The 576,716-nt window shown below is 38.1% G+C and overlaps 3 protein-coding genes and 1 long non-coding RNA gene across 9 annotated transcripts in view; 2 read left to right on the top strand and 2 right to left on the bottom strand.

Moving 5' to 3' along the window:
- Positions 1–6,482: 6,482 nt before the first annotated feature.
- Positions 6,483–53,774, bottom strand: LIN7A (lin-7 homolog A, crumbs cell polarity complex component). The gene is made up of 6 exons (XM_053978681.1): positions 53,209–53,774; positions 33,772–33,890; positions 17,239–17,310; positions 14,700–14,909; positions 10,144–10,356; positions 6,483–8,606 (listed from the first exon to the last, which is right to left on the bottom strand). Exons 1-5 carry the CDS (start codon positions 53,486–53,488, stop codon positions 10,144–10,146), a joined length of 894 nt encoding a protein of 297 aa, XP_053834656.1. The 5' UTR covers positions 53,489–53,774; the 3' UTR covers positions 6,483–8,606.
- A 50,753-nt stretch (positions 53,775–104,527) lies between these two features.
- ACSS3 (acyl-CoA synthetase short chain family member 3) lies at positions 104,528–203,043 on the top strand. 6 transcript variants are annotated; one of them, XM_053977178.1, is made up of 17 exons: positions 104,528–105,018; positions 111,170–111,314; positions 116,180–116,368; positions 120,960–121,094; positions 121,388–121,528; positions 123,806–123,886; positions 123,970–124,065; positions 137,971–138,122; positions 143,010–143,113; positions 159,041–159,136; positions 162,018–162,081; positions 172,474–172,555; positions 173,522–173,644; positions 178,290–178,389; positions 178,470–178,645; positions 196,725–196,871; positions 202,982–203,043. In XM_053977178.1, exons 1-17 carry the CDS (start codon positions 104,708–104,710, stop codon positions 203,027–203,029), a joined length of 2,190 nt encoding a protein of 729 aa, XP_053833153.1. In that variant the 5' UTR covers positions 104,528–104,707; the 3' UTR covers positions 203,030–203,043. The 6 variants fall into 6 exon arrangements, with proteins under 6 accessions (XP_053833153.1, XP_053833154.1, XP_053833152.1 ...); XM_053977179.1 differs by lacking the exon at positions 202,982–203,043 and adding an exon at positions 198,499–198,590; XM_053977177.1 differs by lacking the exon at positions 202,982–203,043 and having other exon boundaries at positions 159,062–159,136; positions 196,725–197,020.
- Positions 182,611–492,513, bottom strand: PPFIA2 (PTPRF interacting protein alpha 2). Its single transcript, XM_053977182.1, has 33 exons — positions 492,274–492,513; positions 484,115–484,365; positions 336,949–337,011; positions 304,598–304,699; positions 293,999–294,163; positions 283,625–283,699; positions 263,479–263,595; positions 251,544–251,765; positions 250,113–250,259; positions 248,161–248,295; positions 239,483–239,569; positions 238,980–239,063; positions 238,497–238,628; positions 237,490–237,552; positions 235,358–235,449; positions 231,796–231,931; positions 231,097–231,317; positions 228,140–228,377; positions 225,552–225,581; positions 224,540–224,670; positions 223,879–224,033; positions 219,470–219,563; positions 203,464–203,545; positions 198,548–198,748; positions 196,478–196,540; positions 195,051–195,080; positions 193,367–193,542; positions 192,421–192,518; positions 190,503–190,678; positions 190,335–190,403; positions 189,223–189,382; positions 187,668–187,760; positions 182,611–184,028 (listed from the first exon to the last, which is right to left on the bottom strand). Exons 2-32 carry the CDS (start codon positions 484,361–484,363, stop codon positions 187,702–187,704), a joined length of 3,852 nt encoding a protein of 1,283 aa, XP_053833157.1. The 5' UTR covers positions 484,364–484,365; positions 492,274–492,513; the 3' UTR covers positions 182,611–184,028; positions 187,668–187,701.
- Positions 492,514–573,224: 80,711 nt separating this feature from the next.
- Positions 573,225–576,716, top strand: part of LOC128807664 (uncharacterized) — a 4,786-nt gene continuing 1,294 nt past the window's right edge. Inside the window, exon 1 of the long non-coding RNA XR_008437233.1 lies at positions 573,225–573,315. This is a non-coding gene — a long non-coding RNA (uncharacterized LOC128807664). The remainder of the gene's footprint in view (positions 573,316–576,716) is intronic.

Genomic DNA, 576,716 nt, shown 5'->3' with positions numbered 1-576,716 from the left:
GTTACTGTCTCAGTTACATTCTCAGTTACTGTCTACCAGTTCATACAGTCAAGAGTTTGCTTGGCTTCTGTGCACTGATCTCTGGCAGTTACTATCCTGTGGTAAAACTTTTTGTGCTCATCAGCTAAAATGTTGCAATCTGCAGCATCTAAAATTTAGGCTTCTTATCTAATGTATTCTTGTAAGTTCCCTCTGTAGTGAATGAAGAAAAAGCAGCATTTCCAATTATTAATATAAGATGCAAGAGATAAAACTACCCAATATATTTTCTTCAGTGACAAGTTTGGAATAGGATGCTCCTACAGACAAACCAAGAAACCACAGTACTTTCAGTGGGGAAAGTGAGACAGTGCTTTTATGCTGCTACACTGCCTGAAGGAGAAACATTAAAGCTCAGGTGGAAATTAGGACTGGTAAGGGAGAGGGGATGGAGGAGAATGATTAGAAAATTCTTCTTCTGTCTTCACTGGAAAAAAAAAAAAAGGTATTATATTGTGTCAGTAACCATTACACAGACGAGGTGAATCACCTCTTGGAGATAATTGTTCCCTCAGCTGCAGAGAGATGGTAGCTGCAATTAATTGCACCTTCACTGACACTGGTCTCTGAAAATAATGTCAGGTGTTTTGCCTGACTTCTGAATCACTTCAGCTGCTTCAACAGTGAGTTTTACAATCAAAGAAACGTGCCAAATCTTCGTCTGATTTGACACTTGGAACTATTCTTTTTTTCCCTCCTATTTTTTTTCCACTTTTGAAGATTGTCGTTCTTTGACTCTTGGCTTACAGAGCAAATTTTCTTTAAGATTGCATTCATCTCCTCAGTAAGCCAGATCACCTGCATAGCTGAGCTGAATAATTTAATAAAGGCAAGATGATTGCATCTAAAACATGCTTTGGAGGTGTACAAATTGTAATGCAGACAGCTGCTGAGGGTTCATTAGTGCAGTAAAGACTCTGGTTGGAGACTTTTGTATTGCATGAAAATCACTTGCACTTTGTTGGAGTCAATGACATTTCTCACATCCTTGCTCCATGCAGATTTAAATAATCATCCTAGAATTAGCCAGGGATACAGGGAAGAAACCAGCCTCAGCCACACCAGCTTCAGTGGAAGACTTGTTTACAGCTGTAAGGAGATTATTATTTAAAGCAATTGGCATGCATTTTGACAAAATATATTTTTGGCCTTACCTTGCCTTAAAGTCTAAATTTGGCAAACAGGTAATCACACCAGACAATTCCAGGATGAGCATAGGTTTCCTGTTACCCTTCTTTGCTTACAATTGTAACCTTTGTAAGAATCAGGGGGTTTCTAATGGAACTGGAGAACTTTGGCTGCTGTTAAGCACCACAGTCAGAGCATGAAAACTGAACAGGACATCTGGTTCTTAACAGTGAAGGCTGTCAGAGCCTGAGCTTTACCTCTGGAGCTTGCTGAAGGTAGAACTATTTTATCATTTTGACTTCTTTCCTCTGTCCTTTTTACTAAATAGTGGTGACAATTTTCTGAGGGCTCCTGTATTTGTATTTTTGGGGGTATTGCCTTCTCCCAGGCCTTTCAGAGAGGAATCTGCCTGAGAATATAAGATGCGGTATACAAAATATATTTCCTAGTTTGTCTTCCCTGCTGAAAAAAGGAGAACTTTCAGATGCCTGCATACTTCAGCTAAATATTAAAGCCTTGATTATTGTGGTGGAGGAAGAGAGAGAAATTACAGGAGTGTCTAGAAGGGGAGAAATAAAAATGCCTCTAGAGCTAATCCATAGACATGTGGGTCTAATGATCCAGGATTTTGTTTGGGTGTCCCTCTGAGGCGGGTAGTGCTGGGCAGTGGTACAGACTGTTACTATCTTTGAGAAAATCACAGCTACAATGGAAACCCAATTTGACGGCTATCTTTGGCAAGTGTCCTGCTAAAAGCAGAGCAGCAGCTGCAGTAGGAGATTCATGGCTTGCATCAATTTTTTACTGCACCTAGTTTACATGGCTCCATTCAGCAAGGCATGGAGACGTGCTTCATCTATCATTTACTTCAGTGTAGATGATACAGTTGCCTAGCATTTGGGACATTTTTTTTCATCAGCGTATGTATAATCTTCAGCAGCAGCAACAGCAGGTGAAGTGTGATCAGACCCTGTGTGCGGTCCGATACCATGTTAATATTTACATTAACCCTAGAATTATTATACAGGTAAGAGTATTGCCTTTATTGCCATAATCCTGTTGTTACTTGCCATTCGTAACACAGGGAGTTAAGTTAGCTCTTGTGGTCTTATTCTACATATAAATCAAGTTCAGTTCTGAACTGTCCACTCACTGTAAAATGTGTGGCAATATGCTGAACAAATGCTGCGTACATCTCTGTATGCAGCTTTTTAAAGCTAAGAGGAAAGAAGCCCCGAGCAGTGACAGTAGAATGAGCAGCTCTCCGTGCCATGAGCATTATTTTACACTAGGCGTCTCCCTTGGCATATTTATCCAGTGGCGAGCTCCACCTGCCATGCCCACTGAACGGAGTCAGCTGGAGTTGGGAACACAGATAGATTCATACAACAGGGCTGTAAACCTGCTACAGTGCCATACACATAATGGAGACAAATATTGCTCAAAAGACCCAGTCAGCGCTTATAATTTAGTCTGAGTTAATTGATGCTTAAAGCCCCTTCACATGACCAAGTCCTTGTTTTTCTTCAGGGGTATTAAGACCCAATAGTGAATAGTTTAATTTCTTTCTGTCAACCCTACAGACAAGATAAAGACAACATGCACAAAATCGAGACTTGAAAGGTGGTGCTGGTGAAGTTTTGCACTTGAAGCATGGATAGTTAGTAATGAAATTAATATTTTGTTATATGTTTGATCCCTGAGAGTTTAAGAAAGGCTCTTGCTTTCTCATTGCATACTGGTAAAAACTTACTTTGAAATAGAATTTCAAAACAAACAAAACATTGGTTCTTGGATGTCTTTTTATAATACACTTTCAGACTGGATGGCAGTGACTCAGTGTTAGGATGCTGCCAGGAGTTGGTTCCACATTTTTACCTGTGAAATTCCAGATAGACATGGGTCTACATGCCAGATGTAATGGATTTTCTTCACCTATAAACCTCACTTGTGTGTGCACAGTGACTCTGACCTACTGCATGTGTGTGAATTCATGGTGTAATGTCTCCAGCAGGTCTAGATGTCCATTGGTTCCAGACAAAGAACTGTTTTTTTAAGCCTGAGGAGGGTGTGTGGTTGTTCCACAGTCACTGTCATGGTATAGATTACTTTGTCAGCAGGGAACTAAATGAAAGTGAAAATTGTCACCTGATGAAAAAGGGGTGACTCAGGAAAAAGGTGACTTTCTTGGCATATCTGTATTTTTTCAAGGTTTATCTACCATTTTTTGTGTAAGGCAAGTAAGACAGATGACTATGGTGGCCATGAGAGGGCAGCTAATGGATGTGGAGTGTAAATGAAGAGCAGAGCACTCCAGAAGGTAGACTTGACAAAGCCTAAATGCCATACTTGGCTGAAGAGATTTTATGTGATCAAAAAGTGTGAGGAGTGGCTCAGCCAACAGAAAACTCACATGGAAAGAAGGGTAGGGGAATACTGCAGTGGGAGAGTTGGAGTAGCTTTGTGATGACCTTTGGGCTCTTGTCAAAGGCAATTTGTGAAGCCAAAAGGTGGAGTGATAGGAGAGAGATCAGTGAAGTAATTCTGAGTTGCTCTCATCTGAGTTGGGGCCACTCTTGCCCAACAAGCTGTTCATGGCTACCTTAACATACCCAGAATTCTTCCCATGCTGTTTTTTTAAAGCATTTTGTCTTGTTCTTTCCAAAAACTGCTATAAGAGACATGTTTATCCTCTCAACATAAAAAAGTAACTTATTCAGATGAAAATAATATTCTATAATTCTGGAGAAGTTTTCATGGATATGGGAAAATTTTTAAGTATCTTCCCTCTTCTGTAGTGCTGCACTGGCTACTCTGTACTTCAGAGGTTGTACTTTATGTTTCTTCAATTTCAACAGAAATTTATGGAAGCGTCTCCTAGGATCCAGTTTTCAATTGGGCCAGTTTACAAGATAATCTCAGGCTTCCAACCGGTCAAAAGTGCAATTTATATTGGTCTGTTTTGGGATGTCAAAATTAAAAGGTTGGGCAAGATTTACAACTTCAGGCTTAATATAGTTTTCCTTGAAATGAACATGAATTTGTGTGTCTATGTGTCTAACATACCCACTTTGAGAAAACACGTTTAGAGCTCTCTCAACTTGAGAATTGCTGGTGGGGAGAAAATGTAATATAATAATAATAATATAAACTGTAATAATAAAGTTAATATTATATAATAATATAAACTGTAATAATAATGAAGAAAGTCTCTGTAGGACTGGGAATCACCTTTGGGTATCACCTTTTTCCAGCACAATCCAGTTTCACATATCTCAGAGTGAGGAAGGAAGAGAAGAGGCGCTCCTCTACCCTATCAGCTCTTTATGATTTTGACAAAAGGAATTGCAATTACTGAATCATATGCTTTTCTTGTGGTTGATGAGTTGACAAGAATATGTGAAAATAACTATAAGAAAGTAAATGGAAAGCTAATCAGAGGTTAAACTCCTATGTGACTTTTCTTCCTCTTGGATCTTGGCTGTTCCTTTTAGACATCTGCTTTTGTAACCTTTTTATTTAATCCTAGATAGCTGCAGGTTTTAGATTTCAGAACTGGGCAAGTTTTGCTATGACTTTTGTTATCCCAAATCCCTACAGTGGAAGTTTAATGGCTGTCATTTTTGTGCACCTCTGTTTGTAACCAGAAATCAAAAGCAATAGTTCATCTTTTGGGTTGCAGGTATTGTAAAATGCACACACACTAAATGCCCAGTGCTGGGATGGCAGTACAGACTTCTGCTATTAGCATTCACAGGCTGAAGCTTGTTGCAATATGCTCCTGTATGCACCACAACCAAAGCATTTTGCTAACAATACCCGTGCTGAGCTCTTAAATTTCTTAGAATGGTTCAGAACATACATCTGTAGTGACAGGAACTTCCTTACAAACCAGAACACGTGCAAGGCCTCTTGGTTGTCTGAGCTATGTGTGTCGAGGTTAAAGATTAGGGAATTCAAACACTGGGGACTTTTTATTTATTACTTCAAAGCTGTGTATGAGTGCCCCTCAAAAGCCACTATTTATTCCAAGCTAGTAGTTTAAGTTGTTTAGTAGTGGCTCTGCTTATGATCTTTCTAACAAAATGCCTTACTATATTTTAAGATGTATGCCAGAGACAGGTGGAATGAATCACATTTAATGGATACCTCTAACTCTTGACTTCAGAAACAGTCAGTGTAAGCTCCACAGCTTGATTTTGGACAGCTGAAGGTAGAGACAATGAATTCATCAAACATGTATCTAAATCCTTCTGCTCGTTCAGACTGCATTCACTTCATGGACAAGCAAGGTTAACATGGGTCTGCTTGCAAGACTGTTTGAGCACATCCCTAATTCATCCTGACCTTCTCATGGCTAAGCACAATGAGCTGTATGTCTCATCACACATGTACTGCAGTAGGCAGCACATTATTGCAAACTGGCCCAGAATACTCTCAGGTTTAGAAATCTATTTTGTTTTATTGGATGCTGGATATGGAAACAGTCTCACTAATATTTATGGAGGAACAGTACTACTTCTAGCTAATAATCCACTGCTTATACATGGAATGGTCCTTAGTACTTCCAGACACTTTTCTGCATAATTCTAAAATTCAAGCTGGTGAGCTTTTTGCTTTATCAAAGACTATGGAATTCTTCAATACCTTATAAAGTGCCAGTCACATCAAATGTCACAAACAGAAAAACTATGGCTAGCACAGCAGAGCCATCAACGTCACTAAGTAAATACCACCAACCCTACATCTCTATTATTATTAGATCCTGCATCTGGATCTTTAGTGTAAGTGTATATGATGCAAGAGTGTGTAAACACTCCTTTGGCTACTGTAATAAAGAGACAAAAAAGGCATCTTGGATCTTCTACTTCAGTTTGCTGCCAGTGCAGAGAAACATGAGGGAGCCCTAAAGGTAAATATGGGTAATAAAACTCACTAGGATGACTGAAAGAATAGCAATTTAGTGTAGTGTAACAGCAAATGCCAGGAGACCAATCAGTTAAAATACAATGCACAAATACCTGCATGTGGAAAGGGTTGTCTTCCCTGCACTTCTTCTGAATACTAATTCAGCTGTGCACATATGGAAGTACCATGTTGAATCAGGACTAAATATATTTAAATCAGAAATGAAAATACCAGCTATAATCAAAACCATATCACAGGCTTAGGGACAGTGGTTATTTTGAGATTAAGTAGCTGTATGTTTTCTTGATCAGTAAGGGGTATGAAATCAACAGAAAGTTATTTCTTCCTGTTTCCACCTCAAAGTCATTGACAGTTCTTACTGTTAAATGTTGGCAAAGACTAGAATGTTAATTTTAATGTGTATAAATAATTTATTGAATAATAATATATGAAAATGAATTTTATATACATCTCTATATGAATGACAGTCTATTATTGAAATTTAATAATCAGCACATTCCACTCAAATTTTTTGAGGAAGAGGAGGGAAGGAGGTTGAGAGGCAGTTTGGAAAAATGCAGTACAGTGGGCTGACTAAATCTGAATACTTGGTCTCTGAAAATGCAGCTATCAATGTAATCCAAATCACACTGATGAGATACATGACAGTTATATGCAGTCATAATAACAACTTAAATACTGTCAATATTAATAGCAATTAATAGCAATAGCCTGTTTGAGAACAGTTTTAAAATAGGTACGTATAATTTTATTAAGTATAAAAAGACACCGTGCACAGCACAATACAATATATTTCATCTTCAGTTCTGGTAGTTCTCAAGCTCCACTGTCTTAACTGATATTGTCACCAATGATCGCTGAATATAATTACCTCTCTGTATAAAATGAGGCTTCTCTAGATTAATTAATGCTGTTTGGTTTTAAACATACAGTAATTTCCTTTCAATGGCTACTTACACTGATAAAACACTGTCAAGACTATTGGCTAGCCTGCATTTGGTTTCTAACATATGCCATGATACTGCCAATTTACCCTGTTTTGCTTTGTATCTCTCTGTTTGAGAACAGACTCTCCAATTTATTAATTGTTTCTGACTTTGTTCCAAGTTCACAACCAGAACACTGTTTCTGACCATTTGTACATTCCATTCCTCACATTACTGAACTTTTACTGACATCATCAGGAGTTTTCAACGTGCAATGACTGTATGGTTTTCCCCCAATCTCCTTTTCTCCTCCAAATCTTTTCTAATGAAGCACAGAAGGCATGTAAAAATGATCTTTTTTTTTAGGATTTGGGGGTCCATTTTCTTATTTTATTGAAAGCAGATGACATTTATAGACTTCTAGCTTTGACTATCTTTGGAAAAGCAGACATGTAAACTTAAGAACTTACAGATTTTGCTCGCACATTCCAATTCAGTTTAATTTAAAAAAAAAAAAAGGTCAGAACTGTAATTTCAAATTGATTAAAATAATAATGTGTGAGTCTTAAAAGAAACAACTCACAGTTCCTCCTCTCTAAAATATATTAACATTAGACTGGAAAATAAATTAAACAATACAGAAGTGCAGAGATTATGCTGTCACAGTAATTATCTGCCAAACAAAGCTTGGTCTTTTGCTAACATTAGCTTACTACATTTGCAATACACGCTAAGCAAAGACCCTACTTCTCTAACAGGTACATTCAGACAATATATATTTTATGGAATAAATATATAATATATCCAGTTATAGATTTCTGAATAGTAACTGTAATAGATACAAGCAATACCTACATTTAAAAATACAGTTCTAGGCTTCCCTAACTTTACTACTAATAAAATTAAAGTTGACCTAAAACTTTCTCACTCTGTTGATGCATAATAAAATATATGGAAACACCAAGAGTAAAAAGCCAATTGCTTCTACAAATGGAATACTTTATAAATATAGTAAATTGCTATTTCCAGAGGGCAATATGAAAATTATAAACAGGAAGTTAGGTTAAAACAGCTCTAACGGATATAGTACAAAGTGGTTATGAAGCATGATGTACAAGTTTGATGTCTGTGGCAAAATTTTGAACTGATGTTTTTTATTTGTGGAGATAAGTGTAGAGAAAGATCCTGCTCTCAAAAGCAGCCAATCTTAACCTCTTTAAACAAAACTTTCAGCGACTAGAGAAAGCCATCTCAAAATTTGTCAGAGTAAGGAGTGCAAGATGATATCAAACAGAATTATTTGGAAGCCCTGGACTTTGCTGTTTCACAGGGTTTACCAATCATGCTGTTCTCCTTAGGAACAGAGTCACAGAAGTAAAAGGCATCTGTGACCGCTGTGTGCTGAAAAGCCTTATCATGATGGTGCCCTCCCTACAACTCACTTTAGTCTGGTACTGTATATTCTCCAGATGAATTCTGTTTCATGTTCCTGTAGTTGTTTTCTTTTGCTGGAATACTAGAGTACAGCTCTGGTTGCCTGATTACTGAACTCTTGGTTGAGGCTTCTTCTTTCTCGAGAACAACCTAGAATTAAAGAAACACATTGCTCTGAGCAAGCAAAAAGAATTGAGGCATTAAGATGGTGGCTGCCTCTGCCTGCCATTTTTCCCTTTAAATTTAAAATCAGCAAAAATTCCTTACTTGCTAATGAAATTATTTAGGCAACTGAAAAAATAAAAATCTTCATGTGTATGTGTGTCTCCTGCAATGGCTTTGGTTTACATAGAAACCCCAAACTTACTTCATGAAATACTACTGTTTATACCTCTTGTCTGAGTAGAGGCTCTGAGATGGGATTCAAAACCTTATCAGGGCCCTTGTTTGCCTCAACAAATCTGGAATACTGGTGGTCACAGGACAGGGTGTTTACAAGGTGGGTGTTTTCCCCTGAATACCAACAGAGGTCAGTGTCAACACTGATAAGGATGAAACCATCACTGGGAGCTTCAGATTTTGACCATTTGGGGACTTTTTGAGTCACTTATTGACTCTTTTAGTACACCTATACTGTTTTGGGAACAAACAGCTATGAGATGAGGGTTGGGATTTAAGTCATTGGGACATGCTTCCTACTTGATTTTATTTAGGCAAATTGAGCATATCTATAAATGTATTCATAGAACAAACTCTCACTTATTTCAGAAAAACTCCATATACAGACAACCTCTGAACCTCACACGCTACTGGGAGACTTGCAAGCCTTTTGGAAGTTATTGTGATATTGGATGTCAGTTAACAGTGAATGAAATACTTTGTACCAAACTGTATCCAAAAGTAAGCATTTAGAGGTGCCCTGCAGAGTAACCGGAATGAAGTCTGAGTTCCCTGTTCCAAGGAAGAGGCTTGGAAGACTTTTCTCCACCTACCACCAGCAAATCTTGATGTTTCATTGTATAGTGGTAAGAGATTAGTTGAAAATGCTTTAAACTGTCTAAATCTGGTGGCATATTCTTATTTGTCATAAATGCTCTGGTTGTTAATAAAAAAAAAAAATTCCCAGGACTTCTTTCACTTGCAGATAAGCATGAAGTGCATAGTGGCTTTTGATCTCAGGGTTATTAGTAGGAAACTGGCTCCAGAATTTGCTAGTGCCTTTAACCTGTGTTCAAAATGCATCTTTACTGGGAAAAACCAGGTGGAAATGTACCAAAGAATGAGCTCTGATGATCTTGTCTGCAGTAAGTGCTGGCCGAGCCTCCAAGGATACCTCCAGGCCCCTGACTGTCCCCCTTGGGGCTCCCTCCTGTCTACAGCCCAGGACCTCATATCAGCCCCTAGGGCTGTCATCTCCTGCCCCAGCAATGCCAGCAGGGCCAGTCTCCAGCTCCCCATAGCCCTGCCCTTCCCAGCCATGGCGTCCCACTAAACTGGGCCCACTGTGAGCTCATGTCCCAGCCTGTCTCTATCCCCAGGCAGGTGCCCAGGCCTGGGGTTGCCCTGCTCCTGTCTGGGGCTGAGATGGGCTCTGGCAGCAGACACTGCCCTGACAGAACCCTGGAAGTGGCTGGCCCAGGTGGGGTGCTGCCAGTTGACTTTAAGGAAGAACAATGAATCCTCTCACCTACGACATATGATTTTGCTGTGTAGTTTGCTGCTGTTGCTGCTGCTGAATGAGCAATTGTTGCTGTTGCCGGCGCCGGGCTGTTCTCAGCTTTTCGAAGCGGGCCTCCATCTCCTCCAGCACCTTGGGAGTGTAGCGCACCACCAGCTTCACGCTGTCCTTGGCCGCCTTCAGTAGGTCCACCGCCTTCTCGTGGTGCTCTCCTTCCACACTCTGGGAGCAGAGAGAACAAATTTATAGTGAAAATGGTGCTTTGATCTAGAGCTGTTCTTTTTCATATGGAAAGTGTGTCAGAGTTTTATGTAGTTTCCATACCTTACATATTTAAGGGACCACTAAAAAGAAAGCATTAAGTAAGACTTACGCACTGCTGAGCATGTACTAATTTTCAAGCCCTGATTTCTATGCTAATGTTGCTTGGAAGAACAGTAAATTTCCAAAACAGGGAGGTGACTCAGCTGTTATACAGATTATAATAATATATTATTATAATCTATAATATATTCAATTTCTACCATTAAGTGGACTGACTGGAGTCATATGCCTTTTAGGCATGTGCATTGTTACATACCTTAAGCAAAAGGAAAAAAATTTCTAATAGTGCATGACTGTCCACATGTTGTAGGACATATTCCAAAAAACAAAAGTATCTCTGCACAGAAAAAACCCAACAGCCTGAACATCTGTGACCTTCACATGGGTTTTAGATAATCTAAAAATAAGTATTTTTCATCCCATTTAAAATAAATCAAAGCTTTACTACCTGCTGTGTTTTAAAACTCTTATGTATACCATATTTTTGAAAATATAAGTCTTAACTTAAGAGAAAGTGAACAAAATTTAGTATTGTTTTATATTTTCTTTTTTTTCTTGCAAATCATGGTCAGAATGGCATGGCATGGACATTCAGAGGAAATGAGAGGATATTCAGTGGTGTCATTTTCGTTTTGCTGTGCAACAGCATGAACTTAGAACAGCCTATGAATAAACATTGTAACCTCCCAAGCTACATGCAGTAGAAACATTTGTTTGCTTTCAAAATGCTGGATGGTTCTTATTAACACCAATAAGAAATTGCGATTGTTTTGTAGGGGAATAATAAGATGGGGTGTTTTTATACTTCATTCAACAACCTAGCAAACTGCATTTAATTCATGCTTGTTTTCTCTCCTGGTTGTCCCCAGCCTTGTTCTTTCCAATTTAGACAGTATTTTCTAATTAGAAATGAAAGGTTTGACTTTGTTGCTATCCAGGTCAATGGAAAACTCCCATTGATCTGAATAGTAACGATGCAGAATTAAGCCTAATGCTTTGAGCCATAAGCAAAGAGGGGAAAAAACAATGGGCAAACATAGCGCTGCTAAATACAAATCCTGCTCTCTGAACACACCTCACTCAGATCTTGACAACCACAGTTTTCAGCTGTTATTAATATGATGGTTAAACTTGGCCTTAATGTCTTTATTGCTGCTTGCACTCCAGTTTTCAAGGTATTACCAAAGCTTTACCTGCTTAACAGCAGCTGCAGAAGTGAAATAGCAGAGGCCCTTGGAGCAGGGAAAAGGAAAGGGCAAAGGGAGTCGTTTTGCTGTTGGAATGCTTCTGCCTCTGCAAACCTCTAAGGCTGTGCTGGCAAAGGACTGCTGCTGGTATCAGTCATTCCTATACACGGTACTTTGCTGACTGGATTATGTTGGTGGGGGACATGGCAAGGATCTGACACACTCATGTTACTTTAGAACTGCCCACCTAATGGGCAGAATTGGTTTTGAAAGTATATATTTACTTAATATATAATTTTTTATTACATATACTTTTATACACTTATTCCTTTTTTCCATTATTGCATTGGCAGATTGCATCAACGAGAAGGATGAAAAACACTATAGAGACAAGAACAGCTTAAAGAACTGCAGATATTGTGTGGGCAAATACCAAGCATTTCTCTATCCTGGTTCACAGACTTGGCATAAATCTAGAAGAAAAAAATTCACTTTCCTAAAGACGAAAAAGGAAATCTGTTAGCCCACAAGTTGGGAGACTGAGAAGAATGTTTCTATTAGGTATCCCTACACAAATACTTGGTTGACAAATTAGTCATTATAAATCTATTTTGCATCCTTTCTGTATCTGACTCACACAAGATATCTGACAAATGCAGAATCTTTGCCAGATATCAACAGGCACCAGCAACTGTTTTTGTCAAGCCATCTGTAGAGCTTGCTGCTTTCAATTTCCTTTATTTTTAGGGTGTATAGGACAAAAGTATGTAACAAAGTCCCCAGCATAATGAAAAAACACTGTTTTTTAACATGCAGCAAAACAGCTCAAGGAACACTCTTCCCAGTCATGCTGGGAAAACAAATCTGGATCCTGAACACACAGCTCTAATTTTATGTTGCTAATTATGAAGTTGGATAACCATCAGTGACTGAGCACAAACAAGTTACAGATATTTAATTTCATGTCCCACCACTGAACAGTCTGTTCTATTGTACATACTGTACATTATTTGCTTTTCTCCAGCTAAATTAAGAGAACCACAGAGTGAATTAGTCCCAGTGAACAATGCTAAATTTAGATTTTTTTTTGTCCCATCTCAAGCTGTTTGCAAACAAATAAACACTTCAATAATTTTTGCCTTTTTAAGAATTATATTTTGTGGGATTATTTAGCCCAAGACTGGTTTATGAACAGTTGCTCATTACTATGAAGGTGGTGAGGCCCTGGAACAGGTTGTCAGAGAATTCGTAGATGGCCCATCCCATGAAGTTCAAAGTCAGGTTGGATGGGATTCTGCTGCTCTAGTGGAAGGTGCTCCTACCCATGGTAGGAGGCTTGGAACGAGATAATTTTTAAGGTCCCTTTCAACCCAAACCGTGCTATGATTCTGTGATTATTTCAAGTGTGCAACTTGAATTCAAACTTTTAATTCTGTTGTTTACACTCTGAATACAAAAATATTTCTCTTGCATCTCTAAATCAGCTTTCTCACATGCAATCGGGAATTTTGTACTGTGTTTTTTGCTGCATTACCTAAATAGATATTCTAGAGCACATGCAACAAATTTTTGACTGGACAATCATAAAATAGAGGTGACAAGTGGGTCAAATTCAATATATCTTGACATCTGAATGTTCACCACTTTCCTCTCTGGTCTTTGTCTAGACACTGTTGACAGTAAAAGGATTTTTCAAGAACTATCCATCACTTAGTAAATTGAAACTATTTTCATCTGCCTTTTTAATCACTTGTTGAGAGAAACGACAACAAAATTCTCTGATCAACTTTAAATCAGTGTGAAGTTCAGGCAACCAACTTCCTTAAATACTCCATTTATTTCTTTTTCTTTGAGACTAAATAATCTTTTCAGTGGGTTTTTCTTTCCTTTCTCATTGCTATTTGGTACAAGCAAGTTTTCAGAACTAGTATTTCTCTTTTGAGACCATGATAATTGGAAGAAGAAGTGGTAAAAAATCTGTTTGATATTTTCTGTCTAATATTTTGTTACAAGAGAAAGGGAATAGCTAGTGTTGAGAGAAATAGATGAAAACATAGAAGCATTTTTATTGTTTTTGGCCTTGCAACAAGGAAGAAATTTAAGTTTTAAAGTCTTAGATTTCTGACCGGACTCAGAAACTGCTATTCTGTGCCTTTGATGCATTTAAATACAAGGGTTGATGGAGATTTGCATGGAAAAAGACTACATATTCATAAAGGGAAGGGTAAGGTTATATGAATAAGTATCCTTATCTTCTCAATACTTTATATTCCTTTGTAAAAGAGCACACAAAACAAAATGAAAGGCAGAATTTGACCTCTGTCATGGAGTCAGAGCCTTATGTGTCCTCTAGTCCAACAGCCTCTTTTTTTTGTAATGTCCATGTTGACATTCACAGTGAAATTACTACAAAATACTCCACCTTGATTTAAAAGAAAAATTACCATGAAAAAAACGTATCTTTTTACCAAGCATATATACACCCTGTATGGGAGCATTTGTACTGCTGACAAAGATATCACAGCTGGATGAATACCACTAAAAGAAATCTAGAATGTAGATTCTAGATTTGCATATCTCCACTGCATATCAGCACCAAATGTGCTGACCAAATTTCTTTCAATTTTATGTGTTGAAAGGCTTTGAAGGTCACAAAACTACAGAAGTGCCACTGTGTCATCACTGTGCTTGGAAAGGGCTGTGTGCCTTAAAAGCTACAAAATGAAAGAATGACACTCTGTTATTAAACTTTTACTGCAAGAGGAATTTACAGAATTATCAATTATCATTAAGGACATAGGTTCCTTGCAAATTAGGCAGGTGGTGTGGATTTGAAATGAAGCTCTTCAAGCACTCTCCATTACAACAGAAATTATAATGGCACAAAATTGTTGGTGGAGCTCTGCCTCGTTGCACCACAAATGCACACTGAAGGTCTCTCACACAACAAATTATTTTTGTTTCATGTGGCTCCATTTTAAATCATGATGTTAGAACATCTGTGAAAAATGAAAATCCAGATGAATATGAAAGCTCTATCAAATTTCCACATACCACTCCATTAACTGAAAGCAGCTGGTCCCCACGTTTGAGCCCACCATGCCTTTCTGCCACTCCTCCAGGAATGATGCGAGAAATATAAATAGGTGAATTTTGTTCCCTTCCTCCCATAACATTAAAGCCCAGGCCTTCCTCAGTCTTTGGCAGCTCCACCACTCGTGGGTGTGAATGGCCTTCACTTGCAGCAAATGCAGCAACTGTTGCCTGGAAGAAAAAAATGATTGATTTGGCTATTTAAGGATAACAGTGATAGACACTTTGTTGTTCGCTTGCAGGAAGAATTCCTTCCTGTGAAAACATTTCAGTATCTTACTCTGACATTTTTGATTATCTGAAAATATTTTAAAAACACCAAATTCTATGCCAATGTTTCTGAAATAAAGGAATAAAGAGTTTAGGTGACTTGTCAAAGATAATACAGAAAGTTACCAGCAGAGCCAGAAGTAGGCACCAGGAAGCCTTACTCTGTGGTGGTGCACCCTTATGATCATTAGTGCATTTCTTCTTTGCCTTTTCACAGGGAGAAAATTTATTCCTGTGGGTTAAGATAATGGGATCTCTAATGTGTTCCTAGTTGAAATTAAGTGGATGAACTGATTTTTTAACTCTCTGCTTTGCTTTCAGAGTTATGGAATTATTTATTTTAAATCCTCATATTATTAAATTAAAAATTTAATTTATAATCTTTGTGAAGTCTTGCAAACTATATAACTTCTGGAACAGGAATAGGAGGTTTTATTATATAATTCTGTCAAAACTTTTATGGAAAAGTTAAATCTTAAGACAAAACCAGATACATAAATCAATTAGAAAATCTAGATTGTTTAACTTATTCCAGGGAAAAAAACAAAGAGAAGTTATATATTGTAAAGCTTGCATCCAGGAAAATATTAGATTTACACTTGATTTATCACTACAAGCATTTTCTTACTTATTGGTCTTAATATTAATAAATCATTAAATAAACATTAAGAAAATATATTTTTAAAAATGTATTTGTAGTTCAAACTGCTTGAACAATTTTGCATCACACTAATATTTTTGAGCATTCTATAATGCTTATGCTTAATTGAAGCTAGTGGATGATGTGACATAATGGATCATTCCCAATTACATGTTTTTGCACATGCAGAACTTGTCATCATGCATACATATCATGTCAGACATGAATGCAGTAGGAGAATGAAATGCAGACAGCCCAGAAATAACCAGGAAATATTGCGATATTGAAACATTGCTCTGTAATCTGCTGTTCTATATGAGTAAGAAATGAGAATGGGAAACACTAATTGGACTTCTCCCCATTTACTAAATAACATAGCAATAATTTCTATGTCTATCTGCAATGCAAACAAATCAGGATTTTATATACACATTTCTCCATACAGAACGAAAGATCTTACAAATTTACATTGACCATTAGCTTTCAATTAGATGGTTAAAATAAGGAAAACGGCCTACAGAAAAGAAAGTCCTATTTAATATGGAAAATACACGGCAATTTAGAGTATATTAGGTTATTTGCTGCTATTATAGAGTTTGCTTCCCTAAAATACTCTTAAATAATTTTGTAACACACTCCCAACCTTCCTCTTCTGATACAGCTATAAGTTAAAATATCTGAACATAAATACTTAATGGTAAGAGGTCTTAGTTCCACTAGGATTCAGGGAGTTTATGTTCACAGGAATGGGACCATAAAGAAGTATCTCTAAAAAAGATTTATGTGTTTTGCAATTTATTTTGCATAAAATCTGCTATACCACATAAAAGACAGTGTTTTGTGCAAAATGATAATGGGAAAAAGAAAGTCATGGTGGACCCCCTTGTTTGGAAGCACCTATTTTTGTGCATATTATGAAAATACAGAGCATATTTCATACTGGCACATAGAATGGGTTCTTTCATGGTTGTGTGAACTCTAATCATTTCAGCAGCAGCAGCAACATAGCTGTCATTGTCTTAGGATACAAGAAAGGCAGGTCCACATGGACAAAGAGACTATATTTTATTAAAACAGGCAATGTATCAGAAAAAAACTCAGGCTTACATTTAGCTGTGGAGTCTATAAAATGTTGATCAGGCCATTTCTGTCACTCTTCATCCTTACCATTTGCTCAGTACCTACAGCTCCCATTAGTTAAAAGGGGAATTTTGATTGTTTAGTTTCTACCTCCCAAATAACTGTGTCCTCTCTGGATGAGATGTATGGGAAAACAGTCCATTAAAATATTGGTTGTTGCAGGGAGACTGCCACAGAAGAACCAGTAGATTTGCTTTTGCAAAGCAACTTTTTAAAAAGCATCATATTCCATAAAATCATTCTCTTTTCTTAAGCTACAGAAGCAGCATAAAGGTTGAAATTTTCCATTATGATTGTTACCTGGGAAGTAGCACTGGTTCTAGACTCTGGGCTGCCACTGATGTCTAAATTTTCTTACAGTGTACACACGAATACCTGAAATACACACGCGCACAGTCAATTACTAGATCACTTTGGTAACACATATTTCAACAGCTGCACATATCCTACCTTTGCAGTGGCCCTGGCTCGGAATTCGGGGCAGCCATTAACAGTTATGGTTTCATGCATGTATTGATACACCTAAAATGTTCATGAAAATAAAATGGAATTAATTATAGAAGCAAAACAAGGACTTTGTCTTAACCCAGACAGGAGAGTCCCTTTCCCTCACAGAACTGACTTTCATTAATGCTATATTCATGAAGTCACATAGTCAAGTGTCTGCTAAACTTGAGCAGGCTTAGGTTAACAGAGAACATCAATCTGTGTTTCTCGTGATAATTTCAAAACTTAACTTACGTCTTCTAACACAACTCCCTTCCATTCTCTAGCAAGTAGTTTCCTAAAACCAGCTAAGTTCTATGTTTTCAAAATTTGTGTTTCCAGGCAACTGACTTGAATGCAAATGATCTGAACTGACCTGAGTGGTGCGTCAGTCTCCAACAATGACTTCTTTGGTCTCTGAACTTTCTTATGAACTAAAAGACTTAGGAAATTGACATTAAAAAAATATGTAAGCTACTCAGCATACAGAAGAAGAAAAATGCTGCTCAGCTGAAGAATGGAAGTGAAAATAGCTCTGGAGAAAGGTCACAGTACTACCTCCCATCAACCATAACTAGGAATGTGAAAAGGGTTGACCGTCTGGTAGGTCAGGTCGGACATGGTCAATGAGTAAGATTATCCTTTAAAAAGAAATTGTACATACACATAAACTACATAAAATCAACATTGCCAGTATATGTAACTTTCTGTCATTTTTTTTTCTGGTATACACTTTTGGTTCACTTTCCCTGGTCCTTATCTCTCCATTTTAAACATCTCCAGTAAAGAGAAAGGAAAAGGCTTTGTCTTACATTGCCTTTGCTCTCTAGATTTGTCCCACTCTCAGAGCAAAAATAACAACCAAAGCCTTGATACTAGCCAGTATTTTGAAAGCAAACCTAAAAAATAAAAGTATTTATATATAACATACAGAAAGTTTTTTGGAAGACAAAGGTGAATGCAAACAAACCAAACTTTTTCTTTAACTGTCTTATAAAACCAAGAAACTTAAAAAGGAAGTTGCTATATGCTACTGATTTACTTTGGGTATTTTCTCGACCTAATTAATCAGAAATTTTGTTGTTTCATATGCTCTATGTCTCAGCTGCACTTCTTATCAGAGAGAACCTTTGCTGGTAAAGTATAATAGTTTTTATAGCAATCTCCTTAGGTTCCTTGAGGAGTGCAGATTCAAATGTACTTTCAAAAATAAATTTATCTTTCACTCATTTGCGGATGCTTTAGCAGAAGAGCCAATATTTTCCCCTTTGGTAAATGTTACTTTGGCAGAGAAGTACTTAACTGACCTACAATGCCTTGTCCCATTGATAGTCCCATCCCCCTGGCCTGATGACTTGTTATGCAGTACCATAACGATGCATCTCTCCCCACTGAGCTTGTTAATATGAAACTTAACACACTGACAAACATATGCTGCAAACATCGTAACAGAATTAAGATTTGTGGCTCATTTCTGACTTCAGTGGACAGACATACTGTTAATAAAGCACTATTAACTAGCAGAATTTTTGGGGATGACTTATCCCCAGACCTTTTTTCTTGGGGTATCATATATAAGGAAAAGGCAGAAAAGGAACGCAGATAACAAATGCGATACATTTCAGAGATCTAAAGTATGACAAACACTTCTAAAATACAGCAAAAGATTCTCTGTCTTAACTATTGTCACGACTATTGTCTTGACTATTGTCTTTGTCTTGACTATTGTCAGCACAGAACTGAATTTAAAAAAAATATCTGAGACAAGGGGATCATGCTGAAAATCTTCTTGCTTTCTCCATTTGAAATGAAATCTTGCTTCCATTGGGAACATTGACACTGACCACAGCAGAAACCTGGATTTTGCCCTTATTTGTAAGCATTTGGGAAAAGAAAGTTTTTTTTATGATCTCTAAAGGATTTCTGTTTTCTTATGTTTTAGTACTGGATGATACCATCATACAAATGGGTTGAGCCTACATACTCAGCATTATACTGCACAGATTAGTTCAGTGTTTATTGTATTATGCTGTAGGACTTCTTATTACCTAAGAATAATTACTACATTATATAAGAAGAATAATTGTATATAATTGCAGTAATGAATCATTACATACTTTTTTCTTCAAAACCTATAGTGTACTGAACCACTAATAAGGCTGTATTTTCTTCAGATTTCCCTTCATCTTAGAACATGACAGCAGATTTTACATATTGTTTTTGCTTGCACAGCTTTAAATGCTGTGGCTTCCTAAAATGTCTAAAGGCACATATTTGAATATTGAACTATTACGACATTAAATTGCTTTGAAAACAGGTCACAGTATTTCATACAGAGGAACAGTTACTAAAAAGTTCTTTAAAATATTAATGACTAAGGTTGATAGTCACAAAGGTGAGCTGATAATGATACATTAATTTCATTGTTTGTTAGGTTTGAAGTCATATAACTTCCTGTTGACTGCATCCTACCAGTATCTAGTTGGTAGACTTTTTAATATTCAGTATCCTGGTAACTAATTTGTATAGTGGTGAAAGAACAGACCCATGAGTGTGTGATTAAATTAGTAAGATAAAAAATAATCCATCAGCTCAAAAACTTCTGGAAAAATATGATAAATAGTGTCATATAATCCTTGGGTAATCTGTAAATTCTCAATTCTAACAGATTTAAAATGTTATTCAGCAAATAATTATTAATGATTGTGGTATCCATACCACAGTTCTTACAGAAAAGGAGTCCTGCATGTCAGATCTCACTGTCTTTAAGCAACAGATGCAACCAGTCTTGAATATTTGCTTGAGGCATTTATGCTTTGCATAGATCTAATTATCCTATTTGTTAAATAATCCTGAATGTAATTTGAGTTTAAGAATGACAAAACATAAACACCCACATAACTTTCTTATTATTGAGTCAGTTTGACAAACAAACACAGATTAATTGTACCTGTTCCACCAAGTCCCTTAAACTCTTTGTAGGGTTCAGATCTAATCAGGGGTCATTTTTGCAATGCACTGAAGTCCATAAACAAACGTTGTTTGTTTTCCTGTAGCCACACTAAGCCCTTTATCTATGCTGTTCTCAGCACCACCTTAGCCATGATTTTAGCACAACAAATCAATTCTGCTTCTATGTACACAGAACACACAAACTGAAAATTTCTTTGTTCTCAGACTGTGTAAGGTGGCATTTAAATCCTCCTGGTATGAAATATAGCTTCTTGTTGTATCTACTGTACATGACAAGTAATTGAAATGGATTTAAAAAATATTTTCTTTCAATTCCTACTATTATCTGTACATCTGATAATATTTTTAGCATATAACAATTCTCCTGAATCCAACACTGTCATCCTTAAGATGCCTGTATAAGATCTATTGTAGCTTTCTTTACTTAAACAAATTATCAGTCAATATAGAAAAAGACAAAGGCACATATTTTAATTTAAAGCATTTGAAGATCTCCCCTGTAGAATATTTACTAAAGAAGTATTTTAAAACAGTGACCTTTGTTGACTCTGATAGATGAATCATTTTGAAAGACATCATTGTTTAGTATGATTGAGCTGAAGAAAGAAAACTGACATCACAGAATCACAGACTGGTTGAGAATGGAAGTGACTCTAGAGGTCATCTCATTCAACTGCCTTGCTCAAGCAGGGCCACCTAGAGCCAGTTGCCCAGTACAGTTACTAGATGATTACTATATGTTACTAACTTGAAAAAGAGCATATCTATTTTTGTATGTAGAGTTATATGTCTTTTGAGTGTCTGTAAGACTGCAGAGGTGTTTAGTAATATTATTTACTGATGGACTTCATACACAGCTTGATGGTCTAGTGCCTAGGGAAAAGAGTTTCCACACTTAATTAGTAATAGAGATTAAATTACAGGTGAAATGTCAATGTTTCAAGACACAAACCTGCAGCTGGAAGGTAAATTGTAATGTTTCAGATAATTTCTCCCCCCCAGTGATTTCTACCAAAACTGTGAGTGTCTGTGCACAGAATGTTCATTGGGTAAAGGCGTGCTGCAGGCAGGGGTTTGTTCACACAGATCTCATTTGTGCTGTGGAGCAAGATGTACTTGGCTTTGTTTTCTCTTTCCTGTGGAGCACAGAATACAACATGCCCACCGAGCAATACTCCTGAAAGCACAAATACAGACCTCAGACTTTTTTCAGCTTCTGCAGGTAGTCTCCTCACACGTAACCTGAAGTTATTCTCCCACACTACTCAAAGATTACAAAAAGAGTGCAGGAGGTAAATTACAGCTAGAAAATTTGAACTTGGAAGTGAATCCTCCTTGTACTATGTCAGCTCTCGCAGGCACAGAGAAATGCACATTTTATTACCTCTCCCAGCAGGAGCTGTAGTGAGTCAGATGCAACAGGTATTATTGTTATGATAATGGGCCTCATCCACCCCGCATTCAGCTGGGAGGCAAAGCAGCTGGTTTAAGATTACTGGAGAGCAGGAAGGGGAACAGCCTTACAGATAATTCAGGAGCTACCTTCTTACCAAAAATAACTCCATACAGACTCATAACAAAGTTATTTAGGGCTTGGCTATTTAAGCCAATACAAAGCCGTAGAAGGTCCAAGAAAAACACTGCACTTCGCAGCCTGTTTTGTAAAGGTGTCTAGAAGTAGTATTCTGTTTACAACCTGAATGATGCAGCATCTTTTCTGATGAATTCTCTAAGACAGAATTTAATTAAACAATTTTATTCCATTAACTTCCGTAAGAGGTATTTAGTGATGCATCCCCTGATGAAATATGTAATTCTAAGTACAACTGTACTTACAATAATGATGCTCAACTTTAGGACAAGCTGATTTGAACACCAGAAGAGCAGAGGTATGAGGCAGAAGTCATTTTACAGCAATGAATAGGTGCTCAGAAACCTCCCATAAACAGAGTACATTGCAATTCAGACCTGTGACGTAGCAAGCCCAGATACATCTTCTGAAATTTCTAAGTGGGGAAGTAACCTTTTTTGAAAATGTTAGGGGTTTCTTAGCATGAGATCATACATGTAAGTAGTTATAATCAGCTGTGTTTCCACAGTGCCTGCAGTATGATAAAAATAAAAAGACATAAAATGCTTCCTTCAAGAAGTCACAACCTAAATAAGTGACTTAGGTAAATCATAGGTAAGCATGTAAAAGGGTGAAATGAAGAAAAAACCTGCAAAAAGACTGATAAATGACATTTAAAATATATATTGGCATCATCTAGGTTTAGCGCCTTTGCCATATTTTTTGTTGCTTCAAGTGTAGAGAAGAATTGTATATCTATTTTTGGAAGAAGACCTACAAGGAAGGGAAGACAAGAGCCTGACAGACAGTACAGAGGGGAGAGTTAGCCTGAGAAAAACCAGAGCAAGGAGGACATAATTGGTTTCACTGCGCTTCTGTAGTCATGTCGATGGAACAGTGTACATATGTGCATCCTTGCAGAACTGATGCTAAGCTATAAAAGAGAGATTGTTATTTACTTACACCTCATACTATGCATCTGCCGTCAACCAGCTGAATCCCTGCTCTTCCTAATTGCCTTTGTATGTTGGAGTGGATGATAAATATTTTTCCCTTCTAAGATGTCAAGCAAAAAGAAGTATCTTAATCAGTCTTTTACCATAGTGAGAAGGGTAGAAGTTGCTTTATTCAGCGTAGTTGCTGGCCTCTCTTCTGCTCTCCTCTCCAAATCTGGAGCAAACTCCCAGGACTTCAGTGTCCTTCTGCTCTGAGACCCACATTTCATTTCACTTGATGCATGAACCAGTCCTTGGGGCAGGCCAGGAGAATGCCCAATCTTGTGACTGGGAGAAGTTACAGAGCAAAGGTGCACTGAAGAGCTGCAGGCCTCTCCACAGTGGTGCCTGTGAATCCCTTGTTTCTGAGAGCAAATGCCACCTGCAGCACAAATTGGTTGTGTCTCTCCCACTCTACTTTGTTTTCATCATTTTTGACTCTTTCACATTCTGTTTGGCATTTTTCCTTACCCATAACCTCTTGTCTATATTTTCCATCCTTAATCCAACATATTTATGTCTGTGGAAAGGAATGCATTCGTTTGTGTGCCTGGACAGACTGCCCTTGAGCTGTGCTTCAGCACCCAATTTAGATCAAACTTGACCACATCAGTGAGCAAGGCTTAAATGCTACAAAGGTTAGAAGAGACTCTGGTAACCTCTTGTACAACATAAACCATGGAATCTTACCTGGTAATATTTTACACCAATATTTTACGCCATTTTTGCGTGTACTACAGACTTTGAGAACTCAAGAGTTTTCAAAATCTCTGCTCCTTATGGTAGGTTTTCTGAAATTTCAAACAGTATTTGCCTTTCTACAAAATTACTTACAAACAGATCTAATTATCCATCTAAGACAATGCCCGAACAGATGATGACATAAAAAAAAAACCATGTCAAACACAACTGAAAGTGTGTATATTAGCAGCAAGGAGGCATGCAGCTGACCCAGCCACATTTCATCTTTCGTAATTCCTCTTTCGTAATGACTTTTTACATCTGAAAACTTACTCAAGCTCAAAACAAAAGCAGTGGAGCACTTCCATTCAGCTATAAACTTGTGGTAGCTCAATGAAAGTGGAAAATATCTAGTGACAATGTGTTAAGTTTATCTCTTGAATTTCAGATGGAATTTCTGGTTTTGTGCTTGTGTTCTGCTTTTTAAAAATCATCTCATGTGATAAGCATGCTTGGGAAAGCACATTTACATCTTTAAGAGCATGTTTTCTCCAGAACTATATATTTACACAGAGCTATAGCCTCTTGCTAAGATACTGTACTAAACACTGTCATACACCATAGTCTAGAAGACAGTAGTTCCATTTGGTAGTTGAAAGCAGGCTGATTTTCTCTCCTATCAATCTAGTTGACTCAAAAATATTAGCATTGTGTTAATAGATACTTTTATCTTTGGTAGTTAATTTAAAAAATTGGGGAAGAGACTATTCTGAATGACTAAAAAGAAAGAAAATTTGGTAACTGTCTAAATAGCAGTGCTTGTGAGGGACAGACTCCCACAAAACCACTGGTTGTGGGAGAACGCCATGGATGTGATGTATACACACCACAACTTCAAGTTTACAATAAACTTAGATTCTTCTTAAACAAGATTTGAGTAAATGAATCACAAATGAGCAAAATGAATTTGCTCAAATGAATTTGAGCAAATGAATCACAAAAACCCATTTTGTTATAGGACTATGACAAGTGTTTGAGTAATCCCAACAGAAGAAGAATTAGGCAATCTTACACCCAAGCTCACAGTGTATATTCTGTACATAATCTTCAGTCTGTCCCTGAGTGCAAGCTGACAAAAGTTCTCTGATCAGTGTGAACAGGACAAGTCGATAGGTACCTGTGAGTACAGAGAGGTTGAAATGGCTGAAAAGTTCCTTTGAGAGGAAGGCATGTGATACATTATTGTTCCTACTGGAAGCACTAACATGTCTATATTATCTAAGTTGTTGCTTGCAGCTACTGAATTTTGATAACTAAATTTGAAAAAGCTGCTGACAACTAGTCTGTATTAATGAGCTATTTATATCAGAGAGAATGTGGTCATTCAAGGTTGCTGGCATTCTGAATATTTTTACATGATAAGCTCTCATTAGCCTTTCAGCAGTTACATGTTTGCAGTGGAAAAACCACTGGTGTCTATTTTCAAAACATTGCATCATTTTCACAATTGCTGCAGCAATCCCCTTCCATGAAGTAACACAGCATGGATGTTGCCACAAGATGCCATAGGGGTGCTAACCCATTAAAAAGCACAAACCAGTAAATGAAATTCAGGCTTGTTTAACAACTTGAGGAAATGAGACAGTTAATTTCAGACCACGTGGAAGAAATATTATGAATGTTTGCTTTAGCATTTTCATTGAGGATATTTTATATAAATGTTTCCTTCTTTAGGGGATGGGGGTTATGGAGGAAACTAGGTCAGTTTTACCAAAGTGAAAAAACTGATCCGAATACCGATGCATTACTAAGCTGTCCTTAGGCAGTAGGAAAAAAACCGCATGGGCCTGAGACATTGTTAAAAATAAATGAAGTATAATCACTACAAAGGTATAATATTTTAATTTGGGGTGAAATACTTCATGAAGGTTCAAGCTAAAGGGGAATTTTTTTCTTTTTTTTGTGTGGAAAACGGTGGTGTGCACTGTGCTCTGACAGTATCTGTGGTGGTGTCAGAAAGTTTTGGTCCCTGAGCTCTTGCCATATGATGCTGTGTCTGTCCAAGAAACAACCCAACAGGGGTTACAGGCCGGGGCCAGAATCTCTTTCCTCCCTTATGTGTGAGCAGAAGTATGTAGCAGATGTACCCAAAAATGCATGCTGTCACATCCTCTGCACATATTGGGTGAGTCAGTTGAAACACTCCTGGTGTTGCTGTTAGGAAACACAAGATCTGTGTGCTCCCTCTTCCCTCCAGTGTCAGTTCTGTCTGGAGTCATCGCTGACACTCTGAAGTCAGTAGGAAGTTGCTTAATACCCTTTTAAGAATAAGGAAAAACAGACTTTTATTTACAAGTAAAAACTACTTATACGAAGAACAAGAAAAATATAATTGGATCATTTAGTTTACTTCCTATCTTTTGCATGCTGTCCTATATTCTGCTCTAAGTCAATGGGAACTATGATCTGGCATCTTTAAAATAGTGTTACAGGTGTTGCAGAAACTGTATCCTTTGCAATCACTAAACCTTAGCAAAATACAGTCCTAAAAGTCTCTTCTGCTGTTTCTACTTATACTGGGATAAAATTTGTCTGATTAGTTAATTCCCAAAAGACCACTTGGAACTCACAGCCTATAATTTACCACTCTCTTAGACCTCGCTGCCAGTTACTTTTGAGTTCAAAAATACACCAGGCATTAATAAACACTAATACCCTTCACTTCATCAGTAAGTCTGTATATGCTGTTGAGGCTGACATATGCAACAGCCATATTCCAAACTTTAGCAGATTTGTCAAAACCTTACCAAAATGAGCACCTGGATGAAACATGACATCATCATGCAGGCTCATCTCAAATGTTCCTATCAAGCTGAGAAGGCAGGGGGAAGGAAGTGTGGGTCTACAACAAGGAAGGAAACTACTGATGCTTCTTGTTTTAAAGGACAACAAAAATATAGACAAAATAGAGTTTTAAAACAGTTTTACAATTTCTTTTCTTAAATAAATGGAGATTGAGCAGCATTTTTCAGGAGTCTCACCAGTGACATCAGTTAAGAGGCAGCAGAATGATACTGAGGCAAAAGAAGGCATAAAAAAGGTGCAGTGGCTTCCAAAAATCTGTCACTTATTAATATTACTCGGTAGTTAACCTTGCTGCTGATTCCTCTCAAGAGGAAGAAGCAGGCTTGAGATAAATTGCAGCAGAGGCTGTTCTGTTTATTCTGAAGAGTTTTATGTAATCAAATAGGATACTGCAACAATAAACTAAAATGATAATGCAAGCAAACAAAAAACATGCTGAGAGGCACCACAAATGTTCCACTGGAGTCACCTTCCGTAGCACATGCAGCTGCAGCTGTGTGCCAAATTGAGAACATCACCTGACCACCACTCAGTTTTAGTAAATATGATACAGCCACACAGATGAACTGTACAAGACATGTGATTGTTTTGAGTCTTGCAGGACTCTTGAAGCACTAAAGTATTTATTTATCTGTTGTAAAAGGCACAGTTACACATGCACAGTGTAAGTATAATTAGATGTATAGCCACCAGCCAACTCTAAAAAATGATCTTTAATCAAAACCAGTGGGAGAAAGCAACTATTAAAGACCCATGGTACAGTCTGGTCCCAGATTCTAGAGTACTCTATCTCTGAAATCTACATATTTAGCTCTAGGCAGCTAAAAAAACAGATGACAACAGCAGCTGTTTTAAATCTCCTGCAGTGAAGTCATGAAAGTGGTAGGAACTCAGTAATTGCACAGAGACTAAATAATTCCTTCTCTCAGATAATGCCTGGGCAGCTTGGTAAATTCATATACTTGCCATTAATGAAAGCCATCTGCTAAGTTACACGGCAATCATTTCCAAAAGTTCTCATTCATGGCATCCAGGGCTTGTGAGCAAGAGTAATGCCTCATTGTTTTTCAAAATTGGAGTAATTTCTGATTACGTTCACCTTAAAAAATAGCATATATTTTAACACAGTAGGGTAATTAAAAAATAAAAAAGTTCTGTGTTTACTGCTAACTTATGCTTTTCTGCTGAACTTCCTCAACGCCTAATCCAGCATGGTGGCAAGACAAAGAGCAGACAGCTCATCTTTAGAAATCAGATTTTTTTATTATCTAATAAACATACATTACAAATCCTTCTTTCAACTCATCATTATAAGTACAGTACCTGCAACCAGGAGGCAGAAGGCAAAATTCTGTAAAACATGAATACATTACTACTGTGACATACCATCATATTTGAGTCAAGTAATGCCCTTTCCTCTCAGTGAGGAAAGTACTCATTTAGTGGAAACTTATATCATTATTTTATGTGGCTTTTCATTGCTGGGACGGTGGAAATGAAAAAGGGATGGAAAGGTACAGTAGAAAATTCTTGCAAATGCTACACAGCCCCAAAATTCAGGTAAACTGAACTGGTTTGGCTGCCATTATAATGTACTCCAATATCTAAAAAAAGAGAAAAAATAACAAAACTTTACAATTAACATCCAGGAATACAAATTTTATTGAAAAGTTACAAATAAATCAATACATAAGCATGTAAAAATCTGAATTAAATTGGTGAATTTGCACAATTCCATATTTGCTACTGCATGAGTTCTACTACTAAACTAATGGTGCAGTGAATAAGCTATCAGGAACTCTAGAACAAGTTATAACAAGGTATCAGACTAGCCTAAGGAGAACACTGCTTCCCAGCCAGTCTAATGAGGCATCATGCTAATACAACCATAGTGGTTTTGTGACCTGAGGTAGAACACTGAGGTGATAAATCTCTGTCACTTTACTCCTATGTGTTGTCCTATTGCCCTTCTGTTTACTAATTGCCTTATTAGTAAATCTGGCATATCAATTCTGCTCAAGCTGACCAACTGTATGGTTTGCACGGGCAAATGTGACAGCAGGGGTTCTTTATAGGTCAGGCTTCCTACTGAGCTTTAATCACAGTTCTGTTCTGTGAATAATAGCAGTAAGTCTTCTCAATACGTTTTTTTTTTCCAAGCTTGCATCTTATAATTTAAAAACTTCAAATACTGGGCTTGCCCTGTGGAGATGACAGACTGAGCAAAATTGTATTTCTCCTCCTGTAAAAAATATGCAGCTTCCAGCAAAAATAAAGCATTAAGACAGGGCAGAATTTGGACTCGGGGGCTTACCTTGGTGCCAACTGAGAGAATTTGGCCTGCTGCACCTCCATTTTTATAAGGACTCATGAGGCAGAAAACAATGACATTCTGCTTTCAGACACTAGATCTGGGATGTGGAGTGACAGCATTATATTGTAAACAGAACAAACAAATTTTAAGATTATTGAAACACAATGAAAACAGGTATTAAAATGACTACTACATTAAAATCTTAAATTAATAATTGAATAAAAGAATAAATGAGGATTTTTCCCTGAGTCCAGCTAACACCCAGATTGTTATATTCAGTATAGCCCTGTAAAAATGGAGTACACCACCACATTAGGACATCTGAAGTGAATGAACATCTTAAGGTTCCAGCCAGCCTTCTGCTCTCACACATGGCATCACAATATAAAGATAAGCACAGTACCACCAGATTCAGTTGTCACCAACCAGCAGCCTTCTTCTTGTCCCTTAATATTTGCAAAGCCATACATCAGGGTTAATAATGGAAAGTGTGGGTGGGTAGCTTGAGGAAATGACCAGATAAAAAACCATTGTACATCAGCAGCACTAGGATTCTGGACATTCAGATCGCTAAGGCATGGAAATGAAACTAGTAATTAAAGGAAATCATTCCAAAATACTGACTAGGCTTATTAAACTATCCTACCTAATACATAATGAAACTATGATTTTAATACTATACAACATGGGCAAGTATATCTCTAAAGTAACTAGGGAGCATCAGGACTTCATGAAAGACATGGGTCAGTGTTCTACCATTGCCATTTTCATGTCTGTAAGTCAACAGGGGTCTTTAAATGTCCAGGATGCCCTGTTTATATTTTATAGCAAGCTTAAAAAGGTTTTAAACTACTGAGGTAAGAACTGAACTATTTTCAAAGACAACATGCTTTCCCAATGACTAATTTCATACAAGATGGACAAGATTAGAGTACTTTGTGTTGATTGCTCCTCCTTTGTCAGTGACTGAATCCTACAAAATTGCTTTTCTGTGATGACGTGATATTTTGGTGGGAGTCATAACAATATAAAATAATGTGTCTGGTTGCCACACCACATTTTTATCTGATTAATTTTGGCATTGATTCACCATAGATATTTCCTAATGAGATCTTCTTTCAAACAATATCCACACAACAAAAACTTTAGATTTAACCTTGAAATGGAAAATTGAATAGCAAAGGCAAGCTGGGAGAAAAAAAAATACACCTGAATATTACATATTCAATACACAGAAATGGAAATCAGGGAATCAACCTGAAAAAAACTTTGCTCACCAGGGGATGCAAGTGTTTATTAAACTGTAATGTTATTCTCCTGGTGCTTGACCACCAATTATCAGATGTTAGCAGTAAATGAAATTCATATAAGCTGCTAAGGCATGTCACATTTTCTTGTTGTTGATCCACAGTGTTTTGCTCAGCTTTTTATTCTATCATCTGTGCCCACAGGTCTTTAGGGTTTCTTGCCAGACCAGAAATTCACCTTTACAGTTCTTACAACTTCCTTTTGCTGACTTATAACAATTAAAGTAACTTTATCAATTAGGTTGTCTAGTTTCATGTTGCATATGAATGTTACTTCTCAGTAGCTCAACTATGCATTCACTTTCACAGCCCTTCATTTATTCCAGTAACCCCTTGGAAATGAGATGACTATAACATAGCAACAGCTTTAAATAAACAGCAAAAACATTTAGAAGGGTAAAGGACTTAATGGTATAATGGAAAAGATTTGTGCAAGTTTTATTACATGACAAAGCTATAGAAGCCTAATTAATCTTCATGTAGCTAGGGAGTTTTTAAAATAAGTAATTTTAAAACAAAATTAATTTTTTTTCCAAACTGACTTTCAGTTTGATCAGACTTTGGTTAACTTGTTTTCTGGTCTAGGGGTATTCAGGTGAAAGGGAAATACTGAGGCCATTATACACTTCAATGATTTCCATTCTTTTCAGAGCTAATACATATTCCTGCCTAGTGCCAGACAGAATATTTCAGTTGGTGGCACTTATATTTAGCTAAGTGAGAACCATTAATCACCATTTCCTAACATAGCATCCTTGAAAAATGCTAAAGTACTTCTATTTAAATTTCATTCACTCAGTCACTTTAAAAAAAAAATTATTTCTATGGAATATTAGTGTAGAGATTTGAAATTTGATTTACTAAATAGATTACCATAAATACAATTAATTACAGCCATTAGACAGATTCCTACACATTCGATTAGAATGTATGCCATCTAATATTGTATCTCATACTTTTAAAGGCTAATGGGTCATGAAAGTAACCTCCTGCTTCTGTAGTTAAAGAATTCCTACTTGTAGAATGGACAAGACACAGTTAGTTAGTACAGGGCATATTGCATTTCATCTTTGATCCTTTCACCTACACTCAGCCCAATGCTGAGTTTCTCTGGGACTTATTTTAACAAGCAATCTCACTGGACAGTTAAGTTTCCATAATTTCTTGGACTGGAAAATGAAAATTTTTATTTTACAAAGTTCCTCCATTATGGTGTTTACAGAACTACAAAAGTCTGCCTTAATCTCTCTTACTAGATTTTCTGATGAAAGAAAATAAGGCTCAGATCTTGCATTATCGAATGAACACAGCACACTGCAGATCTGAATATCTGAATATCTGCATATGTATAAAATTTCAGAATTTGCATACTAACACAAAGCCTATCTCCTCATCCAATTTTGATTACTCCTACCTACAGTTCACACCTGGTCTGCTTCACTCCCACTTTTCTCATTATTCCCAACTGGCTGCTGTGCATTCTCTTGTAATGTCAACAACTTTTCTTCTCTAGTCTCTGTAGGCGCTAATAAAGAAAATTAAAATCTAGTCACCATACTCTCACATCTTGCACTAAGGTAAGAAAAGATGAACAATGGGAGAGAGCATTTGTAGAGAAATGTCTTGTCTAGCCTTAGCTATCTCAAACTCAAACACACAGAAAGATTGAAAGTGCCGTTCAATAAATTCCAGTGTACATGAAGGACATACAAGTAGGGCATCCCCAATTAATGACATGACACAGCTCAGATACCCTCCCAATCCCTCTTGCAGTGCTTGGAGATGGCTAACAATGTAATGTGACCAAAATATTCCATGCTTTTATATTTTTTTTATATAGAAGCAATTATTTTCTAAGTTTTCCAACAGCTCTTCAACTGGTAGAAAAAAAGTGAGTTACAGTCTAAATATCTGCCAAGAACTTAATGTAGCTGAAAAGAGCAGCCACATGTAGAACGACCTTAAGTACTCACAAGGTACATATATCAATCCTCCCACTCTTCCTAAATGAAAAGATTTATTATTGGGCCTTTTATATTTGAATTTTTGTTTCTAAAAAATTTACACACATTTCAGAGAATGGTACATTTTTTTTGGGTGTAGACATTTTGTTCTCTGCTAGTGATATGTTAGAAAGATACGTTATATATAAACTTAGTAAGAAATACATTTTTTGTTTATGAAGTTGGCAGAACTGTTTATTCATCATCACTCAATTCTTGTGTAACAACTAGCTCCAGTAACATATAGGTTGTCTTTACACAATACTCTGTAAAGTCCTTTTGTGACACTGAGATGATTTTGTCAAGATCTACTTTCAGTTCATTGAACTGAGAAAGCATTTTTCTAAGCAAACTTCCTTGTTCTTAAATTTTGTGTCTGCTTTTGCTAAAATTGTTTTCTTGAGACTAATATAAATTTGTTAAGATTTCACTGACAATGCTGCAAAGACTCAAAGCTGCCTTTAACAATTGGAGTACCAGGCCCAACTATCGGAAGAAAACCCCAAACAATCCCACAACTTTTCTATGTTCTGTGGTTACTTAAAGAAGCATTTAGTTTGCTTAAATGAAAGGACTAGTCAGAATATCAGCTTTTGAGGGTACACAGTGCCATTATTTATTGTCAGGGAACACTATTATTTATTGTCAGGGAACACTGTTCCCTTTAAGAAGTCTTGAAAACTGCAATTTAATTAGGTGGAAGCCTCTCTATGATTCTCACACTGAAGAATATATTCCATAAAACAAAGAGTGTATTTCATTTTGCTTATTAAACTAATGTCGGTTCATCTCTTTTTTTCTTTCAGCCACTCAGTAGTCCTCTCAATCAATCTGCTCCTGTTGCCTAGTTATCAGGAGCTCAATTTTGCTACCATTGAGGGAACATTAGATTCCCCACTGATTTCAGCAATGGAGGATTAGTTCCAGGTAGTAGACAGACAAACTGAAACCGAAGTTCTTACAGGTTTTCTACTAAAAAGATGTTGCCTTCATTACAGCATTTAGAGCTGCTTCTGTTTATCAGGCTAAGAGTCTCCTTGGTTTAGTAGGTAAAATATCTGACACAATGTTGTATTAAACCATGTTTTCTTTCTAATAAACTTCCAACAGAAGTGTTTGTAGTTTAACTGCTTTAAAGATACTGCTTGTGTGCATGTAGAACTGTGGTGCATCTTCTCTAGCTTGACTTGAATAAAACAATTACTATTTATCTACTGTTGGGCAGAGTTTAGGAAGGCCCTGATCATAGCTGGTAGTGGAATGATCACAGTTCTTAGCAGTATGACAAGGATTTCTGACATGAGGAGCAAAGCCCACTGGGACCCAACCACTGAGTTCCAAGGTAAGATTCCTGTCAGCGCAGTTAACTTCATTCTTGCCCCTTTTGGCTGTCACTGCATTCTGATTTTATCAGCACCGCCCTATCACACACCTGAGCTCAAAGGAGAGGCATTCAAGCTTGCGTTGACCCAAACTGGCATGACCCCTTATCCCAGCACAGTGCTGTACAGTTTACCACAGACCCTCAAACAATGTGAGCAGAATACTAAAGTACTAATTAATCACCCTTTCTCCTCAGCAAGGCTGATTGCCTCAGGCCTGATGTCTTGCTGACGCAACTGTTCTGTGTCTGCTTTTCAGTAACTTCTATGTTCTGTACAGTAGCAGGCAGCTACACACACATCTCACATCCATCATCCTTTATACAACGTAGCACTGAAAGGCAAATATGCTTTTCTTTACTGAGTAATGTTAGTCTGAGAAATAACTAGAAATCTCAGATTCATACCTCTCTGATAGCTGTACAAAACTCACTCTGCAACACCTTCTTTAGAGACTGTAGCTTGTGTACTGGTACTTCTCCAGACTCCTGCAGTTTCTCCAGTAACTCAATTGCTCTTGCAACATCTGAGTAGGGAAAACAAAAGGGATACAGGTCAGTATAAACAGTGACTAATAAATTACTAAAAACAGCACATTGACTGTCATTTTAAATTTAAAATCAGCTTTACCTACACATACTGTATTAGTCTTGGGTCATAACAGACTTTGCTAGGCAACAACACTGCTGTTGAGATATCCAAATCCCAAAGTACAGATAAACCATGCATGTACACGTACAACAGACAGAGAGAGGTTCAGTCTTAGCAGAAAACAATCTTTGGAACAAAGATACAAGTTCAAAGTGGCTAATCTGTATTAGAACTAAAAGATTTCTTACTTTCTCCACAAGAGAGAATGGCACAGGAAAAACATAGGGTTTGCTTTCAGAAAATCTGAAAAAAGAATCTGAAGCTGTGTCTTTATGTAAGCACCCTCAGGATGACAATGCGCAAGAAAAAATATGTGATCTTTTCTTTTTATAAATCTAAATCAATGAATAAAGTTTGCGAGAGGTGGGTAAAGTTTGCTCTGGAAGAATGGGAAGTCTACTAGAGAAGAGTAATGTTCTTGTCTAGGTCTCCAAAGATCTACTACACAAAACCCATATGACCTGCAGAAATACATGGAGAAATGTACTACCTAAAATCAAATACATGGAACAGTATTTTTGGTGACCTGACTTCTCCTTAAGCACGTGTGTATTGTCAAGGAAAGACCAAAGTGTCTCTGAAGAGCAGTCCGGAGGGCTTAAGCCATATTGAATGGTGAGTGTGATTCTGGTCTGGCTGAACAGTACCAGTACCTTCACTCAAATTTTTTCTCTTTAATACTAGTTCCTAATTTACAGCTATTACCAAAATACATCAAAAAAAGCCCAAACCAACCCATAAGATGCCCAACAGTCCTTTATAGCTGGGGACATAGAGGCATAAGAAACAGTGGCTGGTCTTATGGAGAGTAGTCACACTGTCTTACATTAGGAGTGAACTGAGCAAAACACATCCTGGTCAGTCTTCAGGATGGCAGAGGTTAAGCAGAGGGGATTTTCTCCTCTGCCACTTCATGGCTGCCTTCCAGCTTTTCCTTTAAGTTTGCCAGTAGAGCTGAACCTGGCAATGCTGCCATCTTGACTGTGTGGCCATTTTCACATCTTCTCGTGTCTTTTGCATAGCCACCACAGTCACTACTGGCCAGTTACGCCACTCTGCTAAACATAGGTCTGTATCCCAGCAAAGAAATGAATGCATGGTATTAAATGATAAAACAGTATTTGAGGCATTTTAATTCTGTGTTTTAAGTGCAGAAAAAAAAAACCCACTTCTCCCTTCAACCACACAACTCCAGAATTACTACAATGTCTAGAAGCAACCTTACATTATTCTCCTTTCTGATGACAAAGATCGTACTGTTTGTGACTGGGAGATTATGCTAATTGCAACAGTTCTTACAATCCTTGGCTGGTAAATGAGCTATACTGACCAGACATCTGATGCAACAAAGACATGAGAAATCTTCTGGAAATAGAAAAAATACATGACAGTGGATGAGCTGCAATAGGAAAAAAAAATCATAATAATAAAATTTGTGTTTATAAGAAAAACATTATTATCCACTGCATCAATTTATCTTTTCCACTGGAAAAGAATAGATGACATCTCAAAAAATTTACGATTTAATTAAAAGAGGCCCTTGTCAGCATGGTAGCTGCTGCCTTAGTAGATTAACAAACACCTAAACAATTCTCAAGCTTTTTTAGAGGCCTTTGTGAAAAGAGAGTTCAAATCATGAGAGGAACACGCCAGAAAGCACAGTGTTTCTTTCAAGAGGATGATCACTTAGTGGGCTATAGCTTGCATGGCAGAGCAGTCTTGGAGCTCATAAACTTTCAGATGAAACTAACCTGACCCTGCATTCAACAATTGCACCTGAGCTTTTGTTCTAAGCAGCACTTCAGCTGCTACTGGGCATCCAGTCCATGCTACCAGATCAGAGCTGTATCAAGCAAGATCCCTCTAAAACACTTACTGAAGTCATGATCAGAAAGCTAAAAGGAGATAATAAGGCCATGGAAATCAAGAAAAAATTAGATTCTAAGAGAAGAATATGACTGATAAGAGCTAATACATCAAAGAAGATGGTTTTAAGATTTAAGTAGCAGTAAATACACTTGTAGCAAGAACCATTTCAATAGAGTGAAAAAAAAATTACAAAACATTAAGTATCATGGAATCACAGAATCATTTAGGTTGGAAACCTAATATGAAAACCTAATACAATTTTTGATGTTCTCAGTAATAACAATGTTGTTACAATGATTTTTTAACAAAGCTATTGAATGATTTGCCTTGGAATTTTTCTTCATCTGCCACACAAGACTTGTAGCTAGTTAAGTACTGAATCCACAATCCCCAGTTATTACTACTAGTTGGTGTAAACTGATACATTAGACAGCAAAAAACAATTGTATGATTTATTCTGAAGAAGCTTCAACAGCCTACCATAATAGATTAGATAAAGCCTCTGTAATTCATGTTATACATGATAGCTATTGACATTATCTAAATCAGACTGGGGTCTTATCCAGTCCAGTTCAGGTAAGTTTTGAACTGTCTTAGCCTCTCACCAGCTATAGCTGTAAAAGATAATACCAGAGATGGCAGATTGGTTGCTATTTTGCAGTTGTTTTGAAATGTTATCACCACACCTGAAAGTTCTGGGAAACAGCCCACATTTCTATAGTCCTGAAATAAACTATAGTAAATGAGACATTTGTAATGATTGGAAGGAAACATAAAAAGCTTTAGCCACATTAATCAATCTAAAAGAGTTAAGTACAGGTCTAAACATTTCTGTAGGGCATAGGTCAGACTCTAGAAAATAATTAATCACTTTTAAAGGGATGAGTGTTACAATACAAATGTTAAACTCATCTTCTGGTTGAATAGTCTAGCACGGGTGTTTACTATGTAGCCTCATAGGCAAAACTGGGCACTAAGTTGTCATTTGCCAATACTAGATTACTTAACTTTCTGACTCAGAAGTGATTGGAGGTAAATAAAAGCAGAATATCCCAAAGCATTCTGAGTTTTCACACTTCCAAATTCATACAGCATATTGAAATACATGAATGCTGATGCCCAAGTTCCTGCTTTGATTTATTATTCACCTATCCATTAACAATGAGCACTCTTCTTTCTCTTGTCACCAATAGGCCCATAGCTTGCTCAATTTGGCAATGACTTGTGGGATATTGCTCACAGAAGAGAGAACAGTATATAAATTACAGAAGGAAAATGAGTCACATATTCAGGGCCAAAGCTGTTGGTTGTCAGCTGATGCTTTGTCAAGAGCAAAATATAATACTGTGCACAAAACAGATGACTTTGAGCCGGCTAAAAATGTAAAAACGTGAGTGTATAAAATATGACCTCATGAAATAGGCTGTATTTCCTTCCATTAATAACTTTGAAGAGGAAACTTTAGGACAGGTTAAAAAGTGAAATTTAGCAGTGCACAAGAGCTTAAGTGATGCACAGGCTTCTTCCTGATGGTTCTCTCAAGTTGAACTCCAGCTATAACGAGTAAGTGCTCAAAGAAGTGATATGACTGGCAATGAGTAACACTTTAAAGTTACATTAAATAAAGCATATAGCAGGTAATCTGTCCCTGTTGAAGTCAATTAGAGAGCACTGTCATATGTTTGACAAATACTGCTAAGATAATTTTCTTGTATCAATCCATCTTTGATTAAAAATCTAACTAGTTTTTGCTTGTAAATGCTATCACCAATGATTTGTTCTTAAATACCATTTTCTTACATAGCTGTGAAAAGGGCAAATGGATGAAAAGAGTGTGTGTGTATTTACATAGCTATATGTTTAAAAATTATTGGAATTATGTTAAAACTAGTTAAGTTCTATTTAAATGAAATATCCTTACTTTTTATTTCCTTTGTCCTCTCTTGAAGCAAAGATACTTATTTCTGAAAAGGATTGTTCTGCGTACTCTCATACATTTTCCAAAATACGAACTCCATTATGCTAACATGAAACTTGTGCTGATGTGGTTATTGTCATTTCCCCCATTCTCAATGGTAGGAATTGACAGATAATGCAGGTAAAATTATTCCTTTGTATTCTATGATATATACATCTTAAAAGAAATATGCACTTACTTCCCCTCCCTTACTAAATCCAACTCTCAGCACACATTTAATTTTTTGTTTTCTCATACATATGCACAATTCCTCTCTCTCCCATTCTGCTTAACATTAATTCCTCTTTTTTCTTCTCATCATCATGTTTGCCTACAGCCTTTCAGGAAATAATACTTTCAGTGTGGTGGGTCACATTATCAGTGGAACACAGAGAAGGCAGGGGGTTATCAAGTGCACTCATCAGAAGAAAAGCATGACTCTCAGAAAAAAAAAAATCTTCATTTCAAGTATTCTTTTGGTATTTTCATTTGAATGATGTTCCACTTGCACTGCTAGCAGGACACAAGCAGAAGATTACTATACAAACCCTTGAAGAAACCACTAGAACATAGAAGTAGCAGGATACTGTACTGCAACACAAGTATACACTGTATAGAACATGTATACATATATATACAGCTGAGTGCAGTTGAAAAAAAAGGTCACCTGGCTTAATTTTCTCTTTGTTCTGTTATATATGGTTTTTACTTGCTGGCTTTTGTTCACTTGCACTGTAGACTGATCTCTTTTATTTGCTAGACATTTAAAAAGCAAATACTTTTTCTAATACAGCTTTTACAACTTGAAAGCAAATTATGAATCCACAGAATGAATCAAGGCTGGTCTGAACTTGGTGCTCTTTCACATTACCACTAAAATTGAGTAGACTAGGCTTACAGCATTCTCTGAAAGTTGTCGAGGTTGAGGTTTTACTCTGGTAGATTTTGTGCAGGGTTTATATTTGTTTCAGTTTAGTCAGGTTGAAAATTATTGAGAAAAATATAACAAATTATTTTAGCATGCTAAATGTGTTTCATTTAATACCTAAGTGACTCTTGGAAAAGAAGGTATATGCATGTCTTATACTGCAAAATGATCTATCAAGATAAGTGTCTATCTAACCTTCCTTTTTTGTGCTAGTTTATGAGAGAATTGGTCTGCAATCTTTAAAATAAATATATTATCATCTGACTTAAGAGAATATTAGGCAGTTAAATAGTAGCTGCAATGCCATGTAATATCAGTTTGGGTCAAAACAGTAATCATACAGAAACACAGCATTTCTTTACTCTGGTAAGTACTTTAGAATTAAGCTGTTGAGCTGTTCCCAAAGCCAAAATATGGTGACCTCTTGTACTATCAAGGTATTAGAGAACAGGTTTCTCATCTTCTTGAGGTCTTTCTATGCCTCATTCCTTTTAATTCTGGGGACTGTCACTGCATTAGTATGCTGGTTATTAGGAAAAGTAAATGCATAAACACCAGCCTTTGATTTCTCAACGAGGTAAAACATCACTACAAATTGACAGCAAGGTACTTGTCAAGTCTCTAAAATATTCATTAGCTTCACCATATCATTACAGAATAATAATCCTGGAAATCTGCAAGCTCTGTTCTGTTGTGCCTGAAGACCTTTAATCAGGCTGAAGGTGAAGAATTTTCATGACATAAAAGGTCCTTATAATTGCCAGTAGTTTTTCATTCCTCTAATACTTGCATTCAGGTTCTGTTATTCCTTCAAGCTCATAAGAATATATTCCATAGTTCTTAATGTTATTCTGTCAACTTTTTATCATTATTCCACAGGCCTATACAGGATGCTTTATTATATTTAGCAATCTTCTGCAAACACTGTCAAATGACAGCAGGTAATCAATGGCTGGGAAATCAAAATTCAGTGGTGATTAGCAAAGTTCATTCATAATTCATAGCCAACAGCACTAGTACATTGTATCAAAGTATTTATGTGACTTCATGGTTAAAGCACCAGCTTTGGAAAAATTTCAGTGTCTATCTCTGCAAAATGTTTTGTATTACCAGAATTCTGCTGTCAGCCACTGGTTTTATATAACATGACAAGTCTTACTCTTACAATACCAGACTGTCCAATATGCTTACATTCACCTCTTTGGTGCCTCACTATCAGCACAGTGCTCCTCTAAATTCAGAGGTCCTTCCATTAACTTAATGTATTTATTTAGTCTAATCTGGAGAGTTCAGAAATGTTGAGGGAAAGAGCAGCCTTTTTTCTCATTTAAATTGATATGTTCGTCTTGCTCCAAATTTCATACTAATCAGTAAGTGTAAAGATGTACTTCACCATGATAAATCACACTTGATGTACAGGGAGCATTGAGCTAAACTGTTAGAAAGCAGCAATATTATTTAACATTTCATAGTATGCACCTGTAAGGTCTATTCAAATTAATAAGAATAAGCAAGATTAAGCAAGAATAATACTATCAGTGCTTTCACACTTTGGTTTAGATGATATGGGTAGCAGTAACAATGCAGTAGCATTGTGTCCAAGACTGAGCACCAAGATGTTTCCTATTACCATCCCAGTAGCAGTTGCATCTGGACAGTTTTCCTTATCTTCTGTTAATAGGCCCATCAATGTCTCCCCTCATGACTCAGAGATAACACTCTCCAAGAGCCAGTTCTGTTTAACAGGTGATTAAGAACACACCTTGTGACTCAAAATAACATCAGCCCATTGTGAGATGCTCCGCCCAGGGGGAGAAGCTAGGCATTCCCACCTGGATAAATCCAGGAATTTCTAGACAGAAAGGCAGCCTTTCCACAGGTTTCCAAGAAGACACAGCAACCACATCTGCCACTCCAAGAGGACTGCAGCCACTCCAATTTGGACTGTTACCAGCACGCTGGCCAAAGCGGGTGTCAGGTTGTATTCTGACTTTGCCAGTGGTCTTCCTTTTGTATCATTGTGTGTATTTTTGTCTTTTGTTTTCCCTTTTCCCAATAAATTGTATTTCTGACTTGGAGTCTCTCACTGGTTTTGCTTTCAAACCAGAACACATTGTCACTTTACAGTCCTGCAGTTAAACATTACTATGAATACATAAATAAAAATAACAAAAAACAACTGTACAGAGGTCTCATAACTCATCTTCTGCTGAGGGTTTCAGCTGCTGCACTTTTGACGTAGACATGGACAGCTCAGTGACTCACCTTCAACTGTTGTTACACTCAATGAGGAAGAACAGGCATTTTGAGGCTACCATTCATCTGTCCTACTTTACATGAAATGAATCATCCTCTAGGGTGCCTTGTCCCTTTTTTGACTATAAAGGAAGACTAGATGATTACCTCAGATGTAAATGTCTGCATCCTACATATCAGGCATCTAATCAGTGTGATGAAACCCACTCTTACTGTCCAGATACATAAAGACTCATGCAAATTTATCTCCCTGTGGTCTAGGAGACATCATACCTCAGAAGAGTTACATTTGACAAGAGAAGTGTCATTACAAGGCAGGCCAATGTGGTTTTGATTTAAATCTTTTTAAAATGCCTTAACAGATTATTTTATGGACTTTTTTTCTTAAGGTATGAGAAAAACTCAGGAAGTCATGAGCTATAATTGAGTATATGTCTGTCTATCTCTTTTGCCTGATGTGAGATGATTCCCCTCAAAAACATTAATGGTATATCCCCATGAGTTTCTACATACATTCCCCCAGTGCCTGGGGCATTGGTGCCTCACTATCATCAACGTCATAATTTTCTCTGGCTACTCATCAGACCTTATTTTAGTCCATATGTTTGAACTGCGCTCAGATTTGGCTCTAGATTCTCAGGCATACCACAGGCACCCAGGTTCTGTGCTTCAGTCCATTTCTCAGACACTGAGCCTGTGATGCAACTGCTGCATAACCCAGGGCAGTGTTATATACCATGAGTTTTTCCAGCAGCTTTGGCAGCAACACCTGAACAAGACAGGCTGGTCTGAGACGTCTGAGATATTTTGCAAAACAACTTATAGAAAGGACACAGTTTATTTGCAGAGAAAGCAGTGCTATCTGTAATCACAGACAGCAAACTGTCTTGAGACCCCCCCAGTCCAGCATCCTTGACACCATGAACGCCATTCAGTGCTATCTTCAGATACTTCAGTCACTTTGGCTGGTTTGGGCAAACACTGACATTTGGGCAAATGCTGAAATTTCAGGCAAACTGCTCCTGAATACTTTGCTTAGCTCATTCAAATACAACATTCAAAAGGTTCCCTTAAATGAAAAAATATGCTCTCTGAGCTCTCTGAACCTTACAATGTCTACAATGTCTTAAGTAATCTCACCCCACTTCTTACTCTATAAGTACTGACTAGTGATTTCTGTTCATGTCCTCAGCTAGGGATTTTGTAGCCTTAACCTAGCATGAAGGCCAACTATGAGAACTGTATTTGCCTTACTTTGGTCAATCTTCTTAGCATATTCATTACTGTACATAGATAGAACTAGTCCAATTTTTTCCTTGAAGCCTTCACATGACTAATATAAGTCATAGGAGCATCTTTGCCAGCAATTTCAGATTTGATTTGCTTGTGCATGTGTGAGATTGATCTGTAGAGTACCTAGAACTATTAAGAGTTCAACAGTTACTTAGAGCTAAGTGTCATCATTCTGTCACATTTCCAATGCTGATTTTTAAAGAAATAGTAATGAATCATAGAACAATAAAGCAAAAATTAATGGATAATTCAGGGTCATTTCAATAAGATGAGTTTCACTGGCTTAATTCAAGGCCTGAAGAGCAATAATGCAATTAGAATTTTCAAAGATGAGCATTTAAAATGAACCTTAAGGCCTAATAATTTTTAAACACTGATATAATTTTTCTTCTTCCAAATTATTAGCTTCATTCCAATTTTGAAAGCAATCAGGATGAGGTGCATAAATATGAGTTTGAAAATTTTCACCAGAAGGTTTTGCCATCTGTGAGAAAGATGAAATTACAGCTACAACAACCCTTTACATTTGACAACACCCACTGCTTTGTATAGAAGACATTGAATATAGCATCAGTGTAAAAACAAGATATCAAATTATCCTTTAAAAGAAAAGATCAAAACATAAAGCTGAAAATGCAAAAAACAGAAGAGCATTGAAAACTATTATTTTCTAATGCAGTACTTATAACAAAATCTTGTGATTTTTCCCCTAAATTAGCTGTAGAGGGAAAGGAAGGTAAGATTACTTTTTTTAAAAGGTAAAATTTCTTCCCTTCATATGTAGTTTTGACTTCATAATGTTTCATCATACCTGCTCTTTGTGAATATAACTATGATTTATAGTTAGCCTCTCGCTGATGAACAGAACAGTTAAGACATGATTTTGATCCTTTCTTTTTGACTAGGTACAGCTAGCTACAAATATGTTACAAAAAGACAACAGTTTGTCTTAAAGTTTATTTTGTATTCAAGTAAGTACATATTATTTATATAAGGAATATACAAGCATTTATTATTTAACATTTATTTCTTGAAGGTAGCAGGGTATTCTGTAGTTTCTGACTTTGTGTTATTTAAATTCTCAATCCTTCTGAAAGCATTTATTTAAAAAATAGAGATCACAGGTGTTTAAAGCAGTTACCTACCTACACAGGACATGTTAAGTTATGTTCTGTCCGACTTCTGGAAACTGTGAAGTAACAAAAAAAATCCTTTGAAGGAAAGCTATAACTTGCTGAGAAATTCAGTATGGTGAATACACCCAGCCTTAATTAATTAAGTTCCTACAAGCTGAACTACGTGAAAGCAAGGAAACTGCCTGCTGCCTTCTGTAGCAAGAAACATCAGGTAAAGTGATGCATTGATAATTTCACCAGCCTCTCGTCTTCTCTTGATCACATCACTTGATCTTATAGTATCAGTTCTGTGCTGGCAAACACCGCTCACAATGCTGGCATGAAGCTCCTTTAAACACTAAACACTCTGGACACTTGGCTGGAACATCAAATGTAAACACTTTAGAGGTTCTGGTTCCAGATTAGAAGAAAAATAAAGGGTTGATACATTAACATAACTTGAGGACTTGAATGTAATAATTACTTTTGTGCTTTCCACCTCAAGTATATAGAGGAAAAATATTCAAATCAGTGAAGGAATTGAAAATTTGACCAAGCTAGAAGCAGAAAACAGAAATTATTTCAATAAATAAGCTAGCCTGAACAAAGAAAAACAGAAGAAAAAAACAACACACTTTTCTCTTAGCTAAAATCCATTCTCTTGGTCCCCTGCCTAAGCAAAATCCAGTATTTATACAAACTATGTGAGCATCACAAAACAAAACTACTGGCATATGGGCAACCTCATGCCTTTCCCACAATGCTACTTTCAGTGTATGTTTTTAGTCTGCATCACAGAGATTTCTGTTGGCAGGGAAGAAGACGGGAAGAGGGGGAAAAAAATGACCCAACAGGTGTCTCACAAAGGGAGGTAGGGTTAACTTCGTGATGCTAATTCTCCTTCACAACAGGCACTGTGTTTGAGCCAAAGCAGTAACTCTCACTTTTTCCCTGCTTGTATGTCATTACTAGAGCTTCCTGCTGCCTCCCCTCAGTTCTTATCTCTCCAGCTAATCTTAGCCTTAAATCTCTTCATGTGATTACCAGAAAGATGAGAAAGATGGCTGTGGGCTACTGGCAGTGTACATAGTGATAATACAAATTGTCACTTGAAGTCTAGAATCAGAATTTTAACTTCTATTTTTCTACATGGTATGAGAGTCTAATGAGACAATAGTGAAATACGTAATTGGTGCAAAACAATGGATGTAACACAATAATTATATGCACGTTTAACACTTTATTTGTAGGTTTAGGTAATGAGAAGAGAGTTAATAATCGGTCTTAAATTTTAGTGGATTTAATGATACTGCTTTTTGCAGATTACATGTCTCTGGTATTTGGTTACATCCCTAGTCATTTCTCAGGAAAGGAAAAAAAACCCTGTTCTTTCAAAGTGTGTAGGTGAAAACTGATAAAAGCAAGAAGAAAGTAACATAAATAAAATCCTTTGTTAATAAATCCCTGCAAAACGAGGCAGTACAGATTCATTGCTGGCAGATTTCAACAACTGATCACTGTTAGCTTTCAATTTTGAAACAAATATGATCTTCGAAGAAAGCTGTGACTGTTGAATTGCTGCAGCAATTTACAAACAAAACATTGAAACAGAAAACCCATGTGAAACAGAAAGCTCACTGTTACCTTTACAGTTCTGTTGTTTGGTGTCCTACATGTTGAATGATCCCAATAGTTGAAACAGAAGTACTAGAACTCCTCTCAGGTTGCAGCTTGATTTTCCAAGGTATCTACCTAAGACATGAGGGGCACACGCTTTCACGTGATTCTACCCATAGGATGCAAAAGGTGATGTCTAGGAACTCCATAGCTATTACTATCACATTACAAGACTGTCAGGCTACAGAGGAGATCAGACATACAACCACCTATTTTTCCAATGACTGCTTCATAGATTTGAAAGCCATCACGCCCTCTCAAGTTTCTCTGGTCTGTCTCTGTATATTATCTTTTTGCTACTGTGCTGATTCAGTAAGTACTGTTTCACAAAAACACATCTGCCAAGTCTATTGAAAAGTGAAGAGATGATGATATATCCATTTCTGAGGGCTAGGACTGCTGATGATGGCCACAGTTATCCACCTAATCTGTTTCAAGTACATTCTTCCCCAACGCTTAACTGATTGTAGAGGAATTTATTCCTTAAGGTCTAGGAGATTTACTCTTTCAGAAGACATGCTTGAAATAGAAAATTAAAGAGTTAGTGGATGTGAAGGATTAGTGATTAAACATGGGCTTTTATTGAAAAGAACTAGTAAAATGTAACTTTGGTTTAGGAGAAATAAATTAAGAGCCTATTTTCAGCAAAACTCTTTCTTCTACAATTACTCCTGTTTGAATGGAAACAAAATCAATGCTCTGATGCTCTGTGTATTCATGGATACTTTATTGTTCCATCTTTTAAAAAATAAAGAACAATCATCCTCTGATCTCTTCTTGAGATACGGTATTCTAATAAAAAATTTTAATCTCTTTTTCCTAATCAAGATTTTTTAATCTCTTTTTTTCTTATAATTATTAGTAAAGTAGCAGTAGAGTAACAACACATTATGAGAAGCTGTGTGCATTTCCTGGTAATTTAGCTAAGTTGCATTTGAGAAATGTGAGGTTTATTTAACTACTACCTTTTGGACCCTGGTAAAACAAGTTCTCAAATATGTACATACATCTCCCTCTTTATTTAACATCTCTAAGATCCAAGCTTGTGGCTTATACATAGGAAAACATTTTTATTCTATGTAAATGTGTGTATACATAAAAATTATCAATCAAATCTTCTCATCTGAATAGAGAATTAACAGTTGAATGCTTCTCATTCAGAGGCTGACTCTTCAGCAAATGTCACAGAAGATTAAGCTGACTGAGATCAACTTTGAAAATGCCTGGATTTACACATACATATATAATTCATAATTTTATTATTTATTTTTATTGTTATTTATGTAATTCATAGCACATTAGTAAATATTACTTTTAAAAATGTCAAAAATGCATCATGTAAAACAAATATTTTGTGTGTCTGCCTTCCATGTGATGGAAGGCAGACTCACAAATTTAGAGTTATGTGCTTCAAAACGCTATCTGACTTAGCTTCGTCTCCTCTTAAATCCTTCCTTCTCATTATTTGTCTTTCTAACAACTAACCAGACTTAATAATTTTGCTTAATTCATATTTCAAATTCTATTGCATTACCTTCAAGAACAATATTTTGTATTCAAATAACACAGGTCAGACAAAAACTTATATTTTTTGCACTTGCATGAGGGTCATCTATGTTTAGGAGAAATGGGCATGTACATGTCCATGTACAGCAAACAGTAAACTCAAAAGACAAATAATCTTCTGCAAAAAGCTGATGACTTCACTTGTTACATTTTTCAAAAGCTTTCTTTCTGGTAACATCATCAGAGAAGTCCAACTCAAGCAACAGGATGGAATTAAGAAAACTGTTTATTTACAAAGATTAATACATTTTTCTGAAGTTACAAAAATGTCTCAGACATTGGTATGAAACTGAAATATGTATGACCTAGCACAGGGATGTTATCTAGAAAATAAATTATCTTTTTCAACATTATCTGTAAATAGAGAGCATACATTTACAACATAGAAAATAGTATCCCTCATGCCTTCTAATCCCTAATACTCTTGCAGCCTCTTGCAAATGGTGAATCCTGCAACTGTGCAGGTTCTTGTCATAGCAGGTGCTCTTAGAGGGGTCAAAAGCAGGATACATGAGTCCACCGTACCATTTTTCTCTATGGAGGATAAATTCAGATAGACTACAATGATTCTTTCACTGCTACCATGTCTAAAGAACATTTTCATCTGGGGAGAGCAGGAAGAATTCAAGGTGCCATCGGTTTTGAAGGTGCCTTACAAACATGTCGTGACAGCACATCCATCTTCTGCAGATTCTGCTTTCTTATTAGTTACATGTTTCTGAAGGAAACATGACTGAGAATTTAGTTTTTCTCCCCTTGACATTTCACAAAGGTGACTTAATGCTAAAAGCTGCCATGAGTTCTGTAGCAGATGTTTCCATCTGTCTGCATAGAGGTACAGCTCCCACTTTCCATGTCACCATGCATCACCAGGCATCAGCCCTACTCTTCAGGTAGGGCTGAAGGACAAGGCCCTACCTAGAAGGGGAAGCCCAGCCTAAAAGATGTGCTCCTATGGATGCCCAGCTGCCTCAAGCATATCCCATCTTGCAAAGAGCTCCCATGTGCCCCAGCACTTCTTCAGGTGAGGACTCTACAGAGACATTTAAGCTGGACATGTGTATTAAATTTTAAACCCATGTATATTTACACCACTTGTGAACATCAGAGGTGACATGTATTTGTTTCCATGACATGACAGAGGGTATTTGCTTCCAGTCCAGCTCTAGAATTCCAGGTGGCACAGCTGAACTACATATCTAACTAACCAATGCTTTAACTGTACAGATTCTCATCAAGTGTCCCAGTCAACACCCACAAACCACTGTCTCAATCCACTTACCTTAATCCATCCTTTCAGAAAAATACATTAAAAAAAAAAATCAAATAAATGGTAACATTGATGTAAAAAAACCCAAGCATTTTAGCCTGAAACTAAAATTGTTGCTTTTCTTTCTATCCCTACAAACATTAGTTTTTTTGTTCTTGAAAGAATGAATTTGGTTATTTATATGTCCTCAGTTGGCACATCAAGAGGAGAAATGTTAGACTTGAAGTGTGTGGCACTTGCAGATGGATTTTTCAATTTTAGCATGCTAAACTGAAGAGCAAGAGAAGACATCCCCATGACAGACAGGCAGCCAGGCAGGGAACAGCACATCACTTAGCACTGCTCCACAGGGCTTCACCCTGTGCAAAAGAGATCTGGCTTTATGCTGCTCCCCTCTCAAGGACTGTATTTCACACTTGATGAATCTGATTTTCTCTTCCTGATGAGCATGTTTTATCTTTTTTCCAAGATAATATACATTATTATAATGTATGCACAGCCTGATGCAACTTATGTTCGATACAATTTGTGTTGTATATGGGCACAGATGGGGAAGCAATCCCCAATTCTGTAGGCTATGAGGAGGCAGTGAGAAGAAAAATGAAAAGAAGAGATTAAGAGAAAGGAAGGAGGAGTACTTCAGCAAGTACCTAAGTATATTAATGGTCAGGTGCCATCTACTACCGCATCTGAAGTTTGCCTAACAGCTGATGACAATTCCAAGCTCATTCATATTCTGATTTCTTGTCACTGAACATGGTCCTTTATAACAGATTTTCAGGAAGTTTTGGGACACCCACTCCCCTAGAAAAGTATTTGCTTGAATTCATAAAAAAAAACAGAACTCAGTTATGCATTACAGCCAAACAGCAAGAACACCTTCCATTCCCAAGGATGTATTTGAAATCAAGAGAAATTTGCCAATCAATAGCCAATAGCTATGACCTTGCTATGAAACTTCACAGGGATTAAAGTACCAGCATTGTATATTCAGTCTATTCATATTTCTTCTTTTACCCTCAGTCACATTAAGTGAAACCATCAGTGACATGAATAGTAATTATATAGGGAAAAACATAGTAGGACGTGGATTATTATCAAAAGGCAGTTGAAAGTCCCCCTTCATATGAAAAGATATTTCCTTGTTCTTGATCAGAAGGTAGTCTTAGTACAGGCTAGTTGTGCATTTTCAAAAACAAGAATGCGCCCTTTTAAATCTGCCATTTTCATGATCCTATTCAGAGGAACTGGGACTGAGATTTTGCAGCAGTTTGTGAAAATACATGGTCAGTTTTCTTTTGAAGTAGATTTTCATCTTGTAAGGAAGAATACAAGCAAAATTTGAATTAAGGTTTATGAAAAATATGTCAGACATTTAGTCAAACGAAAAAAGTTCAGATAGAGAGAGACATCTATAATGCATAGCTAGAAAGATGCCTCCTTGCATTTGCAGGCTTCCTTATGACCACTCCTTAAATGTGTGCCAAGGGAAGCACAGAAATCTATTCCCTTCTAACATATTTCCAGGAGGGTAATGGTACTTCTAGAAAATGCTTTCATCAGACTGTGCTAAAACAGTCTAAGTGATCCCACCCACAACAAGCTTGCTTTAATTTCTCATTGCTTAGAACATGTACCTGCAGCATGCAGGAATTCACATGAGGTTTCCATATAATCATGAGGAGGCTAAACTGGCTGGGGGAGATGACATCCCCCACTTGGAGAAAAGCAGAACATTGTTGCTGGATCTGCTGCTGGATCTGTATATATGGATTTGTGACTGCTAGAGTCACTGGACAGCAGAAGAACCCAGGATTAGAGCAGGAAATTGGGTTGCTGAACAGTGAAAATGGATAAAGATTAAGGGCAATGCACAGAGCAATGGAGTTAACAGCACCAGGGCTTTGAGAAGAGCAAGGCAATAGAAGCCAGCATGCAAAGGAGACCTGGGGCTCTGGATAATAAATGGAAAGGCTATGTTGGTCATGGGGTAGGGTGAAGCAATGGCTCTCTGGAAGACAAAGAACATTGAGAGGAGAAGTAAAGGCAGTAAAAAGTGATGAGAGGTATGTCAATACAAAGAAATACTGTTGGAAAATGCCAACTAACTGCAATCAGAGCTGTCTGTAACAAGTGTCAACAAAGTTCTTACTGAAGACATACTTGTGGAAGAAGTGAAAAGGAACTATATAGGTGTTTTTAAGCATTTCTCTTTTGGACTGAAGTAACCAATTTGGTTTTTTTTAATGGAGGTAAATTAAACTGGGAATGTACTTAAAAATCCATAGCCTTGAACATAAAATAAAAAGAAAAAATATCCCAAGTTTGCTTCCTTTTACTTGTCATTTTTTGAAGACATTATTGTAACTTTGTCTCAACCTGAAACAAGGTATAGCTCCCTATAACTTGAAGGTTTAAGCTTTGAATCTGCCTGGAAAATTCCACCAGTTAGCTCTCATGGACACTGGAGATTACTGATGGGGTGCTATTGATTCAGAGTGTAAGACATTTGCAATAAAGGTAGAAAGGGAGCACTTTCTCCAAGAGACAACTCACTTGGCTGTTGGAAGACACCCAGCAGGCACTTTCCTCTTCCAAAGCTCCCAAATGCTAGGGCCACCTTCCCCTAAGTGGTACCACTCCTCACTACAATGCCTTAGGTTTTCTTCCTTTAACAGTTGCTGATTTCTTCTCCTCCTCCCAACAGAGCACCACACATAGGTCAGGCAAAAGCCTTAGAGATTAAACTGTAAGTGATTAAAATTTCCATTATTTTGTGAACTTGTTCTACATATCAAAGAGCCCTAATGGAACTTGCACACATTTGTGCAGGTAGAAAGGCACATGATGATAGGAATTAAGGAAATTAATTCCTGTGCTTTGGACTGAAGTAATCTTCCAGAATATAACTGGCTTTCAATCATTCACACACACCATGCCCTTCACCTTTAAATAATAATTCATTTTACCATACAGGTTTCGAATGCCATTTACATCAGGCTTTAAGAAAGCTCCCATCTATGTAGTAGAATACAGTCAATATATCTTTTCCAGGAGGAGACCATGTCAGAGTGTAATTCAGATTTCTAATGTATATATCCTTATGATGTTTTACCAGTGTCAGTGACCCATAGCAAGGAGGAATGCAGAACACTTCCTGGACAGAGAATAAGCAGCAATTAATTCCCTCAGAAACACATGAGTAACAATACTACCTCTCCTGAAACACTCCCTATTTTCTTGCTGTGCTGAGTTCCCTGTGGGACATGGTGAAATTGACATGAGGGTACAAGGCTTTTAAGACACTTTTAAGATCATAGCAGAGTGACAAGGCATAGTGACAGTAAACATGGCTCATCTGCTTTAACCAAAGTAACAGGAATCTAGAAAATCTCACAATGTAGAACTTCCCCTCTCCCATGACTGTGAAAGAAAGACTACAGAGGAAATATTTGGAAGCACTGGTGTGGTCTAGTTGCCTCTGGAGTTGCTTCAGCCCATCCTCTACAGTTGATGCAGCAGCATGTTACAAGTGATAAAGTGTATCCCTCTGAAGAAATGGCCTTCTGCAGGCCAGGCACACTATTTAAATCTATTTCCTCTTGCCTGTGTTTTTGTTTTGCACATCACATCCTATCATTCTGTGATGTTTTATCTCACTCACACTAATACCAGCCATGGCTGACAACCAGGAAGACTGTAACACTGGCATGCCTGCCAAATGGTTAGGCATACCCTGGACACAGAAAACAGATGCTTATATTTAAATTAGAATTAATTTGCATTTTTGTATATTGTGTAATTTTTAAAGCATCATTTTCCAAAAAGGGATGCATAATTCTGAAATAGTAGTATTTCCTTTGAAAAGTCAGGTTTGCTAATGGATTGCCATCTGTTCCACCCTTTGCCAGAAAGTAGATTTGTCCTGCTTACTGAAAACAGTATTAGGGTGAAACTGTAGATTGCACAGTGGATTTCTGAGCAGTTTAATTTAAAGTGCAGGCTAACGCTTTGCTATTTCAGTAAAAATTACTTTAGCTTCTCTCCTTCTACTAATGCTGGAATCTAAGTGGAGTACTTTGTGGGCTGTTTTGCTCTCAATTGGGTTCTAGAAAAGGTGCCTATCTGTCCTTTACAATTTTGAAACTGAGTTTGTGTTTCATTTGCATAGGATTCACAGAAAAAAAAAATCTCCATCTTACTTCAATAATTCATCTTAATCCTTTGGAAAAAAAAACCCAAACATCTAAAACAGCAAGGCACTGGCCTCAATTATTCTTTCAAGAGTACAAGATTTATAGGGACTGGGAGCCTCTTGAAGCCTCTGGATGCAAGTGAGGAAGGAGGACAACCTCGGCAATTCAGAATGCCGTTCTGGGAGCGGTAGGAGCAAAGTTGCTCTCCCTTGTAACCCATAGAAATCGAATGAGGTTTCTGGTGAACCGTGTTACGGGAACAACTGCACTGCTAGGGAACGAGGTTCAATTTTCACAGCCTAAAGGCAAAAGTTTAATTGTAAACTTCAAGATTTCAGCACCCTCTCATGCTACCTGTGTAAGCTTACTACTGACACAGCCTCAAGGCTACTCAAACACTAACACTCTCCCTTATCCGGACCGCGCAGCTGTCTACGGGAATCCGCAGAACCGATCTTCTGCATGTGAACGGACAAGTCGCAGTCACGGGTCCCTTCCTTGCACACCACCGCGCAAGCCCCCAAAAAGCCGTATTTTGCCGGCAAACGACGCTCTCGTCGAGAGCTTCGGGCTCCCGACTCACAGCCGGAGCGGCGCTGCCCCGCCACCGAGCATCCCCCGCTGAGCCACCTGCGGGGGTGGCGAGCGGGGCCTCGACGCCAAGCCACGGCGGGGGCGTCCACGGGGGAGCCCCGCAGGGCGGGGACGGCGGAGCGGCACCAAGGAGCGCCTCCGGACCGGAGCGCTGACCGCGGAGCCGCATCCTGCTCTTGCGGCACCGCCGCGCTGCCGGCGGCGGGATACCTGCCCCATCCCGGCCCCTGCCCTCACGAAGTTTTATCTCCTCCGTTTCAGACCTTCTCCCGCCGCCCACCTGAACCCCGCGGAGAGAGGCGTCCCCACTGCCCGCCGCTACCGCCAGCCCCGGGCACTGCGAGGCCGAAGCACTGCCGCGGCGGAGCCCGCCGCGCTGGAGCTGCGGGGGCAGATCCGGCGCTTGCCGCGGTGGCCCCCGGGCAGGGCGGCCGGGAAAGCGCGGCCGGGGAGCCGCGGCAGCCGCGCTTACCTCTGTCCAGCGTGAGCGGCTGGACCGCTGTCACTGTCGCCATGTCTGCGGTGGGGCTGAAGCCCGAGTGACGCGCGGCTCCGGCACCGGCGCGGAGTGCGGGGAAGGGCGGGGAGGAGGCTGGCAGGGAGAGGGGGCGGAGGGGGAGGGTGGCTCCGTGGGAGGAGGAGGCGAGCGGGGCGGAGAAGGTGTCCAAGGGTGGGCGGCTCATCGCACACGGCCCGCCGCGATGCTGCGGGCGCAGAGCGGCCCGGCGCGGCCCAGCGCGGGCTGCCGGCATCGCTGCGCTGCCGGAGCTGGGCCTGGCGAGCGGCCCCCGCTTCACCGCGCTCGCCTCGGGCAAAGACCGGGGACCGCGGAGATCGTAGCAGCCCGGGCCGTGCGCGGGAGTCGGTCCGCTGCCGGTCCAGCCGCCCCGGGGATGCCGCAGCTGCCGGCGGAGGAAGAGAGAGGGGCGAGGGCGGGCGCTCCGCAGCGCCGCGGGGCGGGGAGGACCGGCGGGGTCGGATCCGGCGTCCCGGCCTCGCCTGGGCCGGGGGCGGTGGGCCGGGCCGGGCCCGGGCAGCGGTACGGGGAGCGGTGTGCCTGGGTGAGGCCCTGCTCCCAAGGCTTCCTGCGGGGAAGGAGATCCGCGCGCGGAGCCGGGAGAGGCGGTTCCTGCCATTGTGCAGGGCCTTGGATTAAGGGACATATCAGGTAGCCACCCTTTTGGATGGACCGGGGCGTCGGCCTCATCAGTCCAGCCATCACCTCTTTTCTACGCAGTATCTGCGGTCGGCCATCTTCAGAAACCCAGCACACACACCAGCTCTCCACCGCGAGGGGCTGGTCACAGACACGTAGCGGCCACCTCTTGCAGGTCAGCTACAGCTCGTGGGAACATGGAGGCCTCTGTTAAAAACCATCCACGAAGGTGGAATTTCACTGGAGTTCTGCGAGATTTATCGGCAGCCTTCTGGTTTTCCTAGCCTTGTCTTCCACAAGAAGAGAAAGGAACGTGGTCAGCTGCCATCTGAGAAAGGTGTGACAGGGTGGCAGATTTCCACTGAGTTTCTACTGCCTTCTCTTTGGTGGATGATGGTGTAGAGAAATAAATGATTGAATGAAGAATAGTGTCTTTTTAAACTATTTCCCTGTGTAGCACATATGCACCTTAGGCATGTATGGAATAAACTGGGATAAAGGGCAAGGTAGCACTCTTCACTCACTATTTTTTCACATATCACAGAGAACTTGAAAGTACAGCAGTTCAAGGTTGCACCTGAATAAAAATTTAAAGCACTAGTATAAAAAAAAAAATAATTAAAGCACTAGTATATTTAAAGCACTAAAAATATAAGCACTAGTATAGAGAATTAGGGAAGATGTGGAAAAATTGCCACTTAAACTTCCCAGAGCAGATTAAAAATACATTTTGCTGTGTTAAAATTAGAGGAGTTTAATATACATATGAACCACCCACTTCTGATAAACTGAATTCAGCACAAATTTATCTAATTAACAATAAACATTAGCATATTTGGTTATCTTGGCAAGAAAATATTTCAATTCGCTAAAATATCAAGAGTGGAGAAATAGTTCCTGGCAAACAGTTTTTAAAATCAAAATTAACATCAGGATTGTTATGCAAATTTTATGTACATAGCAGCTGGGTTGACATAAAGTGTAATAGCGCCTCTTAAGTAGTCACGTTACTGTACATTAGATTCATAGTCTCAAATGGAAAAGAAGCAAACATTTGTAACTATAACAACCTAATGTGACAGTATTCAAACAGTTATGACATTTTAAAAAACTTTATTAAAGTTATAGAAGTGTGTTCAAATAAAATTAAGAGAAAGATGGCAAGTAAATTAGCCAAGTAAATATGGAAACCAAGTTGCTTTCCATATAGGACTTCATAACCCTCAGACTTGCTTTCTTAGAGTGCTATCTTGCAAACAGACGTTTTGAAGCAAAATGCTGTCATAATAATAACTTCTCTACCAATAAATATGTAGTATTAATGCCAAGAGTAGTGTGCCTGTGGAAAGCCATAAGGTCCTTCTGGGTTTATCTTTTATCTACTGCTGGTCAAATTTTGTATGCTTCAAGGACTAATTGGCACTTGGATAAAAGACTTGAATATAAGTATTACTGCATTCAAGGAAGATGTAAAGCAGCATTTGCTGAAATTAAACATTTTCTAATCAGCATAGCTGTACAGTTCCCAAGAATGTTAAAGACCTAGATGAGAAATACTTTAAGCAGTTGAACTTTTACAGAAAATGGCAGAAGTTGTACAGCTGAAATTAGCAACTGGAGAAAGGAGGTGAATGAGGTAGTAGCTCTTGCTTTGGTAACTCCCAGGAGCAATGGAGGGCACTAATAGCTAAAGTTAGCAGTCAAAAAAAAAAAAGGAGTACCAGCCAGCCTGCCGTCTTAGAAGATAAATCTTTTTTGACAGAAACAACTAGTCTCACTCTCAGTCGTCTTCTTCTTGTTTCCTTGGGCTGTATTGGAGCTTTTAATTCAGTATTGCATGCTGTTTACTGAACCAATGAAATTAGACTGATAACAGATTTTGTATCTGCTACATGGACTATAATGGACTATAAACTAACACTTCTCTAACAGATAGTCAGTGGTCAGATGCCAGTGTACAAGGCTATTGCTAATTAGGTGCCTGTATAACTTTTTGTGGCTAAATTTTTAAACAAAGTTTTGCTTTTTTAAAAAAATACCTAAAATGTGGTCATAAAGTCTTCCATGGCTATGCTTTTAGATAATATATATTTTATTATATAAAATACAAAAAATTGCCTGAAAGTGGGTAAGCCATGAAAAATGGTGTCCAGAGAGGCTGAGAAAGGACCTGGGCTACCTGTTCTTACTGTGACACTAGCCCAGCTTTAAGCAAGAGATTAGACTGGATATTTTTCAGATCCTTTTCAACATAAATTATTTCATGGTTCTGTAGTAAACTGTCTAGTTTACTAGTAAGAATTATCTGAATAGCTGGATTCAATTGTTAGATTTTGAAAAACAATGTGTTTTAATGCTGCTGCAAGCAAGCAATGAAGAATGCAATGGTTACTTCAGGACTAGAGATAGTTTTGAGTAGGGATAGTCTTATGTAGCCCATTCAGTCTTAAGTTCTTTTTGGGATGTCATCAAAAGGACAGTGCAGTCCTTGAATATATAAATGAAGAATGGCAAACACAAAGAGGGAAATTATCTTTCTTCTGTATGTAGCATCCATAGAGCAACTGACTGGAATACTGTGTCCAGATGTGATGCTTGCCTTTTAAGACAGAAAATCAGTTTTGACATGAGGTTGAAGGACTTTAAACAAAGTTTATCAAAAGAGATAAGAAGAGAATGAATCACTGTATGTTGGAAGACACATATATTGGAGGGATTTAAAGTCTTTAAATTTATAGTCTTATTACATAAGGTGATCCCATGACTGGAAGTTTAGCAAACACAACCTTGAGTAAGCTGTGTTGCTCTAGCTATTAGGGCAATATAGGGATCAATTACTTATGATTGCTTAAAATCTTAACAAAAATCAGAGGTCTGTATAAATGGTTTGCTTTGATCTAACACCTAAAGAAAATACAATGGTGCTGGTATTCAGGAGATTAGATGAGATAATGAGTATGATCTGTTACTCTTATGACTTTTATGACCCTTTGTCTTCCCTCAACAACTGGTGCTACATGGGCCAGAGAATTATTTCTATGCAGCACAGTGCAATGCAATGTGGAAAAACCCAGCACCACTCTGAAGCCCCTCATTGGCTGCCAGAGTAGCACATCTAAGTTTTGCATGGGATAATTCATAGAATCATGCAATGATTTTGTGTTGTAAAGGACCTTAAAAATTATCTAGTTCCATCCCTTTGCCATGTTGAGGGTCATCTTCCAGTAAAACAGGTTGCTTAAAACCCCGTCCACCCTAGTCTTGAACACTTCCAGAGATGGAGCATCCCTGTTTCTGGGCAACTTTTTCCAGTGTTTGACTATCCTCATATCCTCTAATCTAAACCTTCCCTCTCTGAGTTTGTGCCTTGCACTTCAGCACAACTAAAAGCAGAGATTGCAGGAGTGTTGTAGTGTTGCGAATGCTCATCATCCAGATTTGCTTTTTGAGTAGCATTTTGCATCTAAAGGGAAAAGAAACCTTCCATTAAAAAAAAAATCTATAGGTTATTTTCCATGCAGTTTCCATGGTAGAATTTGCTATTTGAGGAATTCAGTGGTTTAACAGCACCTTGTTTATTGGGCAAAGAGCTGCATTGGTTACTCATAAGAAATGTGAGGACTATATGCATTTCTCACAAGTACAGTTCATTTTGTCCCAGGAGAGTCATGTCATCTCAAATAATATTTCAGGTGAGCTGGATGCACAGCTACCATGGATGCACAGCTGTGTATTGTTCAGTATTTTTCCACTGTACTACCCTTTACCACAGAACTGCACTTCTCTACAGGACTCATTTTACATTCTAATATTGTATAATGGATTACTTTTTGTAGATTGTGCAATTACTGTTTTTTTCCTAAACACTGAAATCAATTTGGCCTTTTTTTTTCCCCAGTTTTGCTAAAGATTTAATTGAAGTTGACAACAGGGAGAACAGGGTCAAGCTTTGCCAAAATTTGTCTTGGGCTACACTGAAATTCAGGTGGAGGGTCTGCTCTGTCCTGTGAATTTTCACCTATAATCTATAGAATCCTCAAAGTGGATGTAGCCTCTTAAAAAATAATTACTGTAAAAGCTAAGAAAAGCAAACCTGTTGCTGGTAGGCCTATGTGTGCTGTTGAGGAACATAGGTTGTGCCTTGGTAGGCACAGTCCCCCCTTTCTTTTAGGCAGGAAGCAGTTTAAAAGCAATTATAAATCAGACCTTCAATCTATTACTACCTTTGGATACACATGAAATCTGAAACCTGAATCCCTTTTTTACTCTGACTTTACTTATTTTATCTGTTTTAAGAATGAGATTATTACTTTGTCAGTACTGAGGACCTTTGAGAAAAGTGCAAGTTACCCTTTGTGTGATTACAGACATCTTCAGTTAGTTTAATGCCAGTAAAAGCTTCACTACAAGCACTGAACCTGTAGTGAAAACATGCCCATAATGAATGAATTCACATAGGGTTTTTAGTTATTTGAACAACAGAACAAAAGTATTGGTTTGCTCTCCTCAGAGACCAGCATAATGAATTATCCACCTATGGTCTTTGTCCAGTCTATTAATATACATTTTGGATGGAATTTTTGGATCAATGTGATTTCTTAACAATAAGCTTTTGAATGGGAAAATCCCCAACCCAACAAATAAGTAGACTTGTCCAAAGAAATATGTTTGCTAATTATGCTTCACTGGGTTTCTCAGTGTTTCCCTCAAAATCTCCCTATACATGGAATAACAGAGAAAGAATGTGTGATTGTGAGATAGATACTTACCTTTAAAAAATGTAAAACTGCAGAACATGAAATTTTAAAAAGCTTTAGAATTATCAATTGTGAATTAATAGTGATAGTTACCAGAAGGTGTATAGTTAACTATGGAAGGTAAGAAAAAAAAAGGAAGTGCAGGGACAAAACACACTTGCATATAATTGCCACAGCTAATTAATTTGGGAGCATGAACAGTGCAACAAATAACATTGTGTATCATAGATATTATCTATCATATATCATATCTGTCTTGTATTTCCTGAAACTTAGTCCTGTGTTAATTTTCATGGGAGATCAGTGACATTATGATATGCATATGAAAATGGGTAGGACCTTGATTGCAAGGAGTTACTGTAATCAACACTGATTTTAGTATACTCTGTAAGTACCTTTTTGAAGTCATAAAAATTAAAATATGATTAAGAAACCCTTTTGGGATCTAGAGTGCATTTTCACATTTTAATTGGGAAGTGTAGAAAAGGAAGTTGCATCTAAATATGATGTGCATATAGCCATATGAGTCAGGAGAGGTTTAGGTTGGATAAAGATTTTCACCCAGAGGGTGGCTGGGCACTGGAACAGGCTCCCCAGGGCAGTGGTCACAGCACCAAGCCTGACAGACTTCAAGAAGTATTTGGACAACACTCTGGGGTACATGTGTGACTCTTGGGGTGTCCTGTGCAGGGCCAGGAGTTGGACTCGATGGTCCTGAGAGGTCCCTTCCAACTCAGCATATTCTATGATTCTATGATTCTGCTTAAATACATCTGGGGATCAGAATGTCAGTGTGACTGATTATTCCGGTTGAGAATATCACTTTTTCTTCAGAAGGAAAGAGGAGCAAGGGGAAATATGGTTGTTGCCTTGGTCTTAGAAGTAATTTGATGGACATCTCCGCACATCCAATCAGCATCACTTCAGAGCCGATCTGTGTGACATTGTGATCTCCTTGCTCGCTGTAATGCAGTTGTGCTCACTTGACAAGTTACTCTATTTCCTTCATCTGCATCCCAGAGGCAAAAACAGTTTCAGGGCCTGTGTGGGTTTTAGAGGCATACAGATGCTGATATGACTGTGTGTAGTTCCAGTAAACTTATTTGTTTAGAGGCAGTTTGAAGTATTAGTTCCTGAGCTGGAGAGTCTGCAAGATTAATGTGGCAAACATCTGGGCATACTCTATCTTTGCTGTCATTGCAGTTAATTAGTGTGACAAAATGTACCTGAGTCAGTTCAGAATGTAATTAAATGGCATAGACAATATTTTCTTCCTGGAAGACCTTCAGGAAAGCATGTACAGATTTAAGGTTCTTGACTAATTTTTTTGAGAACTTACTTTTAATATTTGGAAAAACACTTCCTCTTGGCAGTATACTACAGCCTTGGAGAGGGGTTTTTCACAAGGGCATGTCATGATAGGACAAGGGAAAATGTCTTCAACCTGAAAGAGGGCAAGTTTAGAGTAGATAAAAGGAAGAATTTCTTTACTGTGAAGGTGGTGAGCCACTGGCACTGGTTGACCAGAAAAGCTGTGGCTGCCCCATCTGGAGTGTTCAAGGCCAGGCTGGATGGGGCTTTGAGCAACCTGATCTAGAGGGAGGTCTCCCTGCCCATGCCTGAGGGGTGGGTGGGATGGAACCAGGTGAAATAAAAGTCCCTTCCAACCCTTACCGTTCCAAAATTCTATGATTCTATATTAACTAACAATATTATCCAACATATGCTGTTGTTCATGTGCTCATAGTCCTCAGATGGCACCATTTTGGAAAATTTGCTCTTCATTCACTTTCAAAGCCATTAGCATTGCTTTCAAATTGACCCATGTTCTTTTCCAGGCCAGAGACCAAATTCTCAATTTTTTTAACTGTAATGACTGCAACAGTGTTAAATGTTCACTGTTGGGATTAACACCAGGTCATGGGGGTCTTCTGCCCTGGTCTCTCCACAGCTGCTGATGATGAACAAGGCTCATCTTAGCAGCACTCTTGTCACATCAGCAGCTGTCATCAAACAGTGAGCCTCCAGTTTTTCTCCATGTCTGTTTTAGTGCCTGCCCTGATGGTCTAGACTATCTCACCTAGGCAGTGCTTCAATGAGCCTGTAAGTTCTTCATACTGAAGCTCTGTTTGATGGTCCCATCTCTCTGCACTGGCACAAGAAACCACCTTCTGTTGCATGGCTTTGCCTAGCCGAGCAAATTCCCTTCAAAGAATTTGGAAGGGAATAGTTAATAGTGCTTGACAGGCAGCCCTTGGAGGCAGTGGATCTGAGCATAGTGACTGCTGGGTAGTTGCCAGCTTGCTCCTGATAATTGATGTGAAGGTGTGGACATAATGACCAGCTCAGGTTTTTACCTTGTGATCTGTTCCCTGCAGAGACACAGCAATGTAAGAGTATCCCCAACCAAGGCCTTCTGCTTTACCAGAGGGTGAGGTGGTAGGGTGAGAAATCATCAGAGAAAACCATGTCCTGGCTTGATTCTACTCAGCTTAGTTTTTCTGAGTCCAGCTTTGTCCTTTGATTTCAGTAATACTTTTTTGTTTGTTTTTTGTACAATGTCCACCTGTACCCTGGCCAGTATATGCTCTTCATGTGCAAAATTGCCCTAGGTGCATTGAGGATCTGCACTAAGGGGTTGATTGCATATTATATTATGCTAAGGTAACTGAGTCTACTTCTGCAGGTCCAGCCACAAAGGTTGTCGGAACCCAAGGTGTCTGCGGCGTTCTGGTGTTTCTCCTGGGTCCGGAGCAGCCTCCATGCCCAGCGGGGCACCGCGGCTCCTCTGATCCCAGTCCCGCTGCTGCTCCCGGGCTCCGCGGCTCCGGGAAGGTGGGTCGGCCACTTCTACTGCCGCGCGCGAGGGACCTCGATAAAGGGGGTGAAGGAAGGACCAAATTCCTCACGGAAGGAGCTGAGAGCATTTTATTGATGTGCCCCCAACTCCTGCATTGGACAATATGGCCGCCCGGCCTCGGCTGCACGGGGCTTTTATAGGGGGTGGAGGGGGGGGGGTGTGTCACATGGTCTGGGGAAGCCAAGAGGGACGCAGTAGGGGACAGCACCGGGACCTGGGGCGGTCCTGGGGTAGTCCCGGGGCATGGTGTGGCCTGGGGGAACCAATAAGGGCATGGCAGGGGCGGTGCCAGGGCCCAGGGCGGCCCCAGTCATGGGGGAGGGGTAACAGCAGGAAAGGACCCACAGGAAAAGACAGGGGGGATGGGGGCCAGGCCACATGGTAAGGCAGCTCGGGAACCAGGTACTGCAGGGGGTGGGGAACCGGGGGATACATGGGGGTACACAGAATTTGCTAAGACACACTAGAACCCTGACGTAAACCCAAAGTCTGGGATGCAACAGGTGTCCCTTAGACACTCTTGGATGTTCTGGGTCCAGGTCAGAAGCATCTGAGACCCTGGCAGGCAGCCAGAAACCTCTGTGGTTTTGAATTTGATCCATGGAGCAATTTACCAACCTTGCAGGAAGAACAAGAAATCACAAAAGTTTAGATATTATAATAGAAGTAGTCACAAAGTAAAAGGAAGGATTTTTGAGTGCTGTACAGGGGGATTTTAGGCCTTGTACAGAGGGGTCTGAGTTTTGTACATGGGGGTCAGAAGTATTAAGATGGAGGAATTTGGGTGTGCCCTGTCCTCCTTCTTTCTCCTTCCTATCCTCCATGTTCTTGGTGATGTTGGCACTCACAGATTGGTTTAGAGTAGAAAGTCACTGTTCAATATAGGTGATCGGCATTGGGGAAAATCTATAAACATTTAATACGTAATGTGTGATACAAAAGATGGCACCAGCCCTTGGGCGGGAGAGACGAAGAGAGACAGAGATGGAGACGGAGGGAGACGGAGAGAGACGCAGAGGGAGAAGGAGTCAGAGAGAATGTCAGGGAGTGTGTGTGCCTTGAGATAACATGCAATAAACTACATTGAGACCGGACGACTGAAGACTACTGAGTCTTTCTTTGAAGGCCCGGGTTGGAGGAGAGACTTTACCACCTCCCGGGGTCACCCCAATCTGGGGGTGAGCCCCGTCAGAGGTAATAAAATTATCTAAAAAATCAGTGAAGATACAGCACTGATTTTATGGTAGGGGAATGGATCCTCACAATCCTCAAAAGGATTAATCTGAGGAAAGGCAGAAGTACTACTGATCTTTATTGTCACTTCTCTTTACAGGGAAATTTCCATACACTGAGAGCAAGCCTTTCAAATCCTGCTCTTGTACAGCACCTTTCTTCTTTCAGTTACACCTGAATTTCACTCACCTTCACCAGTGTAATACATTTAGTTTTCCTTTCCAGGATCCTCTCCACTAGATGTACCTGCTGAATTTTCTGGTAACTGCTAGTGAGTACTGGAGGTGCACTGTTTAAATCATGTCAGGGTTAGGTCCCATATACAATGACATGCAGATACAAGAATCCTGGACCAGCCTAATGCTATCATTAATAGTATTAATGCTAATGCATTAATGCTATCACTACTGTTCCTCCTATTGTATTGATAGCTGCTCCTTTTATCACTTGATGATATCTTACGTGCTAGGAGAGATAGAAGGACTTGGTAAGTCTGAGTGATCAGAATAATTTTGGGTCCAGCAACTTTACTGCCTGTCTCCAAATCCAGTTTGGGTGTGCCAGCTAGGGAATGTCCCCTGATTTTCCCCACTGCTGGGAGTTACTAATCAGAATGGAGCATGAGATCTGTACAATGTCTGTCATTATAAAGACAGAACTAAATTAGCTTTGCTGAAGCCAAGAGGACTCCATAAGGTTGAAAATTTCTGTGTCACATTCTCCAGTGCTCTGTGTGCAACTTGTGTGGGCAGTCAGGTTTTGGCCTGATTATGCATCACTAAGAGAATGTCAATGGATTTCAGATGGTGAGAACTGGGTATTGGAACATCAGACAGCTCAGAAACTCAGCAAGGACAATAGCAAGAGAAGGGCACTGATACCAGCAGACTGTGGGATGGAATTTGCTTGTCTTTTTTTTTTGTTTTTTCTCTCTCCCTGCAAAGGGTCTCAATTTTACAGTTAACTGTTTTTTTTCTTTTTCCTTCTGAAGTGAAACTAAACAGACTATTTTGAACTTGAGTTCTCTGGCAGCAAGAAGGGAAACTATCTCATAAATAGACCAGTAAAGGTTTTAAAATCCATTTTCTTTTTTCCCCTCCAGAGATACCTGTGGATTCTTAGTATCCATGCAAAAGAAAATCTGGGTCTGTTTTCCTAGACTGTGAAGGATTTCAAAACTGTCTTTATGTAAAACTACTGAACTTGCCTGTTCTCCAGGATATTTCCAAGAGAACAGGACTATTGTGAACAACTACCATTATTTCAGAAGTGCAGGGTATTTCAGGATCTTGATTCACATTGTTCTTCTGGTGCAGGATTAGAAATATAACTGAACTGAAAAGGTCTTCCCCTCTATATCCAGACCTTGCAATACCCCATCAATTATGTGTGCTTTACATTTTCATTCTGTGTAGATGTTGGAGGAGAAGCTTTTCCCCAAACACAATGCTCATCTTCCAGACCAACAATGTATAACCAGAGTTGCCTTTAAGCTCAGCCAACTTAGACAACAAAATAAAGAAAGGAGAACATAGCATATCTGTATGGCTGCCTGAACTCCATGGTCATGCTGAAGGTGAATATTCCTGCTTGCAGGGAACACTGCCATGCAATGAGACACACCAGTCCTGACAGTGCTCTGACACCTTCTATCTGTGCTGTATGGCAAAATGCTGTCTGCTGGCAGGGTAGATCCTTCAGTATTTACTTTGCTGGAAAGTTGACTGGAACTTTGTTGGGTACAGGGTTTGGATTGAAGACCAGGCAATTTTTTAGGAGAAGACAGCGTGTTCTTGTTTCCTGATGGAGCACTTTCATGTGTCCGTGCTGATTTGACAAATTAAGTTAGGGGAGAATTATAAAGCTAGTCAAGACTCCAGGATCCAGATGGCTCATCCAACAAAGGTTGGACTCAATAATCTTAAAGGTCTTTTTCAACCTGAATGACTCTTGACCCTCTATGATGGTCTCTCTAGAGACTGATGTGAAAGTTTCATTCCCTTCTTCTAGTTTCTTTCATGGTCATGCTATTATTCCTTGGTTCCTGCACTTCAGTTAAAATACCATGTTTGAGACACCTAGAGGACTGAATGCTAGAGTCATTAATGCCTCTGTTGGTATTTCTGATAAAAGCTAAAGGCTGTTGACATCCAAATATCCACTACTACATATTCAATTGAGGATTTAAGTGAATTTTATGCTGTGAGACTGGCCTACTAAGGGACTTTCTTAATATTAAGTGCAGAAAATGCTTTTTAACTGTGTTTCTATGGAATTCAACGCCTGAAAAATTAAGTCTAAAACTACTTTCAGTGATACATGCCAGAAGTGAATCTTCATGTACAACAAATCAATTGCAGTGAGCCATGAAGGATATTTTATAATCCAGTGCTGCCAGATATTGATCTGTGCTAATTCCCTGGAAAGTTGAGTAGGGGAATGCCTATGTGGAGAACTCCTGGGCTTTTGCACTTGCATTATTCAGAGCTACTTCTCCTATTCCCATATAAAACCACAAATTGCATGGAGTGCAGCAAAAGAAAATACAACGGCCATTATTTTCCAGGCTTGCTAAACAAAACAACATTGTGGACAAGTGAAGAGGAACAGTTAGCCTTTATGCTGAGCATAGCAAGAACTATTTGAGACATAATTTATCAATTGCATTAATTAGTTTTCAGGGTTAATGTTATTATTCATGAATTAGATTATCATCCACAAGGATGGAAGAACTGAAGAAATTCAAGAGACCAGGCAAAGCAAAGATGTGTTTTGCCCATCAGTGGGTTGATAAATATTTCAGTACAGAAATGGTCAGTACTCTAGGGCAAAACAAAACTGCAAGTGTTGAGAATTTCCTGAATAAAGCTTCCATCACCAGCTGTTAGGCATTTTAAAGGCATTACATCATTTTCCACTAACCACAAAACAAATTGTGGCTGGCACAGGAAGGCATTCTAGCTTTGCATCACTGAGAATTCAAAAAAGAGAAAAATGATTGTTTTCTTCAGACCAAAATGAATGTTGTGGAGTGTGTTTAAGACTAGCTTCAATTATAAAAAAAACTGGAATTTAAATATTTCTACCAGTGTAATAACAGGAAACTTCAGGCATTAAATGGTATTCATTAGGGGTTTGACCCTATTTTCATTAGGGTCAAAAAACTTAAACAAAGATGGGTACATTCCAGATTTTAGATGTACAGATTTAAAAGAGAAGGTGTTCCCACCCCCATTTTATAAAGATAACTTTCCTAATATAGTGTAGTAATTTCAGGGAGTAGGATTATAAGTCAGCTAGAAAACTGGCCTTGTTGCTTAGATTTGGGCAGAATATAATTATTGTACAGCTTGAGATAACAGATGGCCAGAGATTTCAGAATTGATAAATACCAGCTTTCTGCTTTGGACTGGTCGGTGTTAGGCCTAAATGTCACATTCAGGCTCCTCTGAGTTTTCCAGCAATCCAGTGGGGTACCACTGGAAAGCACTATTGCACAGGGCTGCAGCACATGACTAGCAAAAGAATGAGCAGCTGTACCAAGATGAATTGTGCTTACTTTGGGCCTTCGTTTCTATTGGTTATCTTGACTGTTGGCATCACTGTGTCAATGATAGATCATGCTTCATTATAATCTTCTGATAACTCTTTTTTTTTTTCCCCTGAAAAATATTTAAGGATCAAGAAACACTGAATGAATCCAAAAGGGTTTTTTTTTTTTAATTTTGGGTGCAGACAGACTTAAAATTTGGCAGGAGAGATCAATAGCGGAGGACGTTTCAATGGAAGCAAATTCTTCAGAACTATTTCCTTTCCTTTTAGTCCTTTCCAGACACAGTGGAGCTTCAGCTTAGCCAGCTGCTGCAACATTTCAGGCTGTCAGACTTTAGGATAGATCAAAAAACATGAATTATACTTCACATAGCTTATGGGAAACAAGGGATGTCTATATGAACTGCTATGTGTTTCATCCTGTCAGCACTCTGACAAGATTCTGCAAATGTGGGATTACTTGGGGAAAAGTTGAGCAAAGACTTAAGACTCTTTGGAAGTAAAGGGATCACTCAGGGTTTATTCTGAAAGTGTGTGAGTAATTTCTGATACCTCTCAGAGTAAAAAGAGAAGTATCTTATGACTTGTTACAGCAAAAGTTGCAAGGAAATGCTTCTGGGTCTTTCTCTAATTATCTTGGGAGTGCTTTAGCAATATATGTATTCACAATCTTGGGCAATAGCAGACTGACATGCACCTTTAAAGCATATTTGGTGTTTGTAGCCTTTTAGCACTGGATGATGTCTTCTAACATGCAGCTTGAGACAGCAACTACCTGAATTGTTGTGTTTTCCCTCATGCTATAATGTTTTTTTCCACAAGCAAGAGAGATTAATCAAAATCAGAAATTTAAGTCACTGCTCCCTTTAACGACTTACAGGATTAGAGAAGACAGCAACAAAGACATCAATTATTAAGCCATAATTTACCTTATTGTGTCCAGAATAGCTAACTTCAAAGAAAACACCATTTATTTTTCAGTAGCACACAACATAATTTATATATTGGATTTGAAGTATGCGAACTTCAGTGATGAGTTAACAAAAATATTCAGCACTTGAGTCAGGAATCCCAGCAAAGGAACAAACTCTTTGTCCTTATCTTTCACTGCCTGTAATCATTTCTCCTTGCTAGATGACTGTTACGTCTTGGTGATTGGCAGAGCAGTCTGTGAAGCTGACTGTCAGCAAAATGACACGAATTATATTTTCACCTCTCCCTTTCTTACAGACTACTTCATCATTTGTATCTTAGTTTTGAATGTTGTTATTAGGCCTGATGTTCTGTTCTCCAAATCTTGAAGAAAAGGGTATTGCTTACTTTGACACACTGTATAACAATGTCTTCACCCTTAATATAGGGAGATTATAAAAAATATTTGAAATATATTTCTATAAGCAATAAAGTGATTTCTTGAAAAAGTTATTACTTTACTTCCTTTTAACATGTGATGGTGCATTGCTGCAATTTTACTTTCTTCCATTCATTCACCCCTTAACAACCTCAAGCTCTCTGAATCTGATCCCAATTCATTGCATCTGATGTACTGAATCAGTAATTTGGTGGGCTCAAAGTCCCACCAAATTATTACACTCCTGATATTTTTGTGGAAAAAAAAGGGGAGGACCTGATAGGTGAAGTCAAGGAGAACTTAACTGTTCATACAACTGAAGTCTTAACAGTTTTATCAGCAAGGTGTCGGCATCCCAGGTCTTTTCATAGAATAACCATGATACTGATGTTAATGGCTTTTTTCTCACTCCAGGGCTCATTCTCATGTGTTGGCTACACCTTGCTTTTTTTTCATTAATCTGCAATGCGGCATTGTCCTGGCTTGTAAGATAAGCATATATTCTATTTGCCATCTGTCATAGGTGGGGCAGGTATCTTCTGTTAAGTTGGGCAGTTTTCTTATCTCTTCCAAGAACAATGTCTTCCTCTGGGGAGATATCTTCTGTTAATGGGCCATTGAATGGCTCACTGCATGACTGATAAAGTTACATCATCCCATTGTGAGATGCTCCACCCAGAGGGAGGAGCCAAGCATCCCTACCTGCATAAAATCAGCATTTTTTGGGACATCAGAACAGCCTCTTCACTGGATTCCCAGAGGAAGATCAGGCCCATCTATTCTATCACCAGACCTTCAGAGAAAACTACACCTTTCTACGGGATCACCGCTTCAGTTGCATTTCATCTGCCACTCCAGGAGGAGCAGCCACCATTTAACTGGACTATCACCAACACTGTGACTCCTCAGGGTGTCAGGTTTCTGACTCTTATCAGTAGTTTTGTTTGTACTAATTACATTTTTTTTTAATGTAGTTTTTTCCTAGTAAAGAACTGTTATTCCCATTCCCATATCTTTGCCTGAGCCTTTTTATTTTGAAATTGTGGTAATTCGGAGGGAGGGGGTTTACCTTTTCCATTTCATGGGAGACTCTTGCCTTCCTTCACAGACTCCTGTCTTTTCAAACCAAGACAGGCATCACATCTGGGTTTGCAATATATGTTGTGCTCTACATATGCTGGATATACCTGAGTTTTGTGAAGCTTAATGCATGTTTTGTGCAGCTCCCAAGGTTACATTCATTCAGTAACCAGTAGTTGACTGCTGGAGAGTTTTTGTAGCCCTGGGGCCACCAGCATCATTCTTTGCCCAAACTTTCAATGTCCCTGCTGTCACCTCATGCTTGTACTCCTACACTGTACATTATTTTAATATAAAAAGTAGTTCATCCTCTACGGTAACTATTTGTTGCTATCCTCTATTAGTTACAGAAATATATGAAAAATATATGAGAATATTTTATCACACATTAAATTTATTAAAACTAATACTGTTTTTCAGTATTAAAAACTAATAAACTAATAAAACTAAGACTGTATTTAATTTTTACTGCTTGCTAACTTTTCCTTAGCTTTCAATATGACTTACTTTTAGGATTGAAATGGATGGGCCAGGAGACCAGCTCTCTTTTAATGCCTTTATTAAGTGATCAGCTCCGGTGACGCAGAGGAGGAGATGATCAGTTCTGCTTCACAGCAGAGCTGGGGCTTCCGTCCTCACGGGCATGCCTAGGAAGACCTCTTCTGGCTCTTCAGCTAGGGTCCTCATTCTAGTCCAGTTCTGCTTAGGTGGTGGTGACTTCTAAACCCCTGTTTGTGGAGTAGAGGGACTTCTCCCCAATAGGTCTAGTCACTTAGTTTTCCAAATTTTAGGTTGGCTCGTTGTTTCTAGGGTTTTTTGTTAGGTTTTCTTGAGCTTTTCTTAATTTGCGTATTCCCGGGAATGTTTCCGGCTGCCATTTTAGGGAGCAGCAGAGGAAATACCCGAAGGATTCAATAAGGGTACAGGTAAGAGGGAGTACAACCAGAGTGTATTTAAGGGGATTAACAGTGGGGGTCACAAAAGGGGTACAATCAGGGTGTATGTAAGGGAGTTAACAGTAGGGGAATATAACAAGGGTGTATGTAAGGGAATTAACAGTGGGGGAGTATAACAAGGGTGTTTGTAAGGGAATTAACAGTGAGGGGTACAACACAGGTGTATGTGAGGGGGTTAACAGTGGGGGTACAACAAGGGTTTAACATTTATTAACATAATTAGCTTATCACAACTGTAAGTGTATTAACAGCTCTAACCATACTGAACTTGTTCATAACAGGATCAAAGTTACTGCTTTTCCTTTTTTAGGCAGTTCTGGAAGTTTGGTAGCTATACCTTTTCTGTATTCATTGCGCTTGGGTTCTTCTAAGTCCTGGCTGACAATTCAGTTCTTGTTATGAAGGAGCAAAACAGCATCTCCTCATTGGTCCTATTTCCATTATTTCCTCATAACAAGTAGCTGTATTAATTATTCTGGTGGTTTTAATATTTTGTATTTCAAATTAGTATTTCAATGAACTATTCCATTACCAAAGCTTTTAATTTTTAAAAGTAAAGGAAGTAGTAATATAAAACCTCTCTATGCTGCCTCTATTTAACATTTGCAGAATCACAGAACCACAGAATCACAGAATCACTGATTCTGTGATTCTGTGATATTTAACATTCAGATCCTGCGTGATCATTTCTTGGCAGAATTTATTATAATAGTAAAAGTAAGTGGCTTTTTTGAAGTTATTTTATTAATAGAATCAAAGCAAAGTAACAAACATCTGAATAGAAACGTTCTGGTAACAGGGAATTTTCTGATAAGAGGATGAGTGCTACGTATACTTGCAAGGCCCTGAATAATTGCTAGTAAGGTTATCTTCTCTTGAATACATCCAAATTTTGTGTTCCATCAGACATTTATCACTTATAAAACTAAGGTAATAAAGAACATCAGTTCACCACTGGGAAGTTGAAGCAGTATGTATTTAAAAATAAAATATTAACAGCTGTATTCTGAAATATATAAAAATCCAGTTTTACCCATTGCTATATTTACTGACACATTGCCAATGAAATTTTATCTTATTGATCAAAATGTGATAAGAATCAGTAAAGCATTTTTGAGGGTTCCAAAGGTACCTCTCAGCTTAGATGTTTGCAGATGGCAGGAAGATCTTGAAACCCTGACTTATCATGTGAGGATGGTTACATTCAAGTACATATGACCATTTTCCTGTGCATTTATTAAACATAGATTATATTAGATTAAATATTAGACATAGATGCCTGACAATAGTCCTCAAAGAAAAAAAGCCCGTGGTTTTTTTTCCAATCACTTTCTTCCTGAGAATTGCATAAAGCTCACAGGTTTGGTAGTTGTTTGTGGGCAGTGTTAAGCTTTCCTTTTACACAAAATATATATTATTTTACTCATTTTTTTGCATGTTAATCTTGCTATCCTTTAAAAATTGTTTCCAATAATTACTAAGAATAATGGAAGTGAAAAAGAAAAGATATTCAAACTCAAGTTAATACATAATTTTACAGATCAGCAGAAAAAAAAAATCTTGCAGGTCTCTTGAAAACCATTCCTTGAAGTTCAAGACACATGGTTAAATAGAAACAGGTGCTGGAGAATGGATGTATCTGCAGTTGATTTAAGTAGCAGGAATCTTCTCTGAAATTAGGAAATCCGAGAGGTACATGCCCGAAAAAAAGTCTTTAGAGAGGGAGAGAGGAGACAAGGGAAATTATATGCATGGTTGGCATAGACCATTGGGTAAGAAAATAAAATTACTTCTCCAGATAGGAAGAGATTTACAAGGACCATAGCTGTCTGTCAGATGAAAACCTAATAGCATAAATGAAAGTTCAAACAGTGAAAAGTACACATTGAATTATTTAACAAAAACTATGGTAACACAGAGCAAGCTGAGACTCTGCATGAAACAAAGGTAACATAACTGGGGCCTTCTGAATATCTCTTTCTGGTAGGAAACAAAGATGTGTACATAGATGTGTACATACACACAGTTGCATGCAATAGCTGAATATACAGTCTGTTTTATTAAATTAATTGCTCTTACTATATTTAATACAGTAATTGAAAAAGAAATTTGGAAATGCTGGTCCTGAGATGTGGAAGTAGCAACACCTTCAGAAAATGATGGTATATGTTTGATGTGGGCACGTTTCTCCTCTACTCAGCAATGGTGAGGACACAGATTGGAGGGTTGTGTCCAGTTCTGGGCTTCCCAGTAGGAAAGAGATATGGATATACTGAAGGTAGTCCAGTGAAGGGTCACTACAATTAAAGGACTGGAGCATCTCTCCTACAAGGGAAAGGCTGAGGCTGTTAAGCCTGAAGAAAAGATAGTTCAAGGGAAACTGTTCACAATGGAAGGATGTAAAGAAGTGAAACCAGAGTTTTTTTCATTAATTTTTGGTGACAAGATCAGAGGCAAACTGAAACACAGGAGGCTCCCTCTGAACATCAGGGAACGGTCCTTTACTGTGAGGATGATTGATCACTGGCACAGGCTGCCCAGAGGGACTGTGTAGTCTCCATCCTTGGAGATATTCAAAAGCCATCCGGAGATGGTCCTGAGCAACCAACTCTAGCCAACATCTGGCCCTGATTGAGCAGGGTGCTGGATCAGGTGCCCCCCACATGTCCCTTTCAACTTCAACCAGCCTGTGATTCTACCAGTTAAGCATAGGTATAGGTGCATATCTGTTTTGCATATATTGTCCTGTAGGCTGTGTTATTAGAACGGCTAGTGCCAATTTGACTAGTTTTGCACTGCTGAGGACACAAAGGGCACACTAGGGAACACATCACAATTGGTAGTCATGAATTATGAAGAGGATGAAGTGTAATTTAATACATACTCTGGGAGTGTTTTGAAGGACATTTATATGTGATTGCATTTGAGAGCAAGTGAGAGAAGTGTGATATTTTTAACTTTCTAAACAAGGCAAATAAAAACATCATATTAGCGAATAATAAAATCATTGCATTACAAGACATCTGTTTGAAAAAAAAATATTCTTCATACAGCCAACTGTCTCCCTGATTTGTCATCTAACCTTTAAATAACTAGAAAATGATATTTTCAGCAATAGGCTTCTGAAGTCCATAAGGCCCTCGGAAACCATAGCAATTTTCCTGAACTGTGAAAGAGACACACCTACCCATCTGTCTTATTAACAGGCATTTGCATGTCTAATTTGTCTTGCATTGTGCTGAGATTTCACTCTGCTGGAGTGGCAAAGGGTCAAAACTAACTGTATTTTGAAAGGAAGATTTTAAAGTTGGTCTGGCAACTCAAATTCCCTAAGCTTCTGAGAAATAGGCTCAGTCTGATCCCAAAAGCTCCATTTCAATCTTCTGATTAGCACAGTTTGAGAGCACCTCTTGGCTGGCAAATTAAGACACCATAGAGGAAACTTTGCATTCTGACTCATAAAATCTCTTTGCAAGTATCACAAGTAACCTTCAGAATAAATCCTTCCTTCAGTTTTTTTGTAATATTTTTTTTATCCCAATAAGGATTTAGCATAGCAAGACATTTTGTGCAAAGAATCCATTGTTTGATGGATATGGTTTCTTATAGGACACAACTATTTTGTTATATCTGGTCAGCACTAGAAAGGTTAGTTTTCAGCATCTGTTTTTTTTTCCATTTGTGGTACAGGACAACTTCAAATCTGCTGATCTGATTAGTGCTGGGAGACCTGAATACTGCACAGCAGACTTGTGCTATGGGCAACACTATTTATGGCACATAGTGTTTAGAAACCTAACAGCATCAAACACAATAATATAATCAACACAATTAAAGGTGAATGCAGTATGACTGAAAGATAGGCAGATGTAATTAAATACAGGCAGATTCCTGCCTGCTTCATTACTTTCTATGCAACTTCTAAAATCATATGGAAAAATACATTTCTGCTTAAAAACACTCCTCTTCATTGCCAATCCAAGGACAACTGCAAGTTCTGGGTAACAGAGAATGAAAGAGTTCTATAGGTAAACACCATAATTAATATTTATTTAATAGAGGAAGAGTAAAGTAGTAAATAAAAAAAAATCTACTCTGGAAAATAAAGCACTAGTTTTGTGCTGGGAGTTATGAATTTAATTAATTTCCTGTCAGGATTTTATTTTTGTAGTCGTCATTTTTACTCATGAGTGGGTGGTTCTTAAGATGAATAGCTAAAACAATTCAACTGAGACCCTTAGAGCTGTGGAAATTTCTATTGTACATTATAGAATAATTTGATAGCTAGCAAGAGTTCACTAAATGTGCTGTTTTGACACAATATGCCTTTGAATTCAGGATAGTCAAGTTTTCATATGTAGTGAATGACTTGTTCTAAAGCAAAAACTAGATAAAAATCACATGGAGGAGGTAGCCCAGTACAGGTTAGCTGCTTTTGAGGCTGTAATTCTTTATGCAAATTGCCTTTGCTGACCTATGTGGTCAGGAAGATGGGGCTGTGGTCTATCATGAGTAGTGATGTAAGCCATCATATTATACATTCGTGTTGGGTGACTGCAATAGGAAAATGGCAGTCCTGCTTGGTAGCCAAGGAAGAAGAAAAAATGCAACGCACAAGCAAGAATGACATATACTCCCACTTGGAGCACCTTAGTCTTCCTGTTTGAGAGGCTGGAATGACCTTTTAATAGTAGATGTGTCAGGTGGACAGGTGCTAATAATAAGACCCTAGACCACCCCAGTTATACTGGACATACTTTTGTGCTGCCAAACTAAATAAAAGGGAGTAGGAAAGCAGCCTTTTCTTCTAGTCCTCCAGGAGAGACAGAGGAATTTCCCACAACTTGCTCAGAGGTTCTTCTGGTCTTCATTTCCCATATTGCTTGTATTCATAGTTTCTTTTTATGGGTTCCTACTTCACAACCACAATATTTTTAAAATATAGTTGAAAATTTAAAAATCCTCATAATAGAAAAAAAATCCAGATGAAATAATTTTACTTTTTATTTTTTCTTCAAATTCAACAGCCATAATATGTTTCTCATATCTTCTTTTTTTTCAGAGTATCCCTTATGCTGTTGCTTTATATTTTCTCAAACCTATTTATTGTTCACTGCTTTTAAGATCAAACTGTATCTATCTGCATTGAACAGGTAAGAATGGCAGAATTTATTATATGATCTGTTCATGCTGTTTCCTTAAACATTTCTCTCTGTCCTTTATGTCCTCAGCTAATGGGAGAGCAAAGGCTTCTGTTCCTCTACTAGAAGTGCATCCTGGTGATGCTTAGACATAGCAGTAGTCTATGTAGTAGTCAGACATAGCACTACTATGCTGTTTGCAAGAGTTGCTTTCCCAGATACTATGTTGACCTTTCTTGGTTCACAGAAACTTGTGAGAAAGACCCAGAGAGGATATGTGGTGAGTATGATGCTGAGAGTAGGCAAAGTTGGCCTTTTGTGACAGGCAGTGTTCTCTTCATATGCAATGCCTAATACAGAGTCCAACTCCTTAAAATTGTGAAAGTGAAGGGAATATCTCATGTCAGTGAAGAGCTGGTTCTGAGGTAAAGAAGGTGTTTTCATCATTTGCTATTCTGCAGCAGACATTGTGGTGCTGGTGCTTCTTGAATATGAATGTAACAACACTGGCTTACATGAGTTTCTTAATGAATAGAGATACTCTCCTTGTAATGTATGTGATCACTTATATAGTACTGGCTACATCATCTGAAACTGCTTTAGACATGTTGTACCCAAGACCTTAGGTTATAAGACTCAAAACAGAACTCAGTTAAATGGAAAAGCACAAAAATAAAAAGCAAAAGGGATTAAAGGTTACTAAGAGATGACTAACAATGGGTCTTATTTGTGACAGTGCAAACTGGGGAAATCTGTGAAACAAAATTCTTTTTGAATTTCAATCTAAGATCTAAAACCAGAGAATAAATCTTTTATCAGAGAAATTGCTGTTTTCAGTAAAGGAAGGAAACAATTTTGTGCTTACTGGACATATCTGCAAGACAATTAATGAAATAGTTTGGAAGACTGATAGGTTGACATGCAGATAACTTTTTAATGAGACACAAGTTTTAATTGAGCTCCATATTTGCAGATGTAGAAATAAAGTGAAAACCATTAAATGTGGTTGTCAGAAGAAGTCAAAAATAAGATGGAGGGTATTTTCTGATAGTAATTTGGGCCCTTCTGAACTCACAAGTCTACTACTCACAGAAACTGAATTAAAATGGTAATTGCTGTGCTTGAAACAGTTAGATATTTGAAGCATAAGAGAAAGATAAATTGTCACTATGTGAGGCAAACGCTAGCAAGTGACACCCCTTTGTGCCTTTTAATCTGTATTATTAAAGATTCTTATAATATGAAATAAAGACATGAAAGTTATTGCAGTGGAACAAGAAATTACATGCAAAAATTTTAAATTTCCTCCATTTATATATTTTTATAGCCTTGTATGGAATTTATGATCTGTGGTGTTCCTTTCTTAGGAATGCCAGACCCAGAAGTAACGAAATACTATCTCTGAAGAAAGCAACTTTTATTATTTCAGGAATCTATGTAACATTATCATTCTGTTGGAGTTTTTCACTCTGAAACAATCTTCAGAAGTCCTTGATATTAAATAACTTCACGGTTCCAGGTAATTAAAAGGACTTCCGGTTGGGATGGAAGCACCCAACCATTTGGGAGCTGAAAAAATGTGCCTGTATCATTGTAGATTTGTCTAGAAAAATGGATGAATAAACATTTCTTGCAAGGTAGTGTGTTATCTAACACTTAGCAGCAGTGCAGCTTCTCCCTTTAGTACATTAACAAGGAATATTATGTTTTACTCCTCATGGTTGTTTGTTGTGGTTTGGTTTTATTTAGTCAGTTGTTTTATTAATGTTAGTTAGGTTTGTTCCTTGTACTCCCCCAATTTTCCCCTCACAGTGATTTGTTCCAAGTTGTTTACCCCGAGAGTTCCCACCACTCGGATCCCCAGTTACCCATCAATCTTCTCACCTCTCCCTGTTTTCTCCTTATTTGGTCCCATCAGTCAAGGTTTGTTCACTCCCTGTTGGTTGTCAATCCTGTAACCACCCCCAGCTTCTTCAAGAAAGTTCTGTATCAATCACCCCACCTTAGCCTTTCTATTTGTCTCAGGACTTTGTGCCCACCTCTGTAATGTTACCATTGGTTGTTATGATTGATGTCATCTCTCTTTCGTTTGTCCCCATTGGGCGGAACAGTTTTCCACCCCTGTCCGCCCACCCCCTATTTAATCTGCTGCCATCTTTTCTTTCTCCGGTATTTGTCTCTGCACTCACCCCGAGAGCATCTTTGTTCCTCTCCCTCCTGGGGGAATAAAGACTCTTTGGGCTCGCAAACAAAGTGTCCTTCTCTCGTCTCTTCGTCTCCTCTCAGCATGTGAAGCTACCAAAGCTGCGTAACCCATGCCACAGCACTCAGCACTACCAGGCTGGCAGACGCCATTTCCCTGGAGTGCCCACACACTGGAATGCTCACATGGGCAGTGCTAGCCAGCTCATCTCATCTGCTTGAGGTTGTGGCAGGTAGCCACCGCAGTTGTTCTTCCTATATAGACCTTATATTGAAAATATTCCCTGAACAACTGAAGAAAGGGAGGTTTGCGGCCCTGAGTGGGCACTGCTTAAAATGTTTCTCTTCCACACGCAGGTTGAGGAGCAGGTACAATCGAGTTTAATGAGAGTCTTTCTATGAGTATACTCTGCAAGCTGAAAATAAATGTGTAAGGGAAATTTTAGGAACTAGTAGGCACTTTGCTGATGGCCTTCTTGAACTTCTCATCTCTGCATCACCTAGAGAGTTCCATTTTCCTTTCCTCTTTCAACGACAGAACAGAAGGGTCTTGATTGAGTTATAAAACCTTGCAGCTCTACATCTGCATGGCAGGGCTTGAGGGCTTTAAAAGATAATGTTAGCTTGAGGTGCTTGAAGTGGAAATACCAATTGTTTCATTTTCTTTTAACTCTGAAATAAATGAATGTCATTTAGACAGTTCCCTTTCAACACTCCTTATATTGTTACTACATCATATAATCTTCTGTGAAAAGACTGAAACTCTTTTTGATTTGTATTGTCATGTTTGAAATTCTTTCTTTCAGGCAGGGAATGAAAATTCAGTATGTTCGTGTTTGTTTGTTTTGCAGAAACTTGTTTTCCTGATAATCTTCTATCATGATGCCAGAGATCACCAAAGGGTTATCTTAGCAGTGGAAATATATTCCATTGTTTGAGTATTGGTAAAACAAACTAACAGAATATAGAAACAGCAGAATGAAGTAACTCAACTTACTGTGAGTGAAAGATACTATTCTGGCCTTGAATTTTATTATTAGAAGTACCCCATATGTATGAGTCTGCCACTTTTGCATAAATCCCACAGAACAGTGATAACAATAAATGATTGGACTTGCATTTCAGCTTCCACCTCACATTAACTACCAAAATTCTTCTTTGAGTTTGTGCTACTGCTTCTGTCTAAACATTCCATTCTTTCACTCTGTACTTGATACCTTCATGCTGAAACAAACTAAAGCTGTTCATGGAAAGCCTCCACAATGAAACATGAGTAAATTTTGAAGGAGAAAATCTGTTACAGTTCCATCTTCTCTTTTTCCGTCTGAGAAAATCTACAAGCAATACTTGTTGGTACTATTACAGATGTCTGGGTTAAAAACGACCTATCTTGCTTTTCCTGCTTTTCTGCCTTATAATTTTGTTTTTACTAACTTGTATTCCTGCATGGACAACGGTGATACTGAGGATGCAAAATGTTTTCTGCTTTGAAGCCTGATTTCACGTAATGATTTAGTGACTCATTAGCTCTTGAGTTGTAATTTTCTATTTCTGGTTTCTAAGCAAAGAAGAATCTTGTCAGTCTGGTTGAAGCAGCTCAATTATTTTTGAGTTAAGACCATGTATAATAAAACACTGTCCCAAAATATAAAAGTGCTTCAACAGATTCTGCTGGGGGGAGACTAATGTCCTATCACAGTGTGAGTATGATAACTGTATAAGACTACTTAAAATACAGACATAAGCTTTCATTTGGGGTTCTTTAACAAAACTGGACATACCCACCTAAGGAGTATTACAGTTGAGAGGTATGTGAAGCAAGGTGAATAATGAAATACCTGGTTCCCCAGCTAAATATAATTTTATCATGCTGCTCTACAGAGCTGGATGAGAGTTCCTTGTGTTGTTACTATTGCATGTAACAGATAAAGCTTTCAGATCACAAGCAGTAGGCAGCCCTTTTATTTCTAAATTTTTCATTAATCATGGAGCTAATGATGATGTGTAGGTGTGTGGATGGACAGAACTGAAATGAAGTATCAAAAAACTGGCTATGAAAGAGCATGTGAAATATCATAGGACTTTTTATGTCCTGGAAAAAAAATGTTCTTATGAAGGAGAGAGAATAAAATGGATCCTTATTAGGATATATGTTTTCATTAATTTTCACACCTGTTATGTATCTTTATGCTCTGAGAGTGTATGTGGAAGCATCTAAGTAACTGACTTTCACTACCCATTCTCTTCTACAGTTCTAACAACTTCTTTCTTTTCTTTTTCTTTGAATGATACAATCCACATCTTTTTAATAGTTCTTTATATGGGGGTTTTGCATTAATTCCTAATATCTTTTGATGCTGTTGATATTGCAGGTGAAGGTGTATGATTTAACTCAATGCCATTTAATTCCTAAGGTTTTTAAAAATTATTTTCTGTATGTTTTTATACATGTGCATACAAATTATGCTGGCCTTTTTTCTTGATTCTACTAGTACTAAAGATATGCTGCATGACCCTTACCACTAGACTCAAGCAACTAAACAAACAAATAACTATTCCATTTCTTATTTCACATTGCAATGGATTATAGAAATACACATTTCTACTACTCTTCCATTTTATGTTTGTTTTTTGACATCTTTTTCAGCAGCAGAAGTTCAATGGCTAATACACACCTTTACACCCAATAAGAACAAACTTTAAACCTTTTCCTGTATTGTTTATTCTTTCAGCAGAACTACAGAATTTGCTGTACAAACCCACATTTCCTCTGTTTGATATAAAGATTTGCCTTGTATTTTTCAAAATTAGAGATGTCATTTCTTATGGATTTATTCATTGTCGTACCTAACAGTCTTTTGAGTGCTAAACAGAGAACCTGTATTCTGAACCTGAAAAACAAGAATAACATTTGAAATTCTGCAATGTCTGATTGCAATTCTGCAACCAGGACTGATTGCTTTTATCTGCATCTGTATCCATTCTTAGACTTCTGAAAAGACAGAAAGTTAATGAAGCTTGAGATGTTACGAAAGCAAGTGAATTCTTTCTTAGTCCAGTTGAATACTTATTTTGACTTCTTTTTTTGTCACTGCAAAGCAAAAAGAAAAAATAAACACATTTCTGAATCCTTTATCCAATTGCAATAAAAACACTGGGAAAAAGTGATAAATAAAAAAGTGGGATTTCTGATTTTTCTCTACAGACAGGGAAGATCATCCTATATATGTGTCTGTTGATCTAAAGGCACTGTAGGTAAAGGTGATGTCTCTCTTTCCTAGATGATGCTTACTTACCTAGGTTTATGAATGAGAGCATTACGAATAGAAGGCCATGACAGATTTTGAATAGTTGGCTTGGGTGTTCTCATGGAGTATTATTTTGATAAAACTGGGGGAAAAGTCTGAAATCAACACTGCAAAATTCATTGTTTTTCATTATATTTGGAGTCTTGCAGAAGACCTTGTATTTGAGGAGTTAGATCTTAGCCAAGCCATGTTTGCTGTGTGGGGTCCTGTGTTTAAGCATGAGCAGCTGCTGTAAGGAAATCTGCTGGAGTGGCCCATATGGGTCTGTTCTGCAAGCTGGGGATGTTATGGCAGAGATAACAGTCCAGCCTCTCAGGAGAAGATGCATGGCTTTACTTGTTACACAAAATGTAAAGCATTACAACATAGAAGGGAGAAGGAACATATCCACAGCTGGGATCTGCAGAGTGTGCTGGGGGACAATCCATCTGTGGTCTGTTTAATGCTGTATGAAAATGTGTTTCCCAGTACGTGATGGGATGCAAGATTTACTTGCTATCTACATTAATATTTGTATTCTATCTTATTAAACCAGCTGTGTTAGTATGACATTTTTTGGGCCTTTTTTACTGAGATCTACCAAAAAACCCTTCACTCTCTCTCTGCCTTTCCCACTTGTGGTGCAGAACATTCACACTTGTAAAGTACAAATTCTCTAAAATAAAATTCTACTTTAAAATGGGGAATGGAAAATAATTGACCAAGTACTGTACAAAAAAATCAGGCTATAAATTACTGTATGATACTGATTCAGAGAAGGTTAAAAAAAGACACTGATGATAAATATTTGGTGCTGTTTGATACAAGGAAGTAGTTATCTTTTCATAGAAAGGCCATCAAATATTTTGTGAAAAAAATGCAACCAAACTAAAGCAGAATAAACTCCAACTCCCCTCTTCCCCTGCCAAAACCCACCACCACCACAACCTATATTTCAGTGCAGTGGAATTGTTAGGAAACTTGAAAATGAGACTAACAAAAATCAAGACGGTCAATTTTTGCCAATGAGTGTTTAGAACTCATGAGTGTTTCAGAAGAATGAACCACCGCAGATCTATTCCAGAGAAATTTTTAGAAGATATTATTTGAACCTGAAAAATATTTCTGCTATTCTGTTCTCATAAAATAAGGCAAAAAGCATAAGTAACTAGAAAATGAGAAACTCAGATAGGGCATCTTGCTATTTTTTTCTGGTGACGTTAAATAAAACTTTTCAAACACTTCTTTCTACAAGAAAGAACAGGGACAGAGTGCAGCATATGAGTTTATATTTGGAACAAATAAATCACCAATAGAATATAACACACAAGAATTAGAAAAAAAAAGGAGAATTTATATGATTGAATAGAAATGAAGTACAGTATTATGAAGTCAGTTTGCATTGCTTTTCCTTTTTTTAAATTATTTGAGAAAATATTCTCATATAATTTCAATATTACTTTTCTTCTAAGTCTTTCTGGATAAAGGAATATGTTTTAGAACATACTAAGAATAAGCCAAGGCTATTTTTAAAATTTTGATTTGGTTTCTTCTTTAATGGTGCATTATATTAAAAATATCCACTGCATTATATTAAAATGGCAATATTTTAAAATAAGTGATTATACTGTTAACTTTAGAGAAAAACAGCTACATTTTTAAGGCTTGAGTTTTGATAATTCTGTGTATAACTGGCAGCAATATCAAAACAACCAACCACCCCATCATTAGAAACACTTCAAGAATTCCAAATGAGGAAAACTGTGTCTCAAAGTTTTTATTATTTTTAAATTCAAATAAATTAAAATATAATTAAAAATGTGTAGTTTGTTGACACTTCTTATTTCAAGGTTAGGGTTTATGGTATCTAAATGAAAATCTTAAATTATGCCTGGTCTTAGCAACAACTTCATTTTTTAATAAGAAGAATGCTGATTACACTTGCACTGATTTGGTATATATAATGCTAGTATAAAGTATGTGAAAGTTTGAAAATGGAATGGAATGGTGCATTGTTTATTTAGTTAAAATGATGTCAACTAATTTTCATATATGACAATTTTAAAAAAAATTATTTACATCGCACAACATTTACTTTTAAAAGGAGCTACTCCAGATCCCTCCCCGTATCCTGATTACCCTGCATAGCAAGGGCTATTAGGATTTAAAGAGCTTCTGCCAGGAAGGATGTTACAGAGTTTCCATTCCCCTCTGTCCACCAAGCATATATCCTATCCTTGGGCTTAACAAAATCTAACATAGTTATTTCACATATTTGAAAATAAACTCCACGGATCATTACTGGTCTAGGATGATCCTATACGTCTTTTGTAGGCAAGACTCTCCTTGACACCAATAAGCAAGACCAAAATTACAGGTGACCCACCTGTGTGTTCTACATGCATCTGCATGTAGACCAAGTGCAGCTCCTATAATTGGCAGTGGCACTGTGGGAACTGGGGAACTGCTGAATACTTTGAACTCCTGGGTCAGCATCCAACAGCTGATATTGGTTGCCCTAAGACCCCACTGCTCAGTTCTGTCCCAGGGCCCTTGGTAGAGTGATGAGGTCTGTGGTACTCATGTGCAACTAACCTCTCCTCAGATCCCCAACACATGAAATACACATTTAAAGATTAATTGACCACGATTTCTTTGGTTTGTGGTTCAGAAAAGATCAAAGATTCATTAGAAGTGCTCATATTAAAATCATCTTGGGAATCGGTAATTTTTGACTGGGACAATGCAGTGTGTTGCTATGAAATTATGCAGGAAAGAATTTTGAAGTGAAGGAGAAGGCTGTGACACCCACCGTATTCTGTTTTATCATTGCTGTTAATACAGCTGTTTCTGAGGAAAGCAATTTACCATATAGCTTGTGATTGAATCTTCTTACTCAGATTTTTTTGTTGAATGCATTAAATGCATGTAGAAGCCAAAACCAGTTAAAATGACAACTGAGAAGTAATTTTTCATTACAGTTATCTCCAAGTCTGGCTGCACTGTTGTGAGTAGTGTGGAAAGAGGAAAATTGTATATCAGAAAGCACAAACATAGAAAGCAAAGCAGCCAGGAGTGTCTTTACTTTTAGCATAATTTTTTTCAAACAGTCTTGATGTCAATGGCCCATGGTGACTAATGGAAGTTGCAAAGAAACTCAGGATGCTGAAACCTGCACATACAGGGCACATTGATCCCCATGCTGCTGCACAGAAGCAACAGTTAATAACTCAGATTTTAGCGATTGATTTGAAAACACTTCCAGGGGAGATAACTGTCAAGACTGCATTATATAGAGGAAGAGGCTAAAGCACAGAGCTTAAATTTCTTGCTAGAAGGTCAATAGTAAACCTTGGTCTCTTGAGTCCCATCAATTCCCTGTTCATTATACTGCTGATATTGCCATGTCTCTTCTAGATTTCTCTAGAGGCTTAGTGTATAAAATTTAGGTCCTGCGGGGGTTCCCTGGGTTCCCAGCCAGTCCGGAGAGTGATCCTCGGCTGGCCGGTCCGCAGGGAGGGGTAGATGAAACCCGGAAAGCTCCACCAAATAAAGACGAGACGTCTCCCGAGCAGCAGGATCCGAGAGGTTTATTGTAGGAGAGGAACAGCAACCTCTCGAAGGGAAAACTGACTCAGGGACCCTAGTACAAGGGCGGGACCGAGAATATAAGGGCAGAGGGATAGGAGTGGCTAGGGCACAAACCAACCAATGGGTAATGGGTAGAGGGGAGGAGACGGGATGGGGTGACATGTAATGAACCAATCGGGATACAGGAGAGGAGTGGCATTCTAACAGGGTCCAATGGGATTAACAGAACAGAAGAACTTTCTAGAACCGGGGAGTGTGTTAAGCTTTGACAGACAGCCTCAACTGGGGAGGGAAACAGCATGTGATTGACAACTTCTGGCTATATTGAAGTTGCCTCCCAAGGGAGGGCAGGGACCCCTCCCACAACTCCCCCTTTTTGGTTTATTAAAAAAACATTCCCCATTGTTCTGGTTAACAATTTCTTAAAGATAGTTAAGGCAACAGAAATTAAGAAAATTATGATTAAAACCCAAACTAAACCTTTAACAATTGGAATGGCCCACCCAGGAACACCCCATTGAGAAAAGATCTTGTTCACAGCGTCCACAGCCCCAGTTTCAGTCTTTAAGTCCTTTACCAACGCCTGGATCCGCTGGATGCTGGCTTGGATGGATGTGCTCTTTGATGACAAATTGAAGCAGCACATCCCCTCAAAGTCCTTCGCAACTGTGGCCATGGGTGAGCAGCAGAAAGTCGATGGCCGCTCTATTTTGTAAGGTGGCATGCCTGGTGGTCTCTTCTTGGAAAATCGTTTTCCGACAGGGGGACTCCCACCAGGCATGTAGACAACGGGTTGTCTACACCTCCCATGGCCATGCAGAGTTGTTCCTGTCCGATGGACTTTGCCAGCGTGACCCAGACGTTCTCTTTGGGCTGTGGTACGATCCAGCTTCCTGCCAGGTGAAGCCACACGATGATGAAAAGTGCTGCTGCAGGAAGCTGGTCACTGCAGGGTGTTCTGGCTGCTGCGACTGCCATTCTGGGTGGACCAAAGTCTAATAAATAGATACATAACGGAAATAAGAATAGTGACCCCTTTGAATCCCCATCCTCCCCCGTGTAAATCGAAATAGTAACAAAACAGGAAAACAAAATCAGGTCAGGTATGAGGGAAGAAAGGGTGAGGAAAGTGGTAGGACGGAAAAGGGTGAGGGATGGTAGGGGATGGGGTCAGAGGATAAGCAGTCCAAGCCGGCGGGAAATGCCGGTTAGTTATTAAAGTCCTGACGGCGATACTGGCTGGTCTAGTCTTCTTCCTTTTCCTTCGACTCCACGCGATGGTGGTTTCTGATGGAGCTGGCGTCTCGGGGGAGTGTTCCGGGGGTTGGCTTTCTGTAGAGATGTCCTCCCGGTATGGTTTGATGAATTTCCCGGGGATCCACCTGGGGCCCTGTTCTGTTGAAACACATCCATACCCTCTCCCCCACGTTATTAGAGGGTATGGACCTTTGATAACTTTAGACTCAGGGTCTTTTATGAGCACAGGAGGCCTCTCCTTCAACTGCGCCCTGGTGTTATTATGGAAATGGCGCAGGATCGGGGGGTTTGGCTCGCGGTCTGAACAGTTCATGAAATTGAGAACATACAGGGCCTTGCACAACCTCTCTACAGGGCTCGTGGTGATGGCCGAATCGTTTTGTTGTTCTAATAATTTCTTAATCTCTTGGTGTTTCCGTTCCACGATTGACTGCCCTGTAGGGTTGTGTGGAATTCCAGTAACATGGTCAATGCCCCATAGTTGCACAAATTCCAGGAACTGTTTGGACACAAACCCTGGTCCGTTATCAGTCTTTATAGTTTTTGGGACACCCAGAGTGGAGAAAGCCATATATAGATGTTTTATAATGTCTTTGGTTTTTTCCCCCGTATGTGTGGAGGCAAACACTGCCCCCGAGAATGTGTCCACCGACACGTGGAGATATTTGAGCCGCCCAAAGGAAGGAAAATGAGTAATGTCTGTCTGCCAGATGTCCAATGCTCCCAGTCCCCGGGGGTTAACCCCCGTCGCTACTGATGGTAATGCGTGGGACTGGCAGTTGGGGCAGGTGGCTAAGATGGCTCGCGCCTGCTCCTTAGAGATCTTAAATTGGCGGCATAGAGCTGGAGCATTCTGATGGTAAAAGGCGTGGCTCATCTTAGCCTGCATATGGACATCTGGCAAGGTGGGTCTTAGAACTGTCTGGTTTACAGAAGTGGAGGTGGCCAGCATCGCCAGGGTATCTGCTCTCCGGTTACCCTCAGTGATGTCACCTGGCAGGTCGGTGTGTGACCTAACATGCAGAATATGATAAGGTTGCTCTCGGTGGGAGATCAGCCAAATTAGTTCTGAGAGCAAGCTGTAGAGCGTTTTGTTTTGAATTTCTTTGAGCAGGGCATGTTCGGCCCGCTCTGCTATCCCGGCTACATATGCCGAATCAGTTACCAAATTGAAAGGTTGTTGGAATTTTCTGAAGGCTCTCACAACCGCTGCAAGTTCAGCGATTTGGGGGGATCCCTGAACTATTTGGACGTCAGATTCCCACTTCTGACTGTCCGGGTCCTTCCAAGTGATCACTGATTTGTGGGATCTTCCCGACCCATCAGTGAACACTGTGAGAGCATTTTTTAGTGGTATTTTGCTTTTAAAAATTTTTGGAGCCAGGTATAAAGTGTCTTTAAATAATTTGTGCTTGGGATAGTGTATCCGAATTTGACCAGGATAGCTATCTACTGAAATCTGCAAATTTTCATTTGTTTGTAAAAGGAAATCCAATTGGTCCAAATTTAATGGTAAATAGATGCATACTGGGTCACACCCTGCGAGGGTCCGGAGGCGCTGGCGGGCCTTAATGATTAGTTTAGACATAATTTCAGGATATGTTGTTATTGTTTTGGCGGGTTGGTGGGGGAGGAACAGCCACTCGATGATAAGGAGTGGGTCTCTCTGGCTGTCGTCCCACTGGAATAGCAGGGCGTGTAAGTTGGGGGACTTACCCAGGATGGCACACTGGATTGGGAGGGACCGCGCGACCCGATGCGCCTGGCGGGACTTGATAGCAGCTGCGACTCTCTCCAAGGCCTCACGGGCATCCGGTGTGAGATGTCGTGGGGATGCCAGGTCGCCGTCGCCTTTCAGCAGGTGGAAAAGTGGCGACAGCTCCTCTGTGGTGAGCCCCAGGAGAGGTCGGATCCAGGTGATGGTACCGCAAAGCTGCTGCAAATCCCGCAGGGTCCGTGGGTCGTCCTTGATGACAAGAGACTGGGGCGCGACGGTCCTTCCCGTAATCAGGAAGCCCAGGTATTTCCAGGGGGACGACAGCTGGATCTTGTCTTCTGCGATTTGAAAGCCTGCATCTTTGATGGCTTTAACTGTCCTGTCTAAGGCTGCTTGTAGATATGTTGAGCTAGCAGCACAAATCAAAATATCATCCATATAGTGAAGGATGATGGCCTCTGGGAAAAGGCGACGAACTGGGGAAAGGACCTGTGCCACAAAGGTTTGGCAGAGCACCGGAGAATTCTTCATTCCCTGTGGCAGAGTGGTCCATTGATACCGTTTGTACGGCTCACCTCGGTTGAGAGAAGGAACCGAAAACGCGAACCTGGGAGCATCTCCGGGGTATAACGGGATGTTGAAGAAACAATCCTTGATATCAAGGATTGCGAGCTGCCAATCCCGGGGCAGCATAGAGGGAGAGGGAAGGCCTGGTTGCAAGGGCCCCATATCCTCAATAACATCATTAACCCTGCGTAGGTCTTGGAGCAGGCGCCACCTGTCTCTGCCGGGCTTTTTAATAACAAAGACAGGTGTGTTCCAGGGGCTGGTGGAAGGTATTAAATGCCCCAGGCGCACCTGCTCCTCTACTAGTTCGTTGAGCGCAGTAAGTTTTTCGATTGGCAAGGGCCACTGGTCCACCCACACCGGTGTATCAGTTTTCCAATTAAGCGGTGGGGAGGTGCGCTCCGCAGTGGCCCAGACTAAAAATCCCACGCAGGGCTAGGGATGTCGAGACGGGTACCCCATTGGGACAATACGTCCCTGCCTAATAATTTGATGTTAGATGCAACTACGAAAGGCCGAATTGTGGCAACCTGGCCCTCCGGCCCCTCTACACACACGAGGTGCTTACTGCGTCGGGAATTGACGGCTCCTCCGACGCCGGAGATTGTGCCACAAGGGGACACTAACTCCCAGTCGCGCGGCCACTCTGCCTGAGGGACGATGGTAACGTCCGCACCGGTGTCTGCCATCAGGTCCAACGAAATGTTTTTCCCCTGAAAGACAAAGGTAGTTTTAATAATTGGTCTTTGTCTGCTAACGTTCTGAATGAAGAAAGCAGAAGGGTCTTGATCCATAGGAAAGTCTGATAGAATGTTGCAGCCAGTGTCATTGAAGTGCATATGATCGGTAGGAAAGTCCGATAGAATGTTGCAACCAGTGTCCCTGAAGTGCATGTGTAAGATGTAGCACAGAGCTAAAGGAGACCCTCTCGGCAGAGAGAACGGAGGATGATGGCACACCACGGAGACGTTGAGCTCTGCCCCTGGCTCGAAGTAGACGACCTCCGGGATGATGGTGAGGTCGTCCGGCGTGCTGATGGAGTCCCCAATGAACAGCACTGTGACGGGGTGGTCGCAGTATGGTGGCGGCAGGAATCCTACCGGGACACGGACCAAGTCCTCATCCGGAAACATAATGTGGATGGAACTCTGGAGGACTTGGCGGCGGGCACTGTTCAGTTGTTGAGTCCGTCTGAGGAGCCGGAGCCCGTCCTCCTGGCTGCGGATGTCCGGACAAACGTGCCGTTGGGGCAGTGGTTCTCTGGGAGCGATGGCAGCGCAGGGCGTTGGGATGGGACATTTGTTGTCGTAGCGCGGCCCCTCAGCGCGCTCCGCCTCCCGTTTCCCGGCCGATGATAACGAGGATTCCTGTAAGGTGGTCTCGGGGAGGGGTTATAATGAGGGTAGGGCTTCTCTGGTGGCCAGTGTGGGCAATTGGCTTGTATATGGCCCAGTTGGCCGCAGCCGAAGCAGCGCGTGTTCATGAGGTCCACCATTGCCTCCCCCACACCCCTGCTCACCGCAAACGCCACAGTCTGCTCCATCGATGCCGCTTTTGTGCACGCCTCGACCATCTTGGCGATGGTCGGCTCCGGATCCTGGGGGAGAGCTCGCAGGATCTTCTTTGTCTCCGGGTTAGCGTTGGTCAAGGCCATCTTACGCAGCAGTTCTTCTCGAGCCTCGACGTTCTCAATCTGCCGGTCTATAGCCTCCTTTAACCTGTCAATATACTTAATAAAAGTCTCATCAGGGCCCTGGAGGATGGATGTGAAGTTCTGGAGAGGGGTGGTTCCATCAGGTATTTTTAGTAGGGCCTCCTTCCCAGCATCTCGGATGTCAGTTAGCAGATTGTCGGGAAGGAGGATCTGATCTTCTGGTTTACTAAATTCCCCTTCCCCTGCCAGCGCCTCCAGGCCCTCGGCGCCATCTCCCAGCACCTCCTTAAGGTCATATTTGGTTAGAATAGGTTTTAATAGCTTTTTCCAATGTATTTCCCACAGAAGAAATTCTGTGGGGGACAGCAGAGCCTTCGCTATATATCGAATGTCATGCTGCACCAAAGTATGTCCAGTAAAAGTAAGGTCCAATATGTTTTTAAAAAATGGGGAATTTCTCCCATAGTCCTTGGCTGCCTTCCTCAATTCCTTCACCTCCGTATATGGCAGCTGTTCCCACCGCGGTTCCTTCCCCCTCTTGAGTCTAACCGGTGCTGCGATTGGGCCTAGATCCCTGGCGAGATCTAGGTCCCCATCCCTAATGGCCTTGGCCCTTATCCGGGCCCAGCCCTCCCCTGGCTTGGTTGTTGGCCGGGGGTCATCACTGTCCTCATCCTCTTCTGAAGATGAGGCAGGACAGGCTAGGGCTCGAAGCCTCTCCCTTGCCGGTGGGTCCTGATTATGAGAGACCCTGCAGGCCAAGATGGCCTGCTTCCGGCAAAGCCTACTTCCGGTTCCGGTAGCGTGGGAACCGGAAGTGGCAGGAGAGGGGGCGTGGCCTGACCCACCCACTGGGGCATGGCCTGACCCACCCACTGGGGCGTGGCCTTCTGGTAGGCCTGTCCCACCCACCAGGGGCCCGCCCAGGGGTGTGGCTAGGGAGGCAGGGTGGGAGGGTCCCGACGTCACCGAGATCGACGCATGATGGGGGGCGGGACCCGACGCAGGGGCGGCAACCGACGAAGGGGGCGGAGATGGTAAAGTGGCGGGAACTGGAGGGGTTGAGGAGGAGGAGGCGCCATTTTGTGTCTCAGGGCAATCGGCCACGAGGCCGCCGCCATTTTGAGGTGTTATTAAAACAGAACTGGAACTGAGAGTAAAACTGGGGTTGGGGGCATGAGGATCGAGGGAATGGATAGGGCTCGTGCTGGGGTGGCCAGTCCCAGCACAAGAGAAGGACAGAGTGGAACGGGAGGCAGCAGGGAGACGGTGGCAACCCTGTGCCTTATTTTGGCAGGATCTATCTCCCGATCCACCCTTAGGGGAAATGGGGTTAGGAGCGAGGGGGGTGGAATAAGGGGTAGGAAAACTGGGACCCGAACTTTCCCCTTTTTGTTTAACTAAATTAAAAATAATATCATAAATAGGAAAAAATCTCCCGACCCTAAAATTCCCAGAAACTTGTAAATCATAAATATAACGCCCAACTTTTCCCCAGAATGAAATAGAAAGAACATCCTCAGTAGAGGCATCTGGAAAATGATCAAAAATGAAAATAACAAAAGATTTAAGGACCCGCTTATTAAAAGAAACATTCCCCAACTGAAGGGTAGCTTTAACTTGGCAATAAAAGTCTCGTCTTGCAGGGGAGAGGCAGTTACCCATCTCCTCACTGCAGAAGGGAATCCCCACCCGAGCAAAGGAAAAAAGGAAAGGATAAGAGCCTGCGTCGGCTGCTCTCCTCGAGCAGCTGCACTCACCCAACTACGACGCGGCGAAAGAAAAGGCTGAGGTGGGGTAGTGGAGCTCTGCTGGTGTCGTGAAATCCGGGGCTTCCCTTGAAGCTGCAGGGTCGGATATCCACGACTTGTCAGCAGATCCAGGAGATAGGAGTCTTCTTAAAACAGAAGAACAGCTACTCCTGGGATTGGCGGCGAACGGCGCTTGTAATCCCACAGCGCAGGGTCACAGATCCTCACACGGCAGGAGACGCTCGTCGGAGACCGGGGCAGCGATCACCGTGTTCGAGGCGCCAATTGTATAAAATTTAGGTCCTCCGGGGGTTCCCTGGGTTCCCAGCCAGTCCGGAGAGTGATCCTCGGCTGGCCGGTCCGCAGGGAGGGGTAGATGAAACCCGGAAAGCTCCACCAAATAAAGACGAGACGTCTCCCGAGCAGCAGGATCCAAGAGGTTTATTGTAGGAGAGGAACAGCAACCTCTCGAAGGGAAAACTGACTCAGGGACCCTAGTACAAGGGCGGGACCGAGAATATAAGGGCAGAGGGATAGGAGTGGCTAGGGCACAAACCAACCAATGGGTAACGGGTAGAGGGGAGGAGACGGGATGGGGTGACATGTAATGAACCAATCGGGATACAGGAGAGGAGTGGCATTCTAACAGGGTCCAATGGGATTAACAGAACAGAAGAACTTTCTAGAACCGGGGAGTGTGTTAAGCTTTGACAGACAGCCTCAACTGGGGAGGGAAACAGCATGTGATTGACAACTTCTGGCTATATTGAAGTTGCCTCCCAAGGGAGGGCAGGGACCCCTCCCACAGCTTAGCATAGTGTAGGAATCCATGATAAAGTCATTAGATATCAGTCTGGTAATGAAAAACCTTTTTCAGGTGTTCATCTCACACAGTTCTTTTCATAACCACTTTCAACGATGCGAAGGGTCCCTGAGGATCAAACTCTTTTCTGCCTACAGAGGGGAAGTATCAGAAACTCAAAAGTAAGGTAGATGCATGACATTCCTCTGTCGGTGGTTATTGGCTTGAGATCAATGTCATGACACTATTTCATCTTGTGGATTCTCTGGCCCTGGACTAATTTTGTGTGGCCATATAAAGCAATCCTGCAGTGGCATTACATGGAAGTAGCACCCCATACTGTCAGTTTACCTCCTAGAAAACTGGCATTCTCTTCTGAAAGCATCTCTTCAAAGAAGTACTAAGCTTTTCCAGAGGACCATGAATGGATCACTGTACAAATGCTTACATTCAGGCTGTAAATTATACAAAACTTTGACCAGGTCTCCAGCACATGGGGTAGATAAAACCCTCAATGTTGTGCTTTTCTGTAGCTGAACTTTGGCTTTGGCATCTCTGGAATATCTTTAGCCATGGACCAACATGAGCTGTTTGAGATCTACTTAAAATGGAAGGTGAAGGATTATACAAGACGTATGTCATTACTTAAACTGATAATCTTTATATTCATAAATGTAAGTTATTTTTGTTGGATCAGTATAATGATTATGTGGAGTAAAGGGCTTTCTCTGCAGCCTCTAGACATATAAATACACAAGTCTTTACAGGTGAAAAGTAGCACACTATATCTTGTATCAGACTCAAGTAATAGTCAAAACTCCCATTTTTATTTCCAGGCATTTCATGGCATTGTTTTTTGAGATGCACAATGCCAGCCTATCTGTGCAAGGGAGGAAGAAGTATTTGCTAACCCAGGGCAAGAGATTGGGTAGCCTCAATCTCAACATGTTTTACCACAGGATTAAACAATTAAAAAGAGCCTTTGGAAATAAGAAGAGTCAGGCAATGACATCAACAGATGGTGAATGAGAATACTGTATATGTGATTTTATTCTGTTAATTTTTGTTTGTTTGCAAAGCTTTGAGTCAAAAGGAAATAGGAGAAAGTGAAGGGAATTTAAGAATAAGTGAAGGTACAGCATGCACTCTGAAGCTTTTTGTTTAGCAGTCAGTGGAGACAAACTACATTTCAAAGACAGCAGGATGAGAGTCCTGATTAATATAGCAGGAAGTGAAAAAATATTTTTGAGACTTCAATAATGCAGGATCAAAGGATTTGCTGCGATAACATATTTAATGTAGTTTAGAATCCAATTGCAGGATACTGTATGCGGCACTACTGAGAGCAGAGAAGAATTCAGGAATCCTACAGATCAGAAATATAGAAAACAGAAACAATGTCAAGAAATTTCAAAATCCTTGCAGTTGAGTGAGAGAAGGAATTAAATAGGAAATATAAAACATGTGTAGTAAATAAGTAGATCTCAGTTTTGTGGCAAATTGGACATTCCGATTTCACTTTTTTTTAGCACAAAAAAAGTCATTGAGCTCTGTGATAACACAATTAGATAAAATGTTGTGAAGATTAATTATAAAGTTAGCATAGGTAGGAACAATAATGTATTTTACCAAAAAGACACAACTCAGTGAAATCTGTGTTTTCCTGAATAAAAGCAATTGAAGCAAATTATAGCATTATGCATCTGATTCAAACATGAATATGGCAAGATTGAATTTTGTTGTGGCAGTTGTCCATTGTCACCATGACAAAACAGCTGAATATTCTGAAAGCCAGAATGTGAAATAGAAGAGCCTGCTAATACATGGAGCTGTTACATATAAAAGATTCAGTTTAGAGTGTGGTTTGTTGAAATGCTTAGCTACAGTGTTGGTTCATTTAGAAAGACATCAGGTAAGGAGATACTCTACAATTAGGAATAAATATATCCTATTAAAAAATGAGGCACATCATGGGAAGACTATCATGACAGGTTTGGATAATGTGTTTTAGCTAGAGGTTTACATTAGTATGCAGGCACTTGTTTTATATTTTCCCTGTTTTTACAGTGCCATCCTCTTGAAGCTCATTAAATCTTTTTCTGCAGTAAGGGCACTCAGGCACGAATAATCTAAGGAGTAAACAGAATACTATTATAAATACACAAGTGTCCATTACAAGAAGTAGTAAATTTAAGGATGATTAAAAAACAACAGCAAAGCACAAACACCCTCTTAGGCACATACAGCTCTAACATAAAGCAGTATGTGTTTTTCTTGTGCAGGATTCATTACAACACGAGTCTTAGAAATGAGTGAAATAAATAACTCAGCCTGATTAATGAGCTACCATGAATCATTTCTAGATCACAAGTTCAAAAACAAAGAGGTTTTGTTATTGCTTTATGCCTTATTTAATTATGAGGCTCAAAATGCATGAGACCATGCAAAACAGGTGTAAAAATGCTGTACTCTGTATAAATGAGGACAAATTCTAACAGAGGTTTTTCACCTTTTTACAAGGTTTTTGAGAATTCCATTTCAATAGAATATCTAAACATATATCCCTCTATTTAAAAGTCATCAAGGTTAACTGACTGGCACCTCAAGCTTAACTGATAGGGCACCTAACCTCAGGGATATATGGGTTTAAAAATATTTTAAAATATTTAAAATTGTCTGAATCAATTTTTAGACAGATGAGACATTTAACTTTAAGACTGCATTCTGAACTTCATCTTTTTAAAGACTGGAGGAAGACTACAGGTGGTGTAATTCACAAAGTGAGCCAAGTACCTCTAGGACTGTATCTCACACAGGTGAATGTTTTTTTTTTTTTTGTAGCCAAGTCAATAGGTGAGGAATGGTTTTTCCCCTTTTCTCTTTTGTGGATTTTCCATTAAGCAAAATCAAAAACCTCATGTCTCAAGCTCAAAAGAGTTCTATCCCAAAGACTATCAAGGCACAAAAAAATACCATGAGTCTTGTCTGGACAAACAAAGCCAAACTCAAAAAACAAAAAGGAAGTATAGAGAAGGTAGAAGGAAGGACAGGTAACATTGGGGGAATACAGAAACATTGTCCAAGCATCCAAGGGATGAAGTTTGGAAAGCTAAAGCCCAAATGTAATTGAATCTGGCTAGGGATGCCAAAAACAACAAAAAGGGCTTCAAGAAAAGGAAGAATAGGGAAAGTATGGATCCATTGCTCGAAGAGACAGGTGACCTGATTACACACGGCATGAAAAGGCAAAGGTACTAAATGTCCTATTTGTCTCAGTCTTTACTAGCAAGACTGTCCATCAGCAGTCCCAGGTTTCAGACACCATGGAAAAAGCCTGATGCAAGGAAGATGCACCCTTAGTGGAAGAAGATCAGGTCAGAGAATCCTTAACAATACATAAATCCATAGGACCTGATGGGATGCACCCAAAAGTGCTGAGGGAGATTGCTAATGTCATCATGAAAGCCACCCTTGATAATCTTTGATCAGTCATGGCAACTGGGAGAAATGGTCAAGGACTGACAGAAAGCAAATGTCACTTATATCTTCAAAAAGTGTAAGGGGGAATACCTAGGGAACTACAGGCTGGTCAGTTTCACCTCCACCTCAGGGAAGGATGGAGCCATGTTCTTCTCAGTGGTGCCCAGGGGCAATGGACACAAACTGTAGCACAGGTGGTTTCAAACATCATGAATTGTTTCTTTACTGTGAAGGTGAATGAGCACTAGCATATAATTGGAGATATTCAAAAGTAATCTGGACTCCAGGTGGCCTAGCTTGCGCAGGAGATTTGGACTAGTTCCTACAGAGGTGCCTTCCAAACTCAATAATTTTCCAATTCTGTGAAATAATCCTGAGAGTTAAGCCTGGAGTGCAAATCCAGCTCCTATCTCCAAGTCATTGTCCCATCTCTGGACAACAAAATGAGTCTTCTTCTTCCTCCTGTCCTGACTCCCCTTTGTACTGCACAGGTTAGCAATGGTAACTAGGAGAGAGGAAGTGTGGGCTGGAGCTGCTTGAGGCTGACAAAGGACAGCTTCTTTCTAAAGTTCATGACAAAGGATGAAAATTTGAGCTAGGATAGCTTGAAGTTATACCAGAGTTTGCTTTTCATTTATTTTTTTTTAAAGTTACACTGCCTGATCCTTTTGATATAAAAGTACAGAAAGAAAGCAAAATTAGATTGAAAATATTTGTGAAGACATGTCATAATGAAGGAATTTTTTCTTTGGTAAGATGCAAACAAGTTAGTAAGAAAATTAGTACTTGTGATTTTGCCACTTGTTTTTACTCTCTATATTACAACACCTTTCTTTTCCTTATTAAAACATGCATTTGCAAAATGCTTATAGCTCTAGAGGTAACCTTGAAAAAATTCTAAAATCCTTAAAAGTGTATGCAGAAAATATTCAGCATATGAAGATGAAAATCATCATTGAAATTACAATGGAATTATCATTAGCCTTTTTACTGAGGACTAAGGCTGAGGATAATGATTGTTATTCAGCTGTTTTACTGAGGACTAAGGCTGAGGATAATGATTGTTATTCAGCTGTTTGATCTGTTGCTTGAACTAGCACTACAGGTATTGAGACAGAAATCAGAGGGAATTGGTCTTGATCCTAACACATCCTGATCAGACAGCTGGAAAGAAATCTACTAGTTGATATTGAGATATTTTGTTCTTATGTTTGGAGGAAAGAAAGAAAGAAAGAAGACTGTTAATGAAAAGACTGTTAAGAAAATAAGACTATTAATGCCAAAAATATCAGAAAAACTTTTTGGAGAAGTATTTTTTTCTCTAATTAATTTATTTTAATTAATGTAGTTCTTTAAATTTATCCATATCTTTTACTATTCTTTGTGTTTAGTCAGGCTGTTGCATTACTAGAATGTAAAGAAATTTATATAATTGGAATGTTTTCCTATACATGAGGATTCTTGGATGTGAAGATTTTTAAGATTGGTAATACCCCATAACAAACTAGGTAGTGATGGAACAGAAAATCTTATGATAGTTGTCTTAAAAATGTTAACCTATTTAAGCCATGCTGTTAGCTTTGGAAGGAAACTTGAATTGGTAACTCATAATTTTTCCTAGTGTTCAGAATTCTTGATTACCAGAAATAGAAATTAATGGCAAGTCAAAGAAGACTTGGAAAAATATCCACAATAGTTTCATACTCTTTATAGCAAGATCTTCCTTACAATTTACAAGGTAGTTCGGGTTGGTCAGTGATTGTGTAGCTCACAAGGTCTAGATTTGTATAATTATTAATAATGAACCTTGTGATATTTGGCTATGGGGCAGTTATTAAGCAGAAACAGCAAATTTTTCTATTTTATTCATGGTGTTTTATCTATTGTTTGGTCTGTTAGTGCTAGAATGAGAGAGTTTTAGCTTTTGATTTCTACATTTATCTATTACCTAACTAAAAGGAAAGAAGACAAAGAGCAAGCCAAAAATGGTGTAAAGAGTGAGCAAATAATGTTACAGGAAAAACAGGATGCTGTGAACTTATTTCTTTCATTAAATATGTTATCTGTGAAAAAATTAGGTCAGCTTTTTGGGAATTGAATTACAAGAAAGGATGCTTTTTTTTTTTTTTTTTTTTTTTTTTTTTTTTTTTTTTTTTTTTTATGAAATACCACAGTGTTCCACAGAGGGAGAGGCATCCTTTAGGGTGGCTTTTCACAAGAGACTTTTTAAATATCAAAGCATTAACTGCATATAAAAATCATTTTCAGCTGTTAATAAGGGCATGTAAAATTTTTATGAGATGAAACCCAAGTCTATTTGAAAAGTAAAGACTCAGCTTTTACTTGAGAATTTGTTTATATTCACCACAAGATACAGAGCCTGGACACTGGTTTTGCTAGCATAATATTCCCAGAGGCCAAGAAATCAGACTTTGGAATCTAGTTTCTAGAGACTATTATACATAGACACAACAATTTAAATGGGCTCTTTGGGGTTTGACACCCAGTAAAACAATGTTTGGGTGCAACCCATAAGACTTGGTTGTAAAATTATAACAAATTCCCAGGCTCATATTGGATGATTAAGCTGTCCTCTGTAATGAATATCTAAACATTTTACACAAATATTCATGAATTCAGTTTTCTGAAAGGCTGTGGTAACAACTACATAGCTCACTCACTAGAGAGATATATCTTCAAAATAAATGTGAAATTTAGCATCAGCTATTAAATTACACAAAAAATATAATTTGTTAGATAATTTCAAATGCATTGGATAACTGAGGAAGAACAAGATGAATATCCTATAGGTTTATAAGTAACCCAGCTACTCTAGTGAGAAGAAATATTGAGCATAAGTCCCCTAAAGCTATTATGGAAAAATAAATCCTGAAGATTTAATTTTGTACACTACCTAAAACACATACAAAGAAGTCATTCACTGCTTTCCCATAACAGAAGTGAGCAAATATTTGAACATGTAGTATGCATGTTGAAATTTCTTCCTTTGAGCCTTAAAATCAGAACCACATATCTACTTTGAGTAAATTTCAGGGTGCTTGGAGAAGAAAAATAGGACCGCAATGGTAAGGCAAATGACCAGGATTCAATTTGGTATGTCTGACTCATTGACATCCACTTCAATGACACTGCTTTAGCAGAGAAATTTGTTTTCCTGTCTTTTTTCCAGTTCCACAGAGCTTCCAGAAGTTATCGTGGTGGCAGAAGGTTCTTCACTGCCTTTGACACTGAATTTCTCCTTGATTTGTGAAAAGTCTCCATGAATCTGCTGTACTCATTTTACACAGGTAAAAATAACTATTGAGACACACAAAAAAAAATAGTATCTTGGGGTTGGGCATGTAGTCTCTGCTCTGTTATAATCAATGACTTTTGGCCTAAATTTAGTAAGTCTAAAATTTTACCTTGCAATCTAAAATTACTATAGGAATTTAATTCTGGAATTGAATTTCTGAGGGTGTAAATGTGAACATCTGGCAGCCCATTTCATTCATAAAAGAATGAGACCATGAGAAAATGTGGACTTGAATGTATAACTAAATGTATTTGGGCACACAGTTTTGCTGCTGGTTTACAAGAGTTTTTCTGCTTTATACAATATTCTTGGGCCTGAATTCATGCCTATTTTTCTTATTTAGATTCTTCAGGAATCCTGTGACATGCTAATTTGCAAGATGAGCTATAGAAAAAGCTATTTTTGGAGATTATTACTGATGTTATTTGGGGCAAACTCAGTGACAGCTACTATTGCTTCCCTAAGCTGCTGTGAAATTTCATCTGTTCTTTACCAGACGGAGCCACTCAAAAGTGGGATCATTCAAAAAATTCACAGAATTATTTGTTGTACGGCTTTGGATGATCCTGCATGCTTAAAAATATAGCACACAGTAATAAAAGACAGTTGCAATGAAATATGCTATTAAAATAGTACTTAGTCAATTTAGGTGTCAATTTCTTGTTTGTTTGCAAGACAATTCTGCAGATGAACGAAACCAGCACATCACCATGGTGTTTGAACATTAACTCTTCTTGTCATACAGTGAATAGTCATGGAGAGTGAAATAAGGATAATGAAATATGTCACAAGAATAAAATCCAGCAACTGTTGAGAATGGGATTGCAAGAATGAAACTTCAGGACGTGACCAGAAATGGAGCATATTAAGTTGAAGTCGGTTATAGAAAAAGAGGCCTTTCAGTACATGCTGATATGAAAATTGGCTATGGGCCAGGCTCCTAGCCAAGTCCGCTGCCCTGGCAATGCAACTGACAGCTTCTTGCAAAGGGATGTGACAAAAAATGAGATAAATACTAAAGCTGTGCCAACTACACTCTGTGCTCCTCAGAGTGTCTGATGAGTCATTAGCCCAGCCAGCAATGCAAGTTCTGCACTCTTTGTGCACCCAGAGCTCTCATGCGAAATTCAGAACTTTGAGTGTGAAAGCAGCTCAGTACTACATTTTAGGTACTATTTTGAAAATCTTAAGCATATGTGGTTTTGTGTGTTTAATTTTCATCTTTACCTGCATGCAAGTTGTATCTCCCCTCTCTCTCCTCATCCCTCCAAGACAGAAAACAGAATCAGTGTACCTTTGGTCTAGTCAAGCCTAGATATTCTGGGAAAAATCAGCTTTTCTGTTTTATCTTAGTCATTGAAGGTTGAAAATAGGACTTATAGTCATTGTAATTCTAATAATGGAGTTCTTCCAGTACTGCCTAACTTCTTCATACTCCTTGGGCTGTATTCTCTATTTCAGAAAGTGCTGCTGATAAAAAATATTTATATAACAGGTAATTTAAAAAATATTTTTATGACAATACTGACATTAACACTAACACTTAGATTGAGGGTTAATGGAATTTTTAATAGTTCTGTGAAAAAGACAATTTTCTGGGTAAAAAAACAAATAGTGAAATCAGTGATTATTTTTGTTATCAAGTTCAAAAGAAACATCAATAAAAATGTCAGTGCCTGAAGTCCTTTAGTCCCCTTCAAAGAATATATACCTAAATTGGAAAGTTTTGTAATAACAGTCCTTTTGCCTGTGATGCTTCTGGTCCAGTCACCTGGAAAGCAGTGGTAGAGGCATATGAAAGAAATGGGAATAGCGTTGGATGAAACAGCAGATTTTATTCTTGTAGAGACAAATAATCAATAATTGACACTTTCAGGAATCTGGGCAGCTCAGGGACATGGATTACCTGAAAATCAAAGTTCAACAACAGTCTTCATAAAAATTACATCAGGTTTGCAATTTAAATGCCCAACAGCAGAAATGCAAAACAGAAGCCAAAATTCTACAATGAATTTACCATGGACTCTTTCCTCTAGAATGGCTAAATACTGAAGAACTTATAATAAATTTTGCTTTTGCATGAAATGTTTTGCTTTCATAGCCTTGATTTGTTAGGTGATATAATGTGGAATTGGTTTTTTTAGCTGGTTTGTTTGGTTTTGGTTTTAGTTTGTTTTTAGATGGTTTGTTTGGTTTTGGTTTGTTTTTAAATTAAGGAATCTTTAAATTACCTATCTGGTTTTGTTTCTCAGATTTTCAAAGCCCAAGATAGTTTCAGAAAAAGAACTTAGATCAGGAAAAAAAAAAAAAAAAGAATGAAGTATATACAGTCCTGAACTGTAAGACCTCCTCATGGAGTAACCAAATGATAACATCAGTAATAACTGAAATTAGAATCACATTTTCACCCCAGAGGATCTCTAACTCATTTTCACATGGATTGAGTCAGACTTTGATTTTAGCACTTTCCAGAAGTATGTAAAAAGTGGCTTCTGTCTGCAGAGAGAGATGTTCTAGTGTTTTTCTAAGTCCTCATCATTTCTCTCCCAGCACACCAAACCCTCATTGCCAGAGACAGAAATAAACAGAAGGACATGAATTCTCAGCTCCTCCATGGGCAGAGGGGTGATTGAACATAGATTTTTTTTTTCAAGCAATAGTTATTTTGTAAAAAAGTTTTAATAGATTTCAAAAATGCTGTGATATATTTAATATTCTAAGACTGGATATTAAACTGGAATAATAACTATATCTACTTATGTGCCTTAGAAAGTGGTGGTTACTGATACTATTGCCATCACCATTCATGGAAACAGAAAAGTTTATTTTGGCTTGAACTTAACTCTGCACATCACTGCATATTTTAGAAAACTGTGACTGCCTTTAGTTTTTGGATATAAGTGCTATAGAGGACCCTGAAACTTATTCATACAAGACTAGCAATGTTTTGAGACAGATACAGTCTAAAAGTTGGACAAAAGGTGGTACAGAACCATAGCAAAGTAATTTAACATACATACTAATTCTTTAACTACAGTTTAACTTTGTGCTTATAAAAGGTCTCTAACCGAAATTTGAATTACCAAAGTCTTGTGTATTAGGACAATCAAAACATTTTGTATACAGAAGATGATATTTTAAATACTTTTCTGCTAATCTGTTTTCAAGATACATGTATCTTCAAACATGCATAGTTTACACTAGAGGATGCAGCTGTGTGGAAAAAAAATATTTTGAACAAAATAAAGGCTTCATATGAGATTTTTCAACTGAAGAAGTACCAGGCCATGTTTCATAGTTTGTTCTTTGCTAGATATATGCATAGAGACATACATATGTCCTTCAAGAAAGTCTACAGCTGCCTTTTTTTTCTCCAAGTTTCTCAAAGAGTAATTGCTACACACATCACTTGATATTACTTCAGAATTCTTTGTAGAGTGTGGATTTCAGGAACATCACATTTAAAAAAAAAAAAAAAGTCCTTAGAGGGAAAATTCATCAGTTCAGAAATCTGCTATAATGGTATTTATAAGTGAAGCTTAAGTTAATAGCATGCAGTTGGGAGAACCAGCAATCCCTTCTTTATCTTCTTAGCTATTCATATGAGATGTGATGAGTTTAATTAATGAAGTATGTTCCACAGATATTCTTTAGAAACATTCCTTCAGGTGGCATTCCATCAGTAGGATGCTAGCTAAAATAAAAATTTAATGCATTTCTTGTTCACTTGTATGCCCTACACCTCTAGCATAGCATTTCTAGTAAGACATATTCAAAATTAACACCAGTGTTTACTGTTCCAGTGCAAATTCCTTTGCTTAATACTTATACCTTCACATTAAACACACTATGGACAGAGTGGAAAAATGGTCAGCATTGCTGTTCAACACCACAAGAAATATTGGGCATCACTTTAAACATTAACGTGTTTAAAGCTCAGGTTACTTTGTTCAGTGTTAGTGTGTACAATTAGCCTGTTACTTATATTTAAATATTTTAGCTCGCCTGGCCTACAGAGTTTTCTCCCCTTTAGGGAAAAGGGAGGTGTTGTTCCAGCTCAGAAACAGATTGCTATCACCACCCAGAGGCCAGCTGCATGCAATTGCTATAGGGCTTTTCCTAACTAGATGGGCATCGATGGCAGTGTTGGTGATCCAAAGAAGGAAGCTTGTAAGGCAAATATTATGAAGGGTTGCTCCTTGGGAGTGGATAATTGTTGTCTACAGATAATGTACCTCTAGGAATTTGAATTGGGGAAGTGGGATTAACAATGTAAAGTCCACCAGTGGCACACCTCTGGTAGACAGTCACTGGGCTGGACTCAGCCACATAGTAGGATTGTGAACAGCAGTCTAAGGCTGTGTGTGATGATTTCTGAGCAGGCACACACAAAAAATTAATCGTGATTCTGTAATAATTTTAAATTAGAATTGTTCTTTTAAGTCAAAATTAGCCTACCCATTATAGAGGTAGGAAATATAAAATATAATTCTGGGGATATTTTTTAAATGCTAAGATCAACTATGTGTGACCTGATGGGGAGGTTGTGTTCTTCAGGCATATTTGTACAATACATGAACTACTGAGCATCCAGCAGCAATATCTGATTTCTGGGCTGTCATGGTGTCGACATTGTTTATGGTATCTGCAAGCTTCTCTTTATTTATTTTAAAACTTTGACTACCAAACTCTGTTGACAGCAAAAGTCCTGTCAAACTGATGAAAGTGTGGGCAAAATAATAAAGTTATTAAATTTGAGAACAAGTACATTTTCCTTTTTTTTTTTTTTTTATGTGTTTTTAATTTTCTTGCTTTGTTTGCATGCTGTAGAAGTAGGGAACTTTTCATAAAATGTCCACTTAGTCCTTAAGATGCTTGAGTTTTTTTGGGTCCTAACTTCTTTTTAAGAATAACTCTCTGATTCTTAACTTGAGCATTTTTGGAAATTACTTTATGCTACTTAGTACTTACTTTATGCTATTGTGACACAAATAGGAAGGAGAGTGAGGTGAGGTATTTCACACAGCACTGGACCGGGGGAGCTTGGTGAGATAATTATATTATATTATATTATATTATATTATATTATATTATATTATATTAATTATATTAATTATATTATATTATATTATATAGGCCTCAGAAACAGAAGCAGCAACCAGTCTTTATGCTGAAAGACCATTAAGGATTTTCAAGATGACCTAACACTTCTGATGAACTTGAACTCCACCCCTCATGTATTTTGAGCTAGGACAATACACTGATTTCATGTACTAAACCTACTGTAGTGGGTAAACAGTCTGTTTCTTCTCATCCCTTATTCCTTTATCTGTAATGTGATAAATTGTTATGTTCTTATTGCATTAATTCAACAACAATCAGGAAACAGGTTCCTAAATTAATAATGAATATAAAACACTATAATAGAGCTCCTCTTTGCTATATGACGTTTTTATAAGGTGATTACAGGAAGAATATCCTGAGAAACCTGTAATGGATAGGCCTATTAAAGCACTAAAATAATTTCATAAGTGATAAAATAACATTTGAAGCTGGTGTATGTCTTAGCTGACTTGTGCATTATAACACCCTGAATCATGCACACTGAAACTCAAGAAGGATTTCTAAATATATGTCATAATGAGCAAAACAGAAGATCCACTACAGATGATAGAGACCCTCTGGAAAGCACAATGAACCTGGTGGGGTTTGTTTGTTTGTTTGTGTTTTTGTTTTTGTTTGTTTGTGGGGTTTTGTGGCTTTTTTTTTTTTTCCTGGCAGAAACAGTATGTCTCATTTAATCGCTGGTAAGTTTCTCAAAGCAAGAATGTCTTTCAAAATAAATACTTGCGGAGTACTCTGGCTACGTGTCACGCAGACCTGTAAGTCACAAATGCTTTGAGATGTCGGTCACCTTTTTCAGTCTCTCCGCCTTCTTCGGTCGCTGCCAAGCGCTCACGGGTCCGGACGCCCCGGCCCCGGCCCCAGCCCGTTCAGCGCGGCTCTGGCCACAGCTGCAGCAACCCACAGTGCCCCACTCCAGCCGCTTCCCGGAAGCTCCGAGGGGCGGTGGCACCCGGGGGCAGGGCCGGGGCGCGAGCGGGGCAGTTCGGCCCGGCCCGGCCCGGCCCGCTGCGGGGGCAGTCGTGCTGTGCCCCGCCGGCCTCCAGGAGCCGCTGCCGTTCCGTCCCGTCCCGTCGGAGGGCGTTTTGGAGCCTTAGCGAAGCCAGTGCGGCCCCTCTCGCTTGAAGGTCGTGGAAGATGGGTTTCCTGGACAAGCTGGCGGCGCTGCCAAAACTTAGCCGTGCAGTGGCGGGCCGGAGCGGTGGTGCCTGGCGGCGGCCGGGCCGACCCTATGCGGGCGTCCCGCTCCCGGCCCGGGCCACCGCCGTCCCCCGGCCGCCGTCCGGCGTCCGCGCCGCCTCCTCCCGGGCGCTGGGCAAGTACGAGGAAGTTTTTCGCTCCTGCCTGGCGGAGCCCGAGAAGGTCTGGGGAGAAGTCGCCGAGCAGATCCAGTGGTACAAACCCTGGGTCCGGACCCTGGAGAGGAGCAGCCTGGGGAGTGCCTCTTGGTGAGTACCCGAGTGCCCCGGTGCCGAGCGGAGGTCGGGGCACGGCCGGGTCCGGGGGGCTCAGCTCGGCTGTCGCGGAGAGAGAGGACTACGTGCCCAGGGCCTGCGGGTGTGCTGGGTTGGGGGTCATGTGCTCACCACAGGACTATTCCACCATCTTTCTGGGATTGTCGGTGTGCGTCGCTGTTGGAGGAGATAGATGCGGAGCTTGATGGAATTAAATGGTTACACTTAGTTGAAACTAATAATTAAAAGCAGCATGGATGAGCGTGTTAGGGTGAGGGCATGCTAGTGTGGACTCTGGCAGGTGTGACATGTGCCTGTGTGAGTCCGTGTGTGGCTGAATGATGTGGATGAGTGCGCCTGATGCTCCCCATCCCACCCCTTTTGGGCCTGAATTAGCAACAGGCTGCCATGAGCATGGAAAACCCGGCTTCAAATGCCAGGGAAGTCAGGCATATGAAAACACAGGTGTATAAAAACTGTGGCTTTTAGGATTGTTTAATCTCAGATACTGTCTAACTAGGTTATAATTTAGATGTTGTGGTTAAGGTTATGTTTGGCAAAGGCATTGGCGTTGTAATATATGCATCAGTGAATGGTGAACTGTCCTAAGACAGAACATGATATCCTTCTTACAATTACTGGATAGGATTGTTAATACTTTCTCAAAGGTAATGTTAAAATTTTGTGTGCCCAAGAGGCACCTTTAGCTCTTTTTAGAGCAAGTTTACATCATGCTCTTGGGTCTTTTCTCAAGAAGCTGATGCAGAATATAAAAGGCAATGTAGGATAAGGGTCATCTTTGTTTGGTACATCAATGTTCTTTGCCTTTTTTGTATTTTTCTGGTTTGTTTTTGATTAAAAATGCTAATAATTCTAAAAATGTAGTTAAAATATTAATAATTCTCAAATCAGTGCAAATTAAAAGATATAGAGCCAGTGGAGTGGAGCTGGGTTTCTTACTGGTGTCTGATATCATTGCTTGACACCTCTAGTAGTAAAAACTTACATGTCTTAAGCTAAATTATAAGTAACACCCAGCCATAATGGACTGTGTAACAGTGGATAGATAGGGTCCTTGAGACTTTGAGCTCAAGGTCATGGCACTATTTAGAAAGTCCAGGTAGGATTGCCTGCATAAGTAGGGTCCAGACAAGAATGTAGAGAACAAGTCCTATGAGGAGCTTCTGAGGGAACTGTGGTTGTTCAGCCTGGAGAAAAGGAAGCTCAGGGGAGACCTTATGGCTTTCTATAACTACATAAAAGGAGGTTGTAGCCAGGTGGGGGTCAGCCTCTTCTCCCAAGTAATGAGTGATAGGACCTTAAGAGGGAATGGCCTCAAGTTGCACCAGGAGAGGTTTAGATATTAGGAATATTGCATATCAGGAAAAGCTTCCTCACTAGAAAGGTTCTCAAGCATTAGAACAGGCTGCCCTGTAAAGTGAAGGAACTACTAAACCTGGAGGTATTTAAAAGTTTTGTAGATGTGGTGCTTACAGACAAGGTGTAGAGGTGGACTTGGCAGTTGAACTTGGTGTTTAATGGTTGGGCTTGATGATCTTAAGGTCTTTTCCAACCTAATTGGTTCTGTGATCCTGTGATTAAAGATCAGTAAAGCTCATTGACTGTAGCATTCCCAAACATTATAATGAAATCAGTACAGTGGTTACTTTTGAAGGACTAAGGAATGAGAATATTATACATGCAAATGAATATAGTTTTGCTATCAGATTCTGTGAAACAAGTGTGGTTTGATTTGCTGAGCAGGATAAGCTTGTTTGTTTAAAGTAATAGAGTTAGGCATTTGTAAAGCATTACTTCTCAGGTGGAACTTGTTTCATCTTATGAGAGGGAAAAATGGACGTTTCATTGCCTGAAGTCAGACTTGTCTTCCAAGCTCTTTTCTAGCCTCACCTTTTAACTTGCATTTTTCTTCCTCTGTAGATGCAGAAACCAAAATTATCATGTTAATGTGGGCAAATACCTGAAGGGAGGTTTTACAGAAGACAGAGCTGGACTCTTTTCAGTGATGTCCAACGACAGGACCAGAAGCAATGAGCACAAACTAAAGCAGTTATGTTCCCTTTTTAAATGTGAGGGTGACTGAGCACTGGCACAGAGCTGGTTGTGGACCCTCCATCCTTGGAGATATTAAAGTGTCATATGGACATGGTCCTGATCTACTGTCTCCAGGCTGACTTTGTAGAAGCCTAGCAATAAGTGGGGTAATGTGTATGTCTCAAACACCCATAGCCAGATAGCTGTGGAGCCACCCAAGGATTGTTTGTAGTAATAATACCAAGAAAGACCAGGCTGTGGCTAGAGAAGGGGACCCTACAGAAGTCGGGCAGCACTTTTCTGGGATAAATGTCCTTGTTCTAGCCCCTGGAGATAAGCAAAACACAGTACAGGGCAGGAAGAAGGTTGAGAAATGGGCACAGACTGTAGAGGGATTGGGACCACCAAAGATTACCAAAGCCCTCTGACCCATTTTCAGAAAGGTCTAGAAGAATGGATTGTGCATGCTAACTAATTTGCATAGAAAACAAGAAACTTATCTATAGAATGGTACCCCCACAAAGCTCAGGTGCCAGTGTGCCTCAGGTCTCTGGACAGATCATCCAGCTGATGAGCTGGATCAACACTGGACCAGGACTGTTGATCTCCTTTTCTTTCTTTATGGTTTTCTTTCTGTCTCCCCCTCTTTATTTCATCTCTCACTTTTACCTTGCACCCTACCTTTATCCAAAACCCACCACCATGTTCTTATACTAGGGTATCGGGGACTAGCTTATACAGATTTCCATACAAAGTGTGTGGAATTTAGTAATAAAACTTTTTAAGTTTTTATAGGCCCACTGACTTTTGTAATTATTTTTGACTATGAGCCATTTATGAATCTTAGGTTCTGCCTTCCCCTTAAGGGTGGGATGCCACAGATCTGTTTGAGCAGGTACCCTCCAGAGGTCCCTTTAAACCTCAAGCCAGTTTGTGATTCTGTGGCATTATACAAAGATGCAAGTCTGAAGACTTGACATCGGGCTGTAATTGTTTGTATGCCAGGTCCCTGTTGTTCTGTAGATAATAAAATTTCAAGCAATTCAAATTTGTATAAACAAATGTCTTAACGTGCAACATGCAGTTTTATTTATTTTTTTAAGTTCATTTTAAATTATAACAGGCTGTGTACAATAGAGCATTGTACTTTAATGCCTCTGAAATCCCAAGTGGTTACCAGCAGTCAGTGCGCTTAGGAGGGTGACAGATGGGCAAGTTCTTTGAATATTTGAATAGAAGAGGGTCTTTCAGAGGACAGGCTGAAGAGAAAATAGACAGTGGAACTCAGCTGAGAAAGAGGCCAGGTATCCAAGCAAAACCATAGCTTGCTGACTTAACAGGGTAAAAATGGAGTTCTGGGTCAGGGAAACCGTGGAAGCTGTTTATGGGGACCTGAAAACTAGTACTAAGAAGTTCATATATGTGCATCTTGAGTTAGAATATGTTTCCTCTTTTGGAGACATTTTATTAGATCAATTGAGAATACCAATTTTTTTTTTCAATACCTTTGCTTTTGGTTGCAAAACCTGAGATGTACAGAAGCAGATGCTTTTCATATATTTTCCAGTGTAATCTATTTCAATTGAAGAAGTTGAAGGAGGTTGTTACTGTATTTAGAAGGCAGGCATAAGGCAATTCTTCATCTCTAAATACTGTGAGAACATGAAAGAAACTTGCAACATGCCCCAGTGAGTTTTCTTCACTCTCTGCCATTGAAAATACCAGTATTATATGAGTGGAATGCAAAATGATTTCCAGAAAATAAGTGATCAGTGTTACCATGCCCTGACTTGTATTTTTGAAGCAGTAATCCCGGGTACTGTTCTAAACTGCGCCAGTGACTGATACAGAACAAAGCATCTGTTTTTGCCTACGTGAAAAAATAATAAGAGCTATGAAGCATGGTTGCTCAAGAAATGGATGAAGGAATTGAAATTGTTTGATCTAAAAGCCAAAATGGAGACCTAAGTTTTAAACCACATAGAATTTGGTAAAGAAGTTGAATGAAAACCTTCCTTGAGTAGGCTTTGAACAGGTCAAAACTGTCGTCCTTTGCAACATGGGAAACATAGTCTTTAGATGTTAGAGAGAAAAATCTTTTTAATGCTGAAGTTGGTGAGAAACGTGAACAGATCATTTTGGAATCTTGTGGAATGACAGTTAAAAGGGTTAAGCAAGTATTTATTTAGGACTGTGGAAACAGTTTTGTCTAACATGTACAGGCAGAGGTCAATTTTGCAACATATGTTTTTCTTCTGATGGTAAGACATATGTGCAATATATAATCCCCTTTGAATTTTGGAAATGTTGCCCAGATTGCTATTCAGATGTTGCTTACACTTTTAAAACTGTGTCAGAGTCAATTTACATAATAATATCTCAAATTATCTGATACTGTCTAACATTTTATTCACCTCCTACTCTCATTTAATGTAAAAAAGTGCATATCTGCTTTTCTGATCCTATTAGAACCTCTTCCCCTCTCAGCAGGGTAACAAAGCTCTCATCACACCTTCCAGATAGTCTTGGTTTTTGATTAAACCTACAGTTATAGTTCTTTCACACACTCGTTTGTGATTGCTAAAAATTCATGTTGATGTTGCCATGTATCTTTAGAAGAACCAAAGCTCTCGTGCCTGCTCATGTTTTGACCATTTAAAGTGAATATGCATAGCCCATGTGTTCCCTTGTTAATATCATCCTACAGTGATTTGGTAGAAAAATCTGAATCTTAGACAACTTTTATGACAGTAATACAGAGTTTCTCTATAGTATGTAAAACAATTCCAGATCCTTTATTGTTCATATGGTTTTCCTTTTAGGGGAAGGGTTTTGTAGACTTTTGTACAGAATGGTTTGTGACTTTGATGGTCCCCCACTTTCTCCTTATGAATGGCATTGTAAAGGAGTTGCAGTAAGATAACTGCATCCTAAACATCCTAACTGGTTTTAATTTCATAATGGCTGTTTTTAGACAATAACGACTATCCCACAGCATCTGTGATATAAAAGTAATACATAAAATATCCTGATTTAGAGCAGTCCTTTACTAAACAAGAGAAGTGAAGGAGGAAATACTTTTTTAAAGCTAGTAGTAGGTTACTTTAGGCCATCTGTTATTTCTGGTTGCATTATAATAATATGTTACCACTGTACAGTTGTCCCCATAGAACCTTTTGGAAACTCTCAGCTGTATATTTTTTGCATATTGCTATTTTTGCTGCACAGATATACATGCAAACAGAAAAACAAACAAAAAGGGCATCCTTTAGTGCAAACTTTAACTTTTAGGTACTGTGTCATCTTCCAGTAAATAAATTGTCTTTGTATCTGGTACCTTCTGGTATATTTTTTACTTTGAGGATTATGCTGCACTTGAATTTTCTTTTTCTGTGTAAAATTACTAGAAAAATTAAACCTAAGTTTGTGAATTTTTTTTTTTTAAATTGGAAGATAAGAGTTCTTTTTAAATGTCTAACTATTGAAGAGGCTATGACTCCTATCACTTCACAGAAAATTTTGAATCACTGATATAAGAGTGTTGTCAAATGCATTATAATCATATGATCTTATAACTTGGGATCCCTTTCATTTAGCTACAGATGCTTGTATGTTTAACTGTTATTGCCAAGAGGTGAATAAGACTATTTTGAATCCTGAATGTGTTCTCCTTGAAAAGGGTATGTGTGTGTGCCAATACAAATTAGGATAATAGCATGTTTTCATAATGTCAAATTAATTTATGTGAATTTATGCTTTTTCTGTGATACCATACATATAAAAATCAGAGTGATTAATGCAAAGTAAGCTATAATAAGACCAATTTTAGCAGATTCTTAGTTAAGTCAGTTAAGATACAGTACTTTAACTTCTCTATTTTCACTAATAGTCATATTTAGCTTGTTGAGTCAATCATGAGGTTACAGAATAAAAAAATAACTTCCTGAAGTGAATATAATGTTTCAAGATTTGAATTTGATTTGATTTGTTTTTAATTGAATGCTCTCATTCCTTAAAAAAAAAAAGACCTAAAAAAAAGTTGTCTTAGTTTGGAAGGCTAGCTATTACATACTTCTAACTTCTTTTGTAGGTTTGTAGGTGGAGAGCTGAATATCTGTTACAACGCTGTAGATCGTCATGTTGAGAACGGACGAGGAGACCAAATTGCCATTATTTATGACAGTCCTGTAACAAATACCAAAGACAAAATAACATATAAGGAACTTTTGGAACAGGTATGTTTCAGAATAACCTTGTTAATGAGAGGGGCAATAAATATTGCACAGTAGGTAGATACCAGAGAGGTAGAAATTATCTACCTCACTAGTTTACTTTTTTAACTTGTCTGTATTTGATTTAATTTTCATTTCCCATAACAGGTCTTAATTAAAAGGTTAAGCATAGCATTAGTTAAGTCTCTTGACAGTTGCTGTGATGAGCAAAAGTACAGTTCCATAGAAATGAAATGTGTACCTTGGCTGTTGCTACGCATAACTTGAGTTTAAGCCTAAAATGAAACTTAACTGGGGGAACTCCAAAGAAAGCTGTGTTATCTGCCCCTATGCTGGTGGCCCTTCTGTCTGGAAGGTCTGTGGATTTTGACTTCCCTGTTGACTGAGGTAGCTTACTCCTGATGAAATTGTGAATATCCAGTTCGGCCTGAGCCCATTCAGATTTACTCTGTGCCTCACCATGGGTTGTTGCCATCATGGGTGTTTGCAGCCTGCCCCATTGAAAGTTCTTGCCGCTCAGGGCTGGAGATTTGCCCTCATGCTGCTACTCTTGTTCAGCTGTCTTTTTTCTTCCAGTTACATGTAGCAGTTGAACTTAACACTGAGTACAAAGAAATGTTGAAGTTGGACTCATATTCTTCCTTAATGTGTTTCAATGTGCAAGATGGATTACTTTGAATGTAACACACTCACTGTACTTAAGACATGCATGTAGTGTCTGGAGTAATGTGAACCTGTGGTTTAAAATATGAAACAAGGTCAGAATACAGTAATTCCATTTGCAAGGGGTTTATTCCACTGTTGCAAGAAAAGAGAAGTCATACAGCTACAAAGAAATGATAAATCTCTTATGCTTTCTACCTTTTAAGGAAAATATAGAAAACATGTACTCCTTACCAGTTTTCTATTTATTTACCAAGTCAAAAAACCAGCATGCTATATGGTATGCTGGAACAACTAACATTGATGTTTTAAGGAGTCAGAAGACTTTGAAAGGATCCAGCTCCTTATCTAATTTTATTCATACTAATATATAATAAGTATAATTGCAATTTTATATATACAATTTTTGTTGTTGTTTGCCTTTAGTAATTATGATATATACACAATATATATGCAAATGATGTGTATATATGAAATCAATTTATATATATGTTGCATATAATACTTGGTTAACTTTAATGCAGACATACAACATTTTAATGTAAATTATCTTAAGTGAACTTGCTTGGTAGAAATTTCCTCTGAAGAGAACTTGAAAAGTAGCCTTTCTTTCAGCTTTTTAAGCTTGATATTATATTGTCTTCTAGGTTTATGTCTCTGTAAGTGTATTAATTGTCTTAAGACATGGCGTATTTGTGCAAAGTGAGAACATTTTTCTAGTTGACATACACGTCCTTTCATGTACATTTCTTCTTACAGAGCATTGCCAAACCAAGTGGAAGAACTGGTTTAAGTTTTCTGGGGTATGTAGCAGTACTCACTCAGAAGTTCATTATAATCTTACTGGAGGCTGAGTCCTATCTAAACACTATTTCTTTATTCTCTGCAGTTTGCTCTTAATCAAAAGCATATAAATGTGAAAGGCAATATTTGATATTAATAGCTTGTCTGTTGAAGCTTTCTGGTCCACTTTGGTACACTAAGTTTATTGTGGTTTATCTGCTAGCTACCGGATTCCTGAAAACAAAAGTAACAAAGAGATCTGCTGAAAATGGGAGGGGTGTAGGCTGTTGTATTTTTTTCATGGCTCTTGTAGGTCTAGGAGAGTTTAGCTTGCATTGAAGGATTCTGTGCTTGGGTGTCCCAGCCACTATTCAACTCAGGAAGGTTTGGAATTCCTCTTTGGAGCATTTTGAATGGGACTTCTGGTTTTGTATCTTTTAAGATGAATTCTTTTGGTGTGGACCAAAACTGCTTTTGGTAACTGCCAGGAGTTTACTTCAGAACTGAATGACTTAGAAACCTTAGCTGGTAATACAGCTGTAGTTTTTGGTTGCTGGGTAAAAGTAAAATCATGCTTACTGGGTCCATGTGTTTGATAGAAGTGTAATTTATGCTCTGGTCTTCCAAGCTGAAAGCTTACTTAAGTTTCTTATTATATCACTTGGTCTCACGTGATTTTATTACTGAAATGCCAAATATGTTAAAGTGAGTGAGCAGTCTTAAATGTGAAGAAAAGTGGAGAAATAGCCTGTTAGTTTTTGAGTGATAAAGTACACTACACTGTATTAATGTAAATCATAAATGACAACACATTGTATTGTGGCTTTTAACAGCTTAATGAAATGTCAGTACTAACTTTTCTGCCCTCCCCCTTTTTTTTGAAGGAGTGATTGCTTGGATATTTCAGGGCTATCACATCAATCTGAAGGGCAATGTATACCTGCTTTACAATATTCCCCTGTCTTCCAAATAGTTGCAGATAGAAACAGTGTTTTATTGTATAGTCCAAATGTTTCCTGTCTGTCAGAAGGATGAGAGAAAGAGCACAAAGAAAATCATAGATACCCATGTATTGTATTGGATTGTTGTCTTCAGTGACATTACAGTCTTTAGGGTGGGGAAATTAGGTGCAGACAAGTGATTACTGGGTTGGCACAGGTGACATGTAGTTCCTGTCTGCAGTATGCTGTACACAAGTTCTGCTTTAAATGCAATTTAACTATGATAGATTTCAATAAAAATTACATAAGTACATGCAGATCTCTTTGCTGTCTCCCTCCTATACCCAGGAACCAGTTATATAGCTTTTTACAGGCACTGGGAGTCTTCTATTACAAAATTACTAATTACAATCATTAAATAATGTCTCTTTCCTTTAGCAGGAAAACATTGCATTTTTCATAATTTTTAATAATTATTTATGAAATAATGATAATTCATAATAATAATACCTGTCCATTGTGTTTAACTATTTATTGCCCACTATCCACAATTACATTGACTATAAAAACACTCACTAAATGTTATTTTCATTGCCTCTGGCCTTTTTGTCAACACTCTGCTTGGGAGTCACAAGCAGGGAAGATAACGATTAGCTTTTTTGTTTCTTTGAGAGAAGGTGATGTTAGCTCTGTGTTTGAAGATTTTAATGTTTTCACACTAGGAAGTACAGAAAAGTAATTTACCTTTGGAATTAGAGTTGCTATCTTTATTTACACTTACTTTCACTAATTACACCTAGAAATTACTGTAAATGCTGGTGGTACGGCAATAAATGCTAGCGTTGTACATGTCCAGTCTTTGGCTTTTGTTGTTTTGATAGTGTATATCCGTTATATATGATCTTGATAGGTATTAATAAGTCTAGCATTAAAGATATTTTCTCTTGAAAATCAGTAAAATTTAAGGTAAGAGATATGATCCATATAAATCATATAGATACCTAAATTTGTGTGAATTTTCAGCTTGATGTGGTGATGACTTTGCCGTACAAACATACTCTTTCTTGTGGCTGAAAATAACACCACAGATTTCTGCAGTGCTTACAGAAAATGGAACTTACACAGTATCTTCTGATGCAAGAGTGCCTGCTTGGGGCTTCTGTCTTTCCATTTTCTTAAATCCTTGGGGAGAATGTAGAAACGTGCTGTTTCATTGTGGATAGCTGTGAATTTAATGCAAAAACAGAGCAGATGCTCCTGGAGCTTCTGGATGTTACTGTCTTAGGTTACTGAAAGTCTGAAAATGTATTTCCACTGAAGAGAGAAACAGTGAGGTGGGAGATGGATATATTAAAGCAATATGGGAGCAAAGGTGCAGGAAATAATGTCATTAGGCAGAGAGGTACAACAGTAGAAAAGAGTAGTTAAAACCAGTAGTGGGCATTTGATTTGCCCAGAGTGGTCCATGTGCTTCTTCACTTGGGTAAGTAAATCACCGTAGATGATTTAGAATTGTTTTTTTTCAATGTCCTTACTGCATACAAAGCAGTTTGGGTCCTTTTCAATATATTTATGAGGATTCTAGAATGTAGTTACTCTTTAAAAAGAGAAAACTAATTTTTAAATACTATAAAAGAAAGCGTATCTTTCAGAAGATGCCACATTGCCATGCCACAACAAGCAGGTTGGGACAACTTCACAGTGCTTGTCACAGGCTCCTATGCTCACTATAATCCAACTTACTGTGTGGTAAAAACTAATGAAATATTCAGCACTGCTTTTGTGACCGAATGTTGTGTACTGTCAAAGTAATAAATATTTTCTCATGGTATTACAAAGACATTGCTGCTGATCAGTCTATTGCATTTCTTGAGTTCCAGTCCTTTGCTGCTGTACATAGTCTCTCTTAGGTTTCTGCATAGCAAAAATGAAAATCTGACAATGAGAGCAAAAACTAGTTTTAAACCTAAATATTTCTTTGAATTTGTGTTTCCCTTTGGTTCAGAGTAGAAGGTCTCTTGTCTCAGATGCTGAGAAGTTTATGACACTTCAGTAAAGAAAATACATATTGATTTGTGCTTCAAAGTTAGCTAGTTAGGACAGAACTTATATTATGAAATGACCTGTTTACATTCATTCTAAAGAGCTAAATTTGAGAAATATAAACTGAATAGAAGAATAATTGGTAGACTATAATTTAAAATTTGCTAGACATCGCTATTGATTTTTTTTTGATGTACTGACTACAATAGTCTCCTTCCATGTTTATTATACTGAAAAAAAATGTATTTGTAGGTTTTTTGCAAAAAATAAATTGTCTTAAATTTATTGAACCTTGATTACATTACATTAACTTTCTTTATCATACTGGCTTCTCTCTTTGATGTCGTGCGTCTGTTGACTGTATGAAAGTTTTTTTTTTTTTTATGGAGCAACAGAAGATCTGGAGAAGCTTTAAATATGAATGTTTTGTCAGTACAGGTCTCCAAGCTAGCTGATGTCATGATCAAACATGGTGTGAAGAAAGGAGATCGTGTGGTTATCTACATGCCCATGATTCCACAGACACTGTACTGTATGCTAGCTTGTGCAAGAATAGGAGCCATCCATAGCCTCATTTTTGGTGGATTTGCATCTCAAGAGCTTTCGGTTCGCATTGATCATGCAAAGGTAATAACCTGTTTGAAGCAACAAACGCCATTGCATTAGTTACTCCTATTAGTCAATGTCAAAAACTTGACTTGGATTTTTTCCTAGACAGGATAACATTTCTCTTTGTGTGGCACACAGTTTGTTTATAATACCTATTGTTGCAATATGAACAAAGTACTATGTCTGTGCTGAGGTTGATACTTGTATATCAGACACCAAGTGAGTAATTTTGACAAAATTGCTCCTTCTTCTACAAAAGCAGGAGTTTAACACACTGTTGTTTGTATAGAGTGTACTTTCTTTTCATGTTTGTCAATTTTTTTCTACAAAGTATTTCCCTAATACTGGCTTTTGGTTCAGCATTTTCTTCAAGGAAATGAGGAGAACTGTCCCAACCCTAAGTGATTTTACTGACTTGTCTGATGTTTAGACATATTAGGTAGTTCATTTTTTCAGCTATGTTATGATTTAGGAATGGTATTCCCCAATTTATTGTTCTCATTGAAACACTCCAAACCTTATGTTGCTTGCTTGCTCCCCTCTCTCCCTCTTCCTCCCTGTGGTGGGAAGAGGAAAATTGGAGGCCTAAAAGGTAAAGATCAGATTGAGGTAAGAACAGTGTGCTAGAAACAGTAATGAAATAAATGAAAAGTAACAGCAGCAATATTCATAGCAGAGTATGCAAGAGAGGCAAATGATTCACACCATGCTGAACCTGCACTACCCCACCACAGCCTCCAGAAAGGACTCATCCCGCTTGACAGCTATGGAAACAGTTGTCCTAAATAAGTGACTGTGCAGATTACATAACTAATAGAAGTGAATGCTTTAAAGGCTCCGTGTTTGGCATAAGTTGAGCTTGTTTATAAAGGATGTCTATGTTACTGAAATAAATATAGTAGTTGACTATTCTTAGTACCTTATATAGGCATATTAGTAGCTTGTATTGTGTTAGTTTCAAACTAGCTAACAATGGAATGGCCTATTCTTGTTTTCCACTAATGAACAAGGTAAAGTCTTTTGTCACCTTGATCAGTCATCTGAAGCATTCAGACTCTCTGAGGTAGCCATCTTATAGTTGAATCATGTTGCTTTGATGTATAAACCAGAACAGGATTTTGTGTAGGGCTCAAGTCTCCAGGATTTGCGGAACTTTAATGTAGATTTCTGTGTGCAGAAGTGCTTTTCAGATGACTGAAGTTTCAGTTTTATAAATATCTGTAAATAGAGAGTTGAATGCATTTCCTCTCTCTCTTTGATGCTTTAACAAAGATGTTAATAAAATGGCCAAAATGTTTTGTTGGAATGATGAAAAAAGGCTCTCAACAGCTCTCTAGTTTTCCTTGTCTTTCTTCCCACTTACCCATCTTTTTAACAAGCTAAAAAATAACATAGAAGAAAAAAATTATAAGCTTTAAAAATGGAGATTGCTACAAATACAAATCATCTGGCATGTTTACTTCTAGAGCATTTTGCAATTTTTGACTAATTAATCCCGATGTTTTTTCCCCAGGGGAAAAAGAGAGAGAGCACAAGAATCATAATCCTTGCTTCATGCATTAAAATGAAAAGAGAGAAAGTTTAAATTTTCTAAGTCCTAATTTACATTGTCTTTTGGTTTCTTTAAAAGGCAGTATTATGAATGATTTTTGGTCCATCTGATGTATAATAAAAATGTGAATAAGGGGGGGCATATCCTCAATCTAAGTTTCAAAACATGCCCCAATGTTCAGCGTGATAAAGCTTTCATGATAAGTGAATTACACACTCTTGAGGCTACCTGTAAGTACCTGTGATAGACAGTAAAAATGCTGAATAAATAAAGCAGTTGCACAATAACCTAACCTTTTTATTAGGCTTTTATGTGAATTGGTTTAGATGCTGCAGTACAGGACCTGATATTGGTGTAAAATTAATTAGAAAGCGTTAAAGATGTGCAGTGGAAGGCTGGCTGTAAGATGCTCTTGTAGAAGAAAAATCAAACTTCATACTCTGTTGGAAAGACTGAGTGAAAGAAATAACAAACACTTTCTAGTGACTATGAAAAAGTATACTTGGCCAGCTTAGCTTACTTTATCTTGAATTTTAAATAGGTCTGGAAATGCTGCAAAGTCCTGCAGCTGGTAATTTCTACTTGTGTCAGGTGTTGGCAGTTACAGGCATTCTGCAGTGAATTGTCATGAAGTGATACAGAGCATAAGAACAGGATTTTTTGTCATCTTTCCTTTTACTTGAGTCTGGGAATATATAATTTGTAATATTAAAGCAATACGTAGGTTCATACAATCATGGAACAGTTGGAAGGGACCTTTGAAGGTCATCTAGACTGACTTCCCTGCAATGAGCAGGGCATGTTCAGATAGATCAGGTTGCTCAGAGCCCTGTCAAACCTGACATAGAATGTTCCCTGGGGTGGAGCGTGTATCATCTCTTTGAGCAACTTGTACCAGTATTTCACCACCCTCATTGCAAAAAATATCATCCTTATATCTAGTTTAAATATACTCTCTTATAGTTTAGTACCATTACCTCTTTGTTGCATTGCAGCAGACATTGCTCATGTCCAGCTTTTCATCCACCAGTATCTCAAGCCTTCTTGGCAGGGCTACTCTCAATCCCTTCATTCCCCAGAGCACATTTTTTTTTGGAGGGCTTGGCCTGGCTCAGGTGTAGGACCTTGCACTTGTGCCCTGTTGAAGTCATTAAGTTGTCATGGGCCTATTCCTTGAGCTTGTCCATGTCCCTCTGGATGGCATCCCCTCCTTTAGGAGTATCAGCTGCATCACTTGAGGAGTATCAGTGAGTATAGAAGAATTTGTAGAAGGAGTCTTTACAACAGTATAAAAATGTTGGTCTTGTACCAACATCTTTTACTTTTGGGTCTTGCTTTATCTCATTTCTACTTCATAACGTTGCTGTTTTTTTTTCTATAGCTCACTATCTATGTCATTCTTCTCCAGCAGACCCTTGAACTCTTCCTGTTTTTTCTTCAAACTTGTTATATTTCTATCTAATCTTAACATATATGACTACATGGAGCCACAGAAGAGGTGGGAAATGGGTGTATGAAAGCAATATGGGAGCAGAGGTGCAGGGGAAATAATGCCATTAGGCAGAGAGAAGAAAAGAGCAGTTAAAACAAGTAGTGGGCCTTTGATTTGCCTGGAGTGATCCATGGTGCTTCTTCACTTTGGTAGTATATCACCTTGCCTAATTTAGTATTGGTTATTTTTACATGTCCTTACTACATACAAGGCAGTTGACCACAGGTGGGATCATCTACAAATTACTATAAAGCTAGTGATAACAAGATTCTTTCATCTTAACACTTGAATAGGACTGTGTATCTTGCATTTATTACACTCCATCTTCAGGGTGGCCTCCCAATGTATTGCAGCTTAACTGCATTGTATTGTATATCTTCTATTAAATCAGTGCATTCCAAAAAGGAAAATCAATGAATGCTGAAATTTTAAAGCTCATCCAGAATCTTCATTTTGAATACACATCAATTAGGGATATTTCCTGAATGACAGATTTGGACAGGAAACATTTTGTTATTGCACAAGCAAACAATTGAATTTGTGCTTTCTCTGCTGAATTTAATTTAGCCTTAACTGTGACATTGTGGTTTATGCCTACTTAATGGGATTTATGCTAATGCGTACAATTAGTAAACTAGCTTGATCAAACTGAGCGCCATATGATAAATAAACTTCTAAAACTTCAAAACAATGGAGATTGAAGACTTGTTCTTTTCCAAGTAAAATGTGTTCTAACACATAGTTTCCTTGGTGCTACCTTTTCTGTCCTGATAAACAAAAAATAAAAATACCAATCTTCAGACTGAAGTTGAAATAGCTTCTATGCAGTTTTCTTCACTTAAGAAGTCTTACATAAAAGCTGTGGTTAATTTATTGACAAAGATGTGAAATCTACATTTGGAAGGAGATATTGGTCTAAAAAGTCCCAGAACTATACAAATCTGATTTTTAGTAATTTTGCACCTTCAATCCTTCACCCATCTCTTGAAAAACTCTAGCCTTACTTTCCTTCACGTGCCTTATGGCTTTTTCTTATTCTCTTCCTCTATTTCTAGTTTCCTGCCAACTCTTGTTTGCCTTCTTTTCTGTCTTTCATTTCTTTTCCAGCCTGTGACTTTTATTGCAGGCTGTGAAAAAGCCAGCAAAGTTCTTCAGCTAGTATTGAAATGTGAAATTGGAAGCATTAGGTAGAAGGCAAAACAGTACAGCTAACTGTTGATGTCACTGCACCACTCTTCCTTAGTGGAGGAGCTGAGATGGACAGGGGTTTCTCTAGGTGTTCATTAATATTTGTGCAACTGATAAGAAGTTAATACTGTTGATTTCTTACTCAAATGTGTTTGAAAACACTGACGTGTCAGGAGGTATTAATGTTCTTCCAAACAAAAAGCAGATGCATGGACAGTGAGATTACACAAGCTTGATTTACTCTAGAAAAGTGATCTAACCCCTGTGTCTAATTATGTAAAGATAAATTGTATATGTTGAATTTAATGGAAAATATTATTAGGTTACATATCTAAAATACATTGCAAATGTACATATTAACTATCTTCTTTTTTTAGCCCAAACTTATTGTAACAGCAAGTTTTGGAGTAGAACCGAAAAGGAAAGTGGAATATGTATCTCTCCTAGAAGCAGCACTGGCAAGGGTACAGAGCAAACCTCATAAAGTTCTCATTTATCAGCGACCTAATTTGGTGGGTGTATAGTTGTACTGTCTTTATGCTAGCCTTCACTTATTTGTGTAGTGCATATGCCTTTACTTTTTTGCAAGAAATATTTTACTGTTTCTATTGTAGTTTGTTTTTAATTTTAAGAGTGAGCATTATATTCATAAGATTTAAATACTAAATAGAACTAATGCAGTAGAGAGATTACAGAAAATTGAATAGTACTGTATAAAAAATTTGAATATTATATGTTTTTTGAATGAATTCAATTTATTCCATGTAGTTTTCTTTTCACAGTTTTCTTATTTTTCAATGGGCAGGGCCACGTTTCTCTTACCAAAGGCCGTGATCTTGACTGGGAAGAAGAGCTTGCAAAAGCCCAGTGTTCAAAATGTGTCTCCGTGTCCTCAGACCATCCACTTTATATTCTGTATACGTCTGGAACAACAGGTTTGCCCAAGGTAAAGGACTATGAGTAGTCTAAGTGTCTGTGACCAACTATTTGCAGTTCTCTGTGAAAAAATATTTAATTGAAAAGGTTGAAAATGTTTGCCAGAGCACAATGATATGCATTCTACAAATAGTTTCATCTCATTTCTTCACATTTCACTATTTTAAAGGAAGTGTCTAGGAATAAATAATGGTTTTAAATTTAAATAGTAGTAGTATAAAGATGCATTTTCTTCAATTGTTTGTATAAAATAAACTTTTGAGGATACCAGAACGTCTTTTATTCAGTACTATCTTCTGTGTTTTAGCTTTCTTAGATAAGCATAACATAGTTACTTAATAACAAGACCAGTTAATATATTGCTTGTGTGATAGCATTTATTGCTGACTAATCTTGTTCATTATTTACATATTAGCTAATTTTTCTTGTAGATAAGATGTGCTGAATGACATTACCGATTGAATGAAATAAAGCATGTTCTGAATGCTTGTGTTACTGCGCAGTTCTGAGTACATAATACCCTGAAAAGAGAAGTTTAGATTAAATGACAATTAACAAAGGGTATTCTTTGAAAATGTTTGCTTTTGAATGTAAATTAGTTTTAACAATGTATTTGTAAAGGATTGTATTTTAAAAGTTAACTCTCTGAGTGTTTTCCTGGTACTTAAAATGCTCTTTTACAATGTGGAAGACAGGCTGAATATAATTTTCTGGAGATAGTCTTACCACCACTGATTCAGACAGTATTACACATCCTGGAGAGAACAATTCTACTTGTAAAAAATTATTTAATGGTGTTGCCTAGAAAGTTCAGAATCTCTTAGGATGTAATGGAAAACAAACATCAGTTTTGCTGAGAAAAATGTCTTCCACTTTTACCCTCAATGTGGGCCCTTGAAAGCAACATATATATATCCTAAATCATACAGTTGTATTGTCAAATACCCAAGATAAGGTCCTTTGTTATAACAGATATTTTCCTTGACTGAGTATCAATAGAGTATCTCAGAGGTAATAGGTCTCAGAAGTTTACTTCACTGTGTTGTCTCTGCAGAGAAAAATACAGATATCTTGAATCAATCACCCTTACAAGAGAGAGATTTTCAACTAGCAGTAAGCTACAATAAGTAACTCTCAGTGAATAAAATAACTTCTTTATTTATTTAAGTAACTTAATTTAAATGGTCATGCAGGTAAAACTACTTGGTTATGACCATCCTAAAAAACTTTTGTTGATCTCAGAACAGGGGCTAAGTTAGAAGCTGAGTTGAACAAAGGCAATCTGCTGTCTGAAATTGATGAAGTGTTTGCCTTAGCAATCTCCATTTTAATGAGTTAATATATCTCTGCAGTCCCTTATTTCTTGGATGAGGCCTGAAAGTGCCCATTTCATTCCATGAAGTGCATCAAGAGAATGTACCATGCCTAGCACAGACAGACAACTGCATTGTAATATCTGAACACTGCATATTTGTTTGGTCCAGTGGATTTCATCTGATTTTTAGTTCAGGACACCAGGATGTAGTTTACTTAATTCTTTCTTCTAGGAATAATGTGCTAGAAGGTGATATTGTCACTATGTCAATATGGTCAATATGTATTGACCATACTAACATTTCAAAATATGTCCAAAAGTTTCCTGTTAATGATGTTCCAGAGCTGGTTTTTGGTTTACCAAGGTGCATGATGCTGTCGATAATCTCTCTTTCTAATTCTCAAATCCCTCTTTTAGCTGAAGACTGGGGTGGTATTCATTCAGCATTCACGTGTGCGCTTCAGGCTAGATGAAAAAATGTCAAGAATATACTCTGATATCTTTAAAAAGAATCAGGGCAGAAATGGACATTTCAGGGAGTATTTCATCCAAGTTTTTTCAGGGGTCATCTACTTTGCAGGTGCGAAGATGATACAGATAGAGTAGGCAATGAGTTTAAAATGTGCCTAGCATTGGTACAGTTTAAGTGAGGTAAATACTTAATCTCTTATTTTTTGTCAGTATATATTGACTGAGTATTTGTATATCCAACTTCTATGAGAGAATTTTAGCTTTGTTAGTTATCTTTTGAATGTTTGTTTTATTGTATGTTTGGTTTTTGTTTTCCAAAACCACTTCTTTAGTGGAAGTGTTAGTATGTGTTTGTTGGAATGGATCCTTTTCTTAAAGAAGTATTTGAGCTGGACAACTTTAATTCCATTGCTACTAAATCCTTAACATTTAATTGAACACAGCAATATGATTGTATCCTTCAAATCTTAAATACTTAAATACTCAAATTTTCTCATTTAGGGAGTTGTGAGACCAACTGGTGGCTGTGCAGTTATGCTGAACTGGACTATGTCAGCTGTATATGGACTCAAACCTGGTGAGGTAATTTTATTTAAATGTCATGTAAACATTTTTTAATGCCTCTTATTACTCCTAACTATAATTTTGTTTATATTTCATTTTAGGTATGGTGGGCAGCTTCTGATTTAGGCTGGGTTGTTGGTCATTCCTACATTTGCTATGGACCTCTCCTTCATGGTAATACTACAGTTCTGTATGAGGTACGATCCAGTCTAAAAAAACCCCCCTTAGAAGTAGCAGCATCTCCTCCAGCTGATGATCCAGATGATCTTGTTTATGCCTGTCTATTCTTCATGCCACAGATATTTAAATTGTGTGTGTATTTTCAGTGTTTATACTCTCCAATCTCTTAGAGTACTTTTTAAGGAAAACTTACTTCACTGTTCTTCAAGCTTGTCTATATTTGTGTGAAGGGTGATGGTTAGCAGCATAAGGAACCCTGAAAGACCAGAACTAGAAATGGCAGGTGGTGGAGTGTACCATTGATTAGACTACCTTTATTTTGGAATTTGGAGAGGGTGTTGTGTTTTGCATATCTTGTGATGAAAAATACTGGATCTTAGTTGGAGGCAATTGAGAGTTGTATGCTTGGAACCAGAACTCTAATGAGAGTTGTCTCTTCTTTCCTCTCTACCACTCAAGGAAGCTGAACTCAAGACACAGATGACATTTGGGGCTTAATCCTTCCCTTCAGGGGATGAAACCTAGTGGGGTGGAGAGGAGACTAGTCCAGTTGGAGTAGCCTATGTCATCCTTACTTTGCTGCTCAAAAAAGTAATCATACTTCCTTACATTGTTGTTTTTACAGAATTTATTGCTGATTTTTCTGAATAAGAAAGAGCAGAAACTTCACCCAGTAGCAGAAATACACATTTGTAGACTCAAATGTTGTATTAGCTTGAGTATTAAATTACTATAGTCTAATTAATGCTTAAGTGCGTAATAGATGTTAGATTCTTCAGTCTAAGGGGATTAACTCAGCACTACCACAATAGTTGAGCAGAAGAGGAAACCAGTGTCGAAAAATTGGCAAATCCTTGCAGGTAATAAAAAGACTTTAGTAGTTTTATAATAACTACTTTTGAACACTGATGTGCCTAGGCCACGTTACAATTGTTGCATGAATTTTCAGAAGAGAATCACTACAATGAAGAGGTTTTCATTCTAGCAGGTATGGAGTAAGCCAAGAAGGAATAGGAAGTGGAGTAAGGAGTTCTTCAGCATTTTCTGTTGCATAGTCATCTTACAGTGAAGTTTTATCTCTATGTGAATGCATGGGGATCAATGTAATTATTGTAATTGTAAAGGTACCTCTGAGTTTAAACTGCTGTACAAAAAAGGAGTAAAAATCTTACTTTTTTAACAGCAAACATAAAAAAAATTAGAGTTAGTATCAGACTGACCTACATATCTGCTTTGTGATTTTTTTGCTCTTGGTGAGATCATTATTAAACAGAAATAGTACATTTTCCATTTTTTTTTCTCCATGATGCCACTAATCAAGGCTTCAGACAGTGTTCATGACATAAGTGTCATCTTTTTGAGGGTTAATAATGGGCAGAAAAGGAATGTGTCTGTACACACAGGAATACAAGTAATATTTACAAAGAGAATAGTGCATAATTTTTCCTCTGCTCAGAAGACTGTATTAATAGTAAATATTCAGAAAGTTTTAGTCAAGTCTCCTAAATGGTTGCCTAATTATATATTTTGGGTTACGAAGTATCACTGTTTAGCCATTGGGGAAGAACATTGTTGCATCCTGGGGTTCAGGTTTAGATTAGGGTTTTTAATTTATGTTAGATAAACCAAGTTCTGTAATCCCGCGCACCCCCCATGTTTCCCCTCCCCATGGTTGTTTGCTCCTAGCTGCATGCTATTGGAGCTTACCCCAATCACTCAGGCAGATACTCCCCATCCTTGCCAGAGAGATCCTTGCCAATCTCCCTGATGCTGCATCCCTACTAGCCCTGTTGGTCGCTGTTGCTGGCGTCATAGCCACGGCAGCTGCCCCTATTGGATGGGAAGCCATGGATCCTCTCGCCCCGCCCCTCCATAAAATCCTACCCTGCCGGCACACAGGCGCCATTTTCTCCCATGCGAGTGCTGGGAGCGGTTGCATCTTTCCATCTAACCGTACCACGTGACCAATAGACCGTTCCAGCCCAGCACAGAGTAAATGGACAATTCCTTACTTCTTTGCTGGATCCCTAGCACACAGTAACAGTGACTGGCCAGCCCACGTGCCCAGGACACGGTAGCCGTGTCTGGGAACCCGCGGCAGAAAACCCCGGCAGCACATGGAAGCTACGCCACAGCCGGGCTCCCAAGAGCTGCTTGCAGCCGGGGAGAACAAAAGCAAACGCTGCAATTGGCGCCCGAACGTGGGGCCGAGGCCAGCGCTCAGCTGATCACGTGGACGGAGGTTCACTGCGGAGCTACGGAAACAGCGCCGGGAGCCGCCGCCGCCGGCCTGGAGTCGCGCGCCGCCGCCAAGCGGGGAGTGCCGCCGCCAAGCCAGAGCGGGTAGCAGTCCGCGCCGGATCACCGCTCCGTGCCGGATGGAAACTGAGAGCAGGGGCTCTCCAAAGTACGTCAGTGAAGTCTCTGTCACCCACGGGGGAGCAGACAGTGTGCCCTGCGTGGGACAGGAAGTGCAAACTTTCGCGGCCAAGAGGGCTGCAGAAAGGACACTTCTCAGGAGTTCTGGACCCTGGTGGCAGCTTTTCTTTGCAGAGACTTCAGTCTGGTAAGCATTAGTCGTGGAAATGTGTCCAGCTAATACGTGGAGGGCCTGCTGTGTTCCCGAGGTTGGGATGTGCGGCGCGCAGCACAAACAGCAGCCGCTGGAGTTGCCTGCATTTTTTTGCTTTTTTTTTCTTTTTTACCGCCCCAGGGGTGAGGTGGGATGGGTGGAAGAAGCATGGGGACCGTGCTATCTGCCCAACAAAAGAATTTTTATGCCCAAGCTAAGGAAATCCTTGTGGTGAAGGGCCCCTACCCGAAAAATTTAGTTAAGAAGTTTGTTTGGTGGCTGTTCTTTGCTTCCCCCTGTCTGTCTGCCGAGGACACGCGCAAAACAGAATTTTGGGAGCAAGTGGGTAAAAGGCTAGCAGAGGGGATCGGTAGGGAGCCCTCCATAGATGACTGCTTCCCTAAATTCCATTTGTTGATCTCGGATGTGGTGAAATCAGACCCCGCGCGAAACTCGGGGAAAGGAAAGAACCATCCAGAAAATCTGTTACTCCCCCTGAATCCGTTTCCCCATCCCCTTCTCCTACCCCTTCTTCCCCTAACCCGGGTGGGCGAGGGGGAGTACCCTGTTGATCTGAGACGCAGGGCAGCTCCACAAACGTGGACTGTGCTCCTGGCTCCCCCAAACTCCCCCGGTGTCCCCACCTTAGCAAGATCGGCCGATTCACTGAGGCAACAACCCTAAACCCCTTTCCCAATCCCTTTTTCCCAGTTGGAAGTCCCAGTTTCAGCACTACCCCGCACAGTTCTGTTTCTTTGAACCCGTTCCTTTGTCCCTCTGAGGAGGCCAAAGTCTCGTGTCGATCTCTTTGTCTTCCCAAGATGGAGGGCAGCCACATGGCAGGGCTTCCCCTTCCCACAATCCCTTTCTTCCCTTCGTCCCCTATGACCCCACCCCCTCCTGCTTCCCGGTGGGCGCGGGCACTGCCTACTCAAGGCATCGGGTTACCACCCCTCCCCCTGTCCCTCCTTGGGTAGGCGTAGGCATTCCCTCCTTGCATGTTCTACCTGCCGCGTCAGCAGCCCCACCCTCCCCCAGCTGGGAGGGCTCAGTAGCCTTCACCCCACTATCAGAGGTGGAGGATTCTCCCCACCCTGTCTGTCCTCTCCCTCGCGCCCTGCCCCCACGTCCTCCTGCTCCTCAGAGACCCAGGGTGAGGGGAGGGGGAGTGCAACGGAGTCCGGTCAATGAGATCGAGCAGTCGATCCACACTCCAGTCCCCTACACTGGGGGAGGGGAGAACCCTATGTGGACACCCCTTTCCTATGATTCAGCCAAGGAGGTCTGCAAGACATTGCAAAAATTTGGCAGAACAAGTCCTTTTTTTTAAGGGATTCTAAAAGCCACTTCAACATCTAGAACTATAGTGCCGGCTGACCTTAAGCTTCTATTTAATTGCCTGCTTCTCCGGTCTGAATACGACCTGTGGGAGAAGAGGTGGAAAAGGTTGGCAGCAGACCTGCTTCCCGAAATCCATGAGGGGCCTTATGGCCTGGATTTCACAGAAGAAATCACCCTAGACCATCTTGTGGGTGAGGGAGAATGGAGTGAGGGGCGACTGCAAGCTCGGGGAATTCCCACAGCTATGCTGGACATGTCCAGGGGTGCAGCAGAGTGTGCGTTCCTGGGCATGCCCTCCAGGGATCTGAGGATACCCTACACATCAGTCAGGCAAGCCGTGGGGGAGCCTATGTTAGATTTTGTAGATCGGGTCCAGGCAGCCGTGGAGAGACGCGTAAGGTACCTGAGCGCCAGGAAGGAATGGTCCTGGAAGTGGCGCACATGAATGCCAACGCCATGTGCAAAAGAGTCATCATGTCAATGTTGGCCTCACCACCGCCAACTCTCAGCCAGATCATCGAGGAGTGCACGCTCAAGGCGCACCTGATGGATGAGGAGGAGGCCTCAAAGAAGAAAAACAAGGAAGTCGCCTCAGCTGCTGCTCCTTCGAAGAACCCACCACCGAAGCAACTTCCATCCACACGCCGGTGTTACCATTACCATCAGGAGGGACACTTCCAGGCTCAGTGCCCAGTTCTAGGGACTGCACTGCCCAGGGTTGCAGGAGGGGGAAGGGGGGGATGGGAACCCCACGGTCCAAAAAAACTGACCCATGAACGCACACTTGCCACACGTTCGGACAAAAATGAGGCAAGTTGCGGTGCTGCAAGAGGAGCCGCAATGCACCATCTAGTACCATCAGTAAGCGGCTGCCTCTCGACTAGTGACAACTGGGAGCCTTATCGACTTCGACTCACTAACTCTGTTCATTTTCGTTCCCAGGACTGGCAGTTTTCCATAGCAGATACAGAGCTTCTATCGCACATCTGCCGCTGTGAGACCAGGAAAAAGGAGGATCTCTTAAACGGCAGGTACCTTGTTGTCGGGGACACAAAGAGCACTCCGCTGGAGATAGAAGTCCCTCCAGTAATATACACCCTCAATCTGAGGCTCTTCTATCTCATGGCACGCTGTGTCCACCCCCCCCTCTTCCTGCCTAAGGGCCAGGTAATTGCACAGACAATTCCCATTCCCCGTGCTCTGTGCAATGACCTGGAACTCTCAGTGTTTTATGCTGGGAAGTTGGGAGAGGAAAAACCCCTCGTATGGTGCAAACTCAAATGCAAGCGGCGATCTGTACACCTACAGGGGATGTTGGACACAGGGGCAGACATGATGGTCATCCCACCACACAAGTGGTCGTCACACTGGGAGCTGCAAAGCATGGCCACGCCAGTCTTAGGGCTAGGCGGGCCACAGCCAGCAAGACAATCTAAAAACATCGTCCAAATTAAGGGTCCAAATGGGCTGCTGGCCTCAGTACGTCCATTCGTGATCAACTGCAAATTTACATTATGGGGGAGGGATGCCATGTCGCAGTGGGGAGCCAAATTGGAATTTCCGGCCCCCCAGCATTTTTACGTGCGGCCACTGAAGAGCGCCCCACACAGAAAGTGACATGGCTCACAGATAAGCCCATCTGGGTGAAGCAGTAGCGGCTGAGTAAGCAAAAGCTGCAGGCGCTCACAAAATTGGTTAACGAGGAGTTAGCAAAAGGACACCTTGTAGAAACAAACAGCCCCTGGAACTCTCCTGTGTTTGTAATTAAAAAAACCAGGGAGAGACAGGTGGCAGCTCCTCCATGATTTGAGAAAAATTAATGAGGCAGTTCAAGATATGGGCTCTCTCCAACCGGCTATGCCATCTCCATCGATGCTACCCCAGAATTACAATTTGGCTGTAATTGACATTAAAGCTTGTTTCTTCCAAATCCCACTCCATCCGGATGATGCTCCCCGTTTCGCATTCTTTGTGCCTTCCAACAACAGAGAAGCCCCAATGAAGCATTACCACTGGATGGTACAATCACAGGGTTTCAAATGTTCCCCTGCTATATGCCAGTGGTATGTCGCCAGGGTTCTATCCCCAATGTGTGCCAAGTGGACATCCTGTATTTTCAGTCATTACATGGATGATGTGCTGATTTATGCCCCTGACAGCGAGATCCTGCAAGCAGCACTGGAGGACACTGTTAGGGCCTTGTCGGTGGCTGGATTTGAGTTACAGAAAGAAAAGGTACAGTTGCTGCCACCCTGGAAGTATCTGGGCCTGGCAATTAACAACCGGATGATCAGGCCCCAACAGATACAGATAAACGATAACCCCAAGACACTGAATGATCTCCAGCGCCTGTGTGGGTCATTAAATTGGATCAGGCCATGGCTGGGACTCACTACAGGGGAACTATCCCCGCTCTTTGATTTGTTAGCAGAAAGGGAGGGGGATGAGGGTTTAGGTTCCCTGAGAGTCCTGACCCGAGAGGCCAGAGCAGCACTCGAGGAGGTCCAGAAAGCCATCACGAGCAGATAGGCCCATTGTTGCCAACCAGGGCTACCTTTCTGATTCATCATGTTGGGTGAGTTACCCCATTTGTATGGCATGATATTTCAGTGGGACAAGGGTCAACAGGACCCCCTCTTAATAAAAGAGTGGGTGTTCCTTGGCCACAGGAGCTGATGGTGCAGCTCATAATGCGGGCCAGGGCTCGTCTGCAAGTACTAGCTGGCTGTGACTTTACATGTATCCATCTCCCCATCAAAACATCCACGGGGAGGATGACCAAGGAGGCTTTTGAACACCTGCTAAGGCAGAATGAGAATTTACAGTTCGCTCTAGACAGCTTCTCAGGCCAAATTAAGATCGGACATTATTTGTTTCATACCGAATACAAATTGTTGCCTAAAGAATTACAGAGCAGAAAACCCCTCCGAGCACTAACAGTATTCACGGACGGGTCAGGGAAGTCCCACAAGTTGGTGGTGACTTGGAGGGACCCAGAGACTCAGGTATGGGAATCAGATATTAAGGTAGCAGATGGTTCCCCACAGGTGGTTGAGTTGGATGCTGTAGTGAGAGCTTTTGAGAAGTTTGAACAACCGTTTAATTTGGTAACAGATTCAGCATATGTAGCAGGAGCAGTGTCTAGAGCTGAACGTGCAGTCGTAAAAGAGGTGCCGAATCAGGTCATCTTCGGGTTGCTCTCTAAATTAGTACACCTGGTTTCTAACCATGAGCATCCCTTTTATGTGGTTCATGTGAGATCACACACGAATCTCCCAGGCTTTATTGCTGAAGGAAACCGCGGAGCAGATGCCTTGGCAGCCCCTGTACAGCTGGGAGGCCAGCCGAGCATAGTCGAGCAGGCCAGGCTGAGCCATCAGCAGTTCCATCAGAATGCCCCGCGGCTGGTACGCCAGTTCCATCTGCAGTGTGACCAAGCCAGGGAAATTGTGGCCTCATGCCCCAGCTGTCAGGAGGCAGCTTTACCAATGCTGGGAGCAGGTGTAAATCCCAGAGGTCTCCGCAGTTGTGAGGTGTGGCAAATGGATGTCACCAAGGTCCCTGAGTTTGGTAGGCTCAAGAATGTCCATGTAACTGTGGACACCTTCTCGGTGGCAGTTTTTGCCTCAGCCCACATAGGGGAAAGGGCCACAGACGTCAGGAAACATCTTGTCCAGGCCTTTGCCACCTTAGGGGTCCCAACCGTGATTAAAACAGACAATGGTCCAGCCTATACTTCCAAGGTGTTCTGCAACTTCCTACAAGATTTGGGGTTTCAACGTAAGACCGGGATTCCCCACTCCCCCACCAGCCAGGCCATAATAGAACCCACCAGATGCTAAAGCAAGTCCTCCAAAAACAGTGAAAGGATGTGCGAGTGCTGTCACCGCATGAGAGACTCTGCAAGGCATTGTTTACTATCAGTTTCCTGAACTGTTCTTTTGACAGACCAGAACTGCCAGCCCTGAGACATTTCAAACAACATCAAGAGCTCCAGCCAGAGGAGCGGCGTCCAGTGTTAGTGAGGGATCTGGACTCTAAAGAAATCCAGGGTCCATTTCCACTTTTGACTTGGGGACGGGGATATGCCTGCGTGTCCACACCTTCAGGAGTCAGGTGGATCCCCAGGAGGCATGTTAAACCCTACACAGCAGAGCAGTCAGTGAGTTGGAGTGATATGGTGCCAGTGGATGCAACCTGTGATCCCACCGACCTAGGGGTTGCATCCAATTGCAGACGCCACAAGGAAGGAAAAGATTCTACCTCTCCCTAACCAGTACTTCCCTTACAGCTACCTCAGCCCAGTTATACCCCCAGTTCCTGTGTTTATAATAAAGTTGTTTCCCTGGTTTCCCTATCCCCGAACATCCTGAGAAGAACTAGCCCCAGCACCATCTCCAGGCCCTCTCCACTTGCATAGCAGTCACCGCAGTTGCAGCAGCAGAAGAAGCTGGGGGAAGAGGCCACCGCATGAGAGACTGAATCAACACCACTGCTTGCTTTTTATATTTTATTAAGCAGGGAGATGTTGCATCCTGGGGTTTGGGTTTAGATTAGGGTTTTTAATTTATGTTAGATAAAGCAAGTTCAGTAATCCCGCGCACCCCCCGTGTTTCCCCTCCCCGTGGTTGTTTGCTCCTAGCTGTGTGCTATTGGAGCTTACCCCAATCACTCAGGCAGAAACTCCTCATCCTTGCCAGAGAGATCCCCGCCAATCTCCCTGATGCTGCATCCCTACTAGCCCTGGGAACCAGGAACTGCCCCAGCGCTGTCTTGGTTGGTTGCTGTTGCTGGCATCACCACCATGGCAGCCGCCCCTATTGAACGAGAGGCCGTGGATCCTCTCACCCCGCCCCTCCATAAAATCCTACCCTGCTGGCACCCGGGCGCTATTTTCTCCCATGAGAGTGCCGGGAGCGGTTGCATCTTTCCATCTAACCGTGCCATGTGACCAATAAACCATTCCAGCCCAGCACAGAGTAAATGGACAATTCCTTACTTCTTTGCTGGATCCCTAGCACATGGTAACAGTGACTGGCCAGCCCACGTGCCCAGGACACGGTAGCCGTGTCCGGGAACCCACGGCAGAAAACCCCGGCAGCACATGGAAGCTACGCCACAGCCGGGCTCCCAAGAGCTGCTTGCAGCCAGGGAGAACAAAAGCAAATGCCGCAGAACATGACATTCCTTTTGCTTGTAGCCAACCACTATTGAATGTAAACTGTGCTGACTTCATACCCTCACTACTTCAAGTGTTTTGTTTATTTTTAAATTACTTAGGTGACAACTTGTAATTTTAAAAATTACTATGGAAATTATGCTTTTAGTTTTCACTTGCTGTTAAACCATTTTCAAGAATGAAAAAATGATGATGAATTCTTTCAAATACAAAAGCAAGTGTATTTTTTGTTTTGGTTTGTTTGGTTTAAATAATCTGTCCTGCTTTGTTTTTCTCCAAAACAACAGCAACAAATAAGCTACTTGAAGTCACGCAGCCCACTCTAGGTTCCTCTTGCTAATAGGGTTTCAAGCAACAGGGCAGTATTAAGATAAAGTCTAGTTACTATTTGTGGTCCTGTGATGTCAGGAAAAAGGCAGCATTGTAGTTCCAGTGTTTGGGACTAGGGTAAAGAAGAGGGATACCCACACTTGTCAAGCACCAGGCATTAAGGACTTCATTTGAGTGGTCTAGGTCAGAGAATGACCTACTATCCCACACAGAGCTGTAGCATCTTGTGTGCCTGGAGTCTCTCACAAGGCTCTGGAGTTCTGTAGTTGCAGCAGATTTGCAGGATACGTAACAGCAACAGCAAACTAGTGTTTTAGCACTAGTTTGAAAGTACTCTTCTTTGGCACAGTTCTTGGAGATATCCAGCTTTTCTTGCTGTTTTTGTAAGCCAGTATCATCAGCTTACAAAGCAAACACTGTCTCTGAAGTCTGACAGGGATTACTCTGCCATCACCCATACTGATTGTGGAGCTAATTCAGTAGCACTTGTTGTCTCAAGTCTTCAGTGGAGCTTTGGCAGCAGAGTCACTGTCAGAAGGCTGAATGTCTCTGTGAGCATATTCTTTTGAATCCTGATATGTCTGGACTTTGTGTGTGCTTTGGCATCAGCAGGTTTTAGTGGCATGCACTACATTTTCTATACAGAGAGAATTTCCTCATAATTTTGGATTTAGTGGTAATTGAAGAATCCGTTGTTGTTAGGGGTCTTGAAAGGGAATCGATGCACTCTTACTCCTGCATTGTTATTTTATTATTGACATTTATTTATTTTATTATATTGACATTTTATTATAGCTCTTCTTCTGTGTCTCTTCCCTCTAGTAATCTATTCTGGTGGCTTCTTGCTTTCTCCATACAAGAACTTTCCTATCCCCTTAGTAATTCTTGGTGTCTGTGAAACTTTTTTGATAATCATGTATGAAATCATAAATCATCAGCACATTTTGCCTCAGGATGTCTGCTCAACTGTTTGACATCTAAATTGCATGCTAAATCTAAGTGCTTCAAGAAAGATGTTCCCATCTGTTTGTCTCAGTCTCTTGGTAGGTATTTTCTGTGGGAATCTTCCTAGCTCATACAAGAAGTATCTGTTCTTACTTTCCTCTTTTAAATTAGGTGAGACAGATCACTCTCTTTCTGACTGCCCTGGTCCCATTTACTGTGCTCTCATTTCCTGTCAACCATAGATATTAGTGCCAGTAACTTTTAGAAATCAATGTTCATCTCTATTATTGATGCGAATACTGAATAGCAACAGGTCTCAAACTGATCCCTGCAGAAATCCAGTGGAAGTATCTCATTTGCTCAGTCCCCAATTGACTAAGCAGTCTGTCACCATATTCTGAATTCAATTACCCTGTGGTTTACTGTTTATATTGCTAACTTTTAAAAATAATAATTGCATGTGGTAAATAAGCCTTCATGGAATATGGTAGTAGTTTTAAATTTTTTGTATAATAAATGATTACTCTTTCTGGCGACCTTATTTATATATTTTGGGCTCTGAAATTAATTTGCACTGTCTCAGATATGTGTTACAGTCTGATTATAAGGGAGATTAATTAAGGTGCAAGCAAGACCATATGCCAAAGTCAATAGTATGGATTTTATTTATCAGTGAATGTGAGGTAGAGAGAGAGATATTGAAAGAAATATAAAAAAGAGGAGGGGGGAAAGAAAGGGAGACAGATTAGGGGAAAGTTAGTTAACCACCCCTGTGGATCCAGGGTGTCCTGTTCATCCTCTTCTTCTGGTCTTCTCTGTGGTGGGTGTCCCATGAAACATAGAATTCAATGGGTATTAACATACATTCAGGTGTACATAGGAATGCCCAAGCACCTCCCCTGTGGGGGAGTTTTACACTGTCTTATGCAGAAGAATCTGAATCTGTTGCAAAACTTTGAATCATTTGCAGTCCTCTGGTATAAGGCCTGAGGAATGAGTATGGGGACCTTTGGGGATCTGTGATGGTTTATGACCCCTTCTAAGACATGAGAGTTGCCTCTCATGTGATTGTCCCATGGTGGTGGATGTTCACTCTGTCTTATGTGGACCAGAGGTTTTGCAATCACACTCCCAAAAACTCACCTTCTCTCTCTTGGATGCATTCTTTCCCAGCCCTGTTTACTTCTCCTTAGACCTGAGGTAGTTGGACAGTAGTGCCACCTTTATCTTATCTCAAGTTCCCTGTCAGGTATCTTAACTCGCAATCCGAATTCCCGTCAGGAGGCATATTTGAAGGGATGGACTTTGGTTGCAGATGAGATTCTTTGCACACTTTGCTGCATTGGGCAAAGATCTTAAAAATGAGCCATTAACCATTTCTGTCTCACAGATTATGTCCATTTTTGTTTATCATTTGCTAAACTCTGAACAGCTTCCAATAAACTTGGGAGGTTTTTCTGCAGAATCTGTAAGAATATTTTACACCTGTGCCAGATTTTTTTTTTCCTAAATGAATATCTTATTCTCTGGGCTATATTTCCTATCAACTGTCAGGTGAATTTTCTCCTCTTTCTACTGTTTGTGTTTTGTTTGGTTTTCTCCTATATCTGAGGCTGGTAACTCCAAACCTAAACTGCTTTAACTTACCTGTGACATAAATATCCACCTGTCCTGCATGTTTACCCAAGCACTCCTGAAGGTTTAACAGTTTGTGTAGCTACTGTCAGGCTCAAGCTTGCTGGAAGTTTGAGGCACAGGCATGCCTGTGACATAGCTCAGGCAGAGATCCAGTGTGAAGCAGGATCTGGGAGGGAGTGGGTGTGCTCAGGACCACATAGCCCTTTTATGGGCTCTGGGTATTTACATTTGGTTAAAAGTAACAGCCTACTTTATTACTGGCAGACTAACCAAGTTCAACTTGCTCCCCAGCTAGGTGTTTTGGTGTCCAAGATGATTGATACTAGTTCAAGTACATAATTACTTGATGAGAAGCTTGTGACAATTTGGGGCTTTTCAGAGTCAGAGGCTATTTGTTTTAGCACTAGTGATGTGCGCTTGAACTCTTAACCAGGTGTCTACACATCTGCAGGTATAGTGAATATTACAGGGAGAGAGTGTCAACTTGAACAAACAGGTTCATGAACAAATACTGTTGAACACATGAAAGTTGTGATGAAGCAGTCTGCTAGAGTGAGGCTTCAAGACCGTCTAGTAAAAGACTTTTCTTTGGGTACTGTGTGTTATCTGACAGGAAAAAGGACATAACTCACTTTTTAAGCAAGCATCATTTTTGCATTTCTTTTTTAAGGATAGGCTAATTGCAGAAAGAGGGCTTTTGGTGTTGATTATACTACTCTTCTACTTGGGCTGGAAATGTATTTTCTCTCCATTTGTTTCTTACTGCCTGCTTAATGCTTTTTAAAAAATGGCTTTTCAATTGTGCATTCTATTTTGTCTTATTTTTAAAATCTTTTGTGGTGCTTCTCTTTTTGAGAACACCTCTCACTAGGAGCAGTATCTCACCATAAAGCTGCAAAACCACTGGTACATACCCAGCTTTGGCTGTCCTGTGTTCTTTGAATCTGATTAATGGTTCACCAGTGCTCTTGCCAGCGTTCAGGCCCAGCTGGATGCAGTAGGAAAAGTGTGTGTCTCTCGATTTACATGCTCTGTCAAAGTTAATCTTCTAAGTGTGGCCTTTCTAGTGAAAAGGTTATGATGACACCTTTGGAGCTAAAACTCATTCTACATTAACATCACCTTCTAATTTCAGAATATGTATGGAGCTGTTCATGCACTGTGGTAATTGCACTTAGAGTAAGATTGTGACTATATGATTCTGTGCTGACTGCTTATCATATTTTTGACACCACAAAAAAGTATTCTTGATTATTTTTTATTAGGATTACTTACCATTGAACAATTTGTCATAAATGATTAGCCCCTTAGCTCAAGAAAGACCCAACCCCAAACCAGACCACAGTCTGGTAGCATACTAAAACAGAATAGGGGCCCGCCCTTCAGGATCTCTCCAGGCTTCATGTGGGGTAGCATGAAGGTTCCAAAAAGTCAGTTTAAGCAGCTAAGTGGGAATCTTTCCAAATTTGAGAAAAAATTTTAGGTAAGAAAAAGCTATCTGTGCATGGGAGTATAGCTGCAGTGCCACCGTGTCCAGAGACTCCTTGTTCAGAGGGAGTGTGGGTGTTTTTTAAATTGCATCTCAGGGTAGATATAGACATGACTCTCTCTGCTGCCAGTGCAATAACCTATCTTTGTGTCTGTCTTTTCATTTGCATGTCCGTTTGTCCTAATTTTCTAAGTAGTAACTAGTATGTGCTGTGTTCGTGTAAGGCATGGTTCCCAAAGCTTGTGAATTTATTTCTACAAGTGAGTACAGTCATGGCATTATTATTTTTAACAAAGCCTCCTTTGAAGTCTTACTTGAAATTACTTCTGTTGCTGTGCTACCACTACTATTACGTGCTCAAGGCTTGAACTGTCAAGGAATTATGAGGTATTTTTATCCTGTGACATTTTAAATTATTCTCTCCATAGGGGAAGCCTGTAGGAACGCCAGATGCTGGTGCCTATTTCCGTGTGCTAGCAGAAAATGAAGTAGCTGCCTTCTTTACTTCACCAACTGCAATTAGAGCAATCCGTCAGCAGGACCCTGAGGCAGCCTTGGGAAAGCAGTACTTGCCAAAAAGGTGAAGTAAGGATACACTGGAAGCAGTTTTTTCCAGGCTGCATGAACTAAGAGTAACAGTGTATTTTGCCCACCTCTGTAGAGTGCCATTTTAATCTATTCTTGAAAATTTAGTTGTACACATATCTCCTTGCAAATGTCTATTGATAGTTTTGAGGAAATTAAAGCTGTTAAAAAGTCTGACTCTAATGTTAAAAGCTTTTACTGAGTTAGGATTCCTCTCCCATCTTTTACTTTACTCCCCTGTGCTTATACTCTGTAATACAGTCTTGGATTATGTCATCCCATACTGGTTTTTCCACGTGACCTCTTATTTTGTTAAGGGTACAGGATCTTTAGTGTTTGTTTAATCAGAAGCTAGTCAGTGTTTTGGTTGCTCCCCCCAAACTTCATTATTGTTTGCGATTATGTGTCCAAAGAGCTATTTGCTGTCTTGTACTGCTTTTAAGGTGCTTATCACTATATGATCAGCATGCTTCAAAGTCTTGGCTGAGTTCATCCTCATAAATCCCCTGTGAGGTGAGAGTGGTATTATCTGTATTTTGCAGATGGTAAGTTGAGTGAAAGAGAAATTAAGGTTAAAGTCTTCTGTTAGTCTGGAATATCTAGTCTGAGACACTGAAATACCACTGTTTCAAAGATTGTAGTATTATATGGTTAAAATGTGATATTAGCAATATATTTATGAAATGCTTCTCATAGTAACTTGGATGTATGAGTGTTCAGTATTTCTACAGACCAAGTTTCTGTATCTTATGGTAAACATTTTAAAAACAAAAAACACATGGGTTTGGACCACATCTAATCTTGAAGTTGAATGATTTGCTCAGCATGAAACAGGGACTGTGTCAAACTGTATAGGCAGTATTCAGTCACAAGAACATCTATTACCACTCTTGTTCAAAGAGAAGGGGAGCTTCATTAGACCTCCACATTCTTAATTGCTCAGGAAAATTTATTGTTAGTAAGCTGGATTTTTTCATGAGGTATTCATTACAAGCTTATCTTGTAATGAATTACTTTCTTCCATCTGTTTTGACTGCTATCATCAACCCTTACTCCTTGAAATAAGAAAGAAGCTCATTTGAGACATGAATGTGCTATTGTCCTATGGCATTTATTGACAAGAATGTGATTCAGATTCTAGAAAATTTAATTGCTGTTCCTTGGCATTTCTTAGGCAAATACTTTGTCTTTAGAGTATTCATTCAATAGGAAATCTGCTTACCTGGTTTCTAAGTTGTCACATTCTCTGGCCAGATGAGAATTCTAGATAAGAGTCTCATTGTAGTATCTGTTGCCAGAGATATAAAGAGGTATTTCATCATTCCTATTCAGTCATATCAAATGAGCTTCTCCACTTGTCTGCAGCTTTCGTTCTTTCATAATTCACTCAGATTTGGACCATGTAGTTCACTGGGATGTGATGTCTCTTTACTAAACCCTTTAATGCAGCATTTGATATCTAGTAGGTCAAGTGATTAAAATTGATATTCTAGGGAAATACTTGGGTTTGGGTGTTACTTGGATAGACTTTTCTATTCAAGGTAAAGTGATTTCTGTCTGATTCAGTTTGAAAGCAGTCTTAGTTCATTTACTTGATTGATGATGCTTTCTTCTTCGTTACATGGTGAAGAAACTTTGAAATGTCTTTCTGCTAAATGCACTAAAACAGATCCTTACTTTAGAGACTGCATCCAGGAATGCAGTCCTGAAAGAGGTTTCCACCATGGTACATTTTATTTCTGAAAAGTTCTGTTAAATAAATGGTAAAGGTCAATATCACTTAAAAAAATAATGTTAAAAAAGACAGTTACTGATGAAGAAAGGAGGTCGTAGGCAATGCCAGCTTCCATACACAAGGGGACATTTGATTTAGATGAGTAAATTGAATTATAAACAAATTTGTGTTCTTTGAAATGACGTAAGTGAAATAAATTTCTGCTAAGAACTGATGTTTGTGGCATCGCTGGCCTCGACACAAAATTATATATATGAATTTTCCAAAGGTTCTAGTGTGTATGCTTTAAATTTCTTGTATCTATTGGGGCCAAATCTTGAAATTTCTTTGCTTTTGACACAGAATGCCACCTTTGCCTTAAACACAGCTCATGCTTAATGGTAAAGCAGATGTTTAGTTTTTAGTACTGTAGGTCAAGAGCTCTGTTCAACCACATATTTATAGAGATCTAAAAACATAGCTTTTGATAACATCCAGTGCTACTGAGCATTGCTGCCTGTCATGTTGGAAGAACAAGTAACATCCAAATTCTATGACCTTCATCTACTTAATAATATTCTGTTCAGCTCTTTGAATCCATTCTCCTCTTCAGAAGGTAGCTCCATAATACCAAGCCATTAACTCTTCCCATATTTGGAATCACACTTCATCCTATAATTGGATTGTTCTAATTTCCAAACAATTGACAAGTGATGGTTTTGCATGAAATGGGGCAACAACTCAGCAGTTTAGATTAACATACAAGTAATTCGCCATTTGTGTCCCATAGTCTACTTTGCTTGCTCGACTTTTGGTCAGTTGAGAATGTTCTGCAGTTTTACATCAAGAGTATTTAGAGATTCTAGGTTGTTCATCTGATATATAAAATATTCATTATTCATTATAAAGTATTCAAGTAGATAAGAAACTTCCATTATCTGTCTCATAATACAGGAACAAGAGGATGTGAAATTAAAGTAGCAAATTCAAAACTGTTAGAAGGGAATACTTTCTCATAGAATTGACATTTCACAAATGATGCTAAGAGGATATGTGATTAAGACCCTCAACTTATTACAACTGAAGTACGTAATGCAGTTCTGCCTGCTGCCCTCTGCTCTGTGCTGCTATTGATCATACATGGCCCTTCCTGGTGGAGTCCTGAATTGTGCACATGAACAGCCTTTGTGGAGCTGAGCTGCAGTTGTGTTCTGTGTCTCTCTTTGTGACTCTGTCACTAAAATATCCAATGCTTGGATTCTCATTTTCAAGGTAAAATCTGTTCAGGGAAGGAAATGAGCAAACACATCAATGGAGAAAAATCAGAAGATGTGAAAACATTTTTTTTTTTAAATTTTGCATCTTTAAATAAATAATTAAAAAATAAACATATGTATATGTGTGTATATATATAAACATATGTATGTGGTCTCCACATGCATTAAAAATTAGTAAGAATTCTTTATTTCCGGTTAATGTTTAGAGGTGCAAATGAATCTTCATTGCTGTAGTTTTAGGGAAAAAAAAGCTTATTTAATATCATGCATATAGAGTTTTTCTTTGCCAGAATACCCCTCCCCCCTCCAAACTGGTTTGTGCATACCAGAATTTAAAAAAAAAAAAAAGTTCCAAAATCTTTTAATTTGGAAAAGTGAAGCTCAGATTATTAGTCATATGAACATTTAAGCTTTTGGTAAATAGTTTTAAGATTGTTTCTTTCAGATGGTTTCTTCTGTGCTTGGGGTGACACCAAAATGTATGTGCTGTGTTGAACAATATTTATTGCTTCAGGATCATTAGGAACATTGATCTGTCACCTGTATGTCAGGTGATATTTGAAGTCCATTCTGCTGAACTCCTGTATAGGGCCTAAAAGCTTGATTGTGCTGAATTTCATGTTAGGAATATAGGTTTTCAGAACAGCTGAGGACATTTAATTAATAGAGAGGCTTTAGGACCTTTTTCTCAATTAACTGCATTTCAGGGATAGATGATTGCAATAACAGGTGGACTGACATGCTTTGAAGTTTTAAGTGGGCTTTTAAAAAAATTGTTGAGTGGGACATTTCATAGCCATTGCCATCCCTTGTTTTGCTATACTGTTTGAGAGGAGAAAATAATTCCATGGTTCTTATGCTTAGACTTATGGCACTTTACTCTGATATTCTTTTTGATGGTTTTGTGCTTTAAGTTTACCAAAGAGCTGATTTTTCTTCTCATAACATAAAATTGCTCTTTAGCCTGCAGATTATTAAATCTGATTATTAAAACTGGCAATTCAAAAGAGAGGAATTTTGCTTTTGGCTCAGGGGATAACAAGATATCTTAACTTTTCCCTAAGTCTTATATGTTCTTGGTGTTTGTCTAATTTGCTTTCTGGATTTCATTTCCATGGAAAGATGAAACTCATAGTCTTTCTAAATTATATCCCTCTGAAGTGAAATTTGTGTCATACTGATCAGATCTAAGAATTCTCTCTTTTTGTGGCTACAAATCTACTGCTTTTACAAAATCAGTGCAGTTTGTGTCCACTTTTGAAGGACAAGAGTGAAGTTCTGTGTTCATCAGTTGTCTTCATTCAGAATGTGCTGAGGAAAGACTTAAAGTGAAACAAAATGTCCATGACATGCATCTGGCTGTGACAGATTGTATTGCAATGCTAACAAAGATATCTACCTAGTTTCTGTGTACAGAGCATTTAATTATTTTTTACTTCAACTGATAGTTGCTTGCCTCTGGTCTCCCAAGGTCTTTGCATTCAGCAAATAAAGTTTATTTTACTCGATGAAGTATTAAGTAGCTTAAATTAATGCTGCAAATATTCTAGGTCTTACTTTGTAGGAAAGAGAAAAAGTTGAAGTCCTCCTTTGTCTTTTCCCTTGATCTGGGACAGTGGCCAGAGACATTTATTATATTCATTATCTTCCCTTCCCTTCCCTTCCCTTCCCTTCCCTTCCCTTCCCTTCCCTTCCCTTCCCTTCCCTTCCCTTCCCTTCCCTTCCCTTCCCTTCCCTTCCCTTCCCTTCCCTTCCCTTCCCTTCCCTTCCCTTCCCTTCCCTTCCCTTCCCTTCCCTTCCCTTCCCTTCCCTTCCCTTCCCTTCCCTTCCCTTTCCCCTCCCTTTCCCCTCCACATCCAGCTCAAGATACAGACTTTGTTTTTATTTAAAGGTTCAGGATGATGTTTGTAGCTGGTGAGCACTGTGACGTGGACACGCTAGAATGGTCAAAAAGAGTCTTCAAGGTACCTGTCTTGGACCACTGGTGGCAAACTGGTGAGTGGTTTAAAATACACTTTGTAAAATACGGTGAGGAGAGTATTTTCAGACTTGTTTCCTGAGTCTGAAGGTAAAATTATTTTTTCTTGCCATGAACATGTAAATAAATGTGAAAAAAAATTCAAGCAGGAAGAATGTTTTTCGGAAGTGATCTGAAAAGTGACTCCAGGGTATTTTTAGAAAAACATGACTTATGTAAAAGCTATATAAAAAAAGGAGGTATTTTCTGGTACTCATGTTTAAAAAAGAAGTTTGTATCAGTATTTTTCCAGGTGTGTTTTATGTTGTTTGCATGTGTGACTGTTGTGTGACAGAATGTTTGCTACTTAAGGCTTAAAGCTAAGTTTTTTCCATGTATAATTTGTGTAATTAAAAACAAACAATCTGCTGCATAGAGTAGAATCCTTGCTCTTTAATACTGTTCTGTATGGATGTAATCCAACTTCTAGTGATTATTTTAGAATGTTTCCCATTTGTTTCACTGCAATGAAGGAACTAGAGTACCAATCTATGGGTAACGTCGTAAAAATCCTAGTTGAATTCTGGATTAAGACTTCATCAAATGTATCTCCTTATAACTGTGGATTCATATATCTTTAAATTTCACTATTAGAAGATCAAGTTTGGATTTTCCTTCTTACACACATTGCTGATAAACAGTGGAAATGTATTACAAAAGCCCCTTCCCTTCCCTTCCCTTCCCTTCCCTTCCCTTCCCTTCCCTTCCCTTCCCTTCCCTTCCCTTCCCTTCCCTTCCCTTCCCTTCCCTTCCCTTCCCTTCCCTTCCCTTCCCTTCCCTTCCCTTCCCTTCCCTTCCCTTCCCTTCCCTTCCCTTCCCTTCCCTTCCCTTCCCTTCCCTTCCCTTCCCTTCCCTTCCCTTCCCTCCCCTTCCCTCCCCTCCCCTCCCCTCCCCTCCCCTCCCCTCCCCTCCCCTCCCCTCCCCTCCCCTTCCCTTCCCTTCCCTTCCCTTCCCTTCCCTTCCCTTCCCTTCCCTTCCCTTCCCTTCCCTTCCCTTCCCTTCCCTTCCCTTCCCTTCCCTTCCCTTCCCTTCCCTTCCCTTCCCTTCCCCTCCCCTCCCCTCCCCTCCCCTCCCCTCCCCTCCCCTCCCCTCCCCTCCCCTCCCCTCCCCTCCCCTCCCCTCCCCTTCCCCTTCCCTTCCCTTCCCTTCCCTTCCCTTCCCTTCCCTTCCCTTCCCTTCCCTTCCCTTCCCTTCCCTTCCCTTCCCTTCCCTTCCCTTCCCTTCCCATTTCAAAGACATTATTTGAGAGCATTTAATAATTTGATTAGAGTGAAGACCCAAGTGATTTGTGTGGAAATGTGAGCTGTTGAATGAAAGCGAGGCCTTCAGTTTGAAGGAAAAAATGTACTAATTCAGTTCCTGTGAAAGAACTGAATATTAAGGGATAATGAAGTAAGAATTACAGTCATTAGGTTAATGAGGACATCCTGAGCACGTTTAATTCAGTCCCCCTTCTGAAGCAGGGTTAGAGAGAGTGTTGCCCAGGATCCTGTCCAGTTTTGAGTATCTCCATGGATGGGGATTCTCTGGCCACTTTGGCCAGCCGGTGCTATTGTTTGACTGCCCTTACAGTAAACATATATTTTTTGGGCTCAGATGGAATATCCTGGTTTTAGTTTGTGCCTGTTGCCTCTTGTTCTGTCAGTGGGCATCACTGAGAAGTCTGGCTAACATTTCTTCAATGTGCATAAATACTGGATGCATCCCAAGAAGGCCCAAGAAGGCCTACTGGGGTGCCTTCTGTGAGAAGCTGCCAGAAGCTTCCTTCATGTCTGGCAGAGTCAATCCCTGACAGCTCCAAAGATAGATGTGCTGCTAGTCATGCCTGGGCCAATTAGAAATGGTGGTAACATGGTAATATGTGATAACATATTCAAAAATGAGGAAAAAAATAGTTACTGCATAGCTGTAATTGCAGCCAGAGAAGAGTGGTGTGAGAACATGTGAGATAAACAACTTCACTGACACCAAGGTCAGTGGAGAAGGAGGGGGAGGAGAGGTGCTCCAGATGCTGGAGTTGAGATTCCTCTGCAGCCCATGGTGAAGTAGCTGCCCCCTGCAAGCCATGGAGGTCCACGGGAGGTAAAGATTCACCTGCAGCCCATGAAGAAGACCCATACCATAGCAAGTGGATGCCTGAGAGGAGGTTTTGACCCTGTGGGAGGCCCATACTGGATTATGCTCCTGGCAAGGACCTGTAGATCCATGGAGAGAGGAGCCTATGCTGGAGCAGGTTTCCTGTCAGGACTTGCTACTTGTACCCTTTCCTTGATTTCTTGAACTGTGGAGAATTGAACAAGACTCCACATGTGGCCTCACTAGGGCTGAGCAGAGGGAGAAGATCACCTTACTCAACCTTCTGGTCACATTTTTCCCTATGCACCCCAGGGTGCTACTAGCCCTCACGGCCATATGGGCACTGTGGGCTCATAGTTACCTTGTCATCTGCCAGGACTCCCAGGTCCTGGAGCACAGCAGCCATTGCTGCAGGTGAAAGCAGTCTTCCCTTCTGCTCTTCACTCACCTCTGCTTTAGCAGAATACAAAATAGATGCCATTAATTCTGGAAAAACAAGCAGTTCTGTCACATTCATCCTTACCTGTCACTTGTCAAAATGTTGAAAGTGGATTTCTGTGCTGGAAAAGCCATTTCTACCAAACAGTATTGGATTTCAGTACATGGGGTTAAAGGTGTATGTACTGAATGTGAAATATTTTACATAATAGATAACTGGCTGTTTAATTCATTAGAAATATGTAAGGTTAGTGGTTGATGACAGAATAAGGACCTACAGATTCAGCAATAACAATTTTCTGAATTCTCTCCAAAATAAAAAAAGTGGCATGTTAAAAACACAATAAAAAACCCGAATCACTTCTATCAGGAGGAAGCTGAGACTGTTAAGCTGTCTTATGTAGAACTAGCAAGTTTTTAAAATGTATTTTTTAATAAACGAATTATCCTTTTTTTGCCATTTAATTGCAGCTGAAGTTATAAACTGCTGTTTTGTTACACCTCAGATTGAAAGTTTGACTTACGTCTGCATGTGAAAATGCTTTTGACCTTTGCCAGTCTGACAAATTGGTACTTATTCCCAAAGGTGATATTTATCTGCATTCTTCCAAAACAAGAGCATTGCAAAACTCTGAGAAATTTAGACATCTTAATTTTGCCCAAAAACTGTAGATCTTAGGCAGTTATGTTGGCTCTTTGAGCTGAGACTAAAGCAGAAGATGGAGGAGGAGAAGTATCTGGGTAAACAGTATTTCTTGCATAATGGGGTAATTTCTATTCCTTTGTTAATGACTGAGAAAGGTAAGGAAAAGATGAGTTTTGTAGAGATGAGAAGTGACTGAGTCATCATTTGGAGATGGAAATGAGTATGGGGGAAACGAAAGGCTGACAAAAGTATTATAAAATAGGAGTGGTAACCACTTCGTACTTCAGGTTTAGTAAGATGTCTCCAAAGTTCTCGGCCTCTTTGCCATATATGTAACTAGAAATAAATTAGTATGGACAAAGAAACTCGGATTTCTTTCATTTATTCTTGAAAGATTTATAGTGTGTATTTGAAATCACTGAATTGAAACAATACTTTGAAACAGAAGAAAGCTTTCATTAAGGGACTTCAAAGTGGCTACACCTGGAAAAGCTGATTGCTTAAAACTGATTTGTGTCAGTACACCTTCTTCTGTAGCACTCATTTTAAATGTTAATGTTTGTGTTACAAGTATAGTAAGCACATCTTACAAGCTGTGAAATACAAGTCACAGGATCAATGAGTGGCAAGGAGGATTTCAGGCAGTAAAGACTGGGAAGAACTTGCTGTTTTCTTTGGAGATATGGCAATGGATGAAAGAATGTTTTTTTCTGATCCTCTGATCCTATGCTCAGCTGTACCTGGAGAGAGGAGAGTTGTGTTCAGCTTGGTGCAGGTGTTAAGTTTTTGCTTATTTATACAAATTGACACTTAGCACTTCAATAGCAATTTTCATCTTCAAAGTCATTGTACAAACAAAAGCAATTAATACTTTTGACACCCCTGTGAAGTAAGTACAGTTATTCCAGTCTTGCAGACATTAAATAGAGAAAGAAGAGTATCCTGCCCCAAGATATCCTGTAAGACTTAAATTCAGTGTCAAAAAAAGATGGGTTTTTTTCAGAGAGATAATTTTTCTGGTCTTATTTACATATATTTTGTGATATTTTTTTCTGAATGGGAGCTGGAATGCACATTTTGGACCTTGTTTTCTCTCTGTCTGTGTAGTTATGTTGTGTAATTGCTCTGTTTTAGTATTGCAGGTAGTTAAATTACAAGGAGCCTTGCCAATAATTTTTCTGGTCTTATTTACATATATTTTGTGATTTTTTTTTCTGAATGGGAGCTGGAATGCACATTTTGGACCTTGTTTTCTCTCTGTCTGTGTAGTTATGTTGTGTAATTGCTCTGTTTTAGTATTGCAGGTAGTTAAATTACAAGGAGCCTTGCCAAATTTGTTTGAAGTAGCCTAAACAGCATTTGGGTTGTATCTGCTGTGTGACTGCCCTCATCCTGAGGGAGGGGCCTCAACAAACAAATGTGAGTTTGGTTTACCTTGATTTTAGAGCTAGCTTTGAGTTCTAGGGGAAAAAAAAAAGGGAAACAGCCAGGAGGTTGAGCTGTGGAAGCAGAAGACTCTGAAAGTTTGTGTTAAACATCTTCAGCTGTTTTCATGTTAGCTAAAAAATGAAACTGCCATATCACTTCTGACATTTTGAGAAAATGGTAAGTTAGATTTTCATTTCTTCATAATAAGTATAGGATATAAAGAGCTTTTTTTTTCTCTTGATGTTTTTAAATAAAAACGTTTTGAGACTGCCTTTGAGGATGTATAAGAAAATTCAGATGAAAAAGAACTGAAGCTGAAAATTCAGTGATAAAATATGACTTGCATAAATTCTCTGTCAAGAGACATGTTTCCATAGAACTTTAGTTGAGTACTATGGAAATGAAAGTTACAGAGTGTGCAAGTATAGTAGGTTCAAATTGGAGTTACCTACTATTTCCTGAGTATCAGCTCACTAGCAGGCAAAACTATGAAACAATTGTGTACATTTTATGTTTTCATAGAAATAGGCTGCTATATCCAGTAAGGAGTAAGTATCTGCAGCAGGCATTAGGACAAAAATCAAATGGTGCTTGATACATTATGGCTGCTGACAAAGAAGATTATATGCACATTGTATTGGATATTCTGAGACAGTGTGATAAAATTTTCTGTTAGGAATTCTCCAAGTTCTGTAATATAATTAATAATGTACTCTATGCCTTTTAAAATTCTTCTTTATCTGTGTCTTACCTCTAAAACATACAAATGCTATGTTGGTAATATTTTTATTAGGACATACTGCTATTAGGTAATTATATGTAGTGGTTTAATAATGGCTATACAGAGCTTTTATGAGGACTGATACAAATGTGTCATTGAATTCAGTGTAAAAAATATGAATCATGAGCAAGTGTACTCAGATGAATACTCAGTGGACTACTTCTGAGACAATCAAAGAGTTTATTAATGTGATCTCCAAGCAGCATGATGTGGTCCCCAGACTTCAGTTTCCATTGTGTTGCCTTGGCAATGTTGTGCAGAATCTGCTTTGTATGAGTATATGGAAAGATGGATTTTGCAACTAAATTGTTAGCTAACCTTTTCAGGTTTGCACTAAAGAACTGTTCTTTAAGTGAATTACCTTGTCAGGGTAGACCTCAATCTCCCTTTTGTCTTCAGTCACCTTCCACTTTGCCCCATTCAAGACTGCAGATCAGTGCAGTGATTTTGTTCAATGTCATAAAATTTTCAGACCCAAAGCCAGTGGGAAAGGTAAACTAAAGAAAGGATGGCTGTTTGATTTGCAACAAAGAGTCAATTCTTGACCTTTTTTTGGAGTGACAGAAATTGAGATCTGGAGTTACAGGGACCAGGAATCTGGAGTTGAAATGAAAGAGATGAAACAAATTTATTCCAAAGTCCAGGCAACTTGTTCAGGTTATCAGGTGCCTCAGTGTGGACACAACTACTTTCATGTTTTTTAAAGACGTGTGCATCCTATCAAGACTTGGATCATATTTTTTTAATGAAAGCTGATAACCTGCAAACAGTTCTACAGAAGTGGGAGTTACTTGGCAGAAACTTCTGCTGTTCTGTAGCCCTGATTTACTGAGTCCCCTGATCATAATTTACTAGATAACTGATTTTATAACAGGCATTCATGACATTTTTCATGTCTCCCCCTGGAGACTTGCATTCTGTTTTTTAAGGGTATGAAAAATATAGATTGTTTCAGCCATTGTTTGCTGTTTAGTAATTGCATGTGGACTGTGTATCATTAGTAGCAGTATCTTGTCATTCCTTCGATGTCATCTTAGGATACCCAATTCAAACAGGTTTTTGGTTGCCCTTATTGAAGGAGAGAGAGGGAAAGGATTTTTTAGTGGCCATGGGCATTGCCAAGGCAGAGACTGACCTTTCAGTTCTGTGTGGTTTTCTCATTCTTGGACATCAAAGAAGGTTTGTGTGGATTATATACATATTCTCTAGGGTGTTTTTGGTTTGAATGAATCATTCATAGGTTTATTGTGGCGTTCAGTGCTGTTCACTGTCTTTCATATTTCACAAAGTATCTTTTCTCCAAAAACATTTTTCATTTGATAGTTGTTTCAAATGTGCATTTCGCATGGCTTTCAGTTGTCCAGTGCATTTTGGGAAATGTACCCAGATGCTGGGCCAGGAGTGTTGTGGCTTGGAAAAAAAAAATTCTATTTTTATTTATGGAATTTATTGCAATTTGAACATTATTAAGTCAGTAAATGTACTCTGTGCTTCTAGAAAAAAAAAAAAAAAGACCACACATCTCTGTACTTCACATTTCTGTGAAGGTTCTCTTTTCCTCATGGCTATACTCTGCTTTTTCCCCACTGGTCAGCTCCTCCTCTGTGTTGATACAAATTCATTATTAGCTGTGCCACTGCTAGTCTGCCTCATTTGAGCTAATATTTTCTAATTTAGAATTGATAAAAAGTGTGTATTAAGCTTTTCTGTTCTGCCACCGTGTCCACCCTGAAGCTCCCTGGTTTCGCCTGCCCGGCAGAGGCACAGTCAGCAGCAGGGTACACTCCCCTGTGTCTTGAGGAGAGTCGGGGAGTGGCTAAGACATAGCGCTTCGCTGTCTGCCTTGTATGGAGGAGAGGCAATGTCTGAGGAGGTAATAAGGGAGGCGACTCAAGGCTGAGAAGACAGTCTCAGGTTTTAATCCATGCTCCGAGGAGCTCCGAAGGCCACAGCGTCCACTGAAAGTGCCCTCGGGGCTTTCGCAACAGCTCAAATACTGGGGCAGTAACCAGGGGGAAGGGACGCCCATTAACCAATGGGGGGATTCAGGGGAGTGAGAGGCGGAGGGACAGACAGATACATAAACCAATGGGGGAAGTTCAAGGGAGGGACCCTTGGCCCTTGTCCACTCACTCGACGCCCAAGGTGGAAGATTCTGGGAGAGTGGGATGGGGAGCCGAGTGCTGGACAGGATGCTAGGGAGGGGACAGAGGAATGACTGAGCATTTTCAGGGAGATTGGCATTGAGGGAAAGGTGGGAAAGCTCGGGGTGAAACCATTGGGAGAAAATGAGGGGTGAAGGGGCAAACCATTACAGAACTGTTACAGAGATATAAAAACACAATACAACACTGTTCCCATTTGACTTCAATTTCTCAGCGCTTATTTATCTTAATCTTTTCCAACTGTCTTTCCACATGCAGTCAGGGACAAAATTGATATGGATGAAGTATAAATGTTTTCCTCCTTAAAATTTCATTGATACAGTTTAGATGATTGAAAATAAAAGAACTGTAAAGCAGTCTTAAGTTATGAAGTTGAGCCTGGGCAACATTTAGTGTGCACTGAATATTTAGTTTGCATTTAGGCAAATGAAGAAGATGAGAGGGCACGTTTAGGAATGGATATGTTAAAATAGAATAGTGCAGTCTCATCTCTCTGAAGGAGATGAGCTGTGACAGTGCCTCCAGTTTGTATGAGTGTGGAGATATTACAGCTTGTTTGTCTTGTCACATGGCAGCTGCTTTTTTATATTGCTCAAAGTGATGGTAGAAAGAGAGTGCATCTAAGATATTAGATCCTGATAAAGATACTTGAATTGCACAGTAGTAATTTTATCTGTCTTTTCCATCTTGTATTACTATGTATGCAATGTATTAAGATTCCCCAAAACAATTAAACAGTAAACAGTTAGCACTGAGATGTGTAATTACTTTTTAAATTTTCCATTTATCTCTTAGTATTTCATCATATATCAGTTATGATGTCACAGTAGGATGAAAATAATTTGAAATTTATTTTGTCTGAAAATATAATTTGATGCATTGCCTAACTTAATGCATCTTTAAACATGTCATCTGATATCTTCCAAATACAACCAAGAAGCTTCCTGTTCTCTAATCTTGGCTGTCATTTTTCTATAGGCAATTTATAAGATGTACATTATAATAGCATATATAATATTTGGAATACTTACAAAATGAATACATAAGCTTCTGGTGCTTTAGTAGTGGCTTGCCAGTTAGTGATAACCAATTATTTTCTGCTTTGGTTTTAATATTTGCCATGGCCCCCAAAACCTTAACTAAACTAGTTGGACCTTCCTTGCAGTTATATATTGTATATTTATTTTGGAGATTTCATTTAAATGTGCTTTGAAATCTTCAGAAACCTTGTGTATTTATATAATACTGACCCCTGCAGTTTGTAAGTATATTCTATGATTGAATAATTGTGAAAGTGAGCCTTGGATTAATTTTAATGGATTTGGGCATTGATTTTATTTTCAAATAAGTGAATTGAATACAGGAATAGAACTGTTATATTGGAAGTATTTGGCCTTCACAGGTGTGATATGTATTCATAGTAATGGATGCATTATGACTACAAGGGCTTTAAAGCATTTAGAAAATATTTTAAAAATTGCTGGTTTCTCTTCTGACCTTCAATTCTAAGAATAAGCATGGAAATGCAGGCACTTTCAGAAAATACATTACTTTATAAACAAAATGGATTTCTGTTTTGAGAAATGGAACTTTAGGTTTTCAAAACTTTTAGCTTATTTTGTCACCTTTTTTTTCCTCAAAAGTCCATGAATCTTAGTCACACTTTAGAAAAATAATGCTTCATTTTCTATTTATATCTCTTTTCCATGTTTTTTGAGTGAAGTTTCTACTTTACAGTTTCTACTTTACAGTTTCTTAGTAGAGAAATTAGGCAGTTAAGAAGAGCTTTTTTAAGGTTCTGTGTACAATTTAACCATGTGAGAAAGGTCAAATTCACACTTGGGTGTGAAGGATAGGTGAAAAACACTGTTGTTTTTCCATGAGGAAAAGCTAACTTCTAGAGATTTTATGTTCTGTTTTATAGAGTGCTATTGGGATGAAAAAACTTATTTTGAAGCCACTTCAATATAACAAATTCTTCTGATCTTCTGCCAAATGAATGTAACCTAAATTGTAAGCAGCCCGATGGACAAGGTTATGCTTTAGATGTGAGAGTCTCTGTAAATAACATTTGAGCAAGAAAGTCTTGACTGAAATTCTTTCCAGTTGTTTACTGTGTATTCTTTAACCTGGCTTTATTTAAGTTTTTAAGGAATTGAAAAACTCCTCGTCAGACAAGTGTGAAAATCTTGAGTACAAATCACCAAACTTGCATAGCTCACCTAAAAGCTGATACTTCTGGAGGTTTTTGCTAAAGTAGACCCCTGCTTCTCACTTACCATATTTATTATTCTCTATGCAGCTGATATTTATTGTGTTGATGCTGTATGTGCTTAATTCACAAGAGGAATAATTAAGAATGCAGTCAGATGGAGGAAAAATAAATTATAATTACAGTGAGTGTTTAAGAATTTTTCTGCTGCATGTCATAGTCCTCAGAAGCAAGGAGTGACATGAAATACCAAACAATGCATGAAAAAGTTTCTGAAGTTTTGCTACTAGCCAGCAAAACCTTTTATAGTTTAGGATGACAGACTGTCTTTAATCCAATGGTGTATTATGTGTGAACTGGATTTAATTTCATACTTCTTTCTGACACTTGATAAAACTGAATCACTTCAGAATTTCTTCAGAATTTACAGTTCTTCAGATTCTTCAGTCCTTGCTGTCTTCTTGTGGCTCCTCTCACTTTTTTGTTATAATTTGCTGTAATACCATGGTAAATATATTGCTAGATAGAATTTCAGTAAATGTAAGCTCTTTCATTAAATTTTACTTCATTTCATGACAAGCTTAAATAAAATGAAGAGGAAATGAATAAAATGGATGGGCAAGTTCAGACTATAATTATCATAGCTCTGAAAATAATTTTCACTAGCTTTTACTCTTAGAATGTGCTAAAAATCATGGCATGGTAATATATACTAACAATGTGGGTGCAGCAGGTGCTGTGGATTTTTTTTTTTGTGGCAGCATCACACATCACATTGTATTGGGATTATCCAAACTGTCCTTACTGGGCCCTTTCAGTGCTCTGGGATAATTGTGGCTAGTGTCATCTCCTTGTTTTAGTGTTGATGGATAATTAGTACCAGATTGTTTGTACTTTAATACCCAGCATCAGCCATTTGTGCTTACTCTTCTTACACATTAATAATATAATGTGTCATGCACCATCCTCGTGTAGATCTCTTCCAGGGAAGCGGTGAAGAAAGCAGCTTGGCAAATTTACACAATTTACGCAAGATACTTCTGAGGCCTTGCTGAGGGTATGGCTGAGCTGTACTGTACTGAGGCTAAAGCAATTATCTGAAATTTTCTTCCAACATCAGTAAGCATAAGACTGAGCTGGTGCTTGGGCTACCAATCTGCAGCATGACACAATTTGTCAGGTTTAACAGTGCTAAATCCAAGCTGTGAGTGAGGCTACTTACTGCTACTGCAGTTAGAGACTTAGAAGCTTGCTTGGCTTTTAGCGATAAAGGACTGACTAGGAAACTGACTTTTTTTGCTCTGCGCAGTTGTTTGCTGAAGGATGAAGGAAATGAGGTATGTGCGATAACTTGATGATCTGGCCCCTGAATCTTCAGGACACTGCCTGTGCATACTATTTCTGTGATGTATTGCATTTCAGTATTACTTTAAGGATGCATCTGTGATGCAGATTTTGAGTCCTGTAATTCATCTGGTACTATGGTTTCCTGTTCCAGAATGCCCAATAGTTGTTGCCATACTAGAAAGCATTTTGCTATAAATTTATTGAATTCTTCATCCACACTTTCTGGCAGTGTGGAGAGAGCATATGGCAGGAGTCTTTTCAGAGGTACATTCTTGTGGTGTGAGTGGATTTGTAATGAGTTGCTGCCTAAGCTTTCCTGCTTCATAAACTCTCCATTTTATCTGTGCAGTCTGCTGCTCTAGTAATTCCTTTAATTCCCCACAACAAAAGTGACAGCCTTGCCAGAAGAATGGCTCAAAACAGCATAGCCACAGTGAGAATTTTGTGTATTATATTTATTGCATTCATTAATATGTTAATGTATGACACTCCTTTTTCTTCTTTCCTTTTCTTGCTACATAACAACTTCCTACCTCTTTTGTATGTTTTTAGTGTCTCTCCATTGCATCCTAAGAAATTCAAAGCAGACAGCTTTACATTACCAACTTAGCACAGCCTGAACTCAAATATTCATGCCAAAACGCAGTATGTTTTGCCTAAGTATTTCCTACCAAAAAAGCCAGTATTTCAGCAGCATGGCAGTCTACTATGTTGAAGAATATGAGACATGGTCTAGAAATTATAATATATCAGGAATATAAGTGGCACAGAGTAAGTAAGTGGTAGATTTTCATCTTAAAAGTCCTGAGTTATTTCAAAACTGTTTCTTGAACTTGACTGTTGACTGTGAATGAGAAAGAGTTTTGAGCACAAAAGCTGCTAGCTGTTGCTTTGCATAATTTGGCAGAACACAGCTTCTGCAAATCAGGCACGTGGGTAGGTGGAAGCTTTCTGATTAATAAAGTCACAGACTACCCTAATTACTCACAGGAGAGTGCACTTTTTGCTTCTGGATCAGCAGCACTTTCTTTGGCATAAGAATTGTTTTCCAAGGTGCAAATGCAAAAAAATTCGTGTATCAGACTACTCATTAGCTGTCCAATTTATACTGGATGTTTCAATAATATTGAAATAGCTTTGTGATAGTATCATTCACTTACTGGTAGAGTGGCACAAAACAAAGAAGGTCACATCTGTGATTATTGAGTATTATTTCTTTACATTAGCCCTTATCCTGAAAAGAAGAAGCATAAGGAGGGAGTTGGGACACTTGAACAGCTTTGATTTTAAGACCATCTCTCAGTAACTCTGTCTTTTCTGTCTCAATGAAGTACTTTTCATTAATGTCAGACGTACACCATATTGTTTTCATTATAACTCAGAGCAGATGTTTAATAGATTTACCAGGCTAGTTGTGAAACATTGTTCTCTCAGTATAAAACATTGCTCTTCTAAATAGCTGTTTTATTGTCACATCTTAAGGTGTTACGCAGAAAGGAAATTGGTTTTATGATCTGGTTGTCCCTGAAAAGCCTTCCACAGCTGGAGGGCAAGCTAACTAGGTAGCTTAATGAGTGGACAGTTAATGTGCAAAAGAGACTGTAAGACAGACCTACTGTTCTGTTCCTTGCATTAAAAATATGGAAGTTCCTAAGGTCTTCAGCATTGGAAATCTTTCTAGGTACTGTGCATTAATTTCAGAAAATATTCAGCTATAAACAAATGAGTGTCAGGTAAGGGATGTCTGTTTGTATATGCAGAAACCTGATTTAAGGGATAGGTGGAATACAATGTACACTTGACAAGTGTTATCCTTCTTCAGACTGTTGCTGTTTCAACTTTTCAGACCTGAATCATGTAACCTGCACATTGATCCTGAATTGAATTGTAAAGAAACCAACCTTAATTGAAACCAAAGATTCATAAGCAACTTTATTTATTGGAAATCTATAATAGGGGGCCACACAGTATTTGTATTACTCATATTTGTTAAGGAAAATATCTCTTTTAAATAACACTTAAAATCCTGGGTTCTCCTGAACAGTGATGGTTTCCTTCCAGGAGGATTTTGAATTTAATTCTCCTTTCAACTCAGACTGTTTTCTTGGTGATAGAAAAAACTGTCCTAGAAAGAGGCTGTTGTTTACTAATAGATTTCGGAAACTGATATTTCAATCCAGTATCCTCTTTGCAAGATACGTGTTGATTTCCCAAGAAATGTACAGCACAATGATTCATGCTGTTCTTTGACAGTACTCCTTTGTGATTCTATATTGAAAGGGAATCTTTAGCATTCAGGAATGGTTAATCTAACCTAAAGAGCAGATGCTTTTGGGATTCCATCTCTGAATTACTATATGATCCAAGTACCAAAAACCCTATATTTCTTTCCATATATATAAAAAGTCTTACTGGCCTCTGGGAACTGAATGTATGGCTTAGAGATTAGAGCACAGAGTAAATATGAAAATTATATATCCATTGATAATTGAAAAGACAATAGAAGAAAGAGCAACAGTTTTAAAGACCTTTTCAGAAAGTTTTAGAACTTGTGATTCTCCAGAATAAGTGGACTTTCATTCAGGCTTAGTCACTGTTGTCCAAAAAGCAGGTAAAAATCCAGACAAGTTAGTACAATAAAGTTTCCTTTCAAGTTTCTGTTGATTTCATTAGTAGTGTACTAGTGAGTCAGGCAAACCCAAACTAATTTTCAGTAATTCTTCCTCTCCCCTTAGGGTCTTTGGATTGAGACTCTTGATGAGAAATGCTTGTCAATTCCCAGTCCACATCAATGTTACTGGTACATCAGGCTAACAGTGGTGGTGTGTTCCCTGTCTCTCAGTAGCAAACCTAATTCCTATGTTTTGGTGATAGGAGACTATTGTTCTTGCCTGATCTGCTGCAGTATGTTTTGTAGCTCTTGCTGTGCAGTATGTAAAGCAACATGTACACTGTACTTCCACTTCTTCTAACATAGTCAAAAAGGAAACTGTGTTCTACTGTCTTTTCCAATTCACTGTTCCTTCTGTTCCCAGTAAAAGAGGAAAATTCTTCAGTATAAATACTGTGAAGAAAATAAGGCTCCAAAACTGTTGAATACATTTTGTTTTTCTACAACTTCTCAGTGTGATCACAGATGGGGTATGGTAGATCATTTTGATACTGTGTCACCACTGTAACTGTAGCCTAGGTGTTCTGTGTGTTAGAAGAAAAGATTCCCCCACGACTGTGCACGGAATTTGCACTAAGTAGAGGATGGAATGGGGAAAGATTAAGAAACAACAAAGCAAACCTTTTAGCCTGTCTTTATTAGTGTGGAGGGTTGATAATTTTTATTCTGTGTACAACAGTTGTATTTAGGCCCTAGTTCAGCTGTGCTGTAAATGCTAAGCTTTCAGCTACTTACTAACACCTACTGTAAAGACACTACAAGAGTCTGTAAGTTTGTTTATGTTTTTGCTTATTTAAGTACTTGAATAGTCACATAACAACTTCTGAAGTAGAAGATGAATGCTATGGAGGTTAAAAAAATTCACAGCAAAAATTACTTTAATTTCCTGATGCAAGCATACTGAAATAGGTTTGAACATACTGATTAGATATACATCTGCAGCTGGAGACAAATCTGCTTTATTTGCTGGGTGGCAGGGACTATGAATTCCAGGCCGAGTGACCTGAGACATCATCAGAGTGATAAAGTCCTCTTTTTAAAGTAGAGTCTCATCCTGTGTTCCTGCTAATATCTAAAACCACCTACACTTTGTTTTCTCTGTCTCAGAGTTACAGCAGCATTTCAAAGTAATTTCTGTAGATTGTTTCCTTAGAGGGGAAGAGTGAAGAGCAACTGGACTTTTTTCAGTCTTAGACTCTCTTTTATATGACTTGATAGTATTTATTCTTGTATGATAACAACTCTGGTAGTATAAAAATGTTACGTGAAAAGAGAGGAAGGTGAGGAGGGAAGGATTTCTAGCTGCTTAACTGTGGGGATGATTAGGAAGGTGTCAGCATTACTGGAAAGCATTGATGACAGCTTTCTGACACAAGTAGTGGAGGATCCCGTAAGGATTGGTGTGCTCCTCAGCAGGAGGAGCCACCCACATCCTGGGGGGCATCAGGTACAACATTGCCAGCTGGTCAGGGGAGGGGATTGTCTGCACTGAGGCGGCCTCACCTCGAGTGCTGGGGCAGTTTTGGGTGCCATAATATAAAAACGATAAAGCTCTGGAAAGTGTCCAAAAAATGGCTGCAAAGAGGGTGAAGGACTTTGAGGGGAAGGTGTATGAGGAGCAGCTGAGGTCACTTGATCTGTTCAGCCTGGAGGTGACTGAGGTGAGATGTCACTCTGGCCTTCAACTTCCTCACAAGAGGAAGTGGAGGGGCAGGTACCAATCTCTTCCCTTTTGTGACCAGTGACAGAATTCAAGGGAGTGGCATGAAGCTGAGCCAAGGGAGGTTTAGGTCAGATTAGGACAAGGCTCTTTACCCAGAGGGTGGTTGGGCAGTGGAACAGGCTCCCCACGGCAGTGGTCACACCACCAAGCCTGACAGAGTTGAAGAAGTATTTGGACAATGCTCTTAGGCACATGGTGTGCTTCCTGGTGGTGTCCAGGAGTTGGACTTCAATGATATCTAGAAGTCCCTTCCAACTCAGCATATTCTATGATTCTGTGAATTCTAAATCTTATATTGTTTGTCTAGGATTTTTAAAAAAAATTTCTGATGTGCTGAGCATCATAAAACTTAAAACTAGTAAATACTGAATGGAACTAACCCCAGCCTTAACTGACTGTATGTGTGTTCTTTTAATAGAATCTGGTTCTGCAATTACAGCTTCCTGCGTTGGTTTGGGGAACTCTACAACACCTCCACCCGGACAGGCAGGAAAACCAGTGCCAGGGTATAATGGTAAGACTGCTAAAAATGTTACTAGGAAAGGACATTGCTTATATTCCTGAGTATGTTCTCTTTAATTGTCATATCTTGTAGTAAAAAAAAATTACAGTCTTATTATTTTCCTCCTTCCTGCTTTCTTGTGTTTTATAGAATGTGATTGTGAATAAAAATTTCAGAGTAATCTTTAAGAAAATTGATCGACTACTTCTGCCTTTATTATATGAAAAGGCTAGCACATACTTTGACACATTACTCATCTATATTTCTACATGCACTTCTGCACTTCTACACAACTTGAGCAAACTGTTTTTCAGTACCTGCAGAGCATTTTTATTTCCAGCCAGGAGAAATGGTAGGCTATGGACCAGCACAAAAAGGATGAGAAATCATTGTCTGGAAGGTATTTCTAGGATTAAGAAGTATTTTAATACCTGGGAACCCTGATTTTAACACAATTTTAAAGAGTTACTTGAAATCTGAAAAATAATTACATTAAAGATCAAGTGGTCTTCAGAAAAAGATCTCACATCATTGGTCAGAAAGATCTAAGCTGTTATTTTGTTTTAATACATGTTAATGGTGGTGAGCATTAAAAAAAACTTCAAAAGTTTTTAGCAGCTCTTGGTTTCGATGCTTACAGTTACGGCATGAAGATGAGCAGTAGCTTAAAAACAACATTAAAACAAAGCCATGAAGTTTCTCCAGAATTCTAATAAGTAGGAAAGGGTGAAAGAAGGTAATTGCATTACACATGTTTAGCAGATGATAGTCAGGACTAGGAAGAAATACAAGTAACAAGAATATAAAAATTTCTGATGAATATTTTGGAACACTGGGACTAGTGTAAGTAAAGATTTTCTTCAAAGAGAATGATGGAAATGTCTTTAGCATACCGTATAGAGGAAACAAAAAATGAGCACTGAAATTCACTAAAGAATTATGGGATAATTTTACTTCTTTCAGTCTTTGACCAAATATGGTCTGTAATGCAGCTATTCACAAACCAGTGATTTTTTAAAAATTACTCTATTTTGGCTGCTGTCTTGCTGTCATCCACTTCTGTTTGGTGTTGTTTTCCTGCTGTTACTAGATTTATTAGAGGAGATCCTTATGCCAGTTAGAAGGTACTGTGGTTTTAGTTTATACATACGACTCTAAATGGCTGGTAAAGACATGCTGCAATATAAAGAGGAAGTTGCAAGACCTACTTTTTTTTTTTAATGTGTACAAACTCTTTCCTATTACATATTGCTAAAAAGAAACTGATTTGTTGCTGATTATTAGGGACAAAGGGAATAAAAGTTATGGTATCAAAGTGTAGTGGCACAAACTGCATTTAAAAGTGAGTCAAGATACAATATTAATTTCTAGGTCTGTTGCCTTTAGTTAGACATTATACTGTGCTTTTCCCTTGATCTCCTTGAACCTTTGCAGGTAATTGGAGTGCATTTTCAGATTGAAGCCACATTTTGAAGAAACAAGTCAGTTCTTCAGTAATTCAGGAGTGAGCAGCATAGTATCTCACTTCCCCAAATGTTTCTACATTGAAATAGGTAGCTTGCAAGGAGAAGACTAAATACTGGGATTGGTACCTTGATGAAACAGATACAGTAAGCTGATTAGATTTTACTTAGTATTATGAAAATAGGAGAGAAAACACTGACAGCTACACAAGCAGGTCTTTATAAAACTGGTCTTGTGTACTTGCTTGTGTCTGTGTGCAGAGCCATTGCTTCCAGCAGGGTCTTCAGTTATTTTTAAATTACCATCATCTTTGATGGAGTAGCTTCAGCCAGAAGGAGTAAATGACAGATGTTGGTGCTCTTTGAAGGGATAGGATATGATATTACTGATATAAGTTTTAGCAGACTTTTAGTCAGAAGTCTGTCATCCACTTTTCCCAATTTTGTCTGGAACTTTGTAGTCCAGAATGTAAGATTATTTGTAGAGATTTAGATACAGCTGAACATTGCTTTCATTGCTTGGGCAGGCTTCAAAAAGCATGTAATTCTTATCAGCCCAGTCTATCAAAATCTTCCCTCTCTGTTTTTCTATGGTTTAGTTGCTTCACCTTATGTAATTTCATTATCATAGGCCAAGGTAGTATCTGTCATTCCTTTCTTATGCCCACACCTTGAGATGGAATGGATGGTTGTAGTAGCTTCATTTCCCAGATAACTGCACATAAGAGGCTATTTCAGATGATTTCCTCAGAAATCTCAGTACTAGGATATGATGCTTTCACTGAAGGTGGTGGACCCCTGTCGTCCAGGGGAAAGGCTTCATTTGGGAAGTCTGGACTCTGTCCTGTACTTTGAGCATTACCCTGCTGTGCAGCTTTGGGTAGTTCAAGAGTTACTTGATCTCTTTTTGCTAGACTGCAATGAACCTTGTTAGCTGAAGAGCATTTTTTGGGGACTCCTGAGAGCCTTTGAAAACCAGATATACTTATTTACTGCTAATAGTATTTCTCACGTGAACTGGGTTAGACTTCAGTCATCTTGGTTGTTATTTCTTGCTCATGTCACCCACATATTTTTTTTTTATATTTGTCATGTATCTTAATGGTTCTTTGCTATGTAGAAGTTTAGATTTTCCAGTATGAAAGCTTCTTTTACTTTTTAGTTCTGTGTTTTTCCCTTTTGGGAATTTGTGCTATTTCTGCTTCCAAAGCACAAGTATTATTTAAGACTTTTTGTACTTAAGGCTGAATGTTAATAAAGTCATGAGATTATCCAGTTTGGCACTCCCAAATTACTTAATTCCTTCTGTTGCTTGGTGTATTGCCATTCTGAAGTGTGATATAAATTGATATCTATAAAGAAAGACATTTTCCTTCACCTAAAAATGCACTACTAAACTTGAGTTTCCTTCCTATATTATTTTTTTACAGTCATGATTCTGGATGAAAATAAGAAACCAGTGAAGGCAAAGACTTTGGGAAATATTGTGGTAAAGTAAGAAAAATAAATATCGTACAGTTAAAAGAAACTTCCTACATGGCTTGATCGTCTTTTGACTAAAGTTTATATAAAAATAAGAATAATTGAAGTAATGAGGATTGAAAAGTATGTCTGTCTGTCTCTGATACTGATACCAAACTCCCTGAATGGTTTATGTTCGTTAATGTTGAAAAATTGCAGACAAAGTTGTGTGAATGAATGAGTTTTTCTTAGACTACAGCAAAGTTTACCATTTTCTTAACTATCAGGGTGTTGGCACAGAATGATGCCTTCCTCTTTTAATGTATGAGCAAGATATTAAATCATTCCCTTCAGTATTTTATCTTTCCATTTAGTGAAATAGTACAGCAGTACAAATTGGCATGCTTCGGCTCACAAGTGTGATGCTGCTTCTACTTTCATGATCTCCTAATCCCAACTGATGCACCTTTTTAGAGGGAGAAAATGTGTTTTCTGTTCTCTATTAAAAAAAAAAGCAAGATGTTTCTCTGTGTGCTTTGCATGGAAGAGTGTTCATTTGTTCATTTTGTCCAGTACTTGGACAAAATACATTCAGGAAGGGACTCCAGGAAAAAAAAAAAAAAATCAAAAAACCCTGCTGTGCATCATGTAGGTGATTTTTAGGACCATTTACCAGACTCCTGACAGATGAGTTCCATAAACTCTAATATTCTTTTTAAAGTACACTTTTCTTGGCACATTACCTTAGATAAAAAGGCCTCTGTTTAGAAAGCCTTGTGAACATCAGTTACATTTATCTTGCCTGCTGCTTTCTCACTTTGGCCAGGACCTTTCCTTACTCCTGTAGCATTCTATGGGCTAGTACTCTTTACAGCCCATGCCAGCTCTGTATTCTGGATGTTTTACAGGCTTTCAGGCAAATGGCATTTTCCTCAAAGAGTTTTTTTTTTCCTCAGAGAGAAACACCTGCTTTGTGATGAATGTGGTATCTGTACCCACCTTTTTTTTCAGTCACAGAAAATAACTTCAGCTCTGAACACTTTCTAACTGTGAGCAAATACAAGTCCCAAAGGAAATGTATTCATCCATTTCTTCTGTGGTAGGTTTTTGGAGAGTTGTGGTAGCTCAGAGTCTTCACTACTTGCTTAGATGAATGAAAGGAAATGCAAAGATTAGTATTAACCTTCAGTGAACTGAAAATCTGTCAAAAGCTGAAGCCTTGGGACAGATGTACCAATTTTGATGAATTGTTAACACAGTTAGCTGAGGGTTGCAGTTGGCTGAGGCACACGAGCTGGGGGTGAGAAATAGGAGCTGCAGGCGCAGGAGCTGCAGACGTGCAGCGGCAAGAGTGTGGATAGGCTGGCGCAGAGCTTGTGTGGGAGGTGGAGCTGCTGAGGTGGGGAGACTTTACTCAGCTGTACCACTGATCTTATGTAACTAGACCCCTGTGGAGACTAAAGTAGTATCACATGAACTTACTGTACTGTGTGATGCAGATGTGTGTTTTTAGGATGAAGTCTATACCCTGCCTCATTCTCAGCATCTTCAGCTAAGCCACCAAGACACATAGGTTTAACGCGTAGGTTTAACTCTCCCGAGTCAGCAGACTCATATTTAGGTGTAGTTTTCTTGAAACACATATAAGGTTGTGCATTCACTCCATTGTTGAGTATGTACATTCATACCAAGCACAAGTACTTAAAATTGCTCCAACCTTTTATCAACTTTGGTTCTTAGTATCAGTAACCCAGCTCAGGGTGGAAAATTGTCTTTCAAAGCTCTCACCTCTGTAGTGCCTGAAGCCGTAATAAAATACAGGATTGTAATCAACGGAGAGAGAAAAGGTATTTTGTAAGAAAATTGATCCTAGCTGCTTAGATATTCAGATTAGTTATTATTATTCATTATATTGTTCATGCCCAGTTATTCAACTAGGATGGAATAAATTACCTTCCAGATGTGTTCATGTCTCTCCAATGTCTGCAGGAGTGGCACAGTTGGCTTAGGGTAGGTACTTAGCCTTATCTACCAAAAGGGGAGTGGAATGAACTCCATCTTTAGCAACTCTGCCAAACAAGTTGAAAGACAGACTAACAGGTAATGTTGGAATATGTGTGCATACATTTTTGAGTTTTACTATTTTTAAGTGCCTGTCAGGAGTGATATTGCCATATTAGAAGATTCTCTTTGGGATTAATGTCTACCTCTTCTAGCCAGAATTTATCTTCCCTAATGCTGCCCCACATTTAGATGTTTTCTCAAGGGATTACAAATGTGTTAATATATTCATTTGTTGTTTCATTTGTTTTGTTTTATCTTGCTCAGCATGACTTTTGCTGTAATCAAATAAATTGATAATGAAAAGAGGTTTGTTTGTTTGTTTTTAGCAGCATATCACTCAAGAAAGTGTAATCCCACAGTATTATCATGTCTATGTTTATTGTATTGTTTATTTTATTTTTTTATTAAAGCAAGGTTTCATTAAGTCCTCCTTCAAAGAAGGCATTTCTCTCTTCAGCAGTCTTCTATATGTACAGACCCTTTAAAGTAGTGGAGATGATCCTTGTTACTAACAGTGCTTGTTTGTCAGCCCAGAACATGTCCCCCTGCAGCTGGAAGAAAATGGGGGACTCAGGATAGTTCTGACTATTATGCGGTCATACCGTTAGTAGTGAAATGTGAAAAAACACAGGGATTTGCTTCACCTGTAGCATAGGTGAGTTGAGAAATATTCTTCAGTGTTTCTTGGAGAGGAGAGTGGCCGTGCACTACTTACAACAACAGCTGTGCAGAAGTGGTAAACTGCAGTTCTTGGTTGTTTTTATCCTAGACTAACTCCTGGTAAAGACTATATGGGGCTGCTTGAGGCCTGCAGTTTTCCTAAGTACAGTATTTAAAATATCTATTATTGCAGCAGAGCTTTAAATTTTAATTTCATTCTGCAGGAGTCAAATACTCTAGAAAGGTAGTTCTTACATCTAAATACTCCAACTTGCTCCCCCAAGTATGTTCTTTACTTTTCTGCCAACTGATACTTGTTCTGTTTTTTTTTTTTTCCATATAACCATCATCTCTGCCCTTTGAAGAGATTATTCTTGGATAAAAACTGTCATACATACTAGTTTACCTGGACACTGCAATAATATTTTTGATTTCACAAGTCTTTCAGGATAAAATAATTGAAAGCAGTGTGATAGTAGGACAAAGAAAAATAAAGTTTACTAAAGATTATGAGGATGGGCTTGTATCAATTATTTTTAAATTTATATGTATTGCTGCATCCTGGGGTTCGGGTTTAGATTAGGGGTTGTTAATTTATGTTAGATAGCCAAGTTCTGTAATCCCACAGAATTCTGTAATACCCCCCGTGTTTCCCCTCTCTGCGGTTGTTTGCTCCTAGCTGCGTGCTATTGGAGCTTACCCCAGTCACTCCGGCAGACACTCCCCATCCGTGCCAGAGAGATCCCCGCCAGTCTCCCTGATGCCGCATTCCCACTAGCCCTGGGAACCAGGAACAGCCCCAGCGCCGTCTTGGTTGGTCGCTGTTGCTGGCGTCACTGCCACGGCAGCCGCCCCTATTGGACGGGAGGCTGTGGATCCTCTTGCCCTGCCCCTCCATAAAATCCTACCCTGCTGGCACCCAGGCGCTATTTTCTCCCATGAGGGTGCCAGGAGCGGTTGCGTCTTTCCATCTAACTGTGCCACGTGACCAATAAACCGTTCCTGCCAAGCATGGAGTAAATGGACAAATTCCTTACTTCTTTGCCGGATCCCTAGCGCACGGTAACAGAGGCTGGGCAGCCCACGCGCCCGGGACACGGTAGCCATGTCTGGGAACCCGCGGCAGAAAACCCCGGCAGCACATGGAAGCTACGCCACAGCCGGGCTCCCAAGAGCTGCTTGCAGCTGGGGAGAACAAAAGCAAATGCCGCAATGTATTTTTTTCTGAGCTAGAATTTTTGGACATGAAAGATTCTGAGAATTTATTCTGAAGTGAAAATTATAGCAGCAGTGACTTCCATTTCCATTAGCAAGACCAGTCTGGTTTAGTGACACACTTCTGCTTGCATTGTTGTGGCCTGCCTGTAATTAATGCACACATGAAAATATACTTGTATGTACATACTTGTATGTACTTATATATGTAATTTTGATTAGCCATAAGAATTTTCTAGGTTGTCTGTTGTTATAAGGAACATTAGCAAAGAGAAATTCCATGTAAATTCCAGTTTTCATCTTATACATTGGAAATATCACAAACCAATTATGTTTATTTTTTTGAAGCAGTCATCAGCACTGTCTCATTAGCTAGCATTATTCTTTATATTCATGTACAACAGGACTACATTTGCCTTGTGCTCATTCTTTCCAGAGAGTAGTGACTGCCAGTAAATTTTCTGCTAGACCCTAGTTACACTTCCTCCAGTGTTTATGTAGTTAATTTTGTACCATGATAGTGGAGTTTTGCAGGGTAAGTATTTACAAGTTTGCTTTAGCGATCTCCACTGCCTGGAATCACATAAATATGTTCCATATCCAGCAGGAGGTGAATCAGTGTACTTATATCATACAGTGATTCTGAAATGCTTTAGTTGCATTGGTTTAATTGCATTTAAGAAAAGTGGCTGTGTGAGAGGCTCTGTAAACTACTAATGTTGTGGAATTTGTTTTTATGGACTTGGAATTAGTGAAGAAAGAGGAAGAAAAAGCAAAATGTTCTAAAATAGAATGTTTGGAATGATGACCCACTCCATTGTATTGAGTGCAATCATGCAAAACTTTATGTACAGTGCTGTAAAAACTAAAATACATTTAAAAATATTTATTCATGATAAATTCTAAATAGTCAATATTTATAAAGAAATAGTGATGATAAATTCACAGCTTTTTATGATTATACATTATAAGTTAGCCAAAGCACTAGTACATGACTGTACTTCCAAAGCAAATACCTTAGAGTGAATATCCTTTAGTAGAAGAGGTGTTATTCCAAATAGGCAACCTATTGACAGTTTTCCTATTTGTGCTAATGTGTTCAATATTTTTACAGTATTTAGTGAGCAAATAAATGTTCAATAAAGAGCTTACTCACTCAATATTTCTTAAAATGCGTTAAAAAGAAAGTCAGTATCTGTGGGAAAGGATGAAGCAACATGAAGCCAGGATTGTAATCATTCTAATGCTCGATAGAATCCTAACCAAGAGACCTTAAAGGAAAGAAAAGGGAAAGAAAAAGATGTGATCTTTTGCAGCACACTGTAGTACCTTGGTATTTAATTAAAAAAACTGAAGTAAGATCTTGTAGGGCTTGATGAGTCAACGTTTGATCAATCCAACTGGAATATACCCATGGGAAAAGTCACAACTCCCTGTGCTCTCCCATAGCCCAGGAAGAAAAGGAGGCAATAAGAATGTGTTCTTGTAAGCAAGGGCTGTACAGCTAGGTAAAGTCAAAATTTGCTAGATCTATAAGATGAAGGGCCCTAGAAAGCAGTGATTTTAAAATGAGCTTTTTATGTTACAGTGGATAAACCTCTGGATACACAGGATCTTTGAGTGAAAGGTAGCTGCTAGTGTAACTGCAGGCAATATGATTCCTTGTTATTCAGTAAGGAAACTGAAGAGGAGCCAACATTACTGTCTGTGGATGTGATGTTACTACATCCATTGATGCTTTATGCTTGGTTCTTATGGCTGTTATTTCAGAGGACTATTGAGAAAGTGACTGGATTTTGGGGAAAATATGCATGAGAGTGACCTGAGTGCTAGAATCCACATGGTATGAAAACCTGTTGTATGTAATTCACCCAAGATCTGTAAAACAGTAACCTTTTCAAGGCCAGGAAAAAAATCTCTGAGACATGGCTGTTTAATCTAGCATAAAGAAATTGGAAGCTGAAGCTAGATGCATTCGGATGACAAATAAAGCACTGTTTTAGCAGTGAAAGTATTAAGACATTGGAATAAATTCTTGAGATTATGGTAGTTTACTTTGATATTTTTAAGCCAACCTAGATACCTATTTTAACCAAAAGTCGTGGGGTTGAGGCAGGATTTAGTAGATGGCATCTTTTAGCCTGTGTTATATGGAAGGTCAGTTTAAATAAAGAACCTGTGCAAAAGATTTATCTTCCTAACAGCCTTCTACATGTTTATCAGCTTTGTCTTTTCCCTTTACAGATAAAACAATAAGTAGCTCTTCCAATGTGAGAGCAATTTTTCCAAAGATAGCTTTTCTAGCAGATCTCTGAGTAAATTTGAACTTCCATTACTTTGAAATTTTTCCAGGCACTTTCACTAGTTTTTGATGGCTTTTTCTCTTTTCCCAATAAAGAAAAAGCCACACTGAGATCAACTACTTTTGTAACCCTTTTCAGCTAACTAAAGTAATATTTCATGCAGACTGATGAATGTTCAAGATCCTCTACTCTTCTTCAGCTTTTTTTCTGTGTTGTTGTTCCTAGAGGCTAAAAAAGCTTCCAGATGCCTTCCAAATTTGCAGTCAAAAATTGTTATAAGAGTGATGTTTATGCACAACCCTACATAAATGCTGAGTAATAATTATAGCTGGTAGTCAAGATTATTTTGTTCCATTCAGAAGCCCAAACTCATTTAACAGTGGCTTGTATTTACTTTGACTGGCTGTAATGAATAGCCTCTGAGTATCATTGCCTACTATAAAATAAAAGAATGTCTTTTCTGAATTCCAGCAAGGTAACATCTCCAATAATTTATTATTTCATTTCAGAAATCTGGTTTTCTGTGAAAATTCTCTTTTGAGTTCTTTGTCTATAATTGCTTGGTTCCATTAACAAGGAATCTTACACCATTTTGATGAGTAGCATTCTGAAAGGATGTGCTATGTGGGAGTCAGATTTCTTGGGCTAAGATAAAGGTGGACTGTTCTTTGAAAGGCCTACCACTGTTGCATGAAAATGAACTAAATGAACTGTGAAACAATGCTTAAAAAAACAAGTAATAATTGTCATTTAAAATTCTGTACCAGAAAACAGTTACTATTAAAGTACTCCAGAGTTTTTTTGTGGTGCTGTCAAACTCATTCATCTTAGTCTCTCCAATTTATAATGAAATTACCTGCTTATCTTTGTAAAATGTAACCAGAATGAATCTTTGTTAAATGAACCCATATGTTTTAAATCATTAATTTACACAGTTTACCTTGTTTCCCTGATGCTGTTTTAAATGTATTCAACCTTTAAATGAGAAATAGGCCTGGATCTGTATTCTTGTACTTCAACAATTTTAATCTTTCTTTGACTGGAGTAAATGGAGAATAGCATAATTTGTACTGCTGTTACAGTGCTGGTAACAGACAGCTACAGAAATACAGTAATTATGTCCCAAGGGAAAACCAAGCAAAGCAACTTCTTTGTATTTTGTGAAAATGATAATGAAGGAACCTACCTACTCCTGTCTTGGCCTTCTGTGATCCTGTCCCTTGTGAAACGAAAGCAGTCATGCTTATCTATGCATTCCTGGCATTTTTAGTCGATATATCTCTTAGTAAAAATATTGCCAAAAGATCTGGCATATCAACTCAGTTTTTAGACAAAGAGGCAACGGTTTTTAAATGCTGAGTTATTGTGGGTGTGTGTTACATTTTCTAGGGCAAAAAGACCTAAATCAAACATCTCAAAATGTTCCTTTTTTATGGAGGGGTTGATAAAAACAAGAGATATCTGTTTTCAGGTTGCTGTTATTTTTGGACAGTCTCATTTTCTCTCTTCTGGCTCCTTGCATGTAATTATGATCCAGTTCTGCTCCCTTTGGAATTTATGGCAGCATTCCCACTGGCAGCAGTGGTTTTGAGGTATATTTGGCTCTGGACATTTTAAATCTGATGTCCTGACAAAATTTCAATACACATAATTATGTTCTGGCAAGCTGAATTCTACTTTTATTAATTTGTGTTTGCACAGAACCTAGAAATTCTACTAAGTCATGTTGCCAAGAACTCTGCTGTCATCAAAGAATTGTATGTGCCCATTGCTCTGGAATTATTGTGCTGAAAGATTGACACATGGAAGAGGTCATTCACTTTTTGCTTAGTGGATGAATGGGGTCCTAACTGCAAGTAATCTTTCACAGAAAGCCATGGAAGCACATTTTCAGATGTTGTCTGCATTGTGTTATGATTATGTGCTGCAGAGATACCTGTAGCACTGGTAGTCACTAATTTAGCAGTCTGGTTTCCACAGACTCACAAAATATGCTCTATGGATGTGTTTGTCAATACAATTTTCCTAAAAAGTACTCAACAAACAAGCAAAAAAAACCCCACCAAACTAGAACATGAGACACCCCTGGTCTCTCCATCTTAAAAAAAAAAACAATCCAAACAAGGACAAGGAAAGAAAATAGTGAAAGTGAGGGTTGTATTTTTGGTGATATGTTCCACACTTCTCTGTTTAGATTTTTAAACAATGACAGAAAGGAAAATACTTTTCTAATTTCAGCAATAAAACTGTTTTTTTTCTATTCAGTTACTAACTGCAAAGTATTGAATAGAGCTGTGGGGAAATTAAGGACTTTATCAATATGAATTGTTCTTTCTCTCCCATCACAAAGATGTTAGACTGCTAAATAAATTTAAAGTGCTAAATTTGCAATGACTGAGGCTGTTAGGAATTGTTGTACTATTAGCAACCAGGTAACAGCCATAGTAACTGCCATTCTCTGGTGGCTTTTCTTGAATCTAAACAAGATTTTGTTTTCCTTTTAAATGCATGTGTACACAAACACCAGGATCAATATATTGTTTTTCTAATCTTTTTTTCAAGGCAAACACTCCACGGGTCATGTTTTTATATCACAGAGATGCTTACTAAGCCTGAAAGGCTTAAAATAGGGCAGTGAATTTCTTCCAGATGGGCAGAGGCCAGCCTGCCCTCCTGAGCCCTGGGAGGGAAGTGTCTTGGCATTACTGGCCATACCTTAATTGTACTTTCAAGGAATGTGCTGTATGGGATGTGTTCCAGAACCCTCAGAGAAAAAGCAGTAGTATTTATAGTAGTATATTCTATTATGCTAGCTGACCTGAATTAAGCTGAAAAAACTAGGATTGTAGAAAACCAGGCATTCAAATCATTACTGGATGATATGGCCTTTTCGATGTAGTTTGTACTGGTTTTAGCATAGCTAGGATTTTTTTGAAGTGTGTTTTTCTCTCTTTCTGCCTCTCTCTCTCACTCTCTCTCTCTCTCTCTCTAAGTATATATATAAAAAACTATAACTATTCTTCTTGAATATGTAATGTTAGGAAATGTGCATGTCACAGAGCTGGTGGCACCTGTTCTTGTGACTGACCATCATAGACTTGTAATGACACCAGATTTGCTATGCTGCAGAGAACTGTTTCTCTGCTAGAGATGTTGTCTTCTGATGTCACAGGGGTACTATCATAGAAAATAAAATACCTCTGGCTAGTTAGTGATGCAGGCATATGCTAGTAAAATCTGTATGGTGCATTTCTGATTTTATGTAAATAGATGTTTGTTTACATGATCATTCTATCTCTGTTATTAGGGATAAGCTGCATAAAACTTGTGTTGATATGCCTGAATGTATTATATCTCTCAGGCAGTTAAAGAAATCTGTGTTTGACCCTGTCAGAGCTTTGAAGAAAGAAACAAGCACTTTTTTAGCTGTGGCTTCTGCAGCTTATCTTCTGACAGATATGTATGTGAAGTGTCCCATATTTTCTTATGCCCATATCATTGACTGAAGAACGGATATTCAAAACTCAATTAATAAAGCAAATGTATTCAAAACTCAACTAATAAAGCAATCCAGAATTTTGCAGCTATTTTAGAAGGTTCTTTTAGTGACTTGTATCAATATACTTTCACAGAAGTTCTCCAGTATTTCCAATAGTATTACGCACAGTTTAAACAGAAAAGCATTTTTATTCAGATTCTCGTGATTGAAGTCCTTTCAGTTTTATCTTTTTACATAAACTAAGATCTGTGTGTCTGATAATTCATCTGTCTATGCATGTGTGGGTGTGTATGAGAAAGAGAGACCTATAATAATGCAGTTGCCTGTATCATAGTGTGTATGCACAAATTTCAAACAGATACTTAATCCTTAGAAATGTTAAAAGCTACATGCTGTTAACATATTTATAATACAGTATATAGTGTTTACTAGACCAAATATTATTTTACTGAGGTGCTTGTATTATGTAAAAGGTAAGGTCTGGATACCGTGCAGAGCTATATACATTGATGGCAATAATACATAGCCTTTTTTATCGGTTACCATCATATTATTAAGCTGAACTGTTTTCTGATTGTGTAGACAATGATTATTTGTTTGAAAGCAGAGTATGAATGGAGAGCATGAGTTGTATTTGTTATATCTGTTTTTCTTACTACTTCCTTCTGTTCTTTTCAATTTAAGGTTGCCTTTGCCTCCTGGAGCATTCTCAGGTCTTTGGGAAAATCAAGAAATATTTCAGAAGTTATATTTCCAAAAGTTTCCAGTAAGAATTATGAAATCAATTATTTAAACTTCAGAATGCTTCAGAACTGAATGATAATAGATTTAACCTGGGAAACAGTTTATCATAAGTTGTCACAATTTCATTGGAGGTTTTGATCTATGTATATATAATTAAAACCATTTCAAGATAAATCCTTTTTCACCTATAATTTCAGCTCTTGGGTATGCTGTTGTTTTTTTTAAGATCTGAAACAGAAGAAGTAAACCATAAGCTTCTGAGCCAAAAAGTCATTTCGTGTAATTTAATCTAAGATATAAACCTGCAGCCATACACTACCATACTTTCAAATACACTCCTCCTGTTGCCATGCAGCCATGCTAACTTCATATCACTCCAAAATGCTATTTGTCCACTGCACATCTGAATACACTGGAGGCTCTTTGCTGCATTAGTTATGTTTCCTTGTCAGATGAACTATCCAAGGATTGGTTTACTTCTTTCCTTGTAGAAATAGGTAGATTGGCCCTATAGAAATGCTCAAAATAGAAGATATGGCTCAATGAAAGTAAATGAGTGAATTGGTCACACAAATTATTTTTATTGTGCAGTTGCATCATGATGACAGTGTATGTTTGGATACAGCAAACAGGAATATCTTTAGGATGAATTTGACAACCGTCACTATATTGCAGTAATTCCATTTTCCTTGTGTAGATCCAGGCAACCTCCTTCTCCAAGCTGTCAGGGATCAAAGTAAGCAGAATTGGAAAAAAGTCAGGGTTTATCTATTTTTTTTCTGTTCTTTATTAATAAAGACAACAAAATGTTTCTGTAAAGGGAGCTGCACAGGATACTATTATATAAAAATGGTGACAAATATTACAGAATTAAATCTTTCAAGCATAAATAATGTGAAACAGGTCAATTTTTTTTTGTGTTTCCTGGTAAATTAATGAGTATTCACAGTACTCTTTCTGAATTTATTTTTCATTGTGTTGTATTTAGGGATTTTATGATACTATGGATGCTGGTTATATGGATGAAGATGGCTATCTGTATGTCCTGTCTCGAGCTGATGATGTGATCCATGTTGCTGGACACAGAATTTCTGCAGGTGCGATTGAAGAGGTTAGCATTGCCTGACAACAAAATAGAAGAGAATCAAAGATGAATAAAGCAAGCTGAGACTGAAAATCCCACATTTCATCACATCTCGAAATCTCACACAGAGAAATCTCTCATTTTTTTCCAACTTGTTTTATTTGCATTTCCATTGGCACTTTTAACCAAAATATTTCCTGTTTCAGGTTCTTCCTATTTAGATGCCTTCCAGAAACTTAACACATTTAGTCAATAATAAGCAGTTTGTACCATGGGATTGATAAGGCAGGCATAATTTGGTATTTGAAGGTGGAGTTAAGGAGCAGTGTGGTAGGGCTCCAGTAACGTATGTGGTTTAGCTCCAGTAACGTATTTATTTGGGAATACATTAGGATAGTGTAGTGTCAGTGTGACAGGTAGTTTCACCAACTACTGTAGTTACTTAGTAGGAAACTTTTTTGCCTAAATTACAATGATCAGTGTTGGCTGATTTTTTTTTTTTTTTCTTTAGAGATTAATATTCAGTGCTTTTTCTTGGTTGGAAGACTTCAGAGTTTTTTGACAGCTGTTTTGTCTCTTATTGTATGAGCAGTGCTAAATGAACAATGATAATTTCTGTTAAAAACCCTGCTGTTAATTTGAAAGTCATTAATGTAATACCCACGCAACTCAAAAAAAGATGAAAATAGTGAAGTTTATAATAGTGTCTGAATTTCATATCATTGTTCACTCACCATTCTGGAGTCACTGTGATTGATTGCCAGTTACAAATTTCCCTGATGGCATATCAATTGCTTATTCAAGGAGTATAGGAAAAGGTGTGCGGGGCGTGCACAAGAAAAAAATATGCTTTTAAAAACTCTGAATTCAACTGTTCACTGAATCAGAAACTAATCTGTCAGTTGTTTTTTGGTTTATAATGTCTGTTAGTCAAGTGACTACTTTATTTTGGAGGCTAGAAAACTTTGAATAGAAGAAATTCTAATTACGTAGAAGTGAACAAGTTCACATAAACATGACTCCATCAAGGATCGGTCAGCCAGGGAGCTGAAACAGCTGCTGCTCTGACTTAGTTCTTTGGAAATATAAAGGTGCTTTCAGTCTGCTTAAACCTCTTTCCCTTAGAAGTAGTTTTTTTGTGTTCCCTTACTGAAGCACAACAGGAATCTCATCCCCACCCCTTACTGCTATACTACTCATGGGCTGAACTGGGCATTTTCTTTGCTTCAGCCTGGGTCTGAAGCTGCTGTAACAAATGATGAATTGACCTCATCTGCTGTATTACCTTTGGATCCATCATACTGAGCTCAGAATCTCTGTTTTTCTCCCTGCTAGTTAGATCTTACCCCTAGAAACATAATGTTTAATCACTGTAACATTCTAGAAGCTTTTCTATTCATCTTGTGAACAAAGCTGAAAACCAGGAGTGATGTTAATGCATGCACAAGAAATTGGTAGTTAAATGGGAAAGTGTTAAGAACACCACAATTTGCTCCTCAGTAAGATCAGTAAATACAGAATTAGAAATCCATTGAATGGCTAATTGGAAGCTGTGTAATCGACAATCACCTTGTTGAGCAGGTATGTTATTTACATTTGCATTTTAGCTGCATTACAAGTTTAACTAGTTTTTCCTTGGCTTTGACTAAGTGTTTTCGCTCTGTTATGTTCCACACAATTAGTTCCTTTGTCTAATGTATCTATTAATACTATTGGAGCTCCATGTTTACTGCAGTGGAGTAGATGTTACAGTTTACCTGGCTAATTAGTGAATGTTGGCCATTATGGGAACCTCATCTTGTGTGTTGATCCATCCCTCTTCTTTGGTCTATAAATCTGTGGTGTCCCTTCTTGCCCCTTCCTGAAAAAAAAAAGCTTAAATCTTGTCTGTCTGAGGCAACAGACTTGAAACTGAGAACTGAGGAATTTATCATGAGAAATCCCTTTCCCCTGATCACGATGTTTCTGTCCGCTGCTGCATTTGCCATCCATCCTTGTGCCTAGTGATCATACTAGGAAAACCAGTGCACTTCCCAAAGTTTTCTATTACTTTTAAACAAATTTTAAATGTCTAGTGCTCTTTCTGTTCTTCTTTTAAGTTTTTTACAAGTTGGAGAATTTTAAAATTGGTATTTATTAATTACTGATTTCAGTAATTTGAAGTTAGCATTTGAAATGTCAAAGGCATGTTGATAGAACTTTGGATAGACTGAAGAAAAATACTACAATAACTACACTATTCCAGCTAACCATAAGACTTGCAAATAAGTGACAGATTTGAATGACAAAAACAAGGTACAACAAAACAATCTGGCAACATTTAAGTCTTCACCTTAGGAGTCCTGTTGATGCCTAGTAGGTAATTATGATATTTGATGGTAATGCCGTTTTGCTGTAGATATTTACAGTATATATTGCAGTATTTACAGATTTACTGAGGTTGTAGACTTAATAGTCTACTTTTCCATAATTCATTGCCTTTTTCTTTCCTGTTTTTGGGGTTTTTTTGGTGGGTTTTTTTTGAGTTTTTTTGGGGTTTTTTTTGGGTTTTTTTTTTTTTTTTTTTTTTTTTTTTTGGTTGGTTGGTTGGTTGGTTTTTTTTGTTTGTTTGGGTTTTTTTTTGTCTTTTTGGTTTTTTTGTGTGTTTTTTGGTGGTTTTTTTTTGTTTGTTTGTTTGTTTGTTTTTTGTTTATATATTCCTATCAGGTTTCTGTGGCCATGGTCAAGAAGTTAGAGCAGGAAAAAAAGGATATTTATAGCAGGAAATTGAATGCATTGCTGAGGCTCTGGCCTGTAAGTGACCAAAGTGCATTAAATCTATGTGATGTAATGAAAGCCTGTAGGGATTTGGACTTGCATAAGAATAATTCCTGTTTCATTTGTCAGTGTGGATACAATGACTTTTGGACAAAGTAGGCTGCACCTGAATTCAAATGCATTTGTGTATGTTCAACTTTTTGAAGCAGACTCTTCTGCCCTTCTAATTCTGGTATAAGCCCAGTGCACTCTTCTATATTTAGTTTGTGCACATCATATCTAATTCCTGTGAAAAATAATCCAGTTTTAAAAGCAGTGAATAAATGGTCATGCTTCTGTACTTTGATAAAGTATGCATCTACTGTCAGTTCAGTGTTTTCCATTTGTCTTTTTTCTGGCATGGGACATTTCTAGGATCATAGTTTGTGAAATGAGTATAGCTTCTGACAAAGTATGCTAGAAACACCTTGAGCAGATTTATTTTGCAAAAAACTACTTAGTGTGTGTTGTACTGACCATGACACATGGAGTCAGTTTCTCTTTCCTGTTTTGACTAAAGCCTAAGGATGGTGAAATCTGGTTTGAAGATGGGTTATCATAGACCCTTTGAATTGTTCCTTTCCCCATCAGTGTCATAAACAGGTCATACAAGAACCTCCTTTTTTTAATTGGAGCAACAGTGTTTCAGCTTTCCATTCTTTCAGGTTTTTTTTCCTGTCTTCTCTGTACTTTTCCTGTCTTTCACATTCTCACACCACTGGTAGGAGTAGCCAATGCAAATGTGGTATTCCTACTTAATAAAAACAACCAAGGAGTGTCTTTATTCCTAAAACCTTTGATTTTGGCAACACAGTATATGAAGTTCAGTTATTAGCAAACACATAGTCCTTGTATGTACAGATAAATTAACAAGCACAATCACATTATGTGTCTTCTGTGTAGGGTCAGGTTAGATCCTCCTTATGGTCGAGTCCAGAGGACTGAAAAGTGCTGAAAGCACTGTTGACAGCAAAATGCCCCAAGGTGAGGGGGTAAATTAAAAAGAGCCAGTTGCTTTGGAAGAGGATTCACAACTGCTGGCATCTTAAGGCCAGCTTTGTCCCAGACTTGGAGGCATGCATCTTGGTATGCACTGAGACATCTTGGTGACTGTTTTCCTGGGAGTGAGTACCTCAGTTGGCTAATTGGAAGCTTACATTTTTTTTACATAAAAAAGAGTTTGATATATTTTATCAATGTGATGTTGTGTAAACATGTAGTAGGAAGGAAGGAAGCTCTGGTTTAATTCCCTTTTTTGTCTCAGGAAGCTGAGACCTAATGTTTTCAAGAGAGTGAGCTGAATTAGGCTGGCTGCAAGCCAAGGCTGGGCATGTGTTTGGCCTTGGTTGAAACTATGCTTTTACAGCAACCAAGAATGAAAAAAAAAGTCTGAGATAATGAACCAATAGACTTTATAAGTCTGTAGTAGGAGTGCTTCTGTGGTTTTGGTCCTTACTCCCTGCATTTAAATACCACGTTACTCATAATGTTAGACAAATGTTATTTGTTCCAGCAGAGATTTCACTAACAAAACTAAAGATGTGATACTCTCACAAAGCTGTAAGGAAATTACCTGTGGTTTATTCAATATTTCTATTTTGTGCTGCTAAAGTTTTTATTTCTTCTGTTTGTTTGAAAAGCATGCGTGAGTGTATATGAAAATATATACACATGTACATCTTCAACATATGTAATTGGCATCCTAAGGTGGTGGTGTACTGACCTTTTGCTGTCAAAATGTAAGAAAAAGTCTATGTTTTTGTTCATACCATACCATACCATACCATACCATACCATACCATACCATAATTTTTTTTTTCACTGAAATGTTGTCTATTATTATTAGTTCAGTTTCGTTTTCTTTTCCATCCCTCAGTGTATTCTCTTCCATCCCGCTGTGGCAGACTGTGCTGTTGTGGGCCAAGAGGATCCTTTAAAAGGACATGTTCCATTTGCACTGTGTGTACTGAAACAAGGTGAGAACTCGCTTATAACTGATGTCACTAACAGTTGCAAAAGTCTCAGAAAAGATAAAGGATTTTACCTTCTTCACTAGGTATAAAGACACAGGAGAGTAAGATTTTGAAAGAGATTGTTGAGCGAGTTCGGACCAACATTGGTCCAGTAGCAGCTTTCCAGAAGGGGATGTTTGTGACACAACTACCAAAAACACGCTCTGGCAAGATCCCACGTTCTGCTCTTTCTGCACTCATCAGTGGAAAGCCATACAAGGTAAGTTAGAGGTGTTTGCTTCAATGAATTAAGCACACATGCTTTTCCAAAGGCACAAAATGGTGGTTTTTTGATTCTCTTGACTGTTCTGAAGGTCCATGACTTCAGGTAGTACTTTATATTTTATTTCTGTTGCAGATTATCCAAAAGATTTTCATGTTTCAGAGCTTTACAGATACTTTTTTCTTGATTGCTTTTGAAGTATAAATTTAGAAGAATCTCTGGATGAAATTCTTCTCTACTATCACATGCTACTGTATTCTTACTTTTCAGATAACACCAACCATTGAAGATGCTAGTGTGTTTAAACACATTGAAGAATTGCTAAAGAAAAATTAAATGGGATAATACATAATAATGAGCATTTCAGTTATTCAAGTATACAAAGAAGCTTTTTTTTTTTTTTTTTTGTTATGAATACCACATTTTAAAAGCAAGCAATGATTTGGGACTGAATGTTTTTACTGTAGAAACATTACTGTGTTCTTTGCCGTCTTGCCACAGCCACTGATGCATAGTAAAGTCTCTACCTGCTGTCAGTATATGCTGGTTATTAAGATGGCTAAGAATTGCAAATAGAATTCATACACTGGCGTAGTCTTAAAGGGAAGGAGTCATTGGATTATCCGTCTTATATGGTGTCATGTAACCTTACATTTCAATCTGTTATTTTACAATGTGACCAGTAACTTTTCTTTGGCTAAAGCAGCTTACAAAAGGTAAACCATGAACAGAGGACATCAAAAAAGGAATTTGATTGTGAAAATTGTTGCAGACATAAATTGTTCTTACTTGTAAATTATAAGTTCTTTTAGATTTTTTCTAAAATTAAAAATTTTAAGATTAGTTCTCTTGATTCCATTTTCTTTTTTTTTTCCAAAGTCTTTCTGCCATAAATTAGATTTTCTATAATTTTTTACTCAATAACTTTATGAAGAGTCTTTTTTGTAAAATGATAAATAATTCCTGGCTTTCAAATCTTTGAAAATCTTGATTTGTCCACAGTAATATTTAGAAAACCCCATGTATATTAAATAAAGGCAGGCATTTACCCTTCGCATTTTCTGGTAATTTTTTTGTGGTTTGAATCCCTTATGATAAGGACAACCAGAATGTGCTTTTGCTGCCATAATTAAACATTTTAGGCTGAGAGACATTTAACCAAGAAATTTAGCAAATCTGGATACTAAACAGCCCATTCTGGACTTTATAGGCCATTCCAGACATGTACAGGATTCTCAACAAGCCAGGAGATGGAGGATACACTTCTTACATACATTACTTCTCAAACTGCAGGTATTTAATTGAACAATAAATGTAAAGGTCCATTTAAAAGTAGATGCTCCCAGAAAAGTATAAAAGCAGAGAAGTTGCTCAAACTTAGCACTGCTTACGAGAGAAAGAAACAGTAAGTTACAGACAAATTCAGATGATGTTATTGTATAAGAAAGGTCCCCAAAAGGGTCCAGAAATACTGTTATGTAGTGGTGGATAGAGGTAAGGGTGATATCCCTGTAAAGTGATGAAATAAACCAACAGATTGATGTAGGAGCTAAAATTTGATAGGTTCCACTTAACATGAGCCATACCCTGGTGGTGCCTTGTGCTTGTGACACTTTTGTGGAGTTGGTGAGTTCTACCAGTTACATAAGAACTGAATAAAGTGTCCATGTGTTTTTCACTAGGTACTGCAGACAGCTGGGCCAGTCATGTTGAACCAGGTCATACAGTCATGCTAAAACAGCCTAGTTTGAGCCTACACTCTCCTTGTTTCCTGCCAAATCATTGCATAAGGTACCCCCCTCCCTCTCAGCTATTCGCTTCAGTTGAAAATCACAATCTGAACAGGGAATAAAACATGCAAACACTGAGTAAAGGCTAATGATGCTTTATGGTAGATATGCTAAATATACAGGTTGGAGATTTAAAAGTGGGAATCATTTTGCTCTTCAGAGATGTCCTTAAACTTTTGTGAAGTACTTCTTATAGAAGTGGCAGTTAGTTTAAGATATCATTTTCTTCTGGATGAATGTTTAAAGTACAAAAGCTTTAACAGCAGGCCCTGATATTGGACTGACTTGCAGACACTTTTTCCTTTTCAAGATGCTACAACTTAGCAACCTGTGCTGAACTGCTACAGAGCAAGAGGGAATTCTTGGGAGTTGTTGGTGGTGTAGATTTTTTTTAAATGAGTGAGACACTACAAGTGTCTTATCACAGAGAAACTGTGGCACATTCACAAGGTGTGTGGCCACTACTTTTGCAATTGAAGGTGAGACGTTGTTTATGTTTGCTATCCTTATCTTGGTTGCAGCCATCATGTAATTGCAAGAGCAGGGGAGGGGAACTAATTAGTGAGAGCAAAAATTCTCTAGAAGAGATCCTGCAATGCATGTAGGAGAAGAGAATTAATTTCCTAGACCTTGCATAATTTTCCCAATGACAGCTCATGCTCCTACACCAGTTTCTCCATTTGGAAGGAAAAGTAAAACACATTCTAGCTTGGTTCTCTTCTTTTAAGGAGGTGAAAAAAAACCATGAAACCCCCAACAGCATTGGTGATAGGTATTTAGGCATGCACTTACCTTTCTGAAGGGCTACGTGCTGACATTAATAATAGCAAGAAACAATCATCCTTCCTCTGAACTGTTTATGAAGAGCTTGAAGAGGTAACATTCTTAAGGTGTCTCTATGACAAAAATATTTGTAATAACTTCTGTTTTCTGAGGAAGCCTGAGCTGGTTTCTTTTTTTTCCCCTCTCTATTTTGGTAGAAGTTATTTCCAATCAAAACTTGTATTTAAAAAGAGGAGGGAACATTCAGGTGTGCTCACTATACTGCCATGCTGGTAATGTGGAGAATTCCAGAAGTGTCAAATGTCTCATGCCTCAATACTCAGAAAACCTAGACAAAGAAAGGCATCTTATTGCAGCAATTCAGTATGGAGAAATCATTGTTGAATGGTCATTGCTTTTGTTTTCCAAAAGAGCCTTTTGCTGAGGAACTGCAGCTGCAGAATGCTTTGTCTTAGCCAAGCTCAAGAAAGTGAGAGGGAGTCATTACCCTTGTACATTACCCTTGTACAGCAACCTGGGTATACCATCAAGAACAAGCCCATTTAACAAGTAGTAGGACAGCACTAATTTTCTTAATTTTGTTTTTAGAGAGAAGCAGCTAGTGGGTAGATTTGAATGGTCATTCAGTTGCTGAATTTTGGCTGGAAGACGTAGTTATTCTCAGTGTACTGAAAGGGTTGGAGCCAAGTAGGCTACGTTTAGCATTAACTGCTGTTTCTAGCTGTAGAGGGTAAAGCTTCAGCTTGTGTGAGGGAGACAGGGATGAATTAGGAGGCTTGATATGTTATCCTTAAATCAAAACTGAAGTCACAATAATACTACTTTAAATTCTTCTAGTCTGTTTACTTCCACTGTGAAATATATAATTTGTGTGTGCTGTACTCCTGGGGCAGGACAACTTCCGCACTGGTCATAAAATCTGGCTCATTCTTTTCCCCAACACACTTAATTCCCCTTTGCCCTCTAAGTTTTAGTGTCGGTTGCAAAAGGAATTCCATAAAACGAGCTGGTGTTTATGAGGGAATGTGTATTCACATGATATAGCTGCCACTGACAGTGGCAGTGACAGTGTTTGCACTACTTTACATTGTGATATTCTGCCCTAAAATAATCCAAAAGGAGGCTGAGGGAGGAGAAGAATGTTGGTCAAGTCCAAGGAACTGTGTGTACAAGAGCCCTGACTTTCTACAGTTGTGTGCTATACCCCTGCCAGCACTTTGCACCCATCAGCAAGATCTGTGCTCCCTCTCGTGGCAGATTCTCACCAGTAACTCCATTGTAACTCATCCCTGTTAGTGCCAAAATGTTCTTATGCTTCGCTGTGAGAAGCATCTGGTTTCCAAACTTATTTCTGCTGTGTACCAAATTTAATAGACTAATGAACACAAATAGCACTGAATTCTCTTTTTTATTGACATTGGGGGAGAAAAATCTTTCACCATCTGATTGACCAAAGTTTGTCAAATAAAAATAGACAAAACAAATGTTTATCTACGTGCAAACATTGCAGATCAAACTGCTAAAAGAAATAACTAAAAGACAGGTCTTGAGCTAAGATCAAGCAGCAGAAAAATAGCAAATAGGTAAATGACTATTAAGTAGGTCTTACTTTGAAACTTCCCATTTAAACAAAGAATAAACAACAATAACACCACCAAATAAAGCCACAGCAGGTAATATTTGCTCTTCTAAACTTTTATACACTATATATTAATCACTCTGTCTTTCAGTTATTTCCTCTGATAAAACTGACTTTTGTGAAGTCTCAGCAAGGCCATCTTGGCTAAAAGCATAACATTAGACAGGAGCCTGTCTAATGCCATGTTAGAATGAAGAAATGATGGGGGTTGGCTTCTCCTTTCTTTTTCTTTGCTGAATATATCTGGAAACAAGAATCTGATTCTATGCAAATATTAGATTTACTTTTCCAATGCTGGTTGGTGTTTGAAGATCCTGGAACGAAAAGGTGACTCTTGGTAAAGCAAGATTCTTCTTGGTCGACAGGTAAGATAGAAGAAAGTTTTTGGGTTTTTTGTACAAATCATGTTTTATTAAATTGCTTTTTAGTTTTTTATAAACAGTCCTTCTGGGTTTATTTGTTTGTTTTTTAGAGATGAGTCATCATGGTGCTTCTCTGTAGGTATCCAACATTTCCATTTTGGCTTCAGTTCCAGGTTATATTGTTCTATTATACATCATCAGAGGCAGGTGTTCAGCTTTTAATATTGACAGGTTTTTCTCAGTAGGAACATGTTGAAGCTTCTAACTCTGCTAAACATATTAATTTGACTGTTACAATCCAAAAACTGTAAAAATGGTGGAATGGAAAGATACAAACAGTATTATTGACACTGTATTGTCAAATGTTTGCACTGAGACCCCATGTACCATAGATTTAATTTTTAAAAAATCATATTTATATCCATTTACATAAGACGTACACATTTTAAAAGAAATACATACACAGTAAATACGTAAATGTATAGTATTTTACAATAAAACAGATGTAACAATGTAAAGATGAGTGGCTTCATTTGATAAAAGCTTTGGATGTGCACTACTGTCAAATTTTTGATGACAGAGATGCTGAGAGAAAAGGGGGAGATTGTTTTGGTTTTTTTTAGTAATTTAGGTATTTTTTATTCATGTTTTAAACTAAACAATACATGAAAGGAACATCATATCTGTTTGTATGATAAACATTATGTGTTCTCTTCCCTATTAACCTGTTCTTGCAGAGAGTTTTAATGCTCTTTTCCTAAGTAGTGGGAATGCACTTCAGGTAAAGTAGAAGAAAGAGATGACATCTAAGAAAAAAAAAAATTAATTAGCAAGATTCTAATTCAGTCTAAAGTGCAATGACAACAGAAAATGTAGCACTAAGTAAGTAGTTTAGTAACTAAGTTACTAAAACATGGATTTTTAGTATTTGTGGGAGGCATGCATTGTTTAATTTTAGATCTGCAACATAAAATTATTAATAATTAATTTTAATATTTTCCTAATTTTCCTCAGTCAACACAGACTACTGCTTATGTTCATTTTACAGCTGTTTCCCTGCTGTTTTGGTGCAGAACTGGGTTTAGTTTCCTGCATCTGGAGACCTTTGCCTATTTGGCACAAGGTGAAACACATTTTCAGTGTACAGACATTGCTGATGTACTTTGTGGTTCTTCTTCCTAGTTCACTGCAGCTTGACTACTCTACACAGGCCTGTTTTAGTGCACTTGGTATCAGAAATTTAAGAACAATTAAGGCTGCAGATGCTGGCCATTTAATGTTGCAAAGAAACGTATTACAGAGCACATGGGACCCATCAAGCTTTCTGCTGTGGTTGCTAGATGTGGTGGCCCAGCTGAGCAGGCAGTGGATTTGGCACTCACATTATCCAAGCTTTCCCAACACTTTTAACTTCTAAAACACTTGTCATTACCAAGTCAGAAGGGTCATTCAGGACAGATTTCTTGCCACAGGCTGGAGCAATAGAACATATTACTTTAACTTTTATTCTAATGAAATACTAAAGGAGATTTGGAAAAATCAATTATGTACTTTACCAATAAAGGGTTTGAAAGAGGATTTGTAATGGAGAAGCAGCATTCCAAAAAGATGTGAATGATAGCTGGAAGCAACTAGTCCGTAGCAAAGAAACCATCAGGGTGAAAAAGGTAAATGCTCATATAACTGTTCTGAGAATGTCTGCACATGGTTTCTGGCACCTCACTGTGGTTTCAACAAATACTCGGAAAAAAACACCTGAAATGCAGTTTGAAAGCTTATGAACAGGACACAGCTGCTGTGAAGACACACTATAAAGACACTGGAAAGTTGTACCAAACTGATGTTGACATAAACTATTTTGACAAGCCTTTGACAGTCTCTGTAAGAGAATGTCTCTTACTCTCATAAGAGTAGCAGAATGCAAGAATCTGCATCCTGCTGTAATCACATGCCATCTGCGTTTGTTCCATGTGCAATCTGTTTGCTGCTTTCTTTTAGGCCTGCTCTTTCTAGGCATGTTCTCCTTTACTATATGAAAAACTCCCTTATCTCGCTATTGTGTGGTAGCTCGTCCAGCTATCCCTCTCCTCTGCTGCTTGGTTCCTGCTTCTGTGCATGCAGATACTTCACCAGAGTATCACAGCTGCTGATGTAGTCTAGGCAAGGTGTTACAAGAGCCTGGGTCTTAGTCTAAGAGGAAGGTCTTAGTCTAAGTCTGGAAAATTTCAGGAGGCATGTTGTAATGAATAATCTTCTCTTTTGCCCAGGTATCAATCAGCTTCTTCCATGAAAAAACTGTTAGTCAGGAACTGTGCTGACAAAATTCTGAAAACTCCTCTGTTGCCCTTCAATCTGATGTCCCCCTCTATGGGCAGTTTCTGTTTATGCTTTCATTCTTGAGTTGCAGGCAATTTGTTTAAATTTTCAAGTTTGCTATAATAGTGAAGGAAATGTTTTCCCTGTATGGTTAGGTTGTTTTTTTTTTTTTGTGGGGGAGGGGTGGGATGTTGTTTTGATTTTCAATATAATGTACTGGAATCCAAAATTACTTTAACTTGCTGTTTGGTTTATTACCTGCATAGCTTTTTGAAGTTGCCCTTACAGTAAGTGCATATACTAAAGTTCTAGTTCACATAATCTTGTTCCTTCTGTAAAACGAGTATATGGTAAGTGAGAAGAGAAATAGTAGCATATTATTGTCAGTTAACCTCATATATTGGCCTTTACAATGTAGATGCAAATTTGATATCCTTATAGACCACTCAAGCATTTAAGATTAGGATGTAATTGGTAGAATAGTGGACAAGCAGCAAGTACTGATGTGATACATACCACTGATACTTGAAACACTACTATACTCCAATAGAAATTGGAGTTAATTTGTATAGCTTGTATAACTTTAAATATACACGTTTTTGCTCAAAATACGTACCTTCCATACATATATAGTGCTAGGAAAGTCTGATACTTTACTTTTGTTTGTGCTTTGCTATTTTTTAGATAATTTTTAATATAGTGGGAATAAATGGTTTGGATAATCTTAAAGTAATTTTTGTTAGCATATCAGTTTTCCATTTCTGCCTTCGTTGCACACTTCAAGCCTCACCTCAAGTGCCTGACCCATTACTGTCGGCCTAAGAGATAGTTTGGTGTTTGAACTTCTTGGTCATGCTTTATTGCTTCCAAAATTGCGATTCTGAAGCACAGAGGAGAAAAGGTTCATATCTCTGCCTACCAGTTCTGTCACCACTGAACCTGTGAGAGTCCTGTCACTGACTTACTGATACAATACCATGCTCAAATCTATACATGCATACACATAAAAAGATTTCTATAGTTTATGTGCTTCATCATTGTGTTTGTAGAATCAGCTGCTAAACTTTGCTTTTTCAGAAAAACCAAACAAAACCAACAAATAACCCAACCCCCCCAAGCTTATTTTTTCAGGGGTGGCTCAAAAAGTTCCCATTTTTACTAAGAGGAAGATTTTCTACTCTTGCAGTCTTTCAAAGATCTATGAAGTAAGGCTCATGTCATCAGGAGGATCCTGAGCAATCTACTTTTCCCACTGTTAACGTTTGCTATTCCTAAGTAATTTTTGAACCTACACAGAGTTAGTAAAATCTCGATGGTTGCAAGTCTGTCCCAGTTTTTGGAATCAAATAAAAAACCAGCAACTTGCTTGCAGATCCTTGCATGTCCTGCCTACAATATCCAACAGCTATTGAAGCATGTTTGATGCCTGATGAGGTTTTGGTGATATTCAAATAATTTTTCCAGCTGCCTTGCAATTCCCCAAGTAAGTAAATGGAAACTGATTTACTGAGCAAATACTATCATAAAATGGTGCCATATTGATGTAACTACTCATCATGTGTGTATTTTTTCCAAAAGCTGGGATAAAATAGCAAACTGTATTTCCACAGAACTCAGGAAAAGTGACTCTGATATGCATAACCATACTCAAAAGATATATGGTGAAAAATGCAACATGAATTCCACTACTAAATTTGATCCAAAGTTGCATCTTTTCTTTGTCAATTCTGAATTATTTGAGAAGTTCAGGAATCTCTGTAATAGATAATTTTTCAAGATTTTCTGTATGGGTTAGTCTGTACAGCTACCTGATATTCTAAATTGAGCCATATCTTTAATTAAAAAAAAAAAAAGTAAATCTCTTCTGCTTTACTTGTGTTGTCCCCATTCCAGCTCCTAGTAGAACTCTTCCAAGTTTTCATAAAATAAGTTCATTCCCTGTGCCTTCTCCCCAAAATATGGTTGGTAGCATCTTCTGGACTGAGCTTAAGACTGTTGTCATGACCAAATGACCATCCTAGCGAGTCCTTAGTTATGTCCTCTGCTCCATGCTGGTTCATGCTTGGATAATGTGGGGTGTAGTGCACAGTTATAAAGAGCATTCATGATGGCCTCTACAGAATACTCACAACAATTCAGTGCTGGCTTCTTTGCTAGGCCTTGTCAGCATGAGTATGTACGAACTGTTGAGCTGTCTAACCTCTGCAGTCGTGATGAAGCAACTGCAAATTGGGAAGGGGAAAAAAAAAAGGAAACAAACCAGAGCCTCTTTAAAATCACCAGTAAAATATATCAGTCTGTTTACCACTGGAAAGGTGGTACAGTTTAAAACTCATTTTTGTCTTTATTTTGTTGTTAAGTCCTAATGCTCTTACCTATCGTGCTGTTTAAATACTATTGCATTCTTACTGCTGGGAGATAGGAAGCAAAATCCTGGATGAAGATATAGGTCTTCAAAATTACTTTAAGTCGACACAGTTCAGTATACCCACTCAAGAATTAACTGTCTGGAAGACCTCAAGTAAATCACTAAATCTGCCTTTTGCCTTAGTTCCACATCTGTAAAATGGGAATATCATCTTCTACATCATACCATGACTAGAAGATGAAATCCATTAATGTTTATAAGGTTCTTATATACTACAGTAATGTGGGCTATGGAAATGCCATGGAAGCTAGGAGTTGATGGCATTCAGTGATGCAATCAGTAAATTATTCCATCTATAACTATAAAGTACTGTTTATAAGGTGAGAAACTTTAATGGAATTTAGATGGCTTTAATGGAATTTAGGTGGCAATACTATCATACCAAGTTCATTATCAAGTTACAGGATGTGATCTCTACTAGTCTCTACAAGTTTGAGATAAGTCTATTTGTAGACTTAATCCTGTCATGATGAAATAAATGGCAGCATTTTAAATGGGATAGTCTGTGTACTAATATTTGTCAGAACGTCAGGCAGGTATACTTGGCTTTATCTTCCATATACCTGAAGAAATACTGTGATGGGATTTCTTTCCTCTGCCTGCTCTCTTACAATGATTTTAAAGTTTTACTTACTTTTTAATTATGATCTGCTTGTTAATTTTCCACTCATTTCTGAGCTAGTGCATCTTTTGGAAATCAAAAGATTTCCAGAGAAAATGAAGAGTGGTATATAGTAACTCAATTAGTGCCTGAATTTCAGCATTTGCTAACTACTCATCTACTGGCGACTGTTAGAAACTTCAGTTATTTGGTGGTCAAGGCTAAGCTATTTAATTTGAAAGTAAGATAGGAAAATAAAGCCCTTTCTAATTGCATTCTCTAAAACATTCCACCTGCTAAAGAGGCTGATAGGATGCAAATTTGCTTAGATATTATATTCAGTCTCAGTTGAAAGGTAGTAAATTAATTCCAGTCTTTCTGATTGTTTCCTTTACAGCTACAGGATAGTGAGATGGCCATTTTTTTTTTTTTTATTTTAAATAAACACTGTCAGTCTGAAGCAAACCTGAAAAAAATCAATAATATGCCAAGTCAGTGCTTTTCCATTCCCTAATTCAACTCTCCCAGACTCGGTTCATCCTAATTAAATGAACACAATCGCTGTGGTGCAAGACAGACATGCGTTAAAAATCAACTTGGCATGCTAGGACGAGCCTTGTGCTTTCCAAGAGGAAGTACAGAAACGAGCTCGTACCATCACTTGCCATCTTCCGCGACTGCCCAGATGTGGTGGTGAGCCGGAAGCCGGCCGGCAGCGTTTCCGACGCACCCGGCATCATGCTGATCCCGTGAACCTCACGTGGGGGGAACTGCCGACGCCACGAGGGGCCGCGCCTGAAGTTCTTGTCATCGCTCTGTCAACACAGAGTTGTATTTGATAAGGCAAAATGAAGCTTTTTGATTAACTATCCTGCTGTGTGCTATCTCTACCACTGCCAAATGTATTCCATAACAACTGCCCTGCTCTGTTGCACTGCATCCAGTCACTGTAATGTGTTTGAGACATGCTTGTAGAAGTAAAAGCTTGAGAAATATTAAATGCTGGGGTGGAAAACTCTTCTTAAATCTTTGGCTCGATATAGTCAAGGATTAAGTATCAGCTAAAGTAGAACTTTCTTACACAGTGACAGAAAGTGATTTGTTACTGCATTAGGAGGCTTACAAAGTACTAAGAAAGGATTAAACACCCATATGCATGCACAGAAGTCATAGGCATCTGACATTTTCAGCAAATCCTTAAAAGTTTTATTTCTCCTTATGTGCAGAAGTCCAAGACTTAAACATTTTTGCACTGGACTCTTATGTTAAGATAAATAATTTCCATAGGTGGATTTAAGATTCCTCTTCCCAGATAAGTGCCCCAAATCACACTCTATTAATATTGATTAACTTTGAAGAACTTAGAAGAAAAAAAAACAATAAAGAACAAACTGAAAAATCTACTTTTTTTCTTTATTTTTAAAAAAGTTGTAAGTGTCCTAAAGAATAAATTGCACAGGCATCCCAGCCACACACATCCCCCACCACCTGCTCTGTCCAGCAAAACTTCCACTCCATTCTGCATGTCTCCTCTCTGGAAGATGTTCATCTTAAAGTAAGAGTGCAGTGTCAAATTTAGCATCTGAGATGACACAAATACGTAGCCAAGCTGAGGTTACTTGAAAAACCTTGATGGGTATTCCTAATTTTTTTTTAAGCTGTAACTGACTCTTTAACAATGTGAAAATTAACATGTCTTCATGCATTGAACTGAATTTTAATGTTTTACTATGATATTTTATAAATACTGAAAATAAAATTAATTACTTCCTCAAGTCGTCTTTCAGTTCCTAGTGCTAAAAGGTTGTTGTATTCTCTCTCAAGGATCTGCCGTGCCTAGAGATACCAAAGTAAAAAAATTAAAATGGTTGAAGATGAATAAAAGGTAATAATGGGTACAGATTAATTAACCAGAAGTAGCATAAGCAAGTTTACCTGTGTGTTTTGTGTTGGAATCTGTAATAATAAAGCTAAACTGCTGTAGTCAAAATTTTCATCCAGTGCTATAAGTGAACCATGTACACCACTTTCTAGAATATTGTTTGCATATTCTCGGAGGCCAATGGCTTGTATCCAGCGTATGACTCGATCATTGCTCCATACCAGCACATCTGTAAGGACATAACACCAGATCAGTCTCCTGATACCTTGAGAACTTCCAAATTGTACAGGTGCATGTGTGTAGCTGTGCATGCACTGTGGATGCCTTACTGCTTTATTTCACACATAAGGAATGCCAGTGCTATTCATATAGCTTTAGTACGTCCTATTCAAAAACTCTATGTGATGAATTATCTTCAAGTAATAATGTTTCCAAAGGAGAAGTCCCTGCTTCCAGAGGGGATCTCCATAATGCAATTCCTCCCACTTCCTATATATACCTTTTCAATTTGTAGGCAAGATTTTACAGTGCAAAGGCACTGGAGAAGTATCCATTCCTCAAGGCTTCACTTGTCAGTTTTGTATGAAACGTTTTGAGAGTTGTGTCAGCACCTATCACATACTAACATGCCATAAAGTAAACTATTAGTTCACAATTGTAGAGACAAACTATTTTTAGTACAGGAAGCTGGCAGTTCCTGAAGTCCATACCGACTATAAAGTTAAGGCAACAAAATGAGCTACAATCCTCATTTCTGAGGATTTGGCTACTCTGAAAAAGTATCCTGCCCTTCCTGTAAGATAAAAAAAAAGTTACTTATACTGATCTTTAGAGTGGGAGACAAAGTACTGAGTTTTCTTTACTAAGTGATGAGGCTTATTCCTGAACCTTTACAAGTCCAGCTGCTGTGGCTGTTCTGGGAGCAGGATTTCTCCATTGCCTGGCTGAGAGCATCTTGCTTTTTGGGAACAGGATCAGCTGAAACACAGTGGGAGGCAGAGACCAAATCCCACCTGGGACCATGAATAACTGACACATGCACAACAAGGTGAAGGAGGCTATGAATTATTACTCTTGTCCTAGCAGGAAGTAGCACTGAAGCCACAGCAGAATTTGAGACCAATATTCAATTCTCCTATGTCAGTCTCCAGCTAGACCCACTTGGGCTGACTGGCACTGATGCCTGCATGTCCAAGGCAAAGTCTTGGCATTAGTGCATGCCTTGAGCAAATGCACACTGTCACTGTAGCCCTTCAACTTTTTTTTTTTGGCCCTTCTAATAGCATTGTCCTTAAGAAGTGCTAACTGCTGTAGTCACTACAGCTGGAAAAGCTCAAAGGAATCAAAGGATTAATTTCTGATAGTGGAAAAAACCCCAGCCACCCTAATTGTTATATATAAAAAGAACCATGCGGTGAGCCTGCAACTGTTCTAGAGAGCTTTACACAGAAAAAAAATCTTCAGAATCAGCAGTGAAATAAGACCAGTTTTGTTAGGAACTATTCTTATGTACCAATCAACTGCCTCAGTGGTCAACCCTCCAAGCAGCATTTTCTGATACATTCTGACATAAAAAATCAAAGGCAAAGGTTTTCAAAAGCTGGGGCATAGTATTAGGGTCCAGAGTGCTCCCATTTTTTAGTGTTGCTCCCAGCACATCCCCCTGAGCTGCACACTGTTTGGCCTTCTGCTTCCGAGCCTGAAAGAGGTTCAGGTAAGATCCATATCCAAAATTCAATTTAGCAAAATGTATGTGTGAAACCACCATTCAGAATTGCAGCCCCAATTTAGCAAAGTACTTAACTGTGCCTATTTTAAGGAGATAGGATTTGTTCTGAAGAAAGATAGACTTCAGTTAGTTTTGCTTAAAGCACATGCTTAAATGCTTTGCATAATGGCATGACAATGGGTTAACCGTGTCAAGCTTCAAAAGAAGAAACATTCCCAGTATTCATTCCCAGGAACTATCACCTTTTATTTCATGCTGACTCATTTCTCTTCGCTTTTCCAGTTCTTTTCTATCATAATTCAACCTCTTTAAACACATGATTCCATATTGCAAGCTTGTTCTGTTATTTAAAGAGAAACATTTACAGAGTTAATAAAGATAATTTTGAAGATGGGAACATATGTAGGATGTATTTCCTGCACTTCACATGAGGTGTTTCATAGTACCCATGTATGAAGTCTTGAGAACAGAGGGGAGAGCAAAACCAGTAAAAAAACTCCATAGACTTCAGGAATGAAATGGAAAAAAACAAAATGAGTATGTCTTAGCATGTTTTAGCATAAGAAACCCAAAACATTAAAAGTAAAAGACCTGAAAAGGTCAGCCCTTGCGAGCCGTGAAATGTTTTGTCAAATCAGGCTTTTAAAAAGTGACAAATCAGACAGTATATTAAAAAGAAATCCACTTCTTGTCACATAAATCTTGTTCTCCCTTAAGTTTAAATGCCTTTATTTCCATATTTCCAATTAGGTTCCTAGCTATATCTCTCAGTAACCCAACAACTGTCAAATTGCTTGTATTGTTAACAGCTTTTATGTGCTACACACAATAGCTTTTCATTATTATGAGATCTCAGGGCTTTGAAGCCTAGTCTAACACTTTCTGATACTTCACACCACTTAAATTATTACTGTTTCTGTATTGTCAAGAGTCTATTGATATAGTAATGGTTCCCTGCTCATTACGAAATTTATCTGTACCAGTATCTTGGTTTTTAGAGACATAATTGCAATGTGGTTGCTATTACTAAAGAAATCTCTCTCAATTCAGATTTCTAATAGTCAGCCCTCTCTTTTCTGTATGTGTTTCCACACCAAAACAACAGAAAGTGTTTTTATTCTGTTCAGAACTGAGCACTAGAGCAGACACATAAGCATTTTGATGGGTGTAGTCTTTATGCCAACATACCGATGAAAACTATCCACCATTTTTAGGTGCACACGCAGATCTTTCTTTGTCAGGTGGTCTAACATCCTTGCATCTACCAGGCATTCCATAAAATAACTTCGGTATTGAGGTAAACCCAGGCTGGGGAGCCATTCGTTACCTATCCATTCATGGTTCATATCACCATAAGCCAGGGTCTACAGAGAGAAAAAAATGGAAAGGGGGAAAAATTCTTGAGTGTTTTCAAGACTGCACCACAAATTGAAAACAAAATGTGTCTAAAAGAAAAAAAATTATGTTAAAAAAAATTATGTCTAAAAAAAATTTGTAATTCTGGTTTGGCTTTGTTTTAACACTGGAAGAGGGAGCCACTGTGAGATATTTGTTACAGATAGCAGTTTTGCCTGTTGTGTCTTGTTTTCTTATGTAATTTTTTTTTCAATTTTGAGTTTTAAATGCAAGCAGACTTGTTAAACAATCAAAATACGTGTGTTTAATAATCATACTTGCTTTCAATTGACCTTCTAGAATATTTATGCCAGGCAAACCCTGAACTGTAAACTGGTAATACAAACATGGCTCCAGATAATCCACTGAGGCTTGTTTCTGTTTGTGGCGAGAAGAATTTCATAAATAAAGTCTAATGATACTTCATGGCTACACACCTGAAGTCCTTTAGAGACTAAAAGTTAATTTCAATGGTTTGGCACTCAGGCTTACATTTAAATTAGATATTTTCAGCTGTGAACAGTTTAAACCCAAATCCATCATATGCGGAGCTCAAGAAATTAATCAAGATAGGAGCAAACCAGGTTCCTCCTAGAAACTAATACTCAGGCTTCATTGTTCAGCTAATATTTCACTAGGGTGAGGAAGGGACTATATGAAAAAGCCATGCATATGAAGCTACTTTTATATGAGTTGCCTTATTAAGATGCAAAATAGATTTTTACATCTCACTGTTGTTAATTATTTTGTATTACAAAACAGAGGACAAGAATGGAGAACTAATAAATTGCAAGATTTAAACTTCCACAACAGGATCATGCTCAGGATCATTGTCAAGCCCAACTGTCTGGTTTTGTTTTAATGTCCTAAACAAATGAGTAACACAATTAAAGCTGGATGGATATATTATCTGTGAGGGAAAATATACTCCCCTTATATCTAATTCTTGTGAGATTCTGAAGAGAAAAGGAATTTTATCAGTAAAAATAGCAAGATTGTGTAAGTGTGCATAAATTAGAGAAAAAAAATTTAAAACCGGCAGTTCTAAATAAATAGTACAATAGTATTTGTAGACTGATAACTTGCGTGTGACTTATACAATTGTTCTAAAAAAAAATCAGTGTAGTTTTAGAAAAGTTAGCTCTCAAATTCATGGCACATTTAACTGTCCTATTTTGAAAAACGAGGAAAATGCTTACTCTCTAAAACTCTTAACACAGTTTTAGATGGGAAATAGGATATGTCTCTGGAATGTAATAATTTCTTTTGTGAAAAATATTCACAACATAGGTACCTATTTCAGCTTTACCTAAAAAACTGTCCAGAGAATATACTCTTTGAGAAGAACTATAAAATATGTAAATCATAGTTCAATAATTGAGATACTGTCACAATATTATATTCCACTATGCATATTGATGCACCCAATTACATCATTATCAATTCCAGTTTAAAAAAGTCACTTGAATGATCATACCTGAGCCCAACTGCCTTCTTCAGACTCTTTCTGTATTATCAGCAGGAAGCAATTAGTAAAGCAGGTAAAAGGAGAACAAAAATTAGTTATAAAAAGTTGTGATTTTCATATGCATGTTAATGAAAATGAAAATATACACATTAAGTGCACGAATAAAATAACTCTGGCCAGTGGCAATGTCCTGGGCTAAACTACCTAAAAAATTATAAGACCAAAACCATAAAATGTAGCTGAGTTTTCAAGATAGAGAATCATTATATCTTGGTGAAATTTTACAACATTATTTAAACACTCTTCACAGTTTCACAATTAAAACACAATTATTTACTAAAAAATTTGGGCATTAGGGATGTAGTTTTTTGTTTCTAGTTTGATTTTGAAACATTAACAATAAAAAATGTCTTCTTGAGAATTTATTGTAAAGGAGCTTTTTACGTAACATTTTTTTATGGAAAAAATATATTTTTTCTGGCTGGCCAGTTAAACAGAATCGACTCTACATCTTGTTGGTTTGGTGCTGTTATATTTGCATTTATCTTTATCAACAATAAAAAAACTGGAAATTAGTTCAGTTTGAAAAAAAAAATTATGAGAATTGGCTTCCTTACTACTAATGAGAAAACTTTAAATACTATAACAAGCATAAACTTTAAAGAAATAATTTCCTTATTGCATCAAAATTTAGCTCCAGAACCTCTCCCACCATTTATGGATTGGGCTGACTATAAAGTTTGCCAAACTGCAGATCATTTTTTTCAGAGATCTCACTGGAACATTGTAACATGTTTCATAAGTACATTTATGGAGTTAAGATATAATATTAACAACCAAAACCTAAAATAACATATATTCCAAATTGGAAAAAAAAAAAAAAAAAAGGTCTTACTTTAATGTTAAGGGAGAGGTTTGACAAAAATCAATAAATAAATGACACTCTCCATGCACCTGAAATCAAAGATTATTTAATACCCAAGTATGGAGAAGAAAGACTCAGCATTAATGAAAACATGAAGTTGTTTAATGGACCATTTTCAAGCCTTTTCTTATTTCTTTATATGTCAGCAAATACAAAACATGATTTACAAGAAGCAGGAGTAAATTACAGGGGAAATGTTGCACCTGTAACCATGACAATTTCATTTCATTAAATGAGCTTTCACAGTGGCACTGAAACTATTATATATTCTAAAAGTCCAATACTGGTATTAGGGTCACACAATTTTTGTGATGGCAATACCATTTGTAAATTCTTTTGCTGAAAGATTACATAACTGTTCTTTAAATTCAATTTCCTTACTCCCTGCAGCTTTTTAATGGCATGCTTTGGGACACATCCTACAGAAGATATGACACCTGTATTAAAGCAGGATCAGGCCTATCCTCTTTTGAGCACTAAAATAATTTTAAGTTGAAGTGGAATGACTAACCGTTTTAGCTGGAGCAGCAAGATTTTCCATTTCTTCATGGGTCACCCAAACATTGCCTGAGGGCTACAGACAAGGCCCGAAGGAAGGCAGGTGTGGGATCCACATTAGGTAAGCAGAGGTAAAGAAGAAAGGCAGCAGCACTCTAAGTTATCAGCGCATCACCATCAGCACAACCACGTTCTTGCCTCTACAGAGCTGCAACTAGAGACAGCTTTAGACAAACTTGGTTTGTATGTTTCATTTGCAGCTTCTGAACAGATGTGATGGAGTATTACAACTAGAACTGATGGATGAAATCTGGCAGAGCACTGCCACAAAGGAAAGAATAATAATTAAAGCTGCATTTCATAAACAACTGGCAAATGCAACCTTTAGCTCACAGCTCTTTGCGCAGGTAAGCTTCAGCTCCCAAAGATTTTCCTGCCTAAATATTCTGCACAAGTCACATGCTCATATTGTAATCTAAATAATTAATACTTCTCCCATGTTTCTGTAAATCAAAATATCATGATAATTCACTTCTAAAACTATTCCTCCTCATCCTATTGTTTTTCATCAAATGATTACTAGGACAATGAGGAGGGTCAGGGAGGGAGCATGTGCTATGTTTTTCGGAGACCTGAGATAAATTAACTCCTTTCCTGAGAAAGAGGGGAAGCAGAAAGACTGGAGACTCAGAAATTTATATTCAAGGGCAGAGCACCTTTGTGTGCACACAGTTACTCAGAATTAAAAAAACAAGGCAAAAGTATTCTCAATGTTTTTAGCTTGAACATAATATTCTCTCTTTATGCTTCATAAGTGTAAATGCTTTTATGCTTTGAAATATCCTCTTGTGATTTTAAAATAAAAATAATTTTGTGTAGTAATTCAAACATCATATTGAGTCATTACTACTTTACTTTATTAAAATCCATTACAATTCATAATATTACCATGGTAATGACTCACTTTCAGGGAAGAAAGTATCAGACAGTGAACTACAATGAACATGAGCAACATGAATATAAAAGGACAATCAATAGCAATATTATTGCTGTTGCCCAGTTACTTATATAGCTCACAAAGGTACCTGAATTCTAAATTCCACAAAAAGATTCTCCATAAATTCAATGAAGACAAAATATTAAAAAATATAAATATTATTAACATAATCATTATTACTGCCTTTCTAGTAGAAATCTGAGCTACACTACTTGAGTAGTAGTCTTTGTTCTTCACTTCTATGCCATGTTTGCCATCTGATCAAACCTCTTTTTTGTTAGTCTCCGTTGCTTCTTGCATTGCCATTACCATCAGTATTAAAACTTCCCTTTTGTTATCTTGTTTCTTTTTGTCCTCATCAGTTTAGCCTATTTTCCCTGCTTTTTGTATACAGCATATTCATTCTTACTCTGCCCTGATCTATTTCCTTGCTCTTTTTGATATATTCCCCCTTCTTTTCAGACTTGTATCCTGTGTATCTTTACATGCTTCTGTCCTTTCTGCCACCACTTTCTCTTCCTTCCTCACTGAATGCACAAGCTCCACTTCCACTTTCCAGATGCTCCCCTCACACTTCCAATCACTGCTTCTCTTAAAAGCATGAAGAACCTGAAGCCAGCTGACTTGTATTAGATAACATTTGAAAGGGTCAAAAAGGGGGAATGGAAACAAGACTCAAAAGGGCTGTGTTCCTACATGACCTCTCCCAAAACCTGCCTGCCCTCCACCCCAAAAAAAGAAATAGAGAACAATAAACAAAGAAGAGAAACACAATCTGATTAGGCTGGTACAGATGATTTGGCAAAAGGCAAAAATAAAGGCAAAATTACAAATAAGATGCTTGATACTGATTTGGATAACACCAAGGATAATCGAAACAATGACTTAAAAAAATAGTATCTGATAAAAGAAAAACATCAGCAATCAATAAGCAAGTGATGAACAGGTAGTTCTGAGTCTTTATTAGACGGTTTTCACTGATTGTGAAGTGTGTGTTATCATAGAGCCACTCTTGTACTACAGAAGTTTTTCTGCAGACTCCTGTAGGTTGAAGTGGGAAGAAAAAGTTAGCTGAACAGGACTCACTGTTCTGGATGTTGGAGGTGCTGATGGACTTGTCAATGATACCATCTCCTGGATTGCTAATCGGAGTTTTAGGCGATGAAGAGGATTGCTGATTCCAATTTCTCTTTGAATCTCAGTATCAGACAAAGCAGACATGATAGCTCCACTCTTCACATTGGCGCGGCAGGCAGCGACATACCAGGCTGGCATCCCTAGCCAGAGCTGTCAAGAAAAAGGACATTTCATCCAAAGCACTGCTTCATCTCTCAAATGAAATTACAGTCATAAGAATATCCTGAGTTGGAAGGGGTTCATTAGCATAATCAAGTCCAACTCTTGGCTCTGCACAGAACAGCCTCAAGGATCACATCATGTGCCAAAAGCATTGTCCAAAAGCTTCTTAAACTGTCAGACTTGGTGTCATGACCACTAATAATCAATTAATTAATGACCAATAATAAACAATTAATTGTCAGGACACCTATCAGTCTGAATAAGCACGATAGCACACACAAATGAGTATGAATATCATAGTCATTAATAAAAATTGTTTCAGAACCTTTGAAATTGCCATGATTTCATGTGAATTCTTTTTGCTTTTACTGTAATCAGAACTTTAAAGCAAGGCATGCTTTGAATTCTTTTTAGAGCTGCCTCCATCCTCAGGGCTACTCCTTTTCCAGGTTTTAATGACCAAGTACTGGCACAAGTCAGTGTTACTGCCTACCTGATAATCTTATGTACAGAAAATCATCTAAGAGGAATTAAATATTTTTTTCACTTTTGTACTAAAATGGCTTTCTCTTTTTTAACATGGTGTACTCAAGGGGCACAATCTTACATTTCTCAGCTTTTATCTTCTGAGTAGAAATTAACCAAGCCCAGTTCAAATAATCACCCTATCAAGGACAGACTTTACAGCAAATATGGGAACACTCCTGGAGAAGCTGGCAGCCCACGGCTTGGACAAGAGCACTCTTCGCTGGGTTAGGAACTGGCTGGATGGCCAGGTCCAGAGAGTGGTGGTGAACCAGTGGTGTCCCTCAGGGGTCTGTGCTGGGGCCAGTTCTGTTTAATATTTTTATAGACGATATGGATGAGGGCATTGAGTCCTTCATTAGTAAATTTGCAGACAACACTAAGCTGGGAGCTTGTGTTGATCTATTGGAAGGTAGGAGGACTCTGCAGAGAGACTTAGATCGGTTGGACGGATGGGCAGAGTCCAACAGCATGAAGTTTAATAAGTCTAAGTGCCGAGTTCTACATTTTGGCCACAAAAATTCCCTACAACGTTACAAACTGGGGACAGTGTGGCTGGACAGTGTTCAGGCGGAAAGGGACCTGGGGGTGCTGGTTGACAGCTGGTTGAATACGAGCCAGCAGTGTGCCCTGGTGGCCAAGAAGGCCAATGGCATCCTGGCCTGCATTAGGAATAGTGTGACCAGCAGGAGTAGGGAGGTCATTCTTCCCCTGTACGCGGTGCTGGTGAGACCGCATCTTGAGTACTGTGTCCAGTTCTGGGCCCCTCAGTTTAGGAAGGACATTGAGATGCTTGAGCACATCCAGAGAAGGGCAACAAGGCTGGTGAGGGGCTTGGAACACAAGCCCTATGAGGAACGTTTGAAGGAACTGGGGTTGTTTAGCCTGGAGAAAAGGAGGCTTAGAGGTGACCTTATTGCTCGCTACAACTTCCTAAAGGGAGGTTGTAGACAGGTGGGGGTTGGTCTCTTCTACTGGGCAGCAACTGACAGAACAAGAAGACACAGTCTCAAGCTATGTCAGGGGAGGTACAGGTTGGATATTAGGATAAAATTTTTCACCGAAAGAATAATAAAGCACTGGAATTGTCTTCCCAGAGAAGTGGTAGAATCACCATCTCTGGATGTGTTTAAAAAAAGACTGGACATGGCACTTGATGCTATAGGGTAGTTGAGGTGTTAGGGCATAGGTTGGACTTGATGATCTTGGAGGTCTCTTCCAACCTCATTATTCTGTGATTCTGTATGTTGTCCCATCCCAGCTAGGAATACTAGTTACAAGGTGCCACAAAATGTGAGCACAGCTCCATCACCTATGGATTTAGAAGATATGTACTTATATGCTTTTCCTCTCCTTATGTTAGTCTTACTAGCCCAGGCCAGGAACAGCCCCTTTCTTCACTACTTGTTCTTTCCTTGTAAGAGGACCTACTGAGTGTGAATTATTCTTGTTTTTCTCAGCTTTCTCATCTTATGCTGTGTCATTAATACGACTGCCAGTGTCTACAGCTGTTTTTTCCCAAAGGAGGTAATTTCATATCATGCATGTGGGGTTTTTAATCATGGTATGAAGTACATTATGCATAGCAAAGCCTGTAAGAAGAACATAACCAGTGAATGCCATAATCACTACGATATCAGGGATAACATAACAAAGACCTAGCTAGGTGCATCTCAAACAGACCATCAGAATTAGCTGATTCCATTGGTTGTCTTTGTTTTTTCTCTTAATAAAGGCTTACTAAAAGAGGACACAAGGTCAAGGAAATAAGGAAATTCACAAAAAAATCTGGAAAGCAGCAATGAATTGAAAGGATTTTCATTACATTTGACACAGCAGGGGGAAGAAGTGTGTGATTATTAAGAGGTTTATACTTTATCTAGGAGATATTTCCATAAAAGACAGCTGTTAGGTCACTTTTACATCACAGGGAAATCAGACTTGACTGTCAGGTTGCAAAAGGCTCAGTCAAGCTTTGAGTTCTGAAGTATCACAGAGATTGAGAAATTACTGCGTTGTTTGAATAAGTCCTTCCCACTGATGGAATTTGATACTACCCTCCATCGAATGCTAGTCTGAACCTCAAAAACATGATCTGATTCCAACAAACTGTTACAAAATACAAAGTTTCATGAAGGAAAAAACCAAAAAGCAAAACCCAAAAATTATGTAGATAACACCCATCTGCACCTAAATGGCCATGAAAAACCATGCATAGCTTTAAAATTTATTTCATCACCTCATTTATTTTGACATTAATTTTTTTTCACACATGCACTTGAAAAGCAGAAATGCATAAACACTGCAGAAATAGATTAAAGTGTTTGCTGCTCATTAGGTAAATTATTTCTATAACAAAATAAGTAAATTCTTTAAAAAATTAACTCTCAAGCAGAAAATGATGTTAGATGAACAGTCTCTAAAAAGAGAACGCAGAAATAATTCTAGACAGAGAAGTCAGATATCAAGATCAATATACTTTTGCAGAATTAAGAAAACACAAAATTCTTAAAATATTTCTCAACTATGTCTGTGCTACATACAAAAACAAGAATAAATGCTAAGGCTGAAAAGCCCTGTAACATTTGAAAATTTCACAATATATGTCTTAATTTTGAGTCTTTTTCTCCTTTAATATTTACTTCTTTAGTTGAAGTGACACTATTTTTCTTTAGGAGAGTATGAAATGCACTGATACTCACTGAATAAACACACTACTCCTATCCTCATATATTTTTGCCATCAGTATTCAATCTGCACTGACTATTGTGACATAAACTTCCTGTTGAGCTCTCCTGTGCTGCTGTCATCATATTCCCCAAGAACTTCATAGATCTGGATTTCTCTTTACAGCCCCATTCTTAGACAGTGGGAAGTATATCCTATTTTTCAGAAAAGAATCAGGGGGGAAAAAAAAGTAAGGCTTAACTTGTCAAAAACTGCTTGAAACTGCAGATCTCCTTGAAAGATGAGGGTATTGGTATGCAAAAATTATAGACTTTTGTATGTTCATGTCTCCAACAAATCAGCCTTTCCTGTAATACTAAATATTTCTGACTGATATAAATCCGGTTACAGTCATATGAAAAAGGAAAGTAGTGGCCGAATTAAGGATTGTTCCATATTAACAGATATTTTTTGGGAATTAGGATATAATCCTATTTTCCAAGATCATATACAAATGCTTGTATTGACTTCCTGAAGTTTTAATTTTGTATTTTTCATTAGGTACCTTCAGCAATGCCAATGTGAAGCAGAAATTTTGTGGACATTAGCTGCTTTCATTTCTCATCTTTCATTTATTCACTAGCATATTTCTGTCAAAGGTTTGGAGAGGGATCTCTTTTTTCCATTGAAGAGGAAAACTTTCCAAGGTCTAACTGATGATCAATGGATGATAGCTAGAGCAGGCAGGAGAAAAGTTGTGAATAGGTAGAGATGCTTGGTATAGTAAGGAATAGACTTGCTCCTTGAGCCAACAGAGTTTGTATCTGCAGTGAAGTGTTACAGCCTTGCCATGTAAAAGTGACTGTGGATTTGTATAAGAACATTCTTACTTTCTGCGGCCTTCTCCCCTCAGCATCTGTGGTTTTTTTTTAGTAGGTCCTTCACCTAAAACATTGATTACTTTGTCAAAATTGATGACAGCTTTGCTGAATGTTTCTTCTTCTTGATTTCCAAACCCCATTTATTTAGGTCCTCCAAATAAAGGACAGCTCTCTGCACATTGGATTTCAGATATGAAGGCACTGCCTGTCAAATCAGAGAGATTTCAACCTGGATCTCCTATGCTACAGGTGGAAATAGTGGGAGGAATGCTTTTTTCCCCATTATAATTTTAAATGCAGAAAGCTACAAATACTTCACATTTATTTAAAATTAGCACATCATTCTACATAACATGTCTGTGTAGTTTCTAGACATTTAGAGACTGAGTAATTAAAGGATTTAAAAACTTTTGGGTTCAAGAACATTCTTCATCTCGCTGTGTTAATTGTCTTACTTTTTTCAGCTCTAGTCTCTATACCATCCAGTGTCAAAACCCACGTAGTGCTGATGGCACAGTGCACAGGGGAGAGGAAGAGGCTGTAACAGTCTCTTTTAAGATTTGTAAGGGCAAGCACACAGAAGCAGTCTACAAACATGACTCATATTTTCAAGTTTTGGCCAACACTTACCTCTAGCCAGGCAACCACCGTTGGTCCATCCCACTGCGCAAAAGGCAAACCTTTTCTCCGAGCCTCTTCCAGAAGTTCATGTCTAAAAGTGGATCAAGAAATAGTAAATATGTGCAATTATGTTTTGGGACAAAAAGATGCAACTCTGCCTTTTTGTGAAGGGTAATAACAGTGAAACACAATGACAGGCATAGAAAAAGCACAGAACACACCAGTTAACAATACAGCTCTTTCTCCTGTTGAATGTACTCTCAATCTATTCCCAATTCTTCATTTTTTCTGACATCCTTTTAAACATCTAACATACAAAAGATGAGGTTTCTGTCTCTTCTTTAGCCAAAGCAATAAAAAAATCGGTATACCCTATAATAAAGGGCTATAAAAACAGACGTTGGTGAAGAGAAAACTGAGGGACTCCTGAGACTAACTTAGCTCTGGTCTGGTAAGGACTCAGTAAGGCCCAGAACTGGCAACTTCTAGACATGAACTAAGCATGGATGTAATGCAGCTGGATCTAAGAGGTGTTTTCTGTTTGAAACACTAAACCAGCTGTACCAGCTATGCACAGAGCTAGTGTCTATGCAGCACAGCTATTTTGTTCTTTAAATATGCCATCTCTGGCTATTTAAGAGTTGACTGTATCTTTGGTAGTTCCATGTTTGGATCTTTTAAATTATTGATTATATATAAAAGAATTTTATATGGTTTACTGATGTATATTTTTATAATTATAGAATTGATGTGATTTCTCAATTTTATATATATACTAGATATCTTTCTATTGAGTTGATCAAATACCAATCCAGCTCCTGTATCTGCAGTTTTTCTGGATTACAACTGGTGTATATGTAAAACATCATTCTCAAAGCCTAACTGATACTTTTAATATGGCTGCATTAAATATTTGGTATAGTTATGTATAAACTAGTCATCCAGACTACCAGGAAAATGCTCTATATTAAAAACATTCAGCTATTACACCAGACATTTCCACTGTGGTGGTGGTGTAGAAAAAGCAGTCCTTCAAATGTCTTTTTTTTCCTGGTATTTAACAGTGTGTTTTCAGCTACCTCCCACTGAGCAAAACACAAAAGAATGCTCTCTGCAACAAGCTGTGGTGAAAAACAAATTAGACAAGGACTATGCTAATGTAGTATTAAAATTTGCTTACATTCCCAAATAACAAGAAAATCTTGGAATTATGGCTTCAAGTTTTTTCTGTCCTCTTTTATAACTACAGCCTTTGTGGTTCAGTAATCCCTTGACAATTTGTCACTGCTTTAGCAGCCTTTCAAATATGTGTACTATAAAATCACAGCAGATAAAAGCAATGGGGTGATCTTACTTGTAAGGAGGGGTCCTCTGGGGATTTTTGCATTGCCAAGGGGCCACACAGTGAATTTGGCTTCAGCAGAAAACAAAACTCAAATAAGAGAGAGACTTTGCATACAGGTTTAAATCCCTGTCTCTGAATATTTATAGAAAGCAAGCTGCTTTATTTTCTGAGTTTATGCTGTACTAATATGTAATATTACAAATACTTGACAGCATTACTGAAATTGATACAGCTTCTCCTCCCACACAGCCTTTGCAGCAGCCCTTTCCTTTGTCACTCAGACATCCCAAGCCACTGTGGAGCTATCCTTGATTTCTGTGAAAGCATAACCCTCAGTAAAACAAGAAGTCGCTCTCTGGGTACACAAACACCCTGTTACCTTCAGCAGCCGATGGGGATGCAGGAATGCCATATTCCCAGGAGATAAGTAGTGAATGCCTATGAAAGGTATTCACCTGTCTGCTTAGGAGAGCAGAATTAAGGCATGGCCACACTTGGCCATATCCCAGCTACCTGTGGATGAGGTATTTAGGTTGCAGCCTTCCCTCAGGGTTAGTTCTGCAGGTGCTACAGTGGTGCTGTACCTCCCTCAGATGCTACAACAGGACTGCAGGACTCCTGCTGCTACTGGGTCTGAGAGCTGGCATGGCTGTCCTTTGGGACACATAAGGTTTCATGAATGCCCCTGCCTCACCTGGCCACTTTTGGTATCCCATGGCAGAGCATGGACTGCACAAAATCCTATACAATGTGCTCCTTCCCTACAACCAGCCCAAGCCCGGGGAGCAGCCCCTTCTGCAGCTGGGAGTGCATCCCTGGAGGAACCTGATCACAGAGTTTCTCTTATCTGCAGTATTCTCTTAAATTATCCCAGCTGAAAGAGCAGGGCTGGTTAACATGTTAAGTAGAAAAGGAGATTGTGGCTTTGAGGGTCACTGGCCTTCTTTGCTTGTGTTGGTCTCCTGCTCCAAGCAGGAGAGCAGCAGCACGTGGACTACAAGGAGGTAGGAAGGAATTCTTGGCCTCTTGGATTTGGTGTTAAATCTCTGCGTGGCTTCGAGAACTGAGATGCCTGAAGAAGAGGCACTGGCACTTTAAGGTCTCACTTCCATGAAAAACTCAGTTCCTTTATACTGGAATTACAAAGCACATCTTTCTACGGAGCCTTCTGTGACTTTGCAACTTTAGTACCAGCCCAATGCTTGGTGTGGAGGCTTACAATTACTCCAGTGAATCTCAAACCAATACATTCTCTCAGAGCGGGAAAGCACTTCTGTTACTTCAGAAGTAGTTTGGCTCATAGAGCTAAAGGAAAATAGAGCTGTGGTTACTAATTTAAGCTCAAGAAAATGGGGACAGGCCAGAAATGAGATGCCATATATATATATATATATATATATATATATAAAATGTGCTCTAGCCAAAGCCTTAATTTGATAAACGTAATCCAAATGGTCTTTGCATGTAGAAGGAAATTGCTCTGAATTGAAAATACTCTTAGTATAAAGATGAAAATCCTGTACTCAGACATGCACATGAATCATAGCCATCATAAGGGTTGTGCATCACTCATTGATACAGAAGAATAGTAAAAGGACTTTTATAATATTTTCTTGCCTTAAAATGAATTTAATGCTTAAAAACTTATAATTTCTTCCTCAGATGATTCTTATGAACAGCACTGCAATATTAAAGTTTATTGAAATTATAATTTACTTTTGGAATATTAGTCTTTGACTACTTCTTAATAGAAACTAGGAAATCTGTGAAACCTGAACCTTCAAGCCTTCAAACCTGAACCTCTATAAGCCAAAACTAAACCCAGAATTTCTATTTTTTGACTAAGAGATAGATTCTTTAGTTGGAAGTCAGTGAAAACTCTAATGAATGGTGTGTTTTGGGTCTTTTTTGGTAATATGAACTAGCACTATAGAAAAAAAATCCACTCTTTCATTAAGTTAAAAGTATCATGTAGGAAAAAATATGCACTGTTTTGACCAATTGTGTAAATCACTTGAAAAATGAATCCAGCGACCTGCCTGTTTTGGAATAGAAAACAATATTTTAGAATGGACAGGATGTTGTCTACAGTTGTCCTTTTGGGACAATCACTGGCTTCCTGAAAACAGAAGAACCCCAAGCAAAATATTGGTAACTGCAGTTCAATTTTCCTTGCAGAAACCTACAGTTGATCACAGGAGGAAGAAGGGACAAATACCGTAAAGCTTATCACTCCCTCTTCCCTTCATTACAAATACATGGTTTGGGGGATCATGAAAAGCATTTTACAGACAGTCAAATTTAGAAGGTTCTTTGCAGGGGAATGGGGGATTTTCCCCTCCTCAGACTTTGTCAGTAGAGTGCTCCATGTTACAATGTGTCCATTGGAGAGGAGGAAGGGAATTAAAATGCAATTATTTCCATGCTTGCTTAGGTTTTTGGCAGCATATGAAAACAAGATGATAAGGAAAAATTGACATTAATTAGGCATTACTAGAAATTATATTATTTTGCAGATGGGGGTTTAGACCACTTACTACCACTGGAATGAATTCCAAATTAAAGCCATATTTTAAAACATAACATTATTACTGCTAAAGAATAAAATCCTCTTCCTGGAGGTATTATGGGAGTAACTGGAATACGCTATTTAAAATATATCATTACTCTGAGACTGTTTTTTTTTAAGTCTGGAAATTTCATGAACATCAACTGTTTAACATCAATCCAAATTTGAGAAATACTTTGTGTGTTTTAGGGAGCACAACAGAAAATGACCTGTTTTCATATTTTTATTAAAGACAGTAAAGAAAAGTTTCACAGAATGTCAAGTTGTGTTATGAAGCTGTGTGTTGGAGAAGCAGAATTGCCTCTCTAGCACTGATTTCTGATTAATCCTCCCCAAAATGACTAGCTAAAGACACTGTTAACACTGAGCCATATGCCTCAGTGCTACTCATCCATGAGCCAGGTACAACTAACTGCCCAGATCAACCTAAAAGCCTGAGAGCACAACTGTTTCATAACATGGGGACTTCTGAATGCTTCATTAATCCCTTGGACAGGAGAAGTACATGGAAGCAATAGGAAGGCAGAAAAAATGAGTGAAATTGTTACTATCCTGCAAATCTACTTCATACATATTCTCTCATACCAGGGAAATTCTAGCTCTATATCAGCAGCTGTCATCAATTCATTGCATAAAGCCCAGTGAACTTTATTACAAACCTGAATAGTCTTTAAATAGAATTTGTGTAGGAAGTTAATGCTATCTTGACAAAGTGTGTCATTCAGTGGCATTCAATTTTCTTCATGAAGACAAGGCTGCCCCCCATGAAGCAAACAAGCAATGACAGTTTAGGATTTCTAATACACATAATGCAAACACTCTGTGCAATACACGACATCCAGACATTGCCTTGATGAAATGTAAACAATATTTAAACACAGATCTTCATATTTCTGCAAGTAATAGGATTTACTCTGATATCTAATAGGGTTCATGTGAAAAGATTTCAAGGATATTATACTGCATTAAATATCTCTTAATTAAAACATAATATAAATGTGAGATAAATTGAAAAGGAGTCACAGTGAAGTCAAAAGCCAGATCATGTTTGTAAAACACAAGCAGAATTGATTTAAAAATTTGGCTAATGGGTAATTTAGACTGTGAAATGGCCTTTTGTCACAGACATTGTCTCAAAGAGAAAACAGATTGAAGTTTTTACCTAGCAGGTCCTCTGATTATGAACTGACATTATTATGGTTATTGTTATCAGCAACATTAAAATGTTTCATTTACAACAAAGTACTATACATGATAGGTTTATAGAAGATAACCAGACAGAAAAGACAGACCAAATATACTGCATTTATCTGAGTAATCCTATGATTTCAAGGTAAGAGTAAACACATCTGCTGCTTGAAATCTAACATACATTCAAAGTTTGAAAAAAAACCAGGAAACAGGATTTCTAATGAATTAAACTGGAATTAGATTTTGTCCTTCCTATTGTCATTTGCTAAATATTTAAGACATGCCAGAATCCTGTAACTCAGAACATTGCATGAAAAAATAAGAATTGAATTTGTATACGCTAATAATACATAATAAAAATATCAAGTCACATTTTATATATATATGTATTTTCCGCAAGACTATAAATTGATTTAAAGTAGGAAGTGGAGTGGGAGGTTGGGGAGAGACTCAAGAGTTTATATTGCCACACAATGCAGATTTAATTGACTCTGAAAGGATCCAACTGACTTAAAGACTGCACTAATTAAAAACTATGCCAGATCCTGTTTGAACTTTGACACTTATGTGATCTGGATTTTAAATTATTTGAAACCCTCATTCTCCTTTCTGATATCAAATATCAGGTCAGACTGTAAACAATGGACAAAATTCAATCTCCAATATTTTACAATTTAATTTTAAGGAGTTTTCAGAAAAAAATGATTGAAATACAGAAATCAAGATGCAAGTAATAAACAGAATATTTTAAAATCTACAGAATAAGGAAGTATAAATTCCACAGTATCCTAGATGAAAGAATAACAGTGCTGTGGATATTCCATGTTAGGTGTATATTTAAGCTGTATGCAAACTGAAGGGCAGCATTATTTTTTTTCTGATGATATTTATTAGGCTAAGTGAAGCACATTCAGGAATGGATAAGACAGACCCTGACAAAAAGATCTTCAGATGGCTAGTATTGAAAACCAAATAAAACAGCTGTGAAATAAGCAGACGTGCATAATACATAGTCTTGCAATCTTGTGTGTATTGTACTGCGTTAGAGACCCTCAGTGTTTCCAGGCTGATCAAATGTTATAAAATCTATTTTTATAAAGCAATTTCATAATCACATATTCTAAATTAATGTGGTTGCCCTTGTTCAAAATTAAGTTCTGTGCCCTTTCACCTACTGAAATTTCCTCCTTAAGTCTGCAAATTCTTATTCAAGAAGAAATAGCATTTCTACAATAGATCAAAGAAGAGATGAAGATTTTCAACTTGATATCGAGTTAATTACAAAAAACCAAGACAAACAAGAAAATGAACTGGTGAAAGAGAAAACAGTAAAATTACATGCACAAATAAAATATTTCTGCATATATGTTTGCTTTGAAACAGCATGAGTGTTCAAACAGAAAAAAAAAATTGTGTATTCTGTGAGTCTTTTGTGATTCAATTAAACAGAATTTATGCCTTAACTGCATTTGTTAAACTCATAACTTTTCCCACTGACTTTAACTCTTAAATGTCTTTGTGATTCTGGAATTTAGACCTCCCAAAATGTGTTTATTAAAAAAAAAAAAAAAAAAAAAAGACAGAAGTTATCTCCAAGTAATTAACTGATTCTGTCAAGCACTTCAGGAGCAAGACCTGACCTAAATTTGTGTATGCTTTCAAGGTTTACTGTTATTCTGAATACTTTGAAAGCTTTCATTTTTTTGCATGGATTCAGTTTCAGTTTTCTGAATGGATTCATTACATAAGATTCACGGAAAACCAAAAAAAAGCAGGAATAAAACATAGAAAATAAACATAGTGCTGAAGATTAGTATGTTCAGCAACCATGGCATTTTAACTTACCCAGGTATGCTTTTCATGACATGAAGAGAGATGAATGGGAAAAAAAAGCACATAAATGTTAATGAACATATAGTAGTCCATAAAAATTAAATAGTATGATAGATAAAATAATATCACCATTATAACTACAGAAATCTTTGTAACTGGTCTTTCAATGATTTAGAAAAATTAAGTGCTCTTGTGGGGAGCAGATGAAATTGTCAAAATGAGATTTTCATTAAACTCATGCTGGCTATTTATTAGGAACCACTCAGCACAGCACATCTTCCATCAACAATACATATTCATGCCAAAGATCTGTAAACACAGCAAATGTGGAGTAGGTTTTCAAATCAAAGCTTATTGCTTAGATTTGAGTAATTTCATAAGGGCTTTTGTGTAACCCCAAAAGTAATGAAAATCCCAAACCTGTGGTTTTAACCAAATTACCACAGATACACAGTAAAATTGAGTGGACTACATACCAAGGTTTACTTGTCTATTTGCACTTTAATAATATTTTAGCAAAATATCTCATAGTAATCAAAAATTACCTAGAATTGGTTGTAAAATTTTAATTTTACAGTTTTAATATGAATGAGGTATGTTTTAATTTCAGCAGTCATACTAACACTATATCAGTAGCAACAGTGGTATGAATTACTTGCCCTCTAGGTAACCTCTTATTGCCAATACAATAGGTACAGTATATAGAGGAGAAAGTAGGATTTCTGTAGTCATTGCTGATAATAAACTTTCTACATCATCCATTAATTGCCATCATAAAAAAGAAAATTATAGGCCTGAATGAAACCCAGACACCTCAAAATATTGTATTTATATTTACAAATTATTTACAGAGATCTAGAAATGCTTGGTAGATATAGTTGTAATAAATATGAGATGAGAAAACTTTCCTGCATTCAACTAAGAAGAGGTTGCAGACATTTCAGTCAGTTCAGAAGGGCACTGTTTTTGAGGACTTCAAATTTGCTTTCATGTGTGGAAGGTCAGCAAAACAGCTGGGAGAGAGGAGAGAAAGTGCGACACAGAAAAGCAGATGGAAACAAATGACAAATTTATACACAAGAAATTTAAGACAGGAAGATTAAGGAAGGGAAGGACAGAAAGGTATGTAATATAAGTAAAGTACTAGGGAACTATTAAAAAAATTACCAAATCTGATGAAAGTAGCACTAGAATTGAATATGCATTCATGATTCATTCTCATTTTCTACTGAGCTAATTGTAAAGACTGATGTGATCACTTTGCTGAAAAAGGTTTTAATTTTGAGCCTTCTGCAGTATATTGAAGCAGAACTGTTGTTTGTTACATTTTCCACTGAGTACTCCTTTGGGTATGTGTAGAGAGAAACTGGGGGATTGATTAGAATGCAAGTAATTTTCTTGTAGTTTTAATGAGCTGGCAGTTTGCAGTCACCTGGGGATAATTTATGTGACCTGAAGGCCATTATAGGAGTAGAAGATCAAGGGGCGTTCTGTCACTCCCTGAGCATCTTGTTGGAGAATAATAAAATACAGCAGGGAAAAATGGACTTTTAAATCTAGGTTTTACCTTTATTTTTACAGTGTGTGGTTTTTTTTTTTTTTTTTGTTTGTTTGTTTTTTTGGTCTGTTTTTGGTTTTTTTTTTTTTTGTCATAAGGCAAATTTATCACCATTTTATTACATTTTCCTTAGACATATTAATATAAGAGTTGTGTAGAATTTTTTTACTCTGTTGTGTTTTACCCATTCTTCCTTTAAATCCTAATTCTACAGTTAATCTGATAGGATATTTACATGCGCCGGAAAGACTTGTTTAGAAAGCCAGCTGCATGCTTCAGGGTATAAGCTTATATTTATCCAGAAGTTCCAAATAGCAATGGATAGACTTACACATGTAGATAAGATAGAGACTAGAGCCTAAGGGGTTTATGTTTGATTAAAAAGTTGCAATTTTCTGATACAAATATTCTTTTATGAGGAAAAGAATTTTAAAAACTTGGCAAAGGAGAAAAATAATATATATTTTTAAAGTATTATTTAAAAAATAAAATATTTTAAAAATATGAGTTAGATATAGAAAAAAATATGTTGTATCATCTTTTCCATCATCAGAATAATCTAAGTAAGGTTTAATAATCCTCTGCAAAATAAATACCCATTTATCTTTATATTTGTAATGCTAAAAAGGCTCCAAGTATTAGTGTAAGAACAAGACACATTTTTAATGTTGCAAAAGCTTTGACTGACTAATGATTTGAAAGTGTTCCAGTTAAAATATTTGCTAAAGGAATTAAGTTTAAAAATAAAGTTCATCTTTATGTGTCTCCAAGACTAGACACTAATCCAGCCAAGAGAAAACCACACTGCACATAGCAAACAATCCTAAACTGCATATCAGAATACTGAACACCTCCCCTTCCTTCACCAGATTGGGAAAACAGAAACAAATTTTGCTAGAAAGGGAGGAAAAACTAAAGATCAGTCTAAAAGCTACTAACAACATCTGTTATTTTTTCATAGATAAGATAGGAAGGAATGAAATTAACTTCAAAACTTAAATTTTCCTGAAGATTCAGAAAATAAAAGATTGGGGGTGAAAAAACATTGTATTCCTAAGAGCTACATCAAAAAATAAATTGCATATGTTTAGGATACTATGGTGCTTAATAAGCATTAAGTATATAGGAACATTAGGTGGATGGCACAGAAAAACACCCTAATTAATCCAATTGGATTAATTTTCTAAAATGTGTGCAATTAAAAAAATCATTAGAAACAGCTATTTGCATACTGCAGAGGACAGAAATTATTTGTAGTCACAAATTCTAATTGCACTTGCACACATGAAACCTAATTAATTAACCTAATTAAAGGGGCATCATGTGGATTCAAGAGCAATTACACAATAACTGCAGTGTTTCAAACAAAATAGTCCACAATATTCCACAAAATAGTCTGCCTAAATATTTTTTCAAGTTGCTTGTTGACAGAGATCTAAAACTTGGATTTGTCCATTAAAAAAATGGAAGTCTGTTTATCAAGTGAAGTTATCAACATTTATCATTCTTTCTTTCCCCCTAAGTAGAAAGAGAACCAATCCAACATGCTCTTCTGTCCATGTGATGTTCCTGCTGTTTAACATGTACATCACAGTAATCAGCTGAGACTTTACAGCATTGCAATTCTCTCTGCAAAGTTAATTATAAGGCTATGAATACTAAGAATTTATTTTTTACATATGAGAATTGCTTAGGTCTTGATTTTACAAGGGTTTTTTCATGTATGTAAGCACATATGCATGTCCTGGCACATCAATGCTCTTCTGCAACGCACTTGAAGCCAGGAAACTGTATCAGGCAAACAAAAACCTGTAGCTGTGGAGTAAATCCCCCCAAAAGAAGGTCCTTGGGAAAGAATGGTTTACTTTGATTTTCCTTGGAAAACATAAACCTCACATCTTAAGCTTGTTTTGGAAATACAGAATTAATAGATTCTTGTCCAGAGTTAAATCAAACAAAAAAAGAAGAAAAAAATGAGGCTAAAGTGCTCCTCTTGACTCATATAAATAAACTGGGGGATTTATCAGCTTCTGGACTTGGGTCCTGCCATCATGATCCAGAATGGCTGGCTTGCATGTGGATTCTTTTTCAGGGATTTTTGTAATAAGTTGTACAAAATATACAATTATAAAATAATTTGCCTTTGGATTGCTGCAAAAAGGATGGGCACAAGCCAATCTCCCACTGTACTAGCAGCATCCACAACGTCAAACCCACCTCTGAGTGGCAATCCAGGACTACAGAGCACTTAAATGCCTCTCAAACCTTGCCTTATGGTGGTGCTTTAGAGGGGCTACAGTCAGTACATCCTGTGAAATGTCAGTGACTATGTTTAATTATTACACACTTTCATGCAACATATGATATGTATATATCTTGTGTTTCTTCAGAGACACTTATTTTCTGCTACTTTGCATATTGTTGCAGATCAAATCAAACATTACATTTGAGAAGGGTTCCTGGCCTTTGGAGCTGTAGTGCACAGTACAAAGCAAGACTCTTTAGAGCTGTATTTGCCACCAGTGAAACTTTTAGGCAAGGGCAGTTTGACATCATTCCTGAGCAAAACTGTGGATAATGAGAAAACAATTGACGCTTACTCGGATAATTATAGCAAAAAGGGAAGCAAACACAACTCTATTTGTTGCTAATATTTCAAGGTTGTCTGAGTTCATTGTTAAAGAATATTTTCATAAAGGGCTCAATGTATGGCATTTTAATGAAAAAGACAGTAAAACATTTATACAGCTTCTCTTAAAGTGCCTTGATTTGTTACCTGAGATGAGGTCAGTGGAGATATGCATTTTTAGAGGGAATACAATTAATTTTAGCCACAGTGTTATCTACTCATTTTTTGATGTATGAATTGTCTTGTGGGACACACACTGATCAACTTCTCCTGTTCCAGAGGACACTATGACTCTACCTGAACCTTTCAGGAACCTTTACACATTGCAATAGAAACTGGATTGACCTGAACTTCCTATTCTGGGTCCTGACTAGGGCTATCATGAGAACCCTGTGTGAATGCCAAGGCCAAGTCATTGTGCACAGTTTGCACAGCACCCACAAAGGATGATGTCATGAACATATGAGATAGTCTGTACACAGTCACAGAGAATGGTAGCTGGAGTCAACTACAAAATTCAGAATTGGAAATTAGGTAAGTGTTTTCCAGAGGGAGACTGGTTAATCACTAGGAAAAAAAAATGCTAAGAGAAAAGATCTGTTCTTCATTTTTGCTGCCTGAAGAGTTTATCTTAATCAAAAGGTATGGTTTAGAGGAGTGCAAACTATTTAAATTATTGAGGGGTTTCAATTGAATGTAGCTGTGACAGATGGTATCTGTGCCACTAAAGATTCTAGTCCTAAACCCTGAGTTTTCTTAAACAAGGGTTCTTTAGGCAAACAGGGTCTGAAAGTTCAGGCAAAAGATTCTATATACAAAACATCACCACATTTTATATAGAACAAGAAAAGTGAAATACAAAGTCTAGTTAAAATTATAAAAATGAAGTACATATACACCCCAACATCACTTAATTTCACAAAACAATGAATAACACCCTAAACACTTTAAATACCCCTTACCCTCATCTTTTGTTTCCTAGAACAGCATGCTCAATTTACAAATAGTAAGACCTAAAAAGTTTCAGTATTAACCAAAACTGTCATTTATTTAATGTTGAGAGTAAACATCTATGGATGAGTCAGGCAAATTAAATTAATCTTTTCAGCTTGTAAAAGATGTTGTGTATAATTTAAAAATTCTACACAGCTTCCTTAATTTCTCTTTGTTGCCTTAGGAGTAAGGCTTGTTCCTAACAGATCTACAGTAATAACTAAATTTTGGATGAATAGAGACCCTTGTTGGAGGTTTATAAATGTCTAGCATATCATTGAGAAAAACTGTTAATTACATTTTAATGATGTCTAAGCAGTCAATTGAAACTGAAAGAAATTTTACATCTAAATAGCATCTTCTAAACAAGAAGCAGGGAAACCTTGAAATTTAGGTTAATGACACTATAATCACCAGAGAGAGAATTAGTCTCCAAAATTACCACACTCTCATTAAACTTTTCAGAGTGAAATGTATTATTCAGTACCTGATTCCATGCAAACAAATGCGACTAAAGCACAATAACACGCTGTGTTCCCAACTCCATGGGGCCCAGAGTCAATGCAAGACTTGCTTGAGGGAGCCAGGTGCTCAGGACACCTGATGGACCATTAGAACCTGCTGCTGCAGTACCTGGCAATTTGAAATGTCATGCATCTTTGTCCCTGAGGTAGGGGCATCCTTCTGGAATTACGGATGAAATTAAATACATTCAAAAATGCAAAATTAGAAATTTAGCATTTAAACATTTCTCAGTTAAGAGATACTATGGATATAATTTTAACATGAATCTGTCCTTTTTATAATGACTTCTATCCAAACTAAATCAAAGCTAATAGCAGAGGCGGGTGAAGATCATGACTACTAGCATAGTACTCATATGTTGATCACACTGATGAACCTGACTTCTGTTTCACAGCAAGGGGAGAATCCTTGTTTTCCTGCACCAGAGCCACCATTGAACTGTTTGCTGGGCTGTTAATAGGGCTGAAAGCCACTTGACCTAACTTACACATCTCAAAGAGAAACAAAATTTCAGTATGTGGTATTATACTTGTTTTATAGAAAAGAGAATTGGCTCTGGCATCACTGTTTCAAGGCTTTTTGTATTGTTGGGGTGTTTTGTTGCAGGGGTCTTTTTGGAAGTTGTTTTTGGTTTTGTCTGCTTTGGTTTTTATTATTTTAAAGGGAATGACAAATCCAGCATAGGTAAAACTGTCTCAGACCTGAAATGTAATACAAAGTAGCTCTTCTCAGATTTAGCCTATCCTTTACCTATCCTATTGGTGGGTTTGGCTCTCTTGGGCTTTTACGTCCTAATCCAAGTCAGTTAGAAATGCTTACAAGGTGCTCTGCTCTGTGTTCCAGTGACTGTGCTCACTGTCTCTGCAGGGTTTATAGAGCGGTTTTGTTTAGCAGCAAAGGAGGAATCAACCACTGGGACTTAAATCACACTGCCATAGATCTTACTGCTACATCATGAGCTAGGAAATTACTCAGACTTCTCTTATTATGTCTTAGAAAGACCTCCCACACATTCCCACCACCATTAATGTTACATAGCATAGTTTCCTCATTTGCACTACACAGTTCAGTAATCTTGCAGCTACTGTGTGTATGGCAAGGCTACTTCCAGAGGGAATTAGGCATTGTTAAGAATTGGTACAAAGGACTGTGACCTACTGCAACAAACTTTTCATTTAAATTACTTTCTGGACTTCTCAATTTAATATTTTCTAAGGTAAGACATGCAAATAAATGACTGATATTCAAGACCCATCTGGACACAAACCTGTGCCATGGGCTCTGGGATGATCCTGCTTGAGCAGGGAGGTTGGAGCAGATGACCCACTGTGGTCCCTTCCAACCTAACCCATTCTGTGATGCTGTGACTGCATTTCTTACAAGGAGGTGTTAATTCTCTTACACAATGAGGTGTTAATTACTCTATTGACAGCTTGGCTGTCAATGACTACCATAATTCAGCAGAATCTCCTGTATATCTCTAACACAATAGGTTACACTTTTTTCCTGTGTTATGGTTCCTCTAAAACGATATAACATATAGATACCTATATACATAAACTAGCAATAATGTATGTTAACATTTCTGCAGTTCTGAGAATTCTAAAGTGAGAAACTATGAAGACAGGTAACCCAAAAAGGCACAGGAAAAAATTAAATTTCTTCACAAGATAGTTGTAGAACATATACTTTGGATAAATAATATACAGGTCAGACCAATAGAATAGTCATAGTCACAAAGGAAAGATTCCTTTCTTTCCAGCAGAGGACACTTTGATTACATCTAATCCATAAAGAACCAAGGACAGACAGACACAGGAGAAAAAAGAGAAAGACTTGAAAAGCAGAAAGCATGGGATTGTGTGAGATTGGACAGAAATTTAACAACATATTATCTGCACACCCCTTATTTACAGACCCAAAAGTTGGTAGGCAATCTAGAGATGAAATAGTCATGTCATGTTTGCAGTTGTGTGTGCCAAGGCTTATGTTATTTTACCCAGTGTAACGAACTAACACATAAGAAAGTGAAAAAAATGAACGCATTTGTCCCTTCAAAATTGTTTCAATACTGTGATACATTCAGCCCCCAGAACTGGAAGGTACACTGGGACTTCAAAAAAAAAGGGCTGCTGAAAATAATATTCTGTTCTTTATGAATGGTAATGATGGCCTCAAAGATACCTTCTAGATTTAGTAAAAAAAACCCATGGTAACATAATCTACATCCATATATTTCCAAAATTACTGATTATGTATAGATAAGAAATACAGGGACAAGACTCATCAACTATAACATCTCTGTGAATGCTATTTTGAGTTTCTTAATTGAATTTAAAATGTTTCCTCTCTTCCTGCTAGCACAGTGACTGCTTCTCTAATTGCTAAATTGAGGCTGATTTAAACAGAATGTTTGCATTTGTACATTACATGGATGCGTACATTTAAAGTTATATTTCATCAAGCACTTGACAGGAAAGTAGTGATTAAAAATATTCAACATAAAAATTTAAAGAGAAGCTCAAACATTATCCCTAGATTTTTTGGATTAGAACTAAAAATTCTCTTGAAAGTCAGCCAAGGAATCTTAAAAGAGTGAAACAAACCTGAAAACCCAGAAATTTTTAAAAATTAGGCTTTCAAAATCCAAATAATAGCATTAAAGTTAATGGTTATGGATGAAAATTTGTTTAGAGAATGAATTTAAGTACTGTCTTTTTCTCTGACACCTTCTAATTACACTGGAAGCGCAATGCTGCCAAGAGGTTTCTTTTGTGTTTGCAGCCTTATTTTATTAATTCTTCATAGCTCCTGGCAGCTGCTATGACTCAGTGTACCGTTTTTACAAGGAGGTGCATGAAAGACAGCATTAAATTATTATATAATTGATGCAAATGAAAAGCTAGATTGCTTTTTGTCTGCATTTGCTGACAGGCAAAAAACCTGAAGCTGTTAGGGTTTATGGGGAACCTCTGATATCTAGAAACAGAAGTAATACTGTTCACTAGATAATACAAAATAGATTTTTGAAAAAGAAAATCTACATAGTGAGTCACTAAATACGTATCTATTTTTTCAGAATTGCACTGAAGGCAAAATGCACAGGATTACTGACAATGTGAAATGGAAAAATGTCTCTCATAAAACAATGTTCTTTCACAAATGAAATAATATTGTACAATTGACAGACTCTGAATATTTTCCCCTATATTTTATATGCAGCTTTAAAAACCTTCACACTGCAAAGAAATATCACTACCAAAATGCTATAGTAGATGGTCTTTCTTCTCATTCCAGATTTGAGTAAAACGATAAAAATCCTCATATTTTAATCAAGTTTCAGCCAAAAAGTCACATAAAAACAGTACTCACTTTTTCTTTAATCTTCTGTCCTTTTCTGCTTGTGTTCCAAGTTTGCCTAATCCTAGAGATTCCTGAGCTGCTGCCTCTGTTTCCATGTAACCTCCTGGAAAATAAAAGAAACAAACCCCCCACCATATTTTTCCTTCTCTCTCTTCTGTTGTTCCCCTCCTTAACCCTTCCCACCCACCCACCCACTATCATCTATATTTGCTTCCTTAAGCTGTGACATTTGATGTTTGTGGAGAACATCTATCACCTGCATAAGTAAATTCTGACACGCATTTACTACATGGAAAAGAGTAGTAGAGGAAAAAAAAAGTTTTCTCCTCCTTGTGTTTAGCATAAATGTATGACATGAGCACCCTTATCTCCTTTGCCTATTTTGCTTTGCCTCCTAGGGCTCAGTCCCATGGTGCTAAGTAAGCAATGTTCTCACCATTTTTTAATCTTAGTTGAGAAATGTACAAATGAAATTGCATTATCTCAAACTGTCTCTCTACTGTTGCCATAATGCAGCATCACTTAATGCAGTAGTGCTAAAGTCTTCATTTTGCTTTCATAGAGGGTCTTAGATGTCATTATCCCTGAAAACTCCCAGAGATGACAGAACGAATCTGTCAGAGAAGTAAAAAGCCTCCTACATCTCCCTGGTGTGTCTTGTAGGCACCTAAATCCTGTCAAAGTCAAGGGAACTTGAATAACATATAGAGAGTGACAAAGAAAGCTTGCAGTCAGCAAGGACATGTGGACCAAAATAAAACAATTTTATAAACTAAGGGCATGACTGGTATGATCCACATGGACACTGACATGACTTCCCTACTGCAGAAATGGAAAATGGTCTGACTTTTTTATCGCTGTCCTGATTCAAGAAAAGGGGACCTGTTCATGGAGCTCAGTACAGTCTCCTGGCTCTGGTTTCACACTGTCCTCTCACTCCCACTTGTATGTGTACAGACAGAGGCACTGCAGCACTCCTTTGAAGGCTGCCTTCCTCCTGCGCTCCAGTTTGGAAGGTGTGTAACTGGCATGAGAAAGAAGACAACAGTGAGGGAAAATGTTGATGCTTGACTCTGTTTGAACATAGCAATTTCTTATTTCACAGCTAATGGATAGTGAACAATTATATAGTGGACACTGGCATAATAAAAAAGCACAAAGTAAATTAAAATATTTCTGTCCTGATATGTTGATTTTAATAATAACATAATTCATAAATGTTATATAGTGAAATAATGCCACAGCCTTTAACAAGTTAGATTTACATGTATCTCAATCAAGTGAGAACAAAAGCTACTAGTGCAACATGTATATGACAAAAATTTAGAAAAGCTTGGGTTTAGGCTGTTCTTTTAAAGCAGGTGCTGTTTTAACACTTCTGTTTGTCTAGACAGATATTTACGTTATTAGAAGAGGACACTACTTCTAAAATCTCACAATGAGAATGATGCAAATGCATCTCACAAATGCAGAAAACATGAATGTATACCTTTTTTTTTACTTCATCTGCCTGTCAAAGTCTTACAGAATCTCATTTAATGCTTCTTGCTGAGTCTAGATTACATTTTTCATTCAGCAAACAATCAACATTCCATACCTTTCTTGAGAGAGCAGCTCTTAGTATGTTAGATAGAGATGGGATGAGTGTAATGCAGTGAGGGTTTATTACAGGTTGGAGAGTAGTTTGGGCATAATGCATTTCTCCATTCTCCAAATACATCTGGCCTTTGAATACATCTGGTACACCTTCATATTGGATGTAGCCACAATAAATATTTCCTAACAAGCTGACCTTTTCATTTGCCATGCACATCAGTTTGCTTGGGCAATTCTAAAAATGCCTGGAATGTATTGTTTGTTTTAAGGTCTAGCATATTTAAAATGTAACATGAGAAGAATACAAACGTGTCTAATGCGGTGCTTGTCAAGAGGGAGAAGACTGGAAAAGAAGGAAAGAAAAAAAGAAGGAAAGAAGGAAAGAAAGTGCATTTGTGCTCCATGTAGCATTCCTTTTTCTTTCTCCAAAAACTTAGACAAAACTTGAAGAATCTAGAAATCTTGAATCTTGATTCTAAGAAAGATCTCCTAAGGCATGAATTTGGCTTGGAACAATAAAGCTAATGGTTTAGCCAAGAACGTAAAATTATCAAATAATAAAAGAACAAAATTCTGGCAAGTTTAGGAGATGAAAAGAAATAATTTTTTTTTGTAAGGTTTTGCAAGGAACACAGAGCAAGGAAATATTTTGTGTAATAGCATGGCTCTGTTGATCTGGAAGCTTTAATATTGTTTCTTAAATAAGAGTATAGAAATATATGCTTTTGAAGAAAAGGTATTTTCTATATTAAAAAATGTAAGAAGCATATGTCTGTATTAAATTAGAGTGTTTAATTTAAGCAAGGAAATCAATTACATTATTGTATTGATTTTACAATATAATTTTAGGTTATGAAAACCTAAAAATACCTGCAAAATACAAATATTTTGCAGTGCTGTAGGGATAGGACTTGCTATGTAAACTTCTGTGATGTAGTATCTTACCACACATAGAACTCCTAATTATACAGCTGCACTGATAATACATCTGTTGTGAAACTGAGTCAAGTACTGTTTTTTAAATTTCATTGTCCCTTGCAACTCAGGATATTCATTGATTCTATGATATTGCTATTGAATGGAAATGACCACTCAATAAATGCTTTTCTTTTGATATGTTAAAATTAAGATGAGAAAAATTACCTGTAATTCAGCTGCTTAATGTCTTTTTAATTTCTGAAAAATATTTTGCTCCTACCTTTTGATTAAGTAACAGTCTTACTGTTCATGTTATACATGCTAGTAAACCTAGTTTCCTTAATTAAAATGTGCATTATATTGAAATTTTCCTCTTCAATTAAAGAATGGAAGTCTCAAAAAATTCATATAATTGCAAACAGCTAATATCTTTTAGCAATTTCATGACCTAGTATGGGGAATTACAAATGGACTTTATCAAATTCTATGTATGTATTATTAATCACAGTGGGTATTAGAAAATCAATCTATTGCCAGATTTCATTGCTCCTGAGATAGTCTTTGAAACTGTTATTTCACTTTTGTTCCACATTCCAAAGAACCGCAGGGAAGACAACACATTTATTGCATCTTGATCTTCTGTGTTCCTGACTTACTGAGAAATTGTAGATTATTATACATAAACCATCAGTATCAATAAAATGGGTTATATGGAATGTAAATGCGAATTAATAAAGTCTAACTTTAGATGCAGTCTAAAGTTATAAAATTAGCCATCAATGCAGATGGTGGCATACAGGTGTATTTGAAAGACTCATGTATAGATTCTCATTTGAAAGATTGAATAAATCAGTTTTATTCTTTTCATAGTGAAAAAAAGGGGCAATTCAGATTGCAATTAGAAACTAGGTAGTTTTTTTTCAAGAGCACATGATTTTCACAGGCAGAGAGGGTAAAGGTTGGAATATAAATAAAGAATACTTAGTTTTTCAATTATACTCTGATACGTTGACCTTAGTAGTATTTTTTTTTTCATTTTGTACTATTTTAGCAATGGGTTTGTTATTTGTGATAAGGACACATTGCAACAGAAACATAGGTTTTTAATTTCAGGCTTATGCTTGCTGCTTAATGTTTACTGCAAGGCCTTAAAATTATTTTTACAAGTGTGACATGGTCACCATAGCAGTAAAATTTAGTGCCTCACAAATTTTTATTATGTAACATCTGCATGACTAGGAAAGAGCCAGTATTTCAATTTTATTGACACATTTATCACAATTTGATACTTGTGTTGGCATGTGTCCATATAGACATATCCTATAGAAATAGGCAGGGGAAAATTTTTGCCATGAATGAAGTAGAATGAAATAGTCTTGGCATGGGAAAAGGACAGAAGTAGTAGGAAGAAAGGTAAGCACTGCTGTGAGCAGCATAATTGTAAGAGTTATCCTGAGGACATTCAGCTATAGGCACTAGAGGGCATCTACTGACACACCAAAATCTGAAAAGCAGCTATACTTGGTTGCAAGGACCTTCTGTATCACATAGGTACACCACTTATAGTCATTTATTGCTAATAAATGTCTCACCTCCTATTTATGTGGTTATTCAGGAATACAGTGTTATCATTGCTACCCTAATTCAACAGACTATTGAAGCACCAGGTTCAGAGAAGAAGATGACCCCAGTAATTTGTGCCCAAACTCTCCTTTCATTTATATTACAGTCATGGCAAACTCTTGATAAATATAACTGTTGATAACAATGAAATTTAATGGGAAAGTTGTGCCAGACAAAACAGAAACATGAACTAATTGGAAACTGAAAAAAAAAAAGCAAAATTAAAAATGGAAAAATGGCATTGAAATGGTGACCTTAGCTTGTTACCACTAATTCCTTACTGAGCTGTCCAAGTCGAGCCTTCTCTTTTTTACCGAACAATCGGCCTATTGAAGACTTGATTCCTTTCTTCTTGGGAGCTTTGTGCAGGGAGTCCTGACTGCTTCTGACACTGCCAAGACCAATGCTTTCTGGCTCCAGTGAAGCAGGCAAACTACTGCAAAATGATAATAAAGAAATAGAATAGATAACATGTCAACATTTTTATTTTCTTCTGAGCAGCTCTGCATATAAATTAATTGGTTATAATTTAGTAATGATCTCCCAGCAAGTGAAACAATCACATCTTTAAATTATTTGGCAACATACAGAGCAACAGAAGACCACACATTTTCTGTTAGGCAAGGCTGAAAATAAATATTTTTACTTTGCTAAAAATAATTTATGAAAAATACAGTAGTCAGCATTCTGATTTTATTTCTAGGATTTGTAGCATTACTACTTCCAGTAGTCATCAAAACTGTACCTCAAAACAGAAATGTATGTACTTTAGCACTGATAAACATTTTCAGGATCATTGCAACAGACAATGGGTAAGGTTTTTTCTCTCATTACATGAGAAACGGGGAAGAAATCATGTAATTTTTGAATAGTTAAACATGACTTGAAAACAATAATATGTGGTAAACTGTTAAGTATCAATTCATGTTACAAACATCTTACCTTCTGGCATCATTGTGGTACGAAGAAGGAAGGGTATGAGTCATCCTGATGGCTCTGGGTGTTGGAGGAGGAGAAGTTTCACATTTGATTGTGGCTTTATCTTCATGCCCATCTTCTTCAACTACTGCAATCTAGGGGAGAGAGACTCCAGTGAGAGCACATTAGCTTTTCAAGAACGTTTCAATACACATTGCATGAAATTGTCAAGTGGACCGAAGCACGTAAGATTTCAAGTGTAATATTTCTAGGAAATTGAAAGGGTTCGTTTTCTTGAAATACGCTATTGGGAAAAACAATTTTCTAAATACGGCAGATTAAAACAGATATTAAAAAAAAATGAGATTATGCATGTGGAAGTTCATTCCTTTTATACTATAGAGGTTGGTGAAGGTCTAAATGAAGACAATCTTAGGTGTAAGTGGGTCTGTTGCATTAAACAGGATTATTCAGGTTAACTAAGTTTCTCAGGGATGTAAGAGAGAAGGTGAATACAGGCATAAACATGACCACTCTCTACACAGTGTGTTACCAGAATAGTCACTATGCTTGACAGTAAGCATGGATAAAAAGGAATTTTGTCAGAGCATTATAATTATTTATCTTAAATAATGTAATGGAATTTCATCATCAGTGCCAGTTATGTAAAGAAATTTATATTGCTCCAGAAGATTTCAAGGAATCTCTCTGTAGTTCCTCCAGCAAGAAGAAAGGCCAAAATACATTTGAAGGTAATGCTTTTGTGTCCATACATTAAAAATAAATGTTCCTTTAAGTTTGTGCTGTTGGGGCTGCTACTCTAAGATATCATTGGTGGGCCTTGATTCTGTGGCTTAGCTGTGTCCCCTAGAAGCCATTCCAGGTAGGATTAATGATTATGTTCAGGCATAGTATGAAATGGAGAGAAAGGGATGTAGTTGCTGGCAATGGACCCCAGCAAAGATTTAGTTATCTAAATAGCAGAGGAATATGATAAATGGGCTCTCCCAAACTTTAAAAAACCCCAGTATCATACCTTTCTCCGATGCTTCCTTAGGTCGCTTGGCTTAAATAGGTAACAAAAGTGGAAACAACAAAAAAACCCCAATTAATGAATATTATTGAAGCATAAAAAAGCCTCACATTTGTTGTTCTCATATCCATGAAGTGGGAAGCAAAGATTAATCACTCTTCATTTTATATACTAATTACAGACTTGATGTAATACGTGAAAAATATGTCATTCTGGGAAAGTAGGTTTGGGTATTTTTCCTAAAGTTACACTCTCCTTCAATTTCATAAACTTAGCAAAGAATTGGACATTTCAAGCCTATAGTAGCACTTTCTATTTTTGAGTTTTCATGTAAGTACTTATGTTATCCTTAACAGGTTTTTTTTTTTTTAGAAGTTTTTTCAAATATTACAAGTATATTTGTGTCCCACCAAGTAAAACCACAAAATATCATCACCAAATACCATGCCATAAAAAATGACTGGCATTTTCAGGAAATGAATACATATTCACCTATCTTTTTCAGTATTACTTGGCAGCAGCAGACTGCTAGAATGAGTCTTGTTCAACCCCCTTTGCATTTTTATTTTTGGTAGATGGCTTGTTCATTTAAGGATTTATTTACTGCATGCACCTGGGCTGTGGAAACTCATGGAGTCCTGCTTCTCCAGCCAACCAACAAAGGGTCTTTTGGCAATTTGAGCTCTAGAGATCAGACTTAAATCTCTTCCCAACTCAAAATTTCACTTAGAGGATGTCTGACAGGCTTGTGTCTGTTCCTAGTCAGCAAGGAAGTGATATTGAACACTGAACTGCTGCTGAAACAGTGCAGGGCAGAACTTGCCTGAAATGGTTGATGAAGGTGAGCAAAGCTGTGGGCTGTGCTGCTGAGCACACTATGGCGGGATGCTTCTACTGCTTATGGCAAGTCAAGAGTTCAACTGCAAGTCAGATAGGAAAATCCATCTGAGTTTTAGCACAGTTAGAGCTGGATACCAGTGAGATCATGGCAACCTGAATTGCAGAGGCTATGCTGTAATTTTGTGTTTGAATCTGATAAACCTATTGACCCAAAGATACAGTTTTCAAATCCAGACAACTAGGCAGTGCAGCTGTCTGCTGGCAGGGCAGTTCAACCATTACCATTTACCCACAGCCAGACTGCTTCCTTTGAACAGCTGGGGAAAGGGAACACACTGTGCATTTGGGAAGATGCTGCTTTGGTGAAGTAGGTGGCAGGACAGCAGCTTGCACATTCACCTCCTCCACAAGGACCCATGCAACCAATATTTTCATTTCTGTTGTTCAGCAGTGGGAACTGGGGGCAGCAAAGAATAAGTTACAATTGCCTGCCTGGACCTCTTCCCTGATGACCTCAGATCCTAAGGTGGCAGCAAACACCATATTAAACTGGGAGGAGAAGAGGTGGGTATGAGTAGTTGTCAGGAAAAGGGAATACTTGGCTAGCTGATAATTAACAAAAGCCCATACTCCCAGTTGAGAAGAAGGAACAGCCAAGCTTAATTTCCAGCTGCTTTTAGCAACCTTTTCTGTTAGGAAAGGCTCCACAGGTAATCAGTGCTATTGCTTCCCAGGAATGGACCACAAGGGGATATGGGTGACATGATTATCAGAGAAAAAGCAAATAAAAATTGTGTTTACGCATACCCTATTCTATTCCCTGTATGAGATCAGCAGAGTGGTCTGCTTTGATTCTCTCCTGTTACTTAAAGGGATTAATTCACCCCGGCTCCAAACTGGTTTGTAGATCACACTGAACCCTGCATCTGTACTCAGATCAGTATCAGAGTTGTAGATCTTAAATATGTTGACACATACTATCTTCAAATATTTGACAGATGTACCGTTTCTTTTTGTCTAGGATCAAAATTAAATTCCTTGTAAATCCGTGTCCAAATTGAACCAGAAATTTTTGAATGTGTCCTCAAAGATACAGCAATGTTAGAAATTATTTGCACAGTAATTTCATGGTGACTTGATGTCTATGTGTGAGCCACCTGTAATATTGAAATATATCAGTTAAATTAATTACTGGAAACCAAAGAACTCACTTCTTTGTGCATGATATATAGTCATAAAGAATGCATAAAAGGGCTGCAAGTATAAAAGAGTATACCAAATATAAAAGTATAAATATAAAATATACCAAATATAAAAGTATATCCAAATGATCCCATATACGAAGTGGTGGAATGTCTGAATGTCTTCTAGACATTTCCTAGAAGTTTAAACTCAGCAGTAGTTCCATAGACTATTGTGTAATAACTGTATCACTTAAGAACTTTCCATTAATAAACATATTTACATACAACTAATTCCAGTGATCAGTTCAGTTTCTTATTAATTCCACAGCCTGTGTGCTGAAGGCCTTCAGTAATCCTATCACTATGCCCCTAGTGAATCATGCCATGCTCAAAACCACTATAACAAAGCCCAAAGACACCAAATGTCCACATTCAAGAGAATTTGCTATCTGTATGAATGATGAAGATGTGAATGAAGAATTATAGAGATGAGCCAGTCATGCAGAGAAAAGATTAAGTACTTAATACAAGAAATATCACATCAAATACTGTCATAAGGTTTCTTACCAGTGTCATAACCCCCATTCTGTCCATCTCCCTGGCTGGACTGCGAGGGGTGAGTTTGGGAGTTGAGTGTCCACTGGGAGGAGATGAGCTTGCAAGTGAAGATGCTGTCACTGAGCCAGTAATGGAGGTACCTTGGTGGACTCTGGCTAGATTTAAGCCTTCCAGACTCACGCTGGCCACTCTGTTCTCTATCTCTTCAGCACGCAATTCTGTCGACTCTTTCTCTTCTTGGATTAACCTTATTAAGTAAAAAAAGAACACTCTTGTTGTATTTGTCTCTTCATTCCCCAGAGAAAACTAGAAACCGTTTTATTTCAAATGAAATTTGAAAGTAAGAGCAAACAAAGATGAATATCACAGATAACTAAAATAGATCCTTTCCCATCATTATTTTCCTATTCACCAGTTATCAAATTATTTTTCTCAACTCCTCCATCCTCATACTGTTTGAAGAACGTGTCCAACAGCAAGGCTTGATGTATGACATTTCAGCAATATAGGTTCCTTTGCAAAGCAACTAGAATCGGGCAGGGAGGTTAACAATCCGATTTACCACAGATAACTAATTCCAAGCTTACGTTGGCTTCATCTGATTATCTTTTGCTAAATCACAAAGTTAAGAGTCAAATGAAATTGGGCCTTTAAGAAGGGAATTGCTAAAATAATCCATATTAATAAAACAAGAGAATATGTAAAACAAATTGTCTGGTTTACCCCTATAGTTTGATGAAAAAATGATAGCTGTTTCTAAAGCCCTGTGTTTTTAAGTGTATTTCATTAAAATCCCTTTCTTGTTAGCAAGCAATGTAAGCTTTTTAAGCATCTATCAGCTCAACAGGACGCTTCCATTGGGTCCTTTAGTTTTGTTTTTAATTGTGATTGCACCTAGAATGGAAAAATGTCTTTAAAATAAAATATTTGTTTATAAGTCCTTTGCCCATAAACCTGTGGTAGGAGTAGTCTTTTTTTGCAAAGAGGAGGACAAATTATGAGGGATCAATGTGAAATGAGAGAATACAAAGTCTGGGGAGGCTGAAATTGTGAACCAGAATTTTCTGAGTGAAATGAAGCAAGTACAATAAATAAAACCATAATATATTGAAAATAGAAATCTAAAAACTCCTGTGCTGTGATAAAACTTCTTCCCTAACATCCATTTTGGAATTTGTATAAAACATCTACAGTTCTTTTTGAAATAATGCAGGGAAGAAACTTAAAGGCCAATAATATTTTGAAAGATAATTATAACAATATTTTTCATTTTAGTAATCTAAATCCTGAATCATCTTGTATAATAAAACAAATCTAAGGCAAAATACATTTTTAATGTCTTTTGATACCTCAAAAAATTGAAAAACCCTTATAGTGTTTGTCAATTAAAAAAAATCAAACCAAGAACACATGAAATGCAATACAGTTTATAAGACAATCTTGTAGAATGATTTTCCTGAACCATATAGAAAAAACTATATACTTGGTCCTTTAATAATAGTTGCTACGATAATAAAAGCCTATACACTTCAGTACAAGATTAGCAGTTGAGAAAATCAACTACTCTCAGTAGACTTCCAGTAAAAATGGCTGTATAAAAAGTGCACCCTTGCTTCCCTTTTGAGGTAGAACTGTACCTAACATCTGAGTCAAGACCCTGAATTAGGTATAACAGTGATCTGATTCAGCGTGGCACAAATAATATTCCACTACATCACCTGCAAGTACTGTTCCTTGTGAAAGCCCTTTACTGTATTATTTATTATACTAGTATTTAGTATTGACAAAAGACTAGTATTGTTTAAAAACAAATATAAATATTACATCTACATCTTCCTGAGCTGGCCACTGTGCTGACTTTGTAATAACAGAAAATATGGATAAGGTTCTTTCTTTTATGTACATTGTTTTAAGGAGATTTACCTTCCTAACACCAAAATATCTTTTTGACTCTGTATCTTGACAGGTGTAGGAAAAGGTTTGAGAAAACAGTGTAATCCTATCTGAACAAACACATTCTGGGACAGTAAAAAATGCAAAGCTTTAGTTTTATAATAAAAAGCTTTTCCCTAAACAGAAAAATTACTGAAATTCAATACATTCCAACAGTGTTCTTCCTTTAAAGTTACCTTGATCAGAGAGTGATTATCTTTTGCCAAATCAGTCTGTCTTGTTTTGATTATATTTCTAACCACAGTATTTCTGTTTCTAGTATTGCCAGAAGGTCCCTAATACTTTAATTTCCTTCATCTCCTTCTAGGAAAAGAGTTGCTAATGAGAGGATGTTTTTCATACACCAAGGTTTTTAAAGTTGCCCTTACTGAAAAACACATAAGAATGCTTTAGGCTTGAAATATGCTTTCATTTATAACAATCACTTAATTGAAACATGTCATTTGATTCTCTACCACTCCATTAAATTTGCACAGATATTATTAAGATATATTCTATTCATTACCTATATCCAAACACTATAATCCAACTGGAAGCATGAAAAATCATATTCTGTGTCTACATAGAAAATTAAAACCGTGTCTTAGAATACCTGGCTTATATTAGATTTAACATAGGGATAATTGCCAGAAGAAAGCATGGAGAGCACAGAAATAAAATATTTCTGGTAGGAGGTTGTTACTGAGCAAGTGGAGTCATGTGTAACAGTGAAAAAGATCTTGAAAAGAGGACTGTGAACAGTAATTTGTGAAATCTCTAACTTACTTTTCTTCAAATGGCCAACAGTTCTTCACTTGGAATATTTTTTGAAAGAAATTTCTATGGTTAGGAAAGAAAGACACTCTGTAAAGTTGTTACACAATCAATACTCTCCTCTGGAAAGCAGACACATTATTAATCCTCTAAATGAACAAGCTATTTCCTAACTGCCGTGAATAGTACCTGAATTCAAGCACTAAAGGAAGCTTGAAGCTGCAACCATAAATGCATCACAGCTGGTTCAGGCTACATACCTGATTTCTTTGTTGATTGCATCTAGCTGCTCCTGGAGCATCATGGCCAGAGTCTGGGCATCGGAATGGCCACTTGGTGAAAGCAGGTCCATGGAGCTGAACAGCGTTTCTCTATCATCATCATCAATGTCCGACATCTCGGTGTCGCTTTCGAAAGGATGACTGCTCAGAACACCGATCTGCTGCGTCCTATTCCACTCGTGATCGCCAAGTGATTTGACCTGAGAAGGAATAAGGACATGTATGGCTTATGTCAGAGAAAACTGCAAAGTCGAACTTAAAAAAAAAATGGGAAAGGAAAGCAACTACCATTTCAAAATGCTTGTTCAATTATAAGCGCTCCATAAATGCTTGCAGTATTACTGCAAATAGCATAAAGGATTTTCACATAATTGTAATTTAGGTATCCAATTACTCCAAGGAAAATTCATACAAAAAGACACTCTGGAAAGACAAATAATCAAGTATGTTTGAACTTTTATGTCTAAACTTCAACATTTTCTGCTGCCATTTTGTGCAACAGTTCTCTGAGCAGGTACAGAAAAAAAAAACCACTCTCTGGGTTGGGTTTTCTTGTTTGGTGGGTTATTTTTTCTGCTGTTGTTTTCTTCCTGGAAGAAAACCCCACAAACTGTAAGCTTAACAGCCTCAAACACATTCTCTTATCAGGGAATATATGAGAAAAAATTGGGGATTAACCTTTGGTTCATCTCTGCGCACTCCCATCCGGCCTCTTCTAGGTCGCCTTATCACTTTAGTTGACCGATAGTCAGACTGGCTATCAACCAGTGAGCCCACTGAGTACCTCAGCTCTGTTGATGTGTCCAGATGAGGTCTATAAACAGAATTACATAAGTGGACTGAGAGAGTAATAGGAATAACAACAGCAATCCAATGACTTTTTCAAACAAACTTTCATGTATCACATAATAAAGGAGAAAATCACATGACAAAACATAATTTAAAAGTGAAAAATTGAAATAATTGTATGAGAAAATTTAGGGAGACACCAAACCTCTGATTTTTTTAAATGAAAGCTGTGCACAGAAAAATTTATTGTCCATAACTTTAACAGGAAAAAGCACATTTCAGGATAATTAGAACTGGCAGCTGAATGTATTGTTTTGTATATTCATATGCCTGAGGTTACTCTAAGCATGCTACATGTTCATGAATGAGCATATTGATTAAAGCTTTCCTGCTGTAAGTCTATGCTCTACATTATGAAAATATTAGTGAACTGACCTGTGATATTTAACATTGTTTAGGAATTACTAATCTTTGTTTGACGACATTTTCAGTGCTTTAACCCCCAATTTTTCCTATAGCCCTGGTAAGTCTTGGGGTATTTCAGTGAGGCTTATACAGGATGACTTCAGTACTTCTTTTCTTGTTTATGAACAGTGATCCCTGACCTTTTTGTCCTTAATCAAAGAGCAGCACGAAAAGTTCACTGCATGGTGCAATAAAAGCATCCTAACCATAGGCTGTGGAACCAAGGTGGAAGAGCAAAGGGTCCATGCACCATTTGAGAATTCAACCACAGAAGTAGAGACCTGAACAATTTCTATTTCTCAACACACTAGCAATCTCTACATAAAAATATATGAATAGCTTGATCACAGCAAAAAAATGAAATGCAACAAAAAACCCGCATAGGGCAGTGACTGTTAGTTGCATCCTGGGGTTTGGGTTTAGATTAGGGGTTTTTAATTTATGTTAGATAGTCAAGTTCTGTAATCCTGCGCACCCCCCGTGTTTTCCCCTCCCCGCGGTGGTTCGCTCCTCGCTGCGTGCTATTGGAGCTTACCCCAGTCACTCCTGCAGACACTCCCGGTCCTGTCCAGAGAGTTCCCCACCGGTCACCCCGATTCCACATCCCCAGTAGCCCAGGGACCCGGGAACCGCCCCAGCGCCGTCTCGGTTGGTCGCTGTGGTCAACATCACTGCCACAGCAGCCGCCCCTATTGGATGGGAGGCTGTGGGTCCTCTCATCCCGTCCCCCATAAAATCCTACCCCACCAGAACCCAGGTGCCATTTTCTCACATGTGAGTGCTGGGAGCGGTCACGCCTTTCCACCAAACCGCGTCACGTGACCAATAAACTGTTCCTGCCAAGCACGGAGTAAATGGACAAATTCCTTACTTCTTTGCCTGATCCCTAGCGCATGGTTACAGTGGCTGGCCAGCCCACGCACCCGAGACACAGAAGCCGTGTCCGGGAACCTGCGGCAAAAACCCCGACAGCACGTGGAAGATACGCCACAGCCAGGCTCCCAAGAGCTGCGTGCAGCCAGGGAAAACAAAGCAAATGCCACAACTGTTTTTATTTTCTGTGTGCAGTAATTGTCTCAATAGAACTTTTTTCTCATAATCAATAATATTTGGCAGTTGTGAAGCAAGTTGGCAGGAAAAAAGAAACAGTCCAGGTTCCACTCTTACTGTGGATATTCATCTGCTGACCAGATTAATTATTTTCCTGAAAGCACAGACTCCAGCCAATGCAGAATTGAATTCTCAGGCTGAGAATAGGATGTATTTAATGCTCAGAGCTTGCTGTGCCTGAGAGAGCTGGGAGCTTCATGAGGTCAGGTTACATAAGGGAAAGTATACTGTTTAGCAGAACCTGCTGAATTCCCAAGATACTTAGATAGCTTATAAAGTTCACAGAGCCCTTTGACAAGGGCTAATCAGCTCCTGTTTATGGAGCACAAGCTAATGACATTCATCTACCCAGCAAGAAAAGCTGCTGCTCTCCAAGGGTGCTCCAAAAACCAAAGCTGTTGTTACAGAAGCTCAGTAGCCTGTGTCCCTGCAAGCACTTTCAAGAAAAATGTGTTGTGGCCTGTAGTCACATTCCCAAGGGAACAAAAATTCAAAAAGTTAAAAGCATCACATTCTGAATTTCATCAGTTTACATGTCTCTACATATAGAAAAATATTATTTTAAGAAATAATAGGTTGAGGGAGAAACCATGTCCAGGTACTGAGCAAGATGTCTGAGGACATCAATGGGCAGGCTATAGCTGATGGAAAAAAAATAACCCATTGAACAAGAGTAACTTTAGATGAATACAATGCTCCCAATTCAGTCTTTGTCCATGAGCTTTGTTTGGCAGGTGTGCTGGCGGGTTTTAAAAACTAACATGTTGCTTGTTATGAAAACAGCACGTGGCACACAATTATCAATAAAGCAACAATTTAATCTCAAGGGATGTGGTATTATATTTTAGTTAAATGGTATGCTCTGTCTCACCCGTCGAAAATGTATGGTTTATTCCAAGCCTGGGATCCTCCCCTGAAGTATCACGTGCCTGTAATCCCATTGGCCCAATCTTATTCCGTGCCCACTTTGAATCTCCCTGTTAAGTGTGCCGGGGGGACGAGGCTCGCTCTCTTAGCCAGCTCACATGGCTGGTGCTCTCTCGGCCCCTCTCTCCCCCTCCCCTTTCCCCTCACTCCCCCTTCCCTCCCCTCTCCCTCAGAAACCATGCTGCCTCCCAGGGGTAGGACCCCCAATAAACCCTCATCTAATTAGCACCCTCAGAAGCCATGTGGAGTCTCCTTGCCTTCCTGCTGCTACCAGCGAACTCACAGCTTAGGGGGTCCCCTGGGGACAACCCGGAGGGTCCCCCAAAACGCGCCGCAACAAAGGGACACTTTTAAGCAAGAAGAAGTTTCTAGAATGATAAATTCTTTGCAGCTGTTAGTGGTTATTCTTATGGCATTTGTCTCACTATTCTTCCTATATTGATTTTCCATCAAAAAGAGGCACAATGTTTAATGTCTAATTATGATGTTTTCAGATCTCTCTGAATAATGTCTTCAGATTCAGCTGAAGTTCTGTGGTCTTTTGCTACACACAGTGAGTTGTGCCTTGCTAAGAAAGAAAAAAAAAGATATTATTTATAGAATAAATATGATCATAAATATGCTGATCAGTTTCAGCATTAAAGAGGATTGTTTCTAATTTATATTTAAGGTCTGAGACAAAAGTTGTGTATTTGGATATACTTTTAAAAACATTTCATAATTTAAAAGACTTTTGTTTATCTCCATAATATTTCAGTGTATACTCACTGATATAAGGTCCTGTCTGCCTATGAAAAAAGTGAAAAGCAACAGTAATATAACTGCATAGATTTTACATTTAAATGTACATTTATATGTGGCTTGAACACATCCCTGCTGTAAATGCTTGCCATTTACATTTATGTCTATTTCAACTTAAAGTGAGAAAACTTTTTTCACAAAATATTACCTTGACAAGGTGGGTTCAATTAAAGAACCAGCCCTCAGTTTCATTTGATCCAATTCAGACCTCAGTTTCTCAATTTCTTCGGCAAGTCTTTCCTGGAAATAAGAAGAGTAAGACATACTTACTTGTGATACAAAATACATTTATTTTATGAGATATTGTTCTTGTACAGTTAAACAAGCAAGCAAAGATATGCTGAATGTAACACTGACTACAATAGGGAAAGGAAGCTCATTTAAGTCTCACTACTACTAACGAGATGTACACATCAAAAGGAGGTGGTATAGCGCTCTGCTGTTTTATCACTGCCTGGACGTGTTGGAAGGCCAAGTACTTGAAACTTATTTTTTTCCCTAGCATAAAGCCAGGCACAGTTCATTGTGTGACATACCACTTGCCCTATAGAGACCAAGATTAACAGTTGGTCTCAATGATCTCTGAGATAATCTTTTCCACCCTACATGATTTTATGACACTATGGGATTCCATACCAGCCTTTCTATTTACTGACAGAGACGCAGACTTGGAGAGAACTGCATTTTAGATGACTCAAACTGCAGCTATATGTCTTGCTCTTATTGAGTTGATGTGACTCTAGTATGAGGTGCTGCTGGGAAAAAATGACAATTTGCCACAAAATTGGATTTTTGGAACTAACTAAAAAAAACCCCACTATTTAAAGCTACTAGAGAAAACAGCACTGTTCCCAAATTCTACAAATAATTGTTATCTATGTAAAAAGTGAAATGAAAGAATTTTAAAACTAATTAAGAACAAGCATGAGATGAAGATATAACACTGGTGTTCCTAGAGTTTAAAATGTTCGGTATTGCAAAAGGCTAGGAAGGATATGGATCATCTACAAATATCTATTAGATATTTATAAATATATTTATAGATTTATATCTATATATAGATATATATCTATTAGATATCTATAAATAATATCTAATAGTAATATCTATAAATAATACTATCTATAAATAATACCAGTTTCAGTGAGTATCATTACTGAATTATTGGCATATAATTACTGAAATAGTATTAGAGTATTTTTAAAATATTTTTTGATTGAACAGAAGTACTGAGATGACTGATACTCTGTTGGTAACACTTCACTTGCCCGTTACTTAGAGATTATTAGTATCTGATGTTATGTCCATCTGTCTGAAATTGCTTCATCAGTTTCTTCATCAAAGTTGAACAAATAATCCCTTCAAAGGTGGACACTTAGAAGCTCTGGGGTCAGAACATGTAGTGACAGGACAAGGGCTTTAAAATTAAAGAGGGTAGGTTTTAGATATCAGGAAGAAATTCTGAGGGTGCTGAGGCACTGAAACAGGTTGTCCTTTTAGGTACTTTAATCTTGCTGCCTTTCTCTGCAGGTTACCTAAATGTGGATGAAAGTAAAAATTTTTTAATAGATACCTCTTTCGTTATTTTTCTCAAAGGTCTTGATTTTTGATGCCATATGATATATTTATATTAGTATAGAATGGAGCTGTATTTTAAAATTCTGTACAATTGCTTCTACAGGGATTTAATACATTGCAAAACCACTTCTGTGAATCTGAATGCAAATACATTTATGAATCCTACTGCACTCAAGGCAGGAATAACTTCAAAATTAAATCTTATCTGGGATTGGAAGAAATATTTATCATCAATTTGACTGATTCACTAAACAGCATTAGGGGTTAATTTGCAAGCAATGAAGAAAGGTCACTTTCAGCTATATATAGCACAATGCCATTGCACTTGTTAAGAAGAATTGCATAAAATTTAAAACTTACATTCTTCACTATGAAAGTGCAACCAGTTATGCATACATCTATGTTAAATAAGACTTTTTCAGAATTAAAACTGATAGAATAAAAACTCCAGAGCCAGTAAAATCAACATGAATTTTGGTATTGACTTCCTGAGGCTAGGATATCAACCATGAACTTAGCTCAGAACAACTGTCAGAGACCTTCAAAGGCTATTTATTGCATCTAGGTGATTAAAGGAATCCTAATTTATGTCAGGAAAATTTTTCACGATAGCTGGATAATTAATATTACATATACATATTTCCAAATAATAATTCTACATATTTTGTTAAAACCAGATAAAATCAAAGTAATTTACAGTACCTTATCATGTAAGGACTCTTCCAGATTTTTCCTGAAACTTTCAGATTCTTGAATCAAAAAATTCTAGAAATAAAAATAAGAGAAAAAAATAAACAAGAAAGAAATGAGAGACATGCTCATATATCAGATATCACTAGGTACATGTACAAGTTTACAAAGTTTATATATGTTGGACTTCCAAATTAAAATTCTTTAATGCTTCAATTGCATTATATACTAAATTTTAAATGCTGCAAGAATTCAAACATGTAGGAACATGTGTCTTCAAGATCAGCAAAAACTTTGCATCTTGGTTCAACTGAGGAAATGCCTCCTCCTTACACAATCAATTCTTCCAACAACTTCTTTTGGCAAGCCTGTTTCTCACTCCATGCCACATCTTGCTTCAATGATATAAACCAGAAGTACATAATCTGAGAAGTTCTGAAATACCCTCCTGAAAAACACTTAAAGATTCCTCTCAGACCATACAGAAGGTGAATAAGTAGAAGAGGGAGAGATTAAAGAGGGCAAATACAAATGTCAGTAGCTTTGAATTTTGCAGGATCACATTGTCTCACGTAATGGAAAATCTGTAAATAAAGTTCCCTCTCCAAGGCTAGATGCTCCTTCTCCTGTGGTGACAGCATTTTACTCTTCCCAGAGGAAGTGAGGTGAAATCTGCGGATTAAAACACTGAAATGATAGCACATCTAAAATGGTCATTCCTCTGTTCTTATCCACTTTCTCTTACTGCCTCATGCAGCCTGTCACACATTGGTCCTTTCCAAGCTCTTCATCAGGCTCTTGGCTGATAAACACGTGACTCAAAATATTCAGCATATTTGCAGCTCTTCCGGGAAGACACTTGAGACCACTCTTGAATTAAGATTCAAATGTATAAGTTGGACCACATTTGTGGTAATATTTGGTAATATAAAATCAGCATGATCCCTCCATCCTGATAAAAGTAGAATATATGGGAAATCTTTATGAAGCTAAACTTTATACTGCTGTTTGTACTGTACCTTTTCTTCAAGTGCTGCCATCCTCTCTTTTAAGTGTAGTTGCAGACGCTCATTGGATTCTGTCAAAAGTCTGTCTACAGTATCCGATAATCTTTTGTTGTGCTCCTCATTCATTTTTTCTCTTTGCCTTGCCTTTAATGTAGAATAGACAAGACAGATTGGTAGGGTCCAAAATTAACCAGTACAGATATGTATCATTGATAAAAAAAAAAAAGGTAACTGTAACCATCTAAAATAATTTCACAGGAAATGTAATTACAGTTACTGATTAATGCACATCCATTTTTGTAACAGGAGAATGTTTTCAACTCTGCAACTGGTCGTAAATTAATGTATTAAGATGGCGAAGCAAAGTAGGAAGATGCTGCCATCACTGCTACAAACAGAACATTTACAATTAGGTAGTTTTGGGGGCTGGAGTACATAATGTAGCACTATACTGGCAAATGAAAAGTGCACAGAAGCTGTTTGCAATATACATACTCTTTGAAGTTCCTGATTCTTCTCTTCAAGTTGAGCTTCTAAATGTCTCATACGTTCCTCAATGTTTCCATGCCTTTCTTCTGCCTGTAAAATATAGAAAGACTCTTTCTGTAATTTGGGTCTCTTTGGAAGTTTTTACTTCAGTAAAGTTTAAACAAAACATAAAGCAAGCTACTACTAACTGCAAACTTAGTTTTTCAAAAATAAACTTTATATTTAAACAGGCAGCTGAACAGCATTGCTTGAAATGTGTCAGCTACAAAGGCCTGTTACATCCAAGCATCAGCAAAACATTATTTTTGAGTTATTTATGAGCAATGAAATCAGCCAAATGTAACATGCAGAGTGTGCATGGTTTGAACACAAACCTGCCATCGTAAAATTGTAAGCTCCTGAAGCACTGAACTGCACGATGGTTGATTATCAATTAAAAAAAAATAAAAAATGAAAACAAATCAGATGGATTCTATTCAGCAATAGAAAGTAAAGTCCAGTAGGACTACCTTCCTACGTATGGAGATCATTTCTTGTAGTTTAGCTTCCATAACATATTGATAATCATCAGATGAGGTAGAAGAGGTTGGATCAGACTAACAAGTCAAGGAAAAGGAGAGGGACAAAATTGAAAAATCAGAACTAAAGACACTGACACTGAACAGAACACAGCACAAAATGCTTAAAAGAAAAGTGTGACTGAAAATTTAATACTTTTAACTGACAGATTTTTACATGGAATAAACTACACTTATACTTGGTGAAAAATATGCAGTTGGTGTGGAGAAACTGAAAATAATGGAATGCTAAAGAAGCTGTCAACCTACACATGGAAGTACAAGGTTAGTGATGGCTGGCTGATGACACATGACTACAGAGTGGATTCAAAGCTATACTATCTAATCTAATGTTGTTTTTCTCTTTTTTTTTTTTTTTTTAATTTTGGTAAACTGAACACAAGAACCAGACTCTCAGAGGCCAATATCAGAAATTCCTGTATAATTCTTCTACCATTCTCTAGGAATTATTACAATGCATAAATACTATGTAATGGACCAGTCAGTTACACCACCACTATGCAATGTCATAGTACATGCCCTAATTTCTAGAAAACAGAAAGAATGCCAAAAGAGACAAGACTCAAGCTTTCATATGCCATTTTAGAATATACTATATAAGGCCTGTCATCCAAATAACCAATATAGTTTTCATCCCTTTGAAAAGATCCACCCTGGTGGATCTCTTTGGAAGATGAAGGTCATCAGATAAAAGAAGAACCTATAAATAAAAATACATTAATAATAATGAAAAGTTATTACTGAGTGTAGAAATGGTAATCCAAACAAAAATTCATTACTATTTCTGACAGAAGCTGACCTTAATTAGGTCATTTGTGGCAAAACATGAATATTCATGTTACTGTCATATCAAACAAGTCTATGTTATTATTAAAAAACTAAAAAAGCCCTTTTAAAAAAGGGAAATGCTATATTAGTTTTGTTGCTATGGAAACAGGAATATGCATAAGGCATACGGAGAGGGCTACTGATGACTGAGTTCTGAGCTCGCACTTGTCAAATGCTATTTCACTCTGTCAGATTCACCCTCTCTCAAAAAGAGATCTGAACTTCATCTTTAGATGAGCAAACTTTAATATGCACAAGATACACTAATTTTACAGTTGTATTTTTGTAAGACTATTTCTCATATGCTTATCTACTAATGATTCATCAGATTAATTAGGAATAGGTATCAAAGTAATGCCAGATTTTCATAATAATATAAAATTACCCATATCTTAAATTCTGTAGTATTATCAGTACCAAAAGTTCATACAGAAAGCAATGCTGTGGTCTAGTAATTTATAAATATAAACTGCAGCTTTTGATATGAAAACATCCACATAAGAAAATTCTGCTTTGTATAAATACAAGAATATTGCTTAACCTTGAAGACCACTAGTATTACTTTCAGAGTATATTCATAAAACTCAGATTCTTGCAAAATTTAAAGGAAAATCTTTGTAATTAAACTCATTTAGAAGTGCAGTTCTTGTTTCTGATAATGAAGCAGGTGTATTGTGATGTACTTGAATTTATTTATTAGCTGAAATTATTTTGTCTGTTTATTACAATTTAGACCAGCAACAGTACTTTTATGGTCTTCTTTAACTTATCCCTCCATTTTGCTTATTAGTTGGTTTCAGCACACCAATGCTAATGCACTCCTTCCTCTCCCAATTGGGTAATTAGAGAGATAGGGTTGAAAAAGTTAAGGCTCTGTAACTGCAGAACAGGTGTCTTTCCAGAGTGACCAAGGTTCTATTCTCTTCTTTGTAGAGAATAGAATTTTCCGCTTTTCAAGTCCTGGTTGCAGCATTGGTTCAAGGCCATCCCTTAATGCATTTTCAAGGGTCATGAGATGACTTGAAATCACCAAAGTTCTGAGAAGACTTAAGTAATTCTACCTCTTTTGAGGCCATTTTCATAGAGGGAGATATAGAACCCACTGGGGGCACCTTTCTACAAAATTAAACTCCTTATAAACTCCATTAGCTGACTGCAAAATTTAAAAGCAAGTTCCTTAAACTTCACTGCTTTTGATGCCTTGAGACACCACTTAGAGCAGAGGCTAGACAGTGTTAAAAGCATAAAGTAGGTATTTATTAAAAGGCCTTCAAAGGATACACCTTGGGCAGTACAAGAGGCCGGCCAAGGCTACACACAAGATGGATGACAGGTCACGAGTTTTTACTCTTTTATAATTTTTGCTCCATTTACATATTGGGGTTAATTGTCCAATCACAGCTTCAGGTTATGAAGTCCCATCCTCTCAGATTGCTCTTCTCAATTCACTATTGTTTATAACTTTTGGGCCTGAAGCTGCAATGGTGTCCTTGGTTCTCAGGCTGGAAAAGGATTGTTTTGTCTAACTAAACTTTGAGGAGAACTTGCTAACACTTTATATGAAGTTCACAGTTATATACTAATGCAGTACAGAACCTGGAAAACTGAAAGCTAAAACTTAAGGCATCACTTCGGTACACTTAATTGCATCTTAATGCAAAATATTAAGAAAACCAAAGTAAAACCTCTATGTTCAAAGGGATCTCATTCACATCCTCTGAAATGTGCTAATCTGTCCTTGAAAAGACAATCTGTCTAGTTACCTGTATAATTTACCTTTTTTTTCCAAACTAAAATGTACATTTTTCAGTCCAAACCATGCCATTATACCTTATCTGTCAAGCAGATCTTTTCAATGCAGAAAATAATTGTGATATTAGGTCTAATAATTTTTGGAAAAAAGAGAAGGGTGAAATTGTTGTCAGAATTATGTATGTTATCTGAATTCTTATATAGACAACATTCTTGAAAGAACATGATGTTCCCTTAAGATTCTTATAGCTACCTATTATTTCATAACTTTTTGCTGCTTTAATATTTCAGCAAGGTATATGCTATCTTTACATCTCTTTGGTAAAACAGAAACTTGAAAATTAATTAAAATTCAATATGTCTAAGAATCAAAACAAATGTCATTATTTGAAACACTGCAAATGTATTAGAATATTTTATCTATTTTATGTTTCCTTTATGTCCCATTTGTTCTGAAAGTGTTATTCTGTATTATTCTTAAAGGACCCAATTATTTTATAGAAAAAATATTCAATAATTAGGCTCAAGTGCTTGTCTGGCAGAAAGCAAGCACAGGTGCACAGATTTAGTATCTACTCTGGGCTCTAAAGCTGCTTAGGGATTTTAACCACTGGTTATTATGTGGCAGCTGTAGGCGAAGCCCCCTGCAGCAGGGATGGGAATCAAAAGGGCAGACAGAAACACATGTACATACTCCCATTTTCTCTGACTCGCAGAAACCCACCTGCAGCCAAAGACCTCCAGGAACCAGTGTCCCCAGCTGGAGCACACTCCCAAAATGAGGGTTTCAACACCTCCCATCACCCTTTACATTGAGGAAGGCCCCCGGCCCAGTCTCAAAGAGACCCCTCCAAACAAAAAATCCCCTGTAGCAAGTCAGCTGTTAGCTAAGGGACTTGCAAATCCTTCCCTAAGGACTTCCTGAGGCCATGTAGTTAGGATTGGTATACCTGTGGCAGTTACACTTTTTTGTTGCTCATGTGTCTTAGTCAGACCCAGAGATTATAAAGAATAAGCTCTTTGAGAGTCTTGGCAGCCTATAAAATACTGAATGTGTCCATCTCAGCCTTGTAATTTGAGGCACAAGGCAGAGACACCGGTGCTTGTCATGCTTCCACAGCAGAATTTTAGGCACACATGAGACAGCACAGACAACTGTGGAGTTTGAGATTACTAAAGAAAAGCTGGATTTCTTCCAACTTGTTTTACTAAGAATTAATTGAGTTAAAAACTGTAAAGTATAGCTTACATGACTACTTGCTTGGCAGGCCTTACCCTACGTTCTTTCTTCAATGTAAGACTTGCTGTTTGCTCCTACTCTGTACAGGAGGATTAATAAGACACATTGTGTGATATGCAACAACTAGCATTTAAAGCATATAGCCAGAACATTCAGTTATAAATAGATTTGGGAAATCATGCATCTTAAACTGGATTAAAAATATATGCACAAAAGCTAATGAAGTCTGACTCCTAGGAGAAACCAGCATGAGTCTTAATGTTCACTTTGCACTCTCTATGCCATAGACTAGCCAGCACAAGTTAGTAACAGCCAGGAAAACTGCATTGAGGAAATACCAAAGCAGCTTGTGTGATCTCTGATCCTGTTAAAACTCTGCTGGTGCTCCTGCTGCTAATGCACCCACAAATAAGGTGTTGCTTTCACATTTTCTGTTACTGATGGCACTGCACATTTTCTAGGTCTTCGCATCCTAGTTGAAAAGAAAGAAATCCAAATTCAGATGCAGAAATCACTTGTATAATATAGGTGCCAGAATTTTTTTTTTTTTTTTTTGTGCTGAGTTGCAGGAGCAAGTCTAAACTTTTCTAATGGTACAATCAATTTCCCTGGTTTTGAGACCTTGACTTTTCAACACCTGCCCTCCAGTTTCTTCTACTCGCATCCTATGTTTTAGTCTATCCTCAGAACAAGGGCATTATTCACAAAGAAAGAATGCATTATTGAACTGAGCTATGAAGTTGAAGGTGAAAATAGGTGATCATGGTGACAGAGTTGCAACAGCTCACATAGTTATCAGATACTTGCTCACATCTAACTTGTTACCAATGTGACCAAATAAATTGTCTCAGGTGTCCCCTTTTTCTAAACCCCAACCTTTCAGTCACTTGATAGCCACAACTTCTTTCCCTTCCTTTGTTTTCCCACTACCTTCTGTACCTCCTAAGTTTAGTAAGCAACTCCTGCAATTGAGCTTTGTCAAATTTGCTTCTTTCATTTCTTCCTCCTATCAGGGCAAAATCTCCCAAGAAAAGGGAAGCAAAGTAAGAGGGGTGTTCTGAGAAGACAGAATGTGTTGTAAATTTTGTTTGGCTTCTCTCCCCTTCAAAGATTTTTTTTTTTTTTTTGCCTGTTATCAACTTCCTTCTCCTGTTAACACATCATATTTTCTCTCTCTTGTTCTCAGAGAGGTTTCTGTATTAACTACGTCCACTCCTTGCAGGGGAACTTCTTTCGCCTCTTTGCATCCTTTTCATGGCAGACATGCTCCTTTTACTTGTTTTGCAACTTCTTCCCTGCTTAAAGCAAACCATATCCCCACACTGACACAAAACAAGCATTATGTGCCACTTGCCTCCAACTCTTAAGTCATTTTTTATCACCTTTAAAATTAACTGAAGGTTTTACTATGCTAAATGTGGTTTATTATGATATGGTTTCCTCTTCTCCATCTCAGTGCTTCTCTAAAGCAGCTGAAAAGCATGGCTGGTATTTCTGGTGACCTGCATACAGGAATGATGGTGTAAAATGCTGACTGCTGTCTTGTGATCAGAGAAGTGACTTGGTACCTCCACTGCACAAGCACTCAGGGGGTGAAGGACTACTAGTGGGAGTCAGTGAATGGAAGTAGGTGGATGCTGGCTGGCCCTACGAGACCACTTCCTTGAACACATGAAAGGAGAAACTGTGCTGGACAGACTAACCATCTGAAGATTCTGGATGCTCCAATATCTGTCCCTTCTGAGGAAAATAAACATTTTGCGGGATAAAGAAAAGTTAATACAGGAAGGAGGTTCTTTCTACTAGGAACTGCCTCTTCTCCACAGCAGGCAAACAGACCAATACTGTTAGAGTGAGTAGAAGGTGGCTCAATGATTCATGGGAAGGGAATCTAAATCTTGGGATACATGCTGAGAGCTGTGCTACTTGTCATGACCAGACAAGTACCAGTGTGATGGCCAGGCAGGACAGCACAGTATATGGGATCATGCTGTTCCAGGTTAGTCTGCCAGAGGCTGACTAACCCTCCAGTTGCTCACCCAATGGGCAGAACACAGTGAAAACAAAGCCAAAGAAAAGTTCAAATGATTCAGGTAAATTTATGGGTACTTATCCAAGTTCACTGTATAGTCCAAATTTTTGGAAGTTCACTCCTTATGAACTAGTTTGGGCATGGAAAAGTAGCAGAAAGACATATCACTAGCTTATATACATAAAAAAAAAAGGAAAACCAATTAATTTAAAAAACTGACACGCTAGAAGGATGACAATTTATATCCTTCATTTGCAGAATCCCAACCTGGATTTATTATGAGCAAGAATATAAAAAAAAAAATTGAATGCAGAACTGCAACATGCAATTTTATATCTGGGGGGTTGGGGTGGGGATGGAAAATAATCACTGACAAATCCAGAACATATTTCTTCTGGTGTATCTCCACATGTAAGTAATTGCTCTTATATTTTATCCACAGCAAAGCAGATAACCCACATTACTTTACTTTAAAACACATATAAAGCATGTTTGGCTTAACTCACCTTCTCCATATGATTGTAACCCCATTAATCTCAGAGAAGCCACTTTCATTGAGAATAGTACTAAAGGAAGGAGAATCAGTTTTGACTTTTTTTTTTAAGCGCAGAAACAATAGCTGATTTGGTGGCTCCTCTTTTACTGGATATACACAGACACTGCAGTGATCACATAGCTCAGGTGGACAGACTTTGGGGATTCTGCAGCCAGATAATTTGAGTCCTACAGATAGCATGTATGTTGGCATAAAGTCCAATCAAGGCAAAATTAATTAAGCATTATTCAGTCCCTCAGGCAGGATCTGCATCTGCCAGACCTGAAGATCTGCGGCTGACCTCATGTAAAAGCACACCAGCAAGCTAACTTAAAACTACTTAAGCAAGCTGCAGTGATTACACCATCCTTGGTTCAGAGCCTCATTTATGTGATCCATGAAAAGTACTGGACTTTAAACTTCAGAGCTCTCAAAGCAGAACTTTAATAAGCTCTGCAGTTTGCAAAGAAATTGTATAAGAGACACATAGGCCACAGGCCTATTTAGCCTATTGGCCAAATTACGACATTCTTCTTCACATTATATATTCCCAGGTAGCACAATTTTAACTGAAATACATGTCTTCAGTTTCTTTATGTAACCACTGAGAAATTAACAGAACCAGCATTACAACCTATTTCTCAGAGTTTCCCACTTGGCAAAAACTTTGATCAAGTACATCAAAGTGAAATGGGGTGGAGCATCAGTTCTGTTGACAGATCTCTAACCACATCCCATGAAATAATGTAAGAAGACAGACAGAGATGTATATTGCAGCTTTATGGTCACAATAACAACAGTATCTCATGGAAGTCCCTGAGTGTTCTGCATGGTTGAAATGGGATTTCTTCTTACGATTTTTGTCATTAATATATGTTCAAGGAAAAATGCAGTTGTAAGAGAAGACATGCTTGAGACTGCCAAATACTTACTGGTGGCTAATTGCTGGAGAACTTATTCAGGAAAAATCCTCTTAAAACAGAAAACAGTATTTTTAAGCTACTGAGGGCATTAGAATATATGATTATTTGCTGAATCACAAACAATTGGAAAAAAAAAGTTAAAATGCCAAGGGATTGCTCCTCTGCGCACCTGAGTTTTTATTAAAATTCAATTAAATTTATTTGGTATTTCATGTAGCTCTTTTTGCTGCTTCTTCTTGCCTTCCTCATCCCCGCTACCTCCCCCAATTTTCAGTCTTTGTTTCAGATTGATACCCATTCATACAAACCTAAAGAGACAGCACAAACCCTTGATTACTGAAAGCCTTCCTTTCTAACTAAATTATTTTAAAATCAGACTTTATTAATGAGCTGCTCAGCATTTAAGGCTTCACTAAATATGGAAAACATAGGACTTGCAAAGAGTCCATCAAATTTAAAAACAGCTCAGCACATAAATAGAAGCAGTCTTTGGCAATAGAGAAAGGAAAGCTCAGATAAATCAGAATTATATATAATACAGTCTCTTAAATGCATTTTTCTGTGTCTGATTTTAAGTGATGAAGCATAAACCACATTATATGTCTTTATGAAGCTGATAAAATTTGAGCTATAGTATTAACTACATGCACATCTGAAAGCATTAGAGGCCAAATATAAAAAGCACGCTATTGAAAATTTATCTCAGTAAGATAGCAGCCATATAACAAATTTACCAGGAAAAAAAAAATTGAAATTCACTCAGAGTTTTACATTTTTCTCTGCAGATATGATACAAAGAATCATTCAAAGCAAACCTTGTAAGCATGTACTGCAAGTTGTCTTCATTTGTGTTGCACAAACGATCCCACCTGCCACCAGGATTTGATTTCATAGCACTTATTGCAATAAAACTAGGTGTTGTTTATATCATGGTATATGAAAACATCGAGAAGAACTAAGTACCTGTAGGAAAGGGACTCCCCTCACTGCCTACCCTTAAATTATAAACTCTTACACAGTGAGTCCTCCTAGAGTAAGCAATGCTCAATTGTATTGGAAATACATGACTCCTTTGTAAGTATAGCCTAGGCTAACTTACAGGTAACTACTTTTTCTGTCATCAAAATGCTAAGAATTACAACCACGGCATTGAAACCATTCCTGTTCACATACTTATCAAGAAACGTCCTTCTTTCAAATTGGCTCAATGTTACCTTTGTTTTGTCCTTGAGGTGAGGAATCAGGCTGCAAATCAGTGTTAAACAATGGGGTTTCTGAAGTGAGCCTATTTCTCAGTACCTTAGTCAAAGCTGCAATTCTCTGAGCCAGTTCAGCCTCCACTTCAGGTAAGGTTTCAGCTTTCCTCATTGTCTGCTGCAGCTTCTGCTCGGCCAACTCGAGACGCTCTTGCAGCTGTCTGTTTTTGTCTTCCAACTGAAAGCCAAATATAGATAAACAAGTATAGAAAATTAAAATCAATATTAAGGATTTTCCATCTCTTTCTAAAGTATCAGTGAAATGATAGCAAAACTCACTAACAGGCGACACACCCCTTAGTTTGGGAGAGGTTACTGGAGAAGTATTAACTCAAGCATGAAGCAATGTAGGCTGCCAGTCTTACTACTGATTTGAAGCTCAAGGATCTCATGAAAGTAAATAAAAGGACTTGTAAAATGGCACTAATTAAGATGAAGAAGCTCCACTGATGGATGTGGTAGTTATCTGTGCAAAAGAATACTACTGGTGCCAGTAAAAAGAGAAATTTCCAAATAGAAATACAGTCCATCTTACAGAAAAATTTACATATGAGCTAATATGTATTAATTCTGAAAGGATAGAATTCTGAAAGGATAATGAAACTAATTCTGAAAGGATAGAATTCCTTGAATAAATTGCCAAACATAATTTTCTGAATAAATAGCAATCATGTATTACAAAAAGTTAAAACTGACATTTAATTCTTTACAATTAAATCTCATTTACATTTTGCATAAGCTGTGATAACTATTAAAGAGAAAGAGGAGGACTTTTTAGAACTACAGCAACTTCTGGCCTACTGAGATGCACCACACAAGATTTTTTTAAAGGTTGCTGCTCTCTTGTTCAATTCAGGTAATACAAGATGAAATGAAAAATAAGTGTGATTGTAGATTCTTTTTTAATCCTTAAAAAAGCATGGAAAGCTAGGCTTTTCTCATCTCAATGCTGCAAATCAACTTTAAGTCTGACCATATGTACTCTAAGCCTAGTTGCTTTGATTCCTGCTTTGAGTAGGCAGAACTTTGCAGCACAGCATGACTTACATTGGCAACAATAAGAACTCAGATACAAGTACCTTACTTTTTCCATCGTTGGGTGGTTTTGTCCCTGACAATTGAAGATACCTCTTTAAATAGGCTAAGGAAGCTGGCAAAAGCTGGAGAGTTAGAGTTCTGATGGTTTAGTTTCCCTGAAGAAGTATCAAATACACATATACACACAGATACAGGGGGATGTGTGCTTGTGTGTGCAAATATATCTGCATACAATTATAGAAGCAGAGATTATCACATCACACAGGCTAATTTCCCATGTAACACTTTAAATTGTTTAAAGACATGTTAGGAAAAAAAAAAAAGTCTGATACTGAGGCTAGGTTTGAATGATACAGTATGATTTATTCACTTCATGTTTGCTTTCACTTTATATCATATTCTTCAAATTACAAACCAGTGTTTTATGTTCAGTTTACATTCCAGATTTGGAATCACCATGGAAACAAAGTACCATGAGAGAAAGCTGCACAGTCATGTTATAAGCTTTCTTAAAACATATTCACAGTTAATTTAGCTTTTCAAAATTTTATTTGCACTCTACTCATCTGTAAAATCATTAGAACAAACTGTATGCAAATTCTGATCTTTCCTGCAGAAAGGAATTTTTTCAGCTCACGCTATTTTTTAGAAAATAAAATTCCAAAATTATCACAAAAGAAGCAAAGATATTCCACTACTTAGGGAGTAAGACTGTGTGCACTTACGCAAGACTCTATCAGAAAACACACCTATTTTCCAACATTGAATGTACACATTGAAATTACTGTTCACAGCCGTAGTAGCTGATACAAAACAGCATTTAGAGATGCTGAACAACTTAAGATTTTTTAGATTAACTGATCTCAACAGATTAACCTAATGGAAATCTCTTATAGTAAATTGACATGAATTTTCATTGTGCATGAAAAAAACAACTGGCTGATGCAGGTACAGCACCTGACGCAGGATGGCTTCCTTGTTGGCCAGTTCGTTTTCTAGCTTATCGTTCATGTCATGTATGGAAGTGGATTCTCTCTGAGCACTGAGGTAGCGCTTCTCCAGCGTAGTTATTCTTTCTTCCATATCTTCCTTTTGAGCCATTGCCTAACGTGACAGAAAAGCTCCCATCAGGAACCATGCAATTAAAACGCTACATAATTTTATACCAGTTTAATTTTCATGCTAATAGTAGACAGGATTGTAAGGTATGCCCAGTAGTATATCTTCTGTTTTAAAGAGACTTTGGGAATTCTTGTAGCTATGATACAGAATCACAGGATCAGCTAGGAAAAGACCTTTGAGACCATCAAGTCCAACCTATGACACAACTCCACCTTGTCAATTAAAACATGGCACTGATACTATACCCATTTTTTTCTTGAAAGCCAGTGTAACAGAAGCATAACTAACGCATACTAAAATAGATTCTAGAAGCCAACTATCCACACATACTGAGAATATCTGCCTAAGAGATGATATACTGAGAAACACCACAAATTTAAGAGGAGGAAAGAGATGGATAATTAAATTTTACTTTCATTTATTGAGAGAAAGGAATCAATTTCTAGTACTATATCTTAATTTAAATTTTCTGTCTCCTATGTTTAAGGGCTTTCATCAGAGCTCAACTTTTGCTGCTCACATACCTTGGCCTCTATCAGTTTGTGTTGCATCCTGGAGTTTGGGTTTAGATTAGGGTTTTTAATTTATGTTAAAATAAGTCAAGTTCTGTAATCCCGCGTTTCCCCCGTGTTGTTCCCCCCCCGCGGTTTCTGGCCCCATGCTGCCTGCTGCCAGATCTTACCCCTGTGCCGCTCCTGTAACCACCCTGCCGTCCGGCCCCGGGAAACCCCGTGCTGGCCACCCCAAGCCACACGATCCCGCTCAGCCCGAGGCTTGGTGCCCGCTCCTGCGGGGTTCTCTGGTTGGTCGCGGTTGCTGGCGTCACCGCCATGGCAGCCGCCCCTATTGGGTGGCAGGCCGTGGATCCTCTCGCCCCGCCCCTCCATAAAACCCTATCCCGCTGCCATCCAGGCGCCATTTTCTCCCATGCAAGTGTCGGGAGCGGTTGCGTCTTTCCATCGAACCGCGCCACGTGACCAAATAAACCGTTCCTGCCAAGCACGGAGTAAATGGACAAATTCCTTACCTCTTTACCGGATCTCTAGTGCACGGTAACAGAGGCTGGCCAGTCCACGCGCCCGAGACACGGAGCCGTGTCCGGGAACCCACAGCAGCAAACCTTGGCAGCACGTGGAAGCTACGCCACAGCCGGGCTCCCAAGAGCCGCGTGCAGCCGGGGAGAGCAAAAACCCACGCCGCATTTTGTAGAGGATATCACAGGAACAACGACCAAGAAATATGAGGTGAGCATGGTGAATTCCTTACCTCTCTGATGTCTCTCTGATATTTACTGTTCATTTCCTCTGTTTTAATGAGCTCCTTTCTCGTAGTCTCTGCTTCCTGCTCTACCTCTCCCACCCGAGAAGACAGTGCAGCCAAACGCTCCTTCATCTGTGCCATTTCATAGTTTTGCTTTTCCAATAGCTCCTGAAGTTCAACAACTTGACTGGCTTCATCATTTGAGTCTATTGAGCCATTGGATAGGCGCTGTTAATGGAGAAGCAACATTGATTAATCTTTTCATGTGGGCTCTAGCGAAAGAATTTCTGAAGCAAAGATTATTTTAAAAATTACCAAAGTAATTAGGAAGGGAAAAAACGTTTTCATGGTAGATAAGATAGGTATACTTATGAAAAAATAGCAGAAGATTAATTCATATAAATGGATTCCAGAATGTAGCATCACAGAGAGATGTAAACAGTTGCATAAAGAGCAGAATACTACACATAAAAAGGTTTAGTTTGGCATTATGACTATTTGAGTACTGATTACAACAATACTTTTAAAAATCATCAAACTGTTTTCATTCATCTTAACTAAACTCACACAGCATTTTAACTTAAATAAAATTATTATAATTTGCAAAATATACCATGCTGCAGACAGGAAACAACATTAATAAATCACAAACTCAGTGTACCAGAAAGTGCTTTCAGTCTGGACAACACACTGGTGAGATTTACATTAGGAACAAGTTCTGCTGAAATAATTTATGTGCTGCGGAAAGCCTTGGTATGAATATAGTTGTAAAGAAAAAAAATCAAAATTCCCTAACATTTGGGATGTGATCTCAGCAATATGATTTATATTGCAAATAAATGATTACAGGACAGAAGTGCATTCACCAGCAGGACTTGCTGGTATTGACTCATTACAGCATATATTCAAGTCAACCTTTTCCAGCATAGGCTAAGCCTAGGGTTTCATACAAATTTAATACTCTCATGTGAAAAAAACAGGCATAAAGAACAAAAAAAATCAGAAATATCTGATTTGACCTGCAACATGAAAAAATAAAACCAAAGTGCCTAACCTGTCATTAACTTTATTTATTATGTACAATTTTATCAGCAAAATTTATATTATGAAACACAGGAGCAAAGTATTTTGCTGTAACTATAATTTTAAACATCATACAGAAATATTGGTCCTAAAAGTTGCTTTTTGTCTTTCAGGTGATAATGTGTATAGCAATGTAAATATGAAAAATTCCTACCAGTGTCTGAGGGGAAACCAGCTTTCATTAGCACTTTGTATTATTATTGCCAAAATATATTTATACAGAAATCCTCTAGCATATTCTAAGAACATTATTTCATGTCTTTAACAGCATTCTTTTCTCAGTCAGCCATAAAATGAACCCAGATCAAGATCACCTGCCCCACTGTTCATCACTGAATTAAATTACTTTAAAAATTTACTACATCAAGTAACTCAGTTCCAAAGTTGTATTTATACTAACTAATTATATTTAGATATTTTAAGTTAGCTGCTGAGCCATCTTTGATCTATTTTCTGGACACCATGGTAAGATGACCATAGCAAATTAAAAACTAATTTACACTTAATTTGGTATTTTGGAAGTGTTCAATTATTCTGCTTGAATCAAAATGCACAAACAAAATACTCAAATAGGATAATACAGCCAAACCATTGTATTTTGAAAATTTTGAAAATTTAAGATAAATTATAATCTGTAATTATAATCTGTTTTACATTTATAACCTCATACAGCAATTTTAGCAGTTTCCACAGGTTAGGAAATTTTATCTTGCATGGAATTTGCCCTACAGCTCTCTGAAGAGCAGTCCAGGAATGCTGCAAAGTTATAATAAGCCAAATAACAAATCTCAAATGCAATAAATGGTGTATGTTCATGCACCTTACGTGACATAAACCCTGGTAATTATGAAATGGCAACCCGTAGTATCTGGGAGTATGTTCACTGCAAGATAAGTATCCTCTTTTCATTAATGAAGCCTTTTTCCTTAAGATATGAATAACTAAACCACATATAAATTAAATCTGAAAAACAATTTTTTCTACTAATTTACTTAGTATCCAAGATTTCTGGAAAGACGTGTGATACTGCAGTTAGAATTTGTCTCTCACTGTGGGAGGGGCCCCTGGGCTGCCATGGGAAGTTACAGAAATATAAGGAAGCTTGTCCATCAGATGTTATGCCCTCCCCGATCTATGTCAGTTAACAGTTGTTCTACTTCCCTGTTCCAGAAAGTTCATTGTCCTCGTTACTCCTATTGGTTCTTTCTGTAAAGCCATTCCTTTCCCCTCTCTCCATTGGTTCTGAGTATGTCACTCCATCCTTGTTCCTCCCCTTAGCCTTTCCCCTATTGGTTCATTTGTACCCTGACCACTCCCACCCCTCCACTGTTATATACCATGGCTCTGCCCACAGCTGGGGCCCAAACAGGGACCCAGATAGGTTGTGGGTGCCCCTGGACCTTGGTCCTGCAGGGAAGCCCACTGCTGGCTGGTCGACAGGAGCCCAGATAGCGATGAAGATCAATCCACCAAATGATGGGATGACACCCAGAGCGCTGTTGTTCTCAAGGGTTTATTGCAGGTTCAGCAAGGGCAGATGGAGGCAGGGAAAGGCAGGGAAGATGCAGGGAGACCACCTCTCAAGAGGGAAGCTGACTCAGAGAGCCCCGAGGGAAGGCAGGGCCAGGGTATATAACAGTGGAGGGGTAGGCGTGGTCAGGGTACAAACGAACCAACAGGGGAAAGGCTAAGGGGAGGAACAAGGATGGGGTGACACACTCAGAACCAATGAAGAGAGGGGAAAGGAGTGGCTTTACAGAAAGAACCAATAGGGGTAATGAGGACAATGAACTTTCTGGAACAGGGGAGTAGAACAACTGTTAACTGACATAGATCGGGGAGGGTATAACATCTGATGGACAAGCTTCCTTATATTTCTGTAACTTCCCATGGCAGCCCAGGGGCCCCTCCCACATCTCACCACTAAACCAAGCTGTGATTGACAATTATGTATGCATGTATTTTGATCTATGTGCATTAACTTCCCTCATAATTCTTTGATGAACTCTTTTCATAAACTGCTTTATTTCTAATAATCGTTCCGTTTGCTTTCCATTTTTCCTGTATCCATACATAGAGCTGGTTGGTATTTAAAATTTCCAACTTACTAAAAGCGTCAGCATTTTAATTTTCCTTAGTAAAATCAGGATTAAAAAAAAAAAAAAAGTTTTCTGTAAAGACACAAATAAAATTTTAAAAACTCAGTTTAAAATCTGGTATATTTAGAATTTTGAAGCATACTTTAAAAGTTTACCAAGGGATTTTAACTGACATATTGTCACTTTTATGTCTTGTTATTATTTTATGATATATGCATTATATGGGTACATCACATACAGCAATCACTCCAAAAGACCACAGCTAGAAAGTTATTAAGTATTAATTCAAGAAATAAATGCTATAACACTCCTCAGTTTTTAAGGAGGGCTTTTATCAACAGCTATGGTAATAATTTCCCTTCTCTCCCATACAAAAATAGCTTGAACAAGAACATGAAAATATGGTGTGTCAGTAGAAGCAAAAGGCATTCTGTAGATGGTGATTCCAATTCACTTTCTGAATTATTGAAAGCAGCAAGAATCTCCCCTTCTTCAGAGAAATTTCCTATGGAATAAGCTGGAAGGACAGAACTGCAGCATCTTCTCTATTATCAGTTTTATGAATAATGTCTGTGTTTGATTCTTTTTCTTGCTCTTTGGCTGAATTTTTTTATCAATTATGATGTTTTTGTTGTACATTAATTACAATTCTTTGTAAATAAACTATTAGCTGAATGTTTGAAATAATGAAATCAAATAGATCTCTGCTAATTATTACCTAAAGCACTAAAGGAAACCTTTTCAGAAAAGCATACTCAAAAAAAAAAAAAAAAAAGTTTCAAAATAGACATTCTTAACTATCATATCCCTATTCTCATCATATCCCAAATTCTCAAAAAATGGAAGAAATAGTGTCAAATTAGTTGGGGTGGTGGAAAAGAAAGTACTGGAAGCAATCTGAAACAATTAGGAAATCTTTAAAGAAGGAATGATAAAGAAAACTTTCTAATTGGTCAAAACATTCTAGCAGACAAAATAAAAAATGTACATCGTCCCTAGGTCTGTCTTAGAAGTTAATCATCCAGATGAAGTCTTCAACAAGTTTTAGGATGCTGTCCATCCAAGGTGGTCATGAAAAAGCTACATATGGACAGACTCCTTAAGTTTAATTAGTTCTCATGAAAGAATCTAAGACCAATGGCTACTTTTCCTCGAAAAAAGAAATGTGGCAAATAGCTCACATGTTTCAATGCTTTGAGGGTTTTTGCTAGCTGGTTTACCCAACATAAACAGTCCATCTGTTGCTATCGCATATACTTATTGAGACTTCAGTGCTGCAGAAGTGGCATCATCATGTATTTTCCCTCTCATCTTTCTTGCCTTCTACAGACATGGCAGGTGCACAGAGCTGCAATTTGTGCTCACCTGCGGCACACTCTGTGAGGGCCACTGGCCTCTGCTCCTGCCCCTTTCCACAGGTTTCTCAGCCACATGAGAAATCTGGATGGCATCGGACTGAAAGGCTCAAGAGAAGCTTAAGACATCTTTTCTTGGGTGAAGTAAGAGCAAACAAAGGTTTATGAGCAACGACATCTCTACCCAGCAATGCAGCACTTGCATCCCTCCTCTCATGGGGAACAATGAGGGAAAGAGCAACAGCAAGAGAACACCTGTTGTGGGTTTTTGTAAGCTGGGATATTTTTTTTTTCTGTTATATTACCATATCACCACACTCGATAAATAACTGATATAATATAAATAACATGGTTGTTACTATGAGTTTTAAATATACTCTTCCTTCATGAAGAAAGCCTTTACACTCACCTAAATACAGTTAAACAAGATAGGAGAAGAAACAGAAAGGATGGAAAAATCATCAAGTAAATCTGATGACAGTGATGGTACTAATTATAACAGGTGACACACTGCATAGACAGGAATGAGGGGATAATAGGAATTTAACAAGACATATCTGGGGGGAGAAGTAAAATTTTAATTTCTTAAGGTCTGTGGAAATGGAGGAGGAAAGTAAATGTTCCCTAACACTGAAAAGTATGAAAAAGAAAATAACATTGCTGGAACGTGGTTTTCTTTCTTTCAAGGTCCAAAAAGCACAGCAGTAAGACAATCTGCTGCTCACATAGGAGTGTCAGCAGGGAGAAGGACAGCAAATTGGAGCATTACAAACAACCATAAATCCCTCCTATATTGCTGCTTCTCTCTACATGAGATAATAAAAGGAAAAGCAGCTGCAGACTAGGTTACTAGAAAAAAACAATAACAATGGTAAAAGGAACACCATGAGAATTTGCAAATTAAGGCTAATCTGGAATAGTGTAGTCTCTGTTAATCTAATTTATACTTCCTTTTCAATTAAATCCTACCAAAATAACACTGGAGGCAAACTAACTGGAGTTACAGATAAGATAAAATAATTTAAAAAAACACAAAAAAACAGTAGGGACACCAGTCCACCGAAGTTTGCAAAAGAAATGGTAAAATTGTCCCAGGTTATATAGCGAAGTTATTTTCCATTTGATTTTGTAGAAAGAATTTATGTTCAATTACATATGTGGTAAAATGTACATGAAAACCTAATTTTTTTTAAAGCAAATCCCAAGAACAGTAAAAAAGCACCTCCAGGTGATATTTTCTCTCCAGCTGTAAAACATCTGATACAAAATATTTGGTCTAAATACTATCCACCAGTAATTAATTACGTACTTTGTGCTAGACTTTAACCTCAGAGAGTGGTGAGAAGGAAACCAGTAACATCTCCTGAGGTTATCTCTGAACAACCTGCAGCAGAGACAGGACTCATTATGGTGACACAGTTCCTCATTTGTGCCTCTTAGTTTTGGTAGTATGAGCACAGGTGATTCACAGGATGCCCACATGCACAAGTATTTCCATGTCAGAGAACTAAATTAAACTCTATCTAACCATAAGGTACCTTTGAATAATTGAAAGTATTCTAAAAATTCAGAACTCTGGTCTTTTAGAACTCCTAGAAGAAACATGTATTATTATGGTGTAAGCACTAGGTTGTGTGCTTGGGGTTTTGTGTATGTGTGTGTATTCTCCCTTTTTATTTGTGATTTTGTTTATTTAAACCCTAAAATTGTGTGCCTTATGTCTACTCTTTACTAGGAGACACTCTAAATAGTGAATAACACTAATTGACACTTCTTTTTTCAAGGAGTATTGGCAAGTTCATTGCACCATAAATCCCCATTGGTCCTCACATGGAAATTTGGAAAATTTTGTCCCAAATCCCAGGACGCCACAACACCAGGATAAAAAAAAGTTCTTTTATTTTTAGCTCTGTAATGATGGAGATGCTCCTTTCAATTTTGAAAATCTGGCCACAAAGGCCACATCATCAGGGAAAAGACAGAAATGCAGTTTACTTCACAGGTCAAATAAACTTCTCTGAATTCTATAGTATAGGAATATTAAAAGGTAAGTAAAATAACCAAGAGCATGAAACCAAGAGTAAAAATCAATGCTGCAAACACTAATACTTACTGATGCTGTTTGAGATGTAAGAATAAATAAGTTACCAGAGGATGCTTTTTACTATAGTGTAGAGTTCTTCCACCCCATTCCATTCAAATGCCTCATGCAAAACATTCAAAAGAAGCTGTTACTAACAGAGACACCTTGCTATGCAATAGACCAAACCCAAAAGACAACATAACAAACAAAAGGAGTGTGATCATTATCCATGTAACCAGCACACAAACCAGAGTGTGTAAAGCTATGCCAAAACCAGTAGCATTAAACCTAAGCTGTCATAGTAATTTCTAAGTGGTTGATTGCCTCTGTGTTTGAAAATTATTCTACTTCTCTAGGTTGTTTCACACGTTTTGGTCTGTGTCAGGCAGTAATCTGATCATTAGAGGTCTCCTCTTCAATTGTCTCCAACCTCTAATTAGCTATCAATTACAATATACTCTCAATTGAAATTTTGCTTCTCTACCCCACTACTGATGTAAAAATAGTTACCTTTTCTAGCACTTTTCTCCCTCAACATCCTCACTTTAGTGATCTTGCTACTGAGTCATCAAAAGACTCCTAATTTTGTTACCAATTTAAAGATCTAGAATGTGTTTCCTGATCAGCTTTCAGCTATTACTCATCTTTCTGATGCCTGTGATTATCTGTCCCACTTTAGTCCTTTTGCAAAATGAGGGATAGGAGGGTGTTCACTTGATGGGCGGGCATTTTTTTTCTTGTTACTGGTCCCTTCCAAAATGCCTGCTTGTTTCTCTTTTACACTATTAGAAGACTTTCTCAGCTCTCACAGCCAGAAATCAGTTACTGCTCCTTTATTTTAAGGGCTATCTAGCTGTTCCAACCAAACTATACACACAAAATCGATTCTCATTTGCCTTGACTAGCACCTTTTTCTTAGTAGCCTCCCCATTCTACTATTAGAAATTATCTTCTGGCAACTCCTTGCAGTAAATCAGCCAGCAAAGGTCAGTCAGCTTTGGTGACAGCAATGCTGTCAGCTATCACAGTACTTGAAATGTGAAATTCCCCCTTTAAGGCTGTGTTTTAACAGGCTTAATATATAGTAGCATTTAGGGGTTTTTACTAGGCAAAAAGGAAAAGAAACTTGTATGAATGAAAGGGACACCAATTTAATCAAAACAAAGAAAGAACTGATTTCTCGACAAAGATCTGAGAAGTCTATTGATTTATCATTTAAACTATGCATAAGTTATGCAGCTCTGTATGCTATAGTGGGGGACACTAAGTATTCATAGTCATGCAGCCAAACTAAACTATTAAGCAGAACAGTAGTTATAAAATACTTGCCTAGACTCTTTTTGAAAGAACAGTGCATACTGTCCTTAGATGCATGAAGGCTTCTAATCCCAGCTGCAGCTTTTATCCATGTTTCCTTTCACCCAATACTCCTCACCTCCCCAGGTGTGTCAAGCCATCAACCTTCATTAAGTCTCTCTCAGCACGATTCTTTAATTAGCTTTATCAATATAAATCCAGAAAGATATGACTAAAAAACCTGAAAAATATCTGCATTGCTTGTAGACAAAGTCATAATCTGCTTATCAACTGTATTTTGTATTATTTCTCTAATGTAGAATGTATAGGCTTTGGGGCAAAAATCACAGCTCCTAATATCTTTTATACATCACATTTATACATATGTCTGTAGTTTCACTATGCTGCCAGCTGAAAGAAATTTTAATTTATTCATTCAAAACAAAGGAGTGTAAGTGACATAAACGTTTTTCAGTAAAAACTGAAATTGGAAGTTTATGCAGATTTCTATTAATCATACAAAAACATGCATCTGAAAATCCAAAAATAATCAAGTCCAAAAACCAGAACAGATTCTGATGATTGCTCTGAAAAACATTTGCTACTTTTATTAATAGTATTTGATTTGCACTCTGAACGTTTTAGCCCACTATGTTTGCCTTGGCAAAACACCTTTTACTCCTACAGAATACAATGCCTACAATTTTTTGTCAATGTTATCACAGATTTTTGCATTCATAACTTACTGATTTAATTTTGAACATTTGATTTAATTATTGTAATATGTTAGTGTTATGAGTAAGAAGAAAATCATGATTCTTAAATAAGCTAAATGTAACAGCCTGAGGTTTATCATAAAGCAAAATAGACACAGCTGTTTAGTTCTTGCAAAAAGTAAGTATATAAGGTTCTGAATTCCTCATAAAATGTAACATCTGTTCTTCATTGCACCAGAAATATCAGGCTCTTTCACCTCTCCTGGTATATGTATCTGTTTCCATTTGTTTCTGGTATTCTTTTGAAGGGAAATACCAATTTCTGTTGGTAAAACAGCCCTTACTATAGGTAGGACCAGTGTGCTTCCAAGGAGAAACATCCTGATTTACACTTCACTTAAATACTTAGCTTTTGTGCCTTCAGTGTAACAGAAATCCATGCTGAAGTGGATTTCCCAAGCAGGAAACTTTTTGGCATCTCTGAGGATAAAAATAGTAATTCCTCTGGCTAATTAATCTCTGATAAAACTCCATTAACATCAAAAGAATTATTGCAATGATTTTTTTTATATTTGAATTAAAATATGTAGAACTAAATTTGGGAATATTCTCCATTATGAGAGGGAAACAAACAAAATATAATTACAGCTGAAATGGATACTGTAATGGTGGACATTTAAGGTGTACAACATCAGAAGACCTCCTCTTTTTCAAAGCAACTTTAACACTTCCTAATTTGCATATGATCATTTCTGAAAATACTGTTTTACTGAATAATTCAACTTTCATGGTTCTTGAGGAAGCTGAAATAAATACCAGCAGGAAATAATGAACTTATGTGAAAACAAACTCCTTATTCAAAGTATCTTATTTTTGGCTGTTCAGTCCCACTATTGCAGCATCCCTAGATTTTCCCTAAATTTCCCAATGGGCACCTTATTCACTGGGAGTTCTCTCTTTCCTAGCATTCGTCTGTGGGGAAATCAGACAATTGTTCTTAAAGATTAAGTGAAGGATCTGGGTGGCAGCAAGTGGTCACAGATCTAAGTAGGAGAATATCTGATAACAGAAATGGTTGCATCTTAATTCCCACAGCAAGTGATCTTTGTCAGGTGTTCTTTGAAACAATTTTCAAAGTCCTTTAAGGCTCTTCTCTTTGTGCAAGTCGGCCTCTTTGCAAGTTTCTATATTTGCTAGCTTTTAAGTTTGTCTTTCCTAAATAATAAGGAATTGATGATGGCCACTAATATAAATGCAGAAAGGTAGAGAGCAGCTAGTGCAGAGGATGTGAATTAGAGTGCGCTGGTTGATCTGGTGTCAATACAAACTCCTCTTAACTCCCTATCCAGTATGCTTTCATTACCATAAGGAGCAAAAACCTTTATTTCAGCTTAACCTGACCAACCTGAATTGTTTTTATGAGGAAGCATAGATGTTTTCTGGACATAATATTCTAGAAACATTCAATTAAAAAAATTATGATAATAATATGTTATGTTGGATTTCATTCCCCTCATTAGTGTTTAAATATGCAGATTTCTTAAAGGATGGGCAGTCTTATTTCTACTTAGTTCTGCTTGTAAGCTGTGAACCCAATGGCTCAAATCAGAATACATGGCTTGCAAAGAGAGTGGGAAAGAAGAGATTTTTCAACAGTGTAGTTGGATTTAAAAGCTCAACTGAGTGGGGTGAACACTGCTTATCAAAATTTCACAGATGTATCTGTGAGTAAGATTTTGCAGAAAGGGGAGTGTAGCTGAAGAGTATTTGTTTACTGTGTGTTTCTCAATCATATAGATTACTCAAAGGAAAATACACATAAACTGCAAAATGTGTAAAATTAATGCCTGCACTGTGAATGCACCATTGTAAATTGGATTGACTATAAAATAAATAATGATGACAGCTATTTTTGCTAAGTATGATTTATGCCACTGTTCATCATATGGCATTACACAAAAATGCACAATTAGAGATCCAAGCAGCAGCTCTACTCAATTCAGCTGTCTGCCAAATGTTAGGTTATGCTGTCATTTGTTGCATCCCGGGTTAGTTCAGTTAGGGGTTCTAATAATGTTAGTTAGTCGGTTCTATGTACCCCCATTTACCCCCGTGATGGTTTGCTCCGGGTCACATACCATTGGAGCTTTCCCATGTCAGTCTTGTAGCCACCCCCTGTTCACGCCTGAAGGTTCTGTGTCAGTTACCCCATCCCTGTATTCCTATTTGTCCCAGAACCCTGTATCCACCCCTGTTATGTTCCTGTAGGCTGCCGTGGTCCACGTCACCCCCCTGCTGCCTGTCCCCATTGGGCGAGGGGGGCTTCCGCCCCTCTCTGCCTGCCCCCTATATAACCCCATGCTTCCTTTGTCTTGCCGCCATCCTGAACACGCACCTGCTAGGAGCGGACGCCGCCCTCCACCGTGGCAGCCACGCGGGAATAAAAGTTCGCCAGCCACGCATGACAAGGTGTGCCTTCCTTTGCCCCTTTATCTCCTCTCAGCATTGGCTACAGAACGCGGCTAGCCCACCTGGAGGCTCAACCCCAGAGCTCCGCACACACGCGGCAACTCCAGTCCGGCCAAGAGGCAGTGCCATTAGCCGGGCTCCTGAGCCATCCGGACCAGGGCGAGAAGAACACAATGCCGCAATCATTTCAATTTATTAATTCTGAAGCAAGAAAGGAAGATGCTCAACTTGGTTTTTATCAGTGTGGAAATCAAAGGCTAAGGAGAAAACTTTTTTTATCAAATCAGTCTCTACATTTTGTCTCTCAGCAAATACTTGGCCTGAATTCTACATACCTATTTCCTACTGAAAGAGTGCTAAGCAGCTTCTCTCGATATGAGCATGGACACATATTGGAAGAATATCTATAGGCAGCACAGAGAAAAATCACCACTTCTGGTTTTTAGGTCTCTGTTATCCCCTTAGAGTCTCTTTTTTGCAAGAATTTTTTTGCATATACAGCCTTCCACATATACATGCCACTATACCTTGCTCTTCTGTATGTAGCATACAAAGGATCATTCAGCAGCATATACTACTTGTAATTGTAGCATAGTGCAAAAAATTCCAAGAAAAGTTAGTTGTAATCTATGGATCTAACTCAATACCCTATCAAAGAGAAAGGACCTGCCCATTTGCATTTGTTTACCATTTAAACAAGCTAATTTTTTTAATATTGGTTTTAGTAGGCAGACAGTACTCTAAATGGACATCCCATAAAATATTCACATTACTAAAATCTAAAGCCTGATTATTTATCATATGGATTGTTAAATTTAATGGCAACTAACATTTTTATACCTTTTCATGAACTTTTTGCCCTGGCTCCATTCCTTCAATATGCTCTGATTCAGCAGACCCTTCCCCAGCTGCCATTTTCCTTTGAATGTGTGCATTTTGTTCACGCAAAGCTACAATCTGCAAAAGAAAGAAAATAAGTGGTAAATATACAAAAGAAACCAGAAAAATACTGGTTTAAAAAAATCTATTAACAATTGAATCCTATGTTGGCCATTTGTAGTATTTGCAAAATTAGGTCGTTATATGCAGAGAGGCTTAAAACCCAACCACACTAATGATATCTTAAGGCCATTAAGGATACAAAGGAACAAATGACATGATAGTCAACACTGTCTTGTCTTCTATCCTGATTTTGTGGTAGGACACTTTTTTTTAGCTTGAATGATGAAACAGCAGTTAGCCATTGATTTTTTTAACACTGTGAGAACAGGACTTACTCTTTTATATAGAATTCAATGAATGCCAAACTTGTGCTACAGGAAAACAGTACCAAGAGGCTATGAATCACACCCAAGTGGTGTAAAATAAAGTGCTAGTTTTCTGTCAGCCTCCCATCTGTTAGTAACAGCAACATACATTTTATGTGGTTTTTGTTAAGAAAAACATGTACGTTAACACCCTCTACTATTCATTGACTGTTTTAGCGCATACAGAAGTAGGTTTTGTTGTATTTAAAATATTGGTTATTTATTGGTAATGCTACAAAAATGTAGCTACTAGAAAGTAAGATGCTTTCTCTCTGACTTTGTGGCTTACTCTCAGGCAATAAACAGCATAGAAAGATTTAGGTCCTAATTTCTTTTTATACATTGTATACTATGATAAGCTGGGAAATCTGGCTAATATGAACAATTAATTTTGTTAAATTGCACATTTACGTATCTATATTGTTCTGCTTTTATGAGCACATACACTAAATGGTTTACCTGATGAATAACATTATGTATCAAACACAGTACAACACTGGTAGGATGCACAGATGCCATTTTTGGAAAGTTGGTGTAAGTTTAAAGGCTTTTGTCACCACATTTTGTCTGTATAGGTCCTAAGTCAGAAACACCCTAAAAGACTGTCCTGTCCTAGAGTAAAAAAGCATGGGGTAGGAGGGAGAATTTTAGGTAGTACTATCTGGTAAGCATGTGCAGCAGCCAAGATTTCATGTAACATTTATTATATTAAATTAAATTTAGCTCTAAAACGTACTTTGATTGAATAATTTAATTTTAATTCGAAACTTTTTTTCCAAATGTGTTTAAGTTATATTTAAGTGCGTATTGTGAAGACCATTTGAATCACTCTGGCCAATATTTGAGATGTAAGAGCACCACATTAAACCATTCTTCTTTAATATAAATGTTGAAAATTGCTGTAATATGAGATTCTGATGAGCAGGCTGATTCACTGCTCACTAAAAATTCCAAGTTACAGCCCCTGTAGAAGTCATATGCTCCCACTGATTTCAGTGTCAAGACCAAGACTTGAAGGCAACATGTTATCCAAGCAATTACAGGAAACCACAAGAGTGGGAATTAAAACTGTCCGAGTCAATCTGTGTCTTTGGGGGTTGTACAAACACACTGAACATTTTGCATAAATAAGAGAATTATGTCTGTTTCAAGTAGCAGAAAAAGGACTGGTATAATCTCACTAGCATAGTCTTGCTTTTTACACAATCAGTAATTCAGTATTTGTGGTTTGTTTTCTGAATAGCTTTGCTCACTTATTTTTCCTTATGGTTCAAATAGTTCTCAAATCAAAACTACTGAAATTATAGCTTCTACCATAAAATTAGCCATCAATTAGTGCTAAAAGATACTTTCAGGTAGATTAAGTGAGATACTTCAACACACATATTATAAAATTTTGATTGATGTAGAGCAACTACACATACATTAAAAAATGGAAAATCATAGGATATATTAACTGACAGGAATCAATATATCTGGATTTTTCATATGATAATCTTTTGTTGATCCATTAAAAAGCAGACATCACTATGCCTTCATTTTGAATTATCACCTGTATCTACACAAATCCTTAACAGCCCTTTAGCTGAATAAGAATACTCTTTAAACACTAGTGCAAAACATTGTCATTTTATCATGTATTCGAAAGAGCTTAATTTTTCTTAGCCTCTATGGGTCTTTAGGTACCACCACTTTCCAAGTAAGTAAATAAATAAGAAAAAAAATCAGTTGTCCCTTTTAGATGACAGGGAAATAAAAAAATGCAATATTCTATATAATTTGAAGGGATTTTCTTGATTTTTTTAATGCTTGGGAACAAACACTTTGCCAAAAATCCATTATTGTTAAACATTAGGGTTTCAATGAGTTTATTACTGTAATGAATACAGAGCAAATATTTACAGGAACTACAAAGAGTTTGAAGTCTGGCACATTGCAGAAGTTTCAGCTCTTGGATAGTCAGGTAACAGATCTAAACTGTGAAGAACCACATAGCTAAATTGTTTTCATACTTGTTTTATTCTTTATTTAATGAATATATTAAGGCAGAATTAGTGCTTCTAAAGAAGCATAGAAAGATAAATTTTTGCTTTTTACTTTGTTGAAGTAAAGTTTTTAATTGCTATCATACTCCTTTTTATTACGTACTTTTTACTGATTTAACTTTCAATAATGTGCAATTTTTTTGCACATTAAATGTGTTCATTTAATCACTGAACCATTTATATAACTTTTTAAACAGGTTGCCAAAACATGAAAGACAGGTTGATGATCTTGGTGAAGACACAGATGACTAAATTTTTCCTAGGTAGACTCCAAAACCTCTTAAATTCTAATGATCATTACAACAGCACACAGCAATAATAGGAGAGATCCAGGTAAGAAAATGATTTCTCAATGCAGATAAAATTTTGTAATATTATTTCTGAGAAATGTCTGTTCTACTGATATTTTAATGTTTATGACATCCAGCTTAAAATATCTATGACAAAACATGTCCACAGACAGCTTTCCAACTACCTCCATACTATCTAATCTCTAACATTAAATTCCTAATGGTTTCCATGCTATGGTCTTTGTTTTGGAAAGTAAAAGGTAATATTCTTGTGGATGGCATCATAGCTGCTGAAAATAAATAAAAATACCCGCCCCTCCCTCTCCCATGCCCCAAGACAGATTAACAGAAAATAAATGTGGATAAATATCATTAATCTATTTAGGATTGTTGAATCCAAAGCTGGACAATCAACCTAAATAAACACTGAAGTCCAAGTTGTACCTTCTAAAATATGATCAAATACATCTATGATCAAATACATCACATTTTTGTCCGTATCAGCTTCTGCTTGTGGATCTCAAATGATAATATTCCATTACTACAATCACAAACATTATTTTCCTATTTAGAACATTTGATCTGGACCACAGTAGCATCTTCAATGTGACTCTAAACAAGAGTAAAATTTCAAGTCCCTCAATAGTTGAGTTCAAATAAAGTCTAAATTTGGTTCTCTGCTTTCTTTCCCAAGCTCATTCACTAGAACTGAAAAGTTTTTTTTCCTTGATTGAGAAAAATGAAGCAATCATTGTCAGTTTAAGAACAAAATATAGAGTATTACTTTTCTAGTTGGACCTTTCTAACTTTTGTAGCTTAAGTCCATGAAAACACCACCTAATCTAAAAATATTGACATCAAAACCTTAAAGAATTTCCATTGGTTTTGAGTCCATCTTCCAGATGTCAAAGGTACTTCAGAACAAATGGCACAGTTTCAAAAGCCCTACTCTATCATAATAATTATGAACATAACATTACACAACTTCTGCCCTGCTGCCTCAACTAATAAATAATTTCAATGTTCCTAAAGCCCAGATTTTTTGATTTTAAAATTTTGGTAAATACCTCCAACTATACTACCCACATAGATTCCCTCTAAATTAGCAGATTTTGTGTCCATTATCTACAGACACCATTGAATCATGTTTTTTAAAATGAAGTAAGGATTCAGCAATTCAGACTCAAAATTTTAACAGGTCTCCATTTCCATAAATGGCCAAATCTATGTATCATGACTATATACTTAATAGCCTGAATCCAGGTGTTAAGGGAATATTGATTTCAAATACTAAAATACTGCATAGAACAGAAGATGAATTCATAGGCCAGTACTGATCTGAAGAAGTCTCTCATCAGACACAAAATGAGGCAGGAAAAGCACTGCTTTACATGTTTACTTTGGGTATATTGCAAATTAATTAATTTAAAATTATTTGAGAGGTGTGAGATCAGAATCCATTTCTAAACATACAAAATCCTAAATGACCAGGTACCTCTGCTGCTGAAACTTGTTTGAGTAGCCATTTTTTACCTCATTACAGTTTCAGTCTTCAGGCAGTTAAGTGTTCTAGGAATACTTAATATACTTCTCTACATAGTGATAAGACAAAGCAGGATGTCCTTAAACTGAAGGAGGGCAGGTTTAGCTTAGATCTTAGGAAGAAATTCTTTACGTCTTATAAGGTGTTGCATCCCGGGTTTGGGTTCAGATTAGGGGTTCTGATAAATGTTAGTTAGCTGGTTCTCTGTACTCCTGTGTACTCCCATGTTCCCCCAGTGGTGGTCTGCTCCGGGTCACTTACCATTGGAGCATCACCATGCCAGTCTTGTGGTCACCCCCCTGTCCACTCCTGAGAGTTCTGTGGCTGTTACCCTGTCCCTGCATTCCCTATTCGTCCTGGAACCCTGTACACACCCCTGTCGCGTCCCCATTGGTTGCTGCAGTCTACGTCACTCCCCCGTTGTCTGTCCCCATTGGGTGAGGGGGGCTTCCACCCCTGTCAGCCTGCCCCCTATAAAATCCCATGCGCCCCAGTCCCAGCGCCATTTTGTCCATGCGGCACTAGGGAGCGGCCGCGGTTCTCCAGTGTAGCTCCACATGACAATAAAAGCTCTCCAGCCAACCGCACGGACAGACTGGACATTCCTTTGCCTCTTTGTCTCGCCCTAGCACTGGCCACAGAGCACAGCCAGCCCCACCACCAGTGCACTGAACGCGACAGCGCCCGGGACATGCGGCAGCCCTGGTCCCACCAAGAAACAGCGCCCTAGCCGGGCACTCCAGAGCTGCCCGGGACCGGGGAAAACAAAGCAACGCCGCAATAAGGTTCTGGTGCCTCATCACTTTATGAACAGGTTGCTCAGAGAGACTGTGGACTCTCCATCCCTGGAGGTGTTCAAGGCCAGGTTGGATGAGGCTCTGAGCAACCTGGTGTAGTAGAAGGCATTCATTCCTGCCTGTGGCAAGGGAGTTGAACTACATGATCTTTAAGGTTCCTTCCAACTCAAACCTTTCTATGATTCTGAGATTCTATAAAAGTAATGAAGTTATTTTAAGCTTTTGAAAAGCTCTTTTTCATAAACTTTTCCTACCTTAAACCACTGAATTTGTTTATGTCATCCAACATTGAAACAAATTTCAGTAGAGTTCAGTATCATGGTCAAATGAACTGCACAGGACTGTATACACACCATTTGAGAGAGAAAGAACACAAGATGCTCCTCAGGTTATCATAAATAGCACATTCTGATTTCATGAACAAAACTCATAGATCCACACAAAGTCTTTTGAAACAGTAGATAAAAAGGAATCTCCATAAAGATTACTTTAGTTTTGAAATGCTTTAGTTTTTCCATTTAGCAATGCAGGTTCTGAGCTTTACAACCAGGTATGTTTAAAAGGGCAAGTACAGAATTTAGGCTTTATTTTCACAATAGCTAGGAGTTAATGTACCTATGGAACATACAGCATTGTAATCAACATTAGCCATACTTCAAGGGAACAAAATAAAAGAAAAAATTATTTTCAGACTGAAAAAATAAGTTCGAGAGGCAGGGAATGAAATCATTAGACCTAACAATGCACTTTGGGCTCACTTTGGGGAAGGAAAACAATTTTTTTTTTTTTTTTAAACTTAGCAGTTTGTCCTCTCCCCCATTCAACAATGTAAACCAAAAAGAATCAGTCAAATTTTCAAGTAGGGCTTTTTTAGCACAAATTTAACTTCTAAACTAAAGACTGACAACCTCTCAGCTAAGTTTATTTTCTGTTTGCCTGGAATTTCAGTGTATTTTATTGCTATTTAAGGGTGAGCTTTCTAGCAACTTTACATAATTGAGTCCTTTAATACCTGTCCTGACATATAAAGAAAAATACTTCTTTATTAAAATAAGAAATTGTGGGAGTTATGAGTAATACATATTTTCAACATATTTACAAAATGGATTCTCCCTTTTTGAGACTGCTGAACTTTTATTAATTTATTGCTGTTTAGCTTTCATTGTTATGGAGAAATACTAATTACAGTGAAATCATCCTCATGAGGGAGCCTTGGAGATCAGACAATAGTAGAAAGTCAAACAGTAATGAAAATAAATCTTGTAAGTTTGTGGGTAGGTAGCACACCGAGCCCCAGCCCTCAGTTACACATCTTTTACACTTTAAGTCTGTACCTCCTATGCTTCAAATTCTTTCAAAGAAAGCTAAAACCTATTGCTTCTACAGCTTCTGGCACATCTTGATTATTTTATTCTTACAATCTTGATGTTGGCACTGCTCTCTACAATCCTGCTTGTGTGGTGGAGTGTGGAGTTGTGTTTTTAGGTTCCACTGTATGTCTGTTCAACATGGTTTATCCCTCTGTACCCCCCCCTCCCCCACCCCCCTTGTGCCTTTTTGGTTCATCCCAGGTTTTCCCATCAGCACCTGTGTGTCCATCAATCCCAAAAACCCTGACTCATGCCCTTGACCCCTCCCAGGTGATTTGTCCATCCTTCCCCTTTGTCTGGAGGCTCCTGCCGGGGTCGCTGGGTGACTGGACAATGGCCTGGGGTCCCTCCCCTCCTCCCTGCTAAGTGGATACCTTGGGTGTCCTTCCCTCGGAGGGCCACTCCCATGTCTTCTCCCATTGGCTGATCGGGTTTCCCTGCCCACCCTATATCACGGCCTCTTCGAGGCTCAGAGCTGACTCTCTCCTGGGACCTTTTCGAGTGGTGTTGGGCTCTGGGGCTCTCCTCAGAGTCACAATAAATCTTGGACCTATCCCGAGAAGAGTGTCGCCTCCTTCCTTGCCAGTGGGATCAGCAGTGTCCTTGGACCCACGAAGGCACTCTCTAAAGCCCTGCTGGGTTCAGCAGAGAGTGCCTCTTGCTGCCCTATCACCCCGTGGAGCTAGCCGGGGCTACCAAGAGATCTGCTCTTGTAAGGTGGGGATGAGACATGGCAGTGGAGAGCACTTTCAGACCCTGCTTTCACGTCACTCAAGCGCACATAATGAATGACAACATGCAAAAATGACTGCAAATGCTCTGAGTCTGCGGCAGATTGCTAATTTTAAACAGAAAACCTGACAATATTAACCCCATAGTCCTTTACTTATGATGGTCTGTGCTTGTGACGACTATTGACAAGTTGCTAGCTATCAGTGATTTATCGACACACCCATGGAAGTCACTTGTGTTGGTGGCAAGGGTGCTGTGGTCCAGGGGCACTGTACAGCTGTGGGACTCAGCTGGCTGCAGCAGGGCATTGACCGACTGCAGGACCTCCTGCTGCCCGTCTGCACCATCACTGAGCCCTGGCTCTCTCTGGACTTGAAACATCCGGGTCAGCAGGCATCTTTGTACTTTAAAAGCAGTAATACACTAACATATGCTTCATTATCAATTCTGGACCAAATTGTTACTGTGTAAATACCTGTCTTGTGCTATTACAAGTACTCCAGAGCACATACCATTTATTTCTGTAGCAGCACTTGGAAAACAGAACAGGAGCAATTTAAAGCAATGGTGCAGGTGCTATTGTGAGGAAGAATAGCTGTCAAGATTTTTCACGGATTACCAGGTGCATTTCACCATGTTTTCTTCAGAAACCCTTATTGAAGTAGACAAAAATGTACTATTTTTAATTTGTCACAAAATTTGCATGAAATACAATGCAGTGAAAGAACTCTTTTACAGAGACTAGCACAATAGGAAAACCGTAACAAATTACATGGTGGAATTATATTGTGTATTTTGACACCTGCTGACTAATTGTCGGAACCCAAGGTGTCCCTCAGACACTCTTGGATGTTCCGGGTCCAGGGCAGAAGCCTCTGAGACCCTGGCAGGCAGCCAGAAACCCCTGTGGTTTTGAGTTTGACCCATGGAACAATTTACCAACTTTGCAGGAAGAACAAGAAATCACAAAAGTTTAGATATTATAATAGAAGTAATCACAAAGTAAAAGGTAGGATTTTTGAGTGCTGTACAAAGGGGTTTTAGGCCTTGTACAGAGGGGTCTGAGTTTTATACATGGGAGTCAGAGGTTCTAAGATGGGGATTTGGGCGTGCCCTGTCCTCCTTCTTTCTCCTTCCTATTCCCCATGTTCTTGGTGATGTTGGCACTCACAGATTGGTTTAGAGTAGAAAGCCACTGTTCAATATAGGTAATAGGCATTGGGGAAAAACTATAAACATTTAATACGTAATGTGTGATATAAAAGATGGCACCAGCCCCTTGGGCAGGGGAGACGAGGAGAGACGAAGGGAGACGAAGACGGAGGGAGACGGAGAGAGACACAGAGGGAGAAGGAGTCAGGGAGAATGTCAAGAAGTCTGTGTGCCTTGAGATAACATGCAATAAACTGCCTTGAGACCAGACAACTGAAGACTACTGAGTCTTTCTTTGAAGGCATGGGTTGGAGGAGAGATTTACCACCACCCGGAGTCACCCCAATCTGGGGGAGATTCCGGCAACTAATTTCTCTTACTTTTCTTTTATTTCTTACCAGGCTCGACAAAATAGTAGCAAAACCATTATTCTTTCATTATTACTCTAATTAAGACTAGTATTCAAAATCCCCAGAGTTCATTGGTAGGGTCTGATTTCCAGCTTGTCAGAGCTGAGGATGGATTTGGCAGAGATACTATAATGTTAATTCTTTTCAACAATATACAAGTTATTGGAACATGTATATGTAGTGTGCATGTACATATTTAATATTTATGTTAATATAGGCACAGATATTTGTACCTCTAAGACTTTATACAGTTGCTCTTAGTACATAAAGCATTTAATTGAAAAGTACCCCTGTTTAATGTATATAATTTGGTTTGAAAAATACTGCTTAGATTGAAAAAGAGTGTTTAGCTATTTGCAATGCAAATCTGTTTTCCTCTTTTGGTTACACCAATATATGTCCCTATGAGTAAAAAACACTCTTCCCTAAATGATATTTTGTAGTCTTTGTCTGCATGTTATCACCTAGAGATTTGAGATTGTTTAGGTTTATTTTGACTGGATGTGTCTGTTATGAAAACCACTATGCTGCATGTATATCCAGTTTTATCACATTTTCCTATGCAGTGTATCTGTATTAAAATCACCATCTCTGCTACTGATTGTAGAAAACATGAAAATATACAACAGATAGATAGGTTATGAGAAATATCCAGAAAGGAAATTAACCTTATCATAGAACTACAATTAAACAATATCAAAGCCATGATCTGCATGTACAAACTGAAGGAATCCCAACTTAAGTTCCATTCCCACTCTGTTGAAATTGAATCTCAGTAGAGTGAGTAACAGTCTGTATTTCAAGTATTAAAACTAAATATACCCATTGAATTTTAGTCAAGATCTCAATGCTTTTCAATACATTCTTACTGGTAGTAATTTTCCCCCCAGGTTTTTCCATTGAAGATCCAGGATATGGGCTTCTCTGATATAAATTTTATCTATTTTTTAATTACAAAGGACATTCCTAGTACGTGGAACATCTAAAATATTGTTTTTATCCTAGGATTATTGCAGAACGTGAAAGCCTTTTCTAATGCAGTGGAAGATACGTATGGTTTCTTTTTTTTTTTTTCCTTTTTTTTTGAATGTAACCATATACTCTACATGATTAAAGGTGTTCAAACCACACTCTCTAGGTGCCAAGTTAAGCAAACAGGTTCATTTTCTATAGATTGAACCAAGTCAAATACTTTATAGCTCCTCTTATAATAATTTCTCCTATACACTGATGGTCCGCAATAGTATTAATGAAGATGATTATTTACCAATGTTGAAATTTCCTAATCAAACTCAAAATATTTTTTACATTTTTGAATTCCAAGTAAAATTATTTCTATATTTATTTCTTTTACAGGCATATGTTGGCTCATTGTTTGTAAGTCTTGCTAGTTAATTGAGTTATGAATTTGTCGAAAACTCTTAGAGCTGCGTGCACATGGTAGGGTTGAGATGATCCAATAGGAAAACACAAATGATACATTTTCTGGTTCATATATTAATGGGAATATTGATTAATAAATATAAACCTAGCGAAGCTTAAAGTTGATTTTATTTATTGACCCATGTCTTCAATTTAAATATTTTACAGAAATTCAGCATGTAAGGCCTATCCATACATTAAAAATTATTATGGAGAGTAATAAGCATAAAAGATACTATGATCTTGTTGTACTATTTAAAATCTGATTTGAGAGTTAGTAGATGATCTTAGATCTCATCTAATATTTTAAAAATTTACAGAAAATTGAGTAATCATTCTGAAGAAGCTGAGCAAATTTTAAAACAATACATTATTCCAGCAGATTAAAAGCAAAGGATAATGGGTATGTGTTTTGTGTTTTCATCAAGATGGATCTGCAAAAAGATAATTCACAGCAAAGAATAATTTTGTCTTGCAAAGACAATATATTATATTGTCTGTATTGCAAGTCTAATTCTTGCAATGAAGCTATCTTCATCTGCTTGAATGTTTCATTTGACAAATGTCAAATGACCCCAAAGCTGACACAGACAGAAAGATAATCAGCTATGTTCTGAAACCTGAATTCATATCTACAGTGCAGGATAAAATAGCATCCATTTCAAAGTTTATGATTCCTAAAATAACAGATCAAAGAGAAATTATATATTCTTTCTGATATCTCCTGAAAGGCACTCTGTGAATACTGTGAGCAAATTAAACATTAGACATTAAAATTTTCATAGAAATACTTCGAATGCGTAATAGTGATCCCTACAATGCATGCCAGCTAAGCACACCTTTACCCATGCACTACATTTTTTACTTTAGGAATTTGATATGTTGAAAGTAAGGCATTTGCTAACTAGACCTTATGAAATCAGGTCTGCTGAGAGTTGCATTCCATTGATTTGTTAAGATCCCTAAACACATTGCCAAACAGATGACATTAAATCCAAACTGAAATTATCCTGGTGTCTAATCTCATGCTGACTATGAACAATCCTAAACCAACCATATACAAGTAACCTTCCAATTTCATTAATCTCCTGGAGTTTTCAGGTGTATTGGCAAATGATTGTGAAATATGCTCAACCACACATCTGGCTTGTGTGATCCCTGGGTTCTCTCAGTTTGTATTTCTTTGGTTGCCATGCCATTTCCTCTTTCTGCCTTTTTTCTGCTTTGGGTGAGGAATGTGTGATAAATTAAAAATCCACAAAATCTGCAAACTCAGAGCTTTTCTATTTTATGATTCCGTGGAATAAAGTAGAGGAGATCTATTTATCAATGTCTGAGGCATCTTCTTCAACTTCACAGAGCTTTATCATATATCAATATATTTGTTTGCTGTTGTGCAGAAATGTCAGGCATGCTCTGTGATCCCTCTTTCCTGATTAATATAAAACACTGTACAGACCCCCAAAATAACTCAAATAATTCAACCTCATGAGATCCAGAAAACTCTCCATACATGCAGATTTATTGCAGAGTGGTTGCATTATTTGGTGATGAATACTGTGTCCTCCGGTTATTTAGCTGCAGGACCTCATGGAGAGCACACTCATCTCCTTTCTGCCTGCAGTCCCAGCCTCTCCTCCATTAGGAAACCAGGCATGGAGCTGGGGTGAGGGGACATGTACCCAGTATTTAACTCCCAAGCATGGGTTACAGCGTAATGAGTGTGATAGGATTCAGACAGTGTACCAGGATTTGTGGAGGGTCTCAGAACAACAATTGTGTGACAGAATGTGCACCTGAACAGATGCCACTACAGCCATAAGCTGTCAAAATTCAAGTTATGCAATTTAGCCAAGCCCATCTATCAATACTGATGAACCCAGTAACTACTGGATTGCATCCTACTTTTTCTGCTGTAGAAACAACTAACCAGTCATCCCAGCTGAACTAATCTCTATGCTTTAGGAGCAAGAATATTCAGAGTATCAGATGAGCCTATGAGACACTTTACAGAGCTCCTGTGGTAGTAAAAAGAGTAACTGTTGCTTGCCACATCTATTGCACTGTGCACCTGGGCTTTACAGTAATGCTGTCCAGTCAGCAGCAGTATTAGCCACGGACACCATGAGACAAATTTATACTGTTAAGTGCTACAGAGCAGGAAACATGTTTCAGTATTCTTTTTCTCACAAAATGGCATCGTGCTCCTTTACTGGAGCTCTGTTTGGAGCATAGCAATGCAAATAATCATAGTAAAAATGTGCAATACAAGCACTTCAGTATCAAAGTCAAAATGGAATATACTGCTACTAAATAAATGACTATATATTTATATTTCTGCAACAATCTAAATTACAATTAAGATTTAGCCAGTTTTTAATACATAGAAAAATACAATCTCCTCAAAGGCAAAAGTCAGAAGACTTAGGCCACAAGAATTTAAAAAATGAGAATATAAAATTTAACCAGAAGAATAGTATGAGTAGTTGTAATAGAATTTGTAGTTAGATTTCTTATTTTTACATTACAAAACACAGACACATGAAAGAATATACTGGAATAGTTTTATACTCATTTTGATAAAGATGGTAAATTTATGGAAAGTTTGTGCTTCAAGGTCTAAAGGAAATGGGGAATTTTTAATCTCCAGTCATCATTTATTCAATAAAACAAGGCATTAAATCACCCAAGTTTCTAATCATGGGGGACCAAGGTTTCATTAAATCAAATATTTCTGTCAGACATAAAAATGAAATATATTTGAAGAGATTTGCAAAAACTATTTTAAACATTGATCTCACTGCTCTTTTAATGTATATTTAAAGAATTGCTTCATAGCTGCACAGCAGGTTTGGGAGAAGAGTAAAGAATGAGGAAGTAGCAAGTCACAGTTTGACATTCCCTTTTTACCTTTTGCCATTATTTTACTAAACCTAAATTTTTCTTTTCCTTTAATGCAAATAACAGCTTACAGTAGTTTAAGAGCAAAGTATGCACACTCGTACTGATACATAGGGATGTGTCATAGCAAAAAACTGAGATGCTGCAAACAATCTCAAGGTATTTTTAAAATAAGCAGAACAAAACTCTGCTCTTCATAAATCTGTGACACCGGAATTTACTCTAGTCACACTCTAATTTTATACTTTATATAAAAAATCCCACAAAGAATTTTACAAGTAAATAAAATGATGAAGAACTAATTAGCCATGACACAAAGTTCTGAGGAAAAAAAATCAAAGTTGCAATGGAAATCCTTAGAAGCCAGAATCTTTCATCTCAGTGCAAGGGTCTGAATCCTTCCTTAACAGCAGTAAAACTCTGAAGCAGCTGAATAGGGATCTTAGAACATTTAGAAAATATAACCAGAAATAACAATTGTCTTTATGATATAACATTCTAAAGACAATAAAAATATATAGAAAGAAATATACATGAGCTAGCAAACATACAGTATGAAACATTTTATTAAAACTATTAATCACACTGTCTTTGTGAAGGAATAAAAACCTTCAGTCTTCAGCTACATATTTCCTTAAGTGCTCCATGAACATGTGAGCACAGGCACAAACCCTTTCTCACAAACTTGTATCTTCTAAAGAACACATAGGAGGCATTCAACTTAGACAAAATGACAATGCAAAATGAGATTTTTTGGTATTTTAGGATTTGTTACAGGTGGCCACATGCTAAATGGAGAGGAAAGAGAATGCAGCATTTCAGGATGTCTTTTGAAAACACCCTAAGACATTTGAGCAGCAACACATTTCTGCTCTGCAAAACTGTTTGTGAAGAAGACCAAAGCTGGTGAACTGTATTTAATTTATAATTTCTGCATTGTACACACTACACTGTGGTAAACACATAAATAGGCTTAATTCACTAAGATTTTTTATAAAAATACTAATATCTGCAAAATCATTATCTGCTGTCATGATAGAATTTTTATGTTCTTTTAGTAGCCAAAATCTGAAGATTTTTCTCTGCAGTAGAAGTTTATGGAAGTTGTACCAAGAAACCACTCTTGCAAATGCAGTAGTGAACTCCACCTCAAATATGTCAATAGAAATTATTGTTCTTCAGTTGCTATCTGGAAAATGCATTGAAATTTTAGACCTATTCTGCTCTATTTTAGTGAAACATGAAATTAGTGAAAAAGGGTTATGGCAATGCCATAATCAATCCTGCTGCTCTCAATATTCACAAAGGATTTTAGTGTTTTTTTTTTTTTCCTCTGAGAACTCAGAATTAATTGAGGACATAAAATGGAATAGTTATGGCAACTTAGCTGACTATTTCTTATGCTTAGTTCTTTTTCACTTTGTAAAAAAATTGGGCAATTAAGGCTGTAGTACTGCTGTATTAATTTTCAACCTCTTCAATTGCCATGCTACACATACTAATCGAAATGTGTAGAGAAATAAATTAATGCTGTAAAGCATGTAGTATAAGAAATAATCACCAAAAAAATCATCATTTTGCATAGTTGCCACATTTAAAACTTGAGGGCAACAATAACTTTCTGCAGAGGTAACATTAATGAGATGGCTAAGGTTAAAGGCAGATTAAAAAGTAATTATATATGGCATTGAAAATTACATTTCAAATCAAGATATTTTTAATTATGTGCAACTTTGCAGAAAAAATATATTTTGCTACATTTACATAGGCATTTAAATTAAAGTTCAGACCACAAAGAATATCTCTTCAGAGTCAGACATCTGCAAATCTATAGCTTATAAAGAAATAAATAAAAAAAAAAAATGTAGAAGAGAGTTCAGAAAGCAGTAGCTTGTGGTGGCACCATTCTGAGAAAATATGGTGAAAGAAAGTACTATAGAGGAAGGGTGTTACAGATTCTTTGCAAAAAAATGTATGTCTCAAATCACCAGAAACAGATATAAGTCATCTGCCTGGCCTTCAGGAAAAAAAAAAAAGGTCCCTGAATTCCACCCAATTACATCCAAAGTTTTGATGGCAATAATTTCTAAATTCTGGATTGATGAAATTTTGTGTAAATCATATATTCAAGAAGTGCACATCTATTTTTTCCCAGTAAACGATTCCTTTTACAACACTTTTACTCCAAAAATCACTTTGAATTGTATTTACACAGAAAGCCTAAAGCCACCAAGGAACCTCTGTAAAAAAATGCCTTAACCTAAATGGAAATGAAAAATCTAGGCATAGAAATATGTTTTCATATGCAGCCATGGGTAAAAGGACATGCCACATTTAGCTAAGACTTCACTTTGAAATACATATACATATTAACTAGTACAGATCATTTCATTAGCAGTAGTGATATCACAATCATGTCTCCAGCACCTCTCATGGTCAGAGCCAAAACTGTCCTTGACTGTAACAATTTTACTGCATTTTTTACTGTGTTCTTGATTTGCCCTGAGTAGCAGAAGATTGGCAATTAACACGGTATTTGGAAGCTCTTTCCTGATTAAGTGTATACATTTTATGCTGTCTCTGGTATGGAACATAAAGAATCAGAAATTTCAAACCATCTTCTCTTTTCAGTAACGTAAATAATTTATGAACGCTTTCATAAATGCTGTAAAATTAGCATAAGGGTACTCTAATGAATAAACTAACCCATTGTCAGGAAGAAACCCATGGATAATGTATGCAGTTATATGAAGCAGTAAGCTATGATCCAAAAGACCTGCAAGATCTCTGAGAGCTCCAGGAGTGAAATTTAGCTTCAAACTCAAGCAAACTTTTGCAGAAGCAATTGTAACAATGAGGCTTTAAAATGAAGCCTGAGTGTTTTAAAATTTAATCTATGTGTCAGTTGAAGGCAATATAATGTTATTTGGCATTTGGAAATAGCATTGGCAATTGGAACAAATGCTGAGGAAAAGCATATGGTAGTACAGTGATATATACAGTCAAATCAGTAGTTTCTGCAGTTTCATATTCTGCAGTCCCAATGTTTTCTGGGTTCCTAAAGTTCCATCTATTCCTTTGAGGTAATAAATGTAAGTAAGGCTATATTTTTCATGCCACAGTTTCTACTAATGAGGAAAAATGGAAAAGCCAGCATTTTAACTGGAAACAAAATAGGGTTTTGGAATGCCACTTATCATATGATTCTTATTAACACAGGGAGATGTTGCAAGGGATGGCTAATGGTTTAAAATGAACAGGAGAAAATTTATGGGCAAATTAAGCACAGCCATTAAAAAAATAATTCCAGTATTGTATTAATTATGTATAATGTTTGATTTAAAAAAAAAAAAATCTTGGAAAATAGCTTTCAAGGTTTTTTGGTTTGTTTTTTTTTTTTTTTTTAACTATTTGTTGAAGGCTCTGGGAAACAGGGAGATCTGTTAATGGAAATTGCAACAGTTGTCACTTATCATTGCACATGCTGCAGAAAATGGATTTAAAAGTGCCACTATGGGTCATGGTCTATTATCTATGTACTCTTGAGCTGTGGAAGCTGCTAGCACTTGGGTTCCTGGGAACATATGGCACTAATGGCTAACCTTGGTGTGTTGTTTGCATGTGTGTAGTTTAGCATACTTTTAACAAAGACTCACATTTGTAACAGTAATAGGAGTATCTCTAGAGCAGTAGAACAAAAGTAATCTTGTCAGTATCTTCAACATTGAAGTAAATTCCCATTAAGATCATGAATGACAAAACTGTGAAGATAAATTCACTTCTCTTGCCAATGAGACTCATTTTTCTCAAATTGTTGTGTAAAAAGGAACCTAGTTAGCAGATTGTTGTTCAACTTTGCAAATATTCATACACTCACTGAAAAACTTCACATTTCCCTTGAAAAATATTCATAGAATAATATAACACAATTATACTACTAAGCTTTGTTATTGGATGTCCCACTTGCAGCTTGTCTAATTGCTAACAGCAAATTATAACTCTCAGCAATAAAATTATTTGGAGAGACCATAGGTTATACGGAAGGAGAACCAGGAAAATTTTAAAAGCACCTAAGGGGCAGGCAAATGTAGCTATGTTTTACAGTCATTTTAATTAAAAACAGAAGTGAAATTTCTCAAAAAAATTGTCAACAGTATCTTCTATTCATCTTGTCTACAACAGATAGTGAACAGGATATTTCTTAGTTATTAACAGTCAAGTAATGGCTTTGAGTGTAAGCAGAAAGGAAAAAAATGCAGGATGAATATGTAATTTTATTACTGCAGTTATCTTGCACCTGTCTGCACAAAAACTCACTAACAGCAATTCAGTTTGGTACAATGTACAATAGCCCCCTCCACAATCACTAATCAGCTGCAGCAAAATAAAATATATAGTCAAATAACCTTTTCCCCTAGGAAAACATTTATTTAAAGAATTTTTAATCCACTCTTTAATAAGATATAAGCTTTAATAAAATAGAAACTCATAAGACGAAACCCCTTCTCTATTGCCCTTGTGTACCTACATGTAAACATTAGCTACACAAACTACACAAGCTGAGTTCCCCCAACAGGTCGAAATGCCCACCCCAATTGCTCTGGAGTTTAGAGTTCAAGGTGCGTTAAAATTGCCTATCCAATATTAAGTGCTTTGCAAGACTCTGTTAGCAAGTAGAGCTGAAATCAGCTTTGCCAGTTACAGACTATTTCACTCCCTTTGTTATGTATGTAATATGCCACAAAGACTGTTAAATGAGGGCTTAGTTACTGCCTAATGATGGAAAATAGCAGTTGTTCTCTCCTAGTTTGGGGGCTATTTAATATAAGAACATTTTCAATAAGTACTCAGGAGTGTCTGCAGTTTCTCACTGTTGCTGTGTCAGAGCCACAGCCACAAGCTTTAATAAGAGGTAATATCTTTACATATACATTTCTGCTACTTTTTATCTGCTACTTCTCATAGACCTAAACATAATTTTTAAAGTAATTTAATAATTTACTGTCATCATTTTTTATTTAGATATAATCCTGAATATAATACACTCTTTGAATAAGTATGAGAAAATGGATATGAAAGAAAATACTAATTCTCATGGGAGAACAGACATCAAGACAGGACTACAGAAATTACTGAAAACTATATATTCAATTCCCCTAGAAACTCAGCCCACTTATTTTCATATATAGTACAATAAATTTTTAGTGTTTTATTGCCTGTGTATTCACTGTGGATTTTAGCATAAAACTAGACTTAAATACTTCAGTGCTCTAATTAATTTTGACTTACTCAAATAACTAATTGTGTAAAAATTATCTGAACTCTTTTTCAAATGCATAACTGTTTGAAAATAATCCGTTTGTTCTCTTCCACATCTCTTCTTATTTCTCTCTTTTTTTTCATTATTATTTAATTGAAATTCAGCTTTAACAGTCCCTCAAAGGGAACTGGAATAACAATATTCAGATTGTGTTAATGGTCACGTTATGCTTGATTGATTCGTGTCCTTCTAAATGTCTTCAGTGTCATGTAGACACAATCATTGTTCAACATTTCTAAGGATTTGGGGCAAGAAAAGCTATGGAAGCCCTATTTTAATTTAAGTTCATTGTGCATGCTTTTTTTCCTTACTGTCAAAAAGTTTTCACTAAATTTTTAAAATTCCAAATAGCAAGGCAATTCTCTAAAGACTTGGTCCTATGCCCAGTGTAGTGAACTTGGATTTAATTGGATGATGAGCAGGAGGGATTGGAGAAGTGCAATGCATCTCAGTTGGCTTGACTGACTAAAATGACTGCTTGCTATTTAATAAATGCTAGTGCAAATAACAGAATACACAACATAGTGTAACTATGTTATTTTTAACACAACCTTTCTGGATCCTTCTGAAAGAAGAATCTTATTTTTTAACAGATAAAGTGTAGTTATTTCAGAGAGCCAAGGGATGAATAAAAATATTATATTAATAGGTTTATCGTTTATCATACTTATAAAAAAGAAGTACTAATATCTTAATTGAAGATCCTGCTTTTAAGAAGTAACTTTAAGAAACTACCATTTCCAGTATAAATTAGTTAAAAATCCTTTAGGAGCCTCTACTTTATTACACATTATTCTGAATTATGGCTATTCCACTTCTCAAGAACTGCTTGATACTGTTTGAATTTTTCTGTGGCTTCTTTCAGTTTCCATCTGAACCCTGAATAAAATGATACCACAAAATGGCCTTAACCCAAAATAGTTTTAATTTAACTTGCTTATCTGGCTTATTTTTAACAGTGTTTAAAGCACATGTCAGGTGGGTTCAGAACATGAGGGAAATGGTAAAGTCACCAGCTGACTTCATTTTTTACATTATCTGGCCTCAAAATCGCCTCTCTAGGGTGCAAACTTTCTTTCTATATATGTGTAGTGTACAGCTGTTCAATACAAACATGTTTTGCTGTTCACCCTTTCAAACAAAAGAGAACAGTCTGCAAACAGGAAAAATCTCTCTTGTCCAAGCTCACCATAGTTATGTGGCACCATAGTACACCATGATACACTGCAGTTAAAAGGGAAGAGACAAACCTACATTTCACAGTAATCCATAATCCTTCCTTCATCAATGTTAACATTTATATAACCAGGATATATGCATGTGTTTTACTTAATTTTATAGTAAAATGAAAATTCAGGTTATGACATATTTGTTGGTTCACTCCTTTTTCAAGTCCAATAAGAAATTTAGGAATCTGTTACGAGCTCTTGGATTTTGGTTTGCTTGCAAAGAAAGAGAAGGAGGAAATAAATTGGTAAACAGAAGGTTGTATTAATCTTACAACGACCTTAAAGAAGCCTCACTGAGGTTACTCAGAATGTAATTTTTCTTTAGATTTTGTTTCATTTTGGTATTGTTTCTTTGTTTGTATTGTTGGGTTTTTTTTCCTAACAGTTTTGAAGAAAGTGACAGGGAACACATGGGACAGAGTATTAGAGAAATTTAATCTCAAAAGGGGAGAAAGTGTTTTATGTTACCTCCTGGTTAGCAGCAGCTAGTTCTTCTTCCAGTGCAGAGACTCTTTCTAAAGAAACCCTCAGTCGTTCCCTTACCTAGAAGAAAAATCAAAATATGTGCAGTAACGTAATTTCTATTAGCCTTTAAAGATTATATCATCTGCCATATGCTCTATTGTATGCCCTGCCACTCCATTTGCAGACAACTGTGTTGCACCCTTTCATGAGACATATTGTGTAGTAAACATTTAAACCTAACTACAGGAAAACTTAACCCATTAAAATAGGTGTCAAACTTTAAATGCCACACTGCTGTTCCACAGTCTGCCTGTAATTTTATGGAATACACAGCAAATGAAAATATTTTAAGACCACATTAGGCATAAAAATAAAACTTTCACAAACATATTTTACAAAGGATAAAGAAAAAAACATTTTCAGATGTTTTAAGTTCACTCCATGGAAGATAAGTAATCTGTTTATAGTAACTGAATGCAATAAATTCATTGAAAAATAACTTGTAGCATTGTCTTCAGGCCCATATACTAAAGATCTTTTACATCATCATGCATTTGTTTCAGTTTTGCAAAAAGTCATAGACAATGTATACTCTCATAAGCAGAAAATTCCTCTGTGTTTGCACCAGTTTCATAAATAACCTATTCTGCTCCAAGGATGATTATGATCTCAATTATTATTATTTCCAGTATTTTAATTATTGCTAATTATTGATTATTAATACTTAATACTAAATGTGTCTGAAGACACAATCACAGCTGATTTGAGTGCTCTGGCTCAGTGTCAGCTCGTGTAGCTCATGTAACCTAAGCCAGCAATGTAGTGCAGTCTCCCAATACAATCAAAGGCAAATCAGACCTGAAGTGACCCCCAGTGCTGTGTGTGACTCTCTCTCCTGACTGTTTAGGGACACTGTGACTATCCTAATCTACAGAACTTCATTAGACACCTCACAATAAATGAGTTTATAACCTGGCTAATCAGTCAACACTCAAGGTATACTTCTTTACGTGTTCCAGCTACACCGCAGCAATACTGTTCCAGCTGCTGATGCACAGATGTTTAAGGCTATCAGCAATGTTTGTTGGGTAAGGTAGCATACTCTATTAGACCACGAGATGTAGCTGGAAAATAAAGCAAAACAAAATCAATCTTTCATTTACAAAGAAACATGACACGTTTTCATCCTTAACAAATACACGTTTTCATCCTTGCAACTGAAAGAGTTGCATATGTCCTAATGCTTTCATATTTTTTCCAGTGATAGCTCTTAGTCTAATAAATATCACCTTCCCTTACACACTTTGTTTTCATTTACTACTGATAGAAATGAGATTTTGCAAACAGATCTCTATATCCCAAGAATGGATTAGACTTTAGCAGATGAAAATTAGTTGCAAGACTATAAAACAGCACTTTAATTTGACTTTAAACTGACTAAATCTAAAGATGAAATACATATTCAGGAAATGACCATTTAAAAATAAAACTATTCACCCTTTCTAACAAATGCAAATATAGTTTTATGCAGTAGTTTGAGGCTTTTGTTCCTCTTTACATAGTTTATTTAAAACAACTAGTGAGAGGTGTAGACCTGTCTTCAAGAGGGCTAATTTTGACTCCTCTAACCACAATGGGAGCTGGTATATAACAACTTCTTAACAAAAAAACTCAGTTAAGTTAAAAAAAACATGGAAAAATTACAATCATGTTTCTGGCTTCAATCCCTTTGGCTGTAAGCTCTGCCTTGGGACAAGATGATTGAGAGAAAATTCACAAGCAGGCAGCTGTTAAAAGTCAACATGAAATACAATGAGTTGGCAACTTGAATTGAATTTTTTTCTGCAACCTCCATGTATTCAAGCCCAAGTGTTTTATAAAGGAGAATGTAGTTTAAAAGATACATTATTATATGTCTAATACTGACATTCACTTTGAATGGTGCTAGAATTTGCAAACCAAATTACTAGGCCAAATTACTGAGGATGTCACAGCTCTACAAGGAGCTGGAATCAGAAGAATTATCCCTGAACTTTACAACCTGTGTCACTGTAGAAATGAATCCTAGTGGATTTTACACAGCCATTTTAGAGCTTGTAAACACTCCCTCTAAACAACAGACAACTCTGGAGACATAATTTTTACATGGCACTTGAGCAAAACTAGGTAGAGAATTAACGTTTCTATTCTGACTATCGAGCTATTATATTCAAATGTATTTCTTTTTATTCTTGGCCTATTGTCAGAGACAGCACTGAACATTACCAGTGTAAGACAGAGCAACAGTTGGAAGTTGTTTCCTTTGTCCTGCCTTGCCTTATCTTACCTTGCCTTCCTCCCATGTACATAATTAATACACTAGCTTTCTTTTAAATAACCTAACCAAAATTGCAGTCTGATGGCTTCTATTTGTTCTCTGAATCTAACAGTTGATAAAGGAACTGAGAACAACTCTGCCTTGGCACAGAAAGTCTTCTTCCCTTTTGTCTGACCAGTGAACAACAAATTCAGATTCACCTTTGCCATAGTGACATTGGAAAGGCTGCAACTAATTATTCATTTTCAAACATAAATAACAGCTGTTAAAGTTGAGGGAAATCTTTGATTCTATTAGTAAAAAAATAAAGAGTTACATCAACACTCTGATCTGAAGGAGAAATCTGCTCTGGTTTATAACCCAGAAGCTGTAACATTATTTCTCATTTTACATTTCTTTCTCAGCCATACAAAAATGTATTGCAAAGCATTTTTTATTGGATTCCATCTTCATATTTATGTTTACAGCAAAAAAAAATAAATCCCAAACAGAACCATCCTCATTTCTGAGAGATGCAGGAAAGGTTGTTTTTCCAGGTCACTATCTTGTTAAAGAAAAAGAAACTGGAACAAATGCAAACTATTTTTATCTGGCCATTTTTGTTTGGGTTTTTTTCTTCAAATGATGAATGCCAATTAGTGATTGGCATACTGTTTTCTATTTTCTGGAAGTGACAATAAGTAAGTAACTATAGTTCATAAGAATTATCTTAGTGAGATCATGTGTATCACTTCAAAAGTTACTCTACTTAAATTTCATATGATTCTTCAACATATTTCTATTTTCTACGGCACACGATAGAGCTTTACTAAAAGAGGTTTCACAAAGTAAGACTAATCAGATATCAACTGATCTAACAGAAATGCTATCATAAACATTTTTAAAGGACAAATACCTGGAGAATAGAAGGCTCTAGGGAGAATTTATAGCACCTTCCAGTTTCTAAAGGGGTTTACAAGAGAACTGGAGAGGAACTTTTTACAAGGGCAGGTAGTGACAGGACAAGGTAGAAGGGATTTAACCTGAAAGAGGACAGATTTAAATTAGGTATTAGGAAGAAATTTTTTACTCTGAATGTGGTGAGACACTGAAACAGGTTGCCCAGAGGAGCTATGTATGCTCCATCCCTGGAAGTTTTCAAGGCCAGTTTGGATGGGGCCTAGCGCAACATGGTCCAGTGAACGGTGTCCCTAACATGGCAGGCGTTCAAATGAGGTGATTTTTAATTATTTCTTTATAACCAAAACCATTTTGTGATTTTATGATTGTAGTGAAAAAGACAGCAGAAAAGAGTTGCTCTCTCCATGTTAGAGGGTGTATCCAACATATGCCCAGATGACTGGGTATTCTTCTGGCTTTTAAATGCAACCACATTATCTTTAAATGTAACATAGTCAATGTCATGTTAGCACTGCTGTCAGTGCAAAATATCACCCATCTTTCTCTGTCTCCTAGCAACTGCTTCCCACTTTTTTGCTTGCTGTCAGGTTCTTTCTTCACTCTCTTCAGATCTGCAGTCCATACAGAGCTTTAAAAAAACCCACTTGCACACTGGAATTGAATCACTTTTTTTCCATGAACAGTCTATTGAATAAAAGTTCTTCTAGTTACCTGCTAATGAATAAAAGGATAGTGATCATGCTGATACAAATAGGCTAATTTTGCAAGCAATAATATTAAGTATACTTTTCTGCCACTAATCTCAAGAGAACCAGTGGGTTTTTGATTCTTAGCTATGACAGTAACATCTGGTAGCTGCTTTCCACTGTCAAGAACAACTGGACACTTTTCTTACAACACTGATCAAAAACTGTGTTTGGAGAAGTTGCTTCTTTCTTCTTTCTAAATGCACATTTTAAAAGTTGAACCCAAAGTTTAAAGCAAAATAGGAAAAATGTCTGCAGGACAACAAACATGTTCAGATAGATATTAGAAGCCAAACAGAACTATAGAAAGACACAAGTAACAAAATATTTTTTCTACCTTTTGTTCTTCCTGAATTGCATATCAGGACTATGTATTTCCTGACTACTCAATGTCTGTTCTAACCATGAAGTTAACATGAGCTTCTATTTTTCATTTAGCTCTAATGATTTCTAGGGAATATCGTCTTCACTTGCTTTTTTATAAACAATTCCATGTATATTCATATATAATATCACAAAATATTTGGTAGTGCTGTCTTACATTAGTTCCACAACTTTTCATTGCATGAAAAAAAACCCACAACAAAGGTATGAACTACTTAGCAGCAGCAAGAGAAATGTTTGAGATCTGCAGCATTAAGAAGGACAGGGTGAATAACTGAAGGGAGGTTTCTACTCTATAAATACTGCTGCGAATTTCACCTGACTTATACAATAGCAAAGGCTATAAGAAATATTAAGTCAGAATTTTACAATGGACCTAGGCCAAATCACTCCTAAGTTCTAGTGTTTAAAACGTCACAATTTTTAACAATGCTCGTTGTCTATGAGATATAACCTAATCTTACACTTAGGTAAAACAGTCACTAAACTTAACTTCTCACACAATGAAAATTTAAAATTGCTAGCAGAACTGCCCATGTGCTTTGGTTTTGTATTTCCAAAAATGTTAGCATAATTAGATATACAAAACTTTTTTGAAAATATGTATAGCTTCTGTCAAAATAAATTATTATTATTATTATTATTATTATTAATAATAATAATAATAATAATAATAATAACAATGCATACAGTTTGTGTGGTATCAATTTCATGTGCTGTGATACAACTTACCCAAGGAGACACAGTAAGATTTTTCTGAGGGACACATATAATGGTAAAAATCTCTAATCTAAATTAACTCTGTCATTATCCCCATGCCCTCAAGTGAAAATTCTCACAAAATACATCAAAAGTGCAAAAACAGTCTGTGAAGACTCTTTTTTGGCACTACTAAGATCTTGTACAGATAATGGGGTAAGATTAAAAGCATACTCTTACCACTTCCTACTTGCTAGAAGGTACCTATTGGGTTCAGCCAAACAGGACTGTCTCTCTCTGATGGGAAGCTCATGACAAGCTTTCATTCTCCAGGCCTGTGGCAGTTGGATAATGAGAGGGATCCTGAAGGAGCTATCAGACTCTGAAAAAACTGCAATGACAGCCACATTTTCTCAGAATAATGCAGTCACAGCTGTGATCTTTCTGTGGTGACCTATCTTTTGCACAAAAGGTAAAGGCAGAGCCCATACTTCATGTAATAGCTAGAAAGTCAACAGAGTTTGAAATAAGTTAAGGTATCACTCCTGATTCTTTTTATACGTAAGCAGGCCTGGCTAGAAATTGATATCTTTTATTTTTTGCTTTCCAATCTCTTAGTAGTTTTCATTGCATTTCCTTATAGTAATGAAGATGGTTTTGTAGTTCTTGTACAGTGCACATAGCAATCCTTTCATGATCAGTCAAGTTTTGTGGTAGAGCTTTACAACACATCAAGATGTTTTAGTGTAGGAAGTGAAAACATGAAAAAAAATTGCATTTAGGAAGAATTTTAAGATTTTCTTCATATTTTTGTAAGTTTAAAGGGCAAAACTTCTCATGAAAATATTTTGTTATGCTTTTCCAAGAATGTAACAACTACATTAATAGTTTCAGTGTGAACATTTTTTGTGAAGAAAAAAATTAAAGAGAAATTTGCATTATTCATTTGCAAAGAATCATGATACATTTCCAGTACACTTTTGACAGTTTCTATTACTCTTTATCCATTAACCTACTTCAGCTTTGTGCACATTTTCTGATGGGGCACTGTTTGTTTTGCTGTGGTTTTTTGCCTCAGTTTTACTGTGAGATTCTGCCTGCAGGTCTCCTCTGAGCACAACAGCAGAGTCTGTGCGAGTGAAGCATAACCCACTGCAGCTTTTGTTCTTCGCTCTGGCCTTGGGCAGCTGGGGCGCCCAGCTAGGCTCTGCCTTTTCATGAGACCAGAGATGCCGTGTGCACAGAGGCTCTAGGGCTGGGTGCTCCAGCGTGGGTTTACCACTTTCATAGCCTTATGCTGAGAGGAAGCAAAGGGACGAGAGAAGGCACCCCTTGCCTGTGTGGCTGAGAACTTCTATTTCCCACGTGGCCACTGTGATGGCTGGAGTGGCGGTTCCCAGGTCCCACACGAGGACAAAAACGGCGATTGAACAATGGAGGCATGGGGTTAAATAGGGGGTGGGCAGACAGGGGCAGAAGCCCCCCTTGCCCAATGGGGACAGATGACAGAGGAGTGACGTGGATCACAGCAACCTATGGGAATATAACAGAGGTGGGTACAGCGTTCTGGGACAAATAGGAATACAAAGGTGGGGTGAGTGACACAGAACTTTCAGGAATAAACAGGGGGTGGCTATAAGATGGACATGTAAAAGCTCCTATGGTAGAGAACTTGAAGCGAACCATTTTTGAGGGGAAAATGGGGGTACAGACAACTAACATTTATTAAAATCCCTAAGCGAACCAACCCGGCATACAACAACCCACAATACAGGAAGACAAGACATACATAAGTCAAAGGCAGTAGACTGACTCCATCCACGGATGCCAAGAGACTTGTTAATTTTTTCACAATAAGGCCTTTTTCAACTTTGAAAGGAGCACAATTCAGGGAGATTCCTGATGAGTGGAAAACTCATAAATATTTTGTCCTTCTTCATGAAATACAGGAGTTATCCTGGCAAGATCCAGGAAAAGTACAAGCTGGCCAGTGTAGGTAAGTTTATAGAGCAAATCTTCCAGGAAGTATTTTCAGACACATAAAGGACAAGATGGTGATTGGAGAGAGCCAGTATGGCCTTATCCAAACCAAATGATACCTGGCCAACCTTACTGCCTTGTGTGATGAGAGGGCTGGCTCCATGGATGAGGGGAGAACAGAGAATGCTTTTTGTCTTTACTGAGGTTTTCTGCAAGATCTTCCTTTTATCTCTAGAGAACTGGTTAGATGTGAATTGGTGAAATAGATTCCATGGTGCACCAGAAATGGACTGGACTGCAAGGTTCAGAGGTTTGTGATCAGTGAGACAAAGTCTGTGTGGCATCCCATTGCCAAAAAATTCATAACCCATAAGAGAATGAGACAGGCTTCACGAAGAGAAAGCAGTTTTGCAGAAAAGATCTAGTGGTGAAAAAGGCCAGTACATAGTTTGGCCAGTGGGTTGGAGGAAATGATTATTTCCCTCCAGACTTTTGAGGCTACATTGTTTTGGGCTCCCTGGTAGAAGATATTGGCAGATTTCAATGAAGGCCCACCAAGCTGGGCATGAGCTGGAGCTCACAGCATATGAGACTGACTGAGAGAGCTGGGTCTGGTCAAAGTGGAGAAGGAAAAGTTCATGGGAGATCTAGTTGTTGTCTACAACCAGCTAACCAGAAGATGTGGAGGAAATAAAGCCAGATTCTTCTTGCAGATGCAGGAAGGGAACTAGGACAAGAGGGAACCAGTGCAACACTCAACAACAGAAACTCCAGATAGGTATTATGGGAAAAAGTTACAGTGAGGGTGGTGAAACACCAGAATAGATTTTCTGCCTACAAATATTGAGAAGTTATTGGACAGGACCCTAAGCAACCTGAAACAGTTGGTCCCGCTTGGAGCAGGAGGCTGGGACAGATGTCTCTGAGGAGCTCCAACCCACATTGTTCTACTAGTCCCTGAAAAGCTTCAATGCACTTTTATAGGTAGATTGATTTCTTATTTCTGAAGGTTTTGAAACAAATCTAACTTACATAATTTTTCTATCACCATGCTGAATGTATGACTCACATGCCAAAAAAAAAAAATTTGGCACATTTGGGTGCATGCAGTCATTTTTACTTTCATTATTTTAAAATAAAAATCACCATAATGCTGACAATTTGTGAAAGCATTATATTATCAAGTATCTGGGCAATATATGCAATGTCTTTGATCCAATCTTTACAGAGACACTGTAACAAAACCAGGTACTTTTATGTAGAATTTGTCCTTGAAAATAATGTGTGCTGGGTTTATAACAAATTATTTTAAAATAATTTGTTAAACTGTTTACTGGACTTATCTTGGAATGTTTTATAGTAACATATAAATAATATAGTTTATTTTTTATAGTAAAAATATAATCTGTTGCATCAAAAAAAAAAAGGTTCCACACATAGGTAAAACGCATGTCAGAAAAAGTAATTTTGACCAACCAATTTTAAAACTTGTTTTATAATAGAACGAATCTTCCATTAATATAATTGCAGTTGGTTGACTTTTCTACCCTGATAATTGTTACCACTGGGACAGGAATCAATTAGATACATAAGATATCTACCTGTGTAATTCCAAAATTTTTTAATGTGCTGAATGCTGATTTTAATCTGTTACATTTAAAATAATATAAGAATAGAATTTTCAACAATGTAAGTCAAATTTTTCAATAATGCAAGTCAAAATATTACATGTAGCTTCGATCTAATTCTGTACAATAATTTTCAAAATGGAATGTAATATAAACTGCATAGTACCAAAATACTAAAACATTCACAAAAGAAAATGTGTATGAGGTACACAACTATTACATAATCAGAATCTATTTCAAGTTTAGTTCTTACTGTTTCTCATACTTATCCAACACAATGTAAAAGCTGAAGAGCTCCCTACCCTAGTTTTATCGATATTTAAAATGCTGGATAAAAGATCAAAGCTCAGAGCATAAACCCCATCAATCCTCAAAAGACCTTTTTAATAATACAGGACTTTTAAAGTCTTAATGACATCCAAAAGCTTATTACAGTGGCTAGAAGTAATTTTCTAGATTTTCTTTAAAGATGGTTTCATGATATCTGAGTAGAACATATAACCCAAAAGATATACCTATACACATAAGAAGTTTTTATTTGGTCTAAGTTACTTAAATTTATTCAACTTTGAACCTGATAGTTAACCTAGTATGATTCATAACCCACAGTGTCTCATCCTTTCATTACCAATGATATATATATATATTGTTATATATCTACAGCTACCTCATTCATTAAGAAAAGTCAACTTTCTGAGTATATTCTGAAAGTTAAATTTGTTAGTGTGAGACCATTAAACTGTTCCTGTACAATACAGCTCATCTGTGCAGTCAATGGTTTCAGATGCTGTTCTGCACAATGTCATCTTTTCTTACCCAACCATCTCAAACAGAGAAGCAAGTCAGCAATGAGCAAATCAGCCAAAACAGACCCCATAAGAAACGAGGTTCTTTGCTCATGAGCCCTATTTCTCATGTGCTCCATGCATATCTAGTTTTGAGGCATTTACTAATTCAGATGCGTCATCTTCCTAGCATACTGTTTCTAGACTTGAACTGGATTTCTGAATTAATGTACATAATACTCAAGATGATAATTCATAGTTGTACAAAGTTTCATTCACTTTGAATATAGTCTTTCCAGCAGAGGAAACATGAGGAATACAGTGGAAAGGCCCTCTTCATTAGCATGACTTTATGCAGTTATCATTGGCTTTTACCTTGATTTTGCAGGCCTTTCATCACCTCTGATAATGAAGAATGTACTACTTAATTTAGGTTATGCTACTTGTAAAGGGAGCACTCTCTTTATGTAGCAAAGATTGCTGAAATTTAGGAGGTTTTCCTCCTGAAAATATCTAAGAGCCAAGTTTCCTTATGTAGTTAGGAACATCTTATTCTGCCTCTCTGTGTGTTTTTAAAATTTGAGATATACCTATGTTTTCATGGCCATAACTTAAAAGCAAATTTTACATCCAATAAATCCCACAGGTTCATCTTTATTTAGTACTAAATACGAGAAGCATGTCTGGTAGGGGTGAGATTTTCTTATTTTGAAAAGTCATTTCTATTGTCTACAAAAGATAGCTGAAGTGACCTCGAGTGCATTACAGCCATTGGCCCCACCTTCTTACCATCCATATTTCTCTGGACACCTGTAAACACTCTAAGTACAGGGTTTATTCCAAGGAGCAAACAAACCATACTGTTGCTCTGCTGCATCATAAAGCACAATTAGACAAGTTAAAGAGTGTATTCAGTAAGCTTTTTTTCCATACTGTACCTTTTCATCCAAAGCCTTGTGGTGCTCAAACAGAGATTTCAGAGCTTTGAGGACCTCAACTTCACTGGAAACTCCTGAGGGAGACTGTGCTTGCCGTTTCACCACTGTCATCCTCAGGGATCTTTCGTGTCTTGAGACAAGGCACTCCAAATGCTCCAGTAACAGCTATTGGATTTGAAATAAAAGGTTTTTAATTTATGGGCCCCTAAATGCCACAGAAATTCTAACTACAAAGCACATGATACCAAACAGCAATTTTCCTGGCAACTTCACTGTAGGAGAGATTGCTGGAACTATTAGCAATATTTCATGTTTCTAAACTAGATGAAATAAATGGAAAAATAGAAGATCAACTCATGATTTCACTTAAAACTCTGCTATGAAAAGCAAGAACAACAAATCATTAAGCATAGGGTCACGATTTTACTAAATTAATTACATATTTACATACAATTTGTGATGGATATTGATGAGTATTGACAGCCAAATAAGCAAAGACAGTCTAAAGAATCATGCAAAAATATTAAATAAGTTTACAATTAATTCAGCCTTACTGTAATATATTTTCAATTTATCTTGAAAGCAACTTAACAAAATATGTAGGAGTGAACAGTATATTTTTACAAGATTTTTAAGACTATTGATTAGAACTGTCAGAGCTAATGGTGCTCGTCACTAGCACATGCTTTAAAATATTGTCTCTGTTGTATTAAAAACACAACAAAAACCAGAGAAGTCCATAAACATCTGTAAAATAGACCATAAATAACATATTGTAAAAACATATTATATTTACTTTCCATTTTTACTCTGAGGTTAAAGGAAAAATTAAAATGGTATGTTGATGTTGAATAGACAATTCCTTATTTGTCTATACTTTCATAGGGCTACCACTGTCATTTTTAGTGCCTGAACATTAAAGAGACTTTGTTAGCTGTAAGGTTAAATCAGGGTAGCTAAATTCATGAATCAGAATGCATGTTAAATGTATTGTAATTATAACAAACAATTATATCTAAGTCATTGAACTGGAAATTTGAAAGTTACATGGACATTTGTTTAATATTTCTCCTTTGATGTGGTTCTTAATATAGCTACTATTAGTACATATATTTATCTGTAATCCGTAGTTATTCTCAGTTACACAATGGTTTTTATTCTTACATGAATTATTAGACATAGTAGTATGTTGATAATAAGTCAGATTAAGAATGATTATGGTTTGGTGTCATCTTTGTTTAAAACATGGTTCTCATGTCTGGATTTGCACCTGGTTATTAGGTTACAATAACTATATTCTTCACAAAAAGTTGCAGATGAATATGTGATCAATGTTAATACAATGAGAGTTATAATGACTCTTTGCAGTTCAAGAAAGGAGGCTCTCTCTATAATTTCTGAATCCAAGTCATAGCCTGTATTTATCAAAAGCAAATGAACAAGAAATTCACAAGCTTTCTCCTCCCTGAAGGTCTAATGGCAGATATAGGTGGATTTTTAATTTTTTGAGGCAGTCCAAAGTAACACACAAATTTGAAGAGACCTCTTAATGATAGAACCATCAAGAATTCAGTGTGGGATTGTGGGAAGTTTGCAAATTAAATGAGATCAGAATATATATTTACAGAGTATTTCTATTCATAGTAGTACTTAAATAAACAATTAACTGCTATCATAAATAGAACTGAATTGCTGAATTTTTGTCTAAATTCTTGTATCATCATGGCTTTTCTAAACCATCTAGTTTATCTGGGAGAAAGCTAGAGGAAAGTAAGCCAATAGCTGATTTCTAATTCTTCAACCTACACTCTGCCCTGTCTCTTGAAAGAGTCTGTGAGGGTGCAGTATTTCCTTCTCTATGCAGCCTAACTCTGCCCCACTCCATAGCCCTGGGGTAGCCAGAATCTGACTCTAATCCATGCTGTGCACTTAGATTTCCCCACAGTCATTCCCACTTCATGGATGATCCTGTTAGAGCCTGGCTCGTCCTGATTGGTTCTCTTTATGCAGAAATTTTTCACTGCATCATAGCTACGTCTGGATGAGTCGAAATCCAGCCAAAAGGCTACAGATTTCTGAAGAAATTGGGAAGAAAGGGAAGACATTGATCCACAGTTGAGTTTTTAGTATGGCCATTCTGTAGCAGTCAGAGGCCCTGTGAGGTCTCCCTAGCAGTCACTCGCCTAAGATAAGAAATGCCTAGTCAGGATGACTGGACCAAAAGAAGCCCCTCTTCTGCATTTGGACCCTCATTATCTCTCTGTAAGACCATAGGTCATATTTGCCCTGACCCTTGCCGTTGGACAATTTCCAACACCCCTGTACCCTATATAAACCCCCATTTCTGCCCAGTTCAGCAGAAGAGCTGTCACTGGAACCCTTTGCAGGAGCTGCCAATAAAGACACCGCTGTGGAACCACAGACAGCCTTCTCTCTCTCATCCCTGCATCTGCTGAGGCACTTAGCGAGCAAAGAGCTGAAATCACTTAAGAGCTGAATTCACCAAAGAGCTGATCTCTCTTAAGAGCTGAGCTGCTCGCTAAGATTGCCTGCTGCTGGGAGCTAGCCTGAGGGACCTGGATAGGTTGTGCTGATCAGCCCAGCGCTATCTGGGTTCAGACAGACCCCTGGGACCCCAGGCCACATTACTGTTCCTTCCACAGGTCTGTAGTTGTCTAATGCTCAAACTGACACCCATTAAACCAGTCCAGAGTAACAAAACCTCAGCAATCTCTTTTTTGGCCTAACTGAGCAAATTTATCATATTTGATGTCCTACTACCCTAGATGACTTATCTTGCAGACAAATGCTATGATGATCAGGGATGTCTGAGAGCCTGTGTGCAAGACTTAGCTGGAAAAGAAAATGGGAAAATTCAGTTTAGGAGAGAAGAAAAGTGACGGTGACATGAAAATCTTGACATGGAAAAAAATACTCAAGCCAGAAGGAATTACATATAATCTATAGCAGAGAGATAAATAAGGAACACACAAGAAACCTCCTAACATACATCCAGAAGCTCATTTTGAACTGGTGCAGACTGACAATCCCAACAGGGAATGTGAAGTCAGCACAGACAGAAGACAAGAAACTTGCTAAGCAGCACAGGCAGAACAGAGATCAAAGAGAGTGATGAAGAGACAAAACAAGTTAAACAAGGTTTTCAAGTATAAGAAGAGAGCAGAGTGGTAGGAACTCAGAATTTCTAATGGGATGATTGTGGAGGAGTTTGCTATTTGAGATGAACAGTACAGCACTCTAGCCTTTTGCAGAGCTACGGATAACATATTTTGGTTACCTTACTGCCATGTTAGAAACACGCATAATGCATAATACTAAACCAGTGACAATCACCCATTTAACATACACAAAAGCTAAGTTTATTTTTAGCTGAGAATTACCATTTCAGAGGAGAAAAAGACATATTCCAATGTCTGCATACATTTCATAGCTGTTACATAAATCAAGTGCAAAATGCTGTTTTGACAATTTTGCTGTATACAGATTGTCATGGCTGTGTCAAAAGACCCATGGAGAACTAAACAGTGCTTGTGAACATTTCATACCTTTTCTTACTGTTCCTATTTACTCAAGCACTTGCACTCACTCATTCTTCTGGAAACTACCTCTGAACACTGGAATTTTCCTTACCATCAGCTCTAGGAATGCTCAAGAAGGCATGCTAACATAGGTTTCTCATTTATAAAAATTTCTTATTTTTGCTTTTCAACAAAAATAAACTCTATTTCTTCACAAATTCTGTGAGCACTGTTAACAGCAAAACCAGCTGAGTGGGGAATATTACTAACCAGGTCTCTTAGTGACACATTATTCCCAGTTCTGCTGAAATGGAAAATACCTAAGGGGGTAGGATATCTGACTGATAGCAAATTCTTGCCCCCTGCTCTGATGAAGTGCTAGATTCACAGAATAATAGAATTTTTTAGGCTAGAAAAAACCTCTAAGATCATCATGTCCAAACATTAACCCAGCAGTACCAAGTCCTCCACTAAACAAAGTACCCAAGTGCCACATTTACACATCTTTTAAATACCTCCAGGGATGGCAACTCTTCCATTTCCCTGGAGCAGTAGGGCAGCCTGTTCCAATGCTGTATCCAATCACCAAGATAATCTTGGTGAAGAAATTTTCCCTAATGCCCAAGCTAAACTTCCCCTGGTGTAACTTGAGGCCATTTCCTTTTGTACTATCACTTGTTACCTGACAAGGGAGAAGGGGCTGACCCCCACCTGACCTATAGCTGTAAAGAGTGATAAGGTCTCCCCTGAGTGTCCTTTTCAGCAGGCTAAACACCCCCAGCTCCCTCAGCTGCTCCTTGTAAGACTTGTGCTTCAGACTCTACACCAGTTTTGTTGCCCTACTTTGGCTATGTAACAATAGCTGCTCTTTTATTCAACTTTTCCCCAATTACAATTATATTAAAAAAAGGGGTAACAGATCTTCCCTGCTTCCCTGGGAAGTGGAAATGTCAACAACGCTGACAGAATTATGAAGTGTCTCAGGGCTACAATGAAGGGAACATAAACATAAAAGATTGACATTGAAGATGATGGTGTGTCCAACCAATGTTTAACGAAAGAAATCACAATAACTTGTGGGCATGCTGAGGACTTTCCTCCACATATGTAGTTCAAGAATTGATACTCCAAATAGTTGTGAAAACATCACAAGATTTCACATTGAAATAGCATTTTAACAATAATGGTAATTCATTTAAACTACAAAAGAATTGTTTGAAACAGCTTTAGGCATTTCAGTAAGTTGCAACTAAACTCTGGCATTAATAGTGATCATGGGCTGCTGAGCATTTTCTGCTCCCTCACACTGTCAAGCTGTTACAGTTGTCAAGCACTCAGAGGGACAGGCAGCTTGCAGAGAAAAGAAGATGAAGATCAACAGCAGCAGGTAGGACAGAATCACCCACGCATCACTGCCATGCTTTTCCTACTGGAAAACATAAGCTTGACAATGAATTATGAAATAATCTGACAAGTGAGTTTTATGCTGGGCAAATTTTAGGATGCTCAAGATGCCGTGATGATAATTGTATCTTATGTAAAAAAGATCGTTTCTGGAACTCTGGACTTTTTATAAGCATAAAAAATATATAAAAATAATAAAGACTGAAAAGTGCTCTAATGCATATATTTTTTAATGACTGGAGCCTCTCTAAAGAGTTAATTAGAACTAAATGAACATGAAAGGAGAAAATTTTTAGAATATACCCAGCTTCCTGTATTTCTCAAATCACTTACAAAGCAATCATGGAAGTGATTGATTTCTGTGAAACAGAAATGCATGGTTAGATTTTATGGTATAAGCTACATCGTTGTAGATTATCACCTACTCTGCTCTACTACACCATACCATCATGACTACATGGACACTGATTTACAAATAGAAAATGAAAGAAGTTAAAACATTCATTTTAAAGAATGATGGCTCAATAAGTTGAAATTAGTGTGACTCAGCAGAGTTTGCTATTACAGGACCTGGATTTTAATCAATATAAAATATTTCATCTTAACTTTCATTATTTTCAAAAAACTTGTTTGTAGAAAAAGTTCACAGCAGGATAATTAAATGGAGACATTAAAGAATCAGCAGAGAGTAATGGAGAGAAAAGGAAAGTCATGAATAATTAAATACAGGGAAAAAACATAAAAGAAAATACTTTTACTAAAATGAGACAGACTTAGCTTAAGGTATTCCTTAGAGGAATGAGGTAACCCTCTAAGCAGACAATTCTCTATTGAGGTTCTGCTTAGGATTTCTCACCAGCACAGGAAAAACTGAAATTTTTTTCAGTTTATATTTAGAATCCACATTGTTCAGTGAGTCTCCATCTCTGGTGTGAGCAGAGAAGACAAATAAAATAAGCAGACATGGGGTTGAAGACGACCTCTAAAATCAGACACAAAATCAATGATTTTCTTCAGCATTGTTCCACAGTGATGGAAACCACTTTTCACCTGTGGTCAGGTGGTGTGGCCTCCAACAGCGACACTGATAAATTAACAGTGTTTTTTTTTTCTGTGAAAAAATAAAGTTAGAGCCCAACTACTGCAGTGTGTCCCATGTCTGTCCTTCTGTACAGAAACCAAAGTGTGAGCAACCTAAAGCCTTAATGAAATCACACATATGTGAAACCAAGGTGTAAAAGAAAATGTAATGATTAGATAATGATACAAAGTAATAGGAAGAAAAGGGATTTTGTAAGAATAATGAATAGAAATATAATAACTATTAGGCTACACAGATTACCTAAAAATACATGGTTATATAAAAACATACAGTTAATGAATAACTATATATTACATTTACTATCTGTTGTTACACTACTTTCCAACAGAAGTTCTTTTTTTTTAAAGAAGAAACATATGAATCTACAAGATAGTTAATAATGTTGAGGCAATGATATATACTATTATTTATATTACTGAATTAATGTTTTGCCATTTGCAGAACTTTAGGAGACAGACATACTTATTTTCATGTGTACAGTGTTTTTAGACTGTAAGAACTCCTCATGTTTAAAAAAGAAATAGAGTACCTGATTAATTTTCAGCACCTATGGAACTGATTTAATTAAAAGGACCTTTGAGAAATCAAGCTAAAATAGGTAAAACTACACTTTAAAATATATTCTTAGAGTTTCTCAATACAGTAGAAGGGAATTTGAATTATTACACATAGGGTTAAGTCCTGATCTACAGGTATAATGAGACTGCAATGTGTAATTGAAGATGTTTCATAAACCATTCAATAAGAAATGGAGACAATAAAATATGAATAAAATTAGATATAACTCAGCCTTGTTCACTTTAAAAAGTATTTCATCTCCTAAGGCATGAAGCAAAAGAGAGTTAATGACACTGTCTGTTACTACTGTTTCATTTATGTACACAGGTATAATTCTTTTGGTTCTAAACTGTTAGAACTAAAATATTTCAGACCGATTTGAGTAAAAAATTTATGCTTTATGTAAAAAGCACATGTATGTGTCTGGTACTTTTTTGTTGTTGTAGGGAAAGATCCATAATCAGATTAATCCATAGCAGTAGCAGAACATATTTTTTTCAGCTACCAAACCAACCCCCAAATTTTCTCATAATAGTACTCTGATCTAATAAGGTAATCCTATGGATTTTTTTCTACTTTTAAAGAATACAGACTGAGACAAAAAAAAAATCATTTTAATTTAAACAGCCAAAGTAGAGTTATTTTATATTTTCTATCAAATAACATGCTGGATCACACTGACTTATCTTCCAGCTTCAGAAAAGATGCTATCTTTCTACATGCTATAGGTGATCGTTTATCTAGAGAATATCCAGAGAAATAACAGTAAGAATTTCTATTAAGATACTTTTGTATCTGTTTTCAAAGTCCCATGCAATGGTCTTCCAGAGAGAACCTGTCTTCCCATCAGCAATGCCATGCAATCAGCGCTCCCACACTTTCTACTTTGCCTCGTGTATTGATAATTAAGTTGCCAGCTTTGTTTTTAACATGAACTATTTCTACGGTAATATGTCAGAAAAAGTTAATTATCATAGGCAGCAAAAATGCACATTCAACAGCAAATGCCTAAGAATGCTGCTAGAAGGATTGAGTAGAAACCTGATTAAATATTGGGGTAAGGTTTAGTTTCTGGTATTTTGGCTGAGATCTGAAGAGTATGTGTCCCAAAGAATGTAATTCCATCATGGTCTATCTCTAATACGTGTTACCATCAAGGTCTACTACTACAGCTTGGCAGAGAGTGGGAAACCAGGATGTGAAATCAGTTTTGTGTTTTCTTTGTTTATGTGATGAGCAAAAACTGTGTGAGGCTGTTGCCAGAAAATAAAGAAACACATAGGTGGGGGTCTAGAGTAAATAAAATACTGCCAGTTGGGCATAACTGAAAATGTAAAGGGGACCCGGAAGGCTGGTGTGCACTCAGGACCTGACAGAATTGCCACTTTCATTTCTTTCTCCTGATACTCAGTTTGAAGCAGGACAAATCAACAATATCTTTTTTGCTGTTATCCCAAGGAGATAAAAGGTTGGATTAAAATTTCAGAAGCTGCAATTTAGAACTGAGCATGTTCATATAAAAGCAGCAGGAAGTGCTACTTGGGACAAAGTGGTTATGAGTAGTTCCACTATGTGTGATTGTGTCCTGGGGGGTCAGGTGAGGCTCACTAATGTAGCCAAGCTAGGGCTGGCTTAAGTGTGAACATTAGATCAATGTAAAAGATGCATCAGTCAGACTAACTCTGTATTTGAGAGAAGACATTTAATTTTCTCACTGTGAAACTGTATTAGTGGTTCCTCAAATATTATTATTAGAATCCTTGCTAAATTAACAGAAAAATTTTGAAGCAATTTTTTTTCTTACAAAATATTAATGCTGTTTTGCACTAATAACACCATAAATTTCAGTTTGCCTCTTCATAGGCAATGCTTTCCCAATGAATGCTGCTGGAAATCTCATCACTAGCACATTATTGAGATTGTGTTGAAAACAACAGCTTTGCATCTAAAATACTCATCTTTCCCTATCAAAGGAGTGTCCCTATAGAAGACAGCATGAGTATTACAACTAGCTCTATGTTGTAGTATATGGTAGCTTAATGCCTGGCAAGAACCTAAATATGACATGACAGGGTAATAACTTATTAATGAAAATGCTAGAGGTCATGTCTCTGAATTTTTTTCTATCTTCTTTCCCATTAATATTTGGACTCTATGTACCCCTTGTTTGCTGTAACATCTCCTGCATTCCCTATGTTTTTTTTCATAGCCTAAACATTTTGATCTCTAGCTTCATCCTCATTTTGAAAACACGTTAGCATTTACGTGTTAGCATTTACGAATTTTAACTGCAAGGACTTGCAAGGACTATAACACTGTAACTCCCATTTGTTGATATTGGCTCTCCTGGAAAACCTCTTACCGATTTTTCCTTTACGTAGCACAAGAAACATAGGAATGGATGATCTTTAAGCTTCTTGCTCTGCAAAAAAACTGCCTATGACAGAGATCAGTCTGACTTAGGAGATGACTTGCAGTTGAGTCATCTTCCTTTTCTCTCACAGTTCTTTGACAAGTGACTATCTTAGGCTACTAGGGTGTCTTGGAATTTTTGCCAGTCTGCACTGCTTATATCAGACCCACACTAGGTATTGGTGCACTACAGTTTTAACACACTAAAGCTGGTGTTCAGTGGATTTGGAGTGAAATGGATAAAGCATTTTTTTTAAATTAAATACAAATGTAATATACATGTAGGAGTTACTGATAATTTAAGCCGCTATAGAAAGTCTTCAGATTTTCTTCAGCTGACAAGATTTGCTAAATCTGGAAAATGCAGTGCAATTCCTACATGTTTATCAAAATTAATTAATTAATGGGAGAAAAAGTATGTCACCTATTCCTCCCATAAGGTTTTCCAAACCATCACCTCTAAGAACTTCGTGCTAAATATGACCATCTCCGGAACATCCAAGAAATCACAGATGGATCAATGTTGCCTCTGTAGGCATCTGTTTCATCTGTCCTCTCTTGAATTTCTGAACTCTATGGCACTCTATGGTGCTATAGATATGAAGAAGAAAGCAGGGAGAAAGACCCTCTCTCAGGTCTTTTGGCATTTTGAAGATTCCCTTCAAAATGCAAATTAGCTGACAAAGAGGAGATGTTAGCTGAGCATCCCAAGTGCTATTAGTTTATTAAGACGAGGAAAATGGGGGAAAATTACACAGAGCACAAAATACGGATATTAGAAGTCATCCTTGGTGTTCAACCTCTGAGATCTATTATGTATGTTTACTACCAGCTTGACTCCTACCTGATCTGCGACTACTCTATCTCTTTTCTCACACTCTTCCACAAACACCATAAAGTCTCCTCTTGTGTTTCTAGATCAATTCTGCCTTTGCCCAGACAATTCTACATGCAAATTATTTTATTCTGAAAACAATTCTGTCCATCATTTGAGAATTTTCAGAAGGTGCTGTATCATATATTCTTGTTCCCAGACAGAACAGTATCTCTGATTGAAGCAGAACATGATAAGTTTCAGGATTGAATCTTGCCCCTGCTCAGCTGTATGGCAAATAACATTTACTTCAAGGATCACAAGGCTGCATGTAGGTTAAACAACAGACTGCATGGGGTACGTGTGGCAGCCTTCATCTCATCCTTATTCAGATTGAATCCAAGGCACAAGGCAAATCTGGTTGTCTGATGTAACCTTGCCTTTTGCCTTGATAAGAGATGAGGATATGTGCAGGCTACTCAGACTTGGAAGGTCGCATGAGTCCCTTGCTTTAGAAGACATTTAAACTGAATGATCTTACCATGTTACATACTGAATCTCCTGTAATTGTAACTGTTGGCAATGCATCTGGCTAACACACTAATTTCCTTCAGGATTGTCGCATGGTAGATAAGTCCTGCTACTTCGAATCTCCTTTACTCATGAAAATGCTGAATTTTTTTGTCTTCTTATTCATACAAATTAAGTTCTAGATTTATATGTAAGTTTAAACACACATGATATCCAGAAAAGATCTGCTGTGTACTTACTCTTGTGTTGTTTCTTTCAGCTTTTAGTTCTGAAATCTCTTCCTCTTTTTCAAGCAGCTGTTCCCTGCATGCATTTAATTCTTTAGTCAGTGCAGCAAATTCCTGTAGAATAAAATTATATAGGAAGTTACTCAAGATGTAAGCACTAGGATAATCAAATCCATGTGCATTCTAGAGTTTGAGGATTTAAATATTTAGAAATCATCAACATAAACTAAAATAGCACCTCCCAAAATCATTTCAAGTTTAGACATAGCTAATAAAAGGTAACTACTGATTTAAGTTTAGAAACAAAAGAAGATTCAAAATGACGGCAACATCTCCCATACATAAGCTATCAGAAGTTATTACACCAGAAGAGGAACAGAACTGGCCAATTTCATACCAACAGAGACACCACATTTCACACATGAGGAGGTTCAACTCAACATACCCACTTAGGAGCATTCCTGCCACTCCGTAAGGCAGCCTATGCAATATGGCACGTGAGAAAAAAGTTAAGGTATTCACTAATCAAAATCTACCTAATATCAGATTAACATAAGTAATATATGAGTTGTGGAAAAGTACTCTACTTGATATTGAAGTTAACCATTAAAATATATTCAGCCATTATAGTGAAAGGCTGTGAAGACTCAGAACATTCATTTAGTTGGAATGAATTTCCTATGAATTAACAACATAAAATGAAAATGAATTTTAAGCTGTCCCTGATTTTATGCTTTATGTATGCAACTAATAGGTATTCTGAAAAACATCTTTTACTTGTCAAAATTTCTATTAAAATGTCTTGCATTGCTGTAACTCTTCAACAATACACATAAATTTTTGTCTATACAAAGGACAATTCTAGAGTTGGCATTAATTTAATAAGGAAAAGGTTTTCACTCCATATGTGTTTATTTTGACAGACATAAGATATACTAAGCTCTAGTGGTTAATATTATCCTTTATGGCAAAAAGATGCTACATATCTCACAGATACAGTAAAGTAAAGGATGAAAAGCCTTTTGAGATCATGTTTTGAGGAAAAAAATGTCTTGAACAGCATTGCTGTTTAACAAAGATATATTTTAAAATATATTTTTAATATATTTAATATATTAAAATATATTAAATTTAAATAAAATATTAATAATATATATTTATATATATTATAATTTATATTATATTTATAATATAAATTTAAATATATTTTAAAATACTAGATTAATTTCAATTTCACCAGAACTGTCAGTGCATAAGAGACCACCAGCCCACAAGTAAGCAGTTAAACTGCACTCCAAGAGAAAGCAGTTAAAAAAAAAAAACAAACATGTTCAGGTGGTTTATCTTAGCCAGTAGGATGAAGCTGAGACTAAGTCTATTTATTTAAGACAAAAGCTAGTGATGATCTCAAAAGGGTTTGGTTTGCTGCTTCTCCTCAAGCTGCAGAAAGCAGCTTTTATCTGAACTAAATAGGTGTTCAACAGAACTTTCGTGGGTATTCCTAGTCCCATTCTGTTATAGTTAAGTTTTTAAATAGTTAACAGAATATGGTAATATATGTTAAAGATTATTCAAAAAAATTTCAAGTTATATTCTGAGCACAGTAGACCTCCATGCAAATTGCATGATAAGGAGAATGTTGTTCTGATAGCCTCAATGGATTTTGTTTTAGACACTGGCTACTGATAACATGAACCATACAATGATGTTTTGTGTCCTACCTTCTCATCAGTATTTGCTTTTTACATCCTAGTGGTCAGGTACATTTAAGGCTACACAGTATACTTATTGTTAAAACCCCTAGCTTAACTTTGAAAATGAGATTTGTAATGAACAGTTTACATGTGTTCCCCAGAGACGCGGGCAGGGCCTTCTTAGTTCCCATGGCAACACCAAAAAAGCTACTAACTCTAGCTAAGTACTGATATTGAACAACTATCTTATGCAGCGTACTGGCTGGAGAATTCTATAAATAATGAGACTGAGAATATGCAAGTTACGAAGAAATAGACAGGAAGACAAAGAGAATAGAGAGGGGGAGACTAGAAAAATAAAGGAATGGGACGCCCTTGATTGCCTGCCCCCTTCTGCTCCTGTTACTTCTCCAACAGTTTCCCCAGCTGGTCCTTCAGCCCCTCCTATTGAGTCCCTGATTCCTTTCCCCCGTTTTCCCACCTCTGTTCCATCGTCCCTTCCCCTAGTTTCCTCAACCATCTCCCCAGTTCCCTCTTCCCCTTCTCCAGCTGGAGTTTCCTTGCCTCCTCCCACTTGGGAGCTGAGGCCACCCTTGCCCAGTGTTGGTTCACCACCTGGAATGCCCCCTGGCCTCCAGTGTCTGTCTCCACTACTATTTCCCTGCCTGGTGTCTTAGAAAAAGGGACTTATTGTGGCACCCAATCCAAAGCACCAAAGGTGGAGGGGCTCTTTCCCCTTAGAGGGGTTCCTATGGGTAGAGCAGCTGGGGGAGTTAGGTTTGTGGATGCACCTTTGGCAGCTTCCGAAGTCCGGGGATTTGGGAAAGAGCTAAGAAATTTAGTGGAAGACCCCGTTGGAATATCTAGCCAGTTGAACGAATTTCTAGGGCTAAGTATTTGTACCTGGGGAGAGCTGAGCTATTCTAAGCATTCTCTTCTCTCCGAGAGAGGTCCAGATGATCCGAGCGGCAGGGGTGAAGATATGGGAAAGAGAGGGTGGACTGGGGACCCCAGGGAACCAGGGGATGCCCTTGGTGGACCCCAACCGGAGTCCCAGCCAGGAAGAAGGAAGGCAAAACATGAGAGACTATAGGTCCCTCATGATAAGAAGGATCAAAGAGTATCCCTAGGGGAAGCAACACAAAATTGGCCTTTGATGGTACTCAGGAGAAGGATGAGACCCCGGCAATTTGGCTTAACCGACTAAAATAAAATTTCCAGTTATATTCAAATATAGACCCAGATCGCCCAGAGGGTCAAGTCCTCTTAAAGGTCTAGTTTGTCACCAAATCCTGGCCTGATATTAGACAAAAACTAGAAAAGATAGAGGATTGGCAAGAAAAGAACATGAATGAGTTGCTCAAAGAAGCCCTAAGAGTGTATTTAAGTGGGGAAGACAAAAAAGTCAATAGCCTACCTCTCAAAACTACTAGACCCAGTAGACCAGAGGATGACCAACTTGCCTGCAAGTAATTGCAGCAGCAGCTATCCTGATAAAAGAAGCCCGAAAGTTGACCCTGCAAGGGAAAATTAAAGTACAAACATTTACTAGTGATCATAGATCACCTCACTCACTGGGTGGAGGCTTTCCCAACCAAAAAGGAAACTGCGCAGGAAGTTGCAAGAATGTTCTTAGAAACCATCATACCTTGATACGGGCTAGTCAGTACCATTGACTTGGTCCAAGGTCCATATTTTTTCGCTCAAACTTTATATCAAGTAACAAAAGCCCTGGGGATAAAGTGGAGATTGTACACCCCATGGCATCCTCAAAGCTCTGGAAGAGTGGAAAGGATGAATAGAACTCTTAAAAATGTGATAACCAAATTAATTGAAGAGACAAAGATGAATTGGCTGAGGTGTTTACCTCTCGCTCTCTTGCGCATCAGAACAAGACCTTGGTCCAATATAGGGGTCTCTCCCTATGAAATTATGTTTGGACTCCCTTTTTTAATCACCCCTTTCAGTACAGCAGATTATCTGGAAGGGGAGGCAGCAACTCAGAAATATTTAGAGGTCACAGGAAAATCCCTAGAAGGCCTCAGAAAGAAGGGGTATCTCCCCCAAACTTCCCCTCTGGACACCAATGCCCACAACATCAGTCCTGGGGATTAGGTGTTGATAAAGTCCTGGAACACTACCACACCATTAACCCCCAAATTCGAAGGACTTTCCAGGTGCTACTCACCACACACACTGCGGTGCAAACCCAAGAAAAAGGCTGGACCCAGGTCACCAGAGTCAGAGGACCAGTGCCACCCCCGGACGTCAGATCAGATCCAACAGTGTCACCTGCCTCCTCTTGTGCATGGACAGTAATTAAGAAACCAGAGGACTTAAAATTAACTTTAAAGAAGACTTGCTAGAGACTGATATACAATAAGGTGCTAATAACTGTTTCTGAGTTAAAGTACCATAGTAAAGGTTTAAGTACTTGGTAATTGTTTAATAAGAATAAGAGTTAAGTGAAAAAAATTTAATTAGAATATTATTAAGTCTTACTTAGTTTCTAAAGAACAGGCGAATTGCCATCAGACATAAGTAAAAGCGTACAAATGCCAAAAGAAGTTAGCCCTCAAAAGCGAAAGAGTGTAAGTTGATGCGGGCTTAAGCCCAATCAAAGAAATAGAGGAGGGATTTCTAATGAACAGTTTCCACGTGTTCCTCAGAGACGCGGGCAGGGCCTTCTTCATTCCCATGGCAACACCAAAAAAGCTACTATCTCTAGCTAAGTACCGATATTGAAATGTTAATTAGCTGATTGCTCTGTTTGTTTTCTCTAAACTACCTGGAGATAACTGGCCTCCCACCCCCCCCACGCTGCCATTCTGGGACTAACATGCAAATAAAAAAACCCCTTGGGATCATGGGAGTAATTTTAGGAGCTAAAGACACCCCTAAATCAAAAAACTAAACACAGTAAAGGGGTCTAGACAAATGCCCTAGCTGAGGAAGATGGAAACACATCCCCTGATTGACTTTTACCCGTTACCATCACCTTAAAAAGAATAGACTAGGTTAGGCTGTGAGAAGCAGGGAGACAGAAAGAGAGAGCCCTGGTGCTGTCACCAGGGAAGGAGCGGGGATAGCTGTTCTGTACTTCAGCAACAGACTCTGAACGCCATGCCTCCTCATCCTCTGGCCACCTGTGTGCTACAAGGAGAGAAGAAGGGACAGCTGCTGCTCTGGATTTCAGTAACAGACTCTGCACGCCTCCTTCCTTTCAGCCACCTGAGAAAGCTACAACAGCAGGGGCGAGCTCCGTGTCAAGCCCCCTGCCCGGCTGATCTTTTTAATAAAGAGCTGAACATTAATAAAGGCATTAGCCCTGTTCATTTCAAGATTTATATTGTATAGTCCTCCCTTGTTTTTCAAAAGTACCATTAACACTTCTGCCTGTAGGTCTTAAACTAGGATTCAGAAACTACCAGTCCAGCAGTATTATTCTGTTCAGATTTTTTAAAAAACTCCTGTCCTTAAGGTTGTAAGTAATGTTATGTACTGAACAAAAAAATCATAGTTAATAAAAAGCTAATGATCCCAACTCACATTGAATCAGTTTTGAAGCACAAAACCACACATATACACATATTTCTCTACAGTCCTACAGGGTGGAGCCCTTGTTGCTAATTTGCAAGGATTAGTCTCTATAATACTTTCAGAGTCTCACAGAATAAACTTTCAGTGGAATCTATAGAGTATGTTGTTGCTGTTTATGTTTTCTTATTTCTTGGTATTGTTTCAGCTGAAATTAAAATAGACATTTTGGCATATGCTTGGGCATCCAGATGCGTGACAGGTGGTGGAAAGGATAACAAATGTCACCTGGTGACTTACAGTTCGAGTTCTGAACTACAGTAAGGCAAACCAGTCTGGTAACATGCATTTGCTACTTTCCTTGTGTTATATATGCATAATACATGCAGTTGGGGTTGTATGTAATAGGTTGTAGTTATAGATGTTATACACTGTAGCCACAAAATGTTTTAGAGTTACTGGGAAAACCAAGGCAAAAGGAAATTCACAGATTAAGTTGCTGGGCACCTAATTAGCATTCAAAAAGCCTTAGCCAGCAGAAAACAATGACCGCAAAAAGCTGGCTATTAGGTTACACCCAAGCAAATCACAGGCAAGTGGCTGAGGCCAGGACCCAGACTGAACACCAAGAGGGAAGACAAGGAGGGGGACATCTGGACTCATCACTAACTGATGATCTGCTGCTCAGAAGACATTAGCAGCCAAAATGCCTTCTCTGTGAGAGAAGACTGCATGAATATGCAGCTTGCCACATTGACTTCTAGCCAAAGGCAGAATAAAAAGTATAAAAACCCTCTGCAGAAATACAGTAGGGTGCAAAAACTCAAAGGAGGCACTGACTCTGTCGGGCTCCATTTTGCACCCAGAGCTGCTCTGTAGACTGTGGGCTGACGCAACTGAGCTGTGGTTGGGGGAAATTTGAACTTTAAATTGTTACGCGATCGCAAAACAAATTTATGCTATTAATTAATTTATATTGGCTTGTCTCTATTTACAACACCTTGCAAATAAAAAAATATATGTTTAGCAAATTGCATATCTTTGTTGTGCCAAGGTCAGCCTGCTTCCAGTACAATCTCTAATGCTTTGATCAATGTAAACTCAAATAACAAAGGAATGAAGTTTGCTGAGCAGTATGGAGTTTATTCTTAGGGTGATTTTGTCTGGTCATCAGTGTAAGTTTTCCCTGCTTTTAATCAAATCATTACTCAAAATTCTGCTCCCAGAGAGTCCCATACCTAATATAATGTTGTTTCTGCCTCCAAATATCTTCAGTTTATATTCATAACATCTATTAGCATCTACTTTAGCTGGGCTACCTGTGTCCACTGTTTTAGACTTTGTTACTTTGGGGGCCAACATTGTCCTTTCAAGCCTATTAATTATTCAGTTGTTGCTGCTGCTCTCTGAAATTTCTCTGTGCTTTTGATATACCCAGAGTGCAAGCACTTACAACAAGCAGTCACCTCTCCATATGTCTGGAACTCAAGTTGCCAACTTCATCTGAAGTACTAGAGACTGCTCATTCATCAAGAATTTGCAATTCTCTGAGTTGAATGATGACAGAAAGAGGGCTTTACTCGTTGTGTTTATATCATAAGCCTTTTACAGGGAAAGTTTCAAAGTAAATGCAGTTTTCCCCAGAGCTTTACAAGTTATTATTTCTGTCACATCTGTTTTCATAAATTAATAACTAGGATAACACCTCACAAGTTCCAAATAATACTTCCAAAACTATATATAAAACTTATTTTTAAAATAAGCTATTTATCCAAGATATCCCTATGACCAATGCTCCAGGAAACATTTTTTCCCACACAGATTCTATGCTAAGCAAAATATATTTTTGTTTTAACATAACACCCAGTTATGTAATAAATGACATGTGATTGATAATGACCTCTGCTCATGCAATTCCCTCATATATATATATACAGGGATCAAGGGAATACTGTCATCTGGAATTACTGTTTGCAGCAATCTTGCATGGTCAGTGACCACAACAGTCAGTCATACTCCGGGAGCCCTGAAGGTAATATCTGTTGCATAACTAATAGGAGTTGACAGGCACAACTGCACTCTTAAAGCTCATATAGAAGTTGTATGGCAGTAAAGCTAATTAAGAACTAAAGTGAGTTAAAACTCTATGAAAATTATTCAGTTGATAGCACTGGCTTTATCCTATACCATGACATCAAGATGTTTGCAATTTTTTCAAGATAAATAATCTGAGAATTAATATTGTTTTCCTTATCTGAATAAACATAATCTCAGAGCCTGTCTTAACTGCTGATTGTATTTTTCTCTTAACACTTGGCCTATGAAATTAAGCCTTGGAAACCAATTCAACAGAAATTTGTAGCCACTAAAAGGACCACTAGGAGTTACCAAGAAACAAAACTCAAGGACTTCCCTGGTGAAGCAGCTGAAGTACAGTTGGAGCAGAGGCTGGAGGGTGCCTGAGAGAGTGGGATGCCATCAGACAGGAATGCTGGCAGCAGGACTGGGCAGGGGAAGCATCCTACAACTCTCTTACCATTAAATTTCTGCCTCTAGGGTCTGGCTCAAGAAATCCTGCTTTCACTGTTTATTATTCCCAGGAAAAGCCTCCAAGGTTTATTTTTTATAACCAAATACACATAAACATACATAACTAGTCTCCAAGTTGAGGGTATGCTACAAAAATTATGAGATCTCATATCTCTGATGCTCAACTGTTCAGAATATGATCCAGTCCAAATTGAGCTGAAATGAAAACACAGTCTCTCATTATCCCCACAAAAAATACTGAAATAAAGTCGAAATTTTGTGACAGTAATAACAAAAACTAAATTAAAAACACATAAAATTCAGTTTTGGAGACACTGAGGAGATTCAGCTTAAAATCTCCTCCTCTGGATTTTTCATCATTGAATCACAGCTCCTTTCAGGAATGAGTGAGTGAACTAATATCTGCATAGAAAAAGAATGGTAGGGGTTTATAATTTCTGTCAAGCTATGTCAATCAATTTGCTTTCCTAAAAATTAAGATGCAATTCATTTAACACAGGAAATAACTATCTACTACAATTCTCTCAGAATTTTAACCTTTTATATATTAAGTTTTCATCCAATCCATTGGGGGGGGGGGGGGGGGGGGAGGAAAAAAGATATTTATTTTCTTATTATTTTGTCACTGGATATGTTTCTTGGAAATTCTCCATGCCTTTTAAATGACCAAGGATTTATTTTAGCAATTTTGGCAGAACACAGATTTCATCCTTGCTGACTCTTATTAACAGAACAAAGTACCAAAAAAAGAAAAAAAGTCTGAACATAATTCACTATTTATCTTCTTGCTACAGAGGTCATAACAAATATACATTGATTCCCAAATAGGTTGAATGAAAGATTTTCCCCATCCCTGATAATGTTCAAGGCCAGGCTGGATGGGGCTTACAGAAACCTGGTCTAGTGAAAGATGCCCTGCCCATGGTAGGGGGGTTGGAACTGTAATGATTAAAGTTCCTGATACTCCCAGGCAGGGCCTTCCTTCCTAGTTCCCATGGCAACACTGAAACAACTACTAACTCTAGCTGAGTACTGATATTGAAATGTTGATTAGCTAATTGCTGTTTGTTTTCTCTAAACTACCTGGAGATAACCAGCCTCCCACCCTCTCCACACTGCCATTCTGGGACTAACATGCAATTAAAAACCCCCTTGGGATCATGGGAGTATTTTTAGGGGATAAAGACATCCCTAAATCAAAAAACTAAACACAGTAGAGGGGTCTAGACAAATGCCCTAGCTGAGGAAGAGGGAAACACATCCCCTGATTGACTTTTACCAGTCACCATCACCTAAAAAAGTCTAGACTAGATTAGGCTGTGGGAAGTGGAGATGGAAAGACAGAGAACCCTGGTGTTGTCACCAGGAAAGGAGCGGGGACAGCTGTTGTTCTGGCATTCAGCAACAGACTCTGCATGCCAAGCCTCCTCACCCTCTGGCCACAAGGAAAGAAGAAGGGACGGCTGCTGCTCTGGACTTCAGTGACAGACTTTGCACGCCTCCTTCCTTTCAGCCACCTGAGAAAGCTACAACTGCAGGGGCGAGCTCTGTGTCAAGCCCCCTGCCCGGCTGATCTTTTTAATAAACAGCTGAACATTAATAAAGGCATTAGCCCTGTTAATTTCAGGAACTAAACAATCTTTAAGGTCCCTTCCAATTCAGATCATTCAATAATTCCATGATTCTGTGATTTAAACACATGGGTTGGTGTCAATTGTTTAAAATGTTCATTGTTATATTACTACTCAAAATGAGAATTCATTTGCACATAAATTTTAGGTTGGACATGTATCCTGAAATACTATAACAAGACCTGGGTAAAAAAATGGGAATCTGTTTAGATCTCAGGACTAAAATTTTGATCTGTTTATACATAAAAGCAAAACTTTCAAAACTGTAGAGTTGTCTCTGAATTAGTCTCTTAAAAATATCAGAGTAGTTTGCACTATGATGTTTGTGTAGAGTGTTGTCTGTACTACTCCACAAATAAATGTAAGCAAAACCGATTTAGTCTCTGTTTTTCATATTTTTTAGGCACTGGAATTTTTTTTTTTTACCACCCCTTCAAAAAAATTGGCTGCCATATGATGTGGGATGGCCACATCATGTTGAACTCCTTTGGCTTTAATATGAACTGAGTGTTACTGTGACTCAGACCACACTTACACAGATAAGGAGTAAATTCTTCTTTACAGACAGTGGCTCTTACAGAGACATTAATTGTGTTTCAAACTATCAAGGATTTACAAGCACTGGTTTGGGTTGCTTAGTGGTCTGTAAGACATCTAAAATGTGTGAAGTAGGCTTAAGCATCACAACCTGAGAGTTCCATTAATTGACAAAGGAAGACAAAGAGTTGCACCTGGGCAGGTATAGACTGGATTTTAGGAAAAAAGTTAAGAAGTGAAGTGGTAGAATCAACATCAAAAAACAGGTGAATGTGGCACTTAGGGACATGATTTAGTGGTGGACCTGTCAGTGCTGGGTTAACAATTAGACTCAATGATTTTATTCCAACCACTATTTGATTATTCTAAGATGACAACAAGATTTCTGTTATATAAGAGAGAGAACTGAGTGTCCTGTTTTCAGCTAGGGCAGAGTAAATTTCTTTCCAGCAGCTGTTACAGTGCTATGTTTAGGATTTGGAATGAGAATGGTGTTGATAACATGCTGATGATTTGATTTTTGGCTAAGTTGTGTTAATCCTAAGTCAAGGACCCATATTTTTCCTTTTCTCATGCTCTGCCACTGAGGAGGTATACCAAAGAAGCTGGGGAGGAGCACAGCTGGGACAGGTGACCTAGACTGACCAAAGAGACACCACAGAATGTCATGCCTAGTATATCATCTGGGGGGAGCTGCTGAAAGGGTGGCTGATCTGGGTTCAGGAAGGGGAGTCTGGCATTGGTCAGCAGCTGCATTGTACATCACTTGTTTTTTTCACATTCTTATTCACCATTAGTATTGTATTTTACTTTATTTTCACTTATTAAACTGTTCTTGTTCAATGTTGCATCCCAGACTTTGGGTTTAGATCAGGGTTCTGATGTATCTTAGCAAATTCTGTGTACTCCTATGTATCCCTGGGTTTCCCCCCCCTGCAGTACCCGGTTCCCGAGTTGCCTTACCATGCAGCCCGGATCACATCCCTGCTGAGGGTCCTTCCCTGCCGTTACCCCTCCCCTGCGGCCGGGGCTGCCCCGAACCCCCGGCGCTGCCCCTGCCACCTCCCCATTGGCTCCTGCCTTCCACACCACACCCCCGCAGTCCTGGGACTGCCCCGGGCCCTGGTGCCACCCCTGCTGTGCCCCTATTGGCTCTCCCGGGCCATACCACACCCCAGGACTGCCCCGGGTCCCGGTGCCATCCCCTACTGTGTTCCTATTGGCTTCCCCAGACCACATGACACCCCCCACTCCATCCTCCATAAAACTCCCATGAGGCCAGGGCCGGATGGCCATATTTTCCAACACAGGGATTGGGGGCACATCAATAAAATGCTCTCGTCTCCTGCTGCGGGGAATTTGGTCCTTCCTTCACCCCCTTTATCGAGGTTCCTCACGCGCAGTGGTAGAAGTGGTCGACCCACCTTCCCGGAGCGCGTGGCGCCTGGTGCAGTGGCAGGACCGGGACTGGAGGAGCCACGGTGCCCCGCTGGACATGGCGGCTGCTCTGGACCCGGGAGAAACACCAGAACGCCGCAGTTCAACAAACAAATTTTACTTCAATTCTCCTCCCCATTCCACCAGGGCGGAGGGGTGACAGAGGGGAGGTTGAGTGAGTGGCTCTGTGGTGTTTCATCTCCAGCCAGGCACAAAACCATGACATTCAGTAACACTGTGGACTTGAGACCCCATTTTTAATTTTTTTCTTTTTGAAATGTGGGCAGTGACTGGAGCTTTGAAATGTATAGCCTTTTACCCACACAGAAGCACATAGTCAATGCTCTTGGAAGAAAGAAAAACATTTCAGAGGCTCAGAGCCCATGTAAACATCTATAAAAATTAATAACTCCAATATATTCACTGAACACAAAATTGGACAAATGCAGAGCTGTTACATAGCTTTCCATCAAGAAGAATTCCTTCCTTAAATAGTCAGTTGAATCTACATCAGATTTTGAACTAAGTCTTGCAAATATTTGCTTATTCAGCCATCCCCTTCTGAGTAGAAGAAATCATCTCAAACTTGTAGTCTGTGCATGGCCTGCTACTGTGACTAAGTAATTTACTATGATGACTGTGTTCCCAGAGTAAGAGAGATATAAATGTGTTTTTGAGCAAACAAAAAAAACCCACTCAGATACCATTTCAGAACCTGGAAAAAAAAATACACACAAAAAGCCCCAAAAACTTGCTTCTAGATAAGAACCCAAAATAATAATAGAGAAGGAGGATTGTGCTAGATAAAATTTATGTACCTGATTAAGATAATTCAAACTTATTGAATGGATAGGGGTATAAATATTTTGGTGTAGCTTTGTGATCTATGCAACATGAATTTTATAGAAATATCACCTAAATTCACAAGCTGCATCATGTTCCTTTCATGATTTTTTTAGAACAAGAGTACCACAGTATTCAAAATTATATTTCAAATTTCAGTCAGAAAGAAGCTTTACATACATCTGTTTACATGTTAGTTGATGTGACAGCCATTCTAGATGATGGGAAATTCAAAGGTAATGGGAAGAACAAACCACTGTCAGGACTTATGATGTAATCTGCCTAAGTTTTGCTAGTACACCATAAAAAAAGATTAATTCCACCAGATTTTTGAAGTCAAAGAGAACCTCCACAACAACATGAGTATTATGGCAATGGCTCAGTTTCTGGCAATGATTTTCCCACACAGGGTTACTTCAGGAAGAAATTTGACACCAGAGACAGAATATATGAGAACAAATAGGCCATGGTAGTTTTCACTTGAATCTATGACAATAATAATATGAATATAATTCATATGGTTTTAGCAATATAACCAGAAAGAGTGATCCATGTATAACTCTATAATCAGTACCACACAGCCAAACACAAACCAAAACCACAAACCTCTTTTCCATTTTTTCCCAAAATGTGCCCAGTTAGCATTCCTGGCTTCTTCACAGGTAAATTATTTTTAATGGAAAACTGATAAATAAAGTATGCAATCTGTTGGCTTTTTAATATTTTCCCACTTCCTCTATTTAAATAATTTAGATTTGGTGCTCTGTATTATCTGTTGTGTACTGATCTCTGAAATTTATGCTTTCTGAAGAATAATATCCACCCAGCAGGTATTGGTCTGTTAAAACACTTGCAGTAACAATAAAACAAAAGAAAAAGAGGAAAAAAAAGGCATAATAGAATTAACAACATATTTTTCTTCTTTTTTAATCTAGAATTTCCTGTGTTCTGTGAGACTCTTCAGATTATAAGATATGTAAGTTGAAAAAAGCTTAAGAAACTGTTTCAAGCACAAGACAGTAGATGACAAAAATTCACGTTATGTATTTGCAATCCTTAGTATCAGGTTAAAGCCTGATAAAAGTTTGAGGCTTCAAAGGACTTGATGGCCTCCACCCCGCAAAAAAAGCAGATACATGAATAATTATAAAACTATAGCTTTTTAATATTTTATTATAATGTAGCCAATCCAATTATACCATTCTCCCATATTTATGAACAACAATGAACTTAAAGACTTTCTTCTTTCCCCATAAAAAAGGCAGATTGAAAATTTAAAGGTCTCTTGTCTTGCAAATAATATAAAGTAGATTGGTTTGGTTTGGAACAGATATCACAGTGAATGACACACACATCCTGTTACTTTCAAATAATACTAATTGTATCTTTAGTTCTTTGCTCCTGACTGATGAGAACACTGAGGCACAAAGGGTCTATAAGCAAGTTAAACATCTGTCAGACTAGTACTGAAAAGGGATGGGATAAAACATCACTCATATAGACATCTGTAAACATAATAAAGCTGAATTTGTCATTCAGGTGTGTGACTTTTAAAAAGCTCATCATCTTATATACAGTGTAGGATGAAACTGCAGACTGGCTTACAATGTGTATTCAGAATGTTTTACTATACACACTGGACTGGTGTTTGTGGAAGTATTACTCATGTGCAACATTATGTCAGCACACTTTCCAGAAGTGGGATGAAAGTGTCGTTAGTTGTGACTGTAGGGATTTTTTCCTTAAATCCTACTACTGTAATACGGAAGTGAGTCAGCTATATAATAAGGGGAATTATACCATCAAAGTTTTTTCCTTTAATAATTAATGCCTTTGCTTTACAGATATTCATACTTATTTTTTCTAAAAGTAAATAATTTGCAGATATAGCTGTGTTGCAGACTACAGCATATCATCATTTTCAAGTGATGTCTTTTAGCATAAAAGATATTTACACCAATATGCCTTTATTGATTAAATATTATACTACATAAAAAGCTGATGATAATTTACTCTTCCACAGCTGGAAAATTTTTTATCTGTCAATAAATAAAAAGAGCAAAATATGGTCTAAAGTGACAGACTATGAGTAATTTCAAAAATAATTTTATGGAAAAGGGGATTGATTTTATTCCAATTAATCAATTATATATTTTTCCAGATATTTAATTACTAAAAATGTGAAACAGTCACAGAGCACTAGCATAAGCACACAATAAATTGCTGTATTGAAATACAAGACTACAACCTCCCACTGCCAGCACAGTCTGATTTTATGCTTACCATCCTTTTTTTTTTTTTTTTTTTTAATACTCAAATTTAAAATAAACACAACGTTATAAAAAGAACAAGCCTGGACAATATGCAAATTATTGAAGTGCTTTACAGACTGTACAATGGCTTCAGCACATCAATGCACACATACAGCTCTCATTATAAGGCATATTGAGGTCAGTACATGGCCCTAAGAAATAACTTAAAATAAATCCTGATAGAGGATATATGAAGGGTGACTGTAAGAAACAACACATACTTACCAGTAAACAGAATATATAATCTATTATGATACTGGATAAGAAATGTGCAGCTTTTTTTGGTGCTAATTCCATATTCCTAGTCTACTTGTTTTTTTAGCATCCCTGACTCAATTTCCAAACTTTACTTTCCTAGCTTCAATTTGCTTCTCCCCAGAGCAACTTGTTGTTTTCTTCCAGGCAAACTTGACAAAATACAGCAGGACCTTTTCTTCTCTCTCATTTTGTGTAACTGTCCTGACACTTGTCTTATTCACTGCTTTCTCAGCATTGTCTCTGGGTAAATTTTATCCATGATCACACATTCAGTTATTATTAATAGGTCATCAAGTCCCCTGTTCTGATTCAGAACCCAACCTTCCTTACACAGTAAAATCATACTTCTTACCCTTTCAGAATTGATACCAATAGCTAACATTAAATAATTTGACACTTTAAATTTTTTTAATTTTTCTTCCAGAAGTTTGCTGTTTTCCAGTTTCCAATCTTTTCATTAATTTACTAAGTGTAAAACTGCAGAAAAAGGGGATGAAGAAAGTTCAAACATGCTTAATTCTATTATTTTTAATAACTTCCAAACTTCAGAGTATTAATCATACTAGATTCTAATTTTCTAAAATTCCTAGTTTTACCCTTCATCTGCTTTTACCAGTTTCATTTGGACTTGGGTTCTGAGTTAAAACAGATGTAAATGTGTGAGAAAAGAAAAATGAGGAAAGATTACCAGTTGACTGCCCAGACTCATGACAGACTTTCCAGCTACAGTCTATGTAATTTGTGACAAACTCTTGTTCTTTTAAACAGCCAGGCAGGTAATTCACATATTGATTAACTGGATCAGATAGCAAAAAATACATACTGAAAAACTGCATATTCTCAAATATATCTATCAATCAAAATTGATTAATTTCCAAGATAAATACTGACGTTTACCCAATATTTTAAAATCAATTAAGTTGAAGTGGTTAGTTCTCTATCTATCTTGATCTGCTCTAAGAGAAATATCAATTTCTGAACAAATTGGTATTTCTGAACAAATGAAATATCAATTTATGAACAAATCAAAATGCATTATGAAATTGGAGGATGAAATTTAAAGAAGAAAATTATTTCAAAGATTAAAGATCCTAATACAGTTTCAGTAACAATATTTTTGAGGAAAAAAGGTCAAAAATACTTCCGAAACTAAATTAAAAAATGCAAACCTCCTTTTGCATGACTGCAAGAAGAATTAGGCCAGTGTAAACTTAAGCTAATAACATTCAATGAATCTTCTAATTATTTTGCTCTATCAAAATAGTGGGTCAAAAAGACCAGGGCTAAATTTTCATCTGATGAAAATGAGCAAAATACATTGAAATCAATACTCAATTACTTACATAATTCACCAGAAAAAATAGACCTACTTCTCTCTTTCGAAACCCAGTAAGACTTTTTGGCAATGTGCACAGGCTATTTTTATTTCTTTGATAATTTTGCAAAGTGGAAACAGTTATGCTTCTATGCTTATAATCTTACCAAATTTTTGCTTCCCTTCCCTCTCTCCCTAGCAGGGATCATGCCCCTCAAGGGGAGGCACAGAATGATCTAATGACAAGAAGACAACAAGGACTTATATGAGAGGAAACCAGCCTCCCAGCACATGCTCTGCCATCTAAAACTAAGCTGACATCCATACTTTGAAATATCTTAACTGATTCAGTACTTCAAAATTGATCTATCTTTTCCTCATGTGCAGTATTAGCTGAATCCATAAACTATGGCAAAATTTAAAAATTGGTTTTGATTCTCATGTGGTCATGGAGAGGACAGAAGAAATGAAATAAGGCTATTTCTTTAAAGATATTTTTCAAATTAGTATTTAAAAATGAAAACACTAATTACTTTATGTAATATTTCTTATGATTTCTTACTATCCAGTTTTCAGAATTATATTAAAGCTACTCAGAAACCAGAAATTTAAACAGAGGCAGACTCATTCCTGAGAAGTTTTTAAGCTAAGATCAGAAAAGGATTATTTTCCCATTTGAATAAAATCTGCAGTATGTCCAATTTCAAAAATAATAAAGCCAAGAAATAGCTGAATATGAATCAAAATGAAGAAGTCATGGTAGCAAAATTTATGCATTATTTGTCTCAGGAATAATCTATTCATATAGAAAAGTATATATTTAAGAGAAAGCAAGTTTAGCAGATCATAGGATGCCTTGCTGGAAGTATCTTCACCATCTTTCTTTCTGCTTGCTTGTCCCAAAACTGTTGCATCCTGGGGCTCGGGTTTAGATTAGGGGTTTTTAATTTATGTTAGAGAGCCAAGTTCTGTAATCCCACACACCCCCCGTGTTTTCCCCTCCCTGTGGTGGTTCGCTCCTCGCTGCATGCTATTGGAGCTTACCCCAGTCACTCCTGCAGACACTCCCCATCCTGTTCAGAGTTCCCCGCCGGTCACCCTGATCCCGCAACCCCACTAGCCCAGGGACCCGGGAACCGCCCCAGTGCTGTCTCGGTTGGTCGCCGTCGTCGATGTCACCGCCATGGCAGCCGCCTCTGTTGGATGGGAGGCTGTGGGTCCTCTCATCCCGTCCCCCATAAAATCCTACCCCACCAGAACCCCGGCGCCATTTTCTCCCATGCGAGTGCCAGGAGCGGTCGCGTCTTTCCACCGAACTGCGCCACGAGACCAATAAACTGTTTCTGCCAAGCACGTAGTAAATGGACAAATTCCTTACCTCTTTGCCAGATCCCTAGTGCATGGTTACAGCCGCTGGCCAGCCCATGCACCCGGGACATGGAAGCCGTGTCCGGGAACCCGTGGCAAAAACCCCGACAGCAAGTGGAAGCTACGCCACAGCCGGGTTCCCAAGAGCTGCGTGCGGCCGGGGAGAACAAAGCAAACGCTGCACAAAACATGTTTCTTTTTTTTTCCTTTCTGTTTCACTATTAAATATCTTATTTCAAATCATCTGCCTCTTCACATTTCTCTCTTACCCTATAATTATGCCTTTTCCTATATAAAATACAAGACAAGGAATAGTGAAATAAGAAGCCAGTTGATGCTAGTAATTTGATATTGCTTGGTGTCTAAAACATGTAATCTGGGGAATAGAGCTATCTAGATCAAAAATAAATATTTTATGTAATAAATACAATAATTAGATATAAGGAAGATCAGACAAAAATAACTGATGGATGATAAACTTTCCTGAAGTTTTTGTTTGTTTGTTTGTTTGTTTTGTTTGTTTGTTTGCTTTTGTTTTTTTCTTTTTGGGCTTGTTTTATTTACTTTGATTAAAAGGCATCTACAATTTAATCAGAAGAGAGTGTCAAAATTAATTTTATCACTATGTAGGTAACTTTTACTAGGCTTACTACATATGAATGAAATAACAATGGTGCAATTCAAAGGTCAGGAGAAATTCATAATCTACAGAAGGATCATATTCCCATTTCTGTTCTTTTTGCAAACAAACTACTTCACATTGTAGCAGCATGAGAATATAAATGTAGCGTTAGAAGGAGAGTTTCTCTAAATTTCTTTTAATAGGTTGTCATTAATGCTCAAAGAAAATAACTATGTTGCATTTTAGACAGACTGTCTAGAGTTCTCATGGTATAGAATTTTCCCAGGCATTTTATTTGGGAAACTGAAATCAAGATTAATCCTTGCCTTAATATTATATTCCATCATTATTGTATAAAGCATTTGTGCATTTTCAAGCCAGTCACTTCCTTGAGGCATCAAGGAAACTCAGGACACAATCTTTGGTGCAAGATTTTTTCTCTGGTCTGTCACTTGCAATATCAGTACACTTTCCAATTACTTTTAACTCCAGTCTGCTCTAAGCATTAAACAAGTGCTTAAGTAATACTGACCTTTGAAATAATTCCTTTTCTTTCTCGGGGCATGTTTCTCCTTCTAGAAGACAACTATTAGCAATTTAATAAACCAGAACTGTTGGCTGGGAAAACAACTACAACAAAATTTCCATCTCACCTCTCAAAATGTAATATATTGCTATATATAATTACAGTACAAGGGATATATTGGAAGAGTGTAAGAGTGTTATTTAAGTACCAGTAGCAGGATTATTGTTGTCTAGAAGCTGAGCTCTTACCAAGTTGAGTGGTAAGGGCCTTTCCCTTAAAATATTTAATTAAGTGCAATATATATAGTTTGGTGTGACATTGGTTATTTGACTGACTTGGAACTAATCCATAAATGTAAGGAGTTTACAAGTATATTTGATAATACAACCTCTATAAATTCCCAAAGTGGAATGAATTCATTTTCTCATTAACATGTTAGATATGCCTGATATACAGCATCAAATCTGGGCTGAACAGAGAACTAGGAAGTAGAAATGTCCAGACCACATGACAAGTGCCACCTGTTATACCATCATTCAGAGTTTCCTTTGTTGGAACTCAAGATACCTTAGGAGAGGGCACCACTGTCCTGCTTTAGGCCTCTCTGAGACATCTTTCCAATAAAACTTCACATTTCCATGAAAATATCTGCCCTTTCAGTTTGGAGAACTGTGCCATTGAAACTTTCTTCTCTTCCATCTCAGACCTGTTCCTCCCCCACAGCCACCAGCCCCTATTCCCACTGGTGTCTCTGATCCCCCACCTGCTTTCACATGCCATGCTTAATGAATCATAATTATTTTCCCCTTTCCAGTCTATGGCTGCCCTTTTCAATTTAATTATTTGTTTATTCTGGTCCAGGAACTTTTCCGCTGCGAGTGCTTCCTCCTCTGCCTCCCTATGGTTCCAGCAACAGTATCACAGCAGCAGGAAAAGTTCCCAGCTTCACTAAGCAAAAGCTGTACAATAACAAACTTGCACATTTCTAAACACAGAAATAATCTGAATCTGAGCTAATTTATTTTTCACATCTTGGGATGGATGGCATTCTTTTATTCTTTCAAAGGAATTTGTCAACTGCCTTTTGCCAAATGAGTTATTTTCCTGTCATTAAGAGCTGATAGCTCTTCTACATCCCTCTTCTGCAAGAAAAATGCAAATTACAGGAGAGTAGTAAAGGAAAGTATCTAGAAGCATCATTGTTATCTAGAAAATTATTTCCTGTACGTTAGATCTCTGCCATTAAAAGATTTTGTCCCACCTGTTTTCTGGCGATAGGGCTAAGATTTTTCTCAGTAATAATCTAAAGGAAAAATGTTACCAAACCAATGAAAACCCGCTCTTCTCACCAAAGCATATTCCTTCCATATCTAGATCTTCCTTCTGTGGCTGTAAAGAGCTACAGCCTGCAGTGTGGAATAACTTAGATATCATCTGAAATTTGTTTGTAAATCCTTGTAAATGCTGCTACAATTCTCAATTACTGATCTCCATTTTGCAATTTTCAATCTCTCAAATCAATGCCTTGGGCTTATGTCAGGCTGAATGCAGTGGGAAAGTGTTGGAATGCTTGCAAAGCTATGCCAGGACACGATACTGTGCACGTAAGAGCATTACCAGGAGGGTGCTGCCACATACTTGAGGACGAGGACACCCCACTCTTGCCAATGCATACACTTGCTAGCAATACAGCTCCGCAGTTGAAAAGCATTGCTGCTGTCTTTTGCTAGTTCCTGATTTAACACACTTGGCACAGCTGGCCCAGCAGCAGACCTGCCAGTTGGTTGCCTGTCACGAGATCTGAAGCAGAGGCAGAAATGCTTGGCTGCACAGTGAGATTTACTGGCGCTGTGACAGGAAAGTGAGAGGAAAGGGCCAAACAGCTGAAAATACAGAGTTGGACAGTCACTGTCACTGAGAAGAAACTAAAATTGCTTTTCTTTTTGCAAGTTAATTTGTGAATGAAGTAACTCCTGAAGACTTTAAACTATGGAGTTCGTGAAAAAAATTGAGAAAAGCCTCCCTGCAATTTTTTTTTTTTTCCTTCCATGGACATAAGTAAGACACCTATGTGTCAAGAGGGTCTGAGGCTTGAAAGTGTCAGGTGATCACACAAAATGGGTTTCTAGCTTCAAGAGGTCACTGTTTGGTAAATCCTTGATTTCTATAAAGGTGGAAAATGAGCTGGAGCAGTTTAGCTGAAAACTCAGGGTGCTTTCATAACAATCTGAGAAAGGTGGGAGGCCTGTAATTATATTTTGGCTTCTGACTTTTTTCTTCCTATCTGTAGCAGTTCTGGAGTGCTTTTCCTTCTTGATCTCAGAAATGTTCGTGACATGGGAAAAAAAAAAAATTCTGCTTCAGAATAAAGGCATTTGGTTTCAATTTAAGAAAAGACATGCTCAGCTTATTCAAATGAACAAACTTATGAAAAAAACCCCAGGATTTAATCCTTGATTAAAAAAAAAGCTTGGAGGTATGGCTTTATTTTTGTATAGGAGGAAAAGAAATGTGCTGATATTTTAAAGCATCTGTATATTACAAATGCTTTCACCCTCTGCCCCCTCCTTACTGCAACCCTCTCAAAAACCCTTTTGAAATAGTGTGAAGAACTAAGATTGCTGATGGATGAAACCTAACAATTTTATAAGATGCTGCATTACTGATGAATTTGACAAAATATAAACAAATTACTGTTTGAGCATATCTAAAGATATGCTCACATGTTGGCTAAAGCCATAAAATAATAAAAAAAGTTAAAAATTTAAGCAATTAAGCTTTGTAATGAATAAAAGTGTCTACCCAAAAAAACAGTCTGAATTGCATATACTGGAATTCAAAAGATCCATAATTTCAGAGTACTTAAACTCTGAGATTTCTGACTAGCTCAAAGAATTTGTGAAGGCATGTATCTGTTTAGACAAAACAAACATAGCTTTTCCATTAAAGAGGAGTGTTAAAGCTGATGGTTCAAGAACAAAATGCACTGTGTTTGCACTTGATTAAAATTAAATAGTTTTCTTTCCATTTTTATACACTGAAGCATGTTTTCATTTACTATGTAGCTCAGTTTTGTTTTACAAAAACACAGATTAAAGTTCTGTTCTGAATAAAGAGACACAGAATGTTAAATATCTGGCACTATTTTGTTTCGTATTTTGTTGTTTACAATTTTACTGTGGACCTTAAAGAGCTGTAAAGAAAAGAAGTATTAGTGCTGCAATTTTGCAGAAGCTCAAGGTAAGGCAGCCACAGCAACTGGATCTGCATACAAAGTGTCCTGTCTTTGTCTGTGCACTGCTTCCTGTCATCATGTAATGCCACTGAGATATCTCAGAATGATAGACTGTCCTAAGTGACTCTACATCCATCATCAATGTTCATCCAGCCATTTTATAATGTATGTGTACTTTAAGCTTACATCTACTGAAATTCTTATCAAGCAACGCTGTTTATGAAGTATACAGCAATTGCAGTGGTTGTTTAAAGGCCAATCTATTCAAAAACACAGACAGAACAATGATATGAGATATTTTGCATGAAGGACAGTAATCCTAGCAGCTAATATCCTACTAAACAATACAGAGGAGTATAATCTGCAAAACATCTTATTATTGTATATAATACCCATTTTTTCCCTCAGCTTCTGCTGCATGAACAGTTGATAATAATGAAAAATAGAAAACAAAGTTTATGTGAGAATAAAGGTAAATTGAAGTTTATAATTATGAAGGTGTAAACTTCAAAGAGCAACAGCACACAGATTAGAATACGTGGGAACCTGTCCACAAAGTTGTACCTTGAAAACCACCATAATATCTGAATTCTCAATTCTGAATATGCCGCAGTTTCCTCCTCAGCTTCAGTTTTATTGCAAGCCTTGCAGTGTTTCCATTGAGCAAAATGACATACTACAAAACCTTTATATTTAAAAACCTGTTTACATTTGTTATTAATTGTTGTATGATGGGTTGGTTCAGTTAGAGATTTTAATAAATGTCAGGTTGGTTCTCTGTACCCCTATTTTCCCTCACAATGATTTGCTCCAAGTTGCTTACCACAGGAGCTTTCCCATGTCAATCTTGTAACCACTCCCTGATTCTTCTTGAAGTTCTATATCAATCACCCCACCTTTGCAATGCTATTTGTCCCAGAACACTGTACCCACCTCTGTTATGTTCCCATAAGTTGTTATAATCTATGTCACTCCCCTGTTGTCTGTCCCTATTGGGCAAGTGGGGTTTCCACCCCTATCTGCCCACCCCTTATTTAACCTAATGCTTTCTTTGTCCCGTCACCATTTTGCCTTGCACCGCCTGGGAACGTTCGCTCCGACCATCACTGCGACCACACATGGAATAAAACGTTCTCAGGCAAGCAAGCAAGCAAAGTGTGCCTTTCTCTTCCCTTCGCTTCCTCTCCGCGTGAAGCTACCAAAGCTGCTTACCCACGCTGGAGTGCTCAGCACTAGCAGGGAGGCAAACGCCATAGCCCTGGCGCGCCTGCTCATGTGGCGGCTACGGTCTCACAAAGGCAGCTCTAGCCGGGCTTTCCAGCTGCTTGAGGTCGTAGCGAGCAAAAGCTGCAAGTGGTGCCCAAGCCGCGGGATGACCAGCGACGTAGCCAGTGCAGGTGGAACTCACCGCAAGGCACTCTGGAGCCACATGGAGCCACGCCGTCTCCGCACGGGAGAGCGCCTCATGCTGGACTGAAACCTGGAGCATCGGCTCTATGGAACAAATCAGCAAAAACTCCACCAGCCTCAAAGGATCACGCACTTTTGTCCTGCTGTGGCCGTGAGGGAGAAAGGTGTAACTTCTCACTGGTCACAAACGACACTAAGAAGCTGTCTTTGAGAGCGAAGACCTTTGCTGCAGTTTTCTTTCCGAAATCACCAGTTTGGTAAGTATTCAGTGGCTGGGGCGGACCCGACTGAAAGCTTCCTTCACTGGGTGTGGGCTGGCCACGATCCCAAGGGTTAGGGGACATGCAGTGCACAGTGTGAGTGGCAGCTGCTGGCAGCTTTCACCTTTTTTTCTTTTTTTTGTCCTTTTCCTGCAGCGAGGGGTGGGACTGTGTGGGTGGGCAGCATGGGAGCCGTGTTAACCACCCACCAGAAAGAATTTTATATCCAAGTTAAGCAAATCCTAAGGGTAAGGGGTGGTGGTGTTCCCAAAAGATCAGTTAAAAATCTCATTGTGTGGTTGTTCTTTACTTTCCTAGGCATCTCGGCAGAGGATGTTAGAAAAAAGCAATTTTGGAAGTGTGTGGGCGCAAAATTAACGGAGGGAATTGAACACAGGGATTCCTCCGTCAAAGATAGCTTTATTAAGCAGTTTTTGCTGTTTTGGGAAGTTGTTAGAATGGAAAGTGTGCGGGACATGGTCCGGGGGGAGGCACGGCCACCGGACGAAACCCCAGTTACTCCTAAACCCATTTCCCTACCTTCCTTTCCTTCCCCTTCTTCCCCTAAACTGGGTGGGCAGGGGGGAGAACTCCACCAGTCAAAGGTGCAGGACAGCTCCCAGAAGGCGGACCGTGTTCCTGGCTCCTTCGAATCTGCCCGGCACCCCCACCTTGATGGCACTGACCACGTCGCTGGGGACCCCATCCCTAACCCTCATTCCAATCCCTTTTTCCCAGTTGAAAATCCCGGTTTTGGTGCAACCCAGTGCAGTTCTGTTTCCCTAAATCCTTTCCTTTGTTCCCCCGAAGAAGCCCCGTCGCCCACACGGTAGGAAACTGTGGCGCCTTTGTCTCCACAAAATGGAGGACAGACGCCTGCGGGTGCTTCTTCTTCCCACAATTCCTTTGTTCCCTTTCCTGCCGTTGACCCAAACCCCTCCTGCTTCCCTGTGGGCGTGGGTGCTGCCCCTTCGAGAGATGGGGTTGCTCCCCCTCCCTTTGCTCCTCCTCATGTGGGCACTCCCTCCAGTCCTTTGCATGTTCCCATGGCCACGTTATCAGCCCCGCCCTCTCCCACCAGGGAGGGCTCTGTCATCTCCACCCCTCTGTCTCAGGAATGGGACAGCCCCCATCCTGTTTCCCACGCCCCACCTCCGCATTCCCACAGTCCCTGGGAAACTGTTGGGGGGGGGGGGGGAAGACGGGGGGAGTGGGAACAGACTTGTGAAATCGAGCAGTTGCTTTTAACTCCAGGAGAGGAGAAAACCTGAAATGGGAACCCCTTCCCTATGAATCCATAAAAGAGATCTGCAAAATATTGAGAGATTTCAGCCCGAAAAGCCCATTTTTTAAAGGCATTTCAAAAGCAACACTGACATCAAAAACAATGTTGCCAGCAGATCTTAAATGTCTGTTCATCTGCTTACTTCCATCAGAATACAAATGATGGGAAAGAAAGTGGAAAAGATTAGCTGCAGATCTGCTTCCAGAAATCTTGGAGGGCCCATATAGCCTCGATTTTGCGAAAGAATCGATAACTTTAAACTACCTTATAGGTGAAGGAGAGTGGAGTGAGGCACAGCTGCAGGCTAGGGGAATTCCAACTGTGGTGCTGGACATGTCCAGGGGTGCAGCAGAGCACACATTCCTGGCCATGCCCACCAAGGAGCCAATGTTACCATATACAGCAATTAAACAATATGTTGCTGAGCCTTTTATAGATTTTGTGGACCGGGTCAGGGTGGCAGTGGAGAGGCGTGTAGAGGGATTGGAACTCCAGGACAAGCTCATCCTAGAAGTAGCATCCATGAACGCTAATGAAGTGTGCAAAAGGATCATCTTAGCGTTGCCGGTTTCACCACCGCCAACCCTCAATCAAATCATAGAGGAATGCACACAGAAACCACAGCTCATAATGGAGGAGATTCCGAGGAAACCTCGAGACAAAGTGGTTGCCTCAGCTGCTGTGCCTTCAAAGAACTCAGTTCCAAGGCAGTTTCCATCTAGGCACTGCTGTTTCCACTGCAAACGGGAGGGACATTTTCTAGCTCAATGTCCATTTTTAGGGAGTGCACCACCCGGGGCAGCAGGAAGTGGTGAGGGGGGAGAGGGGAACTCCACCTTTCAAAAAAACTAAAGGGAGACTGCAGACTTGCTTTGTGTGCAGACAAAAATGAGGCAGGTAACAGCGCTGCAAGAGGAGCTGCGATTCATCATATAGTACCATCAGTAAGCAGTTGTCTCTCAACAACAGACAACAGGGAGCCTTATCGGCTTCGACTCACTAACCCTGTCCATTTTCATTCTCAGGACTGGCAGTTCTTTATAGCAGATGCAGAGCTTCTATTGCACATCTGCCACTGCAAAACTTGGCAGAGAGAAGATCTCCTAAACTGTAGGTACCTCATTGTTGGGGACACAAAACACACACCACTGGAGATAGAGATTCTTCCTGTGATTTCCACAGTTAACCCGAGGACCTTCTATCTCGCGGCACGCTATGTCCACCCCCCCCCCCCCCTTCCTACCAAAGGGCCAAATTATTGCACAGGCAATTCCTATTCCTTGTGCTCTGTGTAATGATCTGGAACTCTCAGTTTTTTACGCTGAGAAGTTGGGAGAGGAAAAACCCCTTGTATGGTGCTGCCTTAAGTGCGAGGGGCATTCAATACATCTTCAGGGGATGATGGACACAGGAGCAGACGTGACGGTCATTCCACCACACAAGTGACCGTCACAATGGGAGCTGCAAAGCGTGGCCATGCCAGTCTTAGGACTAGGTGGGCCTCAAACTGGAAAACAATCCAAAAACATAGTGCAAATTAAGGGTCTGAATGGGCTATTGGCCTCAGTATGCCCATTTGTAATTGACAGCAAATTTACCTTGTAGGGGAGAGACACCACGTCCCAGTGGGGAGCCAAATTGGAATTTCTGGCCCCCAGAATTTTTAGGTGCGGCCACTGAGGAGCGCCCCACACAGAAATTGAAATGGCTCACAGACAGGCCAACCTGGGTGGAGCAGTGGCCACTGAGTAAGCAGAAGTTGCAGGCGCTCACAAAGCTCATAGAGGAGGAATTGGCAAAAGGTCACATTGTAGAGACAAACAGCCCCTGGAACTCTCCAGTTTTTGTAATTAAAAAACCGGGGAAGGACAGGTGGCGACTCCTCCATGACCTGAGAAGAATCAGTGATGTTATTGAGGATATAGGCTCCCTCCAACCGGGTATGCCATCTCCATCTATGCTACCCCAAAATTATAATTTGGCTGTGATTGACATAAAGGATTATTTCTTCCAAATTCCTCTTTACCCAGACGACGCTCCTCGCTTTGCTTTCTCTGTGCCTTCCGTCAACAGAGAAGCCCCAGTGAGATGGTACCACTGGACAGTACTACCACAGGGTCTCAAATGCTCGCCTACTATATGCCAGTGGTATGTAGCCAGGGTTCTGTCCCCAGTGCATGCCAAGTAGACATCCTGCATTTTCTGTCATTACATGGATGATGTGTTAGTCTGTGCCCCTGACAGCGAAGTCCTGCAAGAAGCATTAGGGGACACTATTAAAGCTTTGTTGGTGGCAGGATTTGAGCTGCAAAAAGGAAAGGTACAATTGCTGCCACCCTGGAAGTATCTGGGCCTAGAAATTAACAACAGAATAGTTAGGCCTCAGCAGATACAAATAGATAACAATACAAAGACGTTAAATGAACTCCAGCGCCTGTGTGGATCCTTAAATTGGATCAGGCCTTGGCTGGGGCTCACCATGAGGGATCTATCCCCGCTTTTTCACCTGTTAACAGAAAGGGAGGGGGATGAAAGTTTAGGCTCCCCAAGAGCCCTGACTCAGGAGGCCAGAGCAGCACTCGAGAAGGTCCAGACAACCATCACGAGCAGGCAGGCCCACTGTTGTCAACCAGGGCTGCCTTTCCACTTCATAATACTAGGTGAGTTACCACATCTCTATGGAATGATATTTCAGTGGGACAAGGGTCAACAGGATCCTCTCTTAATAACAGAGAGGGTGTTCCTTGGCCACAGACAATCCAAAAGCATCACCAGGCCACAGGAGCTGATGGCCCAGCTCATAATGTGGGCCAGGGCTCATCTGCAAGTGTTGGCAGGCTGTGATTTCACATGTGTCCACCTTCCCATCAAAACTTCAACAGGAAAGATGACCAAGGAGACCTTTGAACACCTTTTGAGACAAAATGAAAATTTGTAGTTCGCTCTGGATAGCTACTCAGGACAAATTCAGATTGGGCACCCTGGTCATCATTTGTTCAATACAGAGTTCAAATTGTTGCCAAAAGAAATACAAAGTACAAGACCACTCAAGACCCTGACAGTGTTCACAGACGGGTCAGGGAAATCCCACAAGTCAGTGGTGACTTGGAAGGACCCAGAGACTCAGCTGTGGGAAACAGATGTTAAGACAGTAGAAGGTTCCCCACAAGTAGCTGAGTTGGATGCAGTGGTAAGGGCATTTGAGAAATTTGGTGAACCTTTCAATCTGGTAACAGATTCTGCTTATGTTGCAGGAACAGTATCAAGGGCAGAACATGCTGTCTTAAAAGAGGTCTCAAACCAGGTCATCTTTAGCTTGCTCGCAAAGCTAATACACCTGATTTCCCACCACAAGCATCCTTTATATGTGGTGCACGTGAAGTCACACACTGATCTCCCAGGCTTTATTGCCGAGGGGAACCACAGAGCAGATGCCTGGGCAGCCCCATTACAACTAGGAGGCCAGCCAAACATAGTTGAGCAGGCCAAGCTCAGCCATCAGCAGTTTCATCAAAATTCCCCAGGGCTGGTATGCCAGTTCAATCTGCGGTGTGACCAAGCAAGGGAAATAACAGCCATATGCCCTAACTGTCAGGAGACAGCCTTACCAACACTGGGAGCAGGTGTAAATCCCAGAGGACTCCACAGTTGTGAGGTACAGGAAATGGATGTCACCAAAGTCCCTGAATTTGGGAAACTCAGAAATGTCCATATGTCAGTAGACACCTTCTCGGGGGCAGTTTTCGCTTCAGCCCACATAGGTGAAAGAGCTGCAGACGTGAGAAAACATCTCATACATGCGTTTGCAACCTTGGGGGCCCCAGCCACAATTAAGACTGATAACGGTCCAGCTTATACTTCCAGAGTGTTCAGTAACTTCCTGCAGGAATGGGGGGTTCAACATAAGACAGCGATTCCTCACTCCCACACCGGCCAAGCAGTAATAGAAAGAACTCACCAAACATTAAAACAGGTCCTCCGAAGGCAGCGGGGAGACGTGCGAGTGCTGTCACCGCATGAGAGACTCTGCAAGGCATTGTTTACTATCAATTTCCTGAACTGTTCTTTTGACAGGCCAGAACTGCCAGTACTGAGACATTTCAAGCAGCATCAGCAGCTTTGGCCAGAAGAGTGGCTTCTGGTGCTGGTGAGGGATCCAGATTCTAAAGAAATCCAGGGTCCTTTCCCACTGTTGACTTGGGGACGGGGATATGCCTGCGTATCCATGCCTTCAGGGGTAAAGTGGGTCCCCAGGAGACAAGTGAAACCATATACACCAGGGCAAGTATTAAGTCAGGATGATAAGGTGCCTGTGGATGCAGAAAATTATGCCACTAACCAGGGGGTTGCGTCCAATCGCAGACACCGCAAGGAGGAAAGGGATTCCAATCTCTTTCTACCTAAAACAGTGCAGAGAAAATTTTCCCTGGAGCCAAGGGGAAAATCCTTTCAGTTACATGAGTTTGATTGTGTTCATTTGTTTACATTAAAGTTGTTTTCCTAGTTTCCCTATCCTTGATCAGCTCCATCACCATCTCCAAGCCCTCTCCATCTGCAAAAGCAGTCGTCGCAGTCGCAGCAGAAGAAGAGACTGAGTGGGCAGGTGACTGCAGGAGCAGTGAAGAAGTTTAAACAGCTGTCTTCTTTATTTAATATAAAATGGGGAGATGTTGTATGTTGGGTTGGTTCAGTTAGAGATTTTAATAAATGTTAGGTCTCTGTACCCCTATTTTCCCTCACAATGGTTTGCTCCAAGTTACTTACCACAGGAGCTTTCCCATGTCAATCTTGTAACCACTCCCGGATTCTTCTTGAAAGTTCTGTTTCAATCACCACACCTTTGCATTCCTATTTGTCCCAGAACTCTGTACTTACCTCTGTTATGTTCCCATAGGTTGCTGTGATCCACATCGCTCCCCTGTTGTCTGTCCCTATTGAGTGAGGAGGTTTCCACCCCTATCCACGCACCCCCTATTTAACCTAATGCTTTCTTTGTCCCGTTGCCATTTTACGTTGCACCGCCTGGGAACGTTCGCTCCGACCATCACTGTGACCACGCATGGAATAAAACGTTCTCAGGCAAGCAAGCAAGCAAAGTGTGCCTTTCTCTTCCCTTCGCTTCCTCTCCGCGTGAAGCTACCAAAGCTGCTTACCCACGCTGGAGTGCTCAGCACTAGCAGGGAGGCAAATGCCATAGCCCTGGCACGCCTGCTCATGTGGTGACTACGGTCTCACAAAGGCAGCTCTAGCCGGGCTTTCCAGCTGCTTGAGGTCATAGCGAGCAAAAGCCGCAATTAATAACATTAAAAACATTACTTAGGCTTAAGAAAGCCTTTTCAGTATTTTAGCATATTTGTCTCATGAAACATCTATTCTATGTTTTCAGCATTTCAAACACTGCTTCTATGTCAGTAGTTCTAGAAATATATTTTGGGTCTGAGATTAGGAGCCAGAAAAGCCAAACCAAATGTATTGTGCCTTTTTGACTAAGTAACTGAGGTTTATAATTAATTACAACTTATTATTAATGCCATGTAATTAAAATGTTGAACCACTGCAACATATACTGATTGAAAATTTTATGGCTTTGAGGCTATCCTCTGTAGTTATCCCTTTTATACCAGGCAGAAATACAAAGTTGTGCTATTCACAGTAATTACATGAAACATTTCAGAATAATGTAGCCCAATAATTGAAAATTTACCATGCATTCAAACAATTCAGCTGCAGATTTTATAGCCTTAATGCTCACTGTTAAAACTACGGTTGACACAGGTAACTGGGGGGTTGGGCTGGCAGTGAATGGAATAAACGAAATTATTTACTTAATTTTGTACTTGTAAAGTAGAACTGACTTGCCTTCCTATCCTCCCTGCAAGATGCTGGGTGAAAGGCTGAGTGCAGATTTCCACTTTTTGCTCTTGCTCAAGTGCATTTGGATGACTTGCAGATGTTGATAGGGATTATATTCTATCTCTGGACAGGATTTTTTTATAAATAACAGAAATTTTGGTCATTATTAATTATAAATTCAAAAATCATAGAATAATAAAATGCTTTGAGATGGAAAGGGCCTTAAAGATCATCTAGTTCAAACCCCCTGCCACAGGCAGGGCTACCTTCCACTAGAGCAGGTTGCTCAAAGAAAATTAAAAGATCACAAACTATTTTGAAGTAATAGCATGGACTTCTATAACTGAATTGGAAATAGTGCATTTTTCCATGCTCATAATTTCTGCCATATTATTGTCTTTCTATATTACTAGCTATTGTCTGTCTATATCACTAGCTTCCATTACAAATGGTACAATTTGCAAACTGGGATACTAAAATTGCACTGGATAAGTTAAAGTCATGTTGAAAATCCAGAAGAGATTGGAGATTAATCATACACTATGTGTTGAGGAAGGGTTTTTCCTTTGCACAGAAGCAAGTGTGAAAATGGAATCAAGCAGTACAAAAATATAGCCAAGAATTTATAATATTGATCTATTCCAGGAATGTATGCAGAAATCCACTATGATTCAGATGGTCAGATGCAGTGTCTTCTAAGAATGCAGTGTAAAGAATTTCTCTGTGTTCCCTTAAAAGCACAAACTTCTCCAAAAAAGTCGGGTTTGAGATTATCTTCCCAGACAGGGAGGACAAATTCACTTCTTACCTATTCTTACCAATACTAAATCACAGCATTTTCTCTTTTAGATATTAGTTACTTTAACTAGATTGTTCTTTTTCTTTGATTATTTGCTATATCTACAAAGAACTTAAGGAGGTGGAAGTGTTTATTCAGAATTCCATCTGCCAGTTCCCCTATAAATATAATCTTTAGTTGAAAAAGAAATTAGTAAACACATTACATGGCAAAAAAATAACTTCTATAAAAGTCAGAGCCACAGTCTTTTCTCAAGAGTATATCCCAATTTTCATTAATTTTCCCCCATTAATGTATAAGAGTTCATGTTTGTCCCAACGACCTTCCATTATCGAAATAGTTTTGGTCTAAAAAGACAAATGAATTATTATACTACAAGTGAATAATTTGCTTATTTTCTTAACCAGATATATCACTAATTCTACCTTTCATAAGCAACAACTCCTCCCTCCTTCTATTTTAAGTTATAGTGTGCATTTGCCTAAGTAATGAAAATGAAATTAACTTCCTTCCACATTTATTATTACACATCTTCATATCAAAATGCAATTTAGGATAAGGTTAAGTAGAATAAATATAGCCTCTCTATTGCTTTCAACTGACAGGAGCATTGAGCTGGCTGGGAAGCAAGGTAAATGCAGAAGGAACTATGAAAATATTATCATCAGCTTTATTTAGCAGCACCATCAAACTGTATAGAAAGAAATTACAGCAATTTGGGAATTTTGATAGGCTGAGACCTCACTTGTAGTACAATATTCATTGACCCTGAAATACATAATGTGAACTAACCTCGAGATGCACAAGCTTCTGTGGGCAACAAAATATCAAATTCACATAAGGAGGCTTTACATTTAAATTATGCAAAAAACCAAGATATTTTGAACATACATTAGGGCAGGATATGGTCCTTTGAATGTTATTCTCAATGCTCGTACCAGCAGCAACCGTCATCTGCAAAAGGGGGCAACAGAGATTCTGCTGAATGGAACAAAGTTTTGTACAGTGCTACAATATATTTAAATTACACCATACTAACAGATGAATGCAATCATTCAAACAGGCTTATCTAAGAGAATACTGATGTGGCTCAACTGAAATTCACATAAAGAAATTGAAAGTATTGTTACATCTCCTGGCTCATGAAGTACTGAGAACAACCAAATGGCCGGTCACTTTGGTGTTCTGCACTGTGTTCACAGAAGTGGTCTCTGAAGCAGTGTCAAACAGTCCAAACACTAGGGAGAAATAATCCCATGGCTTCTACCTGAGATCTCTACATAAAGCAAGAATTTTACCTGTTTGTGATGTTTGAAGGAACATCCTTCTCCCCTATATTTAAACATCTTATGGAAAAGCATCAAAATAAATAAACCTATTAAATTATTAGGTACAATTTACATATTAAATTGATAATTTTTTCATGATCAGACTTCCATCTTGCATCAAGCAATCATAAGAGTATAAAAATAGTAGGAAAGGAGCTATGTGCATTTAAAAAATCTGGAAATCCCTTCAGCTTCTGAATAATGTGTTTTAGCATTGAATGCTATTTATTCTCCTTTTTAGCACTTTCTAATATATTTCTGCAGAACCCAATAAATAACAATTTTCTTTAGACAAACCTTGACTAGTAGGCAATCTGATCAGGTGGTATTTCTTCAGATTTCAAAATTTACTTCAGAAGAAATTAACAGCAGCCATTTTCAAAAGTTCTAGATGTAAAAAATCCAGCATTTCTAGACTAAACCATTAAAAATTTTCTTTCCACTGCTGAGAGCATATGTAACAATACATACAATGTTCATGCTAATTATAGTTGAGCTTAATCATTTCTCAAAGTAAATATTGACCTAAACTTTATTTCTGTGTTTATTTGCTAACTCAATAAAGTAAACCTGGTATTTAAAACAGGCAAAAATACAGTCTTTTTGGATTCAAGCATTTTTAACATATGGAAAACACAACTTATTGCAAGATGTGTTTTACAGTGAATTTACTATTATAATTCGAGGAAGTTAAGCCTGACTGTATATTACAGCTTACTTTTGCAGTAAACAAAAATGTACACATTATCAATATATTTAACAAGGGCCACAGGCAGGTATCCACATCCATCTATCTTCAAATCACATATTTGCAATGATCCTCACATTTTGATTTATAACAGTTTTAAATACTGGAAATATTTTTAAACTTTCAGTCTTTTAAAGGAGAATTATGCAGTCATATAAAAAACATTGACTTTTAAGAAAAACTCCCTGTATGCTGACAAATTCTTAACTTCTTTCTGTTGGATTTCCCTTCTTTAGATTTACAGCCTTAAATATTTGAAAATATTTTTATAATGCTATTCTCTTTACACTTAAAAATTATTTCACTTCATAAAGAGCAGCTACTTTGGAAAAGATAATTTCCATGCAAAGCAACTTCATGTGAATCTATGTATTGTGTTCAGATGTATTTATACCACCACCGTTCCAGAATTTTTTAAGGAAAATACAATACATATTATATCAGCATGGCACTGTTTTAAATAAATAATACTTCAGCACAAGTAAACACACACATTATAAATTTTACTCTTTTTTTTACATCTTTATTTAATCATGGTTCAATGGTTCATAAATTACATCTCAGTGTGTATGTATATATACACATATATATACATATACACACATCTACTAAAAAATGTTGAAACAAATGCATCTGGATTAATGTACAAATAATTCACAATTTTTTTCACATTTCCATATGTTTGATATATGATTTTTTTCTGATAATTTTGTGCTTATGTTTAAAAAGGTAGATCTACTGTATACTTTTGACTGCTGCATCTGAGCTCTATTAACTAATTTATTCTTACTGTTCATCACTGTTAACAGCAATATTCTCTGAGTAATATTATCATAATTTTTAAATCTTGTAAACAACTTCCCCCCTCTTTCCCCTTGTAAAACTGGGGAAGACCCACAAAAGACATAGTGAGAAAAGGTATAAAATGAATTCTGTTGAATTCAATTCTAGCAGCTGATGGGGTTTAAGTCCAGTGTTTTGAATGTTGGCAAACTTAATACAGTTGGAAATGAGAGATCCCTGATACTTCAATGTTATAAGGCTATTTCCTTATAGCCATAGTAACTTCCTATCCAAAATGTCAAGTGTAATACAAGTGAAAGAAAAATATTCCATTAAAAGTATAAAATTTGTGCATGAATTCTAAAATTGTTTTTCTTCAAACAATGTACGTTTTGCAATGTACGATGCAAGTGCATCACATTGTTGTGAAGATATTACTGGCAATCATTGGAGGTACAAAAATCTATGAAAGAGTTATGCATTGTAAGTAGTGCAGCAATTCCCATTCATGCATGTTGATGAAATATTTATTCCATTCAGGAATGCATCTAATGGTATAGCATCAACTTACTATTTTGTAGCTCAGTAACTACAACATACTTGAATTAATATTAATGACACTTCCTATTACTTTTTGGGCTTTCTGGGAAATGTTTAACGGAGGAGAAAATTAAAGTTCATCAGAGGAGAAAATGGGGTTAAAAGGGAGACAAAATTCTGAAAATGAATCTCTAGAACATGCATATATTCTTGCTTGGGGTGAGCACTTTGGCTACTATTTGCTGTAAACCACATGCAGGGGGACAGATCCTCAAGCTGTATCCTACCGATGGACTTAGAAATGTTTCCAGTTTAGTTTTCATCTTTCTTTTGGATTTCCACATAGAAGAGCCTTGTGTGAGGCTGTGACACATCTGAAAACGTTTTCAGAAAATGCATTACCTACAAAATGCCCACTAGGTGCATACACAGCCATGCTACACCTCCTGAAGTTCCCAAGACCACGTGAGACAATAATCACAAATAATGGCACACATATGCAGCTAACTGGCCGGCCTTTCACAACCAGATGGAAATAGTGGCAAAGGATATATGAGACTATAATTTCAAATTTCTGTGAAAGCAATAAAATTAAATTAAGTTTTACCTAATTCTCTAAATTAACCTATGAGAATTAGGTCGAAACTCATTAATTCCAACACTGGTATTCCTAACCTTACAACATGAAGCAACTGCATTTTTAACTAGTTACTTACACTGGGTTTACAAGTGATCTTGCTATCCAGGTCACATGAAAAAGAACATATTTTCCTAAGTACCAACATGATTATTATCCAAATCTTCTTAGCAAGTCCTCAGTCAAAGCTCTGGTAAAGCAGGAAATCCTGCACTTGGTTATGATACGAGCAGTACAGCTCTGATTTCAAGGCCACATCCAAAATAAAGACAGGGAATATACAAGAAAGTCAGATTTTACAATAAGTGGTGTTGAAAGCTGCTGGAAAATTCAAAGATACTCACTGAATAAACTTATTTTGGAATAAACCAGGGCAGAATCTTTCCCAGGTTTTTTTTTTTTTTTTTTTTTTTTTGATTCTATAATGAAGATTTTGGACAAGTGGAAACTACTTACTAGAAAATAATGATAATCCTGCTCAGAAATAAAAAAGTGACCCTTGAAGCAATATTTGTACATATGTATGCACACACATTATGCGTAAATAAATATGTTTGATGATGATAATCTCGAAGTGAAAAAAAAAGTAAAAAGAAGTAACAAAAACCACCTATAAGCCATCTATATCGACATAGGTCTCTGGTATTCCTGTTGACCTGCACACACTTTGTCCATGGGAGCACTCCCACTAAACTACTGGGAACTTCCTATCACTGCACAGTGAAATCTACATGCAAAAACTGGCAAGATCTATTCCTTAAAATCTAATATGTAGAAAGACAGACCTTGCAGTCTGAATAGTAGTCTTGCCACAGTATTGTTACATGACAGAACAAGGTAAGCTAATACCTCATTAAGTGAGCATTTTAAAGAGAAAATAAGATTAAAATATATTTATTTACCTGTATCAAACTAACTGAACTTTCTAATTATTATTTGATTAATCCCTTTAAAGTATTTCAATAAAATCACCACAGTTAAAATAAAATCTTAGATTTACACTATAAAATATTTACAATATTTTTGTAGGAGATGCTTATTACAATGAATAAAGATTCTGAACAGTGATCACAGAAGCAGAGTTTGAGTTCATATATCCATTAAAACATCTCAAGATTGAGCCTTTGTGCTGTACCAAGGCAAAGAAATAATTCAGCCATGTATTCCATCATTAAAAATTTACTTAATGAAAAGACTCTAAAAAGGAACTGTCTGAATAGTTCTCACTCAAAAATGAAAAAATATTGCCTTGCCTTTCCTTTCTAATTGTCAGAATTTCCTCCACATAAAGTCTTTTCAGACTAGAAGGTTTTTTTTTGTTGTTTTTGTTTTGGTTTTTTTTTGGTTTTTTTTTTTTTAATTACAAGTGCAGAAAACAAAGGACATGCTCATTTCACAGAAGCACAGAATCAGCAAGGTTAAAAGGCACCTTCAAGATCATCTAGTCTGGCCATCAACAACCCGTCACCACCATAATCACCCCTTAACCATATCCCCAAATGCCAAAGCCAGACATCTCTTCTTGAGCACCTCCACAGACAGTGACTTCACAGCCTTCCTGGGCAACTAATTCCAATGCCTAACCACTCTTTCAGTGAAAAAACTTCTAATATCTAATCTGAACCTCCTCAGGAGTGGCAACTTAGGCCATTTCCTCACATCCTTTCACTTGAGACACAGCAAAAGAGTTGGATCCCCACCTCCCTTCAGATAGCTGTAATGAGAGGCAAGTTTTCCCCTGAGTCTCCTTTTATCTAAGCTCAACAACTACAACTCCCTCATTGCAACTGTGGTTCAGATTCTTTGCCATCTTTGTTGTCCTTTGAAAATGCTCCAGCAACTCAACATCCTTTTTGAAATTCCATATTGTGTAAAAATATGAAACTATAAGAACCTTGCACAAACATGGAATCCAAGGCACATTTTTTGGGTTACCCTGGACAGTGTTAGTTACTGGTTTTCAAAGTAGGTCTGTGGAAATCATGCTGACTACTCTTTTGTTCTGTCTAATGAAGCACAAACATTCTGATATTTATGTTCCAGGTTCAATTCCAAGTAATTTTATTGATGACTGGCATGGAAAAGAGGAAGGAAGAAAGAGAGGGAAGGAAGGAAAGGGTTGAGTGGAAGAGAAAAATAAAAGAAAAAAACAAACAACCAAAGACACCTACAGTGTTTTCCTGCACTCCCTGAAATCCTGCTCCTATAATCAACCAGTTACCAGACGTGGCCCCAGCCTACAGTACCAATCTCTCTTCTCCAGGCTGTGAGGAAGGTAGAGACAGCAGTTCATACACGTGTACATACTGCCCTGCAAAAAGACAAGTACTGTTTAGGAAGGTGTGTTAAGACTGATGCTAAACTGTGCACATGGCCCTTGGAGAACAGACTGCTGAGAGATCCAGGTCAGATGGAACTTGAGCACACACGAGGTGCCTATACACGTCTCAGAAATCTCACAGATCTTGTGAAAGAGAGAAATCTCAAAAACAGGACAAGGATCACAGGGACTAAGAGAGTTTTGTTAAAGAAAAAACTAAGAAACACATTCCAAACACAGTGATTGTACTTGCTCTGATTTGAAATCTTTATGTCCTGTAGTCTCATTGTATGACTACAGCAGACAGCAAAACCAAAACCATACCTAAATAGTTCTCTACAGCCTCATACAACTTTGATTGCCCAAGGTGATGCCTATTCAAAATCTGTTCCTGTTTCACTCCTCAGATTTCTACATAAAGAAAAAAACAAGTCAGTGAATCACTTATTTTGCAGTAATGCGTATTTCCCTCATTTTCCTGAAGGCATGTGCCAGCACATCCAGTTTCCTTCAGAGGGACAGTTTGCCCTCTGATCTCCTGGAAGCAGGGTAAAGAGAAGGAAATGTGCCCTTGGGTGAATGCAGAATGCAGCACCTGTGAGCCATTCTGCTCTGCCTGGGCTCTGGAGGACTCTGGAACACAGATATTCTGTATGATTGGGAGCCAACAAAAAGGAGCAACTGGTACCTCATTTATAACTATAACCTCATCCTAAAAGCCCAGGAAATATGGCTAACACTGTTAACACACAATTTTTTCATAGTCTGCCCCCTCAATAGAAAATATGTGTACAGATACATAGATATCTGAAGTCTGGAAAGCATTTTGGTTGAACTGTTCTTAGTTTGATTTTTTCTTTTAAGTGTTTATTCTTCTAGATAAGATACTACTGAAAAAATTCAGCTTGCTCTTGGAAGATATGAATGGGACAGGCATAGACGGTGGTAATTCCTTGGGGATTTAATGCTACTCTATTGGATCAGCTTCCAAGCAATCCATCTCACTGTACAGCACTTAGCAGGTCCTGAACAGGTCAGGGCTATCACATAAAATCCTGCTGACTTAAAGGAATTATTATTTAAAATAATCTGTATTTAAATAATAATTTATTGCCACTAGCTTTGCTAGGCACTTTGCAAGTATAGCTCTGAGAATATTTCTTTTATGAACAATCTGGGATACATGTGTCAGAGTCCAAGACATCCCTCTGGCTGCCCTGGCTGTCTTGAGACCCTGGCAGGAAGTCAAAAACAACTGTGGCTTCAATTTTAGCCTGTGGAAAGCTGTCAATTTTATATGAGGAATTACAAGTCACAAGGGTTTTAGTAGTGTGATATTTGAACTAACACAGGGTAGAAAAATAGAATTTTGGGATTTTTTAGATAAGGGGTTCAGGGGACAAGATGGAGGGATCTGGGTGTGTCCTGACCTTCTTTGTTTTCTTGTCCTCCATGTGTTGGTGTGATGGTGACACTTTTCTATTGGTTTAAGGTAGAGATTCACTGTCTAACATAGGTGATGGGAATTGGTGAAGAAATTGTAAACATACACACGTAGTTTTGAGTATATAATTTGGGAGCCACCCAGGACTCAAGGCCAGACTGCTATGGCTTCTGTACTAGGTGGACCACAGCAGAGAGATAAGAAGAAATAAACAACCTTGAAAGCATAATCGGAAGCATTCCAGGCTCCTTCTTTGTCTGTGTTCAGGCTAGGGAAGCAAAGACTCTTTATGATCTCTCTTGGGGTCACCCAGACCTAGGAACCCCGAGAGAAATCCACAACATGTACAATGTTTCCAAGCACTCTGCTGCTTTTACTTCATTTACTTTTTCATGCAAATATAGAAGACTAACTCACAGATTTCAGGTACAGTAGTTTTATTTGCATTTAAATATCTCCTTCCCAGTTTTTTAAGATACCAAAAGGCACCCAAATACCAAACAAACATACACTGTGCAGCAAAACATTCACAATTTACACACAGTTTCAAGAACTCAGAGTAATTATGATGCTGGCAAGCAGCTTAAAGCACAAATTAACAAGATTTTGGTCTTTTTCTTGGTTGTTCATAATGCTTTGGGCAACAGCCAGATGTCAGAAATTAGTTCAATTTCAAATTAACATCATTTGAAAAATGAGCAGTGGCAGATGCAGGCAGCAAAACTACACTTTGGAAAGACAGACCTAAGGTGGAGGGAATCAGTGGAGAGGGGTTTTTTATTTACATACAAATAAATAAGCTGTAAGTGAGGAAGAGGCTGAACCAGAAGCCTCTTTTTTTTTACTCCTGAAAGAATCTGAAAATTAGAGTATTTATGGGATTGAAAACTATTATTTGCATTAGACCTTAGATATAGTTTCACATTTTGCATTTCAACAGGGCGGGGAAATCACATCTGGATCCTTTAAATAATTTAATCTTGGTGGAATAACTAAATAACAAAATAACTTTTTGACCTGGTGCCTCTGAGGAGGGACCCCAGGCAAAGGATCTGCTGTGATTTTATATCCTCACAGTCCAAGCGGAGCAGTCTGGGGGCTGTGGGTTCCTGCCTTGTCTCTGAGTTTCTGTCCCCAGGCACTGAACCTGCACACCAAGCTACCTGCTCTGAATGCATTCTTCAACACTATCTTGGGATGAGATGCACATAAAACTGGTTAGTCCTCTCGAGTAAATAGTTCAAATGTAGATTTCTACATTTGACAACTTGCCTAAGTTCAAGAGGTAGACAAGCCAGTCCTTCCACAAAATCTTCCATGTGAAACAGTATTAAGAGTACATTAGAAAATGGAATGAAATTCTAAAGGGAAGAACTGAACTATTTTTGCTGTAAATTAAAAATAAAACTTTGCACGTGAAGAAAGCACACAGGACTGTTTGTCTTTATGTATTGAACCAGCATGTTTATCCACAAAATCTTTTTAAAACTGAAACTATCACTTTTGACACTGGTTTAAAACTCAACACCACACTGAGTGAAAGCTTGAATTTAAAATGCTCCAAGAAGAAAATAAGCGTTGGGAACTTTTTGCTTTGTTTATTTTCTCCATATGCAACATTCCCTTCAGCTACTTGAAGCATAAATCAGACCAAATTTCCTCACAGAGTATGTTGGAAGAGCTACAACTTTTTAATGAAAATAAACAGAAATCGATGTTGAAAATCTGTTGAAGAAAATGACAAAGGTGCTTGAAGTTGTGTATACCAGACAACTTGAGGAAAGTGAGACAGCTGGGTACATCCATGACTCCTGTTTTCTTTGCTATGCTGCTACTAGCTCCTGATGCTGCAGCAGGGACCAAGGAGTGGTCCAGGAAAGGGTTTCCTGACACCTCTGATCTTGTTTCTTTACACACAGATATTTTACTTAGCCAAGAACACGATTTTCAAGTGTAACAATAATTTTCCCATGCCCATCTAAAACTTAGACAACAGTACAGCTTAAAACACTAAATTAAAGAACACAGACTTCACTGACTACAATGAAAAGAATGTAATAAAACGAGTAAAATACTACTCTGGCAACAATTATTCAAACAGCCAAAGAATTAACATCAAAGCATCACTGGATAGATATTGCCTATATTTTTTCTGTCTCACCTCTACAGTAACATGTAAAACATAAAAACATGAAACATGTAAAAACTCCAGATCCAGACAAAAGGCATCTTTTTGAGTACATTGAACTGCAAATATAGACAAATGCATATATAAAAAAACAGAGGATCTAGTTTGCAAAACAGAGATATTTTGTTGATTAGTGTAAAAAATCCAAATTTAAACCCTGAGGATCTGACAACACTACTAATAAAATTTTGTAATTTTAATAAAAATTAGAATGGTTTGACATTATCTGGGGCCTTAAAAATACAGCTTTCCAATGTTTATTTTTTAAAAATCAAAATTCTACATCTTATCATCACTGAAAAGTCAGCAAGTGCAGCAACCTGTCATATGATTACACCTGTACATTATGCGTCCTTCAAGTATTACTTTTATAATCTGTATAGTGTTCATAAAACATAGCAAGAAAGGGAGAAGAAAGATGTGAGCTAGTAGGGCCCAGAAGAATCCCCATAAAACACACAGCCAGCCATCATGATGTAATGAAGATCTTAGCTTTGTTAGTAGGACAAATTTCCTAACAGCTGAGAAAAGGCAGATCAAAGAACCCTGATCAGTTAAAACACCAGATGTCCAGAGAAGAAACAGAGAGCACAGATTAGTAACTACCCACTATGACAGAGAATCTGTACCAAGAAAGATGAAATTGAATGATTTGCACACCTTATCTAATTTAAATGTAATTCAGAGTGCTTGAACTTAAAAGCTCAAGATTCCTGACCCTTGAGGGAGAAAAACAGGTTGCTTCAAAGGTAACTAAAATTAAATGGCTTAGATGTAGCATTACCCTCTCTCTTAGCAAAAAAACCACCAGCCTTTCTTCCTAAGGAATGACAAGTAGAGACAAGGCATTTTGTTATTGAATTGCATTTTTTCTTGGCAAAACAGAATACTTTGCTCCAAAAAGTTGTTTCTTCACCACTGTAGCATCATCACTGCCCACTGGCAAGCATGGGGAAGGGAAACTTTAGCAGGTACTAAATACAGTGGACTTTCTGGTTGGTGCTGAAGATCACAGAACAATGTAATGGATTGGAAGGGACTTCAAAGCTCTTCTAGTTTCAACACCTTCCATTGGACCAGCAAGGAGGCATCTACAAATTCTCTGTGCAATCTGTTCCAGCACCTCACCTCCAGTACTTCACAATAAAGAATTTCTTCCTAATATCCAATCTAAACCCACTCTCTTGCTTTGAAGCCATTCCCCCTTGTCTTTTTCTGAACATGCTCTTACAAAAAGTCTCTCTCCATGCTTCCTATAGGCTCCCTTCAGGTACTGGAAGGCAGTAATTAGGCCACTCCAAAGCCTTCTCTTCTCCAGCCTCAACAGTCCCAATAGTCCTTTTAGCCTTTCAGCACAGGAGAGGTGCTGCATCCCTTCTAATCATCTTGGTGGCTTCTTCTGAACTCACTTCAACAGGTCAATATCCTTCCTGTGCTGGAGCCCCACCACATCTCTGACAGAAGGAGGCTTAGCTGAGCTTCCATCTCAAAAAAAAAAAAGAATTGCTAACTATTCATAAAGGATATGTTCAGATACCAAGAGAACATCTAGACCAAAGCACCAGTGACAGCAATATTTTCCTTACAGTGTGTAAGGAGTATAGGCCTTAACTATAGCAAATTTATTCCAGCTTGGAAACACTCACACCACCACCCCCCCAAAAAAATTATTTTCAATAATAAATCCTTCCACCACGATATTGTGCATTTTAGATGCAAGTGACATTAAAAGCTAATTTTAATGTAACCTGCAATACCACAATTCCACAGAAAGCACAAAAGAAAATATGTCTCATGGGTATTAAGAAACTGCAAAAAGCAGTTACAATTGCAAATATGGAGACGACAGTAAATTCACTAAAAGAGATATTGCTGATTGACCAGCCAGCTACTACTAGCCTCTTGAAAACAGAAAGCAATTCAAATTCATACAACTTGAAATGATTCAATAATATTTTTATTTCATTGTGATCTAAACTAGGTTGCAGGTAACAGTGTGCCTAAAGAGTCACCCTGGTTAGGCAAACTCACGGGAATGTCTTAGAAGGAGTATCTTATAAGCAGTGAAAACAGATTTTGCACGTGGTAGGAGGAAGGGAAACAGAGACAATTCTTTTCCAGTTTCTCTTTGCAATGGATGCACAGCTGCCAAGCCCACATCTTGGAAAACCCATAACATGATATTTCCTAAAAGTAGAAAGCCAGAAGTGCCAAGGGGATAGTCACATTCCTAAATTTGAATATGCAAGTGCAAGTGTTTCCCTGGCAAGTTGCCCCAATTGTGAGAAAATATATCCAAGGGCGACAGTTCTCTATAGTCCCGAAGACCTGACTTTTGAAATTAATCTTGCTGGTATCAACAGGAAGGGTGCAGGGCAATGAAGTGTCTCTTGTAACTAAAAACTATCTTGACTTAGCAGTTACTTCACTGATTCTAAGGTGTATTTCTCTAAACATTATCATTTTCATGGATATGGAAGAGGTGTTCTGTTAGGACACACTGTGATTTTTTTTTTTCCTTCCTTCCTTGTAACTTCAAAGTATGATTAATTCCTGACTTTTTTTTTCATTTATTTGTTGCTTTCAGTTTGGTTCATAAGTGTTCATGACATTAATTAAAATGGGACACTACAATTTTTTGAGTTGAAACATTACTTAAAATTGTAGCAGTATTCACAGGAAATAAGCTTGGGAAGAGCTGGTTACCAAAATGATGACATTTAGTCAATACTTCATATTTCAACTTAATGTTATTCAATTGAAAAAGTCATGTTCTGAATACACTATATTATTTTTCACCATATGTGTATTAATTAACACACTCTCCAGACAGTGGCTTGACTTCTGTACTTGTGTGCATCAAAGGAACACTGGCAGAAGACATGGCTAATAATCTTTGAGTCAGAAGGTCAGTGGTTTTAATCATTAAGACAACACTAGTTGTGGAACAAAGATCATTATATCAATACATGCATTCCTTTGATAGTCTCAGCTATGACTGTCATGTAACTATACTTAACAGAAGAATTGTCTTTTTTTAGCTCAGAATCCCACTCTTTTTGTCAACAGTTCTCCCTCTTTTGATGCAATTTTGACAGCTTTATTGTTTTACTCATTCATCGGTCTCAAATAAAATGAGGGGTTTAATGATAAGCATCTTTAAGAGAAAAGAAATCCAATAAATTTTGCAATCCTATGTGATACTGAGTAGTTCAAGAGTTTATAATGAGAGAAATGACCCAGTGCTTCTACAATAATATGGGAATTTTAAGGAATCATAATTATGATCTCATGACAATTTATTTTGCAAACATACTCTGTTTCAACCATCATCTCAGTAAAACTGAAAAGAGAACATTTTAAATGCAAATTTAAGTCAGTTTATGTGGTTATGCAGCTTCTTCAGTTCCATAGAATCATAAAACTATGCCCATAGTTTGGATTTGCTGTTCAAGAGTTCCCACGCACTTGAAATCCTGCTAGAAACGACTGAATTGTTATAAAAAAAAAAAAAAATTATATGCATGACATTCTAGTGCAAGTTTAGTTATCACTCAAGCATTAAAGCTACCTGTGTCCTGTCCCCCACTGTGACCCTGAAAGATCATCTCTCTTTTATTTCTGTCTTAATTACCTAAAGCATTTTCACTATAAGACTACAAGTCACGATTTAAAGGATAAAGCCTCCACACCATGCCCTAGGAACCCACAGTTGTGATCCCACAATCCAGATAATCTTCTAGGCTGTGACAAGAGTGGAAGGTTTTCCTTTTCCACTTCTTTATCATGCTGCCAAACAGATCAGTTATTCACTGTCACCGTAATAGTGACTCCAAGGTGATCAGATATTGCAATGATGGGCAGGTAAGAGACTCAGAAAAAATGAAACCATCTGCTTTTCACTTTCCTGAGGGATTAAAAAGAACCACCCTTTTCTCTTTTCCAGTTTTTCTAAGACTCATCAATTTCTCTTCATATTTGAACTTCCCAAAAGAATTCTGCTAAATGGTAAAATACTGAAAGAGTGCAACTGGTGCCTTTACTGAAAATCTCACTCATATAAAAGCCTGGTTGGGTCTGTTACTCCAGTGATTTTATGGTTGTAAGTCTCAAAGACTGAATGTCGATTAATAGATGTGGGCTCCTCTGTAGCCATTTATTTTTAATTCCATCAGAGCGGCTTAGTGTTAAACATGTGATGGAAGAAATGTCAGTCAGAGGAAAGCAGATGGGATAGCTAATTTTTCTTTTGCAGTGTTTACACAATGATGAAATTTTTTTAACTCTCACAGAAAAACAAGAATACCCCACTCACATATAGCAGTATTCCTCAGCAGGCTTTAGACGGGAAATTGCCAAGTTCTGATCTGATTTTATCATTAGGTAGCCTGGCAATAGAATGCACCAGTAAAGGTATGAGTCTACAGTCCATGCCTGTCGTCCTCAAGCTCCAGGTGCTGCTCAGGTGTCCAGGCTGAACACACTTCGGTGTGTTCATCTAGAGCCTCCTGCTCCCTCAGGGCATGTGCAAGCTGCACACAGAACAAAAAGTACATTTTATAACTTATTCCTTATCTATATAAAAGCAGGCAAAGAGTAAGAGTGAAAAAGAAGCCCCACACAGACTGTACTGACCAGACACAGAAACAGAACAAAATATGCCAGCCATAAGAATGGCTGTGTTGTGCCACAGAAGACCTCTGAATTTATCCTGAATTACCTTGCTGCAGAAGGGAAAGCAGCATAGCTGAACCAATGGTGTATGATGTCTACGAAGAAGGAACATTCACTAACTCAGGAACAACCACAGAATACCCTGATTTGGGATACAAAGCAGGGATTTCTACATTGCTCTGCACCATGCTATGCTGAAGTGTTAGCTTCCCTGAGGCTGCAGTCAGCTGCATAAATTCATGGAGCTCCAATAGAGAAGACAAAATTATTCACATATCATAAGAGTTGTTTCTATGGTCTTGGATGACTCAAATGACTCTTATTATAACCTTCAAAGTTAAAAAAAATCAGAAACTTGCATTTTAAAAAATGTAGACAGAGATTCTTAAGTAAAGCTTGTTAAAAGATATGTCATTTCAATACTAATATCAATAATTGGCAATAAACAGGTTGCAAATTAATGTTCTGTTTGCATATAACAATGCAGATAAGAAATAATTCCTACAGCTGCCAGAAGAAGAGTAAAAGAATCTACTGCTCTGAGGCAGTTCTGCTGAATTTTAAGTTATATGGAACACAAACACTAAACCCTTGCATGCTGTGTAGAGTAAAACTAGGCCACCCACATGAGAAAGCCTCTCTAAAAATCCTAAATTCAAAAGGCAGCTAAGACAATCAAACTATTCAAAGTATGTGATCTGAGTACTTGATCTTCAGTAAAGAAGATGCAGACTGCAATTTCTCAAAGCCATGTTGTTTATGGCTGAAGAATTCCCTTCAGATTTGTCTGCTGTGTCAACAGAAGTGCAAAATAATGGAAAAACATGAATGAACCTCACTCATTTTTCACTTTCAAGATGAGAAGAAGCAAGTTTATCTGTTCTGGAGAAGTGAAACAAGAAACTCTTAACTAACATCAAGAATATTATGAATGAATTAATGAATTATCAGAGCTCCTGCCTCACATATTTACTTATTTGCAATTATGTAAGACACAAATAAACTGCAACTTTTACTTCTCGATGAGTATCTTTTCAGGTTATTTATGTGTTCTGAAACCTGATTTCTGGCTTTAGGGCCATATAAACCACAAGAGATGTCCTTAAAATCTTTCAGTGGTTGGACATCATTTTAAGTTAATTCCAGATAAAAAAATATTTAACTTTTCTCCAAAATAGAGCTTTGTGAAATATCCAAGGTATATTGGTGATGAAAAGAATCACTTTTGCTCAATACATTATTGCCATTAAATAGATATAGAATAGATATATTCAGTGCTGCTGCTTTCAGGAAAAGCTGTTAACAAATACCTTCCAAATCGTTTATTTCATAGTCTTTTAGTGTTCAAGATTATTCAGTAGATAAATATCTTGTCAGAACAACCAGCACTACTGCCAACTGACCTCATTATTTTTAAGAGAGAAAAAATGCAGTTTTTTTTTTTTTTTTTTAATATATTGTAACCAATATGTACATTCCGTGGAGTTAATACACAATCATTTATAGACCTCCAAAAGTACCAAAACATGAGGTGGTGATAAAAAAAAAATAAACCATGTTACATTTGGATGTGATAAATTCCCAAACACACAAGGATACTTTGCTGTTCTTGGTGCACCAGCATTCTGAAACCACACTTTGGAGAAAGGGCTGGTTTAAAACAACTAAATCACTTCCTTAAAAGTAGAATACTCATACTAATACTGCTACTACTAATAAAAAAACTTCAATTAGGCCTTTGTGATATTCAGGAATTTGTATGTGTACTTTCTTCCATGTCAGTTCCTGACACTATATGAAAAAACTTGCATGAAAAATCTACTTACACCTTGAAAGGGGAATGAAGTGTCATATCTTCACCTGCTCATGTTTTATTATGGTTTTGAATCCTTAAATCTTTCTTTGTTATTTATCTTCCAAATGACACACTGCTGTCTAATAGGCTCTTGTCTTTCCTAAATTACTTTTAAGTATTGAGATTTTAGCGTATAAATTATAGTTCTAGAAACAACAGACATCCACTGATGATAAACTCAATTGTGAAACATGTAAAATATCTTAAAAACCTGGAAGTTTCAACCTTTTTTTCCAAGTACAATAAGCATTACACTTCTTACATAGTAATGTACTCTTTTCTGTGTTTCCACCTCTGTTCCATCCTTCCCTTAATTTGAGATGCTAGGTTTTTACACTGTGTACTCTTTGTAGTCAGGATTACATTTCCACCTTGCCTGGAACAGTGGGCCCTCATGCTTAATTAGTAGTATCACCAATATTGAAAAGTGTATACACTATATAGAGCCCCAAACAGTCCCAATGTTAACAAGAGGCGCAATATACCCGAAGAGAACAAATGTTGTAGGTCACAATGATGAAAGTATAAAAATATTCTTTGTAAATATTATAGTTAGTTCAAGGCCTTTACATGAGGTATAACCTTATAATAAAACCTTAAAAATTAAAGTCAGCAGGGATGGATTAACAGGAATCCTACAGATTAGGGATCTGTAAAATCATAAGGCAGAAGTGGAACAGCAGGTGGCATTTCTGAACAGGGCTGATATTACTGCTGGCCAGACACCCATCATAGAGAGCTTCACTTCTCTGTTTCTGAAGGAGTTAAACAACTGTAAGTTTGAATATTGAGTTTGGACATATGGAAAAAGAGGAAGAGTCCTTGGTATAGGTGTTCAGCTTGGTGATAGTTGTTTCTGACACTGAAAATTAAAACTTACTGAACTGCAGCCTTTGCACAGTTAGGGTAAGCCTGAAAATATGGACCGGATGGTTTCATTTTACTTCACAGCACAAACCACGAATTTTACAAAATTAAAAAGCCCAACAAACCAAACAAAACCAAACACTATGTGAGGCAATGGTTCTAGGAGTGTTTCTCAATTTCTCATGAAGTGCATGAACAAAAATATCCACTTCATTATATATCTTACGCCTCTACTATATCCATCAAATCCTGCACCTACTCTGGGCTCACATAAAGCTCAGAGGAACTCAATCTAAGATAAAATGTCATAAGCAATGTATACTAAAGCTTGCATTCTACTTTATTTTATAAATTAAACCTAAAACATTAGGTCCAGAATCTCTCTGCATCAAATTTATCTACAGGAACAGAGAGCAATTATCAAAATGGTGATTTTCCTTTTCCTCAAATATTGTAAATAATTTTGCCCAGGGATAATTTAAACACCTGAGAGGTCTCCCACTTAGACTCATAGCCCTTATGAATTGGTACTACTTGCACTTTATATTCTCTTGCAGCCTTGAAAGTCACTTACCAATGGCCTGACAGGCAGCGTTCCCTGCCCACTTCCCATTATGCTGCTCTTACAGCCTCTTGCCTTTGCTGAGGCCTTGGTGATACCTAACCCACAATAAACTGCCTAAACTGGCTTGCACACACTATGTCCAATATGTAGCACAGCACAATCAAGTACTTGGCTGGGGCCTACAGGGACATTTCAGGATCAAGTCAAGGAGAGGTTACGCACAGATGCCACATGTTCTGTGACCACCCTTCTCACAAGCTCCAGGAATGTCACTCTGTTTTACAACTTTATGCTACCAGATGTTTAGGCATCTCAGACACTTTTAAAAACTACACCACTCCTTATTTAGATTTTTTGTTAGTGTAGCAGGATTTCAGTTTTTATTTGAATATGCCCTCAAAAAAACTTGCATATGTAGCATGACAGTGGCCATTAATACCTCACTGAATAAGCACTCATGCAAATCCCAGCTGTAAATATAGGTTAAGTCTCTATATTGTTAAAAGAGTATCTCCTTAAGTACATATCAGAATTCTGTGTGCATCTGCTTGACTAACATAAAAACCTGTCCATATGTTGTTACAAGAATTTTTAACAGAACAATTTTATTGTGGAATTAAGTCACACTATAATAACAGAACTATGGGATATAAGTAATTTTTAATTGAACACTGCTACTGGCAGCATATTTAACCCTCTTATGTTTGGAGCAAAATGACATAAATTTGGATTTTGCATTTAATAACGATTTATTTCCCAGACACCCTCCTTTTGTAACCTTTTACGTCTTTCAATTCCATCAGATTTTGAAGGGATAAGCTACTAATAAATGCAGTTTTATATCCATTTAAGCACAGAAATAAGTAAGTAGGAATATAGTTACAGGAATTCTGCAGGAAAATATTTCTGTGGTTTAACTTCTAATCTGTTTTTATTTTGGGATTAATGCAGATAGCATTAAAGCATCAAAATGAGAAACAAGCTGCATATTCAGTTCAGGTATTCTAGTAAAACAGCACACAGCCTGAAAAGTAAACAGGAGATATTTTCAGTTTGATGGCTGCTTTTGAATTTTTGTGTTTGAATATGAAACTTCTTCAGCATTACTCTTTCTAAATCTTTCTTTAGACTACCTGATGTCTAACAACATGGAACTATATCAATGCTACAAAAAATAATTCAAACCTTGCATGGAAGTCCCTACATACTCAAAATTACTCATATCAAACTATAAGGAATATGTAAAGATGCACAGCTAAAAACCTTTCGAGCTTGATATGTATCGCATTTCTTATGAAAACTGCATAAAGAACAAATTATCAAAAATTATTTTGACAAATAAAGGAAAAAATATGATGAAAGACAGCCAAAATGCTAATCTCTTAAATGCTGGATTGGGGCTTTTTCTCTCTATTGGTTTCTGAAAAACAACCCACAAAGAAAAGTAACAAAAAATATTGTTCCTACAAATACTACAGTAGATATTATGACTGCTATTAAAAATTACTGAAAAAGTAATTCTAATATGAAAAATATACTTCAGCATAAAGTCATAAAGAAATCCACTGCATGCTGGTTGACATCAGAATCTGAATTCAGAGAGTTTATATTTATCTTGGTCTCTGAGAATAATTAACTCTTTGGAATCAAAATTAAGTCAGTGTTAATGGGGATGATATGCTGGGTGCAATATATTGCACCTGTGCTGTTGATACTAGAGTTTTACAGAGGAGAAAAAAACCAGAAAAAATAGTTGTCCCTGAAGTGCATGTGTGTGACTCACAATGCACGTGACTCACGCGTGCAAGAGACAGACCACTGAAGTGTGAACATGCCATTTATACCCAACTTCTTTACAGATAAGAGATGCTTTAAGATTATTTTCAAATATATATTACCATATATATAATATAAAAATAAGACGGCTGTAATACTGTGAGAACAAGAGACCCGATTTAGCTAATGATTTTGGTTTTAACTGTCCCTTTCATTTCCTCAAGCTACACATGAATAATTTGCATTCACCTTTCTGTTTAAGTAGGTGTGTGTTCATTTGAGCTTCCTCTATCAGAAACATGCAGTTATACTCCCCAGTTACAAATGTGCAAGCATTCAGTGCAATTTTCAGTGTAGTTTTAACATACAAATCTTTTATTGTAATCTCTTGGTCTCCCTCTATCAAGTGCCTGACAACATAGCTGGAAATTCTCATGGTAACAGGGAATTACAAGACCGAGTCTATTTCTAGAACTCCATCATTCCCTCTACATTAGCTGGCCCATAGTATTTTCCCTTGAGGAGCTGTACAACACTTTTCTTGCTCCCACCTCCACATGGAAGACCCTTGAAAACTGTAATTTGGAGAACCTGAGGAAATAATGCTGCAAAAAAAGCTAATTGCATTTTTGGATTATTTGCACAATTTCTTCCAGGATTAATGTTTTCTCTTGTTTCAACAAGAGTGTAAGTTATTCTTTAATTCAGTAACTGGTTTTAGATCCACTCCATGCACTAGAAGATATGGGCATGTAGAAGTACCAACAGAGGAAAACAGAAAATAATCACGATGAACAAGTGTTCAAAAGGCTGTTAAGTAAGCAGTTTTTATTTAATGGCAAATTACAATCAATTAGTTTGTTATCTTAATAAAAATTGCTTTTCTTTCAGGAGTATTCATTAGGACATACTGTTGATGCATATGGAACTCTGCTATGTATGAACTATGAAGCTGAATGGGCTTTCTTTGCTATTGCAAGTCTTAAGTTATAGAATTTTCCTCATAGGTATTGTCTGCCTTTATGGATTCCCAAGTTTTTATCATCCAACCTGTGCCAAATACAAGAATCTGACCACTGAAGGACTTTTGACTTGATGTATTCAACATCAGATCAAATTCCAGTGTCATTCTCCCTCTAGAGTGATTACCTATGACTTGTTGGCATTGCCACAGCGCCCATCATCAGCTCTTGAAACAGAATAAATGTAATTTATACTAGTTTTTCCATTAGTTGTACTCCACAGTAGTATCCAGCTTTAAACTTCATATTCTATCTGCAGAATTTTACTACCATGGAGAGTCAACTACTGTAATAATAGGGATATTGTAGCAAAGGAAGCCAGGCTGTTGTGCTTTGTGTAAACGGGTCATAGCCAGCGCACACACACAGGAAGTATGCAATATTTATGCAGAATTTTCTTCAAAATGCATGCACAAATATCAGGGAGAAGCAAAACTTCTTCCTTCCTACTCAGACAGATAAGTTAATCGTACAATCAGAGGAAGGCTGCACATTTATTATCCCCTTGTTCTGCAATCCCAGGTCAGCCTACAACATTAAAAAATGTCACAGATTACAGAGTGGGCAGAATGCTGCTCTTCAATGCAAAGATGCTCCGAGTTCAATTGTTTCATTTAAATATGCAGTAAGCATATGCAGTATAGAATTTATTTGGTTTTCCAATCACCGTATGCAAAGTTGGCCAGAACTTTCCAGCTCAAGTGAGACTGAACAACTGGTCAAGTTTCTGCAGTCTCAGAGGAATCCTAAGGTTACTAGGAATGTTGGAGGAGCTGTTAGGTTACTAGAGTGTTAACTAAGTAGATAATATATGATGGAGGTATTATTAGGAGCTATAGATCAGTACTTGGTTGTTTTATTATTTTTCATATCTGCTTCTTGCTTTCTTATCACTGTTCTTTTATTGTTGCAAGTGAACTCCTAAGGCTGTTTTTACCTGCTTCTAGCTATTGGATTTTCTTTGTTCAAGAGCAAGTTCCTCATCACAGAAAGGTTCTATTAACTACAGCAGCATCCCCAGCACATGATATTTTTAACTGGTTTTCAGAAATACATGAGAAAAGCTTCCCAAAAAAGTCACAAGGCTTTTTAATCTGTTCTTGACTTTCACTGAACCACAAGACCAGTTAAAGTTCTTTCCAAAATGAAGATGACTCATGCTCCAGTTCCCTTATCAAAGAAATACTTTGACTGAAACTGAAATTTGCTGCTGACAGTGATGAGGACAGGAATACCATTGGCAAAGGTCTTCCCATGAAATTTAGGGCATAGGTGGATTAATGGAACCATTCCTGCCCTCTTAGTTTTCACTTCTTGCTGTCTGCAAACACTCTACACTTTAAAGCACTCTTTGTGATTATTAAAACTAAAACAGGTTTTTCCTCACAAAAGAGGTTGGCACCTGTACTCGTCAGGGGACTTTGACAGCCCAAGTTCTAAACACATTCCTGCATTACGTTTAGCAGAGGCCACCTTCAGCAGATGACACTCAAATTCACAGTAGAAAAGATGATAGTTATACTGAACACCAATTTCCTAAATTTAGCCTTAAGTACATGCTGTGCAGGAAATAGGATGTGTTTAAGCAGGAAGTTTTGGGATGTCTCATTTAAGAAATATGTTAAGAAAGAAATTTTACCACTATTACAGTATTTGGTAAGTCCAAGGACACAGCTAGTACTCAAGTTCTGGCAGTAAAACAAATACAGCAAGTGAAATAGAATGGATCACTGACTTAGTGTATATACTATGAATTCATATATATACACCCCTTCCCTAAGCACAGTTTACTTGCTTCCTGAGGAAGCAGTGGAATACACGTAACATATTACAATAGTGTATCTAGCAGAACATTTTGAAGGCTACCTGACCAAGCTACCACATGTAGCTTGGAGAGAGTATTCAGTTTAAAGCCTGCTCATACTCTTAGAATTGCAAGGGGACATTTTGGTAGACTCACACTATTTGGTGCTACTTCCACCTTCCTGAAAACAAAGAAAAGTCTTTGTACAGAAGTCACTGCCATAGGACAATGTATTATTCAAGTTACCATGTTGATGATGAACATACAGACAATGTAAAGGCATTAACAACAATATCTAAATATAATTAGAAGAATTAGCACCATGCATCTTATGAATGGCATTTATTAATTGTTATATTCAGCCATGAGCTCCTCCTGTGGCTTTTTACACATGCATTACTGAATTCCATATGGAACTTCTAGCCTCATCCAATATATTATTCTTAATATCTAGTGAATTCTATTGCTCTGAATGTGAACAATTGTCTTTTACAAGAAATGCTTAACAATAGAAGTGTAAAACTGATTTTTAGGAAAACAACTATATTGTACAGAGGGCAAATGTAAATATGGTGTTAACAAAGGCAACTTCTAGAAGGAGGCAAGCTATGCAAATAAGAATGGAGCCAAGCTGAGACTGCTCAATGGCTGTCTCCCTACAGTTGATAGAGAGTGTCCACTCTCCTATCAGTCTCAAAATAGATATATCCATTTGGGAGGTATAATCTATAAACACAGACAACACCACTAACAGGAAAAGTATCATAAACATATTAATATTCTCATAGGGACACTGGTCTAGTTTAGTCTCAATAGCCAAGCCCTATTCCATTCCTACATGCTGTCAGACTGTAATATAAATAAATTTTAATTCTTGTAGACCTGAACAAGGTGGTGATAACGACAGAGAGAACAGGATGGCCAAACTATGCCTCCTAAAATAATGAGTACAGTCAAGCTTAGCTCTTTTATGAAGTAGTGTATACCATTAGTTTATTCTCACTTTATCCACACATAAAATAAAATAACGCTGAGGCAATTCTTAATTTAAAATATCCATTTATTTGTTTTCATATACTGTTTCATAAACAAGTTTCATATGCACTTGCTCCTATTATTTTCTTATTAGAACATATGTAATTCACAGAAAGGCCAATAGTGTATTAATGTTAGAGACACTGAAACAGCGGAAACGTCAGCATTATTAGCCTAACTTTAATTACAGAATAGCATCAAGAGAAAAGATATAAATTTTTGCCTGTCCTCCCATTGTCTTGACAGTTAATCTGCAGCAACACCTACTTCCTATCAGTTAATTTTACCAAAACATCAAAAAAATGAATATGAAGATGCTTAGTGGGAGATATGATTGGGAAAGGAGGCTGTATCTAATGATTAAGAACTAAAAATATACCAAATATAAGGAGACAATGGATTAGAGTAATGTAAACTGAACACTATTTGCTTAGTATGGAAGTGCTGCACTGTTGCAGAGTAGGATATCCAAGAGTGCCACTTCATCATGTAAATCAAGTTAGTATATAAAAAGTCAGCTTTCATTTCTTAATACAGTTGCACAGGTCAGCTTTGTCAGAGATAAACTATTTTTTTTTTTTTTTTAGTCAAAAGTACTGTGACAAGGAAGCTTGCTGGGGAGCAGCTTGTGTTGTAACTGCACAGAGTCTCACAGTGTCCAAGTAGCAGTAGCTCAGTGTAGCTGTGCCAATGCACTGTGTGAGTACAGTGAGCATGCTCTGTCTCAGAAAAACTCTCATGGCATCCAAAAAATAGCCAACAAAGTTATCACTTATATGAAGTGATGGGCAGAGAAAGACCTGCCCCTCAGCTTTCTCCTAAAATATTATTTGACTAAAATTTAATAGTACAATTCTCTTAGGGCTGTGTCTTTACCTCAGAATATACATATTTTAAAAGGAGCAGATTATTATGTAACTGTATAAATACTACATATATTAACAGTTTAGGACAGAATTTATTCCACAAGAGAAAACAAATTCTGACTTTGTGCTCACTAATTGTAAGTTTTCCTTAAAACCACTGCAGTGGAACCAATTATTCCAAAACAAAATTAAGAGAACTGCCCATAATTCTACATATTCAGTCAATAAAAAAAATACATTAACAAATTACTTTGACATGTAAAAAAAATTCTAGGATTAATTTAACATTTCCCTGTGCCCCAGAAGTATCACCATAACCAATATTTACCATACTTTAGGCATAAAATTAGTTCATAATTATGAATAATTTATTAGATTCTTACACCGGTATAACTCACTCCTAGAAGACCAAGTATGAGAACAATATTCTACTATTTAAATACTGAAAAACAAAAAACAGGGCCTCCATGTTGCATTCTGGGATTGGGTTTAGATTAGGGGTTCTTATTTGTGTACCCCCATGTCTTCCCCCCCCCCCCCCCACCATGGTGTCTAGCCCCAGGCTGCCTGCCATTGGGCTTTCCCCTCTGCCACTCCTGTGACCGCTCCCCCATCCGGCCCCAGGAACCCCGTGTCCACCGCCCCATCCCCACGATCCCACTCAGCCCGAGGCTCGGTGTCCGCCCCCACGGTGTCCTGGTTGGTCGCTGTCTTACGTCATCACTGCGGCACCTGCACCGATTGGGCGGGGGGGGGCATCTGCCCTCCCTATCACATCCACTATATCATCCTGCTCCTTCCCAGGTCCCAGCACCATTTTCCCCACGTGGAGCGGGAAGTGCAGGTCGCTTACCCCCCCCCACTGCAGCTCTCCATGACCATAAAGCCTTCCTGCTTTGCTTCGTGGGCGATTTGGACATTCCTTCCCTCTTTGCCTCGGACCCTCGCGCGGGCAACAGAACCCGGCAGACCCCGACCGGCGTGCCAGCAGCAGCGGCATGCGCAATAGAAGCAGCGGACCCAGGCGTCCGGGGGGAGGTGGTGCCAAAGAGCACCAAAGCTGCTCCAGACCCGGGAGAAAGAGCACAATGCTGCACCTCCAGGCTTTACATTGTACTATAACCTCATGCAGATTTGAGGGTGTTTTGATTTGGGAAGAGAAGTTACTGATTTTCTTTGGTCTTGGTGCCTATGGAATGCCAACAGAAAAGTGTAGTATTTAGTTGTAGGAAGCTTTTCTTAGATTTCCTCTTCCCTACAACTGCCAATTTCTAATTATATTTTTAATATCGGAGGCAGCATTTATAATTCAACTTGACACTATAATGTACCTATTCAAGTAAAGTTGCAAACTAGAAAAGTCTTAGCAGCTCATCTGCTGCTAAGGGTTCTTGTACTAAAACACTGATTAACAGATGGGAACAAAAAAATTAACTCATATATGGGATAGGTCAACAGAATAGTTTTGTGATAGTATTAATTGCAGACGTGAGTATATGCATTAGGCAAGGAGATAATGTCATTATTTTACACAGACATGACCCAGAGAGTCTTCTTTTTTAATCTTTATTTTCTAGGGAGTGTTGTCATTTGAAAAAAAAAAAAACCTCCAAACCCCTCAAAACCCACTGTTTTAAGAATTAAGAGCATAAAACACCTTAGAAACTGTCCATATCAGTGCACCATCATTGAATAAGCTTAACATCAAGTAAATACATTATTCATTCACTATTATGAGCTATGTGCTCTTTCTAAATGTAAATTACACTCTGCAATTATTTTTTACTTCTAAAGAGTATCGGTCATAAAGCAAATTAAAATACTCAAAACTCCTGTACCACATCCCAGATGGCAGCTGCAATGACGTGATAAATTACACAAGTTTAGCAGTTCAAGACTTTATATAGACTAGAAAGAGGCCATCAACCCCAGAGAGTGACAGAGTGCAATTCTGTCAAAGAGAAAATCAAAGCAACTTGTTTGCTGATTTTTAGGGGGGAAGGGGTGGGAATACTAATGCTGTAATTACAGCCTGACGGTAGGGAAGCCACAAGTATGATCTTGTGGGAGACTTTCTCTCTCCCTGACCTGGAAAGCCACTTTAAACACCCAGCATAAGCAGTGTAAATACCTTCCCCACTATTGCACTGAAACACTATCAGCACAAAGCATTGACTGCATCAAACAGACTCCTCCATCACCAAAAGTGGAGATGCTTAAAGTTGCCTAGTAGATATAGAAATCAAACTTGCTTCAACTTGACACCTACTTTTATCAGGTTTCACATATAAAATTTCCCTTCTCAGCTCTAATGCCCTTGGCAGACCCATGGTCTGCACCTAGCTCTCAGCGGCCACGGGATGGAGGTTCACCGGCTCGCTGTCCTGCTTTTGGCTGCAGGGCAGACACGCACGTGGCCACCCCCAAGTCTTTGCCAAGACTGTCGGTGATTGCTGCATGCAGCATCGGTAGCACAGCAGAGGCACAGGGCATGAGGAAACCGAGGCAGAGGAATAAGGGAGGAACACTTATCTGAATCTCCAAATATTTAATGTCAAAGTCAGGGCAGAGCAAGTGACAAATCTGAACCTGAAGGGGCTACTTTTAAAGGATATGGTGAACACGGGGAGGACACAACCTTTGACCAACAGGAGGGCATTAGGGGAGGGGTGCAGGGTAAGGGCTCCTCAATAGAAGCCAACATGGGGAGGGAGCAAACCTTACAACCCAATTCTGCTTCGAGGAAGGGATGACAGGGAACACTCTAGAACCAAAAAATTACTCCTGAGAGGCTCTGCATTTCTGAGCTATGTAGGCATACATGTAAAAACAGCTCTTGCCACTCCAATACTGTGCACCCCTTGTTCTCCTGGAATAATGAAAAAGTGAATAACCAAAATTCTAGCACAGCTTTTCATTCAAAATACTGCCACCTCTGAGGAAGCACATGACATTTTACAGATGCTCCTGAGTTTCAGCTTCAGCTCAACCTGACATGCCACCTCCAGACCAGCAGACAAACTTGCTGAGAGTAATACACCTGAAACTTTTCTCAGGTAACACTGGAAGGTCTACAAAGTAAAAAAAAAAAAAAACCAACAAAAAAAAAAAAAAAAAACAAAAAAAAAACAAAAAAAAACCTGTGTTATTTCTCAGCACCAGTGTGATTCTTTAAGAAGTCATAGCTGATCTGAATGTAGTCTGAAAAGGCATAGCTATTTAAAAGCATAGGAACATGTTTGTGTATGAACAGCAACTACTTTTCAGAGTCAAACAACAGGACTGAAAAAAGTGTAAAAAATACATTATTCAAGTGCCCAAAAGCAGTGAGAATGCTCTTGAAAACCCCTTCCCTCCAATTCCTCCCCTTTTTATTTTGAGCAATAATGCCAAAAAAGCACCTGTTTTTCTCCTTCTGAGGCAGAACACAGCCCTCTTATTCCATATCACAGGTATATTTCCCATCAAAAGGTATTTTGTTTCTCACAGGGCTCAAAATAAAACTCCGAAACCCAACCAAAAATGAAATTTAAAAAAAAAAAAAAAAAAAAAACCAAACCAAAAAAAAACCACCCCAAACCCACAATTACACTGCATAGGTTGTCATTTGATTTCTAGACCCTTTGTAAAGCTCACACCAGCACACAGGTGGAGCAGTTGGAGTCCTGGCTAAAAATGATTTTTCCCTCATTTGGGATAAGATCCATCTCATAGAATTGAAGCTCTAACATACATCAAGACAAAGCACAGACCTAATCATTCTCCTAATAATCTCTAATTGTTGCATACTGACAAAACGAAATTCACTTCAGCAAAGAGCAGAGCCTACTGCTTCATAAATTAGGCACTGCTGCCTTTTAAAATTTTTTCCTACAGTAGTGCTTTATGAAGCCTGAAAACCATTTTCCCCCGTGTGAACTCTCCAACACTAAAATTACCCTGGACATTTGCAAGTTTCCTCTTTGATGAAAAGCACATACATTTGTTCTGCAGAAATAAATTAGAGCTGTAATTACTGCAACTGGTTGATGCAACCTACAGGAGGGTAATGTCCAGGTGTTCTGGTCAGCTGTTCTAATGGACAGTTTTGGAGGGCTGTGCTACTGTGGATTGCAGGAGAAGGTGCCATTAGAGGGCAGCCTTGGGTTTCCCCTGGGTGGGAGTCTATACACCAACACGCATGTTCCAGTAGTTCTAGGATTTCTGATAGTACATAGCAAAACACAATTCAGCTTCTTAAAACACAAGAAAAAAATTACAGTATATATTTTTCACTCTTTGAGGAAAAAAATATGCAGAGTATGGGTTCAGCAAATTTGTAGTGCATGGGCAGGAGTAGTTTAATTTTTAAAGGCTTTTAAGTAATTTTAATAGCACAAAAGTATTCTTTTCCATTATTGAGAATTTCCATTGGTCATTTCACCTTAAAGTCTGAGTAAATTATCACTGTCATTTAAGTAAGTCCTGAAATATTACAGACGTAATCACAGTAACTTCCATGTAAATATATTACAAATATAGGAAAATTGGGATTCCATAGTAACAATCTTTGTCAAATCAGTCTGAGACTGGTTCTACAATATGAACACAAAATATTTTTTTAGGTACCTAGATAATTTGGGATTTTTTTTAATTACAGCTCAGTCCAATTATCTAATAGGTTCCATCTTTGTGTTATTTATAATTAAGCAGAGACATTCCATAGAAATTAGGAAAAATGTTATTTATCATACATAACAGCTACATTATATTTAACACAATACAATCTGTGTAAATTCTAGGCAAAAGCTCCTAAAGACTTTTGCTGTAATTTGCTTCATCATATTGCATGACTTTTTGACACTGCATTGGTTTCCAATTACTCTACTGAAGTACATTTGTCTGAAACACATGTCCAACCTTTTCAGCTGTATGAGAGCTGTTCAGTACAATAACCTCCATCAGTTTAGTCAACTTAACAATCCCCACTGGTCTCTTCACATAAAAGGTTTAGGGACTTGGAGCTTAGGGTCCTCCTCACTGTTAGCAGCAGAAGCTCATTTAAAGCATTCTTTTATTCTAGGTGAAACCAATCCTGTCTCTGAAAGTAAACAAAGAGTTTTGTATTTCATACAACTAAACAAACATGTATAGAACAATGACAGAACACCAAAGCAAACCCATAAATAACAGCCCCAGAGGGCTTCACTCAGATTTCAGCTGAATACATAAGGACTCTCAAATGCAGCATGACACAAATACAGGGCAAGGCTTAAATGACCAGCCACAGCCCTCTGGAATACACACATGAAATAATAACCAGGCAGAAGGTGTGTGTACCCAGATTTTGGTAATAAAAGCACCACTTGTATTGGATAAGCATATGAGCAAAGTAACATTTATTTCCTCAGGGATCACACTGGCTCTAAGGTATTGCATCACTTGGACCTCCTTAACCTTGTTTCCTAAGCTCATGCTCCATCCACCAACTTTTACCTTTGCCTCCTAATATTTTTTCATGTGACTGCACAAGAGCATGGCAGCTTTTGTTACATCAAATAGCCTGCCCTGGAGGCTATAACACGTTTGGAGCACTACAATGCAGTCTAGTTTTGTAACACCAGTGATAACAACCAAGGGAAAAAAAAAAAAAAAAAACAAAACAACAAAACCAAAAAAAAACCCACAACAAAACCCCAAAAAAAAAAAAAAAAAAAAACAACCCAAAATATGAGCCAAAGAAAAGAGAAGGAAAACCAAGCCAATCAAAACGATTTCTAGTCAGATTTTACAGTATTTTTTTATCATAGCATAGGCCACAGTCAAGACTGCCACAATACACAGAGTATCCTCATACAATTTCAGGAAGTTTTAAGCATTCACCCTAACAAAGCAACACCATACCTCATTAGAAGGCTTCAGACATCTCCCCTACAGAGCAACAGCATACCAACTTAGAAGGCTGCAAGCATCTGCCCTTCTTGTTCTTTAGCCCAACCTTTTACACACCTCATGTTCATGCATTGCACCTGTGTGCCCTCTGTTCCCTTTGGGGATTGGTCAGTGCACCTGGGCACACCAGGTCTCATTACCCTCATTGCTGCTCACCTGCTTTTCACAGCTGTACCCACTGGGGATGAGGCTCAGCCCCAGCCCCACTCCCAATTACCACAAATTGTGTGCCTACATTCTTTGGGTTTTTTTAGCTTCTACAATCAAATGAGTACTGGGAGTTGGAAGACTGTATTGCACAGATTTCAGAGAGCTTTCCCAGACATAAGGCTTCTAGTGGTAGCACTCACTATAACTGCCTTTTAAATGTCTGAAAAAGTCACTTTATTACATTTGAAAATAAAATCAGAATAGACATCCTGACCTGAAGTACAAACACTATCATAAACAAACAAACAAAAAATGCAGAACAAGTGGCACTAATTCAGGGAAGTGACCTTACTGGGTACCTGGGATGTGGTGCCCCTTGGACTCCCGTAAGGCTGCAAGCTTTCAGACACAGCTGATAGCTCTTTTACCAACAGGATAAGAATATATTAAAAAATCAGACACTAAGGTTCTAGTATGGGTACACAAAAGGCATGAACCACAAGCAGAAAGGAAAGATGGGTCCAGTGGATTGCAAGGTGAAAGTTTCTGATACTTTCTTTCCTGAAAAGGCACCAATATAGCCCAAAAGCTGAAATATACTACTTGTGAACAGATGAACACAGAGACTTCAGCTAAGAAAGACAACTTGATTCATCTTTTATCAGATATGGCAAGCACTTATGTACAGGCTACAGTGTTTTTTCTGAACCAGATTCAAGCCAAAGAGAAGATATGCAGATGGGAAAAATAGAGATGGGCAAAAATGAAGGTGCTTATCTGAGTGATTAAAAACTACCCTGTATGATACAAAATACACAAACATTTTTCTAATGTAAATATCTATACTTTATTGGTCAATATTACACTATATTGCTCACTCTTTCACATAGTATCATGCTAATATTTCAATTAAGTAACTTTTAAAGATATAGACTCGTGACAACTTCCAACAAAAATAATTTTACCACCATGTCATGGGAGAAATAATGGAGGGAACTGGATTATATTTTCATCTTAACAGTAACACAAAATTCAGAAATTCAGGTCAATAAAACAATTTACAAGTTTACTTTCATTAGATGATAGAATTAACTAATATTTTTATTAAATTTTGATGTCTTCAAAAATAACTGACTTTTTATATCAAAACACTAATTTACATACTGAAAAAATCTATGTATTTAACTTATATAGAACCATATTTCACATTGGGAAGCGAAATAAAGTGCGTGTCTAATGAAATATTTAGTTCAACTTAAAACATATTTTATACTTCCTTTTCAACTAGTTTTTTGTTCACCCAGTCATTGTTTTGTATGAGAAGCAGTTTCATAATATACTTGATAACACTCTCTAAGATTCCTACAGAGAAATAAAAATATTTCCCACAGCTGCAGCTGTCAGCAAAAACATATCTATGAATTAGACTGTACTAAAGTATGGGTCTGTGTTTGTTGAAGCTTTAAAAGGAAGGTAAATTCATATGTTCCTGTTAGTCCAATATTTTCCCACTTCCTCAAAAGATGACAATGAAAGTTGATCCATTTCTATTTAACTCACAGTCCTGGTATTTGCCATGCATGGATTCACAACTGAATCAAGGCACAATAAATAGAGAATCAGAATTACAATATGCAATTTTTAATTTCTAATCCTGTTATTTCTTGTTATCCATGGCAATTATGTTCCTATTAGACACTTAATATTAGACATGCTTTGCATTTAATTCCCTTTGGCCTACAGTGGACTTTGAATACAATTCTTCTGATAGAAACACAATTGCATTTATTAATGTAGTTCTACCATTCAAAAGAATCACAGACCTTAATTATAACAAACTTACAAGGTCTGATCTCTATACATGCAAGCCTGACACCCCTTGATCTACTCAGCTATTGGACTATATACATGTCTATGACCATGATGCTCTGAGACCTCTTTTTTTACATGCTGAAAACACAGTTCATCATATTTCAAAATCCAATCAATAAAACTTCTCATATAGAATTGTTTTTTAATGAACTGTTAATCCTAAACTATAGAGGCCCGTGAGAGGACCTGAGGGAATGGCATGAAGCTGTATCAGGGGTGGTTTAGGTGAGAAGCTAGGAAAAGATTTTTCACTCAGAGGATGGTTGGGCATGAGCCATGCTCTCAGACACATGGTGTGACTCTTGCAGTGTCCTGTGCAAGGTCAGGAGTCAGATATCAATGATCGTAGTGAGTCCCTTACAACTCAGGATATTCTATGATTATGTGATTTTATTAATCAGAGGATGTATATCTCTGAAAAAATCATCTCAATATAATCACAAAAAGGAAAAAGTCTTTGAATTTATTTTTTAAAAACTAATTATAGTCTAAAACATGGCAAAGAAATTTTGGAGACGAACATAATTGTATCAGCAATCTGTTCCAACAGCTTTGGAAATAGGCACATTATTTATATGCACAGGGCTGAGTCCAGGTTTACTAATTTCAGTCAAATTTCCTCCCATTTTGTTAACATGTTTTTCAATAACTATTAGGTACTACATACACGGTATCACTCCATGATACCAGATTATCCCACGTCATTGTGTCTCAGTGCTTCTCAGTATTTCAATACCTTAACCATCTCTCAAATGTGCCTTAGAATTGTCTGTTCCCTAGATATTTGTCTCCTTTATTGCATTTCTAAAGCACAGGCTCTAGAGGCTAGTGTGTTTTTCCCAGCATCTATTGATACTGAGAACAATATGAAACATATCTTCAAGTCCATCCAGAGAATGAGAACATTTATTTGATAAGTCTTTGTGTATTTCAATTGGAAAACCATCTACAAAAATGTCTCCTCTTTCCAGAAAGTTGGAAAGTCACTTTAAAAATAAGACTGCTGCAGTTCTTGTTCTGTAGTGGGTTTTGCCTATGGGTCTCATGTCCACATAAAAGGCTTTATGGAGGAGCATTTTTTTTCCCAGACTTTTTCCTTTGAGTTTTCCTAAGAAGGAAAGGAAAATGCCTTGCCTCTTACTAAGAAGTCACAAATGAAATTAACATTCCTTGGCGATGTTTCCTAAGGAATTTGTCACAGCACAATGTGGGTAAAGGCAGTCTCTTTAAGTGAGATTTGTTTGGCATAAAACTTGAAAAGGAAAAATGTGACACAGAATGAGGACCACATTTTATGAAGTGGTTTAACAGACTTAAAGAATGGATGGAGTCCTTTTGACAGTCCTAATTACACTGGATTATTTCTATCCCTGGTTTTACAGGCAGTCCATTAATAACAGACTATGTTGTAACTGTCCAAGTGCTACATGAGTTTCAGAGGGAACATTGCTCTTACTGGTCTTTCTGAAGCAGCACAGCCCTGTCCTCAGCAGCTCCCTATCTCTCATACTGATGGACATCTAGTTGCAGCAATGCTGCTAACTGCACCTCTGGTACCACCAGTACATGGGGGAAAAGGTTCTCAGGAAGGCTAATCACAAGTCATTTCTAAATGAAAATAATGACATTTAAAGCAGTAGAGAAAGTAATGTAGTCAATAGTCCTACTCCCTTCCCTTCACATCCTCAATCTAAACACATCAGAAGATAAAGGATGGGGAAAAGGGCATTTTTATCTCATTTTACTTCTGAAGAATGATGGAAAATGAAGGTCAAGTAAATTGCCTGAGTCTGTATGAGAAGTTTGTAACAGTTTTTAAGGATCATAGCTCAGTGGCTCAATTTAACTTACTCAAGAAGCCAGTCTGTTTAAGTAAAACATGAAGTTCAACACTTTACCTTGGATACATTTGACACTATCTCAAAAATACAGAGCAATGTACTGTCTGACATCCCTCAGTGTAGTTTGTGTGCATATTATAACTGAGACTAGCAGCAGCAGCCAGAATCTTTGTGTGCTTTATTGTGTTGGAGTGGAGACACATGACTCCAGACCTCAACAGTAAGTTCAAAGTAATCACCTTAAATAATAATTAGTGCCTGTTCCTTGTCCTAGCAGAATGGTGCCCCACTTTGAGGCCACCCTCAAGAAGCAGGAAAGGATATTTTTTTCAAACTATTGCAATAATGGCAGTTTCTGTGGATAAACAGTGATATGAAAGAAGGAGTAAATGAGAAACATTCAGGTTTTGGACAGACAGCAAGACCTGCTCTTGCATAAGAAACTTGTATTTTCCAATCAGGCTGCTGAAGTGGAATAAAAAATCCAGAGTGGCTAAAAGCTCCAAAAGTGCTGGGCAGATTATCCATGGGTAGCTGGATGTTTCCAAGGTAACACAACTATCTTGTCTTGTAGGACATTCTTCAGGTCTCACAATACAAAATAGTGTGAAAGGAAATCACCACAACCAGAGTTCAATGGGATGTCATGCACAGCTTTGTAATTTGTCCAGCATACAGAGGCTCTCTATTTCCTACACCATGGAGCTTTCTTCCTGAAGGTCTTGCATAACAATAACAGTGCATTCAACAGAAGAGCACATGGCACTGCACATTTTTCTGAAATGTCTCCCCTGTTTTCTGCATGTCCCTTATTCAAACCACTGAACAATGCAGAAGGGCAGAGAAGCTGCTGGTAACACAGACAGACCAGCCCATGCACATGAGAGAAGCACTAAAGTATCATAGTAAATTGCATTGTTACATAATTAAGAAAATGGAAAAATGATTGAAAAGTGGGAATTTTTCTTTTAAAAACTGGCTCTGTTTTTCTAATCTAATACAAGAAAATGCTTTCTACCTAGAGCAAGGCTTCAAATATGTAATAAATTCAGCTTCTTTAGACCATTAGCTTTGTCTCAACAGTCTCATGGCCGCTTTACTCTAATTTAGCTGTAACATCAGTGCCTGGCAAGAAAACGACCTGTTAAGCATATGGTGCCACAATATTCCAAGTATAAAAACTTTTAACATTTCCATGCCCTTTCATGTTGGGGTGAAAAAAGGTTCATTAGATAAGTCTAAAGATAATATCCTTTCTGAAATATCTGTTCTCAGAACAGCATGTACAGAGCGTAGTGGGAAAAAGTGGTAAGATGAACAGAGAAAGTTGGAGGTGACCTCAACAAGTTTGTACTATTCCATTAGTACAAACTTTATTGATAATACGTAGCAAATGAGTTTAGACCAAGAGGAACTGGTGGATTATTTTTCTTCCAAAAAGATTCAAAGTGCTCTCACAGATCAAAGTGTTTATTTTTCTAATAGATTTTTTACTTTTGAATTGCTAGTCTGATAATATGCAATGACTTAGAATTTTCAGGCCTAAATTAAAATACATGAGAGTGATCAAAAGTGATAAAAAAGTCTTTACTGATTATTCTGGGCAGTTTTGTTGCATGCACTTTATTATGTGAAAAAACATGCTTGGAGCAGTGCTAGCAAACTTCCCATGTAGATGTTGGAAAGCTTTTTACTGTTTAAATAAAACTGCGTGTTTATACACTGTAGAATATAAAAGCCATCTACTGGAAAAAAAATTTATACTGTTTCATTTATCTATTAATGCTACATTTTTAAAAACTGGGCCTGTCTTTAAAGGCAGGCATATTAGGCCATGACTAAGACATAAAGTCTGTGTGCAATTCAAACTTGTATATTGAATACAAAGAAAAAAAGTTTCTTAACTCTACAGTTTAAGAAATATATTTTGAAAGTACATTAAAATGAGGAAAATATGGTATACAAACACCACTTGCACAAGCTATTTGCAGACAGAGAGGGGAAAAATATCTGGTCTTTCTAGGTCATTCATCTAAAATACTTTTCATAAGTGCTGAAGGAAAGTGGGCATAAGTTCCGAGAAGGAAAAAAATAGCAAGAGAGATATTCAGTAACCTGAAAAATTCCATGGATTTTTCTTGTAGTCCTATATTGTCATAAATAGTATTAAAAAGGAGATTGAGACCTTGAGACCTTAGACTTTTTTTTTTTTTTTTTTTTTTTAATTCAGGAGAGATAAAAAAGCCCATAGCCTATTGTTTAATATTTTGGTTTGTATTTATAAACCCTCTCATTGCTCCTGGATCACAAAGGCCCTCTAAGGAGAAGCAACCTAACAGAATAAGTCCATTCTTAAGGCAAGCTTCAAAGAAGGGGAAAAATTGAAATCACAGTTGAAATCACTGGATGTTTCTAATTCCTAGGAAAAGATGATAGAGGTCTGCAAATTCTTCATCTTGCTGTGTATACTGTTCTTTATACAATATTATTTGTGACAGTACATATGAGTTTTATTTTTTACTATCTACACAGATACCCTTTGGCAGACTGAAACTGCAAGTCAGAAGAGGTAGCTAAGAAAGTCAATAAATCACAGATACATGGCGACTATTTTTTCTGCCTTTTTTCTGACACAATCCTGCATTTATTCTCCCTCTCCTAGAAAAAGAACACTAGCTATTTTGCTTAGCAGTCTTTCCAGCACTTTTTAATTACCAGTAAGTTCTCAACAACACTGAAAATAAAGTACAGGTCATAGCAGCCTGTGTTATTGTGTTTATTGCTCCTTGGCAATGAACTGAAAGTTTATTATTCTTCTTATCTTCTGGAGCTCTTCAAGAACCACTGAAAGTCAATTGCAATTTTTCCATCTAGAAAGACAGATATCAGATATTTAATCTGATACTTAAAAACAAAAAGCACCATAGCAGTGCAAATAATAAGGGCAAATAAATTCTAATACTTCCAATTATGTGTTTGGTATTGGAAGAATATCAGAAATAGAAGTTCTGCATAATTATGGGGAAGTTAAAAAAAACACTATCTGTTTTTAATATCATACCTTTAGTGTTGCTAATTTCCAACAACTACAAAGAGCAGGACAACAGAGATTTTTTTTTAAAGTAAATGTATCATAGAAATTAATAACAGAATAAAGTATTTGTGGGCCTATGTAGCTAGGGTCAATGCTGGACAAGGTATCGCATACATTTTATAATTTAGATACAATACTGCCATCAAATTCCAGCATTTCGAAGACTGATAGAGTTAAACCTTAAAGCCTTATAATTTTAAAGATAGCGACACCAAAATATAACATTATTTTCATAAAAAACATAGCAATGCCTCATAATTTAATGTGTATTTGATTAAAATCTAACAAAAAATAATTCATGGGATATTAAATCTTGGAATATATATTGATATTATTTCATATGAAATTTTATATTTAAATTATTCAGAAACAGTTGTAAAGAATTTATCCTATATATTTCCACCAGTTTCCTATAGAGCAGTATTTTTTTGTGTAGTGTATCATTTACACAGTGGCAAAGCTTTGGGGGCTCACAGCCTTTGAAAACACTGACAATCTTGTAAAAGTCATGTCAGCCTTTATCATTAATACTTCCTTTAAGACATGGAAAGGTTGCCTTACCAGCTGTTTATTCTGAATACTTGCAATAGTGCTACCCTTACATTGTAAATGGTAAAACTCTCATTCTAATTATTACCACAGCAGGACTTAAACGGAAATGTCCTCTTTACCCCACAAAGCCCAAGAATGTCAATTTTCAGGCTGTGAAGGAAGCTTAAATTTCTTGAAGTATTTTACCCTTCTATCTCCTAAAAACCCAGGATTGTGCACAAAATTTCAGCTTTTCTTAAAGCAGGCAGAAGCAAGAAAGGAGAGGGATATAAAGAGAATTATATGCCTTCCTATCACTGCTCAGAAGAAAGAAAGACAAGCAATAGTTTATATGAAACAAGCTTTAATTTTTGTTTAATTAGCAAGTTGAGAAGCATGGAGTTCTATCTGTTTTGCAAGAGGCTACAATAAATACTACTTCCTGGGAATTGTGGGTCTACAAACAAATTCACTCATTCTACTGCAATACTCACCTAATGCCAAAGACTGTATTTTGACATAGAAAAAAAACCTGCACATCCTACTGTCTTATATGGGTGTCAGACAGTTTTTGCTTTAAGCAAGGGAGGTTTGGAGCCAGCTGATATTTGGAAAGATAAATTCAACACAAGCCCTTTGACAATGAGTTGCATTTTCTGCCCTCTGTAAGTCATCCTTGGCTAACAGACTGTGGCACCTTTTGCATCAAAGAGTAAAGCAGGAGATCCTAAAGAATTCTAGTCCAAGCAGCTCACTTCAAAAACAGTGTTGTAGGTTGGGTTGATTTAGTTAGGGATTTTATTAATGTTAGTTAGGTTTGTTCCTTGTACCCCTATTTTCCCTTACAGTGGTTTGCTCCAAGTTGTTTACCCAAAAGTTCCTGCCACTCAGACCTGTCAATCTGCTCACCTCTCCCAGTTTTCTCCTTACATGGTTCTGTCAGTCAAGGTTTGCTCACACCTTGTCAGGGTGTCAATCTTGTAACCACTCCCTGCTTCTTCATGAAAGTTCTGCATCAATCACCCCACCTTTGCAGTTCTATTTGTCCAAGAATGCTGTACCCGCCTCTGTTATGTTACCATAGGTTGTTATAATCTATGTCACTCTCCTGTTGGTTGTCCCTATAGGGCAAGCCAGGTTTCCACCCCTGTCCGCCCACCCCCTATTTAATCTGTTGCAAATTTTTTGTCCAGTGGCATTTGCACTGCATTCAGTCCAGAGAGCATCCCACCACATATGTGGGAATAAAAGTTCTTTGGACCAGCAAACAAGTGTCCTTCTCTCGTCCCTTCGCTTCTTCTCAGCGTGAAGCTACCAAAGCTGTGTTACCCACGCCACAACGCTCAGCGCTATCAGGGAGGCAGATGCCATAACCCTAGAGTGCCCACTTACATGGCGGCTACAGCCTCTCAAAGGCAGCACTAGCCAGCACTTTTCGACTGCTTGAGGTCGTAGCAGGAAGCCGCTGCAGAACAGGAATTTTGAATATCTGAGATATTGAAAAAAGGTTCAAAATTAGATTTGCAGGAGGCTTTTTTTCTTATTAAAGTCTTAGTAGGCCAGTATAAACTCAGACTTTGAAAACCTGGGGTCAGTATAGTGTTCTACTTTGTAACAAACACTGACCAGTTCTTCTTCTCTTTCTGGACAGTAACTCCCTAATTTCTTTACTAGAAGTCCTTGGATCCTGCAGTTACACACACTCGGTTTCCTTAGAAAAAAACCAGTCGTTTCTCTGACCTGGTGAAATATTTTCCAAACAGCTGCTTGTCCAAATCCATTGCATTTGTTTGCTACAAACTGCCCAACTCCACTGTCCTAGAACCAAATCATTGAAGAGTTTAAGAACCTAGTATATCCATGCCTATATTACCTCACTGTGCAGGTCATAGTGCTTGTAAGCTGCTGTAGATCAGTACTATAACCATGACAGATGGTTTAAAATAGCAAAAAAAAAAGCTTCAGTTACCTGCTCTTTCTAGTTCCACTTGGGGGAAGGCTTACTTTTCAGACTCAGAGGACAAAAAAGTAAGTTGCCACTCAGTTTGTTCTACCTGACATATAATACTAGTTAAATTTTATTTTAAAGTGTGTTATTTAATTGTATTTTTATTCTATGGTTGCACTTGCAAAATTTACCATCTTCATCAGTATTGAATCAAACAGCATGGCAGAAGAGAGAAAACTGAGATACATTTTAACTTTCAGTACTGTATGGTGAAATCTATAACTATTTTTACAACAAGGCTTTAAGAAGAGAGGTAATGTTCATTTTCCAAAACTAAACTGTTCCTTATAAATTGTTTGTTCAATACATTGTTATTTAAAATCTGCAGATATATCTCTTCGTATCACTTTAGTAAAGTGAAAAATTACATGGAATTTCAGAAATAATATGTCTAATTTTTGTACTTACAAACTTGAGTGAATTTCTTTAACAAAGCAGAAATCTTTGAATTTAGTATCTCTCAAGACTAGACAAGATGTACAAAAATTGAAATTTTCCTGTAAAATGTCTTCTTCAAATTGACCCCTATTGAACTTCTTCTTATCAAAAAGGAACAATAAATTAGTTATAGGGCTGACAATTTTAATACATGCAGTTTTTCAAGCATACTATACCATTATTTATTAAGTCAAGACTGATCTCTTGATATGTAAACTTTGACATAATAATTTTGTTTTGCTCTCTCAATTCTTGACAGATAGGATTACATAAGAACTATTTTGAAAATTAAGCAGACATAAGTTGCCTTCAGCAATGTAAGTAAAGTAAACATATCGTAGAGACAGTATTCAAACCGGAAAGCAATTCTACTACAGATATAAATTAACAGTATTTTTAGACATATTCATTAATGGAAGGTGGATATGAAAGCCTAAACTATATCTGTTCTTCATTGGAAATGCCAGTGTCACTATGGTTATATGCACACCATTTTATATAAAAATTAGTGAATGATGTTTATTTCAGTATAAGAGTAATTTTACCATGTCTATATCATACTGTCTAAAATAACATGCAAGAAGGGATCATACAACCACACATCAAACTTTGCTAAACAAAATTTTCATAAAGACTAACCTATTCCTCCTTAAATTTTCAATATGTACAAATACAAGCTAAGTTTATAAACAAACCAAATAATTACTGTAAGTAAATCTGATTTGACCAAAAATCAGCACATAAAAAATTGAAGATAAGCATTCTCAGCTGCTCATATAATCTTTGAAACAGGTTCTTTTACAGTAGTTTATATCCTTTAACAGTACACAAAAAAGGGCTGGTGTATCTGTAAGCAGGTTTAGAGCTTTAGGTAGAGCTTCATAGTACAGATATAGAATATCAAGTGAAATTAATGTTGCCCTGAAAGCAAAGGTAAAACATTTATATTGGAAAGATGAGTGCTCAGATGATCTCAAAGCACTGAACAAAGAAGGGAATCTGTATTTCCTTTGATCTTTCATTCAAATTTATTTTTGAAAAGAGAGAAAAATAGAGCTGTACCTTCACTTGGCAAAATATGTGTCTTAGCTGTGCTCACCATATATAAAATTTATATAATTGAAATGATTTTAACTTTCACACATCACACACAAAGACAAGTATGCACAGTAAATAAAATAATAATGTCAACAAGCCTGCTAGGTTTCTCACGGCCAGATAAATTCACTGCTGAATTTTCTGAAGAATCTCAAACCTTAGTTTATGTAAAATCTTCAGAGCCATAATTAAACCCTGTCACGAAATAATATAACACTGTTATTTGGAAGAAATTAGGTAGAAGAAAATAATGGGTTTGACTCTCCATTCTTACACTGGTTTTGTGCAAATGTGAGGTGAAAATAATAGCTAACATGTCTGGTTTTCCCAAATCTGCAGAACATATGGAAGGAAAATGTTCTTATTATTTCTTCAGTAGATTATACGATCCAGTCATACCACACTGTATATTCAGCTGCTATCTGAATATATATTTTTGTCATGTTCTCTGAGATGATAAAAGTACTGTAACTATATCAGAACTGTAAGTGCAATAACAGCAGACTAAATGGTGATAAAGCAGCTGGTACACAAAATGAGTGGGACTTAAATTTGAAAATATCCATATCCTTTTTTGTGTGTGAGAGAAATGTAATCCAATTTGTGATTTGGATCTCCTGATGCTGCAGCTGCCATAGGAAAGCTTCCAGCATATTCTTCAACCACACTACTCTGCACTTTAGCTTCTCAAGATCCAAATGATTGCTAATTGTCTTTTTTGTAAAATCCTCTTTTTAATAAAATCAATTCCTTTCTCTATGTTCTTTCTTTTACAAGAACAGTGATCTTCAAAAAAGCTAACTTCAGCCCTTTGCCCAATTACAGAAATCTAGGAGATTTGTTACATTTTTGTTTGGTGAAGAGGCAATTACCAGAAATTCTTTCATAGGTGTTGACTTGCCAAAAGCAAACACATTTGGTCTTGAATTATTGGTCAACACACCTCATTACCTTGTTCTGGCTACCTTTGGGGAAAAAACCAAACAGACTAAATGTGATTTTCAAGTGTTACAGATGCTTAATAGCACACTAATTCAAATTTCCCCTCAGCTGCTTAATTGCAGATTTAGACTTAGATACAGAGGCATTCTTGCTTTTCTAGTGAAAGCTGTTACCCAAAATAAAAATCATGACAATATCTCCTTGTGCATCTGGCTCTTGGATTTTCACCTTACAGCTCTGAAATTCTTCTTCATTGGTGGCTGTTCAGCTAATAGTTTTTTTTTTCTTTGAAACTGAAATCAAGTATTCAAAAGCAGTTTTCGGAAATCTGGCATTCTCAGAATGAATCACAGAGAGGAAACATGCTAGCAAACCTATCAGCTCCTACCATATGCTAACTTTCCCCAGCTTGTTTAAGGTCAGAGATCTCCATGAGGTAAAAGTCTTTAAGTGAAGCTTTCTCCACTTAGATAATAAATGAGAATGATAAGAATGAATTGCCTGGACAGTCCATTGTTTTTTGGAGAAAAGGAAGGTAAGCTCTCTCTCAGATCAGATTTCTATACAGTCTTACCCAGTGATATTCTAAAAGCAGTAAAAAAGCTGAGGAATAAAAAAGTTCTATAAATAGAGCTCCTGACTAGTCAGACAGCATGGAAAACAGATCCTTAAATATGCAAGCATTTCACATAAATCATATTCCTACCTACAGGAGTAGAAGTGTGATAAAAGACCAGCACACAAGGCTGGACTCCTTCCTGGACTCTGTTTCAATGACATACCAAATGCTTCAGCTGTAGTCCCACCCTGACATTAGAATTTCATTAGTTTATTATTTTACTCAGATGCCACAAAATAATCAGCCCTTGGCTGACTGTACATATGCAAAGCGAGACTAGATTGTCATACCCTCAAATTTGTCTGGAAAAACAAAATATTTTACAGATAGTGTCAGTAATTAAATAATACTCAACACTATATTTAAGCAATCTATGACAGCTAATGACAGCTACATAGCTGCAAGAGCTCATGCTTTCTCAGAGATATTTTTAAAATCTGGCTGCTGAAATCCCTCAAAATTACAAAAAAACTTTCCTATTCTTAAAAATTATTTCAGTGCTCCAAAGATTTCTGATGCCCTGCCATTTATAACAGATTCCAAAGTGATATTTTTCATAGTCAAATATTTATGCACAAAAGCACATATTCAAATTCATGTATATATACTTGATTTATATATATTTACAGGGCAAAAAATAATCCAGTGAAAAAGGGATGGCATAGGTACTGTGAGAAAGATTTCTCAAGTGAATTTCTCAATTTTTTCAGGATGAAGTTTTATCAAGACATTTTACAATAAATTTCAAGGAAAATCAATCTTCTACAGTATCATCTCACAAACATGCTAAAGTACTGGCCTACTTCCATGTGGTTTACCACAAAGTACAAAATATGTATTATTTTTAAAAAGTCACAGTTCTTGAAGGCATAAGTGGATTAATTTGCCATTGACCTAGAAACTGCTCCAAAACACTTTGGTTGAAGTGTCACAACCTCATTATGGCAGTTCATGAAAAAAAGCCCCAAACCAATCAAACAATTAAAATACACAAGTCTTGCAGTGAAATCAGGAAATATTTGAGAACAGCAATGTTCTGAGCAATGTTCTATGCTACTGAGCCTAGTGACCACACAAACTGAGCTACAAGTGTACTTGCAAATGCCACGTCTCTAAAAGAGTATCTGACAGTTGATGGCATAACAACTTTACTGATTTCACTTAATTTGACAAAAAAAAAAAAAAACAAAAACCTATAAACCAGATAGATAGCAAATTTACAATCAGACTTTAGTCCTGTGAAAATACATGGAAGCTTATAGTAAAGGACCTGGAAATCAATAGTCTGTCATAGAGATGGGGGATTTTTCTTTTTTTTTTTTTTTTTAGTGTTACAATGTTTATCAAGTAAAATAAAGTTTTAGTAAAATAATTTTTCTACAGGAATGGACAGATAATTCATTCTTTTTATTTTTATTTTAAAAGTGATAAATAAGAACATGGATTTTTCCATGAGCATTTTCCTTGAACTTCTGAATTGCCTTTTCTCCTGCTTAAAATACACAAAGTTTTGTGTAAAATATTGCTCTAATAAATCCCTCTCTCTCTCTAGAGACAGAGTCACAGACCATGTTGGAGTCATGATGATTTGATTTAGTAATTCTGATTGACTGAAAGAGTGTAAACTGCTCCTTCTCCAGAAGGTTGTTTGAAGAGATGAATTCTCAGTACAGCCCACTGAACATAAATGCAAACAGGATCAGGAGCTGGTGTTAGAGGCTATAATGTACATCAGATTTCCCTCTTTATAAAGGAAAGCAAAGAGCTGATGCAAATTGCAGCAAAATATAGACTACTGGGAGGAAAATATATTTTCCTTTTTTCTCTATTTTTAATAATAACATGTAAAAATTCTTACAGATAAACATTGCATTTAAGTAGAAGATGCCAATATGAAGAGGGAAGGGCATTTAAAATTAGATACCACTTGCTGAATAAAAAAGATTGCTATTTTATGAAGATTAGAGATTAAATTTGACACTAATACATTATTGATAGTTTTATGCTTCTAGAAGTTTAAGCTTCCCTCAAAAAATTGCCTTTGAATGATAAAAAATTGCAAGTAATAGAAGAACAGTTGGTTTCAGAGATCTGTTATAAATCTCCTCAGAAGCCAAAAGTGAGAGGGAAGATGAAACTTTGGCCAAATCTCAAACTTGCAGTGGAGTTGGGCTGCTCGAAAGAGGCAATTCTACCATGTTCCCGGTCTCAGGAGATGAACATACACACTACTGTCATCAGATGTGCTGCTGTGATTTATTTGAGACACAAATGTTGATGTTGACAGTTTTACTTCAAGCAACAGATGTCTGTATATGTGTATTTAGTGTAATTTACTAATTTCATTCTTTTGCTGAGCACAGTTTAGCAGTGCTAGCCAATCTATCCAAGGTTTCAGGCCAACAGAGGCCATATTATGTTTCCAAACCTTATGAGATACAGAATCACAGAATCAACTAGGTTGGAAAAGACTTCTGAGATCATAAAGTACAACCTATTACCTTGTCAACCAGACCATGGCACTAAGTGCCACATCCATTCTTTCCTTAAACACCTGCAGAGATGGTGACTCCACCACCTGGGCAGCCAATTCCAATGCCCAGTGACCCTTTCTGTGAGGAATTTCTTCTTAATGTCCAACCTAAACCTCCGCTGCTGCAGCTTGAGTCTGTGTGCTCTTGTCCTGTCCCTGGTTGCCTGAGAGAAGAGATCAACCCTCACCTGGCTACAGCCTCCGTTCAGGGAGATGTAGAGAGTGATTGGGTCTCCCCTGAGCCTTTTCTCCAGGCTAAACATCCCCAGCTCTTTCAGCCGCTCCTCAGTGGACTGGTGTTCCACACCCTTCACCAGCCTTGTTGCCCTTCTCTGGACACGCTCCAGCATATCAACATCCTTCCTAAACTGAGGAGTCCAGCACTGGACACGGCACTCAAGGTGCAGTCTCACCAGTGCTGAGTACCAAGGAACAATCACTGCCCTTGTCCTGCTGGCCACACTATTCCTGATACAGGCCAGGATGCCACTGGCCACCTGGGCACACTGCTGGCTCGTGTTCAGCTGCTGTTAATCAGTACCCCCAGGTCTCTTTCTGCCTGGCTGGTGTCCAGCACCCCAGCCCGTAGTGCTGCATGGGATTGTTGTGGCCAAAGTACAGGACACGGCACTTGGTCTTGCTGAACCTCAAATCACTGGATGCATTCCATGGATCCAGCCTGCCCAGGGCCTTCTGCAGAGCCCTCCTAGCCTCCTGCAGATCAACACACACACACACACACACACACACACACACACACACACACACACACACACACCTTGGTGTTGTCTGTGAATTTCCTAATGGTAGACTCAATCCCCTCATCCTGATCATCAGTAAAGATACTAAACAGGACTGTGCCCAAAGCTGATCATGGGGGATGCCACCAGGGAACATCCACCAGCTGGATGCAGCACCATTCACCACCACTCATTGGGCCCAGCCATCCAGCCAGTTCTTAACCCAGTAAAGGGTACACTTGTCCCAAGCCATGGGCTGCCAGCTTTTCCAGGAGTATGCTGTGGGAGACAGTGTCAAAAGCTTTGCTGAAGTCCAGGGAAACAGCATCCTCTCATCCAAGTAGACAACAGCCTTCCTCTCATCCACTAGGTGGGCTACTTCATCATAAAAGGAAATCAGGTTGGTCAGGCAGGACCTGACCCTCCTAAATCTATTCTGGCTGGGTCTGATACTCTGGATGTCCCCTTGAGTGTGATCACACTCAAGGTGATACATCCACTGTATACATCCAGAGCCATCCACTGAGTCAATCGGGAACTCGTGTTCCCCACTACCATGAAACAGAGTTCAATTATGAACCTTAAATAATTTTCTTTGTCTACTACTAACATGGCAAAGAAAAGCAGTTTCCATAACAACTCGAAAGAAATATTTTTCTTTGCTTCATCAAAACCATACATTAATAGTTTTTTATTTGCTCAGAAATGTGAGATGCTTTCTCCACATAATATTTATTTTTGTAATAGAGTCCTAAGAAAACAATAAAGCTCACTGCAAATAACTTGCATAGAAGAGATTCATCTGAAGTGATTGTATGACATTAGAGAGTCAACATAGTCTTTATCAAGATAGCTGTATTGACAGCAGTTAGCTCAACATTGTTGATGGACTTATGTTCCTGGACTCCTTCAAAGAAATATGCTCTCCTAGAACCTGATTTGGGACTGACAAATCTTGGCCGTTATTCTAAAATGCTGTTTACGAGGTCCTGCCATTAGAGAAATCAAGCCTGCATCAGTGTTTTGTTTTCTATCAGGCAATCTGAAGCAAAATCCCTATTGTCTCAACTCACTGTAGTTTGCATTGTGATTTCAGAGTGCCTGGTACCTCCTGGATAAAACAAAAATGAAAGATGACCTGTAAGAATCTGATGCTTTCCATCCCTTTATGGATGTACAGGCTGAAGACACGATGACCTATTCCAAACAACTTCCCTGTGGATGACACAGACACATGATCCTCCTCTTTTGCTCTACAGATTGACTTTTACCCTGCCATCCTACATACTAATAGAGACATAAATGCAAGAATCCAGAACAAGTACCTGCCCTTACTATTGCATCCCAGGTTGTGTTCAGATTAGGGGTTCTGATATGTATTAGTTAGCTGGTTCTGTGTACCCCCATGCAGCCCCCGTGTTTCCTTGCGGTGGTCTGCTACGGGTCACTTACCATGGGAGCTCACCCTGCCAGTCCTGTAACCACTCCCCTGTCCACTCCGGAGAGTTCCCTGTCCGTCACCCCGTTCCCACAACCCCATTCGCCCCAGAGCCCCGTCACCGCCCCTGCCGCGTTCCTGTTGGTCGCTGAGGTCCACGTCACTGCCATGGCACCTGTCCCCATTGGGCGGGAGGGCTTCTGCCCTCCTCGTCCCGCCCCCTTTAAAATCCCAGACCTCCTCAGTCCCAGTGCCATTTTTCATCCATGCGGCGTTGGGAGCAGTTCACAGCTTCTCCACCGCAGCTTCCCGCAGCCATTAAAGCTTTCCAGCTGTCCACACGGACTAAGTGGACAATTCCTTCACCTCTTTGTCTCGTCCCTTGTGCTGACAGCAGAAAGTGGCCAGCCTGCCCTGGTGTGCAGCAGCAGAAGCGCCCAGGAATCGCAACAAGCCTTGGTCCCGCCAAGAAGCAGCACCCGAGCCAGACCCTCTGGAGCTGCCATGGACCAGGAAAAATAACGCAACGTCACACCTTACTCCTTGGTTGGGCTCAGAGCATCTGTATATCCCTACAGATAACTGCATCCTCTACGCATTTTCAGAGCTACTGGCATTTCCTCACCACCCTTCACAAAGCTTTGCTCAGTGCCAACACTGTTGAGGCTGATGGTGTAGACAAAGTCATTCCTCACACTGTGCCACCATGATGCATGCAGAATACTTAGTCAAAAATATAAATAAAAATTAATTTATACTTTGTTAGACCCATCAGTAGGAGTAGCACATTTCACAGGAATAAGCACTCTTAGTCATGCAGAACTGTAAAATTCCTCCTAGTGTAAAAATAACACACAACACTTAAGTTTCCATGAATCATTAATTTTAATTCTTCCAGTGAAAATACTAAATCCATATTCTTCTCATTAGTTTACATCTTTGAATGAATCACAGTTCAACTGAATTATGCCAGCTGTCACTTTAAAACAATCCTAGCCTCATAGTTCTCCATAAATGTTCTGCTTAGCATAACTGTCAATTGAATATTGAACTAGACAAGAATAGATGAGGTAAAATAAAATTTATTTACTAAAGTCAGTACTAAAAAATTTAGGATTAAAAATACTGTGATGTATACTAACACTTTTAGATTCAAACTGAAAATAAAACCTAAAAATAAAGGTAAACTTATTTACTTTAATGCTTCTGTCAAAGTAATTTCCCACGAAAAGACGTATCTATAGGCATAGTTCCTCATAAATTCATCAGCAAAAGTTTTATTCACATCTCAAAATATTTAAAACCATTAAAATCACTTAGGCACTTTGTTGCTTACCTTAAATCATAGGAAAATTCAACATACCAAGTATTTTGCATTTTATGCCTTCACCTACGTTTTTCCCTGCTATAAGACAGATGTAAGTAAAAGAAAAAATTTCAGGTAGATCAACCACCTTTCAACATCATCAGCTGATACTGTTGATAGTGAATAGATTATGAGTATCAGGCAGGCAACAGATACTCTTGCATTACAAATTTCTAAACAATGTATAAAAAGACCTTGAGGACAAATTGCTTTATATAAAATGAAATGAATACTGTTCTAGGATGGTAGTGTCCCCTACTTGGTCCAATGTGTAGCAAATCAAGAAGGCGGAGGCAGTATGATCTAGATCTGAGACAACTACTGGGAATATATTTGAAATGTGCAATGAAATCAGCCAATTACTGACACTCTCCTCTCAGACAGAGATGGGAAAGTTTCATCAGTGCTGCATAGCAAGCTTAGTAATATTCATCAAGGGAAAAAACCTTGTAATTTCCAACAGATTATCATCACAATTAATACAGGATGTTGAGAACATTCCTCCACAGAGAAACAGTCTGTGCTCTCTCAGAACAAGCTATGCCTATGCTGTTCTGCTTTTCCCTATAAAGAAGGCGTATGATCTGAAACGCTATATCGCTTGTATTCAGTTGGACCAACCAATATCAAACCAACACACATTAATGTGTAAGAATCCTTAGTATCCTTAATAGTCTGGAAAACACCAGTACATTTCTTTATTTTCCATGCAAATTATGGTAAAATAATCCAACACTGAAAGCTCTTCTGAAATTGAGGCAGAAACATGGTTGGTAGCTATGATTCAGAAACTGTACCATGATCCTATTTCTGGAATAGGAGGAAAGCACTCCTACTGCTATACCTCCTACTGGCCCTCTGCTTTTATTGGTCACATCCACTCAGCTGCAAAAGAAATAGCAGCTCTGGTTTAGCTCCACTGCTTCTGGAAGAAAAAGAAAAGGTACTTTCTAACTTTATCTCATTACATTGCGAAGTAGAAGTGGCCACACTCTGACAGGAATTCCACATAGGAAAGTTGCATTGACTGTTCTGCTTGGTTACTGTTTAGTTTCAACAAATAAAATAATGGTATCATGTAGAAAAAATGTTTTTATGACAAGCAAAAGCAAAAGTGACATGAATATTTACTTAAGGCAAAGACTTTAAGCTCTATCTTTATATTTTGTTGTATCTATGTATTTAAAGATCCTGTATTCTTCACTTACTCTAATTATTGTACTTTTTGAGTAAGCTACATACTTTACAAAGTCTCTGCAACTGAAAAATACTACAGTCAGTTTCTGTGCTCAATTACTTTTTAAATTGATTTGGGGTTTTTTTTGAAAGCATGTGTGTATGTATGTGCATATAGTTTTGACTTGTGGCTTATGGCAAGAAGGATTAGTTTTCCTGATTTCTACTACTGAATTCATACTAATTAGGTTTCTCTAGCAACCATAATGGTTCTAAGTTTTCCTTTGTGTTTCTTCCTAGAGGAGGATGCAGATGTTACCTATAGATCAAAACAATCAGTTAATATTCAGTAAAATCACCCTTCCCAGTTCACTACATGCAGAGCAGATTCATAAAAAACTATCAGACTATCAGACCATTTTATTGACTGGCTGGAAAAACAAACTATGGAAAATATCGGGCCATGCAGCACTACTGATTTTTAAGCAGGAGGAGGGTAAATGCTGGGGCAGCCCCACAGCTGGGGGGCAGCTCTCAGCCCAATTCCAGCTAAAACTCAGAAGCCAACCAGAAAACAAGTACCTTTTCAGAGATGGTCTATGTGGCACAAGTGTGGATTGTGGCTAAAACACCATCTTTATGAGCTCTGATGTCCACAAATTACAGTTCTCTGGCACAACAGAATTATGCAAAAAGAAAAAACCCAACTCTTGTGCAAACAAAATAATTTCTCTAGATACACAAGGCACATTAAATACTTCACAGTAACAGAGTTTTAATGCATTCTAGCTGAACACTTCAACAATGCTCTTATTTTGCTGTCAGACTGAATAATTCTGTTCCACTTTTAGAGTCCAAGTGCCACATTCTCACCAACTTAGTAAAATGATTAAACTTATTAATAGACAATATAGCTGAACTGATTAACAAATGCTCACATTCTCCATTCTAGAAAAAATTCTACCAGATTAAAATTATTGTAAGTTTATTAGGCATAGCATGTTTGAGTGCATACAATTTTCAAATATTTCTCCTTCAAAATTTTATAGCTGTGTACAGAGAATATTATTAATATTTTTGATTACTGTCAGAATAACACTGCATTACCAGGTCTGTATTTGAGCAGAAAAGCTCTCACCAAACAGCCAATAAAAATACATATCACAGAAAAATAAAGTAAATAACACTAACCTTGAATGTGAGGCCATTTGTCATTTATTTCTGAATAAAAGAGCTTGTAAGCATATTTCTCATACTACTCCTCTGAAATCCCTAAATTCCAAAATTATATAAAACCCACTTATACAGCTATAAATATTTCCAAGGTATTTGAAATGCAAATCACTTTATTATTGTCTCCTGCCTTTGACACTGCCCATATTTTTTAAAGACTACACAGTAAAGCACTAGTCCAGCATTACTATTTTCTGCCACTGTTAACATGTCAGAAGTCTTTAAAAACTACTTCACTGTCAGCCTTTCTGCCACTATTATTTATATTCACTAACACAGGTTTCAAAGCTTCTGAAGGCCACAGCAACCTACATGATGTGCACCACAATGTCTGCCACATCAACTCAGTTACTCAGTGGATCCTGTTATAACTGGCCTTTCAGTGATGTTCACCATCATTACTGGTACAAGTCACCAATTGGCTTGAACTTGCAGCTTTCACAAAGATCATGCCCCTAGAACTTCTGCATGATGTTTCTGAAGAAAATGTACTGTGCCAGTGCCATAAATAAGAACAGAAAAAAAATCTTTATTTAGGCAAAACTAAGGGAGAAATCTCACGCCTGACAGAGGGCTGCTGGAAGGAGCTGCCCACAGGCTCAGCCAGCTGAAATCAAGGTAAGATCAGATTCCGCAGTTCTCCCATGGACAAGGTGACACAGGTCTGAAAGTATACACAATTTTTTGGCTCTCTTCTGCATGTGGCGTATTTTCTACATATGCAAGTAAGTCTACATAGAGTAGGAACAGAATTTTACAAGAATTTTGTTGTGGCATGCGTGGTGAGATATAAGGTGACTAATAACCCATCTCCATCACCTGGAATATATTTTTTTTCATAGCACTGGGTTATTTCTGCAAAGAAACTTAAAAGCTGTTTTCTTTGATCCTAAATTGTATTGCACTGAAATATGTGAAGCAATAAAATAATTGAAAAATTATGGCCTACTAAACAAGCATAGCATGACATACCTACTAACTGTATGCTAGTAAGTTTAATTACAAATTCTAAGATATTTTCTCTTATAGAAGTGGCTTTTTGTTTAATTTACTATTTTCATATAAGATACATGAAAGAAAATAGAATTACTGAAACAGACAGTATAAAACAGAAGTTCTGGGTAGGTATAGAGATAATTTAAGTTATTAATATAGATATTAACAGGAAAACTAATGATATCTAGAATTTCTTATAGAATCTGGGGGGCTTCTCCACAGAGCTCAAAGCACATTGTGTACCAAAAAGTCACATTTTTACTTGCATTCTGTTAAATCACTGTCTCTTAGTAACTTTTAGTTGCTAAGAAGTAACAGCCAGCAGAAATCGGTATCATGGTGATAGATATGTTTTATGTATAGAAATGTTTCCCAGTTTCCCAGTAACCCAGTTTCACACTTTTGATCAGCAATGCACTTTTACAGGACTTATTTACAATTTTATGTCACATGAATATTTTAGAATTTCTCTGCAGGTTTTGTAAGAAGGTAATTTTATTTCTTTATGGACCTTCTGATCGTCAGATAACTTTAAAAAATTGCTTTAATCTCCCCAGTTTTCAGAAAAGACCAGCCCTCACTTTGCTACTTCTTAGCAGAAAGGAGTACACTCTAGTTGTCCTATGAGTGCATTTGTAAAACACACATCTCATCTGACTATAAAATGGGCTAGTATTGCTTCCAAGTCTTTAAAACTTTTTGGTTAACATTTATGGAAACTGTTACGAGAAAGTGCTGATTTCAAAGCTAAAAATTCAGCTGGAACCACGACACCATGCACTGCAGCATGTTTTTACCCTCTCAACTGCACATGCCTAATTCCTAAGTAGGAGCCTACTGGCAACTCCTTTACTTTCCATTTAGGTCTGTGCTTAGCTCTGGGCTTTAGATGTGTGCTTAGCTTAATAACTGGAATTTGTAAGAGCTAGAAATACTGTTCATAGGTACTGAAAGAGAAAAATAGTCTTTTTGAATTTGAATTCTGTTGAAATAAACATCATGTACAATGTGAAGATACTTTGAATGTTCAGAAGTTGTGCGTGTTAGTATTCACATGTGTTACTGTATACAACCAATTTAAGAAAACAAAAAAAAGATATTGGATATGACAAAGACCAACATAAAGTTAAGTTGCTTTCAAATGACCAAAGCAGTATTAAACAACTTTCAGAAGCAGAATCTGACCTTTTAAAATTAAGTTCCTTTGTGCTATGCTTTCATAAAAAAGGAACAACCCTCAAGGCCCCAATAAAAACAGATTGAATAAAAATATTTTTTCAGTGAATTAATGTTCCCAATTTCACAACCAATAATCAAGTTAAAACTATCTCCTTTCTAATCCAAACCTTTCCACCTGTATCATTAGTAGGTGCAAATAACCATGAAATACAGCAAAATACATGATCAAGCAGAGAGCAAGGCAATGTTACTACTTTAATTTTGCTGTTTAAAATGTTCATGAAAGATGCTCACTGTGGGACTCCTGGGAAACTAATTTATCCACCTCAAGAAGCAGAAATACTATCTTTTTATCAAGCTTGAATGCAAAGATAAAGAAAATCATAGCTTTCTTTTATACAGCTGCAGAAGTCTGTCAAGGTTGGTACATACAAACTGAGATGAAACATAGAGATATTGAAATACAAAGCATTAAATTTTGGTATTGCCCTGGTTATTATAAAGTTAAATGTTGTTCATAACAGCATCATAACTCCTTCCTTTCAGAAAATACATAACTTCTGTATATAAGCCCCTCTCATATAGATTTTTTTTCTATTTTAATTGCTTTAATAAAGTATAGTCTAAGGATCAAAGCTTAAGGTTCTTTGCATTATAGCAAGTGGTTCAGGAAATACATTGAACCAAATCATGTTTTGAACATTTGCAGAGTCTCAGGACAAATTTCCTGAGCAGAACCATGGTACTAGGAATATCACAGCTTCTAGATAGTCACAGATATTGGTGAAATTAGGGACAGACACTGGTGCATCAAGAATCTTCAGATAGTTAGTCTTTCAAACACTAACTCTGATTATTTCTAGCCCAAGTGCTCAGTTAGATGCATCCCTGTATGGGCCAGTCTGATTCCTTGGCCGCTAGAATTTGACTTGATCTTATTTCCTGAGAACTTCAGTGAAATGCTGATAATAAAGTTACAACTTGCACACGTGCTTTTTGCTTCTTTCAGTACCATTTTCATTGCTGAAAGAATTAATATTTTGTGTTGTTGAATCAATGCACAATTAACTGTTTAATCATTACATCAATATACAATGAAATCAGTAACTTAATCACACATTGCCCTCCATCAATCTGTGTTCAGGCCCTCATCTCACAATTTTTGTATTTTTTCAGTTTTGAACATGCTAAACTTTGCTTTTGCTAAGATTATTTTCACATATTTAGGTTAAATACCTGTGTACATATTTCAAATTAAGAACCATTAACCTGTCCCAAAACTTTAAAAGCTATTTAAACAAAAGAGATTCTCTGTCTCAAAGAGATTCAATGTAACATATAGAAACAATAAAATAGGTAGGAAAGTAAAAGGTGAAAGTAATCTAAAACAGATCAAAGTAAGTAACAAGAATCATATCAAGTCCTTCTCAGCAATTATTACATTTATAAGCAAAGACTGAAGTAACTCAAGAGGGACAGAGCAGGTAGTGCAAACATGGTGGTCTAAAGCTATGAGACAAGGAACAATGAAGCCAAGGCAAGAACTGGAAAGTTGCTTCACATCACTTTATATTGCACATATATAAATAAATAAATGGGGAAAAGACTTAAAAAGGACATCACAGGGTAATACAGACTCTCTTTGGTTGATTTTTTTTTTTTAACTTTTCAGGGATTCTTTTAGCACTGACAACACCAAGCTGTTCTAGAACACAAACACGTACTGTCCAGAATTAACAGCTTTACATTCCAAGGTCATTTAACTCTACATTGTTCATTAAAGTATCCAGGATGCAACAGGAAATTTAGTTCTACTTTCCTTTTATTTAGTGACCCCGTAGCTCAAAAATCTGCCAAAGAAATAATTTTGAAAAGGGAATTTTTTGTATGTGGGATAATATCTACAGTAATCACAGGGATTGCTAGTAGCAATAATACATATTGTCAAAAATATATATACTTCAGCATTTACTTTCATAAAGATCGCAAAATATTCAGTTAGAGATATTCAGTTTCGTATCACAACCAAGCATCCTAACTTTTGTGACTTTTTCAACTTGACATACTCAGGAAGAGTACCTGATGTCAGGAACTGTGTTTAAGAGCATAGCTACAGGAGGCTGTACAAAATATTTAGATGTCAATGTGTGAAAAAAGTAGTCATGCTGTAGAGGAACAGGCCTGGGGCACTCATGTCTCTGAATCATTGCCAGGATCAGCAGATCGTCACTGCTAGGAGGACGTCATTCTTTCTGCACAGCCCTCAACTATCATTTGACACCACTGTAAGAAGGGCAAGACAGTACAATTAAAAACAATGGATTTAAAAGGATACAAGAATGAAATGCAGTTATTGGACCTAAAGAATGATGTACCTGGATTTTGTAATAGAAGTTTGCTATTCATTTTATAATCAAATTTTACGACCATCTTTGCTTCAGATTGCTTGTTCTGGTTGTACACACAGGTTTTATTACATATTAAAGAATCCCTCTACAATAGCATAAGTAATGAAAAACACAAACCTGCTAGGCAATCAGGAGAAGGAAGGATATTTAAATCCTAACTGTATCAGAGGCTGAGCTGAAAAAGCTGTTGCCACTTTAAGTTAATGGAGTGTTTGACTTGCCCTGCAGGGCCAAAATGCTCTAAGGACCATCTGGGGCAGGGGTGTGTGTGAAGGTTTTTTTATTCTTGTTTAATCTTAGTGTAGGATTACATAGTTTCTCAGAGCCAAGGTACTGAAGATTACTTATAATGAACTGCTACTGGAATATGGTTGTAATTAGATTGGTTTGCAATTAAGATACAGAGCATATAATACATTTTTTACCTTTGGCTAAACACACAACCTTATTTAGCTGGATGAGGCAAAACTTGGCTTAAAATTGAGAACCTTAATAATCCTACAAATAGATCCTGCTGTTTTATCAATTGCACATGTATTACTATTCACAGAAATCAAATTAAGCATCAGCTAGCATGAAATTACATTCAGGATTAATATTCAAAAAATCCAGACAGGTGCAACATACAAAGTTTTTAAAATATATTTTGTATAACATGACTTTGGAATTTCTGGTAATTTCAACAGAGTGCTTATCTGAACTAAACAGAAAGACAGTATGGGTCCATGTAAGGAACAATAAATGTAATTAATTGTTAGGTGATATTATTATGGAAAACACAAAACATAGCAAAACCATAATGAATGTAATTTTGTATTAGTATAGGAGCAATTACACACTGATTTTTTTTAAGGCAGCGAACTTAATGTGATGATACTGATTTCTTATATTTTTTTCTCCTACCTATAAAAAACTAATGAATACATAAGCCTCTTAACATATTAGCTACTCTTACTCAAAGTTTACCTATTGTTTTAAATCCTTTCAGTTTTATTAAAGTTCACTTACCTGAAAAGTATAAAACCGGGTCCCATTAGGAAGTTGCACTTTAGGAGAGGCAGAGACAGTGTTCATATCCGAGAATATCATTTCTGGTCACACACAATACAATCCACAGAGAGCTACAGATGCAAAGCAGAGTGCTAAGCTCGGAGACAAATCCTTTTATACATTTAGGGAGGCAATTGGAGAAAATTCTGTCTGCCCCATCCGTTCAGACGTACAGTGACAGCATTTTGAATTCCTCACTCCTGCATCGGTGAGCTAAACTGTAAGGTCATTGCTTCCTGACCTCTAGCTCAGCTAGCCTATTGTAATATGCACAATGAATAAAAATTAGAAATGCCAAAGAAAAGAGAGCCAGAACCTACAGTACATGGAGCTTGTGCAGAATCTGGCAACGCTTTGGACCTCCCCATCTGTTCTCAGTGATAATCACCTCCCTCCACCACAGCCTTGCAAAGTGATTATGCTAAGCATCCCAGTTAACCAATAAAACACAGTTTCATTTCAAGCAAGCATGCACAGTGAAAAATAGAGGACCTCTTCTGACTAACCTGAAGCATGCCTCGTGTTCAGTTTATAGCTGTATTTGATAACAACGATAATTTTATCATTTCAGTTGCTGACAGCTGTTAACACATACAACTTGCTTTAAATAACACAAAGGTGGCTTTTTTATTGTTTTAACTGTCTTGTCTATAAAAAAAATAAATTGTGTATTGCTCTCCAAATTAGTATTTTTCACATTTCTTAATTTTTGGTGCTACTACTGAGGAGAAATACATATTTGTGAGACTGTCTACAGAGCTATATTCAGTTTAAATATAATATACATTAAAAGCTTCTCTTTTCTCTTTTTTTTTCTAATTATTTTTTTCTCATCTTCAGTCTGAATCTCTCTTGAAGAAATGTTTACCTAACATTGCTAAGTATAAGGTTGGAATTTTATTCTGAGCCTTACTGTGCATAGCAAAGCTATAGACCTACAGCTTAATTCATTAGCTATACACAAGATGTTTTAAAGAAGTTATTCTTTAAAGCTTATAATACTTGTGAACACCTGCATTGAACATTTAAAAAATCATTCATCACATCTTTTCTTCAAACATATATCATTTGAAAGATAAGAAGATGATATAGAAAGTAATATTCAAAGAACTTGGCACCTTTCAGCAAAAAAAAAAAAGTGTTCAATTTACAAAAATTGAAAAGTAGGGTTACAGAAAAGAGTAAAATTGTAAAGTGGTTGCAAAACTAACTTTGCATGTTCTGTCAAGCACTCTGTATTTTATTCACAAAGTTTAAAAGAGACAGAAAAACCACTTAATAAATGGTACTTTCAAAAGGAACTTGTCAAACTTCTAAAAGTCCTGTGAGTTGCTAAGCTGCCTATGTTTTTTATTCTGTTTTATCCTAATGCTTTTAGCAATAGGAGATAATGCAGCTTCTGAAGTAAAATGACTATGAAAGGAGTTGGAAGAGATGCAGAGATGTCTGTCTGTTTAAATGTGTCAGAGTGGCGCATACTGCAATAATATTTTCTAAGCCAAAAAGAAAGTATCTTCTCAGATCCTATTCATACCTAACAATTTCTTATAATTACCATGTTTTTGCTTCTATAACATTTACAGAATCAAGGCAAAACTACTGTCTGGAACATTTTCTTGAGACCTAGATTTCATATTACAGTGTATTCTTCCCTCTTTGATTTCTCTTCCAGATGATCTAGATGCTTGGTATTAGCAAAGAGACCCCTCAGCTAGTCAAATGAAAGATACCAGTTTGTTTATAATCTGAGTAGAGAATCTTATATTATGAGCTGATACTTTCTTCTTTATAATATGCCTACCAAACACATGCTATTTCTCCACAGTGCAATGAATAAAGTTTATTTTATGGACATTTCAAATTGTTTGCCCTGGAAGAACAAAGAAGTTTACATCAGAGTTTCCTCACTAAATGCATAATTTGAAGAATTCATGTGCAAAATCCCATGTACATTCCTCCAATAGACAAGTGCTTTCACTACTCAGTAACTGTACCTATTAACTTGAATTTCTCTTGCTTCAACTTTCATAACTTTTAATCCTTCTTTCTACCAGGGATATAGAAAACTCAGTTCATTTTCTCATACTGGCATGTGCTAAATCTTAAGAGAGTTAATTCACAGTTAAACCCAACTACTCTAGTCACAGTTACAATAATGCCTTTCGTGATCATAACACTACTGTTGTATTTAGACTTGCTAGTTCCCTATTTGCTCCTCTAGGACTGCACATCTTCTTTTAGCTGTAGCCTTCCACTGGGAGCTCTTACTGGGATCACTGTTCACCATGTCTTGGCTGCCTGTTACTTGAAAAATGCTTTTCAAAATACTATTCCTGGTCTTTTATCTGTTGTTTTGGCTTTCCTGCCTAGGTGAAGAAATTTGCAGTTAAAAAACCTGCCACCAATGCCACCACAAAGAAAAAAGCAACAGCTCCCTATGACTGCATTTCAGTTCCAATAAACATATTTCCTTATCTAATCAGTATAAATCTAGAGAGAAGGCATAGCAGTTGTTCTAACTCTCCACTAAACTGTTCTAACTCTTCCACCTTGTGAAAAAAGGTAAGGACTATGAATTTTCTTCTAACTGCAATACTGGCAACATCATATTCTTGTAGTGTCCTCATGGAATCAGAATGTCATTTTGGTGTAACTCTCAAAATAGATTGAAATAGATTGCTGTTTGTTTACAGCAGTTTTTTTCCTGAAAAATATGAAACTAGCCTCCTATCAGGAAGCAGTTAGAGCACAAGTAAATTCAGTAAAGCATGAACTGATGCATGGCAGAATGAGTGTTCACAATTACAGAAATAGTCACATTTCAGAAAAGCCAGCAGCCTCAAAGCTGGGATTCAGCAATCTCCTTAGAATAAGAAGCTGGAACCAGGTCTCCCATGTCTAATTGAATGCAACAATGACTAACGAGGGTATCAAGCAATATGAACTGAAAGACAGCAGAAAATGGAACTGAAGGAAACTGAAGAGACCTAACAGGACAAACAGAGAAACACACCTAAAGACCATGACTACAGCTCAGTGGCAGACGTACTTACAAAGGATGCAATCCCCATTCAAATATTTGCTCATGTGAATCTTCCAGCTAATTATTTAGTTATTCCATAAACGGAGACTTGTAGTGGAGGGAAAAAAAAACTCTCCTACAAGAGAAGAAAAAGTTCTACATATTTAAAAGTATGAGATATGGCAATACTTCTGAGATGGCTTTAGTTCCAGTTACTTTTGAATGTATGAGTTACCAAACACTGAATCTGTATCATATGAATTTTTTTGAACTTTAGTATCTAACTTCAGTTAGATACTACTCTCCAAAATTTTCAATGTGATTATTTAATTTTTAAGTGGGTTTTTTTATGCATAGTCTATGATTTTTGATACTAGGTATAAAATGCAAGATATGTTTTATTATATATATAGAAAAACCCAGTAAGTTACTCATCAAAAAGGAAGGCATATATATGTATATATCAGGTGATTATGTAAAGGACTTTGAAAATTCAGGGACACTAATACAAACCCTTCTATTTCTGACTGTAGAGACAAGATGAACTTTTTCAATTTGATGAACACACTCAGCTTTTTAATGTGCTAGTGCTTGTGATATATAGTTTCTCTTCAGACTATGTAGTGCTATATAAAGCAGATGTTTTGAGTTAAGATTTAAATCACCAGCTCTTATTGAATTAGGTGAGTAATTATCCAGAAACACAGACTTTATATCACATATTATTCTCATTTCTGTCTCTATTAGGGAAAACCATGTAAAAGAAACATGCCTTCCTCCAGGAGCACTGTGTGTGATTTTCAGAACATTAGAGAGCTTTCACATTAAACCACTAGACCTTATCACTTCACAGATTCAGAGAAATCCTACTAATCTTCCAATATTGACAACACTGTACTTGAATTGATGTTTCTTTAATATCTGCTGTTGTAGTCATCAAAATAGAGGGAGTATCATATGATATGTTACTCATCTGGCTTAAAATATCCTGATTTTGCTTTAAACTGAAAAAATTTAATGTTTATAGAGTTCTGTTTTCCAACTATTAATGCCTGGAAATGATGTTAAACCTTTACCACAGTTCAGAAAAAAAGATATTCAATTGCATATCAAATTTTAATGACTATCTTCATGAAGTCACACGAAATCTAATTGTTTTTTATATCCAAATTTATTTACAGTTCCTTTCAGCTTATTTAATGAAGTTCTATGCCAAAAATATTTCTTTCTTCCCCCATCAACAAAGCAATGCAAAACCAAAATCTAATGAATATACTTTAAAGAATGTATAAAACTCACACATATGAAGTTTCAAAAACTAACCATTTCCAGCTGGTATAGCTCCCAGAAAGCAAAGTGGGAGAATTAAAGACAATGAAACATAGAAGGAAATTCGTGCTCCCTTTCAGGCTTCTAGTACTAACAGAAATTCCTTACAGAATTTAAAACTGGTAGAAAAAGATAAGGTTATCTTATTGATAAGTAAAGCCTGTTTTTCATCTTGTCTCTGTAATTAAGAGCAAATTATCAACATTTCCATCACTGGTCTTTGTTGTTTCTGAGTCGGTAAATATCAACTTTTACCAGGAAGTGTCTCACAAGAACAAGTGCTGGTATCAAGGCAATATGAACTTATGAGCCCTATTTTAACTCTGAACATAAAGATTAGTATAACCCTTGACAAGTACACTGCAGGACAAACATATCTTCCATTAGAAGCAAAAACTATATGTCAGAAATTTTTAAGGATAAAATGTGTCCCAGGTTTATTCTGTATGATGGCTTCCCTTTCAATCATGAGAACAATGACAAAACCTTCACAGGAACTGCAAATATAAATACAATTGACTTTTAAATTAATGTTGCTTTGTTGCATATACTGAAATATTCTACCATGTGTTGCATTTACTTTGAAAAAAAAACAGTTAACATCAAGGAATCAACTTCAAACTCTTATTATCATTTTTTCCTTTAAATGGCAAACTTAAGAATTAATTTAATTAACAGTAAATCTCTCAATGCTATGAAAGGCAAATAAAATTAAAATTGCTCATTCAATATCTAAGCGAGTTTATAAATACAGTCACTCATTTGGAATATATTTTGTATAACCTATCAAGTATGCAGTCCATATTAAAAAAATTTGGAAGGCAACCATTATGACACTAAGTTCAAAATATACTGTTTGATTGCTTGCACAGGAGCCAAATTTCCTTTTATTTTGTATTCTGGACAAGCAACTTTTGACCATAGCTAGGACTCCTGTGCAGCATTGCCCTATAATACCCTGGTCATTACAGGTGTAAGACCTAATTCTTCCACTCTGAAGACTTAACAATTAAATAGTTTTATATCTCATTCCCTTTTCACATGGTTAAACAAAGCCAGGATGGAATATTCAAAGCACCATTCCATTTTTCTTGAAACAGTTGAAGTTCCAGCACTGGATCTGTGCTTCCTCTGTACAACTCAACTATCAGTAAATCAAGATTGTACATAGAGGCTTATTAAGTAACTGAAATAGACCTGATATATACACTGGTTTTATCTATTTTTAAGTTATGTGTTGATGATAGTTACTGACTGAATGAATCTAAAAAGGAAATTGAATGAAAACTTAATGCTTGTATATAGAGAACTATATGGACTTGAAGCATAATGTGAGAGTTGAAGGAGAGGATGGCAGGGTTGCGAGAAAGTGTAGTGAACCAAACTACAAAAATTTGAGAGATTCATACCTGATTTGAAAAGATATTTACTTTTCTCCACAACTCTTGGGTTTCAACTGCCAAAAGCATTTTTGTTTTCATGAAAAAGTCTAGGTGGTCCATGGAATCAAAGACAATTTTTTGTGTAGAATCAAAGAAGTGACTGCCTTTATGAACATTTTTAACATTTCGGTCAAATCTAACATTAACTCTTGATGAATCAAGACCAAAACCTCCAAAGAAATGCGATCCAGACAGTAGAAAAGATATAATGTAAACAATCAGCTTGTTATTTCACTATGTGTCATATCACTTAGGTGTCAGTTTTGTTATTTATGCTTTAAGTTGATTATATTGCAACATTATATACAGTGTTATCACAGCACTTGGCAAAAAAGGAGTAGTTTCTTATAAGCAAACATAGAATCTCAATCGTGTACATTACTGCAAAGGATCATGGTACATTAAGGATTAGTGAAATTAAGAAAGAACATAAGATGATAATCATTGCTTATGTATCATCATCAGCAGAGTAGTTTTTTCTTTTTAAGTTAACATCTTACATTATGTGCCTAATCCAGAGGATAAAAATAGGATGAAAGCCTATGAGGGAAAACCAGAAGAAGATACACGTTTGAGATAATGTGTTCAGGCACTACAACTTACTGTGAATAGATATCCTCTCTAACCTTCCTATCCTCCCTTAAGAAAATACTTTTCCTTCCAAACAGAATTATTTTATTCATTTGCATTCTAATAATTTATTTTATACTGCAATTGTTCTGCAATCTTTACATAAAGATGTGTCCTGTTCTGGAAGTAAAAAAAAGTGTTCAGATAGTAAACTACTAATGAAAATGAGTAACAGAATTTTATCTAGAAGATAAAGACTGTCAGAAAAGCTTGTGCCAAGGTAATTGTCTTTGTTATTTACTTCTATTTCTGCTCTATCTGGAAAGTATCTTTTGTCATAATGAATGATACAAGTTGCTAAACTGGTCCTTTGAGTAAGAACTTACAGAAATGAATCAAAAGCTAAAATTCATGACTGATTAGTCCCATACTTTGTGTGGGAACTGGAAATACTCTCTTGAGTAAGGATTGTGGACATCAGCAGGCCTTTGCAAAAGGAGGTCAGTTTGTTTACTTTCTCGATTAAAATTTCAGAATTTTTCTATACTGTCAGTGAATATATTTCTGAATGAAATGAACACAAACTTGTAAAGTAAGACTAACTAGAATAAACCCATAAAACTACATAAATATTGAAATTTTCTGTCCTGAAGGTAATAAGAGCAACAATCCTGAATGGGATTACAACCCTTGGAATTGGTATCTGCTGAAAGACTGTTAATATTGACAGTCGTACCCTCAAAAGCAGTAACTAATTGAATTAGTTTAATCAATGACATCTTTCATCTAATTTTCAAGGATGCTCAGTCTCTGAATAGCCTCTCTTATCAGCCTCTCTCATCAGCCCTGTTGATGCCATTTTGAACATTTAGGTCTCACTGTTGTACACTTAAGACACAAAGTACTTGGAGTGACTGAGTAAGTTTGAAAATGTCAGACCCATTGCTCCAACTTTATTCAGATATGTAGTCTCCTAAAGGCAATTTAAAATTCCCTTTTATAGCTAGATACAAGCAATAAAACTTTTTCTTGCCTTTTTTTTTTCCTTTAAGTACATGGCACAAATCAGTAATAACATATTAGCTTGAGAACACCTCAAGACTTTGCTATGGTGCACATTTCTTCATTGTCATACCTATGGCCTTGTAAGTGGTCATAGTAGAAAGCAGAAAGAATCTTTTCTAAAAATGTATCCTATCTGTGCTTGTCCTTAACCACTTGATGCCATTTTCCCTTCTAAAAGTGCAGTGGCAGTGTTTGTGTACTGATACTGTCTAAAATCATCTTTCCAGCAGAGAAAAGATACAGGACTATAAAACAAAACAGTCAATACCATTCTGAGGGCAAATGGCGGTTACAGATCTTGAATCAGCACACTATTATAAAAATATAGAATGATCCAGCAACTGCATAGCTATATTAAGTAGAAGGAAACGTTGCATTTTTCTGTGAAAAAAACATGTTAATACAAATACAGCTGAAAGATACTTTCCCAGTGCTAGAAAATGTGAATCCCATTGAACTAAATATTTTTGGGGTTTTATTTTTTATTTAGTTTGCAATTCAGACTTGGGCAATTATAGAATATGCTATGCTGATTAATGCTGTTTTAGTGTTGATTTTCAGTTACCCTATTTATCTTCCTGTAAATTCTAAAAGAAAAGTCAATAGGCAACAGTATAAAACCACCCTTTTTCCAATCTTTAGGCTGAATGGTTTCAAAACTTGCCAAATCCTAAAAAAAGGACTTTCCAAATCTTAATCTTCACAATCATCACCTTTTTGCTTTATTAAACATGCTTTGGAAAGAAAAGGATAGGATATTAAGTATTTCTAGGACACAGAAAAAGTAAAAGTATTATCTTTTTCCTTTCTACATTCTGTCAGGATGACTTCAAAATTTATCATGCAAGTGACTAAGCAGCATTATTCACAATTCATCTTGCCATGCATCTAAAAAGTGCCATAAACTTACCAGAAGTGGAATGCATAAGTTCTTAACATTGTTATGGCTTAACCTGTATCTCAATGTAGAAACCTGAGATGAGGATGAATTGATAATCAACAAACGTTTGTGCCAATATTAAATGAAGATAGAACTGTTATTATTAAGGATCACAGTCTAAAAACCTACCCTTGGATAGGAAAAATAGCTACTTGACAAAAGCATAAAAATGTAGTGAAACCTAAATTAAACACTATGATACTGACAGGGCACTGCTGTCATCTAACAAGATCTTGTCCCTTCTATATGGGAGAAGAAGACTATTGCCTGGTGTTCTGCACTCACAGTTCATTTTGAAAATGCTTGAAGCTTAGTGGTATGACTATAAAGTTTCTAGATCAAAAGAAGAAAATTATTCATGGACAGAGAATCTCAGGTGGAATAAGAGTAGATGGAAAGCTGGGTATTATGCGGCTGCTATTGAGCAAGGACACGTTGAAATCTCCTTGCCAAGGGAAGGTAGCTTTTGCATTTCTTTCTTTCATGGAAGCAATGGCAGAAATGAACCTTGGCACCTTCTGCTAGGCTTTATTTGCAGTGGAAGAGACCATGTCTCTCATGTGTTACCACAGGCTCCCTTTACAGTCAATAAAGACAGGCACTTTCACGGGGCACTGTTTCTGACCTATTTTAGATGTCTATTTTAGTTTGAGATGAATCACACTACAGAGGTGGGAGGCAATAAAGACAGAAATGCCTACGCTCTAGATATCTGAAGTTAGTCGCAGTGAATCCTACCCTGGAAGCCTGAACTGAATGTTAAACAAGTTATCAAAACATGACAAGAAGATAATATAATTAATGACAAACCCCCCACCACTGATTAAGTACACCCAAGGGAAAATTACTATCAGAAATAATTTTTCTATAACTATGTGAAGCAAAACCAAAACCACACAAACCCTGAAAATGGCTTTTCCTACTTTCCTGAAAAAAATTATGTGAAAAACAACATCTGCAGCAACAAATTCAGCCACAACCAGATTAAGTCTGCTGCTATAATCACATGGAAGATTAACATCCCAGACTAAGATACAAAAGACTGTGGAGCACAGCAAAATTAACTGCAAAATTGTTTACGTTTTACTAAAGTGTGACACAAACAAGTTAAATCACATCTACAATGTTACATAATAAAGCAACCTCAGGCCAGGCAGTTCCTAATTGCTTGTACTATATCTGTGCTTATTTCACATTCACTGCAGTATGAACAGGTTTCTTATGAACATTAAACAGATATTATAGACATTTATTACAATTCAAAGCTCATAATGTTTTTAGAACTTCACAGAGTTTCACATATAATATTTCACGCAATTTCATGCAACAGCTTTAAATTTTGATTAGTGTCAAGTAGTGGTAATGTTAATTAGTATGTTCTTAAAGTGGCACAGAAAATCTTAAAAAAACTGCAGAGCACATTATATTGAACTTAAAATGTATACATATAGGCATCTGTGGTAAATGGAATAGTAAAACCATATTTGTCATGTGTAGAAAATTCTTGTAACATTAGTGCACTAAGAATTTTCTTTTGAAGAAGAAAAAAAGGTACCAAAAAAGAGCCAACTACAGGTTTAACCTGCATTGTCCATATAAAGAGTTAGTCCTTTCCTGAGTCTGATGTAGGACATATTCTCAGCAATATCTTATGGGAAAGATGGCCATAGGAAAAATATACATCTTTCATCTTCACCCACTGGCCTCTCTTCTCTAAAGAATAGATACATTTTTATTGCAGCTTCTCTACAGAAGTTACATTTTACATAAATACATCCTGGTTTCTTTCATCTTTAACTAAACAGTGCTAATCCTGACAGCCTCTCTTCACTTAAAAATTCCTTCTTAGCCCCGATCTTCACTGTCTTGTCTACATCTCTAGATAGTAGCTTACCATGATGGAATATATCTTGTTCTTTCTCTGCACAGCAAGATGGAAAGCAAAAGGAAACATTTTATCTTACTCCTACTCCCGTCCATTTACCAAGACTCCTAAACTTCTAGCATGGAAAGCGGCACTGAAATTGCAGTTAAGTGTGGCTTCCTAAGACTGAACAACATTGCACCTCAGAATAAACAGGTGGCATATAAAGTAAACTGGACCAGCACAAATACAATTCTAGCTCAAAGTTTTCAGACACTGACCAAGAAAGATATTTTATTAAATGGCAGAATGGTTTTCAATATTTGCACAGTCTAAGTAAAAAGATTTAGGTGACCATGGATGTGGTTTGACAGACAAGCAAGATAGAACGGTTGGGAAAATAAATTGCAGATGAGTCAACAATTAAAATAAAACTTGTGATTTTATTTTTAAAAAATTTCTGATGACTCATTTGCAATTATCTCCCCATAAGCTTCCATGATATACACTCCGCCTTGTAATATCTGAACAGATGAACTTTGGTTTATGTGCAAATTAATAAAGATATTTTATTGCTTCATATATCTTTGAACTGTTCACGTATTAAAATAACCAGTGAACTCTTAATTTGCTTTACAAGAACCTTCAAAAATTCTTCCTAATTTCTGAAATTTTATTTTTGCAATTAATGGATATGAAAGGTAATATAGTAAAAGGTTATTAGAACAAAATGTTCTCTTTGCAACACTGAGTGCTATATTTAAATTTAAAATGACACATTTGATCAAGTCCCATGGTTAAAAACCATCCCTTTTCATGAGGGCTAAAAATTAGCTTTTATGTTACCAGCAACTTTAAACACCCACAAATCTCTTTCCTGGATACCCTTTCAAATGACTCTTTTTTCAATTCAGTTGTTTATTGCTTTAGTTTAAACAAAGATCATCCTCCCAAGCAATCACATCCCAAATATTACTGTGTTTCACTGTTACTGCCCATTTCTAGAGTTGCAATTAATGGAGCAAGAAAGAGGCAGGCATAATGTGTCAAAGCTAAAACAGGAGAGGTAACAGAGTTGGCATGGAGGCTGTGACATCATTAGAGGGAAATAGAAAGCTATATTTATAGGAGTAAACTAAATGTGCTTGGGAAAATTCCCAATTGTTGTAGCCAACTGGCACTGTAGAGTACACAAATATGTTAGTCAACACTGAAGTATCCAAAGAGCCTGCATGCAAACTGCTTATTGGGAATGGCCCCTGAAACAGTCCTATTCCCACACCATAATTAGTAACTGCCTGGAAAAAGTATAAATTAGTGTGAATGAAAAGTGTGCCAGAGTCTGGGCCAACAGATTACTATAGATGATTGTGTTTGACCATCCAGGAACATTTCCCAGTACTATCTGATTTACTTGCATATAAACATGCTAAGCCTTTCCAGAAGGTTTGAAGTTATGGAACACAGTAAAAGATTCTATGCATTTCCAGTCTTGCTGTTGAAAATTATTTGGTGTTTAGGGAAATTAGAAATAGGATATGAATGATCAATACCAACCATTTCTAAAACTTCAGTCAAGATAAATCAGACTGGACGCAGTGTCATAGTTACATTTTTGGCTGAAGAATGCAACATTGTATTTGGGAAGAGAATGCAGATTGGTACCATGGATAATAGTTACTTTTCATTTCACTCAGTTATCTCTAGCTGTTGACGTTGAAGGCCACTGGCTTTTGTCCTTCCGCTGTTTGCATGAGAGAAGGGGCTGACCCCACCTGGCTACAACCACCTTTTGGGTGGTTGGAGAGAGGAATGAGGTCACTCCTGAGTCAGGCTAAACCATCCCAGCTCCCTCAGCCACTTCTCATAAGTCTTGTGCTCCAGACTCTTCACCAGCTCTGTTATCAGTCATTCTCTCAATGTACTCAGCCCCTCAATGTCATTCTTTAGTGAGGAGCCCAAAACTGAACACAGAATTCATGGTGCATCCTCTCCAGTGTTGGGTACAGGGGGATGCACTTTCCTAGTCTCGCTGGCCACACCATTGCTGATCCAGGCCAGGATGCCATTGGCCTTCTTGGCCACATGGGCACATCTTGGCTCACATTCAGTTGCTGACAACCAGCACCCCCAGCTACTTTATCCCTGGGCCACTTCCCAGCCACTCTGCTCGAGCCTGCAGCACTGCCTGGGGTTCTTGTGACCCAAGAGCAGGTCCCAGCATTTGGCTTTGTTGAAACTCATGCAACTGGCTTTGACCCAGTACAGCCTGTCCATGTTTTCCTTTTATTCCTAAGCATTAAAACAGTGTGGTGTGGCTGTGCTTCTTATCTTACGGAAATAGAAAGAGGTAGTTGCACAGCACTTTTGGGTTGGCTTGTTTTCTTGATTTGTCAGGTCAGCTCATCGTGAAAATTTTCTAGATTAATGTATTACGACACTTATTTCACATTTCCTAAAATGTACCATTAATGAACTACTCTGGATGATGACACTCTTTGTGACCTGAAACCTTTTTTCCTGAAAGGGATTTAATATTTTTGGCATTTTGATATTGCTCTTTAAATAAGAAAGTACTGAAATTCTTAGGATTTGGTCTTAAAAATAACTTAATGTTGCTAACACCCATACAGAAAAATCTGTAGTTCTCCATATTGCAATGGCATCCCAGTGATTCCGTCTCTTTTCTTCTGTGCAACTTGAGATGAGGTTGTTTCTTACTTTTTATTATATATCAGTAATTCAGACTGACATTGGCAAATTGTGGCCAAAAGCAATTTTACATCCAGTATGGTATTACATGACCAAAGAAATTTTACATATCCATATCCATATCCAGGGTGATATTACATGACCAAAGAAATTTTGTCATTCTTACTGGGAATTCCTGACAACTGCAAACCTTTGATGATCTCAAGTGTTAAGAATGGAGACCATGTGTCAAGACCAGCTCTTGATTATCTGTTAAGATTTACATTTATGACTTGCTCAAAACACACAAGTAGTCTGCAGCAGAGGCAGCATGGCATGCTCCAGAGAAGCATCCAACTGCTATAGACAGAATGCAGGATTTTTCTCATTCTGCTCTCTTGCCACACTCCAGTATCTTAAAAGTTGTAATCAGTGGCACAGCAGAGTTCAAAAGACAACCACCTTCAGGAAGTGTTCCTGATGTAATTACCAAAATACAGATCATATTCAATCTTGCAGACAGAAGTACTGCATAAAACTGTAGGTGCCTCTACTTGAAAAAACTGAGGTTTTATAAACTTGATTTATTTTTTCAGTCTGCTTGTTTCACAAATTATATTGCTACAAGCAGCTGACTCTGGAGAAGCAATTTTTAATTAAAACCTGTTTCTCCCCCTTTTCATTTCAGTTAATGATTGCCAGGAGGTGTTGCTAACCATAGGCCCTTTTCAATACATTCTGAGCATACTCATATCCTATCACCTTCTACAGAAGAGATGGTTGCTCAGCATCTGTGGTAAATGGGAGGACATGGATATTTCTCTGGCAGCTGAGCTGTGCTAAGTGAAAAGTCTCCACTCCTAAGTCTTTATTTTTTAATTAGTTCTTCATTAAAAGAAATTACTTCCAGTAGCGAATAAAATTGCCCTAAAAATTTAGAAGTTTTAAAGCTGTAATATTTATGTTTTCATTATAATTTACTTGATGATTGGTTGAGGATTTATTACCTAAGCTTGGGCTAGGATTATGTGGCTAAATTCAGAGCATTGAATTTTTTTGCTCATTCATTCCTTTAAGAAAAGCATGATCAATTATAATGCTTATTAAATGCTGCTGTCAAAACTACACCAAACCTTTTCTATTGTAACAGTTAACATAAATGTTTCTGTTCTATGGATTTGGTAGGCTATATAATGAACATGTTTTGGTTTATGCATTGATAAACACAGGGTTTATCTTGTTTACTGGCTTGTTTCTCTTTATATTGGCTTCTTCAGGAATTTGTTATGCTAGTTTTATAGAAACTACTAAGAAAATGTTGCTTTCATTAAAGTCTAGTTGGCTCAGATCTTTCAATGTTGTGAAGATGGCAGAACACAGGAGTTGTGTTTAAGGCTACTCAGACCTGCTCCTATCCACAGAAGAGTCCAAAATGGTACAGCTCTATGCAGCCCTTTCTGCTCTATTAACTGTGTTGCATCAGCCCTGGAAACACATACAGAGAGAAGAAAATACTTTTACTTCTTTCCTCCAGCTGATACAGAAAACACCACTGACCTACACCCTGAAACAAACACACACACTATGGACACTGCAACTTTGAAATGCATCCCCTAATAACTTACAATAAGCAACTAGGCTGTTTCAAACAAATATTATACTATATGTGTAGGTTTCAAAACTGTTCCAAAGCAAAGGCTGCCGGGCAGAACAGTGCTTCTGCTGGCACAGAATATTTACTGCAGAGATATTGCAAAGATGACATAAGGGAAAAAATGGCTTAGATTGGAAGATAAGGAACTCTCCCCCTGAAACTAGGCTACATAAATAAAAGGATGAGGTAACAATAGTGAACTGTTTACTTGACTGACATCAATAAAAGACTTTATCTACCATTCAAGTCAGGACTTAATCCTCTTGAATTGCATTTTCCCGGTAATTCAACATACAAGCATCTTAATCTACATGTAAGTGTTCAAAAGAATTCAATAGCCCAATTAATATTAAGAAGCTTTATATTTTTCTATTTCAACTAACAAAAAGTTGGAGCTAGTCTTTTTCTATGCTATCTAATCAGCAGAGGAAGGGTTCTGTGAGCAGCACGTGAGCACAACAGCACTGTGTGAAGTGAAAAATTTTAATGGCAAAACTCAGAATGCTTTTTAACTTCCTACTGCTGAAAGATTACATAACTGAAAGAGACTGAAAAATATTTAAATATAACTTTGTCCCCTGTGTCTTGCATTGAGATCCTGTCAATTAAGACATTTTAAAAATCAGCCTTCTATGATGATTATGAAGCATTAAGAAAACAAAGCTTCATCTTCAGAAAGATGAGGGTGTTTCTTCAGGAATAAATACAGGAAAACAAAGCCAAAAACAAATAAATAGAAAGATACTTCAAAGGAATTAACCTTATGTGAAAGATGTAGCATTCTCACTGAATTCTGGTTGCTTCTAAAACAAAACCAATTATCCCCATATGACTTGCAATCACAAATACAAAGAGGAAAAATATGGGTATCAAACTATTCATGACAAAATAATTTGTGAATCATTCTACCAAAGGTCACATCAGAGTTGCATACTGGCTTTTAAATAGAGGCTTTATAAAAATGCTTAGGAAAGCCACTGATATACTTACAAAGAAGAAAACAACACCCAACCCCTATGGTTCAATAAATCATCTTAAAATATTTATCAACTTATGTCAGAAAGCACAGATTCAATTCCACACTAATCTCTGCCCAAGTATCATGGTTCCCCACATACAGCAAACAGGCATAGCATGCTCTGTAATTGAGCTTAGAAAGTGGCCCCTCAGTCACTAAGTAGGCTTTCCTTTAAGCATATGCATATCCTATTTAAAACATAAGGGCCCACTTTCTAATCTCCACCAAGCAGTGAGTGCACATCTACCAACATTCAGCAACCCATGGGAACCTGATGGTTTCTCAGAGGTACAATGATCTATGTCCCAGATTCAACAAGCACTCAGGCACTAAATCTTTAGAGAATAGCCAAGTTGACACAGATGCTTTAGAGGCCTATTTTCATTTTAATGGACACGGAAGGGAAGATTTATGTGCACAGCTCATTTTATGCCTAGCAAGAGTCACTTGTTAAATGACATGAGAAAAACAGGCACCCTCCCAGCGAAACATGACACTTGCGGCAGCCGTGAGCCCGAAGCAGCCCTTGGTGTGCTGCCAGTCCCGGGTACGGACAGCGCTGGTGCCGGAGGCGAGCACTCGCCTGTCCCTGACCGCCGATCCCCACATGCCGTCCCTCTCGCCCGCCCTTCCGCGCCGCGCTGCCTCCGCGGCAGCGCCGAGGGTGCCCCCCTCCATCTGCGGGGGGAAAGGGGCTTGCCACAGCTGGAGACAGGCAATAGCTCTGGGGAGATGCTTTCGCTGGAACAAGGACAATGCTGGCAAAAATTATGTCTGCCAGGCCTTCTCCCCTGGTTGCTGTTCTGCCGCACAGGACTTGCTTCTGGGAAAAAAAATCCCACCATGAGAGATGGGTGCTTGCTGTACAATGCAGATTGCCCGATATCCCTAATTGGTGGTGTAGATCAAAGAAAACCAGGAAGGAGTCTGGAATATGTTGCCCTGACTTGCTGGCATCAGCGTGTCAGCTTTATATTAAAAAAACCCCAAAACTATTAAAACTATTCAACATTAAATTTTAAATTCAGACTATTGAATTATTAAAGTTTTATTTCAGTCAGTGGTCCATTACTGTTTCATTATTACATTGAGGCAATAAATATAAGCTACATAGAAAATCAAACTTTACTATAAGTCATATCTTCATTTCTTCCTGTCAGAAAAGACATGACAAATTTTAACTAATTCACTAGTATATATAGCATATATATATATTAATAGTATAGTATAGTCCTTCTATAGCTAATGCAAACAGATATAATTTTAGAAATCCTTTGTGTTATGTATTGCTTAAAATTAGTGATAAACAGTTCTAATGGAAGCTGAAGGCAATTACAGAGGAAGTAAATCAGGGTCCTTTGAAGTGCTATTATGGCTGTTAACAAAATTAAATAAATTTATTACCTCATTCAAGAGAAAAGGCATTAAGGTAAACTGTTAACTATTTTTAATACATGCATAAAATGTTTCATCTGGAAAAATATGGGACATAATTTTGAATTACCATTTTCTTAGTTTCTGGATTTTTTAAAGCTCAGCAAAACGGCCAGGCATTAACTCACAAAAAGTCTCTAGAGGTCCAGTCTTGCAAAAATATCTGCACTTAAGCAACTTTAGATAAAGGTTTAAGATGAGCCTTCAAAATCACTGATAGATAGGAATACCAAGTACTTCTCATGCATTTTTTTTTCAACTTGTTTTTAGACTACTGAACTCATTAAAATAGCAAATATATCCTCATACTGAACTGAACTTCAAAGCTCAGAAATCAGACAAGTATTCATATCCCTTGTGAAAAATTTGCACCAAACTCTGTGTCCTTCTGTTTCATGCAAGAACTGTACAAAAGACATAGTAATGTCTGTTCTCTAGAGGAATCATTGTGTACATGACATTTGTAACAACACTGCTGAAAAATGCATGAGGCTGAAATTTTATCTGAATTGTCTGTATTAGGGTACAGGAGGCATGTTTTAGAATTTTCTAGCTCTTTGCAGGAAAAGTCAGCACTAATGTTTACTGTTGAATTTATTAATGCGAAATTCATCAATCACAGAGTATCAAAATATGCAAATTCTGCCATTTGTTACCAGCATTCTTGATTCATGACATACAAAATTATGCACTGGTGATCTGGGTGAACATGTTTTCTCCTTCTCTGCAAGTGGGTGGCAAAATGGAAAGAGAATCAAGCGCATGACAAGGAAAGCAAACTCTGGTGGGAGTCACCTCTTCTCTTGAGTCATGGGACCACACAGAGCACCAGCAGCTCAGCACAGGCCGGGGATCTGTCACAGCACCCCACCAGGCCAAACGGAACCAAGAAAACCTGCAGCAACCAGACAGAAACCCCAAAGTCCCCAGTCAACAATGATAAAAAAAAATTGAAGGAATAGGATCTCTGAAACTGGGAAATTTGTGGCAGGTACAGAGCTTCTCTAGACTTCAGTTTCAGAAATAATCAGCTTACACATAACACCTGTATAGATGTGTTGTATTCTACACATATACTTCAGCCTCTCAAATGCCCACCTGCAAACACAGCCTGCCTGTAGGAGTGGAATCAAGGACTGTGGTGGTGCATAGCTACGCAAAAGGGTCAAAAGCTTTGTGAATCTGAAGTTGGAGTTTCGTTTCTGTATTTTTCTGTATATTAATCCTTCCCCCTGAAGCTATTCCCATTGGATTTCACCTATAATGTATTCAGGCTGGACACTGTCTCTATTGGTTTTACCTTATCACCTATATACTCCCTATAAAAGCTGTAACCCAACCCCCACCCAGCGTCACTTGTCCCTGCGGCGTTCGAGCAATACAACTTTCTTTGAACTGCACACAAGTTTCCTCTCTGGTCTCTTTGTCTCGGTCACAGTAGCGCTTCCAGAACAGCTCTGTCCGTATCACAACGAACAACAAAGGTGTTTGTTGCTCCCACCGGCCGCTCCCGGAAGCCGCTGGCCGGCGCCCCGGGAAACAGAAGCCGTGTGGAAACAAGGAACAAAGGCAACAAAGGACTTGTGGGCAACTGAAAAGTCAGTGGATCTCAGAAGCAAATGTGGTTTTTAAAAATTGGACAAAAATTGCTCTATATCAAAGCAACTCAGGTAAATTGAAGATTATTGACTCAGGTTTAAGAAGTAGAAGCAGCAGGCAGCAGCACCAGTGACTATGTTTGCTAGGGCTGTGACAAATCTATAGAAATTTATCAAAGGTAACACTCAGTACAGCAGGGAAATTGTGCTTTCTTGGCCACACAAAGACTATGACTTAAATTTAAGCAGTTGATGGCTGCATTCTTTTGGTTCACCAGAAAACAGACAATACCTTAACATTCATCTCAGCAAACCACGATGGAAAGCTTTACCCAGCTTTCGGTGACGAAACATTTCCTTATGAACATTTGTAAAATTAGGTGCTGACAGCTCTCCTGTCAGCTTGCATGTTTTAACGATCTCTTTGGATGAGTATCAATCCTAGTATTACATAATACAGGGCCAAATTCTTGAAATTATTTTGATACACATAATAAAAGATAAGAACTACTTCTGGTAGGAATACACATCCCACAGCCTTTTACAGTCTTGAATAACTCTACAAAACAGGATCATTAAAAAAAACTAGAATTTTTTTATACTTGGAGAAGGAGAGGAACAAGAAGATTTGGGGATTTTTTATTATTTTGTTTTGATGTATTTGCTGTGCACATTAAAATCTGAATATTGTGCTGTAATAGCAGTATATATAAAAAGAGAAAACATAAGAAAACAAAACTTCAAGCAGTGTTCCTAAATAAGAAATAATTAGGCATGGGAGAAAAAGCCCTCAGACAAAACAAACATAAAATTACACCACCTTCCTTACAACTCCAGTAAAGCTGTGGCTCTTAGATTTCAGGCAGATGTATTACTATGTGTGATTTTAGAAGGAGGCATTCATCACACATACCAAAAGAGGAAAAGCTGTTCCTAACACTAAGAAACTTTTCACACATCTTAAACATGAACAGACGTTGTCTAAAGGCAATGACTTTCTCAAACTAGACATAGCGGTATGTATACTCATTTATAGTATTCTGCCTTTTTCACAAACAGAGATTCACTGTTGCACATTACTTTTTGTAGGCTTCAATATTAGCTCAAACTACTAATCAAAATTATTTGCACTGTTGCATTGGATTCTGATTTCCAGCAGCTGAAATGAAAATACATCTTTGTTTCTGTCAAAACATGAGGTGACCTAGACCTAGAGTAGGCATCTCTCATCTATTAGAGAGGTGACAATATCTGAAGCTGCTGCAAGCATTTGTTTCAGAACATCATCTGATAGCTTTTTGAGCAACATAAGAGAGAAAACATGTTTCCCGAAATTGCAAAGCAGCAGCAGCTAAATAGGGAAAAACAACAAATGCCAATTCCACTAGAATAGTCATTCAAAGCCACAGAATTCAGAATATACATAGCCTATTTCTGTGAGTTTTCACTTCCAGAACTTAGTAAGTTTCAAATTAAAGAATGGTCATTTATCTTCATGAAAAGATCATTTAGCATTGCAAGATAAAATAAATTTTAAAAAATACTGGAAAAAAATCAGCTTACCCAAGTGCTAATTTCCATCTTTACTTTCAAGTTTTAAAACAGAACAATAGCCCTGCAAATAAAGTGCCACCAACAAAAAGGTAATTTCTATTGTAAATGGATACTCCAACCATCATTCAACATTTCTTGTGGTTTCTGTGGAAGTAGGTATGTGTAAGAGTGGTTACACCAGACTGTTAAATGGCCAGTCTTCTCTTCTTGCCAGCACTTGTAATTTTCTGTTACATTGGGTCAAAAGGTCTCCCTTACTGATCTTTCAGATGAGACTGTAATATACAGTGTGCACTTATTTTGATCTGCGTTCACTGGAGCTAGGACTTTAATATATGCTTTTAGCCTAAATACACAGATATTAGCAGAGCACAGACAGTGCTGATCAATGGCTATATAGGATGGCTGGGACATTTAATGGGAATATAAAATTTATTTTCATGGTTATGAAGTTCACTCTGGTAATACAAAGTATTTTTAAGTACTTTGGTAAATCATCAAGCTATCAATTTTGAACTGCATTTACCCCAAAAAAATCCAGTTATTGCAAAGTTTTATATGTTGGAAAGAGACAAAAATATAAATCTATTCACTTACTAATTGAATCAACTTTTGGAAATTATTCTGCATATACATATCTACATTACTGAAAATATACATCTGTATTATATATATTTATGTATGCATATACACACATTTATAAAATGTTAAAATAGTATCAGTGCAAGAGAATGTTTGTCATAGGGCATATCTCTCCTGCTGTTAAGTGAAGACAAAAGAAATCCTGTATTTAGTTTCTAAGCAAGAGGCATTTTTGCTCCTATATAAAGGTTTTATTTCTGGCATACTAAATGCTCAAACTCAGTGTGATGCAGCTGCCTGAAAGATGCTGGTATTTTTGCTGGGAGAGTTGTGCACTCTTGATTATGGACGTGCAGTACCAGACCTGATTTCAACAGCTACTCTATGTTGTTCAGAGCCATAGCGACTACACTGAAGGGTCTAGCATGCCACATACACTTGAAAATGAAATACAGTAAAGAAAGTGAATTTTTAGTATTGATTTATTTTGATTTTATGTAAACTAGTGATACCTTGAGTAAACTGATCAGTTCACATAAATTTATCACCTCATTTCCATTTAATGAAGCAGTTATATCTGACATTCTTATGACTTAAATTTGATATTTATGGCTTAAGGAGTCTGGAAAACAAAGCATGGAACAGAGCTGGTACAGAAAAATACACACAAATATCAAACATAACAGAAGGTCTATGAAAACTGCAATTCCCCTACATCATAATAACATCTAATACAGAAGTGACTTCTGTACAACAAATGCACTATAGGTTTAAATCCAGGCTGTAATAGCTCTCTCTACTGCAAAGGACAGTTCTGTGTCTTCCCTTTAAAAGCCATGGCTTCGGTCTAGAAAACAATTATAGGAAAATCTATAGCTAAACTTACAGTCTAAAATAGTTTCTTCAGGAATCATAAACCTCAGGAATTAGCCTTAAATCTAGTTTTGTCACTTTGTCATTCTGGAGTATGTAGTGAAGTAACACCCTACTTAATCTCTTAATCTTACTGTTTATCTACTTTCATAAACTCTGAAGTTAATTTTATGCCTCCAAATCAGTTCTCATGAATTCTTATGATAGTACAAAAAGAATATATTACTTTTTTTTTTCTGATGTCATTAATTCTCAGTGGTAAAACAATAGAGACTACAACTGCTGAAATATGCAGTGCCCAAGCTGAACCATGCAGCTTTCAAGGTTTCAAGCTTTCAAGGATTTTGGCTGTCTGCACAGTGCAACGTGTACCTCCACAAGATGGTGCTCTTTCTTAAAAAATCCAACTTTATCGTGCCTAATGAGAAAATGCCAAGAAATTGTCGCCAAGTTCAACTCCATTTTACCTATGCGAATATTTTCAATGATACTATGCCAAAGCCTGCAAAATAAAACATTTTGACTATTAAATAATGAAGAAAAACACCCTAAAGGAACCAATTTGCTTTGGGAACATGTGATTTAAACACTGTGGTCTCTGGCCAGTGACCTCCTGTCAGTCCAGCCAAGGTCACATAAAAGATGTTTTGTGCCTTATTTCCCAAGATGATGTTCACCATGGCAAAGTTCTGGGAAGCCGAGGGAGCCTGACAGCAGTTCTGCAGCAGTGGCAGTGGATGTCAGGGTGCTGGGTGTGTGGAGCTAATGCCACCTGCCCCATGAGGAGACACGGCTCCAGAGCTCTGGTGTGTTCTGGGGAGCTTCACCCCACTCCTTTCATGAGCTACAAGGGTCACCTACAGAACTGTGTGATGGAAACAGAACTCCTGGTTTCAGAGTACCAGACTGAGTGTGGGAAGCCTGGAGTTAACTTCTTATGCTCTCTTTGTACCCATCACTGAGGAGCTGGCTCAGATGGGCCCCAGACATATTTAGACACACTCTTCAAGTCTGTAACAGCTGCAATTTGCTCCATGTAAAACCTTCCTTCACTAGCAGCAATAGGGTCATTCCCAAAGTTCAGGAATTCTACAGGGTAAGCAGAATTGTCAAACCTGGGTTTTTGATCTCTCTTCATTTTGTTTCCTCACTTGGGAAATATAAGACGATTACATGTCAGAGTCCTGCGGGAATGAGGTCAGCACAACTCCAATAAAGCTGTGTGTTATTCATCGGGACAAATAAATAACAAAAACACACATAGTAAAGTAAAATATTAATAGACCGGTAATGTTCTGCTTTTGATGAAAGGACAGGCTTTGATGGAATTTTGCAAACATCTCTGAAATCTGAACCTCTGGTACAATGAGGGATATGTCATATTTATTGATCTTAGACAATTTTCATTAACTTAACATTTGCAGAAGTTGACATTTGTTTTCCTTGAAAAAAAAAAAAAAATCCGTTTGTGACCTGAACTGCCCTCAGTCATATGAAAAATTCTTTTATCAACAAATAAACTTGAACTGTAATTTGTAATATATACTGTAGCAATCACATTTTCACAGCAGAAAGTTTTCATTTTGCTAAAGTGCTATGAAAATGCAGGCTAAACAAAAAATAATATTGCATGACATTGGAAGTAGGTACTGGGCAGAACTAAAAGGTCAAAGACATGGGTAAAATAGTGCCTTAGGAGTGAGAAGTACTCTAGATAAGTAGTGGGGAAGCTAGAGATAAGGGAGATAAGGGCATTTGCACAAGCAATTTCCATTTAAAAGCACTCTTGTCCCTCATCCACCTTCCCCCATGTAATCACCTTTCTTTACTGACACCCAAGTTCTCCCCTTGAGCTGGCAGCAAGGTTCAACACAGGACCATCTCCTTCTCCCAGGGCTTACAAGCAGTTGCAAGGGTAGAGATTGGACAACAGAAGTCCAGAGACCAAAGCCTTCCCCTTCTAATACTGCCAAGAATCACCTGCAATTGGCATCATGTCATCACCAGTGCCAAGAGCAGCAGGAATGTGTGCAGCCTGCTAAAAAAAAAAAAACAAACCAGAGTTGCAACCTCTCTCCCAGGGCACGGGCTGAAGAAACAGTTCCCTGGAATCAGATTTGTACCATTCTCTTTGGTCCCCTCATAAAAGTAAATTGAAAGAGATTCATTTGCATACCTGAGCTAAGTAATCAAGAGCAAAAATAAAACAGAGGAAAGCCTCTTTCTCTGTTTTTTGTATTGTGATGCTTGTAACTTGCATCAGCTCACAGAAAATGCACAATTTGATCTTTACATCAGTGGACCCAGCCTAAGGAGAAACACATACTAATTTTGCAGGAAACTGCTCCAGGATAACCTATCCTTTGTGCACACTCTTTTTACCTGTCTCCCCTCCCTGCAAAGAAAGTATCCAAGAGATGCCAGCATGTGAAAGGATTTTCACCTGTCCACAGCCCACCTGAACACAAAGCACAACCAGTACCTCCATGCCCTCAGGAAAGCAGTTTTGCCCCAAGCATGTGCCAGCTCCCAAGAGCTGTGTTCTGCCTCTGATGCCACAGGGTGCTGCTATTGGCAGTTTCACCCTCCCTCCAGCGAGTTAGGGAATTGGCCTTAGGTAGCTCAGCCTTCCTGAAATTGGATGTCAGGTAAGCTTGCTACAACATCCTTTTCTGATCAATAATGTTCAGGATGACTAATGAGTTGCAGTGACTCAAATTTCAGATAACTTAAAGTCTTCGTAGGTTCTAAGGGGGCTGGGTCAGTGAACAGAATGACCCAATAATTATTTGAAGTTACAGCATTGACATGGGCCAGGAAGGCCAAGGAAGTTTTCTGAGTTACTATAAATGTCTCAATAATTAATGCTGCAGGTGTCTGGTTTCCTTTAGCTCTCAATTCCAGTATCAAGAGAGCTCAATTGGCAGGAGACTCCAACACTGTAGCCATAGTGTGCAAAAATACCGGGGGAGAGAAATGGGGCTTCACATCCCTGCCAGCCCCATCAACCTGATGCTGTGCACATCCTGTAGGTCTCTAGCTGCTTCACCCTGGGTTCCAGATTTACCAAGTTAGAACCCTTTTGTCAACTTGAGTGTTGCCAGCTCAGCAAGACCATGTCACAGAAATCAGCAATTCGAATCAAGTTGAAACCTCATACTGAGGGGCCATACTCACCACAAGATGTAAGCTTTTTCCCAATTCACAACAGAGATGTGTCCAAGACCATCTATAGATGTTCAGCATCTAAATGCACACTGAGATTGTAATTCCAATTAATTCTGATTCAGTAGTAGGTATAATCAATAAAATGGGAATTCCCCAATGGATAAATTATTAAATCTTCTAAGTAAGAATTCCAAGTTACAGTCTGAGGTAGGGAGGTTCAGACTTAGTATTGAGTCCCCTGTCTTCATGTACCCAAGTTACTGTTGTCTGCAAATTCACTAAGGATGCACTCAATCCCCTCATCCAGATCACCAATAAAGATATTAAACAGGACTGGCCCCGGTACTGAGCCCTGGGCAACACCACTTGTGAAACATATATAGCAGCACAGTGGAGCTGTTTTGCACTACTGAAGTACAAAGATTACTCCCAGAAATAATAATTAGCTGTCACTTCCTGCCTTAATCTATGACTGTTTATACAGTTCAGTTTTCCTAGTATGTTGGTAACCATTCTTCCCCTAAGATTATGATTGCTGATGTCTGAGAAATATGTTTATTGAATAAGCAAAAACTTAAAGCAGGAATTCTATTTTATAGGCAGCTTTGGGGTAATTTTTTCAATTTAAATTAAATATATTGGCAATAAGGTAGCTTTACAACCACACAGGACCTTTTTTGCAACTCTATAAATTCAGGCAACTGTATTCTATGAAATTAAGTTAAATGCATTTCTCTTGAAATATACTATCAATGAAAATACCAATAGTGGAAATCACTTTGTCTTGAATAGATGGGCTAAGTTATAAATGTAATTTCTTTTAGCATGGATCACAGAATCTCCCAATATGATGATAATTTAAATTTTTCCTCTATGAATGTGGTTTGGCTCAGCCAGAAAAATGATCTGGTAATGTGTTAAGACAGTCTTTCTGCAACTTTGCTGCAGATATGCAGCAGCAATTGTTTTTATGAAGCAAATAGAGATTTATAGGAATCTTTTAAAGGAAATCACTGAAAAGGTTTTGAGAGAAACTCTTGTCTCATTTATTTAGTTTCAGTACAATGCTACTGTCTGTACTCTGATTATGCTATGCTTTAGGCATATATAAGCACAATATGTATCATCATTTAGACAGGATGGAGAGGGAAACAGAATGAACATCAACCAGATATGCTCCCCCATCCTTGTTTTCTTGCTTTTCCACATGTAGGCACAGCAAGAGGAAAAGACAAAAATCCCTTCTCCTAATGTTCAGAGATTTGTCAATGGCAGTTTGCTGTGGCTCACATGCAGAGTGAAGCAGCAGAGGAGACAACTGCAGAGAGAAAGTCAGGAGTGTGAAGCCTCAGAGAGCAAAGCCACAGGGACATAACAATCTCTTAAGCAGCTGGGGAGACGAGGCAACCAATTAAACAGGGAGCAAAGAGGAGCAGGAAGCTCCATGCTAGCAAAAACCATTATGTTTTCTCTTGTATTTGTGATGGAAGTGGTAACCAAACAAGTTGGGTTTTTTTAATTGCAGAAATATGAAATAGTCTAAAGCTGTATCACAAAATACAAACCTTTTTTTTATCAGCAAACTACATTATTGAAATGAAATGCAGGCAGGCCCATTTTTAAAATGAAAGTACTAATTTTATATATTGTTTTCTGTAGCCTTGAAAAACAAGCAAGCAAGTAAAAAAAGGAAGATATTTTTCTACTGCTGAAATCCATGAATCATTCTCTTTCATTCATATATCTCACTTTCATTCCTCTCAGTCTGGAATTGTATAGTACAAGGACAAAGTAACCAGGTAATTGGGAAGATCTACTTCTCTAGACCTGGCACATTGTGCATGGATTGCTGTGTGCCATGATGCACAGGAAAATTTCAACCCTTAAACATCACTTGGGATATGGGTTGGACTAAGATGCAATGAGAAGTTATACTGCTCCTCATCATGATGGCTGGTTAGAAGAACAGTGTGAAGCAGAGGTGGATCTTTTCAAGTCTCAGACTACTAGTATCAATTTTATCCTGTGAGCCCTTGTGAACAGCTCTTAGAGACAAAGGCCAGAGAAGACAAGGGAAATCCTACAACTACCATACAGGGAAAATGATAAAACATCTCCTGTGACTTTGGGGTGGCCCTTGCTCTGGAAGAGATAGTGACAGCTACAGCTCATGTCTCCACAAAGTCCTAGCTGTGTTTAGTCAACAATTCCTAATAACTCTTTCCAAATCTCTGCATAATTGAGGACTTTTATTTGATGATCAGATGGAAAAGTTTACTGAAATTCGGGGTCCAAACAGCTATCATTAGTAATAAAAATTATTGCAGCAGGGTAACTATTACAAAATGAAGAATTATTCACTCACTATATCTCTACTGCTGTTTTTTAAACCTGGGAAAAGTGGTTTTTTTCAGTATTTATTTAGTGTTCTGGGGGTTCTAGTTATTTTATTAACCCCTATTGGTTGTTCTTTTTCTGGAAATGTATGAGTATTCTCACTGGACATCTCTGGTCCTTTAACTGGACTCATTTACATCTTTACATAACATAAAGGAATTTCTGATGTCATCATTGACAATTATAATTACAAAATTCACTTCTTATAACTAATAAAATTCCTCTTATACCTGAACATTCCTGTTAGTAAATTCATCTATTAAAAGCAAGAATAGCCTAGGAAATGTATATGTATTCTCCAGGAAAAAAATCAGGGAGAAGTAATTTCAGCACTACTTTCAGATTTAAAAGCCACATATTCAAAGTGGACATATTATGCAAAGATTTGAGTGTGCTTGTTATGAGCTGCCAGCAGCATGTAGCAGTTTCTTTTACAGGAATTTTGGATATCTGCCAGTGGTAGTCACAATAGACGCCTTTAGAAAGTTATGTGTTTTCATTTTGTTCCTATTGTACTATAGAATTGCAACAATATTATATAAACTGTGACATTTATATGGTAGATTCTTCACTTTATTAAAGGAAACATTACAGGAGTAATATCTAAAATGAGATACTGGGAAAGCAGTATATTATGTATTTCTCAAAATGTGATGACTAGAAATGAGGGTGTTCTCACAAGGTGGTTAATGTATGACTAAAAGGGAAAAGATTAGAGGATTCCCAAAGGACCTCCATTAGAGTCAGGTATTGCCTTCAAAGCATAGCTCTTTAAACTTAGCCAGAGAGGCAGGCAAAGACATCTCAGATTCCCTTTTGTATCACAGGCAAGGTCCTCACAGCTGAAGTGCCTCAGAGCTCTGGCCTGCTTCTGTCTTCTCTGTCATCTTCTCCTGTTCATCATCTTTTCTCTAGCACTGTGTTTCATTTGGTTTTATGTTTTAATGCAGAAGCAGCTTTGTGCCAAAAGTTTGTGAAATAATGTCTTTGTGAACTCAAGCCTGGACAACTTCGAAAATGTACATGAAATTTAAATAAGCATTTGGTTTATTTTGGTTGCGAGAAAAAAAGGCAAAATCTCAAGATTTTGGATATGAGATACACATTTGCTTCATTCTTGATCTGGCACTGCAGTGTATACATGTGAGACTAATTACGATGCAAGAACATCTCTGTGTTTAGAAATTATAATCCAGAGTAATTTACCACAAAATTTGACATATTCAATCCAAGTCTCTAAAATGAAGTGGTTTCAGCCACTTCAGACGTAACAGAGTACCTAAGAGGAACTCTATGGGCAGATCTCTGCACCTGATCTTCCTGGTCCCTTTCTAGTCTTACTTGTTAACAATGTCCTGATTATGTGATTTTGGGGCATCTCCCCTTCCTCCCTTATTCCAAATTATTTATCTGCTAAATCTGAGAATTAATCAGAGAATGGATGATAGGTTTAGTTTTGCCTTCTCACGTGACATGAGGAAACGAGATTTAATATTGGCAGAGAGAGCCTTGGCAAGACAGAGAGCAGCACTCTTACTTTACAGTCCCTCCTAACTGGTGTAAGTAAAATCACGTTGTTTGTCTATTCAGGCAGTCAACTTATTCAACAGAACACCAGCCTGCAGAGAGCTTTCCAAATTTAGCTGAGAGATAAACAGCAAGGAAAAAATATGCTGTAAATGGGATGCACATAATAAAATAGCAATCAAAAATGCATCACATGGGGATTCACCTTATAATGTTTACCACTTCTAGCACAGAAGGTGAAAAGCAAGAGAAGTAGCAGGGATGGTAGCAGGAAGACCACAGACCACTTCCTTCATCCAAGTTTTTATTTAACCTACATTTTTTAAGATGCTTTTGTCTGTGTTGCTGCTTATTGATAACCACAGCATGATTCTCCCCACACCCCACTTTAGAGAGCTACTGAATAACAATAAAAAGAGCTGTTTCACTTGGTAGGAGAGTTTTCAGAACAACTAATACTTGACCTTTACTGCAGAGAGCTCCTTTTGCCACAGATCAAATATTTTCGATTTTCAGTACCAGCAAACTGGCCTGAAAGAACTTCATGAGACTAAATCACATTTTATCAGATCCATCACATACCCAGTGAATCCCAGAATGATTAAGCCTGACAGTCATAAACACTTCAGGAGCCTGACTGATTTTCCTGTGATACAAGCAATAGTTTCTTTACTATCTATAAATATAATTGTTATTAATAGTGATTAATTTCAGATGTTTCACATGGTGTTAACAAAACCTGCACCAGGTATCTTCAGATTTTTATATAAAGTTTTGAAATTCTGTGAACTACTTTTAATTCAAAGGGAGTTGCTCTTGAATTCAAGTTTCCTCTATGTTAATCCTATTAAATCTCTTTATAATACATTTAAATGAAAGTTGACATATATATAGTTGTGTGAGTTTGACTGATACCATTCTTATTTTTATGATTATGAAAAAAATCCTCTTATATGTTTTTTTGCTTCCTCATGTAAAAATTGTCTAATTTGTCTGATCAGGGACTTCTTCACCATATTGTTTCCCAACATCCAGCTACCTCATGTGACTAGACATAAGACCTTTGGAGTTCAACCATTACTAACTCTCTGATCTAATGGCTAGAAATGAAAAAAGTGTCAGGAGCTTTTGTAAGAAACTTGGAGGCATCTGGTCACTGGGGTGGAATCCAAAACCCTGTACTAAGGCACCAAAGTCTTCACAGAGAGCACAGGAAATTAAGTATCTTAGAATAGTAACCCTAAATACAGACCTGCTGTCTGGGAAGTTGTAAGATCTGTAAAATTACTCTCTCCTTCCTAGTATTAATAACATGAGTGCAAGGCAAACCATAAGTGACCCTTATTATTTTAATGCTACCACTGAAAGGATTAAATCTAAGAAGCAAAGAGTAAGGGATTATTCATAGTCCCTAACCATAACATTTATCCAGATAGTTTTCCTAGAGCTTCCTCTGCAGACTGACCTCCAAACGATGTAATTTAAATTAATCATATGCTTAAAGGAGGTGGTCTAAAGTTGTAGAAGAGATAAGCCTACAAAATGAAACTGGGAACTCTATTGCACACCATCATTCATTAGGTCAGCAGAGGGAGACAACAACTCTCCCTTAGTGCTTCAAAGGAGGATGCTTCTTTTCCTGTGGTCTGTAGTAACAATTCTCTGTGAGGAAAAGACTATCACTGCTAATGTACCCTGAGACATCAGCAGTGCACATTCATTTTAGTATGAATTTTATTAACAAAGATTTGGTCTAATGTTTTGAGCACATCTGTTCAAGCTTCTTTGGAGGCTGTCTGTTATTTCTGGGATATGGCAAGAAAAAGCAGACAAAAGTGTGTTTTGTAAAGTCCTTCTTCTTATCTAAGAATATTCAAACCCCTGCATGCACCTTCAAGCTTCACAAGTGGTTTTGAAGCAGCTCTTTATAAAACATTAAGGAAATTGTTTATATAACTCTGAGTTGGTTTTGATTCTCTGACAATTTGCTGTTTCATGGAGATCTATTGTGATGCATTCCAAGGACTCAGCATTTCCTAGTCCTTTCTTTGTTTATTGGAAGGCAGGTCCCTTAAGAATGTGTAGATGTATCTGAAGTATATGGAACAATACACTATAATAATGATAATACTCAAAGCTTGTGTCCTCCAGGCTCAAGAGCAATACATCCCTACAAAATGGATCACAGGGAAGAACACCAGAAGACCTGGAGCTCCTGGAAAAATTAACCAGGAACAGAGAGCTTACAGAGGGTGGAAGCAGGGGAAGGTATCCTGGAAGGAATACAGAAAAATTATCTAAACAGCCGGAGAGCTGCTTAGGAAAGCTAAAGCACTGGCAGAAGTAAATGTGGCCAAGGACATTCAGGCTAATACAAAAAGATTCTTCAGGTACATCATAGGTAAAAGGCTACATCCTGTTGAACAATTCCAGAAGAGGCCACTAAGTTAACCACAGAGCTGGGACACCTCTCTTATGAAGACAGGCTGAAAGAGATCAGGGTGCTCAGCCTTGGGAAGAGAAGGCTCTGGGAGGTCTCATAACAGCCTTCCAATACCTAATGGGACCTGGAAAACAGCTGGAGTAGGACTTTTCACAAGGGTATGTAGTGACAGGACAAAGGAGAATGGCCTTAAGCTGAAGGAGGGTAAGTTTAGATTAGGTATTAGTAAGAAATTCTTTACTGTGAGGGTGGTGAGACACTACAACATGTTGCCCAGAGCAGTTGTGGGCTCCCCAGTCCTGGAAGTGTTTAAAACCAGGCTGGATGGGGCTCTGAATAACCTCAAGTCCAGTGGAAGGTTCCCTGCCCATGTCAATCTGGTTGGATTAGATGGTCTTTAGGGTCCCTTCCAACCCAATATGAAGTAAAGTCATGTCTTATGGTAAAAACACACAGAAGGTTGTGAATCAGAGCTCCCAATTCAGGAAGACAGCCTTAAATTCCAGGCTAATGGCTATTCTGTGTGAGAGCTCCTGCCATGGCTCTTGCTGATGATGCTAGGACTTGCAAAACAATACAAGGATATAAAAACAAGGAAAATGAACCTTGCTACACAAGCCTTGTGAGAATTTGGGGCACTTGGTTGGACGAAGGTTAGTTCAGCGTTTTTTAATGTGATTCCAGTGGCACAAGCACCAGGTGCTGGAACTGTCATGCTGCCCCTTCCCAGCTGGCTGGTCTCCCCACACTTTTGTTGGATTCCAGCTCACCCTTCTTCTGCCTGAGAAGTTCTTGCACTGGTGTTTGCAAAGTAACACAGTTTCCATGTGGGCAGGATGCTGAGGGGCCCCACCAACAGCTGCCGGCAGACTGGCGGCTAGGTCATTCATTTAGGGTGAGACAGTTACAGATACAAGCTGAGAAGAACTAGTACCCCAAATCTCCTATTCTAACTTTTGGACTACTAAACAAGAGCACATCATCTCAGAAGATAACTATGTCCTGAATAATTCTCAGAAGCACTGAATCACAAGAAATATCTGAGTTGTTAACATTTCCTACCAGCTGCCTTCATACTTCCAGACCAGTATGCAGATGTACTGAATCACTTTACAGAGAAGATGACTTGTGAAACTAATCTTGAGACTTTGGCTCTTGGTTTAAGCACTCTGGACTGCCCACCTGAAGATACATACAAATATATATGTATACATACATAGGTTATATTGAGAACTGGGAAAATTTATGTAAAAGAGTGCATTGGATTATATCCAGATTGGAACAGCTGACCAATCATAAGGTATACATGAAGAACCTTAAGCAGAAACCTTGGTGATATTGGCCTTTTTTCTGTTGATTCTAGACCAGTAGCAACTTCAGCTCAATCTTCAGTGCAGGAGCAAGCATGGAGAGGAAGAAACGCAACAAATTGTCAGAGGTTACCAGGACTGACACTGTTCAAAATATGACCAGTAGTATTCCATAATGGTTTTTTAGGACAGCATATGCCTAAAAAACCAATGGTTTTTTAGGACAGCATATGCCTAAAACTACTCTTGAGCTATTCACTCTTTTGTTTGATTTGTCCTGGTAGTGGGCCTGAACTTGCTTTCACAATCAATAAATCAGACTAATGTGCTAGTGAAAAAATCAGCTATGAATTATCAGCAGAATTTTGAAAGTTCAGATTTAGCCATTCCCTTATTAGTTCAAAAACAGAGTGGATGATTATATATACATATATATGAAATATACTCTATAAATAAGCACTGCTAAGATTTTTACACTAGAGGGCACCTTGCTTATTCTCTTATATTTCATTGAATTAGAGCACTGTAACCTGTATGGAGTTCTCTGCAGTATTTGAATTCCAGAAGCTTTTAATGTGTTGGCTGGTTTGGTTTTTTTTTTTTTCAACAAGTACATGAATATAAGGATCAATTTCAGGCAATACCTATTCAAAATAACCTTGAAGATCTTAAATTGTAGGGGGAAAAAATTGGACGATGCACAGTTTAAATCCTTCTAATGACTTTCAGGGCACTGAAGCCATTGAAACTGCACCACAGCTTTAACTATTTTTTGCTTATATTGCTATGCTAGTATACACTGGCTAAAAATAAAATACACATGATAGCTTCTGAAGTATTTTGTAATGGAAAATTTTAATCATTATTTAATATAACCCAAAAAAGCTTAGCTTGTAATTTGCAGAGTACAGTGGCCATCAGGCTCAGATCACCCGACTCCTGTTGCTCTGTTGAGAGAAGACCAACATTGAGACACATCTATAAGATATTTTACTATCTCCTGAAAAAAGATATGTATGTTGCTGTCTATAAATAATTGTTTAAACAATGAGCAAGTCATAGCAGTTCCATTACTACATTTTATATGTTCCTTTTATAGGTACCAGATATAAACAAGACAAGTATTTAGGTCAGAGAAATTAAAACTATGCATATATACTCACACATTTCTTGAATGAGAATTATTTTAAGACAATCTGCTCCCCATGTGATACTTTGTACAGTAAGTACAGCCTTCTTGAGAAATCTGAGGTCTGTGCATTGATCAATTTTGCCCAGTTTTCAGCCTCAGGGGACTGAATATATGGAGTAGAAATCATCAGAGAAGCCTAATACAACAGAGACCACACCACATTCTCCCCTTGAAGTGGTGGGTTACACCCTTTAAAACACTAAAATTATACTGTTTTTCTCAGAGTTCATAGGAGATAAAACTAAAGATCCTTTATCGCCTCATTTCCATCCTATTAGTCCATTCCCTCCTTTCCCCCAATATTTTTCAGATATCTGAAAATGAGTATATATACCTGAGGAGCTAACAATGGAATCCTACCAAAGGAAGGACTAACTTCACTAAAAGTGAAGACTTTCAGGGTTATGCAGTCTTCCACTGAAAGCCATCATTGCCTGGCATACATGCCCTGTGGCAAGGTTTTGACCTACTTGAGAACAGGCATTATGCCATCCAAACAGATGGGCAAAAGCGTAGACAGTCAGGAGACCATGTTTGTACATCAAGCATGGATGATAAGGGCATGATTCTCAGCTGAGAACATTTAAATAATTGTTCATTCAGAGCTTATGCTCCTCTCACAGAAAGTAATGTGTCACCATTAATCAAGCTTGGAGTTTAGTGCCCTTTACGAAAGGCATTGTAATGTAAGGTGGATATTGTCACGTAGATAGGATTTTGGGACTGATAGGACTGGAGCACAATTATGAAAACATTTGACTTCTACTCCCACCTCTGCTACTAATTTCATAAATGACCTTGTGCAAAATCAGATACACTCTTTGTAGCTGCTTCTTTTGTTTTACCAACATCAACTTACATACTGTAAGAGCAACATTATGTGAGCAAATCAACGTGTGCAGAACAGCTACAACAGAAATGAATACACGTCTCTATAGCTGCTTTATCCTGTGACCTCCTTACGTGAAATTTTGGTACAACAGGTACAATTCTCCATTTGCTGTCTTGACAAATTTCTCATGGCTAGACTATTATTGGCTTCAATATCATGTGGACTTCATTTTTGGAAGATTAAAACAGTTAATTTGTAACCAGAAGTGGACAGAATTGCAAATGATTCCATTTTGTCATTTGCAATTTCACATGTTTCACTGATTTTCAACGTGATCAGTATGTTAAATAAAGATGAGTGGGTATAACAAATTATTCCAGACTAATGCCAACAATAATAATAGTCACTATTTATATATTAATTTGTGCTAAAACTGTTTCAGATGACCAAATAGAAAAGACATATGTTATGTACATATTTTTGCAAACTAGACACATATTAAGCAGGACATCGAAAACATTAGGTACTATAGGATATAAAGTCCAAATTTACTTAACAGTGCTTGTAAACAAGTAATTGATAAGTTAAGGCTATCTACAGAGTAAGACCTAAGCCTGAATCTCAAAAAAGTATCTAGTGATACAGGACCGAGAACCTTTTACTATATGACTTTCATAAAGTAGTTTGTTAGCAATGTCTGAAAGTTAAATCTACTCAGTTCATGAGTCTTAGTAGCTTGAAGGGGACTATTTACATTGTGTAATGCCTTGCAGAGTTATTCAGGTATTCTAGCACACTTACAAGCAATCAATTTTTTGAAGAACTACTCATATACTATAATCTTTTTTTTTCCTGCCAGTTAGATGCTGATTGAATGGATATTATCCAAATCTACTGCAAGTTGTTCTGAAATACATTTAAACTGTACTGGGATAAAGTAAATTCCCAAAAGCATTTATCAGAAAAACTACATTATCTTAAATTAATTATCATAGTAATTAATTAACTGGTTCAAATAAACTGTCCAGTAGTAGTTAGGTTTCTAGAAAATATACTGTCTTAGTTTTACTATAAGTACTGTAGGATATTTTAAAAGAAATGTCCCATATACTCTAAGACCAATTCTAAGAAATCTTGGCAACTTATTTGCCAACTGATAGCATTGTAGCATTTTCAACATTTAGTCAAGCTTAACTCATTTCAGGGAAAGGAGTCATCCTTCAAATATATGACATGTATTTATTATCCAATTCACAAAGGTTCCAGTGCAACAAAGCAGCAATGAGCCTTTATGATGATTAAAATGTCAAAAGAAAATCTAATCAGTCATACTGTGAATTTCCCCCACATAACAACCACCGCTGTCTTACTCTTATATTTCACTGTTGATGACAGAGCAGGTCCAATATGGAGGGCATGCCATGATCTTTTCTGTGTAATATGTAGTCATTCTCAGCACATCATTAAAAATCAGGTATGCAGGGAGAAGCAGAGCTGCAACAATTGGAGCTCTCAGATCACTCAGTTGTAGCACAATTAGGAATGTTGTCTTGCAAACAATGAAAGCCATTAAGGCAGCAAATTATTCCTATCTCACATCACTTTCAGCAATGGATGACATCTTTCTCAGAGTGTTGCTGTAAGCACATTTCCTGTTGAATGAGTTGTTCTTTTTGTCTCTCCCTCCCGGAGGCATAAAATGCCCCTCTGCCTTTCCTTGAGGTCTGTACTTCTTGCTGTTTGGGTCTGTGTCTTACAGGCACAGCCTTGCTTTATCTTTATACCTATGTGCAATTAAGCAGTATGAATCCAAATATAACTGAATTCTCCTGAGAGGATCAGTTACAAAAATACAATTTTATATCAGAAAGTAATACAGAAACAATGTGAGTCCTTTACAAGAAGAAAAAAGCAAGAGCTGTGAGCATGTAATGGATGTACTCAAAATTTTCTTGAGTTGGGCATATTTTATCTTTTGACTATTGTTTCCAACATTGAAACATTGCCTTATTATATACTTAAGTATTGCAATTACTTTAATAATGACAGGTGGCTTCAAGCTATTCCTAAACTTAATAAATAATATTGAATTGTTTTTAATAAATTATGTGCCTCTGTAAGTACTGCATAAATTTCCCTTATAATTACGTATTTATAAACATATTCAGATTAAGGAAGATCATACATGACTAGGAATATTTTTCATTTCTGTTCAAAAAGAAATACATAGCCAGCTCCCATTGGAAAGTGGGATAACTGGAAAAGTAGAATTGTTTTTCATGCATAACATATACAGTATTTACATTCCTTTCTAAATATACATTAAAAATAATTAATTTTATTTTTACGAGAAATGTCAGTCAAATTACTAGCTTGAAGCAAGTATGCCACTTTTATCAGGCATTGTTAACACCTTCATAGGGAGCATAGCTTTGGCTCATCACGTTTAAGAAAAAAAACTCTCTCTAAGAAATGAAATAACGCTGTAATAATAAAGCCATAATTACATTTTAACAATTCAGAATCATAGCTGAAGAACATTAAGTCAACCTTCCAAGTTAACTGAAGAAGGCAAGAAGTTCCAGCACACCCCAAAAAACTGCAAAGGGCTCCTCTACTACCATCTTCTCTGGGGCCAATACACTACACTGCCTTAGAGATTTTCTAAAAATGCCAGCACATGGCTGTTGCTGACAGGAGCTGACATCCCAGACTCACTGCAGGAATTATTATAGTCTATGTCCTTAGAGAATCTCCCACAATGAACATCTCACACTGCCCTCTTGCATTCACTTCAGGACTGTACTGTTTCACTGTGTTTCACTGAGAAAGGACAGTGTTCCTAATACACGGAATATTTTATTCCAGGCAGTTTAATAACTCAAATATTTCCACTCCCAATACTGTGCATGACTTAGCTGAGATGCCACATGCATGTGATTAGCCTGGGATGATGACAGAAAAATATTATGAGTTATAGAAGGATTCCAAAATATGGACAGCCAAGGCAAACCTCAAGCTCCTCATAACTGTTAAAGTTTCCTATGCAAGACATTAAACTTGTCTGTTAATTTTACATTTTCATACAAATACATTCACTATCTTAATCTTCTTATCTACTGTATGTTTCAAGTAAACAATCCTATCGCTTTTTGGTGCAGTTGTTTATTCTCCTTAATTATTTTCAGATGAAAGCTTTATCCAACATCGTTGTAAAAAACTATTTTCCTTTTAGTGAGATGATAACTTCTCATGTTAAACTTTTAAATAAAATAAACTCTGACAAAAAGTCAGAGTATCTTCAAAATCATATCTTCACCAAAGATTCTGTAAAATGAACAGCTCTTTCTCCTCTAATGTATCTAAATAACATGTCCTAAGAAAGACTAAGATATGTAATTGTTTAAAAAAGTTCTTTTTGGAACAAAACTATTTCACTACAAAAGAAGATTCAAAGTTCAAACGATGGGCTGCAGACTCACTTTCTGTCTGGAGTTTATGGGACTAACACTTTGTGATCCTTAAATGTCTTCTATGGTATCTACACTTGGATTCCTCTAAGAGGTGAAAAAGTTTATTACATATGATGAAGATTTTATGCAATGAAGTTTTAAAAATACAGGATAGGAGACAGAGCCTTCTTACATATCTCGTATTTTTCTGCTTGGAGACTATCAACATGAAAGAAAAATGTGTAATAAGTTCCTATGTATAGCTAATGCCTTCAAAGGCCATTTCATTTTTCATTTGATTTCTGCTGTTCTCAAAGTCCTGAAACACTGGTTGCATCACCTATCCTGGAAATTTGGAAACACTCAAGGTCAGATTTGCTGGGGCTCTGAGCAACCTGATCCATTTGAAGATATCTCTGCTCACTAGAAGTTGGACTGGGTGATCTTTAAAGGTCCCTTCCAAACAAACTCTTTTATGATTCTATGATTATTATGAATACTATATACATCAGAATAATTTAGCTGTATTATTATGGCCAAATATGGTACTGTATAGCATTCGAATCGTCAAAGAACCACAGAATAACAGAATCAGAAAGGCAGGGCCCAACGATTTCCCCTGCCAATTGACCTTAAACAGCTACAGTGATGAGGTACTTACTCCCTGGACAACCTGCTCCAGTGTCTTACCAACCTCACCATAAAAGAATTCTTTCATCTATTCAATCTAAATCTAACCTCTTACTGTTCAAAACCACTGTCTCTTGTCCTGTCACTACAAGCCAGGTAAACAATCTCCACCTTTCTTATAATCCCCACTTATATATTGGAAGTCTGCAATAGGACCTACCTGGAGCCTTCTTCAGGGCTCAAACCCCCCACTTCTCTCAGTAATCTATGTGGTTATTCAGTTTTTTGGCCCTCTTCAGTTCTTATACAGATCATATATCACTCTCTTTGGGCTTTTTGGATACTATTGGAGAGAGGAATGTAAAAATCAGCTTCAGCTTCTTCTTTGTGCCTTACTCGCCACAATGATTAATACCAACACAGTGATTGCTGTGGGTTTTTAAGATGTATATTGCCTACAGGTTGTTTAATTTTGTAATTCATATTTCTCCCCTTTGACTGATAAGAGGAAATGAGAAATCACACATAAACCTGGAAAAAGGTTCAGCATTTTTGTGTGCTCCTTTCACAGGGATAGGTCACTCACCTGGTGACTTAATTCTTTCATAGAGTCCCCTGGACTGGGTCAGTCCCCTGACCCAACCAGAGCTGAGTGATGCAACTTTCCACATTCCTGTCCTCTTGACATTTTATCCAGAAAATATTTTCTCCACTACATTCTCTCTCCCACTCACCTCCTTTCATTTTTCTCCATCCTATTTACCTTTTCCTTCTGCTGATACAAAAGCATTTGGCTGTAAATGGACCTCCTAAAATTATAACATGCATTTCTGTACTGAAGCCATACCCAGTCTCCATAAAAATAACAATATAAAAAAACCCACAAGGGGGGAATTAATCTGCAACAGAATGTCAGATGATTGAATCAGCGGTGCAAGGATAATCAGGAAAAATGGGAGAATTTGACAAGGCAGAAATTACTATTATCCCTTTGGACATGGGTTCACATAAGGGAATAGACTGATGAGCCCAGAGCAGCTCATCAGCTTCTTGTGTTCGTATCACAGTGAAAAATCCAGTGTTCCTCTTTGGCTGCAGACTGTTTTCTTTGCATACCTTCCTGTAGTTGACTAGTCAGAGATACATCCTAATCCTTTTCCAGACTCCTTTTAGAGTGAACACCCAGTACTTACACTCTGTGCATCTCCAAGGGAAACTCCAGGTAGCAGTAACAGCAGCACCACCAGTAGAATTTAAAATAACCTTAGTAGATCCTTTAACTTGCAGCAGATTTAACTGGCAACTCATGAATTCCATGTAGTTTCAGAATGCTGTGATTATTTGGCAGAGATTATTTCATATTGGGAGCTTAAAATATACACCAATGTATCTCCACTAATCTTTCTTCTCCAGCAAATGCCCAAGTCAAGTTTTATTTGTTTCAAAAGACAGCTGTGATTCCTAGGAAGTTGGCCACAATGCACAGTGGGCACAGATGGCACCAAGAGAGAGGACTTTTCTATCCCATCACAATGCCCATTAATACAGCAGAATATTTAGGCCCCAAGAGTTAGGAAGTAAGGGTGGTAAGCACGAAGTACAACCTCGCACTTCATAGTTGCAAAAAGCGTGTTCCATGTGTGCAGAGAATAGTGCTACAGACACAAGCTGCATAAGCAAAGCACCCATTTACAAGAGAGGCTACTGAAAATCCAGCTGTTGATCACTTAAGTACAAATAAATAATTTCAATAAATAAAAATGCAAGTTGCTTGTTTGAAAGAGGGAGTAAGGTAAAATAAATGGAAAATATATGACACATGCCATTGTGCAGACACAAGAACAGAGGCAGTACTGCTCCAGAAAATTGAAAATGTTAAATTTTTTTCATTCTTCATTGAAGTAAAAGGGTTTTTAATAAGAGTTTCTCAGGGATATTCTTTTGTTCAAAAATGTTGTTTTGTCAAAACAAAACCATTTCAAATGAATGTAGATTTTCTAACTTCACTTGAACTTTGAGCAGAAATGTCACACAAGAACTTATTGTTGAAATGGTCCATTAATATTCTTCCAAATGAAACATTTTGGATTTCTGAAATACAATTGAAATATATATGAAATAGAAAAACGTGATAAATTCAAATACAAATTGAACTTTTTAATTGACCAAGACTGAAGTACTTCTGTAAGTGAAAGACTTTCAAGGAAGATTAAGATCTTAGTTCCTATTTATTTCACAAGGATGCTGAAATCACAAATCTTTCTGCCTAGCAGTGATGCTTTACTTTCTGCACAAGCCTACTCTTCAGGATTTTCCCTTCAAAATGCAAAGCTACTAAACAGAAGAGTAAAGGTGTGTTTAACAGAGCTACAAATTTCTATTATGAACTCAGGAAATGTAAAGAAAGAGCATTTCTTTTCTACATAATTTAACTTCTTTAAACTAATATCAAAGATCTTTTTGGAAGCAGTAGAATGTTCAAGAGTCTAATGACAAAAATTCTGCTTGGAATCACATGAGGTACACACAGCCATACATATTATAGCAGTGAGTGAAGATTATTTTTTTTCCAGACAATTCTGCCTAAATTTGACGTTGGTATTTTAATTGTTAATAAGAGGAAGAAGCCTGATGAAGATCTTAGAAATTGCAAAGCTAAACCAGATGTGTTGCATTATTTGCCAACACAGAAGGAATATTTGATTTATCTTTATGCAGTACAGCAAATTTAAAGATGGTATTCTTACTTCTATGCTTCTTAAAACACAAATTCAAGTAAGTTTTTAGGCTTTTGGGGGAACACATGGTTTGATCATTCTTGTATTTCTTACTAAGTTAGCACCTGCTTTCCATCCATCCTTACACTGACTACAAATACTGTATTAGAGAATAGATAGAATTGAGGCAATGAACAAGTAGTTAACTGCTAGTGGATTTTAAGACATGCTATAGTTGGCATAAGATATCTCTTATGAACTCATTGCTTGCATTTCATCACTGATTCTTAATTACAGACACAAAAGAGGAGGGAGAGAGGACAAAATTTTCTCTGACAGTCTTTTTTACTGAATGCTTAAATCATACAATATTTTGAGATAAAGTCATCCTTGTTTTCACTCATGCCTGTCACATGGTCTTTGCAGCTTCCACAGAAGCACTATTTTCTCAGACTGTCTTTATGAAAAGGGCAAAAAGAATAAATACCAGTATAGTTAAACTTATCAATACATGCTAAAGTTTGCAGGCACTCTCCCTGTACAGCCTCATGCCATGAAATGACAGCCTCTTGGAGCTGCCATGGATTTGGAAGTTTCAAATTCATTAGCTCTGTTCACACTTTTCAGGTATCACCAACAGACTTGAGCTACTTGCCAAACATAAATCCCAACTTCACCACCCCTGTAAATCTATCCTTAACTGGACTTTGTAGAAGTGAATTTCAATTATCTGAACTTGTCTTGAATCAGTAGTACAAAATCAAGACCTGAGTTTTTGTGACCACCTACAAACAGCAGCTCATCTCTATCACATTACCAAGTAGGGAGTATCTGGTTTTCCTAGTAGGCATTTATGAATTTTGTATATATCTACATATGTAATATTTATAGTTATAATTTATTTTAATGGTTTACTTTAATTTTTCAAGTGTTTTTAATAAAATAGTGTCTCTCACTTATTGGATCCTAATTTTGTTGTATTTTGGAAACATGGCTTTCAAGCAGAGGATCATAAATTCAGTTTCAGTAGAAGCTGCTTAACAGCACTTTCATCGAAATTACTTCTGAAAACCCTATAAATATGTATGATTATCTCTAACTATGTCATAAACTAAGAGATATTTTTCTCTGCCCAGAAAAAAACCCAGATTTTTTTATTTACCTGAATGATATATTTCAGAGGGTCAGATAAAATCCCAGCTGTTTAGAGACCATGTAATATTTAGATATCAAGTCAAAGAAAGAAACAGCACCTCTTTTTTTCTAAAATAAATTATGTCAGAAAGTACTAACATGGACAAAAATTTCTACTTAAAAACTATGCTTAAAAGCCTTTCAGCACATAGAAGAGATTTTTTTGGGGTTTATCTTATGTATGAATTGGATTGATTGTAAAATTCTATCCTTTTACAGTAGCAATTTCCTCTATGGCTAGTCACTAACTGCAGTTAAGTCTAGACTAACACATTTTTTTCAAATCCAGAAAAGTTCATTGGATAGAAGCCCAGAACCTTGAATAAGGTTGGCAGAACTTCTGAGATATTGTATTAAACCTTCTTTACAGGGACTACTCAGTGCCACTGCTTTTGAACCTACAAAGATATTGTCCAAAAAATTAAAGGTCCAATTTCTTCCTAAATAATTGCCTGCAAAATTATGTTTCCCTCCCTGAGGATAAGTAACATGCTATCATTAAACTACATCATTTTTCAGATTCCACTTTGGTAGCTGTTATGCAGAAGCTTATTTGTTTACAACAAAATTAACTCTTTACCTTTTGACAAATTCAGTAAAATGAATTCTTCAAATAAATGTCAGATAGTTCAGATGGAAGAATGTTTGTTTTTGATATGCAAAATGTATATTTTTGTCACAGTCTCTAGGACATCACTCTTTTAAGGAATTAAGCACTACGTTTGGAAAAACAGTAAAAGTATCTGTTTTCAGAACTGCAACTGCAGCATATTACTTGTTTCTTCATAATTTATAGTACCCACTGGAAGAAAGTGAGAGAGAAATATTGCTCCCCAGTATCATATTCTAAACTGGAGGAAATCTGTAGTAACAAACTGAGTATTGCCTGCAAGTTTAAGCAGAAAAATATTAACATCTTAACTAATTTACCCTGTATTCACACTAACAGTGATTTTAAAATAAAAAGGGCATTAACACATTAGAAGAAGTTTTGACAGGACTTATAGAATTCATGTTCAGGTGCAAAGATAAGTGAATATGATTAAGGAAAATCTGAGGCACATCAAAAGAGCTCTGCCAACAGTATAAAAGGAGAAATAAAATGCAGCCCTCAGCACTAGGTTTGCTGGATATGTCTCAAAAAGGATTGTAAAGTTAGAAATATTCTTTTTTGTTTCCCTTAGAAATCAGAAACAGCCTGAAAATCAACATATTATAAAATAGCTGAAATTAATACCCTTTACATCAGCTTCAAGGCTATTTAATACATTAATGCATAGTATTTAGTTGCTTTCTGAATCTTAAAATAATTAGTGCATTTATTATCTAGAAAATGGGGCCTGCATAGAGCAAAGAGCAGTTTCAAAGTTTGTCCTATTTCCTATAGAACAATGTGTTCAAGAGGACACAAGTTTTCCATGTGGTAGTGATGCTAACAAGAATGATTTCTGATGTGGTAATAACTGTAACTTCTATAAATTGAGCTTCTATAAAAGAAAAAAATACATGCAAATAAGTAACAAAATCAGTCACCTTTGTGCCACAGTAAACATGTAAACATCACCTGCTACACAAGGCACAAGTATTTTCTTTAAAAGGCTTGTCTTGTGTGTATAATGCACATAACTTTTACACGTGATTCAAACTATTTCAAAGCAGTGGTGACTTTGTAAAATAGACTGTGTTTACTTAGGGAGGGCACATTTCAAACCCTAGTACATATTTAGAGAGATTCACAAAGATTATGGATGGCAATGAAAATGGGTAGCTTCTGATGGAAATACTCATTTATGACATATGTATGTCAAATATATAAATTATTAGAAATTATACCATCATACTGCTACAACCCATTTACATCATATGCTATGGTACTATGGTCTATTAAAGTCTTGTCTTTCCCATTTCTCATTCAAATTGAAGCATGCATATGTTTTCTCACATTAGCAAAAGACAGTGTGTTGAGAGACTTTACTTAGTACTTGCTCTGTTTAATCTCTTTAAGTACCCCCAAGTCTTGCCAAAAGTAAACAACAGAGACTTGAAAGGCAACAATTTTCGTAATTTAGTACTACAGTAAAACTAGAAAATAAAGAGTAAAAACGGGTAAAACATCAATTTTGACATTGTCTTAATTTTGTCCTTTTAAGAAGTTATTTTCTGTAACTTAGTTGTGTTAGTAACTAAAAAATTTAGCAAGTAATTCCCTTGAATATGCAGTGGGAAAATTGGTAAGCTTTGTCTCACTACTGTGCACTATGTTGATCTCATGGATCACATAAAGAATTGCAGTATGTTACAGTCTTTATGTCAATATAATACTGTATCCTCTTTAAAAGAAACAGAGGAACCTAAACCATGCTGTGAAATAAATTGAATTCTCAATAACATAAACAACACTTGGAGGTTTGAGAGCACAACAGGATGAGGAAATGCCTTATAGCCATCTTGTTCCATTTGTCTGCCTTGAAAGCCTGTAATGGAAAATTATCCTCCCATTGGAATGAACTTGCTGGTTTACATGCCCCTTAGTGCTTTTCCCCTTGACTTGTGGCTGTACTTGTTCCTTCCCCTGCTCCTTGACTTGCTTTTAAATGATGAACCAACAATCCATATGAATATGGCTATGGGAGGGTCAGTCAGTTTGAAGGGAGAGATGACATTCACCAGTGTAAGGAGATCTGGGACTGGACACAGTTCATCTCCCTGGCTCTAAGTGTCCCGTAACAGAAACATTATCTGCTTGAAAGCTGTTCCCTCCCCTAGTTGCTCATACAAGTAGGATTCAAGAAGGGATAACATACTGCTCCACCTCAAGCAATGTGTCTGTTCCAAGGTTTCCCAAGCCAGACACGGGATTTCCAACAATCCTCTGAGAGAGGTCGTGCCTCCTGCCCCCAGAACAGGACTCTTGCTTGTGCTCACTGACTGCTGCAGTTTGCAGGTACTAGAATAATCATTTCTCCAAAGGACAGTGACATCCAGGCCAGCAGCTTCCATTTCAAATCCTTTGCCTGGATTCACAGTGCATGAACTCTCTGCCAGCTGGGACTGTTCCAGCTCACATAGGGTGAGCAAGCTCCAATGTGCTCTCAGAAGGTCTCAGCTCCTGAAGCCTTAACTCCTTTTCCTTCACCTTCACAGAGAAAAACAGACTATGATGAAAACTCATGATCTTAAAGTATGTTAATTAGGAAAATTTAAAGAAGGAAGTAGCAATATGAACAGCAGTGTAACTTCTTCCAGTCCTCAACTTCAGCCTAATGTTTGGGGGTTTTTTGTGAGATGCGTCAGGCTTTTTTACTGTACACTAGATAAGACCACTACATACTGCCATCTCAATTGAAAGCATTTGTAAGATGAGAGTAAATACATTTTTGTGACCATGTTTGCTTTCACCACAAAAAGTGTATTAAGAGTCTTACTTTCACAATTAATTTTTGAATTTGGAATGTAACTAAGTGCTATAAAGCTGTCACTGGCTTTCCTTCCAATTTAATTTATGTAAATTGTTCCTTGTGTTCCATTGTCTCATTTCAGAAATCAAGTTATAATCCAGAATATTTCAGCTATTCCCCTATTCTTTATGTGGATTAACAGGATAATAAGAAAGATATCAATGAAAGTAAAGAATGATCCTTTAAATGCAACAGATCTCGTCCCTGATACAATGCAAAATATCGCAGCCTAGACCTCAGACCTTGTAGAACCACAGGAAAACTTACTCAAATATTCAGGGGTGGACTTCCTTATACCTCTTTTAAACTAACTAAAATATTTTTTTACTGGAAAACACCGGTGTGTACCAACTTCAATTCCACCTCTCAAATGTGTGTACAGTGCACTGATGTCACCTTTGTAACAGAGCACAAAAAAAAATGCAGTGTAGCAGCAGTTACTATTACCAAAAAAACCAGTTGTCCTTCAGTGTAATTAAAGGTTTATGTACTCTGTACAGGTCAGGATTCCACAGATATTCAGATACAACCTGCATTCAAAGCATTATACATAGTTAATCTACTGGAATTCCTGAGCTGCTATAGAGAGGAATGTACTACACACAGAGTACGCTGTAAAACTTCTGATTAAAACAAATTGCTCCTAATTAAGGTTAATTAGAAACTCAAGCCTCATCTTGTGCTTTCTTTCCTGCTAAAACAATCCACACTTGTCCTATCTTGAAACAACTTTTTCTCACACTGGTGTGAGGGGAGCTCCAGGTGTACTTGTCCAAAGTAATGAACACCAATCAGAGAGGGCAAGGCAGTCCACTTGGTTTCATTAAGACCACCTGAGAAGCTTTAAAATTAACTCCTCCAAAATACCAACTATAGTTAGCTCCCCAATTCGATATCTTAACTTCAGAAGCATTAATTAGCATTATCACATATTTTTTCAAAATGGCAACATAACAAAATTGAAGTTGGAATCACAGGTAACATTTTTTTCTTGTAAGTACACCCATTAAATAGAGGACAGAAATAGTAATACTTAAAAAAATCTGCCAATTTCTAATCAGCATTAGCCCCAAACAGTCTTAAACTGGATTTTTTTTTTTCTGAAACGTATTTCTTTTTTTGGCTCAAGCATCAAAATTTGAATTTTTGGATGAAAATTCTTACAGATTAGTTTCAAAATAGTCTGAATCAAACATCCTCTTATCCACGATTTCACTGTGTAGAAACAAAATGGAAATTCGACATTTAATGAGTTCTACTGGATGATGACTTATAGCTTATGTATCAATGTATTAGGTACATGAATTTTGGGACCATCACATAGCTTCTAGCTGTCACAAAAAACCCCAATTTTCACATCAATACCCTGATGTATTCCACCTTTGTTTTCTAACAGTACTAGACAGCATTTTTGCATGAATTAAAATATTCAGACTCACAAATGCTGAAATGTAATGCAAATGAAAGATGGCATATGAGAATTATAATCCTTAATTATTATTTTTATAATATTATTTCTTACAAAAAAAGAACAAAGCCTTGCTCACAAATATATATCAGTACCACCTAACAACTTCTCCCACTTATGTGAGAGAAGTATCAATTACAAAAAAAGCAGGCACTTAATGAAAATGGTCTTACATTAGGTTTTTTTATGTTATTGGTATGAACTCTGTTTTTCAGTTTAGCCATTTACACATGCATTTTTAATACTAAACAGGTGTATTGGGACAACTAGTGTCTTATTACATTGTTCATACTTGAAAATTGATCTCTCAAAATTACAAGGTAAGATTTCATATACCACAGGAATGGAAAAGTGAGAAGGGTTGTAGGATACTAAGATTTTTTGGAGGGGAAAAAGGAAAAAACAATTTTCTAAGCACAAGGCAAAAAAATAGCTTGTCTGAATAGCAAAATTCCCAAAGCTACTTCAATGTTTTTACATCAGACAAACATGGAATTCTGCTAAAACAAACAAAAGGGAAGGCCATTTGTAATACTGATTTGATAAGACACATGCACAGGATATCATAAAAGAAACTACAGAAAAAAACACTGGGTTCATAACTATTTTAATAATCCTTGAAGTTCAGCCATTATAGTACCTATAGTACTATAGGATCTTCTTCAAAGGACAAAAGAAACATGGCTACAGATATAGCTTAAGTAAATATGCATGATTTAGTAAGTCCTAAATATTAATGGTTTTCAGGGTAGCCTAAATATTACATGTTCCTAAACAAACACCACTGGAAGCAGAACTATAAATAGAAATTCATCTCAGTCTGGAAACAAAACCAAAATATTGCCTGCAATGAAATGCTACCCCTGAGCATTCTGTCTTGGCAAGTCCTTGATTAAGAGAAAGAAATGCTGTTTTGGAACAGCCATACATTTCACCTAGCCTGCTAGTAAGAAAAATTGGTCTTTAGAAAGAACCTCTCCACCAATACTACAAGAATCATTTCCTTCCACTCCATGGGGGTACATCTGAAGGAAAGCTGCAGTTCAGTGCTAGCAGTTACTGCCTAATAATTTGTGATGGAAACCCAGCAATCCTGCTGTGGGTATCCCTAGGCAGTGACTCACGGCATTGCAGGAACAGCTGCTGACAACAACAGACTGAAAAGAGATGTATCTAAATCACAGTACATGGGTACCCTACAGCTGAATTGTGCCATCACAGCACTCATTCCAGGTGTTTCACACAATCCACAGAAATGCTTGACTAGTACATTGGCTGGACTTAACATACTCATGGCAAGCTCTAAAACTCTGGCTTCAGGACCTGTCAATACCTCCAACAGACCTGAACTATTCAAGATTATGTTCTTCTTTCAGTGAAGAAACTTCCCAACTATGACCGACACAGGTTGGAGAAGAAAAATAGAAGCTCCTGGTAACTGCCACGGAAGGACCCAGTATCTTTCCCAAAGGATCACCTTAGCATTTATGCAGAAGAGAAACTTGATAGGTTCTCCTGCCTGCGCTCCTGGCACAGCCTAACTACAAATGACCAAGAGATGTTTGATGGAAATCTGCCTGGGAAATGAGGAAATCAGGCTTTTCCAGTAAAGGACTGTACATTCAACCAAGAGAACTTTCCATCAGGTGCCAAAAATTACTTTCCTCAAAAGAAATAATAAATAAATCTTCCAACACAAAACAAAGCCTGCACAGGAGAAGACTGGTGAGGTCACAGTCACAAGGCAACTTGAAAAGGCAGATGAAGAATGGACAGAAGTTTGGTAAAGTCTTCACTTATAGGAACAATCATTTGACGTGACTCAGTGTTTCATATGCATCCATCCCATTCCAGCCTACTTACTTTTCATCCATATTATATGAAAATAGTTGTGAATAACCTAATATTTGTACAACATTTACATTGTACAATTGAAATCAGAGGTATTAACATGGTGCTAACCTTAGGCAGAAATTTCCAAGTAAAGGTTACATTTGATAAAACTGCCTTTCATTACAAAGATCGCATTTAAAGCAAAAATTAGTGCATGGATGTAGGTTTTCAGTTACCCTAGGTGTCTTCTGAAAAACCAACCTTTCTTCTGCTTTAACCATTAGAGTAACTAAACGTTTGCCACTGCCAAATCAGTCTTTATTAGTCTTCACTCACAAGATGGTTTGGAGATATAAAGCATTTTTAGTTTTATGTATTTCAAGTGAGCCCAGGCAGTACCTGATACACAGGAAACTAAAATATTTTCCTTTTTTTTTAAATTTTCTTTTTCAAATTATTCTATAATAATTTGTTGAACTATGTATTTGAAACACAATATTCAACCATCTCTAAGTATTAATAAGCTGTATTTTCTTCTAGTCATGAACACATTTTTTATTAAGGAGGTATAATGAATTAAAAATAGGCATTTCAAATTTGTCTGTGTGTTCCTTTAAAAAAAAAAAGGAAAAAAAAAAACAAGCTAAGTTTTGCCCAGGCACACACCAGTATTTCAGTCATGACATTTTAAATACTGAAGGAAAACACAACAGACTGTGTACAGCAACAGTCTGTATTCTCTTCAGCCAAGCAGGACTCGGGGGAAATTATGTCACACCTTGTTGACCACCAGCTCAGTATGTTACACCCTCCAGATCACAAATTCTTGATCAATACTTTAACCGCACAGGCATGCTTTTCAGTCTTGGCAGAACATGACTAAAGTTACACCAAGAAAGCCTCGCATTTTAGTAGCATCTTTAATGATCTTTTATGTAACTACTAAAAGACAATGAGGGACAGAAGTGAGAGGATCTATCCTATTAATTGTTTAATGGTAAATATCACATCCTTCAGATACTGCACAAAATATCTGTTACTAAAGATCCTTCAGTTCAATGACCAATTGATTCTCTATTCAAGACCATTTGAAAAAAATGGTTCACAGATATTTAGAAATAGAATAAAATCACAGTCAGTATTATTTTGGTGTTTTGCTTCAAGGAAGGACTATAACTGAAGTGGAATAGGTTAAGGAAATTATGACTAGGGTTATATCACCAAGCTGTGAAAAGAATTATTTCTGCCCTACACCATCTTGCTTCAGATGGGTGCAGAATTATGTTTATTCCAGATTTTCCTTTTAAACAAAATATCTACAAGATCTGGTATGTAATTGTCTCTATGTGGCTTTTAGTAAGTGTTCATTGTTATTAACAGATTTAACTGTACTGAAGAATTGAAAAGAATTACTATTTTGATGTCAAGCTACATGAACTGTTTTTGTTACAAAGGAGAGTATCAGTTTAAATATTCCAATAAGAGAAGAAAGGTGTATATCTCATGAGACACAAAGAATAAACATCTGTTTCTGCCAGCTGTTCTTTCGCTAGTGATTCTTTTTTTCTTCCTCCTTCTATGCTTTAGTCCCAATATACATGGAGAGTTTTGTTTGATTATTCATGGTTGTTTGCCTTTCTAATATAAAGTCCTTTCTTTTTCTGTGGGTATGAACATCTATGCTGAAATATTTGAGCATACTATACCTATCCAATTTTTATTACTCACATGTTTGGACAATAAAACTGGAGGCAATCTATTCTGATTTGATGTAAAAAACCAAAGAAATTGGAAAAAAAATACAAAATGCAGGTGAGTGATAATTCACATAAGGCAATTATTTGCACTCTCATTAAACTTGAAGTTAGAGATTTTTTCCTCGCTCTTTATGTATTTTTTATCTGTTTGTAAGCAAAACACACAAATCTGATTACTGCCTTTTTTAAGACACCATTTCATAACTTCTCCTTAGAATGTATCTGAACTTTCTTTCCTCTGGACAATGGAACACCGATAAGGAATTTTCCAGAATATTCACACAATCACAGAATAAGCTGAGTTGGAAGTACCCAAAAGGATCATCAAGTCCAGCTCCTGGCCCCCTGCACAGCACCATTCCCAAGTCACACCATGTGCCTGAGAGCATTGTCCAAACACTTCCTGAGCTCTGTCAGGCTTGGTGCTGTGAACACTTCCCTGGAGAGCCTGTTCCAGTGCCCAAACACCCTCTGGGTGAAGAACCTTTTCCTAATATCCAACTTAAACCTCCCCTGCCACAACTTCATTCAGGCCATTCCCTCAGGTCCTGTCACTGGGCACCACAGAGAAGAGCTCAGTGCCTGCCTCTCCTCTTTCCCTCACAAGGAAGTTGTAACTGCAGTGAGGTCTCCCCTCAGTCTCCTCCAGGCTGAACAGAACAAGTGACTTCTGCTGCTCCTCATAATGCTTGGCCTCTTTGAGGATCCTTGGATGAATCCCATCAGACCTGATACATTTGTGGAGATCCAGCTTAAGCAGAAGGTACCACGCAATTTCAGAGTCAACTGGGAGTTTACCATTATCACAGTCATGGTTCTCCAGTTCAGGCCACTGAGACCTCCCCATGGCCGATCATCTGTCTTGAAGAAAGAGGCAAAGAATACATTGAACACCTCTGCCTTGGCCCTGTCTATGAGGTAACCATCCTCATCCTGTAACAGGACGGTGTTGTTTTTACACTGTCTATTGCTATTAATATAATTGAAAAAAAAAAACTCTTTTTATTGTCCCCCACAGTTCCGGCTAGTTTCAACTCCCATTGAGCTTTAACCACAAGAATTTTCTCCCTACAGTGACAAGCAGCATCTCTGTATTCTTACCATGTCACTTCAGTATTTTCTGTGTATGGCCCCTTTTCCTTTATTCAAATGAACAGCAGCAGAACTAAGTTTGGTGAATATATCAGTTTTTATGTTTGACAGGATTTAGACAGATTAAAGTATTATGCAATGAGAATGGAAAGAAAACAAGTCCAGAGCATTTACTTTCCGGCCTCAGACCTGCATTACAAGCAGCACCAGACCTCACTGGGGACATCTGGTACCTGTATGGGCCCCAGAAATACAAGGCAATCTCACTGTATGGTACTGGTACTGTTTCTGAAAGGCCTGAGGGAGGTGAGAGCCAAGGTCATTGCATGTTCCTAAGTTTGTGCTGCTCCAGTGCTCATAATGGCTTTTGGCACATCTAAGGTACAGCAGGAAATACTGGACTACCCTAGGTAGCAGGGCTGTCCAGAGCGGATGTGCAAGAATTTGCAACTCCATTTTACCTGCTCCTGATGCACTTCCCTACATTAGTATCAAAGCTGCAAAGGCAAAAGAATATTCTAGTAAGCCTTCTCTGTGGTTAAAAGCTTTTTACAAGTCTAAAGGACAGAGTAAAGATAAGTGTGGAACTAAAAATAACAGAAACATAATGAGGTCTTAATTACAAAGTTCTCTAATAGACTGTAATCTGTGCTCATTCAATCTGGCTGTTCTTGCTAGGGCATCTCAGAAATGTGACAGGTTGCTCAAAAGAGATCTTGGATCAGACCCCAAAACAGAATGTTAAACATGCAACACAAAGAAACTTTGTATCAAATATGACATCTAAATATCAGTAAATTTCATCACTACCTGGACCAGAAGTTGGAACAGTTTGGCTTTAAAAGCTGCTGGCTATTTAACTCAGAATACAGAAGTGTTTACAGAAACAGAGAAATAAACATTACAGGCTACTGGGTGCTCTTTCTTGCTCTGCTTAATCCTGTTTTTCTAAAAACTATATGATAGCACCATGAACTGGTTTATGAATAGAAATTCTTCTTCCTTCTGTAGAAATGAACTCTGATATCTGCAACTAAAAAAAAAAAACAAAAAACAAACACCCCAGCTTATGGATTATACTCACATGGATTTTTCCTTCAATTTAAAGTCCAATTTAAGGCTATATCAGATACAATCATACATTTCCATCAGGGTGGAGAACTAGGAACTTACTTCCAGGTTTGCTTTGACCTCTCTGTCAAGAAAGAAATTATTATGTTCAAATTTCCCTTCCTGTTCTGAGTCTCCATGAGAAGGCATCAAGAAACAAAGATGGAAGGAAGCATTCACCATTTGGTTGAAAATGATTCTGCAATCAAAGCAGAAAAAATATGTGTGTCCCAGAATCAGAAGAAACATTTCTTCCTGAAACTCTCTAAGCATTTCTTGTACACACAGCAACAGTTTTTAGTTAAGCCTTCCCACTCACACTCACTCTTGAAATTATTGGTGAGAAGTGTCTTAAATACATAGTGAAATTATCCACCAGTAAATCAAGTTGCAACCTGATAATACCAGATATTAAGATGCAGATTGAATGCAAAAGAAAGAAAACCCTTAAACTGAGATGTAGCAACATAACAGAGACTATGTAACCAGAAGAAAAAAACCAAAACAATGAACCTGCCTCATAATTTCTCTTGTGCATCTCACTGTGAAAGCAGTTGCTTGATTTGTAATGCATTTATCTTCCAATAGGAATTATGTTTCTTGACCTCTTTCTCTCTCAAACTACAGTATTAGAAAGATAGGTATCCGAATTACCAAATAGAATTCTGTGGGGGAGTCAGTGGGAGCTGGCATTTTAGCATACCATGATACAAAATGCCCCTTGTGACATTCTACATATTTGAGTTTCATCTGAAATTATTTTTCAATTTTGAAAGGAATTATCCACTAATTTCTGTGATTTTACTACTTCCCTTCAAATCTACTAATTAAATTATGTTTTGTTGCCGTAAGAATAAAAATTTATGCCAGTGTTGATGCAGAACATGTAGACTACTGTTGTGATCAATATTGTCTTCTCTAATCAACACTGCCAAGTTAAATTCCTCTTGCTATCTTGACCCACTGCTCCACCTTAATAGCACATCTTTGTTGAAGAAATCATCTCCATGTTCACTGCAAAGCATTACTAGATATCAGTAGTACCCCTAAATTTGACAGCAAACATGTTTTTTTAAAAACTTCACATGTCACAATGAATTAACATTACTAAGGATGAGTTTTAAAATACTTTAAACATATTCTTTTTATATTTTTTAGTAAAAATTCATAATTTTGCTGTATGTCATACTATGAGCTAGATTTCCTATTGCAAGCCTCTTTGTGAACAAACTCCGACAGCTGTGCGAACATCAGCCACAAGGTACAGGCATGATGCCAAATAGAAAGCTACCAAATAGGTGAAAACATGTCTTCACTGAAATCATTACTCACCAGCAAATTCTAAGTACACACATGAACAATACCATCTCATTTGTTCAGAGTTCAAAGGGACTGCTTATACTTGAGAAGAGAAGGCTCTGGGTGGCTCTTGCCAATGTGTAAATATACTAAGGAGAATGTGAAAAAGAGATGGAGCTAGACTGCTCTCTGCAGTGCACAGTCAATGGACAAGGGACACCAGGTGGAATACAAAAAATTCTGATTAAACAAAGGTTTAAAAAAAGCTTTTTTTATTGTAATCATGATCAAACACTAAAACAATTTGTCGAGAGCAGTTAAGGAGTGTCTGACCTGATATTCAAATCTCAACTGGACATGGCCCCGAGTAACCTAGAGTGACTGGAGTACATTGTCATCAGAGGTCCTTTTATCCTCGACCATTACACACTTTTTGATATCAAGTAAAAAGTTAATATTTTTTTACCCTAATCAGTCCTTAATTTTATGAAAAAGAAAAATAATTTCTAGCAATCAAACACAGGTAATCACAAAATTTTGAACTGGAGTTCAAAAACTTCAGCCTTCAAAGTTTTACTGAGTTTTACAGAAAAGAAAAAATCATTGTTTTTATAAATGCTGTGGTTTTCTACAGCCCTTTTTGTAGTGAAACAGATGCACTATAACAAAATAAAGAAAATTTTATACTGAAGTGTATATAAAATTTTATATTTTATAATTTTATATATTTTATAAAATAAAATATATATAAAAATATAAAGATAAAATAAAAATTTTATAAATTTTATAAAATTTTATACTGAAGTGTATAAAATTTGCCTTCAAATGTTATGATCTACTGTAAGTACGAAAGAATTACTGAAGCACACCCATTTCATTTATCAGTGGGAGGAATATACCAATACACACAAAATACTCAAACCCTAGTGGAGCCAAAAACTGACAAAATTGCCATTCCATTCTTCCATAAAGTGAAACAATTTACAATGCTGAATGTTTCATCACAGGAAAGGATGAATATATAAAACCACTTCTAGGTCTGCTACTGGTGGACAAAATCAGCACAGGCTTAGAAAAATTCTAGAGTCATGTTTCAGCATTGCAGCTGTGACTATCCTAAAAATTGAACTCTTCCTGAACAGTCTCTCAGTAACAGGCTGCTTGCTGCCTTTTTTTTTTTTTCTTTCTTTTTAAATTAGATGGGCACATGTAGGACATTAGAATGGTGCAGCCATTCCAAATGCTTCCCCCTTACAACCTGCTTATATGAACTGAGACTGACTTCAACAATCCTTTTGTATTTTAGATGGTCTTAAAAGAAATTCTCAGGATTTAGCCTGCCTAGTCTGTAGTCTATTCCACATTAAAACTTTTATATCCAACACATTAAGAAGAAAAGAATGGCATCAGTCTGCTCAAGTCCAAACATATGGTCTGGCAAAACTGACAATAACATCCAATACATTCTTAGGATGAAAAAATATGTATATATATTACAAATATGAGTTTTCCTGACTAAGCGTAAGAAGTTGATTCATCTGCAAAACTGATGCACCAGGAAATGTCAATTAAAACCCAAGAAATAGAAAAATCATTTACCTCATATAGACATGTTTTTAAAAAGTGGCATTGTGAAACATTTTCCAAGGAAGAAACTTGGTTACATTTACACACAATATTAATGAACAAGGTCAGATATAGTCTGAGCCTCCCTCTTCTTCTTCCCCTGCCCAAACTCAAATTTTCTATATTTCAGCATTCATTAGTAATGAACACTGTCACATAAACTCCTCATACTACAAAAATGAACTGACAGGACTAGCGCTATCTACTGATACACTTCCATTTTGTGTGACATTTGGCATGGCTTGCCTTTGCTTTAGTGTCTTCCTATTCCTAGTGGGATGAGAGGGGACTAAGGGAATCTTTTTTAAAATCACATCATAAATAAAATGGAGAAGAAAGATGTAAGTGGCTTTTGGAGCAGTAGAGTGCTACTCAAATTCCCTGTCTCAAATGAAGCAGTCCCCAAACTCACATTTATTTCCTATCACAGAAAAATTAGCTAAAATAATTATGTAGAAATTATTAACTCTATACAACAAGAAATAATGTTTTAATGCTGTTTCCAGAAAACTCCAGCTAAAGAAAAATTATTCAAATTAAGAAAGTTAGTTTGAAATAAGGAGTTGAAAACTTAAGCTAATTTCAAATGGAGAGTAGATTCCTATTGAGAATTCTTAAATGGGGCACAGAAGAACCAAAGGACATAAACTCTTTCCAATTCCCAACTTATATCTTATTTCCTAACCACCATGATTAGGGGATAAATGTTAGAACAGATCTACTGGAAAGAAATCAACTTGGAGAATAAAAAATAGTTACTCAAAGCCAATATGTTGTCATTCACTCACTGGAAAATATGAGAAAGAAGGGTAACACCTGAGACTGAAGCATTTAAAGCTGAGTAAGTTGATCCAGAAAATTTTAATTGGCAAGTATAATTTAGAATTATAAAAGGAAGGCATAAGATAAGTTTAATTTCTATGAAAAAAGCAAATGAAAACAAATCCCAAAACATCCAACTTTTCATAACCAGGAAAAAGTCTTAAGTGTCTTCCATTGTTTAGTTAACCTCCACTGTAGACACAAAGGTTCAGGCTTATTTACCATTGCTTTATGAAATCCTGTTCATACTATAAACAGTATCTCTTTTTAACATAGGATACAGAACAATTCAAACAGGGAGGAGGGGGAATGTTGTAAAATGCAGGCAAACCCAATAGGAAGAATGATGATGTCTGACTTCAGTTCAGAAGGCTGAATGATTTCTTTATTATAACTATGCTATAATACGTTAATATACTATATAAAGGAGGATACTAAAAACTGCATGCTACTTTCTCTAACTGCCATATTTAACTACTCACAGCCCGCCAGAGTCCAGACACAGGTGGATCCGATTGGCCACCAGACTCAAACAACTCTCACCAGTGACTGCAGAGGGGAACAGTTATTTCTTTTAAAATCCACACTGGCAGCATCGAAATCAGCACAAGCAAGAGGAGCAACACGTATTTCTCTCATGCGTGTATGATTGTCCCTCACTTCCCGTTTAGAAGGCAGAACACTGGATCAAACTGAATTCCTACCTGTGAGCCAGGAAGCATATAGGCCACTTGGATATCCGCCTCTGAGTCTGTCAGGGCAATTTACAGTCAGGAAGGGGTAAGGGGAGAACAATGCAAAGCCAGTGAATGACATAGTTGCATTAATTACTCCATCTGCAGTGCAGTTTGCATGTTTTTATCTTACAGTAGCCAGGAAGCTCCACTACTCATTCTGCACTTTCACTGTTAATCTACACTCTTAAGACTAAAAGGATCAACACATTAGTTCAGAGTCAGAGTGACTAGACTGGAATGTACTGCAGGGTCAGAGATTCTCTCAATGGCATTAGAAATACAGATAAAGCTTCTCACAATCCAAATCACCAGGAGGGAAGTAAAATAATGAAGCATGAAAAAGTATTTGATTAAATGAAATCAAATCTGAACAGTGAAGAGTGAGAGGCATTGTACTAGACAGCCTTTTCTGATCACCACCAGGACTTCCTGCCTCCTTAAGACTGCATTTCTAAGGTCTGGTTCTATTAGCACCCTACTAATACTGTTCCTATGGTTAAAACACATCATCTTCTTTCAGATCAAAGAGATATGCTCACAACAATTTATCTTTATTATTTGTTTGGTAGCTCTGATCTAAATAGATCTACATCATAGTTCCCAATTGTAGTTAACTTTATTTTGACTTCCACACACATAACCTTCTCTACTAAGTCACCAAACTGGGCATGTTTGGCATGTAAATACAGGAAATGTGATATGTATGGAACACATTGGCAGTTATAAGCTGTATTCTTCTTACAGAGCTTGGTAAGTAAGATAACAAGTGTCCATGGTCTCTGAGACCTTCATGACCTGATTTTCTGCATGTCAGCATACATCACTCTTTAAATTTTTTACACAGAAAATTAGATTTCAACGGTCATTGCACCTTCAAGATAAAAACTGTTAGTGATAGGAAGAAATACTAAACAGAGCAACAACATGAATGATAATTTGTGATATAGTTGGAATGTGTTAAAGAATGTGTTAGGAAGTGAGGAAACTCATGCACCTCTGAGAAACTGCTCAGCACTGAGTACCATGAACTTGCATATTGCAGAGCATCTCACATGTAGCTTTTTGCTTACAGTCAGCATAGCATTACTTGAATATGATTAAATATTTAATATTTTTGCTACATAAGACTTCAGAATCTATGCAAATATTATGTCAAAATGTATTAATTTCAGAAGGTAACAAAAGAAACATGTAATTTGTGTCATTTCAGTGTTGCAAGGAAGCTGGAATTCTTCTCTTGTGTAATAACCCCAGCTGCTTCAACAAAAAAAGTGAACTTCTGTGTCATCTGTTTAGACAAGTTCTGGCCATGATAATCTATGTTTCACTGTTGACAGATAGATTTAGTGCTTCTAAACTACAGTGAAAACCAAGCTATATTTAAATGTGTAGGGAGAAGGGAAATAGAACACTCTATATGTCATGCCAAATAAAATGATAATCAGAACTATTTCAGTATTAGAGAAATAAAATTAAGCTGCACTCCAGTGTCTAAAAACTTATCAAAACTTGCATACCTTAGGGAAACAAAACTATCAGGCAATCTCAACAGCATATACTGTCACCCACTCCATCTTTAATAAGGTAAACTGGTGGGGTTGCACCTGAAATCCTGTGTCCAGTTCTGGGCCCCCCACACAAAAGAGACATTGAGGTGCTGGAATGTGTCCAGAGAAGGACAAAGGAACTGGTGAAGGGTGTAGAACACAAGTTCTATGAGAAGCAGCGGAGGGAGCTGGGGATGTTTAGCCTGGAGAAGAGGAGGCTCAGAGGGAGACCTTAACACACTCTACAACTCCCTGAAATGAGGCTGTAGCCAAGTGGGGGTTGGTCTCTTCTCCTAAGTAACCACCAATAGAAAAAAAGGAAATGGCCTCAAGTTATGCTATTCAGAGGTTTAGGTTGGATATTAAAAAAGAAAATTTCTTCACCAAAAGGGTTGTCAAGCGCTTGGAGAGGCTTTCCAGGGAAGTGGTCAAGTCACCATCCCTGGAGGTACTTAAAAGTTACATATATGTGGCACTTAGGGACATGGCTACTGGTGGAGTTGGCAGTGCTGGGTTAGCAGTTGGACTCGATGACCTAAAAATTCTTTTCCAATCTAAATGATTCTATAACTTTATGATTCAATATTCTGTCTTTATCCAGTGGGTTTAGTAATTTAAAATATTTTTTTTTAGTTGTTGAAAAGGCATTATCAATCTCTCAAAATAAAAATTTTTAGGTCTTTTAAGTTCAGACCAAAAGTATCAGACTAATAATGGCCAATCTCATTTGTTTTTATTAAACTGAAGTTTTGATTTAATGTTGACAGGCATGGCATACACAGCACAGCCTGCTGACCATTTTTCTTTCCTGCAGCCAAAGATTCTTCTATGGAAAAAAAGTCTGTTGTGCTAGTGGGAATTAGCAGACGACTAAAATACTACTGTATTTGAGGAAGTACACAGCGTACATTTTCTGATCCAAGTGAAAAAAACAGACAAAACCAGACTGTAATTAAATATGTTCGCAGCTAAACAGCTGTGACCACAATAATTCTCATCAAGGACATATTTTAAGATATTGGTGTGCATTCAGGTATCACACTTAAATATACAAGATCCTTGAAAAAATCCTCACATAGTTAAAGAATAAGCAACAGAAAACAAGAGAATCCAGACTAGTAAAGAGCCTCAGGTAAAATGCTACTTGTTTTGATTTTGAACACTATTGAGTGTTCTCAGATCACTTATTTATAAAAGACTAGCTATGCTAGAAAAGCTACCTCAAAGGATCTGAGGACCAAATTACCGTACCTGTAAGTCCAATATGGGTTTTTTGTAATTTCTTTTTTATATTATCTTGTTAAAGTAAGAAAGGCGGACAGTTGGGGACAAAACAGTTCACTTTCTTCCTCTTAGTAATTATGTGGCTAGTACATCACTAAAACAAGAATAATTCAGCAAACTAGACATCCCATTGCTTTCATGTAATACACAACAGGGAAAGAATGAAGAAGTTTGTCACTGAAACAGACAATTTGCATTCTTCTGATCATGCAGTTCTGCAAATGCACCTAATCTGTGCATTAAGATAAAGTGGAAAAAATAAAATTCATTCTTTCAAAGAAAGAGGGGGAGAAGAGGGGAGAAGAGGGGAGAAGAGGGGACAACAGGTTTCATCACCCAGAGGGTGGTTGGGCACTGGGACAAGCCCCCCAGGGAAGTGGTCATAGCATCCAGCCTGACAGAGTTCAAGAAACACTTGGACAATGCTCTCAGGTACATGGTGTGACTCTTGGGGTGTGATTCCTGTGCAGGGCCAGAAGCTGGACTTGATGATCTTTGGGGGGCCCTTCCAACTCCGCTTATTCTATGATTCTGTGATTCTGAGAGAGGTTGGTTTGTTGTGGTCATTCTGTGGTGGTGGGTGCATGCCTCCTCTGTCCTACGGTATCACCACCACAAACAAAGACCTCTCCTTCTCCCCTTCAGCTGGGGGTGCAAACCTGGCCTCAACAAAGCACCTGCTGCTTTTGCAGATGGACGATTCTTTGAGTGATTAACCATTAACATTTCAGTCTCTCACAGCATCCCATTTTACCATTATAAACTAAAGTAAAACTAACAGTGGTTAACTTTTTTTAGTAGAAATACCATCCTAACTTCACGACTTAAAGTTTTGTATAGCCTTATCAGTAAGGAAAACACTTCTCAGAAAACAATGAGAATATGTTGTTCTGGTGGTACATTCAACTGAATACAAATTTCTACAACAAACAGGTAAAATAAAAAGTAACAAAATGGCCATAATTAAAGTTCAGAGTTCTTGGTATGCATATCAGATTAATCATGTTTCTTACATTATTGGATGTACTAATATCAGATTCTTTAAAGAATAAATTCAAACAATAATCTATAGTGATCTCAAACATAAATAGCAGCTTAAAACAAAAAATGTCTTTCCCTTCCATTTTTACTCTGCATTTACCCTATCATCATACAAAGCAGTTACTTCACAAAATAAACTTATCAAAATAAAGTTAATTAATGGGATTATATAACTTAATGATGATACAAAATACAATTAATGACTTCAGAAGATACAGCATACATTTAAAGAGAACACAGCACAAAACTGCAGAATCTGCACCTGCCCTGCAAGGACATTTGAGTGCTCACTGAATTATTTCCAGCAAACTACGTACTGGGTATAGAGCATAAGTGATTTTTTTTCCTAAAAAAGCACTTGAAACTATGCATCAGTGTGCAAAATCTCCAGTATTTTATTCTTTGCAGAAATTTCATCTTAGCATAAACATGCAACTAAAAGGCTTTAACCTTTTCATTTGTTATTAAACATTTCTTTAAAATAGGAAAAGAGGTGATACTAGAAAAAAAACCACATGTATTTCTATGGCTATTGGTAGCAGACAGTTGTCACTGCTTGACTAAAACAAGGCACAACCTAAATATATTATGTTCAGACTTACAAGAATTAAAGAAATGCATATGACCTTTTCAAAGAAATAAAAAATTAAAGGACACTAACAGGTTCTGAAAGTAATATAAATTCAAGAGTGTACACGTATCTGGAATGTTATTATTAGAGGCAAGGCTAACAAAAGCTCTACAACAGAACAGGAAAAGAAACAGGCCCATCCTGATACCACTTTTCTTTTTCTAATAAAACTCTTTTCATGTGAAGAAGAAAGTAATATACTTTTGATTTTACTGCCACCAGTAGATAGCATGGTATTGGAATTATACATGTTTTAGACCAACACAATAGAGCAAGATCAACCCATAGAAATTATTCTGACTAGTGGTTCTGAGCAAAAAAAACACTTCAAGATTTTGAATCACAAGCTTAACATAAACCATAGGAAGACATTGGTATGATCAATAAGTCATGCACAAAGGGAGTTGAAATTTACTTATAGGTAATTTGCCTTCCCTGTGGAAGGAGATAAGAAGTTCTTTCTGCAAGGTCACTCATAAAATCTTGACAGAACAATGATAAAGATTCCTCTTGGCTTTACAGTTAGTAAGATCAGAATAAAAATATTCACTCTTAAAACACAGTGTTGTGAATTTATACCTGAAAATCATGCCTAAGAGTGTTTATTTAAAGAAATAAACTATAAGATCAGCATGGAGCACTGTTGTATCCTGGGTTTGGGTTCAGATTAGGGGTTCTGATCTGTGTTAGCTAGCCGAGTTCTGTATACCCCTATGCACCCCCCGTGTTTCCCCGTCCCCGCAGTGGTTCGCTCCAGGCTGCCTGCTATTGGAGCTTCCCCCCGTCACTCCTGTAACCACTCCCTGTCCCATCCCAAGAATTCTGTGTCTGTCACCCCGATCCCACAACCCCGTTCGCGTCAGAGCCCGGGGTCCACCCCCGTCGTGTCCCCGTTGGGTGCTGTGGTCCACGTCATCGCCACAGCACTTGTCCCTGTTGGGCAGGGGCGGCTCCTGCTTCCCTCGCCCCACCCCCGATAAAACCCCGCACCTTCCTTGTCCCGCCGCCATTTCCTCCACACACGGGCGCTGGAAGCGCGGGTCGCGGCCTCTCCGCAGCAACTCTCCACGGCCATTAAAGCCTTCCCGCTTCCCTCATGGGTGAATTGGACATTCCTTCACTCTTTACCAACATCCCTCACGCATGGCAGTGGAAAGCTTGGCCAGCCCACCTTCCCGGAGTGCGCGGTACCCGGGAACGAGCGGCGAACTCGGTCTCCGGAGGGAGGCGGTGCCACTCCAGGTGTCGGAGCTGCCCGGAGCTGGGAGAAACAACACAGAGCTGCAGAGCACTGTTAAATTAATCTGACCTAATGTAAAACATCAGCACTGCCACAAGAAAGCAAATTAGAGATGAAGCAGAGAGCATTAATGCAGGGAAGTACCAAGGAAAAAGTCTGTGTTATTCACTGTTGAGGCAAAAGTGTTACAATGCTGCAACAGGACACCATCTCACCACTTCACCATCCAGCAGATCACAAGAAACTCACAGCAACACCACTCCTGCTGTATTATGCAGACTTCAGTAACCAATGCCATAGGAGTCAGCAGGGAATTTTACTCTACTACGGAGATTAGAGTAGGTATAACCATTTCTCTAGCCCTCTCTGTTATTCTTCCTAATACTTTCATGTGACTTCTTCAAGAAAAATTAAGCTTCAAGAAAAATTAAGCATTTCAAAGTGCTACAGAATCCCACTTTGAATCTCCTTTACCTGCAAGTAGACTGAGGGCAAAACCATCCTGCTGACAGTGAAATCTGAGAAGAGGCTCTCTCCCAAGCAGTAACTTGGTGGGGTCAACTGCTTCCCTGCCACAAGGCCACCATCTGTAAGAGTCAGCCCACCAAGGCTCTGCCTGCACACAGCTGTGTGCCTTGCCTTCCCCTTGCCAACTCTTTGCTGCCTGTGGCAATCACTTTGCCATTGTCCTCTGTTTGATGTATCAGAGACATCAAACTCACTCAGGTGTAGCTAGCCAGCCCTGTACTTCTTCACCTTTCCAGAACATGCCATGTCAGATGCAAGAAGTCTCTTTTCTCAAACTTAAAAAAAAAAAAAATTAGGAAAACAGTTGTGATTTTATTCTAACTCAGTTCTAACATTGGTTCTTTATTCCATCACCAGCCATGTTTTAACTTCCAGTAGTAATTAGTCCTTCATGACATTTTCAGATACTGCTTTTCTTATGCAAAGGAACTTGTAAAGCAAAACATATCAAAATTTTCATCTGAACTGGAGCATATCTTATATCATGTGCCAGAAGCAGTTTTACTAAGAGAAAAAGAACCTTTAGAAATGTATAAGGGAATGTAAGGGAATCTGCAGATAAGTGTGTCACACAGCAGTTGATATGGGCTTAAAACACTAAGTCAACAATCTGAGGAAGAAAAGTGCCCAATGAGGTTGAGATACAAACCAGTTATGTCAAAAACATCCTTGCTCACTTCTTCCTTGTCAGCTACTTCTACACTCAGTTTTAAAATTTTCAGATCAGAAACAGATCAGAAAGACTTTTACTTCTCAAAAGATCCAAGCTAATAATATAAAATCAAAAAAACAACCAAACTCAAAGATTACTTAATTGCCAGAATCCTTCTAAGCAATTTTGTGTCTCTAGAATAGGTCATACTCTCGTTCCACAAACAAACAACATGAGGCTGAACACTTTGTGAAGCTGCTGTTTCTATTTATACCCAGGCCCACGGGATTTCCTTCAAGCATACATGAACTACAATGGGATGGCAGGAGCAGGGTTTGTGTGTGAGGCACATTCTACTGTCCCCGCACCATGTTAAAAATGTGCTCTTGAGAGAAAAGCATTATTTTATTAATACCGATACATAATTTATAATAGAGAAACAAAAGGAGCAGAATAGGAAAACTTGCATACAGATTACTGTTATAACACATTAATAAATTCAGGGCCCTGAAACCAAACTGGCTACAAAGCAACAGCAGAAAGAACCACTGATCCACAAAGGAACCATTTTTCTCATTAGGGTTTTTTTAATGTTTTTGTTTTGTAATGCTCTAAGTTGTGCCTTTAAGTATCAGTGTGACTTCCTTTCAGTTTGCTTGATACTTTTCCTGTCCTTCCCCTGTGGGTCTTTGTCACAGCTCTTCCGCTTCATAGCGTGTCAACTGAATGTCTGATTTTGTGCCAAGAATTATTACTGATGGCCCATACTTTTATAAAATCTCTCTTTTTACAGAATCTTACTGAGCCCTTTAGAACAAACCACACCATCTTTACCCAGAACTTCACAGTTTGCATTGGTATGATTTTAAGCAGATGAGGAAATGTAACACAACCTTTTGGAAGGAAGTTCAGGTTCATTTTCCTACCCACAATATATCATCATAAACAAAGAAACAGTTGTAAACCTATCCTGATTTTCACCCACATAGTTGCTAAGATACTAACTGCATTTATTATTACACAAGATGTTCTATGACATTATTTTCACCAGAATACTGGTATTATAGCAGTTTTTTCTATTACTTTCAAGACTGAATAAATTGATTTTATTCACATACAGACTACACACAAAAATAATTTTCTTTTTCATGACTACACAGTATTCATAGGCATTCTAAATTTTATGGTTAACATATTTCTTGTTTACTTTTCCCAGTGTTATCAGCACTATCATAACACAGCATCCTTCCTAGATTTAGAGTTTCTTAAGGAGAAAAATAATGTTTAACAATGGCATTTCACCATCAGCTGCAAACTTCATGTGTTACTTCAAACAGTCCCTTTTCAACTGTAGTCTTTTACATTTCTATTTTCAGTACCTGAGAATGCCTGATATTATTTTCCATCCTTTCATTGTTAAGTAAACTGTCTTCATTAAGGCTTTCTTGCCTGTATGTCCAGTTTACAACTTCATTTGACATTACTTTGAATTACTGCATCTTCCTCCTACTTTCCTGATATTTTGAAGCAATATGCTTTAAGCTGCAATGTAAACCTTTACTGAAAAACCACTGAAGAAGGCTGAAGTCTTTAGTTTTAACAAGGAGCAGCTTAATTAAAAAAAAAAAAAAAAAAAAAAAAAGGAATCTACCAAATTCCTTGTAAAGTCTCCTTAGTAACTTACATCACCTTTCAGGTTTTGCTAGGAAATTAAATTAATGAGTGCATTAGAAAGTAGAAATGTTTACTAGAAATGAAATTTTAAAATTTTGCTGTCCTGTTTTCTGGTTGACTCTGGTCATATGCAGCCTTTAAGAAGCTGGTCATGTGTTGCATAAATTACATTATCTGTTCTGTACTACAACACTCAACTCACAGCTACTGTAAGCCTAAGTCTATACTTCAAGAGCTTTTTCAAGAAAAAATATTCCTTCACCATAGCTCTAGAATGGTAACAGTTCAGTTAAAGTGTTTCTGTGACAACTCTACACATATATATGATAGATTTACTTACATATTCCTGATACAGACTTCTCTCTCTAGGAAGAAGTAATACTTTCTGAAGACTTTTTCATTAGTGATGAGGTAGATTAAGTTTTTTAGTTGTTTTGTTTATTCTTTTTAGTTGGTTCTATATCATGTGACTATTATTACAAGCCAAAAAAGTCAGGAAAACAAATTCCGCTGAAACCAATCCCCATAATTAGATTTACATTACAGGAAACTGCATTCCTTTAGTGAGAGCAGTCATAGGATAAGTGACCTAAACTACCAGCAGTTGTTACAGAACAGAAAAGACCAACTTTCTTTTGAAATAAATCCACTCAGAAGAAAGATGACAGAGTGCAAAGTTACATATATTTGCATAGCTCTGCCTAGAGGAGATGGACAGCATAATATACTCTGCTCTTTCTATGACCTCTCATATACAATTCAGCATTCAGTTTTGAGCAGCCTGAGAAGCCAAAAAATAAATACATTCTCAGCCAATTATACTTGGTTGGCCAGCCTGTAGGCAATAAAAAAAATAACATCTGGTACTCCAGAAACCAATATTTTATAACAGGTTTGTATTTTTCAGCATTAAAGCAATGAAGCAAAATTATAAGCTTTTAATTTCTCACAAAACAGATGATGATTAGATGAAAATCAAGGTTCTTTTACCAAGAACTTGCAGCAGTGCAGGCTGCTGGCTGCAGAGATTGCAGCTGCTGGACATTCTGAGCTAATTACTGGCACAGTGAGAAGCATTTACCTGAAGCCAGTGAGGGGAAATTTGAGGCACAGGGCTCACAGAGGTTTGGATAACAACTTGGGTTATGCTTAATAGTAACTGTGAAGCTTAATGTGTTTGAAGAATCATAGGCATTTAGGCAAAAGACACTTTTAAGGATCTGAGCCATTTTTCCTTAAGTCAGGAAAAGTAATAGGAATGCTCCAGATGCCCCAAAGAAAAAAGGTAATCTGTCCCACTAGGACACAAAGCTGCCCTACTGATGTATGCCCATCTGACTCTGTTAGGAGGAGCAGCAATGACTGTGTGAGCCTGCTAACTAGGTTAATCACCCAACCTCTCAAGTGATTTCAGGTATGCCTGCTTTCCCATTTATATTTGGAAGCTGACAATGAATGGGCTATCAACTGTTGCATCCCGGAGTTTGGGTTTAGATTAGGGTTTTTAATTTATGTTAAAATAAGTCAAGTTCTGTAATCCCGCGTTTCCCCCGTGTTGTCCCCCCCCGCGGTTTCTGCCCCCATGTTGCCTGCTGCCGGCTCTTACCCCTGTGCCGCTCCTGTAACCACCCTGCCATCCGGCCCCGGGAAACCCCATGCTGGCCACACGATCCTGCTCAGCCCGCGGCTCGGTGCCCGCCCCTGCGGGGTTCTCTGGTTGGTCGCGGTTGCTGGCGTCACTGCCACGGCAGCCGCCCCTATTGGGCGGCAGGCCGTGGATCCTCTCGCCCCGCCCCTCCATAAAGCCCTATCCCGCCGGCAGTCAGACGCCATTTTCTCCCATGCGAGTGCCGGGAGCGGTCGTGTCTTTCCATTGAACCGCGCCACGTGACCAATAAACCGTTCCTGCCAAGCACGGAGTGAATGGACAAATTCCTTCCTCTTTGCCGGATCCCTAGCGCACGGCAACAGAGGCTGGCCAGCCCACGCGCCCGAGACACGGAGCCGTGTCCGGGAACCCGCGGCAGCAAACCCTGGCAGCACGTGGAAGCTACACCGCAGCCGGGCTCCCAAGAGCCGCGTGCAGCCGGGGAGAGCAAAAACCCACGCCGCAATTGGCGCCCAACGTGGTGCTGAGGCCAGCGCTGAGCTGATCGCGTGGACGGAGGTTCACTGCGGAGCTCCAGGAACAGCGCCGGGAGCTGCCGCTGCCGGCCAGGGGCCGCGCTGCCGCCAAGGGGAGAGCGCCGCCGCCAAGCCAGAGCGGGCAGCGATCCGCGCCGGACCACAGCTCCGTGCCGGACGGAAACCGAGAGCAGGGGCTCTCCAAAGTACGTCAGTGAAGTCTCCGTCGCCCACGAGGGACCAGACAGTGTGTCCTGCGTGGGACAGGAAGTGCAAACTTTCGCAGCCAAGAGGGCAGAAGAAAGGACACTTCCCGGGACTCCCGGACCCTGGTGGCAGCTTTTCTTTGCAGAGACTTCAGTCTGGTAAGTATTAGTCGTGGAAACGTGTCCAGCTAATACGGGGAGGGCTGGCCGTGTTCCCGAGGTTGGGACGTGCGGCGCGCAGCACGAACGGCAGCCGCTGGAGTCGCCTGCGTTTTTTTGCTTTTTTTTTCTCCTTTTTACTGCCCCAGGGGTGAGGTGGTTTGGGTGGAAGAAGCATGGGGACCGTGCTATCTGCCCAACAAAAGGAGTTTTATTCCCAAGTTAAAGAAATCCTTTTGGTGAAGGGCCGATACCCAAAAAATTTAGTTAAGAAATTTGTCCGGTGGTTGTTCTTTGCTTTCCCCCGTCTGTCTACCGAGGACGCACGCAAAACAGAATTTTGGGAGCAAGTGGGAAAAAGGCTAGCAGAGGGGATCGGTAGGGATCCCTCCATAGATGACTGCTTCCCTAAATTCCATTTGTTGATCACGGATGTGATAAAATCAGACCCCGCGCGAAACTCGGTTGGGGAAAGGAAAGAACCATCCGGAAAATCTGTTACTCCCTCTGAATCTGTTTCCCCATCCCCTTCTCCTACCCCTTCTTCCCCTAACCCGGGTGGGCAAGGGGGAGCACCCCGTCGATCTAAGACGCAAGGCAGCTCCACAAATGTGGACCGTGCGCCTGGCTCCCCCAAGCCATCCCGGCGTCCCCGCCTTAGTGAGATCGGTTGATTCGCTGAGGCCACGACCCTAAACCCCTTTTCCAATCCCTTTTTCCCAGTTGAAAATCCCAGTTTTGGTGCTACCCCGCGCAGTTCTGTTTCTTTAAACCCCTTTCTTTGTTCCTCTGAGGAAGCCGAGGCCACGTGGTCGATCCCTTTGTCTTCCCAAGATGGAGGGCGGCCACATGGCAGGGTCTCTTCTTCCCACAACCCCTTTCTGTTCTTTGTTCCCGGTGTCCCCGCCTTTGACCCAACCCCCACCTGCCTCCCTGTGGGCATGGGCGCCGCCCCCTCGGGAGTTCAGGTTACTCCCTCACCCATTGTTCCCCCTCGAGTGGGTGTTCCCTCCAGTCCTATGCATGTCGTCCCTGCTGAGTCATCGACTCCGCCCTCCCCCACCGGGGAGAGCTCTGCCATCTCCACCCCGCTGCCTGAAGGAGGCAGCCCCCGTCCTGTTGCCCTCACCCTGTCCCCATCTTCCCATGGGCCCCGGAGAGCCGGGCGGGAGGGAAGAGGAGAGAGGGGGGGACGGGAACCCCTACCTCCAAGTTCCCATGGGCCCCAGACATGTGGGTGGGAGGGAAAAGGAGAGGGGGGGGAATTGGAGCCCCTGCCTCTGCAGTCCCAGGGTTCCCGGAGACCCGGGAGGGAGGGAAGCAGGGGGATGTGGGTCTCTGAGCATTTTCCAGATTCCGTGGAACGGGTCGAGCCGACAGATGAGAGGCATGTAGAGGGATCGGAGGTTCAGGACAAGTCTGTCCTGGAAGCGGCATCCATGAACACTGCTGCCTTGGATGCCGTGCCTCTAAAGAACGCTGGTCCGAAGCAGCCTCCAGCAAGACGCCAGTGCTTCCACTGCAATCAGAGAGGACATTTTGTGGTTCAATGTCCGTTTCTGGGCAGGGCACCCCCAGGGACAGTGGGAGGGGGGAGAGGGGGGGAGGGAGATCCCATTCCCCCAAAAAACTGAAGAAACAACGCGCACCTGCCTCGCGTGAAGATAAAAGTAAGGCAGGCCACAGCACCTTAAGGGGAGCTGTGAGTTATCAAGTAACTGTGCAGGTGGTAGTTCAGAACATCAGGGTGCCTTTGAGCGTGGCAGATGACCCCACCAATCGGGGGGTTGCATCAAACCGCAGGCGACGCAAAAGAAAAAGGACCCTACAATCTCCTTAAAAAATGTTTTTCCCCAAAGCCCCAGTCTGTGTGTGTCCCAAATCCCCATGTTTGTAATAAAGTTGTCCCAGTTTCCCTATCCCTAAACACCCTAAGAAGAACCAGCACCAGTACCATCTCCAGGCCCTCTCCACCTGGGTAGCAGTCACCGCAGCTGCAGCAGCAGCAGAAGCTGGGAGAAGAGGCCACCGCTTGAGAGACTGAATCAACACCACTGCTTTCTTTTTATATTTTATTAAGCGGGGAGATGTTGCATCCCGGAGTTTGGGTTTAGATTAGGGTTTTTAATTTATGTTAAAATAAGTCAAGTTCTGTAATCCCGCGTTTCCCCCGTGTTGTCCCCCCCCGCGGTTTCTGCCCCCATGTTGCCTGCTGCCGGCTCTTACCCCTGTGCCGCTCCTGTAACCACCCTGCCATCCGGCCCCGGGAAACCCCGTGCTGGCCACACGATCCTGCTCAGCCCGCGGCTCGGTGCCCGCCCCTGCGGGGTTCTCTGGTTGGTCGCGGTTGCTGGCGTCACTGCCACGACAGCCGCCCCTATTGGGCGGCAGGCCGTGGATCCTCTCGCCCCGCCCCTCCATAAAGCCCTATCCCGCCGGCAGTCAGACGCCATTTTCTCCCATGCGAGTGCCGGGAGCGGTCGCGTCTTTCCATCAAACCGCGCCACGTGACCAATAAACCGTTCCTGCCAAGCACGGAGTGAATGGACAAATTCCTTCCTCTTTGCCGGATCCCTAGCGCACGGCAACAGAGGCTGGCCAGCCCACGCGCCCAAGACACGGAGCCGTGTCCGGGAACCCGCGGCAGCAAACCCCGGCAGCACGTGGAAGCTACACCGCAGCCGGGCTCCCAAGAGCCGCGTGCAGCCGGGGAGAGCAAAAACCCACGCCGCAATCAACAATCTTAATCTTATTAAAAGCATCTTTAACAGTATCACAGAATCTGTTTTAACAACCTCCTAGAACATATTCAGAATTACACAACTATTAAAATGCACGAGACTGCTACTTAATAGCATCCTGTACCGTTGCAACTTTAAATTAACTAGATAGTCTTCACAAATATAATCACTGAACTCAAAATGGAATTTTCTGTTCATTTCCAAAAAGGACAGGGATTTTGTTGTAAAATCTCAATAACAACTGTCATCCCTAACAAACCTCAGTTGTAGACCTAATTAGGTATTGATAACAAAATCCACTCATTTATACTGTTTTGTCATTCTGACAAAGCTTAAGCTCATCACAGTCATGTTAGCAGAGTTTAAAAAGATAGCTAAATGACTGTAAAATCTTGGTGGGACAGAATTCAAGTTTCCATAAACTTCAATGAATGTTACTTGTCTGAGATCTTTAAGGCCCCCTGCTTCCTCAAAAGAACTGTGCAGGTATTTTAATCTGCTGAAATCAAATGGCCTGAACAGCACTTTCTACAACCTCTAAGATCATAGGTTTTCAATGTAACTGTCAGTGTAAAAATTGGATTGGGAAATTCCTTCTGAATTACCCATTTCAAATAATAAATGCACAAAAAAAAAAAAATTAAAAAGCGTGAACAAGTAACATATGCAAGAAAAACCTTTTCATAGTTCACAGTATATTTGTAATCTTTCATTGCCCCATGCAAGCAGTGGAATCCTATTTCATAAACCCACCAGATCCCAGTACTACGTAACTCCACCCTGGAAAAATGCAATTAAGCGTTATTTCTGTGAATGACAGAATATCTGTTAAATAAAATTTTTGTTACAGGTTAAAATGGTAGCATATGTAGAGTTTTCTCTTTCCCTTGGGAGGCAACTCAGTAAATCAGGGCCCCTGGGTCATGCCTAGCCCTGGCTGTCCCTGACCCTCCCACCTGCAGCCCGGGACTTGCCCCCAGTGCGTCACAGCACCGGTGGTCTCCAGCTCCCACAGCCCTACCCTGCTCTGGACCCTCCGGAGCTGTGGGCTCCTGTCCCAGCCCAGCCCTGGGCACTTCAGGACCCCAGGGAGAGCCCGGTGTCCCACTCCTGGCTGGAGGTGGGATGGACTCTGGTGCCAGGCCCTGCCTCAACAAATCCTAGTAGCCCCCAGCTCTTTTTGCACCTTTGCATTGTGTAGCCATGTGATAAAAAGTATCTACTGCATTTTTATTTATGATTTCTTAAAAAATCACAAGGTAGTAAGTATCTACAGTACACAGCCACACTAAATATTGACTGCTAATATTTAAAATACAAAATATGTGATATAAATGCCACAATTGTATAACTCAAAGCTCACTTTTATTTTTTTGCATTATTCTTGCGTACTAATTGAAAACTCCAGAAAAATCTGGCAATAGTATGCATCAGTTCAATTAATTTCTATATTAAATATATCCATTTAATAGCAATGCAAATCACTTTCCCATGCATTATTAACCAATTTATTAACCAATGCTGCTAAAGCACTATAGTTACTCAGCTGTTTCAGTATACCATATATATGGCTGTTTTTATTGCTTTCAGATAGCTAGAAATTTTACACACCTAAATGTAAAAGTAAGTGATGTTCTAAAGAGACAGCAAGCAACTCCCTTTTTTTCAACACTCTGGTCCAATATTAAGAAAAAATTTAACAACTCCTAAATGGAACAGATACAAGATGCAAAAAGAAAATACTTTTGCAAAAAGACTACAAAACAGACATTTTTTTCTGAGAAAGCTTGGTGAAAGGAGGAAAACTTGTTAAGTATTCTGCTTCCTTACCATAAAACCATATACCATACTTGCCTGTAGCGTAAATCAGAAGTTTCAGCTTTACTTACTGTCACACAGACTTGGCATCAAACCTGCCTGACTGGTGCACAGGTTATCCTTCTCTTATTTGTTAACACTAATTTGCTCCCATCTCCCATTTCCAAAGTTGCTTAAAAGCTTAATTAAAACAGGCTTCTTGACAAACCTGTGTTCCTATGTTTGAACAAGAAAAGATACTGAAATCTCATATGAGAATGTCCACATAATCTACTGCAAAAGCCATCTCAAAGTTTCAGCTGAAACACATTTTCAGCCTAGTATCAAACAGTAATGTGGATATCACTCTGCTGTTCTCTTTCAAAGACTAATGTATGCCTGAATATGGTTCAATATCAAGAAATTAGAATAATGTGCACCATGGTGTATGGACAGTTTGTGTTTTCTTTAGTGACAGTGGAAGTGAATGAATGACCAGATAGATTAAAGTATGGGCTACATCTGAGTAATTTTAAAACGTAAAGAAACTGAAAGGAAATAATTTGATAAACAGCAAGTTTAAGTGACTGACCTATGGCTTCATAGGGCATCAGAAGCAAACCTAACTATTCCTGAGCTTTTCTAAATCACTGACAAGTGTATTTTTTACAAGACTCATTTCCTCCCTGTGCACTTACATCCCATTTACAGATTCCCAAGCATACAGTCTCAATTTTTTCATTTTGTATTCAAACTACTTCTGCAGAGTGAATTAATAGAAGCAAATGTGAATATTATTCCTCACTGCTCTATTTAAATTTTTAAGTAGGTAGTTTGAAGCACAGGATTACATTATCTGTAACGTACTAAAATTGTACGTCCACTATTATCCCACAAGCACAAGTTATATCTCTGAAAGAAGTCTCCTTTCCAAAACATGGCTCTTCTACTTTTAAAAAAAATAAGTTTTTAAATTAGGTTCCTGTCTTGTTACAATAATTTTCAAAACGAGTATAATTTAAAAGCTAAATTAAAATAATACAACAATTGTCAGCATTTGGTGGGGGGATGGGGTTTATACATATAATACATGTGAGATGCAGGCTTCAGGCTAAGACCTTTCTCCATCAAAAAAATGAACTACCTCACTGTTTTCAGCTTCAATTTGAGGGAGATAGCAGACAGCTTAGAACAAGAAAAGTGTATGTGCAATCTACAAAGGCAATTTGTTCATCATTGACTGAATGCAGTTGTAAGACTACTCTCAATTTTCCTGAAATGTTTCCACCAGCTGAGTGACCCCGAACAAAGAAAGTAAAAAATTATCTACAGCAGGTTGTCTCCTCACTCCTTGATGCCATTACTCCTAAATCCTAATAAATGAAACTTAACTTTTGCAAATAACTTTCAAGTTTTTTATTGAAAGTAAGCATGGAAGCAACATCTACCTGTTCGAGATAGGAAAAAACCACGTTTCTCAGTTTTTCAGCAGAGACAGTATATTATGAACAGAGACATCTTCTATAGGAGACAGATAGACAAATGAAGAATTTCATAATTCAGGAGCATTCTTACCAAAAAGAATAGAGCAAACTGTATTAAAAAAAAAAAAAAGAGTAAACTACTCTGTAGAAATATCACAATTATTTCCATAACTTTTTAGCCTGGTGTATAACACTGCAGAAGTACGACATTTCGTTAAATTAAACTTCATGTTATATTTTGAGACGTATATTTTGAGCTTGCTTCAATCAGTTGAATCTAAACTCCATCAAAATGCCATAAGGCAAGAATTTAGAGACCATCCTACGTGTTATTTTCAATGTACTCCAACCACTTTGCTGAAGCTGCAAACCTTTCAACTGCAGTGAATATTTCTTTTCACTTTCTTTTGCCTCCACATGCTCAGGAATACTGAACACCTCATAGCTACTAAATGACAAATAAGGTTGTCAGTTCCTACTATCCCAAAATGTGGAAAGAACTGTAAGGTACTGCTTGAGTTCACTAAACTCCAGAATAACCAAATCTGACAGAATAAGCTTTGAAAGATCTCTATACAAAGCTTTGTAAGAAAAGGCTTTATTCAGTTCCTGGAGGTCCTAAAGGTCAACTATCTCTGAAATCCCAAACAGAATATTAATTAGATTTCCCATCCAAAAAGTTTGTATGTGCCACAGTGGGAGTAGAAAAGACTTTAGACTTTGAATCAAAAATAAAGCCACTAATGTCAAATGCAGTGTATTAATTACTTTTGGAGACAAGGGGTTAGGAGACCAAACTGCTTAGATGACAGTGAGCACAGAAAGCTCCTTAAATAATTCACTGGAAGTTTCTTACATAAATCAGGTGCAAAATACCTAAATATTGGCAATTTATATGGGTATACAGTCTGAGGTAATTTTTTTCTTTTAAAAAGAGGAAACATTTGATTTTGAACTACAGAACAAGAACTAATTAAATAGAACCATGGGCTCATTTTTTCTAAATACTTTGCCTTTAAAAAAAGAATTAATGAGATCAAGCCACACCATAGTATTTTCTCATCTTTTTTTCTTGCAAGCTATGAACAGAGACAAACACAAATAAAGCTGGAACTAGAATGTTTCTGGAAGGCAAAATAATCACCATGTGTCCTTTTACTAAAACAGAAGAGAAATGGGCAGATAGAAAATTTTACACCTACATGAAATACTGATGAATTTTATCTCTCATCAAAAAAGACAAAAGCCCACATATTGTCCCAAAGTAATCATTACCAAAACTGGAGTTTGAATGGCTAGCCAGAGTCCTAGCTGTTCCTCTTTCTAAATCATCATATTTACATAAGGAAGAAGAATTCAGTGAAATAGACAATGGCAAGTAACAAACCATATTCACACTCCTTTTGCTGTTTTGAGTGTTTAGCAATTAACTGTTTGAATTTTTAATAGATTGTTTTTACCTTCTACACTACAGAGCAATTTTTTTTCTGATTCCTTTGACAATAAAAAACAGAAAAAAACCCAAAACTTTCTTTTCATGTGAGCTGTAATATTTTATTCTAGCTGAAGGTGATTTTTCTCTTTTTAAATAGGCAGATTCAAGGCAGAAGACTATTTATAAATGAAAACTATGAACATTTGATTAAGATATTAAAAATATTTCAACGTGTGTAAAGAAATGTCTTTAACTTTTCTAATTTTTTTTCTTAACAAAAACAATAACCTAGTCATGACAAGCTCTGAAAATAGTTCTGGCTGTCAAAATAGTAATTTTTAGGTAATAATTTCTTTCTTCACAAAATGAAGCCTCTGCTGTCAATACTAAATTCTATGTTTTTAAAAAAATTTCTTTTTCAAAGATGCATTTGTATTAAATGTTTCCAAAATATTCCTCTAAAACTATGGCATGAAAGACTGAAAATATTTTAAAGAGTTTCTCTTTCATGGAAAATGCAATGTATGATTAAAAAAAATGTTTTAGATAACTAAAAATATTTTACAGTTTGGTTATGCAATGACATTAATTTTGCAATTTTTTTAAAACACAAAAATCAATAGAAGGTTTTCTGCAGAGACACTTGAATTTTAATAGAAATTCTTGGTTATCAGAAGATGTGTTGTTACTATAAGAACTCCTCCAGTAATGGCAGTTCATCCAAGACTGGGCATGCTCAGCCATTAGTGCATTACCTATATTCCTTGTAAACCCAGTCTTAAAAGTGATTGAAACTGTTCCCAACAAGTGTGTATGTTATGAAAAAAAAAATTCTTCCAGAAGACACAAGCTGCAGAAGATTTTGGGAAAAAGGTCAGACATGGGAAAAGAACCTCAAGTCTCCAATAGAGACAAATACGGATTTTACTAATAGAAAGGATTACTAAAGAAGGATCCTGAGGGATATTATGGCTAAAACAAATTATATAGCTTGTATTACTACATTACAAAATTACCACCCTGTCAGAAAAAGAAATATATCACTTGACTTCAGCATGTAGAGCATTATCCTTTTCAAAACAGAGATGTCACAAACCATTTAAAATTCTGTTAATGTATAACCTTCCATGTAAATATTCTAATAACACCTACTGTGACTTTGACTTATGTCACAGTTCTTCACACACAGCTCACTTTATACTCACAAAATAACTCATTTCTGGAAGATGATGTACAACAATCGTGAATCCAACTGACTCATGGAAAAACACAAGGTAGGCAGGTTACTTTCTTACTCAAGGATATGTTCTGTGCAAAAGTGACAACAGGAAAATTTTGCAAGTACAATCTACAATGTGCTCTTACTCCTCTCAGAAGCAAGGCTGTGAAGAGAACCCTAAAAGTATTTTTCATTCATTAGTCTCAATATATTTTAATTCTTCCTCCTTACTCGCATTTATGAGTCCACTAAATGTAACTCAATGCTGCATGTTGTCACATCTGTTTTCAGATTTTTAAGTGAATCTGAATCAGTAGTTTGTAATTAATTAATATCATGCATGTTTTCTTACAGTTATTTCATTTCTTTCATTCAGACAAGCCATTAATGTACAAGACTGGCATACAAATATCTAAATACTTTTTTTGTTGTGGCTGATTTTTCATATGTGTTAGGTCTTTGTGGAGGTGAGGATATGAACTGGTGATATCCTAAGTGATAAATTTTTTAAAAACCCAAAAAACGAAGCAAGTGGAAGAGGCTCAAAAGTGACTAAATCAGTTTTGGAACACAAACACTTCTATTTTAGGATTAGCATTTAAACTGAAGTTAAAACCTGCCCTCAGCTGCAAATAACAGAAGTCTGAGAAAGCATTCTGGAGTTCAATACAGGGCTTGTCCTTTTCTACCTCCTTTCATTCAGCCCTCGCTTTAATAATTCTTTGTGAGCAGCTGGTATGTGTACACTCTAGAAACAAATTTATGGGGTTATGAACTTGGAAACACTTGCCTATATGTTATGCCTGAGGTCATTCTCCCATCTCTGGAAATTTGAATGAAGAATTGTAAAGCTGTACCAGTTCTTAATGTATAGGCCTAGGAAATTTCTGCTTTACATTCAGTTCAGTGCCATATGAATACTTTTTGTTTATTTAAACAACCAGTGAGAATGAAAAATTTTATTCTCATCTGGACGTCATCTTTAAAACAGAACTAAAACCATCTGTAAGTGTAAAATCTTTCTTTTTTTCTAAACTATGAGTAGAAGAAACAGTTTTGTGACTATTTTAAAGGGAGTCCTAGCACATCATTAACACCATGCCAATTAGGTAGCAAGGTTATTTCGAAAAACAAAGAGACATCATGGTGTAGAACTCAAAAATGCAGTACTGGATTAGGACAAGAAGCATTTCAAACATTTCATATCTATCTGCTAGTATTCTTCTAGAAGTTAACTACTTTCTGGCATATTCTGTCCAGGGCAAAAGTGATTCTATCTCTGTAATGTTTGAGAATACACATAACAACCAGCAGTAAAGAATTTTTTTTTGCTGTATCTTCAAACATAGATCAGAACACTGATTTTTTTTTTATTACCTTCAATTGCTACTGATCTTCTTGTAATGCTTGCTATCATAGCATTGTAATATGGAAGTAAGAAACCAAATTATTATGGATATATAAAACCAGAAAATAACTATCAGTGTATGGGTCAGATTCAAGCATGAATAAATTAAGAAGAATTGCACCCAGCTGAAATAGTGCAATCAGAAATTTTATGACAAATGTACACATTTTTGCAAGTCTGATTTAGGTTGAGATCTTGTGCAACCATTTGGTTTGGAAGCCCAGTTATCAACTTTCATACTTAAATGTAGGTTCCCAAGTAATCTTCACTGATACTTAGAAAGTATGCAGAGGTTTCTGCCTATGCACAGTATTATTTCTGAAGACTTAATCTGAGAATTTATAAAGGCACAGTGAAAAACTGTGCTGCTTCTTGAAAGCATTTTTTGAAATTACAATTTTCACTAACAATACCTCCTCAGATCTGTCCATACAGATCTGAGGAGGCAAATATTAAGCTTCTGTTGGGAATTTTTACAATATATATGAGTTACTATTGGATTGTTGACTGTATGCTCATAAGAGCATGCCACAGTTGGGGCAAGAAGTAGTAGTAGATCCCCCTGAAAATCATTAGGGCTACAGAAAAATAAATACAGATTTCTTTCTTAATACAGTAGATTTTTAAATTTGTATTACAGCTAAGAGCCTAAGTAGAGTTACATGGAAAGGAAAATGAGCTACTGAAGGTAGTTGAATAGTCAATAATCAGAATAAAGAAATGGGAAAAGTCAGTTGATTTACTCTCCACATATACAGGGTTAGAATTTTAAATGTGTTTTGGCTGACAAAGTTTATGCTAGTTTATAGCAGATACAAAGAGCAAACCAAATTACAGCAGAGCATCTGGATCTGATATGAATATGTATCAATTACTGAACAAGAAGAAATTCTCTATCTTGCAATACCCCACTTTTTCTTGGAATATTTATAATAGCAAGATTTTACTGCTAATGAAGAATTAATTTAATGCAGGCAATTATTCATTAACTTAGTGTTCACCAATTCAGAGGTATTGTCTTTACATGTTTTGACCAAAGATATACAACAATAGGCTTATGCAACAATTATATGAGATAATATTAATCCTTGACCTTTGAGAAAAGAAAACATTGTAAATGTGTTCAGCATATCTTAATGTCTTGGATATTCATTATTTCCAATGTCAGCCTGATACTATTAAGCAGAAGAAATAGAAAAATACAAACTTAGTGTATAATCCCCAAATTCTGTCTCCAAAACACATTTCCCCAAATAGCACTTGTACTCATAGTGCTAAAGAAAGCAGTTTTGGTTTTTCTCCAGGGGATGAAAAATCTTATTGTTTTTAATGCAGTAATTATCTCAGTGTTCAATACCTATAATGTATTTGTCATTATGACAGGAAAAAAAAATACAAAAATCAGAAGTCTGCACTTTATATTCAGACACTCTCATGAGTCTTATTTTGATAGTGAGAATGTCCAGGAGCACTTTTGATCACAGAATCACACAATCAATAAGGTTTGAAAAGACCCCTGAGATCATCAAATCCAGCTTATGACCAAACACTACCTTGTCAGCTAGACCATGGCACAAACTGTCAGGTCCAGCCTTTTCTTAAACATCTTCAGGGACAGTGACTCCACAACCTTCCTGGGCAGACCATCCCAATGTCTAATCACCCTTTCAATGATGTCACCTTTTCCTCCTGATATCTAACCTGCACCTCCTCCATCTCAGCTTAAGGCCCTTTCCTCCTGTTCTGATGATGGTTGCCTGGGAGAAGAGACCAACCCCCACCTGGCTACAGCCTCCTTTCAGGCAGTTGTGCAGAGCAATTAAGTCTCCTCTAAGATTCCTCTCCTCCAGGCTAAACAACCCCAGTTCCCTCAGCCACTCCCCACAGGTCTTGTGCTCCAGACCCTTCCCCAGCCTTGTTGCCCTTCTCTGGGTATTCTCCAGCACCTCAATGTCTTGCAGTGAAGGGCCCAGAACTGGACACAGGACTTGAGGTGTGGCCTCACCAGTGCCAAGTACAGATACACAATCCCTGTCCATAGTATTGCTGATCCAGGCCAGGATGTTATTGGCCCTCTTGGCCACCTGGGCACAGGCTGGCTCATGTTCAGCCACTGTCACCAGCATTACCAAGTCTCTTTCTGTCCCATTGCTCAACTTGCTCCTTAACTACCTGCTCTTAAGGACTAGTTCTATCATTGATTGAAATAAGTGGAAAAAAACCCCATACTGATTTTCCTAGCCCTCTGCACTAGGACTTTACTTCCTTGCAGACTGATTTTGGCTCTACTCTTTCTTAGAAAATTCTGTCCCTTTGATACAGAAGTATGGTTTATCTACTTGTGCATTACCTTTTCCTTATTGCTCCTTCCCTTTATTTATCTCTATGTTCCCTTCTGCTTAGAGTATCATTGAAGAAAAAATCCAATGCAGGAAAAAAACAAATCTGTAATTTTGGTTACTTCATAATTTCAAATAAACCTACCTACAACAAAGAACCTTACTGTAACTCTCCAAGATTTATTTATCATTTTCTGTTTTGACAGATGACTGACTGTCATAACAAATCAACTGTCACAGTATAATTGGGATTTTTTTAGAACTCATCCGTGGTAAATAATGCAGTTCACCAACAATAATTAAAAGAAAAAAAGCCTATAATCTGATCTTAAATAGGAAAAAAACTTAAAGGATAAGAAGATATACTCAGCAAATGATGATTTGGAACAGATTCTTGAGTAGACTACAGAAATATTACCTTAGACTAAATAAAGTTACTGGCCCTTAACTTTTATATGTAGAAGTTCAGATTCCTGGGTGTCGGAACCCAAGGTGTCCCTCAGACACTCTTGGATGTTCTGGGCCCAGGGCAGAAGCCTCTGAGACCCTGGCAGGCGGCCAGGGACCCCTGTGGTCTTGAGCTTGACCCATGGAACAATTTACCAACCTTGCAGGAAGAACAAGAAATCACAAAAGTTTAGATATTATAATAGAAGTAGTCACAAGGTGAAAGGTAGGATTTTTGAGTGCTGTACAGGGGGGTTTTAGGCCTTGTACAGGGGGGTCTGAGGTTTGTACATGGGGGTCAGAGGTTTTAAGATGGAGGGATTTGGGCGTGCCCTGTCCTCCTTCTTTCTTCTTCCTATTCTCCATGTTCTTGGTGATGTTGGCACTCACAGATTGGTTTAGAGTAGAAAGTCACTGTTCAACATAGGTAGTAGGCATTGGGAAAAAACTATAAACACCTAATACGTAATGTGTGATATAAAAGATGGCACCCTCCCTTCGGGGAGGAGAGAGGGGGACAGCCAGAGACGGGGACAGCCAGAGACGGGGACAGACAGAGTCAGGGACAATGTCAGGGAGTCTGTGTGCCTTGAGATAATATGCAATAAACTGCCTTGAGACCGGACGACTGAAGACTACTGAGTCTTTCTTTGAAGGCACGGGTTGGAGGAGAGACTTTACCACCATCCGGAGTCACCCAAATCCGGGGAAGACTCCGGCACCTGGGGATCATATGAAAGATACATATTCATCAATAAAAACAAACCTATTTCTTTAGAATCAACAGGAAAACTCTACAACTTCAATAAGAACTAAATTATCCCTCCTTTTAAAATAAAAAACATGGCCCTAACATAATTTAATGGATTTGAGTGAATACTCATTATGGGAAATTATTTATTAAGATAGAAGACAGCCTGAATAAGACACTTCTAAAAGCTAATTCTTAAATATTCTGCATTTCCTTTGCTTTTAATAGAGAACTTTAGAAGAAGGGAATACGTTTTCAAGATGTTCTTGGATGAAGTGTCATCCTCCACCATCCACTTTGAAGGGCATGAGCAAAAAGTAAACTATCAAATTTAAGCTTTATAAAATTGCACTATTTTTTCTAGCTTTTCCTCACTGTGTAACAAGATATAATAGTTCAGTTAGAAGGGACCTACAATAATCATCTAGTTCTAATGCCTGACCACTTCAGGGCTGACAAAGTTAAATCACATTGTTGAAGCCATTGTCCAAAAGCTTCTTAAACACAGAGAGGCATGATTATAGCTGTTATGAAAACTAGGGAAAAACCCATTACTATGGCTGTTATTAAAACTACAATATCTATAATTTTGATGGCAACAGCTTAATATATAGACTTGGATAACCATCTGTGCTCTATTCTGTTGACCAGCACCATTATATTTTTTCCTCATATTAATTTGTGTGTCTTTCTAAACATTCAGATAATGAGCCATCAATAGTTAATGTAGCAGTTGATGTACCTGGTTCAAGCTAAAATAATTGATAACAATGTTTATGAATTAGATACAGAGTGAAATGGGAGTACATAGTCTTGTTGATTGCTTCAGGTATTCACCACATGTTCTTCCTCCTCTAAATATTTAAGTTTTTGTCTTTTTTCCCCATATCCCATTTTACTTCTCTGCTGGATTGCCACATCAGTCTCCTTCAGTCATCAAGTATTTATTAAGAAGTCCAAAACTTTTAAGATAAAATATCCTGCTTATAATTATTTGCAATAAGCTACTGAATACACAGAACTTCACAACAGCAAGGAAATAAACTCATATTTAAAAAGAACTCAAGTGTTACTTGTATGTATAATGATACCTTTAACCATGCTCTGTTGGGAATATGATGGTGATTTAAAAAAAAAAGATAGTCCAGAGAGGACCCAGCTAAAGCACTGTTTTACATACACCACAGATACTGTCAATTTGTCTTTTATAAAATAATATTAGTTAGGAGTCATCCACCAGAATAAAATTGGTATTTAACACGATGAAAACAACTTTCATTCAATTTTATGTGGAAAAAAGAACTGCCATGTGCTGTTATGTTACATGTTCTGTTACTGAGGAAGGAAAACCTTAAATTTTTCCAAAACATTTGTTAAGTTGGACACAACTAATATTTCAGCATTGCATTGCACTTAAACCATTGCAACTTTATAATGCCAACTTTATAACTTAAAATGCAACTTTATAATTTCTTTGGTTTCCAGATGCTCTGTCTCCCCTCTATACATTTAAATCCTGTAAAAACATGTATTTCCATATTTACTCTATTAGAACTAATAGTTTTGGTTAGTATCTGATTTTTTGCATACATCTCAATATGCTCCCCTCAAGGTTAATATCTTGAGACAAATAGCTAAGATAATTAGCAAAAAATCATAATTCCAATTTGTTTAAGAAAATATTTCTGTTATTTAGTAATGCAAAATGATTTTGGCAGTAAAAAGCACTTGCTACTTGCATTGATTTTAGTGGGAACTGCATGAATTCAGAACACCTGAAAATTAACATGTTTATATTTAGTAGCCCATGAAGTATAAAACAGAGGAAATTCACAAATAGAAATAAACACTGTGTCGAGCTTTAGTTTTTACACATGAGTTCGGAGTGTATCACTGGATTTTTGAGACAGAAAACTTGGAACTTTCCCCTCAGATGCATTTCACTCAGATCTCCATTTCACTACTTGGAATTCTTCTTAAATTATTCCCTGGAAATCTGAGAAAAATGCATAGTCTTGCAAGATTAAAAAAAAAATAGATGGAGAACTTACAGAAGTCCTTCACACAAGAGGATGTTTTTAGAACCTCAGAAAAAGTACTGATTATTCATTGAAATATACAGGATGTCATTGGTACTCAGTGTTCTTCAGCACAGCCAGAAAGAAATAGAGTGAAAAAAAGCCATCATTCCTTCTTCCTCATAGGAAGAGCTGTTTTGAGAACAATACTGTGGGTTTAGCTATTATTTTCACCTAAACAGAAAATGTCCAATCTTAAATAAACAAAGTCTATTTTAATTATTACTGTTTAAATCAGTGTATTTATTTCTGTCAGGCTATTTTTTTTTTTTGTATCTAAACATGTATCTGTGCGATGCCATTATTTTGTACCCATGTACTATATGCACACACATCTAAACAGAAAACACAACCTCAGAATAAGGCCCTACTGACTTACTGTTGTCTCCCTGTACCTTTCTTGTCTCTGGCAGTAAAAAATTCATTGCTCACTGTATTGCAAGTCTATCAACAGAATTCTCTAATCACAATTCTATTAAAGGTTAACATTGATCAAATTACATAAACTGCTTTGATAAAACAAGGTCATTACATTTCCCTCTTTGGATTTTCCCTTCTATCATGCCTCCAGTAAGAATTTCTAAATGAGTGGTATCTTATTAGATCAAATAAAACCTTAATTATTACCACTATATTTCTATTACTGATTTTATTACTGAATTACTGTAGCTAACAATTACAATTTAGTTGAAATCTATGGGGTAGCAAAGGATATAAAAGGATTTATTTTAGTATTGAAGTTCCACACTCCAAACAATTCCACCATCTATATCCAGAAAAATTTGCAAACAGGGCTGACAATAATATCAATTGCAGAGAAAAAAAAAATTGCAGCATTCAAAAGAATTTAAACTCAACTAGAACTAGGTGTTTAGATCTCCACCAGAGAGATTCACTCGAATCACAACATACTCAAACTTGCTGGAAATAAACAAAAAAAAGTTTTAAAAAAGAAAGAAAATTGAGTTCTAATGGTCTCTCTCAGTATAAATTATTCAGTGATCTCTACCAAAGAATAACATATCTAGACAGCTTTAGTTTTTAAAGGCCTGTTTTAAAGACAGGAGGTTTTATACCCATGCATAGAAGAATTCAACTCATATAAGTTACGCTGTTTAAAGCCATGCAAAGTACACATTGTGCTCCAGCCACACCATGCCAAGTGCAGAAGGCAAAGGCATGGACTGGGAGAATGCAGAACCACTCACTGAAGAGCAGGTTTGAGATTATGTGCACCTAAGGAACCTGTAGGTGCACAGGTCCATAGCACCTGATGAGATGCATCCACATGTCCAGAGGGAACTAGCAGATGAAGTGTCTAAGCCATTATCCATCATATCTGAGAAGTTGTGTCAGCCTTGTGAAGTTCCTACTGATTGGAAAAGAGAAATGTAACCCTAATTTTTAAGAAGGGTAAAAAGGAAGGTGTAGGGACCTGAAGGCCAGTCAGTTTCACCTCAGTAACCAGCAAGATCATGGAGCAGATCCTCCTGGAAACTATGTTAAGGCATATGGAAAATAGTGAGTTGACTGGTGACAGCCAATAGTACTAAAAAGATATATCATAGGTGCAGATTCTGATTATCAATATGTGGAAAGACTTACAGCCACTAAAAAATAAAATCTGCTACCATAAATGATCAGTGAAATCAGGAATTTCTGGTAATGTAATATTGAAGAGATGATGAACATAAATGGAAACACAGAAGGTTCCTCCTGAACATCAGGAAACATTTTTTACTTTTTACAGTAAGGGTGACTGAGCACGGGCACAGGTTGCCCAGAGAGGCTGTGGAGACTACCCTCCGAGATATTTAAAAGCCATCTGGACACAGTCCTGGGCAGCCTGTTCTTAATAACCCTGCTGCAGCAGATAAGCTAGACAAGGTGACCTCCTGAGGTCCCTTCCAACCTCAACTATTCTATGAATAATAATTTCTAAGTAAATCACTGAGCAAGTACATTATTAATGAACTAAATAAACATGACAGTGATGTTATTAACATCTTCATATAAATAATATCTTTCTTACCTTGAAACTTATTCTTGAAAGGCTAAAAGAAGCAATAAAACAACCAAAAACCAAGACTCATTCAGTATTGTTTATCAGCATACATTGACAACTCATGATTCTATGTGTCATTTGAAGTCTTACAATGATATATGCTGTATTTTTCCAGTTTGTTTACAAGGTAACTAATCAAGGTGATATTTTCTAGACTATTTAGCTTAGAGAAGATTATGGTTAAATTTGCTTGAGAAAGTTTTAACTGAACATTTTCCTCTTTCTAGCACTCAAAAATGGAGTTAGAGTTCCTAACCTTTTTAGTAGAACAATTTCTTATGCTAATTAAGACCTAATTTTACTCCAATGAAATAAAAACACACTATTAAGTATTTAGATCTTATGCTTCCTCATTACAGTATAGTTCATTGTATTTAGCTTTTTTTTCCCTGGATTTAAGAGTCATGACCTAAATGCAATAAATTCCTGTTGTTGGGGATCATGCAGTGCAGACCCAGACACAGTTTCCTTAGTGGTTTCCACTGTCAACAGGCAGCTTTGGGAAGAATAAACAAGATCACTTGTGAACTATATTCTGAATATCTCCACAATAAAGTCTGAAATAAAGAACCTGAAGGGGTGTTCTGGGTCAAGTTCACAGGTTAAGCAAAGGTATTATGACATATAATGTCTTTTATACCAGCTTCATCCTGAAAACAGTTTTGGGTTTTCACCGTGTCTTTGTCTAAGAAAGATGCCATTTCTTCATAACTCAAGACCTTCTTTTGATGAATGATCTATCTTTATTCATGGTACCCTACAATCATTTATTCCTTCATCATTATTTTTGGCTTAAAACATTTCTTTCATCTTCACCTGTTCATTCCATCTTCCTGTCTCTCCAAGAAAATCTATGAAGTCAGTCATAGTCCCTCTCAAATCAGTTTCCCCCAGAAATAAGAAAACTTAATTAGTCTTTTCAGACAGAAAATGTTACTTCCTCTTTCCTCTAGCAGTGTTTTTCATAATCTCTTCCAATTTGAGGTTGACTCTCAATCACTACTGAGCCAAAACTCAGATAAAAAAGGTCCAAACCACCCCTTAGTCTAACTGCATTAATATTTACCTACTTCCAACAGAAGTCTCTTACATAACACATTTCATAATGGTACTTTCCATTTTTAACATCTACCTCCCACTGGCTACCATTGTAAACCACATATTATCCCTCTTTACTACTGCTATCTAAAAGGTCATTAATTTTTTTATTACCTGCTAGATATAAGGCCCTCACCCTTGTACCATGCACTACCATGCTACCTCTGTTACTCTTGTTCTTGTGTATTACAATACTCCCTTAGTTAAAAATTTGACTCAATTTTGTGTCATCCGAAATTTCCACTAGCATGCTTCTTCTTATGCTCAAATCAATAAAAACTCATCTCAAAATACATTAACTACTACTACTGTCCTTCCATCCTGTCAGTCTACTCTAAGTGAAAAATTTTCCTCTCTCTCTTTTATTACTTACCTTATTAATTATTATATTGCTTTTCCTTACACACCTCCCATTTACTAGTAATTTAAATGCAGTGACTTCAAAAGATATCATTTTAGGGATACTGTAGTTCCCCAATTTGAAAAGTCTGGTACCAAAGAGTCATGTTGAGTTACTCTGTATAAATATAACTTTGATAAGCCCTTGTCATATTTTTAAGTTAGCTTTTTGACATATCATTAGATTTTCCTCCAAAACAAGATTAAAGTATTCCCTGTTATTTTATTCAGACTAGCTGATCTGTAATTGTCTGCTCACTTTTCCCCTCCTCCCTTAAACATAGCTGTTCAGTTACACACAGATATTCATAAAGTTAAAACTGCCAATCTAATGGAAATAAAATTTATTTCAATGATAGCACTTAGCATGACAACTATATTTTTGTAAGTCAGATTTGAAAGACATAGTTAATTGTACATTGTTCTGTTGCAGTGCAGACGAGTATAAAAACTTAAAGACATTTACAGTCACTGGCTGCAGCCTTAACAGCTGTAACAGCATTAACTAATAACCCAAGCTTCCTATTTAATGTTATTTATGATTTCCTATTTCCCATCAGACAAGATTTTTCAACGGGTGAGTTTTCATGCAAGCTCTTTTTGTTCAGGTTATATTTATTGCAAGTGTAATGATTTTTCCAGAACATATTTTTCACTCTAAGCATTTAAAAAGACAATAAGCAAAAACAGTGCCCTAACAAAAATGCTTTGGAATATAACTGTGACAATACACAGTTTCTACACATAAAGAAATATGCATTTCTATGTAAATACTAAGAAATAATTGAATTTTGAAAACCACTCGAGGGATCAAGAACTAAAAGAATAAATTCTGATAAAGCAAGACTCACTAGATGTCACATTGTAACAAAATGATAATTATCATATAGATATTTATATTTATATATTCTCCTCCTAAACTGAGTAAAGAGAGAATTTTTCCTCTCCACTAGGTAATAAGTCCTAGGTAATATTTTGTCAGAAGGCTGTAACAGGCAGTTAGCAAGGCAAGTTTGCCATTCTTAAAACCATAAACCAAAAAACTGTAAAAGTACTTTGTAAAATATCTCAAGTCCAGGATTGAAGTTAAATAGTATACCAGTGATATGAAAATCACATGCTTGAAAGATTCTATTACTAGAATGTTATATTACTAAGCCAGTGTTCTTTACTTATAAGAACAGATTTCTACAGAATTTAATTACTTACATGAAGATCGAGATTAACATACTTCATGGACATAAAACCTGATTCTGCTTTAAGGTGTAAGCAGTGTGTCACACAGTTTCTCTTATGGGAAACCTACCTCTCTTAGATATAAAGACGAATGCTATCTGAAACACATTTTTAATGGTACATGGTAGACCAAAGCATTCACCTGACAAATCAATTGCTTTTAGGAGGTGTATAGCTATCATTCAAAACTATGTAACACAATATAATTTTATTCTTTATTTCCTACTAGAAGAAATAAAAAATAAAATACTATTGTGATCTATTCCCTTAGATTTTATTTCTTTTAGGCTCTGTATGACATTTATGCTGAATATTATTTTCCTTAGCTAGCCTCCAGTATTTTAGCAGAAGTTCTGCATATGCAAGACACAGAAACATTAGGGCTTAGACACCTGCTAGTGCTCAACAAAAATACCTCACTATGGGCTCAGTGGAGAGTGCCTCTGCACACTGAGCAGCATACTGAATGGGACTTCACAGACACCGAGCATCCTCTCTTCTTTGGATTTTCAGCAGTAAATCTTTGAATAAAGGATTTATGCTGTCTTTCACTTACTCTTTTCCACTCTTCTATGTAGAGACCTGTAAAAAGAAGCTCAGCTGCCCACAAATAAAGAGAAAAAAGGAAACAACCTTGATTTTACAGTATATCAAGATCATTGCTACTCCTTTTTATTTGTCCCAAAACAGCTGCAGGCATTCTTATTGTCTGGAGCTACTGCTCAAGTTGCTAATGCTGTTCTTCAAATTATTACAGTCTCTCTCTCTCTCTCTCTCTCATTTAGTCTTATCCTAAGATATTTCAAAAACCTACTCAGGTTAGCCCTTGAACAACTGCTGTTCCCTATTCCAGAGGGTGCTATTTTTTTCTTTTACCCTTAATAATTTTCTTACTCATTTCATTCATCCTTATTATCTCTTTATTCCAACCACACACTGTCCTAATTCCTCCCTAGGCACTCACAGTCACATTCCCTAGTAAGGGACAGCTGAGAGACACAAAGAAAAAAAACAAGGAGAAAACGTAAACTTTGAATCATGGTATCTTTCCAACCTCTGCCCACATATGCACACTGAAGATCTTTTTTTGCTTTTAATTCTAGTATATTAAAAACAATTATATTGACATATAATATCACATTAGTATTTTAACTGAAGTCGTTCAGAAGTTCCTAAAAAAGACTAGGGTAACTTCAGATAATGAGATTTATATAAATATTTAAACTTAATTTAATTAAAATATTAAGGTATCAGTTGTTTTTGTGAGTCTGTGTAGTACCTTATTTAACCTACATTAGTTAGTTTTGTTTGTTACTTATTAGAAGTCTCTAGAAAACATCCTCATTCTTTTTGCTTTATTTCTACCACTAGATCTTTTTTTTAAATGATCCCTCACCTGTTGTAAATGCTAGAGCAACAGCCAAAAGAACCAGTAGCTACAGCCCTTCATCTTGCTCTCCTTCAAGTCAACAGCATTACTCCTACTCTTAAATATGAAAAGAGGTCCCATAGAGGTCAAACAGGTACTATTAATTCAATAGGAGTTCTGCAGCTGACATCAATGGGAGCAAAATTTGGACCTCAAGGAATACATACTGATTAGGGTTAAAGTAGGTGGTATTAAGTAAAAAATTAGTGAACCTAAAAAAAAAAAAAAAAAATCTTTGTTAGCTACATACCTGAGGCAGTGCTGAGTTCAGCTGTCGCTGGAGGGAATCTCTGTCGTAGATGACATCCTGTAGGCGTTGCTGTGCAAGTGACAAGCTTTCCTGTGTCTCCCGAAGGGTATCAAGGAGACGGTCCCTTTCATCCAGCATGTTCACCATCAGCTGCTCAAAATGAGAATCCGAGTCCGAGCCACTGCTTTGGGACCCCCGTTGACTCATCGGGGTGTCCTCATTTATCGTTGGCATCACTTCACACATCATTTCTTTAAAATAAACACAAACCAAGAAACAGCTCTTCAGTAGTGAAAACATTTGAGGATGTTTCATAAGAGGAATAAACTCTGTCACATGGACACAGTAGATTATTGCATTGTTCCCATTTTTAAACTTGTGTGCAATGTTAATCAGATGATCAACAGAGAGGGATTAAATACAGTGACTAATTCCACAGAGCAAAGACTTTGAATGTGTTTCCCAAAACTAAAGAAGATGGCTGGAAGAGATGGAGGGTTAAAGAATATTTTAAATTAATAGTTTTGGAAATAATGCTCTCTTAAAATAACAGAAAATACTTCCTCTGCAATTGTAGTCTCCCTTATTGTTTCTTTTCTCCATTCTCTTACTTAATTTCATTGTTGGATTGTTGGTATTTATGTCAATAGCTGCCACTAATTTGCCAGATTTCGTCTTCCTCTAGGCAATTCTACAGTACAGCTCAGGCTAACCATTGATCCAGTATCATGCTGCCTTAACAATGCCAGGTTAATCTATTTTTCTATCTAGTTATTCCCATCCTCAGGGGAAGTTATTCTCCAGTGAGCTTGTTCAGTAAGAGGTCAAGAACTAGAAACTCTGCTAATTTCATCCCTGTGATGTCTTGTGCAAATTGAATTACCAGGAACAGAATCGCTGTTGTTTGTTTCTTAAATCTGTCCTGAGCAGAGCAAATAACATCACCTAGTCCCATGCTTCAGCTACAAAGCTTCTTACATAAATCTCAAACCCTCACTTTGTATACAGGAAGAAGCTTTAGGAATCCTTGGGAGAGCTTGCTGATGTTGACTGCTTTGTCCACTGTCCACAGGTACATTGGGATGCGGGATGCCAGCCAGGGGAGCCTGTCTTGCCTCCAGGAACCTCTCATAACATCGTGTAAGTACACTGCACTCAGCAAGGGGCCATCGCCAGTCTCAACTCAGCTCCCACCTGTGGCTAACCAGTTTGGGATGGTCAAGTTCACAGTGAGTAAAGGGATAATTAAAAAATTCCACGGCCATCTGTCCACTTGCTCAGTTCAATCATAACTTTTTGGTATGCACCAGGGGGCCAGAGACCATGGTCTCTGCATGCCCATTCTCTAAGACCAAAGTTAATAATCTGGATTGTCACCAAACCCTTCCTGCTTCACAATCATCAACATCTCACGGGTCACACTTCTTGTCCCCAGGGATTCTCATCAGTGAAGATTCATCATTCAAGAAATTACTTCCAATGTGCTACACATGCAGATCAGGTTTCTGGTGTGAAGGGCACAGCATTTGCTACCCCTGCACACAGGCTGTGGCAGAGTGAGAGTGGTACAATTTTGTGGTAATGCTGGTGAGTGTGTGAGAATAGGTAGGGAAAGCTCTGTGTGGACAGCTGTTGCTACCTCTGCACTCCGCATTCACACTAGATAGGAAATCTCTTGAAGTCATTATGGGGATGTGGGAAGCCATACATGTAAGCGGTTGTGGGGTAATAAGGGAATCCATGAGTTGAATGCTCATGGCACTATTATCACATCTTGTCCCTCTCAGCTGTTGAGTTCAGGGAAGGCAGAGGGCTATGCATTGTTCTTACTTTGAATCCCTGGACTGCATTGTTCTGACAGCACAAGTAATAAACTTGGGCTATGACTAAGATAGCAGAGAAGGCAGGGAATGGGTGGGCAGTTCCTGGTGTAGGCAGTTGCTATTTAGAAGTTTTCTCCCACAGCTCACAGCCCCAGAAGAAACTTTAAAAGGTACAGGAGTTCTTGCAGTCAGCCTGGTGATGTACATCGCTTTCTGGAAGTTCAGAGATCAATGCCATTATTCCATTGGAACCAGATGCATCCTCTCCCTGCCCCCCGCCCCCCGCCCCCGAAAGGGAAGAGAAATGCAGTAAAGCAGTCTGTTAACCTGAGCCAGATAGAAATGCAGGTAAGGTGTGACAGAAAGGGATACTTCGACTCTTGCAACAGTGAGGAGCAGGAGATATGGGAATCCTGGATCATGACCTCACACAGACTGTTTGTGGGTGTCCATGAGGATCCCAAACAACTCTGAAGGAAACCTGGCTTCTTCAGAGTGCTCCTGGATCACCAAGCCACAAAACAAGGAACAAAATCTCAAGCAACTGCAGGTTTGCTGTGGGACTTCCAAAGAAAAATTTGTTACAGCCTTTCATTAAAGACCTAGTATGCTATGCTGTTTGATTTACTATGATTTGTGTCTTCTTGCCTTTAGAAAAGCATTTTTGTTTTCCTTTTTGAAAACTTTCTTGGCATTTATCACTCTTACATGTGCCAACATGGGATGCTTTCAATGTCCTGAGGCAGCCACCATTTAACAATGTTCCCAAGCACATGCTGAAAAATAGAGGTACTTCCCCAGGGCCTTATTACACCTTTTACGAATTTCCTGCTTGATAGCAGGAAGGAATCAAAATACTGAGAATAGTTGAAGAATTTTTAAATGAAGAAAGAAAAAAAAGGAAAAAACGGAAAGAAGGCTTATCATGACGGACTGCAACAAAAGCTAGGGCAGGTAAATCAGAAGAACTTCACAGAAACAGAGGAGGAGTGTCAGCAAACAGACCAATCACAGTCCAGTAGTATAAAAGTGGAAGCTGAGAACAAATAGAAGGACACACATGCATTTGGATCTTTAAATAGGGAGTGAATTATGTCACAGAGTTACAAGAGTCCTTGACATTTCATGATGGTGTGTGCATGTATTAGTCAACCTTTGGCTAACCACAGGATGATGTGGTTCACACACAGGGTCAGGAGATTTAAATGTAAGAGTCAGCTCCCAGCTTCGTCATCCCTGAAAGGACTTTAGTTTGCATACACCAGAAGCACGTAGACAACCAAGACAACACATGCAGACAGAAACAACTGAGGGATTCATGCTAAAACATAAAATAAAAATAGTATTGCTATGATCAGTTTGGTCTGGTTGCTGATGTGGTGATATCCTGAGTAACTTGAATTATATTTTAAAAATTTCTAGTAGGGAAAGAGGGCCATTTCTGATTTTCCTTCTGTGTAATTTGAATTTTAAACCTAAATTTGGTGATTAAAAACCTCCATTACCCCAACAATTTTTAGTCTAGTTTCATAATATAATCAGCTGAAGTATTTCATACAATGAAATTAGAAGGAATCACTCTACCTACATACTCTTCCCCACTTATCACAGACCATAAATCTGTGTTAAGCTGAAGTATATTTTATACAGGAAGAATCTCAATCATTAAACACTGAAAGTGATCTCTCTAATAAATTAACCAGAATAAGACATTCTTTCTGTGAAAAATATATGCCTTTTTCAATTGTATTTCTAGGGGAGACACAGCCACATTCAATGCTGCAGTTCTAAAAGGCTCAAAATAAGGCTATTGGCAGGCCCACTTCTATTACACTTCAGAACTACCATGCCACACATACTTTTGAAGCTAATCTGTCAATTTACATAACTTTTGAAAAACTCAGATATCTTTCCCTATATATACATGAATCAAATTCCATATACACCGGACAGCTGCATCCTGGACTTAATGATATATGTACAGCTCAACAGATCCATGCATACATAGCAAGTATTCGTTTCAGGTACTCAGTTCTTACTAAACATGAAGATATCAGTTCTACTCAGAATTGAACTGAACAAGATTAATAAAGGACTGGCATTAAGCTTCCTTTTTGTTCACCATTCTTACTGCTCCAAAAACTGGATAGGTTCAGAGAACTTGGTTTTTTAAACCATAGCTGCTAGATAGACCAAGCACATTCATAAACCGACAGCTGGATATTCCATGTTTTCTAACTATTTTTATCAGCCTGTCATATGATTGATGGAATATAATCATACGCCCAGGAATGGCCCCAAAAGATCAAAGATTGGAATGAAGACTCCCAGCCCTCCACTCTTTTGAATTGGTTTTATACAGCATAATAGGCTGCTAGTTTCTCATTCAACTCTGAATGCACACTAAAATCAGATGCATAAACATCTTCAAGCCTGTGCATGTATTTTAACCTCTCCACTTGATCTGTACATGCCAGCTCCTATGTTCAGACATTTGTTATCCCAGTATAGTACCACTTTCCCTAATCTATACATTCCTATCAACTCCTGCAACGTAATTACAGTTACATTTCTTTGATCAGTCCTACTAGTGAGAAAGAATTCAGAGCTGACAGTGAAAAAACAGGGAGAATAAGCGAAGACAATCAGCAATGTACATGAAGCATTAGAATCCCATCTCTGAAGTTTAAAACAAACCTTGAATTGCATTGTCACAACTCTAAATTACAAACTAATTTCTCTTATAAATTTCAGGTCATGTGAAAAAATCTAAATGTGACAAAATTGGAGTGCATAAATATCTGCCTTAAATTTCTGAAAATTGCACTTAACACTGAATCTTTTTATTTTCCAGACCTGCAGTGAGTAGACTCATCTTATTTTGCACTTGGCCCAGCACTGGGTAAGGGGTTGTCATAGATGACTTCCAAAGGTCCTTTCCACACAAAATAATTCCATGGGATAGGATTCAAACAAATCAACCACCAAACAAATCCAAGAATTCAAAAACACAGACTTTGCTTCTTTTCAAAGGAATGATGAATGAGTAAATGAACATTGAATTGAGTAAACTCAGGTATCTGTACCCAGCCATAAGGAGGCACCTTTGAGTAAATTCTGAGTAAATTCCCACTGAAGGATTTTACTAAGGATTTCTTTACCAAGATTTGATACCTCAAATCCTACTTGGTTATACCAGTGGTGCCTAACCATGCATCTGGCAAGCTACTGCAGCTCATTGTGTCACCAGAGAACTGCAGGCTTTTGCCCCAGAAAACTGCAGAGAAGAAGGTAGGGGAGGAATGGAAGTAGAGGGTGAACAGGTAATTAAGACCTGAATTGACCAACTGGTCATCAGGAGAAAGTGAGTTACAGGCCAGGTAATTACAGCAACCCACTAGTGAGTGGACAGCCACCTTGCTCTATTAGGACATGACAGAATCACTGGATACTCAAGGTTGCAAGGAACCTCTGGAGATCATCTACTCCAACCTGAAGGCATGTTGAGTGGAACACAGGTAGCGAAGATTAAACACTGAGGGAGCTAGAATTTCTTTCCAGTGGGTGTTAAGAACTACAAGTGGCAGATTAAACACCTCTGGCCCATATTTTCAAGACCACAGAAGTCCATGATAACTGAATAAGCTCTCCTGTACATCATTCTGTGGAACACTTCCCACGCAGCCAGGATTGCAAAGAAGAGGAAGGAGAGGAGAGAAAGGAGAGAAAGGAGAAAGTGGCATATTCTTCAACTTAAAGAGCTGACATTAATAGCTGAATGCGCACTATATACCTCTTCATTCAAAGGAAGAGAAGGAAAGCTTGTGTTCTTTGCCAGAAAAAGGCTGACTTGCTCTGTAGTAGTACAACTTAACTAAAGTTATGCTTGACTGATCTAAGCCAACAAAAGTAAGACTTTTCAAATGTGTTTCTCTTTCTTTAAATAGAAAAATAAAAGCTCCATTGATACTTAATACTTCTATAGTACAAAGTTTATCACTTTACCCAGTATCCTGAATGTAAGTAAAGCAATCCCTCAATGAAAGATGCATTAAGTCACCAGCATTTTACTGTTAATATATAATCATTGTTCCTTAGATCCATCCTGAGCCACAGAGCAGACATTACAATTCCCTTGGTCAGGGTGCCTCCACAGCATCCAAAACTTGCAAGGACTGCAACATAACAGTGAACTTGCGTAGCATCTGCAACTATCCCAAACCCCCAGAGAGGTTCTGAAGGGGGAGCAGGATACTGGCAAATTCCTGCTTCCCTTGAAATTCATGTAGCACATAAACACTCCCTAGAAATAGACTTTTAGATAATGTAATAACTTTAGAACTCTTCTAATTTGAAACAAAACCTAGACTCTTATTTTAGCAGTAGTTCTGGACCTGAGTGCTCAGGCATCACAGCCATACACAATGGCAGCTGGAGAAGCAGTACACTGAAGTTCTCAAAACACATTACCTTTCTTGTCCATCATGTACTGCACCATCTACTACAAAGCCTTTTCCAGGCTGACTGGTTCCTAGTTCAGTGTTTTCTCCAATTATTTGCATGGAATCTAATCCAGCAAATGCTTGAATTCATGGAAATTCTATCATGCACTTCGATGGGTTTGGATCAGTACAGACAGTTGAAAAAGTCACTAACATAGACAAGCCATCAGTCTTCTGTCATTTTACTCCCTCCAAACAAAGGCATAAGGATCATAAATGCCTGTTATGCGATACCAGGGAGCATGCTGGATGTTATGTGACCACGCCTACTACATTACCAGAAGTCATGAACACACCCCTCAAAACACACAACACTTAAGTGGCAAAAAGCAGCAACTGTTTAAAGTAATGTGTCCTACTAGAGGGGAAAGAATGTGGTTCCCTGTCAATACATTAATATTTTTCAGACTGTATGCAAAAATGTCATAGCAAATCTATAGTGTTAGAGACTCTTGATGTCTCCATCAAGAGTGAACTCTGTATTAGCTCAATTAGGAATTCTGCAGCTCAGTTTAAACATTCAGCTAAGGGGAATGGACAAAAATTCCAACACAGAGCACTGGATACTGCCATTCTTGGTTAAGAGTTATATAAAGATTGTTTTCAGGAGGGACTCCATTAAGAAATTAATTGATAGCAACTCTCTTATATTAACTTCTCTGTGATTATGATCATGTATGGACCAGGTATCAAAGTGTGTCCTCAATACTGACTTTCTCTAAAACTACTTGAAATTTCTGTGGTATGTATCCTATAGAGGTGGAAAATGAAAAAGTTATCTTCCTTCTTCTCACTGGACCCCACCCTATTTGGCATCTTCTGTTATCTCAATTGCCCAAGAGTCTTGGAATTATTTATTTAAGTGAATATTGTAACAAACACCTCTGCAATCTCATTTAGCCTGAAAATTATTTACCAGATGGAGTTCTTTCACTTGGGAAGCTCTGGGAATAAGAAGACACAAAGCTACTTGGCTTCTGCCTCACAAGGACTCTTAGACAAGCATTCATTTTGCTCACCTTGAAGGCCACCACCTTAGATGTGAATCTAATTTTAGTCCCTCACCTTTCTATCCATAACTGGCTTTAAAAGCTTGTTTTCTGTTTACTCTGATGTTTGATTTGCATGTCACAGTTGAGGAGTCATTTCAAGTTACTTGCAATTTTCCTGTAGGAAAAAGAAGTAGAAATCTATCTACCATACATTCTAGCCTGTCTTCAGTGACATCAGCTTAAAAACTCATTTTATTGGATCGTTCCGAGTATTTTGCATTTACAAGCTATTTTTTCCAAATCGTTAAATACAGTGACTGATAAAACCAGATCTTACTGCAGTTATGTTTCTTCAGATGTCCTCAGCAGGATCACTCTTAGGCAGCACAGTGTAATTCCAATAAGGAAAATCCTTCCTATTGTCTGAGTTGCATTACATGCATATTCCTCCTCCTAGTTAACTCCTTACCTGCCAGTCTCCACTAAACTATGATATCACCTTTAACAGGAGCATCGTGCACTCCTTCCACGCAGGAGGGATGGTCAACACAGTACCTTAGAAAAAGGACTCATTCCAACCATCTGTTCTTTATGTCATCCCTCTCACCTCCTACCTCCCTTAACCACAAAAAAAAAAAAAAAAAAAAAAAAAAAAAAAAAAAAAGTTGATTTCATATTTTTTTACTCTGAAATCCCCCAACTCCCATTATAGAAATGCATTTAAATACCACACAAGTGCCACAGCAAGAGGCAGACAGCTAGATTTTGCATTTGCATCTCATCCCCTGAGGGTACCGGGGCTGCGGAAGGAATATCTAACTCAGAAATAGAAGGTTCAGTACCTAGTATCTTTTATTTCGGCGTCTGTTATTTCACTTGATCAATAACAACCGCAGTCTCCACCGGCTTCGAGCGGGGACTCACACAGCCGAGCACTCCTGGACCATCTTCTTAGAAATGGTGACACAGGCGTTGCTCCGAGGAACCCCAAGCCCCCGCACCCGTCCTCCGGCAAGTCTCGCTTGGCACCTCAACATTTTCTTCGGTCACTTCGTCAGCCGCGAAGAGGAGAAGCATCCATGGGAAAAATGGTATATTACAAATTTTGCTTTGAGAAGCAGAGCTCGGTTCAGACCATTGTCGGGAGCAGGAGGGGGGGAGCGGCTCTTAAAGCTCCAGCAGCCCTTTTCGAGCAACAGCATCTTTGCAGCCGGAGGCAAAAGATCACAGAGGGAGGGGGCAGGGCGAAAGCATCTTTCTTTTATTTATTATCTTTTGCTAAACTTAACTGGGCGATATCTGGCTTTCCTGGTTCTTCGATACATCTTAGGCTAATTATGTCTCTGTGCGTGACTGAAGTCCACACGCACGCACGACTGCCTGCATGATCAAAAAGCAAACGCGGTTTTCTGCTTTACAGAGAGAAATCCTCTGCCCAGGGCTCGTCGCTGCCTGGCTGGCACATCGCTGCCTGGCTGGCACCGTGCAAAGCCCGCTGTCAGCCGTACGGAGAGGGAGCCGGGAGCCGGAGCGGGGGAGCCCCGGGCGGCCGTCACCCACGGCACGTGGCCGCGCCCCGGGCACCGCTGCCAGCCCCGCATCGCTCGGGGACACCGGCATCGAGACTGGCACGGCACCGCTACGCTACTACATCCTGTAATTTAAGGAGCTCAGGCAAACGCCACAACATCTCTTCTAACCGTAGAGCGTAATAAAACGTTTCATCTGCGGTAATATGACCCTGAGAAAGCAGGGATAAAACCTGCCATAATCTCAGTAATCCGGGCGTGTAATTATTATCAGACATTGGGGAACGCCGGGCGCGGACAGGCGCCCTGTGCCCGGGTCCGGAGCCTGGCCGGGGCCGGAGGCCGGGGGTGGAGGCGGAGGGAGCGGCGCGGCGCTGCCGGGCTGGGCGCGCTCCTCGGCGCGGGGACTTTCCCTGGAGCCGCTGCAGTGGTTTTCAGTTCTTAAATAAATTCTGAAGTAATCGCGTCTGGCTCCTCTGCCTCACGCACGCGGCTCCCCAGATGCTGCCGCCGCTGCTTCGCGGCTCGCTCAGTGTTAATTCCCTCACGCCCACTCCTTAGAAAAAGAAAAAAGAAAATAAAAAGGGGACAGCAGGGCGTGACCTGGATGTTCAGCGGCGCTGCCTCCAGCCCGTACAATTCCTCTGCCCACGGCCGTGCGGCCCCCGGGCGGCTCGGAGAGGCTGGACGGGCTGCAGCATCCGAGCCCCCCAGCGCCGCCTCCGCCCGGCGCGGCGGGGGCTACTGCCGCCTCCAGGGCTGCCCCCGCGCCTCCCGGCGTGCCCCGCACAACCCGGCAGCACCGACACTGGCGGCCCGAGGCGGGCGGGAAAAGAGGGGTGGCGAGCTGGGACAGTGGTGGGTGTCCGTGGAACCGGGCGTTGTGAATGAACGAGTACCAGCCGCCGTTTTCAGAGCCGGCTTGAGGATGTTTCTTAAGACCAGTTTGAGGATGTGCATGTATCAACTACTCAAACTTCGTTCTTGCAAAAAAGTATTTCACTATTTGTTTACATTTCATCCGTGAAGGATTGACTGTGTTGGTTCAGAAGCATGAAGTCTCTTCATGTGCTGTGGAAATGTGCTGGAGAGAGGAGGGAGCCACAGCCAGCAGCATGCTGAAACTCAGTGATGCTTGTGCTCAGTGATGCTTGCTGCTGGACGGCTTCACAGGAGGTGTGACACCGTATTGTGGGAAATACAAATGCACGGAGTATGCGCATGCACTGTAAGGCATATAGCTGAGAAGAGTTGTCAACCTGGACGTTTCAAATCCAAGTGCAAAGAAAATACTGGTGCCATGCCAGTGTGTGTTGCCAGAGCTTGGCCTTTCAGTGCAATGCATAGGTGAAAAGAGAAAAAAAGAACTCTTCCTCTCCACCTGTGCCACTATTCCAAGTGGTTTTTTGTCAATTCTCTTGATCATTCAGATCATTATCTTGACTTAATTATCAGCATTCAAACCATTAGAGCAGTTGCACTGTAGCTGAGGGCAAGAGCCATCATCTATGAGATTCTTCTACCACATGACTATCACAAATTTGAGCTTTGAGTTAGGCAAGTAAGGAAAAAGTAAGAGACTCAAAAGCAATCACTGAGAGCAATCATGCTCAGGAGGCACTACCCAGGCTGGCTGCTAGGCTGGTATGAACAGCCTCAAAGGAGGACATATCTGATGGGGTTTTTTACATTATTTGTTTAAAAGTTTTCTTTCCCTTTCTTTGAAATTAAAGATCAGAGTTTGCAGCTTCAAACTCTCTAGAACTCACCACTGTTACTTTTTATGACACATCTGTATGCATGGAAGTATTACTCTTTTCTAAATATTGATAAAGAGGGGTGTTTCTGATGACATCCTGCCTTTTCCCCCTTTCAAACAACATTTTCCTGCATAAAGTGTTTGCCAGACATGTGAGAGATCTGTCCCTGTTCACCCAAGGTGACTGTTTTCAGTACTCACCTTGGAAAATATTCCAGTCCCTGTTCCATGTACTGGAGGAGGCAATTATTTGCAAGATGTATAGCAGACAGATCTTCTTCACAGTCATTTGATTTACAAACATTTGTAGAATAGTTTTGGAAGTCTACTGGCCCCTCAGCTCCTCATGCCCATCCTCCCTACTGACTCTCAATCATTAAAGCAAAAACCCAGCACAGACAGATTATTATTGCTATTCAAGGTATCTGCATTGCTACCTGTACTAGTTGCTTGCTGCTCTTATCTTCTCCGTTGCAGATTCACAGATGAGTAAGTGGCTGCAGTACTGTGTGTCACAGCACTGAGGTTACTGCAGAGTGCAGGAGCTGCCAATTAGCACCTGTGCTTTGTGGCACCAATTTAAACAGAAGCCTACTTCTCATCAAGCATGTGGGGGTTTGAGGTCAATAAGATGGAAGAAGAAGGGAAAACTAAAGAATGGGAAGTGAAGAACTATGAAAAAGCCACAAAAACTGGGATGGAGAAAGATATTTGGGCTTGGTAATAATAAAGGAATTCTCCTACAGAAAGGGACATCTTTTCGTAAAACCTAACTAAGTGGAGGATTTTGATCAAGAGCATATGAGAATAATAATACATTCCATGGAAACTTTAGTAGTGAAAGGTATTTAGCGTACTATTTAATTACGAGCTTAAAAAACCTTTGAATGGAATTTGACCATTAGATCTCCAAAACACAGTTTTGCTTATCTAAGCTTCAAGCATTATATTAATTCTATTATCTATTATTTATATCTATTCTATTACTCCTAATAATTCCATTAATTACCCCAGAAGTATGAACCTGTTGCTCTGGGAGGTTCTGTATTTGTGTATATATGTACTGGCATCAGGTGCTTGAGTAACTGGAACTTAGAGTTGATAAAGTAAGTGGGTAAACACAAAGAGTACAGTGAGACTGTATTCTTTGTTACCTTAAAAAGTCCTCAAAAAAGTCCTCAAAAAAGTCCTCCTTACCATTTGCCAGGTTACTTTTAGAAAAATATATTGAATCTTATGTCAGAAGGACACATCTGAAAGCTGTCTTCCCTCTGTCAGTGTTGCCATGGGGCTTTCTCATTTGCTGTCTCCAACAAAGATGAAGTGGAGAATAATGAAATCCTTTGCTATGAACAGGATAAAAGAGGACACCACCATGCTCAAGGAATAACTGATCATATGGGGAGGTGAAGATCAACTTGAAAAAGATTTGCTTTTACTTTGAAAACATACAGTGCAAACTGAGAAACAAGTAATGGTGGCAAACTTATGTGATTCAGTCAACACAGTAAGTGGAAAGTGATTCCTGAATCATACCTAAATCATACTAATGTTGCACCATTTCAATTTTTAACGCCTTTTAATAGGTAGCATGTTGAAGGCCTGAATAAGGTTTCTATATTTAAATGGAGAAGGGAAGATACGTCTTGGAAATGTTACATAGGAAGAAAAGAAAAACCAAAACAAAAATGCAGCAATGTTTAGAGCTAGTCTTCCCTTGATAAAGAAACTATTAGAGACTAAGAGAGAAGCACAAAAATAAAGTTCAGCAGATCTTGGCCAAGACTGGGAAAAATGTAATATTGTGTGAATAAATTACATTCCAATGTAATTTGAGTTAGAATTTGAGTGGTACTTTACAATTACATTTATGCTTATTTCCCAGAGGTTCTCTGCATATTATCATGGTTTTAAGGGTTCCTCCATAGTTACTCACTTTAAATTGCTTACCTATTCCAGCTGTGAACTTGATTGCTGCATTTTACTAGAAGACTGTCAGAAGCCCTGTTTTCTACCTCTCTCTCTCTCTCACACACACACACACAAAATCCATATGTGGCTTCAAAAATCAACATGGCAGCCTTAAAAGCCTCTCATTGCAGACATTTGAAGAAAGTTCAAAGGAGGAATATACCTTTACCTTAGATGTGATTTGTCCAAAGCCAATTAAAGATCAATAAAATACAAGCCTGAGAGTTTTGTAGCATAGTTAGCACCTTTTGGTACAGATGAAAGTCTTTAGATGGGAAAGGACAGTTTTTATTTCTATCTCAGTCTGGTCTGCAGGGCAGGCTCTAGTTTGCAGCTACGGGACAGCTGATTGGGCCACTGGAATTTTTTGGTCCTATTGCTCTCCTTTAGTGTGATTTTTCTGGTGACATGATTTAAGGGCTGGTAAAGACCTGCCTGAGCATCCCAGTTACTCACATACTGTTGTATCTGAGAACCTGAAACTAAAGGGGAAAAATTTTTTGTGATCTAAGAGTGGGTTCAAGAACAATCATTTTGTTCTTTTTCCACTCTGTCTCATGTTGGTCAGCTGAAGTGTCACTTGCAACAAAAGTGGCATAAGATATGAGTAAACATTTTAATTCAGTCTGCTACTGAAATACTTATGCTGTAATAGAAAATTTTATTTTACCATATTACCACAAAAATTGAAACTTGTCCGTTTCAATTGAAAAAAATTGAAACTCATTCAGCTGTATTGAGAGTAGTGAGCAGTGCTACCAGATTCTCAGAATACAATTCATTTATTATTTTAATTATCTTCAACATATAAGTGCAAGCAAAAGAGTGCATGAAGGCATGAAACCACCTGTGTTTCTGGCATAATTTTTGTCTAGTTTCATGTTTTTTACAAGTGCCCTAGATTAGACTTTGGCAATGGTATGGAACAGATCTGAATGGGTAACAGCAATGTCTTTAGAAGCTGCTAAAATGAAAATGTGAAAGAGAAATTTCTGTTATATGCACACTGTTCAGCTATGTAGCTTCCTTTTAATCCATGAAAATGTAAAACAAGCAGACTATCAAAACAGCAAGTCTAATCAAGGAACAGTGCATTGCAGTGTTAAAAATACTTCAAGCATTTTCAAGTTTGTGATCATAATGCATTTGTTAAAGGTCATTTAATTCATAATCCACTTCATTACATAGTGTGAGTTAAGGGAGGAACTAATTCCAAAGCAAAGCTCAAGGACCACAAAGTAGATGTTGACCAGAGGAATTAGCAAAGAATAACATGACACGTAACTGCTGCTGCTGAAAGATCTTGTCATTAAGAAACAATCCAATCTATAATACCATTGGTAGTAAAAGAGCCATCATAGCCAGCATCACAACAAACTGACACCACTAGTCTGTCCACCCCTAGATTCTTGCTCCATCACAAACAAAAAAGTTTAGATGGTAAAGAACAATAACATTCCCATATGAAAAAGTCAAGCTATTGAGGCAGTGCACAGGTGTTTCAGGTCATGCCTGTCTCCTTCACATATAAATAAATAAAACTTGTTGGCACTAAACCCAGGTAAAGCCATACTCCAATCAGAATTTCCACACTGAATTGCCAGGTAACTCTATCTCAGGGAGATAGCTTAAGCTAGTTAAATTTCATCATCTTTCAGCTCTGCTGCTAAAATGCTATCCACCTGGATGAAAATCCTTCAATGGCCAGGAAACTGCATTACTTAATTGTGGTGCAACATTGCTCCTTAGCTGGACAGGTTAGTCAGAGAAAGCCAAAATTCAAACTCCACTTCTTATTCCAGATTTTATGCACAGAGAGAGAGAATTTTAAAACAAGTCCTGATTCTCAATGTTTTCAAATATTCAGTGTCTGTAGTTTGAATTTATTAAAGTTTAGGGGTTGACAGTTATGTTATTTTATTATAAAAGAATGCTTCATTATTGATAAAAATCTCATCAGCTCAGCAAAAATAAGAAAATGAAGGACTCATAGGATTTTCATAGCTTCTGGGCTGAATGCAGCAATGTATAAAGATGCCAAAACAAAGACACACAGGAAAACATGCTGAAGTAAGACAGTTCATTGTACACCACCTGCCTGTGATAAGATAAAGTAAAAAATGCACAAGAGATGCTAGTTGAAATAGATGTTAATAGAAATGGTGTGCGAATTACTTGAAAGTAATATCAATACTATCAGAGACAATAGGATATAAGGAACCATAAATGCATTATATGAAAACTTAACCAAATTTTCATTAAAAACTATATTTTTACTTTAAAAATGTCTACATATCTTTTAACCATTCACATGTAGCAAAAACCTGTCCCCTTCCACTTTGGTGCAGTTAAGACGATGATAACTTCTGGTGCTAGGAAAGAATTGCACAAGATAATTGGGTGCTAACAGAATAAAGCCTTGCTTTTGTCAATACACAAAGTCAATCATTCTGGGGATTCCAGCCCTACAATCCAGTATCTGCTGTTGTTCATTCCTACTGGCTGTAAAAAGCTTTAAAGAATGCTGGTTTGTTTGTGGGGCTGTGTTACAGCTGGGAAATCTTCCTCATAGATATGCAAAATAACATTTATTAATTTTTTTAAATAAAATACTTACATTTAAAATAAATGCTTACAGAACAGAAAAACTAACAATACCATTGTAAATCTTTCTCCACCAAGGTATTTTTTTAGATTTACCATATACATGTACTGGGTCTTTCACACTTTTTTAAGGTTTGTGGTGTGGGTTTTTTTGGTTTTGTTTGGGTTGGTTTTTTGTTTTCTTTTTTGTTTTTTTAAATTTGATTTTTTTGGTGCAAATTGTTAATGAAATTACACTGAAGCAAAAGAAACTAGTTTTCTTGATTTATGTACAATGTAAATTAATTTTGTTGAGTACATAGGGCCAGTTACAAAATGAGGCCTTTAAAAAAAAGAGAGAACGGGAAAAAGAAATGGAATTATTTATTTACTGTGGAGTCTAACAGTCCTGTTAGACCTGATAATATCAAGTACTTTGGAGAGATTTTCAGTTTATTTTCTAGAAAAAGGGGACTGACTTTGGGAGTTACATCTGCACAAATATTTTCTTAATTGATGCAAAACTGAGGAATAAAAGTCTGTATATATTGGTGTTACCAATAATGAGAACGGGACGTGTCCTGGCTTGTCTGGCCCCTGCTGCTGAACCAAATAGCGGCAGCTGTGGTGTTTCACCCCAGAGACACCTTTGGCTAGCTGTACGTCGCAGATGGGTGCATGGAGACAAGCCCAGACAGCCGGAGCTCAGGTGGCAGTGGGATGGAGCTTCCTCTCACAGAGGGTCCGCTCCTCAGGTTTCCTGCTGCTGGAGAAGCTTTAAGAATATGGTGAAGGAAAGGAGTCAGTTCTGATGAAGGGTTTAATCCAGAGCTTTTATTCTGCCCTGCAGGCCTCTGAATGTAGCAACAGCTCCAAGCAGAACTCTCCAAGAAGAACTCTGAATCCAGTCACAGCTCCACCAGAACTCCCTGAACAGCGTGGTTCCCCTCTCTTTTAAGAAGGGGGAAGGGAGGGGGGAAGGGATAGGGTGCCCACCAACCAGGTACCGGAGAGGAGGTCTCAAGGGACAAAGGACACCTGGATGGTCCAATGCCCCCACGGGAGGGCATCTTTTGAATCTGCCCAATCACTCGACGCACTTCTGGAATGCCAGGAGTGACAGACAGTGCTCGGCAGGGGTCAGGGTGGGGAAAGGAGGAGTGATTGACACACCTGGGAGGACAACTTCAGGGGAGGAGGCCAGGGTTCTGGGGTAAACCATGAAGGCACACCACAACAAGTATATGCACCCTACCACTCTGTGCCACTACCTTAGATGTGCAGTCATCAGTAAGAGAAAATCAGTGGAAGGTGCAGGAGTACAGAAAGTCACTACTAGTTCCTTGTTTTGGTAGATCATGTGCTCACATGTGTTTTCATACCCAAACCATTTTATTATGTACCTGCTGAGTTTGCTGCCCTCAAAATATACCTGACAGAGAATCTCAAATAGTAATAAAAATGACTGACAAGAAAAAAACAAAACAAAAAAAAGAGGGGAAGAGAGAGAGAGAAATTGAAGTGACTGGCATGCAACTGTTCTTGCAACCAGAAGTTTATCTAACAGTGTGGTCCAAACAGCATTAACTGCACTGCAAGGGGGTTGTTGGTTTCCAGCCTCCCCCCTTTTCACACTGCACACCAGGGCAGTGCTCTTGACTTTGCTCTTTCCTGTGTATGGATACAGTAACATCAATAGTCAGCCATCCATGAACCAAGAACTATGACTGCTTATGGTGCCATTAAACACGTAGCATTACAAAATTAAATTTACACAAAACTCAGTTATGCTGAGCCCACTCCTTATTTTGTTCTGTCTATATGTTAGATTGTTATGGATTACATTAGACAAAAAGAAGCTATTCTACAGCATATGTTCCACTATATATTATTGTCAAATATGTTACTTTTGCTTACAAGTTATAGTGCTAGTTAATGTTTGTTATGTTTAATGAAAGATATAAAAATGCTAATTCTACATTTTTCAAGTATCTGCAAAAAATAACAGAAAAAGTAGTAGTGATCTAGCAATTCAGTAGTAGGGAGAAATGTACGTATTTGCAATATTTTTAAGTTTTACCCTTCAAATGAGTCATATTTCTGCTAATTATATACATTGCTGCTAGAAATTTTTCTTGTTACTTTCAAACTATTTTCTGTCATGACAAAGATTTCTTAACATCTGTATGTATATGGATAAACATCACATTTCTCCTACCATTAGCTAACAGAAAGGGAGGAAAGACAAGCAGAAGAGCAGAGGTGAAAAAAAACTTTGTTTGCAGTATTCCAGATCCCACCTGAAGACCTGACACATTTCATGCACATGCACATGCACATGCATACTCACTCAGCAACAGATCCCCAAAATAATTTTAAAAAAAAAGCCTACATCATCTCAGTGCAATAAAAAAACTCCAGAAAATTACCAGATAAATTTGTCAAAATTGCAAATATTATGAAAGTACTGAAAATGAATAAATCTTACTGTAAAATGTGACCAGTAGAAGTTCCATTTTGGAATTAAATTTTCACACACATCTAGGAAATTATCTTTTGTTGTTCACATTCTTCTTCTCCATATCTGCTTTGTATCCTGTAGATTTTTTTCTTCCTACTTTTTCAGCATTTGTTTGATTTTGGCAAGAATATTTTTCCAGTTCATTATGGGAAAGCTGAAGATGACTATTAGCAGCTATTATTGATTATTAATCATCTTCTTAAAGAGCGACTCTACCTTTTACTTCTAGATAGTTGGTTTCTCTTTGTCTTCATTTGTTGAGATAAAAGCAAATAAAATCTAATACACATAGATAACTATTACAAAAGATAAAAATCTGTCAAGCAATAGGAAAAAGACTCTAAAATTTGTATAGAAGAAAAATATGCATTTAAAAGTAAAAATCAAGGAATTATTTGAAACACCAGACAGGATGGGAAGAGAGAGATGTAGCTAAACAACAAGTACATTTACCTACCATTCTCAGGAAGGAAAAAACAACCGTTATCATCACAGGGTGATTAATACAATTAGTCAGTTATTTTCAAATTAAATTGAAGCTGTTTTCAGAAGATGAGTATCATACTACTCATTCTGCTAAGGAGAGAGAAAAATAAAGACTGTGACTACCCCTAGCAGCAGAGTTCACAGGTCAAAGCATCCACAAAGTATAGGATGCTCTTTTCCCATCCACTGATTTAATAAATATTTACTGGCAGTCCTCATCCCATGATGCAATATGGCCCTCTTAGAATACTAGAATAAACCCTGTTTTCCTTCATAGCTTCCTTTCCATGCATGGCTAATTTTCTTGTGTGACTCCTCTCAGAAGCAGTAGGATACGTCTTCATCTAACACTTAATTCAGGCCTAAAGAGTAGGGTGGGTATAATTTGATCTTAAAAAGCTGAGAAATTCCCTACTATGGAACTTCAGTGCTACAGATGCAAATGGAGTAAAAAATATTGAAGTGTACTCTTGTCAACAAAATTGTTGAAAAAGAATCAAATTGGCATAGTAAATATTTTACTGATGAAGGAAAACCTATACATATGGAACACACAAAAAATGGAGTCTTAATGCCAGCCAAAAGTTAATTATATACTTAAACATGGAGAAATGTTTTGCAGATCTTGAACTTAAAAATACATTAATAAACATCTGGACATAAAAAAAGTCTGTTTACTTTCTTTACAAATCAAACCTATTGAGTGTAAGTAAATAAAATAAGACTGTTTTTTAGACTGGCTACTTTTCTTGAGATAGCTTTTAATAGAGAAGCACAACACCACAAAGTGACTACATTGTGTGCTAGATACTGGTGTAAAGAGCTGGGATGAAATTTTGGTGTATATAGTCATGGATTTTAGCCTCAGAGACTTGGGATGTCATAGTGGTTAGGTGTTCAAAAGTATCATTCATTATGTCTGTTTAATTTTTAATTACAATTACAAAAACAATGTATATTCTTTTTTGTTTGTTTTGTTTTTTAAAATCTTGATATGTTTGCTCCCATATTAATACCTGAGTGTAGAAAATGATTGTTGTTTTCTGAGTGGTTATGGAATTTGAACAAGTGGGGAATCTAACTGGAGAGTTGTCAGCATTTGTTAATAGGTCCCAGGGCCCTCAAGCTCTCAATATATTACAAGGTATTTGCAAACTTCTGTAGCCCAGTGCAAGAAGTGGAATCCTGTTATTTCATAAACTCACCATATCACAGCACCATCAGCTCCACCCTGGACAAATATGATGAAGTTTTCTTTCTGTGGATTATAGAATATCAGATACAGGTTTCACTTTCTTGGAAGTTAAATGGGACTGTTTGCAGATATTTCTCTATCCCTTGAAAGTTCAATGAACCCCAAGGCACCATCTCTCCTGACTATTCCTCTGCCCTCCCTGACTTCCCCCCACCCTGCCTGGGGCAGAGAACCCAGTGTTAGCTTGAAGGGGCCATCAGCCCTAGCCCAGTGGCACATCAGCAGCTCTCCAGCTCCACACAGCCCTGCCCTGCTTGGCTGTTGGGCCCACGTTGTAGTCAAGTGCCCAGGGCTGGGGCTGCACTGGTGTCCCCCAGCTGCCCACTTCTGGTTGGAGGTGGGATGGGCCCTGGCACCAGACTCTCCCTTGGCCCCCACTCCGCCCTGACAGTCGCCCTACGTGTTCTTCCCTAGAAGGCATTTTCAATGAATCCTTACTGTTTATCATTTTTCTTGAAGTACTATGTTGCATAAAATGCTAAACATATGATAATACAAGAAATGAAATTTTATGGCAGCTCTCCTAAATCACTCAACAGATTGCCTGTATTTTAAGCTGTGCTTGTCTGCCAATTTATCACACATTATTTTTACAAATAACTTCATACTGACTGTACACAAAGACTGAATCCTTTAAATAGCGAGCCACATAAATGGAGAACAAGTTATAGAATAGGACACTGAAGTACATGCAGCGTTATTGCTTTTCTGGTTTGTTGTTGTTTCAAGTGAGGGTTCACGTGAGGTGACAGAGCTTGGTGGGGAGCAGTGTAGGTTGCTGCATTGCGGTGAGCGAGGTGTCACTGGGTGTGCCCGTCAGCCTGCGAGCCCAGCGCAGCACAGCAGCTGTCCTCTGCTGCCTTAGCACAAGTCTTGGTTCCTGAAGAACCCCTCTCAGGACAAGACACACATTTGCTTGAGGACATTTCTTTCCTTTCCACCTCCAGAGATGCATCTTTTCTTCTCTGTCACTGCTGCCATGATGTTGCTAGGTCCCCAGAGCAGCTAGTTCTGGCAATGTAACTGAGCTGTAGGGATGCCCATCTGTGGTACGAGCACTGTCAGAAGCACAGTGTGGCAGAGAACACAGGGCTGTGAGGTCTCTGCTCTCCTCTCCAGCTGTATCTCATTGTGACAGATTTCTGAACTTGAGTTTCAGGTTTTCTGCACATATGGCTGTATTTGTTACATTTAGCCACATTTTCAAGACTTCTTTTGCAGCATAATGGAACCCAAGACTTTCATATTTTGTTTAAAAATAAACTTGTTCTCATGCAATCTTATGACTCTGGGATTTTAAGTGATAGGCATGTCAAACCTGTAGTTTAACTAGGACTTCTGAGTAGAGAGGAAGAAAGAGACAGAATAAGGACAACTAGAGTGATGTTTGTGAAAAAAAAAAAAAGAGTACCTAAGTGTCTTCTTTCATATTGTCTTGTTTTCCTCTTACATGTGGATTAACGCTTCTGAACCTGGAGGAAAGTTTCAATGAGACTGAAATTGTGAGCTCAGTCTGGGAGAATTAAGGGAGAAGGTAAAAATAGCATGAGAAATCTTTAATCCTTTGTCCTGACTTCTCTACATAAACAGTAAATTCCAAAGCAGGTAGACTGGCCTGAAGATACATCATCTTTGTGCTGTTTAACATTACCTTCAAAATGCAAATGTTAAAAAATCAAGAGAGATAATTCTGTCTGTCTTTCAGCTCGTCTGGGCTCATATAAGCTCTTTGTCTCATAGCCCAGATCTGTTTTCTAGATGATAAACAAAAACTCCTGTGACAGAATTTACAAATGCTTACATTACTTTGGTAGAGCCTGTCATGACTTTTATTGGTACATATATATGAAGAGAGAAAACTTCCTTACTCAGTTACTACCCTGACTACGGTTCATAGAGTCGACTCATAAATCATGGAATTTATACATAACTTATGACAGGGATTTTAAAAATACAGATTAGTAAAATATTGCATATATATATGTATGTACATGCATGCTCCACGGCTTTTTAGTCTTTATGTCTGAAATTTCTTTCCTGCCATGTGCTTAAATTTTCAGCATTATTACTATATTAGGTTTGATTATCTTGTAGTCAATACCACTAGGAAATAGAGGTGTATTTATATCTGTTTATTTTTCTTCTGACAACTTCCTCTACTGATTTTTACTTTTAATTCTGTATTGAATTAATCCTTGCCATTACATCTGAAGTAGATATTTCTATAGGGATTAAAGATGGAGTGTTCCCAGTTTCAGATAAAATTTCAAGAGGAAAAGAAGTATATTCCAAATGTATTAATATGGCTTGCTATGAAATGTCTATTGGGGAATAAATGTAGTTAAAATTTCCTAGTAAGCAAAACTGCTTATTAAAGAAAATATTTGATGAGCATATATGATACTAATTAACATACTACAAGCTGTATTTTTTCCTATTTTATCTTTTTACTGCATGAACCAGTCTTCATAATTTCAGAGTGTTCTACAAAGTATATAAAAAAAAAAGTCAGTAAAGACATATAATGTTTTCAAGCATTTGATTTTTTTTTAGTAATTCAGGAATGTCCTAGCAATAAGGAGATGTGATATATCTCCCAAAAGTCTTGTGTCTTCCTTATGTGAGACATTCTGTCATGTTGGATTCAAATCTGTCTTACTATCAGAAGGACCTCTGTTTTCCTCTTTGCCTTTAAAATTAGGTACTAACAATAGAAGCACTCACTGAAGAAACCATGGTTACAGTGGGACTAAGTTATATCTGCAACACTGTGAAGTCTTTTCATTTTTGCTGTGTCCTTCATTGTAGACATATGCAGAATTTTCATTAGTAGCAGTTGCTCTGGTACTTAGAAAAACAGAGAGGGAGGGCAGCAGGAGCAGAGAGAGATCCTAGCTATGGTCTTCCTTCAAGAAAAAGAATTCAAGAAAGAATTCTCAGTTTTCAAAATTCTAAATACACCCTTGTGGTTCTTCAGCGTGGAAGTGGAAGAAGAGCAGAAAGAAACATACTGATGTTATGTCACTCCTTTTCAAATGACATATCAATTGTCCTTCCTTCTGCATCACTGACATAAAACAAAACCAAGTCCAAACACATACTAGGCACTTTTCACCCCAGAATCAGGGCCAGACTAAAAATCAGCAAAGCTCTTCTCGAAGTAAAATACTGGTCAGCAGAAGTTTAAATGTGGGATAGGATTCTAGACGGTCAGCAAATAAAGTGGTGAATATATCGCTTTTCAAAACAAATTAATCATCTCTTCTCCGTATATTTATATCTTCTACACTAAAACAGCAAATAGAGCAGAAAACAAAATCTTTCATATTAAATTTTTTCTCAACACTGGTTGACATTTACAGCTACAGGGCTTGAATTTCATTTGCATATCCTGTTATATCACATCTGCTATTTCTTTGCACCGTGCTTGGACATTCCTTTTGATAACTACTTTGGCACCCAGCTTGAAGACAGTGAGTCCAATTATGGATTAATGACATTTAGAGGCAACTTAATTTAGTTGTCTGAAGCTTGGGTTAGTTGGTCTGCTTAGGAGTTTTTATGCAGAGGAAAACAGAATATTCATTATCACTTCTAATTTTTACCTGATACTTACTGTAATTTCTCTGTGGAGTAGTTTATGCAGTACAGTTGGAAAATATAAAACAAACAAACAACCCTCCCATCCCTAAATTAAACCAAAATAAAAATGAGCCACCAAACAGTTCCCAACACAGCTGTACAGGTAGAAGTTTCCTCAGCTCAAAAACCTGAATGAACAAGCCCCTCAAAAGATTGAGTTCAGACTTGTTTTGGACAACTGGGGAGTTCTGCTGTACCTGTGAGAAATGTGTTTATGCCTATTCCTTTTCATTTTTCTAAAATGCCATTGAAATTTTAATTACACATCTTTATTTATTATTACTTAATGAGTGGTGGTATGCACTATGCTAGATCACAGCATTGAAGGCATTTTGGTCACCACCAAAACCACCAAATCAGTAATGCAAGCTTGTATACTTACAAGGAAATTCAGCAATTTGCAGAATGCTGTCGTATCTTTTGGAAGAAAAGGTTACATAACTAATAGAAAAATTTTAGATTAGGTCAAGAAAGCTGATTTTTAATAATCATAAACAATCCAAATCTATTCTTATCATGTCTGCAAAAATGCAGACAGGTTTTCTGTCCATTGTTAATATTCCTAACTTTTTTTTTATCTCCTGTTTTGTGGTGATATATATGGTAGAATTGTATGAGTACTCACTTGAGCTGAGGAGACAGCAGTGTCACCTTTCTTGTTGCTACATCTGCAGAACTCAGCTTGGATGACACCAACTTTGTGTGGTCAACATCCGTGGGGATGACTAGAGGATGGACTGGCAACAGAAATCAAGGTTAAAAGCAGGATGCAAAAAAAAGATTAATTGTTTGAATATGAAAAATAGAGAATTGTCTTGCCCAGTTGAAAAAGACATGAAATAAAAATGGACAAAAGAAAGAAAAATAAAAGAAACTCTAGCAAATGAAAGAAGAAACAAGTTAGTGTGACAACATGAGAAGGCCTGTTTCTTAATCCAGCAATAAAAATGTTGTGAGCTTTGAACTAAGATATTTTACATCATTAAAGTATTACCTCATTCTTTTTAAAATCATATATCTTTAGACAAGATAACCTGGTTGTACATAGCAAAGGTGAAAGCAGTTTGATGCATTTTACTTTTTGTCTGAGGTGTTTTAGTATTACTTATTTTCTGTTGTCTAATATGAATGAAATATTTACATCTCAAAATTGGACTTTTTTTTCCTATGGACCAAAGAAAGGCTTTTTACTTAAGCTGTGGTCATAGAACAATGCAGCCTTTGTTGATCTGTGATGTTTTATTCCCTTAGGAAGACAGAACCTTAGGTTGGAGGTATGAAAAAGGCTGTTCATCTTTAAACTCAACATCAGTCAAATATCTACAGAGTTCTTTATTTCTTTTTCTACCCTGCGCACACATGGAAATATTTGATCTCAAGTTCTAAAGAAAATTTGGAAGGAGCACTAAGGAAAAGGTTTAATTTTTTGATACCTATGTAAATATTTCCTGTCTGTACTTTCCTTGAGGAAAAATTTAATTTAAACTGGGAAAACTTAAAAAAAAAATGCTTTCAGAACAGGAAACACAAATTACAATAAAACTAAAATATCTTAATTAAAAGAAAATTATCAGAGATAGTATTATTCCAGCAAGAACAATAAAAGTAAATGTCAAAGCAAATAACATTTTTAGAAATAAATAAGCGAACTAATAACTTCTAATTCAGGCAAATTTTGTGACCTGTTAAGAAATGACCAATGATCATGGAAATACCTCTGTAAAAATAACATTGTGGATATTGCATTTCTTGTCACTGCTTAATATCCCTTATCAAATGAGTACTGCTTGAAAACTGGACAGTGCTAGATATGGCTGGAAGGAGAATGAGAAAGCATGAATGTTCTCAGTTGGATTTATAAGAAAGCAGTATCTCCTTGAGTCATGCTACTACCGATAATAAATACTTAACAGTTGGAATTTAACAAGTTGAACTTGTCTAGATACAACATTTGCACTGTTTTAATTGACATTTTATCTTATATCTTTAGCTGAACAATATAGAAAATTAGATTATATGAAAGGCTCTTAATACTTGTGGCTGTAAAAAACTGGATCTAAGAATAAATCCTAATAGCAGTCTTAAACAAAGAAGGAACTATATCTGGACCAAAGGAGGAAAATATTTTCATGTTTAAACTCTATAATGTAGAAATTTTTCATGACTTAAAAATGTATGTATTAAATTTGTGGGTTATGAGATAAATTTTATGTTTAAGTTCTGTTACTAAATCTGTTCTGTTGAAATAAATTATACTCTCATGTTGGTATACTTTAGAATTATACCCAGGAATGGATATCTTATTCAGTAGGTCAATCACAGTAGCAAGAGTTGAAATAAAAAGGAATTTGGCTTCATGTGGTTTATGCTCATATGCAGCTGGAAGAAATATAAATCTTAGTATAATATGCAGTTCAAAAAATCAGCTCCTTGCAGGATGTGAGAATGATTTGGAATAGAAATCAGAGTTGCTTAGTAGATGTTTTAATTACAGAAAAGCTGTTATTTATTTCAAGATCAAGTTCCTTTCTACAGTGTTTCATGAATTGTACAAATGGATTTATTTGGATGTATTTGGTTGTCATTTCTAATGCTTGGAATGTGAGTGGTTTCAGTTAGGCTGAAACAAACCTCCCTTTTTGTAATTTGCGGAGGCTTTAAGAAATTTCCCATTGTTATTGTTATTATTTCATTATATTGGGAGACTGTGGTAAATTACAGAATCACAGGATTGCTATGGTTGGAAAAGACCTCTAAGATCATTGAGTCCAGCCACTGACATAGCAGTTCCAGGTCCACCCCTAAACCATGTCCTTAAGCACCACAAAGTCAACTTTATCAACAGAAATAAAAAACCCACTTCTGATAAAATTATTTTTGCAGCTTTCCCATACAAAAAGGCATATAACTTCAAAAAATTAATTTTCCTAAATTTATATTGCATTATTTAAACAGAATTATGCATGCAGGGCTATATCTGCCTTTGGATCATTTAAGGATACATAAAATAAAGTGTCCATTAAATGTAAGGCCTTAATATGTCCTCTATATATTAGCTTAATAGAATTTTTTGTGTTCTAGATTATGTTCTAATATATTCTGGTGGAGCAACACTGTTCACATAGATTAAAATTGGATTTCATATTGTTTTTGTCAAAATCTAAAGAGAGGTGAAGAGATGGCAAAAAGCACTCTGAAATCCCTGTCATCTGCAAGCCCAGGAATAATCTCAATTTATGGACAAGATTTACAAAATACTTAAGATTTAATTTATATTTCAAAATCCCTAACTCCATCTCAGATTTATGCACCAGTGGCTGTATGTCAGTGAGCAGATGAAGAGATTACCCAAACACTGATGCTGTCCCACACCCAGTTAAATAAAACTGATAGCATAGCTCATGAACTTCTAAGGACCAGAGCCAGATCCTACCAGGACTTTATGTCAGATATCTTATTTGCCAAATGTAGCATATAGGAGAGAAAGCTCCTGGGCAAAAGCCTGCATCAATTATGAGTCCATTTGAGATGAGAGGTTTTGGATCACATTCCTAGTCTGCCCAACCCTGTATTTTGGGCAAATATCCTAAGTTCATCACTGAGAAAGTGTAAAATCTCAGTCCTACATGTTCAAATTATTATTTTTTTCTGCAGGCAACCAAGTGTTCTTTGGGCCAGAACTGTAACATAGAGACTGGAGTCCTCACCTGTGGTGCACTGAGACCAAAATACCTCCTTGCCTCTTTTGGATCTAAAACACTAAAGGCCTACAGGTAGGATTGTCCTGTTCAGATCTCCAATGATTTTCACACTGACTTTGACAATGAAGCCTTTGTTTCAAATATGACTTTTGCATTTTCGCATGCCCAAGGAACTTTAACTGCTATGGTATTGGCTATTCTGTTATACACAATGGTATTTTTTTCATAACAGAGTACTAATTAATAGGAGAGGATTTCTATCAAGGTATCTCAGTTAGAAAGAATCACCTATCTGGCTAGATTTAGACATTCATCTTCAATAAAGAGTAGATGCTTATGTTTTCTAAATTTTGTCATCCCAATGCATGATTGGCTTAAAGAGATAAATCATTGCTTTCAGATTTTCCCTTTAGGCAAGTTCTTGCACAATTTGACGGGTTGCACACTCAAATCAGAAATGGCTATTCTGTGAGATGGCAGGAGGTTTGAGATCATGGTACTCAGAGTTGCAATAATTGCATTTGATCAATTGCTTAAGTATAATCAATAAGTTTCTTTAATAGCAAACATTTTCCAGTCAAACCTACTGTTGCATCCCAGGTTTGGGTTCAGATTAGGGGTTCTGTTGTATGTTAGTTAGCCAGTGCTGTGTACCCCTATGCACCCCCTGTGTTTCCCCTCCCCGCAGTGGTCGGCTCCGGGTCACTTACCATTGGAGCTCACTCTGCCAGTCCTGTAACCACTCCCCTGTCCACTCAGAGAGTTCGGCATCTGTTTCCCCGTTCCCGCAACCCCATTCGCCCCAGAGCCCGGTCCGCCCCTATTGCGTCCCAGTTGGTTATCCCGATCTATGTCACACCCCCATAGCTTGCCCCCATTGGGTGAGGGGGGCTTCTGCCTCCCTTGGCCCGCCCCCTATAACACCCTATGCCTTCCTTTGTTCATGGCCGTTTTCATCCGTGCGGGCGCAAGGGAGTGAGCCACAGCTTCTCCGTCGCGGCTCCCCGCAGCAAATAAAAGCTTTCCAGCCTCCCATGCGGACAGAGTGGACAATTCCTTCCCTCTTTGCCTCGACCCTCACATGGACGACAGAACCCAGCAAGCCCCAGTCCCAAGGAGAAACCGCACCTTTTGGGCACCCCGGAGTGGCACGTGACTGGGGAAAACAACGCAACGCTGCAACCTACCTAAAACTTTATAACAAAACCTCAGTCTTGATCTGCTTTTGCTGATTTCCAGAGATTTTAAATCATTTCCACAGGCTTATAGCCAGGCTGAATGTTAAAGGACATCAACAGGTCTGAAAACCTGTATGAGGTAGAAGTTCAATGCCAGTTTGCAAGATAACTAACAATGATGCTGTATTATTCAAATTAGTATTCTTACTGCAATGCTGAATAATTTAGACTACTCATTAAGACATTGTGAAAAATATTGAACTGCTAATGGAAGAAATGTAAATCACAGTAAAAAAAGTCTCACAGTAGCATCATAGATTTATGTAATACAATTTTACATTTTTATTTGCATAATTAACATATAAAGTTTGCATGGATATAAGTACATCTAATCAAATATAATGCCTCTGAAATTCACTATGAAAAAAGGAGTACAGATAGAAGTAACTCTGTGATGGGAATGTTTCAATAAATTGTAATTGGGAGGAAAATTCTTCATAATGCATTTTACCATGTCACCTCTCTCATGAATCTCCATAAGGATTGTCTAAGTAGTGTTCATTTGGATTTAGTCATGTGCTGAATTCTGCCTAATTAGGAATTTGGTCCATTTCAAAATTCTCTGGCTAATGTAGCAATGCAGTTCATTTACTTACCAGGACTCTCACTATTTTTTTAAGAGTTCCCTTGGTATTTAATATTAGTTGTTGATACTTAAAGGAGGCTGCTTTGGAAAGAATGATCACTTACCTCACAAGTAGGGCTCTGCAGATATTGATATTTGATTAAAAAACAATATTGACTGCATCTGCATTATAGAAATTTTAAGAATGAATGCAGCTGTGTTAGATGGATTGGTGAGTTGGATTTACATGGAAACAGGAGTGGCTTCTGTGAGAAGCTGACAGAAGCTTCCCCCATGTCCAACAGAGCCAATTCCAGCCAGCTCCAGGATTGCCCCACCCCTGGCCAAGGCCCATCAGCAATGGTGTTAGTGCCTCTGGGATAGCAGATTTAAGGAAAGGGAAAAACTGCTGGGCAACAGCAGCCAGAAAGAGAAGTGAGAATATGCAAGATAACAACACTGTGGGCACCAAGGTCAGTGAAAACAGCAGCGAGTGAGGAAGGAGGTGCTGCAGACATGGAGCAGAGATTTCTCTGCAGCCTGTGCCTGACCACAGTGAAGCAGGCTGTCATCCTGCAACCCACAGAGGTACACAGTGCAGCAGAGATCCACCTGCAGACCATGAAGAATGTGCCTGTTCTGCAGCAGGTTTGCTGGCAGGATCAGTGATTGTGTAGGAAATCAGTGCTGGAGCAGTGTGGTCCTGAAGGACTGCACCCTGTATGAAGGACCCATACTGGAGATGTTCAGGTAGAACTGTGTCCCATGGGAGGGACCCTCTCAGTAGAGTAGGAGAAGAGTGTAAGGAGTCTTGCCCCTGAGGAAAGAGGAGCATCAGAGAAGTGTGATGAACCAACTACAACCCTTCTTCTCCATCTCCCTACACCTCTTGTGAAGAAGAGGTGAAGAAAACTGGGATTAAAGTTAAGGCTGGGAAAAAAGGAGGGCTAGAAGCTGTTTAAAGATTTTGTTTCATGTCTCATTGTACTCTGTTTTGATTGGTAATAAATTCATCTCACTAAATCAAGTGCGTTTTGCCCATGGTAGTATTGGGTAAGTGATCTCTGCCTGACCTTATCTCAACCCAGAAGTCTTTTGTCGTATTTTTTCTCCCCTGCCCAGCTGAGGAGGGCAGGAATAGAGCAGCTTTTGTGGGCACTTGGTGTCCAGCCAGGGTCAACCCATAACAATTGGATCTGCCTCAGCGGATGATCGGAGGCACTGTCTCCACTGACTGGGAATTTGGACAAGCTGGATCAATACCTTCCTGAAGCAGCCGTCTGTATTTCTGCTGAGACAGTAACTCTGTTAGTTCCCAGCTGAGATGGGAAGATTGTTGTGAATCTACAGATACTGGTAATTTAGATTGATTTTTATCTTCTGTTAAGTGTTATTGTGATTTTGTGTTGGCATGATTTTGTACCAAAATACATTCTATTTCCTAAGCTTTTGTGTGATTCAGGTCCTCAATAACCTTCCTGTTGTAATGCTGAATGAAAAAAAAAAAGAACTGTAGAAAATTCTAAGAGGTTGCTTAATTAAGTCAGGGCAAACTTCAGGTTATTTTCCAGGATGCTGGAAATAGGCAGAAATGGTTGTGGTAGGGTGAAGACAAGAAAAAAATCTGGAGCATGTATTTACTATAATTCACTAAATAAAACACAGATATAACACTAGCAAACCAAACTTATCACATTTCATACCATTCACCTTCCCACTCTAAAACAGTATTTTCCACTGCTTGTTCCAGCAAATAGGGCGTCAAAGGCTTTTGCATGTCTTAGGCTTTTACAGCACCAGAGTATTTGCCAGCTTTGTCAGGTGTGAGTAGTGAATGTCAAGTGGATTTATCTGGGCATTCATATCTGAGCACATAATATGTGCTCTACTTTCCATTATAGCTTCAGTTGACTCATTTGCTGTGTTGAGACATTTTTTCCATCAAAAATGAATCAGTTATGCTTAGAGGTAATGAGCCAAACTGTGTGGGCATGTCCCCACCAGCACATAGGGCAGAAAACAAAATAAGCTTCTCATAGCATCAAAAATACCATTTTATATATTTTCTGGCTTGCCAGCCGCAAGTTAAAATAAGCAGCATATATATCTACTACTAGAAAAAAAGATTTTGTCTATAAATATATATGTTTTTTTAATCAGTTTGAAAGGTGACTCATTGCCTAGTATAGTTTTTTTCATATACTTAACAATTATTACTTTGTTCCAGTTGAGTTTAGAGTGCTCATGGCCAGGAAACAAAGTATTTTGTTTGGAATCTACATCACAAATCTATCCACATACTTTTATAGCTTCCAGAAGTGAAGCATCATCTCTTTAATAATGTGATAGCTGAATTAAAACAGAAATGAAGGTGCAAAGGTGCAAAAGTTTCTACTGCCTTAAGCAAGAAAAGGAAACTATGCCTTTAACTAGATATAGTGCTCCAGTAAACATTATAATAAGTAATTCTGCCTGAAGTGGGTGGAATCAATGCCAACACTGCATGCATCAAATATTGCCACAGTAGCAGAATCTCCACTTACTCAGAAATAAGTCATTTTTTGAAAATAACTTGCCTCCAAAACAGGTTAGGTCTTCTGAAAGAACATCTTTGTCTCTCCTTATAAGAGCACACTCAGTGCTCATATACACTCTCAATACACATAAATATTGATCATCTATTTTCAATGTATGAGTCATAACTAGAAAAGAGTAAATGACAACCTAAAAGAAGACAGGACGGTTCGGTCATTGTATTCATCAGTAAAATAAAAATAAAGTGCAAACATTATACTTTGTGATTGATAGGTTTAGTCTATTCTTAGTTTAACCCCAGATTTAGACACATTGCTTAAAAGCTATAAGAAGAGAATTGTTAATAGAAGTTAAAACACATATTACTTTGAACAGTTATACTTGTGCTGTTGAGATCATGGAAGGCTGTGAGCAGGAAAAGTGAAAGAAAGATTTGGTACGCAGCAGAACCCCAGTGTTGCATTCTCATTTACTCAAAATAAAAACCTGGAGACCAAAAGAGTCAGTGGGAAAATATTCAAATTACAAACAAAAGAAGAAGACCTAGAGATGCCCCAGTATAATTTTTAGATGGTAGCAATTCATGACAACTGGAAACTCTAAAATTAAATTCTGTCTATCTAAGGGATTGCAGGAAAGCCAACAGAAAGAATACATATACATAGAGATCTGTTACTTTTCATTCCTTTGAGTGCTGTAAATTAGTGTCTGTTTGGAGGACAAGATGTAGCATTGAGGCATATTAGTGTTCACAGGTCATAAAAGCATATTTTTGCAGGGCTAAGGACTGTAGTTTGAGGAGAGACTAAATAGAACGTGGACATTCAGTCAGAAAGACTGTGAATAAATGAGAAGGTATGGCCTAGAAGAAAGGCTACATCTGAAGAACTGGAACAATTTACAGTTCCATGCAGTATATCCAGAAATACAAGAATTTTTCTGCAACATACTATTAAAGATAGGGCACTTATTACAAAAACAAGGATTATTTTGCAGTTTGCATTCTTCTATAATTCCTCTCTCTGCTATTAACTTCCTGTCGCCTTTGGAAATCACTGAAGCCCAGATCATCAAATACATTTTGGGACTCATACATTTTGGTAAGTCACTGATGCTTACATTTCTTAAGAATCCCAGCATTATTAGGACACACAATTCTCTACTTAGTACAAAGAATTCATGGTAGTTTTTAATGCAATTCTCTGAATTAGCTCCAGGATCACAGATACAAAGGGATGATACATGAGTTTCTCAATGTAAAGTCTTGGATCGGGGAAATGTGGAAAGAAGCCTTTCATAGAATGGTTCATTGTGAGGATGCTTTATAAGTGAGTTGACAACTACTGAGTTGCTCTCAAATACATTGAATGAGGCTAAGGACTCTTGGAGAAAAGTAGTAGGCAACTGTGCATTAAATTGAATGAGGGAAGTGTGAGCATAGAGGAGATTGAAAGTTCTTGGAAGGAAGATCTTGGGGATAATCTCTGGAGCAGAAGGTCTGAAGTTCTGGGAGAGATAGAGGACCCTGAGACAGCAAGTACTAGAAGCTACTACAGGCCCTGCATGGGATCTGTGAGTATTGATATTGATACAGTCGTCCTGTCGACCTTGCAAATTCTTTTCACACTTTATCCTCTCTTTTATTTCTTAGGATGAGCTCCTACAGTCAGGCATCGATGTGTGCTCTTGGATCTCCATGGCTTCCAGACCTGCTGGTACAGACCAGCTGTCTCAGACAGTGTGTGAAATGAGCCCATCATGTTCTGCATCTACCTTCATAAAAACATCCCTTTAAATTGAAACCAGCACAGAATATCTGTGTTGTTCATTTTCTCTAAGTCCTTTCTTTTACTACATTGTGTTAATTTCACAGAGAGCCAAGTCATGTCATATGTAGAAATTTGGTTTCTTCACAAAACTTCCAAGTGACCCTCAAAAAGCCACCAATGATACTTTAGTATCAATGTTAAATTTTTTACAACTCCTGTTCATATCCATTTTCCAGGGGTGTTGTGTTTCCTACTGGTACTTCGATTAAACAATAGTTTTAAATGAAACTAATATTTCTAAAAGAATTGACAGTGAAGAACAATATTTTACCACTGCAAGGTGGTGATAGCAACACTCTAGTGTTTGAAAGTACATGAAACTACACAAAAGTGCTCATAAATCATTTTGAATATCTGTAAGGAGCTAATTTCTTTCAGAGACCACAGTGTTTCTTGCTAATTAATTTTTTTTTTCCAGTGACAGGAACCTTTATGAATTTAACTACTAGACAAAGGAACCTAATATGATATTTAAAAGTACACAAAGCTCTGTGAGTCTCATTCAGTCTCCATAAAGCCAGATAATTTCCACTGGCTTCAGAAAATAATGGATCAAACTCCTGCTAAACATGACAACAACATCTGTCACCATGTGCATGTAATATTGCTGTCTTGTTTAAGTTGTTCATTGTTTCTTATCAACTTATCACCCTGGATAAATTAGTATGTGTTAAAACATAACTCATTTTTAGTGGTTCTAGATGCCTGATAACTTTCAACATCTGCAGTTGGGGAGAAATTTGTCACACAGAATGCATTTGAGGTTTTAAAGTGGATGAATGAATGCTTTAGACTAACTTTAGCCCAAAGTCCTGTCTCACAATAGAGGTCAAAAACCTTTTATACCCTATGCTTTTGAATTAAAATAAATAAGTTTCTAGCTTAATCTGTCAAAGAGATAACATGCATCTTGCTAATTTGCATCTATCATGAAGTTTATACAACTGTATAAATATTATGTAGTAATTAGAAGCAGACTGTTGTCGGCTTAGTTTTTGTTCTTTGAAGAAAAACACTGAGGTGCTGAATCATGGTGAGAGGAGGCCAACAAACTGGTGAAGGGTCTACAGCACAAGTCCTGTGAGGAGTGGCTGACGGAACTGGGGAAAAGGAGGCTCGGGGGGGATCTTATCAGTCTTCACACCTGCCTTAAAGGAGGCTATAGCCAGGTATCTGCCTCTTAACCTGGGTCGCCAGTGATGGGACAAGTGGAGGCCCAGGGGAGGCTCAAGTTGGATATTAAGAAAAATTACCGAAAGAGTGGTTACACATTGGAATAGAGTCCCCAGTGAAGCGGTGGAATCACCACACCTGAAAATGTTCAAGAAGGGAGTAGATGTGGTTCTTTGGGATATGATTTAATGTCCATGATGGAATTCGGTCAAAGGTTGGACTTGATGATCTTGGTGGTGTATTCCAACCCTGATTATTCTATGACTACATTCTATGATAAGTATCTTTTATTAGCCTCACATTTTTCAATATAATAGGTATGATAAAAATGTGTGAAACAAGAAACTAATGTATGTTTTTCTAAACTGTCACTGAAAACAGTGAAGGAATCCATTATCTTCCATTGTAAGTTATTTATTTATTTATTTATTGCAGAAGGATTTTTTGCATGTATTGTACTGCTCTCCACACAATTAGAAGAGAGAAATTTTAGAAATACTGTATTAGTACATTTAATTATATAAATGCACAAATTAATGTGATTAAAACCTAATTGTAGTGTTAGATATGTTTATGCATTTTGTGGCATGAACAATCATTAAGACAACTCATTCAGATTTATTGAGGCCAAAAATCAAGGAAAGAAAAAGGCACTTTTCCCTGGATTTCTTTTAAAGATATGTTTTCAAGATGAAATTTAAAATTGCACAGATGATTTGATCTGTGGCTGCCTGAAAGTGTTGTTTTAGATCAGTTTCTTGTTTTAGCATCTCTTTTTCTAATTTAAAATATCTGGTGTAGCACAACCAAAGACCTTATATCATATTGAACCAGCAATCCTACTGTGCAAATTTAGTAATTGTAAATTACCAGAACCATACCTGAGAAACCAAATGTATTTGACTCAGCATTTGATTTATCTCTCTACAGGAGATTTTATGTTATGTCTACATTGCAACTAGAGGCATGGTTGCAGCAACTATAACTATACTTAAACTTGCTTGCATCCAGCTAGCTGAAGCAATCATTGCACAAAAGTCATACCTGTAGTTAAGTTTCTGAAAGTATGTTCTCAGGAAACCTGAGCTAATAGCTTTTGGTTGCTTTACCCTGCTAAATTTAATCTATCTTAGATATATCTTTTTAGGCTGTGCTCATGCATCTCATTTGAAGGGTTAGCATGGTTAGATAGGTAGACAGAACCCAAGAATACTAGCCTTAGGGTGATTTTAAGAATTATTATTTTATAGCCATAGTATTTCATGTTTATTGCAATCAGAATGGAAGTAGAATGGGTAAAAGAGTTTTTTTTTTCAAATTTTGAAAAAAGAGGCTCACACTTCAAAAAAACTTTGATCTGTATCACTGATATTATAATAATCACACTGTAGGAAGACTGCGGCGTGGGTTTTTGCTTTCCCCGGCTGCACGCGGTTCTTGGGAGCCCGGCTGCGGCGTAGCTTCCACGTGCTGCCGGGGTTTGCTGCCGCGGGTTCCCGGACACGGCTCCATGTCTCGGGCGCGTGGGCTGGCCAGCCTCTGTTACCGTGCGCTAGGGATCCGGCAAAGAGGAAGGAATTTGTCCATTTACTCCGTGCTTAGCAGGAACGGTTTATTGGTCACGCGGCGCGGTTCAATGGAAAGACGCGACCGCTCCCGGCACTCGCATGGGAGAAAATGGCGCCTAACTGCCGGCGGGATAGGGCTTTATGGAGGGGCGGGGCGAGATTATCCACGGCCTGCTGCCCAATAGGGGCGGCTGCCGTGGCGGTGACGCCAGCAACAGCGACCAACCAGAGAACCCCGCAGGGGCGGGCACCGAGCTGCGGGCTGAGCAGGATCGTGTGGCCAGCACGGGGTTTCCCGGGGCCGGACGGCAGGGTGGTTACAGGAGCGGCACAGGGGTAAGATCCGGCAGCAGGGGGCCAGAAACCGCGGGGGGGGGGGGGGGAACAACGCGGGGGAAACGCGGGATTACAGAACTTATTTTAACATAAATTAAAAACCCTAATCTAAACCCAAACTCCGGGATGCAACATCTCCCCGCTTAATAAAATATAAAAAGAAAGCAGTGGTGTTGATTCAGTCTCTCAAGCGGTGGCCTCTTCTCCCAGCTTCTTCTGCTGCTGCAACTGCGGTGACTGCTACGCAGGTGGAGAGGGCCTGGAGATGGTGCTGCTGCTGGTTCTTCTTAGGGTGTTTAGGGATAGGGAAACTGGGACAACTTTATTACAAACATGGGGATTTGGGACACACACAGACTGGGGCTTTGGGGAAAAACATTTTTTAAGGAGATTGTAGGGTCCTTTTTCTTTTGCGTCGCCTGCGGTTTAATGCAACCCCCCGATTGGTGGGGTCATCTGCCACGCTCAAAGGCACCCTGATGTTCTGAACTACCACCTGCACAGTTACTTGATAACTCACAGCTCCCCTTAAGGTGCTGTGGCCTGCCTTTCTTTTATCTTCACGCGAGGCAGGTGCGCGTTGTTTCTTCAGTTTTTTGGGGGAATGGGATCTCCCTCCCCCCCTCTCCCCCCTCCCACTGTCCCTGGGGGTGCCCTGCCCAGAAACGGACATTGAACCACAAAATGTCCTCTCTGATTGCAGTGGAAGCACTGGCGTCTTGCTGGAGGCTGCTTCGGACCAGCGTTCTTTGGAGGCACGGCATCCAAGGCAGCAATGTTCATGGATGCCGCTTCCAGGACAAACTTGTCCTGAACCTCCGATCCCTCTACATGCCTCTCATCTGTCGGCTTGACCCATTCCACGGAATCTGGAAAATGCTCAGAGACCCACATCCCCCTGCTTCCCTCCCTCCCGGGTCTCCGGGAACCCTGGGACTGCAGAGGCAGGGGCTCCGATTCCCCCCCGCTCTCCTTTTCCCTCCCGCCCAGACGTCTGGGGCCCATGGGAACTTGGAGGTAGGGGTTCCTGTCCCCCCCCCCTTCCTCTTCCCTCCTGCCCGGCTCTCCGGGGCCCATGGGAAGATGGGGGTAGGGGTTCCCGCTCCTCCCTCCCCCCTCTTCCCTCCCACCCGGATCTCCGGGACCCATGGGAAGATGGGGACAGGGTGAGGGCAAAGGACGGGGGCTGCCTCCTTCAGGCAGCGGGGTGGAGATGGCAGAGCTCTCCCCGGTGGAGGAGGGCGGACTCGATGACTCAGCAGGGACGACACGCAAAAGACTCGAGGGAACACCCATTCGAGGGAGAACAATGGGTGAGGGAGTAACCTGACCTCCCGAGGGGGCGGCGCCCACGCCCACAGGGAGGCAGGTGGGGGTTGGGTCAAAGGCGGGGACACCGGGAACAAAGAACAGAAAGGGGTTGTGGGAAGAAGAGACCCTGCCATGTGGCCGCCCTCCATCTTGGGAAGACAAAGGGATCGACCACGTGGCCTCGGCCTCCTCAGAGGAACAAAGAAAGGGGTTTAAAGAAACAGAACTGCGCGGGGTAGCGCCGAAACTGGGATTTTCAACTTGGAAAAAGGGATTGGAAAAGGGGTTTAGGGTCGTGGCCTCGGCGAATCGACCGATCTCGCTAAGGCAGGGACGCAGGGGTGGCTTGCGGGAGCCAGGAGCACGGTCCACATTTGTGGAGCTGCCCTGCGTCTCAGACTGACGGGGTGCCCCCCCTCGCCCACCCAGGTTAGGGGAAGAAGGGGTAGGAGAAGGGGATGGGGAAACAGATTCAGAGGGAGTAACAGATTTTCCGGATGGTTCTTTCCTTTCCCCAACCGAGTTTCGCACGGGGGCTGATTTTACTACATCTGTGATCAACAAATGGAATTTAGGGAAGCAGTCATCTATGGAGGGATCCCTACCGATCCCCTCTGCTAGCCTTTTTCCCACTTGCTCCCAAAATTCTGTTTTGCGCGCGTCCTCGGTAGACAGACGGGGGAAAGCAAAGAACAACCACCGGACAAATTTCTTAACTAAATTTTTTGGGTATCGGCCCTTCAACAAAAGGATTTCTTTAACTTGGGAATAAAATTCCTTTTGTTGGGCAGATAGCACGGTCCCCATGCTTCTTCCACCCAAACCACCTCACCCCTGGGGCAGTAAAAAGGAAAAAAAAAAAGCAAAAAAACGCAGGCGACTCCAGCGGCTGCCGTTCGTGCTGCGCGCCGCACGTCCCAACCTCGGGAACACGGCCAGCCCTCCCCATATTAGCTGGACACGTTTCCACGACTAATACTTACCAGACTGAAGTCTCTGCAAAGAAAAGCTGCCACCAGGGTCCGGGAGTCCCGGGAAGTGTCCTTTCTTCTGCCCTCCTGGCTGCGAAAGTTTGCACTTCCTGTCCCACGCAGGACACACTGTCTGGTCCCTCGTGGGCGACGGAGACTTCACTGACGTACTTTGGAGAGCCCCTGTTCTCGGTTTCCGTCTGGCACGGAGCTGTGGTCTGGCGCGGATCGCTGCCCGCTCTGGCTTGGCGGCAGCGCTCCCCCCTTGGCGGCGGCGCGGCCCCTGGCCGGCGGCGGCGGCTCCCGGCGCTGTTCCTGAAGCTCCGCGGTGAACCTCCGTCCACGCGATCAGCTCAGCGCTGGCCTCAGCACCACGTTCGGGCGCCAATTGCGGCGTGGGTTTTTGCTCTCCCCGGCTGCACGCGGTTCTTGGGAGCCCGGCTGCGGCGTAGCTTCCACGTGCTGCTGGGGTTTGCTGCCGCGGGTTCCCGGACACGGCTCCATGTCTCGGGCGCGTGGGCTGGCCAGCCTCTGTTGCCGTGTGCTAGGGACCCAGCAAAGAGGAAGGAATTTGTCCATTTACTCCGTGCTTAGCAGGAACAGTTTATTGGTCACGCGGCGCGGTTCAATGGAAAGACGCGACCGCTCCCGGCACTCGCATGGGAGAAAATGGCGCCTAACTGCCGGCGGGATAGGGCTTTATGGAGGGGTGGGGCGAGAGGATCCACGGCCTGCCGCCCAATAGGGGCGGCTGCCGTGGCGGTGACGCCAGCAACCGCGACCAACCAGAGAACCCCGCAGGGGCGGGCACCGAGCCGCGGGCTGAGCGGGATCGTGTGGCCAGCACGGGGTTTCCCGGGGCCGGACGGCAGGGTGGTTACAGGAGCGGCACAGGGGTAAGATCCGGCAGCAGGGGGCCAGAAACCGCGGGGGGGGGGGGGGAACAACGCGGGGGAAACGCGGGATTACAGAACTTATTTTAACATAAATTATAAACCCTAATCTAAAGCCAAACTCCAGGATGCAACAGAAGACATGCTTCAGCAAAGGCATTTGTTTTCAAATCAGAAAAAAAGGTGTTGGGGAGTCATCTTGAAAGATCATTTGAGGAGGTGATGACTTTCTAATTTTCGGTCAGGTTTTTACATTACTCTGTGGTACAATTGGCAAGAAGAATGACATATAGTTAAGGCTATGTCTATATTTATGTATATTGTTATTTTCTCTGCTGAACACATTTAGTAAGATGTTGCATAATATAAGAGTTATTTTCAAATACTGCATCAATGATACATTAAAAGTCATTGCTTTAATAAAATTCATCATAATACATTAAGACATTCAGTTTCTTAATCAGAAATAATTTAATTGTCCCTGTCAGGACCTAACTCAGATTCTTTTACTGCTTTTACTATTAATCACATATTTTTTTTTTTAACATTCTTTTTTCAGAATAGTATATTTGAAAGCACTGGATTTTTCATCTCAGTGATTAATCTAACAGGCAAAAATTTTCAAAATACTTCTCAACTTTCTCCCATTAATATGTCAGTAAGGCTTTTTCCTTAATTATTTTTAAATATATTTATGAATTAATTCTTTTACATTCAAATAGTGTTCTTTTAGAATATAAATTTGGACTCTTTCTACTCCTGGTACCTCCACTTGTCTTCTCTAAAAGAGTCCTTTGGAGTCTTACTTCTGTTATTTAAACTACAATTAGCTATCACAGTAACACATCAATCTACAATTCTGTCAGTATAATGTAGAGAAAATTATCAATAGCTGTATAGAGAAATATTAGTTATTTATTTCTTAGTTCTCCTACTATTAATAATTTTATTTTTGTTTAAAATGAAATCTCTACAGGCAGGTGAATTTTTGTATTTCCAATTGTTAAAGTATTGTAAGTGGCATCATAGTTTCACCATGTACTCACAGTTTTAGAGGTATTAATTTATTTTAAAAATTCTCATATATATGGGTTTGGGCATTAATTTTACATACTAGAATTAATATGGTTATAAACTCCTGGTTAAAATGGTTATTGTTTAATATTGTTACCATAAAATATTGAATAAAACTATTTGAGAAAAAGATATTAGTCTAGGACAAGTACAATGCTTTTAAGAGAAGAAGTTGTAGCTTAGGTAAGAAAACTGAATTTTCTGTTAATTGGCAGTTCTGTGAAAAAAATTCTCAACCTCTTTCTAATGCAAGCCTTTTCGTAATTGTTACCATCAGATCAGTTTAAGTAGGTCCTGAGTGATTTGCTGCACCCTGTGCAGGAATTTCTGTAGTCACATGCACATCACTGCTTAGGCACCAGTTAAGTTGCTGTCCCTGCTTCCTGGTGAGTTGTCACAGAGCACTCAGTCACCTGCCCACCATAGCTCCGTGTTAAACAACCCCTGCCTCCCTAGGGAGCCTGACTTTCTGAACACCTTCTTTCCAAATGTCTTCCCAGCTGCCTCATGACCTCCCTTCCCTCCCAAGTTATTGCTGTCATTAGAGAAGAAGCCAGAACATCCCATCACCATTAGCAGATTTATGCCCTCTGCAAATCTGTTATTGCTCAGCCATTTCATCACACAACAGGCTGGCGTGGAGGGCATTGTGGTACCACGCAGTCACTGCTGTCAGCGCCTTTCAAGAACCTATCTCCAGCCACAGAGACTGCACATAGATTAGGGAACAGATTTTACCAGGCTGCTTGATCTGCTTGGTAGACAGAATAAAAATGTGTCAAACAAAAAGACATTGCTACAACCAAGCCAGATCCAAACTCCACTCAACACTCAAATGCCTCATATTTGTAGGTATGAAATTCAGAGATACTCACAAAATTTCTAGTAGAAAGACAAAGACATACTAATTTGAAAACAGGCATATGTTTTTCTTGACATGTATGTTGAGAATTAGGACTTAGGTGTTTCTATGTGAAGGAATTGGAGGAATTTTGAAAAATTAGATTTTTTTAAAGACAGAAGTTTTTAAAAGCTGGAACAATTTTTAAAGGTCTTCATTAACAACCTTAGTAAGACAATACCCAACCATATGAATGAATGCAGCTAACACACTCTGAAATGAGAGCAGTTGTTAAAACTGATCTATAAATTGTATGAATTGCTTCTGAGGAGCCTCCTTGGGGAAATTAATGCTCAAGCCTGTCCTCAAATAGAAAAAATAGTTGTCTTCCTGCTTCCTCTTCCTGATATTACTAATCATGAGGTTGTGAAATTAAACCCATTTTACCCCTTCTTGAAAAAAAAACTTATTAAATTATCCAAATTCTTTTGCATCTTTTTGTATGTGTGTAAAAATTCTCACATTTATTTAAAATCAGTACATTTTATAATAAACCTTTGCTCTGATAGTCAATTTATTGTTAGCTGTTGAAATCTAGCAAACAATTGCACAAGCACTTGAGATTACTAGCATGCTCTGTGTATTCCAGGTCATAAACCACTCAGCATTTTATTGTCCATGCCATTTGACTGAGAGTCACAGAGAGTATTTGATCCTGGTACCAATTAATTCAACTGAAAACTGTCAACAATGCATTTAGTTATCAATGAAAAGTGATTCACTATTTGGGCATGGAAGACATTTGTTAGAAGTAAAAAAAAAAAAATAAGAGATATATCACACAATAATTAACACTTCTAGGCATTTGATTTTAATTTAACTCACTGATTAATTTAAAGAAAATATCCATTCATCTTGTGGATGATGTACTGGAAACAAATAACCCGATTTCCTTTTCTGTTTACCCATAGAATCAATGTTCCTATATTGTAATCATTCAGCAAAAGATTCATTCTGAGCTTTCATGAATTAGCTGAAATATTTTCATTTAATACAATCATAATAAGACATCAACAAGCAATAATAGCACATAACTCTTAATTTTTAAGGCAGTTTAAATATTGATTAATGAATTAGACAACTTTGCTGATGTTAGTAGCAGATGTTCACATCTTCTCTAGCAAGGAACACTGCCTTCAATGAAGTTCTAAATGAGTATGCAACATTTTCTCACATGCAATATTGCAAAAGAGCACAAAAAGTGCTACAGGCTGCTCCAAGGGCGAGACTGGACCATATCAAAGTCAACTGCAAGATCTGTTGAGACAGGGCATGTCTTTTTTGTGTAGTCTTGTAAAATTTTCTATATTGAAATACAGAGGGCACGTTAAAGCATTGACGTATGGCTGAGATCTCTGTGTAATGTGTGCTCTATGTGCTACAAAAATAACAGAAGGCTTGCAAGAGCACTATGATGGCAGCATGAATCATTTAATAAATATGTTGTGAGCCATTATCTAACAGAAAATTCTGCAAAAATTGCTTAAATGACATCACTGGCATTCCTAACATACAGACAAATAATCTGCGTTAAACCTAGGTGGTTTTTTGAGCAAAAATAAGAAAATGATAAGAGTTTTTTAGCCAGTGATGTATGAGAAACATTCCAATCAGCTTTGTTTCTCCTCTCGATAACCTGCATCCCTTCGAGCTGAACCAATGAAGGTCAGTTTTGAAATGAGTGTGAAGTGACACTCAAACTCAGGCTTTTGGATATATAGCAAAAACCTTCAGCCCCAGTATAACTGCACATTTTTACAGGAGTGTGTGTACCTTGTTGTAATGTGCTTGGACAAACTAGGATGACATGATTTTATTTTTAAAAGGTGCAGTTTTCTGACTGCTAAATTAACTTTGGAAACTGTTCTCATTAGCCAGATCTCAGTGAGCATTTGTTGAGAAACTGAAGTTCCTACATGTTTTTTTCTGAGGAATTCCTCACTGGAATATTTGCCCATCACTGGTGTTTTATCATTCCCCAATTTCGGTCTTTTTTAAACTTCTGTTCTTTCCTCTGTGTCCCATTGAGAGTAGAAAGTTATGACATTTTATAGTGTGATTTTGTTTTATTCTGATTTTGATTGCATGGTCTTGAAAACAACAGGATGCAAGGGCAGAACCCAGAATGCATAGGCAAGTGAAGAAACTGCAACTAAACTGTTTTTTTCATAGATTCATGTATGCTTGACTATTGTGAGACACTACCTCTGTCTTCACCCAATATTTTCTGATACCACTAGCCAGTTTTTACCAAATTTGTCACTTCAGAATATTTAAATATTATTTAAATCTTTCTGAAAATAGATAGATGTATAGAGGAAAGAAATCCTATTAGTGTTCCCATGGAGAAACATGCTAATATGATTTCTTCTTAGTATAAATAAGAGATTCCAATAAAATATTTGTTTTGAAATAAAGACATATAAATATTACAATCTTTTCCAGAATGCATTACCAAAACTAAAGTTTCTCTGAAGGTTACCTTTTCTTTAATTTTTTTGTGACATCTGTGGACTTCAAATGAACTTTTGGTCATTATGTGAACAGAGCTATCAGCTGATTTTCTCATGAATTTCCAAGTGATTCAGGCAAGTCCGGTAATAGAAGTGTTTACAAAATGAGGTTGTTCAAATCACTTGCTTCCACACATCTTATCTAAATCCAGTTACTTCCAATTCTGCAAAGCAAGATTTTTCATTTTTTTCATCTTTGGACTTTTCTAAACTAAAAAGTTGCACAGATATAATTTGAACTGTCTTTACTGTCTATAACATTGAAGTTATGCATAAGATTGCTTATTTAAAATATTCTTTTATTTTAAAAAGGAAAAAAATCAAAATAATTCTGTACATCCTAACTGGATTTTATATACTCCTTTCAATTCAGCATATTCCATGATTCTGTGATTTTTCTCCTAACTACTATGAAACAACCATCATTCCTAGCTAACTTAATTGTTTTAGTCAAAAATTTCAGCCATAATTCATTGTTTTAACTACATCAACAAGATTTCACTGGTGAGATAATGAAATTTATTTCATTTTAAACATAATACATTCCATGATTACACACTGTATGTGGTATGTCTGTTTGTTTCCCCTGGAGGGAAGTTATATCATATTTATTAAGTTCCTACAAGTTGTATGAAAACAGCTGTATAGGAAACAAATGCTGCTAGTGAGAAACAAGTTGAGCCTGACTCATTGCATATGTTTGGTTATAATTTTTGCTTTCTCTCTTATATCACATACATGCAGCATACTGTCCCACACATGCAGGGTGTTAATGCTATATTTCCACTGTATCCTGTTGGTTTGTCCATTTTAAATTTTTTGCCCTCTTCCTTGTTTTACTGTATACTCTACTTACAGTTTCATGGTTCATAATTTCCTGACTAAGTCTCACTTCAATCTCTACCTGGACAACAGAGAGAAGCCATCCAACACACATCCTTTCTGAGAATCAGCATGACTTGACAGCATCAGGTCCTCTTCCCCCCTGGGGTTGTGCATTCAACAAAAGAATAATCAAGAAAATTTACTTCTGTAATTAGCTATTTTTATGATTCCTTTCTAGTTGTCAGTAGAAATGTAAATTACATATGAGAATTTACAGCATGGGATTGCAGTGCCCTAGGGTAGGGCAACCAGTTTCCTGTTTGTTAAGCCTGAATGTCCTTGACATGTGATTCTTTACTGTCTTTATGGTGTATAATGTTGCAGTAGTTATGTATAAAATTGCTTATTTAGAATATTATTTTATTTTTAAAAAGTAAAAAAAAATGAGAAGATTGACATGCACATAACGATAACAAACATTTCTATGGATTATCTCCATTTTATTTCTATTTGTTTGTCAATATAATGGCAATTTGCTACATAGCACATACACTGCTGGCCAGAGTTCAAGTGTTTGGGCAATGCTCTCAGGCACAAGGTGCAATTCTTGGGGTGTCCTGGAGTTGGACTCAATGAGTGTGATGGGTCCTTTCCAATTCAAACAGTCCTTGCATTCCTTTTCCATTTTGAGTTTCACTATTGACTAAGTTTCTGTTTCTTAACCTGCTTTTGGGCTTCTGGTTTTTTTTTTTTTTGGGGGGGGGGGGGAAGCTGGAGGGATTGTTTTGTGGTTCGTTGGCATTTTGGGGTATTTTTGTTTGTTTTTTACTGAGGCCATTGAAAAACAGTTTAATGAATTCAGGAGGTGGAACTAGCCTCTTCAGTGACTCATTTTCAAACTACTCTCAAGTGTTAGCTGTGGGATGCTATTCTGAGTCATTTTATTGCCTTCCCATTAGCTTACCAATAGCTATCCTGATTTAACTCCTAATGAAAAATTACATTCTCCTGAAAGAAGAGAAGCCTGATGGGAACTGAATCAGGCTGAAGAACTTTCATTATAGATATACTTTTATTCAGTAAAATCCATCTATGGTCACTCAATCCAAGATTTTTTGTTTGCTCTTTACTTACAGCTCTTTTTTAATGACCTCATTATTTTAAAAACTCACATGTAAAATAAGGTAGTCTGTTTTCAGTGACTATGGTAGAAAAATCTGTAGGCTATCATACCTATTACTATACATACTGCAGAATAGCCTAACATTGGCTTTGTATTATCAGAAGCTACATTTTCTCATATCAAAGTATTTTTGTAATTTTTGATTAATAATGTTAGTGATATTCATATCCAGTCCTTGGGATTTATAAAATCACTATCCAGATAAGTCCCTTTTATATCTAATTCCAAAGTAGGTTTGAATGAAAAAAATAATCTCTTCTATCTCTTCTTATTTCCTAAAGTGGATCAAATCCTTACTGTCTAGTACTGTCTTAGAGCTATCTTCTATATATATACATGTATGTACAATTTAACAACACTGTCCATCCTTCAGTTAATAGGTGATCTAGGTGGGAAGTTTACTTACCCTAAACTTCAAAGTTAGTGGTTTTTTTCTGTATGGAAAAATGTATTTTTTCTGTTGAGTTGCACGAAACAGAAGAGAAAAGGAGTATTTCTTGCATTGTTAAGAGTTGTTCTTTTGAGCAGATGCAGAGCTTTGAATAAATGCAGTCTACTGATTACACTTCTGTCTGCTAAGCTCTTTCCTTCGTTTATTGAAGTCTTGCCTTCTGGCATGAACACATTCTCTTAAGAGAAATTAAAAGACTAATGCTCTTAATTAAGCTACCATGTATTTTAATGGAATAAGTTCTCATTCAACAGAAAGATAAATGCAGTTGCTTGGTTATTTGCTTCTATGGTGTATCTGTGCCATTGCTTATTTGAATGTAGCTAGTATACAAAAATGTCTTTTTATATCTCAATTTATTCAAGTCTCTTTACAACTTTGCATGGGTTTACCTCTTCAGTTCTGTTGTGCCCTACAAATTTATTTGGTAATGAATTTACACCAAAGGAAGTCTTGACAAAGAAAGAAGAAAAGCAGACATGCACAGAAAGCATTCTACAAAGTGTTTGCTCCTTTGCAGATTAGTTGGCAAAAATCTCCTAGAAATCTCGAAAGCTTAAAGAATGACAGATGCTTGATTATTTCAAGCAAATTGGAAGCATTGCTTTGAAAATAAAAACTATTTGGCCTTTTCAACCTCTGCTCCTGGTTGGAGTTCAAGTTGTATTTTTTAGTCCATTTACACACGTGCAAGCATGTTCTTGTGGGGATAGGCTTGAGTACCCTTCTCTTCTTTTCCATGGAGTACATCACTGAGATTAGCTCAGTTGGAGCATGGTGCTAACAAAACCAAGGCTGTGGCTACAATCCCCATATGGGCCACTCACTTAAGAGCTGCACTTGGTAGTACTCCTGAGTCCCTTTCAAATAAGGATATTCTGTGATCTGGTCATTTTGCCAACTGCACACGAGGGCATACTGACAGAACAAATGTATTTGGCATGCAGTCAAATATATCTGCAACCAGCTCTGGGGTCCTCAGCACAAGAAAGACTGATTGGAGGAGGGCCACCAAGAGGATTAGAGGGATGAAACTTCTCTCCTATGAGAAAAGCCTGAGAAAGTTGGGGCTGTTCAGCCTGGAGAAGAGAAGGCTCTGGGGTGACCTTATAGCACCTTCCAGTAGCTGAAGAGGCCTATAAGAGGGCTGGAGGGGTTTTTTTCCAAGGGCATGCAGTAATAAGACAACAGGTGTGGCTGTGCGTTACTTTTCCCGGCCCCGGTCGGCTCCCAAGCGCCCGGGTTGGGTACCTCAGCTTCTCGCCAGGGTCAGTGCTGGCCGCTACTTCCAGGCGCTTCTGCTGCTGCGCCCCAAGGTGGGCTGGCCACACGTTGCCATCAGCGCGAGGGAAGAAATGAAGAGGCAGGAATTCGTCCAAATCCGTCCGTGTGGCAGCTGGATGCTTTATTGGTCGTAAGAGCCGTGATGGAGAAGTTGCAGCCTGCTTCCAGCCTTGCTTGGATGAATCTGGCCCCGAGGCTGGGGAGCTGAGGAAGGATATAGGGGTGGGACAGGGGAGGACAGGAACCCTCCACCCAATGAATGCAGATGCTGTGGCAGTGATGTGGCCACAGCGACCAACAGGAACATGACGGGGGCAGACACAGGGCTTCAGGGCAAGTGGGACCGTGAGAATGAAGTGACGGACATGGAATTCCCGGGGCCGGACGGGGGAGTGGTCACAGGAGTGGCAGGGGGAAAACCCAATGGCAGCCAGCCTGTGGCTAACTTCCGTGGAGGGGGGGAAACACAGGGGATGAACGAGGATACATGGAACCGGTAAACTAACAAAGACCAGAACTCCAAATCTGAACCTAAAACCCAGGATGCAACAAACAGGGAATCATCTTAAGGTGAGGGAAGGTAGATTTAGATTACCTGTTAGGAAGAAATCCTTTCCTGTGAGGATGGCGAAACACTGGAACAGATTGCCCAGAGAATCTGTGAATGCCCCATCCCTGGAGGTCTTCAAGTCCAGGTTGGGCAGGACTTTGAATAAGCTGGTCTAATGGAAGGCGATCCTGCCCATGATGAGGGTTTAGAAGTAGATGATCTTTATGGTCCCTTCCAACTCAAACCATTCTATGATTCTATGGTTCTATGATTATATGATTCTATGATTCTATGATATAATTCTTCCAGAATCACTACAATGCAGGCAAAGTAATTTGATGCCTTCAAAAGCATGCATGGTTTACTCAAAGGTATGCTTCAAAGACAGAAGCTTGTAGCTTGTCAAGTTCCTTGATTAAAAAAATCCGTTTAGTCTAGTTTCCTCTGTCTCTGTGAGAGGGAGTTTCAACTCCTGTTCAGTTAATACTGTTCCATAAATCACAGGGCAGATGCTGATCTCTGTGCAAGGCCATGAATTTCCATTGCAAACACAGAGTATTTAGTTCCATTTGTGGTATTGTTCTTGAGTTTTACCAATCCAGGCTATGGGAACCCTTAAGGTGATGCATGGAGGACAGACCCAGGTGAGTGCTGCAGATAAACAGAGTCTTGCTGGGCATGAGACACCTCAATTTAGCACCCTGTGTACTGCCAGATTTTGTCATTGCTGGAGGTTGTCTGGGTGGTTTGTCTCTGGCCTAATTTTGAAAACATCTGTTATTTGTGTTTGAAATGTGTCAGTACTGGAACATAGCAAATGTTAATTTCACACATCAAGAACATTTGAAAAGTTAGGTCCTATTTAGAATTTTTATTCTTTTTTCTGCTGGATGACACTATTGATTGATCTCAACTTTAGATACAGTGTCTATTTTAGTCTAAGTAAAAAATAGAAAAAAAGAAAAAGTATATACTGTTTAGTTGTCCTGAGGATTTGTATTTTCATGCCAGTAACAGGAAAACTTTTCACCTAGGTTAAAAAAGAGCTTTTCCTCTGCATATAGGAAAAGTTATATGTATACACATACATGTGTATACATATGGGCATGTATGTATGAAGTTTCTGTACTTTTACTTTTTTCTGTGATGAGATCCTAGCCAAGGACTGCTGCCCTCCCTTCTGCCCTGCACTGCACAGTGCTGTTGTCTTTCCCTAGAAAACACAGCAAGGAGCAGAACAGTGCAGTGCTCAGATGCACCCAGCATGGTGGAAGGGTACAGACAGGAAACACACCACAGCTTCAGAGTCAGAAGTAGGCTTGCATCCTACATTTTAGAGATGTACAAATAACAAGGAGAATAAGATATTAAGTGTATTAAAAGGACCGTTAATGAAGAATGCTTGTCACATCTTCAAGCCATGACTTTCAAAGATAGTGAAAGCAAAGTTATTCTAAAGATTACTCATAAAATCTGCTCATTACTATGTCCATGGGTATCTTGACTAGATTACCCCCATCTTTAGACATCCTATATACTCCATGTTTTCATGTTTTGCATTGTGATTAAGGCAGCTACTGCTTTTCCTCAGGATTCCCATTAATATTTCAACTGTAACACACAGTTCCAAAGACAGGGGAATTCTGGTTTTGTTAGAATATGGAAGCTGGACTCTCCTGCGCCTGAAAGATAATGAATGATATGAAACTTTACCATTGAATAATTTTGTATTTATTTTCAAATGCATTGTATTATGGATTTTTTCAGATTTTAGCTTATTTCAAGCAAGACAACTAAGCCACAAGAGAACAAGATGTGAGTTGTTATGTGAGTTCTCTGTTCTTCAGAGAGATTAATATTTTCCTCTTTATATATTTGTTGCTTACATAAGCCCATAAAGTATTTAGGACATGATGTAGGTGACCTATCTTCTAGTATGAATTGGTATAGTACCATTAAAACTGTTGTCATCAAATATTTATGCAGTGTTGTTGCCACACTACATTGCTCAGGAAGCCCCCCCATACTTGCCCTCATGAATTTTTTTTTTCTAAATGCAAGAATAATTAGCATCACATTAACCAGTTCAGGACTGTCATGAATCTGACCACATTTATCTTCTTCCCTTTAGGTCGGGTATATGAATTTCAAAACATACTATAATGTAAATATATTTAATTTAAGGAAATCTACTTTTGTTTCATATGTGCATTTTAGGTGATGATGTATTGCACTTATTTAATCTTGGGGCCTCAATCAATATTTTATTATCTGAAAAGAGGAAACAATGCTACAAGACCATAAGCAATCTCATTCATGTCATTGTATCTCTGAGTATTTCTTCAATGAGACATCTGTTCTCAAAGTAGGAAACAGAGACTCCCAACAGACAAGGAACTATGCAGAACATATTTGTTGATTTCAGAATCTCAAACTGAAGTGAACCACTTCCTTTAACAACGGAAGGCAGAAGTCAGATTATGCTAAAGAAGAATGTGCTCCGAAGCTGATAATAATCGAGATGATGTTTTTACAAATGATCTTCCATTGATATTTTCATAGAATCATAGAATAATTTGGACTGGAAGGGACATGCCACAGCTATTTGCATGCTATGAAATTGCTTCTTATGTAGTTGAAGCACCTGGGTTTTTGAGAATAAGGTGGCTTTATTCATTTCTCAAATCATGAATTCTGTTTCAAACTCTCAAAAAAAACCAGCATAGCATTAAGCAATGTATACAAGTACAGATTGTGCTTTGTGAAAACATATGCATGACAGTCTTCAAAACACAAAATTGAGTTTACATAATCTCTATGAATAAGTAATAAGTAACCAAAAGTCAGTACTAAGTGGTAAACTTTCCTAAATCCTCTCGTGGCTGAACTGAACAGACACTTGAGCCAAGGTACGTAAGTCTGTCTTCATTTTCTGAAATCTCCCTCACTCAGAATAAATTAGGAAATGAAAAGCAAATAATAAATTAACTTTCATATATTAAAAATTTTCACTCTTTCCTATGAACCGCCAGCTTGACGCCACTTTGAATCATTACAAAATTATGACCTTTTGATGGTGGTCACTGCTAACTCCACACAATGACTTTCAGATAACATAGTCTGAGCCTTCCTGTAATTTAAAACTGAAAGAAGCACAGTAGTCTGTAATGCTGAGTGCCTGACAGTGATCATTATGTTCGGGAAGGTTTTAATGACACAGCTAACTACGTCACTATTTTGCTTTAGGAGTGTTTTCTTTTACATAAGCTGTCCTCAATGATTAGAGTATAAATTTTTGTTTCTAACAAGGGATCATGGTGAAACTATCAAGTAGAGAAGCTAAGCACAGGGATTTATTACTTTCACTGAAATCTTTAAAAAACATGTAAGTGCTGTCAAATTTGTATTACCAAAAGTTGTTTGTGGGATGTGCAGAGAAATTTTAAGAAAACAGGCTCACATTTATCTTATTTTCCTCATGCTGGAACAACAATATATTCCAAAATATTATTATTTGAGAAGGAATAACTAAATGCAGTGCTTTTTAAAAGAGAAAAAATGAAAAGTGTGCCAAAGATACACACAGAAGATATTTTTGATTAAAAAGAAAACAAACAGAAAATGTTTACAAAACAGTATAGTTGCAAGTTCTGACTTTTCTTAAATACTCATAATACTGATAGAAAATTTAGAAAAGTACTGTATATAGAGTATAGAAAACAGCTTAATTCTTGCTATCTCTGAAACTAAATGAGACCTATTTTCTTTTAATGAAAATACATGCGAAGGAAAACTTTCCTAGTACCTTACTTGCTGTATTCACACCAAAGAATTAAATAGTGATGGAAATCTCTAGTGTTACATAATAATGCATTTTTTTCCACTCCTGAAATGCATTTTGGAATTGCAAAATTGGCTCAGGCAACATTAACTAGGCTTCCTACATCTCAATACAGCTTTGATTGAAAGACATATGCGGCTCTTCGTTGTTTCCCCAGGCTCCGGGCAGCTCCGGCGCCTTTTGGCACTGCCTCCCTCCAGAGCTGGGGCTTGCCGCTTGCTCCTGCGTGCCACTGCCGCGGCACGCCAGTTGGGACTTGCTGGGTTCTGTCGCCCGTGCAAGGGACGTTGGTAAAGAGCAAAGGAATGTCCCAATCACCCACGAGGGAAGTGGGAATGTTTTAATGGCCGCGGAGAGCTGCTGCGGAGAGGCCGCAACCCACGCTTCCAGCGCCCGCATGGAGGAAATGGCAACCAGGACCTGGGACGTGCGGGGTTTTATCAGAGGCGGGGCGAGGGGAGCAGGAGCCCCACCCCGGCCCAATGGGGGCAAGCACCATGGTGATGACGTGGACCACAGCGCCCAACGGGGATGTGACGGGGCGGACACGGGGCTCCAGGGCAAATGGGGTAGCAGGGTTGGGGTGACAGACACAGAATTCTCAGGAGTGGACAGGGAGTGGTTACAGGAGTGGCGGGGGGAAGCTCCAATAGCAGGCAGCCTGGAGCGAACCACTGCGGGGAGGGGGACACACAGGGGGTGCACGGGGGTATACAGAACTCGGCTAGCTAACACAGATCAGAACCCCTAATCTGAACCCAAACCCGGGATGCAACAGACATATAGAAGTTTTTTCCTCAGAACACTGTCTGCTGTAGTGCAAGAATAAAGAGTATCCTTTGACAGGATATTTTGATGTTATTTGCTTTTTCTTCATTATTCTAGGTGTATGGATCCGTCCATTATTTACTGAGGCATACAGAATTAATTGTTCATTCTCTTACGAGCTTTTCTAAATGCTTGCCAGCAAATGAAATTATCTGCACAGTCCTTCTGTGAGGTAACTCCATTTCATACCTGGAGAATTATCAAAAATAACTTAAGGCCAAAGTTATCCAGAGTATCCATTTTTCATAGTGCTAATTTGAAACACACAGAGGTGATTTTTCAGAATACTTAGTCCTTTGATAGCATTTGCATGCATTTTACCTCCTCGTTCTTTCCTGCTAAATAAATTTAAGGTGAGTTCTTTGACATACCCAAACCCACATAGTAACTGTCTTGTTTAAGTGAACTGTACAACCTCTCACAAAGGCACTCAATGGCAGAAGCAAGGACACCCTACACTCCTCTAGGGCATCACTTTTTTTTTGGTCAGCTCTCACCTTGTTCTCTGTGCTTCTGAATAGATGCAATAGAGATACTCAGATCACTAACTTATTATTATTACTATTATTATTATTATTATTATTATTATTATTATTGCCTTGCTACTGGCCTTACTTCTATTTGTTCTTTGAAATTTCCACTGTTGCTACCAATGTCAACAGCCTATATTCCCAGTCCAAGCTTATTCACGTAAATCAGCTGAGAGTGGATGGGTCACAGTGGGCAGAGCAGAACATTAATTAGCATTTTTATATTGTAATGTTTTTAAAGTTTGTAAGTTGGCCAAGATTGAGAGAACATTAACAGAAATTTTTTTTTTTAATTATGGTTACTTTATTATATTTAATAAAATGAGAAAACGCTGCAAATTTCATGAGAAAGAGAAGTATCTCTGCTTTATAGACTTGTTAATATAAGGAATCAAAATATTTTCCCAAGTATCTTTCTGGGCAAGAACTGAAGTATTTGAAATTCTATTTTCTCTGCAATTCCTCTCTTCAGTAGGCATAGTATGTAAAATTCCAATCTAAACAGTACATTAGGTCTGAAAAGACTAAAAGTAATTAAAAACTGAGTCTTCTAATGGAAACCAGTAGGCATCCTTAAGTACAGGCTTTACTACTTACACCACCTGTAACAAATAATTTTATTGAATAAGCATAAAACTCAAATCTGTTGCTCAGTTGTACCACTACAACACTTTGGTCTTTCATATTTTTCTAATACATCATTAACATATAAGATTCTATGTAAAACTGTTTAAAGCCTCTTTAAAGCAATGTTTTTTAATTATAAACTACATGTTCTTTAACAATAAATGGGGAAAAGCAAGAGAAATATTCCGTTAGTCTATTTGCATGCTTTTTAAGAAAAGAACTCACACAAACAGAAACAGCTTGTCAGCAAGTACTAATAGAGCTGTTTCCCACTAATAATACTGCTGCTGTTATCTGCACAATGCTGAGAGACACACCATTCAATTATTACAGGGTACAAAACCACCTCTCATAGTGAGAAGAATGTAGGTGAAGTCAGTTTGTTGTTTGCTTTGAACAAATTCTGTTTCTTCTGTGAAAGAAGACAAAATCCTACACAATCAGTATATCAATACCAGAAGATGTTGACTGCTTGACTTTGGTATAATTAGCTGACTTACTCAAACAAACATGAAATGATAACATATGAATAAAAGGCTGTAAAATTGTCTCAAACCACAAATTCAGATCCTAGTAGGAATGACTGGGTATGTCTTTCACTGAGTTGCCTTGAAGACTTGAGAGGTTGGAAGGCATCTTTCTAATCTCAGTGGCCAGAGTCCACAACTGTCTCAAACTTCCTAAAATTCTTTCCAAAAGACATTAAATACTTTTGAGAGAAAGAGACTGGCCTAGAGTCATCTGTTCGCTTCCAGGTCTTTATCAGTACATGGCTCTCACCACATAGTTACCGCTCATAAATGGTTTGATTTACGCTGTGCTTCTGTTCCTGTTTTCATTTGAAGTAAAATGTATGAGTATAAAATTCTGTTAGCAAGTCTCAGATAATGCTTTACAACCATTTTTCAATGATGGTATAAGCGAACACAGGAGATGCAAGCATGCACAGAATTCTAGTCCTCCTTTATTCTTTTAAAAATTCAAATTCATAGAATTTAATATAATAACGAAACAATCTTAAAAGAAAATGAGAAAGCAAATAATAATGTCATTATACAATCTACACTAGTACAGCTTTGTTAAAAACAAGAACATGGAGATGTTAGCTCATACACATTCAAAATAGAGACAAATATTTATTTTACTTGTACTGGAATGTTGGAACCTCCCCTTTTTATTTTCTCCAGTGAATGAGAGTGAAGATACAGAAAATGCTTTAGACTGGAAAGTGATGACCTACTCAATTGCCTCAATTCAATAAAATATTTATGTACCATAAGCAAATATAGTTGAACTATGATCTTTTACATTTTTTTCTGTCTGCCTTTGTTCACTTTAGAGGCAACAGAAAACTATAGGACAAGTAATTATGTTATTATGTTTTGAATTGGTTTGGATAGATGAATGGATAGACATATACATAATCATACAAGGGTTTTGGTTGGAAGAAACCTTAAAGATCATCTGGTTCCAAACCTCTGCCATGGACAGGAACACCTTCCCACTAGACCAGGTTGCTCAAAGAACTGTCCAGCCTGGCCTTGAACACTTCCAGGAATGGGGCACACACAACGTCTCTTGAAAATCTTTTAAGTGCCTCACCACCCTTATTATGAAATATGTCTTCCTTACATTCAGTCTAAATCCACCCTCTTTTAGTTTAATACCATTGCACCTTGTGCTGTCACTGCAGGCCCTGGTTAAAAGTCCCTCTCCATCTTGGCTATAAGCCTTCTGTTTTAATTTTTGCTGAGCAGTGCTCAGACACTCAGCATCAAAGCTTTTTCTGCGCCTCACAATGCCCTACCAGCAATGAGGCTGGGGGTGCACAAGGAGCAGGGATGGGACACAGCCAGGACAGCTGACCAAAGGGATATTCCAGAACATATGGCTTCATGCTCAGCATATAAAGCTGCAAGAAGAAGAAACATCTATGAGAACATATGGAGTCATGTAGTGTTTGTCTTCCCAAAACACCGTTATGTGTGATGGAGCCCTGCTCTCCTGGAGATGGCTGAACACCTGCCTGCCCATCAGAACCAGTCACTGAATATTACTTCGTGGCTATTTCTGAGGTAAATTGCATTCTGAAATTATGACTGCATTCCAGGTAGCTGAAGGGTATAGAAGTTTGATTTGTTCATTTTTGCAACAAATGCAACAGGCACACACTCATATATAATCACATAATCCAAGTCCACTCAGTCCTTCTTACATAGCACACCATTCAGAGCAGTACCTATCACAACATGCAGAGGCATAGACTACATTTTTCACTTTCATCTGGAAAGTATCTTTTCTTTTATTGTGACAAATATGTCATTTTTATTGAAAGTTTCAGTCTCTCTGGCATTTAATGTTTCACATTTCATAGATACAACTTGGGAAGGAGCTTACTAAGCCAAGAACGCAGTCTGGAAGGAAAATATTCAAGGCAGTTTTTCATTTCAGTGTTCTTGTGGGCATGTGTTTTGTTGTGGTTTTTTGTTACTGTTTTTATTAAGGCTCTACAAGAGACATACTAAATTATAGTCTTCAGCTAGAAAAGACATTATTGTAAAGTCATGCAAAGGCTTTCTTTTCAAGGCTGCAGTTCAGTGAAATTAACATTTTGTAGCTTCAGGAATGCTATAGCTTGTATTAAGATTTTCATCAATTAAAAAAAAAAAAATGAAGCAACTAAATTCTGCATGAATCCTATAGTATAATCCTGTGGTAAGAGTAGGACATGAAAAAAGTGACAATACTTGTTATAGGTTGGGTTGATTTAGTCAGGAGTTTTATTAATGTTAGTTAGGTTTGTTCCTTGTATTTCCCTATTTTTCCCCTCACAGTGTTTTGCTCCAAGTTGTTTACCCCGAAAGTTCCTGCCACCCAGATCCACAGTTACCTGTCAATCTTCTCACCTCTCCGTGTTTTCTCCTTATGTGGTTCTGTCAGTCAGGGGTTGTTCACTCCCTGTTGAGTGTCAATCTTGTAACCACCCCCAGCTTCTTCATGAATGTTCTGTATCAATCACCCCATCTTAGCCCTTCTATTCGTCCCAGAACACTGTACCCACCTCTGTTATGTTACCATTGGTTGTTATAATCTATGTCACTTCTCTATTGTTTGTCCCCATTGGGCGAGCCAGGTTTCCACCCCTGTCTGCCCACCCCCTACTTAATCTGCTGCAACACTTTGTTCTCCAGCATTTTGCACTGCATTGCTCTGAGGCATTTTGTTCCGACCACGCATGGGGGAATAAAAGTTCTTAGGGCTCACAAACAGTGTCCTTCTATCGTCCTTTTGTCTCCTCTCAGCGTGAAGCTACCAAGGCTACATTACCCACGCCGCAGCGCTCAGCATTACCAGGGAGGCAGACACCATTAGCCTGGAGTGTCTGCGCACACGTGGCAGCCACCCGGACTTACACAGGCAGTGCTAGCCGGCGCTTCTCAATTGCTTGAGGTCGTAGCATGTAGCCGCTGCAAATACTGGCTCAGGATCTAAATTTTGACTCAACATCTATCTTGTTTTCAGCTCTAGTCAGCAATGGAAGCTCAGAGAAAGGGAGAAAAAAGAAATACTTGTAGAAGAGCTTTCTCCTTTGAGGAGCTTCCTGGTCCAAAGAAAGGTTTTAGAAAGGAGGCCAAGGGAATTATTATATTCAAAGAGAATGTACTCATATGTGTCATGTAATGTGCTGCATCCAGACACTGAGGTTGCACTTATCTCTGCATGTTCAAACCTGCAGAAATACACAAAGGTTAAAAAATGCGATCAATCAATTTGACACTGGGAACAACACCACAAAACCCAAAAAAAAAAAACAAAAAACAAAAAAAAAAAAACCTATGAGATGATGGTGTCAAAACCAGAAGAGTACAACCTACCTGCTAGGCTAATGCCTGGTATATACCTACACTAACAAAATGGGCTGTGTTACAGGTACAGGCACTTTTCAAACATTCCAGCTCCTTTTTGTTTTTTTAAAAAACTTGGGAAAGAGAGTTGTCTTATGCCACTTGCTTCGTCTACTTTACTGAAGCAGCAAATGCAGGCCGTCAGACTGGTGCTCTCATGAGGTTTGTGCGTGGCTTCTTCGTTGGGACAAAACAAGAAGTGAGGATTCTCCAGGGACAGGGAAGGCAGTGAAGGCAGTCAGGAACCCAAACAGCTGGTACCCCTGGACTGGACACAGACATCCCTTACCATTGGCAGTCATCTTCAGCTACAAAAAGCCTGAGAATGAGACAGAAAGGCTGGGGGAAAGGAAAAGCACAGACTGATGGTGGCAGAAACTGAAGTATCTGTTTTCAGGGTCAGCTAATCCAACTATCTGTATGGGAGAACTCGACCTACATTTGGCACAGCAGTTCATTAAGCCATACTTGTTAATGTCACAGATTTCACTCTCTGAAGTGATGTTGCCATGACCACTTCCCTTGATAATTTATTCCACGGTCCAGTTGCTTCTGCTGTTTTTCAGAATGGAACTGTAAATTAGAGGGTTAATACACAAAGACTTGTGCATGCTTATTCTGGGAGGGGAAAATTCTAACTGGGGTAGTGGGGCTTTTCTATTTGAGTAAGAATAAATGTTCCTAGAGTGAAACCTGAATTAATTTCTGATAACTAAGAAAATTTTAATGGATTCATTTCTGTATGACAGATATAATTATGCATTTTCTTTCATTGTAAATGATTGACAAGTACATTTACAGTTATTATTCAGAGCCCTCAATTGGTTTATTAATAATTATCTTTATTTTGAAACAAGACAATTAGGAGACATATCTGTGATTTAATAACAGAGTCTGCCTCATTTTAGACATCTCTGGGGACAACTGCTACCATAATTTTCCAGTTCTATTTTATATATTTAAATAGCTTACAGATACTGAAAATTAGCTGAAAAATTATTCTATGTTAAGCCATGCAACTATGCAGGAAAAGTGTGTTTGTGTGTATGCATGCATATGTATGCACATGGTTGCAAATTTTCCTTTATTACCATCTGTCCTCTTCACACACCAGAATTAATCTGGTTGCAAGTAAATAAACATATAAACTCCATGTTTAAATTTTGTCCTAATTCACTAGAAACATAGGATTGAAAGTTATTATAATTTTCAAACACATAGATCTTGAAAGACTTAAAGGGGGAAAAAACATTAAAGTTAATTTATTTTAGCATTGTGATGAGGCTAGAAAGAAGAATGACTCTCCTGAGACACAGAGTGCAGCTATATGACGTTCTTTCATGGGACAATAGCAATTTTGGAGCTCATGACTTCCATTTTAGATATGTTCCAAAACTTTTTCTAGTTTATGTAGCAATTCATCCTTTGTTAATTTGTTGGTATTTTTCTGTGTGCTAGTCTGAGCTCTCAGTGCTAAAATTTTCTTCTGTTCCCATTGTTTTTATTCTCATATATTTTGTGCAATGCTGATATCTCCTTTCAACCTGAATTTGTTAAAGCAAAGAACTTCAGCTTTTTTTTTAGTTTCCATGTAGAAAATTCTTCAATCTTCTTATCAGCACAGCAATCCTTGTGTATCCCTCTGCAATTCCAACATCTCTCTTCAGCAGAATTATACATAGAATTCAGATCTTGGGAGGATATTGTTACTTTCATGGCCTCAAATTATCTTGTAATCAGCTGATGTTTTTTTGCTGTATTTCTGATTAAATCCAGTTGAGCTCCTGACATAAAAAAAATTACAGCTTTTGTTTTCCAGAAACAGGAAACAGCATTTTGTCCTGTTCAATTTCATTTGAGAAATAATTTGGCTCAAAAAAGCATTGAGTATTTTGACTCTCCCTGAAGTTTACAGTTAAGCAAGACTGTAAACAGCTGAAAGGAATTAGGAACCAATACATGCCTTCTAGAGTGGTGTAAAATTATGTAAGTGTTAATTGTTTGCCTGATTTAGCTTTGAATGTTGATTTATGATGAATTTATGATGCTGAAACTGTCCACCTTGGTCTGTTACCTGAAAACAGCTGCACAATGAGCAATCTGTTTGTTAAAAATTTCTCTCAGCCCACTTACTGTCCTTGTTCCAAACACATTGCTATGTAAGTAGCCCTGGGTAATAAATCATAGTTATGTTTCATCTTTGCATCCAAACAAAATGACACAAACATCTGGGAACAGATACAATACAAACAGATACAAAATGTATTATTGACACTGTACCTGTTCTCTAAGGCAAATAATTCTTTCTTCAAAAAGTGACATTTAACCCTGGTACGTTTAAGCTGCAAAGGGTTAATCTAGAGATTTAACCGTCATAAGCATGAGGAAAGAGCTGTATTGCAGTTAATTATATACATCTCAACAGGAATAATCACAGATACAGAGCACATGGGAAAAAACAGAATATAGAACTTTCTTCTGAGTCTCAAATGGGACTTTTGTCCTAAAGGAGAGATTAGGAGTATTGCTTTTACTTTTATATACAGGTACTTCAATACAAACCTTAAAATAATTTTTTTTTCTATAATATTCCTTTTTTTCCTTCCTTTTGCTACTGTATAATTTTTTTTGTTTGTTTTATAATTGTCATATTATTTCCTCATCACAACTGGAAAGAAACCTGTGTGCTATGCCATATCACTTATTGTCCCAATTGTTATCAATGGTAGGAGTTTTCTATTTATTGTAGTAGCATGAAAAACACTTAGTCTTAATTCAAATTGAAAGGGCAAATAGCAAAGAGAGCACAGTGCTTCTGCCACAGAAAAGAGGTCCAGGACTTGCATGGGACTCCATGACATCAAGGGAAGGCCCTCATAGCTTATTATGTTAAAGAGACAGCGAAAAATGGGTGAAGTCTGAAATGGAACCACTATCTTTGAAAGCAGTTCCTGCACAAAATTTCCTGAAAAAGTAGCAAGAAATTGTATGCTGTGGAGGTAGGTCTCAGAGGAAGAAAAACCCATGCAATCTAACAATTCTGAGGAAATCTTGCTCTTCCAAGGTTTGCGTTGTAGTCTTCATTTAAGTCAAAGAAAAGACTACCAGCTCAAATGTAATGTCAGCCTTTTAGGGGAAATCTTTGTGTTGTTAAATGTTTTCCCTTGTAAAGGCCTAACTCTTATTCATTATGCTTTATTAAAAACTTGATGTAATGTAGTTTTTCTAAGAAAATGAATAAGCACTACAGAGTAAATGCTGAAGTATCATTATTAAAATTATTCTGAAATTTCTTCATCTTGCAAAGCAGTAGACATTTCTTTCTATTTGAAAGGCATGTTTACAATTTTAAGGTTTTTCATCTTTATGCCCTACTAGATTTTCCATCAGGCACACCATCTGTAATTCTCCTAGGAGCCACTACTTGTCAGTGTGAAAAAACCCAACAGAATGCAATCACACCCATCTAATTGAGGAACAGAAATAATTTGCATAAGTGATCAAACACAGAAAAGCTCAAATTTCAGGTATTTCCAGGAATATAGCCTAGAGATTCAGGGAAGATCCTTTCTTCTTCTCCCTCTTTTTTTTCCCATATCATAATCATAACCTCAAATAAACCCTAAATACCTAATTTGTAGTCTCACCTAAACTGTTTAACCCTGGAGATTCCCATTCATCACACCAGTGAGGTCTTTTCACAAGAGAAAACAAATTAATATTCTCCTTTTATTTAAAAGCTAATATACAGACAGAGACACAAGAGGAAACTTAAACTTTTTTCCTTTTGCAAAAGTTATTGAATAAATACCAAGGATATCTGGTAAGATTATCTCATCTTGGTATGATAATTTTAAATTTTCTATTTTGAAAAAATCTATTTATAAAGATAGATATCCCATGTTTAGATAAATATACACTCTTCAGTGAAGATAATCTAAGATAAAAAAGGCATGTCTGGAATTTTTCTGGTTCTTATTCTGAAAACAGTGAAACATCAGATGAAGAACCACATTTGTTACAGACAAAAGGTGTTCTGAGTTGTAGGACATTCCTAAGTTGTTTTGCAGAAACTCTTGAAAAGGCAGTAAGTTTATTTCTACACAGTCTTTTTTTTGCCAAGTTACAGTATTGTTTCTGTGATAGGCTGAAGAATCTTAGATGCATTAAGATTGCAATATCTTCTGACAATCTCAGAAAATCTGAGAAACTGGAAATTTCACCCATCTTTTCTGAGTCATAACTCAGTGCACAACAACAAGGTTCTCTTCTCTTGCATCTCTTGGTGATACACTGATGTAACACCAGTTTGAAATCAGAGTTATGCTTAGTTTAATTTTTTCCTGTTCATTTCCACAGTATGCACAGCATGTTTTAAGAATAACAGGAGGCACTGACTGACACCAGTTTATTATATTTTGCTCCAGAAATGAGCAGAGTAGGTCAACAAGCAGTAACAAAATAGATATGTTCCAGTACAAATCATTCATTTACCCTCTGCCAATTCACTTCTCATGAACATCAGCACAGAAGTTGCTTCCCTCTGTACTGACAGCTGACATATACAAGACAACATCAATGCTCTGCAGAGATTCTAGTAGAAGTGCACATAAAAAACAGTAAGAAAGTATGTTTTAGTGAACAATATGAATTCTTCGAAGGAAACCCTAAGTATGTTTCTGTCTTCTAAGTTCATGGTTGTTTTAATTGTTTCTTTACAGAAGTATTTTAAAACACCTTGAAGCAGAAATTGTTTACTAATGATGGAACAAACCCTATAGACATTGAACTGCAAAACCAGCAGGTTTTATTACTTGTCCTGATAGCTTTGATTTACAGCTCTGGAGAAAGATCACAGAATTTTTGCTGATTTACACTGGCTGAATATCATGTCACTGGTTGTAGAAAAAAAAGAAGAAATGCTCAAAACAAAACTATCCTGCTGGAAAAGGAAATTTTTACTGTGTTTCATAGCCATCATTCACATGGAACAAGCTTGCTTTTTTTTTTAAAGGAACACAGATGCCACAATAAAAACTAACAGCAGCCATAGTCAATGAAATGGTAGCTGCAATATAAGAAATTTATGGTTTAAGGTTAAACCAGCTTCTCTTCTTCAGGGATCTTTCTTTTTGTTACAGGAAATCACTATGAATCACATTTTCAAAGCAAATAACTAGAAAATTGTCTTTACAAATTCAGGGGGTCCAATTTACTGCTGAAACATTTATTTTCAAAAAGTGTCTGTTCTTCTGTTTGTGACAACCCCTAATCATTTCTTACAATTCAATCAGAAATATACTCTTATGTATTATAATTATTTCTTCCTTTTTTTTTTTTTCTATTACTTCTATTCCATGTGTCTATTGAGGCTGTTATTCCAGTAGCATTGGAATATTGCTTCGGTTTGAGAACGTAGCTCATTGCTTTGGGAGTTAGATACCGTGTAATCACAAGAAAAAGCACCTGTATTTGAAAAATATATTTTGTTCATCTGTTTTAATTTTTGCTGTTGTATTTTATAGTACTACTGCATTTTTTACAGTCTTTAAGCTACCAGCACGTTTCCTCCACCTATAGGCTACCCCAGACCGAGTCCTGCAGGGTAACCCTCAGTTGGCTGGTCAACAAGTACCTGGATAGCGTAATTAAAATCCCCACCAGGAAGACGGAAGGACTCTTGAGCTGCTGGAATCTGAGCGGGTTTATTGAGGATTGATCGAAGGAGTAGGGAGGCAGAAATAGGAGCAGGGAGACAACCACACTCAGGGGAAGCAGACTCTGAGAGAGCCCGGGGAAGGAGGGGCCAGAGTATATAACTGGGAAGGGAAGGAGTAACTACGGTACAAATGATCCAATGGGAAGAGGGTGTAAGGGATGGGGTAACATAAACTGGGCCAATGAGGCAAAAGGGAAGGAGTGGTTTACAGAGTGAACCATTAGAAACAACGAGAATGGGGAACCATTAGAAACAACGAGAATGGGGAACCATTAGAAACAACGAGAATGGGGAACTTTTCAGAACTTGGGAGATGACAACCACAAACTGACAGGTGATGGGCATGTGCTCATTTGCATTGGGGGGCAGAGGACTCTGGGGAAATGCCTTATGCTAAATGACTGTAGTTTCCCATGGCATTCCCACACTGTCCTCCCCATGGGCACATCCCAAATCCACCCCCAATAACAAGATTTTTAAGGTCAACTGTATATAGATGCCTCTATGTTTGCCATGTAGTCAAAATTCAGTTAAATGAGTGACATGCTGACCATTTCACCTAAAATACATAATACATACTATATGTTTCAGATAACAGAATAAAATGTAGAATTGAGAATTATTAGGTATTAGAAGAGAAGCTAATAACCTACAATCCCTAACAATTTGCATTTTAAAAGTTCCTCTTCTTTCCAGTGTAAGTAGACACCATTTGTTTTTACACTAACTGGTAGTTACTGGTTAGCAACTAAGTCATAGTTATTAAAACTTATAAATTTACTCAGAGATTTGTCATAGTTCAATTATCAATTACAAATGACACAGAGCAGACAGTTGATTTTTCTCACTTGCAGTCCTCCAAATTAGTGGAATTTTCCAAAATGACTAAACATTACAAGGTCTGTTGCATCCCGGAGTTTGGGTTTAGATTAGGGTTTTTAATTTATGTTAAAATAAGTCAAGTTCTGTAATCCCGCGTTTCCCCCGCGTTGTTCCCCCCCGCGGTTTCTGCCCCCATGTTGCCTGCTGCCGGCTCTTACCCCTGTGCTGCTCCTGTAACCACCCTGCCGTCCGGCCCCGGGAAACCCCGTGCTAGCCACACGATCCCGCTCAGCCCGCGGCTCGGTGCCCGCCCCTGCGGGGTTCTCTGGTTGGTCGCTGTTGCTGGCGTCACCGCCACGGCAGCCGCCCCTATTGGGCGGCAGGCCGTGGATCCTCTCGCCCCGCCCCTCTATAAAGCCCTATCCCGCCGGCAGTCAGACGCCATTTTCTCCCATGCGAGTGCCTGGAGCGGTCGCGTCTTTCCATCGAACTGCGCCACGTGACCAATAAACCGTTCCTGCCAAGCACGGAGTAAATGGACAAATTCCTTCCTCTTTGCCGGGTCCCTAGCGCGCGGTAACAGCGGTTGGCCAGCCCACGCACCCGAGACACGGAGCCGTGTCCGGGAACCCGCGGCAGCAAACCCCGGTAGCACGTGGAAGCTACGCCACAGCCAGGCTCCCAAGAGCCGCGTGCAGCCGGGGAGAGCAAAAACCCACGCCGCAATTGGCGCCCGAACGTGGGGCCGAGGCCAGCGCTGAGCTGATTGCGTGGACGGAGGTTCACCGCGGAGCTCCAGGAACAGCGCCGGGAGCCGCCGCCGCCGGCCAGGGGCCACGCCGCCGCCAAGGGGGGAGCGCCGCCGCCAAGCCAGAGCGGGCAGCGATCCGCGCCAGACCACAGCTCCGTGCCGGACGGAAACCGAGAGCAGGGGCTCTCCAAAGTACGTCAGTGAAGTCTCCGTCGCCCACGAGGGACCAGACAGTGTGTCCCGCGTGGGACAGGAAGTGCAAACTTTCGCAGCCAGGAGGGCAGAAGAAAGGACACTTCCCGGGACTCCCGGACCCTGGTAGCAGCTTTTCTTTGCAGAGACTTCAGTCTGGTAAGTATTAGTCGTGGAAACGTGTCCAGCTAATACGGGGAGGGCTGGCCGTGTTCCCGAGGTTGGGACGTGCAGCGCGCAGCACGAACGGCAGCCACTGGAGTCGCCTGCGTTTTTTTGCCTTTTTTTCTCTTTTTTACTGCCCCAGGGGTGAGGTGGTTTGGGTGGAAGAAGCATGGGGACCGTGCTATCTGCCCAACAAAAGGAATTTTATTCCCAAGTTAAGGAAATCCTTTTGGTGAAGGGCCGATACCCAAAAAATTTAGTTAAGAAATTTGTCCGGTGGTTGTTCTTTGCTTTCCCCCGTCTGTCTACCGAGGACGCGCGCAAAACAGAATTTTGGGAGCAAGTGGGAAAAAGGCTAGCAGAGGGGATCGGTAGGGATCCCTCTATAGATGACTGCTTCCCTAAATTCCATTTGCTGATCACAGATGTAGTAAAATCAGACCCCGCGCGAAACTCGGTTGGGGAAAGGAAAGAACCATCCGGAAAATCTGTTACTCCCTCTGAATCTGTTTCCCCATCCCCTTCTCCTACCCCTTCTTCCCCTAACCTGGGTGGGCGAGGGGGGGCACCCCGTCAGTCTGAGACGCAGGGCAGCTCCACAAATGTGGACCGTGCGCCTGGCTCCCCCAAGCCACCCCGGCGTCCCCGCCTTAGCGAGATCGGTCAATTCGCTGAGGCCACGACCCTAAACCCCTTTTCCAATCCCTTATTCCCAGTTGAAAATCCCAGTTTCGGCGCTACCCCGCGCAGTTCTGTTTCTTTAAACCCCTTTCTTTGTTCCTCTGAGGAGGCCGAGGCCACGTGGTCGATCCCTTTGTCTTCCCAAGATGGAGGGCGGCCACATGGCAGGGTCTCTTCTTCCCACAACCCCTTTCTGTTCTTTGTTCCTGGTGTCCCCGCCTTTGACCCAACCCCCACCTGCCTCCCTGTGGGCATGGGCGCCACCCCCTCGGGAGGTCAGGTTGCTCCCTCACCCGTTGTTCTCCCTCGAATGGGTGTTCCCTCCAGTCCTTTGCATGTCGTCCCTGCTGAGTCATCGACTCCGCCCTCCTCCACCGGGGAGAGCTCTGCCATCTCCACCCCGCTGCCTGAGGGAGGCAGCCCCCGTCCTATTGCCCGTGCCCTGTCCCCATCTTCCCATGGGTCCCGGAGATCCGGGCGGGAGGGAAGAGGGGGGAGGGAGGAGCGGGAACCCCTACCCCCATCTTCCCATGGGCCCCGGAGAGCCGGGCAGGAGGGAAGAGGAGAGGGGCGGGGACGGGAACCCCTACCTCCAAGTTCCCATGGGCCCCAGACGTCTGGGTGGGAGGGAAAAGGAGAGGGGGGGGAATCGGAGCCCCTGCCTCTGCAGTCCCAGGGTTCCCGGAGACCCGGGAGGGAGGGAAGCAGGGGGATGTGGGTTTCTGAGCATTTTCCAGATTCCGTGGAACGGGTCGAGCTGACAGATGAGAGGCATGTAGAGGGATCAGAGGTTCAGGACAAGTTTGTCCTGGAAGCGGCATCCATGAACACTGCTGCCTTGGATGCCGTGCCTCCAAAGAATGCTGGTCCGAAGCAGCCTCCAGCAAGACGCCAGTGCTTCCACTGCAATCAGAGAGGACATTTTGTGGTTCAATGTCCGTTTCTGGGCAGGGCACCCCCAGGGACAGTGGGAGGGGGGAGAGGGGGGGAGGGAGATCCCATTCCCCCAAAAAACTGAAGAAACAACGCGCACCTGCCTCGCGTGAAGATAAAAGTAAGGCAGGCCACAGCACCTTAAGGAGAGCTGTGAGTTACCAAGTAACTGTGCAGGTGGTAGTTCAGAACATCAGGGTGCCTTTGAGCGTGGCAGATGACCCCACCAATCGGGGGGTTGCATCAAACCGCAGGCGACGCAAAAGAAAAAGGACCCTACAATCTCCTTAAAAAAATGTTTTTCCCCAAAGCCCCAGTCTGTGTGTGTCCCAAATCCCCATGTTTGTAATAAAGTTGTCCCAGTTTCCCTATCCCTAAACACCCTGAGAAGAACCAGCCCCAGCACCATCTCCAGGCCCTCTCCACCTGCATAGCAGTCACCGCAGTTGCAGCAGCAGAAGAAGCTGGGAGAAGAGGCCACCGCTTGAGAGACTGAATCAACACCACTGCTTTCTTTTTATATTTTATTAAGCGGGGAGATGTTGCATCCCGGAGTTTGGGTTTAGATTAGGGTTTTTAATTTATGTTAAAATAAGTCAAGTTCTGTAATCCCGCGTTTCCCCCGCGTTGTTCCCCCCCGCGGTTTCTGCCCCCATGTTGCCTGCTGCCGGCTCTTACCCCTGTGCTGCTCCTGTAACCACCCTGCCGTCCGGCCCCGGGAAACCCCGTGCTAGCCACACGATCCCGCTCAGCCCGCGGCTCGGTGCCCGCCCCTGCGGAGTTCTCTGGTTGGTCGCTGTTGCTGGTGTCACCGCCACGGCAGCCGCCCCTATTGGGCGGCAGGCCGTGGATCCTCTCGCCCCGCCCCTCTATAAAGCCCTATCCCGCCGGCAGTCAGACGCCATTTTCTCCCATGCGAGTGCCTGGAGCGGTCGCGTCTTTCCATCGAACTGCGCCACGTGACCAATAAACCGTTCCTGCCAAGCACGGAGTAAATGGACAAATTCCTTCCTCTTTGCCGGGTCCCTAGCGCGCGGTAACAGCGGTTGGCCAGCTCACGCACCCGAGACACGGAGCCGTGTCCGGGAACCCGCGGCAGCAAACCCCGGTAGCACGTGGAAGCTACGCCACAGCCAGGCTCCCAAGAGCCGCGTGCAGCTGGGGAGAGCAAAAACCCACGCCGCAAAGGTCAGATTACCAGGACCCACAAGTAGCATCAGCATGTACTACTCTGAGAACTGCAGAACGCAGCTAGACCTTTTAAAAGAGGGAAATAGGGAAGTGAAATATGTACAAAAGGACTTTAGTCATACTAGAAGGGTGCTTCCTAACACTTTGTCAAGAAGGGGGCTTAATGATCCATTTACTAAAGCAAAACTTGAGTTTCCTCAAGTCTTTCCTTTGTATGTGTAGGTGTATGTGTAAGTGTATGTGTATGTGTATGTGTATGTGTATGTGTATAGGTATGTGCATGTATATGAACATGCATATGTATATGTGTGTATATATATATGGAGGGGTGTGAGGGGGTGTGTCTGTGTAATTTTTTTTCACAGATAATTTCCTTTTTACAATAACCATTGAAGACAATTGCTTTAGAAGCCTAAAGAAACTTGCTCCAAGTGTTAGGATTTTGTCCCTGTATCCTCTATTTTCATTAGCAATTTTCACTAAATACACATTATGTGTGGCTTAAAACAAAATCCATTTAACATGTTCACTAACTAACAGCATGTAACACTGATATTGCATTAGGTCTTTAGAAGTGAATTTGCCTTTTACATCCCCACTTGTGAAAGTATGCTTCTGATCTGCACAACTTCCAACCTGACACACAGTGGGAAAGAGGCTTTGGGACCTCTGTGCCTTTCAGAAAGTTTAGTTCTCTCAAATAGCATAAAAAATCATCAAATAATTGTCCTGTAATTTTGAAATTTATAAACAAAATGAAGGTTTGGAATCACAGTGATTAGGTAGTCTCAGTCAGAGAGAAAGTGATTCTGGGGAAGGTGCGCGTTGTTCAGCAAGTGTCTGTTCTGGAGCACAGCCCTGCTGTTCAGGTGGATCATGCAACTCCTGGAGCACTGGCATTGATCAGAAACTCACTGGTCTCATCAGATATGACAATTTGCATTTAGGCATGCCAGGAAATTTGTGTTTGAAAATAGTTCTACTTATTATTGCTTCTGCAAAGTGCAGCAGGCAAAAATCAAGGAATATTAACACTAATCACATGTTTATTATCCTAATAGTGAATCATTGTCTCCCAATATTGTGTATTTTGATATTCTTTAAATAGTCAATACACATTAAGATTTCTGATGTATTTCTGCCTTAGGTTATTGTATTAAATGTTATCCCAACATATGTGTTTTGACTGGCTGTGGGCCAGCACTTGTAGTAATCAATCTAGCAACATTATTTCACAGTTTCTAATATTTCTTTGCTACAATCAACAATTCTATTTATTAGACTTAAAATTAAACCAACTGATACTATGAGACCTAATCTCCAAAGTTTGAGTATATAAGTAAACAAGATAAGATTTTACCTTGGAAAGATTTCATTTGATTAATTCCCTAAAGCATTTTACAGATACTCTACTCGGTTCTCAAAATTAATTTTATAATTCACTGTGTGCTCAGTTCCAAAAAAACGTTACATCTTCTGTGGATCTGAGTGGCTTTACATTTTAAATATCCTGCAAGACTTTAAACACCCAGTACATATTTTCTAGAATAAGAGCTTTCTTCTTAGTTTGGAGTGCTATAACTTCCAGTTGTTTGCTGCCCACAATATTTGTAACAGGGCAAAAAATGTCACATTGATCAATGCCTGTATGTCCCTTGTTCTCTGTCAGATATTTCTTTTTTTGAATAAGTACTCCAGAGACATTTTCTGATGATGTTAACAGGAGAGATATTTAGCTATGTCATTGTTTCACTATGTTTACCATTTGAATTAATGGGTTCACTTAAGCTACAAAAGCCAGAATCTAAATGTTTCTAAAAGGAAATTTAAAACTGTCAGGTGCAAGTAAATATTCCTTAAAATTCAGTCAGAAAGATTGAGAGGGCCACAGAATGAAAAGAAAGCAACAGACCTAAATAAGAAAGAGGCAGACACAGCCATTAATGTCTTTTCAGATATTTCAGAATAGTGGTGAATGGAGATGAATGTAAAGCAAATGCCTTGATAAGAGTTACTGCTATTTTCTTCTAATACATAAATGACAAAGTCTATAAACTCCATAACCATGGAGGAGCATACTAGACTTAAAGCATGACAGCTTCCAGAATAAAGACACATACGTAATAAAATTCTCATTATTAATAAATAAACATTTTTTGAGTACTGACAGCTACAAAGTGATTAGTATTTGGAAAGACTGTTGCACTATCTTGGGCACTGAGGCTACAAATAGCAAAGCCCTCTGTCCTTTATCAAGTACTTTAGTTTTACACATGCATTGGGGTTTTTTTCAAATTGAAGTAGAGAAGTACTTGTAATGACAACTCATAAGGAAATGAAAAAGGATATACATAACACAGAGCAAATGTACAATAAACACACATTACCATGCAACCTTTTGATTTGCTGAACATCATTTCAATGTTATAATGATGGCACACAAATGCATCAAAAGAGAACACTTCTTTTACAAATTGAGAAGAGATTATATCCTGCATTTTACAAAATTTGAATATTCAGTGGATGAAGAGAGAGGTGGGAAGAGGACTGAGTTTGCATGCTTCTTACTGTCCCATGCATTGAAAACCCAACTGAAAATCTTTTGAAAATAATAATATTAACAAAAAAAATTAAAAGGGTTCAACTGGTATTTTAACACACAGCTATGAGTGAGCTAACATTGCTGTTCTGGTGCTCCTGCTGGGCTGAATGCAAATCAGAGAAGTACCATACTGTGCCTACCATCAGCCTGCTATTATTTCTTCAACAAAACCTTCATTCCCTACTGCTGCTAAACACTCACTTCTGAACAAGCATAACACAAGGAAGAGATAGCTCATTCTTCTCATGAAATTTAAGGCAAAATCCACCAACACTTGTTTTGCTGTCTCAGCACTGATATGCACATATTGCAAATATTATTCATATAATAGCTTATAAAATGGCTTATAAATAGCCATTCTTCTGAACAAGACAGAAGTGGAAAATTTCCTGGTTTGTGTTCCTTTCCAGCTTCAACAGTGATGACATGACCAAATGATTTTTGTGCATCCATTTCTCTGTTTATAAAATGGAGATGATGAGGCCTTGTTTGTGAAGGATTCCAGGTTATAACTGAAAACTCTGGCTAAAACTAGGACTTATTATTAACTGTGGAAATGGTCAACAGATGTTCCAGAGGACAATAAATCCCTTTACAGTGCACCTATTATTGTGCAATGCTGGAGAATAGATAAAAAAAGATATTTCATGATTCAAAGGAGTTGTGAGCCAATCCTTGCAAGCTCAGCCTTGTATCTCTCAGCTGTGAATGGCTTCAGTCTGCCTGTATAAAAGCACTCTGCTGCCTTCTTTATGTTTCAGTCATACCTGCTGTGGCAGAAGAGAGGATGTTCAAGGCATGTCTCTCACCCAGGCACTACTACCCCACACCACCTCCCTCCCCAGCCATGCAAGACCTGTGGCTGTTCCATGTGGCTGCACACCTCTGCCAGGCAGATTTGCTGCTTCGAGGGACCAATGACTTGCACTTGACTAATCAACTTCAATTGCTAATTCCTAGTGACTTTAATGAGAGCACAAACATAGGCAATCCCTATCTAACCAACACTGTCTGGACTAGCAGAAGAGAAGATTTAGCTTCTGGTCATAAAATTATCTTTTCTTTAATTTTTAAGGGTTAGTAGCAAACTCTTTCAGTCCTCTTTCCAACTTTCTCTTTTCATACACTGAATACAGACATATTGTAAAATGCAGGATACATTATATATTTCAAATATTTTTCATAACGCAAGACTACCCTCTAAAAAGGATTTTTTTTCCTTCATTCTGAGGGAAAATAAAATGTGATAAGCTATAGCAAATAAATTTAATTTTGCAAATTAAATCTAAATTATCACTGTCATTACTAACACCAGCGTTTTTCAAGATCTGAAGCTAAGAACTGCTTTACTTTTTAGGTAATGTTGTATAAACATATGCCAGAACTTACAGCAAGTGCTATGCAGTGACATTGTAGGAGTTGCTTTTATGTGTGTATTCTACGATTTCTATCAATTACCAGTGTGGGATCTTACTGTTACATCAATATAAAGATATTGGCTTTTTTGAGGCTCCTTGCAGATCAATGTTTCTATAAATCCACTATCTTGTAATCAGACACCTGGATAAGTGAATACCATTGTTTTCCAAATATCTGCTCTTAGAATGATTTCTTAAAGCATTTCTTGAAGCATTCTCTGTGCCACAGTACACAGCAACCTTGACTTCCTAGCAGCTGTGCGTTACTTTTCCTGGCCCCGGTCAGCTCCCGAGCGCCTGGCTTGGGCGCCTCGGCTTCTCGTCGTGGTTGGCATTTGCCACTACTTCCGGGCGCTTCTGCAGCTGCGCCCCAGGGTGGGCTGGCTGTGTATTGCTGTTGGTGCGAGGGAAGAAACGAAGAGGCGGGAATTCGTCCAAATCCATCTGCGTGATGGCTGGATGCTTTATTGGTCGTGGGAGCTGCAATGGAGAAGATGCAGCCCGCTTCCTGCCTCGCTTGGATGAATCTGGCAGCGAGGCTGGGAGGGAGTGGGATGATACAGGGAAAGGGATAGGGGAGGACGGGAGCCATCCGCCCAATGAATGCAGACACCATGGCGGTGACGTGGCCGCAGCGACCAATGGGAACATGACGGGGGCGGGCACAGCTCTTTGAGGCTAGTGGGACTGGGGTGACAGGCACGGAATTCCCGGGGCCAGACGGGGGAGTGGTCACAGGAGTGGCAGGGGGGAAAACCCAATGGCAGGCAGCCTGGAGCTAACTTCCGTGGGGGAGGAAACAAGGAGGATGCACGAAGATATACAGAACTGGTAAACTTAACAAAGACCAGAACCCCTAATCTGAACCTAAAACCCAGGATGCAACACTTCCTCATCTTTATTTCATAAGAAGTCAGAGACACTGAAAACCCTTTATTTCTGATTATTAGAAATCAGAAACATTTGAAACATGTCTGAGAAAAAAAGTGTTAAAAATTTTCTTTACAGATTTTTTTGCAATACACCATTAAGCTGTAACAGCAAGTATAGGACTTGTTTTGACTTCTATTTCAAGATGGAATGAGGACAGAAACTGCTGGGTTTCCTGTCAAAATTCTTGCCAAAGAATAAAGCCATAGGGTTTTCAACTTGTGAGTTTCTAAAATCATCAAAGTTTATTTAAGTGATAAAACATAAAACTTAGTATATCTCTATGCCTCAGTCTGGAGGCACTGCATCACAATGGGAAAAGATGTGTAAACAGAAGTGACTGAAACTGGCTACTCCCACTCCCTCAATATGATAGTATAGGGCTTATTTTGGTTTAAATTCCATCTGGATTGAATTATTCAACTCATTCTTTGGGTTGAGTGTTATAGCTACTTGTGAGGTCAGAATCTTCTTTTTAAGGAAAAATTTTAAGTACATAGTGGAAGATCTTGTCGTAGTAGAACACACACATTGGTTCAGAGCATAATGCCTCCATTAGCACTGAAGCACTTAGAGAGAAGAACTTCTGATTTAGTTGCCTTTGAAAAAAATATATTTAATGAACACCAAATCTGCTCTCAGCAGTGTAGCAGCCCATGGTAAATGGGGACAAGCAGGGGATTAGCTTCAAAACTGTACTTCTACTCAGAACAAAATAAGTGAAGTAGAGCCATTAGCACTTTCTGGGCCAGTCAGAGCAAAGAGTTCATTCGGTACAGCACTTCTGCTCTCCCATACAAGTGCAAAATGGACTGCAATTTCCTACCTGTACAGCACAAATATCATCTTTCCTTCAATCTCTATTAATTATAAAACTTTTTTTAATTATACACATTTTGCTGAACATCGTGATTGATTTGAATACATTTTATAGGCTATGCAATAGAGAAGTTTGTCACTAGTCAATGTATTGGAAATTTCTGGAAGTAAATGACTTTGTAAAATAGATTAAACAGGTTCTTCCTACACATGAGCTGATCTCACCTTTGAAGGATGAATGGGATAGAACATAGCCATGTTTATCAGAGGAATTTTAGCAGAAACTCATGAAAAAATATTCATCCATATTTAGAAGTATTTTATTTTCCTGAAAGTAGCCTGTGATTACAAATGAATTAGAACTTCCGAACAGTCATTCTTGGAGGAATTATGTAGAGATAGTACTAAATAAATATTTGCAGATTCTTGTAACTAATTAAGAAATTGTTGATTTATCACAAAGTTTTCAAATCCTGGCAGTGTTTTACAGAACCTTTGAGTTAACTTTGGCTTTTATTTGAATGCATGAATCTTTGTGAGGCTGTCAGATGTTGTCTCCTGACTTACTGGTAGGCAGCATGTCTTTTTACAGCCAGGCAAAATTTAAATTTCCTACATTTTTAACTTTTCAGAAAACCTAGGGAGCAGAGCACAGCTTGTAGAAATTGTACTGCAATGAGATTTATTGCCACCCGGCAGCAACTTACTCAATATAAGTGGGAATAATTGCTTCCTAAAGTATATGAATATTACACAAAAGATTACCTATTCTGAAAGTACTCTGGTGTTTAAGCACTGGATCAAGCAGCCAAATTTTAAGAAGCACATAATTTTCGTTCCTGTCAATGTAACATTGAATTGAATTGAATTGAATTGAATTGAATTGAATTGAATTGAATTGAATTGAAAGAAATTGAATTCATTGAATTGAATCTTCTGTGATTATGGAAGCCAGATTTCAACTACAAGCTCTCATTCTATTCTTTTGTCGCAGTGTCTCTAGTTCCTTCACTGAATGCATCATTACTCGGTATTGCTTTTCATAAACATCAGTTAGTTCTTGGCAAAATGTTCTTTTTAGCTAAAATATTTGTAGTATTTTGAGAAGAAAAAATCCCTGCTTGTTTTTTAAGGATTTCTGTTTCTGCTACGTACAAAACATATAGAAGATGTTAATGCAATTTAGTATCCCCTCTGTAAAAAAAACGTGGAATTATTACACCTACTTGCACACCTGGAACTTAAGTGCAGGGGTAATGTCCAAATTTCCAAGAAATAATTAATTGTGAATGATAATTACAGAAGCCCAAAGGCATATTTTTCTTTGTGCGCTTTGTCTGTGGAGACACTTAATTCTGTTGTCTTGAATTCAGCATCTTCCTTATTTACATGTATAACACGTTTTTTCTTGCATACTACCTTACCTGATAGGGCAGATCAGGCTCTCAGTTCTGCTGTCTTGTAGTATAATGCCTCCCAGACCAGAGAAGAAAAATGTCAGGAAAGCTCAAACTCTGTTTTGAGTTTAAGTGTCTGCCCTTGTGGGAAGAGTGGAGTTAGGAGAAGGGGGACTTTTAGGCAGCTCAACTGTGTGAAATTCTGAGACCTTTTACGAACTTAGAAAAAACTCAAATCTAGGACCTTTTGCAGAAGAACAATAAAATCATCTTCTTTACACTTGGATGAATTCTTTGCTGAATTTTGAGTTGCTTCAAACTGCAAAGAAATAGCATTATACAAACTATATTATTCAGATTTTTAAGACAAACAAAGCTCTATCTTTTCTACAAATATTTTGGCTACAATTTATGTATACATACATAAATTTATGTATTTGTATGAATGTATATGCATACTAGTCAGTCATGGATAGATTCTTACCAAGGAAAACCCTTGATAAAGATCTAACAGGATGCCTTGATAAAACTAACAAGAATATTTCCCAAAACTATAAGTAACTGGAAAAAGTATAAGGCAATACTTATTACTCTTGAGAGCTGTGCTTTCAGTTTTGAAAACCAGGAGCACTTCATTTTCAGAGCCATACCCTGATGGGGTAAGTTTCCTGAGATATAGAAAAACTTAGCATAAATGCAACATAGTGAAGGCTTCAGAAAAAAAGAAACAAATAATGATTTGTGTGGGAGGGACATTTGTTTGTACCATATCACATCTGAAATTGTTATAAACAGCTGTGTGTTTTGTCTGCTGTTCTTAAAGGCAAACTTGAATTTTTCTTTTGCTTTTTTTTTATAGACCAATATATATATTTTAATGAATTCTTCCTTTTCTAGGATACATTTTAATAAAAGTAATGTTCAAGATGCACAAGATATGTCATGTCTTTCAAAATTTAAATTTGCCAACAGCAGCAGCTATTTATGATCTGTAACTCCGATTTGTGCTCATGTAGCTGAGTTAAGAGAGCTGTTAGCCTCTGTTGTAATCATCAGTTTCCTTCACTAATGATAAAATGTATGTTGTTTTCAGATAATGTTCTGAGACCAGTCATATGTGAATATGTGATTTTTTCAATATACCTACCTTTGCTTTCTAATAAATCAAATTTTACACAAAATAGACATTTAATCTAATTTTAAATATTATCATATTAAATATTATGATTCTAATCTAACAAACTGGCACAGATACTTAAGATAAAAGCAAATACTTTGAATGTAGTATTTTCAAAATACTTTATTCTTTTTATTACTGGAGTCTGTGTTTTAAACTTGTTTTGCTTTCAGAATATGAAAGTTATTTGCATTAACAGTCCTTGCTGTGGCAAAGAATCCTATGGTGCTAATGTTTCAGGAGTCTGTACTCAGTCTCAGCTTAGAACATCTAAATCTCACTTGTTTTGGCAGATGTCCTAAGAGGAATCGTATAAAGAAACCACTCATTAAGACCTCCAAAACATTCAGGTACATGAGCACAAACCAGAGTTGCAGATCTTAAATAGCTGCCATCACCAGCAAATTTGAATTTTGAAAGACATGATATGTCTTGTGTATCTTGAACATTACCTTTATTAAAATGTATCCTAAAACAAGAATTCATATTTAAAACACTGGGGATGCCAGAAGCTACATTAGACTTCCATATTTCTGACACAGTTTAACCCATGTGGACCATTTTACATAGTTTGGAACTTTTTTTGTGAGCTGACTGAGTAGGGGCAGAGTGGAATGGAGATTGCTGAGGAGGGGACAGGACAATCACTATTCCACAAACTGTTGAGGTCACATCTGAGGGGCCAGCAAGTTTGCTGCCTCCAGTGATGAACCCATGATCCAGCCTTTTCCAGGAATTGTTCTGGGGCAGCACTGCAGGGTGGAAGATGGATGCTAGCCCTGATTTTCCTGAGTGGTTTCTAAAAGAAGTAGCTTCATGTGATGTTGGATTTCATTACAGAACCAGGGTTGTAATGCACAAACTAGATGTGAGCACATTGCTGCTTTGGTACAGCCGAAGAGCCCATTTTCATACACAATGAGAAGAGGCTTTGAGCCTCTGTTTGACCTTTCTTTTCTTTTCATTTCATGCTTTCTTGCTTCTTCATCTCTAGAAAAGCACAGCTATCATTCTCCTTGTTTCATACTTAACATCAGAAAGAAAAATGGATCAGATCCATTTTCTTCTCTAAAGGTGCCTACATAATTTTTAGAAGTTTAACTTGAAATGAAACACCCAGGCTAATAAGGGGTTATTGCATTGTCACATGCAGAACTGTATTGTACAGTGTATTTTTTCTACTAAAATGCTCTTTAGAAAAATACTCTTTATTGTTAATACATATCACAAACAGTATAGATGTAGTAATGATTTCTGATATGAAAAAAGAGTGGACACATTGCTTTTTATCTTGTGAACAAAACATTCTCCATTCGAAGAAAGTGTATTTTTGTGGAATATTTGGTTGGAGCACACACTAAGATCTTTTTAAATATCCCATATTGGGAACAAGGCAGTAGTCCAAATTAAAAAAAAAAAAAAAAAAAAAACAAAAAAAAAAAAAAAAAAAAAAAACAAAAAACACACAAAAAAAACCACAAAAAAACCCCACCACACCTTTAAAAAAATAAAAAGAAGGCAAACAGAAAAAAACAAACCCAATCTCAAAATATTCATAATAATGATTTCTCACTTTAAACCATATCACAAGCCTTACAGCTCACAGAAAATTATAAAACCTTCCCTGAAGTTCCTAGTGCCAGAGGAAAAACAGATAGTAGGTCTTACATAATTTTCTCAAGTTAATTGTAAATTGTAATAGCTTTCAAAATGAGAATGCTTCAGTTTGTGGCACTCATTTTATATTCATACAAACTGTATTTGGATTATAAATATTTAACACCAAGACTCCATCATTTAGAGTCTCTCTAGGCAGTATCTTCTGTGGGCTGATTATAAGTAGGCATGTAGTGAGGGGGATGTACAACAGTGTATTCCTAATTTCTAAAAAACCCAAAGGGATTTCTGATTTTCGAGTTCACCAGATATTTGGATTGCAAAACAAATGGGGAATACAGATATTCTAAAACTGTGAGGGGGGAAGTGGCAGGGAGGAGTAGAAACACTGTCAATACACAGACAGATCTCAGCCCCCAAGGACATACTTCTTTTGGCAAAACCTGAAAAAACCCCAAGGTATAGCTTAGCAGGTAGCACTGCACATGTTTTCTAGTGATGTGTCTAGAGCAGAAACACAGTACTCTCTCTTAGTATCCATAGTAAAAATATACATTTATACATTACTTCTATACATTTTGAATTCTTTTCATTTGGGGATCTCAGAATGGGGGTATACTTAGCTACTCTGCCCTACAGAAAAGCTTCCATATGGTCCTTCTTTTTATCATGGGCAAAGACTGATATCGTGGCCATCAGTTTAGTTATTAAAATGGAAAATGGTTATGTCCTTCAATAAGACAGTGGATAATTTCAGAGAACTTAAGCATTGTTTATTAGAAGTTGTTCTTGTTGATTTTAAATCTTTCCACTAAGGATGTAATATTCCTTTCAGGAGTTCTGGACACTTTACTCTTAACATGTCACGGTAGGTATAGAACTCAGAGGGATTTGTATTTGCATCTGATCTGAAGGACATTCAATTTTATGAATTGGTTGGTGGCCATTCTCATTCTGTAATGGGCAAAGTTTTTTTAACATTTATTGACACTAACATGCTTGAAAATACATAATGCTACAGAGAAATAGTCTAGTTTCTTCAGTTTCAGACTGGAAGAATGAGTTCTGGCTGCTTTCTCCTCTGTCTTTTAAAATGCTTTCATCTATCCTAAAATAAAAAAAAAAAATAATAATTAAAAAAAGTAAATCAGCAAATAGAGGAATTGTAATGAAACCAGAGAAAGCGCCTACCTTATCATTTGAATTATTTTTTTCAAGAGAATAAAGCTTAATATGTATCTAGAGCCTTTATGAACACACAAGTATGCTGAGTCAAATCTAATTATGGCATGACCAATTATTCAATATTATTATGCTTTATTAGCCTTGATTATACACTGAATGAAACATCTGTAGCCTAAACAGCAAAATTTACTTGAACAATTATATTGTTTAACAAACGTACAACTGTGTACAATATAATCAGCTACTCATAAAGCTTATGGGAATAATAGCCACTGAAAATCTGTTGGCATTTAACCATCTCTACAGACTCTTTCCCTCTAGCTTTATTCCTAAAAAGGTTGGAACTTGGTCAGTGACTTTAACAGTATTTTTTTTCAAAGCATCAGAAAATCTTGTGTAGACCTGTTTTCTCTGCTGGTTGGTTCAGTATGGTTTGATATGTAAACAGGGTGAAGGGCAATGCTCACAGCAGAATGAACCCCAGGGTAGTCCACCAGCTGTTGATTTTCTTCACAAAAGCCCCTGTTGGGCAGTTTTGGATCTGTGACTAAGACAGTGTTGATAACTATTGGTAAACAGTGATTGCACATCAGCAAAACCTTTCCCTTTTCCCAGTCTGTCGCTACCCCAGTGACTCTGAAGGAAGGATGGGCAAGAGGTTGGAAGATGGCATAGCTGGGACAGCTGGCTCACGTTGGCCAAAGGGATTTTCCGCAGCACACAAAGTGATAACTCAGCAGCTAAATCTTTGCTTGGGTATTTTTTCCTTTTCTTTCCTTCACCTATTAAAGTGCCTTTATGTTGACCATTTCATTTTGTCCCTCTTGTCTTCCTATTGCCATTTCTCTAGAGGAGATAGAGTGAGTGAGCAGCTAGGGGTAAACTCTGCTAGCAGCCAGAGCCATCCCACCACAAACTGACTGGAATTTAACAAGCTTAAATTTACTTTACATTTCATCATTTATTTTCATAAAATTTTCAAAAATTTTATTATCATGTCACAATAGAAAGGTGATGGTTGGAATTCCTTCTCATCAGATCATCTTGCAGTGAGGAATGGAGAAAAAAGGCTTTCCTATTAGCCAGCAGTACTGATAAATCTTAAAAATAATGTCTTATTTATTAAAAGCACAAATATAAAACAGACATTCCAGGATGACTTAATCCTATTAATAATATCTCTCTTTTCTCTGTACTCCACTTACTTCCCACTCTATATCACTGAAGAAGGTTGCTTTTAATTCTTGTCCAAAAAAGTTATTTTAATGGCATTTTTTAATAAGACATCTACAACATTGCCCCCACTAGAAGAGGAGAATATGTAATGGAAATGTCCATCTGACTTTTTCAAGTACCATCCCAGTGACTAGAATTTTTTTGTAATTACAGCATGCTATTTCTGTTACTTTTTAGAAAATCTACTGCTATGGCAAAAATTATAGCAAAGGTAACCTTTTTTTTAATCTATGTATGGCCTCTACTAAGGCTATATCCTCAGTATAAAATGCTCATTTGTGCCAAGAAGGCATACAGCCTTGCGTCTGCTGTGAATCTCAATTTAATTTTTTTAAAAAATTAAGTTTATGATACTAATATTAAAGAAATCCCATTTTTAAAAGGACGTATCAGTTCAGAACTCTTTAAACTGCAACACAGAGCCATCTCACTAGGTCAGGCTACCTTGCTAGATCAGCCAAGAGTAGCTGTTTTTAAACTCTTGCTTAGTTCAGGACATATATCTCTGCAAAATCATTGTGGCACCACTGCTATCTTTTGTATTTTTTGAAACAGAAAAACTAGCTATTTTCCTCTTTATTGCAGGTTTTTGTTTTATTTCACTTTGATGTATTTTATTTCATTTCATTTCTGTTTATTTAAATTATTAAACTTTATTTATCTTAAGTCATTAATTTTCTCACTTTCACCCTTCTGATTATTCCTCCCCATCTTGATGGGGTGAGCAAGCAGCTGTGTGGTACTTAGTTACTGACTGGGCTTATAACAAGTCAAGTAATAATGTTAGTTTGAAAACTTAAACAAAAACCTATTTTCATCCTTATGAAAGAAAAATATCAGTGCCATTATTGCATAAAAAGGAATTCCAACAGTCATGGAAATTCCAAAATTCCAAAATAAAGCACTCAGTGAACTGAGGGACAGGATTTCTTGTATAGAGATGCCAGTACAGACAGAAGAAATTTTCCAGGGTACTTCCATGTCTTAAGCACCACAGATTTACTTTCTAATTTACTTTACTAGAAAAAATGAAGACGTCAGGCACAGGGAAGACAATATGTTTTTTTATATGTGGCATTATGAGTAAGCAGTATCAGTAATTTTTATAACGTCTTATTTTTATTAAATTAAAAACAATTAAATAGTCTTTCCTGGCATGTCTCCTGGATTTCACAACACATTCAAAAGCATCAATTTTTTAACATATTTGTATTATTAAAAGTATTGCAAATTGCCAATAAAGACAGAAGAAAAGACTGCAATAAAGTTAATATTCTTGTCCCTTCAGGACTTCCTCTAGGATTTTTGGAAAAACGTTAATGAGAAAGTCTAAGTCTCTTCTAAGTGTCAGGATAGATGTGCAATTTTAGCAGGTTATTTTTAGATTTTGAGGTTACAATAACTCAAATTTAAGTATTAATAGTAAATTAACTTTGAATTACTACAGCAATAGGTTTTGCATTGTAGTATCTAACAGCAAAAAAAAAATTTAGAATCACTGATTATCTGGAAAAAGGAAGATGAAATACTAAGGCCAAAGACTGAGGGGAAAAATCAGAAATGGGCCTTTTTAAGCTCCACTCAGTTCTTATTAATGTCACTAAGACCACTTCACACTGACTTCACTGTACTGTGGAAGAAACTTGTTACCAACAAAAAAATTTGAGTTTAAAGACCAGATAAAATATGCTTTTTCTGAAGAGAATTGAGATCTTTACAGGAGAGGACTGTAATACAGTTAAAATGCCTAAATTTTCAGTAAATGCGAAAATTTGAAGCTTTCCTCAACAAAGGAAGTTATTAAAACTTTGTAATAGATGTGCAATAGAAGGAAATTTTTGCAGGATAGCCTATTTATCCAAAACTCCTACTGATATCTATATTTTTTACACAGCAATTGTTAGTTCAATACCCAAACCAACACAAAATTGCTGCATGAATCTGATGTGTATTTCTGCTACCTGGACATGGAACTGATTAATTATTCTAATGCAATAGATGTTTGCAATCTATATTTTTCTCTTAATCAAATATATATATGAAAATACTTAGATATAGTTTCTTAATTCCTGACTAAACTGTTTGACAAAACATTTACCTTCAGCAATTTTGTCTTCAATAATCTCAATACTATTTCACCTTTTTACTCAAGGTTTTTGGCCCCTACAACAAAATTACAATAAAGCAGAATTCTGCCATGTCCTGTGCATCCTTGGGCCATCCTGGCAAACCATGGAGGAGCATGCTCATGCATTTGTAAAGGAGGAGAAAGGAGCTTACTGACTTAATTGAGTTTTAGGGAAGAGCAACTAGGTCACTGTCTTCAATACTCCACAAGGTGGTGCACCAGAGATAGGAGGATGCTGCTTCTCCAGTGCCTGGGAATGTCAGGAGGGTAGTTTCTGTAATCACCTGTACTTTGTCTCACAGCTGTATACTATCTTGCCCACAAACTGTTGCGGCGCGTTTCGGGGGACCCTCTGGGGTGTCCCCAGGGGACCCCCTAAGCTGTGAGTTCGCTGGTAGCAGCAGGAAGGCAAGGAGACTCCACATGGCTTCTGAGGATGCTAATTAGATGAGGGTTTATTGGGGGTCCTACACCCAGGAGGCAGCATGGTTTCTGAGGGAGAGGGGAGGGAATGGGGAGTGAGGGGGAAAGGGGAGGGGGAGAGAGGGGCCAAGAGAGCACCAGCCATGTGAGCCGGCTAAGAGAGCGAGCCTCGTCCCCCCGGCACACTTAACAGGGAGATTCAAAGTGGGTGCAGAATAAGATTGGGCCAATGGGATTACAGGCACGTGATACTTCAGGGGAGGATCACAGGCTTGGAATAAACCATACATTTTCAAGGGGTGAGACAGAGCATACCATTTAACTAAAATATAACACCACAACAAACCTGCTGATTTTTTTAAGGAGTATAGTAAGGATGAGCCACGGAAAAGTATCCATTGCTCATTCAGTATTCCCTGATAGTTTGGACAAATATGCAATTTATTTGGTTTTGATGTTTAGATTTATAAATTTCTTTTAAATTACCTAACTTGCAATTAATATACTCTTAATTTCTTATATGCAAATTTTAAATTTATTTCAAAGTTTCAGGTAGACAAGGATGGATAACAAGCTCAGAAGTGATAGCCAAATAAATGTTCTTTTTCTTTTAGTTTTGTTTAGTTTTGTCTGTAAATTGCAGGAAGAAAAGGGAGGAAGAACTTGAAAGCGGAGTGGTGCAATTCTCAGGAACGCATGAAACAGCAAAACAAAACTATTCAACAGTATTTTCAACTGCAAGCAGTGCTTGCAAAATGGTCCCTGCTGTGGTATACACATTCTGGGAAACTAAGTTGCTTGAGCAAACCTGAGGGGGAACAATGCAGCCTAGAGGTCTACTAAGACAGAATGAATTTATAGCTGATTTTAAAAGTTCATGAGGTAACTGCCTGTGTCCTCATTTTATTTCTTCTAATTGTGGTGTGGTTAGTTTGCTTAGAAATTTGATCTTGTACAATTCTCAGAGATAATTATGATGTAATTTTCAATGCAATTTTTCTGGATGTTTAATGCAGTCAGTGATTCTCAAAGAAAAATATTAAAAGTTACTGAGGCTGCATACTCCTCAGCTTAAGATACATAGTCCTACCATGACCAAGAAATTGTCTTTAATACTGTCAATGAGATATATATATACATGTATGTGTAAGCATTGCTTGTAAATTTTTCAAACACATTATCCTTTAAATGAGACTTTGTCCTTGTGTAAAGTGGTTTTGGCTAGGATAGAGCTGAATTTCCTAGTAGATAGTATGGGACTGTGTTTTGGATTTGTGGTGAATATGGTGTTGATGTCACAGGGATGTTTTAGCCATTGCTGAGCAGTGCTGACAATGCATAGAGGCGTTTTCTGCCCCTCACACTTCCCCACCAGTGAGGGAGCTGGGGGTGCACAAAGAGCTGGGAGGGGACGCAGCCAGATCAGGTGACCCCATCTGACCAAAGGGATATTCCAAACCATATGGCTTCATGCTCAGTACATAAAGCTGGGGGAAGAAAAAGGAAGTGGGGTAGCTTAGAGGGGTGGGCTTGTCTTCTCAAGCAGACATTGTGTGTGATGGAGCCCTGCTCCCCTGGAGATGGCTGAACATCTGCCTGCCCATGGGAAGAGGATAAAGCACTTGTTCATTTAGAGTGAGCACCTATCATTCCTTCCAAAAAACTGGGTTCTGATTTCAAGACTGCTCTCTATTCTAATATGTTTCACACATATTTTGCTGGGGAGGGTTTGCAGTTCCATTGAAATCAAGAACCAAAGCAAAGACCTGAGGATTAATGTGATTGCAAATTAAATCATTGAGGTTTGTCGCTTCACAATCCTTTTTTACAAACTTCTAGTCATGTACAGTGATACGCTACATGTAAAAGCAAAGGCTATTTCATAAATAGGCTAAATGCTTTATGAAATAGTCTTTGCTTTTACATGTACCATGGAATAGAGCTCTTTTTCCTTTGCATCTGGATTTGAATGCAGAGCACATAAGCCTGTTTGCAGTCTGTGATGCCTAGAGAGGTTAGTTGGTCTGGTCTGCCTCATCTCAGCTCTAAGGTTGTTCAAGAGAAAGCAAATTCTGACTTTCTCCCAAAAGACTTCTCCCTGGGAAACATTCCCAACTACTTCTGATAGTGCTGATTTTCTGCCATTTTAGCGCTTATGTATGTGCCATGTTTCCTGAGATTCATTTGCTTGGAATCAAGAAATGAGGTTGACATTCAGATGAATGTCCCCTCAAACATGTCCAGTGTCTGTACTGTTAAGCAGTTCTTTTCTGATCCATACCAGAAGATAGTTAGCTACTCTGAAGATAGTTCCCCACAAGAGTGAATAGGCAAGAATCAAGAAATGAGGTTGACATTCAGATGAATATCCCCTCAAACATGTCCAGTGTCTGTACTCTTAAGCAGTTCTTTTCTGATCCATACCAGAAGATAGTTAGCTACACTGAAGATAGTTCCCCACAAGAGTGAATAGGCAAGAAACAGGTTTTTTATATCCTGTGTTCCTGTTTGCTGGCTAAAAGCAAAGCTAGAGTTCTGCCACTATAAGCACCTGAAACTCAGTGGCTAAGGACCCAAGACAGATTTTCGTAAAAGCATTCATTCATTTAGAAAATCCAATATTATTTCCATTCACCTGCCTTCTTTTTTAGGTAATAAAAGACCACAGCATTTGAATGAAATGGAGCCTTTTAAATGTTGTAAGTAGTCTTTCTGGTTTGTTTTTTTTTTTTTTTTTTTTCTCACAGCCTTGTTTTGAAGGAGTTTGAGTGGTGGTTTTCAAAGATATTGAACACACTGCTTGTAGAAAAAGCAAAAGACTGTCTTTGAAATTCTCCCAGAAGAGATCATCAGTACTTTTACAGGAAATTTATTTGTATATTCTGTAATTTGTTGAAGGCACACTATAAGGGCAGATCTCAATCACAGATTCTGAAATACTTATCTGCCTACTGACTTGTAGGCAGGCTTGAAAGCTAAAACGAGCAGCACACATTGCTTCCTTTCATATGATGAAGGATTCAGTGCCTTTCTGGTGAAGATTGTCTATGGAATTATGCAAATAATTGACTTTCTATTATTTTTTTATGAGCCAAATGAGAAAATTGATGTCATCTCCCTCATGCAATCAGTATTTTCATGCATTTAATTTATATTCTGTTGTTTTTCTTTCTAAATAGACAGGAAGCAGACTGAAAACAATTAAAAGAGAATTTTCCCATTTATTAATAAAAAGAGTATTTTGGAGATAAATATGATGTGGCTACAAAAGTTATCTGGAAATAAATTATTGAGTGGTGCAAGAAACCTTATTCTCCTGAGTTATATGTGATCTTGAAGTTAAAACAGCTCAGTGAAAGAGTGAGACTGCTTCCTTTAAGAGTGATTATGAACATGAAATGTTTTCGTCCAGGCTCTTTCTCAATTTTCTACCACTTACCAGGAGAGTGAGGGGGGATCTGAAAAAATTACCCTCAGTTCTTTGTTACTTATTTTGACTTTTTGACTTTTATTCAGTAAAGGAACCAGCAAAGGAGTCTTTGTTGGGATCTTGTTTTTACAAAAAATGGAGGCTGGCTTTTGCTATATTCAGTTGGCTGGGAGGATTTACAGAGTCTAAGAAGGATGAATGAAATTTCCTTCTTTTAATAGCACTGAAAGAGAAGAAAAAGCAAGGACCCTCCTCTCTGAAGGGTAGTTCAGATACACAACTCTTAGAGGTTTAGCAACCTCTAAATTAAAAGAATTGAAGATAAATGGGGAAACTAAAGTATGAGAAATTAAAGATTTTTTAAATTTTTACTTATAGAAAAAGACCAGTTTATATTGTGAGCTAATTTTTGTATTAATAGTAGCTTCCATTATTTTCTATGTGAAGTAAAAGAGAAGATCAGGTACTTTGAAAATTCAGAACACAATATATGCTAACATGTTTTTTACAGTAGTGTTTTACTATTGTGCATTGTTGCATCCTGGGTTTTGGGTTCAGATTTGGGGTTCTGATCTTTGTTAGCTTACCGGTTCCATGTATCCTTGTGCATCCCCTGTGTTATCCCCCCCACGGAAGTTAGCCCCAGGCTGCCTGCCATTGGGTCTTCTCCCGTGCCACTCCTGTGACCACTCCCCCGTCCGGTCCCCGGCAGTTCCATGCTCGTCACCTCATTCTCGCAGTCCCACTGGCCCTGAACCCCTGTGTCCGCCCCCATCGGGTGCCCATTGGCGGTTGTGGCAAATGTCACTGCCACGGCATTTGTGTTCATTGGGTGGAGAGCTCCCATCCTCCCCTGTCCCACCCCTATATCACTCTGTGGCACCCCAGCCTCGCCGCCAGATTCGTCCAAGCGAGGCTGGGAGCGGCCATGTCTTCTCCATCGCTGCTTCCGCGACCAATAAAGCGCCCAGCCACAATGCGGACGGGTTTGGACAATTCCCTGCCTCTTCGTTTCCTTCCCTCGTGCCAACGACAACGCGCAGCCATCCCATCCCGGGGTGCAGCCGCAGAAGCGCCCAGAATTAGCGGCGTGCCAACCCCGACAAGGAGCCGAGGCCCCAGGCTGCGCTCTTGGGAGCCAACCGGGGTGGGAAAAGCAACACGCAGCAGTAGTGCATTGAGGACTGAATGGTAACTTTAAAGTCTCTGAATTTTATAGTTTTGCAGAAACAAAAACAAAACAAAAGAAAAGATTAAAGTGACAGAGATTTTTCTTTGTGGAATTCCTAAGTAATTTTTAATTTCTATAATTTACATCTACTTCTAACATTTACAATAGGCTACATAAATTCTGTTTCTTTTTTCCTCTGAAAGGCTTGTAACATATTTATGACTGTTTTGTTGTTGTTGTTGAAAAGCATAAAGAGATCCATTTTGTGTGTATTTGCAATTTTCAGATTGTGGGGATGGGGGAAGTATTGATTAACATTGTTTTGGTAGAGGGAGGGCTACAGGGGTGGGTTCTGTGAGAAGCTGCTGGGAGCTTCCCCATGTCCATTAGATCAATGTGACATGAACTGACTGAAACCCCGTTCCTCATCCCCTGCCACAGGAAGGGAGGGGGTGCAGGAAATCGGGGGACATGTTATAAGATTTGGTTTTATTTCTCATTATCCTACTCTCATTTGCTCAGTAATAAATTATTCTACATTCCACAAGTCAAATCTGTTTTGCCTGTGGTAGTAACTAGTGAGTGATGTCACCCTGTCCTTTTCTCAGCCCAGGAACCTTTTGTTACATTTTTATCACCTGCTCAGCTAAGGAGAGGAGGGATAGAGGAGCTTTGGTGAGCACCTGTGCCCAGCTGAGGTCAACCCACCACACAATGTTTTACAATATAGCTTGAAATCAGTGCTGGAAGAAGAAAGGCAAGGACATCAACCCAATTTGCAAAAGACAGTAATAATTCAGCTATATTTAACTGAATTAAGTTTAGGGTCAGGAATCATGATGTAGAATAATGCAAACCAAGCTACTACACCATTCTGCTTCATTTAGTCTGTGATGATAATGAGGTATTGCTGAATGCTAAATAGATTATACATGGAAATTTGGGCTTGGAAGGAAAGCTTTAATCCTTTTTATGGCAATGACAGAAACACCAAACAATATCTTGAACCAAAAATTGAATGGTATAGGAGATATTCAGTAGCCCCTCCATCTCAAATTGAACGTAAAAAAAAGTTCTTTAAAATTTACTGTCACAATTAATTGCTTTTCAGTGCCATCATTGCACGTTGCTGGAAATAATTTTCCTGCACTTGTTCTTATCCTTCTGTAGTTATTTCCTGAGTTTTAGAAAATCTGTTTTAAATTTAGCCTTGTGAAGAATCATTTCAGTGCAATCACTGGATTTTGTTGAATGTAATTTTCCTGCAGTCAGTCTAATTTGTGGCTCTTATAGCTATTGCTCAGTCCTTTCCATTAAAGGCAGCCCCTCTACTGTTTGTTCCACTGTGGCGTTTGCTTTTGTTCTCCCCGGCTGCACGCAGCTCTTGGGAGTCCAGCTGTGGCGTAGCTTCCACGTGCTGCTGGGGTTTTCTGCCGCAGGTTCCCGGACACAGCTACCGTGTCCCGGGTGTGTGGGCTGCCCAGCCGCTGTTACCATGCGCTAGGGATCCGGCAAAGAAGTAAGGAATTTGCCCATTTACTCCGTGCTTGGCAGGAACAGTTTATTGGTCACGTGGTGCGGTTAGATGGAAAGATGCAACCACTCCCGGCACTCGCATGGGAGAAAATGGCGCCTGGGTTCCGGCAGGGTAGGATTTTATGGAGGGGCAGGGCGAGAGGATCCACGGCCTCCCGTCCAATAGGGGCGGCTGCCGTGGCGGTAACACCAGCAACATCGACCAACCAAGACGGCGCTGGGGTGGTTCCTGGGTCCCAGGGCTAGTGTGGATGCGGCATCAGGGAGATTGGCGGGGATCTCTCTGGTAATGATGGGGAGTGTCTGCCGGAGTGACTGGGGTAAGCTCCAATAGCATGCAGTTAGGAGCAAACAACCGCGGGGAGGGGAAACACGGGGGGTGTGTGGGATTACAGAACTTGGCTATTTAACATAAATTAAAAACCCCTAATCTAAACCCGAACTCCAGGATGCAACATTCCACTACTTGTCATCCAAAAAGTACTGGAAACATGTCAGCCTTGAGAAATTTGTATTGGAAAATGTGTATATTGTAAGAAAATACATTCTATTTTACATAGGTTTGAAAAGCTAAAAGTAGTAACTCAAGTGTCATGAAAAAAAGAAGTAATTATTACTATATTCTGCAGTTTGTTGTGAGGTCTGTGTCTCTGTTCTCACTTCTGCTCTGCTCTATAGTTATACAGTAAACCACACTAACCAGGAATTCACTCATCCCTATACAATGCAGATTGCAAGCACACACAGAAATTACCTGTTCATGTTTTTTAGCAAAGATTTTGCAATGCTTAAAGATTTAGTTTTTTGGTACATCAAAAATATAATCAAATACTTATATATAAATTCTATTCATGAGGGATTTATTGTTTCTTAATAAACAGCTATTTTTAAATTTCTATTTATCTACACAAGTAAACATCCTCCTAGGTGTACCATCCTACAGACAGAGCCATTGGTCATGCATACAGTTAAAATTAGTTGTCATTTTTAACATTCCCTACGGCTTCAAGTCTCACACTTTCTATAGTCATAATCATCTAACAACAATGATAAAAACAAATTATAACAACTTCAACAGTCCCATCAGCATGTTGTTCCCCACAGGGGACCTATGTTATGATTAAGAAAAAATATTCTCAGTAAATTTTTAGTGAGGATTTTCCATGCTGAACTGGATATACCATCACAATATAATATTCCAAATTCTCCCTGCAGAATTTTAGTAACATATTATTTTGGAGAAAAGAAAATATAGGAATCAGTCACAGCTTTAAGTACCTGTATATGTCCTGTATAACTTATAAAGTTTAATATTAGTAATTAAAAGTTTGAACAAGGGGTACTGGAAACACTGTATTTGTGTTTTATAGCAGCTAGTCATAGAATAAAATACAAGCAATAGTCAAGAACCTAGAATGAAACATAAAATTCATTCATTATAAGGGGTGGCCAAATCATGGAATCATAAAATTTAGTTTCTCTTGAATTATGACATTTTTATATTAGTTTGTTCCCCAGAGGCCCAGTATCAGGGATGTGGGTGTTTTCCATACACTCAGGCTTACATTAAGTCAAGATGTTCTCCAGAAAGGTGAAATAAGCCATTTTTATATATATGTATATATATATGAGGTGTGTGCTAAATGGGCCATAGGAAGATAAGTCAAATGAGAAAAGTACATAGCTACTTGTTTAGCTAGTGATACAAGAAACCATTCAAATCAAAATGTAACTAAAGACTGGATCATCCCATGTGTGCACAAAATAAGTCAGTTAATGGTTAGAATTGATAACTTAGCATTTTTATAGTATTTGTATATAGTATTTCACCTTTTCCATGTGAACATCCTTGTAAAATATGCAATATTTATGTGGGGAAAAAAATGCCTGAAAATAGAGGTATGATCCTTCTTACTAAAAGGCAACATTGACTGAAAAATGTTGACCTCCCTCAGTGTGTGTATCTGGATTATTTCAGTCATTACCAGTTCTTCAGCCCTTTATCAGAAACCCCAGCTCTGCAGGCTGCCGGCCAAGGAGAGGCGAGTGGGGCAGCACTGGGGCAGGGATGGGCACCCACTGCCGCTGTGGCCATCCTGTCCCCTGTGAGGGTTTGGTGCAGGACCTGGGGCACCCTCTGCTTGACGAGCAGACAGATGTTGAATTCCAGCCCAGCTACTGATGGTAGTGGTGTTTTAGCCTCCTGTCTACCTCTCTGAACATCTCCTTCCTCCCCCAGACAGAGCTTGGCACCCTCATGGACCTGCTGGTACCCACACAGCAGATCTAAATTCAGGAAAAACTGACTTTCACCCCAGTTGCCAGTGGCTACAGATATTTTTCAAAGGCTCCAGTTAAGCATAGCACCCCAAAAAATCTATTTCTGCTAGTGCAAATGGGGACCAAGTTGTTTTCTTTTGTTTTCCAGCTGCTCTTTTGTGCCGTGGCCTGTACTTAATCCTCTGTGACATGTGGCCCAGTTTATTCCCTGCTAATGTGAGGGATACATGACTGCGGATACAGATGTGATACCTGAATTTCCAGGCTGGAGGCTCAAACCTACACACTGTGCCTCCTTTCACTTTCACCCCTCTTTCCCCTGCAGCAAATCACTTCTATGTTTGTATTTATTGGGCAGTGCCCTTATGGAAATCCTCTCTCGAGTGCAGTGTGTAAAATGCTGGCTGCATTGTCAATATGCACATATGCATCCAAGCACAGTTTTCTTATATTCATTAATAAGTGGCTGGAGATTAAAGTATAAGGAGTCTGTTATTTCCATAAGTATTATACCGGTCAGATGAAATAAATTTTTCTGTGCAGTGATTAAGATTGATGTGGTGTTCCTCTAACCCTGTTTGTCATCTTGCCTCCTCAGGAATTATTTCTATCACCACTTACTTTTAAAAACCTGAACATAACTACTCATCAAAATGAAATATACTTTTTAGGTTATATGATTTTTTAACATGGAAGACACTGGGATTTGTTAGATTTGACATGTTTACTGTGCTCTGAGGCTAAATGTAAAATATAATACATTTACCAATTTTACATGTAAGCATTTATTTTGTAATGTTGAGAGAATGGGTTACAATCGTAAAACATAAGTCATAGCAGCAATATGAACTAAATTATTATTATATTAAATTTCATAGTAGTAAAGTCAACAAAACATAACACTTTTTTTCCTAAGATTTTGGTCACAACTGCTGAGGAAGGCTGCACAATAAAATTTGTTGTTGTAATTATTACAGTAGCAACATAGCATCTCTCGTGGTCCCAGCTTGGGACTTAGAATTCCCTATGCACCATGTTAGCTACATTAAATCAGGCATTGGCAATGGAATGTAGGCTTTGTGTTTCTATTACAGCAATGATTAT

This window comes from Vidua macroura, chromosome 5 (assembly GCF_024509145.1).
Source record: "Vidua macroura isolate BioBank_ID:100142 chromosome 5, ASM2450914v1, whole genome shotgun sequence".
In the NCBI taxonomy this organism is placed as follows: Eukaryota; Metazoa; Chordata; class Aves; order Passeriformes; family Viduidae; genus Vidua; species Vidua macroura.
This window is presented reverse-complemented; position numbering and strand designations above follow the sequence as displayed.

What these genes read in the sequence shown, in the direction of transcription:
- LIN7A (XM_053978681.1), bottom strand. Translation starts at nt 53,488, where the DNA reads ATGCCGGCAGCCCGCGCTGGGCCGCGCCGGGCCGCTCTGCGCCCGCAG. An exon ending in TTTGTACAGCTATCAGAGAG is followed by an intron (nt 17,311 to 33,771) that starts GTATGAATCTGA and finishes TGAACATTTTAG; the next exon opens with GTGTATCAATACATGCATGA. An exon ending in GAGCCAGGGCCACTGCAAAG is followed by an intron (nt 14,910 to 17,238) that starts GTAGGATATGTG and finishes TTTTTCTTCCAG; the next exon opens with GCAACAGTTGCTGCATTTGC.
- ACSS3 (XM_053977176.1), top strand. Translation starts at nt 104,708, where the DNA reads ATGGGTTTCCTGGACAAGCTGGCGGCGCTGCCAAAACTTAGCCGTGCA. An exon ending in ATAAGGAACTTTTGGAACAG is followed by an intron (nt 111,315 to 116,179) that starts GTATGTTTCAGA and finishes TTGTCAGTACAG; the next exon opens with GTCTCCAAGCTAGCTGATGT. An exon ending in TATATTTCCAAAAGTTTCCA is followed by an intron (nt 172,556 to 173,521) that starts GTAAGAATTATG and finishes TGTTGTATTTAG; the next exon opens with GGATTTTATGATACTATGGA.
- PPFIA2 (XM_053977182.1), bottom strand. Translation starts at nt 484,363, where the DNA reads ATGATGTGTGAAGTGATGCCAACGATAAATGAGGACACCCCGATGAGT. An exon ending in GACAGAAGATTAAAGAAAAA is followed by an intron (nt 203,546 to 219,469) that starts GTGAGTACTGTT and finishes ATCCACTTTTAG; the next exon opens with ACATGAACTTCTGGAAGAGG. An exon ending in TTGCTGCTCCAGCTAAAACG is followed by an intron (nt 195,081 to 196,477) that starts GTTAGTCATTCC and finishes CTGATAATACAG; the next exon opens with AAAGAGTCTGAAGAAGGCAG.